This window comes from Mugil cephalus, chromosome 22 (genome assembly GCF_022458985.1).
Source record: "Mugil cephalus isolate CIBA_MC_2020 chromosome 22, CIBA_Mcephalus_1.1, whole genome shotgun sequence".
Classification (NCBI taxonomy): domain Eukaryota; kingdom Metazoa; phylum Chordata; class Actinopteri; order Mugiliformes; family Mugilidae; genus Mugil; species Mugil cephalus.
Window position 1 is genome coordinate 5,322,796 of NC_061791.1, and position 574,455 is coordinate 5,897,250.

Here is a 574,455-nt window from a genome sequence, read left to right on the forward strand (position 1 = left end):
CTAAAACAATCCCTGCTACTTAGGTCTGTGGTCTGAAATTGACTTGAATGCAGTCCAACCTCATGGGAAGCCAATATGACGAAAAGCTGCTGTTACATGTTTCAAATTGTGCCTCATGCTGCTGGCTTTTAATTTAGCCAAAGACTGAGCAAATCACTGCATTAGATTCAGCCAATATGAAGAACACCTGGGGCAAATTAATGTAACATCACCTGAGATATCAAGACTTTTTTTTTTCTTTCAGGTGATTCAAACGTGAAATATTGGCATCTTGAGTTTTGAATAATTTCCCTGCGTAAACGGCAGGACTCCAATCTTGGAATGAACAGATGTGGTACAGTGTGGGGAAAATGTTTTTCTTTCTTGGAAGCCAATTTAGGCGAAACCAAAATTCAAGAAGTGGGATGCAATCTTTTGGAAACAGTCTTGTGGATCCCTGAAGACAGATAAATATGACTCACAGCATTACTCTGTCCGTAATAGAAGATCAGAAGGATGCTAGTAAACACATACTGTAAATTCAAATTGAGTCTGTTAAAACCCCAACTGAAAACCACAACTGCACTAACAGCGGTTACTTAATGTGTAGGTTAATTAGGTTTATTAGGCTAATAAAGCGGCGCCTAATGTTAACTATAAAATCTATTAAGATTTCAAGCTTAAGCTCCATCTACTCTGGAACTCTGGAGTATCATATGCACATGCACGGCAGCTACGAGAAGAAGCGGGGAGAGGGATAAATCACCTCCAGATTCTATTAGTTCCCATGTGGAAGTTAATGCCTCGAGTAGAGAACTTTTAATGTGATTTGTTGCTTCCCCCACCCACCGAGATGGAAGTGTGGAGGACAGGAAATGATGTGCGGAGATGGGAGAGGAGACACACTCGAGAAATTACCAGCATAGTGTGTCAGGTAAAACAAGGACAGATGGGCCCCAGCTATGGAAAATATCACAGATAATTGTTTGTTCTCGTCCGCATGGTTAAAATGTATGTTCACATAAACATGCACCAATGAATATACAATGTTCTGCCATGTGCTAGCAAAGACTGTTTATACGTTCTTATTCTAACAATATGCACGCTGAGCTGTTTACATCCACTAATATTCCAGTTCAAAATGAGCTGGCAGTTGCACTTCTACTCACCCTGGTGTCATCTAATGTGGTTAGCAACGTGAAAATCAATGCTACATCCCGTCACTTTTGTGTTTTTGTTGTGTAATCTCATTGGTGAAGGACACCCCACCCCTGTCCTTGGCCCTAACCCAGAACATCTTGCGTTATTGAACGCTGTAAAATGTGTAAATACGAATAGAAGGAAAGGTAGTAAAGTTTTTAACAAAAACCTAACCTGACAACCTTTTGTCTTAGGGTTCTAGCTTCTGTCAGTGCATCATCAATCAACTGGATTGTTATAGGGAGTCTACACCCTTCAGCCACAACATTACAATGATCGAAAGGTCTAAGCATCTTATGACAATTCACTGCTCTGCTGGGAAATTTATGAACCTGGCATTTGTGTGAATGTTACTTAGACGTGTAGCACCCACCTAGACCAGACCAGGAACCCCCACCCCATAGCAATGACACAAGAAGAACAACTAGACCTAGCTTCCAAATTCACTAGATCCCAAACGGACCAAAAGGCTCCCACTGCACAGCATTTTGTTTCCAGACACCACAGGACACCCTCAGAAGACCCGAGTCCATTCTCTGATGAGTCACAACAATAATAATGTTATGTGTAATAGGTGTAGTAACACTGTGCAGCACTATGATTCATCTTTTCTTCAATTATTACTGTTCCAAAACTGGGGTGACACCGTGTGGATAGATTCCCGATAATTCGGGATGAGTGGATCATCGACTCACTTCAATGACCTCACCAACCGTCTTTAGCCTCTTTAGCTCATCGTCACTTCTTCACCTTTCTTTATCGCCTCTCGCTTCCTCCCCGCGCCGGACCTTCTGTTTCATCTGCAGCGTGAGATCATTCACCGCCGATGTCCTTCCATTATGGAAATTACCCTCTGATGGGGAAAGTCATACTCCAGACTCCCCTTATAGCCTGGAGAAAATAAAATATGGACACCAGCTGACGGCTTGAGAGAGAGAGAGGGGTGCAGCTTTGACACGGAGCGTGACTTTGGCAGAGTTCCTCACTTCTTTTAGCACGGGTGGGTGAAACTTCTTGATTAATCTCTCATAGCGAGCCGCCGAACGCGAAGGCCGCTGCCTAGCGCTGTTTTGCATTTAGCAGATCTGCCCTTTGGTGGCTGGCAGCTAATTAGCGATCCCATTATTCACGTCTCGGCCTTTTGTTTTCGTTTAACTTTCACCGCAGCACAGAAGCGTCGGCCGTGAGCACGCTACGGCTGCACAGATGGACGGAACGTATGTAAACTCAGAGCAGCTGCCCCACTGAGGGAAAATAATCTGGTTTTATAGGCAAAAAAAAAAAAAAGCGTGTGAAGCAAACGCATCAGTAAAAGGCTTAATCAGACATTACAGCTGTTTCTCTTCTTGATATTTGAAGAATCGCTGTCGTTATACAAGTTTAATGAAGGCTTTGTTCACGGATGAGTTTGGAGAATGCTGGAGAGAATGACGGAAAAGACACTGAGATACTGTCAGAGAATGGGCCTTTGTGGAAATACATCCTGTGGCTTGGAGTTGGAAATGGAAAATAGTTGCACAATATCATTTCTGTTTTTTGTTTTTGACAAAAGTGGAGTGGAATTAAATTTGTTTTTGTGGAATTAAAAAGGGGTGAAAAAGTCGATCATCTTAAGGTTTTCAAATGTCTAGAAGGCATCTCATACTTTTAAGTACTATCTATAATATTACATCTTTTCATTTATTCTTCCTACGTATATAATGTATATTATATACGTATCTTCTGTTTCTATTTCTTGTAGGTTTGTACGTATGTATTTTGTTCTGTTTATTTTATTTTGTATATTATTTGTCTTTTTTTGTATCTATCTTACACCTATTTTTCTCTTTACTAGTATTTTTCAATTTTTTATGTGCAACAGTACAGAAGAGGATTAGGGCCACTGCCAAAAAAAACAAAATGTTGTTAGAGCAAATGAATTTTAATATCAGAATTCTGAGGTTAAACAGAAAAAAATAATTAATAATAATTAATTTGTTCTAACTACAATTTTTATTTCAGTTGCCCTAATTCTGTACAACTGAGAATTATATTATTATTGTAAATTACATTTTTAACAAATGCATTTCAGAGAAAATATGTCACATATTGGAAAAAATGTCCCAATTTTGTGCAGAAAAGTTTCTAAGAAAATATATTGGTTCACGAGTGCTTCTTGTGTTAGTACGTAACAGGAAAGAATATTGCAGCAAGTGTGATATTAGTGTGTTAGTGTTTGACTCGACAGGCGCATCAAATGCACACATGTCTGTGCATCATGGGAGGGCCTCCATTGACCAGCGGCGGCGTGACAAATGTGCTACATCTGCAGAGCTGACAAGGGACAGGTTGTTTTTGTGCAGAGGCTCAACACACGCCGCCATCTTTTCCACCTGCAAATTGGATGCTGTTCGAGCACGCAGAGACAAACCTTGTTCTTTTTTATTTAATACACCCAAAATAAACAAAACATTGATCTCTTTTACGATCACTTACCGTAAGACGTCGTCCCCTGCAATCACGCATCACGTCAAACACCTGTGTGGTGTTCCTCGTCCTCTCTTTGGCTCACCACTCTCATTAAGTTAATTTACTGCCGCGGCTCCTGTCGTGGGGGATTGTAAAGGATACGGCTCGTCTCAATTTTGCTCTCACCCATCTCTTTCTATTCTTCTCCACCTATGAGGGCCGCGCGATCGCGTCTTCACGGACCAATGGAAGCCTGCGTCGCTCCGGTGGGCCGTCCTGACACTTTAATTGCACAAGTGTAAATCAAGCTCCATTGTCAAGGAGAGGGCTAATTATTTCCTCCTGTCTGAGCCACCAGAGAGCCCCTCTTTCCTCCCCTTGTTTTACTTCTCACTTTCATTTGAGATCACGCGTTCTCTCTCTTTCCTGTGCTGTGATTTTTTAGCAACAAGCTCGAGATTTTTCAGAAATATAAGAAAAGTGTAAAAATCCTTCGCATCGTGTTTCATACCTGCAAGTATGAGGTGTTATATTTCTCTGGAGTTTAATAAGGAAATGAAATCAGAAGCCTGATGCTAGAGCCACAAAACTACAAAACATTGTATTAGTGTGTTGACGGTCAGTCTGTCAAAAAATGGGATTCGCATATGGTTTGAAACAGAAGACGTTTCACTCTCCAAAAGTATATCCACATGTCTTTTAATGGCTCACTGTGCTGGATGACGAATGTCCCGCATTATTACTTTACTATCTATTCTAATGATGACATTTATCACTTCTGTGGCATGACGCCCCCAAAGCGGGCTACTACTTTATAGCAGAATGTAGTGGTTTAAAGAATGCATCAGCTAAGGGAAAATAAATAACTCGCAGCCAAAGACTGCAGCCTAGCTCAGGGGATGGCTACTTTTGCCTTTGTATCTGCTCGAGGTGGAAATTTTGGGGTATTTCCTAGTTTTTTATCGTGACGCCATAAAGTTCACATCTGTGACTTTAAGTGGAATTTTTTCAACAGCTTCTGAGCTGTAAATTATAAGTTCCTTCGGGGTTACCATTGGTTTTCCCCGTTGTACCATTACCAGATCACATTTAGTTGTACTTTAGTTTAGAACCAAAAAACTTACTAGCATTCCTATCCGTCCCTGCTATACTTTCAGATAGCTAATGCTAGTATGCTAGCACAGCAAACTGTTTCGCCCAAAGGGAGTCTTGAAATTATTTTACTAAATGTGAACATTTTTAGAATTTACTTGTAATTCTTTGCATTTAAACAAAAGGAAGCATTTGGAGTACTGAATTAAAGTGATTAAAATGATGATTTGATCACCCCTGAGCTAAAAAACAGTTTTGGGCCTTCCAGTGTAGCTAGCACATAAACCGGTAACAGATAAGTAGATATCTGCTCCGAGACTTCCCGTTCAGTGTGTCGGTCACTATCTGCTTTCATGCATGTAGCAGACAACAGATAATTGCTAGTGTCAGACTGGTTCTCGCCTGCTGAGTAAATCTGTTCTAGGCTCAGCCGGACATTTGACGGGCTCTGTGCTATGGAGCTAGCTCATCTGGCTAATGTACCAAATGTGTCAGGACCACAGTGCACGTCTGTCTGATAAGTTGGATGGATTTCAGTTCTACGACTGATTTTTAGAATTAAAAAAAATTGAGTTGGGGGTAGCGCTGGGTGGCACAGCGGTGTGGTGGCTAGCACCGATACCTCACAGCAAGATAGTCCAGGTTGGAATCCATCTGGGGGCTTTTTGTGTGGAGTTTGCATGTTCTCCCTGTTACTGCGTGGGTTCTCTCTAGGTCCTCTTTCTTTCTACCCGTCTTTCTACGTTAGCCCTGCGACAGACTGGTGACCGACGACAGCTGACGGCTACTGGTAGCAAGACCCCAAGATCCAAACCTCACTCAAACATGATTGGTCAGAAACAAGAAATCTTTGAAACCTTTTCAAGTGAGATTCTGCAGACATCCGCTTGTCAAGACAATGTTAGCATTAATGTAGCCTTAAGCAGAGTTGCAGCTTTTTCCACAAATAATCAGTAGTACACCCCAAAACCTGCAACAGACATTTATGCATGAATATGAAAAAAATTATGAGCCCTCCTCATATACCTCATTAGCAGTTTTGGTGAGAAACTCAACTGCAAATGTTGTTAGTTGCACTCTGTTAAAATTGTTCCACCAGATCCAAACAAGCCATTTCATTATTGTCAAAATCTTAATGGGCCCATAAAAATAGATCGCAACACGGAAGGCAAATATTTTTAGACCGGCTACCAGATCATGCACAGATTAAATTAGTCATGAATGCGTTTGACCTTTCGGGGCTTCACCCTCTCGCTGTGTGAGGTAAGAGTCGCCCGCCGCTCTGATCTTTGGAGCTGTACATGTTAAAGTGATCTGTTTGCTGTCTAGTTAACAGAGGGAGGGAGGACCATCGGGGAAGGGAGGGGTGAGGAGGAGGAGGAGGAGGAGGAGGAGAAGGAGGAGGGGGGCTTCAGTGGGGAGTGTGTAATAGGACACCAGCTCTGTCTTCTCCTCCTTCTCTCCTCTCCTCTCTCAGTCAAGCCTGATCTGTGAGCACTTAGATGGAATAGCAGCATTTTTTCCCCCCTTTTGGTGTCACGGGAAGAAGACTGGAAACAAGGTGGTTTCCTAAAAGGATAAATAAAACCCAGGTCTGGTTTTGGTACCTGCTTTTTTTTTTCTTTCTTTTTTTTTCTTTCAACTGGGACCTGCACAGGAAGGTGAGTCCTGGAAGAGGGGTCTGTCTGCTATGATCCTGGATCTGAGCGTTTGAGGATTTACCTGCTGCTGCTGCAACTATACAGTACTTTTCCTGTGGTGCGGGAGATCTCTCGGTGGATGCGGAATAAGGGGTTGGTGGGAACAGGCGAACAGGTGCAGAGTCCCGCGAGTGAGAATCGGTTAAACAACAACAAAAAAAAATTAGCTGGAAACTCAGCCTGAGTGTAGTAGAGTCTGCCAAATCAGTTCTTCTAAATCATGTGTGTTATTGCATCAGACTGTGGTGTCACGCTGTATTTCCTCTCGAGCTTTGGGAGATTTACTTTAAATCCAGTAAAAAACATTCTGATGAATCTGATATATGTTGATCTAAAGGGGTTTAAGGCAGCTACATAGTTTGATACTGTAGATACAGCTCTAACTCATAAAATGTTATTTAATCTAATAGGCCGGTGTAAAGTTTTAGTAGCTGAAATACACACTCTGGGCGACGCATGCTTGTCATGTGTTTCAGGCAACGTGTGGTTGTAATAGAGCTGCTGACAACTGAATGACAGGGTGTGGTATGAACACACACCATCCCGCTAGAGCCGGGACACGGGGCAACTTGTTTACTATTGAAATTTTAATTTTCTTTCTCTGCAGCCTGAGAAAAACAAAAAACAAAAAAAGAAACAAGGTAAATAATAGATCCAGAATTCATCCAGTATAGTTAAGTTGTGCCCTGTGTGTGTGTAAAAGATCAGCGTCACCCGGCAGTCCCAGAACCAGTTTGGAAAAAATTTACGATATGCTTGCGCAGCTACGCACTTTTCATCAATATTAGCTTTTGAGCAGCGCCTTTGAATCGGCGAGATGGAAAATTCATTAGGCTGTCCGCCAAGGAATGAGCACAATAAACACAATTATCATTACACCCCAGTGGAAATCCAACTCTCCGCGCACTCCACTCCACTGACCTCCTTTGTGGAGAGAGACATTTAATTGCTGTCGCAGAGATTCCTGGCTGTGGAATTTCTGGGCTGAAGAGCTCAACAAAAAATTAATTGGCGTATTTACTGTTATTTGGTTCATGGCAACAAACTGTGCTTGGAAACCTTTTTTGCAGCATTTAATTGCTCCAGGTGCTCATTTGTGCGTTTAGTGCGGCGGAGCAGAGTGTCCAAGCCCCCAACCTTGTGGGTTGCCACTGAATGCTTGGGAGGCTGACTCCTTTTTGCGATGAGTTTAGCAGCTGTGAGACCAACGTGTCCACGCCACACATCGCCATCTCTCTGAGCAGGCAGGGAGTGGTAGGTGTGGATGTTCAACAGCTCAATGGTCTGGTATCTCAACCCTAATTCCGACTCCCACCACACATCTACACATGTCTCAGGGATGGGCCGTAATGATAAGCAGGCTATAAATATGGGAATATTGGATAAATTTGGGGTCAAAGGATGATAAAGATTGTGGTTAGCAATGTTTTTTTTCCTGTTTTTTCCCATTATTGAGGATAATCCGCAGACCTCAGCGGGTTACAATGGAACTAATTTGTACCAAAGACATTTTTCCCAGAGCGCTGTACTTACAGAAAGGCTTTAACCATAATTAAAGGGCAGCTACACAATTCTGAGACCTGACGTTGACTTGACTGCTGTGTGACTGGAGTTAATTAAGAAAAAAAAAGTCAGATATTTGACCTGGTGAAAATACCAGGAGCAGCAGAGAAGAAAATAAATAAGGTTAGCAGTGGAGTCTTGGTCGGGCTAGGGCTCACTGTGAGTATTTAAAGTAAATCTCTGTATATCTGAGTTTTAAAACCTGCTCTCTGCGTCAACATTCTCACGCTGGTGCACTGGCAGTGATGCATTTTATGTCAGCCAGCATGATTGTTTGCCAGAGTTGAAGAGCAAAAGAGACAGTGGCCAAGAAAGAAGGGTTATGAATGTAACTTGGGTTCTATGAATTTCCAGTCTCGGGCATTATCTATCACTGCTTATCCATTAGAGGGCTGTGTGGGGGCTATCCCAGCTGTCAGGATACACCCTAGACATTCTGAAAGACACATGCAAACTCACATGCACGCCTACATCCAATTTAGAACCATCAAATATATTAAATTTAAGTATTTGGCATGCGGGAAGAAGCCCGGACACTCAGATAAAACTGTTCTGAACCTTTTTGCTGTGAGGCAATGCCGTCCTACCGCCCCGAACCCTGAACATGTCCGTAAAAAGTAGCTCCAGATGACTACATTTTTCCAATATGAAAGATTGTAGCCTAAAAAACAAAGACATCAATCTCAGATTACCATTGATGTGGCACAAGAGAAAGGACTCGTGCATGTGTCAGTGGTGTTTTTCCATAATTACTCTCCATTGGAAGTAGACAAGCTTAAATTTTTGATCTTCTGCCGTTAAAGTGTTGACGTGTGCCATTTCATGGTCAATATTCAGGCACTTGAAAGACTTTGCATGCGACGTTGATTTGCGCGAACAAAGGCTTGACTTTGTTGTCCCCCCCAGAACAGCTGTATTCACTTCCACTGCCCTGGGATGAATATCTGAACAAGTAAACCAAAGCGAAGATCAAAAAGAGCTTTAAGGATGTGGACAGACGTGAGAGCAGGACAATTCGGGACAATTGTAAAGCTGCGGAGGATGCCTGGGCTGAGGGGAGGCTCCGGTGGGAGGGCGTGTGTGTGTGTGCATGTGTGTGTGTGTGTGTGTGTGTGTGTGTGTGTGTGAGGGTGTGGATGGATGATGCAGCAGGAGCAGGGGCTGCAGTACAGCGGCTGGGGCCGCCCGGTTAAGCCCCACGCTGCTTTATTTCTCTCAAGTGCAGCCAAAGAGGTCTCACTCCTGCGCAGTTTACCATATGTTATCCTTAGGCACCTGAACGGTAGAATTCCACTTCGGCCGTATATCCATCGTGGCTTCACTCCACCGCGCGCACACGTATTGGTCTGCACCGGTCCCCAAACTAAAAATTTCATAGCAATCACGCAGCTTTCTTATCCCTGAGCCTTCAATATTTTATTGCACATCTATAAGCCATGAGACAAGAGATCAAGCCTCATGTAAAAACATTATTTCCTTCTTTGCACATGAATGGGTCTTTTTTTTTTTTTTTTAACCAGTGCAATGTGGTTTCCTACAACACGAGAGGTGTAGCAGTGAATTTGAGTGGTCAGGAGGAGTTTTGCATTGCAGGAGCTTGCACCCCACCGGCTGTACAGTACCTGCCTCAATCAATTATTGAGCTGCTCTTGTCCTGTTATAGAAAAGGAACAAGAGGGGGCCGAGGGCGAGTGTGTCTCCGCCAGCTCTTTTGTGCAGATTTAACTCATCCATATTTAAGGGAGGTACATTTGCGAGGATATCGTAAGTGATGGCAAATCTCTGCTTTCGTTCTGTGTAGTTTGTGCAACGCTTTTCCTTTCGACTTGTCAGACGTATGATTTAACTGTGGAGGCAGGCCGTGTGTTGTGTTCTGTGGGCGGTGGTTCTCTTTCCTTGGAAAGTGGAGAAACTCTCCTGAAAGCAACTGATACATTTAATGGATATCAGAAGATTCAAAAACGTTTCATTGGAGGCATATTTTAACCAATCTCTGTCACTTTTTAATGTCAAAGCATGCTGAAGAGTCTACAATCACTGGGTGGCATCAACTGGAAGTTGGTGGAACCTTCCACTAGTGACTTTATCTGGGCTGAATGTCATTGAAAAGTGGGTTTCTAGATGTATAAACGAGACGATTCCTCCAGCTGTAACTGATTAAAACAACACTACTGACTATGGATCAATCTGAAAACTATCATTTGAAATTTAAATGCACCTTTACTCTCTCAAAAGTGCGGTGTTCGGTGAGAAATGCAGCTTTCTCGGTTTTTGAATTGTCGTTTTCGAATTGGCGGTTCTTATAATTGGTTTTACCCAGAGAAAATCAAAAAAGAAAATTACTTTTCCTGCTCGAATATACCATAGATCTGAGGGAAACAAACTAAACAGTACAAACTACCAGACAAATTGGAACTTGAAGGGTTAGCGGCTATCTGGTCGACAAAGTCAGATGTTTAGCTTTAGACTATTGCGCAAATGTTAGTGAACGTTGATGATTAATGTGAATGCTGGTAGTGTAAACGTGCTGATACATTAGTCAGATGAACTCTTGGTATCTTTCCAGTGTGTTCCATTGACCCCAGTAGAGCAAAGCAGTTAATCTGGACAGATATGTGAAATGCTCTTCAAGTTGCAGTGATACTACAGAAGCCCTAAGCGGCCGTGAGTTCATTTCCTCTCTTTTCTGGAGGTCTCTCAGAGAGTTTTGTCATCCTGGCTGATCGATGCCCTTAACACTATAATGTGGTAAAATAATAGCCTAATGTAACAGGTCTGCTGTAAGTTGAGTTGTTTGTTTTGTGCTTTAATGTTTGCTAGGTAACAGTAAAGTTTCTGGAAATCTTGAGAAAACTAAACTTTGTACATCGAAATAACGAGATAAATAGTTCGAGATCTTGAGAAAACAGAGGAAATCAACTCGTTATCATGGGAAAACAGAGGAAATAATATGTGAATGCATGACCGCTTAGGGCTTCCGTATGATACATCAACTAGCTAACATGTATTTGAGATATAAGTCCAGTAACCTCTACATAAGCGGTAGTAGTTTTGGCTTGTTAGCTTTAGCATTGTTTGCTAAGATGGCTAAACAAGACCAAAATACAAATGCTGCATATGCCCGGATTGTTGGGGACTTAGCTTCTGAGTCATATTACAAATTTCCAAGTTATTAACGGAAACATTTACTTCATAATTTTCTCTCCAGGCGACGGTGGACACTGGTCCCGGTTCCTGAGCGCGGAGTGCGGAGATGGGCAGACCGGAGGGGTTGGCCAGGCCACCTCTGGTGTCGGCCATGGCGTTCTCTCTCCTGGCTCTCTCTTTGCTCTGCGTCGGCGTCTCCAGCCTCCCGCAGCCTCTGCCAAGAGTCTTCCTCTCCTTTGAAGGTGAGTAAATCATCAGCCCCATCGAAAGTCCTCATCTAGAGACGCGACGAGGCCGCGCTGATCTCATCCGCGGACTAATGCCAAACAAATGCTAATCAGACCTCGCTCTGGGGCTACGTCATTTACTTTGTGGACGTTCCGCAGCTTTCTTTGTCTGTCGGGTTTGGGGTTTTCATAGGGGTAATCTTTGAGTATGTTTCCGACCACAATCTTGCCCATCCTCCGTCCTGCCGTGTGTCAGGCAAAAGTCAGGCCACTGCAGGAGGTGGCACTGCCTGTCTGAGCTGCCCTGGATCTGTTCCTCGTTAAACTTTAATCACGGCGCTCCGTACCGCGGCCCCGTGGGTATCGTTGCTGCCTCTGGTTTTGATTCTCTTGTTTTATTTATGCTTTGTACACAGATTATTTTAACAATTTTAATTCTCCATTAAAATGAGATTGCTGCGTGGGGTTAAGGCAGGTTTAAGCGTGTGTGTGTGTGTGTGTGTGTGCGTGTGTGCAGAGGCTTGAATGAATCGCTGTGGGCGAGCTGGGCGTCCCCGTTGCCGCTGTGAGTAATAGAGAGACCTTTTCGCAGGGGCTGAAGGAGACGTTTGATCAACTTTCACTACCTCTCACTGTGGTTTAGACGGCGCAGAGCAGCTGAGGCTGTCCGTCAGTCCTCAACACTAGAAGCTGAAGCAAGTTCCTTTTTTTTTTTTTTTTGTTTTGTCTGTGGATTTTCCCGACTTGGCCTCAGTCTTCGCTCATTACTTTCACTCACGCTGTTTCCTTTCCCCCTTCTTATGCGCTTACGGTTCTCTTTCATTCCAGATTTATGAATCAGTCCATGGTCGAGGTCCAGTCCGTCTGGACTCTGTAGCGTGTCTGAGACTAATGACCGAACACAAGGAAAGTCTCACCATCTCTATCTTTGGTTTTGACTATTCCAGTCACATTATTCACTCACTCCTCGCTCCTCTGTGTTTCCAGAACTTAAAATATGAGAGTCCCCAGAGACCTAGAGCTCCCTGATACACTCTCCGAGTGGAGATTACATTTTGTCTTATTCCCTGTAAGTGTGTTTCGCTGCGGGGAGCACCATAAATGGAGAGTTTGTTACCCACAAGCTCTGGGCTTTATTCTTAATGAGTACTGATGAGGTAAACGTGCGTATTTTACTGTTGCTACGTTTACGGGTAAAGAGCAGCTGTGAGTTGCGAGGACGGCGTTTATTTCAGCAGCCAACATCAGGTGTGAATTTACATTCCAGCTTTGATTTAACACACACTTCGGGGATCTGCGAGTGGATGCAACTTTGTTGTTGAGTTGGGAATCAATTTTGAAGCTTCGGTTAGAGGAAAGAGTCTGGCTTGCTTCGAGCACCAGATGTAGGGAGACTCTTAAGGACCAAGGTGGAGGTTCGTTTTCTTACATAAACACTGGAAGCCTTCACCAAGGGAAGAATTCAAGGAGTTTGGGCTCAATCCAAAGCAGCCAAGGAGATGAATGAAGACTCACGAAAGATGACTGAGAGGTTCCCAGAGAGGAAGAAGGTGCAGGTGGTTTGGCACCTGCTGGGTTAGCCCTCAGCTCCGGAATATTTTTGCTCCCAGACGCAAGGAGCTGCTAACTAAAACCGAGAAAATAAACCGTGGACTTCACAGAGCGCACGCAACTCCTCTGCATTTTCCTCTTAGTGTCACTGCTGTAACCCAATCCAGGGGTAAGGCAGGTTAGGCCCACGTCCTGCAGGGAAGTTGCTGTCTCGGACATTCCTTTCTGCCTCGCTCTGCTTACTCCTGTATTCCAGAGTCACTCGCAGCCAGACCGCAATTAAAACTGCATAATAAACAGTGAAAAATGCAGCTAACCCAAATAATAAACTCTCAAGTGGTGCCTTTCTCATCCATGCCTCGGATAATAAACACAGGCCCCCTTTCCTTAGAGCAAAACTATTTAGGGATACCCAGTATGATAAAAGATAATTACTCCCCATCGGTTGCTTTATATATGTCTCGCTCTCTCAACATTTACTTTGGCCTGTTTCGCGGCGTGTTTGATATATTTGCTGTGTCAGAATGAGGCTGAAGTGCTAACAGCATCCAGGGCTCAAAGAGAGACGTTGAAATGCAGCTGTGCAAAGACATCTAATAACTTTCAGATCGATGTCTGGAGCGCTGTTATAAGGAATTTGGCCTCATCACGACAATATTACAAGCGATTCATAAAATTAGATTCAAGCCCAGAGCAGAGGAGCCAGACTTGTTTATTAAACCTTTCAGCCTTGTTATATTCATTTGTGGTGCCACCACTGATTCGCTTCATGTTGGATTACGTTTTAGATTCTACTTCATTGTCATGTCATATGGTGTGGGTAAATACACCCCGACCCTAACGGAATACTGTTTGGCAACTGCAGTGCAGATAAACAGCAGGAGCCTCTGTTACTTGATCAGTTTGGGATCTAGTGAATTTGTTGGCCATGTTTCATGTTTTTTATTACTTTCTTTTTAGTTGTGGTTTTTGAGGTTGAGAGCTGTCTGGTCTAGGTAGGTGGTACATGTCTAAGTAACATGCACCTGAACGCCACGTCCAAAAGTTTCCCAGCAGGCCAGGCCAGGATTTTTTAAAAAGAAAATCTTTTTCTTTGTTCCTAAACTGTCATTGCTTTGTGATGAGGTTGCCTGGTCTAGTCTAGGTGGGTGGTACATGTCGAAGTAACATCTAAACGAATGCCAAGATTAACGCAAAACAAGAAAAAAAACATTCCTTTTCATTTCATCTCAAGAAATAGCGAGTTGAATTTACTCATTATATAAAACAATACAGATTCATATAATTTATTAATTCAACATAAGCTGAGGTCTTGAACTTACAGCATTCGTGGCAGTTTTTGGCTTCCGTAGATTTTCAACTTGAGTGGATATTTTGACAAATAACACTATTTAAAACTTAAAATATTGCACCCTAAAATACATTCTTTATGTTTGTATAAGCAGACCAGATAGATAGATGGAATAAATAAGGTAAAATGAGTAGCAATATGTGAAATACATGTTAAAAATAATATTTAGTAATGCTACAAAACTGTTCCAAGCCTTCCTAAACAGCTTAACACATTTATTTCACGCGCCGTAAACAAGCTCCCGTTCACTGAGAATGGTACATTTAACATGCTGCTCACTGGTTCAGCTACTGTATCAGAGGTTGACCCAACTGTAGCCAAAATGCCACCCTGTAAATGCTGGGATCTTAAAACTCCTGCCTCATGTATCCCCCTGGTAGACAGATGGAGCAGAGGTCTGTGTTTACGATCAGGATCATTTAACCTCATCAACAGTCTAATCCTGTTCTGGCAAAGCTCCACGCTCCAGCCAATATTAACGTAGAATATATATACAGTAGGATAAAAGATGTTTATTTGAAAATGAGCAGGTCTGTGCATGCCTCCATGTGGCTAATGCAGATTTTCTTTGCACATGTTCGAGACCGAGACAAAGGAGAGATTGATTAAGATTCCGCGTGTAAATTAATGAGCGCCTCACCCCTGCACTGATATAAACCACATATCCAGAACCAGGCGCCCCTTCATGACTCATTACTAGCTCCCCTCACCCTCTATTATTCATGCAGGAATGATACTGTTCATGCACTGCATGTGGATGTCTGCCCGTTGAGGATGTTTACTCGGCGAGGGTTCGGAGGAGTGTGTGCATGTCAGTAAATCTGAAAGAAAGAGGGCATGTGTTAGCTCACGATAAGTGCCTGAATGTGAATTCCTCGGACGTGACTGCCTTTCGGTGCCTAACTTTCCGCTGAATCACTGCTAAAACTATGTGGTTTTCCAGCTTTGTAAGATGGATGCAGTTACAAAATGCAATCTACAAGCTCTCGTGCTAAGTGAGGTAGATCAAACACTTGAATCCCGAGACAACCAGAACTATTTTATCCATCTGAAAACTATTGTATTTACTAAATTCCCTCAAGAGGAGATCTACTTATGTCGTCTTTTACTCAAACATTATGAGTGGAAGGGAGAATTATTTTAATCAGAGGGCCTCGTTTAGCTTGAGATTAAACTCCTTATGATGAACGTGACGCTAGACTTGACTGCGAAAAGGCACGTGTAGTCTTTTGGGGTCAGGAAAAGATCAAAAAGAGTAGTCAGAAGGAGACCAAGATCTCTTTCAGGTTAATTACTCTATGCCTTGGTTCCTGACAGCTTCCAGCCTCTGTTTTGCATTAGACCTGTGCATTAGTATCTTCACTTTTTCAGTGGTAAACACAATGAAGCTTGTTAAGTAAAAATCAGGGATGCTCTGTTATTACTGAGAAATTCTTGGCAAGGCTAAGCATAATCCTGTCAAAGCTGTCTGCAAGAAAATACTGAGACGTGCTACGAATAGCTGTAGGATAGCGGTAGCTGCTCGTGTGTGTTCCCCAAGCTTTAACGCTAGCATATACTAGCGCGAAGAGAGCTATTTTCCTAAGTGCGTGGATTCGTTTGTAGCGACACGCGCTCGTGTCCTAGGATGTCTGGGTAATTGCCTGAACTGCAGCACGGACGTTTTTTCTGCGGGAGGCTCGCAGAGTGTGGTGAGCTGACATCCTGTGAGCTGTTTGACAGATCCCCTGTCCTCTGCTCTTTCTGTGTTTAGCCATTCATGTGCCTGACCTTGCCAGTCTCTTTGAATCTTTTCTTATGCGTCCTCCCTAACGTGTTGAAAGGAAATCGATAGCCATCAATACAAACAAAGGCAGTATCTCCTGGAGGATAGCCAAGGTCACTGGGAAATCCTTGAGTCAGAGCTTGGAATCACCACAGGGGAGGGATCTATTGTAATGTACATTTAGTTGCATTATTATCCCTGCTATTTGAGTCCGATAACTAAACCCCATATTTAATTTTTTTCCCATTAGCTCAGCTATACTTAACATTGCATATACATGAGTGGAAATATTTTATGACGTGGATCAGAAGAATGTCTAAAAGGTCTTTTTCTCTGCAGTGCAGATGAATTAAACCAGTGAATTTGTGAATGGTAAACCCTAAACCCTAACCCTAACCCTACCTTCACTCAACACCACAGAGACACCCAAGGACCTGGAGTAGTTTCAATAGTTTGAGATGGAAGAAAAGAAGAGCTGCACCTGGTGGAGCATTTCACTTTTTATTTTGGCTGTCCTCCGTGACTACTAAACTCTGACAGTCCCTGCGACCCATTTGTCCTGCAAGCCTTCCATCGCGAAAAGAACCTCCCTGACAGTAAAATCACACAGATTTACCGTCTCCCGGCGTTGGCAGGTGAGAGGTCACGGGATAAAAGGCACGGAGCCTGACAGTAGAGCCCGGTTGTGTGCGAAGGACCGACCGCTGGTGACATGCGAAGCGGAGGCCAGGTGCTAATTGGGGCGCTGAGAACGCAAACTAGCCGGCTGGCGGTTGCAGCAGGACGGACTGTTTGTCCTCTCATGTTTCGACTCTTACAGGGAATATTAGCACTTTACTAGGTCAGCCATGCAGTGAGACCAGCAGTTGACATTGGTGCGGGATAACATCACTCTACGCAAACACACCCGGATAACCAAGGGAGAAAATACACTCTGGTGTCTCATGTCATTTAGATACGGTGGTGTCGGCTTTGGGAAGTAAACGTAACGGAGATAGCGTACGTAAGAAGTCAGGCGCCCTGTGCAGCCATATGATTCCAATTACCGATGTCTGGATATGGATAATTGATGGCAGGCAACAATCAGACAATTAATGAGACACAGTAGATACAAAGTCTTCTGTGCCTGAGCCAGCAATGGAGTCGGTCCATGACAAGTAGTTGCAGTACAGTACGTTTCTGCATGCTGTTTGCATTTTAAGTGCTGAGTGCAGTCTGCCTGGGAATGTGGAGTATGTCTGTTGGACAGACAATCGGACGACTCTGTCAGCCAGCGTAAGGCTTCCTGGGTGGTCTTCTTACACTAGATTGACACCTTAACTTCCCTTCTGCCATATTTTTATGCTACTAGTCATTACTGGATGCCAGCGGGTTGGGTCTCAAGGAAAATGGATGGCCACATGTTCTGGCAACAGACATTTTTTTTTTATCACTAGAGAGGCTGTTGCCAGGACAAAGTCTCTTACTGGTCCGGTATGTGCGACTGGGTCAAGACTGTGTTAGGTAAGTGCAGCCATCCAGAAGTGAACCCAAGAGCTCTTAACATTGTCTCAGACAAAGAGCAACGGTATTTGGCACCAGGTTTGGAGTCAGGCCTCTGTGATGAAACCTTCTCCTACTTGTGAGGAGAGATGAATGGCAAAGAGGCGGTATAAGCCTCTGCTTCAATATTTATCAAGATGGGTGATTGGGGTCCTCCCACCAGCTGCCCCTGACAACCATAGAAGAGATTCTTCTGAAACTAAATGGAGGCCAAGCCTCATTAGCATGGAGTTAATATATTCATGCTGTCCTTTCAGGTAGAGGGCCAATTGATGAGGGCTGCTTTGCATGGGAGATACCAAGGTTGGTTTGTAACTGGCGCACTGTCCGACGCTGAAGTGTTTTAATTAGGGCGCAGGGATCTTTTGGCTGGTGTTCAGACACTCGTATTAATCAAAAACCAACACTCCAAACACAATCAGTTTGATTAAAGCTGTTCATCCCTGCTGTATAAAGACTAAGCTAATGTTCTGACAAAATAATCCGCTATTGTAGCTACACACTGATTTTATCACCTTTTCACATGAACGTTTGAGAGGATACACTCTTTTTTTTGGCAAATCCTAAGTCCTGCTGCTATATTTTCCTTCAAAATAAACAACACCACACAGTTTCTTTTCGGGTCCTGCCATCTCTTGCTTGTCAAACTATGCGAAGACCCAAAGGCTTAAGTGACACCAGCTCGGGGATTTGGCACCGGTTCCCGAAACCTCAGACCCGCGCGGTCCCAAACTACAGTTGCCTCTGTCATGAAGATGCCACATATTTTCCAGCCACTGTGAATCTCTAATTTTTACGATGCTGCACAACAACAAACCACCCCTTGTGTACGGACATCCCCAGCCAGAACCATGGAGGCGTTGTTTACTGCCAGAGGCATCGCTTCAAAGCTTTGATCACGGCAACGATTTCGAGGGGCCGAGTCTGTCAGAAAGTTTCACGGATTGAAAACCTGAGAGAAGTCTTCTTGCGGCTTTTCCCTATCCTTGACATATAATCAGAAATAAACAGAGAGCACTGCATTCTCCTCGAGGCTTTAATTGCTGCCGCACAATGACAGGTCCCTCCTTCCCGGTTTCCCCACATTTTTCTGTATTTCTACTCGGCTTTTCGCCACAGTCACATAAAGAAGATTTCCTCTTTTTATTCTTTGGCATGTCTAGCTTGTTGCCTCTCAGGGCTACAATCAATTCTCTTACGCTTTACAGAAGGCCAAATTTACCGTCACAACGATCACAGCTTGTAGTCGCTTCAGATATCTTTTTCTGCCAGCCAACAAAAAATACAATCTCCTGTCTCTTTTATCTTTTTTTTTTTTTTTTTTTCACTCTGAAGTGGATATCAGTCAGAGAACCAGCTGAAGTGCCCTACACACATCATAAATGGGCTTTCATCACGCCACCTGTCACAACAGGAGACTTACATCGGGGTCCAATTAGACCCGAGACCTCAATTTCTTTAACTGAATGGCTACATTACACAGGGGGGTTGTGTATTTGCCAGACAGGCAAACACTTTTGCTTTACCTCGAAGGTTTGATAACGATGGAGAGCATTAATTTGGGATTTTTCTGTAAAATTGTCGTTAAAGAACCATTCATGTTGCAAATCAGGTTATTCCGACAAACATTCTCTAACTCCGGTATTATCAGGTCAAGAACTGCAGCACCTGGTCATGATTTGTTGTATCTCTGTTTTGGGAACGTCCTGTTTTATTTGTGTGAGTTACTTAATCTCAGTCATTTCAGATGTCTTCACTTCCCCCATGTGATTGCTGATGTATCTCACCTGTGCCTCATTGTTTCCCTCATATTTAGTCTCAGTGTTTCCTTCCCTTCTCCTTCCCTTGTACTTCATGTCAGAAATGTTCCACTCTCTTCCTTGTGATTTTTTTTTTGTTATTATTACTTGAATTCTTTCTTGGCCGCTCATGCTTTTATGAGTTTTAGACCGGCACCACCCACTCATTAGAACTGACTCTGGTCACTTGGATGAGTGGTGAGGACCCTCAAACAAGTCGTCAAATTTGCTTTGTTGTGGAGGTTCTTTCCACTTACTCTGAGTCGGTAATTTGAAGTTTTTGTGGTATTACTCTTTAAAACTCTGACTTCCCAATGGAAATGGGACGCAACCAAAAGACATTATGGAAATATTTGAGCCATATTGTGTTTGGAGTTAGTTGGGCTTATACTAAGGACCCAAGGTAAGGATGTCTTGGACTCTGCTTTTATGTTTTGTTTTTGTTTGCCATCTTTTTAATGGAATGAGCCCTAATAACTGTAACTCCATCATGTGTCTCCACTCCATGATGGCCTTCAAGCTGGGTCCTAACATCAGGAACTGAAAGAGTAAACAACTCCTGAATCATTTCGGTCTATATTATGTCATTAATTGCTTGATAAATATGTTAAACTTGTAAAACTACTGGCGCCTCTTTGCTAAAACGCCTAACAGACCATCTCCGAACACACAAGGAACATCTTCTGCCAATATAAAGAAGTCTGCAGCAACGAAAGCAATCTGCTGTTTAATATTGAATGATCTCAGTAGTTTCTTGGCCCCAACAAAAGGCTTTTGTGCTGTTTCCGCTTGACCACTTCACACACACACAAAAAAACCCTGTCAATGAATGAAAGTCTCCTCCACCACCACCTTGCCCTTTCCCCTAACTCCACTGACCAGCCCACGGATCAGAAGGGATTGGATAACAATTGGTCTGCCATCCAACCAATGGGGCACTATGGGTCAAAGCTCAAAGTCAAAGGCAAGACACAGGGGACTGCTGTGAAGTCCGCAGGGAAGTGCAAGGTCCACCTGCCCACATTCATAATAGAAAACCCACCAGCTGTCAGTGCTAGAAAATCCTGCTTCCTCTGCCCTTTTTCTTTCTTTCTTTCTTTCTCCACCTTTATGGGTAGCAGTAAGCAATTTCACAATTCACGTTTATTTTGCTTTTACTTTGGTTCACCTTTGTGCCCGTAAATAACTATTCTATCTTCATTCCAGCCTTTCAGCATAAAAAGAAAATTTTAGGTCTTAAAAACACAACGGGATTTTATGATCGTTGCGTTGCTAATGTGTATCCACAGTTTTGATGTTCTTCACTCAAAGGTGTTTGTGTGATCTCAGCAATGAGGAATGCACATAAACCCACAAGTACCTAAAACCATGTGGTCCGTAGGATATCCTCAACACAGAATCAACTTTTGCTTTCTGATTTGATGAAGTGTCACTCCTCAGCGGCTGTGAGATTGTGCTGTGGAATTGCTTTCGGGGAATCAGTTTGGACTCGACCCTTTTCGATCATATGAGGTCAGCACCGACCTCATATGAAGGTTATGACCTGGCGAAAACTCTGTAAACACTTGGTGCGAGTATGTGGTGAAAGCCTCCGTGGCTCAGAGCAACACCCTTGTCCCCGATAGAGCAGGTGCACCATCTGGCAGTGCTGCGGCAGTGCAGGCGTGACTCATATGTTTGTATGTGATTGAAAGCAGAGCGCGGAGCAGATAGCTGATCCGATGGTATGTGGACTTCAGAGGGGTTCAGTTTGTGTCTCTGTGAATAAGCTGGATCCATGTGACACACCCCTGCTGTGTCCCGTCTCAGCACCGGGTTTGACTGGCCTTCCACCCTCACCAGGGAACATGAAAGTCTCCAATTTTCCCCCCACTGAGAAAACAATACAAAGTTGAGCAAAATATTAAGCATTTATTTCATAATCACCACACCCCTCGGAGCCATTTGATCCCCCTTGTGGATTGTCCTGGAGGGATGCTGTCAGAGAGAACTCAGCTTTTGTCTTTCTTGACGCAGAAGTGAATTAATGTTGAAGGAAGTCTGACTTTGCTCTGTACTGTATGAGAAATTTAAAGAGGCCATGTTAAACTGATTTGTAGGTGCATTATTTTGTTTAGGATGTCTGCCTGAATAGGTTTATCTACTTAAATGACCAGAAAACGTCTAACTTTTCCTATAATGTACATAGATACAGATGAATTTTCACGCTCCGTTTTAGCTCCTGTCTCTTTAAGGCCTCAAAAGCTTGGTTGGTTCTTATTGGTCAGCTAGCCTCCTCTGTTTTTGGTCAATTTATTTATTTATTTTATTTCTGTGCCTGTTTTTTGCCAAAATAGCCACCTGATGGGCGTTACGAAATAAAGCTAGGTAAAAGAAGAGGGAAAAAAAGATTGGACAGCTAACAAGGAATTTCAGAAACACCCAAAAAGGATCATGTGACCTCTTTAAAGGAGGATTAATCAATTCATCTGTATATTTGTGGGATATTTATTAACATTTTTCCTCCTTGATGTTTTTTTTCTAAGTAATTCTAATGCATGTGGCACTGATGCGTCACAGCAAGAACGTTCTGGGTTCAAATCCATTGGGCGACTGGGGCCTTCCTGTGTGGAGTTTTCACTTTCTCTCCGGGTACTCCAGCTTCCTCCCACTGTCCAAAGACATGCTTGTTAATTGGTGATTCTAAATTGGCCGTAGGTGTGAATAAAGTTGTCTGTCTGGCGACCTGTCCAGGGTCGACCGATGACATCCGGGATAGGATCTAGCCCTCCACGACCCTCCAGAGAGCCATCATCAGAACTGACTAAAAGATGTCAACATCAGAATCATTGCTCAATCAAAATGTCACTAAAGCTTGCCTTAGGTAACCGTCACTGACAAACCCGGTGTAGCCGTTTTGGCATTTTGTAATTTATAGAAGCCTTTAGCTTTAGCTCCGTCCCATCTCTTCTTCACTGCTTGTCTTTTCCACAGTATTGTCATGCTCTTATAAAACTAAAATAACTGGTTCTCTGGCTTCTATCCACTGAGGGTTTAACTGAACCACTGAGATTATTCTTGCCTGGATGGACAGACTAAAATGTACAACTATAAAACTAAACTAAGACTATTGTAAAAACCAAAAAAAAAAAAAAGCTATGTGTTTCATGAGAGTCGGCTTGAGTACAAAACTGAAAGGGTGCGGTTTTGTGGTGTAAAATGATTTCCTGAATCTTCCCCAAGAATGTATTTTACCAGAAATGTGTTAAATTGGAGTTTGTTCACCCTCTGCGGCTTTCACTCTGGGCATATTTTAGCATTTGGGTAATATCCCGCTGCACATGGCCCGTGGTCGGTGATGCTATCTGCAATGCTATCCTTTACAGCAGCTTTGAAACTTGACGCCGATGCAATCTCCTTCTTGGAGGTTTCTCTTTTATTAAACACAAATCTGCTGGACGGGGCACCTTCACTTTTAATTTAGTTGCTGGCAAGTCGGGTGGAAACAGAAATTGCGTCTGTGCGCATGGTGTTCATTAGCCAGCAGATGATTCAAAGTTAAAAAAAAAAAAAACATTAAAACAAAATACACTGCTCTCACTTTAAGACATTAACCATGTAAGGAAATGTACCTAAACACAGTTGAAGTAGAGAGTGAAGAGTGGTGGGAAACTCGCCTGCGACTGAAGTGGTTAACTCGTCCTTTATTTAAAGTTAAACACTCCAGGCTTTAGGTAGCGAGCGCAGCCTGTGATGAGAGTGAGGGGTGACATAAAAAAAAAAAGCCACTTTCTTTCCAGATGAAAGGCCTCAAACCTCAAAAGCATATGTCACACAATAATGAAAATGTGACTTTAGCCCAAGGCATTGATGCAAAGCACCGGCAACCTGTTTGTTGATTAGAGAGGGGAATGCAAAGAGAGCTCAGAGAGGGTCAATAGAGGGGAGGAAATGGAGGGTGTAGATCTACATTGTATCCCCCTCCCGCCCCTGCTCTCCGTGCAGATTGAAAAAGTGATAAATATGCATGAGTTTGGCTTCGGCAGCGAAGGCCTTTGATGGTATGGTTGAGAATTCTCTATCTCTGGAGAAAACAGGCTGAAAATAACTATCTGAGAATGTTTACTTTGTCTTTGTGTGAACAATGCACACTTTTAATGAGCAGAGAACACTATTTTGTCACCTATACACACGTACTGTATCTCCTCAGATGGACACATGCGCTGAGATCGCGCCCACTCTTCATTCATTTCAATAGATGAAAGTCCTCTAGACCAGGGCGTGCCCTTCCTGATAAGTCACTGCGATGAATTTTAGGAGCCATTACTTTCTCTGGTCATTAAGTCTCGGTCCAAAATACTTCAATAAGACTGCTTTTTATCGCAGCAGAAATAAGATTGATCTTAGCTTTTGCTCAAGGCTGCTTTTGTGTAATGGAAGAGGAATGTGTGCAATCAAATGAGATGGCAGGTCTGGCTCCGAGTAAAACACAAGCTAAATTAAATCAGCGGATATCTCACCAGGTTTCAAACTCGTCTGAAGCTTAAGATCTACACTGAGCGACTGGATTTTTATCATGATTCTCTCTCTGCACCTTTAAAATGAGTGTTTAACATGACCTGTTCTGCCTCCTTTTGCTACTCATTGATCTGGTTGGTGGAAGTTAGGTGGTGATAGGCGTTGAAAGACAGATGGTTCATTCAATCACCTGCCAAGTATTTATTTATTTTTTTTTTCCAAAGGTTTCCAAGGACGACTTCCCAGATGGTTCTTTTTAACAAACCATCTGGCATGTCCGATTAATCAATCTTGACTTAATCTGAAAAACGGCTCGGCCTCTTCCGGGAATCACCTTCACCGGGGCAGTATCTCTCGTCTGTATCAGGAATCGCTCCGTGTTTCTTAAATTTGATTGAAAATTGTTCTAAATATAAAGTGTCTGTGCTTACACTCTGTGTAAATATATATTGGCAGCAGCGGCCCTACCACATGAGAACTGAGCTCCCATTGCAAAAAGTTGCAATGGTTAGATTTCCTTTTTCGGATTTCGCAGACACATGCTTGGACCTGATTTGAAGCCCTCTTGATTCGATCAAAGGGAGATTAATGTAATGACCTGTTTCCCCTGAGTTTAATTTGGTGGAAATAGCAGAAAGCCTCTCTCATCTCATTGTGGGGAAACAAAGCTTATTTCTTTGTGTTTTTCTCTCTGTGTGCCCCCTCAGACCTTCAGGCCTCTCAGTCCTTTGAACACTACAGCATATCAGACAAGGCCATGGACTACAGGATCCTGCAGATGGACGAGGATCAGGACAGGATGTACGTGGGCTGCAAGGACCACGTGCTCTCCATGGACATCAACAACATCACCCAGGGCACGCTTAAGGTCGGCAGATGCTTATTGTTCAAATCTGACAATCTCAACATTTTCCGCCACTATACCAGAACATCTACTTGTGGCATCTCCAGTCAGTTACAATCACAAAGAACAATGAACACGAGGTAAAAGCTGCACGTGAGACACACCGTGAAACCTCTGCTGTGGATATTATTGTAATCGGTAAAATGGCATGCAAATTACCATGCATTAACTGTCATCAGTACAATTTTAGGGTTGTTCAAAAGGGCTGTAAAAATGCCGGAGCTCTCTTTTATCTCATTCCGCATGCAGTGAAGGAATTATCTTCTGCGTAATTGACAGGCATGAAGTGCATAAACAGATGGGGAAAGCATTTAAGGCCCCCTGGGGCATGCTGCACCGCATCCATTTTTTCCCCCAACTAAATTGGTTGATATATTCATTGAGCCTAGACCTTTAAGCACCTCTCCTGGGTTTGAAAACACGCGCACACACACACACACACATACATATTCCACTGATGATAGCGAGCTGTAATCGCTGCTGAAAGCTGAAACTTCGATGGAAACCGAGACGTCCAAAACATTTGATGTGCTCATTTTCCACAAATGTTCTCTGTGATTTCTGTCTGTGTAAACAGGATATGATCATGTTACTCCTGTAAAAAATCTGCTCGCTGATTTTAATGCCATGCTTTGTTTTGGCTGCCAGGTGTTTTGGCCGGCGTCTACAAGCAAAATAGAAGAATGCCAAATGGCAGGCAAGGACCCTACAGTAAGCACAGCAAATTTTTTTTTTTTAAGCCTATGTTAGGACTTTTAAGGTCCTCAAATACCAAATATAGCAATAACCAATGATATAACCCAGGGGTCTTCAACCTTTTTCAGGTCAAGGACCCCTAAACTGATGGAGAGATTATGTAGGGACCCCCTACTTATTATATTTGTTCTCTATTAAACTCGACCTAGTGCTATTTATAAATATACATTATTGTTATCTTTATTATTATTATTGTGCATTCAATTCATACACCTTATATTTATTAAAATATGATGGATTCATGTTAATGTGTACTCAAAGAAACTTAAATTTGGAGGGGGAAATTAAAAAAATATATAAAAAATGTCTAATCAACCAAAGATTTTTCAAATCCCCCTCCCTGCAGTACCTCCACAGACCCCCTAGGTGTCGCCGTCCCCCAGTTCAATACCATTGATATAACCGCTACAGACTGTTAGTACCTTGTTTCCAAAGTAAAAGTAAATATCTAGAAATTTGAACATGCTCAAGGTAAAAGAAGAGTTTGGAAACTCACAATCAAAACAATCAGCCATTTTGTGTCAGGCCACTGGTTTGGTGTGAGCCATTAGCTAACGTTAGCTAATGTAAGCAAACTTTGCGAGGGTGTTACGGCACTTTCTAGATCTTCCTCGCTCGTGCTTCAGTGACATAAAATACAAGCTAATGCTAAACTAGATACTTCTTAGCCATTTGAGAAACTCCTTTTATTTTAGCATTTTGCTAAACCGTAAACTTACCAATTAGCATTATCTCTTAGGCACTAAACAGCTTTGCTACGTTTAATACAATAAAAATGCAAGTGTAAAAGTAGAAAAATGGACCTCACATGGAACGTGTGAGCTTGTGCTTGCGACATGGGAAGCTGCGTTCACAAAATGCTAGTGGTTTCAGAAGTCATGGGAATGCTGCTACTGGGCAACTGTTAGTGCAGAAGGCTAACGGCAACAACATTTTAGCAGGCTAATGACCAGTGAGTCCTCTTTATGACAAATGAAGTCATTCAGCTCCAGCGTTTCTGTTAAACACCCGCAAACGCGTCACAACTTGAACTGAAATTTCTGCCAAAAGAGGTTGATGCTCGTATCTTGTGACCCCATTTAAATGCACCATAAGCCTTGGCAACAGTTAGATTCTAGGACATAAAATTTGTCCAGCAAAGCCTACAGTAAATAATTAAGTTTTATTAGATGCGATGGACAAAATCCAAATCATCATTGACCGTATGCAAAAGGCCACGATGTCGCTAACAGGTTGCTAAACGCAGCCAGACCTCCCGCTTTTCTCTCATGAGAGTCGGGATCGACACCGAAGGTTTTCTCAGCTGTTCTCAGATCCGTTCCTCCTCCCTGAGCGGGTCTGCAGCGGAAGTCGCCCCCCTGGGATTTCCCTCTTGCATCTGCAAGCGTCGAGTCCACTCATAGCTGTGGGCAGGCAGCAGATGTCTACAGGGTCAACGGCTGGCCCGGAGTCCTCCTGGCATCGGCGCAGTCGGTCACTATAGGAGCGAGGCGTGGGAGGAGAAGCGCTGTTTAAAAAAAAAAAAAAAAAAAAAAAAAACTAAAGTCAAAACTTTAAAATGGAGCAGAGCTGAGAGAGGGAGAGATCTCATAAGCCGGCCTGATTCTTAGCGGCACTTGTTAGCAGATTTAATGAAGTCGTACAGCGAGGCTCAGAAGACTGATCCCTGCTCCGCCTCTGTTTTCCTCTAATTGGGTTGTTCTGAAACAAGCACAGATGCCTATAGCTGCTGCAGTGCAGAGGACGGTGTGTGGAGGGGGCGACGGGGGGGGCACAAGGAGAAAACGTGGTTCTACTTTTTAAAGAAGGACGTTTTTACATAAATTGAAGGCCTCGTTTGTGAAGCGAACGGTACAAGCGACCATAAAAAGCACCACTCTGCCACCAGCGCTGCCCATTTGTCCTACATTCCCCACCATGTTTCCATCCTCTTGACAGCAGCTGGGGTAATAGAGCCAGGGTTTTGTACAACATGCTGTTGCAGAAATAGAGAAGAAGCTGTTTCCAGTCACTGAGTGATTTGTGACTCTCTGAGTCATTGCACGCCTGCTGCAGACAGGCTCCCACAAATATTTGGATGAGCCATCTCTGCATGGAGCCACTCAGTGGCCCCTTCTATCCCCTTTACTTATTTGCTGTGCTGCCAGGTTCTCGTTTAAAAATTTCAGTTTCTGTCTTACGGTTTTTCCCAACTTGCCTCCGTCACTTTTTCCAGCCCTCTCGTTTATTTTACCGCGGTATATTTCATTCTTTCTCTCGTCCGCGTTCTCCTTTCCCATGGGCTTCTCCTCATGAATCAGAGCCCCCCAAACGTCTGTTATGGTTACCCTGCCCATCTGTATATGCTTTCTCAGATAGAATCTCCAGGATGCGAACGCACACCGTTCGCACCAGAGGGTGGCATCAGAGGATGAATATAGACGGGCCAGGTTGGTTAATTCTGCTTTGCCGCTGACAGAAAAAGCCTCGGCTCAAAATGTAGCGTGATTACAGGTTGCGCTCGAGACCACGAGGCCGGGTGGCGTTGATCCCGCTCAGTCACGAAGACACGAGAGGGAAAATAAAACGGGAGAGGGACGCATTTATGCGCGCCTCTCTAAGACTGACATCAGATGAGGCTCCGGGAGGGTGTGATAAAGTGGAAGGGTGATGGAGGAGAGACGACAGACAGACATGAAGAAGAGGGAGATGACTAACGGGGATGGGCGTGTGGCAGTAAAAAAGCGAACTCGCTTCTTGTCGATAGCGCTCCCTGGGGGCATGTGCACATGATCGCGAGCTTGCAGCAGCTGCCATTCCTGCAGCCGCGGCCAAGTTCCTGACGGCTCCCTGGACATGCTTTCCCCTGCTTTCCTATTTCTTTCCTCACTCTTTCGTTCTCTGCTCGTGTTCTGCTTACTCTGGCTTAATTAGACCCAAAGTCCAGCTGCCGACGGGTTGTGATGGGCTTTGAAAGCGCACGCAGAGACGGAGCGTGATCAGTGTTTGTCTTTACCTTGATAAATCCCCGCTGACCCTGATTTTCCACTGGCCTTAACACCACGCCATGAGCTCTGGGATCATTTGATTGTGCGGCATGCGATTGCATATCCTTCATAACAAGTGAGATAGGTTTGAATTACTCCCTCATACGGGAAAAGGATACTCCGGGCGGAATGAGCAAGTTCTGGACTTGGTATTCGCCTTGGCTGTGTACCAGGAAACAGACTGCTGGACGACAGGTTGGATATGCAACACCTGGGGAACGGCGGTTCAAGTCAAAATTAGCATTAGCATTTTGAAATGCTAACCGTTGCCATGAAACAAACAGTGAATTATAAAACAGTAGTTTGCTAAAGTGAGGTAATATTAGCTAACATACCATAAGCTTCAATACAGCAAATGCCTTGCACCAGCTAGGCCAAGACAATATTTACAGCTCTGAGCTTGTGGTTACAACATGGGAATTTGTACGAACAAAGATGCTTTGCATTGAAGTGGTAACATCAACCAAGTCATGACAACAATGCTGCATAGCAAATATTGGTGTCTAGAAGCCCGTTTAGCAAGCTAACACGCAGGTAACGCAATGTGGGGAAATAGAAGAGAACAATAACCGTATGAGGCCTTCTTCTAAAATTACAACTAAACTAACCACCTTAAGAACATGTTAAATACGACCTCACATGAAGGCACCATCAAACCAATTAATAGTTAATAGTTAATTAAAACGTCTACCTGACCTACAAATAGAAACCAAATAACTTCAGCAGGTACCATATAAGCGTATCCCTTCCCTAGTTACCACCTATAATTTTAATTTGTAAGAAGAATATTTCATCTCAGCCAAAATTCAAGTCTTAAAAAAAAATACATTGTCTTCCACCTGCTAAGCTTTATTATTGTGCATCTGATTGTGTTCTTTTTTATTTATTTTTATTTTTTTTGCAGCACGGCTGTGGGAACTTCATCCGAGTGGTGCAGCCCTATAACAGAACTCATCTGTTCATGTGCGGCAGCGGAGCGTACAGTCCCGTCTGTGTGTACATCAACAGGGGCCGCAGACCAGAGGTGGGTAAGGGGTGACGGGACTCGCTTCACTGGGGAAACAAACTGGTGAGGGAATAAATAAAAACATTTGTGGAAGCCACAGTAACCGCAGGGATACAAGGATAACAATGTGCTGAGTATCTTATCCATTCTGGTTATCTGTTGACACATCTCTGTGTATTTACAGTGCGAGCATGTAGCGTCATTGATACTTGATTGATACTTTTAGTTGTATTGAGTTAATGAAAGTGGTGTGCTGTTGCTTACTTTGGTAGGTAATTCATAGTGCTCATGTCCTTTCATTCTCCCTCAAACTCAGTACAATGAGAATACTGCCACCCAGAGCAAGTAAACAAAACTAATTTATTCTGTGAGCTCAAAAAAAATGCCTAAGAGTGCTGTGTGCCAGTACTATTTTGTCAAAAATCAGCTTTTATGCAATAATTACTCTCTTCTACAATCACTGGAAATGTATGCAGCACATTAGAAGCAGTGCGGGCTAAATTGCTGTAATCACCCCGTAAAATATGCGCAAAGTTTTCACACCACATGAGAGAGGAGATGCCTGGGATGAGGGGGAGAAAATGGAGTTCTAGTGTCAGCAACAGGGGGAGCGCCGCTTCCCGGGCTCTCATCTCCGGCCACACGGCTCTGGAAGTGCACCCGAGGAAGCCCTCCAGGAGAAAAGTGCTCACCGAGCGAACAGTCGACCGCAGACTGCCGTCTGCTGCCAAGCGCCAACAGGCAGAGCTCGGAGACCAGGCTCCCTCCTCGCTGCGGTGCCTTTTGTCATTTGAGGGGGGGTTTTGTTTGAAAGGCAGACTGCTCTGTTTGCAACTTGGGGGCTCTAACAAGCCGGCGTCTCGAGGACGGCGATCTGTTAAGTGCAACAAGCTGCTGAGCAGAGGAGCAGACGGTGAGCTCTGCGTGTGGACCTTTGCCCCGGGATTGTTATGGCGTGATGAAACCTGATAGAATTGATGCAACTGATTATTCGCGTGCATCAGTGCTCGTCACGTGAATCATACTCTGCAATAAACTCCTATCTTTGCAAGTCAATTAGTCTTTTATTAAGTCTTGAAATCTTTATTGGGTGTCATAACTCAGAAATCCCCACTACGTGTTATGGACAACTTTATGTCTTGAAAGAAAAACAGAACTTTTAAGATCCCCCTCGAAATATCAAAAACAGCAATGCTCTTGTTTAAAGAGCTTTTAGCCAGATGCCCCGTTGGACGTTCAAAAGCTCTGGTGCCCACCCCAAATGTTCCTGAGTGAACTAAGCAGAATATAAAACCACTGCAAGTAAATGGGCTCTGTTTTAAAAGAAAATAGTGACGCTTCTCTGTCCTGGTTCACCTGACGATCCGAGAATGTTATCAGCACGGTGAATTCGGTGGTAGGAACCAAGGTCAGGGACAGGGATGTTTCCTTGCAATAAACATGTGGTGAACTACTATGTTGATAAAAACATAAGATAAGTTAATTCCATCATCTTGTGTGGGTGCATTGCTGCTAGACTTGAGTGTATGAATATGTTTTGCTTTAACAACATGAAGCACTGAGAAGTAAGTTCTAAGCCATGAAAGTGTCACACTGCACAGGACAAACATCCGAGTATGGTAAAACACATTTTGAGGTTAATGACAGAACCTGCCAGATGGAGTCGGTCCACCTCCAGAACCTTTTGGCGAGCAGGCACGTTTTCCTCTCATTCATTTAAGCTGATGTCATCCCCATTCAAGGGAGCTGCACCGTGGGCCAGGTCCAAATAGAATGGGACAGGAAGTGTAATAATTTAACCAGGTTTCCGTGGAAGGTGCCACAAGTTGGAACTTGGCAGCCGTTCCACCTGAGGCGGACAGCTGGCTTCCCGGCACATTAGCAGAGGAATCCTTCCTCTCCTCCCGATATATAAAATGTTCCTTTTACTGTCCCACGTGGGGCAGTTAAGATAGACCCGGAACAGAACTTGCCTCCGTGCTTCCTTAAAACCGGACGTTCGTCTCGCTCATACGTGCAGTTTTATTGTAGTAAGACTAGAACTAGACGGAATAAGGTATCATTTTAAAACTGTCTCCCGGGGGGGTGGCTGACTTCCTCTTTTTCCTCTGTGACAGGAGCAAGTGTTTCACATTGACTCGCGGACTGAATCCGGGAAAGGGAGATGCTCCTTCAACCCTGAAGTGAACACGGTGTCGGTCATGCTCAGTAGGTGCCTCCCATCACTTCCTGTTTTCTTAATGCATCTCCACAACCCTGGAAAAGGTTAACCTGAGAGGTCTTTATTTGTCCTGCAGTGAATATGTGGTTGTCCCTGACAGTACATGGGGAAATCCTTGTTCTTAATTTGACCCATCCAAGGTACCGAAGCTGTGGACATGTGATCCTTTGGTCCCAAGCTACTTCCCTATCTACTACACCACAGCTCCCCCAGATAGTGGTGATATGTTGGTTAGCATTGTTAGGAGTTGTTGGCACTGCATTCAGGTCATGAGTTTTGTGACTTCAAAGCTAGTTACTTAAGGTTGCAGACACTTCAGACTTTTCCATAAGCACAGGTTCAGAATATTTTTGCTAGCAGGCTTGCCTAACTTGGTTCCACTTTGTCGGAGGCAGCTACATATAATGTGGACCAATGTGATGTGGTGGGAAACTAGCCTAACGACACACCAAACACAGATTAATATTTCCATCCAATCCCTCACCACAGTTCCATTTCCTTTGATCCCTGATTGGTCCAGTAGCGTTGGGTTGCTGTTGACACGGCTAAAGGTGACACTGCACCCTCAGCTCTGCTTTCTGACACCTGAGCATAGCCAAGTCAGCAACGGCCTTGCCAGGCAAGCGTGAAGGGAGGTGGTCTGCCAGATCCAGCCGAGGTCAAAGGCGAGTGACGCAGCCTCAGAGGACGACCAGAACCTGCATCTGGGCTCAATAAAATCTGCACTTCATGTCCTGGTCTTCATGTTTTGGACCTTCTGTGACTGTCTGAGTGCTGTCAACACCGATTCCTTAGCAGGCTTGCTTGGATGCGTGCCACACCCTTAATCCTCCCCCCTAACTCGCCCCGCGTCCTCCTCAACACATGGTCTGGAACTGATTGATGATGAAGAGGCTGTAAAGGAATGATAAAAAGCATGAAACGACTTCGGGGACCACTTCTTAGATGCAGGACACACATAGAGTATAAATCGAATCATCTAAACATTTACGTGAACGCTCAAAAAATAATAGTGGATACAATATAATTCTCTGGGGCCATATATAAGCTATTGCATTGTTTTTCTTGACTGATTTATTATTTTTGTAAGCACATGTGGTGTGTTTTGTGTGCATGCTTACAGACCAGGAGCTGTTCTCAGGCATGTACATTGACTTCATGGGGACAGATGCTGCCATCTTCAGGAGCCTGACCAGGAGAAATGCAGTGCGGACGGATCAGCACAACTCAAAGTGGCTCAGTGGTGAGATCCCGACTGTGTCTGCACTGAAAAGTTAACGCAAATTCATTCACATCCATTGAAAGATTTATTCCTCCTCCCCGCTTCGTCCAGAGCCAATTTTCATCGACGCCCACCTGATACCAGACGGAACAGACCCCAATGACGCAAAATTGTACTTTTTCTTCCGGGAGAGGCTGACGGATAACAGTGGGAACACTAAAAATATCCACACCATGGTGGCCAGAGTGTGTCCAGTGAGTATCTCCGTCTGTGCCGAAGCAAATCAATACTGCATGTTCTCTGGTGTCGTGTTGCTATGCTGCAGCTTTTCTCTGCAGAATGACATCGGAGGGCAGCGGAGCCTCGTGAACAAGTGGACCACCTTCCTGAAAGCCCGGATGGTGTGCTCGGTCCTGGAGGAGGACGGCACTGAGACGCACTTTGATGAACTCGGTGAGTGAATCAGGAGTAATGCGCTCCTTGTGTCACTTCCAAGCTCTGTGTTTTCGCGGCCCCGTATTCCATGAAACGAGTTTAAACAAACTCCGTAGCCAAGAACCAAATGCTAATTTTCGAATGCTTCCAAGATTTCCAGTTATTGCTTTCTCCATAAACAATCCAAGGAACTTCCTATGTTTGGTCTGGATTATGACTGTAGACCTTTGCGAAGTTCACAGCAATCCTTCTGTTGCTTTTAGTTGTCTTGTATTCATTTATGAGCATATTTTTCCCGTACTTTCCTAGCCTCAGCCCTAAAAAATACAAACATCAGCACTCAGTATTTTACATCTGCTTCTCTATTCAGGTCATCGGAATCCATCTGTCAGCATGTACATTTATTAATTCATGCATACATCCCTTTTTTTTAGTCCTCTTACCTGCGGGATGACTTGAGTTGGGATTTGGGGAGTTTGTTAAAGGTATTAAAGTGTGTGCGTGTGTTTTCCCCCTTACAGAAAGTGTGTTTTTGCTGGAAACCGATCAGCCCAAGGGCCTGTTGGTGTTTGGGGTCTTCACATCCACAAGGTATGACTGATGTAGTCAGCTGTATCATTCCTGCAAGGCCTCAGCGGTTATGTTAATCACTGACTGGTTATCAGCAGGAGGGGATGTGCTTGTCCAGGGCACTGTTGCATAGAGACATCATGTGTCATGTTGTGGGACGGCGGTTTGCGGAGGATGGACTATCAATTACAACGCTCGGGCGGCTTCGCCATGTGGCCTTTGTTTTGATGCTCTTTCCTTATGATTTCTGACAGTGTTGCACCAGGGGCGCATTTATAGTCGGTACACAATACGAAATCGATTATAGGAAGTCCTCAGTAGTCAGAAATGTTGAACAGTTTAAGTATTTTGAAACCAAACTCTGTTTCTGCCACGAGTTAAACATACACCCACAACAGCCACAACATTCAAACCACTGACAGGAGAAGTGAAAAGCATTGACCGTCTTCTGCAAGGAAGCTTTTGGACGTGCCATTCATGTGGATGTTGCTTAGACTTGTACCACCCACCGAGACCAGACCAGGCACCTCCACGCCATAGCTATGACACTCATTGATGGCGCACACACAAAAACAGTGTAGGAAAAACGGCACAATGTGTTGACCTGGCCTCCAAATTCACTAGATCCCAAACTGTCCATTCTCTGATTAGTCACAACTATTTTGGAGGCACAAGGGAGACCTACACATTACTAATAAGGTGGTCATAATGTTATGTCTGACCGGTGAATAAGGAGGACAAACTAGGGCCAATAGGTTGAAATTGAAAGTCAACCATGTAAATGAAGGTTAAGGAAAGAAAAGTTCACCCGATGTTGTGGTAACCGGATAAAACCACGCTTGTAGAAAGTGCTTACATTTCTCTCTTACATCAGTCACATTCTGAGGTTTAAAGGTGTGGTCACTTGATCCATCTGTTTAATTGAGTTTGTCAGTTTAACCACGGCGACACTGCCAAAGACCCCCGAGTCACTTGTTACCTCAGGGTCATAGATCATTTGCAGTAGTTTATCCTGGCTCAGAGAACACCGGCAAAACCAAACACCGATGTCCTTGAGGTCTCTGAGCTCAGTGTTATTCCTTCTTATTTTCTTCCTCCATCTCCACTTTGCACAATATGCTTCTGTTCCCCCTTTTCAACAAAGCTCCTTTTATGTGTTAAGCAGTGTGGTTTGAAATAACCGAGCCAAACCACATCAGGCCACTGATGAGGAAGGCGAGCTGCCCCCACCGGGGCGTGACCGAGGCCATACCTTATGGCTTCTTCTTAGAAAATGTGATTTCAAGAAACAACTGCAGAATGTTTTTATCTGGGACTGGGCCTCTTGAGTTGCGGAGTTGCTGTTTCCCTGCACTTCCGTCTAATCCGGTTTATGCGTCTTGTTTCCACAGCTCTGTGTTTAAGGGTTCAGCTGTGTGTGTGTACAACATGGCAGACATCCTCACTGTCTTCAACGGGCCCTTTGCTCACAGGGAGGGACCCAACTTTCAGTGGGTGGCCTTTCAGGGCCGCATCCCGTATCCAAGGCCTGGAACTGTAAGTGTATTTTCAGGCCAGATGTTCATTCTTTTGTGTGTTATTTCATTTCGCAGTTTCATTAATTTTAACCTTACCTCCTTGCATAGTTCACACCCAGAAATGTCTTGAGCAATTAGGACTCATTTAGAATTACCTGATTCAACAATAAGTGTGTATAAAGAATAAATGAAAGATGTGAAGTGTTTAAACACTTTGCTTTACTCTGTGCGATTTGATATTTTTAAAATTCCGCAGTTTTTAAATAAGTATATTACAATTTCATATAATCAACATTTACACATTAAAACATCAGTTTTAATCAATTGCTTAACACATAAAACAAATAAAATTTTATCTGGAAATAGAATAAAATGCTTTATAAAACTAAATAAATACAGGCCCTAGAATTCATCCTTGCGGAACTCCGTTTTTAATGTATATGTATTGAAAGTCATGTTTGGTAACTTATTGTTTTGTAGTTTCGAAAGTTGATCTTGTGAAACTAAGGTTAAAAACAAAATGATAAAACCTGTACGAATATGTGAGTTAGACTCTTTTCATGCAATAAATATCCTCCCCGTGTTCCTCCAGTGTCCGGGTGGAGCCTTCACACCTGACATTCAGACAACAAAGCAGTTCCCAGACGACGTGGTAAACTTTGTGCGGAACCATCCGGTCATGTTCAACCCCATCTACCCTCTGGGAAGGCGACCCCTGGTGGTTCGCACCAACGCTGACTATAAATACACATCGGTGGCCGTGGACCAGGTCATGGCTGCAGACGGCAACTACCAAGTGCTGTTCCTGGGCACAGGTAGGAATGTAGAATAGGTCGTACGTATTGTCCAAGAGAACATGCATGAAAAGTTTGGACACACCTTGTCAGCTTTTGACTGGTAGTGTATGCATAGGTTTCTATAAGCCTGGCAGGATGGAGGTTTAATAACCATTTAGCTTTCATTGCTTCGATTGGTTCCTAAATTTCATTTGAATCCAAGAGAAAACAAGTGTTGTCCAAAAATACAAAATAAATGATAGATTACACTGCTGTATTCACTATGAGTACGAGTACAGTACGTGTATACTGTATTATAGTATGCTAACAGTCATGGCCTCTCCACTATCTTCAGATAAGTTATAGTGCAGACAGACTAATTTACAGACTAAGCTATTCACAAGTAAATGATTAGTTCGCGTCTCATTGGTTATCAGATAAACAGATAAGCACACTTTGGGTGTTGCAACTAAATTGACACAGCATGTTCCCCAAAGACAAGAAGAAGGCTTTAGGAGTGGACTTTGTGTTGAATTTTATTAAATGAGGAGAAAGAGAACTTGTCAGATAGCATTATCAATTCCAGGTCGCTTTTTTTGGCCGCTCTAAGCATGTTTTTAATTACGAGATCGTGTCACGTACATATGTCTGTTTCCGGAGTTACAATAGAATAGTCTGTGTCTGTGTGCAGAGTTATATGTGACTTTGTGATTGTGCATGTCCACGTTTGTGTTTAGCAAATGTGCTCTGGGACTCTCACGCAGCTGCTTTGTGTTTATCGAGCGGCCTCCCCTTTCTGTTTTCTCCTGCTGGGATTCTTGAAGAAGAGCCAGCGCTGTCCAACCATATCTGCTCCTTAAATTGTTGCTCATCTCAAGGATGAGGGGGGATGCTCTTATCAGGCATCTCCAGGAGCTCCTGCTCCGAATCCCAGGACCAAACAGACAAATTGATGACAAATCCTGCTGCCGCTGTTTTTTTATGTGCAGGAGTTGTTTTCTAGTTTCACTACCTATCACCTCAACTTCAACATCAACACATCAACTCTGAGCATTCATTGTTGCCTCTGTTTCCATATCTGTGCGCGGTCACAACTCATGACACGTCTACTTTCTGCCCCCCAGACAAAGGTACGATACAGAAGGTGATTGTGCTGCCGAACAATAATTCCCTGCATGAAGATCTGATCCTGGAGGAGCTGGAAGTGTTTAAGGTCAGCTGTCCGTTTTTCTCCCTTCTGTTCTTTTTCCTCTTTCACTTTAATCCCCTTTTCTTTACCAAAATCAAAGGCAGTGAGAAGGAGGAGGAGGAGACGGAGGTGGAGGTGGAGGGCGGGCTTGGCCACGACACAAAGGCCAGGGGCAGACAGACAAAGCCAGGGTGGCATTCAGGAGATGGATGTTCTGCAGTCTAGCGCAGCGTAGAGTGATGGGAAACATGCCGCAGGGCTCTGGGAGTTGCCCCGAGTGAACTTTAACACATGCTGTTTCATCTCGACTCGCATCACCAAAGATGTGATCAACCTGTGATCACATATAAACGCCACGGTTCTTTAGATCTTCAATCTTGCACCTGGACCGCAGCAGTACTTCAGTCGAGTCAGAATTTATTGCATCTGGAAAGTTTAAGACATGTGGCAAGGCCGGTCCTCGTGGATTATTATGTTTTGTGTCACCTCCTATAAAATGTCTGATAATAATAATATATAAAATAATATGTGAGATATTACAGTCTTGCTTGAATTGTGAATATGAAGCTCACCCTAGCCCTAGCTCTAACCCTAGCCCTAGCCCTAGCCCTAGCCCTAGACCTAGCCCTAGCCCTAGCCCTAGCCCTAGCCCTAGCCCTAGCCCTAGCCCTAGCCCTAGCTCTAGCCCTAGCCCTAGCCCTAGCTCTAGCCCTAACCCTAGCTCTAGCCAGCAACCACTTAGTGTAGTTTACACAGTAACCTCTGAAACCACAATGTGAGAACTTCACACTATCAGTTTGTATATAAGAAACAGATGATAAGCTTTAGGAGAGCTGCCAGACTTTGAACTTCTACAGTTTATACCAGTCATTTCCCGTCTTTGTGCTAAAATACCAATAAAATAATCATAAATATTACAGTGGACTAATTTTCCAAGTTATTTTTTCCTAAAGAAAATTCCCCCAAATGTTCCCACATATTTCATTGAAGAGTAAAAATGAAAAACTTGTCTGTGTTTTTTTTTTCCAGAACCAAGCTCCTGTTACAAACTTAAGAATATCCTCCAAAAAAGTAAGTATCCTGTATATAGTCTCCTCACATACTAAGCGTAGTGACTGTATGTTCTTTTAATAGGTAACATTATTCATTGTCTGTAGCCACTCTGTAATGCATGAAACAGAACTCTGCCCATGCTCAATAAGCCTCCCGGAAGGCAGGGAAAATAATAAGCCATAATTGTTTCGGCGCTCTGCCTCATTTTCCTGTCAGCCGGCCACTTATTAAGACAAACAAGGCAGTGTGACATTTGAACTGTTTACTTTGCAGCAACAGCTGTACGTCAGCTCGGAGTTCGGGGTCTCGCAGGTCTCCCTGCACCGCTGTCACGCTTACGGCTCGGCTTGCGCCGACTGCTGCCTCGCCAGGGACCCCTACTGCGCCTGGGACGGGCTCAGCTGCTCCCGCTTCTATCCCACCAGCAAAAGGTGCACAAAGGTTCCCACTTTTAGGGTTCATAACTTCAGTTTTATGCCTGTATTCAGTATCTTTACAGTGAATGCAAAGGAGTGTCTATTGTCCGCCAGGGACTTTTTCTTGGCAGTGAATAATTCTTCCAGCTCTCAAGGTCCAAAACACATTTTGCTGTGTTAATAGGTGTTGGCATGTGTTGATTAGTTAGCTCAGTGTTGAATAAACATTAGCATAGTGCAGATTTTCAACTATTATAAAGCGTTTCTGTTATTTCATTCTTAGTTTGCTATGGGAATATAGTTTAATTTCCAACCAACACATTAGAATTTAGTCAACTGTTGATGTAAAATGTGTTTAGAGGAATAGAAAGTGCTGTCATTTTGTAAAATGTGAAAGATGTTGCTGTTAGCTACAAGCACAACATCATTTTCACCTAACTTTTCTAAGCATTTCCCTCTTTTTAGCCTCTTTATGCTAATTCTTTTTATTTCTTATGAAGCATAAAATTATATTGGAATGAAAAGCCAGGCAGAAAAAATGCTCAAATAAATATAAAAATTTGATAAAATTAGCTAAAAAGAAGCTAGCAGTTTAAGTAGCTAGTAGAGTAAGGAATAAATATATCCTTCAGGGGCTGGTGGAGAACAAAACGGAGCAAAAAGATTTTCTATAATATGTTTTGTGTAAATAAATAACTATTTGCTAACGTATTAGCCCTGACAAATGTATGAGGTGATTAAAATGTTGAGCTAACGCAGCTTATGTAGCTTTTACCTAGCATTATCCATTATACAACTGATTATTCGATACTGCGCCTGGGACAGGCTGAGCTACTCCAGCTTCTATCCCACCAACAAAAGGTGCACAACGGTTCCCACTTTTAGGGTTCAGAACTGCAGTTTTATGCCTGTATTCAGTATCTTTACAATGACTGCAAAGGAGTATCTATTGTCTACCATTGACTTTTTTTCTTGGTAGTGAATAATTCTTCCAGCTCTCAAGGCCCAAAACACATTTTGCTGTGTTAATGGGTGTTGGCATGTATTGATTAGTTAGCCCAGTGTTGAATAAACATTAGCATAGTGCAGATTTTCTGTTATTATAAAGCGTTTCCGTTATTTTTTTCTTATTTTGCTGTGGGAATATAGTTTAATTTCCAACCAACACATTGGAATTTAGTCAACGGTTGATGTTCAATGTGTTTACAAGAACAGAGAGAGCTGTCCACGACTTGTGGGGGTTCAAACAGATCGCATGACTGGAGTCCTTCAGCAAGCACTTCATTGTAAGCCATGTCACGGAATTCAGCTTTTGTTGTTTCCCTCCCTGCGACCAGACAGACATAACACAGACGAGTGGGCGTGAGCGACACCTTGCTCTCTAAACCGATACCTCTCTGGTCTCTTTCAGGACCAGCCGTGAGTCTCTTGACATTTCATTGAGACGCAGGTCAAGTTCAGTTCGGTCTCGGAACAAAAGCCCGGTCGGCCTCTGTTTTTCTGGAAAGAAAGACAAAAAAAAACAAAAAGGCGTCTGAAATGTGTCAGCTGTTTACATGATCTTTTCCTCAAGCTGTTAAATATGACTGTGCTTCACGCTGAGTGGAATAACACGCTCAGATTTTCCTCGTATTGTTCTGGCAGCGACTGCTCCGTCCGCGGTTTCAATGTGACGGGGAGGGAAGTTGTTATGATTATGTATTCTGCTCTTATATTCTGTTTTGTTTTGTTGGTTCTTTCAGGAGAAGCAGGAGGCAGGATATTATGCACGGAAATCCACTCACTCAGTGCAGGGGATTCAATTTAAAAGGTAATTAAAATTAAATTATGGGTCAAATGTGAAAGATGTTGCTGTTAGATTACTAATATAGTAGAAATAAAAATTTCACCTAACTTTTCTAAGTATTTCTGTCTTTTTAACCTCTTTATGAAAATTCTTTTAATTTGTCATCAGGCATATGTCAAGTATATTGACATAAAAAAAAAGAAAAAGTGCTCAAAAAATAATAAGTTAGCTGAAAAAGAAGCTAGCAGTTTAAGTAGCTAGTAGTGTATGGGATAAATATATCCTTCAGGAGCTGGTGGGGAACAAAACGGAGCAAAAAGATTGACTATAACATTTTGTAAAATGTGAAAGATGTTGCTGTTAGCTAAAAGCAAAAATATCATCTTCACCTAACTTTTCTAAGCATTTCCCTCCTTTTAGCCTCTTTATGCTAATTCTTTTTATTTTTTATCAGGCATAAATTATATTGAAATAAAAAGTCAGGCAGAAAAAAAGCTCAAATAAATGCAAAAATACGAGAGAATTAGCTAAAAAGAAGCTATCAGTTTAAGTAGCTAGTAGTGTAAGGAATAAATATATCCTTCAGGAGCTGGTGGAGAACAAAACGGAGCAAAAAGATTTTCTATAATATACCTTTTGTCTAAATAAACAACTATTTGCTAATTTATTAGCCCTAAAAAATTGTTGAGCTAACGAAGCTAATGTAACTTTTACCAAGCATTAACCATTATACAACTGATTATGAGTCAGATATTACAGATGTTTCCTCATGAGTTCCAGGCTCCTGCCTCAAGTTCTTCACAAAAACTATACCCAGTCGACTCATGGTGTGCAGTTTAATGAGAGGAGAGAATTTGCTCCCTTGGGTGCTACATTTCCGTGAGGAGTTTACATCTCTAAATTAGCAGGAGCTTTTTTGGAACCAGCCATATGGCCATTACCACTAATTAGTCACAACCCTGTCACACATCAAGCTGAGTGATGAACCATTTAGATGCAAGGAAGAAAAAATAAAAACGACACGGTAAATGAGGGGAAACGGAGTTGGTCCATTGAAGGCTATTGTTTGTAGAAGCTGAAGTTTTGGGTGGGATTTAGTTTTGGAGCCTGTGCTGGGATAAGCTTTGTGTCAACATTTCGTTGTCGCTTTTGGGACTTGAGGCAGATTTGAGTCCATCTGTGTGCTCTGTGTCTGTCAGCAAGTGACGTCTTTTGTGCCTCTCTTCCACTCTTTGTGTGTGTGTGTGTGTGTGTGTGTCCATTAGCCTACAGGAACGCAGTGGAGATGACACAATATGGCGTGAAAAACAACACCACCTTTCTGGAGTGCCTTCCCAAGTCTCCTCAGGCGTCCGTGCGCTGGCTCATTCAGAGAGACAACGACAGGCGGAAAGAGGTCAGTTTGACATTAAAACAGGTCAAAGGTGAAATGGAGCCAAAATGAAATCAAGCTGATTAAATGTTCTTTTTTTTTTTTTGTTTGGTCGAACATCAAACATTTAACACGTCGTAGCGATCTGGTGAGCTCATACTGCTTGTCTCGCCTTAAGGAATGACAGAGTGAGCGCTTATTGGCAGGGGAGCGTCATAACGAGCGCCGATACAAATCTAACACGATGTGGACCCTGACTTAACGGCTGGATTCTCAGCGGGGGGGGGGGGCGTTCTCCAAATATTTGAAGCCCCTTAAACAGGCGGCGTGGATTAAATGAAAGAGTGCCTGGTTGATAGAGGCACATCTTTTATGGATTTAGCTCTCACCTTCGTGGAGACGGGTCGAGCTAACGGCCGTTTAATAGCCGTTTCCTTGAGGAAATAAAAGCCGGCCTTAAGATGGATCACTTTCGGTTTATGGTGTGTAATCACTGGAGTCGTGCTGGTTTTAAAGTAGTCAGTGGAAAAACATAAACAGCGTTATATAAGCTTCAGTTTAGATTGAAATTAATGATGTGGTTTTCTTATTTGACTTCACACATGCTGCTCGACTCACAAGGCACCGAAACTGATTCTGAATGAGATTGAGATCCATGAAGCTTTTACTTCAAAAAGTTCAGACATAACGTGATTATACGTGGAACTCACTGACGTTGACTTAGCCTTACCCTCAAATTAACACTTCTTTCCATCACTAAATAAGACTTTGCATTATGATCCGATCTGGGCAATCTTTAGACCAATAAACTTTTATGACAATATGTCTGAAAAAACACTTCATGAGAGTGGAAAAGTGTTTTGGAGAGTTTTTTTCAAAATGTAGCTGTTTCCATTACAATATTTACGTTTTATGCATTTCTGGGGGTAACACATGGAAACACAGCAATTGATTGTCATTGTTTAAACCAGTGGTTCACAACCTTTTTGGGGTTCTGGACTCCCAGCATGTTTTTGATTAACGCTGAGGACGCTCCCTATCCTCAGGGTAGATCAAAAATTAGCTTAGCTTAATTTGAAGTGCTAACCTGAACGTGTAAGTTTCCCAAGTTGTCGACATTTTATTTCACAATAAGAGCATTATTAAAATACGAATGGTGCACTGGACCTCATAATTTGAAATGGATGCAGGATCACGTTAAGTTTGTATTAACAGCTTCATGCAGTAAATTTGAACAATGCAACTGGGAGTGACACAAAAATACAGTAACTTAGGGGTCTGTGGATCCCCGCTTGAGAATAGCTTTGATTTATGTCGTCGGCTTGGATTTCTACAGGTAAAGCTGAGTGACCGCGTCCTCTCCACCGAGCACGGCCTCCTCATCCGCTCCGTGCAGCTGTCCGACCAGGGCCTGTACTACTGCCTGGCCACGGAGAACGCCTTCAAACGCACCGTCGCCAAAATCCGCCTGCGCGTGCTGAGCGAGGCCATGGTGACCATGCTGACGGACAAGCAGCAGTCCCCGTGGGCGTGGGCCAGCTCCCTGCACCCTAAGGCCCTGCTCTCGGCCTTCAGTCCTGCAGAGAGCCTGGCCGTGCAGCAGTACTGCAAAGAGAGGAGGGAGGTCCAGAAGCTCCAGCAGAGGCAGCAGCCGCCCCCGCCGCCTGGACCTCTCAGGGGCGACCTGGCCAAACTGAAGCCGCTGCTGGACCGACGGAAGAGCCGCAACCGACGCAATCACCTCCCAGAGGACTGACACAGGCAGGGGGCCGGCCGGCTGAAGAAACTGACGCGCACGCCTTCCTCTAATCCTACGCACTACAGTTAGCAGCAGTTACACATCCTCATCTTCCAACTCTCATCTCATCTGCAGAGCTGCACTGTAGAGTAAAACGAGGAGGTGCGGGGTGCAGGGAGCTGTTAATGGCAATATCTCTTTTTCTTGCATGAGGTACTGTGACCCGACGGCTGTGACGTACACACACTAACACAACCACCAGCCATTTCATTTGCTGTCACGGACGCAAAAATGACTTTTTTTCAACCGCCAACAAGAAACCGCGGCCTCAGCCTATATTGCTCATTAAAATACACTTATCCTACTTTAAATATTGGAAGGGAAAGTGAGCCGGGGGTGAGGGATGTTAGCTCACAATTTGTTCCTTCTTTAAAAAATAAAGGACGGTAATGTGAGATCCAAAAGGGACATAAGGGATAAAAGATGCATGCTTGACAGAGGGTGTCCTGGCTCTTTATGCTAAGTGTTACAATAGTATTTAATTAGACTCTACTCACATTTGAATGTCTTACTTTCTAATTAACCAAATTCTCTTTGTTCTAAAACCGCAGGGCTTCGTGGGTACGTGTAGCAGGGCAAAAAAAGTTCATGAGTGCTGTATTTATTAGTTTAAAGGTCAAAATGTAAGTGCTAAGCGGAAAAGTAGAAATTCCATGTGAGCTGTTGCAAACATTTTACATCATCTCTCCTGTATTTATTCCTCGGATTTACATGTACTGTAAGAGAATGTGCCTCACTGTAATCCAGCTGCATAATCAGTCGTGTCACCCTTCCCTCGTTTCCAGCACATGAGCATGTTTATGGAATCTCATCAGCGACGCAGAGTTTGTCAGAGTCCTTGGATTTTGCAACCGAACTAGCCTTTGAACTAAACTTCCACATTTTCCACAAGCATACTTAAGTAGTAAAAGTCAGTGAGGTAGAGTTATTCGACATATGTGAATAGGCTATATTTTTTTTCTTTTTTTCGTAGATGATGTAGATACAGATTATTTGTTGCTTGTGTACAGTTTTTTTTTTTCACTCTCGTAATTTAATGTTGTGCTGCCAGTTTTGTTTTTTTCATTGTGTTTCCCTTGTGTACATAAGTTTCAACAATTGTCACCCACTAACTATGACTGTATCTGCAATTTGCAGAGATAGACGGTATTATTTTCATTTTTGAGAAAAAACCTTCTAGCGTGTACCTCCCTCTCGTACAGATCCCTGCTCCACGTTTAATAAAACTGTGTGACCGGCATCATGTCAGCTTGTGCTATGGAACATATGTATTTCTATTTATTAATGTTATGATAGCCTGAATAAATCTGTCCAGATGATCTTAGAGTTTGTTGACACAAGTATAATGTTTCAAAATGTGGAATTTTCTCCTTCTTGTACTGGCCTATAAATCATCTATCGGTGCCAAGTTAAGTATAAGAGGCTTATTAAATTTCTTAACATAGTTTGACATTTTAAAGTGTTATAATGAAAGAACATAAAGGGAAAATTAATACCACATTGTGTCCATACAGTGGTAACTGAATGCTTTTCTGGACCTCCCTTCTTCCTGCACATCAACTATTTGTTTATGAATTTCATTGTCTAACATCATTAGACATTTAGCTGTTAGACGCAGAAAAGGCTTCCAAGGTTTTTTTTTTTTTTTTAATGCCTTCATATATCTTGTTATGTTTATGTTCAGTCATGTTGTATTATATTGGCTGATATCGTTGTGTGGTTGTAGAGCGGGGTTTTGTCCTTGATGTCAGTGAAAGCACCATGCTAGAGACAGAAGTGAATGGGAGTAAATGAGAGTTTGCCGAGCTAGAGCTGCGTATTAGAAATGTCCTCACTGTTTAAAAAACATACTCCTAATTCCTAGCTAAGATTTAAGTTGCAGCCACTAAGATGGTTAGCTTAACGAGAAATGACCATGCTTAGTTCTGTCAGATGCCAACAGAAACTGCAAGCCAGGGCGCCAGATTGGGATGTAAGGTCCAAAAAAAGGAAAAACAGGTGCCACCATAGTAAACACAATTAGACCTTTTTGCTCAATATTTACTGAACAGACACAAAGTGTTTCTTAATTTTCTCTTCTAGTTCTTTCAATGTAACGCTTTAAAATGTCAAACTATATAACGTATTTCAATGAGCCTCTTATCAGTGACTTAACAGATACCGCCACTTTCAGGTGCAGCCGCTGAGACGGTTAGTGCTTAGCGCAAGAAATGACAAGCCAAGTTCTGTTGGACGGCAACAGAGATCGGAAGCCAGAAAACCAGATTATGACTTTCCTTAGCTTAGCTCTTTCCATCTTTCGTGTTGCTAAGTTAACCTCGAGAGACCCGAGCTTTTGTTTGCTATGCATTTTTTATTTCTCCAGTGTATTTGGGATCAGTAGGACATAAGAAGTACAAAAACTAAGCATCATCTTCCAACAGGAAGTAGTATGTCCTCATATATGGACACTGGGATTATTTCATTATTTATATTATAATAAATTCCCCCAATGTGCTTGCAATTAGCGAGGTCGTGGCTCATTGTTACTGATAAACTTTGTTATATATGCGGGTCATATCAAACTAGAAACTTTAACAATGTCATCCTCATCCACTTTTGTCCTGTAATCGTCTGTTGAATGAATCTGATGAAACGCCCGCTATCATATTTTTACCAACTGATGTATTGACCCTTTGCTACCATTTGATGGCAGACTAAAGTGTCCACGAATGAGGACAAGGGGTTTAAATGAAGGAGAACAAGCTGCAATAAAACCTAAAACTTAATGTCCCCATATGAGCACGGAGGATCTCAGGAGGTTAAGCTATCAAGCAGGTTGAAACAGCTTTAGCTGCAAGACATGGCAGTGTAGTCATCTAACTCTAGACAAAAGATAAATAAGCACTTTCCACAAAACTGTATTCATAGTGCATGTGGACATTTAGGAACACATAGGGGATTTAAGGCCAATTCCAAGGTTTGTTAAATAAAAACCTTCGCCCCTAAGTTTCAAATATTGCCGCACAGGTACCTGGGATAACCTATGGTTTGCTCTCAATGAAACACTCCATTCTGTGTGTGACGTGTCAGATTCAGGCCAAAGAGTGGAATCAAAGACGCCCCTGGGAGGCTGCCGAGGGTCATTTAAAACCCATAAAACCAAAGAGTGGCATCCCGCTGAGCTGAAAAACTGCTTTCTCACAAAACAAAAACCGGCACCATTCATAACCACAGCAAAATCAAGACCTTGCTCTATTTTATTCCTGTTTCTGATTTATGGGCCACTCAAGGTAAAATGGAAAGTGCGCACAATGTAAAGATTTACTTCAGCATTCAGAGCTGTGTTTTGAGCCGAGGTGGACCAGTTTTAATACCCTGACGCTGTAAGAAAGAACGAATCCAATATAAAGAAGACCAATGAAAGACCAATGAAAAACCCACTTTTTCAGCTTTTATTAATTTCAAACACTCTAGTTCAGCATAGTATATTAACATTTGCGCAATATTAGATTTCTTTCACAGGTTGTCGAACAAACCCATCTCTCTTCTCAGAGATAGTAAGGATTACCTGACTGTAAAAGAGGAGTTTCCGCTTGCTCTTCCTCTAGAAATCCCTGATTCAGTTTATGTTACAGTGTTTGCAATTAAAATAATACTTGGCAAAGGAATTCTGCTTTTCAGCTCTCCAAAATCACAGTTTCCCCCTTGGTATCAAAGGAGGTATGACATTATAAATAACACTGAAATTACATAAAAGTGCAAGTCTATATTCCACAGGTTTGATGTCCCATAGCAGCTCGATCGTGCTATGCTTCCACAGGCAACCGAAAGCACGACTCATTTACGCGAACTTGGTTGGGCTTGTACATCTCACCACGCAGTAGCCGATAAGACACAGGACGAAGATGCCCACGCCTGTGCCCAGCAGCACCTTTTGCACTATGTCCAACATCTCGATACGTGAGATAAGCTCCTTCTTAAACATGTCGGCCGTCTCGTCATCCAACATAGCCGTCTGGTTAAACAGAGGAGACACAGAATAACAGATTTATGCATCTCAAGCTAACGGGAGTGTCATCACTGCAGGGTTTCGTTTTGTTTTGTTATCTTTTTTTAACTCACCTCATTCATCCAAACAACGGGGAATGTGGTGTAATCTTTGACTTTTTTCAGCACCCTGCAGGAGAAGAGTTCTTTAGTTGACATTCAGTGCAGGATTCTGTCTCAAATCTTCGTTCTTTGACTTGATAGAAATATGCTACTTATGCTAACTGTAGTACGTAGCTAAGCAGACCTAATGAGGCCAAAAATAATAGAACCAGAACTTACGTGATGACTTTGGACGGTCCATACCCCATGTTCACTTGAATCCTCTTGGCAAAATTCAGTGTGAACCCAGTGGTCTAATGGGAAAATACAACAAAAATACAGTTATAAGTCTGCCGCTCTGAAAGTTTAAAGTTTAATCACCCATTTGCACGTACAGGTTCCACATCCAGGAAGGTCTTGTGGTTCTCTTCATGGGGGTCAAGGCCCAGCACGTCCTCACGCAGGGATGGACTGCCATGAAGGAAGTGGGGCAAAGAGAGGAAGATAGGTCTTCCTGTTGAGATGGGAATGGCACATTTACAATCAAAAATGCCATGAGAAGAACTGAGAAGAATGATTAGACGCCGGGTCAGTCCATAACTGACCTTCCTGACAAGAGCTGAGGTCCAGCACTCCGGCGATGGTGCAATTCCTCGAGAACAATTCCTCTTTGCAGAAACACTGGTTGTCTGGGTTTACCTTAGGTGCAGCCAGGGTGGATGGCAGGAGGGAGTAGCGGTACACGTCAATCCCTTTCAGATCCACAGTCTTCTCGTAGCTGGCTGACACCGACCTGAAAACCAAACCACAGGGAAGTCAGTCCAAGTGAAATTCACGTGCGTCTAGTCAAGACATTATTGGAAAGCTCTGACCTCTAGTGGTTACTGAGAGCTAACATCTGGGTAGGACGAGAACAGATGGAGAAAAGAAATTAAAGCTTTGTCACCTGCAGATGTCTGGTGAAAAGAAGAAGATTTCTTTACTCTTGTCCAAAAAGGGAGCGAAGGAGGATGCATCTGAGGAGAAAAAAGAAGAGAAGGAATCCGGTGAGGGGCGACTCACAGGTGTCAGGAGCTGTCGGTAAAATACACATCCACGCATTCACTGTACCTGTCCCGTTGATCATGTTACAGTAGGAGTCATTCCAAAAACCTAAGTTCCTGTTGGTGAAAATTGAATTTGTCAGAGGAATTATTTATAATATGATTCCGGGCCATTAAATTCTTCAAAGGGTCTTCAAAAAAACAGGACTGTCAGTATTTGCACAAAGCTGTTTTGATGAAGCCGCCTAAAATATCTCAGTAAAAAAAAAAAAAAAAAAACACAGTCTCATAAACGTGTCCTTTACTAACTGGACTCACCTCTCTCCCCTCCATCTGTCAATTAGTCCCACTTTTGAGATGTCATCCATTCCATTGAAAACGGTGTAGTAGCCATCATAAGTACCATTGTACTAGGGAAAATATATTAATACACTAATTAAATCTTGGCATTTTTTGTTTGTTTGTTAGTTAGTTTGCTTTTAATAAATCTCCACAATCTAGACGGCAGGAAGTTAGCTAGGTCACGCTATAGGTGTTTACTTACAGGTGAAAATAGGCCAATATTTTCTTTCAGCAATGGGTCGTCGTAACCCCACAGTAGTTCCTTGACTGAACGCCATTGGAACAAGGAGGTATTGGATTTCTTTATCATCGACTCCAGAACGAGGTGGAGCTCTTTTGGAATCAATGAATAAGCTCCCTGCAGAAGACAAAAACGTTGTCAATACATGGAACTGTAGCTGTTGCCTCATGAACAAAAGCCAGTAATTATGTAATAACATGTTGCGAGCCTTATCAGAGTTTGAAAAAAAACCAGCCCATAAAGAAAGATTGCTATCTTTAAATAATAACCTCCCAGTTGTTCATATTTTCCAGTCTCCTGTACAGCAGTCCCACCATAAAGATTGATATTTAACCCTAATACACCAAGTAGGCATAACATTATGACCACCTTCCTAATGTACTATAGGTCTTTGTTATGCAACCAAAACAGTTGTGATTCCTCAGAGAATGGACATGAGCCTCCTGAGGGTGTCTGGCAAAAGAATGCTATTACTGGGGGGCCTTTGGGTCCTATAGGTTGAGGGGAGGGGTCTCTGTGGATCGCCCTACAGATACTTAATCAGTTTAGGATCTAGTGAATCTACTGAATCTTGCTGTTCTTCATGTTTTTTTGAGCTGTTCCTGCATCCTGCTGGGGATGGCTGCTGCCGTCAAGGAGTGTCATTGCTATGGGATGGGGGTGACTGGTCTGGTCTAGGTGGGTGTTACATATCTAAATAACATCCACACGAATGAACGCCAGGTCCAAAGGTTTTCCAGCAGAACATTGGACTGTCACAAGATGGTTACTTACTTCTCTTGCCAGTGGTTTTAATGTTGTGGCTTACCAGTGCAAGCATTTCAGGATTTTAGGAATTCTTGCTCAGCTTAATTTTTTCTTACATCATTTTGCTAATATTAGACAGCAAATTAAGTTTACCTCTTCACGGAAAACATGCTTAATTGTTTTCAGAGTCAAATAATGATTAGCTTGCTCCATTAACGTCTCAAAGCTACGTGTTTACAGCCTGCTAACCTGGCTAGCTACGGGGAAAATATATCTAGATATGTCAGACATTGAAGTTAGCCTGCCGCAACAGCAAATAAAGGTTACCTCTTCATGAAAAACACGGTTCATTTTTTTCAGAATCAACATGAAGAGTAGCTAGCTCCTTTAGCATGTCAAAGCTTTAAAAAACTATGCGTTTAAAGCCAGCTAACCATGCTAGCTTTGTGGGAAAATGATATGTCAGAGAATGAAGTTAGCCTGCTGTGTAGCTAATGTAGCAGGCAATTTATTCTCTCTTGTGGTCTTTACAACTTCTTAAGTGGAAATGGTCAAAAAGGTCTGAGTTGTGATGTGTTTGCATACATTTTCAAAATGCTTGTAGTTCATGTTGAGCTAATTTACTGTAAACTGCAGGTCTGTCTTTGTAATTTAATAGTGTATCTGAGAAAAAACTTGAATATTCCCAAATGTCTCATCCTTTTATTCTACTTTATGCGTTTCTTACATCAAATTACTCAGCTGTGAGCTTGCCTATGGTTGTCTGGCAGCGGTGTTCTTTCAACTTAGTCTACAACTTCCATGTCGTAACAACGAGCTCCCAGGCTTCATTTGAAGGCAATATTCCTGCCAAAATGGTCATAAAAGTTTGCAAAGGGTCTAATAGACCAAAGTGAACTCCGACTTGCTTTGATAGATACTGCTTATTCTGGCTTAAGAACTCAGGTACAATAAATGTTAACAGTAGTGCTGAGTCAAGACAGCAATCAGCGCGCATTGGCATGGATACTTACAACCACTGAGAGGTCAAGGGAGGTGATCTTGTCCTCCTCAGGTCCCACTGACATGGACGGCTCAAAGATGGCACCCAAGGGCAGGACGTATGAGACGGTGTTGTTGCTGTTGAGTGTGATGTTCTCTTTGGGAAGGTATCGTGTTCTGCAGGAGGAGAGAGGCTTTCTCATTGCATTCCATATGGCAGAGTTTGAGCACGAGATCAGATGAATACGGCGAATGTTTTAAAGGAGGTAAATAAATCCAACTCACATGTACGTGTAAGGTCCCTTTTCCAGTACCTTTGGCTTTGCGCCCTGCTGAATAACATCCGAGGGGTTCTGCACGTCAAAGAACCAGAACTGCCTGTACACCTTTACCCCTCCAGCCTCAAAGTTGTCAAACGCTGTCGTTCCGGGGTTGAGGACAGCCTCCTAAACCGCGCAGACACACAGACAGTCTATTTTTAACATTCCCTCAAGAATGCCAGCAGGCCAGCAACCCCACTGATACACGGACAGGGTGGATGCGCTGTTATTTTTCTTTTCTTTTTTTTTCTTTTTAAAATTTTTCTTTTTTTTTTTACAATTTTTCTCTTAAAAAGAATCACAGATGCCGGTCGGAGGAAACCGAGGCACTCTTGGCTTTCTGCAAAGCTTCTTGTTTACGGTTTTTTAGCAAGCTTTCCAAGACGGACGCCTCTTCCCTCTCGTTTCTCCCGATTCACCTTGATCTCCCGCATATGCACGCACACATCCAGTCACTCCCCGTCATCCAACCCAGGGTGAAACCGAGCACCATACCTTGTCCACCGTCCCCTTGATGATGATGTCCCCCACTGGAATGAGGACGCCTCCCAGGACGGCTATCACAGCCCCAATCACGGCTCCGGCTATCAGCCCGCACCTTCTGTTACAGCAGCCCATGGTCTGGTGTGCGCTTGCCTCCTTCCAAGCGTACGTCTGTCTGAAAGCCTGCCTGCCTTCCTGCCTGTTCTCCTTCTGTCTCTGTGTTTGTGGTGTGTGCTAGTATGTGCAGCTCGTCTGTGTTTGCAGCAGCAGCACCGGCGCAGGCACACTGTCGGAGCAGCTGAGGCCAGGTAAAGGTACACACACCTCTGTCAGGTGATGGGGCACCTTTTTATAAATTAAGTTACGTAATGAAAAGACAGATTTATGGTGCAGCTTAGAGGTATCAGCGAGTTATCAATAACTGGGCGATAACGGCTAAAGGAGGCTGAGGAGAAAGGTTGAAAGAGGAGGTGACACAAAGACTCGTGATCCAAGAACCAGGCTCTGTCTTTTTTGCTTTTCAAGGATAATTTAATGAAACCAACTGAATCCTGATTAGTGAATGACATCATCCACGCCCTTGAACAACACAAAAGTTTGGGTTAAGTGTATTGTGCAGAGACAGACAACTAAAAAGCCTTATCTGTGTCGTGTCACTATGCATTATAGGTCCCATGGGTGGATATTAAAACAGATTGTTCTTTATCTCTCAAAGATATTTCCACGCGCTTATCACCGTCCTCTTTTGTGATAAACAGCCGGTTATCAACATGTGACCGTGTGCTTTTGGATAGTGTCAGTCGACACAACACAGCTTTTTGCATTTCGTTCCTCGCTGCAAATAAAAATTGCACAGCCTTGTGTGTTATTTAACACAACATAAATTTGGTTCCACTAGAGGTAGATGAGTCATTCTGCCTATGATATGGCTTTTTTTTATATAACTTCTTTTATATTCTCCTATGTGTCATGTGGGTGGACTGTGCCTTTAAATTCCCAATTTCCTGATTCCATACATCGCTGCTTTTCTGCCGGACCCTCTATTTCCAGCTCAGGGACTGAGGAGTTTTATATTATCACCACTGGAGGGCAGCACCGCCATTCCCTCCTCCACACCCGCTGCATGCTCGGGATAGATGCTGTGCTTATTCCCTATAGTTTATCCTGTAATGTGCCTGTGCCAGAAAACACTCTCTGTCTCTTTAAACAAACATTCTTGTCGAGCAGCGTGAGCCTCACTTGACTGACGGTGTTGTTTATCTTGAACACTTCAGGATCTGTGTGGACATGCACTATGTGCATACACTTTCTGTATTTATGTCATCTTCATCGTTCATCTTTGTCACAAAACATAGATGGGCTTCTTTTTTTTATTGTTATTATTTGAGCAATAACAAAATTGTGAGCTAAACCTTTCTGGGTGTTTTGTGAACATGCTGAGTTTTTTGGTATCTGACAATTGGGAATCTTTTTTTTTTTTTTTGAGGAATATGCATGTATTGTGGGAAAAGATGTTAATTTCCAAACGGTGTCATCACATAATTTGTGCAGCACAGCACGCTCCGGCTACATTGTTTTCATTACGCTCAGAGCAGAGTACACATCGCAGCAGAGCAGTTAAACAGTGTCTTCACGCCAAGTTGATCGCTAGTTTCTGAAATACATTGCTGGAAAGTTGAAAACGACAATGAGCTCATCATTTTTACTGTTGAATGTTACTCCAATATAATTGCATTACTCACAAACCATCTTATCACTCGTGTTTATTATATCTGTTGCTGCATTAGCGAGGTAACTAGTCCAGAGTAGTTTGCTATCCTAGCGTTGCATCGTTTGTGGGGGATTCAACAAGACTTTTGAAAAAGGAGCAGTGAGTAGATTCTAAAAGAGTCTTGAACTACATCTCTGCCCCACCTGTATAGCATATCAAGCTCAGCTAGCACCTCACACTTCTTGTATTTAAAGATGAATAAACTCCCGTTTTGAAGCTCAATGCGGTGGTTCGGGCAGTCGCCATCTTGGCGGTGTCTGATTTCTCCCAACTCAAAGCTATTCCCAATAAAAAAAAATAAAAAAAAAAAAGGTGGCACCTGAGTGGAGCTTAGGCCCTCATGGTTGACCACCTATGATGCCACCCTCCATCACTCAGAGTGGCCACACCCTGAATTGTACAAAACTTTAAGCTTTGATACTGTTTAACTCTAAAAGACTCAGTACTGTACAGTTGGCATAGATGAAGAAAACAGGGAGCAAACCCGTTTCTTTTACCAGGTTGTAAATCAGTTTATATCTGCTGTAAAGTTTTAAGAGGTCTATGATAATTTCATTGATTTTGGAGCCCCGTGTGGCGATTGGTGGAACTGCACGTCTTGGTATCACCACAACGTTTTCTCTTTTATCGCCTTCTGCAGTGACATAAAAGGAGACGCCCAGCTTAATTTTAGAAACAATTTATAGTTTATATGGAGTGTTGTATTATATGGAGTTATTTCTTCAAGCTGTATTGTTATTTTTAGTCTAGTTTTAAAGTAAAGTTTTATGTTAAAATGTTTTTTTTTTTTTTTTTTTTTTTTTAGTTGTGGCTTTGTTTGTCATGTTTGATTTCGTAAGTTAAAATTAACTGCACAACAATAGCACATAACCAGAAATACACGCACAGAGTCCTAACCAAGTCTAAAATAGAAACTCATAATGGAAGCAGAACAATACACAAAGATAAATGTTTTATAAGAAGAAATGGTGTCCTATTAAAAATGCACTGTGTAGAGTTACATAACACTTTGACTTTTTTTTTAAGGGATAGGATTCACCATGTGTTTCTTGTTATCTCAAACCTGAAGAGGGGACCCTGCAGCCTGCATCGGATTAGAGCAGAAAGGTCAGCATCCACATATTTACTCACCCCCCAAAAAAACATTTGACATTTAAATTTCCAGTCAGGGAAAGCAATATTTACACTCAAAGGGATCTGAGTGTATAATTTGGAAGCGAACACCACTGACCTGATGCTGCACCGCTGACTCTGAAGACTCAAACTTGACTTAGTCTGATGGGGTGAATTATTTAAGCCACAAACAATGGCTGTGTACAGCTGAATGAGTAGGGATGGTGGTTCCCATGGGAACGATACAGCATGCTAGAAACATGGGCTGCTCAGCAACAATTTAGCCTGAACATTTGTAAGTAATATGAAAACAGAAGTATTTGTGCTATATGTGCATAATATGTTGAATTTATCTTTAATTTTTATTTTTTTTAATTAAAACTGCTATTGATACTCACAAGACAAATAAAAATGCTTATTATGCCTTCAAAATGATGGTCACATTATGTAGTTTAGGGTGAAAATAATGAGCTTTTATTTTTGCAGCAGTGAAGGTATGTGAGTGCATGTTTGAAATGCATTTCGTTTCCGGTTTGGACGTCTTCCTTCAAAATAAAAGTGTGGCAGGTTGTTATGGTTTGAAATCAAATGTGAGAATATGCTGCAAAAAAAAAAAAAAAGGCTCCACCAAAATAAAAGTCACACACTCTGATATTATGTTGGACTGCCTATAGCTGACCCCCACAGGCTTGTACAGTAGACACAAGGCTTGATGGGTTCATCACTTCATTCATAAAATGTAGACATGCGCATTATGATATTCTCACCTTTGATAAGTTGCCAAACATTTTTTTTTAATTATTATTATTATTTCATTTATTATGAAATAGCAGGATGTGCAGGTCCGGGTCCAAGTTCACAGGAGGACCAGAACTGTACACATCACGTTGTTATTCCATGTTGAAATTTGAATAGCACAGGGAACAGTTGACAAAAAAAAAAGAAGTGATGGTGATGGATAATGGCATGCATCAAAGGTTCAAGTGATGGATGTTACAGTCAGAGTGTTTAGTCAGAGACATTTGTCAGGATGCACTATTCTGGGTCATTCTGGCATGAAAAACTGCTGTGATGTTTTTGAAACCATTAACATGTGGTGTTATTATGTCCAAGAGTTGTCAGGTCATGCTTTTCATTCATAAATAATAATAAATAATAATATAATAATAGAGAAGAAGAATAATAAGTAAATATATATATATATATATTTGATTGTCATTTTTCCCATGTAATGTTGATCTATTAGAACTTATTTATTTATTTTGAATTTCAAAGTTTATATATGCTAAAAAAAATAATAATAAAAAAGTGCACTAATAGCCAAAATAACAGCCAGGTCCGTAGAGGGAAAAACTGCCCAAATTGACAAATATGTCCCTAATGATGGATGTTAAAACAAAACAAAAAAGCAAAAACAAACAAACAAACAAAACAACAACAACAACAAACACACACACCGTTTAAAACAATACAATTTAAAGTGCTTCACACAATGAATTCAATTTAATTTGCCTTATGTAGTGTCAACAGCAATACAAAACCCAACTTGAAACCTCCAGAGCAGCCTGAAGGTGGCGGTAGCTGAATTCAGGTGTTGCAATCACTTCCATGGTCACAGGTGTATAAAATCAAGCACTTAGGCGAGCAGACTGCTTCTACAAACAATTGCGAAAGAATGGGAAGAACGCTCTCAGGAGCGCAGTGAATTCCAGCGAAGAGCTGTGATAGGATTTGAAATGAAAGTAAAATTTCCATGCTACTAATCATACCACAATATTCCGCTGTAGGGAATTTTTTTAGTCCGATGAGTCATAAGAAAAAAAAAAGACATAAGAATAAAATAAAATAAGAATAAGGTAGAAGTAACATTTACATAAAATGTACAGTTCAGTTTACAATTTATTTTCTGTGGACCTCCAAACTTCATGTGGCCTTCAGATTAGTGTGTAGAGAACTTCGTGGATCTTACAAATGATCTTCTGGAAGAAATTCGCATAAACACACTCCCCTTAAAAAAAAAAAAAAAAAAAAAAAGCCTTCCCAGAAGAGTTGAAGCTGTTATAGCGCTGACGCCCTTATTGTGAAAAATCGGACCGGAAGTGCGTTTGTTGTTGCCGCTCGCGGAGCACGGCGCAGCTCGAGCTCACGCTCCGCTCGTAGCTTCACATTCAACAGTCGCCGCTGCGACGAATGGAGACACATCACCAAGGACCAGCCTCTCTACCGACATAGCTTCTCCTCGGATGTAACGGGGATTTTAATTTTTGTTTTTTATTTTTTCAACCCGGAGACGTTTTAGCTCCCTTTTTTTTTCTTTTTTTCTTTTCTTTTTTTTTTTTTTTAAAGGAAGAACCGCCGGAGTTATTGTTGTACGGGAACATAATTCGCTTCCCTTTTTTTTTTCGCCCCACGAAAGCGAGCTCGGTTGCCTGTCATTTAAAAAAAAAAAAAAAAAGGGCGTGTGTGCGGTGTGAAAGCGGTTTAAACCAATTGATGTGGGGGCATATATGGTGTTTTAATACATAGATATATTTTAAAACAATCTGGGTGCGAAGGACACAGTTGAAGATGGGATGCACGCTGAGTACCGAGGACAAGGCGGCGGTGGAGCGCAGTAAAATGATCGACAGGAATCTGCGGGACGACGGGGAGAAGGCGGCCCGGGAGGTCAAGCTGCTGCTGCTCGGTAAGGGGAGGGTGGTCGGTGGTCGGTGGTCGGTGGTGGCCGCATGTGTTAGCCCGCAGCCGGGTTAGCCAAGAGAAGGGAACACACCCTGTCGTAAAAAAAAAAAAAAAACACATTAGAGTTCTTTATTATCATTATTTAGTATTTTTTCTTGAGTAAAATGGTGAAATGTTGTTGGAAGTGTTGCCGAGTTTCAATTCCGCACTCTGGTTAGTGAACGCAACATTTTTAAAAAACTACCCTAAAACACCAGCTACTATACGTGTTTAATTTGCCATTTTTAAACCACTACAATTACATGTATAGTTTTTAAACTCCACAAATGTTAACTCGTCTTTCTTTTTTCTATTTTTTTTTTTTATTTTTTATTTATTTTTTCCCCCTGCTGCTGGCGTCACATCCATTCAGCAGTCTCTGCAGACCATTTGTATTGACTAAATCCTTTCAACAATGGCACATTTCCTCTCATCCAGTCCACAACAGTGCAGGGAAAATAGGCGTAGAGCTCTTTAGGGGCCCGGGCCTGACTCAGTCTGAGTGGGGGGAGAGAAAAAAAAAAAAAAGGAAAAACAAAAACCTCATCATTTTAGGGTGCTTTTCAAAGGCTTAATCCAAAGTTGAGCCTGCTTCCTTGAGGATGGGCCCATTAGATCTCAACGCTGCCAAACATCTTGCGCAACAAATGCAGGAAATTACACTAACAAAGTGGCAGGGACGGCGGCCGTTTACGCGCAGAATTGCCATTGATCAACTTAAATAACCGAGCGATTGTGTGAGATTTCACGCCGGTGTCGAGGTAGCTGCCTCACGACCGTTTCCATTTTCCGGTGACCTTCTTGCGCCCGGACACTTTCCCAAACCCTTGTGTGTTCGCCAAGGAAAGAAAACCACCGCTTTGGTGAAGCAAACTTAAATGGCACGCTGCGCCCGCCGAGGCCTTTCCCGTCGTCGTAATTTCTCGCATTAATTACATGCATTTTGTCGTTTCCCAGCTCCGCCCGCGTGCACAATTACGCGATGCGTGCGCTCGTGTGTAAGTGAATGCCGCTGCTCCCAAGTGTGTGTGTGGGGTGGGGTGAGAAACCGCTGTTATCCTTGTAAATACAGAGTGTAGGTGAAAAACTTTTCCATCTGCCCCTCAGGTTGGCCCGGCTTTCGGGTTGAGTGTTGACATGCACACACACGTGGTATGTGGGTTACCAAGACGCACAGTCTGAAGCCAATGCGAAGGGGCAGGCAAACACCACCTGGCAGAGAGAGCGGTCCCCTGGACATGGACGTTTTTTTATTTTGAAGGAGGCCAACCTTTGTGACATCCAGTTGGGTAGCGTTGGGACATGTGCGTATTTTCCCTCATTAAAGGTGAACCGCATTCCTCGGAAGCTTGGAGGCCAGATGGGGCTTGCTGACTGAACGCGAGCAAGTCGGGTCAGGTTCCTGCTACGTTGCTGTAGGGTGGAATATAATAAGTTTGCATTAGGCATCGCGCTTTTGCACGAACCGGCCAGGCAGCTACTTTGTGGCACCCGTTGCGCCACAGTCGCGTGGCGCCGCTTGCGGTCTCTTCTCCCTCCCACCGCTTGTGTTTGGTCAGTCCATTGTGGTAGCCAGGTAACCTGCCCCGGGCCTCTTCGGGTTACCGCCTGAAGTGACACACACGGGCCGGGATGCCAGGAGAAAGGAGGAGAGGAGGAGCAGCAGCTGTAAGATGAGAACACAGCTAATGACTGGAGCATTAAAAATGGAAAAGCTCCGCCGCAGTGAAGCAGGACTTAGGGCCTTGCCTTGAAGACAGACATGGCTGGAAAGATATTTTGCAGCAAATTCTCTAAACACACCTTCTCAACAACAACAACAACAAACAAAAAAAAAAAAGTAGACAAAGCCGGCAAGGACCCGGAGATGTCTTTAAAAGTCTTTTCGCAGCGCTCAGGCTCTGTCCTAAATGCTAATCACAGGCTTATGTGTTCTCCCGGTGACCGGCGTGAAATCATCAGCCCGACGTAAAAAAAAACCCCTAAATTTGCATGAACAAATGATTTTAATCTCCTGGAGGCCGTGTGTGCGTGCCGTCCAAGCAGCTGGCAAGCTCAGGTGTAAGGGAGGGAGGGAGGGTGAGAGAGGAAATGTGGTCTTTTCTGCAACACATTTCTCATTAAGATCCAAGTCTTTATTTGGCTCCCATTTTATTTCCATCATCTCCAGGACCCAATTACGCTGCTATTCATATCTGTACGCTGAAATAGATTACAATCTCCTCAGCCTAATTACTCTCTCTGTCTCTCTAGAACTGTGGGAAGATTTTTTTTTTTTTTTAATAATAATCTCTAGGCTCATTGTTCTCTTTTCAATGTTTTCCACATTTGTGACCAGCGTTGGCGCATGTGGGACTCATTTCGTAGACGTGGGAGCACCTTATTGACGACCAAACTGCTTAAGTTGGGCGCATTCCTTTTAATCGCCGCAACTGTCATTAGACAAACGGCGTGTGGACGGTTCTGCCCGTGCCCGTGTGCGGGGAAGCCATCTTTCAGCTGTCGATTTTGCCGTTGGGCGGATCAATGCCTGTGATTTAGCGTGGTCATTACCCCCGGTGGGTAGCAGCACTCGGAAAAGGCTCCTGGAATCCTTCATAAGTGAGTCATGGTTAAATCCCCCCCCCCCCCAGAGGCAGAGGTGCATTAAAAAAAAAATGAAAAGAAAAGAGGATGTGGATAGTGAGAGAGAGGAACAATAAATAATGAAGGGAAAATGTCTACGGGAGGCTGCGAGAATGTAAAAGAGGAAGAGGGATGTGTAAAGCTGTAAAAGAGAGAGAGAGAACATGCTGCTAATGTGGCATTGCTAATGTGTTTAGCACATTGTGCCAAATTTAACATAAGCCTTCCTTGGGGCCGTGCACTGCATACCTAGAAGTGGTCTTGCTGGGCCAAAAACTGTAATATGGGGTCCCTGCAGAAGAAGAGTGGGTTTGAAGCATTGTAGCTTCCAGCTAGCTCGCAACTTGTGAGCGTACACATGTGTCACTTAAAGCCGCCGCGCCCTTAATTTTGCATACGTCTAAGCGTTAATATAATTTTTACGGTTTAGTTATATAAAAAATCCTCCACTGCAGAGTTAAATTTAGCTCTAGAGACCAAAAACTGCTTTTGTTCCAGGCTGTAAACTCGTTTATGTCGGCTGTAAAATTTGGGGCAAACGTTAAACGTTCGCTTTTGGAGCCCCAAGAGGCCATTTGGGGAAGTGCAGTTTTTATGGCCATAAAGATTTCCGACTCTCAGGAATCTTTATACCGATGAATGCAGGGATTTCTTTGCGATTATTTGTGCAAAGGCAAGTTATCGGAGATATTTATCATATGGCAGGTCTATAAATGGTCATTTTTATTAATCAGATCCATCTCAACGTGCCGCCCTTATGAAACATTCCCCGTCCTCCCTGGGTTCTAGCTCTCAAGATCAACCGAAGGGGAGTTTCCAAGAGGAGAGATGTGTTTGCGGTCGGTTAGATAGAAACGTCTCTGTTCTCCGAGGCTGTGGAAGAAGGAAAGGAGAAAAAAAAAACACATCCCTGCGAGGGTTAGGTTGAATTTTCCAAAAATAGTTTGAACCGCCAGAAACAGAAACCAGCTGCTCCAGTGGTTTTGAGTTGTGTTGCTGTTTTTGGGTGGGTGCATCAAAGCTGTGGGCGTGCAACACGACTCCGCGCGGAGGGCGATAGGTCAGGCCTGTGGTTCTGCGAAACCTTTAAAGGTCTGTGTGTGAGTGTGTGTGAGGCCAGATCCACGCGTTTTGTGCTCGCCAGACCTCGAGGCCATTGGGGGACCACACCCTGAATGATATCACCCATCTTGCAGGGGCCTGAGCCAAGTGGCTTATGTAAACACATGGCTCACTTCTAATTGATTATAATGATGATTTAGACACAAAATTTACGGATTTTTTCAAGTTTTAACCAATGGGTTGCAGGGAGGTTGCTTGCAGTTAAAGTTAATTTCCAGCAATAATTCATCAGACGTCAAATTTGTCCATATTTCTAATATCAGTCCCTGATTGATGTAACCAACCAGTTGCAGTTTTAAACGCGAGGCCTCTTGTTTTTTTCTGCTGAGCCGAACTCTCTGTGAGGAGGCCAGAGCTTTGTTTATGACTCCGCTTTGAAATGTTCCACTTTGCGTCGGTATGCGAGGCGTTTGCGGCTCTGGGGCAGGGCCCACGGAGGTGTGACGGTGCCACAGACGAGTCCCGCAGGGATCCACGGAGCCAAACGTTCGGCCCTCAGAGCGCAGGGGAGCTGCCGCCGCAGCCGACAACCTTCGCTCCCTCCGGGCTGCTCCGGCGCCTGAGTGGTGACACGTAATTAAAATAATGTGTCCTCAGGTGGATATCATCCAATTATGCCGAGAGAGAGAAGCTCCTCTGTCGCCACTGAGGGGAGAGTTTAGAGGAATTCAGCAGTAAGATGCTTCTATTTTTAATGAATCTCTTGTTCAAAGTTTTATTTCAAAGGTTCGACAAGAAAGTAGCACACTTTAAAAACACTTTTTTTTGGTCACCACGAGGAAAGTGGAACTAGATTAAGCGGATGATTTCTTATGCAAGAGCGCACCATCTTGTGTCTGCTGACAATATCACGAGGTAACGGGTAGCGGCAGATTTCGTGAGGTGACTTCCCCTTTTTCTAGAGCTGCTGGGACTCGCACAAGGATTAGGTGCTCTCCAGTGGTTTAAAAAAAAACAAAAAAAACACTGGCAGTGGGTCATTACGTCAGCGAGGACGTTTGCTGCTGTAATACGAGGCCGTGATTGCACATTAGTTGATCTAATGTAGTTTATGGTAATACCCATTAGACACCACAGTTCTGATGAGTGCGGTTTACGAGGATATCGCAGATGGCTTTGATTAGCGGAGGAGAGATTTCAATAAAAGAGCACTTTCCTAGCGATGGAGGCATCGGATACAGTAGAGAGCGAGCGGCGGATGCATAATGCATGATGGGCTCGGTGGAAGCCAACACGTCGCGCTCGCCGACGCACCGAGCCTCCTCAGGTGACGCCGGCCTCGCCGCGGAGATGGATCGTCCCGCGCGCAACGAGGGCAGTTGCCATGACGCTGTGACGTTTTGAGAGATCCGGCAAACAAAAGCCGGACGTCTGGTTCCCTTTACGGTCTCCCAGTCTCTCCCCCTGACCTCCCGTCTTTTAATCACACTCGCGGCGTCTCATCGCTCAGATAAACTGCCGTCAAACCCGATTAGCCGACAGCAGAGAGCGGCCTCGGCTGTGCTGCAGCACGTTTCAGGCAGCAGCGTCAATAATGATCTTAATCACCAATAATCGCCTTTTTTTGGACGTTGAGTAACCGGTTTATTGGACTGGAAACATCCCGAAAGTTAAGACTCCTTTTAACTCAAACCCTTTGAGATCAGCCTCCGCTTAAACACGTGGTTCTCAGTTCTTGTTGGGATGCAGTGGTTTACGCTCAGGTTTCATTTTCATGGTTCCTCAGTCAGGAGTTTAAAATTTCCAGATAAGTTAGACAGCGCTTCATTTGTTGCTTTGAGCCTCATATTGAAGTAGTTACGCTCCCTAATAATAACCTGCCCTTCTTTTTCTTTTTCTTTTTTTTTCCTCAGGTGCTGGTGAATCGGGGAAAAGCACAATCGTCAAGCAGATGAAGTGAGTTCGCCGCATCAAATCATTCCGCGCACGCAGCGCCCAAAACAAACTTCTCCTTCCGATCAGATATGCAGAGTGGCACCGCGTGAGATTACACACCGGAAGAGCGTTCATTTTCCACAACACAAACAGTGTCAAACACCAATCATGCTTTTGTGGCGTCTCTCCGGGTAATGTCACACTCCGAGAGCTGCAGTGCAAACAGGTACCGTGCGTAATGGATCGTGAAGACGCCCCGGCAGGATACATTAATATAGAGTCTGCCTATGCATCATGCACAAACTGCACGTGTGTTATGCGTATAAATGAAACACTGCTCTTGTAGAAATGTTATTTTCCTCTTCAACACAGGGATGAGAAATGGAGCGCAGCACAGGTGGACTGATAGATAACTGGAGTATTTATTTTGCGCTGCATGCTCATCGTAGCATGATGCAGCAGACGGATATACGTGTCGTAACGCTGGAAGAGAAGTCTCATTGTTGACAGGCGCATTAAGAGACCAAGCCCACGGTTATATGAAAAAGCAGAGTGAAAAGAGGAAGGTGCAGTGTAATGACCTTTAAAAAAAAAAAACTCTTGAAGTAGTGTGAAGCGTTGTGGGTGTAAATGCCCGTCCACATGTGAAGCATCCTGCTCGTTGCCCTTTGCTTTGTAGCCATTTATGTTACATTTCGTAATGTGATCTTTTGTAGTTACGCCTTTTGGTTCTGCTGTGAACTGAAACCTCGTTCCTGTAGCGACGGTCGACAAAAGGAAGAAAACGACGGGCGATTTCTTCTTCTTCTTCTTCTTCTTCTGTTGTAGGCGCGGTCGACAGTCGAAGACAAAAAATGTGACTAAACATGTCTGCTGTGTGACAGTACTTTACTGTGGAAATTGTGCAAGTGTGCGATTTTTGCGAGGTGGTAGGAGGAGGTTGTCACTCTGTACCACCACCAAAGAAAAATAAATACGCAGAGTAAACTGTTAAGCAACGGTTTCCCAATATATATTATAGAGAGAGGGTCGTGGAGTTTGTGGCGAGTAGAGAACACGGGTTTTCGAGGAGAGCTACCCTACGCTATTCCTCTGACACGGTGCATACCTGAGCTAGGAGAAAATCCTTCATGAAAACCTAGAGGACGACATTTCCATGAAGTTAAGATCAGATCAGTCGATAATGAATATTAAAAAATCCGTATCTGATCCGCATGCAAAAAAACAAACGTGATCGGGACATTCCTAGTCGCCAGTGGACGATCAAGGCTCTGCCTGCCGAGGGATTCCTCCTTCAGTGAAACAAGCACAACATAAAATAGAGGGTTTTTACGGTTCGTCATCAATCTAGAAGAATCTAGTCGCCATGTTGGAGGCACTCGGCAAGCTACACAAAGCTAACAGACTGGAGTAGATCGTGAAAAATGGTGACTTATTGGCGTGTTTTTGGCTCCGCCTTTTGGAATTTTATAGGCTAAACTAAAGGCTAAACTAAAGGCTAAACTAAAGACTAAACTAAAGACTAAACTAAAGGCTAAACTAAAGGCTAACTAAAGACTAAACTAAAGGCTAAACTAAAGACTAAACTAAAGACTAAACTAAAGACTAAACTAAAGGCTAGCTAAAGGCTAGCTAAAGACTAGCTAAAGACTAAACTAAAGGCTAACTAAAGACTAAACTAAAGGCTAAACTAAAGGCTAAACTAAAGGCTAACTAAAGACTAACTAAAGACTAAACTAAAGGCTAAACTAAAGACTAAACTAAAGACTAAACTAAAGGCTAACTAAAGACTAAACTAAAGACTAGCTAAACCAGAATCTACAGGCAAAAGTCTGGACAACATCGGAGTTTGTTCGCCCTGTTTCTTCGGCCTGAAATGTTGATAGCAGAGGCTCTTGACTAATTTTCTAGTGTGATGATAATAATATTATTCATATCAAGCTACTTTCTAAAGGTGATCTCTGCTGACCTGTCATTCCAACACATGTCACCCAATCGGAATCATCCTTTTGATAAAGCTCAGACTTTTTACCTGGAATACAATGAGAAACACAGCGGATTTTATCTCTACATTTTAAGAACGATGTCGCTACTGTAGCAGGCTATTAAATGTCATCAGAATCAGATATAAGTCAATAATACCACATGATATGAATTATATTATTATCAGTGCTCACTACAAAATTAGTTAAGAATTGTCGATATCAACAAATTGGAGTAAATTCGGATGTTGTCCAGCCTCATATCCTGATTTAGCTTTGCTAACCACAATCACCTCCACTCTGATTTTGGCCTTGTTCTCTCTGATTTGTAACAACTCTTGACAGTCTATAACATTCCAAATGTTTTTCACAGTCTGCCGACAATAATTCACCATTTTCCACCATCTCCTTTGGTCCGTGCACTTTGTTTATCTTGCGATAAGACTCCAACATGGCGACTTCCGGATGGATGACGCGCCATGAAAACCCTCTATTGTAGCTCTTCTCGCGGACGCCGTTCTGTATTTGAAAAGAAGACGGCGTCGACGATGCTCCTTCAAGGTTCATTCAAAGTGTTCATTGAAGGCGACCATCAGCGCGGTGAATTCAGTGGCACGACGTTCCACATTCAAGGAACCCTGTGCTCCCATTGGTTGTTGCCTTAAAGTTGAGAGCAGTTCAGCTCGGTTCCCGCCTACTTTGCGTCATCGCTACACCACAGCATAGTGTCCATAGTTTTGCAGTGAACACAACCACTTACTACAAGTTAAACAATGCATTGCAGCTTCAGTAGGAATAAATACTCTAGGCTTTTTAGTCTCGGCCACCCACACGTTGCTGCTTTGATACTTTTAGCCCGACTTTCTTTGACAAATGCATAGAACAATCAAAATATTTCTGAACTCTGTAATCACGTCTCTGTTCAGGATCGTTATAGTATTATAGTAAATAAACTTCCAGGAGTCGAATATAACAGGCGTTTAGCTTTTAAACAAATTCAACCGAGCGTAGAAAAAGCTCCTTTTTCCCCAGACGGTTCTAATTCCTGCCGGCAGAAATGGAGAGCAGAGAGATCAGGGTCATTGTGGCCACACAGTGAAACATGTCGGCTGGGAGTATTACAAGTGGAGCTGAATGTGAGCTGATGAGAAAATCACTCAATTCTAAGAATGTTAAAAAAAAAAGGAGGACATATCATTCAGCTGGGAGAATATGGCCTGTGTGATGGAACCGGTGGAGGGAAATAGCTCGGCTCCTGACTCATTTTTTCCCTCCGTCTCTCTGCAGGATCATCCACGAGGCCGGCTACTCAGAAGAGGAATGCAAGCAGTACAGGGCTGTGGTCTACAGCAACACCATCCAGTCCATCATCGCCATCATCAGAGCCATGGGACGCCTCAAGATCGACTTCGGCGACGCCGCCAGAGCCGTGAGTGATGGAGGGGGACGGTCAGGTTAGGTTAGGTTAGGTTAGAAACCTGAAGTAAATGTGCAGGTAGTAACTTCACATACTCAGTCAAGGCTTTCATCATGTGTAACTCTTGGTAAAGTATTAATGGACGTTCCACATCGAGTGAAACTAGCGAAACATAAAAATATCGGTAGTGGTTTTTCTTGGCTCTTCTTGCCGTTGCCGCTCGATGTTTGAAAAGAAAATATCCGTCAGCGCTCCAGGCCAACTACCAACATGGTGGATTTGGTGCTAGGAGCCAAAGTCATGGACGGAGTTTTCTTGCATTTGGTGTCGTATCTGCGGCGTGTGACGTTTGACCACGATTTAAAAAGGGAAAATCAACATTTAGAAACAAAAACCTTAGAAACAAAAAAACTCCCTCTGCAAACTAACATAACCAGCCAATCGGAAATAGGGTGGGGTTGAATCTTGCAAGACTTGGTTGAGATCCAGCTGCAGCTGATGCTGCATTCAAGACAATTTGTGAAAAAAATGAGCTTTGAGTTGTCAAACACATATTTTAATGTTCAGCAAACGGTGACAATACACCAAACCATTTTTTTTCTCCTCCTATGATGCTCTTCCAATGCTATGATATTGGAAGTCTGAAATTCCTGAGTTTTATTGAATGCATCATCCAAACCAGGTTTTGTCTTCGAACTCACTGTTGTTGGTAAAATTTATGAAGCCAGGACATTGTGTTCTAACTACAAACAAAGGACTTAAAAATAGTAAATAATAATATTAAATGTTAGGATGTAAATTTAGCAATTTAGAGAATGAGAGAACAGTTTACTCTTTACACTATAGGAGTTTACAAATGTAATATATTGAAACTGAATTAAATGGTTGTTAATTGAGCAATTCCTCAAATTAATGAGCTTGACCCTCCCTCCCTTTCCTTGAAGCTGGTTCAATTTGCCCACTTTAAGTTTTTTCACCTACTATTCTGTATGAATTTATGCCCGTATAGGCTCCACCCACATTAATATTTTCTCGTTTTCTCATAGCTTTTGCTGTGTTGCATGTAAAAGAGAGACTTGGGGAAAGGCCGAGACTAAGAAACGATGACACAAACACTAGTTCCTGAAAAAAAAAAAAAAAAATGTCGTTGCCGACCTTGTTGTCTGCGCTAACAAACAGTGTGAAGCTAAATTCTGCATGTGACTAATGTCTGCACACGGAAAAGGGAAGCCAACAGCACTCCAGTCTGTGATACGAAGAGTCAGATGAGATTAGAAACATGTCCCACATATGTTCACATTTAATTTACAGCCCTTTATTACCCAGTCACTGTCATTTCAGCTTGATAGCAGATTAATGCTAATTACAAAGATGGAGTGATGACTTTGATGGCTGATTTATGATCTCCTCCCGTAGGACGATGCGCGGCAGCTGTTCGTGCTGGCCGGCTCGGCGGAGGAAGGCTTCATGACGGCCGAGCTGGCCGGCGTCATAAAGCGCCTGTGGAAGGACAGCGGCGTGCAGGCCTGCTTCAGCCGCTCCCGCGAATATCAGCTCAACGACTCGGCGGCATAGTGAGTCACGCAAACAAGCACACCAACAACACAGCTAATCGTTCACAGGGTTATTTTTGTGAGTCACAACTTCTGATGACTAAAGTCTTTCACGTCACACGACCGGAGCCAAACTGCTTCCACATCCAGCTGCAGAAAGCCAGAAAGCTACGCCACTGCCACGCATCCGTCTGGACTTTTAGACTGTCAATATTTGCTTTCCTCTGCCAAGTCTGAAAAAGCAGTGGCTGGAAAGAGGATTTAATCTTTGACCTTTCACTTCGGTGCAGGAACATTTGCCACACGCTCTAAAAAAAGAAAAAGAGGAAAAAAGAAAAAAAAAGCGTATAGAAACAAACAGGAACACATGTTGGGACACAAACAAAACGATTTCATCAAAAGGCAACTCCGGGGTTTTTAGGGAGGAGGAGACATTTCGTAGGAAACGCCATTGGTAAACCTTTTTTGTTGTTTGCGTGAGGGGGAGATTACTTGTGTTTGTCTGCTACCAACTAGAGGCCACTAATCTCTTTTTCCCTTGTAATTTATCAGCGGTAACCTTGGAGCGCTAACTTGCGTCATTATACGTCCAGAGAGTGTGCAATATCCTGCATGGGTGTGGAAAGTACACTCGACAAACGCATTATTATAATAATAATAATAATAATAATAACAATTAGAACCAGGCTCAATCAATCAGTCTCATAGATGTTTGAAATGTAGGTCAGAATTTTTGGCGAATAAAAGAAGACGTTTCGCTTCCTGAGTCACAAGAGCTCTCAGGTACTTTATTTGGCAAAGATGTGGGACGGCACCCTTGACAGATGGCGAGTCCATTACAGGCCGAACACACACAGCGAGACGGTCACGCTCACATGTTGGGAGTTTCCGTCGCGGGGCCGCGTTAAATATATTGTCGGGCTGTGGGAGGGAGCGCAGCGCCCGGAGGGACCCCGCCAGCCACAGGGAAAACAATGCTGAAAAGACCGGGGCTTAGATTAAACCCCGGGGCGCTCGAACCGCTAAGCCTCTGCACCATTGTGTCTAAACTTAACCAAAAGATAATTTCATACGCGTCCCCTAAGCTCCTTTTGTGAATTTTGTGTCTTTATGTAATTTGTGGTTCTGTGCGACTGAAAATATACGACTCGCGCTCGGTAATTATCTGGTCTGCGCTCTCAGTCGAGGACACGCACTTGAACTTTGTTCACACTCTTCCTCGCTCCCCTTTCTTCTCTTTCCCTCAGCTACTTGAACGACCTGGACAGGATATCCCTGGGCTCCTACATCCCAACCCAGCAGGACGTCCTGAGGACCCGAGTCAAAACCACAGGCATTGTGGAGACGCACTTCACGTTCAAGAACCTGCACTTCAAGTGAGAATTTCTTTTTCGCTGCAAACAGCTGGCTCGGGCTCCAGAAGGCGCTTCACGCGACGGCTTAATTAGCTTTCCTTCCTGCGGGTTGACTCACTCGCTGTCATAGAAATTCCCTTTTGGTGGCGCGCAGCTGTAAGTTGTGACACCGTTTGTGAAGGTGTTGCGCGCATCAGCGGTGACACATCGGCCTGTTGGCAAACACCGGCAGGAAGTGGGGGCAGGCCGATGATGTCACGGTGTTTGGGAGACGCTTCGTAGCTCGTTTTTAGCTGAGACTGAAATTCTGCGTAGCTACATAAACCCACACAGTTATTAAAGCTAAGGAAGCGTATGGATTCGTGTTTTATGAGGGATAAATGAGGCTTTTGTTAATCCGCCGTTTCTCATTTCTGTAAATTCAGAGTGTCTTCCTGGAGTCTGATATGAATGAATCCATTGTTAGATATTCCCATAAAAATATATGTACAACGTCCTGATTGAGAGACAAGGTTCTTCAGTTCTTGCCCTTTAAACCTTTCAGTTGATTAACCCACATTTCTTGCTGAACAAAACGTAAATCAGCATAAAGCGAACAACATCGTTTTTCTTCTTGTACCATCATATAACATTTCCGCAGAAGTTTCATAACCTTCCAGCGAGAGCAGATAAAGAGTTTCTTTGTTTACTGCCCTCGTTTACTTACAGCTTTAAGTGGGGAAATTACCAGACGGCCTTTAGGCTATAGGTCTTCAACAGGGGGGTCTGAGACCCCTAGGGGGGATGTGGAGGTACTGCAGGGAGGGTCGCAAAATGTTTGGTTGATTAGACATTTTTTATGTAGTTTTTTAATTTTCTCCCACAAATTTAAAGAATTCAATCATACATACGTTGGTGAAATCTCGTGTGTTTTATGTTTGTGGCAGTTGCACGTCCACCCTCATGTCTCCATCAGTTTGCGGGTCCTTGGCATGAAAAACCTCTTTGTTATACATCCATGCATGAACGAACACATTTCCTCCTGTCTCTGCTCTCAGAATGTTTGACGTCGGCGGCCAGCGGTCCGAGAGGAAGAAGTGGATCCACTGCTTCGAGGGCGTGACCGCCATCATCTTCTGCGTGGCCCTGAGCGACTACGACCTGGTGCTGGCTGAGGATGAAGAGATGGTGAGCGAGTGTAAAACGGGAGAATAAAAGACCTTTTACCTGTGATTTAGGGATCACCGAGCAAACGGTCTTTTTTTTTTCCTCCTCAGAACCGAATGCACGAGAGTATGAAGCTGTTCGACAGCATCTGCAACAACAAGTGGTTCACGGACACCTCCATCATCCTCTTCCTCAACAAGAAGGACCTGTTCGAGGAGAAGATCAAGAAAAGCCCTCTGACGATCTGCTACCCTGAATACGCTGGTGAGGATGGGCCCAAAAGTCACCCAGACTAGGGCTGGACGAAACGTGATCTATACGTTATATATCACCGTTTTATTTAGTTGAAACACAGTATACGTTATATATCTCAATATTTTATTTGAAAGACCATATACAGTGTGTGTGTTTACATATATATATATATATGATAATATTTTTTGTTGTGATGCGATATATGTTAAATATCTTGATATTTTTTAGTAGAAAGGCGACATACGATATATATTGCAATATTTTTTCCTGACAAGTCGAGCCATAAATTTAAGAAGACATTTATATGACAAATGGCTATATAAAAAAGGTAGGTGTCGCAATATTTTTTAGTTTAAAGACAATATACAGTGTATATATGATAGTAATTTTTGTTGAAATGCAATGTGAGATATATATCGCAATTTTTTTTTTTGTTGAAAGCTGATATATAATATTTATTGTACTATATTTTTTGGGTTGAAATACAATATATAGTATATATACAGTATATTTTTTTTAATTGAAAGGTGATATCAGAATATCAACCATATATGTTATATATCTCACTATTTTTGTTGTTGTTGAAAGGCGATATACGGTTTATATATCGCATATTTTAATGTTGAAAGACAATATATAGTGCAATATCTTTGAACTGAAATGCAATATACGATTTATATATATAGCCGTTAATTTAAGAAGACACTCTGAATAGACTGCTGTACATTTATATGACAAATGGCTCAATATATATATGGAAAAAATCAAATAATTGTGCAGTGGTGAAAAGAGAGAGTGAGACTTAGGAAAGAGGAAATAGCCAACATGGCGGCTCTTGTTTAGCACAACATGAACTATGTCCCTTATAATATATATATATATATTTACATCCTATTTCTAGTATGAAAACATATGGATATATGTTAAAAACCTCCATGTATCACTATTATTAGCATGATGCTATAGCTAGCAGCCAGTTAGCTTAGCGAGAAGGAAACTTCTAATCTGTAACTGTTGACAAATAGCAGAAGTAGATGATGATGAGTTGTCAGACTGTTCCTTAAAAGACACTTCATCTTTTGTAGTGGTGACTTCCTGGCTACTTCACTTCCTCCTCCTCACCTTCTTCTTCTCCTCCTCCTCCTCCTCTTCCTCCTCCAGGCTCCAACACGTACGAGGAAGCTGCCGCCTACATCCAGTGTCAGTTCGAGGACCTGAACAAGAGGAAGGACACCAAGGAGATTTACACCCACTTCACCTGCGCCACAGACACCAAGAACGTGCAGTTCGTCTTCGACGCCGTCACCGACGTCATCATCAAGAACAACCTGAAAGACTGCGGCCTCTTCTGAGGACAACGGCCACGAAGGACGACGACGACGACCTTTTTTTTCTTGGTGAGGAACCTCCTCAGTTTCACCAGCCCTCCTCTTTGTCCTGGCTCACATGCAGCAGACATGTGTGCATCGTTCGGTCACGGACCGGGTGCACATGTCATAAGGATTATGACTAAATATGTAGCATGTGGACGGAGTGGGAGTTGCAGAGAGGAAATCTGTAGGGGTCTGGTTTAAACGTCTGCCTGCATCGTAGCTTAAGTCTCTCTAAAAAATTTACTTAAAGCTAATTTAAAGTTTAAATTTACCAGGCGTCAAACACAAAGATTCAGCGTAATGCGCTGTAATTTAATCAGTGGATAGCAAAAACAGACAAAAAAAAAATCTTCTATCAAAGAGTTTAATGCATTTTCTGCTCCATTTAGATGTTTGTGCAAGGTCGAGCTCTGTGAAGCCTCTTTAACCGTCCTGTGTTTCTCCTCCTCCTCTGTCTGCAGGCGGTGGAGCCAGGTTATTGTGCATCTTTGGTGGGGAAGATGAGGAGAGGATTAGTCATGGACCAGTGCTGTACTATATGCCACTTTTAACAGCTTTATTTATGTTTTTTTTGTTTTTGTCTTGGAACGTTTTTGAACTAGCATTTGTGTAGGATGTTTGTATCATTGTAAAAGCGTCACTGCGAATTTCCACTCTCTATTTTTTTTTCCTCTTTCTTTTTTTTTTTTTTTTATTATTTTATACTTTTGTTTCGGAGGAGAAGGTTGGAGGAGATCACGTTTTCGCTGTTCTTTCTGCCGCTGTCTCTGGAAAAGGAAACTTTTGCCGTTGGTGGAAATGCTTCTTTTCTTCCTTCCCTAAAACCGAAAAAGAAAAGGGAAGAAAAGGGGTACGACCTTTTTGAGTCCAGTTTGTTGGTACTTGTGCCTTCGCATGCCTTTTACTGCGGTCGTAGTCCCCGATGCTTGTTCTGTTGCCTGCTGAATTGTTCTAAACATAAAGAGGTAAACTGTTTTCATATGTTAGTGTCTCTCTCTGCTATCTTCTGTGTGCACACCACTGAGCTATCAGGAGGAGGAAGATTTCCCTCTGGTCTAATAGGTACATGGGTCTCCATGGTGACCGACATGTAGCCTCCACAGTCCCCCTACCCGCCCACCCCTACCCGCCATGACAATGGAAGGCCTCGATGGCCGATCTCCCAGTACAATACTGAGATGTATATTGTTACATTCGCCCCACAAATCTGGGGTTCTGGTTTTTAAGCAGCTGTACAAAATATCCATTCTTCCCAACCATTCACAAAAAAAATGGTTCGTCGAAGGCGCCGAGCTTATAATACGCTCAAGCGTTTCGAGTGCAAAGACCAGAGTAGGCACATTTTACTGTATATTTTAATGTATTTAGAGGAGAGGGAAAAAAAACAGAAGCACAGAACAGACTGGTGTTAAAGGCGAAGGGTGAGGTCTGAAATGTTTCGAGGTTCAGGCTCGAGAGCGCGGGCAGCGTTCGAGGATCCGAGGAAACCCATCCTTCAGGAAGATGGTCGGGAGGAGGGGGGAGGCTGGTCTGTGATTCTAGATCAGAGCCACTTTGCCAAGAGGAGTGATGATGATGATAAATCTGGTCCCGGATCTGTTCATATTAAAAACTAAAAATTAAAAAAAAAAATTAAAAAAAAAAAACTGCCACAACTGTCAATGTATGTGTATGTTCTCCACGGAAGGAGAATCTTTGTAGACTCATCTCCCTTATTTTGCTAATAAAAACCATTTACAAACCACATGGAGTTTCTGTATCATCATTATCTGCTGTATAATGTGAGTCTTTGACAAATGGGAACAGATATTGGATTGTATCATTGTATATTGAATCTGTTTTGCTGTTGCTTTAATTAGCTGCAGAGGCACGGAGGAGAATAACAACATTCAGTTCTGCTCCCCTTTTTTAATCTCTTAAATCTTTCATTTAGGTCATGCTGGCATCATATGTTCTCCTAAAGGATAAATACCTAAGACTCTCCTTTGGTGTCTGATGACTTGGGAAGTTTTTCGTCTTAAACACACATTTGAGGTGTTTTTGTAACCGTTAAGCCACGCAATTAATGTGTGTGTGATTCTTTTGTATTTGTGAACAGAGGGTTTGCAGCACAGACTGTACGCGGTTATATGCACTGTATTCATTTCTTGTCAGCCCAGGCACCTTGTTATTTCCGAACTGGGAGTCTCGCAGAGGCAATTACAGACAATATTGACAGTTCTACACACAACCTCCATCACATTTGTATTCCGGTCTGGACCTTAAAGGCTGCGTTACTGCAGCAGCCCTCGATGCAAAAGGCTTGTTCGGATGAAAATTAAATTACACGTGGCCTGAGCCGCTCGTGCGAATGAAGAAACCGCCTTGATCTCATTTTCCTATTACATACGTATACGTAGACTATGATGTAAAGCAGTCATAAGGTTGATGTGTGTCTGAGTCGATTTGCATTGTAAATGTGACTCGTGGATGCCTTCGGGGGGTGGCATTCTTAGAAGAGCCTCCCTTTCTAACAATAGCACGGGAGCTTTATATTAAACGTGGTGTATTTATGCATAAACTAGAATATTTGGGAAAAGGCAAAGAAAAAACAAAGCTATGTGCTTGAGTCTGAAGCTAAGGAAGGACAGACATTATAATCAAACACAACATTTCATGGGACACAAAAGTTGCATCTGTTCCCCTCGGGCAGGTGGTCAGTTCTTAGGAAGTCACTGGAAAACACTACCGAGAACACTAACAAAAAGCTATTGTCAGTGGGCCTAGCATGTAACACATTACGTAGCCCATATAAAAACAGTTATTTGTCAAATTTAATTGATATATATGTAAATATATATGGATGCTAGCCATCCAACCTGCGCATCACGATGCTTCTAACTACATGCTAACGTCAGTATGCTAACAGAGACCGCGGTCTTATAAATGCCCACATTTGAATGAATATGAACTTTGAATTTGACTTTCAACATTGTTTAGTGTGTTGACCGTAGTACGTCGTCTTTCAAATAGATACACACTGTTTTGGATCGTTAACACTTGAAATACACAACAGGCCTCTCAAGCTAGCTGCTTGAAGTTAGGGTTAGCATTTTGGCTCAGGTGTTCCTCCTCAGTAATTAAAACGATGATGAGTCTTCTCAGTTACTCACGTTATGGCTGATCTAAAACTTAGCTTTGTTTTAGATATTACTTCTGTTTATGTAAGGTCCTGCTATGTGAATGCTAACTCATGGCTTACAAGGGCACTTGGCGGGTCAATTATTTTTCACCTGTGTTTTTCCTGAAACTCAAAATGTCCTCACGCAGTCCTCTCAGGTAAGCCATGTTTGCTCCTGTCTTTCATAAAGCCGGACACGCATTCTTTAACAGCACTCTTATGATCCTTTAAAGCCACCTTTGTTGTCTCTGCTACGCTGCCGGATTAAATGCCGAACGCGACAGGTGGAGTCACAAACCAAGATAACAGACTCGGCAATATTTACCTAGAGTCTGCTAACATTAGCCACCATATGCTAATGCAATGGCAGTAGCGTGTGTCACTGCTAACGATGCTCACAATTTTCCATTTGCCCTCTTGGAGGTTACACAACCTATCTTTATTCGGGATGGTTCAGCATTGTCGCGCCACAAATACTTTGCATGTGCTTCATTTGCACTCGTATCCACGCTCCTGATTTGCCTGTGCGCCTGCACGGTGGAGTCCCTGAGTTTGAGCTTCAGTTGCAAATTAACACAGAAGTGGAACAATTCTGGGAGCGAGATAAATAAGAGAAAACGGTTTTGGTTGTGTCGGGGTGGCTCCCATGGGTGCAGCCAGTCGGAGGAGGAGGAGGGCGCATATGCTGTATTTATAGCGCCTTGAAAGAAGAAGAAGAAGACGGGGTGAACAAGGGGGCGGTCATGATGTGGCACAGTAGAAGCAACACAGGCGACACTGTTGAGGTTTTTCTCAGCAATAAGCAGAGGGTGGGGAATGTTTGAAGTGTGTGCGCGAGGGGAGAGGACGAGGAGGAGGAGGAGGAGGAGGAGGAGGGTGTAAAGAGATGGAACAATGGAGGCATTATTTCAGCGTTGTTCCATTGCAGTGTTTGCTTTCTGCTCTCCCTCTCAGTCACTTTCTCCGGGGGCAGCAGTTGGATGCAGAGATAAGACAGGCTTATCAGCTCTGCAGCCATGTCGGACAAGGCGCATTGTAACGGCGAACTGGACACACTCTGGATCTGTGCACATTCTTCCACAGTACACCAGACTGTTTTGTGCATTGTGTTTAGATTATTTACGGTCGGCCCGTTTATCACCCAACTCTTCTATCTCGGTGGCGATTTCTATTTTCTGCTGCCTTAGCCAGGCACTCTGGATTGGCCCCCTCAGAGAGGCCACTTGTTTACAGTGGGGCTGTCCGATATGGTTTAAAAACTCTTCCGGCTAAAATTAACACATTTTCCTACACACACACACACAGGCGGATTTATTTTTACGTCAGTCACACATTGTGGCACGTCAAACGCAAAAAAAAATGACACCGACACATCTGCAACACCAAAAACACAAATAATCCTGCCAGCGTGGTTATGACGTTAGCTTGACAAACTCTTGGTCTTGGTGGTTTCCTGACGCCAACAACATGCCTCACTGCGGTGTTTGGCAGATGTTAACGCTTCAATGCCAGGCATTTTGGGTGCACAGCTAGCGCGCTACTTCATTTAGAGGCAGAACAAGACCAGAATAGGAACTAAGTGGCTTTCCTGGGCCCAGGGCCCTGGGCTGTAGTCTTCATATTCCAGGCATCCTAAGGTCGGAGGAGGGAGACGTGCATTAGGTCATTACAGAGGAATGTTTGGGACAGTAAGGTCACTAGTCCATGGCACAACCATTTTTAATTCAGGATGATAAGAAAAAATTAAATACAGATAGCCTGATATTAACTAAGGGAAAGCCTTTGAAGTATGTAGTTGGGGGAACTCTCTAGTGGATACTTATCCTCAAGGAGTCCTTGTTTGGCACTATTTTTTTAGTAAAAGTAGCTCCAGTTAGAACTGTCAAAAGAGACGCCATTTCTTCTTTAATTTACAGTTAAGTTTGTGCTGTTTTTCATTTGTTTTTGTGCCTGTGTCAGGCTGTTGGCATCAAGGAGTGGGTGGTACATGTCTAAGCAGCATCCATAAGAATGCCAGGTCCAAAAGTTTCCCAGTGGTTTTAATGTTGTGTATCATTCTGTATATCTCAAAGGCTCTACATACAGCCAAACCTTTATGCGCAGCGACATGCACTTCTGATGACAAGGAAGTAATACTCAAATGTTGTTTACTTGGTAAACTGGTTCCAGTCTAAAACTAAATTGGTCATGAAACTGAAGATTTATTTTTATGATCCAGATTAGCTGATTGTTTCAGAAGGATTCGAGCGGCTTTTGTGATTTCCTTCTTTGTCTGACAAGTGTTGGACTAAGAGCTAATAAGCTAGGAGACTCTGCATGTACTTATCAATCGGGATCCTCTTATCTTTTGTTCTTTTTTTTTTTTAAATTAAACAAAACAGATTAAGGAAAAGAAAAAAAGATTGTAGCCAGTTGGCTAATTTGCATCCCTTGTCCCATTAGCAGGTAGGTGACATAACACAATCAAAACAAAAACATGATACCAACAGTTCCGCTGACTGGCTAAAATGTTGCTGATGGCCTATGGTGAAATGAAAGAGTCACATTCTATAGAAGATTACACAACAATGGTCACACAACAGATAACAATAATACAATTTTCAGAGAATATTATGTTCACAGATATGGTTTTCCATTAGCCATGCTTTCAGATGTTTCGGAAAATAATAATTTTACGCATTGTGCTTGGTAAATGGTTCCATGTTTGGGATAGCCGCGATAGGGGAAAGTTGCTTGACCAAATTTCCTGAGTTGCAGTCACCCATTGAGCCAGCTTTAGTTGATTTGTTAGAGTTTCTTTGGACAAAATTTAGTAACGGTGGTGGAGCTTGACCATGAAGAATTTTAGAATTATACAATCAGTGTGTTTTACAATGTTTTCCCAGTTTAACTGATTGGATTTATTCAGGATGTCACAGTGATGGTACATCGAGCTTTTCATCAAGTACTTTTAAGGTTGTTTGTAGACTGTTTCAGAGTTGTCTAGAGTTGTTTTACATGATGTTGTCCCGCTTAGCTGTCTCAATGGTTAAGTTATTTCTAATAAATCTAAAATTGGAGAAGTTAAATTTCCTGCTGTTTAAACTGTTGTGTTTTTTCAATTCTTTGACTTTGGACAACAGCATCAGGATTACTTAGATACATAAGTGAGAGCTCTCAAGCCATTTGTACACAGAACTCATAACAGCTGTAAGCTCTTATGCCGCTTGTGTTTTGTCCTTTGCACGTACATACAGAACTGCATCGTCAGCATACATGTGACAGGTTACACCACTGGGGCAGTAGCTTGTCAAGTCATTCATAAAGGGCCCCAGTATTGACCCTTGTGGAACCCCTAGACTGTTGTTAGGGGATGTTGATTTTGTAGCCTGTACCCTGACAAAACAGTATGATTTAAACCAATTCAGTGCAGTCTGTGATAAATTAAAATGGGACAGTTTAGTTAACAGTGTCTGGTGATTAATAGTGCCGAAAGCTTTTCTGAGAACAATAAAAACGGCACCAACAACAACACCTGCATCAAGTTTTGATTATATGTTTTCTAAAAGAAAGCACACAGCTGTCTCCGTGGAGAGGTGTTTTCTAAAGCCGAATTGCGTTCGGTTCACAGGATGTATGGGCTACTATTCAGATGTTCAATGATTTCCTGTTGTAGTATGCTACAAAAAACAAAATCATCACAATTAACCCAATTTTGTTTTTGTTTTTAATGGATTCGTGTGGAACAGAGTACGTGACAGATTGTGTGTGTGTGTGGGCGGGTGGAAGCGGGTGGTGTGTGTGGGTGTGTGCACGGGACTTGTGTGTGTGTGTGTGGTTTTTGCGGCGTTGCAGGAAGCTGTGCGCGTGCTCCAGCTGGACGCCTGCTGTCTGTGCTTCTGCTCGTCACCTGATTTATTTTTTTTTTCTGGCTGTATTCATTCAGGCTGCAGATTCCAGCTTTCATCTCCACACACACACATGCGCGCACACACACACACACACACACACACACTCACTCACTCATACGCAAGCATCCTCCTCCCCGTGATGTCATTGATTCTGAGCTCCATGGCAACAGTGAGAAGGGAGAGAGAAGGAAAATGGAGAGACATCCCCTCATATGAAGGGATGAAGATGTTATAAATAGCTCCTGATGTTTCTAGGTGTCCGACGACGATGGTGGGTGGTTTGGAGACGGAGGTGCAGAGGTGTTTTGACCGGAACATTGTTTCATTGTCAAGTGGCAATTTCAGAACGACGCTCAGAGTGACGCTAGTCGTCGGTGGCGTTTAGGAGAAAGTTTTATATATGTGTATGTTTTTGTGTTGTCAGAAGTAGACATGTTATATCAGGGCTCTGTGAACGTGGTAGTGGGAGAAGAGTGGGCTCAGAGTGGCTCGTTGATGGCATGGATACCCCAACTCACTCCTTTTCGTTTAATAACTTTCTTATTCTCGCCATGTCATCAATCATGGTCTTCTCTGTTTCCACGTGATTAGTTTTAATTCCCTCCAGCGCTCTAATTCGTTCTGCCTCGTCCTTGGTTTCTGTGATCCTGTGCTGAATCCTTACTGAGAATGTATTGTAGTCGCTCAACGTGTGAGTGTGTATCTCATTAACTAAACGAGGACTTCTGTGTTTTTTCTTTGAGTTTTCTAAAAATTGCTGCTCTGTGCAAATTGCAATGACCTGATCTAGACACCCTCCATCGTTGACTTGTTCAGTTGTGGGTTCATGAGCTGAACATCCTTAAACTCGCAAGACAGCTAAAATTTCGCAAGTCCCTGAGATGAATCACTCTTGCCTTGGCTTCGAGTTCTGCGCTTGTGGCCCATCAACAGTGGTTGAAGACTTACCGATGAATCATGTTTGCCTTCCACATACAGATGTTCCTTCCATACAATGAGTACTCTATTATTACGTCATGTTGTTGGTTGATCTCATTGGGAGAATCGGTCCAGCGGTTTCGGTTCGTTAGTTGCCGTAATCGGTTTCCCAAGATATCTTCTCACCACTAAGTTTGTCCCACTCCTGCCACACATTTTTAAACAATGAAAAGAAAAGAAAACACATCAAAGTTGACTAAGAAGGTCTCCCTTGTGCCTCCAAAACAGTTCTGACTCATCAGAGAATGGACATGGACCTTCTGGAAGCCTTTTGGTCCTATGGAGGGGCCTCTTTGGTGGATCATCCCACAGATACTTGATCAGTTTGGGATCTAGTGAATTTGGAGGCCAGGTCAACACCTTGTGTTTTTCCTCATGTTTTTGTGTGTGTGACTGTGGCTGTATCGGCTGCTGCCATCAAGGAGTGCCATTGCTATGGTGTGGGAGGTGCCTGGTCTGGTCTGAGTGGGTGCTATATTCCTGAGTATGCCAGGTCCAAAAGCTTCCCAGCAGAACATTGAATTGTCTTAAGATGGTTATTTACTCCACCTATTAGTGGTCATAATGTTATCAGTGCGCAACCCTAACCTTAACCCTAACTCTAACCCTAACCCTTGGTACCATTTCGGAAACCCTTCAGGTGACTCTGAGAAGAAAAATTAAGACATAGAGGAAAAGTGAGAGGGCTATCGTAAGAGGTTTTAAGAGGTCATAGGTCAATATACGTCTATATTTCTGTGTTTATTCTATAAGTCTTGATTGCGGATACGGTGGCCTGTATCCGCATAATCCCTGATTAATAACAAGCAAAGGGCACGCTGAGTGTCGAGCAGAGCCTCAAAGCGGGCCAGCTCCCGCCCTCTCGCTCCCTTCCTGCAGCCTGAACAATGGTCCAGTGAGAACAGCGCTGCAGGCTTTGATGAGGATGTCTGGGATTAAACGGCGCATTTCCACCCTCTTAACATTCCTGCGTGCCCGCGCGCTGAGGACCTGTGAAGTTCCAGTCACGTCCTCGTTTATTTCACCGAAACTGCTCACGACACCCGGCGGCGGGTTACGAATTCATCAGTGTCACGTTAGCGATCCGAAAATAACCCAACGCCTCTGACGTTGCTCAGAATACACCGGCGCTGCGTCTGGACGATCCGGAGTTATCAGTGGCTCTGGTAGCGAATGATCTCACGGAGGACGGAGGGCGAACACTGGCACACTCATGTGGCCACACTTTGCTTTAATTCATCGCTTATTTTTAAGTAACAGATTGAGGCAAAGATGCGGATTATGAAGAGTCTGATTGGCCCCAGATTTGTGAGAGTAGAGAAAGGATGCCATTATTAAAAGTATTTAAAAAGTCATGTTCTTACGTGGTGCTAACTCAGCCTGTATGTGGGCAGAAGCCTTCTGCAGCTCTCACTGTGAATGAATCACTCCTTATTCATAAGATCGTGGCACACTTTTAATGCTTTGTTTCCTGCAATTCAAACCGACGCCGTTGCATTTGAAGGGGAACCTTCCTTGTCTATCACCTGATGACCTTTTTCGGGGGCTTTTCTTTTTTTTCCAGTGTTTCCACACACAGTCAATATGCTAATGGCCTCGCTTTCAGCTGGATGCATGTTTTCATCCATATTCATCAGCTGGAGCATCAAGAGATATAGTTGTTAATGGACGAGGGAACGCTTGCAGGGTTCAGACCAACACTCATCTATATTTAATCCTGTAAATGGTCATTTAGAGGCACTTCCAGCTGAATACCTAATAACAAAGGGGAAAAACTCTCACAGAGACAAACCGCATGATCAATAGGAGTCGTGGTTATCAGCTGCTTTTTTTGTTTTTTTTTAAATCATTTCAGTTGCCACACGTTTTACTGCCGTAAGACTGGCTTCAATTATTTATCACCACCTCATGGTTGTGTCCGGAAATTGCTGTCAGGGTGGCTGAGCCGGAGCATGTCTGTGATCTAACGGGGAGAAAGGGAGGAGGATTAGGAGCTGAGTGGCAGCAGTGACGAGTGTCCACCAGAGTGGATGCGGCACGCTCGGCGTCCGCTTAATGGCTTCTTGTGGTGTCACCGCACATTAGCGGGCCTCTGCACTCCAGCGTTATCCAATTTATCTATTCAATGAATCATTTAAGTCTGACTTTTCTGGTCTTAAAGTCCATTTAACAAGCGGGAAACGGCCCGTTTACACACATCGCTCCGGCCTAAAAAGCCTCAAATCGCATCGCTCCTGCATGAAAAGTAATCTAATATTTGATGCTGGAGTGGGTCAACATAGTTTCCTCCTCAGCACCAATCCTCCCTGGCTTCTTTTCTCCTAGCTCCCTCTAGAGACGAGTCAGCAGCACTGCACGTGTGTGCAGAGTAATAGCTCACACTGAGGTTCCTAATTAGTGCAAATTTCCTGAGCCGTGATATCATAAAAGCCATATCACAGTCCTATTAGATTAGACCGTTGTCACTTCCTACATTTCCAGCCGCTGGAAGATGCAGATGATCTCCTTAATGTCGACACAGCCCTGACTGATGTTTCCTGAATGAGTCAGCGTCCACCCACAACTCACTGATAATCTCATCTGTGACTAAGCAATGTGTGCGTTGCTACGTCTGTCATATATGCTTGTTATATATGGTGTGTTGGTTCAGGCTCAAAGCACAGCAATAATACCTTAATATATATTGTTTTCAATTATCTAAATAGTGTAAACATATAGCCTATAAATTAAATGTTAAATGTATTTCAAGATGTCTGATATCTTGCAGAAATATAATACAAATAAAACAAATATCCAAATATATTGTTTGTATAATATTATTAATAAGACATTCACTGATGTATTCAGTTATATTTTCGACCGTTTAACTGCCCAGGTTTTGAACTTTGTACAGAACTGAGAATATCTCATCTTTCATACATATTGTAGAGCTAATATTAGCATGCTAACAAGCTAAACAAAAATGGTGGACATGCTGAACATGTACTCTCGTTAATATTTAATGGTGAACATTATTCATGTCGGCATGCACGTTGTAAAAATGCAAGTAATGTCGGGATTGATTTTGTGTGTCTTTTAGCATGGTGCCATTAGCGTTCAGTTCACCCATGCATGCATTAGAGCTGTTAGCGTGGCTGCAAACTCAGCATTATTATTAACCCCCCTGAAATGAAATTTTGGGTTTCATTTTATTCAACTGCCAGAAATTATATATTGATTTAGGTTTGACTGTTTGACCGCAGTTTCAGGCCTATGTTTTTAGAATTCTGTAAGTTGTCCAAAACAATAGTCAAAATAAAAAAAAAAATATCTTAAACTTAACATTTACGTCCACCAGTATTGATTTTTAACTCTTCATATATCGCTATAATTGATTGAAAATATAGCTTTGATTTGTGCAAATGTCTGTAAATCTCCTGTCATCCCTTACTGCACTTTGTGTAATTAGCAAATATTAGCATGCTAACAAGCTGAGCAAAGACGGTGGCCAGGGTAAACATATTCCTGTTCAGTATATAATAATAAATATTATTCATGTCAGTGGTCACATTGTCAAGATGCAGATGAGGCTATAGGTTAGCAATATCTTTTAGCATGCTGCCATTAGCATTTAGCCACTAGCAGGGTTGCAAACCCATAGAATTCCACAAAATCTATTTTATCTAACTGGTACAATTGATCATTGATGCATTTAGTAACAATTAAACTTTCAGGGTTCCTTTATACATTAATGTTTTAAAAAGACATTTTAGGGAAACTTTTAAAAACAAAATGAAATGACATGTTGAGCAGCGATGGCTTCAGGAGATACTTTGTTAACATATGCAGATGGATAAATCGAGTAGTCGCTAATTATTCAGTCACTGGTTGCTAAGCGGGAATAAGCTCATGCTGATTTGCTAAACAGCTTAAGTGCTTTGTCTGAAATGAGGCAACTGGAGTGGATTTTTAATTGTCGTATATTGTTTTAATGAGTTCATGACTGAAAGAATTGTTCTTTATTTCATTACTCAGCCTCGTTTTATTACCCACCCAGGCCTTTCCTCGGTAGATGTGAATTAATGCAGTGTCTGCTTGTGACTCACTTTGACAGATTGCATGTTGCTAACATTTCCTTGTCAGATTGTTTGGCATGAGCAAGACAGGGTACTGAATGTTCTTCAAGAAAAAAATATGAAATTAGAGGAAAGACTCACAGTTCACACTTGGTGAACTTGAAGAAACGGTAAATACACTGAGCTTTGGTCATCTGTACATCTATGCAGCTCATTTGTACATATTCATAAGAGGTAAAATCTGAAAAACAGCATTGTAAAAACTAACCAGTGGAAAGGGAAAATAAATTCAGTGTAAAGGCATTTGCAGAATGTGAAACCGTCTGTATAAATAGCCTCAGTCAATGGTTTGTGCTCTGTTATTTCACCGAAGCAGTAAAAACTCAATAAACTCAGTCGTACTTTCACCTTATCCTGAACAAGAACAACAGTTCTGTTTAGGTGCATTTGAAGAGAAATTAACTTTTTCTTAGAAGTTCTCCGGAATACATTAGCAAAGATCTGCGTGTACCGTAACAAACCAAGAAAAGGAGGAAATGAAAATTACCCAGCTCTCCCCGTGGGCTTGCAAACAATTAACCTGTGGTGTGGCTTTGTCTTGTGTAGGAAGCAGAGAACTATGACTCAGCTAAGCTCTGTTCATAAAATATTAAGAGTAGCGGTAATGGAGAAAAGGCCAGCACTTTATGTTTTTTTACAGTAAATTATACCGACCTTAAAGGGAACAGATCATTGCTACACTTAGCTTTCCCGTTTCCCTTATTGTAACCAATTACAAAAATTACGTCCATGCGCATAAATACATGCGGTTATTGCATGCTTCAGCCACGCTAATGTATGTTAACGTGACATCTACTTTGGTCGAAAGATGGAAAGAAAATACCTTTTGAGCTTGTTTCATATTCTATATAGCTCAGTCAAAATTAAATATGTTTCCAGTTTCCTGCTGTACCTCATGTTTAATGCTAATTAGCTAAGATTAGCTTGCTCTATATCGTAAACTATATGCGAGCATTTGGTGATGTATTGACAAAAAAAAGAGTTCATTACAGTAATCTGTTCTTAAAGGTGCTTCAGAGTTTCTAATTTCCTGGAAAAGGTGATTTTAAAATGTTGATGACTCCTCCTGCACTAGGGGGCGTGTACTAAATTTTCGTGTCCAATGAAATCCTTTCTAAAGTCTCTTCATAGCTCAAACTTAGTCATGGATAACATTTATCCCGACAAAAGGAAGCTGAAAGAAGTTTTTTTTTATTTAATCAGAAACTACTCATTCAGCGCTCACATTCCTTCTCTTCCACCTCCACCTCTCAACACAAAGCCCCTAAATGTCTTCCTCCCGGGGAGCCGTTTCTATAAATAAGTGTTATTATTGCGGGGGTGACAACACAGGAGGCTTCGGAGTTTGTGGAGGTCGGCCTAATCATGTGGCCCGCAGATGGCTATTTAAAGAACTCCTGCACCGGCGTAACCTGGCTCTGCTCTGCCGCGCGGTGACGACAAAGACCCCGTGTTGCTGTGGAAACAGCTCGTCAACCAAGGACACGTGTGGCTGGCATCCATCACACGATGCGTCTCTGGGCACCCGCAACCCCCCCACCCGCTTCACTTCACCCACAGAATCACAGAATGCCCCCCAGTGAGTCTGTGGTGTGGGTAAAGTTTAATGGAGGATTCCCTGCATCTGAAATAAACAGTTTTCCACCCTATGCTATTGAACCTAATCACTAAGTCTTCATTCAGAAATCAATGTCATGTTAGGGTTACGTCTGAGTGTCTCTGGGTGTCCCTGGATGTCTCCCCCTCCTTCGAGAAGGGAAATCTTTTGAGACAGTGAAGCCACTGATTGAATAATTGTAAAAACAGAGTTTGTCCCTGCCCCCTCACCGTCCGTCTCCCTGTCTGAGTGTCACCGCGTGGATGTTTGATAAGCCGCCGCACGAGCCATCGATCTGTGCCGTGGGGTGTGTTTATTTCACTCCACACCCCCCCCCCGCCCCTGCTGTGGCGTGATCATGTCTGAGACAAACACCCCGTCGTTTCGCCACACGGGGGATCGTGTCTGCCTTTGTATAGCTACACAAACTGATCTTAGTCACTCCTCGTCAGGCTGAGAAACTCATTGGGAGTCTCATCACGGGGAGGCCCAGAGGCAGATGCATGGGGGGTGGGGTGGGGGTGGGGGGCCTATACTGTCAGGCTGCAGGACACGTATGTGGGGAATAGGAATTATTCCCTTCCATCCCTTCACACTCAAGTAATTATTAGGAGAGTGTACGTAGATTAAAGGGGAGATGAAACGTACATGTTTTTGGCCTTATGCTATGAACTATATCCGAAATAACACTTAAGTCAAATATTAAATAGCTGCTAAAATCAAAGTGGAGTCGACATCCGACCCTCTGAACACTGTTGGAAACAGAAGCCACTGTTTCAGAGTGCGTACTTTCCCTTCATTACATGCCAGGAGGTGGACGTGTTAGACGTCCTCCACCGATTGACTTAGGTCCCAACCTAATTTTGGCCATTGACTGGATGTGTCCTCCATAAGGCGGATGGGCTTCACCTTGGAGGTGGGGTGAAGATCACGGACATCAGGAGGCAGCTCGAAGTAGGGTCACTGATACTTTTATGATAAAAAGGTGGAGGTGAATCAGAATTCTGGTGAGGATAAGTTTGTGATGGCTGTGGAAGTTTACAAAGGGTTGGCGACTGGGAAGTAGACCCAGAATATGGTCATCTGACCTGGCAACTCTACATTGGATAGGCAGAAAAAAATGTATGTATGGATGTGTATTATTCAGTCTTCCAACAAGTGCTCCATTATCCCTAACAATGAGCAAAACCTAAACATTGCGATAAAAAACTGGCGATGGAAACACCTAGATTTTGAAAAACCTCTCGTGAGGTGGTTTTTCAGACGTGTTGATATTAAAGTTTATCGCACAAGTGCAGTGCACATCACGAGGCGAGACTTTACGAGAGTCACAGCTCAGGATTTATTTTGCGAAACACTGTAATGGAAACGCAACGCCCAGTTTGTAGCATGTAAGCTAAGCTAGCTGGAACCATGCTAGGTGTATCTGACTAAAACGATCTATCTTCCGCTAGCTATGTATTTCACTGTCCAGCACTATGGGAATCACCAACGACGTTACGGGCCACAGTACTGCAAGATGGCGGCACATATTCCAAAAAAAAACATGTAACGGCCGTATTTTCTCCTTATACGTTAACATTTGTCACTATTCTTATATATTGTTGATAACTCCGTCTTACTTGATTGAGTGCTTCGTTTCTCCTTTAAGCAGCAGACAGCCCCCCGGGGTGATATGGCCGTTAAATTTATTGTCAATCAGGTGGCTGATGTTGTCGATGACTGCCACCACTCTGAGAGGACGGATCAATAACACAAACTATGAAACGCTGGCAGAGGTGAGGAGGAGCCTCCCAGTCGATACGACCGTCGGTGTGTGTGTGTCGGTGTGTGTGTTGGTGTGTGCGCTTTGGAAACTTTGTTGATGCAGCAGAACTCATAACAGAATGAGCCTCGAAGGCACCTCAGGGGCGGGTTATTGTGGAGTTGCTCATTCATAAAAGAGTGGATTTACTCCTGCAGCTCGTCTTAACGTCCTTCAGCTCGACTTTGTGTATGTTATATTTTTATCCACAGAACCCTTTCTTATTGCTTTTCTCTAAATGTTCCTCCCTGTGCAATAAAAAAAAGAAAAAGAAAGAAAAGAAAAAAAATGCATGTGGAGTTTCTCTCTGGTCTCTTCCACCACCAGATGGCAGCATGGCCTTTTTCCTGCTGCACAAACAACATTTAAGTGAGTCACCTCAACTCACCTCTCACTGGTCTTTGAATCATCCATCTTGAGTGGCATTTAAATGGTGATGGTCAAACTTCAAACACAAAGGCTGCTATGAAATGAAGATTAGATTAGATTAGTAATTATAATTCTGGTACCTTTTAAAAAAAAAAAAAAATCAACCTATGAAACACGTCATTCATTGACATTCACTGGACTTGCCTAAGAAGTGGTGGTGGTGGTGGTGGTGGTGGGTGGGTGGGGGTGGGGGGGGGGGGGGGGGGGGGTTGGATTGATGAAGATGGAAAGAAGATAAAGAGATAGTCAGATGATGGATAGACGGGCAAATAGATGAGTGGGTGGGTAAATGTATGATAGATGGAAAGATATTGGTCGTCGGCTGGTAGACTGATGGAGGGATGGACTGATAGATTGGTGGGTGGATAGATGGAGGAAAGACAGTGGTCGATGATGGATGGATGGATAGATGGGTAGATGGGTAGATGGATGGGTAATAGGTTGAAAGAAAGACAGGATTACGGATGATAGATATATGATGGATAGATGAGAAATGGATGGATGTTAGATAGATGGGTGGAAGGATAGACGGATGATAAGTGGAAAGACAAAGGATGATGGAGGGATGTAGAATGATGGATGGGTGAATGATAAATAGATATATAATTAAAGATGGATGGATGGATGGATGGATGGAGATGATAGATGATGACTGAATGGATACTGATGGGCAATAGATGGATGGATGGATGGATGGATGGATGGATGGTTGACTGATGGATGGATGGATGGATGGATGGTTGACTGATGGATGGATGGATGGATGGATGGTTGACTGATGGATGGATGGATGAATGATAGACTGATGAACAATGGATGGATGGATTCGTGGATGGATGGGATGGATGAATGAATGATGATAGACTGATGGATGAATGGATGCATGATAGACGAATGGATTGATGGATGGATGCATGGATGGATGGATGGATGGATGATAGACGGATGGATGGATGGATGGATGGATGGATGGATGGATGGATGGATGGATGGTAGACTGATGGATGGATAGATCAATGGATGGATGATAGACTGATGATGGATGGATGGATGGATGGATGGTAGACTGATGGATGAATGGATGGATGGATAGATACAGCATAGAGGTAAATGAAGGAGAGATGAATAGATGATAGACTGATGATGGATGGATGGATGGATGGATGGATGGATGGATGGATGGATGGACTGATGGATGAATGGATGGATGATAGATACAGTACAGAGGTAAATGATGGACAGATGCTGTTTTGTAGATCTGTATTTGTCAATGTATGGGTCCATTGGTCCATGTGTCCATTGGTCCACATTCAGGCCGTGTCTTCATCCTGCTTTATCTTGCCTGGTCATGTGACCAGATCCAGGAAGCTGATGTGTTCATGTTGCTCTGCTTGTACATGGTGTTGTGATAGTGTCAGGTCTGAGAACATTCGAGTCACGACACAAATCTTAAAAGTACAAAGAGGTACATGCGAGGGAAAGAGGAGGTTAAGTCTCCGTCTGACCGCCGCCGCGTGTTGATTCGGCTGCCAGCCGGCTTGTCGACAGCGTTTTTCATGCTTCAGCGGAGCGTGAGAAGAACACGCTTTCTCCTCATCGCGAAGGAGCACACACTCAGCCTCTATCTCCCACACACACACACAACACAAATCATCGCCAAACTCACACCACGTCACGCACAGACCAGTTTGTTGCTCCTTCCACTCCACACGCACACTTTGTTGTTGATTTTATAATCCGCCTAGGGCTGTAATGGCTTTGTGATAAGGAGGAGTAACTTGTGTAAACAATATGGATTGCCCTGTGGCAGCAATTTAGACACCGGAGCTCCTCGATGTCCCATCCATGCCAACTAATGTGTTGCAAAGACTGAGTGGTGATTAGGAGTGAATAATCATCACCTACAGGTTTGTGATTTCTAAAGTGGCCCAATGAAACTGCAGAGAGGAGCTTCTCCCCTGTGAGACCGTGCATCGTGAAGGGTCCCAGAGGAGAGCTGGAGATATGCATGAGGTGAAAAAGAGATCTGAAAGGAGTTCGACATTGGTTAAATTGTGAAGTCGGGCCCATTTCTTTGGACCGCTTGTCACCATGCTAGAAGTTGTGACTGCAGCCGTTGCTCTGAGGTAATTGGAAGTAGTTTCCAATTGCAATGTGGTTATCACTGACATGATAACCACACATTGTTACGTCAGTCATGCTTGGGTCTCCCAGAGGTATCTTCACCGGAGTCAACTGAAAACAAACACAGCTAAATCTGCCAATAATAAAATACAATAAGTTGCTTTAACATTTTCAAGTTTTTTTCATTAAAGGCATTAGTTGTCTACGGACTCCTTCATGGCCTACGTCACTGTGATGTCACGGCGTTAGCTGGAGGCAAAACAGAGGGAAGCTTGTGGTGAACACTGTCACTGTCAATCACGAAAATGTCGTCTTGCTGTATTTTAAAACCGAAAAATCAAAATGCTAACTTGAAGTTTTAACACACACCAGCCACTGACAGCTGTGGACAACTTTGGTTTGACTTTGGTGATTAAAAGAAAGGATTGGAGTGAGACAATCAACAACAACAGGCACACTTTCAGTCTGGATAACGTTATGAGTTACGCTAAATTGTGACTTAAATTACATTAAGTTAATCTTTATTTGGGATATTCTAGTTACAGGTTAATACTAATGCTAACTGCTAACAAATGTAAGGTTAGTTGTATTCTTCAGGGGTGCCCAAGCAGAAGTTGCATTTGCTATGTTATCCACATACTTCTTGTAATATATTTGTTGGAGAGGCTTTACTTGATAGAGACAGACCAGACTTCATCTCCTTTGTGTCCTCCTTTGGTCAAATTGTCCATCCAGTGAGCAGGAGTACAGGGGTCAGTGAATGTAGTCCCATCAGTCAGAGTCAACTTTTTAAAAGACTAACTTCTCAGAGAGTGAGTGTATTAGTATATTCTCTGAAATATGTGTTTTCCTCGTCCATTCTTGTCATAACAGTCCATTGGAATATGCTAAGCAGTGTTAGAGATGTTTTGCCTCCAGCTAAGCCCCGCCCTTCAAAAAAACTGTGAAGGGGTCTATATATGGTTCATTGAAAACATTTAAACTCCACAGCTGAAAAATTGAGCTATCACCAAAAACTGCAGTTCCTCAAATGACCACTTGAGACTAGTTTGAAAAAGTGAGTCATTGTGGATAACTTTACTAGCCTGGTGAATTTTTATATGACTCATCTGTTCGAAGTGCCTCAGCTTCACTCACAATCCACATCGCTGCTCATTTCTGAATTAGGTGTTTGGGGGAGTTGGGCACCTCCAAGATGGCGGTGAACTTCGAAAACTGTTCAGGAAACTTAGGGGCGATGGTGCGAAGGGTTTGCTTATCTTTATGTGGACTCAGTTGTGGAATTGAGCAGATAAAACCATGTTGAATTTGCAGCATTTGTTTGAGTGACTCCCTGCTGACAATAGACTTCCTGTTTACTTTTCCCTCAAAGTCCAAAGTATTGGAAGTGATTTTTCTCAGATTGAAGGAGGCATGCTAGAGGAGGAGTGTTGTCTCAGACTCATACAAACCCTGTATTTCAGTTTGACCCAAATCCCGCCTGCTAATATGGAGCTTATTTCTTACACTGCAGCCAGCCACCAGGGGGAGCTCCACTTGCTTTTGCATCACCTTTTAGGCGCCGTCATGGCAAATATGCTATATACTGCCTTGAAAAAGAGTTAAATATGTGCAAAAAATATCAAAGCTATATTCGTAAATGTTATTCAGGTGAAATCAGACGCCTTTGCCAAACCTGATGCCTCTTCCGCTGCCTCCTACACCCCGATGTGAAAAGACTGGAAGAATGAACTCAGCGTGAACCGCAGTCACCGGCAGCGAGGCTGACAGGAGATCACGATAAAGATCAAGAAATGGGTTTTCGCACCGGGACAAAAGAGTTTTGAAAAGCAGGTGAGCAAGGTGGAAGATATGCTAACTTTCACCTGTCAGAGCGCCCGGCGTGAGGATCATTCGTTCGTCCCTGATGGCCGGGGCTGCTCAGAGAGTCAGACCGGGTCTCTGCTGCTGATTCCTTGTGTGATCTCTGTGGATCATGACTCACTAAAATGAGCTGCTGTCGGCTGCTGCTACAGAGGCTAGAGGCTGTAAATAATGTGTGCGTGTATGCTCACACATATGCTCTTGGGATCTTACGGTTGTCGTGCATTTCTTCTCGTCATATTTTCACCGGCTTCACATCTAATAAACATGCTGGATGCGGAGCTTTATTCCAGTTAACAAGCTGCAAAAAAAATCTATTTTTATGGGATGTTTAAAGCAGGTTAATTGTTATTTTTTTTTTCACTGTAAGGCAAGAGAAGCAGCATTATCTTAAAAGATATATCAGATATGCAACATTATACTTAATTAGTCCTGTCCAACTAGTAAATACAAGCCTTTCCTTTTAGATTTTGTTTTGATCTCCAGCGGCTCATGAGAAGAATACATATGTCTCGAGCTTGATTAATGCAGCGCTGCGTTCTCCTGCTTCTCATTATCTCCGTCTGGGCTCAGCTTGCTGCTAAGCTGGTGATACACTGTGGTTTCTTCACAGTCTTAGGCTTGATGAGTAACGGTTGCTAAAGCTTATGGATGCTACGGCTCACGTTGGAGGAGAAGGCAACTGCAGAAGTGACAGTAACCTTCACCTTTTTTTACTTCACGCACTAATTGAATCTATTGATTATTTATAAATGTCAGAGTAGCTTGAAATCTATCTTGAATTTTAAATTGTGTGGTAGTAAGGATACTGCTGCTACCAGAGCTTATTTATTTATATATTTATTTTCTGGTGTTGACTCAATGAACCCATTTGCAAAGATTGCAAGCAGTAGCACCACAGCTTGAATCTCTTCTATATTTACTGTTGTTCTTATAGTGACATATGGCGTTATTGTAGGGGGTATAGTGTTCAGCATTACCGCCACCTACTGGACTGGAGTGGAGCAGGCTTCTTGTGTATTCACAAATTAAAATGACATCAGTCGGCTGTCTAATTTGTCTAATTTTCACGCGTGTTTAGGCCACTGACTGTAGAAAATATAACTACCAAAAGTTTGATTAATTTCTGACTTTTAAACATTTATATGCCAGAGTTTGTGATGGCACCACAAACTTTCACAAGGGGGCGCTCCACTTGCTCTGGCTTCTCTTTTGAGGAACTGTCATGGCGTGCATGCTATATACAGCCTTAAAATATAAGTTCATGGGGCTGTAAGTCCGAATACTTTGGGTGGAAACAACAGTTTTACACAAACACCAGCATTTTTTTCACTTTTCCAAGAACAAAAGTTGTACCCTTCGTGCAGTTTTTTAAAATCTTCAAATATTCATGTTACCACAAAAAATACCAGAAAACATGGATTTCAAGTATGAATATTTGAAGAAGGGGCACACTATTGCAGTCTACTTGTATATTTATGGAGACACTGTTAGAGAAACAATGACTTGTTGTATGAGTAACACAGACAACTGCTGCTCTGGTATTAGTTATGTCGTAGTAAAGCATGAGCTTTATCAGTCCTTTCTCCAGAATAAGTCGCACTTAACACCCTCTCCGCAGCAAATCACTCTAAAATCAACATACCCAAATCATGATAAGTGCATTTTTATTTAAATTTGGTTCTAATGGTTCTAATTTGTTTCTCCAGGTTAGTGAAAGAAGAAAAATGTGCTGTGGAAGGGTGCAAACACAATCACAACGGAGCAGCAAACAGTGCAAACACAAGACTGGCTCAGAGCAATAATTCTCCCTTCACAGCCATTTACGACAAACTGTATGATGATGAGATGAAAATTAATTTGAGGTGATCTTGGAGGTCTGTCCTTCAACTTAAAGCCGGAAGCCAGAAACTTACAAAGTGACTTTAGACGCCGCTCCAGTTGATTGAGCTGAAAACTTTATATTCCGCAGCTTTAAAGAAGGTCATTTTTATCTCATATCTAAACTGCTGCTCTTACTCTCACAGCTTTCAGAGGTGCACGCATATCTCAGTGCTCATTAACAATTCAGTAGTTTAATGTTTCAGCTGCTTCCATTTATCTAAAGTTTTATCATCTCCCACTGTGCAGACCAGGTGAGGTGATGAGTTTGAAACATACCACAGACACTAAACCTTTTCCAAGATGCTGTGGTGTTGTCGTTTTCAAAATTAAATCCATCCATCCCATTTCCTGAAACATCCCCGGTTCTATGTGCGGAAACGCTGCAAGGTGAAATCGTTGTGTAGTTAAAGATAGATAAAGGCTATCGGCGCACTTCCCCAGACGCTGGTTCGTAAGTTGAAATGTAACGTAGCGGCCCGTAGAGGCTGCCACTCCTCCTGTAATGGTCTGGCTTTGTCACATTAATTATAACGTAGAAGCAGAGGAGCTGCCAAAGATGGAGGCTCACATGGAGAAACCACACGCTACTTTTTCTAACAAAACACTCTCCCTAATACTCTCATCTTTGCCGTTAAGACCATTAGTGTCTCAAGCGTTTTATGTCGTGTTTATTCGTCTTAATTACAGCTTTCCCGGTAGGATTCCTGTTTAGCTTTTATGGTATTTTGTCAGAACATCTTAGATTGTCATGGCACGTAAAGCACGGGTGTTATTAATCAGAATAATGACAGCGCAGTTTCATTATGTGTCCCAGTAGGAGATGCCACTGAGCAAATTAAGCCACGGTTAATGTCATTAAATGCGTTTGTGCTTTTCGAGCTGTGACAAATAATGTTGTATGAATCGGTGCCAACTCGACAGGTAAGATGGGTTCTGAAATAAATAAAAAATAAAAAAAGCATTTTAGGAAAGAAATGTCATATTTGGGGGTTCGGTTAAACAAAACTGAATATATTAGAGTGTTTGTGAAGTAACAGTTGCTTCTGGACGTTATTCAGGTTTCTGGGCACTTGAAAGCCCATGGTCCCCAACTTTGCACATTATTACTCAACTATTGTTCTGAATGGTGACCTGTAGGTTAAATGCAGGTCACCATTTAGACATTTCTAATTAGGCCCTGTGAGATATGTTGGCCAGATTTTTAGGATTTTTTATTTTTTGGATCTTTGTCTCAGTTGAGAATTTACAGCGACCTGTTTGCGACCCATTTATGGAATGAGAAACGAACGGACCTTATTTAACATACTCCCAAAGACTTGGATGTCAACAGGTTTTTAGATATGCATCAGTATTGCAATGTTGACCTTCTCAAGAAGGTGGACGAGAAAATGAAAACATGTTCGTCAGGGGTGGAAATATTGGAATATTAATTGTCATTAGCTATATAAACTGCTTAGTGTGAATACACTCACCAGCCACTTTATTAGGTACACCTTGCTAGTCAAAGGTTGGCTTTGCCTTCGGAACTGCCTTAATTCTTGTTGACGTACTTTCAACAAGGTGTTGGAAACATTCCTCAGAGATGTTGGTCCATATTGACATGATAGCATCACACAGTTGCTGCAGATTTGTTGGCTGCACATCTGTGATGCCTATCTCCTGTTCCACCACATCCCAAAGGTTCCTCTATTAGATTGAGATCTGGGGACTGTTGAGGCCACTGCAGTGAACTCATTGTCATGTTCAAGAAACCATTATTCTGCTGGAAGTAGCAGTCAGAAGATGGTCCACTGTGGTCATAAAGGGATGGACATGCTCAGCAACAATAGTCAGGTAGGCTGTGGCATTTAAACCATGCTCAGTTTGTACTAAGGGGCCCAAAGTGTGCCTCGGAAATATCCCCCAGACCATTACACCACCATCACCAGCCTGAACAGTTGATACAAGGCAAGATTGATCCATGTTTTCATGTTGTTTATGCTAAATTCTGACCCTGCCATCTGACTGTTGCAGCTGAAATCGAGCCTCGTCAGACCAGGCAACGTTTTTTGAATCTGCTATTGTCCAGTTTTGGTGAACTGTAGTCTCAGTTTCCTGTTCTTAGTTGACAGGAGTGGCACCCGGTGTGGTCTTCTGCTGCTGTAGCCCATCTTCTTCAAGGTTCGATGTGTTGTGCGTTCAGAGATGGTATTCCGCATTCCTTGGTTGTAATGAGTGGTTATTTGAGTTACTGTTGCCTTTCTATCATCTTCAACCAGTCTGCCCATTCTCCTCTGATCTCTCACATCAACAAGGCATTTTCATCCACACAACTGCCGCTCACTGGATATTTTCTCTTTTTCGGACCATTCTCTGTAAACTCTAGGGATGGTTGTACATGAAAATCCTAGTAGATCAGCAGTTTCTGAAATACTCAGAGCAGCCAAAGCCATTTAAATCCTCTTTCTTCCCCATTCTGAAGCTCAGTTTGGGACCCAGTGGGGACCTGGTTCTCTCCGGTAGCCAGTTTTTGATCGAAATGCCTGGAACTGTGTTTGCGAACTTTGGCTTCATATTTTTTAGGGCAGAGTGTCTGCAGGGTACCAACGCCCCCAAGTCTTGAAGGCCACGGCCGTTATGAACACCCGCGCTGGACGATAAATGCATCAACAGGTTATTAATTAGCCAGCTACTGTGTTATCAGCCCACACAGAAACCAGCAACACTGACAGTGAAGGGGAGAGGAATCTGTCATCCTCTCCCCTCCCGTGAGGCTTGGAGAGACGCATAATCATCTGCACACACACACACACACACACACACACACATGCACTATCTTTCCGCTGTTCTTTGGAGGTCATCATATCTAATCTCTGCTTCACCTTCTCTGTACTTTCACCTGGAGTTCCCTCTGAAGAACAAACTTCTCCAGAAGACCTGAGCTGAACTTCTGCCCTTTTCTCTCTGGCAGTGTCTGACAAACAAAACCTTGGTCTTTAAACCTGTCCACCTTTTGAAATGCTGCAATATCAAGAAAGGAAGTCACTCGATGTATTACTGCTTCTTTTGTCCCCTCGATATTGAGGGGAAAGGAGAAATGATGACAAAAGCAGCAGAAGAAGAAAGCACTCCAATGCAACATGGACTCGCCGGCATGCACATTTCACATTATTTCATGACTCATCTTTTATGCATGTCCATTTGCCATCCCCACTTCAGGAGAGAGCGCGATGGCACTCAGCAAAGATCGGAAAGATGTTGTTTTGTCATGGTGTTGGCACCCTGAAGAGGACTGAAGTGAAAGCCAGTGGCTCGGGCACACGGTTTGCACCCTGTGAGCGTGGTGTCCCGTGACAGGTCCTCTTACCACCAGCCCTCTGGTTGACCTTTTAGCAGGCTGGTGACAGGGATCCTCATAATTTCAGGCTGCCATGCTTTATTTGTTTCCAGCAGTGGATCAGCTGTAGCTAAATATAGGAGGAGCCATCAGAAATCTAAGCTCGCATGAAAAAAAAGGAAAGAGAACGTTGTTTTTGTCTGTTTTTATGTGGCTATCCATTTGATACTGGTTTAAATTATGACCATTTGAAGCAATGAATTCCTCTGTGTGAGTGACCTTATTTGTCCTGCTCACACAGCCGTTACTGAAGTGCCTACATGTTCCAGAAAGCATTGCACTTGATCACCCAGCCCAGTTCATAGACGTGGCCAAATCAACTCCCCACCAGTCATTAAGAACTGACAAAACCAGCTTTGTTTTTGGGGTATTCCACACTACATTTGTAGTCAGGCCTCAGTGACATTCTTGGACAATGGACAGCTTAACTGGATTATTTATGAATTTTGACATCCATATTTTGCACACCTTGAGATTGGTGATACTCAAGCCGAGTTGTAGTAAAACTGTTTGGAAGAGTCTGCTCTTCCAGATATATTTAGCTAATATGGGAGTTTTCCTTCAACCTGGTGTCAGGGTGTCTATGACCATTGCTTTGGGGTTGTGTTCATTAGCACTGGGAGATTTTCACATGGTTTAGCATGGCGAATCTTAGCTAAACCAACCAGTGCCAAAAAAGAGAAACTATTCCATCTCTGTTTTGAGGGTTGATGTTATTGGTCTCGCTAGCCTCCAAGCTCATAGCAGCTCTTCTTGTTTCCTATTTTGAATGAATACAGACTACTCCCACTTTCTGGTATGAATGATCATTTCCTTTCGTGCATGTGCATGCACATTTGTGCCAGATGACCATTGGCTGTAGTCTTGCGTTAAAGTACATTGGCCTTCGTTTCTGTTTCTAGTTCGTTGATGTGGATCCACACCCCAGAACTTCATCTTTTTCAATGGACATGTTTCAGTGATGTGTTACCATGTGGCTAGTAAACAACCTGCTCAAACTGCCGAGCTGGAATGACCTCAGTTATTGTGGTATTTTAAACAACCCAGAAACACTTGTGCTGTTCAAGCCTTATACTCTGCCGTGCTCATAATAACATAGCCATGTGCAGAATAAAATAAGTATAAGAATGTATGGAGGTGAGAAAAAAAACAAGCACTGCAGGAGGGGGAAGCAGAGAAAGTGCCGGACAGGTCAAGGGAGGCATGAAAGGAAGTGGGAGCAATACAAATTCTGTATGAGACATTGTAGCCCCATTAAAGAGCGAAGCAGGTGAAAGCCCTTCAAGATTCCTTCGGTAATGAATTGATGTTCACATACGCTCTCTCCGCGTTTCTTTCCGCAGCTCTTTGCAGCCTAAGTGACGCCCACTCAAGAAAACGTCTTGTTCCCGCTGCTCAACTAGAGAGCAGCAAAGTGCATTTCGCTGCTTCCAGACCAGACATTAGTGACACTCGAGACAAATAATGTGCGTGACGAGCAGGGAGGAACCAGTTCAGAGCTCAGTGGGGCACGCTTGAACATTACCGGGCGGAAGTCTGCTGATGAGCTTAGTCAACGCCCTGCCTCCATTTTTGATTTCGTTTCCTAAATCTGAGTCCAAATATTTTCTTTTAATAGAAAAAGAATGTATAATAAGTTTGGCAAATGTTGAAACCACTTCGCTGCTATCCCAAAGCTCCACAAGTAAACTCAGCACGGGCTCGAAAAACATAAAGGCATGCAATTAAATATATAAAGAGAGACATAAATGCACTCTGTCTCGAAGGAACTTAATTAAACCCAAAAATAAGCATGCCTCCAGACAAGAAAATTTAATATACAATGGCTAAAACCCTAGGTACAGCTTTTCAAGAAAAATAATATGGTCACATTGGAGGCTACGGAAATGGAAAAGCGTGTTTAAATCAGGTAAAATCTCAGCACAGACGATTCTTGTTAACAGGAACTATTCCTTTTGAGTTTTGGTCTGGGATATGTTGGTTGTTAAAAATTCAAAGCTTACATGAAACGGGACGAGCCTTAAATGGAATCTGTTACGGTGTTACTATAATTTATTAATGCATGTGGTGGAATGTGTATATTAATTCTATTAGAACATGAAGCTTAAAGACTTTCGGACTCGCTGTCAATAAATGTGATTTGAAAAGTCTCGCTAAGACTCTGTGCAGCGTTAAATTCTGTTTACAATAATGATCCATTTCCGGGAAGCATTTCTAGACCAAAATACAACTTCACTGTTTATCATCATCAGCTGTTTGATCTTTGCCTACTGTAATACTGCCCACTTAACCCCCCTGTCTGCAGTGCGAGAAATCCAACACTCAATCTCAGTCCTTAATTTCAGCTTCTTATTTCTGCACTAAGAACAGAGGGTATGGATCTACTTTTGGCTGTCGTCCGAGTTACGAATTTCTCACTGGCATTCCTTCTCTGGCTGAAATAAAAGTAATTTTCTCACAAAAAGAGAAAGACTCGGTCCCCAAACACTGCCAGGGAGCTCACCTCCATTAATTACTGCCCCTTCACTTATTTTTTAGTCCTTTTTTTAATCCTCCACCAGGAGGAGTAAAAAAGGTGTCCCCCAGGGCGCGATTCTGGGACCCCGCGATTTCCTTTCTGTTTCCCCTTTGTTTTCTGCTTTTTTGTCGAGCTTTTTCACATTTTCAATCTGTTTTTAATCACGAGCTGTGTTTGTCCAGACCCAGTTCAATTATTTATCGTGCTTGCTGAACGAGCTGCTTTCCTGCAGCGACGCTGACAATACGAACAAGCGAATGAGAAACAAAAAGGAGTCGCTGTTACGTGTCTTCTGTTGCATGTCACACACTTACGAAAGGATTGAGAGCAATGTTATGATATATAGAGCATGTGAGTCAGTATACTGTATATAGACCCCGAGAAATAAAAGAAGAAAGTCCTCTCATATAATGTCATTCATGCAATTTTCCATCTTCTAGCAGCATTTCACTCAAGTAGGTCACTTCAGAAGTATAAAGTTATAATGAGACTAAGTGCATCTCGTTTCTACACGTCTCTTTAATCGTCGAAATTGCGTCAAAAGTGGAAATAATGTTTGTGTACCTTTGGTTGTTTCCAAGCTAGCAATGCAGCTCCTGCCTCGTCGGATCCAAGTTGTCATAATTCTAGCTGTTTGATTTGATAAAAGGTGCAGCTCTGCACAGCACACAGTCAGACAAAGGCATTTTCATAATGATGTATTCTGCCAACTAATAATAAGGCCCACCAGGGTGATGGTGGTGGGGGGTAGCGGGATGCTAATGTTCATAATCCATTCAAAATCCCTCTCATCTGTTTCCTGCATTGAGTGCCATGGGGAAGGACTTGGCGCTAAATGACTTTTCCGAGTGTCTGTGTTGCTTTATGATTAGTTCCGAGGGCCCCGTTACATAGTTGCAGATATTATGCTTAGTTTTGGAATTTGGGTTGTAAAGACAAACTGTAATTTTGTAATTTCAGACGAGTAGATGGTCAAATATATGTTGTGTCTGTTCAAAAGCTGGAATTAACTAGATGTTGTGTCCAGGGCAAGAAAGGGGCTAAACAGGTAAACAATAAATATATATTTTCATTAGAATAATGATGATTGTACTCAAACTATTTTGGCAATACCCACTTTAATGAGCAACTTTCTACAAAACAAATGCTTGTTGAGCCATCAGAGCATCCTGGTGACATTGTGGTTTAGACAAATAGTGTGTAATTAACTCATTTATATTGCAGCAGGGGATCTTTGTTGCAAATACTTGTCAGTATCTCAGTCTTCTTATTTCATGTCATGTCTTTACCCATTTTCATATCATGAGAAATGCAGAATAAATGAAAACAAATTCAAGAAAAACTTCACAAACCCATCAAACGTAAAATAATTAATTTAGTACATAAAATAAATCTGACAGAGCAATCCATGACAGCTGCTTTATTTTTAAGTGCAACCTATATAAAAGTTTGGATTACATCTTTTCTATTTATTTATGTTTTCTTAATGTAGGTACCGGAGAAGCTTCATGGTGATGCCTTAACTGTAAATAGTCGGTTTTCCACTAAAAATGTTGAGTTTTCCAATTTCTCGTTCGATTTTTTTCAGATTTATCTCCACTTCAGCAGCGCTGACGAACTTTTTCCAATTTTATTTCTATCTCTGTTCTGCAGATTTACACAGACAGGCCTGTTTATATATGATTCATAGCCTGAATTATGCAGTTTATCTCTAAAAATAATACATTTTCTGGCAGTATTTGACTTGACTTTAGCCAGAGTTTTCATATCTGCTCTGGAAATATGTGTAAAAAGGAGCACATATTTGACCAGATGGGGCTTAATTTCCATGTTTAAACTTAACATTTCAGAAAATTGGTAAGTTTTATGGGTTAAGGAATCGTCTTGGTGTCACAGGTTGAATTGAATTAAGCCTCACCAGGTTCGCCTTGGTCCAGCTTCAACGTGGACGTGTAGCATGTGATAGGTGGCTTCAGCATCACCGAACAGACAAAGTGGCGCCTTGCGTGTGATGAGGAGTGTGTTCATTGCATTGGACATGCTGCTGTGGGCGTCACTGGCCTTATGTGTGTGTGTGTGTGTGTGTACGTATGTGTGTGTTTGGCTTTTGCCGCCCATCACGCTGACAGGCATCAGTTTCAGTTCAGCCGTCAGACTCTGAGACTTGTCATGTCTGCTTCGGAGGCAGTTGTGTGTGCGTTTGTGCATGTGTGTGAGTGTGTAATGGGGAGGCTGGGGGTGCAGTCACTATCTCCACAAGTGTGTAATGTCTGATAGAATTAGCAATGGAGCTTTGAGGGGCCATCGCTGCTGGTGCGGAAAGCAATCTGTCAGAGCGGTATTAGGAGGCGATGTTTCCCTCATAACAGAGGCTGCGGCACGATCTGTGTTCTTTTATGGAGACTGACTCATTGCAAATAAGGAGGAGGAGAAAGTGTCACGCGCACAGAGGGAGAAAGAGGGGAAGAAAGTGCTTGTTATATCTCTGAGAACCAGATATAAATATATAAAAGAGAAAGCCCTTTTACATCCCAACACAATTCCTGGATCAATATGAAGAATTTCTACTTGCCTCATCTTAGTTTTTTTAATAGCAGGCAGCCAAAATATCTGTGTTTGTTCCCCTCCCAGTTGTGTTTGAGCGTCAGCTGAGGTAAAAAATAAAAAAACCTCCAGCACCCTGCCTCGCTCCGATAAGAACCGTCGCGGTTCGCTGGACTGCCGCCATTTAGCCCGCGATTCTTCTTTCTTTTATTCCTCAGAACAATTCTGTCCTGTGTCACTAAATGGTTGGACCTCGCTCTGAGATAAGACACAAAGACCCCCCAAGGTGCCATATCGGAGCTCCTGGAATTAGGGGTGGGTGGTTATGAGCTGGATCAGAGCTTAATCAGTGCACCCAGCGGAGCCGGGGATACGAGCCGCTGGCTGTCGGGGGGGCCAGCTCAGGTGAACTGAATACAGAGTGGAATGGGAAACGGTGGTTGTGGCTCCACTGCCTCGAAAACATCAAGACGGATTTACAGCTTCAGAGATGTTTAATTGAGCTTTAGAGCGTATTTCTTGTCTGTAAATAAGTCGCCCAATCTATATTTTCTATGTTAACGCTCAATCACACCACTCTTCGTGTGATGTTAGTAGTTGCAGCCTCTTCTGAGCTTCTGAGTGTTGTCAGTGTTTACTGAGCAGTTGAGCAGCAGGCTGTGGCTGTCAGCACAGAAAAACCCCAGTAATCTTAAGACTGTATTTATTTATCAATAAAACTTGGAGAGCTACCATCTCAATAAATGAATCGCTCAGTAGCTGTCTTTAAATCTGGCGGAGGGGGTTGAGCAGATCGACCAGAGACGCTGTACCAGAGTTCTTCTTTGCCTCGTAATCAGGCGTAACATTATGACCAACTTCCTAATGTTGTGTAGGTCTCCCTTTAGTGGGGGTCTTTGGGTCTTACAGATACTTGATTAGTTTGGCATCTAGTGAATATGGAGGCCACATCAACACCTTTAGCTGTTCTTCATGTTTTTTTTTTTTAGTTGTTCCTTTTGTGTCTGTGTCAGGCTGCATCCCAGTGGGGATGGCTGCTGCCATCAAAGAGTGTCATTGCTATGCGGCGGGGGTGCCCGGTCTGATCGGGGTGGGTGGCTACGTGTCTAAGCAACATCCACGCGGATGCCAGGTCCGAACGTTTCCCAGCAGAACGCGGAATTGTCATGAGATGATCGATGATATTTACTTCTCCTGTCAGTGGTTTTAATGTTGTGGCGGATCGGTGTATTTTCCCATTGTAGGAATGTTGACCTGCTTCAAATCCAGTTGACCAGATCTGGCCAGTTTGCTCTGACTCATGTGGCTGCATGAGGTATTTTAGATCTGTTTATTAGTGCTACAGCTGCCAGTGTTTGACTTTCTTAAACCTGCACACAAGGATTAACTGGCAGCAGGAACAAGCCGCAAACAACACAGAAGGGAGCGTTTCGTTTCTGTCCACCTGATGAATATAAAATCCAATATTCCCTCCTTGTTTGTGTCTGTTTTCCCTCTCTGCTGTCTGAGCACTGCTGCACGTACTTGAACCTGGGGCTGATTGCTTTTCTTCGCAGCATCTTTGCTGACTTTGTCCAAGGAAAACAGCTGCCTGCTGAGGCTGATGGGCGCCGCGAGAGTCAGAAAGGAGAAACAGTAACAGGAGCGGGGCCAGAAATCAAAAAGTTAAAATGTGATGAAATAATAATAATAATAATAATGAAAAAAAAAAAAAAAAGAGCTTCATAGACTGCGGTGATAATTCTCTGTGGCGTCGTCACGGCATGCGGCGCCTTTCTCATAAAAGCTGCTATGTGTTAAAATGGAAATAATAATTATAGCTGACACAAAGGAGTAATAATAGGTTTGTACAAGGAGTCTTCGACGTTTTTCAGGCCAAGGACCCCCAAACTGATGGAGAGATTGAGTAGGGACCCCCTACCTAATATATGTGTTCTATATTAAACTTGGCCTAGTGCTACTTATAAATATACATTATTACTAGAATTTGGCATTCAATATTAAGCTATGCATTATCCCTTTACTGAAATGTGTTGGATTCATGTTAATGTATATTTAAATTAAAAAATGTATAAAAATGTCACAATCAACCAAAGATTTTGCGACCCTCTTGCTGAAGACCTATACTTTAGGAACAACTAAAAAAAACAAAAAAACATGAGGAACAGCACAAGGTGTTGACTGTCCTCAAGACTGATCAAGTATCTGTGGGATGACCCTCCTCTCAACCCATAGGACCCATCCTGTCCACGAGGGAGACCTACACAATATTAGGAAAGTGGTCATAATGTTAATAACATGTGCTACACTAGGGTGGGCGTACAACTGCCGGAAAAACATACCTACATACATGGGATATAGCCTGGGGACTGAATAGGCTTTCTTTAAATTTGTGGGGGAAAATTGAAAATAAATACATAAAAAAAATGTCTCATCAACCAAAAATTTTGCGCTCCCCCTGCAGTACCTCCACAGAACCCCTAGGGGTCACGGACCCCCTGTTGAAGACTTTGGTTTCGCATTTCTGCTCTCTAGCACTGTTCTTGAGATGTAAAAGAAGATGGAAGGTAAACATGCACAGAAGTGAGCATTTTTGAGCATCTCTAGATGCGGGGGCGCCGTCGAGAGTACATAAAAACAACACCACCGCTGCCGAGGCCTCTAACAAGGCAGGTCAGGCACACCAGGACGGGTCACCGGTCATAATCCCGCCCTCTCCCCCTCCTCTCAGTTCACCGGGGTGAAGCCGCAAGACGTGAATTGACAGGCCCGCCGTGTACATCAAACCTCACCTGTCGCCCCGAATGACGCCGGCTCCTCAACGAGCTCATCGGTAAACATAACGAGTGCGGCGGCAGCCAGATGGAGAGCGCAGGAGGCTATCTGCTCGCTCACCTATCAGAGAGGATCCAGACAGGCGGTCACAGGACCACATTTTAGGAGGGCGATGGCGCTGAAGTAATGAGGTGAAGAACGTAGGGTGAAGTAAGGTCACATTATGAAGGCTCCTACAGTCTTCTTCGACCGGCGTATCACCTCCTAAGCTGATCTCCGGCACCATTTCCCGCCCACTGGTGTCACAGAAAAATCATCTAAAACCTCTTCTCTTGTATTATTTTTCTTTATAACAGATTTCCACCCATCCTATCTTGCAGGAAATATTCCTCTGATTACACGTCCCCCGCTCTGAGCTGAATGTTAATTCAGTTAACACTCGAGGCCCAGGCGAGACAAGGCTATAACTCATCCTGTCTGAATGCTGATGGCAGAGTTTAGCCTTGGATGGAAACACCGCGCCGCAGCTCTGGCGAATGTTCACATTATCTTTTGAGCTTTAACAACTTTCCGTCCTGGGTCATATGCAAATTTAATGATACTTTTAATGGACTTTTTAAAAGTCTGACATCTGTCTGACTCCATTTCCTGTCTGCGTCGGTTTCTTCCAGCATACTGTTTCACATGCACATGGTGACGTGGTGCGGTAGTGGTGGCCAAAGTTTAAAAAGTAATCAGTTCAGTAATATCATGAGCAAAAATGTCATGGCAGTGTATGTGTTGATGTGTACGTTCCTGCAGCAGTTGACAAAAATATGATAGATGATACATTCACATTTTTTTTTTTTTTTTATGTTTGGAAAATAAAAGCAACATTTCTGATATTTCGATAAAGTACCTACGCGTGTCCCCAGAAAGGTGCTTTGCGAATGAGCTGTAAGTCTCATCAAGCGACATCCCATAAATCACTTTGAGGATGGGCTTCAGATAAACCGGTCATCTCTGGTGACACTAGAGTGTTTCCATTGCACTTTTGCGATACACTTTTATATTGTTACGTCTGAAAAAAATCCTCATGAGAGCGTAAAACGTTTTAGCTGCAGATATTTGAGAGGTTTTTCGTAATGTGGGCGATTCCATAACCAGTTTCTTATTGCGATATTGTGGTTTGCGCATTTCTAGGGGTGAATGGAGATGCCACAACTGTTGGAAAACTGAAAAATATCCATCCATCTATTTATGTCTGGCTGTCCAATGGACAGATACCAGGCCACATGACCATATTTTGGGTCTACCTGTTAGGTAAACTTCCACAGCCACCACAAACTTATCCTCACCACAATCCTGATCCACCTCAACTGTTCCTTTTTATCATGAAAGTAGCTGCACTCGCGCTGCCTCCTTGATCTTCACCCCATCTCCGAGGTGGAGCCCATCCGCCCCATGGAAGAACCCATCAGTGAAGTTTGGAACCTAGATAGACTCTGTCTATCACAAATGGTAAACTCATTTGCCTGGAGTAGTCCCAGCTAGAGCCCCTAGAGGCCTCGGACTCAAAGTCTTGATGAATCCACCAGGATGGAGTCATCTGCAAAAACAGAAAATCACATCTTTGTCTTTGCAGATGATGTTGCCCTCTATGCAAATAATAAATTTGAGTCCAAAAATCTAATCTAATCTAAAATCTAAGAATTTCCTGGCCTCGGGGTTGTACTTTTATGATGGACCAGGAGGGTTGTCATTCAGAGTGCAGTGTAGTTGACCTGTCGAGCTCGGACCTCATAGAAAAATGTATTTCCACTGTTCATTCACACGGTGAAGACGCGATAGAACAGAACACCAGATCAAGGAGCATCAGCTTGTTGTAGAACTGAACCCCCTCACTAACTGTTTTGTTTTGCTGTAGTTTTACATTTTCAGTTTGACTGAGCATTTCGTTTTTAATTACACATAAAATGGTGTGAAAAGACAGCCCTTTTTCTTGTGATACAAGTTACAAAACAAGCTGCCATCTCAGGTGAGAACAGTGCATTAACAATTCATGAAATGAACGCGATCTCTCTCTCTCTCTCTCTCTCCCTCTCTATATATATATATTTAAAACTGTCATTGCACACTCTTTGAACAAATAAAGAATTTTTAAAGTTCCTTTTGGTTTATTAAAAATCATTTTAATACATGGATTTCCGCCTACTAACCTACATCATTTGCAGTACCGAACGCAGTTTGCTCTGTTTTATCTGCCCAATATAGCCTTGAGAAAATCTTGAGGGCTTTATTCCTAAATATATTGGAGCCTGCAGGAGTTAGTTGTCAAATCTCCCTCGCTCTTCAGCTGTTCCTCCTCCTGCAGTCGTGTCTGCCCGCGAGCCCCCGGTGTCTGTTTAAACCAACATCTATATCATTTAACAAATTCGTCGCTGAGCAGACACCGTGCTTCCGTTTATTTTATTTTTTTTCTGCATTTGCATTTGCACGGCTCTGCTAGAGGTCTGATGTACTTAAATAGTGGAGAGCCCTTTGATCTTGCCATTTCTTGTGATAAATATTCATCAAGATGGTAATCTTGTCAGCTCCTGTGTTTATGGTTGATGGATCTCTTAGTTATTTTAATCGCCTTTCATGAATATTTCTCTTTGACACATTGATTTATACGGTATAGTGGTGGTTAGCAGCAGCAGCAGCAGCAGCAGGAAGAGGAGGAGGAGGATATGATAGGTGGGTGATGTATACTTCCAGTGGCAGCCTCCAGGCAGCTGCTCTATTCTGAGTGACTGACGGTTCAGGCTGAAGGTAAGAGGAATGCTAAATCTTCAGTGCTGCTGCAGAACCAATGATTACTCTTCCCTGCTACTGGGAAACATAAAGCATGCTGCCTACACTGACAAGGCTACGGCTGGTTTTAGACTCCGGACGTTCCGTCCCCGTGGCATGGCATGCATATCCACAGTGACCCCTGGTTCACACACCCACACAGAATAGTCTCCCCGTCTTCGTGTCTCTCGGACAAGAGGTCAAGGTGAGGATTAGGCCAGGATTAGGTGTCTTGGATGAGCGAGTTTTGATGACATTCCTGACATACTCAGAAGATGACCACACTGACGTCCACTGGGAGACAAGGCCACGATACATGGAGGCTGGAACACACCAACCAAATAATTTTATTTTGCTTAATAAGAAATTCACAATTCATCCTAAAAAATAAATAAATATGTATTTTCACTGTTTAGTTAAAGTCGATAAATAAATAAAAATTTGGTGATTTTTGACAGCTATTGAGCAGTTTTTTTTAAATATAATTTTATTATATAAATAATACTTCATATTTTTAAGTTCTAAGAAGCATGCATCATTTGGTACAGACCTTCTTAATATTAATGTTCTACATTTAATTATTTATGTTATTATTATTAATCTTTTATTTTAAAATCAAAGAGTTTATTTTTAAATAGTTTTATGATAATAATTTTATTTCCATCAACTTGTGTGTATATATATATATATATATATATATATATATATATAATATATATGAACAAGTTACTGATACCCTGGCAATACTAAAAAACTATTTAAAATGCTGATTTAACTACTAATCAATTGCTATATTTTACCAGAGGGGAAAAAATGGGAGATGCATTTGAAACAAAGAAAACCTTAATGACTGAATCTCAATTCATGTATTTATTCATGCATGCATGTTTCATCCATTTATAGAAAAGCACAGTGGGAGTAAAGTGTGAATACCATACATGGAAACCGTTTGTACAGTAATTAGTAGAGAACCCAGCAGTAAACACTTCCTGCATTTTCTTTTCTTTTCATGCAGGGTTTAATTAAACACTGAAAGATATTGCTTTCTCTTGGCACATTTGGGACTCCGTACGACACGTGCGAACACTTCCATATGAGCAGTTACGCACAGGAGGAGGTGCCGCTTGCACTTAAAAAATGTCACAGATCATTTGGCAACGGGGAAGCAGCCTCTCCGAGGACAGGCTCGCTGAATCCAAGTGTGTCTGGCCAGAGGGAAGAAAAACCAGTGTGCACCTTACAGCAGGGGTCACTGTTGAACCGAAGCATTAAGTTAGCATCCCTTTCCCACTCCCTCTCCTTTCCTTTCCATGTCAGAGAAAATTTAGCATGACAGAGCTGGAACAATAACTTGATTTAATATCTAGGTCATGCAAAATCTTCTAATCTTAGCAAAGAGAATATTTATTGACTGGGGGTGAGTGACTTGCAGTGTGGGCTGCTGCTAACAGATAGATTGGGGATGAATAATTAAGTTGTGGGCCGCAATCTGCATGACAGAGGACGTGCGTGCAGGGGAGTGCGGTGCCACCTTGTCAGAAAGGCTTGAGGGTAAAACTGGAGAAGAGTGATGAATAAAAATAAGGCATTTGATGAACGTGGCAGGGCTTCAGCGGGGATGTGGTTGGGAGTTTTGTAGGTCGTGCGAAGGCTTTTGTTGATATCAGAGGTGGAAATTTTCCTTTTTACGAAGCGAGCACGACCTTTGGGCGATGTCAGGAAGGGACATATGTTGATGTTGCATGACAGGGCCTCATGCTTTAACGGTTTCGTGACACGGAATTGGAGAGAAATTCACTTTTTGAATGTCATAAAGTAGCTTAATAGTGATCCGATACTGAGTAAAATGCCTGGTATCGGCGATACCAATTCAATACCGATACTTTGTGTAAATACACCTAATGTGCAAAACAAGTTTAGTTACTTTCCACTGTGCTCCTGCATTACCTTGAATGACTGAAGTATTGGAAAGTATCGATATTTTGATTTGAGTATCGATTTTAGAGCATAAAGTCCTGGCATCTGAAGTATCGATATTTCAGTATCGATCCACACATCACTAGTGTTTAATGCTTTATGTGAACAGTTTTAAGCTGGTGACATATTAATTTGAAATGTTCAAACAAAATGTACTTTTCTTGGTTTAATGATTGTTTTACAATGAGGATATCAACCAAAAAAAGCTTTATGCTCATTCAGTTCAGAAATATAGAAGCTGATATGGTTCGTCCTTTAATTTCTAAAACGCAAAATATGTTATGACTGCACATTTCAAAATCAATATATGAAGATATTATTTCATCAGATGGGGAACCTTGATCCGGACACTTCCTCATAAATCAGGTCATCATTTATCCATTTTCTGTGACAGTGATATAACAGCTACTCCCCGCTAAACGGGAAGGAGAGGATCTTAAGGAGCCGCTGATCAATGAGGGTCTTTAGACGGGGCTTTGTGAGCTGAATACCGAAAGGACCTGTGGGAAAAGCTCGCCTGGGGGTCGCCCGACCGTTCAGTAGCAGGATGGGGCTTTAAAGAGGCGATGAAGTCAAACTCCGTCATGCTGAACAAACAGGAGGCCGACGAGGGCCGGAGGGCATTAGATTGATCAGTCGCAAGGTCTGAATATTAATGACAAATCCCAGTGTTTGAAAACGCTGGGATCAACTTTGCTCTTTTAATCCTTACGCCTTCATGAGGAAGCCAGTCTGTGTCGATGCCTCTGGCTGCAGGCGACTTCTCAGCCCACTGCTCGAACTCTGGATGCCCCCTCCGTCTCTGCAGTTGTAAGGATATTTTTAAGTCCTAGACCGTGGTGCTGAATGCCCGATTTATATCTGGGATTATGTAAGGCTGTGATGAACACCCACAGTCAACTCGGTTAAGTACAACCTGTATATAAGTATTTATTGACGTAAAAACAGGTCAAAACTAAGGCCTACCTTAGTTTTGTCTAGAGAACACTGAAATACCCGTTTGCGGATTAATATATCTTCATAGATATTTTTGAATTTTTGAATCATAAAGCTGGAAGTCAGCACCCCTAGCTCTGGCGGACAGTCCTGCCCTGTCCACTAGTCAAACCCTTGTAAACGGCTTTCCAGCTGTTTCGCCGTGTTGAATTGCCAACGGTGGTAATTATTACTTGTAACAGTTTTGTATTCAATAGGAACAGAGATGCTTTGAACGGAAGAATGGTTGGCAGGGCAGGAGGAACATGCTAAGGACATTCTAGTTCTTCAGTTACTTAAAAAGCCTCCTTAGATAAGTAGGTAGGTAGGTAGGTAGGTAGATAGGTAGGTAGATAGATCGATTCACATAGTCCTAGCCTGTGTCCGTTCCAAGGTGACTGAGATAATTACTGGCAGCTTCGTGATAAGTGTGACATATAAATGATTCCTTCAATAACGCCATTTATCAAAGTTCCACTTAAGAATTTTAGATGCCTCCCCAGAGCCGTCAACCAGAATGAAAAGCATTTTATTTTTCATGATAGAGGAGGCACTGTCAACTCTAAATCCAGACAAGAACATGCTGTAACAATGAAAGGTGCTGTCCTTTGTAATTATTTCTAAAGTTGATATGCTTTCGCCATCGCTCAGAGATCAAGCTGTTATATTGCAAGTCACAAGTAAGTCTTGGGTGTTTTCACTCCACGACCGAAGCTCTGGGTTAGGGTTTAAAATGAAACCAAAATGTAAAAAGTGACAAAAATTTCAATTCCACAAATGACCACTGGAGAATGTCTTTACAACACTCCACAGATAATTTCTGCAAGAAAAACAAATGTACAAAAGCAATATTTTCCCCCATTTACTTTCAATGACAGTATACAATATCGTCGGCTATTTTTGGATTAGCCAGAATTTAGGCGGAGTCAGACTCTGCTGGCATCAATATTTAGTAGAGTCGATGATTGTTTTGATTTTTTTCACCAAGTTTCTGACTCGATTCCAAGTCCGTTTTTTAGATACTGGAAATCAGAAGCGCTTTGACACATTTTCACAGCCTCACTTGTTTTTTTTTGGCATCATTTAGCGCCATCTTCCTTCAAGGAGTCCATTTTCATTGAGCTTTACCAGAACATTTGAAGAGTCAGAGAATTAATCAAACTCTGCAAATGTCATCAAAAGAATATTCCTAACGACGTTAATGACCTGCAGTGCTCATATAGCTCTAAGGACTTAATGAAGATTCGAGTAGGAGTGGAAGGATGTTTATTTACTTACTGCACTGTAAGAAGAGTTTTACGTTACTCATGGCATTTGCTGAGAGAGGCTAATGTAAGACACGACCCAAGTGTGGATCATTTTCATAAGCTCAACTTCCACAAATGTCTCGCCACTTATGGCCTCCTTAATGTCCGTTTATCCTGCTCATATGGTGCAGGCAATATATGCCAAGTTTTTATGATGCTAGTCATATGTCTGGCGGTGTTAATATGCAGCGATGAGGAGCCTGATGTATAATGTATGTGCAGACCGGATAAGGTGCTTTGCTGAGTCCAGCCAGAAGCTGCACACGCGGTGATTCAGCTGCAGAAAAAAATTTAGTTTTTTGTTTTCTGTGGCTGATAGAAAGGACTCGGATTCAGAGCGGTGATTGTTTTTAACTGGGTAATTGCCTGCAACAAATTACTTGTTGATTAGCCGAAGTTACATCCAATATAGAGACTTGCTCACAGGAGACTCTACTAATGCGACATCCTCTTTGGAAATATGCAAATGAATGGGGACTCCTTACACACACTTTTGTAGTTAAAAGATCTTTGGTCTCTATCTCGGTGGGCAACTAAATCTCTTCTTATTTAACGAGGTCGCCGATTTTATGAACTTATGAAGGTTCGTTTTATTGCCACAAATACGAAAAGGCTGCTGAGCATCGAGGACCTCATCTCCAACAGGCCGCTGTCTTCAGGTTTTGATGACCTGTCACTGCCGCTCCGTCAGATCTGCTTTGTGATGGGATATCAGAGGAGGCCTGTGGAAGTCTATCAAGCTGTCAGTCTGTTGATTGCGTGGCAATAGTATCAACTCATCCCCTGCCCCACCACTCCCGCTTCCTCGTCCTCTGGCGAGCGATGGACCCCGTGAAGACAGATGACCGACTGCGATAGTGTGAATGTAACTTTCCCCCCCGCGAGAGTGGAAGCGGAGTCGGGTGTTTGCGCAGCCGAGTCTCTGCAGGCTTCCAGGCAGTTAAAAGTCCTCAGCGTGGTAGAACGCACTTATCTGTCTGAGCTTATAGGGTGAGAGGAATGAGGCGAGGAGGGGAGTGGGGGGGGGGGGGGGGGGGGGGGGATGCCGGAGGAGAGACCAGGATTTGTGAAGTGCGCGCTCTCCTGAGGGGCCGACTACACCGGGATCCAACCTAAATCACCCCGAGCGAAAGCCGAGGGAGGACATAAATTCGCAATGAGACAGCAGAGCGGAGACGGAAAAATCATAACACTGGTCACTACTGGATGTAGAACACTGTGGAAATGGTGAGATCCAATCAAACCTAGTGATCACAGGCAGGAAATTCACCCTTTGATTTACTGCCAGTCTTATTAAGTGCACACGGGCTAATTCATCAGCAGCCTGCAAGCAGCGGGGGGGCCCTGCAGAGGAGCCGCACAGGGGGCCATAGCTTTAACATGACAGCTGCGTTGCACAAACTCTTTTGAGGTATAATGCATTACACTATGATCAAATATTTTCAGTTTGAACACAGGAAACGAACGAAACAGTTCATGTAATTGAAAGAATGAAGCTGAAACAACACAGCATTATTAGAGATACTCATCTATTATTTAGCTCGGGGGAAGCTGAAATGTGCTCATTACAGGAGCCTTGATATATATATATATTATTATTATTTTTCACTCTATTATCACCAGTGCCACATTTAATCGGTCAAGCATAACATTATGACCACCTTCCTAATATTGTGTAGGTCTCCCTTGTGCCTCCAAAACAGTTATGATTCATCAGAGAATTGACATGGACCTTATGATGGTGTTCTATGGTATCTGGGAACAGGATGTTGTTAATGGGGGCCTTTGGGTCGTATGGGTTGAGGGGAGGAGCCTCTGTGGATTGTCCCAAAGATACTTAATCAGTTTGGGATCTAGTGAATTTGGAGGCTGGGTCAACACCTTGTGCTCCCAAAGGCGTTTGAAGAAAGGCAACTGGACTTGTAGAAATTTCTTGAAGATGTTTCTCATCCAAGTAGGTTCTTCAGTTCTGAAAGATTGGTGGAAAGTTGAGTTTTAAATAGGAAAACTTATAAACCAGAAACCGGTGCCACTAATTTCTATTAATGGCTGGGTACTTGCCTGTCGTTAAGGGTCGGGGTCTGTGTGCTTAAGCTACTTTCCCTATAAATGGTGCTCTAACGAAGCCATTGTCAGTGGGAGCCTCCAGTCTCAAGGTGTATTTAAACCTCAACTTCCCACCAGCCTTCCAAGATCTGAAGAAGCTACTTGGATGAGTGGTGAAATTTCTACAGGTCCAGTTGCATTTCTTCAAATGCCTTTTGGATTACCATGACCTGGACGAGTTCCTTACATTGTTTGTAGTTGTTCCTAAACGGTTTCTGTGTCAGGCTGCGTCTTGCTGGGGAGTGTCATTGATACGGGTTAGGGTTAGTCATTGAATAGTCACAAGATGGTCAACGTTATTTACTTCTCCTGTCAGTGGTTTTAATGTTGTGGCGGATCGGCGTATATGCATAAAACACGTCCCCAGCTTCCCTCCCTTTCTCTGCCAGTTCCAGCCGTGAAGCCAGACACGATGCTGGCAGCGTACGAGACTGAGCATCTCTTGGCACCTCTTTTATCCGTGGCGTTGGGTCAAGCAATCGTAAAAGGCACGGTGACGGACTCAATCTTTCCCCGGGCTGCAAGGTCGAACAGATTGCGACAAAGTAAACAGATAGATTCAAACAAACTGACCACACCGACGCCCGGGGAGGGGAAGGACCGGCCCTCTTCCTCTACCATTCAACAATGTATCGAGCGTGGCTAAATCTGCTAAAAAAACAAAAAAGCAGTTCTGCCGGAGTTGGAATGGCACAGTTTGCTCAGACAGAGTGGATATTAACTTCCACTTCCACTGCCAGAGGAAGCCATCATCAGGCAGTTTCGCTTTATTCCTGACCAGCTTTAATTATCTTGCAATGAGGCCTGTCATAACCATTACATCATGTAGCCGAGCGGCGGAGCAATCCCAGGGGCAGCGTAGCGGGCCGAGCCAATGGACTCCCATCTGGTGGTGTGGATGTGACTGACGGCTGAACCGAGCGATTTCCCGCTATTTGTTTCTGCAGAAGAAGAATGGGAGCTGCTGTTTTGTGCATCGTGTGCCATGTTTCCAGGAAAAAGGCAGCGCTCTCTAAAACGTATATGTGATGTTTATCGGTGGTGAAACACATTTTTCTCCAGCCCGCACCCCGCATATCGCACACACTTTAATCCCCAGCGCTGTTTTTCCAGTCCTTTCACTCCCTGAGCTGTTGATGTTCTCGCCTCCTCCCCGGCACTTATTCCGCCACGCGCAGAGCATTCCTCTCCTTGTTCAAACACTGCCTCCAGAATTCCTGGCCTTGTTAAAATACTCCCCTCCTCTCTCTGTCTTCGAATCCAGTTGAGGAGAAAATCAGACTGATGCTTCGCTATCATCGTGGCTGAGAAATTGATTGTGAGGAAGTTCGTCTTACAGCTCAAGATATCATCTTCTGTTCGTAAGCAGGATTAAAATTACACATGGTGATTATTCAATAAGCTAATTACAGCAAATTACATCATTTAGACCTGTTGTCCTCATAAGACACTGCGGACATTTTTAAAAGCAAACTTAAGATCTACTTTTTTAGTATTGCTTTCAACCTAAATTTATTTACCCTTTAGTCTGGTTATTCGTTGAATTTGATTTATTTTATCTTTTTATATTCTTTTAGTCTGACTTTTAACTGAATTTTACTTTATTTATTTATTTATTTTTATTTATTATTTTTTTTATTTTATGTATTTATTTACTAATTCATCATTTTAGTCAGATTTTTAACTAGTTTTAACTTATTTTATTATTTTTACTGTTTTAGTCTGGTCATTAATTGATTTTGTGGCTTTTGTGATTGTGTGACTTTTAAGTTAATTTTATTTATTTTTATCCTTTAGATAATTATCTCTTGGGTTTATTGTTTGTGTTTGAGGACTTTGGGATTTCATTGATTCAAATTCTGCTTCTGCATTAAAATGAAGAGTTTTCTATATATTGGTACACGTTTGGGGCCTTTATTGTATTATACAGTAAAATAATAATTTTTCCCCCCAAAAAAACTACTTCCTGTTCAAAGATGATTCTTATTTTTTATACTTCTTAGGTCCTACTAATCCTAAATACCTTGAAGAAATTAAAAATGTGTTTCAAACAAAAGCTCAGGAGGTTAATATTTTGGAAAAATGTGCTTTTTTGCTCTGTTCCCAAAAATATGTAAAGGCAAACATCAGTACCCTCCTCGTGTCTGCAGGATAAACATGAAGCCACAGTCAGCAGAAGGTTTGCTTAAGTCAGCTTAATAAAGGCTAAGAGCTGGAGGGGGTTGGGGGGACATCTGCTCCTGGTCTGACCAAAGGTAAAATAAAAATAGTAATAATTAAAATATCTTATGTTGTTGGCCTAAACGGTATAAAACTTAAAAATGTTTGGGCCTTACAGGGAGTTACGTCTCAGACCATTTCCTGGATATGTGTCTCCAGCTTAATTCATCTTCACATTTAGCTTCCAGAAATAACGGCAGTATCACTCTTCAAACTCTTAATTAGAAATGGATGAGTTCAGTAGCTCAAAGCAGAAGAGTAAAAAAATGCAATTTTACTTCTTTTTCATATGTGGGTTAAGTTCTCCAATTAGATCAAGTTATGACTAACCCTATCCCTGACATTAACCCTAACCTTAACCCTGACCCTGACCCAACCAGAACCAAAGCTATATAATGAAACTTCTTCCTTAGATATATGTTGGTGCCTTCTAATGTGGTCCTCAGCCTCGTGTTGAAAGACTTGTCTCTTGAGGTGTTTGGACCTAACTGTTAGGGGGATCCTCAAGAGCTACATCACCTTTAATGGTTTACTTTCAATTTGGATTTGCAGCGGTAATAGAAACACTGATGAACGACTTAGTACACCAAGGATTTTGTGAACCATATCATAACTACAGGTTCAGGAGTTTCCTATCAACCCTTTAAAGTAAATCTTAAAGTAAATCTATCACCAGCGATTCGTTAAAGCACACGGTATTTGAATTACCGTAACTCACAGTGGTTTGCTCTACTGAGAGAAGTGTGGCTGAACACTAGAAACTTTTGTCTGGAAGATCTTCATGACATCTCAAGGGTGTAGCTAATTTAATTTTTACCAACAATTTCCTCCAAACAACTCTGTCTTCCTGGGGCTCCCCTGTCTTGCGCCGCTCCCCAACCTGCAGCCAACAGCAGCAGTGCGTCATAATTACCGTAATGGCATCTTTTTTTTTCCTCAGAAAGTGCAACTTCCCAGTGTACGGTAATTCAAATACCACAAACACTAGTGTTTCTACTTCCTGCCTCACATTCAACAATGGCGACTGAAACTTCTGGCGAAAATTTGACACTGCAGACGAGTGCTTGTACCTTCAAACCTCCTCAGTTAACCTTTTCGTCCGTGTGTTCCATATTTATGAATCCAAAGCAATCAATTTGAAAATTGCGGCACCGGAGAAGCAGCCAGAAACACTGAAGCGGAAACACGCTACTACCAAGCCGACCAATCACCAATCACTGTTGCGGTCTGCGTTGGTAGTTGGTGTTAGGGTCTGGGCATAAACCACAAAAGCATCTACTCTACCCAAGAACTATGATAGTTCTCAGTTCCTGTGTGAAGACGGAGGAAAATCAAAGGCAGCCTAATGACTCCAGCAACAGTTACAGGAACTATGAAAAGATTCTCGCAGCCCAATGAGCCTGTTGAGGCCTCATTCAATAAAGCGCCCAGTAACACTCCATCAGATCTTTATTTCTGATTACTTGGAGAGGGCTTTAAAATATCATCTACTCTTTTATGAGTAAATAAAATGCTTTGTTTGAGGTAAACGTTGTGAGCAAGATAGAATAAAGAAAAGGTCTTCTTGCTTGCGTCGGAAATAACTGCTTATCTCACCTCATTAGTGGGATATTTTTTTTTTCCCTTTTGTTATGAGCAAAACGCTTAGAAAATGATAACCACGCGTCAGCCGATAGCTCTGCAAGGAAGAAAAGCAATTATCATTGTATATCTATACGGCTGCGACAACAAAGCAGCAAACTATCATTTCTTAAAAAAAAAAAAAAGAGCTAGGAGGCGAGAGATGGAGGAGGCTTTGTCGCAAAGCGGATTGGAAGTTTTAAACGTGAAGGAAAAAAGCCCCACCACACACGCTTGTTGGAAGATGGATTATACTCCGTCAGTTCTCCACTTGCTTTATGTCCCCCTACTTTAAGATAAACACAAGGGGATTTTCCCTTTAGAGCCATTTCTTCTGGCGCACGATAAAGCTATTACAGCCCGGTGTGTCGTAAATGCTGCTAGACACCTCTGAAATCTGAGCATCAGTCAAGAGGAGAAACTTCCGTGCCGGTAAATACATCGCGTGAGACCTCGAGGGTGATTAAAGGAATGAAATCTTGCAGATGGATGTTAGAAATAATAAACTAAAGTATTTGAATGAAGTTGTGAACCCGAGTTAAAGGAATGACACCAATCTGAGCCAGTTCATCTTTCTTCTTCTTTTTCTTTTTTCTTTTTTTTTTAAAGTTCTACTTAATGATGTAAAAGTCTGATACACTCTGACTGAGAGACAGAGCTCACTTCTTTAACCTGTTGAAAACACGTCTGTGGAATGATCTCCCACTTTCTCTTTCCCTTTTCTCTTTTCCATGGAAGATTTGGGAAACCCCTCGTCTCTCTCCTTCCTCCTCCTCCTCATCCTCCTCCTCCTCTTCCAGCCTTCACATCCGGGTCAGTTAGGTTGGTTGGAGCTTGAAGCTGCCTTCATGTACGACTCGTAAACTTGTAAACTTTGGAAGTTTTGGAGTTGTAAACAGGTACGATTGATGCGATTAATCATTTAAAAAATAAAGCAAGTATAGATGACTTTTTTAATTAATTAATTTATTTTGCATTTTATGGATGTGTATCAAAGAAAATGTGCAGCTTTTTTGGTTAGCTGTTAGCTAAAGAGCTCCCTGGGGACCTTGCGTGACTGCCAACTTGCTTTTAATTGAACTCAAGTCAGGGAGAAATTAGAATCGTGTGGACACCTTGAGTATAAATTTCAAATAAGCTGATTGGATTTGATAATAATAAAAAAAGATATTTTCTTAAACTTTTTTAATTTTATTTGACCTATTACACTGTTGTGCTTGTGCATATACATGTAAATACTCTATATATGTTCTATGTGGGGGTTTCTGTCTGTAACCAATCATTTTTTAACGCTTATCATGCAGTTGTTTTACTTTCTCGCGTTTCTGTGCGAGGCACATGCCTGCTCCGATTTTTTCGTGCATCCCGTGAAGGCATCACATCGCTCAGTTATTGAAAAGGCAGACTGATGATCCAGCTGCTGCGTTCGCTGACATGGATACCACTGGCGTTTAGCCCCGAAACCGGACGCACGGCGGTGTTGACGGTGGCACTGGAGGGCACTTCAGAGCGCGATAAAAAACTTCTTCCACACGGCCGCACTCATGTGATATTTCCCCCCCCCCCCCCCATACACACTGTTTGAGCCATGTCCAAGAGCCTGAAGAAGAGGAGGAACCACTGGACTAACAAAGTCCACGAGAGTGTCCTTTGCAGGAATGAGGAGGGGGAGCTGGGGCTGGAGTTGAAGGGCGGCGCGGAGAATGGACAGTTCCCGGTTATCGGGGAGCTTCCCCCGGGGAGAGCGCCGTGCCACAGCGGCAAACTCTTCCAGGATGAACTCCTGCTGGAAGTCAATGACACCCCCGTGGCTGGACTCACCACCAGGGACGTCCACGCCGTGGTCAAACACAGCAAAGACCCCGTCCGGCTCAAGTGCGTCAAACAAGGTGAGATTTATTTCAAAGCAACTTTTTTTTTTCTCGCGTTTCTTTTGTTTTTGCTCTCGGACATTTTTCTCTCCTCCCCTTTCTTTTAGAAAACCGTTAGCTTTTGACAGCGCTGCCATTGTCTCCCCCCCTCCCTCCACTCCAATCCCCCCCCCCCCCCCCCCAAAAAAAAACTGATAGCTGGACTCTCCCCCTACTGTGCTCGAAAAACTGCAACAAAATTAACCAGTTGAAGAGTTTCTTTGCCACAGCAACAAAGAAACCAACACAAATGATGCCATTCTCGCCATTAATATTTGTTTTAAAGAGGCGTTCAAGGCGTGTTTTGGTGGTTGGTGGTGTTGCAGGGCTCCTGCTGCTGTGTTTGGCTTTTTCTTTCTTTTTTTTCTTTCTTTTTTTTTTTTTTTTAAGGGGGTGTGTTACAGTTGTCAGAAAACACACATTCACGCATTAGTCACAAATCAACTATTTGTCATTTGCCGTAGCAGTTTGAACTGCTTTGAACTTTGGAAACGTAGTAAAAAATAATTCTAAATATGCAGCCACCTCGTGGAAAGTCAGTGTCCCTGATGTAATATTATAGGTAAAAACATTCCATTAGAGGAACTATTAGTCTGCATTAGAGGAGATTACCTTAGATTACATTAGATTTGAGCGCATTTTACTTTGAAACTCCATGAAAATACACAGAAAATCAATTAAAGCGCATCTGTTAATGAAATTAACTGTCACTGATGCGTGTTTTTCACTCACAATTAATCATTTTTTCTTTACCTATCGTCACGATAAACAGAATATTTTTCAAATTTTTGCTCAGACCAAAGGAAATGTGCCAATTTCGGTTGAATTTTCATTACTTTCTGAAGTCGAAACCTGTAAAAGGGGAAACCTAATAGTGCTTTTCTCTTGAGGTTCCGGCTTTGGGTTCTGTAAAAGCCTCTTGGGATCGTTAAAACCATTAAAACCACTGACGGGAGAAGTCCATAACGCTAACCGTTGTTGTGACAATTCATTGTTCTGCTGGGAAACTTTTTTGGACCTGGCATTTGTGTGGATGCTGCTTAGACGTCCACCGCCCACCGAGACCACCCCGTACCGGTGACACTCCCCCGGCAGGATGCAGCCTACACAGGAGAGCGGCCAAATTCGCTAAATCCCAACCCATCTGTTTGCCAGACACAACAGGACACCCCTCAGAAGGCTCATGTCCATCCTCTGATGAGTCACAACTGTTCTGGAGGCTGATCGTGTATAAACAGAATTGAACTGGATTGCATTAGTACTTTAATTTTATGTCGTCGTCCGCCCACGTCGATATTTCCTCTGGGGTCCTGGTAGTGCGGAGCGGCACTAACGGATAGCTCTGAAAGTGTGAATTTATTAGTCAATCTACAGAAAATGAACCCGTGAACAATTCGATTGGTTGACTGATTGTTTGTGGCGTTTGTTTTCTGTGGTGATGTGGTGGGTAAAGTTTACTGACGGATAAAAAGAATGTCTGCTACTTGTGTTTGCTGTTGCCGTGCGCCTACGTTGGTATACCATCGACTAATAAGGTCACGGTGTTAGTTGAACCTTAAAGGCCATGTATAATATATTGCATAAGTGTGTACTATGTATTGTTTTGCAAAGCAGCATAATATCACAGTCAAACACATACTTATAAACACTTGGATCTGAAAAAGTTAATCAATCTTTTTTGTCTTCTGTGGAGGACTGTTCAAACTAAAATTTCTCATAATTTATCAACGCAACAAGTAGCAGAGAAAGTAATCAATAAAAACAATATCTCGTGCTTTCATTTTGTGTTGTCGTCTGCCCGAGCTCGTCCAACCTCCAGGCTGCTTGAGAGTTTACATTCTGTCTTGAATAATAGAAAGTTGCACTACATATTAACTTTAACCTTTGGGTCATGTATACGATTTTGGTTTATTTTTGATTAAATTTTTGCGGAGCGGACGTTTAAGTGTGCAATATTTATTATCCAATTTGTGCTCCGCTGAGTGGGCTAAATTGAATTCGGAAAGGATATTGTATGAATATTAGAGCAAATCCCCGAGTCCTTATTTCAACATTACAGCAGTGCCATGGGAAATGAAAAATACCATAAAGCACGAGAAGGTCATTGTTAGCTCAATATTCAATGGGACAGAAATAGCGGGGGGAACATTACGGAGAGCTTTTCGATTGTTGTGGATTGCTTTAAATGAGGTTGCGTGGTCGCGTCGTCTACGGGACAAATAGTTGATGTGGAAATGTCAGACTGTGCGTGATGTCGACTTTCACATTTAAAAGGAGTGCATAAATTTGCTTTCGCTCGCACCAACCCCAGACTCTATCTGATGCTTGTCAGCTCCGTCCTCTGGATGTGAGGCTCGTGTGTCGTGGACCCTCTGGCCGTCTTTGATGCCTGCAGCTAATGACGCTCGGTGTCTTTTTTTTCGAGAGCCGGCACTGGGATCGGTGGGATCTCATTTTGGGGTGAAAAATCTGCAAAACCCTGTAAGAGGCTTTGGATCAAAGTCTTAGCCTGTGTGCTCGCATATGTGTGTGTGTGCGTGTGTGTGTTCGGCGTCACAACGGGGATTTATTCAAAAGGCAGCCAAGCCTATATCAAACTAATGTGTTACTTTTTTTTTTTTTCATGAAATATTTATATCCTCCAGTGATTGCCGAAGTGATTGATATTCTCCCGTGGCTCTGCTCGTGTTTGCTCGATCGGTTGTTTACAGTGCCAAGCTGTTTTTAATATGATTGATATGTGCATTAAGTAAATATTATGGGGGGGGAAACACACTTTCGCACTGCCCTTGCAGCTGTATGTTCAGAAATAGATATTTTTCATTTCCAAGCAGAGGCGCATTAACTCGTGTAATCTGTCTCAATAGATTCCTTATTGAGGAGAGGGAGTCAAGAACGCGGTTAAGTCCACTTGTTCTGATGCTATATGAATAAAAAACCTATCTGTATGGTAAGTAGTTTTGTAAATATTCCTTTCCCTACATGCTCTCCAGCCACAGAATGTTTCCCAGTACTTTGTTTGGAATGACCTGGAAATGTCCACATGACGAGGAAGTGCAGTAGATGTAGCAGGGCACAACACTCTGTATTAGCTGGACGGATGCAGCCGAGCACGGCTCGTCATGTAGAGGGTAGAACTGCTGCCATCTTTGCCCGACTTTAACTCATCTGCATATGAATGAACAGGATCTGTAGTAAAGCGAGTAGATTTTGACAGGAAGTTTTCTGGTTTATGTTTGAAGTGTATTTGCAGTTGTATTGATCTACGATGTTTAAGCTGTCTTTAGGTGCATGCACGTGGAGATCAAAAAAAGCCCTGTCGGCAAGAAATCTAACTAAAACTGCTGAACAAAAACTCTTTGGCAAGTGTAAAGTGGCTACTTGTGAACAAATTCCACACAAATTTCATCTAAACTTGCTAATTGGACTGTAAACAATGGCGGGAACAAGACGTCGTGTTGGCTACACCGGAATCCACAAACTAACGAATGATAACTGATGGGTTCCCAGATTCTATAAACAAACTGGGAACATCTGGACTGAAAGATGAAATCAACCTGGAAGTGCTGTTTCTCAAATGGCCACTTGAGGCTGCACATAAAACACCCAACACCAATATCACAGTGATAGTACGGAGAGATATGACGACGGAAAGGAAAACCAGATATGGCTGTGGGGATGAAGCTCTTGGTGAACCGGGTCTTTTTGCATGTGATTTGTCTGATTGCAAGACAATCATAGTACCATGCAATCATATTCTTGACTCTTACTCAAGACCTCCTGTGATTCTAGTGCATGACATTGGAAAGCTATCACTACCAAAAGCAACGACAGCGGATTATTCTTAGAAAACCTGGAGTGCATTGACAGGAATGAATAGATGCAGTTGCCTCATTCAATAGTTGGTTTATGTGAAAAAAAAAAAAAATGTTGCAATTATAAGCGTGGATCTGATTCAAGGCCGGAGTATTTTTAAGTACTGAGCAGTGTTTGCCTACAGTGTACTAAAGGATGGGTGAAGGCTTGTGTCGCGCTCAGCTGTAAATAAAGCCTTTACTCATAGAGAAAACCTGCGCGGTATTCGAGGTTCTGAATTGATCCAGGGTTACTGGAAGAACAATGTGTTTGCCTGTGCACAGCTTCTTTTAGGAGACGCTTATTGAAAACCCTTTTGGCTTTTTAGCTGTACTCGAGTGTAACTTAGATTTTATCCTTTAAAAGGAGGTGCAACCTCAGGTGGAGAAACTGTCGGCAATTAAACTTTAAACCTTCTCTGATTTCGGTTTACAATGGACCAGCTACATCCCACTGAAACAGTCAGGGCCGGTTTGTTTTGCCTCCTTTGTACTCTCCAGTCAAGGAACAGGGTCAGAGTCCAGAGTATATGCATGGTTGATCTCCAAAGGATGCTCATGGCCTTTCTGAATAATACATCAATTTCCCTTTTGCAGTGGTCCGTTAAAAGAGCTGTCCCTTTCTTTCTCTGAGGATGTCTTGTCTAGACTGCCAACTTACTCAGTAGTCTTCCCTGTAATTAAAAGTCTCGATGACAATTCACCCTTTTTCTTTTATAGCAAGCATGAATCACGTTTTAATTCTCTTCATAATAAAACACGGCTTTATTTTTTTTTTATGTTATATAAAATCCTAGCACAGCGTCACTGTTGCATTCCCACAAATGCACATATACACACATACATGCACACGGTATTAGATATTTTATTAGTCTCTGAGGTGAGGCTTAGATTCATTCGCCATCAGCAATCAGGCCTTCTCTGTAGGACACAATTAGGATCGCCACAAAATGCTAATGTGTATATAAGAGAGCGCAGGGCCAATTACATTCCCAGAGACATGATGAATTCTGCTTGGAGCGAGACATTCTGGGTAATGTAGGGATGGTATTTAGACCGTGTCCTGCGGCCTGTGTTGTGGTCCCCACGGATTTACCAATAAAAGATAATGCCGCACATTTTCAGACTTCACGATAAAGTTTATTGAAACTGTTGTAGAGGTATAAAGAAAAGTCAGTCACTGAAGGAAGTTCATGTAAATGTCGGACATGTCTGCGTCAGAGATCTGAGGTTGAGCCAGTTGAAAATGAATAGCTGCACATCATCTGTATATAAGCTAAATCTGCGGTAGTAGATTGAGTCCGCTCCTCCTGGTAGCCTCATTAGCTTAGCTGAATTACAGAAATGTTTTTTATGCTAAATGGTCAACAACCTTCTATGAGTTCTCACTGAAGTTTACGCCCTTGACTTATTGGCTTTATTAAAACAGATTACTCACTGGTCATCCATATTATTAAAATGAAGGGTTTCTTTTACATGGTTTCACAGATAAAGTTTGGAGCCAACTCCAAATAAAAGTTGAGCAAATCCCAAAAAAAGAAACTGGTATTCACAGGTGGTCGGAAATAATGGACTATCTCAGAGGCCTTTTGAATGCATCCCTCTTCTTATGAACCAACCAATGAAACCAATGCTCACATGAGACCAATTTGACCAATTTGACTGGTAGAGACTTTCCAATCTGATGCTGAAAAGGAGTAAGTAGCAATACTTCCCATCCACTCCCTTACTGGATGTTTGCCAACAAACCTCCTTCATTGTTACCATTATATTGACGCTAAGCAAAATCCATCATCAGTATATCTTCCCTGTTCATTCAGCCTTTATCTTCTGCTAAGTGTTTTTCTTCTTCAAATCCTCCACAAACCAAACAGAATGGTGTGTAAACAACGCAGAAACGCTGAAAAAGCGAGCCTGTCACACGCATTACAAATCCATTCGCCGTTCATTCAGTCTTTCTTTCGGTAATCTGCATGACGAGTGAACTGTCACCTTGTCAGTAAGAAAGCCATTGTGATAAATTAGCTTTACGTCACGCCGAATGATACTTTTCCTCCGTCTCCCCGGCTCACAGACACAAACTCCGGCACCCCATTTTCAGTTTCCTATTTCAGCTCCTGTTAAGGATTAATGCAGCCGGCTATGGAGGCTGTCACTGCATCTTTCACTGCCACTACAGTGAGAAGCTCTCACTGTAGCCGTGCTCCAGTTTGGCCTGGGAACCGCGCGCTGATTGAGCTCGGCTGAGTGGTGTTGGGTGCAGGTAAGAGCGGACGTTTCCAGGTCAGCCGAAGGCAATCAGTGTGCTCGCTGGGTGCCCACTTAGTGTTAGCTGGTGTTGGGGAAAGTCATTACAGCAGCCCGAGCATTGGGGAGCCTTAGCAAGCCAGAGATGGCAGCGAGCATGGCAGCACCTTTTTTAGTTTTAAGAGGTTGTTTCTAGCTAAGTGTGAGACTCCAGGGACAGTGGTGTTGGTCGGACTGTCAGCCCAACACTTCAGTTTTCAGGGAAACATCTCAGCAAGGATGGATTGCCACGAAATTGGAGTGGACGTTAATTGTTCCCAGAGGATGGACCGTAATTGGCTTTGACGATCACCCCTAAATTTCAAAATCAATGACATAAATAAGTTAACTGTTTTCTACTTAGTTGCATAGTAAAAGCAAATGTTAAAAGGAAATTGTACTATATATCTTGTACTCGCCAAACTGACAGTAATTACTTACTTTAGTTTAAAACCAAGACCTGTTTTCAACCTCTATAGGCGGAAGGCTAAACACAGATAGAAATAGGAGCGATGACGTGACATATGTCTTTCAAAGGTACGTCCCTGAACGAGTCACCGGGACACCTGGCCAGCAAAAGTTCTGAGTGCTTTGCTCAAAGATTTTTACAAATGTGGTTCGTCCACAGTGGAATTAGAGCTCACTTAAAAGACTCAAACGGACTTAATTGCTCATTTAAAACCCGACCGTATTTTTCTGAGGATCTCCACAAAGCGTTGGACATAATACAAGCGTCCACACAGGAGGGGGAGCAGTATGCTAGCTGCAGGAGCCGCGCTGCTCCGTCTGTGCCTCTGCAGGGTGCGTTCAGGAACAGGAACGCTCTTTCAGGAAGAGTTTTGGCAGCACTTAGAGCCCGGTACGCAATCACTGTACATGCGAACCAGAGGAAAATACGCTTAAAATAAGACGAACTGTCTGTTCTGTGAGACGCTAGTGAGTCGAAGCACAGTGAAAGATCTTTTATTCCGCACGTTTATCTCATTGCTTTTGCCCAGCACCTTTCTCCCAGATGTATTTGGATAATCACACTACAGCTTTTCTACACCAAAAATTCGATTATGTTAACCCAATGAAACGAGGAAAACGCTACACAGCGCTAGCCTTTGCATTATGCTGCACAGGCTGCGGTTGAGTCATAGTCCTCATAGCTGGATAAAGTTATTTGTGCAGTATGAGCAGGGGTCAGCACCAAACTCTTTAGGGCAACCTACTGTATCATAAGGAAGCCAAAAATCCACGCAAACAACACAACAACAACACAACCCATCCAGATCATCCGAAGTGAAAACTAGCATGCCGTGACACTATCAACTCAGCGATGCGCGCCCAAGTAATGGAGTGATTGATGTGATTCATGATGAGTTCAGGCTGGTCACTGGTCTGTCGGCTGTTTTGAAAGATGGGACGGGGCAATCCCGGAGAAGTTGTGTTGAGTCAGAGATGCGCGCGGTTGTTGGGAGTGTGGTAATGATTCTCAGCGTAGTCAGACTCATCCGTCTTCTTGTCAGGGTCCCGCTGAGAGTGTAAAGTTGCACCGGCAAGTGCAACACAGAAAGTGTAATGCGCATACAGACACATGCAAGCATGAAGAACTGCTATCCTCCGGTGTTTGTGTGTGGTTGTGTGTGTGTGTTTCCCTTGGGCCTGTGCACCACTTACCACATCCTGTCCAATCATGCTTGACAGAGGTTTGGTGGAGGGATCGTGTTGTCGTTGCCTCTGTTACACTGCCTGACTGCCAGGCTCACCTCTGGGGACAGGTAATGATAAGGCACACACACACACACAAACTCACTCACACACATATAACTGTCTTTCCCTCCTTGTCAACAACAACCATCTGCTGTGGCAAGCTGAACTATTCCGAGGACTGAAAAATGGGAAGGCTGTAAACTTTCGTGTGTGCACTGTCGGCTACACGTGTGGTGCCGCTCATTGTTTAAAATGTTGATTTGAACCTACACGAGTGTTTAATTGAGCCTACGTGGGCTGAAATGACTACAAACTGGGTGGGAAAGGAAAGGAAAGTGTGAACCGGGCACAGATGGAAGGAAATTACCGGAGCACTGGCGTTTCAAATCAGGAAAGATGTTTTAGTCGCAGCTGAAATGCCTGGGTTTGTAGAAATGACGGTAGCAGTTATGAAACGTTGAGCGATAAACATTTTGCACCAATTTTACATTATTTTACTCAACAAAAACCGACTTATGGTTCAGCAGAACAGTGCACTGTGAACAAAGTCCAAATTTCATCCTGTCTGTTGTAATATTTTCAACCATCTTGGACCATTAGCGACCAAATCGATGGACCGATGCACTGATTGACCCACCAAACATTACCATGTCTGGAGTCGCTTGCGTGGCTAATCATTTTCGGAGACAAGAAAATCTCACAAGATGAAAAAACATCACCAAAATTTATAGAGCAGACAATACTCCAACAAAAGTGGTCCAGTAAATGTCGTCCACACTCAGCCTGCGTTTGCTGTTCTCCATCGTAACCTAAGTTAGCTTGCCTGTACTAGCTCTGAACTCTGAACTTTTGATTGACACCACTTGACCCAATGGACGACTTTGGCGCAGCCTTGGCACACCCCGAGAAAAACTTTAATCCCATTGTGTTTTCCAGTCTACACCACCAAGCTACAGTCATTTTCAGATATTAGGTAGACAAAGATACTCGGTAGACATATAATACTTTTCCCACTTATAGTCTTAAACTGTCTTAAACTTACTCTAGAGCTTGTATCCTGTTTGCTGATGTTTTTTGCCGGTGACGCATGAGCTGCCAGCGTCAAAGTGTTGGGAGACAGTGAATGATTTATTTGCGTCATTACTGTACATGCAAACAGATTTGCTTTGAGTGACACCAGGAGTGTGCTATTTGTTCTACAGCACACCTTCCCATGATGTCTGTTGTCAAGTCTCAATGACGCCTCTTTTGTCCCAAAGATACAGTGATTCCTCTCATCTTTGCGACAAATCACTGCTGTCATCTTGTTTTTTTTTTTTTTTTTTTTTTTTTTTTATGACACGGAGAGGGCTTATTTTAAGCCTCCTTTGTGTCTCTTCCTTATCAAGAGTGGAGTGGAGCGAACCCAGCAGCCCTGTAGGCAGATGATGAACCAAGAGAGAACATCAGATTTCGCTCGTGGAGCTGTGATGTATTGCCGAGTGCTTATGGATTGCTGTTGTGCAACTTGCAGAATTTTATAGATGGATATTGTTGAGAGGGATACGGAGAGTTTTCATATTTCATGTTGGGAGTAGTTCATATTTCGACACCCTCAAATTGCTAGTGGTATGAATATAAATGAGATATAAATGGGGTGTTTTGGAAGGAAGGCATTGGGGAGGGTGAAATTGGCTGACCTGCTCACACAGAGAAGGGAATATTAAGCAAACTCCTCAGCCCACACAAGTTGTTGCTGATTCACCAAAAAAAGGAGCAATCAATATGGAGCGATTAAAGCCTCTTTGAGAGCCTTGTGGTTAGTGTGGCCTCTCCTGCCCATCTCTTGGCTAAAGATCAAATAGTCTTGTCTTCGTGTTTTACACAAGTGTGTGTTTTTTTTGAGTCAGTGAGTGTTTGCATTTGTGTCCATCTTAGTTTTCCACTTTTCTGTGAGGTTTGGCTTTGGACCATGATGGATTTTTTAACGCAAATCATTTCTTTCAAGGACCTGGTAATGGAAAGTAACAACATTTGACGGAGGAACAAAATGTCAGGTTACCGTGAGGTCAAGTCAAATCCAGTTGATGTGGTTAAGGCTGCCAGTCTCTCTGCGCTGAGGGCTGGTTTCATTCAGTAGCAGATTCGTCACCTTCATGGCGATTTAGAAAGAGAAATTACTACCTTTACATGCCCAGAAGGTTTTGAGTTTTGCATTTATTTTCTCTCAATAAAAGACAATGTTCCTTTTCACAAAGCAATGTTTTACACTTCCCCCATTTTTCCTCTTCAAAGTTGAAGTGTATCCAAAAAGCCTACTGATGTCCGCGTCTCTTACGATGTTTAAAAGTGTTTAAATTTTCTCCTTTCAGCCAGAAAATGTGTGTGCGGCCTTGCAAACTGTTGGCTTGTTGGAGACAACCAGAAGTACAGAAAGATTTTTATTTATTTTTTTTTTGTTGCAGATTACAGTGAAAACCCCAATCCAGATGCTTACCTCCAAAAACATCCTTCGAAAAACTGGACTCACATATTTCTCATGTCATAAACCAAAATTCTACATTTGAGAAAAAGGCCTAATTCACAATATTCAAATGGAATATGCTGTTTGCATAACAGATATTTGAAATCCGTTACATGAATGTCTCAACATTCATGTAGATTCTTTAGATTTCAAGCACAAAAGAGTTTAGGTGTTGGTGGCCATTGATGTAACCCAATGGACCATTGGGAGAATTTACCATAGACATTACACTCTTTAAGTTTGACTGTGGCTCATTTGTAGGAAAATGGTAAATCTCCAAAAAGAAATATACATTTGAAGGCTACTTAAGTATTATACTGATTCATTGCCTTTTAATTAGGTTAAAATACACATCCTCATCTGCACCATTGGTAGATTAGACAGTATTGTAGTACTGAACTGTCGTTCAGATTTGGCCAGAGTTAATACATGTCCTCGCTCATGTACAGGTTTAACCAACTAATTCATGTTGATTATTGAGTTTTAGAGAACCTGATAGTCATGTTTTTAACTTTCCCCCCTTTCCGGTCAAAATGCAAGGTTAAACAAATCACCCTGTGGCATTGTGACGTCGAATCATTCTTCAAACTATCTATTAAAAGAAGACTAAACTGTGTGGTCCTGCAGAGCATTGCCCTTGCATGAGCAGTGCGTGTCTTACATGCAAGAATCCCAATCCAGAACTGACAGGGCAGCAGATCCTGACAAGTCGAAGAGTCTGCAATAAGACCGTAAGCAAGACATTGATTTACCGCCCGGCGGTATAGATTCTACAAGGAACGATGAGACACATTATTAGCATGCGCATTCAATAACTGTCTGTATGTCGTGACCCCCTACGCACTGACAAGTCTATGCGCTGACCACATCTGTCTCTCAGCGAGCATTAATAATCTCAGGACGCCGTTGTTTGGATGTAGTTTTGACTTTCTTCAGGATTCTTGTCAAGTCTCTCCCCGGCGTTTAGCTTCCCATTAGCAGCCTCTCTCCGCCTGTGGGTTTCGCCTGGAGCGAGGTCACCTCCAGCTGCTTTAAGCCAGCTCACATCATCGCTCCTGGGAGGCTTTTTTTTTTTTTTTTTTTTTTACATATGCAACACAGTCTCTCACTCTAGCTCTTTTTCCCCACAATCTCTCTGTCTCCCTCCCTCCCTCCCATTCTCACACTCTCATTTCATCCCATTCCCCGCTGGGAACTGAGGGAGAGGCATGTTTTAAATGGGTTCGGGAGATGAAGAGACTGGCTGTGCAGCTCGGCCCGTCTGCCCTCGTGTGTGTAGACATTATTCATGCCCTCCTGACTGTCAAAAAAAAAAAAGAAAGAGCGTGGGTCCTTCTGAAAGACAGGCTGGCCATGAGAGAGGCACAAACACCTGATGCTCAATAGATGCAGAGGAGAAAATGCAGAAAGGAGAGTTGACGGACAGCGAGAGGAGAAGGGCTGGCACTCGGCTTTTTCACACTATTCTGGCTCAATTCAGCTGACAGCCACTGTGCAGTTTCCTGTGCAGATGAAGGACACATCTTCAGGCATTTGCTTATACTTTTTATTATTTTTTTTTTACACAAGGTCCTTTGACAGCTGCTTCTCCTTTGACATTTATTTTTGCCATTCCCCAGTTTTTATGTTCAATTACAGTTTACTTGATTGCGTTTGTTCCTTTTTTTTAATGTTGAATAGTTCTACGACAAGCTAAAATAATTCCTCTGTTGGATTTTATTTTTTTCTCCATCATAATAGAATTAAAATGAGATTAAGCTGTCTCGTCAGTCTTATTGTTTGTTTGCGAGAGGGGAAGAGTAGACGAAGAAGAGTTATTTTCCTCATTGATTTTGAGGACGTTTACTGTCTTGTTTGTGTCAGTTTTACAGTGAAGGGATTTGGTGTCTCACGACTGTCTGCGACGCGTACATGCATCATTCCCAGATATTGCATATTCAGATGGAGCAGATTGTTTTTGTAGATTCAAGTGGTGAGATGGAGCTTCGTGCTTGACATCAACTTGGAAGAGATCATGCTTTATTTTTTTGAAAAGCTGTCGGACGACTAATCTTTCAGATGAGTCACACAGCAGTCGGACCCATTGTTCTAAATATTAAGCTTCTCACTTTTGGCCTTTTTGTTTCGTCTAAAATGACACATTCACAGCAGCGACATGTGCCACAGGTCGCCATTGCCGACAATGTCAATGATGCACACAGAGATCAACGTTGAATTTTTGCTGCCAATTTTTTTAGCAAAACGAGTAGAAAATGGAGGAAGTGCCGTCGTAACATTAGTTGTCACTGACTCGCCCTCCATAGAATGAAAAAGATAATAGTGTGATCAAATTAGAAGTATGTAAGTTGTACGTTTTAAAAGAAAGGAAAAGAAAGGTTTCTGGAACAAATTCTGGATCTGTCCAAGGTTTGTTTAACTACGCTGAGCCACTGTACATGCAAATATATTTGTCATCGTAGACAATGACTGCTTCTAAAAGTGAAGCCAAAGCAAGTAGAGCTCCCCCTGGTGACTGGCTGCAATATAGGTAATAAGCTCCACCCCCTCCATGTTAGTGTATGGGACGTGGACTGAAGTAAGACACTAAAATATACGGAATTTTATTTTTTTCTGTCATTTTAAGTAGTTTATATAATGTTGACATATTCAAGTGTTGTTTTTTGGATGCTTTGACACTAGGCAACCACCGTTTACTAACCTAACCTAAAATAAATAACTGCAAATGATCCGATCCAACCATTGTTTTAAAAAAAAAATGTCTGGAATGGCCCCTGATACTGATTGGGACATCCTTAGAAATAAACCTGGAAGAGACCAGACTCGTCTTCTTTGGATTGGTTGAAACAGTTCCCTGTAATGCCTGATTCAATGAGCGTAACAATTTTTATCCAATGACAAACACGTGATAAATACAAATTGATGTGCAATGCTTTTTAGTCAAGTAAATCGCAGGTTTATTTAAACCGATATGTCTTACGTCACCTTTATCTCTTCATAAGATCAGGATACTGTGATTGCAATTAATTTTATGGACCTGCTATGGCATAGTCAGTTATAATGTTGGATGCACTTGCTTGTGATGAAATGTAAGAATTGCTCAGATGGTTCAATGGGAGCTTTTGTTTAACTAAAGGCATCAGAATTTCCTGTTTCAATAAAAGAAGCTGTTACTGTGTTTCCAAATTTTAAGCAAAGATAACAGATAATGAATGTTGAATGCTATGAACTCCCCTGTGGACTTTACTTTGTTCTACAGGGTGATTGCTGAAGTTGACAATGGTTTATGTGAAATCTGTTCTGTCTTTTGCCCCGCAGTTGCATTATTCTTCACAGCTGTTCTTAAACTTGGCGCATACTTGGCGGTTAAAATCAATCTTTTATGTTAGATGCCTGTCTCTGATGCCAGGGTGAAATGTAGAAGAATCTTTCGCCCATACAGTACTGTGGCCATGCATTGTTCCTAAAAAGAAAAAACTCTTGGCCCTGGGCTGTTATTTTCTGGAAAAAAAAAAATAGATTTCATCCACGAGGAGCTTCACACACTGGAAATATGTTGTCCAAAATAATCCCTGTTTGCCTTTATCTTCGTAGTGTGGTTGAGTCAGACATTCTGAGTTTGGTGGAAACTTGCATCCAACTCGTTGCTGATTGAAATTAATCCCTCTCGGGCCTGGTGCGAAGTCTGTTTTGTCCAAATTTCTATTGAATTTTCACAACTCGTGTCTTTACATTTTATGCCAGGGAAGAGTGTGTTTCCAGCTAGCGGTGGAGACGGTGGAGAATGTGGAACGGGCAGATGCACACTCACACATGCTTTCCTCACAAGTTCTCGTTGCCTCGGGGTAGCAGAGCCTTGCTGTGCTGCTTTTTGAAGCACAGGGAGGTACGAAGGGGACTAGGCAGCCGTCTGCCATCGCACCGTCCTCATCCTTTCCTCAAGTCTCTGCAGAATTGCTGTTATTCACCACAAGGTATGCAGTAATTAGACCGAGGTCAGGGGAGTGTGTGGCCTTTATACCCTCCTGTTCCATCGCAACACACTTTTAAGAAGTTGGACAGCGAGCGTTCCCTGACTTCCCCCAACAATTAGTGAAAACGCAGCGGTTCTTCACTATTTTCACTCCTCACCCTGCTGTTTGCACTCTTCCTCGATTAATATCCCTTTCTCTAACTCCCTCGTCCTCTTCCCTCATTCAGCTCCTCCTTTTGATTATTTTCTTTGAGTGTAAAGGCAGTGGGGAAAAACGACTTTAATGAGACGAAGAGAATGAATAGAAAATTGAAGGCACAGTCAGCCCCTTTCAGTCAATGCCGTTGAGTTAAAGCTTACTCCTTGGGCGTAAATATGGGATTTGGACCTTTTTGTCTCTTTCCGTTGAGCTCCATTCAAAGGTCACTGTTGACAACTCTCCTGATGCTCGTGTCAAATTAATCCCGTCCAACACACATTCGCACACGTTTGAAAGTGGCTTTGTTCGCTGACCACAGAATTCTGGCTCTGGATGAGAAGCCTTTGTCATTATCTTTTCAGAAAAGATAATTTCATGTACTTTATTTAATGAACCTTTTGTTCTCTTTCAGAGTACGCACAATGTCTTGTAGATTCTGGCATCGCTTGGGGTCAAATAAGGTGTTTATAAAACATTTGATTACACTCCAGGGAGCATGTGTTCCTTTTCTTGGGACGATTTAAGGAGTGTAACCCTTTAAATCCAAAAAGCATGGTAAAGGAAAGTTGAAAAATTGAAATTTTGAATTCTCCTCATGTCATCTCCATCTTCAGAGTTGAAACTTACAGCCTGTATTGAATTTATTTTGTCAGGAACCATTGTAGCCAAAGCAGTCATGAATGGAAAACTTAGTTTGGTACAAATAGTATTAAAATACTTCAAAAGACTTCAGACTGAATGGTAACGATGGTAGCGTGTTGATGTTTCTAGCAGCAACCTACACATGTTCCAAGCAATCACTACAATAGCTTAAATAAGCTTATCAATTTTCTGAAGTGGAGCTTTACTGCAACAGATACCAACCTTTGAAATATGCAAGCAATGAAACATTTCAGTAAAACATTTGGTGCGACAAGTGCGAAATTTATTGAAGTTACTAGATCTTGAGGGTTAATATTTCGTCAGTTTGACAGTTTGATTGGGACTGGGGCGTAGATCTGTATCGGGCTTCCTTTTTCATTTAGCTTGTGGCAAAGCTGCCAAAAACAAAACAGTTTCTTCTGTTTCAGTGGTGGCTGCCCAAATCTGCCAAAAGTCGGAGAAGAAGATGACCCAAAGTCATGTGACTAAATATGTCCGCAGTGTGGATGTTTGTTTAATAATGTTGCCTAGCGACGGTGTCAAGGTGAAAGATGTTCCTGAGAGGATTAGGTAGTTTATGATGTTGGATGCTGGAGACAAAGGGAGCTCAACTTTCTTCTACATTAAGTTTGGCAGCGTTGTTCCAGTCGCACTGTGCATAGGGATCCATGAGAATACAAGTAACTTAGGAAAAGCCTTCATGAATCTGCAGGGGAGGATTTTTTTATTTATTTAATATTGGATCAGGACTTGGATCAGTCGATAGTGAATAATAAAGAGGTGGTATCGGATTGGATGGCAAAAAAACTTTATTGGGCCCCATTAATAGACGGTACCGGTTCCGCCAGGTCTAGATGCTGATGGTGCTTGAGGATATGGGCTAAATTTAGTCTTTAGCCCCCACGAGAACCTGGATGAGGTGGAGATGACGACAGCCGGTCTGGAGGGCAGAGTGACAGAACTGCAATGAATTTAAAGAACGGGGACCTGGGGCTGATTGACTCAGAGAACGCGGCCAAATAGGTCTTTGGACGAGCGCGGTGACATTGAAATTGAGAATGAAGTGATTTTGACGGCGCAGGGAAGTGATGAAGTGAAGGCAGCAGCAGGAGCAGCACAAATAGACTGTTGACAAATGGAGACAAAACATTTGAACACATCTTCATTATTGGGCTTTCACCTAAGCTCCATTTCAGGTTGTTAGGACGCCAGTGAGTTCTGTCTACGGTTCTTTCGTAATACTTTGAGAAGTTTTCACCTTTTGTATGAAATGCTTCGTGCATACTGACCTTTTGTTGTTTACAACTTGTTCCGATCATGTGGATACACAAAATATACCCAGAAACGTCTCTTGATGTTGCATCTTTCTCCCGTGAATCAGAACAAATCTATTTTTATACCTGTTCTCGCCGCTGTTGGGTATCTATGGCGTCTACAGAACGTACAGTAGTACTGAAAAAACAAGTGAGGAGTTTTATTTGATGCAAGGCCATCACTGAGATGTATCAAAGCAATAAAGAAGAGTTGTCCAACTTGTCTAAGCTCACACTGGTCTACACTCTGCTGTGTGTACTCTCTGAAAAAGTCTCACTGCTGTAGTGGAATTTAATGCAGTGCCCTTGTAACACTGGCTTCTCTGAGCTCGTTAAACTGTCCAGTTGCCTCTGGCTTCAGTCCAGTGACTCAGACCAATGCCTCTATTAGCCGCTCCTTCAATCCATAGACTACTATATGAGCCTTCCCCGGTTCTCGCAACAGACTGTATAGATTTAGCCCCGGCCATGTTTCTAGCCATTATGATGAGTGATGAGGGATCTATTATTCTAACATGAAAGCGCCCATTGTTATTCTAATTAGGCGTGGCAAATGAGGACGGGATTGCCGAGCTTCCATTCCATCTCCCCCCTACATTTTTCTACATCTGCGCTCTGTGCTGCTTTCCGTCCCTCCCTTCCACGACTCCCTTCCTGTGCCAGCCTGCATTGTAGGTGTTGCCATCCGGCCGCTGCTGCACCCAGACCCCATGCGGCGAGGAGCTACATGGTGTTTTTTACGCATCTGTGATGGAAAGCTGCACGAAAAAAAAAAAAAAGGCCTCAGAGCTGAATTAGTCCCAAACGGGAGCGCTAAACATCCCTGCTTGTGAAGTTGGATGAGGCGCGTTGTTGTGTTGTCGGCATCTCGATGACTCACAGGTCGCTTGTTGGTTCGCGCGCAGCGAGGCTGCGGCGTTTTAACTCTGTGAAATTGAGCGTTTTTCAAAGCCGCCTAACCCAAAAGAATAATATCAAAGAATCAGAAATGGGTCAGACTTTGAATTGGCTTGGTAGAGTCTCAGTTCTAGGCCTCGTTTAGTTGAATTTTTTAACAATTCTTGTTGAATGCCAGCAACTTAATTGGGTCCCAGGGTTAAATTGGGCTCTTGTTTACTGTGCGGTGGGCCTGATGCTGCAGCTGGGGCCTGGAGAGGAGAATGCAAATGGTAAAGGAGGTGGGAGGACAGTATTGGAGATAACTCCCTGAACAGATCTATTCATTGCCGAGTATTTTGCATGACTGAGCTGACGTACACATACCAGGAGGTCAGTTGATTGCATTGAGAATAATTCTCTGTTGCAATTGCTTTAAACAACTCCCCGTTCCACTCGGGCACAATACTGTAGAGAAGGCCTTTGATGTGGTTCCACGTCCTTTCTAAACTTTAACTTTTGGACCTGGATGAATCGGCCTTATTGATGATTAAGCCACTCTCAGAGACACGCTGTCTGAATTCCTTAACGCCCATAGATATGAAATCATTACACATGAGCCACAGCCATCGATGAAGTACTTCCAGCCTACTGTACCTCCATTTCCACTTCCTCTAAAACGCCAGAACCAATTTGGCCTTCTCCGTTACACCTCCTGGTATCTACCTGACGGCTGCACACGGAATGTGCCCGCCTCGGTTAAGCCGTACACTGAGCCGCCTGTGCAGAAAGGCATTGAGACATTTCTAAATGCTCTGAGTCCCAGTGCTCTCCTCTCTCTCTCTCTCTCCATCCGCCGAGCGCTTTCTTCGAGCGTTGGAGGATGAACACGAGTCCTGGCCGCTTGTCGTGACACATTACGGTCTCGTGTTCATTTTGCATTGTGCACCTTTACAGTTGGTGGCGTGTGTGCAGGTTCGCATGCACAAAAAAAGGACTGCGGTGCCTGGTTGAGACCCTAGAATATTTTTGCACATTTTGTGTCTGAGCAAATGGCACAGTTGCTGTGATTTTTACACTTTTTTACACTAGTATGCCACAGATGTTGTGTGCATTGTGGGTGTATTTGTTGCTATTTACTTTCTTATTCCCGTGCTCTAACATCCAAATCCCCTCATCTTACAACTGTGGTGTCCTTATCAACATGCCAACAGTGTAAGTTAATCCCTGTTCAACTAAACACAAACACTCTTTTTTTCCTCTCTATCCCTCTTTTTGCAGCCTCCCTAATTCATTCCAGCAAACAAGCTTCCTTATAGTGTGCATAAAGTAGTGGGGAGAGTACAGACTTGGCACGTCGACTGTAGCCCTGGCCCGCGGTACTAATGAGGTCAAACAGATATACACAGTTCCCTAAACAACTCGGTCCAAGACATTCCAGCGCAGCCACTGTGCAGCCTGGAGGCATTTCTGCTTGTTGTAGAAAGCCATGTTTACTGCGGTGCAGCAAATTATCCTAGAAGCTTGGCCCAAGGCGTGTTGAGATTTTTTTGCCTTAACGCTGTTAGAAAAGATGAAAATTTAGTGTTGTTTTGTAACTTATCAGTGTAGCTTGCCTCCTCCTGCACTCGCGGGGCTGAGAAATGGCCATTCGTACACATGAAACTCTTCAGTGGAGAACCATACCAAACGGTTTATAGCCAGCGCCGACACTGACCGCCAAGCTGCACGGCTCCCAGACGTTAATGGTAATTGGTATGAGTTTGAAAGTATCTAGACAGGCTTGCTGTTTGTCTATTGCTGATTGCTGCCAGTGCTTCAAGGCTGCCGTGTTTAATAAGCCTTATTTAATGCTTCATTTGTGGAGTTTTTACAAAACTCTGAAAAGGCTGAATACAAGTTTTGGTCTGGACCAGTAAAATACTTATTCAGAGTATGTTCGTTTTTCGGTGATTTTCCTGGTAATTGGGATGTTGGTGGACTTAATTCAAAAGGAATCACTTCTAAATGAGAAAAATAAAGATGATACAAGATCCGATACCTGTGCGTGGTGGTGATGTGTTTGAACCTATAGCACTGGTTGAACTGGCAACAAAACTATAGACAGGTCACAAGCTTATCACAAGGCTGACAAATATGGGCCCAGTCATAGTAATTGTTACATTAAGCGGCTGACGGTTGGAGGTAGTTATATCAAATCAAACTCCAGTTATATTAGAAGAGTAACTTTGTACATTACGGATGGAACTTGGGTTCTATGAAGGCTTCCAGGAGAAATTTGGACTTTTCAGATGAAAAAGAAACTTCTCTGTAGTGCCTGGAGAGAGTTCAATGAAAGGGTTGAGGCACTATAAAATATATGCTTTGTGTATTTACTCTTGCCACCAGAAGGGGGAGACAAAAGCTCCACAGTGTAACTTTAAGTAATAGCGTTTTGATGACCTGTTGAGCTCATTGCTTCAAGTTTCTGAGCTTTTCAATCCGCCTTAGGTGAAGATGTCATCATGAAGACTAACTATGTGTCTTTGATGAGAGAAGTAATCACAAAGAGTGGTTGTTTATGGAGGAGAAATTGCAACCGCTGATTACTTTGATGCCTGTAATTGGATTTGGTTGCTCATGTCTGATGTCATGAAGTCAGCTGTCATTCCCACAAGTTTGTGTCATTGCACAAGAGACGTAGTTGAAGCAAATTGTCATGCTCAACTCACTGCCTGCTAAACTTTTCTGGATGTGATCTGGTGATTTCACACCCAAAGGTCCAGACATGAGGTTCACCCACGTCTTTGTCATTACTTGTCACCACAAACTTTCCGTGTAGCAGAAAGGCTGTGAAGCACCTCTGAGTTTCTGCTAAATCAATGACTTTAGTCACTGTAGGGAAAGTTTCAGAAGTGGCTAAATGACACCTTAGACTGAGCTTTAGAACAAGGTTACAGAATGAGCCAAGAAGAGTGTCTTGTCCCCTCCTCCCTCCTCTCTCGAGTCAACGGGAATCACGGCCACTGGAATGCAAAGAATGCATCTGGAACAAAAACAATGGAAAGTAAGCTCCTATGACAGATGTGCAACCTCATCTAAGCGGTGCAGAAAACCACCTACACTATTATATTGTTTCTCTTCTCTTTCCCAAGTGTCGGAGGATTTATAAGACAGCAGCAGCAACATGGTCACAGCTGCCTGCAGCAAACCTATCTCGAGGTTAAACGTCAGTCGCTCTGTGACATCTTTGAACAGAACTCTGTTCTAAGAAATAAGCAATACTCTTCTTTTCTGCCTCTGAAGTAGTTTTTATATTTTCGTGTCTTTAAAGTCTTCCATGTAATGAATCTCCAAAATCCGGTCAGTCTTTGAGCCAGGAGTTAATGATGAGTCATTTTTTAAACAGACTGTCGAGATTTAATGAGGCTAAACAGATTGCAGGCTGAATGAAAGTTGTGTTGTGTTGTGTACATTTAAACAAGGTTATTCTGAGCTTGTATTGAATGAGTGAGAGGATCTTTTCTAGGTTGCTGCTCTAGTGACATGTTGAATTTATACACCGATCCAGCACAACATTATGCCTACATTCTAATGTTGTGTAGATCTCGTATAGTGTCTTGAAGATGTTCTAAGTAGCTTCTTCTGTTCTAAAGGACTAGTGGGGAGTTGGGATTTAAACAGGAACATCTGTGGGTGTTACCCAGCAGAAATTTGCTGGACTGGTGTCTGTTAACAGCGAGGTACTTACCTGTTTGTCCATGTCCTCTTACTCCATTGAATGCTGCTCTAACATTTCGTTAACAGGCTCTGGTCATAAGATGTGAAGGGGCGTTGAAACCTCTCGGGGACATAAGTTAACGCTACATTTTTAAATTTTGCGAAACGTCTTCAAAAAACTCTACAACTCTAGTCGCGTTTTCTTTGATGTCAACTCATTGTCGATTTAAAGCCTTGTCTTATTAGCGTGGAATAACTACCCAATCACATTGCCAAATATGGCCGCCGAGTGGCAAGTCTTGGTCTATGAGGACCTTGAATGAGTCTTCTCAGTATTTGGTGACACAACAATCTCTGCACATTGCTCAGAAGTAGCTTCCAAAAATATAGACATGCACATTTAGCTCTCGCAGAGACAAAAAATGATTCAGATTCCAGTTTGGATGCTAATGGGTGATCAGGTGACCACATGGGATCAAGCTCGTGGCATGTTTATGACTGATTAGCTCTCTTCTGGCCCAGATGGCCTCACCAGTGCAACACAGTGACGAGAAGCCCTGGGACCAAAGGATGATCCATCCTTTCTCTAGTCGCCCCCCCCACCCAGATGGGCAGATTAATCATCAGTTCGCCAACAGACATGTAGAGGGCGTAAACTCATTAATAAAATGCTGGGAACAATAAAACAGTCGCCGCGTTTGTGTATTTTCTCTTTAGTTCTGGAGCTGTTGACTCCCTCAAAGCCCGGCTGCGTGATTCAGACGTCGCGGGAGCGGCTCTGTCAATGCACAATAAAAAATCTGCTCACTCAACTCATCTCATTTTCCGTGTTGTGACCTCCCTATCTCCTGTTCTCACCCGGGAGAGAGACACAATGAGACGGTCTCTGGGATTTAGCGGGGAGGAAATCTGCGCGAGCAGGAGGTTTGTTTTGCTGCTTCGCCCGGGAAGCAGCGCGTAAGCCATTCATTCCCCGCCGCGCGTTTTCTTATTGGCTTAAAGCAATTAAAATGACTTTGCAGCAGGAACAGCTCTCCACAATTCTAGTCTGAAAGCGTGGAAACAAGAGACTGTGTCTTTGTGCCTGGTAGTAAATACAGAGACTTACCTATGGAGTACAGCAAACAGTTTGAGGGTACTGCAGTTAACGCAGAATGGTTAGCCGCAAGGGAGGGAAAATACTCTTCGTTTCCCTTCAGTGCGGCTTAGTACTCAGCTTCATATGAGTGTGCGGAAGGCTTAAATTCACCTCTACATATCTTCAAACATTTTATGCATGCAGCACATTTCCTCCCCGTAAGTCCGTGTCCCTGGTTGTGGCCCTGTTGACGGTGATTGAACATGCTGTCCCCTTTGAATAAGTTGGCCTTGGCATATGGCTTCCATCAGATTATATCATTATTTTTTGTGCTCATTAAATCACCCAGTGACACAAATATCATGCCCTTTTGAATTGAATAGTTTAATCTTTGAACAGAATGCACTGTTCCTGTCAAAATGAATTCACTTCAGTGCGTGATGAGGGCAGTCTGTCACTTTGTGTTTGAGCCGCTTGGCGTCGACCATTCCTGCGAAGGGGTTGACTGAAAAATGCACCTTATTTTTAAAGCGATAATTATTTCGTTTTTTAGGTATGTCCCTTCAATGCAGTGTCAATAAAACTGAAAGCAGCACTCTCATTCATGCAGGTTTAACCGCTCAGACTTGTGTATATATGTGTATATATATATATATATATATATATTATACCCAAAGATGTCAAAACAATGAGAGAGATAAGAGATTCAATACTGGTGAGTCCAAGTTCCTCTTATTGAAGACTCTGAGATCTTTTCAGTTTCCTGCCAGCGTCCACACCAGTCGACAGAATGTCATTTGGGAAAATATTTACCTGTCTGTACACAGACTCCTAGCTTAGTCTGAATGCAAAAAAAATCCCACAGCTTGTCACAGGATCAAAGAAAATTAAATGTGCGAGCAGTAATCCGAGTTAAGTCATAAAATGTTGACACCTGACAGCTTCATGAGGAGAGGCAATTACCGTACTGCCGGGTGTCGACAGGATCAGCGTTTTGTCTGCTCTGGTTCACATCCAAAGCAATTGTCTCATCACCTTCCTGATGTTGTGTAGGTCTCCCTTAGGGTTAGGGTTAGGGTTAGGGTTATGCCTCCCAAACAGTTGTGATTTATGGGTTACAGAGAATGGACATGGGCCTTCTAGTGGTGTCCTATGGGATCATCCCACAGATACTTGATCAGTTTCTGGTGAATTTAGAGGCCAGGTCAACACCTTGTGTTGTTCTCCATGTTTTTTTTTTTAGTTGTTTCGACTGTGTCAGGCTGCATCCTGCTGGGGATGGCTGCTACCACCAAGGAGAATCATTGCTATGAGGTAGAGGGGCCTGGTCTGGTCTAAGTGGTTGGTACATAACATCCTCACGTATTCTAGGTCCAAAAGCTCAGTGCATGAGACCATTCGCTGTTTATTTTCTTTATGTGGAGGTCGACGAGCATCGTGTTATGCTGATTTCTGCAGATTTTCCCCTAGTAATCACCCTCTACCGTTCCCATTACAGTTAATATGACAGGTTTGCAAATGGAGCACATCTACGGGGTCTCAATTAGGGAGAAGATCTTCTCTCTCGCAGTTACATTTTGCGAGCGAGGCTGATGAGCCAGGCCTTTTACACTGTTGCTGAAAATCCACGAGGATCTTTTTAGCTCCGCTCACAGCAGGGTTCTTTGGATGACGATGCTGGTCGGACAGCCGGTACACCATCCACTTTGGTCCAGACTGAAATATTTCCACATTTGAATTTGTGGTGCTGCAGTTTTATACGGATATTCATAGTTCTATAAATTCTTCTGACTTTGGTGATCCATCAGCCGAAAAATATTTTTCTGTATCATATAAAATGCCTCTACATTTTGACATTTGTTACAGATGTTCATGTTCTCTTGATGTAACAAGCTTAACCTTTTATAGACAGACTTTTATTTTATTTATCTAGATAGCCGCAAAGCTAATAACTTTTATCCTAACGTTTACATGAATAGCTACATTAATTCTGAGATGGTGACCATGGTACGCATTCTACCCACTGCCAGTTAAACAAGTACAAGCACATTCTTAGTTTTGTTTTGACCTCTATTAAATCAAAGAATGTAAAAAGAGCTTGCTCACCCTTTTTCATTAAACACAGTTTCACATTTGCACCTGGGACGCGGCCAGCGAGGCCGTGCACTCAAGCTGCTGGCCTCTTTTCCATCTGTGGCACAGTTGTGTCCTTTGGAAGGAAAATTTGGGTTGGGATTCAATCACGCCGAGGTGCTGTTCTCAGCAGATCTGATTTGGAGAAAGTAGTGCATTCCAAATTTCCTCTGACACACACAGAAAGGCACGCTAGCAGGCCCGGGCTCTGAGGAGAGTTAATATGGAGGTAGACATTTCTCAGGAGCTGGAGGAGTGGGGGGAAAAAAACAAAACAAAAAAAAGTTTTCCGACTAATGTCAAGTAACTGCAGGCAGTTATCTTCCCATGAATACTGTATTTTTGTAACCTTTGCTGCGGCTACTGTTTTGCCGGGTTGAAGGAAGGTCACGCTCCATGTCAAACTCTGCAAAGTGGTCAGCACACACCTGAGGCCAGCCAGATGTCTGTCTCTTTCCTTTGAAAGACGACCGTTCCTCGGCGCTCGCTCCTTCCCCGAGAAATGTCGATAAATAACCGTGAACCCGGGTGAAAATTGGACTCCGCAAAATCCAGCTTGCAAGCTAGTTGCAAGTTGCGTTTTCTTTTATTTCGCGCTCAAGGATTTTTAGTAAGCATCTTGCTGCATTCTTTCAAAAGGTCAGCACAATGTTTCACAAAGCGGAGATCCATTTGTAAGCTTTTCTCATTATTGCTGCCTCGGGTCCGCGTCGTGGCGTGGCAAATTGTTTCACCTCCCTGGCAGACATGCTTTTTTAGTACCGTAGAAACAGATGGACGTTTGACTCATGCACACACTCCGATGTAAGCCATGCAGATTATGCAAGCTCACATTCACCCACTCACGCTCGCTCTGGGTAATCGCAAGGCGGACCCCAGAGTTTCAAACTTGGCTTGACCCACTCCCCCCTTCTCGACTTCACTGGACACCAGCTCGTCTCAACCTCTGCCAGAACTCCTTCCAGTCAAAAGGGCCTCACACAGTAACGCCAGAAGGATTGGGGATCGTGACCCTTTTTGCCTGAAACAAAATATGCGCCGTTCATTCATTTGTGATGTGAATGATCTTCCACAGAAATCTGCAGTGACGGTTTGCTCTCGCACGATTTCCTCCCGCCGTCCGTCACCCTTTTAATGCAAATCGAAATGCATTTTCATCTCTTCATCTCGGATGTGGAATCATCAAACGTACAGAGATGACAAATAATGTATAAAGTCTGCCTTTACAAGCTATTTGTATTCAAATTCGACTCTAAGCTGCTCGGTATTCATGTTACAGTCAGGCGAGCCACAGTGCTGTCATCTCGAGTATTTCCTGCTGTGACACACACTCGCATCCATCACTTCAGAGGGCCGTGCATTGACTTACATCCACTCCCCGGTTTGTTAAACCTAACCCTAATTCATGCCTTCTTTCTAAAACGCGGTGATTTACGTTAAGGGGACTTTCTTTTGTCTCCAAAAACAGAGACGAGCCACTGCAGCGCATCAATAACCCGAGTAAACAGATTCATGTCCCCATAAAATGAGCAACACAAGAACACACACAAATATGTAAATGTTGAATAACTGTGCTTTCAGTGGTTATGTTTTGCTGAGAACCCAACACTTGAGTATTTGCTTTGCAGCCCAACCATAACTGCTCCCTTGAGCCCCCCCCCCCCCCCCCCCCCGAGGCATCTGACTCTGAATGGATAACGTCTTGCTGTCTGCTGCTGTCTCTCGCATGCAGCTCGGTCAGCCATATCCATTTATTTCCATAATCTCCAGGCTTTGTGTGTCAGCATGTTTGTACATATATCACCACATCATCTGTTAAAGCTGTGGGGGTTTGAAGTGATAAGAGGCTTGTGTCGCTCCTTGACTCCGTAAGTAGTTTCCTGCAGAGTTGCGACAGGATGCCACTCAAAAACATCCAACCGTTGCCCAAGTCTGCATGATATGTGTTTATTACAGCGTGCGTTTGCCTCGAATGGAGGCCGACGTGCTCCGGATGTTAGCATTTGCATTGCCGTTAATGGACTGCCGTGACTGGTGTTTGGGGAAAATACAAGAGGCTTTTAGCCTTCGATGGTTTCTGAAGTGACGCAGATATTTTACATTCACTTTTATGTTAAAATGGTCCTCGAATACAGCGAGGGGTTCGCTTTTTGACTGTGAGTTCATTGAGGTTCAGAAATACGCACATTGTCAGTACAGTAAATAAAAGTTCACCAGAGTTTCAGCCGTGGATAATAATTAGTTTTCTATTTAATATATAGAATTGTACAGTGAAAAATGTGATGGTTTCGTATCAAACAAACTTTAATCTGAAAGTCTTAGGGCTGTAGGTCAACCTCACTGATCTTCGTACAAGTGAATGTTGCATACGTTGCAGCTGATGCCGAAAATGAAAAAATTCTTTAAACTGAGATGTATGTGGTGATAGATGACTCAACAGCTCCTGAAAAGGATTATAAGCTCCACCTCAGAAGTTCCATTTTAGTTATTTACTTGATGCTATAGAAACGTGTTAATGACTACCAGTTGCCATGCCAACCACTTGATGAAGCCACTCACAGGACTGTGAGGGTAGGAAAGAAAATAAATAAATAAGTACGGTGTAGTGCAGTGTTAATTGAATGCTAAGACCAGTGAGTGTATTGGGGGAGTTTTGGACTCCGGCTCCAAACTTGCAAGATGGCGTCGGTTTTGAAATATGGAAGGTTGTGGAGATGCGTTGTCCATATTTATGTACAGTCTAAGATCTCAACAGGGAAGATCTGTTGGCCTCAAAACTACAGCAGTGTGAGTAGTTTTGTGTTTCAGACAAGAACTTAATCAAACCAAACGCTAGTATAGCCTCACTGCTCACTCACTAAAAACAACATAGACTTTTGTTAATGTTAATAGTCTAAGCGAGTGTAAGCAATCTTTAACAGATAGATAATTCAGGGGCATTTCCAATTACAATCAGCCATTGGAATCAAAGCATAATGAACATCATCTTTGATCACCAACGTCTTTCCCCGAAGTAGCTCTCACTGCATAAATCTAATGAATAATACCATTTAATAAAAAGTAAAATGGTTTCTTCATCCATAGATTACATGTTAACATGATGGGAAAATGTTTGAATAATGTTTATTATCAAGTGGTCGATTTCCTGAATTATTAATCGACTTCTTGTAAAATAATCAGTACATCGGTTGAATGAATAATTGACTGATTCTGGATCAGATCGTGAATCTAAATGAGCCCTCGGTGCTCGAGGAGAACAGCTCCACACTCCTCCTGGTGTGTGTTTGTTTTCGTGTGTGGTCTTTGTCGGCTCAACGTCTCCTTGAGCCGAGTGCTTGCACCACTTTCATTGCCATGGTTACTACCTGGGAGGGGAGGAAGGAGGGGAGGAAGGGGTCTCATCATCTTTGTTAGTAATTAATCACTCAGTAGGATGAATCCTGGTCATCTAATTACAGACAAATTAGATGGAAGCAATGCCTGAGAGGGATGTGAGGGCTGTGTGACTGGCTAATATGATTTCTTGCGATCTTTCCTGCAATCTGGGCTGCCTGTTTTAATCCGGGGAGTAGGATCCAGCGCGCTGTAGCTGTGCAAGCCTCATCCAAATATTATTTTACAAGTTATAACTTGATTATGGTTACTATCCCTCCCGACAAATGGTTGCATGTCACGTCAGAGAGTTGAGAAGTGGCTTTGGCAGTCGGAAATGTTGTCCGACATGCGCTCCCTCCACAGCGTCCCAGAAAGGCCCCGGTCGCATCCACTCCCATGAGTAATACACCAGTCGGAGCATTAGCCGAGTGCTTTTTGTTGTTTTTTATCTTTGGACATGATGAAATATTGTTAACAGAACTTTGGAATGAAAGAATAATAATATCTTTCCCCACTACTAATAAACTCTTACACAACGTCTTCCTTTTTTACTTATTTTTTCTTGTGTTTCCCACATTTGCCTGTGCAGGAAATGCTTTTAGTCACCGAGCGACAAATGGCAGCAATTCATATTTTACCATTTCTGACATTTCAAAAGTTCCCCCTTATAATGTGCTCGACAGTTAGGTGGAAATATGTGAAACGAGTTAAGCCTCTTCCTCCAGGTGCTTTCCTGCTTTTCTGCCTCACACGCACATAATCGATTCGCTAATGTTTCATTTGTTCCTATAAACTCTCTGCAGTTGCTCTTCCTACGTTTCTGCTCGTCTGGTATCTTGTTTTCTGCTTTCATTTGGTTCACTTTTAAACTTTTTCTCTATTTGTCTGCGTGCATCCTGTTCTCCCATTATGGACGCTTTACAGGCAACACAGAAGGAAGTTTGTCTGTTGTCTGGGAAAAATAAGCAAATGAGGGCACCAAGGAGTCTGTCAAAGACCTTGCATGAAGCTGTGTAGTTAAGGCATATCCAGCGTCTTGACTTCTCCTGCTGGAATGAGAGAGAACGGGTGTTTGCATGTGTGCGTTTGGGATCGGGTGAATAGATGCAATTTGCCGGGTCTTTGTTTGCACATGTGTGTATGTTTTCACCTCAATGTGTGTGTGTGCAGGCATCATGTCAGAAACTTTGTGCTATGCGCATCCCACTATAAAAGCCCTGCAGAAACATGGCAAGACGCCCACTCTCCCACTAAGAATAGTTTGCAGCTTCAGTAACGTGCCGTGCATTCAGTGTTCTCTCGGTCCACAGAGGACATAAAACTTGTTGGTTGATGGTTTTGCGTCTGGTTCCATAATGACTCGCGTCGTCGACTGCATTTAGGTCTGTGGGATGCACAAAATGCCGAGGCTTTCCTCACAAGGAAAACATCTGGTCATTTGTTGACAAGCCGTGTTTAAGTGAGACTGCAGCCGAGTCGCTGCGCTAATGGATGGCTCTACAGATGGATGTGAGGCTTATAGTTGGTCAGTGCAGCAATTGACCTTTTCCAAAAGCTTGGGCCCCCTTAGTAACTGTTGCTAGACCGACAAGCTTCTTAACTCCAACGGAGTCTCAACACAGTGTCTTGGCGACTGACAAGTATACTGGTGCGTGTCGGTGATTCTTTTAGGAGCAATACCTGTACGATATCCTCCAGATCGAGGCAAAGGTTACAGTATGCAGTGGAGGGATGTATTTAAAATGTTAAAATACGGAAGGATGTCAAAATCTGAGAAAACCCATGACTTCTACAGCGAGCAAAGCCTCAAGTGTAGGCTGTCCATTCACAAAATGCTACATGAAAGATGAGACCCAATGCAACAGCTAAAGTTAGCTAGCTAACGTGAACTCGCTAGATAGCTAGCTAACATTAAGTTAACTAACACTGATATTACTAATATTCGGTAATAGTAACCATAACTTTAATAAACAGTTTAATATATATGAGCATCTTGCTCATAAAGTCATGCTAACTCGACGTTAGCTAGCTAGCTATCACCACTATCACTATTTTAGTCTTATCTTGGAACAGACGTATGTATGCTTGTTTGTTTTCTTGAGATTTAGCTGGAGTGGGGCCTTCCACACTGTCTGATCCACTTAAGGCATCGCTCCTGTTGTGTTTTCAGCTTCGGACAGAACATGACTCCCCTAGTCAAACTTTGGGGGTACCTAGTGTCCGACTTATATGTGCCATTTTGGTTGTCAGAGGTAGGCAGCTTAACAGACCTTGTTTACATAGTAATGGTTGCTAGGATGTATGATTGTACAGTGACCATTTGGGGCGGGGTTTTGCGGTTGAGTGCTGTTAAATTGTCATTGAAGCGTTAATTGTTTCCAGATGAAGAACCCAACAACCCTCTGTGACCTCCCAATAATGCCCTACTACAATAAGCAGGGATAAAATATTTATGATCTCTACAATATTCCACCATCCCAACACACATGTGAGTGGGTCTTCGAGATCGCAGTACCATGTGGCTCCACTCTAGACACTAGGGCACAGACTCTGGCTCCAAACTTGCAAGATGCCATGCACATCCCCAGGAAAATTTGTCTGTTTGAAATATGGAACAGTCTAAGATCTCAACAGAGAAGATCTGTTTCAAAACGAGAACGGCAGCGTCATCATTACTGTGTTTCAGACAAGAACACAACCGAGACTCTCTCAACCAGATACCAAATGCTGGCATAGCAACTGTGCTTATAGAATGAATTTTAAAGAAGCATTCATTGTTTCCCGAGGATGAACCCAACAAACTTCTGTGACCTCCTGCCTTTATCGCTTCTACAGTAAGCAGGGCTAAAATATTCACAATCAATGAAATATCCCAGCACCTACACAATGAATTAGCTCCAGTTCTTGCTCAGACATTCACGTCTCTCAGAGGATGTGTACTCCTGACTTTGTGGAACATCGTAAGGTTCACATTTACTGCTTTAAAATTCGAGGCAGACATTCATGTATCCCTCAGGATGAATTTTAATAACACTGGTGATCCCATTGCTGATCCCTCAACTTTTCATCTTGCCCCGTCAAGAGGTAACGGTTTCGGTTTGTGCAACACTTTTATGAGCAACCAAACCTCAGCTGTACCTCGGGTTTAACGCGAATTAGCAAACGTTACCACAAGATGAGGATAAATGAATAAAGATGTTGTCTTGAAGCTAGCCTGCTAGTATTAGCATTCAGTGTGAAGCACTTGTTTTCCCAAGCGTAGCCTCACAGAGCAACTTATATAGTCTCATATATAGTCTTGTCATGTTTAAACACCACACTCCTTTCCTATTCTTAACCAGGAAGTTTAATTCCCTTTATATGAATGTACCTTAACAATAAACTTAGCTAACGCAAAAAAATGGTAGTCTTTCTTTGTTATAGTTCTACCTGTGTGCCCAAAAAACACTGACTCACAGTAATTACTGTCTTTCTGTAACAAGAAATGCTCAGAAAATCTTCCATAAATAGAATTTGAAGTGGAACTAGCTAGCATAGCTGATTGTAAAAATTATATATTAAAGCTGCAGTGTGTAGCATGTGTCTCCCCCTATTGGCAGTAAGAATAATTACATAACACCCTTGTCAAATGTGTAGAACATGGCATGTGCCTGCAGTCGAGGAATTGCAATGCCAGTGTTAATTTTACGATCACTGCCACAGAGAACAAACTGATAAGCTAAGCAGCACTGTGTTAAGCTTGTTTGGAAAGTACTTGAACATTATGGACTTTCATTTATATGTAAAACACCTTTTTCTTTTTCTTGTTTTTGTCAAATTCACACAGATAAAAATATCACCTACACACCCTAATGATGCCAGTTGTCCCAACCCACTTCCCTCCAAACCTAAATGTAATTGGCGCTCGCAGTCATGAATGGTGTGTAATAAATGTAATACTAGAAATGAAAACTCATTAAAAAAAAACCCTCTAATCTGCCCCTAGAATGATGAAGGTAAGAACGATAGACTAGTTTTTGTCTGAATATGTGTGATTAGTAGAAAAATAGCAGACAGTTCAAAAGCTGTGTCAACTTCCGACAGTCATTTCTCTCTATCAAAAACACTTTTCCTACACAAACATGTGTGACTGACGTACAGTGAAGAGACATAATTGAATTCAGTCTTCCTCAGCGCATGTGTGTCACTCCTCTGGCGTTGTATATTGAGCGGGGCGTCCTTTATCCAAATAGATAATTATTCTCGCGCTGTAAAATCTGACTTCTCCGTCCTCAGCAAATCTAAATGAAAAATAGATCTCATTATTCTGCAAATGGAGAAATTGAAAACTGAGAATGAGGGGGAAAATTGCTCTGAAGACCGAAGCTGGCATATCAATGCATCCCAGTAGTCAGGTGAATATATTATTAGGATTTCTTTCTTTTTTTTTTTTATTTAACTTTTTTCAGATCTGAGAACTCTGATCACCTACACTATCCATCTTAATGGAAACGAAGCCGATTTGTTTTCAGGAGGAAAGTGCGTGTGCTCTCTCACTAGTTAAGAAGCTCGCTTTGTGTTTTAACGAGAATATATGAATATGAAGCACTGTCGAGGGGAATGTTGGAAGTCATTTTTTACGTGCGCGCTACCTACCTCAGCAGTGATAAACAACAGAGCTGTAACTCCTCTCAGACGATCGCACAAGTTCCACTCTGATGCTCTTCTCTCAGGTGGAGAATATACGGCCTGTGTGTGAATGAAGCCTTGAGGCGATTCGCTGCTAAAGGTTAGAGCAGCAAAGCCACAGCAGTGTGTGCAGTCTGACACAATAGCCTTGGAATACATTGGAAGATGCTCAATTTTAGTTGCGACGTGCTGATTCTGAAGATGCGTTACCATCATTGGCTTTGAAACTAATCTAAGTAATCAACTGAGGAAAGTTGTATTTGCTTGTAGAGGAAACAATATTTTCTCTTCAGTATAAAGGTACGAACAAACCAAACTGACATTGAAGAACTACCAGCAGTGAAGGCTGGTTGTGACGTTGATGTGCTGAATTGATTCCAATGGTGTGTGGCAGCTTTAATCCTGTCGAAATTCCCGTAATTCCGATAAAGTGGCATGAAGGCAGGTTTGGCCTCTTTTTAAATAATAATAATTTGTCTAAGTGCTACTGGGACTGAGTAACAGGAGTTTGACTCAACTGGAAAAGAAGGATTCTATGTCCGCCTAATTTTCTTCAATAATATTTGCCTTCAAAATGACTGTAGCTTGGTAGTGTGGACGGTAAAACACAACGGGACCACAGCTTGAAGTCTCACCTAGTCCCATTTCAAATATAACTTATAGTAGAGAAAATTTGCATTTTACACCATTTTTTTAAGGTTAGTACAAGGCATGCTAAGACTGTGCCAAAGGCACATAGAAACCAACGTCTTTTGGGTCAGGTTAGAGGTTGGAGCTGTTTCGGTATCGCGGTATGTGGCTTATTCATATGTGGAAAATATGCGCTTCTAATGGAAATTGTGAAGGTTTGCCATTGACGTTGTGCCTTTCTGGACCAAAGTCTTGGTGTGGACAAAATATTTTGTCGGATGACATTTAATCGACCCTTGGCAATGTAACAGGACTGTTTCTATTGGCGTTTCATCTGCTTTTGGAGTACTTCTAGGTCCAATAGGTGAGGCGTAAACATTTTTGTGTGCAGAACTGACATAAGTGTTTACTGCGTTATGATTGTATCCTGAAATGCATCATTCTCGTGATGGGTTAATATATTCTCTTTAGCAATTTCCTCTTTCAGCTTTGCTTTTGTCATTGCAAAAAGCTAGGGCCTGGCACGAGCAAATGGTTGACCAACAGCTTGGTATGTCCTGACCCTTAAAAATAGAGCTACAAATCACCCATAATATCTAGAATCTATGGAATTCTGCATTGCATTTCCTGGTTTGTTTGCAGGTGAGTGCGCCTGCCCTCCGCTTGTATAAAACCTGCCACGACCTTGTGCACGCACATGTTAAATATGCCTTACATCCAGTTCATGACTCCAGGAATCCCTCTGCGTTTGGGGAGTTCAGAGGTTATCTGCCTGACGAGGTGAGTGCAGAGCAAGTGCCTCATGCATTTCTTTTCACGCCGCCACCTCTGGGAGATGAATAATCTCGTCGTTGCGAGGCTGCGAATACGAGCTGCTCATTTGTGAGCTAATTGCACCGTCACTGCTGAAAAAACCGAGCCTGGGAGCGCCCGGACCGTCGAGTGTTTATGAGCAATTAGGACACAGATGTCGCACAAGCGTCGGAAAACACTCGCTTCGCGTAATTGGACCTGACAAGTTTGACACAAAAGGAAATGGAGACTGTGCCTGAGATCAAGGAGTCAGACTGAGGCGCAGCGCTTGCAGTTTACTTACTGTTTTTAATATGGGTCTGTGGAAGGGTTTTAAACTGGACTGACGATGTCTCTGAAGGGAAGACACATTAGAATTGATGCATGGAGTTGTAAGTGTAGGGCACCTTTATTTCCCAAACTTCGTCTTTCTCCTCCACATGTACTGTATACCAGAGCACAACTGGGAGTAACAGTGCTGAGGGCGATAATAAAGCTGGAGTTAAAGTCAGATGGAGACCAGTGAGGAGATGGATCTTATCTTATAATCAGAAGTGAGTATTTCAACTATTTTTTTTTTCTTTAACAGACATCTCTATAAAATAATCTTTTTCGTCCTTTGGATTAGAAAAATACGTCAAAGTCTTTTCAGGGACGGAGAGGAAGAGCTCCACGTTATCACCTATGCAGTGTTGTACTCAATAAAGACCTCCGCTTTCAGAGCTTTTGAATAATTAAGGATATCTAAGAGTAGCTCTCTAATAAAAGGTAGAAGTCTTCTCTTGTGTGAGTGGAAGCTCTCAACTTTCCTTACACTTCTCAACTCCGAGGCTTAGCAGGTCGTGCTCTTTAAAAGTTCAGCTTTTCTCGAGGTTATATAATCTCACCGACGTTGCATCGCAGTCGAATTGTTTGCCAGTGAGAGCTGATAGTTTGAAGGAAAACTGCTGTTTATGAAGTATAAGACACTGCGCCCCTCCCCTCGGCATTTGACAGACTGAGAATGCTGTCTTCAGCTCACGCCTTATTATAAAGGACTCAAGAGGTAATCCGCAAGTAATGAGAAATGGACACAGAGTGGTTAAATAAAATGGCCTTTTCAACAACACACTCGCGCAAATGTACTCATCTAAAATCGAGTCACGGTTACAGGCTCCTTGCTTGTGGATTCAGATACTTTCAGAAAGTTTTTTTTTTTTTTGGGTTTGTTTTCCTCTAAACAGCCTCTTGCCAGAAGACCTGTGACTTTGTGAATTTGGACTTTCATGTTTGCCTTTGAAGAAAGAGCTGTTTACTCCCCGCCTCCGTGAAGCTATCAAATTAAGTCCTAAAAACGGTGTTTCGTATCACGAGGGAGCTAGTGTTGGTGGTCGTGGCGAACGGCCAATCCCTAGCTTGGGATGATTTTGTTTTTACGAGTCAAGGCCTTTCTTTTGGTTTACGGTTTCCAAGGTGTATTTAAATCCGCGAATGCGCTCTCTGTTGAACGTCTCGTGTCTCGCCAATACCTGCTCGTGAATCCTTGGGCTGCACAACCAACGTGCCATATGGGGTATTTTCTGATTTGGATTGTAATTCGCATCATTTTTGGCGTTGATAATTTGTCGGTACAGTCAGTGAATCATCTTGTTGTTGACTTGAAAGAGGCTTGAATCTTCAAAGAAAATTAAACATGAACCTCATTATTTGAGGCAGTCTCGCCGTTGAAACACATTTTTCTGCTTGTTTGATGTACTCTTGTCCTACTTCTGGACTTATTTACCTCTCATTCCTTAGGATGTACAATAAATGTATGAAAAGCTGCTTTATCTCCAAGCTGGATCTCTATCATCTGAGCTTGTCAATCCCCATAGATGGCAGTCTCGAGCTGCAGTCAGATGCATCCCTGTCCCTTCTCCCTGCAACTGAAAGACACAGACATGATGTAGGCTTTGAAGACCTGAAACACACACACACACACACACACATAACCCTTCTCTCATGCTTACACAGCCTTCTTTCACACAAGCACACACCTCAGTGCAAAAATAGCTTTCACCTAAAAACAGAAAGAAATGGGACGAGAGGCATGAGGCAGAAGAAAGGCTTCGCTTCTGCTAAGTCAGTGGCCAGAGTAGAAATCAGAGAGGCAGAGTGGTTCAAGACTAATACAGAGTCTCGGGCTGCAATAAATTTTTAATCTTGTGCGCTAACAGCTTGTATTCAGTTGCCACTTAAAAAAAGGAAATGAAGCCAAAGGGCTTAATCCATCCCCGTGAAAGAAAACGGGTCCGACTGTGAAACACACTTCTCTGTTTTACGACTAATAAATGAGTCCTCTGGCTTCTGCTGTGGATTTTTTACGAGAAGGGGTTATATAAAAAAAAAATGACCGGACAAACATCTGCACCCTGCCGAGCTGTCCTTGGATATGACATTGAAGCTCAAACACGGACTCTGTGGCGCTGTTTTTCTTCTTCTTTTTCGTCTTGAGCTGTGAAGCTAGTCAGGCCAAACAGAAAAGACAAAGCTCCTCTCTAAAGGATCAATAGTGTGTTGAAGAAGAAAATAATTTAATAGTCTTTTAATATTTGAAACAAAGGCTTGGAACTTGGGCTAGGGCGGAAAGGCAGCGTCACATAAAACATGAATGTCCGGTAAAAGAGGGCATTTCCAATGTATATTTACAAAAAGCTTTATTATTATTATATTATGACCTTTTCCCAGTTGAAGAGCAGAGGGATTTTGTTTATTGTGTTTCTTTTCTTACGTCCATAACATGAAGTAAGCTAGCCAGAGACGTTGGTCACCTCTTTGGATCATCCCACAGATGATAGATCAGTTTGGGATCTAGTGAATTTGGAGGGTGGGTCAACACCTTGTGCTGTTCTTCATGTTTTTTGAGTTGAGTGTGTGTCAGGCAGCATCCTGCTGGGGATGACTGCTGCTACAAGGAGTATCATTGCTATGGGGTGGAAGTGCCTGGTCTGGTCTAGATGGATGGTACATGGATCAGTAACAGTCACTTGGATGTAAGTCCAAAAGTTTTCCAACAGAACATTGTACTGTGAAAAGATAGTCAGTGTTATTTACTTCTCCTGTCAGTGGTTTTAATATTGTGGCTGATCGGTGCCGATCTCATCATCATGTACTCACAGAGGCTTGAATGACTGGTGTGAGGAATTATCAAATGATAGCTAACAATAACAATGAGGTTGATCCAAAGCCTTTTTATTCATCTTCTACTGTTTATGAATGTATTCTCTTATATTTTTGACTCCTGCTTTAACCTTTTTTGACCTTTTTTTCCCGTTTCGGGGGGTCCATTAAAGTATATCTTGCCAGTGAAATATTGTTTGCAGCTCTGTAAATGGCAAGCAGTGTTTTCCGTCCTATTTAGTTTCAGTTGTTGACACTGCAGCCACCCGGGGGGCACTTGTATTCCCACTGCTGTGGTTTTGCAAGCATGTGTCAATGGCGCTCACACTAATGTAACGTGATTGGTTTCTTCTAATGAGGTGAAATGGGCTGACATTTCGCTTGACGATCAATCATGAGCCAAATACCCATTTGTAAGGCTGCCTGGGAGCCCATGTGTCGATGTTGAACAACAGACGGATAGTTAATGATGCAGTGGAATGCGCAGTCCGATGATGACACATTGAAAACTATTTTAGAAGACTTAAACCCCACTGCTGTATCATAACCAGATACTTTTTATGTCATGCTTAGTTTGTTTGATTATTTAAGCACTTTAATCTTGTTTTTATGTGATTCGTCCAGGATCTGGACAAATCTGCAAAAATGGCTGACATGGTAGTAGTTTTGGCTTCCTGTCCTCATAATGATTGATACAGATAATCTGTTAAAAAAGACGTGTACACTCCAGAGGAAAAGGAATTTCAGCGTGACTGGGGAGTCAAAGTGGCTGTATAGTGTTCACTGATCAATATTTGACTAATCAACAACCTGATAGAAAAACATGGTAAAGAACCATTCATTTCGTTACTGCTTCCAGACAGAGCGAGGATGTCCTTAAAGAGCAGTGACCTATTGTCTTGTTGCAGAAACAATGATCAGTCACAACATTAAAACCACTGACATGAGCAGTAAATAACATTGTGACTATTCACTGTTCTGCTACGAGACTTTAGGACCATTCCTATTGATGTTACTTACCCACCTTGACAAGATCTTTCTTTTTTTTCCTCCAAATTCTACATTTTCCTGTCTTATAACATGCGTGTGCATGTGGAGTGCTATTAAATGCTGTTATTGTATGCTGTATATAGGCTGAAGATATCTACAGCTCATGTGTTTTTGTTCATTTCTGCTGCATTCCATTAGTTGACATTCTTGCTGTGGTTGTTTTGTCCTTGATGTCAGTTAATGCACCACGCGAGAAACAGAAGTTATGGTAGAGGAGAGAGTTTGCACAGGGAGAGCCGCATATTAGAAGACTGACGGTGTTTATGGTGTTGACGTGGGCTACGGCCGACAGCAGGACTCAACTTTCACCACATAAAAGTCGACTTTAAAAGGATCTCTAGTTGTACAATCCTGATTGTGAACGTCTTTTGAATCGGCTTTTGAATGAACATCATAAACTTGTTTTAGGAAACACTTAATATCTCTTTGTCAGTCATGTCCTCTGCCGTATTATTCATGCCTTGTCACCCCAGTCACCACAATGCGTGTCGGAGCATCGCTGGTTCGAACTGGCCACTTTGCGTGCGTATGTGTGTGTGAAGTGGAGTGTGTAGGGTTAAGCGGAGCTGGGGTTGATCCTGTCTGCCCTGGGTTGGCCTGGCCTCTCTACTCTCCTCTGTCCACTGAAGCTGAAAATAGGACTGGGGCTGCAGGCTCTCTCCCTCTGCACAGCTCAGTGCTGTAGCTCACCACGGGACAACTCCGGATTCTCAACATAACAGCACACTTCTACTGCTGTTGATGCACACCAGCTATCGACACCAGCATTTCAGAGAAGGCTTGAAGCTCTTTATCTGATCACTTGTCATGGCTGCTTTAGTGTCATTTACCTGGTGCTGCTACATTACAGGTAGCTCAGTATTGTGCTGTATATAACAATTTGTACTTATTTAGATTATTTCCAGTAATTTTTCGATCAGTTGACTAATTGTCTCCTACACTGTCACTGACAGAAATGTCTCCTTCAGAATAGATTAATAGATAAATGATAATGTTGTAGGTTTCTGCTCCCAAATGTCTGGCTTATCTCGTTATCCTAGTGGCTTTCACAAATGGCAGCTCTTGAGAAAGCAGCAGAGTGTGTGGCTGTGACGCAACAATATTGTGACAGCTCAGATGACTGATCCCGGTACAACAGAAACTCTCTCCCGCGATTTTCTTCTCCTTTTCCATTTGCCCGTCTCCGTTTGCACTTAAGTGTATGTAAAACTTCTAAATGCAAGTCCAAATGAGAGCGTGTATTTTCCCCCTCTGCTCCCGTTTGTACCTGGAGCTGCAGCCTGTTCGCACTAATTTGTGGATTTTCCTAAATTGTTGTGTGCTTGACAACGTTCCTTCAGGTCTATGAGTTAATGACAGTCACCTGCAGGTTGGTACTGATTTGATCACATGCCTGATGGTAAGCCACATTTAAGCACAGCAGACACAGTGCTCTGGGTAATTAGACAGGGTTATTTAATTTGTAGAAAGTGGTAATCAAAATGATTTTGGAATTAGTACACTCACTGCTTTAGGCATTAGTTTATTGATGGATGTGTTCAGTCACTTCAGCATTTCAGCTGAGTCTGCTGCCACGCTAGCAGCCCTCTGTTGATGTGTTTATATCAATCTGATAAAATGCACACCATGACATTATCAACACGATGTACACCAATCAAGCATAACATTATGACCACTGACAGGAGAAGTAAATGACATTGACCATCTTGTGACAATACAATATTCTTCTGGGAAACGTTTGGGTTTGGCATTCGTGTGGATGCTACTTAGACATGTACCACCCACCTAGACCTGACCAGGCACCCCCACCCCATATCAGTGACACTTTTTGATAGCAGCAGCCATACCCAGCAGAAGGCAGCCTGACACAGGCACAAACACAAAAACAGTTCAGGATCAACTCAAAAAAATTTGAAGAACAGCATAAGGCGTTGACCTGGCCTCCAAATTCCCTGGAGGAGGGATGAGATCTCTTCAACCCATAGCACCCAAAGACCCCCACTAACAATATTCTGCTAGAAACCACAGCTAGGCACCCTCAGAAGAACCATGTCCATTCTCTCATGAGGCACAGCTGTTTTGGAGGCACAAGGGAGACCTACAGAATATGGTCATAATGTACTGACCAGCTGAGAGACCAGCATTGGCATCCATATTGTCAGAACGCTAGCACATCTGTAATGGCCGCCGGGCTTCCTGATTCGTTAGCTCCCAGCTGCAGCAGATTTTTCTACGAGGACTGATTGCCACGAGCCCTGTGATGGATTGGCGACCTGTCCAGGGCGCACCCTGCCTCTCGCCTGATGACAACTGGGTTAGGTTTCAGCAACCCCTCGCGACCCTAGTGAGGATAAGCTGTAGTAGAAGATGAGATGAGACCGACTGCCTGGAAGGACTGATTGGTTGAGGGTTCCTTTTTAAACATTGTACTCCCCTGCAGTTTGCCTGACAACTAAATCTGTGTTGGTTGTTCGAGTTGCACGTTAGAGTGTGTGAAAACTTAGCTATTAAGCACTTGTTTTGTCTGCCTAAGAGCTGGACACTATTTTAGTCACACAGGCTACAAGGATTTCCTTTGTATAGACAGATTTAGGTTTGCTTGTTGTTTATTAGTGTGTTTCGCTTTGGTTAAGGAGAAAGGATTTTCTTTTGAGATCTTATTTTTTAGGTAAGACTTGGTTTACGTGTTTAGTGTTGTTTTATTTTACTAAATTTCTTGATTTGTTAACATATATTAACACCTCTCATCCAGCTTTAGTGCAGTGCTTTCTGTTACCTTTATCATTTCACAATAAATCTTAACTAAAACCTATTTCACCTGGTTTTAATTTTGCTTCCCTCACCCCTACCAGAGCTGGGTCCTAACATTATTATGGGCTCGTCCGGGATCCTCTTGGGTAAGCCTGGGATAATTCCACCCAGGTCCAGGATATTTTACTGGCAAAAATACTGATCTTGTGGCTACTGATCCGCCTGAAGAAACTGATTCTGTAGAATGGTAAGAATGGTAGAATCTAAAGTGGTTTGGTGGTGGCTCTGAGACTCCTGCCACTCTCCCTCATTTAGACACTTTTTCCTCTGATGGTAGTGCTGGTTCGAGTGTTGAGGCCCGACTCATGGTGCGCCTTGCCCGACTGCAGCTAGAGGCTTAGGAGAAAGAGTGGCACAGGCTGTTCCAACTCGAGGTGAGAAAGTTGGAAATCGAAGCTGACAAAGCGGTACAGCTTTACAGTTCAGTCAGAGCTTGGGGCTCAGACTAAAACCCAAGTATCTGTTTCTCAAGCCGAGGCTACAGGTACGTCGCCTTCCTGCACTCTACCTTACGCCTCATTTGATGTGGCTAAATATATTTCATTGGTACCAAATTTTCGTGAGGCTGATTATTTGTGCGTTTGTGTCATCCGAATTTAACGATGGGGCCTTGAGCTGTACAGTCTGTATTCTCCACACCTACCCATCTCGGGGAAGTCTCCCTTTCCTTGTTGGCATGTCACTTCACTTCATTTGTTTGTGCTGTTCGTAGGGACTCTGTAGTGCTGTCTGCTCACTTGAAGGGCTTTCTCCGGCTTTGTTTCGCCTGCGACAAGTCCTATTACTAAGCAAGTCTCTTGCCAGTAGTCATACCTAGCACAAGTGATACAGGAAGGCTGGCATCAATTAGGCAAAACATGACAAGAGCGCGGCAGCACATCAATATTTATTTCATCTGCATAGAAATGAGATTGGGTTTTAGGAAGCCATTTACTGATGAGCTCTCCACCCTTCAAGAGTTCTGTGCTGGCACTACTTTTCTTACGTGAGGTAGGGTTGGGGGCTGAGAAAGAGGGAGAGGAATGGGAACAGGAGAAAACAGCTGGGGTTTAATAAGATTCAGGGCTGAAGGTGTTTGTTCTCAGCGAGTCAACCCACTTGTTATCTGACAGTTTAGGCTTCAATTCATTTGAAACTGACACCCTTGTCTGATCTGTAAACAATTTGAAGGAGATTAATTCAGCGAGGCCAAGGGTCAGTTCTCTAGTCCAGCCGACACTAGAAGTAGTCCCGAGGGTTTGGCACTGACGCTGATGAACTGTGGGGCAAGAAGTCACGTCTGTGGAGAGTTCTGGGCTGCATTTCATGTTGCGTGTTCCCACTTGGCCTGAAGGGGTGACCGGGGCTGCAGCCACAGCCACAGCCTCAGCCTCAGCCGGCATGGGGTGTCTCAAGTAAATTTGTGTCCTGACGGAAACTGAAAGTAGAGGGAATGAAAAGTGCAGAGAGGGATGTCGCTAAACCAGTTGATGGAGGTGTCGCATGAGGTTTGAGTCCTCTGCAGCCTTCAGCTACTTGAACTACGTGAACCAGCATGCAACAGTGATGGGACGTGACAGGTGGAATTTCCCCTAGTGGCGCCTAGGACAAAAAAAAAGACAATTTGTACTACAAAATACAGACAGCTTGTCTTTTTCTTACAATCATTATTTGCTTTGAAGATGTCTGGAAGAAAAAATAAAAAATAAATCCAAAGTGCTTGTTTTGTCTGACCAGCGGCTCAAATCCCAAAGGTAATCAATCTGCAAACTCAAAAGAAGCAACAAGTCCTCAGACATAAAGAAAAATCATTTACAAACATATACAATGAACACGAAATGATTTTACACTCGAGATGTCCTCATCAAATTTCTTTGCCTCCCGATGTCATCTTTTAATGTGTCCAGATGATAGGTGGACCTCAAAAAACCTTTGTTCTCTACTCCAAAAACGTACTGATGGATCAGTTTTAGTACAACATCTCCTAAACATTTACTCACAAGTGCAAAAAAGTTATTGACTTCTTTATGTTCTACTGTAGTACCACTTTTCCTTTCTCTCTTTTTTTCTTTTTAACCTTCACAGTGCTTCCCTTGTTGGCACAGTTTGAAAACTTAAGAAATATTCCTTGCCCACATCCTCCCAGCTTTGAAAGCGGCCCTATAGAGAAGTCCTTTATTTCATGAAAGCCTTGATGTTGAGTGCAAACTGCCCTCTCCCACTTGGACAAAATCAAGCACTTAAGGGAGACAGTAAATGGGCAGTATAGATCAACGGAGGAAAAACACAGTGTTTCACTTTTCGTCGTGCCCGGCCGTAGCCCTTCAAACTGAGGTCAATTTACCAACTGCAAATGGCCTCAAGTTTACGGGATGAAAAACTTCTCAGGCATTTTATTGCTCACACGTTCGGCCTTTTGTCATTTTGTATATTCAGAGAAATGCGAGGCGTTGACGCCGTAATTAACTTGACGCCCTGAAAAATCAATAGGATGCTTTGAGCAGTCGTTATTGTGAAGATAGACTCGGCAACACTGGCCTGTTTAGAACAGACCAGAAACTTCATCAGGATTTATTCATCTCTTGGATTCTTCTTACCTAATTTAGCAAATTTTAATGAACAACAGAAAGTCCATGCATTTGTTGTAGATGCCAGATTTTCCCAGGAATCAATTTGTCTCATGCACGCACACAATCCCAATATGAATCTCCCAAGTCTCAAAACTAAAGGGCGGTTTGCAAAAATACCAAACGGCATTAATAGAATTAAACCAAAATGTCAGGTGGGAGGAAGCAATGAAATGCCACAATTTACAAAGACAGGTGACCGAGCAGCCGCCCGGAAAGTTCAGTCAGAAGACAAATGGGTATGCGATTGTTTGTTGGGGGAAACTTTAAGAAAAACTCGGTGTTTGTGTTGAGATTCGGTGAGTCAGCTGTCCTTGTTGGCTGTGTGCTCAGGCTTTTTCCGCATCCCTTTGTGTGTGCCAGAGCCGGGGCTTTGAATCCAGTGCAGACAGCCACGGGTGGCCTGTTATGGGGATGTTTCCAGGGATTGTGACACGGGAGAATTTGAGATGGCTGACCGGTCGTAGTGTTGTGGCTGAGCTGAGGCTGCTGACCTGAATGAGCCAGTAGTAGCTCTCACAGTGTCGCATACAGACAGAAGCTAATGGTATCCAGAGATAAACGGCCTGGACTGTCTCAAAGGGAGCTGCTAGTCTTGGTCATATGATTTGCATTTTTCAAATGATTGATGATCTGGATTTGCCTACACTTACTTGAATCTCAGGGCTGTTGTTACTGTATAAATGTCAAACTTTCTTACATATTTGTAATTCACAACACAATGAAAACATAATTAAATATTATTTATTGTTTTTTTTTTTTGGGTCTTTCTATGACTACCATACAGATCTTTCCATAGTAAGGATCCAACGTTGTCCAATGGACTCAACGGGCCTTTGCCGCTCTATTCGTAAATCCAGCACACATGGAGCAATGTTTGCATTCATTTCAAGTTAAAGTTCGTCTACCAGCTTCAATTTTCAACATAATTTGGTTTTAAGCGTGTAGCTATTGGTCATTTTACCAGTGTTCGGTCGTGGTTGAAACTGTACTGTCAATTTTTGAGAAAAAAATGTCGCCCGATGCATTAGAAAACGATCTGGATGTGGAGAGCAGTGAAAGTGGAACAAAGTAAGCGTGTTTACCTTTTTTTGAATAAAGATTACAATTGCCTGTGACCTGGACATTAATCTCAGCTTGCTGTCTTAACCACTTGACTTTCACACTAAGAACAATTAATCATGATTAAATATCATGACCTTCAATCTCAATAGACAACCATAGACTGTAAAGACGGACGGTGGCTCTAGAACAGCTACTCGAAAGTGAAGCCAAATCAAGTACAGCTCCCCCTGGTGTTTGGCTGAAGTATAGGTCATAAGCTCCACCTCCTTCAGGGCCAAACTAAAACACTAAAATACACAAGCTAGTCTCACAGACCTGGAAAATAGCGTCAGGCATACGCATCAAAAGGATGTCTTGTTTTATCAATGCATGTTGGCTTGCCTCCTCTCTCCTTGTGACACCTCCTCACCCATTCACATCTTTCACACAGATCAGTTGGGGCTCAGAAGGCCTGAGACACTCAGAAAGGAATCAAGATTATCGAAAGTAAGAAATAAGAATTGGGGAGCGACTCCTTTCATGTCGTCTGTTGTTAATATGAGAAATGTAGTAGTGCAGCTTTAAATTCATACAGCCACTAATGTTACGAAAAGTATGTCCACAACTAATCTCAAGGCACTGAAATTGGGCACGGTGAGACTGCTATGCATATGTAAAGCAGCTGATTTACATGATGCATCTTCAAAGTATGCAGATGACCTTTTACACGGGACCATGTCCCAGATTCTGCGTGTTAATAATCCACTGTAGGCATTCAGGCTTCGGAACGCATTTCCCTCGCAAAACTTCCTCCGCGCAGCAAACTGCCTGCCTGTAGAGCGGCCCCGCGCAACAGCGAAGAGCCGTAGACGGATTCATGTTGATATCATACTGAGATCTGACCTGACAAGGGTCCCTCTTGGATTTTGATTACCTCAGATGATCTACGCTCTCCGCAGCCCCAAGTCTGCGCTGCTCACCGAACGCTCGCATCCAGAGGCTTGTGTCGTGCTGCTTGTGTTTGTTGTTTGCCTGCAAACTCTCTGGAGCATCTCCACTTTCTCGCATTGTATTGGTTTACTCATAAAAAGGCATTCTGCTGGGAGACGTTAACTCGGAAGCGGTTCTCCACTTGGCTCGGCGCACTGCGATCCGGAGTCGCCCTGCCAAATGCAATTGGGTGAAAAGGCCTTTGAAGTGTGCAGCGACTGGCTGCGTGTGGCGGCTATTTTGACAGCGCAGGTTGTGACGAGCAGGCTGCAGTAACTCTGTGGGTCAGACTGGGCAGGCTTTCAATAAACCTCATTTAAATGTATGCAGTGAATCAATTTAAACCTGTGTGCGCATCAGCCCTCCTGCAGTTTCCTCCTCATTTAAATTAGCAAACATTCAAACTACATTTCCCCTCTGACCCCCCTCACGTTGTCACTGTTCATTAAACCATAACTGAACGGAATATGCAACAGCTCACTTTGCTCATATGCCTCTTTCCCTATTACACAGGCTAAAGAAACATTTGCACAGAATATCACCTTGATTCTGTTTGTTCAATGAAAGCTACACGAACCGCACACATGTCTTCCTTGTCGTTTCCCATAATTCACCTCTGCCAGCGGAAATAAACACAGCAAGGAATGTGGGAAACGTAAAGCGTGATTCAGCACCAACATTTTTAATCTTTCTTCCATCAGCTTCTATTACCAGCGCTGCGGAGCTCAGCAGACCACAAAGCCCCTGGGCTCTGATTGGGTTAGTTCAATTATGACCGGCCCCAGCAAGGTGTAATGAGAACTGTGTGAGTCAGTGACAATGCGTCGGCGGCGTAAACCCGATGGCGGCCATTATGGCTCGGCTATTAGCTTTAATATCAATAAACTACATTTTCCTAGCGCCGTGCTGGAGTTCGACTCACCCTTCACTCAGACACCATTGATCAGCTCTCACTTAGACGGTAATAATGTAGCACGCTGCAAACTCGGGCCAGTTTTTGTGTGCGACGGCAAATTAAAAGGCGCGCACTGCTTTGTGGGGACATTGTGGTTGGTGTTTCATTCTCCAGTTTATCACAGCTTATCTCAAAGAAAGGAACGAGCAGAATATCAGACAGATTACAAACTAACATAACCTGATTAGATCATTTCATTTGGTGGTAAAGGTTGTGTCAAAGTACACAATTTAACTCGTATCTTTGGAATAACTCACAGTTTATGTCCTGCTGTAGCTATTACTTAGGCAGACACAGTCTGGCAAGAACCAAAACTTATTCCATACGATTACAGACCAACAATTGCCCATGTGATACCACTCAACCAATCAAATCTGTGCATTCCAGGAGGCAAACATTGCATCTCTGTTAGTAACTGTTAGTGTGTGTGAAACAGAAAAGGGGATATTCAAGCTTTATTTGAGCATTCACAGTTTTCCCATTTTATTTAGTTTCTCTTATTTTGAAATGCAGCTCCCCGTTATTCTTCAGTTAATGAGAGAACACCTCAATCTCACAAAGGTTTTGAATTGGACTGAAATCACTTCATTAAATAATTAAGATAAGATAATACTTTATTGATCTTATCGTGGAAATTCAAAAAGCATTTGGTGCATTTCCTGGAAAGGGCAACATGACTCTGGTGGGACTCGAACCCACAACCTTTGAATCACTTCTCTTCTGTGCTTAACTAGAAGTCCAATGCGCTGTCCATTGCGCCACAGAGCCATTCGATATGTGATAAAACAGCCCTTGGCATAATGTTTACCACCACTTTTAGCCAACACATATATCAAAGTTACAAGCCAGTACTTTAACTTGAGTAAAATCTCCATGAAGTATGGTCCAAACCCTCCTCCTCACTCCTTCACGGAGCTCTACATAATGGAGTTGACCTGAACGGGTCTATTGTGGGATATCACTGATTACTAGATGTGGATCTTTCCTTTTAAATGAAAGTCCAAATATTGATCCCTCTTGGTCCCTTTGACTTCTAAGGATTAGCATCTTTCACAGAAGTGTGAAACCTTAAGCTGAGTTAGAAAATTTTTTAGTTAAGTTGAACGTCTCTTTTTCCACCATTTTATTCTCTTGTCTTCTCACAACTATTTATTACCTATCGCGGCTGAAGAGTTTGTTCAGGGTGTTACTTTGTGAGTCTTAAAATCTTTATTCAAATAAAGATCTGAGGTGAAATAAATGATAACATCCTGAGGTATGTGGATCTCTTCGGCCTGGCTTTATTGTGATCGGAGTAACACTGTTGTCAAGGCAACCAAGTTGCGGAGCACTGTCCGCTTGGCCCTTTTTACCACTTTGTCCACTGCACATGCCTGAAAGCCTCGGTCTCCTCCTGAGCACGGAGACACCTTTGTGTCTCAAACTGCGAAATTGCTACAGCGTCGAGGGTAAATGGCATGTTTTCAAGGCGGCGGTTTGACAGGAGATAGCAGGAGATGGAGCCTTGACATATTAAGCCACGGGAGTTTTTCTCTTGAGTGAGCCGCAGTGACATTAGCATGTTCAGCCTGGATTCCACCTGGCAGCCGGGGTGAGGTTATTTCACACTCTTCTGGACTCGTTTAGGAGCAGCTTCAATGTTCTCACTCTGGTTGCACCGTTGTTGAGTCCTCGCTGAAAGGGGGCTGGTGTCTCCATTTGAAATCATTTAAGTTTTACAGATTTATACTTTTTTATTCCTCTTAAGGCGCTTAATGCCCTCTTATGGGGCTTCATGCTTTCTGCTCTGATGAGTCTGCTCTTGGAGTCATAACTATTGATTGTACACCAGTCAGGCATACCATTATGACCACCTTATTAATATTGTATAGGTCTCCCTTGCTACTACAAAACAGTTGTGACTCATAAGAGAATGGACGTGGGTCTTCTCAGGGTGTCCTGTGGTGTCTGGTTTGAAGAAAGGGGGCCGTGTGGATCAGGCTTGTTCTACTGCATCCCACTTGATCAGTTCGGGATCTAGAATTTGAAGGCTAAGTCAACACCTTTTACTGTTCTTCATTTATTTATTTATTTATTTTTTTAGTTGTTCCTAAACCGTTTTTCTGTGTTTGTCTCAAGGAGTCTCATTGCTGTAGGGTGGGGGTGCCAGGTCTGGTCTAGGTGGGTGGTACATGTCTAAGAGACGTCCACAAAAACATTCAGGTCCAAAAGTTTCCCAGCAGAGCATGGAATTATCACAACATGGTTAATGTTCTTATCTTCGCCTGTAAATGGGTTTAATGTTGTGGCTGATCCTGTGTGACTTCACCCATTGGACTCCTGAAGGGTTGTTTTGAAGCTCATTGTAGTAGCTCAAGCCGTCACCAACTTTTCAGAACCTGACTTTGCCCAACTACCAGTTACTGTTTTGGGGTATTTCAAAATGGTGCGTCTATGGGGGTGGACTTCTTGAGGCTGCCCCTTGGTCACCACCCAGTAAGCGAATTACTGGAGCTGGCAAAACATTAACATGCTAGGTGAACATGCAAATGTTAGCTAGCTAAGTTATAGATCGTAGTTGGTTCCTAACCCCGTGTAGCTAGCTAACGATGTTTCCGCTCCTTAAAGCTTTTGCCTCTCCCTTGGTTTTCTTAATTAGAGAAGATTATTATTTATTAACATCCCACAAATTGATAATGTTGATTTTCCTGGACAGTTTAGAAGAAACTAAATGGGAAAAGGGACTTAAAAATTCAGGCATTTTATTGGATGCAAATGTAGTATACGCCCACTAGTGCAGGATGAGTCATCAGCACTTCTTTCATGTTTTTACTGGACATGATAAACTTTAAAATACCATTAAGTATGCCTCAAATGTTGGTATCTGTAATTCACTAAACTAATTACCAAGAATCTAAACTAATTAACACTATTTTTTAAAATCCTTTTAATGCCACAATTTCAAAGTCGCTGTGACAGGATTTTATTTCTTCTTATTTCCAGCTACTGTGCCATGTGCTCAATTGTGCAGCTTTTTAGGCATGTGACAGCGGCACTTTGACATACCTCTCTGTGTTAACAGTTTTTAAGAAAACACATTTTCTTAAACGTAATCAGGCAAAGAAATACACCCAATTGGAAAATTTGACAGTGTGCACGACTAAATGAGTTACACCATTTAAGGATTATTATGTTTCTTCAACAAATACAGCAGCCGGGTGAAAAGGGGAAGGTGGGAAGAGAAATTGGCTGGAAGAGGAGGAGGTGAATAGGGCAGGAGAAATGAAGACAACGATGGAGAGGGCTAGCGGCAAAGAGAGAAAGAGGGGAGAGACAAGTGAAAGTCATTACACAGCCGCGTTCGAACAGTGACTGGTTTTGAAGTTGAATTCTCTGTAATGCTTCTCTGGCCTGCCACTCGGCAGTAATTCCCAGGCTGCTGCTAAAGTTAAGGCAGTAAGGAGCTTGGGCGAGTGGCCTGATGCATTTCTAAGTGATAAGGACCAGTTATAGGAACTAAACAACAGCAGCAGAGAGAGTTCAGTCTTACTTGGCCGACTTAAAGGAACTCGACATAATGGAGTTGCAACTAAATCGAGGTTAGTGGCTTCTTGTTGTTTTTTTTCCATCGACACCATTTCATCGTCTTCATTTCCAGAGGCAGTTATTGGTGCAATAGAGGTGATGGTGGAGCCTCAAGTAGTTTCAGGGCGGCTTTCAATAGACAGCAGTGTGAAAGGGAAAAAAAATGGATAAATTAAAACTCAGCTGGTGAAGTGTGGGGTCAGACAGGATTTAGGCAAACTTTGATTGGCGTCCATATTCCGAAAAAAACGAGTAGTTGTCTTAAGGCATAGCTGCTGTTTAAAGGTGATATACTTGGAGGCAAAACAACGGGCTTGAGTGCTTTTTGGTACCCATTGGCTTTTTTGGTAAACCTAGCTGCACAATTTAACACTGAGTAGTAAAGGCAATATTGAAATGTGCAAATATTTAGTGTCTGTTTGTGAGCGGATGGGATTCAGAGGTTTAAAGGCTCAAACTGAGTTTAATGCTGGACATGAGCAGCAGTGTTCAGCTGAAGTGCTAACACCACGGTCCAACAATATGTGTGGAATCTCCTACTGTATTTTGCATAGTGTTTGTTTTTGAAGGTTTAAAGCTTTACCTGGAGTTTTGCAACTTTTTAGAAGAAATACGTTCTGGATCTAAATCGATCTAAAGTTGAAGAGTTGGATTTGAAAGTGTGACTAATGATTGCAGCTGATTTGACCAGTTTGCTCCAGGATTTTGGACACGTTGACTGGATGTAAAGATGGACAAAGCCTTCCTGACATCTATTGAAATCCAGATTCATTAAAAAATCTGTAGTGTACAAGTCTAATGTGAGTGGAGGGCCAAGGTAGATGGCTACCAAGGAAAATGTGGAAAGTACTGTAGCTATAGAGACCAAAAGTGTTTTCGGAGTCAGCCTCGAAGGGGCCATTTGAAAAACGTATCCTTTTCCACATTAGCTTAATTTATCAGAGGTTGCAGCCTGGTCAAGATGCTAATTAAGATTACCATATGCCTTCAGTAGGAATCCTCAGCCCGGCTGCTACTGAGGTAATAAATAGCTCTGACACTCTGGTTATTTATTTATTCACACTAAAAAGGAGTGCAGATGCCACATTCACCCATTATTTGAAGGATTTCAAGAATAGAATCTGCAATAAGCATAATCAAACATGGTCTTTCCGGCTACGTTAGAGTTACAGCTGTGGCTTCGTTTGTTAATGCTACAGCAGGTTGATCCTGAGTCTTTGCTGGTTTCTGTACTTGCATACAAATCCCAGCTGTTCTTACCCAATATCGCTCATGCATGCAGACACTATGCTCCGTGGGGTAGGTCGCACACTTTGACACAAAATCAGGTTCAGATGAAGTTCAGCCAACTTTTTAGTGTAATGTCAAACAAACAAGATTACGTTTTGATAGGTATAGAGAGAGCCATATGTTTGAATGGGAGGCTTTGGATACCAGTGAGATACCAGTCTGCTCTATCGCGCTGTTCCTCATCAGTCCGCTGCTAGACGGCACGTGAAGGACGTATTCCATTTCCTGCTCCAGCTGCACTATCAGCGTCCCATTCCCGGGCTCTAATAGACCGGGCCGTCAACGCCAAGAGACAGATGCTGCACATCACGAACGCACACATGCTCGCACACGAGGAGGCAGCTGGTGGGCGCAGCGAATTACCATGGCGATGGGTGAGCTGGGGCTGGTCAGCGTAAAGCGTCGGAAAACGATGGCGCGCCACGTAATCGCCTGTGGGACTTGGACGCGGCGTGTGGGGGCGGATCTCAGGCTGGCGTCCTGTAATTTCAGGAAACGAGAACAATGTACACGTTTCTCTGCGGTGATTCCGCGGGGGAGGCGCGATTAAAGCCGGCTAGTGCGGCGCATGCAGATCTTTGCTTCCATCTTCTGTCGACTGAAGTCACACAAGAAAAACAGCCAAACGACACGACAAAATATATACTCTGTAGAGCATGTGGTTCCTGTTTGATGCTGGTGTCTGTGCAAAAATGCTGTTGGTGTGGGACGAATAAATCTAGTATGTGGCGGTGCTGTGGTAAAAGTTTTGATAGGATCTATCCATCTACCTCGTTGCCTCTCTTTATGTGATATTTGTGGCTCTGTAATGTCACAATACATCCGCTTTTGCTTCCCTCATGGCTCCTCTAACACCGCCGGAAGGACTTTTTTTTTTGTTTTGTTTTTTATGTGCGCATAAACATGTTTATGACTGAGTTTTGTATTCTTTCCCCCGCCTTAAGGACCTCGAGATTTCCCATGTCGCAGCCCGTTTACTACAAATCATCATTTCTCAAACCCTGCGGCTGTGTTTCGCAACGCGCGCCCGTTTACTTCCATTAATTTGTGCGTTATTTAAATAATTCTTCTTGAATTGCGCCGTCTTCCGTAGTAACTAGTATCTCTGCGCTGCTGTTAATGGCTGACGGCCAAAATTTGAAGGCGTGAATTAATTTGAAAGACTGATTGGTTGTTGTTTTTTTTTTGTCTTATTCAGTTTTTATTAAACATCAACACAAAAAATGGCCAATTGCAATTTTAAATGAATCCCCATCCCCCATCCCAACCTATCCCATCCCCCTCCACCTTTCAACCAACCAAGTCACATTCCATATTCTCAAAGGATGAACTCAATCAGACATCAGATTCTTCCATATTAGGATTGTTTTTGACTTTGCCTGGTTTACTCTTGCTGGAAACGGTTCCAATTACAAAACATTCAGAAAGCCCCTGGACCCCTGTCAGCATTGATATGGTTTCAATCATTAGTTCCATGAGGGCAGAACGAACAACAACAACGTTTTTAACATATAAAATCTAAACCTTTTCCTTTGATGAAAAGCAAAAGAAGGTCAGTTCATGTGATTTCCGTCTGTGTGTGCATGTACCTCCATCTGAAAGCCACACAGCCTTTTCAAATTCCAGCACTTCCACCACAGAGCTGGCATTATACGCGTTCATTAAAGACTAATCAACGGAGCGCAGCGTGTGTTTGCTGAAACTGGCAAGGTTTTAAGCTCATCCTGATCATTTAATTGGTCTGATTATCCAAACAGCTGTCTGCTAGCGCTCTCTCCGACTTTAACGCGCACACACACACTCGTGCGGGCGAGCAGTGTGAAAGTGTTGCGTACACTGTTGTTGACGGATGCCCTCGGAGCGCTTGTGATAAATATCCTCCGCGAGGCTCTGATGGCGCCGCTCCAAGCTGACTGACTGACTGATTTGGCTTGATGGAGTCGGAAGGGTTTTTAGCTTCTGCGGTTTGACGACTTCACTCTCTCGGTGTTGCTGAAGTCTTTGTGCGGCAGTTTTGTGCATTTAGCTCCCATCACGATGACTTAGTGGGGGTCGTTTTAATCGCATATTTATCCGAAAAGTCTTTGCTTCATGAGCTGTTCGCACAATCGAGTCTAAATTTTGGTTTGCATTCTTTCCTTTTCCGTTCAAGGTCTAATTACTCGCTAGTTTTGAGCCAGAGATTAATTACAGGTGATGGCGTCATTCCATCCTCTACCACTGTTATGCAAATACCATGAACTGGTAGGGTTGGAGGTAAACAGCTGGTGGCGCTAATTCTCCAGCTGGGCGCCATTGAACTAATGCGGAAGAACGTGCCAAAAAACATTAAACGAGGTCTTTATTATCACACAGACCTCATTGTCCGCTGATATCTTTGTTCTCCCGAGTGGAAATGGAGCCTTTGGCGGGATTAAAGGCATAATTTGTCATTTCTGCCACTAGGGGGCTCTAAATCCAAATGTGACAAAAGGCCCAGGTTGGTGACATTGTGAAGCCGTGTGTGACTGTGGGAGCTGTTGTGAATTGAAAATATATGACATAATTTGAAAAGGAGTGAACAATACAAACAATAGAATAGAGGGAAGCTCGATGTGAACACTTTAGACCATGAACATGTTTTCTTGCCGTATTTTTTGGGGGCTAAAAACCGACAAAATCAAAAACACTAGAAGTTTTATCACATACCAGCCACTGTCAGTCGTACACAACAAGGCTTTGGCGATTAAAACAAAGGATTGGAGTGAGACAATCAACAATGCGCACACTTCACATCAGGTCAGACTAATATGTAATGCATCATCAGTTTCAGCCTGGGTAACGCTATGGGTTCGACTAAATCGTGACTGAAATTACCTTAAGTTAATCATTATTTGGAGGATTCTTATCACACATTCATGTTGATGCTAACCACGAGCTAACGCAACGTTAGCTGTATATTTCAGTGGCGTTGAAGCAGAAGTTGCATTTGCTATATCACCCTCCACAGTGGTTCCACTTACTTCTTGTAATATCTTTGTAGGAGCTTCACTTGATGAAGACAGACCAGACTTCACAACATATTTGGTTGATCAGACAATTTTTATACTTTTTTTTTTTTAATTTTACCCCACAATTTTCTGGCATGGCCCTACACCCTACTGTTGCACAGGTTTGAAATAAAAAATGAATATTTGAACCTGTGTATGAAAATAATGTGTATTTACAAATGGCGCTGGGCTGAGTTTAATATAGAGGAACATATAGCAGGCAGAGGGTCCTTACTTAATGTCTCTAATCAGTTTGGGGGTCCTCGGCCTGAAAAAAAAGACCCTTGACTTAAACAGTCAAAAGCAAATGAACTGGAAGCGATTACACCCTGTGTGCGGAACCGCCAATTATTTAGAGGAAGAGTAAGAGTGTCGCTTCTCAGAACGTCACCTTTGTATCTTGCGGTAGTCGTCAGAATTCCTCCGTGTGCTCGGCTGGTTTGTGGCTGTTAGCTGTTGTAGCACCTTTATCCCTCAGAGAAACCAGCTGCTCTCCTCTTTTTTTTTTTTGTTTTTGTGTTTTTTTTTCTTACTCTCCACAGGCTGTTCTTTCTCTCCCAGCCTCCCGAGGGATTTACATGACACCTGCTGAGCTCAAATAGGGGACTCTCTCTTCTTCTTCTTCTTCTTCTTCTGCAGAATAACAACAGTTTTTATTCAGCCATCTGTTAAGGAAGCGGTTGTGATACCTGCTCGCGGCTTTAAAAATGCCCGGGTCGGCCTCCTGAGCGGCGGTGACGACTCTGCTTTTCATCTGGCGTCATGCTACGGTGCTTTTTAACGCGTGCGTCCCCTTTTCTCCCCGTTAAAGTGGATGCAGTAGCTGGATGTGGGGAGGGCGCGTACCTTCAGCTAATTGGCTGGCATCACATCTGTTTAAATGACCTCCTTCAGCCTCACATACATCACTGACTACACACCAGTGGAGCCGTTGCTAGAATTGGACCCTCGTGCGTTGCTGCGTCTGCACACACACACACACACACACACACACAGTCTATTTTTGGATATGCGGCCAAATATTGGGACATATTGAGGTGAGGTGCAGCCACCAGTGTTTGTTCTAACGCCGCTGCTTCTTGCTTAATCCGAGCCGATGCACGTGGCCAGGAGGACGATCGTTCGGCCGAATGAAAACTTAAATGAATCGGATCCTTCGGGTGCTGTAAAACAAGCCGTAAAGATTCAGGCTCAGATTTAAGGGAAAGCGAGGTGTGAAATTGGCCTTTTTTTTTGGTGATGCACGTCAGTCAAACACGTTGACTGAACATGCAGCGCTGTTGTCGGGTAAAAAAAAAGAGAAAAGTCTCATTAGAATTTCCTTATTTCCAGAACAGACCTTGAAACATGCGAGGGAGCAGGTCTGCCTCTTAATTCTTCTTCAAATAAACAAACTGCTTTTTTTTTTTTTTTTTTACATTTTTGTGACATTTTAAATTGGGATTCTTCTGGTAAACCAAAACAAATCAAAATAAAATAAAATGTCTGCTCTGTCTTTCTTATTTTCCACATTTTTTTTTTTTTTTTTATTATTGTTCCCGAGGCAAAATCGGTTTAATTGAGCGTCAGCTGCTGTTAAAGTCTGTTGGTAAATGTTTATTCAGACATGTGAACATGGGAGAGCAAATGTCAAGGGAAGAGAAGGCAGGAAAAGATAAATGGAAAAAAACGAAAACTGAACGTTGTAATAACAGTAAAGCGAACAATGGCTCAGCACACAGCTACAAACTCAGGAACATGGAGGCGGGATATTCACAACATCCATGTTGGCGGTAATGTGGGACTACAAACATGTTTTTTCACAGGAACGCCACACTACAAGAACTTCATGTACATGCTACAGCTTAGGGATATTATAGGCTAGACAATACCTAAAGCAGTGGTTCCCAAGCTGGGGTCCGCGGTCCACCAAGGAGGACGCCAGAGATCACAGAGGATGCACCAAAACTTCCCACAAATCAGTCTTCACCTGTTTCACCAGTCACTAGCTTTTAACCAGTATTGCGCGTGTCTCCCTACATGTACAATATTAAGGGCTTAGTGTTCCGATGCCTCGCTAGATCCCCGTGTGTGGCGTTTGATCGCGATTAATGGGGTTATGTCAGGTCAATTGAGTTCACCTACCAATGGATTGAGAGTAACACATCTTTCCCTCTCCAAACTAACATCACCAGCCAATCAGAAGTCAGCTTGGTTGAGATCCAGCTGCAGCTGATGCTGCATTCAAGACCACTTGGGGAAAATTGAGCTCTGAGTTGTGAAACTTGGAAATCACTGCTGCACATGTTAAATTACTGCTTCCAAAACAATAAAGCTAATACAGGTGCAGCGCATATTTTAATGTTCAGCAAACGGCGACAGTACACCAGGCTTATTTGTTCTCCTCCGAGTTAACCTGTAATGTCAACGCTATGATATCTGGAGTCTGAAATTTCGAATTTTCATGAAGGCTTCATCCAAGGAAAAAAGGTTGACCTAAGGAATGCAAGGTTCTATATCTAGAATATATAAATGATCATTTTATTATTGATTGTGAGAAGGAAAATGGCACGAGAAGGAACCGGTACTTTAGAGCAGTGGCTAGAAATCATATATTTAACTTATTTGACACACAGATTTTCAAAGTAATGAGTAATAAGTTCATGTGTGAGGCTGAAGGGTTTATTTTCACCACCTGGCTGAGGGTGGAAGAAGGTCAGGGCCAGGCCACGTGGACGCAACAAATTGGATGAGAGGGTTTTTTTCATCTGAGAGGAGCAAATGAAACACGCGCAGTGCCCCGTGCTGCACATAGGGGGCGCAGCAGGACCTGAATATCTGGAGGGATCCGAGAGAAAGAGGGATCTCGGTGTGATAGGTCCCCACAGTCGGAGCTTCAGCGGTCGCTCTCCTTCGCTCACACACGCGCACACACACACACACACACACACACACACGAACACACACTTCTCCCCTTCCCGTCCTCTTTTCCGCTCTCACTCTCTCTTGTGCCGCTCATTGTGCCGCGCTCTCCGGTTTCATCTCTCCTCCGTGGAGTGCAGAGAGAGGTGATTCGGCTTCCCGGCTGCCTGCCCGCCTGCCCGCCTGCCTGCCTGGTCTAGATTTGGTCCAAACAGAGACAGAGTTGGGGACCTGAGGGACAGGACGCTACAGAGGAGAAGATTCCAGCGGGAAAGATCCGGCGAAAGATTTCCTTCCAGCGGAGATTATTTGCATCACAAAACAACAACAACAAAAAAAAAAACCTGTGGAAAGAGGACTGTGACACTCTGTCACCGGCTGCACAACCGCTGCCCGCGCAAGAGAGGTGCCGTTCAGTGTGTTAATTCGTGCGTGTGTTTTTTTTTTTTTTTTGGAGTGTGTTCACCTTTTCAGTATGCACGTTCACCGGCTCCGCTTCTTTTCTCATGCAAATGGAAAATTTGGCTGGTTGTGCCGCTCCAGATCTTTGACAGAGACACAGATGCGGCCGGTCTCTGTTATTCAGGTTTGCATGATGATTATGATGCAGCGCTTTGTGAATTAGTTCAGGATTAATGTGTGTGTGTGCGTGTGCGCGTTTGGAGAACGGCGAATAATTGCTGGTGAATAATTGATCTCTGTGGTTTGACAGAAAACTTCCTAACTGGGTTATTCCCGAACGCGCCGCTCATTATAACCCCCAGGATTGATTGCATGTTTGCTATCTGCCGTGCGTGCACCCCCGACCCGTCGTGCTTCGGATGTCACTGCCTCAGGATCACACGAGGAGGAGGTGGTGGAGGTGGGCTAAATGCTGTGTGGCGCGGTGCCAAGTTGCCGCTTTAAACGGGATGCTGAAGGTTAGACGAACGTCTCCTCAGCCTTTCGCACCCCGCGCCGTCTGGCTCGCCCGCTCCTCCACTTCTACGCAGAGGAGTAACAAGAATGACAAGTGTGTTGGTTAAAGCGGCACCGTGAGAAATCCCTTAAGTCACATCATGCGAGCGGAGGAGCGGAGCCCCCCCCCTCGCCTCCTCTCCGCCGTCCCGTTCTGCCTCCATTTCAAACGTGATTATAGGAGTGGATGGATGGAGCGTGCGTTTGGGGAGAGGGCGCGGAGTTGATGCTTGTTTTAGCTGCTCCCTCGTGGGATTCGCCTCCCACCTCTCGCATCCTTTGCCTCCATTTCTCTGTTGTTCATCAAACCCCCCCTCTCCCCCTCCTCCTCCATCATCTTCTGTCCTGCTGAGCCAGCGAGATTGACTGGTTTCAAGTCCATTCACAGAACTGGGGTCGCTGGAAATGGAGGGAGGAGAACAGGAGAGGGTGAAAGTAGCTGGGGAGGGAGAGGAAGTGAAAACAGCCCTCAGGGGAGTCGGTGGAGGATTTATGCGTAGACATTTCTCCACACGTGTTCGGCCACCGCTCCAATTAACACCTCCACCAATCTGTGGCCACGCTTGACGGATAGTGGATCTGAGAGAGAAAGCAAAGCCTATTCATTAGTGGTGGATGTTGCTCTGAAGGCAAATTTTTTTTTAGAGATTCTGGGTCATTTGTTGCTGCAGTGTTTGGATCTTCCACTGCTTGGTTTTTGAAATTTAAAAAGAGAAAAACCAAAAAAATGTCCCAGTTTGTGGTTGTTTCTTTCTGCACTGGAACGACCGGATGGTCTGATTCTAATTACTGACCTTTGTGTACCTCCAGGGGGCGTGATAGACAAGGACCTGCGCCACTACCTCAACCTGCGCTTCCAGAAAGGCTCGGTGGACCACGAGCTGCAGCAGATCATCCGGGACAACCTCTACCTCCGCACCGTCCCCTGTGAGTTACCCCCCGTCCTCCCTCGGCCCGACCCCCGTTCCCTCCACTCACGTAGTTAAAGAGCAGCTACTGATTAGTGCGCAATTATAGACTCCAGACTCCACTTTGTTTGTGGTCATTTGATTAGCTGCCGCAATGGATCCTACATTTCCCATGATTCAATTAAAAAAAAAAAAAGCAGTTTCATTAGAACCTCTTAAGACCCCAAAATGGTCGTCATAGCTATGTGTTCCAAAGTTTCCTCTGGAGCAGTGGAAGAAAGGATAGTTCTCTTCATGATAAGTAAATATGATTGTCTTTTTTTTAAATCTGTGCCCCTTTAAGTAACTGCAAACAAAGCACATTAGCACATAATTAGCCTCCACTCATTAGGCATTTGTGCTTAAGAAAATGTTTAAATATCCACTGTAGCTTTGCAAATAGCTTGTGAACACACCTTGGTATGGTGGAGGAGGGTTGAGGGTTTTCAGATGCTGCTTTGCTGGTGCTTTTGCTTTGGAAAATAGTCACAAGTCTGTGTCTGCGCTAGGAAATTCTGTCGTCTCAATTGCATTGACGTTTGTACTCAATGTGAATGTACAGGTCAAAAGAAGTAATTAGGAAAATTCTTGAGTTTATTTATCGCTTTTGCAAGTGACTGGCTAATTGGCCACACTAGATTACAGCACCTATGCTAAGCTACAGCTAGCATAGCCGTCATTGCTATGCTAAGCTAAAGCTAGCATAGCAATGCCTGGACTGATTTAAAAACGCTTTTTCTCACTTACCCAACTCTGGGGAATACAGTCAGTCAACGAAAGAAGCAAGTCTAGAAACATCCTAGAGTGTGAGGCTAACGTTAGCTAGCATAATGCTGTTGGCTGCTATTAAAACAGTTACAATCAGCTACAATCTCAGCTCTAGTTTTTGTTAAATTTAGTTTGTGTCATCCTTGTTTCGCTCTTTTTCTCGCTGCAAAGATTGGTTTGGTTTGATCGGCAGTCTGCAAACCAGCTTGCAGATGCGGTGCTGCCACCTGCTGGACTGGAGTGCGGATCAGCAGGTTTACGGCGGCATTCCTGTGCACCCTGTTCTGGCACAATAATCCCAATCTGCTATTATTTTCATATTTGCCTTTGTTTGAGATTAGAGAGAAGAATATTTGTGGAGTTTATTCTTAAATGTGTGATGCAACTTAATTTCAAAATCATGTCGGATTATAAAGCTCCTGTAATCCTGCGATAAGGATAAGTCGATTTCAGGTTGCTGGGTCAGGTTTAACACATTTTTTTACCCAATTCTCTGTCAATTCTCTGCAAAGTTAAGGACATAAAGCAAACCAGAGACCTGGCAGTATTCATGCTGTGGACTGTTGAGTTTTTGTGTATAATCTACTGTGTGCATTGATTAGTACTTGACAGCAGCACATGAGGGCTTCCTGAATGGATCCAGCCATGCACTCTGCTCCTCATGAACTATTCCAGCGTGCATTGAATAGCATGGAGTTTTCCATCTGATTAGAGTGTGTAATGTCATATTTTCTTACCCTGCTCGCCTTGTCTGGTTGCCTTCAGACCCAGATCTCTCAAATATCAGTGTGTGGGGTAATCGATTAGCTGGTGGAGTGTTAGCTTAGCCGGAATCCGTCTTGTCTGAGAGTTCGACTCTTGTCGACTGTTGACTGCTGCTCTCCATCTCTAATTAGCCGCATTAGCTGCCTCACAAGAGCACACAGTCGTGACGACAATCAAAGATAAGATTTGGAGGGCTTTAAGCTATTGATGCTTGGTGTTTTTAGTTCGGGATTTCAAACTGAACACTTATCTGGGTCTCGTGTGCTGTGTGTGTGTGTGTGTGTGTGGCCTTTATCGGGTTTATTAATCCTCCAGTGCTTATTCAGGCTTAGACACTGATGTTTAATCCATATTCTTGTGATTCCTTTTTGCCATTTGTTTGCTGAATGTGTACTCATTGCCACCATTGCTGGTTAAATTGGGATATTTAAAGGTGTGTGTTAAAGCGTGTGCGTACTAGCATTTATTTGTGTGTAGTGTGTGTTAGCCTAGCCGTGCCATTAGACCCAGCTGTGTGATGGCTGACTCTCCCCTGAATCCCTAATGGAGGCGCATTCTTCAAGGCCAGGAGCAGGCGGATTTCGCTGGAACCACTTTTCCCTCCGCTCCTACGAACAAAATAAAGCAGTGGAAACAAAAAAAGAAGAAGAAAAAAAAAACAAAAGAGCTACAAGCGTAATTTTCTCTGATAACCACTCACAGGGCGGCTGTCGGTGAGGCGGTGAAGATAGAGGGAAGAGGTGAACGGTAAAGTGTGAGAACAGATGGAAGAACAAACAGAGGGAGAGTAACGCAGAAGGGAAATGTGGGGAAAAGGCGAGGAGGCGTAATGATAGGGACACAAGCTACGATAACTATGGAGGAACAGAGACTACAGATAAAGACAGAGAGGTAAGGAGAGGTTAGCCGGTGGATTAATGAAGCCTCAACAATGGAGTTCAGTGCTGCTGAGAGGAAGCTTGGTAAAGACTGAGCTGGGCTTTTTTAAAATCTAGATAGATGGAGGGATATCTTGTGTGGTGAAACAACTTCAGACCTTACTTAAACTTCCTGGCATTAGTGAACAAACTGACAGTATTTACCCGGGCCACCATCTTGCAAAGAAATTCACATGGAAATGCTGGATTACATACTGTACGTACTTTTTTTTTCATGTCATGATTCCACGGTTGGCGTGGCAACTGGTGGTCGCCATTATTTCACATCCTGTTTCTATAGTGTTTCCATTCTTGAAAAAAATAATCTTTGACGTGTATTTTAGTGCGTAGGTCTTCAACAGGGGGTCAGTGACCCCTAGGTGGTCCGTGGTGGTACTGCAGGGGGGTCACAAAATCTTTGGTTGATTAGACATTTTATATATATATATATATTTATTAATTTCCCCCCACACAAATTTAAATGACTTTAAATATACATTATCATGAATCCAACATATATTAGTAAAGGGATAAATGGAGGCAGAAGACTTTATTTTTTATAGAAATAAAATAAAGTGAATATTTAAACCTGTGTATTATTTGAACAGTTTAATACTGAATGCAAAATGATAATAACAATAGCACTAGGCTGAGTTAAATTAGAACACATATAGTAGGTAGGGGGTCCCTACCTAATCTCTCATCAGTTTTGGGGTCCTTGGCCTGGAAAACGTTGAAGACCCCTGTTTTAGTGTTTTTGACCATCCACGACATGGAGAAGGTGGAGCTTATGACCTATATTGCAGCCAGCCACCAGGGGGAGCTCTACTTGCTTTGGCTTCATTTCTGGGGAGCAGTTTAGCCGTCCATCTTCATACCGTCTATGGTACGAAAGTTATCCAGCTTCTTACCTGATCAGCTAATGAGAGGCTGACATATGATTGCATTAAGTTGATATTTTAGTAAATGAGCACATTTCCTGATATGATATTCCCCATTCTGAAAGAGTCTCATGAGCACAGGTGACGTGGAGACCTGGTCAGTTCAACCTCTTAAATTCATCAAGAAAAAGCTCCATTGGAGCCTGCTGAGATGTACGATACGTGATAAATCTAGAGGAGACCGAGAGGATGGGGAGAAAGGAGAATTGATAGATGTGAAGTTGTTCATCACAGCGATTTAAGCACAACCTTTGAGGGGTAAAGAAAAGACATTTTTCGCGGCGGGGGATGGAGGCTGGCAGACAGACAGCATGAGAGTTACTGCCACTCATACCAATCGCGAAGCTCGGACGGAGTCGGCGAGGGCAGCTAAGGCTGTGCCAGCTCTTAGACAAATTGCCTAGTTGAAATCCAAGGTCAGAGCGTTAATAGCCTGAGCCCATGTGAAATCAGGCCTATCGTCTGGTAATCCACATAGATTAGATGTTGGAGATGGAGAGGCGCGCAAAGTAAGTGTGCGCAGACTAGTCGTGACTGGAAGTGTGGCTACAATCGACAAACGGATGAATAACACTCGGGTGAAAATAGAAGTGAAAAAACGTGACAATTTAATGAATATATTTTTAGTTTTCAAGTGTTTACATATTAAAAAGTAAATAACCCGAGGGTCACGGGAAAGATTAAAAAGTACATCTCATGTTCTGCTCTTGACTGCATAATCGAATATGTGCCTCTGATGCATATAAATAAATATATACTAAGAATATGAAGGTCATGAGGATGATATGACTCATTTCAGGAAGGCCTTTCATATTCTCATTATGTTCATGCCTATCTTCTCGTCCCTTCTTTGGCTTCATTTCAGTCACCAGCATAAACACGTGTCATTCTCCATCTTGCCTTTTAGCTCAGTGGATGCAGGGAAGCACTTAGAAATGAGCACACACGGTGGCTCAGAATAATAGAGCTGATCATCTGGTCAGCTGCAGGTAAGAAAAGATGAAAACATGCTAAACGTCTCCACTTGGACGGATTGTGAAAAGTTTGAGTCACGGTGCAGCGGCGATGTGTTTATTCTGCTTCCCAGCCAAATCAAAGCCACAAGCAATCAAATGTGAGTAACCGCTGTTCCAGACTATCGAGTATCCATTACATAGGAGAAGCGGTTTTTGTAGGGAGCTGAATGACTTAATGAGGGAGCGAATCTGGACACGGTCAGCATCGCATTGTCAGTTTTCTGAAATCTTATTGAGAAAACTGTTCAGTTCAAGGATTTGCGGGCATGGAAATGACATCAGTTGGCAGAACAGAAGCACTTGGTCACGCTGATGCGAAAACCGTCTCTCAAAGATGTTTCACCACTGAACCAAGGGGCTTCTAGTTTTAAGTTTCCGATGGGAACCAACCCCAAGTGGTCTGAAATTAAAAAAAATAACCTCGAGTTGGTTGTTTAACTTCCTGAGACCCTGCGTCCTCATATGAGGACATTGGGATTTCATTGTTTCAGTTTTATTGGTACTCATGGTGACTTAAATTACAATACACACTGTCCACATCATTTCTTCCAAAAACTACTTCCAGTTCAAAGATGACGCTTATTTTTTTTATACTTTTTTTTATACTAATCCCAAATACCTAAAGATCTTAATCTTATTTTAAAGACATTAAGATGAGGTCCCAACAAATGCTTTGGTCTAAGGAGGTTAAGTGTTTTAGATTTTGGATGTAATTTGATACGCCTGATGATCAGCCACAACATTATGACCACTGACAGGAGAAGGGAATAACATTGACTGTCTTGTGAGAGTTTAATGTCCCGTTGGGAAACGTTTTGACCTGGCACTCATGTGGATGTTACTTACATGTGTACCTACCCACCCCATAGAAATAGCACTCCTTGACGCATGAAGAACAGCACAAGGAGACCCCAAACTGATCAAGTATCTGTGGGATGATCCACAGAGTCCCCTCCCGTTGACGTTATGTTGCCAGACACCACAGGACAAACTCAGAAGACAAACGTCCATTCTCTAGTATGTCCCTGTAGTAAACGTGTTGTGAACTCTGAGATGGTCCATCTGTGGTCAGCTTCCATAGCTGCTCGTCTCTTCCCTTTTGCACCAGGTATCCTCCAACCATTAAGCCTGCACCGTTATGCTCTGGTAAATGGTGCAGCTCGGTTACCATGTAAAGAATACAGGAAACATTTTGGTAGCACAAGTGCCCCACCCCGAGCAGAACATCCCAATGAACATCGCTTAATGGAGACATAAAGTTTATGACACGTGTGATTGGCTGTTCCCACGTCTGTCTTCACGCCCGCTTTCATTGTTTTTGTTGCGCCGCGGTTTAATTCCTTTACATTTACATGTGTGCTCGACGTGCGCCTGTGTGAATTGGCCCTCGACACGCATGGGCAAACAACATATGCTTAAATGGCAGGACGTGGCGGCTGAGACTGTGAGTTAATGGGGAGTTTGACGCCCACAGGGACATTGAGTTGCGTTAATGGCTGGGGCGCCCGTGCGCGGTGCTGATGGTGTTTACTAATGAGAGAGCGAGGATCCAAAGTCCATCTGTCTATCTGCAGTTGTTGGTTTGATCATCATGAAGTCTTGCAGCATAGCAGGAAGTACGAATCTCTGAAAAGACGGTTTTTCCATTTGTATCCCGCTGCTCTGCTGCACTGTCCTCATAATTACTTCCTCTCGTTATCAGTTTTCCTGCCTTCCCCCCATTTTTTTTTTTTTTTTTTTTTTTTTTCATTTCTGGGCATCAAAATCACACCTAAAACTTCTCAGGCAGGTGTCTGTGATGTACCCGCCTCTTTTTTTCCCTTACTTTGTCACGTTTAATAGCCTGATGTCTGATGGATGACGGCAATAATCAGGCTAATAAAAAAGACTAACAGCTCCTCAGTGCCCCATCATTCATTATTTAGCGTCTCTGAGAAACCCGGTAAACGGTACGACACCGAGCCCCGCCGAGGAAGGGAGCCACAGGGGAGGGCCTCACGGCGGAGCTCTGAGCTGAGGCCCACTGTGGAGATGAATGAGTCGCGGGGTCGAGGCTTTTCAGATACACGTTGCGAGCCGCTTTCCGTCTTTGCTCACCAGGAAAAAAGGGAAAAAAAAAGAAAAGAAAAGCAGCTATTGGTCGGCTTGTTCGTCTCAGTCTCTTTTCCTCAAAGGTTAATCAGAGCAGACAAATACCTTCAGTGGAAAACGCTCGCTTCCTCCGGTGCCTCCATTTACTCCGCTCTCCGTTTCCTCTCTCCTCATTGACTCACTGGAAAGCAGGGCGGGGTTTCCATGGCAACCGTCTCCACTCCCAGCCTGCGTCAAAGGCTCGACTCCTCTTAAAATCTCAACCCTCTTTCTTTTATTTTTTTATTTTTTTCCTCTCGTGCCCCCCCTCTCTCCCCTCTGATTCCACTCTGTCGACTTGTTCTTCTTCTACTCTGGAGAAGTCTGGCATCACCAGGGTCAACAACCAAGAGCACACCGGCTGCAAATGACCAAGTAGAAGCGACGGCTGCGTGACTGACAAGGCGGGACGCAGATGTGGATGCGGCTCAACGCTTTGGTTTTTCGCCCGCGGACGTGAAGTTGAGGGGGCGAGGTGTGAAATTTGATCCCTAATTGGCCTTCATCGCGCAAACTGCTCTGCCCCCAAACCGCCGCTGTCCTCCACTCTTGGCGGTGCAATAATAGTGTCAGCTAGACGAACCCCGTCAGGTGTCCCGCCTGCGGTCGCCTCCCCATGACACTGCGTAATGATCTGATGTCTGCGCGATAGAGGGGGAAATGTGACATCCCGATTCGTCTCACCTTTGAATCTCTTCTAATGAAACGTTTAATTCCAAAAAACCTGTTTTATTTAAAAGCGAGCGCGTCAGCTTTCGTGCCTTCGTCACCCTGAATCATTAATTTCGTGACTTATTTATCATCTTGAACGAGAGCCTCGGCGCTGACGCCTCGGATCTTAATGGAGCTCGGGTTCCCGCCGCAACTCATCGCTCCCGTGACATGTGACAGGCGGCTGGATGGTCCTGGAATATATCTGTGAAGGCCCCGTGATTGAAAATGACAGCATCTTTGGGTGGAAAACCCGGAGATAATCCAAAGTGGTGGCTAACAGGATAAAAATGGACCTCGGCTCACTTAATTGTGTCCACGAGGAGTCGTCTAAGTATGTCTTATTCACGCGATGCTGTCACCGCTGAGCCCTCGGCGCAAACAAGGCAAAATTTAGCTCGGTCAATCAGAGGCGGGACGTTTATTTGGAACGTGTGCAGCTCATTCTTCAAGTCACATACTTGCCACAATGGATTTGATTACAAAAAAACATTATTTAGGAGTTTTACTGTGAAAATTCAAGCATATTTTCCGTCTATAATCTCCTATTTAAAAATGGTAATACAGGAAGTTTCTATAGCAGTTTCTTTGTAAGGGTTTGGTAGCTATTTTGGTAGGATGGGATAGAGAGAAGCACACTATTGAGCTGAGAGTACCCTGATCTAATCTGTAGGAAACTAAATGGAGCTGTGGACCTGGCGCTATCATTTTCAAACCCTACCTTAACTCGACAAAGAGAGTTTTCTCCGACGAAATGAGAATCTACGGTGTTAATCAGGAGATGTGCTCACAGTGTGCGGTAGTGAGGAAAACATGAAATATATGAAAAGCAGAGACTTTTACTGCCCTAAGGCGAAGGTGAGATAAGATTCTTGCGCACGTGTAACACACATCAGGGTTGCAATTTACTTAAATGTATTCAGGATCTTGGAAATGGTTATTTCCAATGGACACACAATCAGAACCATGTTTTACTGGCCAAAAATAAAAAAAAATTAAAAAGAAATGACACTACCCAGATTCTATGAGTTGTTATTGAGATAACGGAGCTAATTAAGTTAGCTCCATAAGTTAAAAAAGTCCGAATGGCTTTTTAATGTTTCCAGTTGATGAGTTTTAAACGAGAGGAAGGGAATGGGAAGCTGACGACTTCTTACATTTTACAGTGCATGCCAAAAGAGGCAAAAGGCAAATAGCCTTTTATTTTATTTTATTTAACCTTTAATAACATTATTAACATCATGTTATGTAGTTTTTAATACATATTTTTCTCAATTTCTTGTACATTTGTAAATAATCAAATTTGTTTGCTTATGCTATGTTATTTTAATTACTAGCTTCCTACTTATATTTTATTCAGTATCTTTTTTTTTGCATACTTTCTTCACGTATTTTTTCTTTTTACTTGTGGTTCTCAAGAGTATTTTTCATGGGCAACTGAGCTACTGTCACCAAGCAGTTTCCCTTGTGGATGAATAAAGTGTGTAGTATAATGAAATAAATAAGACCAAGTCTAAATCTCTTTTGCAGTGGTGGCCTGTCGAGATCAAGAATAATTAATGCTGCCTTGATAAGGACTTAAGTTGTGTTCAGAAACGGTTGCGGATGTAAATGAATATACTGTAATTCCCAGCTGACCCATCCTTTCATTGTAGCATCACTGCGTTTCTTACAGAACATTTTCCACTCGTTAGTTTGCTCAACTCTTCTCCACAGTTGCTTCGAGACACCCTAGAGTTGCGTAGCAGCGGAAACCGACTGATGTGCACGATAACGCTATGTCCAGTGGACCAACGTTGGCTGCAGTTGTCAGGGTTTAAACTTCATACGATACGCGAGCTAATATTAGCCTGCTGATAGGAGCCAGGACTTGGCACTGCTCGGCACGCTGAAGGCTTCTGCTTAAGTTTAATCCTTTCCTTATTATTTCCTTTTGGTCTGTCTTCTAGAAAGCGCTAGCATTGGCGTATGGAGAAATAAAGTTAAGCTTAAATACTAAATCTTAGAAGCTCATACAAGGAGTGTGTCGTTTGAGATGTCAGCCTTCTCCCGCCTCGCTACGACCGGTGGTTCAGGTCGCTGTCTGCAGCGCGAGGACTGAAGGGTGCGTTCGATTTGGTCCACAAGGGGCCCATCTTTGGCCAACCGTGGACCAAATCCCAACCCTTCTGAGAGCAGGTGTCCACTCCAGACAAACAGCCATGAAGACGGCCGCTCCATATTTACATCCACTGGAGTAATTGTGTTACAGAGAGGAAGGGAGTACTCAGATTACAGCCACTGTCATATAAACATCTTAATCGGGTTATCTCACTCGTATCGAGGTCATAATCAGAGGGAGCGTAACTCGATTACCAGGTCGCAGATACTCATCAATATCTAGAATTGTTTGTGTCAGCTCAGTCTCTGTTTTGTCTTTTGGCGCTTTGGAACCACAAAGGTCACTGAACGCGAGGCCGAGCGACCGAGCTTCCAAATCAGGGTGCAAAAAATACACTCCGACAAACTCAATAACGCTTCAAGAATTTTATTTTCAACAGTAGTTCTTCCTTCATCATATATATTGTTGTGCTACCATGAGTCGCAGTCTTTATAGCATGAAGTGACATAATGGTGACCACAAGTTGCCGCGCCATCCACTCCGTAAAGTGGTCCCTTGGAACCATGAGAGTTGTGAAATAGAAATTACAAATCAAAGCACAGTGCGTAACACAACATTTCCTTTTAACTGGTGGAGGTAGATCAAAGCGCAGGAATAATTAAATGGAAATGCGAGTGAGTCTGGTGGAAGTTTGGTTTAAACTCCCACTTCCATGGAAATTCCCGTCATAGAAATGCATGCTGGTGTCACGGCCACCCATTTACCAGTTCTTTTTAAACCCCGCTGTTGTACAGTAGGTTTCAAAATGATGCTACTTCAGTTGTAGCGATTAGCACCATCCATCCATCCATCCATCCATCCATCCATCCATCCATCCATCCATTGCCGAGACCGGAACAGTCGGCGAGGCTAAGGACAAGAGAGGGAGGGAGAATCCCAAGGGTCCGTCTCATTAGAGACCGTTTCCCTGTCACAATTCTCCAGTCGAGGCATCATTACGCCTCACCATCCCTCATGTTAATTACTGGGGTTCTATGAGTAATTGGCTCCACTTGGACGTTACAGCTAAGGCGGAGGATGTGTTTGAGACGGAGAGGAAGAGAATCCAAGGTAAAAGAGATCATAGCTTTGTTCAGAAGTCATTCAGTTCCTATTGTTGTGTTTAAGGCAAAGATTAGGGATCATTGTCTTTCATGTCTGAGTACATCCTCTGTCCACCAGCCATTTCTGCTCCTTTTTGAAGATTCTTTGTATGCCTTCCCTTGTGTTTTTCCACCGAGTCTGCTCAAATGAGCCGGGGCGCTGCAGCCGACAGTGAGGTGTGTTGTAACACAGCCTGGCCTCGAATGACGTCCAGAGGGTTTTTGAGACCACGCAGCTTGGCCTGATTTTGACCATCATGTCTCCGTAATATTCAAACAATAATTCAGTCTGGGAGGCCTGCGCAATCAGAGACCCAATCTGTGTCACCGCCGCTCTCTGTGGTTTTAGGTAATAGCGAGAAGACTGCTTAGTCTGCTTAGCCGGCATGCTCGCACAGACATATCAGAGCCCTGATTCTGTTTATCCAAGCCTCTAATGAAATATTCCATCTTTGCCACATCAGTGGGGAATTGAATGTGCGGAGAGAGTGCCGTCTCAAACTGTGACCCGCCGAATGAGGGAAAGCTATCAGAATGTCAGACCGTCTGCATCACTGTTTGCAGCAATCAGCGCATATAAGCTTGACACTACGTGTAAGTATTCAATTTGGGAGGTAATGATATCACGGCAAAAAGCGTACGCGCTCGAATCATCTCAAACGCCACGCAGTGAATTGGACACGATTGAAACACGACGCGACGTATTTGACGCCCGAAGCTCGGGGTCGACGAGGTTGCGGTTTTCATGGCGTTTTATAGGAAACTCGCCGGAGTCTTTAGCAGGTTTCAAATGTCAGGTGCAGGTTTGTTTTATCCTCAAGCGCATGGTGCAATGCAGCAAATGCCTCTAAGTGTGTACATCCTAACAAAAGAACCTGCTCCTTGGTCACTCATTTGGGTCAACGCCACACAGATAACAAAGCACTCCCAGTGTCTGAGATCACTGTTTGTTTTATGATTTAGTGCATCCTATTTGTTTTGCTGCTGCAATGGCGCAGTTCATTTGGAGGCCTGATTAAATTTTATGTCCAAACACGATTAAGGTGTTAACTCGGAAACAGCAGGTTGACCAACCGCAAAGTTAGCCGTGGATGGGAATCCCTTCCTGCTAACTTTCATCAGTGCATATTCTCAAAGGACACGATTTGGCCCTTTCTACTGAGCCTTTTGCTTGTTTTTATTTATCCATCACGGTGACACATAGCGAGAGGGATTTTGTAGATGTCTTTATTTGTAGGTGGCGAACAGATGGGCTTAATATTATCACTTCTGATCCATTTCACAGGGAAACGGTCTTGAAACGAGGCAGGATGTTGCTTCAGATGCTGGAGACGGAAAACAAATAAGTCGGAACAAATGGTTCTAGTGGGAGTTCCACTCTCAGTTTTTCAAACTTTTTAAAGTTGCCGCGCTCGCTCTCATGTCCCAGCGTTCGTATTTGTCTAATATCACAAACTCCTGCAGATGAATGGGAACGGAAATCAATCAGGGCTCAGATTTTTCCATCTTTAGGTTAAACTTGGCATCCGGTTGGGGAAATGAAGCCAAGTAGAAGTGGCAGTTCCTCAGATGGTCACGGGAGGCTGCCTCTTAAAGCAAGTCAATCCCCATAGTTGACTTTACACCAGCAATAAACATGTTTACAGACTTACATCACATCAGTCAGTCAAAGCTCTGCATAATTAAGGATGCAGCTGTTTTGAATGAGAGGTGGTTATTAGGAGGTCAGGGGTTATTTGGAGTCTGACACTGACAAGACAGTGAAACTGCTTCAGGAAACGTATGGGTCAATCTTCACTTAGAGTCGATGGGTTAAAGGGGCCGGTTGAGTCAAGTCAGGATCAATATACTTGTCACAGTGAGTACCACTCAACTTCTGTACACAGTGTTTTTCTTTGGTCCTTGGCTTCTGGGACATGTAGCATCCAAGGAATATGGGGCTTGGTCCAAACAACTCTCATTTCAAGAGCTTCTGACTTTCTATAATCTCCTTAAGTCATTAAGTTCCTCACCTTTTTTTTAAGTGGCATCCCAGTTTAGCGTCATTTGGCGACACCTGTGACAATAAGTGGTAACTGCAGGTGTGCTCTTGAACTTCACACATCCAAACTGTGTCACCTGTGTGACATTGTCAGTCATTGTTAGCATATATTAGCATGTTTGAGATTGTGACATCAAAATGAACTCCTGCTTTAAATTGCTGAAACGCCGAGCTAACTTTGAGCTTCCAGGATTAGCGGTCTGTTCCAGAGCGCTGTCAGGACTCTGTACCTTCACCGCAGGAGACTTTGTTCTGTCAGACTCTCAGATAATCTACTAACCCGGCTGTCCCAGGTGTACTAACAAATCCAAATGCTCTGAGTCATGGTGCGCATTCACTAACGCGACGTTCAAAACCTGAAATACCTCATTGGTGCTTCATAGTGTGCAATGCGCCAAGCCGATGGTGAATAGAACGGCGAACACAAAAACGAACATCCAAAGCTGAAGGATCAATTTTTCTCACCGTGTACGGCAAATTATCTCTCAGTAGCGCTTTTGTTTATCTCGTTTCTCTCCGCTTCACACTGCTTCACCAATCCCGCCATGCCCCAGAATCCCTCAACAATATTAAACGGCAGAGACAGGCGGTTGTTGAATTTTCATGTTATCACCCAATTCCACGAAATGCAAGCCAGCACTTATTTGATTCCTACGCACACAAGAGAAGTTCTGCACTGTCATTTTTTCCTTCTTTTTTTTTTTTTTTTTTGGTCCTGGTTGTTTTGATTAACTGCACATTCTCCATCCTCAGAAGACTGTCTTCTTATTTACCGAACCGTACGCCCAAGAATGAAATAAAAGACATGCACAACCTTTTGCTTAGCTCGGTTTTCCTCCTCTTCCTTCCTCTTTCTCCCTCCTCGGCTGCTGTTTGCTTTGTTTTTGCAGCGCGCCTCGGTGCGCAGGAAGATGCTTTGGTTGTTCAAGGTTAGATTGTTATACAGAACAACAAAGAGCAAGTATGTGTTTCCCTTTGTTTGACATGAGCAGCGCACCTCCCCAGACAAACATGCAACACTTAGTCACAGACATACAAACTGAGTGGTGCATCAAACGCACTCGGCTAGAAAGCCAGAAGGTTCTCCAGGTCAAGTGTTTGAAGGCCAAAACAAATTGGAATGAACTGCATCATACATATTTATCTAACTGTCCATATCTTAAGCTGTTTATTTTTTATTATGCATATATTCGTGGTTGTATCTGCAGCTTGTTGTTCTGCCTTTTAGAGCCAAAGGAAACTCCAATTGTGAAAGTTCTAGATCTTCTGAAGGCTCTAGATCTAGTTGCAGATTTGGATTGTCCTGAGTGATCCGATCACAATTGGCCAGTTTAGAGTAAAACTTTGGACACACCAAGATGCATTGAGGACGCATTTTAGATCCAATGGATTCCAGTCACAGCCTGAGTACTGGTCTCCTGCTAATATCAGGGTGGAGTTAAATACACCAATCAGGTATAACATTCTGACCACATTCCTAATATTTTGTAGATCTCATTTGTGCCTCCGAAATGTTTGTGACTTATCAGAGAATGGACCTTCTGAGGGTCTGGAAACAGGACGTTGGTAGTGGGGATCTTTGGGGATCTAGTGGATTTGGAGGCCAGGTTCTTTGTGTTTTTTTGAGTTGTTTCGAGAGTGTTTTTGATGGCTGCATCCTGCTGCCATCAAGGAGTGTCATTGCTATGGGGTGAGGGTACCTGGTCTGGTTTAGGTGGATGGTACATATCTAAGTAACATCCACACGAATGAATGCTAGGTCCGAAAGTTTCCCAGTAAAACACTGAATTATCCTAATGCATTATCCCAATATGCATCATGTCCCCATGTCAGGACACACACACAATCAGTAATCAATGAAAAGCCATTGTTTTGAGGCGGCAGCTGATGATGTTCGACACATCTTAATGCCGCGTGTGAAGACACTCTCTCAGGGTGCCCGTTGATACCAGGGCCTTGGGTGTGGATTATTTCGCGATGGAGCTCTCGTGCTAAGTGGCCAACGTTTCTGCTTCAGCGGCCATGTTAGCGCTCGGGAACAGAAAGCCCGGTTCCCCGAGGCAACAGGCATCTGTCACAGGAGTGAGGCGTACATGTCTGGTTTCATTAGTCTTTTTGTCACACGCCCACCTGCTCGCACATACCTGAACACGCAGGTGCACTTTCATACTCGCGCATGCTGGAGCAAAAGGGATTGAATTCTGTCACCGCTGCCGTTCCAAATCTTATTTTGGGATACGTGGGCAGATGTCTTGTTTTCTTGCAGCGAGCGTCCGTCCCCATTTGCTCGTAATAGCTTCGACTCTTGGCGAGATTATAATTTGTTGCACATCGCGAGTGCCGCTCTACGTGCGACAGACTGTTTCTCCACTGTAACAGCGGAGATTAAAGTCTCCTCTGTGGGGAGAGGGAGCTGGTGTTTGAGACGTCTGGCAGTAACGTTGAAACTTGACTGATGGCATCTGTAGGGACGTGATGAGAGCCAATTATGAGCCAATTATGCTGATTAATGGGATTATAGCTAGTACCTCTCCTGATGGATACTCACACATGCAAATAGATCCCTTCCACCTCAAACTGGAGCAGATAAATGCAATTTCTTCTCCTCAACACTACGGGCTAATTGATAATTGATGTGTTGTAAGTGATTGTTCTTTTTTTTTTTTAATGGTGTTAGGAAGGCAAGGGATGAAGGCTTTATAATAAGAACCTTATGGCTGGTCTTGTTCCAGTCCACATGTTATCATTTCCTTGCATTGACCTCATGTTTTCCTCAAATTAATACTATACTCTGCTCTACCTCCACCAGTTACCAGTTTTAAACTATCATGGTCCCACAGGACAGCTGGCAGTCACCATTATGTCCTGTTTCTATAGACTCAAATAACTAACTAAAACTAAACTTATTAAAAAAATTGACACTTGAACACCAATAATTAGTTTGTGCCACGTCCCATCCACTAACATGGAGGGGGTGGAGCTTATGACCTGTACTACAGCCAGACACCAGGGGGAGCTCTACTTGCTTTGGTTCGTTTCTGCTCCTGTTCATAGTGCAATAAGCTAGCTAGCTACAGGCTAGATTTAGGGTCCGTGTACCATTTATTCATTTAAATTTCTATTCAGACCGGAAAATCAATAAAATGGACAAACAGTTATTTCATTATTAGTTTTGAAATGTCAAACTTCGATCTCTATACTCTAAATCCCCTACACTTAATGAGAAGCGTTAGATACCATATATAGACCATTTAAATTTAAATTTTTTAATTTTACCCCGAACTCAACAGTAAAAAAAGTCTTGATTTTTCCGGTCTGAATTGAAATTCAAATGAATGAATGATGAACGAATGGTACTCGGACCAAACCCTAATATGAATTTTGTTTCATGGGCCCCAAAATTGCAAATACCACTATAAAACAACAGACACTGATACAAAACAAAATATATAATGAGGAGTGGTTCCACCGTCCTTCTTCAAACTTCCTCGTCTTACCTGTGTGTGTGACTAAATGCCTTCTGGAGTTTGAGGTCTGTATTCTGTTTCTAAGCTGCCGACTGTTGTGAGAGCAGACCATTAATATGTGGCCCTGCACTCAAGCCAAGCCTCAGCATCTCTGCCAACATCAACCAAACATCCCAAAGCTCTTCTGCGTGCTCGGCCCACTACAATATTTATGAGCCAAAAAAAAAAAAAAGGCACCCAAAAAAACGAACATACATAAAATGAATAAATTCAATTGTAGCGATAATGTGTGTGCGTACTTTAGTGTGTGCAGTGTGTGTGTGCAGTGTGCTTATCCCCTTTTAGATGGAAAACTTGCAGCAAGCCTGCGGCACTTTCATTTTGAAAAATTTGGCATTGGAACTTGGGTGCGCATCGATTCTGCTTTTCCTCCCTCAAATATTAAACCTAAACTCTCGGTATCGATTGATGCAGAGGACTGATTCAGCACTGCTATTTTTTAATTTATTTTTATTTTTTTTCCAACATTAGTTTCTGGTATATTTTGCTGTGTTGAGCTGATTTGGATCATTTGTCAGGAGCCTACACTTACACATTATTATTGAAGGCACTTTTACACAAATAAGCCCTGATCAAAGGATTTGTTCTTTACATTTATCTCTTTAACTCCTCTTTATCTTACAGTTGCTGGACACTTGCATTGTAGTACGAAATAAAGCGTTTATTATTGCTTGTTAATGCTCTATTGGGGTGATTTTGAACACATCGGTCTTGGCTGATTTGGTAACAACAACAACAAATGCAGTTTAATACTAAACTGAAAGAAATCTGACGGCAGCTAAACAGGCTCATGTTGTTTTAATGAAGAAGTCATGGAATGACAGGCCCCCTTTGAGTAGATATGTTTTACAGTGAGACGAGGTGGTTACCTAGCCGGGAAGTTGGAGGTGTACAAACTGTCGCCTCAACTCTTCATCTCACGCGTCGCTGGCAAGGAAAGAAAGATAGAAAGAAAGAAAGGACAGGCCTCAAGTCGTTTTAGATGGAAGTCGGCGTCAGTGTTTTTGCTCACTCCGAAGACGCAGTGATGTGTCAGCCAATCATATGCGTTAGTTTCACCATGTGATTTTTAATTATTTAATGGAATAATGTGGCATGCTGGTCACACTTCGCTGCTCTTCGTAGCTCGTACTGTGAACTTGTGGTTACTGCTTCTTGTTCCATTTCTCTCTGCGAGATTTCAAATTGATTTACTGTCAAAAAAAGAAGAAGAAGATAGTGAGTGGTAAGTGCTAAGCTTTTACCAAGTCAGCTTGTGTTCTGGTAGATACAGCGATCAACCTCAACAGTAAAGGCAGCTTGTGACAATTCAATGTTCTGCTGGGAAACTTTTGGACCTGGCATTTGGAATGACACTCCTTGATGGTAGCAGTCACCCATAGAAGAAAAAAACACACACAAAAAAAATGGTTTAGGAACAAATTCACTGATCAAGTATCTGTGGGATGCACTGGAACAAGCCTGGTCCATCAATTGGCCTTATTACTGCTATTTAACCGACATTTATTTAACTAAACACCTTCATCAATGATCTGCCTCTTTGTTTTGTCAGATAACTGTGACAAATATTTGCCTCATTCTCCATTTGGTCCTTGCTGACTTCATCAGATTGCTTGTTTTGATCTGAGTAATTGTCCAAAGCCCAAATATAATCAGTTCACGGTGGCATAGAACAGAGGCAATCAGCAAATATTTGTCACTTTTATTCGATGAATGACTTGAATAATGTGAGCTGATTATCAAAATAGTTGCGGATTCTTGACTTCATTGATTAATTAGCTACTGTCACTGCCTCAGCCCTCACACAGTCTCATACACAAGCATTAGATGCTAGTTTAAACTTTATAACCGTGCTGATACGGAGACACGGCGCTTCGTGCGGATCAGAGACATCTGGCCAATCCCCAATTTGTTGAACAAGGTTGGTATCAGCTCTGGTGCATCACATCTGTGCATTACTAATTGCAACGTGCAAACACCAGTACATCTTTTTATACTCCTAATTACGGAGCTGGAGCAGGAGTGCGTTAGTTGATATGGATCTTTAATATTGTATCTGGAGCAAACACCAGAACAGCGTAGCAGCAGCAGCAGCAGCAGCAGCAGCAGCAGTAGTAGCAGCAGTAGTAGTAGTAGTAGTGTGTGTCTGGTAGTGTCGGTGTGCACTGTGAACAACACGACTGGGTGTTTAGCTCCAGGCTACATTCATTATTGATGCTTACATGAGGTAAGGACAGGTAGATCAGGTGAGAGAACCAGACACACAGACTGATGGGAGTTTCAGTGCGTGACATCAGACATATTAGATGGCGTGCACGTAGCAAGAGACCAGAGACCGGCGAGTGGAAACTGGAATATTAATGAAATTCAGAGAGTTGTATCGATGATAGATAAAAACTGACGTGAAGTGGGCAGGAACAGAGTTGACTGTTACCTCAACTTTGATGAGATTGAGTGGATGATCAATGAATAGATCAACCTGATGGCAAGAAGAACAAGCTCCATCCACACAATGGAAATATCTGTTCTTGTTTCATTTTTGGAGTGGAAGGTGGACGGATACGAGGTGGCTAGGGATCTCCTGATCACACTTTTTTGTCCCCCGATCTGATACTCATCTTTTAATAATTAGAAATGTCCAATCCTTCTGCAATCTTAAATGAACATAATATCCTCCCTGCAGATTAATAAAGGCTTTTCTTATGATATTCTATTCTCCTAGATCATTGACAGAGATGACCTGGTCATCCAACGCCATAAACTCCCGAACACTCTCTGCATTATTTTTCGCCTTGATGCTGTCTCTAGAAAACTTTTTTAAGCATAGCGTTTTCTTTTTGGCAGCTTTGTTGCTAGCTACCTGCTGTTAACACAGAAGACGCTACAGGCATGGTGTTTACGATTATAGCAGACCTACAATAAATAACTACAAAAGATCTTGATATTGAAGCCTGACACCAGTACTGATGCAATGCTGATCATTAAAAAAAATGCCTGGATTGGCCCTGATTCTGATCTTCTGACGTCCACGGCAGGTACCGAGTTGAACTGAGCTTGGCTTTGAAGGGACAACCAATGATCAGCTGATGATAGGTTTACTGGAAAGAAACCTCATCCATGACTATTCCTGCCACCAAATTCATCGTTTAAAGATTGATTGGTTGGTAGAACCAAGATGGAGCATTGGCGTCATTGACGGTATTTTCTTTTTCTTTTAAGAAAAAGAAATGGGGGCATTAATATGATATTTTTCAAACTTTTTAAACCATGGAAAACGTGGTTGTTTTTCTTTGGTGGTGGTGGTAGTGGTCTTGAGTGATGATCTCTGTACTGCAGCAAAGTCATCTTCTTCTTCGTTTTCTTTTTGGCAGCTTTGACCCCAGTTAACTGCCATTAATACAGAAGAGGACGAAGACATTTTGACGCCACAGGAATGGTGTTTTCGATTATAGCAGACCTACAATAAATAACTAACAAAGATCTTGACTGAAGCCTGACACCAGTACTGACCCTGGCGGGTACCAAGTTGAGCCAATCTCAGCTTTGAAGGGACAACCAATGGTCAACTGATATGGTTGATTAATATGTAATGCATGAGATCCCTAAAGGTTTACCAGAAGGAAATATCGTCCTTGACTTTACCTGCCACTAAATTCATCATTCATAGCTTGAGTGGTCGGTTGGACCTAGGTGGAGCGTTGGCGTCATTGACGGTAGTTTCTTGTTTTTTTAAGAAAGGGGGCAATAATGTGTATAAGAGCTAGCTTTATCTACACATTAGCAATATTTGCATGTTCTGCTTGTTGTTTAACATTTAAGGTGTAAAACATACAAAAGTAGACAACCTGAGTCTGTAATGTCCATTTCCAACCAGCTTCAAAGCAATGGACGACAAACTAACTCTGTCATTTTATGACTAGTCACACTTACTTTTAATGTTTTGTCGTGCTCCATCTTTTCGTCTGAGAGACGTTGTACCCGCAGCGTGACTCATTTAGGCGCCGGGCAGCTCGAAGCACACACTCCCCCTAATCTCCACGATCCCCGGAGCAGAGAAGATGGCTGCAGTTAGCCAATTAGAGCACTGGGACTGGATTAGGTGGACAAGCATCGCGCCCGGGAAGAAACAACACTGATAGAAGATGCACACATACAAGGAGTCTTTCAGCAAACACGCGCAGAGGCTTACAAGCATATAGACACGGCGTATATGTTTTATAAACCCACACGATGGAAAAACAATGCACCAAGCTGCCTGAAGTGCAGCAACTCTTATGTAAAGGAGGTGTTGTTTAAAAAAAAGTTGACAAAGCAGCAGAGTAAATACCGCTATTCTTCTAGAAGTGAACAAGAACAAGAAGAAGAGACACCACTGAGTGGTAAACAGGTACAATACAGCCTCCGTCTGCTGAATTCAGCATCCCAGATCACCCAGATACGGAGACGTAATGCTTCAGAAACTGTTTGCAGTCCGCCGATATTTGGAGCAAATACGATGAGAGTGCAGGTTTAAAAAAGAAAAAAATAGAAAAACAAAAGCAGCACAGAAGGCAGAGAGAATGTGCTGCAGTTTAATAGTATGTGACATCAAGCAGGCCATCGCTTTCTGTTTACTGTGCTTCCTCAGCTTGATCTGCGTCTCAGCTAATTAAACCGTTCTCCTTTATTCCTTTGTCTTGCCTTCTCCTTGTCTCCGTCTTCTCCACCTCTCTGTTTTTCTCGTGTAAAAAAAAAAGTGGATTTAATTCACACTGAGCTCCACCAGAGAGTGCTTTGATAATGCTGCCTCCTCTCTCCTCCCTGCCTCTCTCTATCTCCCCTCAGTGCCTATATTTAGATGGGTGACTTTACAAAGCAAATAGGTCAAAGCTGTTGAGAAATACACGAGAAGATCACATTTGTAAGGGATTCCTCATGACTCTTCCGAGAGGCTTAAAGCCAAGCCCGAACGGTTGGCCTCGATTTTTTTTTTCCTGCCCCCTCCGCGCTGCATGTATCGCTCCTCTTGTGCGAATACGTTCAGGTTGAATCAAGGGTCGAAAAAACATAAATCTTACTGTATCACTCGCTCAATCTCTGCCGTTAAATCCTCTTTTAACAGCAGCTGCCAAGATGCACTCTCAAACCCAGCCAGAAATGACTGACAAAAGGAGCATCAGTACGGTGTGATTAAAGCCCAGACCCAAATCCTGCAGAAAAATCTATGCATCGCTGCGTTTCTCTCACGTGTTTGCAATTTTGAGAAATACTTACGTGTCCATGCCGAATGTCGCTGTTGTTGATCCGCTCCGTGGCCGTCCACATACGAGCACTTGGATTAGCAAATTAGTGCTGCATAGAGGGGGTGCGTTGACGTCAGCGGCAAAACCCCCTCATCACCACGAAACCGACCTGCTGTAGCTGCGAATGAGGGAGTTAAGACACGAGGAAGAAAACACAAGGCTTGGGAAAGTGAGAAGAAGTATCGCCAGCTCCTTCAGACGGCGGAACATGACAACGATGTGAAATATGCCGGAGCCGCGACCCTTCGGTTTCTTTTCCTACGCCTCAAACTTTCAGGATCTGGTTTCATTCTGATACAACCCCGTTTGGATGCTGTACTAGGCCAAGCTTGACAGAGGCTAGATTTATATTTTATTGTTTCAAACTGTGTCTTTCGCTTTGAACTTGGCTTGAGGAAGAAAAGAAAAAGGGGGGTTTTTGGAGCTTGGAGCTCTAAATGATGGCTTTGTTAAAGATAACCGTGGCTGTGTTACACATAAAACAAAACCATAAACACAGCCTAGTGCTCATCCCATCCTAAGTATGTCTGTCAAGCTTCTCAGGCATCTATTATTACATAACCCTGATGGCTGAGAATTTCCATTTGTTTTGCCCAGTTCAACAAAACTTCCTCAATTGCATAACAAAGTTGAAGTGGTGGATTGTTTTTTTACATTTTTTGGGGCAAAGTTAATGCTTTTAATGACGGATAACGACATTTACTACATAAATACTGATGTACTGAACATTTAACTCACATGACATGACTGTTGTGCACTGTTGCTCAAATGCACACTGGACATTTTCTTTCTTAATTTTTGGAAACTAGGGATTGGATTGGTGGCTGGCTCACGCGAAGGAGGCGTCGAAGCAGCAACAAACACCAAACTCCACGTTAAGAGACACTCGGTGCGTTTACATGCACGTGAAAAAAAACAAATTATTGCCTTAATCGGACTATAGCAGGAGAACTTAAGTGCATGTAAACACGTTACTCCGATTAAAGTCGGAGTTCTCATTATCCGATTGAGGCACCCAGATAATGCGATTGAATCAGAGTTTTCAATCGGATAATGCGTGTGCGCATGCTCCACCACCACTGCGCTGGCTTGTGAACCCAGAACAAAAAATGTCCAAGAAAGCCTGTCGCAGAAGAAGAAGAAGAGAAACGGGGTCGTCTGAGGGATAGCGCGGATCTTACCTGCACCAGATGTAGAGCAAACATTACGCACAAGATTAAAAATGTACTGTTATCCGTCTGGTTGTTGATTGAAAGCCAGTCTGCCGCATGAAAGACTCTAGTTTATTATATTGCGTAATAGGTCAACCCCGGAAATCGGGCTGTATTAACGTGGTATTAACCCGCTGAAAAGACACGTATCGCCACCTAGTGTGGACAAGGACTGTAGTGAGAAAGTTGAATTTTGAGCATAGCTCTGCATGTAAATGCACTGAATGTCAAGGTGAAAAATGGCGTTAAAATAAATGGACCCTCGCTACGTTAGTTTTGACAGCGTTATTGCAGTCGCACGTTATGTGTGATCTAGGAGAATAGAAGTAAGATAAGAGAAGCCTTTATGAATCTGCAGGGGAGGATATTTTTATTCATTTCAGATCAGATCAGGACTTGGATTGGCCACTACTGAATATTAAAATATTCGTATGTCATCATGGGGCAAAAAAAAAAAAAAGAAAAAACTCGATCTGGACATACGTAGTGGATATCTGATATCTGAATGGACTTCCTAAAGCGTGAACATCCCAATGGACCGTAGCAGAGAGCTGCTAACGTTAGCCTAAACTCAGCATCCATATTTGTGCTGTGGTTATCATAACCTGTATCCTCTCGGAGGCTTTGGAAGCAACCCTAGCTTTCTGTAGAAAAGTTTAAAAATGGGGTAGGAGTTTTGCAAATGGTCTCATTTTTTATGCATTAGATTTAGTCGACCTCATCTACAGTCAAGTTGACATCCTGCGGTAAAATAAGTACAACGCAACACTAACTAACACCTCGGTACACTCAGTAGAGACTTACAAGTTCATGTAGGGACAGCGGTATAATTCTTTTACCTCATGGGCGTCCTTTAAAATAAAGAAGAGGATGGATGCCCGTCCATCTGAGCTGATCTGAGAGTCAACATTTCAGGCAATATTAAATTCATGGATATTATTTCATAGGTATTGTTGACATTCATAATTGAAAGAAAGAAAACGATACGAGTAAGTTTATCCCTGCGGATGTTGACATTTACAGCGTATGCAGAGGCCGCGCTGAGCCAATAATACTGTGCGCTTGCTCTCGGGGGATATTGTCAATTACCGAACATCAGAATCAGATTACCTGTTTTCGCTTTTGTTTTGTTTTTTTTCAGACGTGAAAAAGAAAACAATGATGAGAGCAGCTGCCGTTTTCCAACGTGACGACACTTTCCTTGAGTCAGACCCAGCCGCAGTGTTTCCTCCTGTCGTTTGTGCATTCAGCTCCGACCCACGCACAGCACAAAAAGCGTGAATCACGGGGGGGCATGAGTGATGGGCGAGGGTCGCAATTTCCCCAAAATACAAATGATTAGGTTGGACTTAAAAGAAGGGCTTTTACAACTAAATGAGCTTGAACTTTTCTGCAAAAGGTGGACAGACAGACATCGTTACACAGGCGGAGGCAGGTAACAATTTTCAGCCCTGAGGTTGGTGAAATTTCGAGTATTTTTTTATTTATTTATTTTTTACTTCTAAGGTGTGAATCTGACACAAAGCGGTTCATTTTCCAGACCTGAGAAGAGGGTATCACTCTCATCTGTTTGCCTCCCTCCGGTGGCTGTGGGCCCAGAGCGGAGGGACCAGTCAGAAGCTTTAGTCCAATAGGCTTTAATGTCACCGTTGGCTCCGGTGACATTTGTGCTCAAAGGCTATTTTTCACTTGATAACGCCTGACTGTTGACAAAACTGAGAGAGACACAGTGGCAGCGTGTCGCTGACTGTCGCGTGTGTTTGTGTGTGTGTGCGCGTGCACGTGCACGTTCCCCTCCGTCCATCTATAGCCCCAGATATTAGTATTCAGAGCCGGTAGCTTCCTGACACTATGTTCCTTCACGCCTCTCCTAGAGGATTTCCGACACTCTTTTTCTCTGTCTGTCTCCCTCTATCTCTTCCTCTCCTCACACCGTTTGCTTCCAGATACCAGCAGCCTACGTTTCTTCCACATCGCCATGGAGACAGACGTGATGTCAGCGCAGGTCTGAGGCGGCTTGTCAGACTACAAACTCATTCCCCCTCCGTAGTCGGCATCACCCTAAAGATTGTTAAAGCGCTCACCTACTCGGACCACCTGGCCCCCCGAAAAATAAAATGTTTTCTCAAGGACGATCGATAAACTCCCAGATGGAGCAGAGCGTCTTATTTTGGCTACCTTCACTAACAACGAGAGAAAGGCACGGGCCACTTGTTCAAACGAAAGAGATGATTTTTACTTTTTTCATTTATTGATTGCTGTGAACACAACTTAGAAAAGTTGGATTTGCGGATTAAACACTTGATAATTAGTCTGACTTGAGATATCAATAAGCAATTATTGCAAAAGCCTGGGTTTCGGTGGCATGTGGCGGCTGAATCTTTCCGTTTCTCCTTCATGCGTCTCCAGTAAATGTTGCGTAATGGATAGTTTGACAAGCTTAAATGGTAATATTATTTTTGTTAAAGTTGACATCCTTTTCAAGCAGCGTTGATTTTACCCAGAAAGTTCTTGGAGTTCAACTGCAATTAAACCTGTCATTCTGCAACATTTTTGCTGAAGTTCATGAAATCATGACCATTCTTGCTCTGTGGCACTGGTAGCTATGTGTTTTACATCAACTAGCAATGATTCTTTATCAGGATGAAAGAAGGGACTGTTGTGACTGAGGTGAAGAAGCGTGCACTGATTAGGAGTCTGTGGCATAGCACATAATGGAAAACTTAGTTGCTAATGTAATCCAAGGTTCTATGAAATTCCTCCTAATGGCCATTGATGGTATTTCACATAAACACAGTTACCGTTGGTGTGTTTTTTATTTGTAGAAGAGTGATGAAAGAAGATAGAAATGTGGCGGACCATAGTGAAGTTCAATACCACCAACTTTCTTTCCGATCTGATACTAAAATGCAGGCTGGTATCGGCAATACCGATACTTAATGCAAATAAACCTTATGTATCCTAAAAAAAAAGAAGTGTATTTAAAATCATAACCTTGTAAAGAATACAAGATATCAGAGTCGCTTCTTTATTTATTCTCAGAAGTATATTGAGGTGGTGGCCTCACTTACTATATAGCCGAGCTAATACAACAACAGAAATCGAGGACACAATCATAAAAAAAAAAAGAATAAGTAAAACAATAAGACTAAAACAAATTATTGTGTAATTATTAAGAACTACTATAAAAATGAAAACTGCATCTTAATTCTGACCCTGTGCTTTCCTCTTCTGTCCTCCTCATCATAAATGCCTCATATTCTGTGTTGTGGTTTAACCTGAGGTGTTTCACAAGGTTTGTTGTGTTGCCACAAGTCAATAGTTTAGTTACTTGTGTACCTTAGTTACTTGAATGACCAAAGTATCAAAAGTATCGATATTTTGATTTGAGAATTGATTTTAGAGCATAACGATCTGGTATCAGAAGTATCGATATTGCGGTATCGATCAGTACATCACTGGTGGACCAGTGGTCTCCAAACTGGATATACAGAATATCTGCACATTAAAAAAAAATGACAATGACAATAGGTATACAGAGGTATACGTACCTGGATCTGAAATTAAACAACATTTTAATTTGGAGTATTATTTATTTATTGTGTGAATGAAATGGAACAAGCTACATTTATTTCCTGTTTCCTCTGCTGTAAATCCAAGAAGCTACTCCTACTCCTACTTAGCTATTCATACTCCCTATTCATTAGATAATTTAGTATTTTTATTTATGCAGACAGATTATTATATTCATATTAAAAAGCGTAAAATAAAATAAAATTAGGTGGCACTGATGCAATGGGCCTAATGTTGAGACGGATAATACCTGTGGAATAATGTGTATATTGGGGAGAAATAAGTTACTCTTATTCTAACAACAAACTTTTTTCGACTTCCCATTTCTTACAACTAATTTAATCATTGGTCTTCTTATCATGTGCACATCTTGTCCACAGAAAAATAAATCATGTGTCAGGTTATCGTCGTGGTCAGGGCTGGCTTGGAAAGTAAGCTTTTAAAATATACACATGCCGTCACATCCATCTGTATGTCAGCCCCCGAACCGCCTCCTCTCCCGGCCAATCTTTAAAATTAGTCATGATGGCCAAATACTGAATATAATCAGCCTAAATGTCATGTAATGTCTCCCCAGCCTCAGAAGAGTTAATTGCACTCTCCGCCGTCGGTTCTCAGCTGTCGAGGTAAGGATGATATCTCAATCAAAAAGCAGACGCTCTGCACTCAAAACCAAATTAGGAGACTGCTGCCACATGTAGGAGAAATCTCTTCAAAGAAAGAACAGAGCTCCTCATGCTGTAGAAACTCCTTCTTGTTTTATCCCTAATTGCTCAGCAACATAGAGTTTTTTGTCAAATTTTTCATCTATTCTTTTTTTGCGTGCTTAGACAAAAATTGGAAGTAATTTAATTTGAATATTACACCAAGTTCTTTTTACCTTTCTGACAATCTTAAAGATCCCTGTTAGGTTTTCTTTGGCGACACCTATGGCAATAAGTGGTAACTGCAGGTGTATTTTCAAAAGATACTATAAAAAGATCACATGTGTGGTGTTGTGCAAGAAAACAAAAACTTCCATTCAAATTCGTATCGATCTAGGTTCAGTGACCACTTTTATGTCTTGATTTAGTGAGACCGCTGTAGTTTTGTGATAGCTATTGGTTGGTTTCAATTCATACCAGAAAAATCAAGACTTTTTCAAAAATTTTCATGTAGAAAATCAAGATCAACAAAGGAACCATATATGGTATCTGTCACTACATGAAGTATTCAGGGCCAGAGTACCTAGTGAAGTACAGTAAAGTTTTCGCCAGTTCAGTGATCAACCAAATGTCATAGCAATTTGTCTTGTGCTATGAAGTAGAGATGAAAACCCCGGCCGAGTTGTGAAAAAACTTTCTCCGACAATTAGATGAACCACAAAAACCTATGCCTATGATTAGAAAGTGCCTGGATTCTTTATTAGACACATCAGTCAGAATTTCATACTGTTTCTTCGGTTGAATCAACCAATTGTCCATAACTTTGTTCTGACCTCTAACACAATGTTTATCCTGTACACGCCTGTCTGTACTCTTTCTTGATAAAAGCCCATTGAGCCTAGTGTGAAATCGTTCTCAGCCTGCTTTGTGTCAGAGGCATTTTAGATCAAGCCCCCACGCAACCTTTCAGAGCACTTTGTAAATGTTTCAGAGGTAAATTAATTAGACAACAAGTGGCATTTTCACTGCTGAGGAATGCGTGATTGAATTGTAAAAATCCCTCCAAGATGCATTCAGAATGAGCCCAATATCTACCAGCACTGCCGCCGCAATCAGTATTAATTGCATGTGCACATAACCTAGCCGTGAAGTGTCAGAGACGCTTTGGTTTGTTTAATGGGATCACAGGTTCAAAGCAGCGGCAGCAGCGTTGTTATCCATACAAAGTAGTCAATACATGCAGAGTATGAACTTGCACCACACACAGTAATGGTCGTTCTTTCCGCATTAGTTGCTGTTGGAAATGCTTGCAGTGACTTGTGTTTCCATTCAGGAGTAAAGTGGAACAGTCCTGGTTTGTGCCACTCATCTGTTACTATTACGTTCAGAGCTCAGCGTCTTATTTTTCCTGAGCCTAGAAGGTCACTGTTAGCTCGGACAGAGGGTATTTTTACCTTTCTAAAAGTCTTTTTGTCCTCTTCTGGAAGGAAAAGGTGCTCAGTGTCCTGCACGATAAAAAGCTTTTTAACAGAAAGCCACAAATCCAATCCTAATACCGAGCTGCAATGGTATCCTATTTGCTGTATTGTATTTTTATCCGTTGTGCACCGATCAGGCGTAACATTATGATCACCTCTCCCCGGTGCCTCCAAAGCAGTTGTGACTCATCAGATAACGAACATGGACCTTCTGAGGGTGTCCTGTGGTGTCTGGGTACAGGTTGTTAGTTAGTGCGGGGGTCCTATGGGTTTAGGGGAGTGGCCTCTGTGGATCATAACACAGATACTTGATCAGTTTGAGATCTGGTGAATTCGGAGGCCAGGTGAACACCTTGTGCTATTCTATATGTATTTTAGTTGTTCCTTAAGCATTTTTTGTGTGGGTGCCTCAAGGAGTGTCATTAATATGGGGTGGGGGTATCTGGTCTGGTATACGTTGGTGCTACATGTCTAAGTAACATCCATACGAATGGCAGTTTCCATTTACATGCTAGAGTGTTAGAGATGTTTTGCCTCCAGCTAAGCCCCGCCCCTCAAAAAAACATCACACTGTTTACAAACTGTGAAGGAGTCTATAGTCACCAGATGGTTAATGTTATTTACTTCTCCTGTCTCCTGGTTTTAATGTTTTGGCTGATCCGTGTATTTGTTGCTTTCTAGCTTAGTGCCGTATTAAATATAATTCATACAGTTAATTGTTAGTTATTTTACAGTCATATAACGTAAAATGTCTCTCAGTAACTCCCTCTGTTGTGTTACAGTCGTCAGTATGTTTTACACTACTATACTAGGATATGTGTGTGTGTGTGGGCTCATCAAAGACCGGCAGCAGCTTGAATCCGCTCACGGGAGTCGTGAAGAGCGGCATATATTCTTCATTAGTCTCCTAGTCTGGAACGCCCCCAGACACACACATGCACATACACACAGACACACATAAGCAAATATACACAATGCATGCATGCTCCCCCCTCCCCCTCCCCCTCCTGTCACCAACGAGACCTTCTCTGAAAAGTAATCCTCACGGACCCTTTAGACTCTCATCACTCACCCAGGCATCTACATCGCTATGGCGATGGCCTAAATTCCTCCACAGCGCGGATAAATGCATTGTCTTGATGTACGACGACAATGAAAGTGTCTACCGTGTCAGTATCGTGCTGGATGCTGGTACTCCACGAGTAATCAGAATAATAGCCCCCCATCAGAGAAAAGATGCTTCATGTAAACACCTCAATCAGAACGGACTGACCTAATCAGAAGCAGCGTTCAATCAGGCCGAGAGGACTGTGTTTGATGGGAAGATATGAGCACATAACGATGGTGTAAACATTTTATCCAGTCTGAATGAATACATTTCTGTGCACGGTTCCATCATGTGGGTAAACCTTACATAGTGTGAAGAATTTACACCGATCAGCCAGAACATTACGACCACCGACAGGACACATAAATACCATCTTGTGACAGTTTAGTGTCCTGCTGGGCAACTTGCGGACCTGGCATTCATTCATGTGGATGTTACTTTGACTTTTAGCACCCACCTAGACCAGACCACACACCTCCACCCCATAGCATGATGCAAATCCATTGGAGGATGCACCCTGACACACACAAAAACGGTTTAGGAACAAGACCCATGCCCGTTCGCTGATGAGTGTTACGGAGGCCCAAGGGAGACCTGCAGAATATCAGGAAGGTGGTCATAATGTTATGCCTGATCGTTGTACACTGATGCAGCTCTCCAGTCGAGCCGCATTTCTAAGTGACGTGTGAATATAGTGTTCGAGATGATTGATCGCATCTGCTTCAGACAGGTAGCCAGTGCGTAACTCGTCAGTTTTCGAGTGTAAATAAGAGACATCTGGTGAGTTTGAAGTGTCTCCTAATCAGCCTGGTAAACAAAGTTTTGATGACAATTGTTTCTGTTCTAAAACTGCAGGAATAACACGAGTCACACACACATACACACACCTGCAGATTAACTTATTTTCTTAACTTAAATCAAGTTTGAGGACGGTTTCCTTAAAATATGCTAGAAAAGTTGAAGGGATAGTTATAAAATGAATTTTGTAACTTGTCATGGGAACAAATTAGAGATTCTGTTGCAGAGATTCCTTGGAACAAAACACCTGATGTCCACTTGTTAGAGTGGAAGTAGAAGAAAGCGACATCTGCTTTGAGAACAACAAGCTTTTACACCAACTTATTGTGCGCTTGGTGGAAAAAAAGCTTAGAAAGACAGCAAACAAACACAGTTTGTTAAGGGAGGTCAGAACATCTGGGCAATTACGCTCCAGCTCCAAAGTAATTTGTCACAACGTGTACCTGGCTGCCTTCGGGACTTAATGAAACCAGACCTGAACTCCTGCACCGACACCGTCGTGCAAATTCACCGTAATTCATTCATTTCATTAGACATAATACTCAGACCTGCTCCACTTTCCAGCGCGTTTCGGGTCGGGATGATCCCTGATTCAGTCTCCCAATTAAAAACCAGGGCTAGCGTCACAGTAGCACAGATTGCGTAACTGCCTGGCTCTGTCATTATGTAATACAATGCGGATGAAACGGGGGGAGCTACGGTGTTTGACATGATTACTGGCACAGATGTCTCGCTGCATCGTGCACGGTCATGGGTCCACAACAGCTTGTCATTTTTATACCACCGAATGCAATTCATGTTTTTATTTCACAGCTTGTGTTAACTCTGATGTGGAACAGCGACTCTCTCAAGACCTCTTTGGGATGTAGTCATTCAAACGCTTACATAAATATGTCTTCCCTTCTCATTTTTGTCTATATTACTTTCATTCATGGATTATTTTTATAGGTTACGTCAGTATTGTATCAGGAGTCTTGTATATGATAAAAAAAAAAAGAAAAAAGGATTGCACAGTTTTATTATTTTGCATTCAGGTGGCATTGTTCTGAGAAGGTTTTTTTTTTTTTTTTGTGTTGGTAATGTCTGCTTTGAACAGGAGACCGGGGTGAAATAATCACTAAATCCCCTCCAGCTGCTCTTCACAGAGCCGTTTGACTTTCAGAAACCTTAAAGGAAGCCTTGGTCTGGCTGGCATTAGAGGCTCAGCTCACGTTTTTTTAGACGCTCTCTGACAGTGAAACAAGGACAGCAGAGAGTGGCCCTGTCCTCACATCTCCTCAATCCACTCCCTCTCCCCGGGGTCCGCTTGAGAGAAACGAGCTCTCCGCAGCGAGAGACCCCTAGTGGCGTCCCACCTGTCTGTTCCGTGTCTGCCCGAGTTTATGCAGGTTGTGCAGACACGATGGTTCGACCTGTCCTGCATTTCTAAAATGTATCTGTGCCTGCGAGAGCGTCATACGCTGACATAGATCCTGCGGTGATATGTGGCCTGTTCTCCTGCCAAACCACAGCAGCTCTGCCAACGGTCATGTGTCTGTCAACCGACGTTCAAATATCTGCTGCATTCACCGCCTACTCCAGTATTTATAGGGCGAAGGAAGCCTCTATAAGCTATTTAAAGGGATACGCCACCCCTACGTGGAATTCAGTCAAAGCAAAGCAACAGCAAAGCACTGCTGGCAGGCTCAAAGACAACACGCAGCACCTGAAAACCAGCCACGCACGGTGTGTTGACGGTGCTTTCCTGGAATATAGTCTCAAGTCTATATCTGCCTCAGGGAATCCCTTCGTGTTAATTGGCATTTGTGCTAGATGTGAATGTACAGGTCACGAGAAGTAAAAGAAAATTCTTGAGTTTATTTATCACTTTTGCAAACGACTGGCTAATTGGCCACTACTTGCTGCGCCTATGCTAAGCTAACAGCTGCACTGCCGGATTAGGACAACTCCTGGACCGATTTAAAAACACCCTTATTCACCTCTGGCTAATACAGTGAGTGACTAAATTTCACATAGAGGTGGCGTATTGCTTTAAAACAGCCTTAGCATGTGTGAGCTACAACACAAACCATCAGATTGGAAATATCATTGTATTGTATTTGTTTGCTCTCCTGGAACCAATTGTGAGTTTAGATAAGCCTAGCTAGGTATTTCCTCATTTGAAATTGAGTCGCACAGTACAGTCTAGTTCTGCTGTAGATTGGCCTTTCCAGAAAACTTTAACCCTCCTGTTATCTTGGGGGTCAATTCGACCCCATTCAACGTTTAATGTCTCTAAATATATGTTGTTTTTTGTTTTTTTGCTTCATCTTAATATATGTCATAATTCGAATAGTTGTGCTAATAGTTTTTCATACCTAATGTTATATAACCACTTAAGCATATCTCTTTCCAATTTAAAGTCTGCATATCATGTAACAGGTATTCTGGATGGATTATTCTAAAACGTGTTATAATAGGAATAGGAGTGTTAACATATCTATCTGACAAACATCAGCTGTTGCTGCTAGTTTACTGTTTGTGTTAGCTTGCTGGCTGTTTAGCTGATGGAAAATAAATCCACTTCATTAATAACTAATAATTGATAAATCTGATAATCCAATTAAAATTCATCATCACTGATGTAAAATCTGAGTATTTAAAATAACATTTCACAAAACCAACACAGTGCAGTGAAAAGTACAATAATTGGCTAGCTTGGATTGGCTATTTCCCGCTCATTTTTGGCTACTTGAATACTGCTAATTCTGAATTTTTTTTTTCTTTCAGATGCAATAAATGAAACAAAGTAAGGGTGATAAAACATTTAATATACTATTTTAGTACAAAAACAAGTTATGTTCCTGATGCTGCAGTAAATCTCGAGTTTGAAACTAGCTAGCTGTTGCTAACTGCTCTTGAAGGAATTTTACTCGCAGACTTGCTAATTGAGCTGTGGACAAGATTCAAACTACAAGACAAAAAAAATAAATGACAGAAAAAGAGCACCTAAAGCACAGCAACTACAGTCATTCATTCTGATGTTCTGCAGTCGTAGCCTAAAGGCATGGCAGGAATCTAAGAGCAGAAAAATGACTCCATTAGTGTGGCCCCGGTTGAGTGGATGATATCAGCGGTGTTTGCAGGAATACTGAGTAGTGGTCATCTTCACCTGCCAGAAAACTCAAACATCCATTAGTCACAGCCTTGACAAGGGATTGAAATGACTGTCGTACCAAAATGAAACATGGAAGCACCGAAATGGAAATGTAACATCACATCTTACAAATTTCTCAAAAAAATTCAAAGTAAATTCAGTGTAAATAAAACTACAATAATTCAAATTTACTGTAGTATTTTCCAATACTTCTTAAAAAGGCATCTAAAAAGAATGTCAGCTTCACAAGCCAGTAGAGCCTTAAGTAATGATTGCCTTTCTTAATCAATAACGTCTCTGTTGTTGTTGTTGTTGTTTTTATCCTGACATTTCTTTAAAATGTCAGAGAATAATGAAAACATCCCATGACTCCAGAGCCTAAAGTTTCAACTAGTCCGTGTGATTAACTGACTAATCTTTTAAGCCTTGCCTCGAAGCCGCGTTAAAGGTGCCATTAATGGTTGCAGGGCTTACGCCTTTCCTCACGTGCTACCGGTTGAGCCAAGACAAAAGTAAATTTACTTTACGTACGCGTAAAACAACAACGTGGCATTAATGCTACGCTCGTCAACATTTTTACACAAGCTAGTTGTCAAATCAGATTGATGGAGACGAGCGTCGTCTTGCTTTTACGCATGCATCTGCTTCATATTTTGGGGGGGGGTTTGTGTACTGCACTCTAGCTAAAAGGCTTTTTGAGCTCAGTTCAGTTTACGTCTGTCTGAGAGTCACTTGAGGAAAGGGAAAAGCAGCAGCGGTGGGCTGGTGGAGCAGGTAATAATGGTGATGGCAGATTGAGCAGCGCTGTTGTTTCTCTTCCCCTAATCATTAAATATTCTGCTCAGAGGCATCCAGACTTTGCTCAATAACTCTCAAGGTTGGAGCGGGAATGTAAAGGGACACCGTTGGAGACGACTATAAATACCCCGATGCCACCCTGATAACTGTTGTAGGAGTTCTGTGAAATACTCCTTCATCCTCTTCATCTGCTTTTTGTGCAGCTTTCGCCTACTCTTCTCTCCCTGTCGGATTCAAATGAAAAGAACATCAGCCTTCAGGGACTACGCGAAAACGCAGCGCAAGGTGAACATGTGTTCATGTTCCGCAGTGATAGACACACGCATGCAGCCTCTGACCCCCGGCACCTGGTAAACACATCTATTTAATAGCAGTTAGAAACTGAAACTCAGGCATTTGTCCGAGGCCCACGTTGGTTCGCACAAGGTCAGCCTGAAAACCGATACGCTCCGAGTTAAGGGACGGAGAGCCGAGCGGAGACACGGATGCGTCTCGATTCCCCGCCGAGGCTCTGAAACAACAATAAGCCGCTGCTCAAGATGTATGGGAGCATTACAGCCGCACTCAAGACAAAACAAATGACTCGACTCGTTTCTTTATCGGCGTGCTTTTGTATCTCTTTTCGCGCATTAGTGTCTCTTTCTTGTGCGTGTTGGTTACACTCCTTGATTAATCCCTTTATTTTGGCAAGATTTCAACGCAGAACAATACTTTTATTCATGCGAAACCACCGGCGGATAATGACGCGCAATGCAAAGTAGCTGTCAGTGGGGAAAATAAAAAAGAAGAGGAACGCAAGCACAGAACTGAGCAGTCATATCAATCTAAAGCAATCAAGAAGGGAGGCAACATATTTACCATAAACAGACTGTGAACATTCGTCTCCCGTGGCAGCTGTGAAAATTAAACGGGCGCGTTTTATTTTTTGACAGTTTATTGTTCAGCATGCTCGCCGAATAAATGTGGAATTAAATTTACGCTTTGCTCTGCTGCTGACAGAATGTCATTATTTAGCAGGACAGCAGTATGGTCATTTTTCCGGTAGAAATGTGGCCAAAACATTTAAAGCAAGATTATGACGTTTTTGTTGGGCAGTCGCAATAGCGGCCTCTGTGGCCACAAGTGGAAATTGCAGCTCAATTAAATACAGCAGTTAAATACCACAGTCTACTCAGCAATAGGTTTGCTTCAGCCAAGCATAACTCGTTATTTAACTTCAGCTATTTCCCCTTATGAATTCACAATGTTGTCATTTTAGTAAAATCGTAGAAGTATTATGTTGTAGTATTATGTCAAAAACCTAAACAAAACTCACCTATAGAACTACAGGTTTACTTTGCCCAACATGTATATTTTACAAACGTCTTAGGGAAGATAAGGTCGAGCGTACAAGGAATACTTTGGAATACGAGTTATTAAAGATGTGCTAATTAGTGCGTTGCCTGAAGGGATAAACCCAGAGAAGGAGACCAGCGCCCATGTGGCAGCAAGGGACCTAAAATTCAGCAAGTTATAGCATTAAACTAATGGGAAACAGCTGATCCCGAAACATTTACCGAAAAGCATACGCCGACGACAGCTTTGTCTCCTACCACCAAAAGATGCTGCTCATAGCGGCAGGTCAGTGATTGATGGTATATTTAATTTCAAGTAGTTTCAAGTAGCATCCTTTTGAAGCGCTATCTTCAAAAGGAAAAGCTTGCTCCTGCAACCGCCTTTAGAAAGCCATCGGCAACAAAGAAATCACTGTATAGAGGATATGCACGTGACATCACATGCAAGCAAAGTCTCCATGGTTACGGCCACTGAGTGGCAAAAAGTGACAGTTGCACATGGAGATTAGCAGCATTAGTTTGAATCATAGGCTTTAATAGCGTCTATATTGTAAAATGAATTTTAAAAAAAGTGGCCCTGGAAGGCAGTGACGTCACTAAAGTCATACACTCTATATGTTGACCCTGCAGACATTTATCAACCATCTGTTTATCACTCTGGTTTCATGGCCCCTGACTCTCCTGCTTTGGTTAAGTTTCACTGATGCCATTGGAAATCAAGGCATCTGATTTCAAGTAAAAAATCTTGTACATTGTTCTAAAGAGACTCCTTCTCTCAGGAGTAGATGAAAACAAACACACCTGGAAGGAGACTCGCTACTGGACACTGGACTTGGCCTGGTGGTGAGGATCATGATTCCAGGTACATATGTTGCTCCATGACCTCCAAATCCAGGACCGCTTTTCTAATTTGCGATAATAACTTAAAAACGTGATAACACGTTAGTTTGATTAGTGTTTGCTGCCGACAGATGGCCATTCAACGCACGCTCCTTCAAGGTCAGACGGGGTTTTGGTTAAACATTGAAAAAGTATTTTAAAAACCCACGATATTGTGTGCTTTCTTGGTTAAATATAGCTTTTCCTGATAGCGTTTCCCAAAGACAAATACCACGAACAAAGCAGCTTTGTTTTTAATTTTCTCTTTAATGTGTGTTTATCACAAAAAAATGTGATAAGCACTGATTTAAAAAAAAAAAGAAAAAAAAGAAGCTTAAATTATGTGTTTGCAGTCGTCCTTTGTGTTTGCTCGTGATAATTTGATTAATTGCAGCCTAGTTGTTGTGTATTCGGTGCACTCTTGTTTTCTCTGAACCGACTAAGAAGCCGATCAGATATCAATCTGCTCGCCACCGCTGAATAACTGTGCTACAGAAAGAGGGAGAGGGAGAGCACTTGTGTCCAGATTTGTGTGTTGATTCTGAACGTTTTTGAAGAGCGGGGCTGAAGGAAGCTGGAAGAGCAACAAGGGAGAAACTGGATGGCAAATGAAGTAAGCGAGGAAAGTAATTCCGTTGGCGGATTTCCATCCGAAAAGGAGGACGAAGGGAAATGCTTTTAGAGAGAAAGGAGAGGTTTTTAGTGTTGGTTGCAGGGGACCCACAGTTAAAGACTATTCCTTGAACATTCACAGCCTCTAAGGCTCTTTCACCTGTGACCCGCAGAGACCCCAAATTTCCTGCACCACTTACAGAGCAAATTCAAATACAGCCATTTGAGATGTACTTGACTAAGCCAGTACTGTGGGAGAATGTGCTGTATGACAGGCCTAAAACAGAGCGGCGGGGAAGAGGTCCTTGCATTATTTATTGCGAGAGCCCGGGGATCTAGGGAGCAGCGTGTGAAACGGAGTCTAGACGCTCCATACTATAAACTAGCTCGACTCGCTGATTGGCCTAGATAAAGGTGGCAGATTAACACCAGCAGACAGCCCCGGATCAACCGACTGTGGAGGAGACAAAGCCGGGCGCAGATTTCTCTCTTGGGCGTTAGATGAAGACATTTTTCTGAAAGAAGAAATTAGAAGAGTCTCTGGCAGGAGACGAGGAGAGGGATGGGAATGGCATTAGGGGAGGTTATATTAGGACGAGAGTTTGGCTACACTCAAACTTAAAGAGATTTGGCTGATTCGAGACTCGAGACAAGGCTGTATATCATATCAGCATTTGTCATGGAAATACCCAAGGACAGGCCATTTTATCCCATCATATGCTGCATCCTACTTAAAGAATCACTGCAGGGATCACCAATAAATTAAAGTCAGATTTCATTTTCTATAGTTTCACTGCCAGAAACGGACTAAATGATGAATCGGGGGGTCGAGAAAGACAAAAACATGCACGGAAAACACACACGCGTCAGAGATTTATGCTCAGATTCAATACAAGCATTTAATGTTTCAGAAAGAAAATGCTTCAGGGATGAGAATACTCAGCATTTTCTGAATCATTATTGAGCAAACTGAACTCATCTGTATGCACTTTTCTGAAGAAAGCTGTTGGTCATGTTATAATTACACCTGTCTTACATTTAATCCCTATTGGTAATATTAATTTAAAGGACCTGAACGCACCATTACCACAGCTTTGAACGTGTCAGTTTTAAAGGTCGGCCCTTCAGACCTGTGATTTGTATCTTCAGTTCCTCCCGGAGGTTCCCTTCAACATTTTACGAGTCGCGTTACATTCGCCGAGTCCGTGTTTTCTCGGCCGTCGCGCCCTTCTCCTCTTTGTACCTAATTATCCCTGCCAGTTTAATGACTACTGTGCTGTTTACCCGCTGGTTTTGTCACATTTGATGCGGTGCAGCCGGGCCTTCGGCGAGCAAATCTGTCGCGATGAAAGGGGATTGTGAAGTTCTTCCCGAGCGCCGCATGACCCAGTATCTGAATATTTCCATCAGCGGGGAGAGAGTCTGGATGCAGGAGTGAGAATTGGAGAATGGGAACCGACAGAAAATAGGGGAAAAAAAAAAAAAAAGGAGATGGTGGAAGTGAGTGAGCGAGATAAGGGGAGCAGAATGGGCCTAAAAAAATAAATAAATAAAGGAGGCGGAAGGGTTATTAGACCTGGCTTCACGCCCCATCTGAATCCATTTAAAGCTGGCCCGTCCGTCAGATATCTGATGGATGATGGAGGGGGATGAGAGGAAAAGAGCAGCTGGAAGATGAACTCTCGCATCAAAAGATCCAAACAACATGTCCCGGCTCTGCTTTAATACCTGTTGACGCGGACGTCTGAGGTGAAATTAGTCCTTTTAGAAGCGTGATGAGAAGAAACCTGAGCCTCCGCCTCCTGTGCCACGCTCTGATTACACCCATCATTTAGGCTGAGCTACATGCGTCCCTGCCCCCTGATCTCACGCAACCGGCCTCCATTCCTCCCCTATGCTGCTGCAAAAAAAGTGCTGCTCTTTCCTTTTCTGCCCCCACATCAGAGGAGGAGGAAAAAAAAAAAACAGCCAGCAGGAAAGGTCCGATCAAAATGTCAAGTAGTTTGTGCTTCTGTGGGAAACGCGCGGCCGCCCTCGTCCAGCGTTGGTCTCGGTTATGACTCTTGACAACTGAGCCGGCGACTCCCTAACTGCGTCTGACTCACTCTCTTTCGACGCTTTCGCCTGCGACGGCGGCGGCTCGGGTCTAGTAAACTTTCCGTGTGAAGTGATTGTTCACATGCAGGTGGAGCGGCTCACGCCATCAGAGGAAGATGAAAGAAGTGATTCATGTAAAGGTAGAGAGGTAGGAGGAGGAGGAGGAGGAGGAGCGCTTTGAAAACTAATGGGCTGCCTTATTTTTAAGCAGATTGAGATATTATAGTTGGAGAAAAGTGTGAAGCACGTAATCACATTTCACTTTACAAGAAGAACAATTAAATGATCCTTTCGGAGGGACATGAAGATTCAACGGAGTGTTTTATTGGATGCAAATTTAGGACACGCCCCCTAGTGCAAGATGAGTCATCAGCAAAATCACTTACATCACTTACATTGAGAACACTTTCAAAATGACAAGTTTGAGCAGTTTTAGGCCCGATTCTAGCACATATAACAATCAGCCACAACATTAAAACCACTGACAGGAGAGTTAAATAACATCTTGTGACAATTAAATGTTCTGCAAAAACGGTTTAGGAACAATTAAAAAGATGATAAACCAAACCAAAATATGAAGAACAGCCTCCAATTCAAGTATCTGTGGGCTGATCCACAGAGGCCTGCACAATATTAGGAAGGTGGTCATAATGTTGTGCCTGATCGGTGTATAGTGCCCGACTTTACAGACACATACACAACCATTGAGTTTGATTTCATAAGGACCTTAAATATAACAAGTTAGTTTAAGATATTTGATGTGGATGATGCATGCTTTCGTTTTTTTTTTTTTTTTTTTTTTCCTGAGTGACTTCCTGCCTTCCATTATTTCATTACAGGCGGCTTTTGGAGAGATTTACGTTTGAATTGGTACCAAATGAAAAAAGTGCCATCACGCCCTCGATGTAATTTCAGTAATGAAACTGAATTTGTTCAAATAATAAAAGTTGGACGGACTAAAATGGTAATATTTAAATAGATTTGGCTACCTACGCAGTCCAAGCTGCAAAATTCCTAATTAGAGAGGGCGGCCAGCAGATGCAGCCGCTGCTTTCCTCCGAAACAACGGTCTACCACATGCTGACAATACGCCAATAATGCACTCAGCTGTTTCTGAGTTCTTATTTAGTGTTCACCTTCTGTGGTGCATTGTTTTACTGCACGCCTTTGTGTTCCTTCCCAGTCTAACGTCGAGTCGTTTTAGTTTCACCTCCTGTACACTGTAATTTGCTGCCAGATTTTATTCTTTATCCTCGAGAGCAGGGACCTCATTTTTTTTTTTTTTTTGGCTTCTAAATAACATGTCAGCTTGAACAGCCTGAAAGGAGTTTACGTTTGCACCAACGCCTCAAAGAAGGGCTCCTTTTATTTGCCTCTTTGACACAATTTTGTTGGTGTTTTCTTTTGAGTTTGTCGAGACTATTAATTACAATATTTACTTATTAACATTCATGAATTCATGAATTCATTCACCAACGTCAGGTCTCTTTTCGGATTTTGCTTTCTGATAAAAGTGGGTACCTCCACGCCTTTTTGTGTGAACTTTAATCCTTTAATCAAACGCATTTTGGCCTTGTTTGTCACTCTGTCCCGTCTCTGTGAAGATACTCCCAATCTCTTTAATATAGAGCTTTGATAATTTACGCTATACGGCGGCGCGTTCAGTAGACCGTGACAAAACAGCTATGTTTGATCAAGGGTTTTGCTTTTAACGTCTTGTCGTGTGGAAAGAAACTGTCCACACAAGAGTAATTGTGGTATTAGTTTAACAACCACTTTTGGCTTTTCTTGCGTTGTAACTTCGCACTGTGAAGGATAGGGAAAGTCTAATGGAGAGGGAAACTGTTTACAGAGACTTCATCCAAAGAAGTTTGTTTGTTCAGGCGTGTCTTATCAACTATGACTGATTGGTTCTTTCCTTGTCTTTTCTCAGAATAGTGTATCCTTATGCACTATTTTTTATTTATTTATTTTTTCTCCAGCTAACACAATAGGCTCTTCAGAATAAATGGGGTTCTCACTGTGTGAAATTCAGGTGTGTCATCAGCTGCTTTTGAGGCTGGAGGTGGAGGTAGTGCTATGCAGCATTATACCGTTTCTGAAACTCTGTCCTCCTCATGAATATAAATAGGGGCACAAAGGGATTTAGCATTCTGTCCTGTATGTGTCAGTGCTGAGTAAACAATGTTAGTCCACTTACATTTTCTTGCCTGTCATGGCTCTTTCCAAAACGAAAAACAAAAAAACAAAACACTTGACTGGAGGGCTTGTGACTGGAATTGATATGAATGCTTTTCTATACTATGCTATCTTATAAATGGGAAACTACTGACGTACTTGAATTTATCTCTAGCAAAAGTAGCAAGTTCATATTTTTGGTTAGGAGCAGTTCAGTCACCGTTGGTAATCTCTTGCATTTCCATCTATTCATATCAAGATTTAAATAGTTTGACTGTTGTCCTGCAATATTGACAGTCCTTTACTATCTTAGAAGGCTGTCTCAACTGTCTGAACCTCCTGAGACCCTGCGTCCTCATATGGGGACATTAAGTTTTATGTTTGTTGTAGCTTATTCCACTTCATTTAGACCTGTTGTCTTCATAACTGGACACCTTTATCTGCCATTTAGTCGCAGCAAAGGGTCAATACACTAGTCGGTGTAAAAAATGATAGCACATTTCAGAGAAATCTTTATTTTTATTTTTATGGTTGAAACTTGTCTATTTAGATGCAAATATAACAAATTCAATCAGTAGTAACAAACTACAGCATCGCTTTTAGCAAGTGCCTGTTTGAGGAAATTGGGATTAAATGTCCTGCTCAGAGATGATGCCTAGTTTTTATCATTAAAAACACATAACAAATAAAAGATTGGGTCTCAGGAGGTTAAACTAAGATGGCATGTGGTAAATCATCATATTTTCCTGCAAACAGGTTAGTAAAGTCATTGTTAGGATGTTAGCAATTAGCTCACAGCACCAATTTATGGCATGAACAGAGAATTACCTATAGTGTGTGTGTTTATCCATGGAACAGGGATTGTGGACGTTTAATCCTTAAAGGTCCTGTGTGTTGGATTGAGTGGCATCTAGTGGTGGGAATGTAGAATGCAATTCACCCTAGTTACGAAGACGTCCTCTCTTGAGGCCGTGCTTGGTTTTGAGGCAACATGGTGATTTTTAATCATATTTGGACATAAAAGGACTCAGTCTAAGATACAGTTGTTATTTTTAGGCTAATATTATTCACTGGTAAAAACGTAATTACCATTTGATCCCCTTAAATCCTAAGTACTGGCCATGGGACTGCATTAGGAAGGTCGGTAGTACATTGAGTATAGACAGGGGACAGGTCTTTAGTTGTCCACCACAAATTGGCATTTAAAAGTAAACACATGACAAATTAAAGCTACTGTCCATGTTCCAATATCATAAAAAAGTCCCTCTTGAATCTGCTCTGATTTAGAGCTAGCCATACATGTGAATAAAATGCAGGGTAAGCCTCTCAAACTTTAACATAAATTCAGTTTTTGGAAATGGTTCACAGTTATTTGTTGTTCTTCCAGCTTTGACCAAGCTCGGCAACAAGATTTACTTTCTTTGGATGAAACACTGGATATATCGTTTGTGTCTGGGCTTTGTAATGGAAAAGTCATATTTCTTCTCTCCGGGGGCCTTTTGCTTTTCTGGCCAACACCTCCAATCCCGGCGATGATGAGACTGTTGCAGTGTGGTGGCGGCGTCGGAGTCAGATTATAGCACGCTAGGGTTGGGGAGGGGTGGGGGGGCTGAATCAGTAGCCTGGCAGGTGAATTATTCAGGTGATGAGATGTAGACCTTCAGCTCTGAGACCTGGCCAAGGCTAACATTCATTTAGACCTGTCAGGCTCTATTCAGCTGTGCAGCGCTCTCGCAAACTGCTCCCTGCCTCCTTTTTTCTGTCTTCTTTTTTTCCTGGGGTAGGAGCTTATTAAATTGTTATTTTTCTCTTTCTTACCCTCTGATCCTCCACCTTACCGCCTGCGCTCTCCTCAAGAGCTGCATTGTAGAAAGTGCCAACCTCTCCCTTGAGTTTTTAACTGTGAATTTGGCTTGGACTGCAAGGTAATGTATAATCAGCATTCAGGAGGAAATGTGAGCCTCCTACAAAGCCTATGCTTTTATTTACCCTTAGGTTATATCAGATTGCTTTAAATAAACAACCATACCAGTAAGGTTGTCTAACACATCACAGAATCCTTTCACCTTGCCAATGGGATTTTGACACACAATTTGCACAATGTACCCGTTAATTTCCAGGTATTTTTCATAGCATATGAGTCTGAATGTAATTCTCTCTGGAAATTGAGCGAATACTGAACAGCATGAAAAGCAACATAGTCACAGAACAAAGGAACGTTTGTCGCTTTTTTTAGTTGAAAGCCGGACGCAAGCAGGTGCACAGAAATGTTTGGCTTGATATTTGCAACCATCTGGTTCTCCACAGCAGAAGGTCAGAAGTTTCGGGAAAAACCCAATAATCATTACCAAGTTCAGTCTGCAGGTGTGGGAGGCTGCCAGATTTGGCTAATGAAATCAATGATCATTAAACTTGCAACCCGCAAAGAGCAAACCTTTAGACCAAACAGGAGAGTGACAGTGTTTGAAGCAATGCACTGACATTGCAGATATGGCGATTGCATATTGCATAACAACTCCAGACTTTTTTAATCTCTAAAGAGCTGACGGGTATTCAATTTATTTTGCTGACAGGCCTACGTGTCCGTCTCTGTCAGATGTCAGGAACCACAGCAGCTTCACGCTGTGTTACCAGTTTACAAACCTGAAAGTGAGACAGAATGGATCAATAACTGACCTATACTGAGATAGTGGCCTGATCACTCACCATCTGAACAACAGACTCCTCGTTTTGAGTCATGTCCTGGTTGCGATGTTTTTATACGATGCTGCCAGAACGGAAGACGAGATACTTGATTTAGTTGTGTTTCGGGACTAATTGCCAAACGGGCATACAGATGACACAAATAAAACTAACACTAATTTGCAGTAATCAAACCCAACCCATGCTTATTTTGCTGTGCTGAGGGGTTCTAGGACTTCTAGGACACCACATAAGTGATTCATTAACCCGGCCCTGACTCATTCATGCTGCACACCAGGGGGACGAGCTGCAGCTGTAGCAGTGAAAATTAGTTTTATCTGACTTTATTATAACTGGGGATGTTAGTTAAAAATGGTTTCCACGCAGCAAGTCAGATAATCTGGCGGTGCAGAGAAAATTGTGCAACATCGTTATCAACGGTTTCACATATGGATTTAGCCGTCTCCGTGTCACTTTGTCGTAAATGTTGGGTTTTTATGGTAGGTTCATTGATTGTGGAGCATTAAAGCCTGTCCGCCCCTGTTTGTCAACAGCATTGCTGCTAAATCATGTTTGTTAAGGGATGGCTGCAGATCTATTTTAACATCTTGGATTCAGATGCAATATGCTGGTTCCTCAGGATAAAAAGGTACATTCGACTGACTGTACCCTTTTATTTTGTTGCTGTTTTGAAACAGAATTTTATTTTAATCCTCAAAGTTTTGCAGAAGCTAAAGATGCTCATATTCTTATACCTGCAACTTGAAACCATCCAAAGATTGAAGATCTCTTCAGTGCATTGCAAAAAAATAAACTTTAAAGCTACTCCTTCATAAAGATTTTAACAAAATAATTCCTAGCTAGTAAACTTTTGCTGAGACCAGTATTATAGATCTCTTCTCAGTTCTATAAGTTCTTCCTTCACACGTTCTTAACGGTTTGGTTTATGGCACAAATAAAACAAATGCCAAGCACTTGGCTTCGTGCTCAGTTTGATCTGATCAATTTAAAAGTTCCCCGGCTGGCCGATACTGATACAGACATCCCGACCAGAACCGTGTAAAGAAGGAATTCTCTTGTTATACACTGAGTTTGCTGCTGTGATAGGTGGTTTAGGCTTCAGTTTTTTGTGCGTCCGGTGGAGATGGGTTTGTCATGGATTTGTGGCAGAATCCACCACTGCTCTCCTGTGCAAGCTGGGCCTTCGCGGGAGAGAACAGAGGGTTGCAGTAAACAACATGTCCCTGGCAGCAGAGTGAGCAAGTTAGTGGCTGTGGCTGAGGAGGAAACACGCCAGCTGGGGACCATGCTAAAGGTAAGGCCAGCTGTGTGGTTTAAGTAGTTAGTAGTAAGGCTAAGCCAATCTCTTGGTTGAAAGTCATTGTGGTGGCAGCATGGAGGGGGGTGACACCAGGAATCTGGATCTCACTGTTAAGCCTTCTTGAACTTAACGAAACATTGGTGAAGGGAAGTGGCCAGTGATGATGTGCTGCATACTGCCTACTGCTGTTGGCTAGGCTAGTTAGCTGGTGCCTTCTTGTTGGTTGTTGTTGGTAGCTGACTGCTATCCTGCTGGTCAGTTTTTCAGTTGGATTGGGCTTCTAAATGTGTTTTGCCTGGGATCTTGGCACATCTTACCCTGCGTAATAATGAATGACAGAAAAGTAACAATGTGCAGTGTCAAGACGGATCGCAAGAGCTGTGATTGATCGGCTTGGTAGTGGCATGGTTCCTCTTTAGTGTTTCCGGCTGCTTCTCCATCTCCACACTTTTCAAATTGATTGTTTTGGATCAATAAAGATGGACCACATTGAGGAAAGGTTAACTGAGGAGGTTCAAAGGTTACTCATCTTCAGTGAAATTTCGGTGAAAGTTTCTGTTGTCTTTGTTGCAAGTAAAGCAGGAAGCAGAAACATAAATTAACCCAAGTGGCAAAAAAGACTAGTGTTTGGGTGACATTTGTACAGAGTGAGCCAGACTGACAAGTGCACAAGCATAAATGGCTTGCACCGGCGTACTCAAAATGAGCCTTAAGTGTCAAAAGTTTGCTGTTCTTCAAAACTTTATACTGTTCAAAAAAGCTATTTGAATCTGTCAGTGAATCTTAAGTTTCCAGGCTTTATTTCTGCGTGTTTTCCATCCTCTCTATCTCCTTCTTCTGTCTTTCTCGCTGACAAATTTCCTGCAGGGATTGCGAGAAGCTCAGATTGATCTACAGCTCTCGCCGTGCGGTCAGCCCCATAGGAAATGTTTGTGTAATGGTTTCTATATGAGCGCTGTCAAAGTAGATGAGGATCCAGGGCTCTGGGCGGCCGGCGTGAACACTTGTGTCGACAAACCCCAGCAGGAAGCGCTAAGCCCCGTTTTAACCCCTACCGCTTTGTCACTTCCACTGGATCTTCTCATTAATTCAACATAACTGTGTTTTTTTTTTTTTTTCCCCGATGGTGAATCATGGTTTTTAAATGATGTAGTTCTTGATTTAAGCATGGATGTAACCCATGAAATATGCACATGAGTGTATTTAAGCCATGGCTTATGTATGAGTGCTATGTTTGTAACAGCTGCTATGAATGATTTAAATGTAAAGCTAATAGTTTCTCAAGAGCTGTCCTCCCTTCTCTTTCTATATATATATATATATATATATTCCCCCTGAAGGCTAGTGGCGCCTATTTTCTCCAACACATTTTTTTTTTATCCCTTTTCTCCGCTCTCACATCCCATGTTTGAATTCAGACATCTTGAACGCTGCTCGCTTGCCATGCTGAATCATTTTCTGCTGTGAAACGGGTAAATAAATAAATAAATAAATAAATACTTACAGAAAGCAAAGTTCTCCCCCCTGTCATCCTCTCATCTCTGGTGTTTCTCATCTGCCATGCATCTATTGCCGAAACTTCCTCTCCTCTCCTCTCCTCTCCTCTCCTCTCCTCTCCTCTCCTCTCCTCTCCTCTCCTCTCCTCTCCTCTCTTTATTTTATTTTGTGATTCCCCCGTTGATATTTATTTTCTTCATCTTGGTTTTCTTTCCTCTTCCTGTCTGCTCCATGGTAATATTCCAGTGTAGTCCTGGCCTGGCCCTGTCCATCACCGCACATCAAAGCCTCACTTGTTCTCCAGCTCTCTCTTCTTCACGGTCTATTACGCTACCCTTGCTTGTTGACAGAGAGATGCTGTTTCTTGTGTGTTATGTGTGCATGCATGCATACGTAAAGAGACTTCTCCCGTCTCCATTTGCATCCCCCAGAAGGACGACTCCCCAGACTCTTGAGATGTTTTGCTTCCACAGCTGACTCATAGAATGGAGGCAAAATGGCATCGTTCAACATCGCTTTTTTTTTTTTTTTGCTTTTTTTTCAGGCATTCATTACCTTTCCCTGAGCTCATTCCCACCCCGAACGAAAAATGAAAGGACATAAAGCAGAGGCAACCTGAGTTAAAGCGGGCTGGCGCTTTGTTGATGTCGTACTTCCAGCGTAATTCATTCTTGGCAAAATCTAGGACATAATCTTCTGCTCTTTTCAGTCTCAGCAGTCCAGATAGCGGCGTATTTACAGCGTTACAAAGCGGGAGTTACAGCCGCGCTCTCGTCTCTCTGTCTCTGTCCAAGCAAGGAGAGAACACCGCCTCGGTGGTCTGGTTCCGGCGGAAATAAATCCTCAATTTTTTTCTCTCCTTGTCAGAAACTGAGCAGTGTGTCACAAAGGGACCCGGATAAACTAATCTCACATTTTTCTCAGCTTTCTATACAGCTTTGCAGCGGGCTGGTTAATATCCCGACATTGACAGTTAAATTTAATTCTCACCGCGTGTGACGCAAGGCCCGGGACGGGAGGCGCTATGATTTACCCGCGCAGTATTTCAATATCTCTAGAAATTGTGCATTCAACTAAATGCACCGCGCCAGTTGTCTACGGTAATATATTTTTCGGCTGTGTTTTCGCATATTTACACACATAACCCATCTGCATTTTCCCACAAGGAGACACCAGCCCGGACCCTTATCTTTATTTGGTGAGGCGTTTTAATCATGCGCTGTCACGAGAGGCAATGCTCCATAAAAACGATGACACGTGAGTCTGAAATAAAGAGGATTAATCACCACACCCCACCGTTCTGTTTCCCTGCTTATCAGAACGAAAACGGAGTCGGTTCATTTGGATGTGCGCTGCTCTGGGAACCTTGATTCTTTTTTTTCTTTTTTTTCTACCATTTTCAAGGGTAGCCTCTCAAAAGCCTCTTCATCCCCTCAGAAACTGTAGTTATTCCTTCACCTGTCTTCATTCCACTCAAGTGTTTCAGCCCCGACGCGCTAAACCGACATCAAAGAACATATAGCAACAAAGGCTGACTGTGATATTGCCCCACCACAAAGGCCTACAACCAACAACCAAGTATGTTTTACTCCGGTATGAGAGGAAGTCTCTCTGTACCCACAGTTAGCAGTAGTCTGTGGTTGCTGGTCGAACAGGGGAACTAGAAGGAGAAGTTTTTTTGAGACAAAACTAGAAGACATCTGCCATTGTCACTCCTGTCTCTCTGCTCTTACACTGGTTGACCTGAGTGGAAGGGATGTTAGCAGTTTTAGCTATTAGCGGTTGTTATTGAAGCAGAGCAATTTGCGATTTTGTTAAAAGATGTATTTTAATTTAGTCTTTTTCAGGATAAAACTAATTAAATCTTTTCATGTCTACCATACAAATGAATAGATTGAACTTCTCATTTTATTACTTTATTTTTTATGAATAATGTGCTCTCATCGTATTTTTTTATCAAGCTATGTCTTCCAAACACACTGTGAAAAATAAATTAAATTCGTGTTGCCTAACCATGACCCGATCTCGCGGTCCGAGCCGAACATAGTCAAACATATAGGTGACGTCATCTGGAAGCGCCAGATACTCAGCCGAGCAGATCTGGTCCTTACAGCGGAACTGCTCCTCAAAAGTGAAGCCAAAGCAAGTAGAGCTCCCCCTGGTGTTTGGCTGCAGTATAGGCCATAAGCTCCACCCCCTCCATATTAAGTGATTGGGACATGGGCCAAACTAAAACATTAAAATACACCTCAAATCATTTATTTCAAGGATGGTTTCTGACATCTTAAGTACTTAATATAATGTTTTTTTGGATAACTTTTTTATAAGTAATTTGATGTTATAGAAACTTCGCAAGTCGCAAGATGGCGCTGCCTGTATCCCCCAGACAATAGCGTCAATTTGGCCAATGCAAGAAAGTGGGGACACGCATTCATACCAGCAGTAGTTTTGGGTTTATGCTACATCTCTAACTTTGTTAAAATGCCCCTCAGTGACAGAGGGAGCCAAATAGCCAATAATGACGATCCATCTGTCAGACCTCGGATTTTAGGGCCCGCTGAGGTAATGGCCGCACTGTATTACGACCTAGAGGGCTATAATAAGGTTAAACACCACACCTTGGAAAATAACCTCACATGTCATTGTCCCCTGTAGTTCATCGATGGAAGCTAATTGGCTAATATGGGGCCCATTTGCCTCCAGGGCGTATTTTTGCCACAGACCTCTCTTTGTCCCACCTCTGTCTGGATAGTTTGACCCACGATGGCTGAAGGAGCGCCGGGCTCCGTAATCGCTACCCAGCAGAGCATCAAAAATGGCCCATCAAGACATTTAACGTCATTTGTGACTGATCACAAAGAGCCTCACCCGTCTGCCTCCTCGGCTAATGCTACATCAGTCGTCCAGATGTTGTGCCCAGAGGTCATCTTGCTTGGCCACTAAAAAAAAAAAAAGAAAAAAAAAACTCTCTCCCTGCTCTTGATGCCGACTCCACCTGCGTTCTTATACTCAGGCACTCTGCAAAATGGCACGCAGGCTCCTTGGCTCCTGGAGTGCTTTTGCATAATTTGCTCTCTTCTTTGAAAGCAGATGCTCATCAAAGAGGAGCAGATAATGAACAATGGCCTTCTCAGCTGCTGCAGCTCAAGCCTCTCCTTCTCTTTGATTCGTATTCCTTGGTTAGTGTAGCACATCAGGTCCGTCAGCCGCAAGGAAACTTCCCATTTTTTTTTTTCTTCCCACATGTCCGGCTTCAATACATGTGGTGCTGGATTCATACATTCCCTTGCAAGCCATTGTGTCGGCTCATAGTATAGTCCAGGCAGCACTTCTAGTTTGTAGTTGTAGTAAGCCAATACTTGCATTGAGTTTCGAAAGAAAATATTGAAAATATGCAGTTGCAATCTTATATTTGAAGTTTTTCACTATTTTCTCCCAATTTATTTATTAATTTCTTTTAATAAAATAAGATATAAGCCCAGGGCCTAGTAATGTCCTATGTTGAACACAAATGTGAAGCGCAATAACCACTGTCATTCATTTTCCAAAATGAATTTGTGATTATATTGCACATGCTGTATATACTCTCCCCTCCCTCATTTAAACCAACATTCTTACAATGCTTCTAAAATCCTCCACCACGATCCTGAGCTCATGCACGTTCACCTTAGAGGTAGCTGACCAACCCGCCGTGACAAACTAAGGACTCGGTGGCACGATGGCTTTAAAAGAGACAAATTAGAAATACACGATGCAGACGACACTTTAGTGTCAGAGCTCACGCTTTGGCTGCAGCTGAACATTATTTCGGTAAATTAGTGGTGTTTAGCAGCCACTTTGGTCCTGACTGAAGTATTTGAGCAAATATCACATGTATGGACTCAGATTTTAGGGCCCGCTGAGATAATGGCTGCACTTTATTACGACCAAAGACCACATCTTTGGAAAAAATAAAGCTCACATGTAATCGTCCCCTGTGGTTCACTGATGGAAGCTAATTGGCTAAGCTAAGCTAATTTGCCTCCAAGTTGTATTTTGGCTAACACTGTCTTGCAACCTGAATGGGTTACTGTGTTTGTAGTTGGACTTATACACACAAAGGCTACATTTTTAAAATTTTAGTTTGCTAAATGTTAATCTATTATTCACTCTATGACACGCAATTCGTGTGCAAGTTCAGCAACTTAGTTCAGTACTTAGATGAGACTCATTTAACTTTAAAGTTAGATTACTTACAGGAATAGAGGCTGCATAAATACCAGAGTGATGCTCCTTAAATACCGTATTCTTTCCACCTAATCTTTGTACAGTCTAAGGCGGCCACGGGCTTTGTGATAGCTAGTTTTATAGACTGTATCGTCCCCTCGTTAACTGAAAAACAGCAAAATTCTTCATAGTTTTAATCATCAGATGCCAATTTAGTTAACGTCACAGAAAAAAAAGGTTTTCTGTGACTAAAAATACTGACATTCAAATAGAAAAATCCTATTTTGATTCATAAATTACTTAATATTAAGCCTGCGTTCTGTCACTTTATTAAATAAAGATATTAAACATGCACAGGATGTGCCTCTGTCTAAGCCAGAGTTTCATGTTTAAGTATCAGCTGTTGTTCACTGGCCTGGTGTCCGTGACGACCGCCAACACTTTCCCAAATCTGTGCTCTGCACGACAATGTTGTTGTGTTTCTCTCTCACAACACTCACATAAAAGTACACTTAACTTTCACACACACACACACACACATCGGAGCGTATTCTTCCAAAGCTGGAGACGTCCACGCTCAGTTGCAGACTTCTACTGCCGCTTGTATCAAGCTTAAACCCACACACACCCACATTAAATCATCGTGTTAGGAATAGACCCACGCTGACATGTTAAAACAGCAGCGACAGACGTCGTCCCAGGAGCGGACATCGTGCTCGAGTACAAATGAACACCTGCCCGGCGTAAAAGCACCGTTTCACGGGAGGCTGGAGTAGGAAGAGCATCTATCTCTGTATTAAACTGTAATTAGACGGTTTGGAACAGCTCTGTCTCTGTCTGTCTTCCTAGCTCCCCTTCTCCTCGCTCACATTCACACTCAATAAGAGATCAAAAGGAGGGGAAGTGATGATAAACCAGTTCTCCTCCTCTTGTTGTCTCCCCCCCCCTCTCTCCCCTCGCCATCTCTCCAAGGTTGTTTGTGCATCTCTCCTTGGCAGCGTTTGTGAGTAGCCTCTCCCATGACACAGAGCGTCTCTTCCAAAGCCTTTAGCCTGAAGTGCATTAATGGAAAATAATGAGAAGAGGAGGGGGGCATGAATATGCATTACCAGCCAGCTGAGGAAGGCTTAATAGTTTCCCACTTTATTTAGACACGGAACGAAATAATAACGTGCGTGTTCAGCGCTAACTCTACAACAGCTACTGTAGATCTTTGAATAATTAGAGTCGGTTAATTGAATTATTTATCACAAACCAAGGGCTGATCATTTGGAGACTGCAGCCGGTCAAAGGTGAGGCATCCTGTTGGAGTTTTTGGATCTTACGTGGGATTTTTCTTTCGCAACGAAAGAGAGGAACCGTGGATTTGCAGCAAGAAAAATATTTCAAATACAAGACGTTTGAAAATTGCTGCTATTGTATATTTTGTGCTAGAATGGAAAGAACACCTGGTGAACTGTGGGTATGTAGAGTCCCTCTGTTGTTGGTTCACACTTTTAATCTGAGGACACGGGGCTGATTTAACCCTCTGGAGTCCAGAGTGTGATTGGCCGTTTTTGACTTTTCAGCACAACCTCACATGTGACATTTTACAATTATTTTGGCTAGCGGCTAGTGATCTCTGCTTTGCTTTACACCGTTTCTCCAACGGCGTAAATTAATAATAAGTCTAGTCTTACATGGCCTATCAATGCAATTTAAAAACTGGTATCTAGGCTGACGTTAGCACTTTCTACAAACGTTGAAAAGGAGATTCAGTGACGCTGCGTCTTGTTTCTACGTCGTCTTAAATTGTTGTGAAAATGCCAATAAGTCTTTTAACTCTTAGTCTGTAGTATTATTGTTATAGTCTATTTATTCAGTTCAGGCACAATCCATTAGGTCTCAACATGTTTTACAGCCTTAAGTGTTTCACCGAGTCTTTAAATCTATTTCCTATAAACTGAACTGAAATAAACCAGGGCTCCACGTGTGGTTAAGTTTGGCTGTGAAAACATTTCTGTCAAAGTCAAGGAAAAGTAATATTTTCTGCAGCGACTGCACAGTAGCTGTTCCTACTTTTCAAGTAATTGCTTGGTCATCTGCAGGTTACCTCCAGATTACAGAGCTCTGCGTTGTTTCCTAGAGCTCCCTACACAAGAATTAAGCCTGTTTCAGCTTTAAAAGAAACTCAACGTGAACCTACGCCACTTATCTGTTTGCACATGTTTTGAAGCTGGTGTCGACTCTAATTTAAGAGCAGACAGAAGTAAACACGGCAGCTTCTGATGCCTCAGTCTGACCCTCCGATGGAAGCACAGAAATCCATTGTATTTATAAATTCTCTCTGATCCACCGAGAGCACCGAGGTTGTTCATTTTGGTTTGGCAGCGCTGCAGCTGTTACTGTTTTCCAGGTTAGATTTAAGAAAAAATAAATATATATATATATATATATAGCCAAGCACCAAAGGGGATAAATGAATTAAAAATAAACATTAAAAACGCGTATTTACAGCTCAAGGAATCGCTTTAACCAAAGACTGAAGCACTCAACACTTTAATTACCCACTGAGTTAACATTCAGCACGTTCAATAAATACGTGAGAGTTTGATCAGACAAGAGAATGATCACATGATAACTAGTTTATTTAACATTTTATAGACCAAATGATTATTACTATTACCCTGTGATTCATTCTAATATAGATGGACACAGTCTGCTAAACTTACTTGGTATCAGCTCAACTGAGATGCTGCTAACACACACTCTGCAGTTGTTCTTTTCTGTTTTAACTTAAAGGGATACGTCCAGATTCACTGTGCACCACGACTGTATGAAGTACAGTGACAATTCATCTGGATTGAATGGGATCAAATTAAATGCCCACTTGAGCCGTTCTCCAGCTCCCGCTTGTTTCCTCTCCCCTTTCATCTCCCTGTCCACATCCCAGAATTTGTCCTAATTAGTCTCCACTGTTATTCTGGCCCTTTGTCTGACTTTTGTGTTGGAAGAAGATCAGTGAAGCACAGAGTCTAGGAGGGGGAAAAACAAAAAACAAAAAAAAAAAAACATCAAGGCCCAGATTTAGAACATCAAGGGCAAGGGATACTAACGGGGTGAGCGTGGAATACACCTCGTGCACATGTGTAATCCTTCCACTTCATCCATTTCCTCATTTAATTTTTTGATTTTCTTTCATTTTTTTTAATTCGTGGTTGCAAACAGCCACGCAGTCACTTTAAAAACACGAAAAAGTCACGTATTTAAGTTTTCTTAGAAATTAACCTGATATGTTTTTGGATAAATATAAAGAAATTATGACATATTTCTGGTGAAATGTGAGGAAACACATGACAGTTAACGCTTAGTAATGGAACTTTACAGTTAGTTTGCCGTGACATTTTTTTCTCCAGTAGCCAGTTAATATATTTACATAAGAGGCGAAACCAACTATTCGCTGTTAAGTTTCATTCTCTTCCAAGTGTAAATCATGCACATCTTACAGTTTTTTTTTTTTATTTATTTATTCATATTATAGTTGAAAGTTTGAAAAAAATAGCCTTAATTGCACCAAAAAGTTTTTACGCTTAGTCGCGACGATGCCTTCTTTTGAACATAGAAACACCAATAAATTCTGATGAAGTGGACTTCACGTGAATGAAGCAGCTGCTGTTTCCTCCACTTGATCGGCGCCTGATGTTTTTCCTTTGTCCGTGTGCGTTATAATCATTGCGTTTGTCTCCGGGCGCCATTAAAACACAGCAAACACGGTCGGACACAAAAGAATTACAGTTCTCATCTTTCCGTTACTACGGCTGAGACCGATGGTTTTTAGTTTCAGTCGGTTTCGAAACATTTCTCCACCTCTCAGAGGAAGGCTGACGCATGCACTCCAGTTGCTTGTGTAATAAACTGTATCTTATATTCAAGCTGAATCTCCGAGGTCTCTGTTTAACTAGTTTCCCTGAGCCTGCCAGCCTGCGTGATCTCCGGGGACGACTGTTCAGCTCTTTCTCCAACCTATCCCTCAGTTATTTATTTTTTTTTTTCAAGGCCATTCCCACCTGTCACTCAAACAGACAACCACCCATCAGGAGGCGCTGTCAGACTCCTGCGACCCGGTTTATATTCTCTGGATAATCAGACCAGGTGTGCGTGCTGCTGTATTTTCACGCCCGGCCTGAACCACCTCCATCACTTTCCTGCATCCATCACTAAAGATTTGTTTGGTAGGAAGAGGCATCTGCAAGAGTGATGCAGTTTATTTATTTAGTTATTTTTTTTCATGCGACAACGTTGTTTTATAGACGCCGACTGTTGATGGATGAGCTTCGGCAGTTAATCTGTCTTTTTTTTTATTTACCTTTTAGTCAATAACATCAGAATAAAACATTGTTTCTTTGCATCCTGGTCTCCAGGTTCCTCTTTTTTCCCCCATCAATAATAAATAAATGAAAAACCCAGAGACACTATTAAATATATATTAAAAAAAAAGCTGCAAAACTTTACTTTTATGAGCTGGAACCATTCAGCGTTTTCTGAAAATACACATTCATGCGAAGACCAACACCATTGTCATGTCTGTGAGCTAAATATGAAACTATATACTTGGAAAAAAAAGGTCACGGTTAGTTCGGTTCTGTCTGAAAGTCACCCTACCAGCACCTTCTTCCCCATTTAAATTAATGCATTATGTCAAATTAGCTTAATGCCAAAGATCAGGCATCTTAAATATGAAGTTACAGCTGGGAGCAAGTTAGTGGAGCTTAGCATCAGGACCGGAAACAGCCACCCAGGCTCTGTCTAAAGCACCATCCACATGTAAAACAATTCACTCTTCGCTCATGGGTTCGTAGCTAACGGTTCGTCGCTAACGGTTCGCCGCTAATGGACGTTTCTTGCTAGCAGTGTTTCTCAAAAAAGTTTCATGAGACCTATTATGATGCTATTCCAGCTGTTATTTTTATACAGTAGATGGCTCCTTGAATAAGGTCGTGCGTTTTGGTTTTGGATGTCTTTTAATTACCGTAATAATGCGGATATTGGATTTAGCGATAAATAGCACTAGCCTGTGCAGTTCCTTTACAGTAATAGCTGCTAACCTGTTGAGACCTGGCGCTCTATGGACAAATATATGTAAGAAGCATCAGCAAATAAGTGTAATTTATAGTAAACTGTTGACTTTGAATCCGGCAAGCTAGCACTTTAGCGAGTCACCTGTTGACTTGTAAATCTCCATGGTCTCAATAATCAGTTGTTTTTTTGTTTTTTTTTAAGTGGTGGTAATGTAAATTTTTAGTAGTGAACAACACAATTAGCTTCTCATGCTACGGCTGTTGTCCGTGCTGTTTTCTGTGTGTGGAGATAACAGAGAACCCCTATACTTTTTGGATCGTGCAAAAATATTTCCGATTTGTTTAATTTAGACCCTTGCAGGCTCCCATAGTGTTAACATTTTATGGGAAACCCTGGCTAATGTCAGGAGGGAGTCGCCTCAAAGTTCAGATAAGTTCAACTAGGAAACCGCCCACTTCATGTCACCAAAGGTTTTTCGTTTACTGAATTCCAAGGTCTCTTGTCGACATATTGCTGCACATCTCTTGTATAAAGGCAACAAAATCCACTCACCATCACCTTTCAATAATAACATATCTTATCCTTTTAATTTGTACAAAGAGGGTAAAGAGATAACAAGTCGCTTCTAATTGACTACAATATTCCAGCTGGTCACTACTTCCTGCTGATAAAATGTCTGACCCGTTGCCCACTAGCAGCCACACTTATTATATTTACATTTAAGTTTGTCTGTTCATTAAACCTACAAGATGTAACACCCTCATTTGTGAGGTTCAGAGTTACAAGTTCATTATCACTAGACACTTTTTTTTTTTTATGCTAACAAGCTGTAGCTGCAACATGCAGCCCTCATTAGCATACTCTCTGCAAAAACCTCCTTTATAACTGACTTAAATAATTTGATTACTCGGATAAATTGTAGCATCCTGTTCACTGCTGAATGTGGTTCTACGTGCCTCCCTTTTCCCTCCACACACAACCCCCCCGTGATTTTAATAAAAGCCTGGAATTAGCATCCTGGTCTCTGAGCTCATTCCCCATGACTCTCGGCTCGATACCACCTCACCCTCAGGATTATGGACAATGAAGGAAATGCCTGGCTGACCCTGCTTTATTTCTAATTCTCACACATGAGCACTCTGCAGCTTCGTCCCTGCTTTCTATTTTTACATTTGGACCTGGTCGTGTTCGTTTCGTTTGTGTGGCCTTTCCATTCTGCGCCTGTTTACGTTCCCCCTCAAGTACCTTTCATTGCCAGCTGTAATATAATAACTGTTCTTTATCAAAAATCAAGAGTGATTACTTCATTCCCCTGGCCTCCCTCTCCATGACCCTCGACTATTGAACCGCATCATGGAAAGATTTCAGTTTCAGGGAAGGTTTTCTCTTCCTCTCCTGCATATTTTATTTATTTTTGCCTCACTTTTCTGCAGGCGGTTTGAGTCGGTGGTGGTGGTGAGGGGCGGGGGGGTCTCTGAGGGTTGGTGATAAAGGCTTCTGTCGGCCTCCACGCAGGGACGGGCTAGATAGGTAAACGCTAAGCCGCACGCTGCTGGTTATCTGGCAGCACACACAAACACACATAGGAGATTTTCATACACACATTCATGCACAGGTATGTGCCCACAAGACCTGCAGTTTAATACATGCAGCAAGGACTCATTATTACTGGTTTAATTAATTCATTAATTTTTTTCCACCCTTGTGCCCTGTTTGTTTAGTTTTTATAACAGAGCTGCACCTTTGCCAAAGTTTTTTTTTTTTTTAGCAGACTTTGATATTTTAAACTCAAATCCCAAATAGATTATTGAAAATATTCAATTTTTTCTTATATAAAGGTTTAAAAAATTTTTTTAAAAAAATAATCAAACATTTGGTATTGATGATTAGGACCAAAGTTGATTAAAAGATTTATGGAAAAAAAAAATGTTTAAATTAATGGTGGAATAGCGATAATAAAATGTAGAGACAATTTCTCACGTTGACAACACAACTGTGTGCTCTTTATTTTCTCAGTTTTGACAACAAACTCAAACTTCTTTATTTCCACATTCCCAGCCTACTTATAATACCTGGAAGGGATGCCAAACCCCCTTAATGTGACATTGCTAAATCACACACAAACATTGTTATAAGGTGAATTATGTCCATAAAGTCCACTACAATATGTTATTTTTATGGTGTTTTTGAAGAGGACAATTTTGTCCCTTAATGGTAATGACTTAAGTTTTTCTTAAAACAGGGCACGAGCATTAACCTTTAAATAACAAACGCTAAAGATTTATTATTAATATATCACTTTCTAAGGTCGCCGTCTTCCTTTATACCCTTTAATAACACGTACTTTGTGTCTTTATTTATCCATTATTAAAAAACACAACACAAGAACAGGTAGGTTTTCAAACACTCGAGTGGGCGTGAAGGTGTTTCCCTAAAGTTGGCAGAGCATGGCCGCGTTACCGCCTTTACTTCAGCAGAATGTGGCCTGGTTGAAATCCACTCTCCAACCTTGGTGCACTGGAAGGTTTGTGAAGTAGCGAACAAGGTGAAACAAATGTATTTGTGCCCTTGTCTTACTTCTGACTTGAAACCACGCGGCGCTCTCTTTGACGGAGCGCTTTATACCCCAGCGCAGCAAGGTTGTGTAAAATGGATGGTGGGACTTGGCTAATGTGATTGCTTCTTAGATCTTTTTTTTTTTTTTTTTTGCTTTAAAGGAGCAATTTGTTAAATGGTTTGTAAGAAGAGAAAAAAAAGGCGTAGCACTTTTCTCCTCTGTTGTCTCTGTTAAATAGGTATTAATTACTAAAACCACTTTCTTGAAGTACTGTGCTAATGCTACAAAGACCAGTGTAGAAGCAGAGTGAGAAGCAATTATTTATAAAGCGTGCAGCTACCTTCAGCAGCACTCTGTAAAACTGGTGTGGCTCTAGTACTAGATGCTCGTATGTTTCAGGTCCCAATCAAGTGTTTTTCACCAGATACCGATATATTGAATAATGGTTGGTCCTGATTCAGCCTTAAACAGAGTGTTCCCTGGAGATTCATGAATTTCTTGTCTTCACTGCATTCTCCATGAACATGTGTGCAAAGTCCATTGGGCTGTCAGAGTTAACGTAGAGTCGCACCTTGGCTCAAGAAGCTCCGACAGAGGGTGGAAGAAGAGAGGAAGAAATTAGTTTAATGCTACAGGAACGGAATTCAAGCGTCTTGGGATCTTGTTCACGATAGAGGGTAGGATGGAGATCGACAGATGGATCGGAGCAGCGTCTGCAGGCCCTATGCGGGCCCTTAACCCGCCTGTCGTGTTGAAGAGAGAGCTAAGCCGAAAGGCGAAACCCTCAATTTACTGGTCGATCTACGTTCCAAGCCTCACCTATGGTCGTGAACTTTGGTAATGACCAAAAGAACAAGACCGGGGATACAAGCGGCCGAAATGAGTTTCCTTCGCAGGGTGGCCGAGCTCAGCCTTAGTGGTAGGGTTAGGAGCTCGGACACATGGGACGAGCTCAGAGTAGAACCGCTGCTCCTCCACGTCGGGAGGTTGAGTTGGTTCGGGCATCTAATAAGGATGCCTCCCGTTAGAGGTGTCTTGGACATGTCCCACCTGAAGGAGGCCTCGGGGTGGTTCCTCTGGAGGAGCTAGTGGATGAGGCCTCCCTGCTGAAGCTGCACATGCGACCCGACCCAACGACAAGGAAGTTTTTGTTCATGCCGGACCTAAAATGAAACGACTACAGAAGATTGGGCTCAGTTGAATTCCGATACCCCGATAAATACCTGGATCGACTTCTATGGCATAGAAATCCTCCACCAGAAACCTAAGAGATGATCTGCCGGATAAACCACACGACTTAAGGCACCTTAAATGTTGTATGTTTAAGTGAAAGTGCGGCAGACTCTCCCGCCTGTCCTTATTTTTAAAGGTTGCTTAGCAATAACTTCATCTTTGTGTTCATGGTTTTATTCACTAACTACCTGCCATTCAGCAAGATTGACAAGAGGTTCTATTCATAGACTGTTTCAAAGAAAAATACGCCCACTGGCCAGAGGCACTCCTTCTTCTTCTTCTTCCTTTCAAGTTGGACTGAAGGCAGACTATAGACTCTACATCCCTCCAGGTGGTTAGCATCTTAAAGTGAAATATATTCGTCGGTGTTGGACTTTACTTCATAGCCTGAACCGCCGCCCGTGCATTTCCTCGTCTCAGTGGCCAGAGAAGTGCCTTCTCCGCTCTCCTTTTCTTAGTTTCAGTGATTTAGGTAAAAGTATATAGCCATCCTCTTTGCATGTTCTTTATATTCTCACAAACATCACCCTTTAAAGGTCAGTACAGTTTGCAGCGCGCTCGTAGCCCATAGTGTGGACTCTATTTACACCAGTCCATTCTCTTAAAGAATGCGCGACACTGCTTCGTATATCACTGAACTCATTTCGCATGCAGATCAGATCCATCTTGTAACCTCCTCTCCTCGGGCACGTTTATGAACCATACATTCATTCTACTCATCTACCATTCACGAGTGTGTCCCCCAGCCTCTACATGCGCGCAGCCAGCGCTCTCCATTCAGCCGTCATTAGCTCCGACACGAGGAGGCAGATTAATTCGCGAGGTTTCCAGCAGGTGGGCGAGGGAGAAAGGTTAACATAACAGGAGTGATGAATGAATCACTTAGCGCGCCATTGTTTCGTCACACTCCACTATTGTGGCCGTAATGATTTTCTTGTGCCACTCAGAAATTGTCCTTTAGTCTTAATCAGATTGGATTTTTATTTTTGTCTCGCCCTCCGCCGCTAAGCTGCTGCGGCATGCGAATGCGTTGCATATGTTGGAATGTGATTAAGTGTATTTAATTGAGCCAGCCAGATGGTAATGCTGGCGATTTTTTTTATGCCGCTGCATGTTTTAAGGTGTACATCATAACCCTATGATGCATTTGTGTGGAGGATGTTGATACTTTGTGTCATTGGAGGTAGAGTGACACGTTTAAGCTCTTTTACTGCGTTCTTCTTTTCTTATTATAAATGCATGTGACTGAAGGAGTGTCTTAGTCTAATTCCCAGTATGTTCAGAGTGGTTCCACAGACTTCACATCCTCCAGTTTACCCATAGGAGAACTTGAGAGCAGTTTTGAAGCTCAGATTGGTCGTTAGTGGTCGTCGCCATTTTGGCTCAACGCGACTCCACTGAACTACCAGTTAATTTCAAAATGGGCGACTGACCTGTTAACATGAGGCCATGTTACCCTCATATTTATGCACAATTAATATCATTTAAACAGGTGAGCTATACTGATCAGCCACAACATAATGACCAGGAGAATTGACCATCTTGTGACAATTCATCCATTCATGTGGATGTACCACCCTCCTAGACTAGACCAGACAACCCGACGCACGATTTGAGGTATATGAGGACCTGTGGTTTTGCCAGTTTTTCTCCAGATTTTGCAGCTGTAGCTTATCTGGTTGCTTTTATTCAATCGTCTTCAATAACAGTTGAAGGAAATCTCAGATTCTGTCCAATTACCAGTTAAAAATCAGAGTTTGCTTCCATTCCACACCTTGAAAAGTAGCAGCACATTATTAAAAGTCAGAAGCAGGAACAAGCTCTCATCGGAGTAATAAACGTTTTGAAATGCTTAATCAATGGTTACAACCTGAAAATGTTCGAGTCATCCCGCAGTTTCAAAGGATCGTATAATAGCAGACAATTGGGAATCTGGAAGTTCAGAAACACCCAGCTCGATGAATGAGGAACCCAATTTAAAAGACTTCATTTAGCTGAAAACTGCTGAAGAGCACACGTTTTTCTTTTACCAGAGGAATCAGTTGGTGGGAGCGGCAGTGGGGCCGATGAGCCCAGATTAGCATGTAGCCCGCGGGACGCAATCAGATTTGTGATCTTACAACGAAGATGGAAGTACGTGTTGATTAGAATGCTAATGTTGCCTTTGTTTTGGATTATTAACACGTCGGCGGCGTCAGAAAGACTTTAAGGATGTGTCGTGTTTTGGGTGGCTATGTGGCGCGCGGCTATTGTTTTTTTGTTGTTGTTGTTTTTTTTTCGCACGGCGCTGAGATCAGTCTTCATGATGGAAACTGTTTGGAATCGACTTTTGGCTGTAAACAAAAACACTTTTTTGCCTCTGAGATATGAACTGTCAGAACAGTCAGCTAGAATTACTGAAAGTCCTTTCTCCCCACGACGGGTGAGTGACCCATCCATCTACTGTATGCCCGTGGAGTCATTGCACATACTCTCTTTTTTTTTTTTTGTTCTCGTCGCTCTGTCTTCTCCTCTGTCAGTCATCCTTCTTTCACCCCGGGGCGGTGTTTGTACGTATTGATATTAAGCTGCTTACTGTTTCTCCCATTGTCTATTCATTCCTCATCCATCTGTCCCTCTGACTCCACCACTGCCTTTTGATAGAGCGCTCACACATATATTATTCATTTGATTGACTCGCAGTAATCGCCTCGCGAGTGGAAGAAATTAATCATTCCAGAAATCCTGGCATTTGCATTCTGTTCGGGGAGTTTCAACCTTTTTTTTTTTTTTAAATTTGGATCGTTGCATTAGCCAAGGGATCCGGTTGGAAAGGTGCTGGCCAAAAAAGAGAAACACTGAGAGCAGGAGAAGGCCACTTTGCTCACGGTCGCCAAGAAATCAATGAGGCTGGATATTCAACACAAGTGTATGGTTTTTATGGTGGCCCATAAAAACCCCATTGAAAAAGTATATATGGCATGAGATGATTTCTCTGTGGGTGAAATTGGATTAAGCCTGGTGTAAAACGGAGAGTCTGGCCCTTTCTTTTCCCCCCTCCCGCTCTCTCGTTGCTTGACTCACCCACCCCGCAACCATTAAACTCTATAGGAAGAGAAACCTAATTACATGGCTGAAAGTGGCCATAGTGAGCACTATTAAAAGGATCCAATTAAAGTTTGTGCGGCGCTGGCAGCGGCGTTCTGGTGAGGGATTATTTGTGGAGGTGGAATTTGATCTGTCGCGCGGAGAGGGCGCCGCAGATTGGCCGAGACGTCGCAGATGGATGGCGGGTGGGAGGGACTTCAGAGGAGCCGGAGTAATTGGATCCTGAATTAATGGACACTCGTATCAAAGAGGGAATGAAATAAGGTGACAGTGTAAGAGGGAGGGTGGAAAAGATGGGAAGGAGGACAGGGAATTCAATGAGGAGGAACTAAAAATACATGCCCTGTTGTCTCAGACCTTAGTCAGAGATTATTTAGGAGTTTTGTACTGTTGCAGCATATTGTGGTTGTGTTTGACGTATGTTCGCTTGTTTTATTACTGTGTGGGTTCTATTTGCATGAATTATACGGCATTATATTTGGCGAAGTGAACTCTGGGAAGAGAGTTTTAAAATTGGAGAGATTGTAAACAAGCCAGATGTTTGTTCTGCTCTTGCACAACAAGTTAAGGCCACATTTACATGAATACAATTTTTGGGTGAAATCCGGATTTTTTTTTCTTCCTTTTTTTTTTTTCGAACATCTGAATGCCTGGATTGATGGACTACAGGCTTGTGATATTGACCCTTGTTGGGTGGCTAAAATGCTAACAATGAGCTAAAATGGATTACGGGCTGTAATCCGGACTGTATGTTTATATACGGCGTGCAAGGCTCTAATTCTTCTCTACTTCTTCTTTTTTGGCTGAGTTCTGAAGCACAAACAGTGCCACATACAGGCCTGGGATATGAACTACAGCCTTTCTACAACTCAATGGATTGATCTTTATGGAGAAATTCTCAACACAACGCCAATAAAAACCGGAGAGAACGTGTGAACGTGGCCTAAAAGTCCCTCATGAAATCAAATTTTTCCTGTATGTGGCCCAGTAATGATGAAAAAATAGTTTTATAGGTTATAGTCCTAATGGTATTTTGAATTATTTGTTTCTTGGACTTTAAACATGTTGGTAACTCATCCTGCACTTGGGGGCGTGTACTACATTTATGCCCCTCCCTTGTTTTGTGTCCCTGTGGGCGGTGCTAGCTCAGTCCACTGGAGCTAGACAATAAGAACAGGGTAGGTAGTCGTTGTCATGGTGATTTTTAGGCTGAACTTAAAACTGTGAAAAATCTTTAAAGCAAAGTTTATTCATTTTTATTTACTCTTTTTTTGCTCGCATGTGGATAAGATAACCTGCCCAGGACATGTTATTTGCATAGATTGTGTAGATTGATGTGATCTAAGCTAAGCTAAGTGGCTAAACTAAGCTGCATGATGTAGTTTCACGTGTTAACAGAAATGAGTGTTAACAGTTCCTTTAAATCCAACAGTGGATGTAATCGTTTAGTTTTGGTGGAGTTAATTGAAACATTTCTTATCCACTCAGGCTTCTTATCCCATTTTACAGATCTCAGCATGCCCCAGCTCCACCTGTTCACTCCTGACATGAAGGCATGCCAGTTAAACGGTTCGGAAGAGCCGTTCAAATCCATCACTGATAACAGCTTTTAAAGTTTACATTCAAAGAAGACCTTGAGTGTTTGATATTGAAGAGTTTGTCTCCGTCCTGACAAACCTTCCTCCGTGTTTGCTGAACCTGGCAGCCTCTCTTTATCCTTCAGCTCACCTTCAGAGGAGCGAGATTATCTAAACGCGGCTTCATTATTATTTATGGAAACATTTTCGGTAAACCATTATTTACTCTGAGCGTAGCGCGTTACTATCAAAGCTTCTGGGAACACTTTTCTATTTTTTTGCCTTGAGCAAGCAACAGGAAGGAAGATAGAATTCATGAATAATTTGGAGTCGTTTTTTTTTTTTTTTTTTTTTGGAAATTACTATTCATTATTCATTTAACAATCCTCTGGACAACATTGGTGTGAATATTTGGCTGAGGCGTGGGAAACTGGAGCCTTGAATGCACCAACCACACCGACAACAAAAAGCAGCGCTTGCTCATTTTAAGAGTCGACTGTGTTCGTTATTCTTCATTTATCACAAGCACCATCGTTAAAGCTTTTCAAGCCGCAGTGTGTCAACGCAGTTATCGCTAACATCCCGCTAAGAAGGAAGGTTAGATTAATTATAATGTAGTGGGAGCTTCTTATGACAGACTTTCTGTTCTTTTTTTTCCTTTCTCGCTGCTATAAGTGAGGTTTACATCGATCAGCCACAACTTTAAAACCACTGATAGGAGAAGCAAATAAAATTGACCATTTTGGGACAATTCAATGTTCTGCTGGGAAACTTTTGGGTGGGAAACCACCCACTTAGACGAGACCAGACTCCCCCACTCTATAGAAACGAGCAGGAGCCATTGTTGTTTTGGAACAACTCAAAAAAACTCCCAAAAAACACGAAGAACACCAGAAGATGTCTCCAGATTCACTAGATCCCAAACCTTAACCCACCAATGAGAAGGTCCGTGTCCATTCTCTGATGACAATGGAGACCTACACAATATTAGGATCATAATCTTATGGATGATCGGTATGTGTGTCCATGTTTGGAGTCTCTTTTAAATCAGTCAACACACAGACATTATTCAAATCATACTAAAGTATAAGAAAACCCAGACAAGCCATCAAAATTCTAGTTCTTCATGAGTGCGGCCACCAGTTCTTCTTTGTAAATCCATGAGGTCTGTCCTGAAAATTCAAGGCGACACACAATGACAGTTGACAACTGACTAATAAGTAGTACAAGCGGCATATGAAAACTGCTGAAAATGAGACATTTCTAGCTGAGACATGTATTGACTGTGGCATAAGTCGGAGTAACAGTCGGTTACAGAAATTGGAGATTCCTGCAAATGTGTACTGTAAAATGTAAGGCTTCGCTCGGTTGCTGAGCCTCTGTAGGTCCAGTGGCAGAAACCGGGTGCAGAGGTGATGACAGCAAGAGAAAGCTCAGCCTCTGGTATTAAAAGGCCAAGGGGTCGCAGTATGAGATGATTACCACCAACGCAGAGTGTGATGATTATTCCGTCCTCTGTGACCCACCAGGGCTGTCGGTTCAAATCCTCCGCCTGATCTGAAGAGGTTGCTGAAAACCCTCAATTTCCCCTCTCCTGACGTTGCAGCTTATGACACCGGAGCGTTGACGGCGAGGAGATGCCGACGGGGGTTGATGGGACACATGTCGGGGTTGTTGTTTTTTGCGTAGCGGGCAGTCTGAGCCTTCGGGCTGAGCGCTCGCGACGGGGCGTCATAAATGAATAAAAGCGGAGCGGGCCGTCCTGACAAACAGATTGTGTCACTGGGCCGTAATGTGCTGGAGCTGGCGTGGCCCTGGTTGGGGGGATTAGGCTGACACAGCAACAGCAGCAGCAGCAACAGCAGCAGCAGGTTCACATCTCTGATCAGTGTGCACCATGAAAACCACCCAGCCCCCCCGGGCCACATATCCAAACAGATGACATCAGCTTTCCCTTAATCTCTCCACACGTCTGCCCCCTCAGTTCTTCCCTCTTCTCTTTTCCCCCTCTCTTTACACCTGCTCATTGTCAGCTCCGTGTGAGAATCCGTGCTATGAGGTGCTAGTCCTCCCCGGATTCACAGAAACGTCGGAGTAGCTGTAAAGAAACCGAAATACTTGGCGCAGATTGAAGTCGGTCGGCGAGAACGCTCGCTCGTCACCCGTCTGTCAGGGGTCTCCTCCGCGACTCTGAATTATTATTAGGGTCTTCATCATTCCGACGCCCTCCCCTCGCCCGCGAACGCGATTCCGCTTTGATCCCCGTGGAAGTTGAGATGTGCAGCGAGACCAAAGGAGATCTGTTTTAGTGGCTGGAGGAGCAAGAAGAGATAGTGAGAGCTTGACATGCAATGAAAGGATACATCGTCCCACGAGAGAGAGGCAGAAACGAGGATAGAGGAGCTCGCTCTGATTCAATTCTCAATGATAGCAGCCTTCATGATGACATCCCTGTGTAGGGGTAGGTTGTTTTTACACTTTGTATATTTGTCTCCTCCGCAAACTGTATGACATATGTGGAACAGTGTTCATTTGAGTTACGCCCTGAATGTCAGGCTCACTTGTTGCTGCCGCCGACTTCAGGGATTCATTGCCATCCGTTTCCTGTCCCAAATGGGTTTGATACAGCGCTTAATCAATACCAAAAGCTTTTCCCAATGACAAGACGATCTGTCACTGTCATAGACACAGTATATCAGTTTATCACTTTTGTTAGTGTTGGACTGGTGTGTATGAGATGTTTGCATTAAGCTGGGAATTTTTGGTTTTCACACAGTATCAGGAGAACAGAACAAAGGTGTCACTTCTGACCATGCACAAGGATATGTAGGGCGTCTTCCTGCTTCATCATCTATATGTGTTGGTGTAATTAATTTCATTATCCACTAATGGGACAAACTTAACTTCAAGGATGTGGAGTTTGCTGTCAAAGAAACACCAATAATCGAAGTAGTTCCTGGTGCATTTCTGGTTTATTGAACCTCTTAAATGTAAAACTTTTGTCTAGTTACACAAACAAGCTACAAGTGTTCTTTTATAGACTGTAAACCTTCCTGTGAACGCAGTTTTCTTTTGTTCTTGTTCTTGTTGAAACTTTTCAGGCAACCTACCACTTTCAGACGAAGTGGATTCATAGAACTGAGGTTACATTTGTAACTTCTTTTTCGTTAATTCTCCTACTACTCTGTTAAGATCGTTACATGCTCCACGAGAAGCGAGAAATTTGTTCTCCTTCTCGAGCTGGGCAAGAACAACAAAGTTAATTTTGGGCAGGTAACTGCTCATTGGATCCTCCCTCTGGAGCCTGAATCACACTGTTTTGACGAATTTTAACATCTGGGAGCTCAGAGTGGCTGCTAGCCCACTTCCAGTTTCTGACAAGTCACAAAATAGTTGTTGGACAAAAAGAAAAGAAAGAAGAGTACAATGTTCTGCCCGGTTGATGAAGCTGAAGAGAGGCACACAAGCTGCGAGAAGTCCTTCACACCCACAACAATGGCTGTCCTCTTCAGATCTGGCAAACCATTATGGATGGATCCTCGGTGTTATTTTCAGAGACAGCAGATTTAAAACTCCAGTTAAACTACAAAACACAGAGAGACTTACTGTGCATTTATATGTCTATAAAAGTCACGCACTATAGCTTGAATTCTAAATAAATTAGTTTTAACCACGGCCACAAAAGAAGGTTTTAAGCTAGTAAACATCCAAGCTTTAAAGTGCATTAAATGAATGGAAAGATATGCATTCAGCATCTTTGAATGTAAATTCAGCACAGAACACCTTGAATATATATCTTCAGATCTAATTTCTGACTATATATAATACGTGACTGACACTGACTCATAATTAGGAGTGCAAATGTTTACTTTCCTCCTTCATAAAAGTTATTGAACTCTATTAAACAAATGTCAGATCTGCTGAACACATCTCGTGTTACTCAATGGGAAAATGTTGTGTAATAAAGTCTATTAATACACTTTTTTTATTAAACTATTTTATTTTTTATTTTTTTTTGCTTAAAATAGGATTCTAGAATGACGTTTAGACACGTGAGCACTATTAATTAAGTTCGCAGAGACGTCCACTGAGAACAGAGACGATTCTCGCCGCATTCATCGAGCAGCGAGCCTCGACGAGCAGCGAGGAACAGTTGCAGAGGGAGTATCATGCAAAATGTTTTGCGGGGAACAAAGCCCTTGTGGCTGCATACGCAGAGGAAACATGAATGAGAATTATATGTTAAATCTTCCGTTACAGTTTCTCCCTTTCCCCTCGGTTTGTCTCTTTAAAGTCCCTCAGAATAAATTATTGAAAGGACGCTGTGGTTAAAATTGCTGATTTAAAATGGCGATAAGTTTTCAGCGGTGGCACAGCTGTGTTGTATAAATATCTTTTAACTTATAACGTCCTGGCCTGTGTAATTACTCTCCCTACGTAGTCCTGCTTTTACCACCTCTTTATCTCTTTATCAGCCCTCTCCACTCGTGCTCCCCTCTTCTCTCCTCTCCTTGGGGGAGGATGCAGTCATCAATATCTCTGGCTGCGTTACAGGCGGTCCACCTAGCACCTCCTGGAGGGCACAGCTATTAATGGAATTCAGGGGAGGGCGGCGGAGGGCCATCAGGCAGGGGAGTGCGGTTCAGTGCCTGCCTTTCTCCAATCTATCCTGCATTACTGGCTGTCAATAAGCAGGGCAGCAACACGCACTCGCCATCTCGCTGAACTTGAATGAACCTGAAATCTCATTAAGCGGTCTATAGGACGAAAAATTACAGAATTAAGAGGGTGGCTTTGTATCTGCAAGCGAACCAAAACATTCGATGTGATTAGAGCGCGAAGCAGCGATATTAACTTTCATCCCCGGCTCGGTGGAAACAGCAGCTCCCCGCTCAGTGGGCTTTATTACTGCTTAAATGATATGTAATCGCAGTTTATTAAGACCCTGTTTTATACCATCAGTGAAAACAGTGAATAAGCACATTGCTGCGTTTGCCGTGTGCGAAGGTAAAGTGCAGCGAAAGCAGCTTTCGCTGGTCCATTCCGTAGTCCATTTGCCCAGAGGCGGCGTGCCGGAGCTCAATGGGAAACTAATCCGTCCCTCTAATGCGGGGGCATTACAGCTGCCCGTCACTTCCTAATTGGCTAATGGCTAGATTAGGATGGTAACAATAGGGCGTGCTGACAGTGCCTCGGTCAGTTGTAACAGAGGGGTTTTGGGGCGTGAAAGGTCAGGACCTGCCCTTTGTACGTGACTAGAAGTCACATTATCCACAACACTTCCCTGTTATAACAAAACAAAAAAGCTTGGAGACTATAATCTATCTTCATCTGTCTTCAACCCCGACTACCGTATTTCTTCTAATAGAGGCCGGTATTCAAGTAATAGCCAGGTCTCTTATAATGGCCGGCAGGCGTGGTCTACAAGAACAACTAAAGGTCAGCCGATAGATTGATATAGACGTAGTAACACACAGGTGCCACATATGTCAGAAGCTACATTTGAAGTGACACATGAATGCAGATTTTCAACGAATCGGTCAGTACGTTTACATGCACGTGAAAAAAATTAATTATTGCCTTAATCCAGCTTCAACTGGACAACTTAAGTGCATGTAAACACTGACTAAAATCGTAGTTCTCCTTGACCGATTAAGACACTGAGATAATGCGATTGTAAATCGTTTTTCTCCGCGATGTATATGCCTTAATCAGACTTTTGAAATAGACAACACCCGTGCGCATGCGCCACGACCGCCCCAGAACGATTACATCCAAGAAAGCCAGGCCGGTAGAAGAACCACCTGATGGATAGCGCCATCTTATCTACACCACAAGTAGTAAAAAAGCTGAACTATTATCCAGATATCGCCACCTAGTGTGAAGGAGGAGGACATCAGTTTGGGACAATTCAATTAGGACATCACTTAACCCGTCAGTTATTTGATTTTTCTGGGACAAGAACCACATTCAGAAAGTAAAATTCAAAGTCAGTTTGCCTAATAAATGGACCCTGTTTATTTCAAACTGATACAATGATGTAATTCATTTGTGTGTCTGTTCTGACCACCCGTTTTTAAGCGTTTATTAATCGTTGCACATATGGTGTACCTGCTAAAGTGGAAAAAAAAAATATACCGGTACCGTTACATACCTTTATGAAATTAGAATTAAAGGCCTCCCTCTAATAAAAGCCTGCCTCCAGTAATGGCTGGGTGTTCTGGGCAGCTGAGTAAATAAAAACCCCGGCCACTATTAGAGGAAATATGTCACTTTCACTGCACTAACAGCAGAATAAAGGTCGTATCTCAGCTGCTGTTGCAATGTCACCTGCACCCGCAAATTGTAAGGACTTCTTCTCTTTCTTTTAAAAGTTAAAAATAAATCCCAATGAATACGAATAATTACGTGGCTTTGACACGGGGAGACTCTGCAGACTGCCACTGGGTGAAATTGCTATTACTTTATGCATTTGATATTTGTGTGAATGGACAGCGAAACAAATAAAAGGGAAAATTGGATGAATGCTGTTTTTCGCTCTCCTGCAGTCTCCTCTCCGCGGCAGCTACACAGACTATATATCCTTTTCAGACACCACGTGGAACCCGATTTGACGTTCATAAATACCGCATCAATACGATGGGGGCTCGGTGAACGGCTAACGAGGCCTGTGTTCTACTGTGTGTTTGTGCATTTAAACCAGGGGGAAGGACACGGAGGCATTACGTTAACAAGGCCAACAAGCTGCTCAACATTAATGTCCACCCAAAGCAACTGCAGTAACATTGAAATACGTGTGGTGCTGTAGTTGTTTAAATTAATTTAACTGTACTACCGCCACCAATTAAGGACAACAAAGGACAGTCACACAACATAAAAACACCAACATTTCTTGCTTAAATGTGTTTTTTAATGACTGTTGTGTTCTATTCATAGCTAGACGCTGCAAAGAGGCCAGCACTGTCTTACTTTGCTAATTAAATACAGAGTAAATGAGAAACGTTGAGAAACAAGACAAGTGCACAGCATGCTAGCAATGCTACACCATTACATGAACATGTTCATGTCAGTAAGGGGGTGTTTAGCTAGTGTAGCATTTCCCATGTTCGTGTTGGTTTGTCACATTAGCAGCAGCACGGTAGCAGCATTCGCTAATTAGCACCAAGCACACACTATAGCTAAGACTGGTAGAAATACCTTTGATTTGAAGGTCACACTTGATGAAAAGCACAGTTCATCTTGAATATCACGAGATATTTAGATAAAAAAGCAGAAATGCAAAAATGATGGTGTCTTTGGAGGAGAAATTCAACTCAAAGTGGTTTCAAATATGACATTAAAATCAAAACACAGTCATTATTTCAGCCGCCATCATCCAGTCTAGTTGCAGTTTACTGCATGCATGCAGACTCAGACGGCTTGGAGACAATCCAGACATTGTTTTTTTGGGATATTGCATTCTCTAGAGCTTTATTATTCCTATTATTACTGTTACTATTGATGCTTTGTGTGTGCCACGCATGCTTGGTCTTTAAACTATGGTGCTTAGTTTTTATATGACCGTAGAATTAACATGGTTGCATACTGTCGTTAACCAGCACCTCTTTGCAAATAACAGTACATTTACATGCATGTGAAAAAAAACACGAATTATTGCCTCAATCCGACTTTAACCGGACAACTTATGTGACTAAGACAGATAATGCGAAAAAAAGTGTATTTCACTGGCAGAGCTTAACTGGACAATTCTGCATGCTTCACAAGCATGATCCTGTAACAAAAACATCCCAGAAAACCAGTCGCAGAAGAAGAAGAAGTAGGTAAACAGAGCTGGTAGTCGTTGTCGGGACCAATACATGAAAATCCAGACTTTAAATAATCAGGGTCAAACTTCCTCAGTTTTCTGTTCGCCTCCAACTTCACATGGACTGTCGTTAGCTAACCAGACACTTTCTCACGCTGCGCCTCCCATGAAATCCTCTGGCGCCCCCCAGGGGAGGCACAACTTTGAAAACCGCTGTACTAGAGGTAACCATGACCTTTTTTTAACCACCAAACCCTATTCAGTTTGTATTTGTGTGGACGTTTGTGCTAAATTTAAAAGTATTCCATTGAGAAGATTTTGCATCAACAATAATGGGACCAATTTCCTACCCAACAACATAATATCTCCAGCTCTAATAAACTAATAAAACCAGTAATAACACTTACAGGTGATAAAAAACATCCCATTAGCTGATAATGACTGTTCAGGCAAAAGGCTACCTAGGTGAAAACAGGGTTTGTAGGAACTAATGGCCGGCAAGGCAACAATTCAATTAACACCTATTTGGTTCAATCAGGACTGTGTTGTCCAGATTCTTAAAAAGAGACAGTGTCAAGTTTTACTAAACCTCAGACCAGAACGACCTGAAACCTGAAAGAGACGAGGCACATTCTGTCTCATGTCTTCATTAGTCTCTCTCTCTGTTTCTTAATTCTCTCCATAAAATGCCAAACACTCACCTTTGAGCCCAGGAGGGGGACTAATAACATGCTTATCCTTTTTAAAAAAATAAATAAAAAGAAAATACAGTAAAGGCAAACTTTGCCACTTTTCATATTTTCTTTTTATCTCTTTTACCCCGATATGTAACTGTATGGAAATGATTTGTTTGCGCGGTATAATCTCTTCCTCGAGGTCCGTACGCGTGCTTTGACTCTCCTATCATAAACACACAGGACAATCTCTGTCTTCTGATGCTCGGGGATACTCTCTAGATTTAAATTCTTTGTCTCAAATAGAGGCTCCTGTTTTTTGTGCTTCCGACAGATTGTCGAGGCCCCCGTTGAGCGTTTTTTTTTTTTTTTTTTTCCTGTTGCCTGCAGTTAATTTCAAATTGTGCTCAGGTTTTACGTCTCAATGTGCGACTTTAAAGCAGAAAACAGTGGTCGTGCGTCGTAACCTGGTGTTTTATTAACGTACAGATAGCTTAGAGGTGTTAGCGCATTCTATTTGGGTCACTACAGACGTTAGCTTTGACGGGGCGGCGTCCGGTAAAGGTGCTCAGCGTCACAAATGAGATCATGGTGGTGAATCCATTCATCTTTCCACACACACTCTTCGTTTTCTGTCTACAGACTGTGAATATTTTCTCCACCCTTCCAGTGACATAATCTGCTTGTTTTACTTGGTGGTCTGTTGAAGGCTCCGGTGAGCTGCCCCTAAAGTGCAAAGGTGGATTCATGCTTCTGTTTAATATTTCACAGCAGTTCTGCTGGAGACGCCTCTAGTGTAAGAATTAATTATAGCTTGGTGTCGTATTTTATCTGTCTGCGGCGCCACTGAACTGTGTCATGCATTGTCAGGTCATATCATGGCTTTAATTATACAGTAAACTCACAAAAGTTCAAGTTGTGTTCACAGCCCTTTATTCACTCGGTGAAATGGAATGATTGGGAGGTTTTGTACTGTCTGTGTAACGCAATTAAATCAACCTTGGATTACAGTGATTTGTGTCTTTGGGTGATGTTTTTGTGACTTCAGTTGCAAGTAAAGGGTGCATTTTAACCCAAACCATGAAGCTAGTTGTCAAACCAACCGAGTGTTTATGTTGTCTTGATCGTAGGTCTTCAACAGGGGGTCCACACCCCCTAAGGGTCCGCGGAGGTACTGCAGAGGGGTCGCAAAATCTTTGGTTGATTAGACATTTTTTATATATTTTTTTTTCATTTTCCCCACAAATTTCTTTAAATACACATTAACATGAATCCACTATATAAATTGAATGCAAAATGATAATAATAATGTATATTTATGAATAGCACTAGGCCGAGTTTAATATAGAACATATACTTAACGTCCCTACTTAACGTTGGAGACGTCTGGTCTAGGTCTAACTAAGCTTTGAACGTCGGTGGGTGATACCAGTGTGTATCTAACCCCCTGTCTCCTCTTTATCATCCATTCAGCTTCCTAAGAAACACATTTGTCAGTTGCTCAAGTTTCAGGATTATTCTTCCAAACTGCCATGACCTTGTGTTCGAGGTGTAGTTATTACAAAATTCAGTCACTTTAGAGCTTTTCGTAAAGAAAGGAGAAGTGCGTCGCAAGGACTTGGTAAACTCATTGTTTGGTGGCAGCTCTGGTTTGGTGACGCATTACCACGTTACTTTCCTTTGCATGAATTGTCTGGCCGTGACAAATCACCGTAAGTGGGCTTTTATCGTCGTCAGTATGTCTCCCCTTCAAAATATCAGAGACATGACATGTTGTAAATAGAACTGAATCCAGTGTGAGAACACAATGCAGACTACATCTGCTCTCACTGTGTATTTAAGAGCAAGTAACTCTGTGGATCATCTCAAAGATACGTGATCGGTTTGGGGTCTAGTGAATTTGGAGGCCCGGTCAACACCTAGTGCTGTTCTTCCTGTAGAACCACGAAAACCACCTGGATTGGTGCAGAAACACCTTCAAGAAAACTCAAGTTTTAGCTTTTAGATGCAATGACACGGGTGAATGAGCATCTTCACAAACATGCAGATAGAAGGGGCTCTACACTTCCACCTCGTGAAATAAAGCGACTCTGTTTGTTGCCGCATGGGTCGTATGCGCTCGTTGTGTTTGTGCCAGAACCTTGCTTACCTATTTTTAGTGAGAGCTTCCTGCTCTCCTGGATTGGCCCAGAAACTCACCCGAGGGGATTTGAGAACCCAGTTTCGCATCAAACCAGCAAAACTGACGGACACGGTATTTAACCCAAATGCGTTTGTGTAATCAAGGCGTCATAAATAATGATTATGCACTTCACTAGAAATACGATTCAGTTCTTCAGAGAGGTTGCTCTATTTTTGTGCGTCTGCACTACTAGGATCATGACCCACATACAAAGGACTGGAAATGGAGAGGCATTGTGCGCGCCTTCTTATAGAAACTGGAGAAGTCCCCACCAGAAGATGCTGCTAAATATAGCTCTGCAACATCAAAGGTCCTCTTTGAAACGCGTGTTGTTGGCTGTTCAGTCAGTGGCTCTGCCTGCGAGGAAGGGGGAGGCTAATATGATGGTTACACCCCTCCCTCTACCCCCCCACCATGCAGACAGACACAATCAAGAAGCTCTCCTCTGGAGGTGCTACACAAACACAAATATGTTTTACACGAGCTTGTTTTCTTCTGTCAGCCGCCGCCGCTCCCTGCTGCTCATTTACTCTTACAAGCCTTTTTTACACATCGCCCCGTCAGCGCGTTCTGGTTTGACGTTTTAGCTTCGAAGGACGCCCGCGGCAAATTTCCACTCATGGTTCTGGAAACGTAACACGCCTCTTCCATCCGATAGTCTTGTCGGGATCGTGTCCTTAAGGAATCAAATGACTGGATCTCATGTAAACGTGAGCCAGAGTTCAGTCGCCGCGGGCGTCGTCGAGCAACATGATTGTTAAGTCTTTTCTGGGACAAGAAACAATTAAGAGAGGAAAGAAAAGATGCAGCTCAACTTAAACTCAAGGTTAATGATGGATGTAGCTCATGGATGCTGATTTATTCATCTCGCCTTCTCGCTTTTGCATGTTCGCTTGGTAAAGTAGGTAAAGATTGTGTAAAAAAACATCCATAATTGAAAGGGTTTTCGTTGTGGTTGTGCTTCTGTGAAGTCGTTTTTTGTAAAGTGTGTAGAATAACCTCCATGCGAACGTCTCTAACCAGTCCAACGGTTGATGTTTGTCGACTTGCAGCCTGGAGAGTCTATGGATTAGTTTAGCCTTTCGTGTGAAGTGTACTTTCTTCTTCTTTTTGAAGTGAACCAAGAAAAACCGAGCAATTTCACCCCATTTTTTCCCCACTTGCCAGTTTTTAAACCGCCTCCCGTCGTCGACGTCGGTCAAAGTGTGATAATCAGTGGAAAAACTTTTACGGCCGTCGCTCCAGACGTGTTTGTGTAGCGATGCCTCGGCGGTGTCAGCTGGCCTCGTGTGTAAAGTGAAATCACCCCGCGCTGCCTAACGGGGCTGATCACTTGTTAACTTTAAAACACACAGATGGATACTTTATGTGGCACAGCGAGGGTCTAACAAGGGTGTTTTACGGGCTCTGCTTCTTCTTTTTTTTTTTTTTTTTTTTTGGTAGTGTTAGCGTGAACAACGTTCTCTCAGATGTGAAACCCCATTCAGCACCTCGGGGGCAGAGTGCTGCGTGTTATCACAGCTGGGATCGGTTTTAACAAGTCTAATTAGCGCACGGCTACGAGGAAGCGTTTAGGAGGTCGTTTGTACCTCGGTTTAACGCCGTAAACACTTTGACACGCTTTTGTTTCTGGAGAAAGAAAAAAAAAAAAAAAGACCATCGTGGGTGTGAACTCGCTTCAGAACGCCGCCTTTCTGCAGGATGTTTTCATTGCTCTAGTGTTGCATTCAGCGGACGGGGGCTGCAGCTCCTGTCCTTGACATCCTGTCAGCCCCATGCAAATTGACTTGATTTCTCCTCTCGGCGTCCAAATTGCATCACTTAGCTGCCGAAATGGTACCTTGCCACTCCTCCCCTCTGTGTGAAAGCTCGAATACACAAGTCTCAGCTGTGGAATGAGGACAAGTGGGAATAAAGGGGGCACTTAATGAATAGAGCTGAGTCAGGGTCGATTACTTGGAGCTCTGATGTGTTTGAATCTTTTCAGAAAGTTCACATCTTTTTCGCTGTTTTCCTTTTCATCTCCTGCAGGCACGACGAGGCAACCCAAGGAAGGAGAGGTCCCGGGGGTGGATTATAATTTCGTGACCGTTGACCGGTTTATGGAACTGGAGAAAAGTGGATCCTTGCTAGAGAGCGGAACATATGAAGGTGAGGATTTAGTTCTTTGTATTATTTCTCATATTTTAAGGTTTTTAATGTGGCAGAGTAGGCGTTTCTCTCTGAGCGAGCGACCTCTGGGACGTGGCTCGCTGTTCCGCCTCGCGAGTACGCTTCCATCCATCCATCCATCCATCCATCCATCCATCCATCCATCCATCCATCCATCCATCCATCCATCCATCCATCCATCCATCTTCTGCCCCTGCGGAGACGACAGTATCGTCTGTATATTCTGAAACCGCCGGCGCGTTCCCTTAGTGAACGCACATGCGGTACCTTCACGCTGACTTTCTCTTGGCTCAGTCCTTGAGCAGGAGCTGCAGTGGCTCTTCACTCGGCTAATCGAAACAAACAGACGCTCTCTATCCCCCCCCTCCTGTGGTCAGACAGGCCCGGGGCTTGGATTTTAAAGTGCTCACAAAACGCTTTCCCCTGGTCCACCCCGGCCACCTCCGTCTCTCAGGAGACCTCTGCCATTATATAGATAACACGTAACTTTCTTCTCTCCCACCTGATTCCTGTCTCCGTGGGCCCCGTCGCCACTGCAGGAAGGAGAAAAATATTGAAATTACAGATGGACAATTTAATGGTCGGCTTGCCAGAAGCGATGTTAGAACTTTTAGGTGATGGGTGCTGCCTTCAGCGGCAGGGAGGGAGACACGGTTTCTTCCGCGTGGTCACTCGGCCATCACTCAACGTTTTCTACATTTTTAGTCATTTAATGGCCAATTAGCTGCGGAAGAAAGTGAGAATGAGTGGTTTTTAAAGAGGAGACGGCAGCTGTTCACTTCAGGTTCTTGTAAAGAACTAGAAACTCTCAGGTTGAGTTTTTTTCTCCAGGAAACACAATGAAGTCCTGACATCTCCTGTGTGTTTTCAGTCATTTTTCACAGTTTCTGTTGTAGAGTTTTTTCTCTTGAAGGCGACATAAACTTTTTAACCCTCTGGAGTCCAGAGCATAATTGGCTGTTTTTGACTACTTTTGGTTTTACTTTTATATTTCATCTTAAAAATATTTCACATTGCCTTGTTTGGTATCATTCTTTTCATCACAACCTCACTTGTGTCATTTTACAATTGTTTTGTTCATTTTGACAAACTGTATTTGACAAACTGTAACACTTTGGACCTAAAGCCATAAAATCCAAGAAGGAAAAAGTTAGATTTTTCACTCTGAAAACCACAAACATGTTTAATGAACCATTTTAATAACTTGCAGTGCAAATCTAAAGTGTAAATTTCCAAAGCGTATGTACAAATTCAGCAAACAACAGAGCCATTTTTAACTATTTCCATTAAAATGCAGGAAATGCATCAGGCATTTTTGTACAGTTATTTACAACAATTTACAAAATTATCAGGTGTAACAATCAGTAATAATGTCTAAAAGTCCCAAATCTCTGACTTCTGTCTCTTTGACTGCAGTCACTCCATAGACTGAATAGAGCGTCACTCCCACAACTTTAACCTCTTTCTCAACAACCATTGATACATCATTTCCTGATTGATTGACGTCTTCCAAGAATTTAAAGCTGGCTAGCGATCTCTGCTTGCTAATGCTTTGCTTTTCACCATTTCTTCCCTGCACCAGACGTGCACCATCATGACAGCAGTGTTGAGAAAAGTAAATTATTTGGATACTTTAGATTGGCCTATCAACAAAATTTAAAAACTGGTATATAGTTTGAAGTTAGCACTTTCTGCTAAAGTTGAAACGGAGATTCAGTGATCCTGCGTCTTGCTGCTACATCATCTTAAATTGGTCGTGTGTGGATAAGCCCTACCCCCAGCTATCTCCAACATAATACAGTTTACCTTTTTTTTTGTTTTTGTTACTGGCCAAAGTATCTATGGCACTGGAGCCTTGTGTGAGCATTCTTTCAGAAAGGGGCGTGGGTTATATTTAAAGGTAGAGACACTGAAACAGCCTGTTTGGAAGAAGGCAACAATCAGGCGTATACAGACATGGGTAGAATGAACAATCTGAGCTGTATTTTGAGTTGAAACTTAGAAGATATGTTCTGTGGGATGTGAGACTTGCATTAACTTGTTAAAATAGGTATCATGTGGGCCCTTTAATCAAATACTTAGGGTCCTTTAATGCTAGTTTCTAGTTCATAAAACATTTGATTGTAGCTCTAAACACTATAATAATGGGTTTTGTCACACCTTGTATAAAAAACCATAAATTAACCATAACGATGATGTTTCGAGTTTAAAATGTGAGAGAAGGCTACTAACAAATATCAACAGAAAGTCAGATTAGCTGGGGTAGATGTTATTAACTCTATCACGCTTGAACCAGCTCACATTGTCAAAACATGTTAGTTTGTCTATATCAGCTCATTATATTGTTCAACAAAGAAAACTTTTATAATTTTTCATGCAGAAGATTAGTTTAAATTGCAGCCAAGAGCCACAATACTTTCATTTCTCTACCTTAACTCCTGGCCCCTCCCTCCTTGTTTCCGCATTTCATTTAAAGCTTTTCAGAATTACTACATTAATTAATTAATACACTATTCCCTTTCTTCAGACACTTTTGTCAGCATGTAGGTGAGAGTCTAGATCTTCACAGCTGTCAGATGTGGCAGTTTTCCCTATTAAGCCTAACTTCAAAGTGCAGGTTTCTGTAGCGCTGCATGTTATTTAAGTTCATGTGTGGAGCGTAATTTCTTCTCAGAGGTAAATCTTCAGCTCATTAAAGCTCCTGGATTTGTGTCTTCAGGCACTCTAATCCCGACAGTGCCCGTAATCTTTTTACCGCTTCTCTTCTCCATTTTTCACTGCTGCCTTCATGTTTCCTGCGATGTGAATATGATGTTTCAATAGGTCTTTTCAACGCAGATGGAGACACTGATGTTTTTTGTTGTTTTTTTTTCTAAATCCCTCTGGGTATTCTTTATGTGCCCTTTCAGTCCATGTTGGAGTTTGTGTCTAAGCACTGAAATTCTCTTTTCATTCATGATCTTTCTACCAGGGACACTCGAGCGGAGCCAAGGACGTATGCTGTAAATTAATCTAATTGTTAACCTTCCAGGATTTGTCTGTTGCTGCAGTCATTCTCCTAAAAAAAAAAAAATAATAATAATAATTACAAATGCCTCCGAAGCAAGTAGTGTCTGAACCTTTATAAGAAATAGGAGTCTCAAAGAGTGTTTAAATATGAAGAACGTGTCTCCACTTCTTTGCATTGGCCGAATTGACGCTATTTTCCGGGCTGACATGAAAAGTTCATCTTGGACTTTTCATGTAATGAATCCTACGCTCTGCACCAGTTACAAGGAAAATGTTGGATTAAACAATGTACTTGTTCTTCAATTTTCTTTTACAACTCCCATGATCCCACGGGACCACTTTACAGAGCGGTTGGCATGGCAACTGGTGGTCACCATTACTGTATGTCAGATCCTGGTTCTATAGTGTTGAATAACTAACTACAACTAAGCTTGGACATGAATCAATATATTATATTAACCTTGGAACACTAACGTTATAAATAGTAACTCCATCAATAACGCGTCACTAACGTGTGTATTGAAGGACAATGACACTTGATACATTTTATTTTCAACTATGAAATGTCTCAAAAACAAACAATTAAAGGTACCTCAGAGAAGCCCATATAAAATTGATATGAATTTGTGAAAAATTAGGGAATGTTTAACGAATGGCTTCTTTAAAAAAAGAGAGAGAAAAAAAGAAAATGATGGAGCTAGGAACTTGAAATTCAGTCCACTCCTTCCTGGGACATGTGAGACTTGTCTAGCGAAGGCACAGTTTCCTTGCATCACTGCTTGAAGAGATCAGTGGATAAAAACTGTGATCTAACTATAAAAATGTTTTTCATTAAAAAAATAAGTCATTGGAAATTACCACTAAATGATATTTATTCATAAGCATTACACTAAATAAGAATTACATGCAAATTCCGGGACCACTTAGCTAGCTCTAGTATCAAAGAATACATTTGTGTATCTAGCAAAACTACCTTTACGTGTGCTTTATTCACTATATATATATATATATATATATATACACACACACACATAATGTGTACTTCAGTGTTTTAGTTTCGCCCAAGTCCCATCCATTAACATGGAGGAGGTGGCACTTATGACATATACTGCAGCCAGCCACCAGGGGGAGCTGTACTTGCTTTGGCTTCGCTTTAGAGGAGCTGTTCCTCCATTCATCTTTACACAAACCTGCTCCTACGTCTCACTCCTACTTTGTCTGCTGTGCTTAAATCTCTAAAATAAAAGGTGTTGTTTGGTTGGAAGTGTTTTACAGGCTTGAGAATCAGAGCTCTTTGATTCAAACAAAACAAAATAGAGATGGTGGTGAGTACCCACTTCACTGGCAGCCGTTTACAGAAGAAGATAGTTAAAAAAAAAAAGGGGAATCGTTACTGTTAAAAAATGAAAAAAATAAAAAATAAACATGAAGTTTAGACAGTTTCACTATGACTGATGGAGGCTGTCAGAAGCACAGGACTGCTGCCAGAATTCAGATAGAATGATAGTAAAATGTAAAACTCAGGAAGAGGATGTTGAGTCAGAAGCAAGTTTAAAAAAAAAAAAAAACTGCAGTTCCCAGAGGTAAGTAGTTGGCTCTGACCTGACCAGAGTCTGAATGTGGGAGAGATGGTAATTATTCAGTCCAAGCCACGCAGGAACTCACGCCAAAGGAAATGTGAGCGCGGCCCAGCGAAATGATTATTGCAAAGAAGAAAAACACGATCAGAAATGGTTCAAATTAGATCTCGATTAGAAAAATCTGTCTGCAAATGTGCTTTGTGCAGATCCTAGTTAAGTGTTATGTGTGAGACATGATGTGATCTCGAGCTCCTTGCTTCTCTGTTCATTAGCTTTGACATGGAACAGGATGTCATGTGAATAAAAAATAAATAAATAAACACCTCATCCAGCCTGTGGATGTTACATCGCTGTCAGAAACATCCCTCAAGCCACCAGCCCTGCTTTCTTTACTCTGTGTATATTTTTCATTTACTCTTTCTTGGTCTGTTTACATTTGCATTGAGAGGAAGCTGTTTTTATTTACTTTTATTTATTAAAACTTCTTTATGAAAATGCAGATTTTATTAAAAAAAATCTTTCCTTTTGAGATGGCCATGAGCTGAAATACATTTTACACAAAGAAGAAATAAGACTGTGAGTAGACAGCCGCATGAGTCCGTCTGTGAGGCTGTACTCTGGATTTTAAATGTTCATTTTTGCGTTTAAAAGGCTGTGAAACGCCGAGCTGACAGCCGGCCGTTTGCCGGTCTCGGTCCATCGCTGAGCATCTGGAACCCCGGTTTTAGCTGCGCGTCCCGCACTGTTTCCTCTGATCAAACACCTCGGTCGGTAGATTTTTCAGACGATTTAGCGCGTTTGGCTGAAGGAGGCGGTCGTGGACATGAATGGGGGGTGAAACTGTGAGTGTCCAGTAGCTTCAACACAAAAATACACAGACATGGACATAACATAACAGCAAAGTCAGCATGTGTAATAGCAGCAATAAGAGCAGCGCAAATGGAAGACTGGTAATATATTTAACCCTCTGAGACCCAGCGTCCTCATATGGGGACATTGTGTTTTAGGTTTGTGGCAGTTTATTCTGTTTCTTTAGACCAGATTAATTATATTTGTTCTATATTAAACTCAGCCTAGTGCTATTTATAAATATACATTATTATTATCATTTTGCATTTAATATTAAGCTACTAAAATATGTTGGATTCACGTTAATGTGTATTGAAAGAAATTTAAATTTGTGGGGGAAAAATTAAATTTTATAAAAAACTTCTCCCCTGTTGAAAACCTATGATTTACACAGGTTGTCTTCATAAGGAGACACTTTTGTTTTGGTAGCGAAGGCTCAGTGCACTTGTTTATCTATGCTTATTCACTTTTCTAGTTTGATATGACACCCAAAATTTAACAAATTCAGACGTCCTCGTTTGAGGACGTTGGGATTTCATCGTTTCCAGTTTTCTATTTTTGTACACATTATTGACTTGTATTGTAATATACACTGAAATAATCCCTGTGTCTTTCAAGAACTACTTCCAGGTCAAAGATGATGCTTATTTTTTATACTTCTTAGGTCCTACTAATGCCAAATACCCAAAGATCTTAATCTTATTTTAAAGAAATTAAGACACATTCCTAAACAAATGCTTGGGTCACAGTAGGATAAGACTGTATTAACATGCATGTCTGTGCAACAAGTGCACAAGAAATAGTGGTGGTTCCAAGCTATGTGGTATAACTGCACTAAACTGGTATCAGCATAGCCGCCCCTACAGCTATGCTAACAATATACATAATGCAAAAACGTGCCACATATTAATACACAGCTCTCGCCTACATCTCTTCCGTCTCTGTGTCGCAGATAACTTTTACGGCACCCCGAAGCCCCCGGCCGAGCCCAGCGCTCTGCTGCTAAATGTAACGGACCAGCTGCTGCCGGGCGCCAGACCCAGCTCCGAGGGCAAGAGGAAGCGCAACAAGTCAGTCAGCAACATGGAAAAAGCCAGCATCGAGCCCCCCGAGGAGGAGGAGGAGGAGAGGCCCATCGTCAACGGCAACGGCGTCGCTGTCACCCCAGGTCAGCCCCGACAACAACCGCCACAGACACGGGAGGTGGGGGGGGAGAGAAAGGTCGCTGGAGTGGGGGGCGTTGCGGTGACAGCGAGGTTCGAGGTCACGCTCGGGCTCAGGCTGATCTGCGGCAGGTGACGGTTTTGTTTCAGTTACAGCACCGGGCTCTTCGAGGGCGGTCGCCTAGCAACGGAGGCAGTAACAGATTGCCTTCACGCGGGCTCCTCAGAAAATAATTTTATGGCAGATTATCAGTTTTAATTGGTTACACAAATATCTTTATATGCAGTTTAATGACAGGATGTATGAACTGTAAATTAGAATTCACCCTCGCGCGAGAGGTTACCTCCGCGGTTCAAACCGTTTCACGACTGAAGCGTCACTCTCTGGGATCTGATATCACTCATTAGGTGTTATTCAACACCGTCGCAGAAGGGATAGCCAGGGAGAACAGACGTGTAATTCTCTCCGATTCAACAGCAGCCCACAGGCGGCTTTAAAATCAACAAAGAGATTTTTATGAAGTGGTTTTTCTGTGAATCAGCTCTGAACAAACCATCACTATCCTCTCTGCCAGAGGAGAGCATGTGCAACAAGGCTAAACTTCTCCAGGTTTTTCTCATTCACAAAAGACGAGTGTGTTTTCTTCGTCCAGATGTTGACCTTCAACGGCGACATTTAAGAATAAGGTATCCGGACGTACCTTGTACGCGCTGGGCGAGATAAACACGCGCAACTTGAAGCCTTTGGAACGCGTCTCATGATCACATGAATAGACGATCATAAAAGAGGCTTTATGAGTTAGATTTTTTTTGCGATTCCAAATCCAAAACCACACTGTGGTCCTGTGACTTTCTAAGCTGGCGTTATGGCCACAGGAAAAGTCTCTCTCGCGGCAGGGCGTCAGTCAGAACGGCACGGCGTTGACGCCTTCAGTTTAATGTCTCGGAGTCTCGGAGGAAGAGTTTTGGAGAGAGGGCACTTGGGGAGAGGATGAGATTTTGGTTTTCGTACCGGAGGGAGCTCAAACAAGGTAGGATTCTTAGTTTTAGAAAGAAATACAAACATCTAGATGATTTAAAATGACACATTTCTTGATGTTTGGGAAGAGACTCAGAAAATTTGACTTCTATTATCTTTTTTTTTTCTTTCGGTCCCATAAAATGAGGAAAGTTCATGAGGAACAAGGCTGGAAAAACAGACTTATGAGTTGTTAGATGATGGTGATACTTTCCTCCTCTGGTAGCTCTTTCCAACTCTGTATATGATCCAAATGCACAGTCGCTTTCCCTCTTTAAACTCCAACTTGAAGAGCTTTTATGACGGTTTTTAAATAGCGATTCGTCTCATAAAAGCCTCGGTCCGATGAGAGCATTAGTCTAGACGAGGTTCTTGTGAGCGGAGACAAAACGCGGGGACATGAATTATTTTTATCTGCTTCCTATCCGTGACGCCCTGTGACTCCGGACTGCACAGCGAGCCGCGCTGGATGCTGCTGCCTCGAGCTCGGGAGGAGTTTTTTTTTTTTTTTTTGCGTGTGTGGATGGACAGAGTGTGGGCTGACCAGGGGAGCTGCAGGCGAATCAATAAAGCTCAGCAGGCTCTGTGATCTGAGCAGATCACTACCTCGCGCTCTCCCTCCCATAGATTATCTCTCAATCCCCTTGCTTTCATTCGTCCCCTCTCCAGCTCTTCGCTTCTCTTTCCTCCTCTTCCCTAACACTTTTCACACTCTCGCCACAACTCAAAGTAGGGCATCACCGCCTGCCTCCCCTTCAATCTCTATTGTCTCCTCTGCTTTATTCCTCTTTCTGTCTTGTTAACCTCAATCACTCCCGCTCCTCCCTTCAACTCGCCTCTCTGCTTCCCCTGAGTCACCGCTTCCTCTCAACTTTCTCTTATCACTCCTACTTTTTTCCCCCCGCCTCCGTCCTCACCCCGGACTCTCAATCAGCCTCCTTCTCCTCGCTTCACCTCCCCTGCCTCTCCTCACCCCCCCTTCCCTCTCGCCCGCCGATGATAATGTCACGCCTGACTCAACCTGCCCTGTCGCCACCTCAGAGTCGAGCGAACATGAGGACAAGAGCACCGACGCATCGGGGGACATCGCGCCGCAGAGCAACCCGGCCGAGGCCCCGGCCGAGGGACCCAAAGACGACGGACAGTCCCCGAAGATGGCGATGCCCAAACCGGACGAGAACGACGAGCTTGGGCCGCTGCCAGACAACTGGGAGATGGCGTACACCGAGAAGGGGGAAGTCTACTTCATAGAGTAAGTGTCGCCACTGCAACCCCGTCTTGTCTGTCACGGTTGAGTTAGGAGCAGAACGTGGAATATCATTTTTTGGGTTTTAAGGTGGGAAAAAATGACTTCAGTGGGGTGTAAAGTTACAAAAAAGTCTGCCTTTAATCACAATAATAAATACGGAAAACGAGCGAAACTGATTCCTGTGATTTAACCATGCTTTCAGTACCCCCAAAAAATGAGAAGAAAACTAAATAAAAGTGTGGAGTATGCCAAAATAAACCAATCCCGTGAATATAAATGATGCAAATAGAGAAACAGAAGTAAAAAGGCAAAAAAAAAAGTCATTTTCCAACCCCATAAGGACATTAAACCATGCATAAAACAGCATAGTCTGTGTGATCTGTGAGGTAACATGGCAATAATAATAGCTCACAGCTTGCAATGTTTCATTTTCTTATTGATTTTAAATTAGTCTAACATTAGTTTTTTGGTTGCTAAGAAGATTGCTAATCATGTGTATTTTCAGCACAGAAACACACACACACACACACACTATGATTAATGCATGGGGGTTTAATGAGATTTAAAGGCCTTCAGGAATACCTTGTTACACAGAACTCTGTTGTAAAAGCTCTAAAGTTTAATTTATTGGAGTTGTTAGATGTTTTACAGCTGCAGTAAAACCGCAGAAGTGAGTCGTGGTTACTTGTATAACAGAGTTGCTGTGTGTTTTGGAGGGAGTTGCACGTGGTGGTGGGTTCCTGCTCAGCGTCAAGAACTTTTTTTAATTTTTTTTTATTTTACTGCATTATTTCAGTCTTTAAGTTAAACCTGCACAGCTTTAAATGAATCCCAGCTTTCTGAAACCGCACAGCAGCACCGTTGGCTTGGGGTGGTTATTGGCAACAACTTCACGATACGATACGTATCACGATACTTGAGCCACGATACGATACATAATTGCGATATTATGATGTTGGGATATAATGCAATATTCTACACAGTCCACTGAGAAATTTTAAATGCACCTTAAAATCGACGTTTATGATTGGCCCAAAATGTGACTTTTTCATTTTTTTTTAAAAACCGATATTGTATTGGGAGAAAAAGTATCGCGATTTATTGCTATATCGATATTTTTCACACCCCTGCTGTTGACAGTGTCTTGTTTGTTGGCTACAAACTTTAAATTCCCTCCACTTCCCAACAAAAAGGGAGTCTTCATGCTCCCACCACTTACTAAATTTGAAACTTCAAGGTATTTTTTTTCTTTTGGGTATAAGTGTTACCAAGAGGTTGCCTCCGTACAAGATCAATTTGTTTACCTGCAGTCCTTGGAGTGAGTCAGATGAGGAGAGGAGAGACAAAGGAAGAAGGGGGTGGAAGGAAAACAATAAAAATAGACAGAGGTTTTTTTTTAGTTTAGTTTAGGCAATAGGAGAAAATGACACAATAATAAGAGTTGACAGAATCAAAGGGAAATCAGGGGAGACGTCGCCTTACCTTGTAGTGCTCTTCATCTGGCTCTGTGTTTGGTTTCAGGCTTCATCTCCCACTTTAATCTCCCTTTATGTTTCTCCATCTTTAGCTCAGTCTTCTGTTTTGAGCTCTTGAGGAAATTTCAATTTTGCAACGTGAAAGACATGAATATCTCAATAACCTTTGAAAGAACTGCGGTTAAACGTTTGTGATATGTGGCGATGATCCCTGGACTTCCATTTAAAATTACTCTTTTTTTTTTTACATCATACATTATTTAAATTGTTCTCTGCAGTGCGTTTCATGATGACCCTGATTAAGGCCACGAGCCAAAGTGCGCCCGTCTAATTAAAGTTGTTCCACAAGACTCCAGCTTTTAGTTCTCCGTGCACCTTTGGATGTCAGTAATACAATTATTTTTACAGATCCCTGTATTGAAACCAACACCATAACCCCACCATGAGGTTAACATATTTCATATTGACTCTCTTAATTAATCAATTAGTAGTGAGAAAGATTTAGATAATCAGTGTCCTGTAGTTTTTAAGCAATTTAAGAATATTTTCAGCTCTTTTTTACCCATTAAATTTGATAGACCCTTGACTAATCAAGAAAATAGCTGGATGATTAATTAACTTTATTTACAGCCTCATTCTGCACCATTAAATCAGGTACAGACATGTATGTTGCCCTGAGGATGAATTGAAATGACTCAAATGCTCCTTTACCAGATCCAAATGTCCGTCAGTACAGTCGTGTCTTTTAGATTTTATGTCAAAATCCCTTTATTACTCCCCCCACTGACCTTCTTTAGCTGCTAGTAACATTAGCATTTTAGCGTTTACGTCCCACAAACAATACTCCACTACATCTAATATATAGCATTAGTGAACATCAAAGGGTTCTGACAAGCTAACAAGTTAGCAGACCCGAAAACGGAGCTAAAAGAGCAATACGTGTTAGACTCAAGTTAATCAGAAACACAAGATTATAGTTGCCAGTTAGCATACTAACATTAGCATAACGTTTAAATATATGTGATGTTTCTTTTTGCTTCTTTTAGCTCATGTTTTTGTTTTCACGTCCGACAAATAATACTCCTGTGCATCTAATACACAGCCTTACCGAATAGCAAAGGTCTCTAAAAAGCTAACAAGACCAAAACGGAGCTAAAAGGGCAATAAATGTTACACTCAAGTTAATCAGAAACACTAGTTTAGTGTTTGCTACGATGTTTGCCAACTTTATAAGGAGCTAAAGTGCTAATGCTGCCTTTGAAGGTTTGTTCTTTTTCTCCCAAGAGGCTAAAAAAAAGAAATCAGTTAAAGCAACACGTACATTTTTATATTCACTACAGGTTTTATGTTTTTATTTAAGATTCTTTTTGTTTCGGCTTCTTACCCAGATGTGTCTGATGCCTTGTTGCAAACAACATGTCCTTAGGGAAAACCAAAAAAAAAAAAAAGTCTTAAAAAGAATAACAAAAAAGAAACGTTATAAGAAGGTCTTCCTGTTGCATCCTCTTCCCGTATCGTTTCACCTCGTTGGGTTTTTTCGTTTTTCACTTTTGTACGGCTCTGGTTTCCTCCTCTCTCATCATGAAGGGAGACCACTGTAGCTCCACAGCTTCTGACAACTTGTACAGATGTATTGACTTTCTCTGGCGCAGCATCACATCTGATCCAATTCTGTCTGCCTCAAGCTCTGGAAGAATCTTCCGAACCTACAACTGTTCCTCTATCGTTTCCTGCCCTCTACACCCCTCCTATCCGCTAATGAGACACAGTCGGCAAATTAAAAGTATTGATTGGCCGTTTTGTAAACCTACAGCGTTTTGAGGAGGGGGGGGGGTTGTTTTCTTCTCCCTTTTTTTAGAAGGCGGACACACGAGGGAGTCTCATCTCTCCGCTGTGAAATGATTTTCTGGCTGAATTAAGAATCCACCAACCTCCTACTCTCTTTTGTGCCAAGTCTCCTCTCTCTCCCTCTCCTTGCCTCTCGCCATCTATCACACTCCCCTCTCACACTCTCTCCGTCTTTGCTTCACAGCCACAACACTAAGACAACATCGTGGCTGGACCCGAGGCTAGCCAAGAAGGCAAAACCGCCGGAGGAATGCAAAGAGGATGGTGAGTACCGTCTTCTTCCGTCTCTTTTTCCGCCTCTTCCCACATCCACTAACGTCGAAGTTGCTCGCAGCTATAATTCTGCACTATCTAAACCTCGCCTGTTGATCTGCTGATCTCCGTAGTGAAAGGATTTTGTCAGATTCTTTGGAGGAACACTTGCTGAATTGTGCGCTTTAGGATTGTCGTACTGTGAGTGTGTGTGTGTGTGTGTGTGTGAGAGCCTTGTTCGCCGTGAATAAGAAGCCTCCTGATGTGTGTGTGTTTGAAGCTCAGGTCCAAAGAGAACGAAGGTTAACAGAGACTTCTTTATTCTCTGCTGAGAGAGATCTAAAGTGTCCTCTAGCCTCCCACACAGCGACAAAAAAGAAAGGCAGCGAGTGTATACGATACAGTGTAAATACACGTGTGTCATCCCTCTCCTTCGCCCTCCTCCAAGCATATTTTCATCTTTATGTCTTTAAGAGGAGCTTCGTCGTCTGAGTTGTGGGTAGAATTTGGAGATGGACGGCAGATGAGCGTGTGCATGTTCCTGGAAACTCTATAAAAATACATTTAGTTCAAGGCACATTTGAAACGTTTGCTCCTGATCAGCATCTTAGGGAGGGACATAGTTTAGTAGAGTCCATCTTTAATTGAGACTTTCGTAGGGACGACAAACTCTTGATCAAGTCAGCTCAAGAGTTTAACAATGGAGGAAAGTTGTGGAGTTGATGTGTGAACGTGGAACACACATGCAACAGTTTAATGTGCAAACATCACAGCTTCTAGCGATCAGTTAGATCTTTGGTCCAAGCTGCTTCTTTCGTCCAATCAGAAGCCACGGTTGATCCACCCCTCCGGACCGAAACGTCTCATAATTTTAGGCAATTAAAAACGACTTTTATCGTGTTACCATCAGAATAAAGCCAGGACTTGAGCGCAGCGTCTTGGGAACGATCGTGGATTTGTACTTTTGTTTTCTTGTGAAATCCTGCAGGATTCCGACAAGATCAGAAGTTCAGAAACTGATCGGGTCTAGAAGCGTTGCAGGTGTGATCGCGGTCTTCTGCGCTCTCCTGTTATGTAGTTTTTATTAAAGTTTCGGCGGCTCAAGGACGACTCTTAAACTTGAACAACTTGCAAAACCGACAGCGCTCTCATCAGCCTCGACCTTACTTGTCCGTACTTAGCATGCTAACAAGCCAAACAAGCTAACAAGCCAAATTCATTCAGCCTCTTACTGTTTGATTTTTTTTTTGTGAATTAATTACGTATTGATTATTCCTAATTAGAAAGTCAAAGTCAAAATAAATGAGCAAGCAGTACGCCAAAGTCAAATAACAGTATTTAAAAAAAAGTTCTAAATGTACCAGTCAGCTACATCAGCTGTGCATGTTTGACACTGTGAGCACAATAAAACAAATATTACAAGATATTTACAGATCCTGCCTGACTCCAGCAGGAGTGAAACAGAAATAGTACCTACTCCCAGAATATTTGCACTGTGTGCGGTGGCATTAAACACGAGCACTGCTTCCTATTGACACGTTCCTCGTTTAAGCCTTCCACACGGAATAAAAATCTCCATCCTGATTGGGCATTAAAATCAAAAGGACAGAAACCTGCCTTTTACTCTTCATCTTTAGACATTAAAGGGAAGAAGACGCCCGACATGATGAAATGACACGGAAACAAAGACACGGGCTCTTGTGAGGAATTAGTCAAAATGGGATTGCTCTTTTATCTCCTGCACTTCCAATCTGATTTATCCACAAAGGACGCTGAACCGGGGGGAGAGGTGCCGATACTTTTGAGGATTGCTATTGATCTTGATGGTCCCGGCCTTATGAATCAAAGTGAGTCCAACAAGGCGGCTGCAGGTCTGAGAAGAGGTGACCACATGTCACTCAGCACCAATAAATAAAACTAGGTCATTGTGCAATGTTGGCGACTCTCCGGTATTCACTGTTTTTATTCATTTATTTTTAGTAAAGTTGGTGCAAAACTAAAGCCTGAATGTTTGTTGCCATATTTGCATCGATCGCATGGTCTAAGATTGACATGAGGCCATGAAACTTGCACAGTCTGGACTTTGTGCGGTCCTCAGAGGATGAATCTGCCTGGTAATAAACTAAAAATAACACGTCAGCAACTCTGAGATGGAAATTTGGTGCATTTGTATTCCCGTCAGGATGAGTTTAATAGCTTGTGTGATCCCTTGTGTCACCTCACACAACTGTTGGATAAAATTTAGCCTTCACACTTTATTTAAACGTATTGGTTTATGGCTAAATGCTCCCAAAACTGATATTAAATTAGCACTTCGTTTTTTAATTCTCATGCAGTTATTATTAAAAAGTTATTAGTGATAAACATTAATTCAGTTCAATTTCCTTTATGTTTTTATTTATATAGCATCAGTAACACAAATTGTCTCAAGACGCTTTACAAAAAACGTCCATTAGCATGTTAGCTACCTCGAAGAGCTGTAGCTGTACTAAAAGATGTCAGGGGAATAGTAAACGCAAGTTTAGTCTTTGTCGCCGCCATCCTGAAGGCTCTGTGTAAGCAGTCGTATGAGAGGTGTGTTGTTCAGTCCAAACCTTCACAACCTGGTGACACCAACCTCCCCCAATCACCCCACCCAACCCCACCCCAGCCCTCCCCTCCCCTCCCCTCCCCTCCGAGAGCTGAGCTCAGTTAGGGAGAGAAAAGCTGCCTCTGTAAATTCGGTATTGATCGGTGGAAAGATGTGTGTTTGTGAGTGTGCGCGTGTCCATATTTGAACCTGAGCCATGCTCTGATAAGCACTAACAGGATCTCAGGGTGGAGTCTGTGAGGTGTGACGAGACAACAAGCCAGCAGGAGGAAGAGGAAGAGGAAGAGGAAGAGGAAGAGGAGGACGGTATTAGGCGAGTGTGCAGAGGCAACCACATTAAGACGAAGCAGCTTTGATGTTAGTGAAACTGGCAAAACTCCTGTTAATAAATCTACTTAACTAGGATCGTTCTGTGTTATTCCAAGTTATTTTCAAAGCTACTTGAATCATTTTTGAGAAATTTACCGCTGTGGGTCCACTGACAATCAACAAAGTCGCAGCAAGGGAGGTCAGAAAATTAGAGAGATTGTGAACAAGTCTACACTTTATTCCTAATGACGTGTGTGGATCATATACTGCCAGTGCCACTTCCTGCATTGGCCAAACTGACGCTAGTTTCCCTGGGATACGCGCAGCGCCACCTTGTGACTTTGGAGTCAGTGGCTTCACTTTTGAAGAGCAGTTCCACCGTGCATCTGGACCAGGAACCTGCAGTCAAACACGCCACCACTCGATCATAACAGTGGGCGGCAGTAGCCTCGGTTCATCCTTCAATAGGCAAAATCAGAAGAGCCACTATTAGCTGGGAGGCTATCTATAAACACCAAAAGAAAATGCAAAAAAAAGGGAGAGAATTTTGATTGAGATTGAATCACACAAATTTTCTCTAAGCGTGCAGGTAAAATAATAATACCTGTATGTCTGGCATTCAGTCCCAAAGATCAAAACCATAGATTGCTGCGACTCAAACCATAAAGTCATTTCTCTCTGGCAATCATAGAAAAATTCTTCTTCCTTCTGCCTCCTACAAACCATCTACTCAGACGTCTTCTCTCTTTCCTGTGAAACAATAACTGCTGTTCAACATTTATTAGTCATTCAGCTCTCGCCGCCGTTGTTTGAAGAGTTACACAGAGAAACTTGAAACAGCTGATTCATCCACCGACTAGCGTGTTAGCGTTGTAGTACAGAACGATGCCAATGAGTTGCTGGAGGCTCAAGGCTCATTTAGGGGACTGCAGCACAGAGACGCCGCGACCTACGTACATGAGCAGCCATATATGCATGTGCACTCGTCATCCTGTAAAAATGTGACCTGCACGACAGTCGACGCTGTGGCTCTTTTGCCAGTTTGGCAATTTTCGTTTTGACTTCTTGCTTCACTTTCAACAATGAAACTTTAAGATGAATCAAACAAATCCTCAGTTAACCTTGCATCCAAAACAAAACAACAAAAACTGCAGAGATGGAGAAGCAGCCGCAAAAAGCAGAAACCGCCTGTATGAAGAAGTAATAAATCCCCGTTTCATGGTGTAAACACACTGCTGTGGAATTAATGTCCAGGTCGAGCAAATTTTTAATGCTTAAACATAAAATATTTGAGAAGTAAAAAGTACAATTGAGTGGATGTAGAGAGGAGTGTAAACTGCCAATCCATAATAAAAGAGCCTCATCTGTACCTACCAGCCTCGCTTGAGTAAAAGTCTTCACTTCAAACTCTTCCCTCTTATGTTTTAACCCTCTGAAGATGTGGAAGTTGTTCCTGATCGGCCCAAAACATGACTTTTTCTTTTTCTTTTAAAATTAATATGAGGACATCGAAAATCGATATTGTATCGTAAGAAAAGTATCGCGATATATTGCCATATCGATATTATTTCCCACCCTTGGTTCCAAATTCTGCAATGTACACATACAAAAGTTAAATCAACAGCAATCAGCCGGTGTGATCGCGGGCTTCAGAGGGTTAAAGTCGGTCGTAACACCCAGATCTTGTCAAAATATGCCGAGGAACGTGTTTTTTGGTTTAGCTGCGCGTTCAAAAGAAGGCTCCCGTGAAGACTTGACATCACAGACACCTTGTAGTTACATAAGCCGCTATATATTTCTCTCTGCGGTTTCTCACCTCCCCGTCCTCCTTTGCCCCCCCCCCCACCATCCCTCCCTCCTGTCCTCCTGTCTCCTCTTTTGCCACATGAAAAGGAGCTACGACGGGGCCTCGCTGTTTGCTTTTAAATCCCCGCCCTTAATTTCTTACCTGCCAAATTTTTTGTTGCCGTGGAAAGGGAAAAAAGAGCAGCGTCTGCGTCGTCTCACACATGTTTTCTTGACTTGTTCAGTCTGTTTTTCACCTCGCATATGCCAACGCAGGTAGCGAGAGAATCCCCCTGACGTGTGAATTAAAAGCAAGACAAAACTGTGTGATGCTGCTCGTCACTGTTTCAGCGCGTTTCATCAGACGCCGGCGTGTCACGTCTGGAGAGGCGCGTGCACCGGTACAGTATAAACGAACGCGGGCACGAACAGGGACGGATTAGAGCTCAGGTGATGCACAGGTTTGAGGGATTTTAAATGGACGTATAGACTGCACTCATCTGCATATATAGAATCCTGAATCCAGACATGTAACTACAGTCTGGTCATGTGAGGAGCTTTAAATCCGTCTTTCCTCGGCCGTCTTCGGACACACGCTCCTTGTCGTGTCTCGAGGGAAAATTGTTTTATCAGCCGCCCCCTGCGCTCATGCCCTTCCAATACTTCATCTTTTGTGTCCAGCCAGGCAAGTCTCGGAAATGTCATCTCTTCTGGTCACTCCAGAAAGTTTTTTAGGGGACACTGGATGCACACTCACCATGCTGCGGCGTATGTGTGTGTGCGTGTATGTGTGCGTGTATGTGTGTGTGTGTGTGCGCAAAGTCCTACAGGTGAGTTATTATAGATGGAGAGACGCAGCGCCCTCCGTCACCTTGAGCCTCCTGCAGCAGCCGAGAGCGGAGTAGCAGGGAGGGGCAGGTGTAGCTGTCTGCCTCGTGATTGATGGGTGTATTTTGAGAACATCCCCAGCAGAGCACGCCTGAGGCCTGCAGATTGGAAGGAGGCTTCATAAGACTGAGTGTGGCAGGTGTGTGTGTGTTTGTGTGTAAGAGACATGTGGCTGTTGAATTAACCGTCGGTGTGTGTGTGTGGATACAAGGCAGTCACTGTATTTTTTTTAACTGCGCTCAAGTTGATGTCGTAACCAGGGTTGGGCAATAAATCAATGTGTTGTTGATATTGTGTTTGTTTTTTCCAGGTTTATTACAGGTACTGGAAATCTTTGGTGGGATTTCTTCTGTCAACAAACCCTAGAAAAGGAGATTTTATTTTATTTTTTTAATATTCACTACAGCCGTAGTCCAAGCCCCGAGGTTGGGGAAGATCACAGAGGGAGCATGAGGTGTACTCTGCTTTGAGGTTGTCAGAATTAGATATGCACATGTTAAGGTGCGGATACATCAAACTAATATCAAAGAACTTCTTGCAACGGAAGCAGACTGTGGCAGCTATCACGTGTGTTATTTGCTAACAAGTAAGGAAATAAACTCCTCCCACCAGCAGGTGGCAGTAGTCTGTATTAGTTATTCAAAGGAGGAACCAGGAAAGGCTGATGTTCGATACCACCGATTTTCTTTCCGATCCGATACTGAGTGAAATCCAGGCTGGCATCGGCGATTCCGATCCGATACCGATACTGTGTGTAAATACACTTTGTAAACCCAAAAAAAGTAGTGTATTTAAAATCGCAATTTCATAAAGAATATATATCAGAGTAATGTATTTATTTATGGCCTCATTTGCTATAGAGCCAAACTAATACAACAGAAAAAACAAACAGTTTTACAAAATATGTGAAAACCCAGTTTCAAACACTCGAGTATTTTTTGTTGTGGTTTAACTTGAGGTGTTTCACAAGGTTTTTTGTGTTGCCACAACTCAATAGTTCAGTTACTTTCCACTGTGGTCCTACATTACCTTCAATGACTGAAGTATCGAAAGTATCTATATTTGGATTTGAGAATTGATTTTACGGCATAAAGACCTGGTATCAGAAATATCAATCCGCACATCGTTAACAATTAGCTGGGAGGCTAAGAAGCTAGGAAGAGCTACCAACCATGAATCATTCTGATAAATTGTTCTACACTTTATTGGTGTTGCTGTGAAAATATTTGTGTGTTGGAATATGCAGAAGAGATGAGGATGCAGAAGCTACAAATTTGTTGGTGAATGTAATTTACTTTTAGCTATGGTACTCAGAGAAATACCGCTTATTTTTTTTTAATCCAGCTACACTTTTCTATCTTCCAACATGCTGTGGAGTACTATTAAATGCTACTGACGGTGCTGAGTTGCCGCCTGTTTTTATACAGGCTGTACATATCTGCAGCTCACAGCATGTAGCACAGGAGCTGTCTATTCACAGCCTTTTCTATTCAGGTCAAGAATATAGATTTCATTGTTATGAAGCATTACTTTCAACTGCGTTTTTATTAGAGACGTCCTCAGAGACTAATCAGACTTTTATCACATAATAGTTTGAAGTCATGCAGACCTGAGTGAGAACAATGTGAGACACACTGGAAAAACCAAGGGCCACAGATCAACTGCTCGGCACCAGCAAACAGACTTGGTGATTCATGACCCTTAAATGAAATAATAATGACTGATTCACCAGATAATCAGAAGAGTCCTTACTGAAAGCTAGTAGGCTGTTCAACAAGAACAAGATCTCTAAAGACACAGTTGTTTTAGGTTTATTTATTAATGAAAACGCACACAGCCTCACCAGTTCAGTATTTTAAAGGCTTACTCCTCTTACATAAGTACCAGTAAAGTTTTTTGTTTGGGCCCCATTTTCATTATAAATATTATTAATCATTCATCCCAGTCTTTATTTAAAGGCTCCACCAGTAGTGATGCCTCGATTGCATATTAAAATATTAATATTTACATATTGTTTAATCTGCCTTCTCCCTTGAATCTGCATAAAAAGTTGCACTCTTACATAAATAATATACTCTACATTCACATTTATTGCTGTTATTATTTATAATGGTTATAATAACAGCTATTATTATGTAAATTAATATGAACATACCATTTTAATAAAAAATAGTGTGTCAAGCTGAATGTTGACGCTGGTTCAATATTTGACTAATAAGCCGGATGTTTTTACATTTTCATTTGTCTATATGGACTCTTAATTACGTTAGCGGAATGCAGTTAACCCTAATACATAATTTTATCTAATCAACAGTATCCAGTAGGCTATTATGAAACATAATTATCCTATTTAATATCTAACAAAAGCACCTTGACAAATAGCGCTTCCTGTGTCTTCTGAGTGATGAGGATAGAGTTTAAGTGGGAGGAGCGTGTGTGTGTTTCAGTGTGTGTGTTTTTTCGGTGTGCAGTCGCAAGAGCTTGCCAAATAAACCAGAGCCAGGTCACAGTTCACTACGTCTCTTCCTGTCCCTGGAAAGTCATGATAAGCTGCAAGCTTGTGAATTCACTTCTTTTATTCTGCCGTTTGTCTGCTCGCTCTAAGACTCTGCAGCAGAGGCTACGTGAGGACGCTGATTTCACAGGTGCATTTAACAAGAAGAAAAAAAAAAACATGCTGTGGAAAAAATCGTTGCTCGCTGAAATGGAGAATAATAAACCGGAGCAGAACGCTGTTTCCAGCAAGTGACACAATTCACTGATGTGTTGTGAAAGCCGCGGCTGCAGCTTTGACTTTCCTTGTCACGGCGAAGATGTATTAGTTTATTAATCATCCTCTAAAAGACTAAATCAAGAATCTTTGCCCTGTGGGGGGAAAAAAACCTGGTTTATAGCCTGTCTGTTGGTCTGAAATCTGACAGCAAAGCTGAGTGCATCAATCTTTGTCAAACCCCGTCCCAGCCTGCGCGGCGTTTGATTAACTGACGGCTTTTAGTATGACGGAGCTCGTGCACTTGTCCTCGGGGAGCCGTGGCATGTTGATTATGTAGTCACAGTTAACGTAAGAACATGTCGAGCATATGTAGCTCCTGTCAAATCAAAACCCAGAGCCGCTTCGAGCCGACGCTTGACTTAATCTCGCCGCGAAATCTTTTCTAAGCTGTGTTAAAAAAGTAAAGGGCGCTGCAACTCGGCGTTAAATATTTAAGGTGTGTATCTACGAGATGTCTGCTCGCTGCCGTGAATTTAGTTTTTATTTCGCCAGTATTTCACAAGAAATTCAATTCAGAATTGGATGCTTTTGCTTTCAAGTCTCAAGAGAAGTATCTGGGGAGGCAGGTCTTAATGTGTGTCATTACTTTTAGGACTTTGGCCGCCCCAAAATGACAGTGAAATTTGTGATCCGAATACGGTGAAACATTTAACAGTCTTGTCAATAATTTAGCAGCATTATAAACGTCCACATGCATACACAGCGCTGGACATAGATGCAGCTTCAGGCTAAATGTGTGTTTTAAAACATGGGGACCGAGAGTGCAGATCGAGGTTTTTAAGGAACATTTTAATGGTATGATTGAATTAACTGCGCAAGGACAAAAAATGTCAACCTATTTCAAACTTCAATTTTTGTTTTATTGGTCTGTCGTGTTGCCATGCTAGCATTAGCATATGCTTCATAGAGTCTTTGTTGAGACCAGGTCCAGACCAAAATGGTTGTGCTGCTCTGCTGGTCTTCTTCAGAGTTTTCTTCAGTTTAATCGAAATCTCATGGAATTCTCACACACTTTTTGAAAGTAACCATTGCATCATTTCTGAACAAATCACATAATAATCACCATCATTATCAGTTGAGCCACAATGCGTCGTCGTTCCTGTAAATCCTGGCACTTTGCATCCAGGTAAAGGACAAAACTCTTCCACACAGATAGACGTTCTCTGTCGAGTCATAACTTCCAAACCTGGCAAAGCTCAGAACACAGGCAGAGGGCATCCCTCCCTTTCCACGGCGTTGATTGTGCTTTTGATTGCGGCGGACAGAATAGTGATTATCATTACGAGAACTGTGGAAACTATTCCGTGTTGATTGGAGAGGCAGTCGAGTTTATGGATTATAAGTTGAGGAAATAACTGATGCAGAGTTCATAAACACTTTGAGCTCTTTTAAACACATTACGCCTGTGTCACAATCAGTGTTTTTATCTCTGTATATGTTACATGCGGTCACAGAATGCATCATAAAGAACTTTGTTACATTTGCTTCTTGGAGGAATGAAAGTGGGGTAGTTTGGATTCAGTTTCTGCTGATTTTCACAGTGGACCTGAAACGCTGTAAAGTCCTATAATAAATGGCTTTATTTTTCCACAAACGGCGCTATTTTTCATGCGGAACATGGAGGGAGTTGAATTCACAGGTGGTCTGGGTGTATTTATGTTTACTTCAGTCTGTCCCTGCTACAGAAACACATAACTTTTTATAACTAATACCTTACTTCACTCAGTGAGATTTGCTGCCTTTGCTTGATGGCTTATTTACTACACAGTTATTCGGATACAGTTTTCCAAGTTCTCCGAAATAAATATATTAAGTGTTTACTTTTTTAAAGACACCTTTCTTTGCCCGAGTGTATTATCGCCGGAACTGAAATGATGCTGCAGTTAATCCAGCGAACTGCAGCACCAGTTCCTCAAACTGTTGTGTTTTTGTAACGTGGCAGCGAAAAGACAGTGCTCTCGTCCAGGAATACTTTTGGCCTTTTTCTTACTTGCCGTCCACTTGATGTCGAAGTAAACATGATGAGGCGAGTCCACCTTCTTCCGGTGCTTCATGATCCCAATGGTTCCAAAACTCTTATTCCTATTGAAGGCACTGTCGGTGGTGGAGAAGACGGGTCTTGTGCTATTTATTGTTATGATATTGACAAGGCAAGAAAAAGGACCAAGGCACAGGACTCAAGTGTTCCAGTACAAGTACTTTATTAAGTTCGACAAAAGCTGGAGCAGGAGTTCCAAAAAGAAACTAAAGGAGCTGGAGTGTAGGGTGCACCTGTAGCGAACACAGAAAGCAGGTTTATTAGATTGAGCTCTTTCGAAATAGACTGAACGTCGATTGCTGGTTCCTGATGTTACGACTAGGGATGGGTATCATTAAAGGGGACGTGAAACAAATGGAACATACACCAACATAGTAAAAGTGTACATATTGTAAACATAATAGTGAAAAAAAAATTGTAAAAAATCAGACATTTTAAAGAAAATCGACTTTTAATACATTTCTGAACCGTTTTGCATCGCACTCTCCGGCGTCTTTATTTTAGAGACCCATTTTTGCAGTGGATAAAGGAGATTCAGCAGCTCCAGATGTCATTTTGTGACGTGCAAGTTGAACCGGCGCTTACCTCCCTTGCACAATATCGTCTTTGAGTACTTGTTGCAGGTTGCCCAGTCTGCATCTTTTGACGTGAAGTACTGCCAAACTTTTAACCGTTGAAGGTTCACTTCCATCCATGTAGGTGAAATCTGACGTGACCTAGGAAGAGGACACCAGTGGAGCCCATCACCATCCTGGCCTGGAGGTTTCAGGTAGTGGACGGCTACAAGTACCTGGGAGTACAAGAAGGTCCTGAGTAGACTGTACTTTCTCAGGAAGCTGAGGTCTTTCAATGTCTTCAGCGAGTTACTAGAGTCTTTCTACCAGTCTGTTGTAGCGAGTGTAGTTTGTTGGGGGGAGAAGTACCAGCAAAAAGGACATCAGTAGGATCAACAAATGTGATTGGTAGGGAGTTGGAGACATTAGTCTCTGTGAGGGACAGGAGGATAAACTGCTCTCCATCATGGACAATCCATCCATCCACCAAACCTTAGAGGGACAGAGTAGCTCATTCTCCAGGAGACTGATTCAGCTCCTCTCCCATAGTGAACGTTACGGAACTTCTTTTATACCAAACTCTATCCGGATGTATGAGAGCTCATCTTTTTGCAGCTGTGACCAATTAATTTCCCTTATGGATCATTAAAGTCTAAGTCTAATGACTGCGTCAACCTTTTACCCGCCGTTGTCCTTCCCTGGACTACTATTCCTAGGTACTAACTTTTGCAATCAAGGAACTCCCAACAAGACGTCCCGTTTTGTCTGACCCAGTCCATCCATCACAGCCGGGCTCAACTCAAAGATCACTCAGATCTTTGAACTTGCCCAGTTTTCCTGCTTCCAACACAGCAACTTCAAGAAAGAACCGCTCGCACGCTGCCAAACAAAGCCCACTCCTTGACAAGTGCCATTGTAGCTAGAGAATAAATGATATTCCCTCCGGCTCTCAGTGGTTTAAATCTTGTGGCTGATCGGGGTGTCCGTGAATGCAATGACATTTCAGAATGGAAACTGAAGAACTGCAATTAAGGGCAGTATTGTAACTTGGTGACAGCTTCTTTGTCCGCGGTGACATTTCACTGACCTTCTAGTTCAACTTTTGGTTTTAGATAATTGAGGTTGAATTGTACTTGCAAAGAATGAAATGGGCAGCAGATGCGTGACAACAACAGCAAAGGAAACGGAAAATGGTATTTTTTTTCTTCTTCTTCTTGTCGGATTGTGCAGGCAATTGTGTGTCATCAAAGCTGTGTTTTCCTGAAAGGCATACCTGAAGATAATCAGTGGATTTTGTGCCTGCGCGAACCAGAAGAAGCTTTCATTAATCAGCGGAGGCTTTCTCAGTAGCCTCAGTGCTCAAATGTAGGCCGCATTCAAAGGTGACATGATAAATGTAGCTTCGCGCACTTCACTATCCAGTCGGAAAGGGCTTTAATTCTTGGGGACTATAAAAGCCTCGAGGCACTGGAAGTGATTCAGTTCAGCCTGTTTGCTTTTCAAAAGGTGGTAGAAATGAAAGAGTAAAGGGGAAGGAGGAAAAAAAAAAAAAACAGGGCATGGGTAAATCTCTGCGGCGTCTCAGGGCTGTGTGGTTTGCCACCAGTTCAGAAGAAGCAGAATAAAAAATGCGCAAGATTGTGAACATGAACCTTGACTTCAAACAAAAAAAAAAGAAGAAGAAGGAGTCCTTCTCTGAGAGACTTCATGTGAGAATATGAGATGAGAGGATACTTCAGGAAGGAAGAAGAAGAAGAAATGAGAGCAAAATTATTGAGTGGTTCTGGGGGAAGATGCCAGGATGCCTCCTGCTGGTAGTCAGAGGCCCTCCACCTGAGACTGCGGGATTACAGCTAGAAGTCATAAACATTTTTTTTTTTTCCAGTTTGCTTCAGGGCTCCATCGTGAGACCTGCTACCTGAAAAATCCCACGCCAGCTTGACATTTCCTTGGCGGACGCGTGCAGCATGGCAGCAATAAGCGGCGGCGGCGGCGGCTTTGTATGGCGTACACACACACACACTTTCTCTTTCTGCTGTCATCCCCGGGAGTTAGTGCTCCGTCGCAGGCTGCTGACGGAGAGAGGTTATAGACGGCGCCCGGTGGAGCCAGACAATGGAGAGCGAGCGGAGAGACAATCCTCCTAAATTCAGCATTTATCTACACAGTGCCCAGAGAAGGAAGCAGCATTTCAGCGAGTATGTGCAACTCGAACGCCTTCAACGAAGACTGAAGAACAACTACCAGCAATTAAAGAGTAATAGTGTGTTTAACAGAAGAGTAGAGGTTCAACTCTTTATGTTAAAGTGTAGAAGTGTTAAGACACAACCCCATAGTTTATGATATAGTTTTTAATAATAACATTGTATTGGCTGAGGCAAATGAATGCTTGGTCCTAGTGGGAAATATGCACAAGATCAATAACAATATTGTTGTGTTAAAGCAAGCAGCCCTCTTTAAGGTGAGACTTTGTAATTATCCTCTCAGAAACAAAAGCTCAAAGCTGAATTCATAACCAATGAAACAAAACAAATACACGCTCTCAGGCTTAGAAAGGCTTACGTCGATCGAATGCTGCCAAAGTCTGTGTGTTGTAGCGCCACGATTCTTTCCGTCTTTTGCTACTTTTACGCTACTTTCACTACGGCTGCGTGATATTTGGAATTAAGTTGATTGATTTGAGTTTTTCCCTCTGTTAGGTACAGACATTTCCTTTGAGCCACCGGAGCCAAGTTAGTGTATGAAGTCTAAAAACAGTCTATTAAAACTAAACGTAGCAGCATCACATGACCCCGTACATACTATATTAAACCCAGCCTATAGTGCTATTTAGAAATATACATTATTATTATCATTCTGCTTTCAGTATTGAGCTATTCAAATAACACACAGGTTCAAATATTCATGTTTTTATTTCTATTTTTCAGCCTCGGGATCGGCTCAGCCGTCCTACTGTGTACAGGAGGCTTAGATCTGCCTCGATTTATCATTTTACTAAAATATGTTGGGTTCATGTGAATGTGTATTTAAGGAAATTTAACTTTGTGGGGGAGAATTATAAAAAAATATATATATAAAAATATATAATCAACCAAAGATTGTGCAACTCCCCTTGACAACCTCTGCATTAGAGTGTCTTCTTCCTATGTTATTTTTGTGCTCAGCAGCTGTTTAGTCTTGATTCCCGCTGCACTTGTGGACGGTGTATCTGGGCACCTGTGGCTCAGGCTGCAGAGAGCGGTCGTCCACTAATTACAGGGTTGACGGCTCGGTCCCCTCCCCTCCCCTCTCCTCCAGTGGCAGGCAAATTCCTTCAGGGCCTGTGAATGTTTGAGTACCACTAAGGTACTATTTATTGTCTTGCTTTAAGCAGGGGTAATTAGCTTAGCTTAGCATAAATATTGAATTTAGAGAGGCTCGTTTTTCTAACTTTGGAACGGGGGGAGGCTAGCAGCTTCCACAGCCGTAGTCTTATTTCTAAGCTAAGCTAATCAATTGGCTAAAGATAAATACACACAGGCATTAGAGGTATTGATCTTCCCGTGAAACTCAAACTGCATTTCACCCATATTTTCCTTTAATTGCTAAGATCTGGGAGCTTAAAAAACAAAAAATGTTGCTAAACAGGGGATCAGGGAGACGGCAAACACAAGCAATCATAGCGATTTAAACTAAGTTTATTATCAATATGTGTTTACTTTACTTTCAGGAAAGCGCTTCAGTTAATCTCTTATTTTCAGTCTGTCTGATCATTGGATTTGTTTCCCCTCCGTCAGACCTCGCTGCAGTGTTGTTTGTTGTAGCCGAGAGAAATGACAGCAAAAGGACCGGAAATAAGGCTAACTAACTGGAATTACACGGATTGAGTTCATCTGCCTTCGCCTCGTTACGGGAGACGTTCCTGTCTTCCTGCAGCTCTTTCTGTGGACACTTTAATGGAAAAGCCTTTCATTAGAAGGCTGCTGAGATACATGACAGCCCCCTTGATCTCCTGCAGTTGCGTTAAAAAAAAAAAAGTAAAGAAAATGATAAAGAGCATGTAAAAGTAAGTCAAATAATTCAAATGTATGTGAAAGGTGAGAACATGAAACGCTGTCTTCCATATTTAATGAGTGGAGAGGTATTCCCGTGGGCTGTCAACCTGCTCGCGGCACTCATGACTGGTGTGTGTTTGCATTTTGTGTGCAGGCTAAAAAAAAAAAAAAAAAAAAATCAGCGCATCCTGCTGAAACTTTAATCATTTGTTTCGAGGGGATGGGGGCAGGGGTTCGGAGGAGCATATGGCACGTGCACCGGCGCTGTTGCAATATTCCTCAGCTGCATGTGAGGGCCGGGAGGGACGGAAAACGATGCTCTGTTGAGACTTTAAACTAGGTCAAGGAGTAATATTAAATACATGCAGTGACCACACAGTGTATTACATCTGTGGTGTGCGTCTGTCAGGTCCTCGAAAACTGCTTTAGTGTTCCCTCTGGTTGCCTCCTTTTATGATTGGGAAGCTTTTTCACTGCCGTTATCTCCGCTTTCATCCTGATTAACTTCATATTGTGGCTAATCAAAGCTAGTCTGATTGTAGGCTGCACTGCTCTGGAACACACTGTCCCCGAGCTCCACGCTAGCTTCAGCTCGAATGCTATTTCACAGTATATAATTAGTTATGAATGCTTACGCTGTTACGATAAAACACTGCATTCCACGTGTGGGAATAGGCTTTAAATGCTAATAGTTCATATCCCTAAGAGGCAAACGGGGAACTCCTTCTAGATGTGTTTTTAAAAAAAAAAAACGTTGCATTCTGACAGTGAGCGCCGTGCAGTGCAGGCACGCTTTGAAAATCCTGTCCAGCATGACTGATGGCTGTCAAGGTCTGCAGGAAGTTCAGCTTTGATCACCGGGAGCAAAAGCGGCATGTTCTGTTGCATCATCCTCACACAGAGTATTAAAAAAAAAAAAAAAAAAAAGACTGACTTAGCAGAAATATCTATAACTTTCCGACCAAAACTTACAGGCCCGCTTTGTGCGGCAGGTCTAAGCTTTTTTACAATACGTGAGCAGGTAGTTTTGAGCTACGTTGGGATGTGGGTAGTCGTGTTCGGATTAATTTTGAAGTATTGCACTAGAAAAGATTGATGGAGACGGCAAAATTCAATAAAACTTCCTGAATGGTACGCTCTCTTAAGAAAAGGAAGAGACTGGAACTGAAGAGAGTGTGTAATGCTACTTGCAGAAATGATGAAAATGATGAAACAACCTTCGGCAACATGAAATGGACAGACAGGTAATGATAGAGGAGGAACTAAGCTCAGCGTGATTGAGGCAAGGAACAATGAAGGTCCTCAAATTTTTACTGCATAGACTGTATATAAATATGGACACTTTCTTGCATTGGACAAACTGATACCATTTTCCTGAGGATATAGGCAAAGCCATCTTGCGTGTTTGGAGCCAGAGCCTAGAGCCATTGATCCGTGTTTTTGTTTAATTAATACGAAACTCTGCTCTACCTCCACCACTAACAAGGAAATGTTGGATTATACACTGTGCTTATTTATTTTTATTTATTTTGCAACTCTCCCAGGCCAACAGGACCGCTTCGCTTTACCAGTTTTGCCAGCTTTACTAGTTTGACCCAAGTCCTATCCACTGACATGGAAGAGGTGGAGCTTATGACCTATACTGCAGCCAGCCACCAGGGGGAGCTCTACTTGCTTTGGCTTCGCTTTAGAGGAGCAGTTCCACTGTCCATCTTTCAACTGTCTATGTTTTACTACAGTGAAACACTTTTCAGGCTTAGCGGGGGCCCTCTAATGCCAGATTCCGTTGAAAATGACTTGTAGCTAGTTGGAAACATCTTATGTTTCCAGTCCAACGTGGCCAATACCCATTGACCTATTATGAAACAAATATTATTATTATTACTTGTCCAATTGTTAAAACTTCCTCGCTGTCTTTTTTTCCGTTTTGCAACATCTACTTGTTCTGCGTTATTGCATCGATGCAAAACATAACCTGTTGAGCTGAGTTTCAGCGTTTCAGAGTTTCAGTGGAAACGCCTTTAATTTACATTTCTTCTAATTTGTTCTTGTTCTTTTCGCCCCACAAGCTTCAAATTTGCTTTATAATTTACAAAGAAACACAGCTAATACCCAGTTAGCGCAACATTATGTCAAAGTCAACTTTATTGTCAATTCTGACATGTGCAACACGTATACAGGACTGAATTACATTCCTCAAAGGAGAAGGAGGAGGAGCCAAACCAGGAAATAAATATCTACATCTTTTTAATGGGGTGCCAAAGAGATTTTTCTTATTGAACTTAGTGATGGTGATTTCCCAACTGTAAAACAATATTCCTCAATAACTGTTGAAAGGATTCACACCAACTGTGGTTGCCCCAACATTTCACTTTGAAATCTGGTCATGAACCTGCAAAACTGACTTTGTAATGGATAATTAGCATGCTAACAAGCTAGCATAGCGTACTATTCCCAAACGTCTTCGTTTGTGAATCGTCGTTGTGAGCTCGTTGGAATAGAGTTTGTAGCATTTGAAGTTGTTTCCCTTGGTTATCATCTTATTTTGTGAAGTTCTCTTAAAGTGGTAAATACTTCCTTGTGTGGAGGTGTGAGGACACGTGACATGTGAGGAGTAAAATGGTCCATTTGGACGATTTATTCCAGCTCTTCTTTAGACTCGTTTGACAGATTGAGTCATGAGGTTTTTGTATTGGCTTGAAAGAAGAGGTATTAATTGATTTCTTGACATTAGTGGTTCTTTTTTCAAGGGTGTCGGAAAGTGCTTTTTATACAAACACTCTTTATATTTCTTGTCATTTCTGAACGCTTGACAAATTTGTCTTTCAGTTCGAGCGCCGACGCCAACACTTTGATATGTCATGCAGATTCTTATCACAAGTGCTGTGTGGTTTGATCTGTCCGTCATCCCTCAGTAACTGTCTGTCATGTCCTCTTTGTTGTTGGTTACTTCAATCTTGCCCTTTAGTGTGTAACTAACTGTAAAGCGCCAGTAGAAATGTGTACCAGCGGCGGTGGACGTTCCACACCCTCCGTCTTTGTGCTTGTTCCAGTTAAGGCTGGTAATCTATTCAGTGTTCCCTCATCAAAACACAATATTTACAGCTCGGAGAAGATGCGGGTCATGAATATTTTACTGATTTAAACTCGGCTACAGCTGCATCTTTCAATATTTGGTGTTATTTTGCAACTTTTTCTCATGCATTTGATGCGCAGCTTTAAAGAGCCTGTAGCTTCTACAAGTCAATCACTGTGACAAGTTGCTGAAAAAAATGAAAAAAAAAAAACGCTGTTGTGTTTTTATCGTGTTGCCGTGAATTTCAAAACATTTACAAGCCTGAACATTCTGCTGAGGAGAAGCGTCAACCCTTCCAGTTAGCGTGCTTTAATTCCTGGTAATTGCTGACAGTGAAATGAAGTTGCAAACACACAAAGATGTTTTTTTTGTTTTTGTTTTTGTTTTTTATGAAAGATCAATCCGCTGCATCGAATAACTACTTATTATTTTTGTTTCTTCTTTCAACAGAGCTTCCGTACGGCTGGGAGAAAATCGATGACCCCATTTACGGCAGCTACTATGTCGAGTAAGTTCGCCCTGACATCTTTAATATGCAACGCCTTTGATTTCCCCGTGTAGCCCCCTGGTGCCGTATTAATCACACCTATCAGGAGCAGACTGGAGATGTAGCCGGGAAGGAGTTAACTCCTCGCGGATCGTCGTTCGTCTGCGGGGTCGAAGTTCATACGACACCTCCTGCGCGTGTATATGTAGATCACCTCGAGCGGTCTGCGCGCGTCCGTGCAGAACTGCTGCAGTGGCCGGTCCCCCTCCCCGTCCGGAGGTGTCGTTTCTTTTGGCTGGTTGCTCTGGGGCGTGGGGACGGAGCTCTATTTTTAGACCCGGCTCGACTTTGCTTAAGAAAAACCTGCAGAGTGACACTTGACTGCGCGGCGGCAAGATGCGCACGCTGCATACGACTACAGCCTGGCGAGATGACTCGGTGTAAATATCGTGAAAGACGTTGCCAGGCCTTGAAGTTATGCAACGACGCAAAAAATGCAGCCGGGCTGTTTTGTAATTAGGACTGTCATACTGGGGCGTTCATTAAAAGATAAGAAGAAGAAGAGATCTTGTGTGTGTGTGTGTGTTGGTGCACAATGCAGTCTCAAACTGTAGGGAAGTATCTAATGATGACTAATTATTCCACTCTGGCAAATTACAGTACTTGTAGTCATTGACTAGCCACACACACACCTTAAAAGCTAAATTAAGAACAACGTGGGACGTTAAAGGAAGTCACTGCTCCGTGTTCAAAAAAAAAAAAAAAAAAAGCCCCAGAATCAATGTCTTTTCTCCATTTATTTATTTATTTTTTTGCCGTTCTGCGGCTGTTACATAATCTAGGGACCGGCCATTTAATTAATCATCATAGCAATATCTGCTGCAGTGCCAAGTTTATTAGATGTGATCTGTGCCAAGAGGAGGAGGGGGGAGGCTGTGTTAAGTTTAGCAGGGTAGAGTGAAATCTGAAATCTCTCCTCTCTTTTTTTTTTTTTTTTTTTTTCCCCCCTCTTCAAAATGCTATCATCACAGCCATATAAACAGGAGGACCCAGTTTGAGAACCCAGTCCTGGAGGCTAAGAGGAGACTCCAGCAGCAGCAGCAGATGCAAAGCCAGGGTCTGTCCTCACTGCCCCTCCCCGCCATCTACAGAGGTAAGACCACCACACTGGATCACGAAGTCGCGCTTACTAAGTGCCTGCATGTCATTGTTGCACTGTAGTTAAGAAATCTTTGTGTAAATAATAATAATGTTGTCAAACGGCACGGTTCCCTTTCGAATTTTTAAATGAACGTGCATTGAAAAGTCCCATAATTCAAAGTCAAATTTAAATCCGAAAACACAACAATGCAGTCAAATGAGTGTCTGCCTTTAAGACGTCACTCCTGATTATTCTGAGCTCCTTTGAGAACACCGTTCCTCAGATTTGTGCTGCCTCGGCGTCTTCTCGTCTCTTACTCAACCGCGACGTTGAGATCAGGTCTCAGCGGGAGGGAGGGGGTCTTACCATCTGTTGCAGGACTCCTTGTTCTTCTGTGCCGCTGAAGATACTTCTTTAATGCTCTATTTTTGGCCGCCTGTCGCGCTGCAGAATGAATTTGGAGCAGGTCAGACGTTTACGGGGCTTCTGAGGAAAACGGGACTTTTATCTACTTGGTAAAATTCTGGTTGGTTAAGTTAAACATTTGGGAGCAAAGTCGGACTCACGACATTAATCAGTAATATAAGTACAACCTTTTTATTTACTAATGGTGATGGATAAATTTCCAGCGGTGCTTTAACCTGAAACTAACTTTAATATCACCAGTGAATTATTTAATGAAGAAACCTGTTTGAAGATGTAAAGATGTTCTCGAGGTATTGAAACTCAAACAAAATGTACAAAATCACCTTAATATACACAATATGAAAGAATACTAGACTCGCTGGACAAAGCATATTTGGTTGCACGTTGCTTGATTACCATGGCAACGTCTAAAGAAGCACAATATGTCCCATTGATTGACAGTAAAAAACAAAACAAAAAAAACACACATCATTCAGCTCGTACGTCAGCTTCATTATTGGTGGGCGGGAAGCTGTCTCAAAATACTTCGCTGGTCGTAGATCTCTTCAAAATGTGATTCACTGTTTTTGTTTTGTGCTGCCTGATTCCTCTCGCTCTCCACCAGTGGGATGTGCTGCTAACCCAAAAAAAAAGAGAAAAAAAAAAGAAAAAACAGAAAAGAAAAACACTGTCTGGACCGGCGGAGTGGAGGTTTGTTTCCGTAGTAACGTAGTAGTCGGCCGCTCTGAGTCGAGAGCCTGTCTCCGTGGTTACGCTGTGTGTACGTTCCAGTGAGGCTCTGTCTCTCCTCTTCATCTCTCCTCCTCCTCCTCCTCCTCCTTTTCCCCTCCGAACTCTTGATGCCAGTGGAGGATGCCAGCCGCTGTGCCACCCTCCCCAGGCCCCCCCTCGCCCAGGTCGGCTCGGCGCCCGGACGCTGCCACAGCCTCGGCGACCTCTCCCGATCGCCGACCACGGGTCGCAGGGCCTACGCCTACGCCTCCTCCTCCTCCGCCGACGTCTCCCCTCTGCGGCGCGTTCTGACGCGGCGGATGAACACGTGCCCCCATCACCAGCAGCTGCCGCCGCCGCCGCTTCACGCCTCTGCCTGTACCGTGGTGCTAGAGCACCCTCTCTGTAGCCCCTACTCCCTGTGGCATTTCGTCAGTAAGTAGGCCAGGAGAGGAGCGAAAGGAGGCTGACTGTTGTTCTCGTGGCTGCCTGCGCTCGTACGCATGCTATCTCGCAAGCAAGCTTTCCCCTTGGGGCTGTCTTAAGGATTTGCGCGGCGGCCGTGCACCGTGACTCGTATTGTCACCTAGCGTAAGCAGGCAGAGAGCGCACTCACTCAGTCTGGACCAGTGGCGGCCAACAAAGGACGCGAACTAAGCGCGCTAGCCATATCTCCTCGGCGAGGTGAAAAGATGGGAGACTTGGTTAAGTGTGACTAAGCTTGTTGGCTGAGAACCTCTCCTCCCCACTCAAGGCGCTCCTCCTCCAGAAATTCCTCCCCCCCTCCTCCTCTCCCTCCTTCAGAAATCCCCCAGTTCTTCCCTAACCACCCCCCGAGCATCTTCTCTTGGAACTGATCCCTGATTGACAGCATGTCATCTGCTGAATTTCGCTGCTCCCTTGATAGTCTCGGACTGGAGAACTGCACCACTGACGCTCTGTGCGCCCCCTCCACCACCATATCCCAGCATGGGAGACGAGGAACGGAAGATAGCTTTGCGTGTTTGGTTTGTTGTGCGCGGAGGGACTTGCACGGGAGCCAAAACTATTAAACCACACCTGCATCTTTTAGCACCACAGCCCCACCTTTTTATCCAACTGTGCTATTTTGCTCTTGAGACCGTGCCCTGCCAGTTTTCCTGTGGCTACACCCATATCTTAATCGATAAGCTTTACCCGTGCCCCCCGCCCCCTCCCCACCCCGTTGAGCACTGCCCCCGCACCAGCTTTAATGACTTCTGTAAAAACCCCTGCGTGTTGTATTTGGTTAATTTGTTCGCAATCTTTTGTAGAAAAGCCGCTGTTCACACGGGACCCCACTCAGCTGAAAGGCAGCTTCCTGTCCACGTCCCTCCAAAAGAGCAACATGGGCTTCGGCTTCACCATCATCGGCGGCGACGAGCCCGATGAGTTCCTCCAGGTCAAGAGTGTTATCCCCGACGGGCCTGCGGCAGCCGATGGGAAGATGGCCACAGGTAAGCCTCGGGCCAGGCTCAACAAACTGAGTCACAAACACTCCTTACCTTCATCTAACCAGGCTACCTCTTGGGACACGCATCAAATGCGAAGGGCACGAAGAAGAAGCATTTGTATATTTATAGATAATTGCAGAGATCCCTGCAAATGTCCGCAGAGCAATTTATGTGTTCCCGCCGTATCGGTTTATCATATTAATAATAGTTTTCGAGCACCATTGTCAGATTGTCCAAAGATGAAATAGCGTGTGCATACAGTATGCATTTGCAGGTGCGCTCTTTACATTGTGTAATCTCTCTACATGTACATGCCTGCGCAGCAGCTGCAGAGTTTTTCTGCTTCCATTAATCATGAAAGGGAATTTATGGGCCCCCGTAACACGCCCGGCCACATGGGGTCTGGACTGCAGCACGCGTCCACGGATACACATGGACACTGAGACAAACCATCTGTATTAAAGGTCAAGGGAATAGAAGCACACTACGCCTGTCGTGCTCTGATGCAATGATGTGTCTATCTGGATACGCTGGAGCAATGCAGAGCTTATAGTGGTCATTTATCACACGCAGAGTAAGCCGGACCTCTCTAATAACGCTGGAATTGTTCCTTAACATACTAGTGCTTTAAAAGATTTCTTGCAGGTTGTATATGTCCTGTTTTTTATTGGAAATGCGTGGGCGCAGCAGCTTAAAATAGTCCCTTAGTGACTAATAAAGCTTGTCGTGATAATTATGCATATAAAGCATTTTGGGTTTTTTTTGTCTACTCATCCAGTCCTCCCACGTAGAATCCCCCTCTCTTTTTTTAGCATTATCTTTCCCCCGGAAATATCTAAGAAATCCCACCACTTCCTCCCTTCAGCTCATCTCTATCTCACCGTGCACGCTCTGTCCTCCCCCCAACACACACACACACACACTTTAACGTCCTCCCCATACTCTGTGTCCTACTTCTGAAGTAGCAGAGCCACCTCGATTGCATCAAATTCGAGCTCGCACGTAGGAGACCCAGGCCTGCAGAGGTGTGAAATTCCCAATTTCAGATAGATGATTTTTGCTGCTTTCTCCCCATGACCTCTTCTGGCTATCTCTACTCCGTGATTACACAACCAGGGGGAAACATGTCCAGGATAAAAGTTTCCTTATTAATTTTTTTTTTTTGTGCAGAGAATCTAGCCATGATGTTTTATGTTTTAGCAGAATACGGAGCAAAACGTTGCATTCGCTTAAAGTTAAAAGGTTCGGTTTAAACGCCAGAGGCAGTGTTTAATGTAAAATTAAGTGGATTTGTTGGTACACTCCACTGACTTAAACTGCAGCATTCAGCACCTCTGCTCATAAACCACAGCGTGTGTTCTCTTTGGATAACACCGGCCTGAAACAGCTGTCTCTTGGAGTCTGCTAGCTAGCTAACATGAGTACCGTTAGTTCCTTTATTGCAATCACAAAATATAATTAGTATACTTCCATGAAGTACACCACGTACTCACTTTCCTAGTGGGTGAAAGTCACCCGGGGAGTTTCGGTTTCAAAACAAATTTCAATCAAATCAGATTGTTTCTAGTTGACTGGCTGTTAGCGGTCGGAGCTAATCCTAGGCTCTACGTTTAAATAATTTCAGCACTTTATTGGCTAAATTTAGCCGATAAACAAACAGATAACTTCAAACTGATTGCAGTGGAGCTTAGTCATAAATAAACACTTTGTGTAGATGTGTTTAACTTGGTGCAGCGCTCAGACTTTAACAGCTGCAGCCTCTTCGCTAGGACTTCAGTACGTCCTACACAGCCAAGATGGCGACCGCTCACGGTGAGAGTTGGTCGGTGTTTCACACTTGTGGTTGTAATAAATACACACCATGCATGTTCATTAATTTCCTTTAACCGCTTGTCCTCTGGAGCCCATCCCAGCTGTCACTGGTTGAGAGCCAGGGTACACACTGGACAGGTCGCCAGTCTAACGCAGGGCCAACACAAAGACAAACAACCATTCACTCTCTCACCTACGGCCAATTTAGAATCACCAGTGAATCTAACGAGCATATCTTTACCCTTAGAGAACCAAATTGCAGACACAGGGAGAACATGTAAACTCCTGCATGTTGCCATACTTTAGTATGTATACACCCATTCACAGTTTGGCATTTGTGGCATTTTTTGAGGGGCGGGGCTTAGCTGGAGGCAAAACCTCTCAAACAGTATAGCCTGTAAACGCCGGTTGGTGACTGTTTTGGCAATGATGGATGAGGAAAACACATATTTTAGGGAATATACTAATACACCCGCTCTCAGAGACCGTGAATGTTATTTTAAAATGTTGACTCTGACTGATGGGACTGCATTCACTGTCCCCTACACTCTCACTCAATGGATGGGCGATTTGATCAAAGGAGGACACATAGGGGACAAAGTCTGGTCTGTCTTTATCTTTGTCTTGATAAAAAGAAGTCTCTATAGCAAATACATTACAAGAAGTAAGTGGAGCCACTGTGGAGAGTAACGTAGTAAATGCAACTTCTCCTTGGACAACCCTGAAACGCACAGCTAACGTTGTGTTAGCGAGCAGTTAGAATTAGCAGGTATAGTACATAACTTGAGACATGACTCTACATATAATTGAAAATATTGCCTCGGCCTGACTTCTGTCTGTTAAAGCTAGCTGTTTTAGTTGGCATTTTTACTTATTCACATCTCATTTTTCAAAATATCTAATTTTCCGAGTTCATTTGCAATGAAAGAAACAGAATGGACGCTACAAATTAGATGTCTTGTGTTTATTTCTTTTTTTGCTTTTTGCTCTAACAAAAAAGATCAAAATGATCAGCCATGACATATCATTACTTCCAAATGTTGCACGTTAAGCATAAAAAAAAAAAAAAAACATCTAAATTTGCTCATAATTATGGTCTGTTTGCCAATTTTGGGTTAGGGTTACTTACGCCTACCACATTTTCTGGCTTTGTGAGTTCTAGTTCAGACTTTGGGGAGTGCTCATGTGAATTTTTTCCCAGACGTAGACTAATTTTTCTGATTATTTCAACATCGCATAAAGGCACAATAAAAGATAAAAGAAGAAGAAGAGATGTGCTCGATACACTCAGATATGTTGGCGTTGGCGTTGGCGTTGGCTGTCGCAGAAAGCAGGACAGGTCTGATGACGTTAGCCTTTAATCCCACTCACTTCAGAAATATTATTTGGTCCTATGTAAAACCCTAACCTCTTCACCACAAAGAAGTATAGTTATCTAATTAAAATATACAGTCAGCACATGTCGCTCGCTAACGCACGATATCCTGCACCCTGCTGAGAGTCTAAACTGGCGCGTTATCGCGGCCTTGTCTTCTCAGCGGGGCCACAGAGACCTCCCATTAAGTTGACAGACTCTTGAACACACCATTAGACCGAGATGAATATGTCATGAGGATATACAAGGATGGGAGGATGAAAGATGACGCAGCTGGAAGCTTGGTCCTTGGTCCCAGTGAGTGTGGTGTTAAGGTCAGGGTGATTAGAATTTACAAGGGACCTGCAGAAGGCTTAATAACGTCTGGAGAGAAAGTTTTGTCTCATCTTTTCTCTGTTGAGAAGTCAGGTTTTGTTCATTTTCATCCACCGGCCGTGTCGGTGACCAAATTACAACCCTTTATATTTTAAATTTTGTAACTTTGTTTTAGATTGAATTCAGTTTGTCATCAAGAAAATGTATTCGTCATGCATCAGTACAACGATTTATTTCCTGATTTTTGAGAAATTTCCATTTGGACTTAATTTGATGCTCTCTCTGATACGGAAAACTGAACTTATAACAAAAAAATGTCAGTTCTTGAGATGTTTATTCAGAAAGCAGTCCTATTGCTTTCTTTTAGACTCTAAACATTAAGGTAGAACTCACATAAGTTACGTCTTCTTACCCTCCTAAAAATGATTTTATAAGATAAAATATCTCTAATTACTACTGTAGCTTATTATTCTTGGCTTTTCTTTCTTATGAAATACCAAATTGTTCATTATCAGACTTCAAACATTGATTAAAATGGAACAAAATGATAATAAAAACCCACTGGGGAACACTGATCCTGCGTCAAACAGAAAAGAGAGCAACTGTTAAAGTTTTAGAAACAGATATCACGAAGCTCTGGCATATAAAACGCAACCTGTGACCCAAACCCTTTAACCGCGATTGGTGTAATATATATCTATATGCCATCTCTCAGTCTGCGTGTCCTCTCTGCTATTAAAGAATGAGACACATGGGCACGGTGAGGGTGCTATGAGGTCACGGCACCATCATTTGTTTTCTGCCAGTGCGCTCGGCTATCGATTCTGACAATGGTGCTCAAGGCAAATGTCGGGCGCGTTTACCCGGATTAATTAAAAAGTCCCTCACGTCACGTCGCCTTGAGATGGCCAGCTCGTCCTGTCAGTGCCGACAGATTGCTAAAACCTGGGACAGTGTTTATGCTTTAGCTCCCATTTACCTTGGGCGCTGTCAGTCGCAGGGGTCAAAAGAAGAAGCTCGGCCCCACTTCACTGCTAACTCTGGGAAATCAATACGAATTGCCTTGTTGTTCTAGAAAAAGTGTCATTGACCCAGCCATTAGTGCCATTATTATCTTCTGCTCACGTTTTAAGGGAATTGCATAGGATGGAGCCCGTGGTTAGTAAGGTGGGAGCCAATCACTACCAGTGTGTGCTTTGCTTAGTAATCACAAAGCCCCTCCAAAGACCGTGACGGTTCTGTCTGCAATTAGAAAATAATTGTTTTCATTATCAACCCAGGTAATGCTGTTTGTCAGACACTTTGCACAGAGTTTTAAAAACCTGCACGGTGCCAGTGCAACGCAGCGCAGCGCAACACACTATATTTAGTAATCTGGTTGAGACGAAGATAAGCCTGGATGTGGAGTGTTTTCTTGTGAGAACATTTAATTGTCAACGAGGTTTTATCTACGATGCTGTGTACCGCCGCGGCCCGTAAAAGGCAAACATTTTAGCCACTTGAAAGGCAAATAAGACCTTATCTGTAGGGATTGTTTACAGCTGTGGATGTAGCTGATTGAGTAGTAGAACAGTTATAGAGAGTTAAACTCTTGATATGCAATTAATCTGTGTTTATTTAGTATAATCAGTGGCCATTTTAATTGTGTGAAACAGAGCAAGCACTAATCAGCGTCAAGGTAAAACATTATGACCACCCTTCTAATATGGTGTAGGTCTCCCTTGTGCCTCAAAAACAGTTGTGACTAATCAGGGAATGGACATGGACCTTCTGAGGGCGTCCTGTGGTGTCTGGCAACATTGTGCTGTTAATTGGGAGGCCTTAGGGTTAGGGTTAGGGTTAGGGTTAGTCACTGAATAGTCACAAGACGGTCAATGTCATTTACTTCTCCTCTCAGTGGTTTTAATGTTTTGGCTGGTCTGTGTATTCTTAATAGAATACACTTCAGTCTAAACGTGGGCTTTGGATATTACCCTCTCTAGAAGTTAATCGTCTTTAGCCGCCCTTGTCTCCATCCATCATTCCTAATGTCGCAGCCATTACACCTGACTATTATGTGTCTGCCGTCCTTTTCGCCTGCAGGCGATGTCATCGTCTACATCAACGACGTGTGCGTCCTGGGCACCACCCACGCCGATGTGGTCAAGCTCTTCCAGTCGGTCCCCATCGGCCAAAGCGTGACGCTGGTGCTGTGCCGCGGTTATCCGCTGCCCTACGACCCGGAGGAGGTCGCCAACGCCAACAACAACACCGCCACCACCACCATCATCTCCCCTCTGGGCATCATGGAGCAGCGGCCCATCATGGTGAACGGCCGGACGGGCTACGACAACTACCTGGACTATCTCACCCGCACGGCGCGCTTCGTGGCCGACCCCAGCCAGGACCCGGCCCAGCAGCAGCTTCTCACGGCTCACCCGGGCGACACCCACTTGGACGGCTCGCTTCCCCCCACCACCGGCACTACGCCCCCCGACAGCGTCTCCATGGCGTCGTCGGGGGCGACCCAAGGGGAGCTGCTCACCCTGACCATGGTGAAAGGCGTGGACGGTTTTGGCTTCACGATTGCGGACAGCGCCACGGGTCAGCGCGTCAAGCAGGTCCTGGAGCCTCAGGGCTGCCCGGGCCTGTGCGAGGGCGACCTCATCGTGGAGATTAACAAGCAGCCGGTGCAGGGATTCCCGCACACGCAGGTGGTGGAGCTGCTCAAGGAGTGCGCCGTGGGAGCTGAGACCAGCCTGGTGGTTCAGAGAGGTGGAACAGGTAAGACCGTCCCCCCTTCGCAGTTAGGGACTGCGTCGAAGATCGTTCGCCTGGCAGGAGCATTCAATCTCTCCGCTATATTTGTCTTTCTCGATGTATATCTGTCTGCAATTCATCTCTGTCGTGTTCTAGTGCAGCCGAATGTGTCTGTGTGTGTGGTCCAGTCCACTGCAGAAACCTATTATACAGTCCTGCAGTGCACAACAATGGCTGAGTGATGTACAGCTCCTCGCGAGTGTCCTTGCTAACTTTATGGCTCTGTGCTCGCCGAGCCATACCTTCAACAATGCAGTGTGATTGAAACTTGTGCTCTTTGCAGCTATTTTCTAAGTTCTAAGTTTCATACGTGTGGCAACTTCTGTCTTCTTTTGTAAGGCTAAAATAAAAGCCCCAACATCAAAAAAAAAAAAAAAAAAGGTGTTGTAAAAGTCGTAAATGACTCTGGAGGGCTTTCAACCCTGTGTTTCCCAGAATGTGTGGCCCTCTGACAATCATAATTATGCACTGCACTCTGTCGAGAGTCACACAGGGCTATTATTTGCAAAATCAACAGGTAGTTGCTCGACTGTTTCCTGCTCTTTGTGCACGTGTGCATTATGTCGAGTGCGTGCAAAACGTCTGATTTTCAAAGCCAGACACCTTCAGACAGCTTCCCTCTAATGGCGCGGAGAGAAAAGAGGAAAGAGTTGCAGCCTTAATGCACAGCGTGTGTGTGTGTGTATGACTCAAATGACAGAACATACGTTGTGCGTACGCCTGCTGTGATCTGCCTGCAAAATGAAATTACCTTCTTACTGAATGGTGGAGGTAGTGCATCTGTCAACGATGACTCAGGCGCTGAAGATTGGAGATTTTAATTAGAATCTAGAAGCAGCAACCTTGGCTCTTCACCAACCGAACAGATAGGATCCGTCTCTGGTAACTTGTTGGTAAATGTTGTTAAAATGACTCATCTGTTTGTGTTTACCCGTCCTTGATTTCTCCCGTCATCCGCTTAAGTGACGACGCGTGAACTTCATCTTTTGCTTCTGTTTACGCATGCAAGCATTGACTCTGTCAAGATGGGCGAAGCCGAAAGATGACGTTACCCGTAGGGTTGACAAAGAGCCATCTTTGCAATTCCTGTGTCCTCGTAACTCATGGCTGATTTAAAAACAAGGCCAAAGAGGTGAAATGTGATGGCGCGTTCCATTCACCTTCGGAGGGTGGAACTCGGCTCTGGGAATGACGTCACACTGGAGTTATCGGCGTTCCAGTTACAGAAGTCGGAAAATTAGCCGTGACCATGAATATAACTTTTTTTTTTGAAAATTTAAGAACAAATCTTGATATTATTGCTATAATGTTAAACTAAATTTAGACTAAGCTGCACAAATTGTAAATTAAACAGATAACTTCAACTAACTCATGAGTTTTTTTTTACTAGAATTATTTCCAGTGATGAAATTTACAAGATCATGAGGTAGAAATTTATTAAAATATTCAAAAGTTTTAATTGTTTAATTATGAATTAATTAATCACAGTTTGCCATGATGGTGTTTGGCACCGTTTTAGTTTTACCAGGCAGGTTGTTTTTAGCTGTTGTTAGCACGACATGGGCTTGTAGTTCCCATATAACATATGAAAAGCTTAAATTACACTATAACAGGATTTCAGCGTATGTTTTTGGAAAAATACTGTCTGTCTGTACAACTGATTTAATGCATCAGAAACTAATCAGAAGTGCTAATAATTACTGGTTACACATGGGCGGCCATCTTGCTAACTAAACTCGGGGGGTATGTAGGATTCTACGACTTTCTGAGTAGAAAATCCGACTTCGGGGAACGTTCCAACTTGGAACTCAAAAATTCTGACTTCTGAGTGCAAATGGAAGGCACCATGACCAGAGGTCCTGGAGAGACGTCTGACAGCCTGTCAATCAAAGCAGCTACGCATCTTTTCACTTTTCGTCTCAGCCTCTAGTGGCCGCTTGAGGAACTACACCCCCCGTTTGAGCCTTGGATGTTTCCACTCGCGAGCAAACCAATTTCCAGCTCCATATCTTGGCTCTTTGTGCTGTATAATGTCACATACCAATCATAATGCCAACGGCTGGGTGCCACAGACACCACTGAGACTCGTCCACAAAGGTCAGCAGCGTCCTCTGAATAGATTAATCGCCATTTATAACTTTATGAGGTGGCCCATGTCTCTGTCAGTGAGCAGGGAGCCAATAAGCAGACAAAAGAGAAAGGAGTGGAGATGAAGAGGGTTTTTATTTTTTCTTTCTTATCCAGTAAAGCTGCTATAAAAATAAAAGAAAAAGGGCACCATCCCAAAAATCTCCAATCTGTTGACGCGCACAAACATAAACACACACCGTCTACTATCTAACGGTGAAGTGCTCCTGCCATCTGTCTGGGTTCTTCACTCGCAGCAAAGCTTTAGCAAAGTGGAAACAAATGCTCCAGCTTATAAAGCAACCTGTTGAGGCAATTGCGAACCTTATGTACGCGCTTTATTTTGTTTCATTGTTCCACTACAGTTAAATACGCCGAGGCAAGGTGTCACATCTGTCTGCGGTGATTTCCTGTGACTTGACAAGCTGTGCGATAGATACACAGACAGTACAGTCATTGTCACCCTGCCGGCTCCCACAGTATCGTGACTGCATTTCGCACATGTATATTTGAAGTCAGGAAGAGGCGACACATTAATTAGTGGATGGCGTGGAAGTATTGCGGGGGGATTTTACCTTTTTATTTTTGATCTGGTGGAAAGTTTTAATTTGATATGAATCCTCAAATTTAGGCTTTTGTTATGTTGGTTTTTAGCATAGACTGTATAAAGAAGAATGGCGGAGCTGCTATTCGAAAGTGAAGCTAAAGCAAGTAGAGCTCCCCCTGGTGTCTGGATGCAGTATAGGTCATAAGCTCCGCCTCCTCCATGTTAGTGGATGGGACTTGGACCAAACTGAAACACTAAATGCTAACGCATCAAATATGTTTTTTTTTCAGTGACGGTTTTTCTCATTTCAGCTAGTTAACATAATGTTCAAATGTCATTTTTTTTGGTTAAGTTTAATTTTAGTTATTTATTTGACACTATAGAAACAGGATGTGACATATGGCGACACCAGCTGCCATGCCAACTGCTCTGTAAAGCTTTCCTGTAGGTCCATGATAGTTGTAAAAATAAATAAATGAATACATAAATAAGTACAGTACAGTACATAATGACAAAAGTGTAGTATTAATTAAACGTAGCAGTCGGGTCATCAATATCGCAGCTCCACGTGACTCCACTCTCAGACTCTGGCCAAGTTTCCTTTACCGGGCCTTAAACACGGTTGTTATCTAACCAACATGTCACTCACACACGCACACATGCATCGTCCTCTTGAGTTGACTTAAATAACTTATTTACTTATTGTTACTAAATACTCAAAATCCCCCATCACTGATAACGAAATGTCCACACAAACTTGACAATCTCGCATCATTTCATTCAATGCCTCAATGATGGCCAAGGGAAGCCAAAGGGTGGATGGTTTCCCTTGACACAGTCCTGGTCAATCACAGGTGAACAGTGTCATGACAGCAGCCTCACCTGATTGGTTAATCATTCATATTTTTTTTTTGCCTGGCTTCTCTTCAGACAACAGTGCAATACCACATTTGACTACATGGCATTTAGAGGGGTGCTGTTTTACACATTGTAAAATCCTCAATAATTACTGAAGAGAAATGAGGAAGAGACGAAGTGACACAACACAACAGACCATTGCTGAAACTGTCAAGGGTTTTATTATTTAATGTCAGCTACAGTGTTTAAAAAGAGACGAAGCATGGCTTCCCTCGGCTGGTGTGATACAAAAATTTATTTCCTGTCAAGAGTTAGTTTCTTAAAATTAATTTGAAGTGATTCCGCAGTAAATACTTGTGTCTCTCAACATCATTTTCACCAACAGAGATATTACTGATACACTGAGAGATTTGAGAGAGTGCAATCACTCTCTTTTTCCGCTAACATTTAGCCAAGCCATTATCCATCCCAATAAAGCTGTCACCTTGCTGCAGGAGTGATGTCCTCGCTCTTAACACACCACAATTTGGCCCCGCTCCTCCGGACTCTTGTCGCCACGGCGTCTAATTGAACCAGCCTCTCCTTCCTTCCTTCCTTCCTTCCTTCCTTCCTTCTTTCTTCTGAGGCCTCATACCGCGAGGCAGCGTAACGTAGAGAGAGACCGATATCTGTCAACAAACAACTGTCACACTTCACTCTCTGTCACAGTTTCCAAATATTTGCCAGTTCAGGCGCACAGCTCATCACTTTCACTGAACACAATCTGACGCGGGGGATTGAATGAGCACCACGGAGCTGACTGAGTTCAAAAAGGCTGCGAGTGCGCGCGTTTCTACACGGATGGATTTTTTATTTATTTATTTATTTGTCTTATTCGCTGGCCGCCCTTTGACACTGCAGCCAGCCAGAGCTTCTGCCTCTTCTGCATCCAGTCTCAGCACAGTCACGTAAAGGTAAAGGCACTGACATCTTTTATGCTTTCTTAACTCCCACATGTTCCACAAACTCCCACAATCCTGTAATGCCTTTTTATTTATTTATTTATTTATTTTAAATGGTGCCGTTACTATGACAACTCACTCGCTAATGTCCAGAATCATGGCATCGCAAATGTCTGGCGAGGAGGCGAGGAAAGTTCACAGACCGAGCTTCATCAATAATTACACACATCCTGTTTGTGCCTCTTCACACCTACGAGGAAACTGAGCGGAGGGAGGCGGAGGTATGCGAGGACTCTGGCGCAGAAAACAACTAGAGAAACGGAGAAAAAATGTCTGAGTGTGCAGAGAGAGAATTAAAGAAAAACAAAAAGAACAAAGAGGGTCGGCGCGCTGCGGTCTCCGCTCACAAAGCCCTCGCCTGTGCTCGGCTTGGTGTTGTCATGGCCACGGTGGAGAGAGCCCGCAGCGGCTTAGCGTCAATACCGAGAGCACACGCGGCTCTTTAGCGTCGATAAATCTGATCGTTTGGAGACGTCGTTAACAAAAGAGACGGAACTGGAGAAGAGCGGCACCTTTGGTTGTCCTTGACTTTTTTTTACAAACAACAGCTTCGGAGACAATCTGTGAAAACGGAGTTAGACATATTTTCCTCTCTTCAGTAAAAGAAGCGTTTAACATGTCGTGACGTTAGTCACTGTTTCTCATTCACAAATGTTGTGTAGGTTTCAGCCACAGCTAGCTCGATCGCTAACTATGAAGATGGCGCCTCTTGAGGAAGGCAGAAATGAGGAAGTGCAATGGTCGACTTAAGCTCCTGAGACCCCGCGTCCTCATATGGGGACATTAAGTTTTAGGTTTGTGGCAGCTGTATCCTCTAAACTAGATACTAGTAGGTGTAAAAACATGATAGCGGGCATTTCATTCTACGGTCAATCACGTAGCAAAAGCGGACAAGGTTCAAAACCTCATCAAATTTTACAGTTGAAACTTCTTTATTGATGCTTATTAGCTTTTCTAGTTTAATATAACAGCAGTAATAGTAGCGAGCTATAGCTTTGCTAATTACCAAGTACTCAATTGAGGACACCGGGGCTTCGTTATTTGCAATTCTGCTTTTGCACAGTCATTTCAGACATGAAAATTAAGTTTTGGTAGCTTATTATAATATTGAGGCAAATAATCCCTGTGTCCACACATGAGGACATTTTTTTTATTTTTTATTTTTTTACAAAAAATACTTCCTGTTCAAAGACGCTGCTTAGTTTTTATAGTTCTTAAGTCCTACTAATCCCAAATAAAGAGAAATGGGGGAATTCACACCAAACTAAAGCTCAGGTCTCGGGAGGTTATGTTGAATTCTGATTTCAGTTTCTGTACTTGAGTAATTTAGTCCTTTGCTACACTAATAATCTAATAATCAGAATGAAAAGGATCTCGTTTAACCACCTCAGTCAGAGCAGACTGAGCTGATCAGAAGGAATTTTGAGAATCTGTTCAATAGAGAAATATTAGCTCCTAACAATGATTCTCTCTCCAGTCTTTCTGTGCGTGTTTTCTGTGTGTTTTTTTTTAATCACATCAATTTGTTTGGCCTCCACGTAAACGGTTAAAGTTGGAAGCTCTTATCAGAATGATTTCACTTGCGTTAAAGAAACATTTTCCATGTAAATGCAGCCTCTTGTGGCCGCGGCGCGTTAATGAAGCGATCCATCATAATAAGACCCGGTACGTGGTTCGTGTAAAGACGGAGTCGAAGCCGCTCGTTTCCCGGCTTTAAGCGGATCAGCCGCTGACGGCGGCGTCGTATCGGCACTGAAGCACATGCTTCACCGTTCCTCTAACGGCATCATTTTATGGTCATTTCAATCTATAAATGTGCTTCTAAACATGGTGGAGGTTTTGAATTTGTAACGGCGTGCATCTTTTTTTCACAAATGAGACTGTTTGATCCTTGCAAACAATAATCACCTCGAAAATGTTTCTGATATTTAGCCATCCCTTAACTTCCTTTTTTGTACCTTTGTCTCTGTTCACCTGTAATCACCGTTCATTGTGTGTGTGCGTGGCAGATAGCCTCATTAGTGGCCACCTCGACCATTAGCGGCCCGTGTCCCCTCCACGGCACCGGGCCTGTAATTAGCCGCCGAGCCTTTTTTCCGCGCGTATTCTCGTGTTGCCCCTAACGCGCTGCGTTCTTTTTCGTCGCCGCCGCCCTCCTATGCACCCACTCACACCGAGCCGCGGGCTTTGATTCGCACGGGTTGCAAACAAGTTCTGCCGTCGAGGCCAGCCCTCTGTACGTGAACTCTCGTTTCTACCCCCCATCGCGGTTAAATTACACTTTATGAATCGGCCGCCTGCTCCGACCTTTCCCCTGATACGACCAGAGGCTGCTTTGGCCTTAGAGACCACGTTCAGGTCCGCTTACAAGAGGAAGAAAAGAAGGAGGGTTTGATTCACTGAGCCTCCTCCGGCCTCCCGGGGAATCGGTGTGTAACTAGACAGTGATTCATTGGCGGTGTGTGTGTGTGTGTGTACAAGAAGGAATAGAAACAAAAGAAGAAGAAGAAGAAGAAGGGGAGGAGAGAGCAAAAGAGTGATGAGCTCGGCTTTCTGCCAGTACGTCAGAGACTGTCAGCCGTGTTCACACTTGCAGCTATGTCCCAACAAACACCGAGGAGGCGCCCGCCAGCGATCGATATCCGGCTCCTTCGGCCCCGGGGAACACAGCCGGCGGTTTGGCTTGTGGCTGCGATCAGGACGTGGAGAGGGTTAAAGAGAGCTAATGGTGTTTAGTCTTATTGCCATCCAAATTAGATCCGAGTAAAAGTGTGCGTGGGAGGAGTAGATTTACTAACCTTGGTTGCCTCTTAAACAAACCGAGCGCTCCTATTTGTGTCTTAATGGAACGCCGCGATTAGCCGGTGATTGCGTGAGCGTGCCTGAATACACTGTGAGCTTTGATATCATGCATATTCCGCTGCGCTGCTTGCAAGTCATTTGTTTTCCACACAACTGCACTGAGACGGATTTTTTCCCTTAGAACATCTGGCGGACGAGCGATGGAAGAGATGGAATAGATGGAATAGAAGCGCTGTTTTTTTGCCGCGGTTGTTTTGTGGAGATGCATGGATTTACATCGTGTAGTTTTGAATAACTGAGGGGGCAATGTTAGCATCTCAAGACCAGAGGTCTTCAACGGTTTTCAGGCCCAAACTGATGGAGAGATTAAGTAGGGACCCCCTACCTACTATATGTGTTCTATATTAGACTTGGCCTAGTGAAAATTATACATTATTATTATAATTTTGCATTCAATATTACAAAATAAATGATACACAAGTTCAAATTATTAATCCTAATGAATGCACAAAGACTGAAACCACATCCATGTTTAAAGCAATTTGCACATAGTCCATCACTTTCTACAGGACACCTACACAAGTATGGAAAAGTATGTAATTTTATTTAATAAATTTCCAGGATCTGTAAGAGTATGGTAAATGAAAACTAGTGTATGTTTTTCCAAAACCTTTGGATGAATATGTAGACAAATAAATGGATCAATCTCTTTTTTTAAGGCGCTTGGCAGCACAGCTAAAATGTTACACACACACATTAGACTACACGGATTATCATCTACAGTAAAACAAAACAAACAATCTAAAAAAAATGCATTGAAATTATCTGGGTTTGATCTTTTTGTATGAGCTACATTACCTGACTTAAATCCTCTTCTTCAAATGCCATGATTTTTGTTTATTTATTTATTTATTTATTTATTTATACAGAGAAGTCTGGAAATAAGCATCTGGAAAAAGTATGGAATTTTGAAATTTCTAAATGTGTATGAGCCCTGTGGTGGCTGCCGCTAATCGCCCCGTGTGTTGTTTACTCCCCACTGAGTGAAGGAAGCAAAGCAGAACAATGTTGCTAGAATACGGATGCCGCTAGCTCTTCTTGTGGGTTCACCCGTTGCTCCAGGCTCAAGTCATGTTCTGAAAATGCACTCGCGTAATGTGTCGACTCAGAGTTGAAACGAGTCGAACTTGGTACCAAAGTCTTCGCATCATCTTTCATCGTTAAACATTGACTGTCTCTTGTTGCTACGTAGCTGTTCAAACTGCCCTTTTAGTCTTTTTGTTTCAGGGGAAAATGAGGTAAATGCCTCTTTATACATTTGTGTTTGCACACACATTATACATTTCTTTTCATTTAGACAAACTATTTCTCGTAAAAACTCCTTCCTGACACAACGTTCCCGTTTCAGTCTGAGTCAGCACGCCGGATGTTATTTAGTAGGAGCGTTCTGAGGTTTCTTTCATCCAGAAATCACCTGCATCTCTGGACACATTTCCACTTCCAAACCCTTTAATTGGCTTCTGGTTTCGACCCGCAACCAGACGCTGAAACACAGCTTGAGTCAGTGCCGAGGTGTAGCACGCGTGCACGTGCACACAATCACACACACCGTTGCTTTTTTATTATTTTTTTTTCCTTGTCCCGTGTTAAATGAGCTATTCCTCATTACTGGTGTTACAGTGGCGGCTGCCGTGCATCAGGAGAGGGTGACACTAACAAGACACTGGTTAGCTCAGGACTTAAGTGCGAGTTGGACTCTGCAGGGCTCGTGTAGCTCCCTGCAGCCCAGCTGACAACTCTGATTAGCATTCGGCGCGAGAGCTTTCAGCACCATGGAAAGCTCCTCTCGCCGCCTCTCACTCTGACACCCACGTCCGGCTAAATGTCTGGTGCACCCGAGTTAACTTTACCCTGTGGATCCCCTCGGTCAGCGATGCCTGCCAGCGTCCCTCCCCGCTGTCCGTCCGCCTCAACTCACAACCCGGAGCTGTGTGTCGCTCACACCTGCTCACACCCCGGTCCGTCTTCAACCGGGTTAATAATGCATGCGTTTAAAGCATCTGCAAATCTTTTTCTGGCTTATTTGAAACCGACAGGGGCTGAAGTTTGCGCGCTTTTTTTTTTCTTTCCGTAGCTTTTTGTCGATTTCCATGTTGTCGCCGTTCCACTCGCGGCTCCGCGTGCGATTGGAGTCTCGCCAAAGCCGAGGCTGGGAAGGCTGGGAAGGCTGGCGCGTAATTCGAGCAGTCACCCCATAATTTGATCCCTCCGTTTGCATATGCTTGTAGCATCCCAGAGGAGAGACCATGGCAGCACTTGAAAGACAAGGAGGAGAGAAATTGAATCAAGAAGATGGAGCATGCACTTTTTTTTTTTCTTTTTTCTTTTTTTTTTACAAGCTCCTGTGAAGCCGACTGAAAGAAATGGAGCATGTGTGAATACAAATATGTAACTGTCTGATGTCGGCAGCTGCCTCTGCTGTGCTGTTTACTGATTGTTTTCCTCCAACAACCAGTTGTGTTGCGCTCGTAACCCGCAGAAATGTGTGGATTACAGTTTTAAAGGTCAGAGCGAGATGAATGGGAAAGTCAAAGGAGACGCCGTGCCCTTTACCTCGCCGCACTGTATTACAAACTGAAAGCACTTTATTGTGAACTGCAATCATCCCGAACCCACTTAAGGGGAAGTCGAAGCGTTTCCGAATCACGCTGCCTTTTTCATTTCGGGATCCTGATGGATCAATGAAAGAGTTACAGATGTAATTTTTGGTAACATGAGGCCTTTGTTTTCGGCTCTGTGTGTTTTCCCACAGCAGGGTGGGGCTCAGCATTGATTGGTTGAACTTCAACTTTGCTGTTGTGTTGTCACTCTGCAACATAATTAAAGCTGGCACAAAATTATTATGTCCCTTCGTAATGTTGATGGAGCGCAGCCGAGTCAAAAAAAAGGCCACTTTAAGTTTCTATATCTAGCATTTTAGCATCTTTAAGCTCGTTGTTTTGGTTTCTTTCCTAACCATCTGCTCACACTTAAGCATGTAAAGCAGCTAGAGAGACGGGTGTTTCATTATTTTTCATTTTCACTTTGCACTGTGGGACGTTTAATTCGGTGTCTTCATGCAAACCTGTTATAAGCTGGCTTATTGCCACGAATAAGACACTCTTTAAAATTAAACCAAAGTTAATGTAACGCTTGAGGCTTTTTTTCCCTCATCATCCATGATCTTTGGCGCCCCCTTCAGGATGCTATTGGTATTACGGTCAGTGGAATTAGCTATCACTATTTTTTTTTATTTTCCACCCACTGCTTTGTGTTTTTATCCTGCTTTGTTTGTTTTCAGGTGTCATTTTCTTTCTCCTGTGTGTCATTCACCAACACTGTCACCGTGTTCTTATATGTAATTCAGACATGTTCTTCATTTTGTTTTGTTCAAGATTCCCCATGTGGCTTCCATGCCTAAAGCTAGATCTCACCTCTCATGATTTGTTTATCCCATCTTTTTCAGTCTAAATCATTTTTTTGTTTTGTTTTTTTTTTTGTTTTTTTGTTTGCTCTCTCAACATTACAGGTCACTGTTCACCCTGGAAGACCCCTAAGCAGGTAACACGCATCAGCCTTCAGACGATAGGAACTAGCCCCATCTCTGCTTTTTAATCATTAATACGCCGTAGATTTTTATCTCCGGTAGCTGTGGCTGCGGTGTGCGTACTGTGTGTGCTAATTGGACTCTGCTCTACTCATTTGTAAGATTTAGATTTCTGCTCCTTCTGTGTCGCACTAACTCCACTGATCACTGTTTGTCTGTGGCCTCCACTACAGCTAGCCTTTGATATTCAGCTTTGTTGTTATAAGACGGCAGAGAGTCCGAGCGGACCGCTTGTTACAGCTCAGGCTTGATTCATAGTCTGACTCGGTGCCATCAGAGTAATATATACACTGGGGGAAATTTGCATTATGCTATTATTGCTGCGGTGCTGCTATCCATCTGTGATCAGACTGCTTCGGCATGGCCCAGATACATTTCATTCCTCGTTTATCTTCATTTTCTAGCATTTTATTTTTATTTATTTATTTATTTATTTAGTTTGCTTTTTTAAAAGCTTCTCTGCACTTTACTTTCGCTCCATGGTTATTATCTTCCATTTCATCTGTGTACCTCACAGATCAGACTTTCTATGTTTCTGCCCATCGTCCCTTCATTGTAGCGATGTTCGGCGATACCGGTCCGGTACCGATACTTTCCGATACCGATACTGTGTAAATACACCCTAATGTCTCTGGTTAAACCTAGCGTATTTCAAATCATAGCTTCTTAAAGATACAAGACTAATTTAGTCTAATTTATTTATCTGAAAGTCTGTTGAGGTAGTAGCTATATAGCTTGTAGCTTGTATAGCTATATATAGCTATACTAGCTAATACAACAACAGAAAAACCAAAAACAGTCGTACAAAATATGTGAAAATGGTGTCTCAATCTCTACACTGAAGTATGGAAAATGTCAGTATTTTGGTCTGAGAATCGATTTAAGAGCATGAACACCTGGTATCGGTATCCGCACATCACATCACCAGTTCATCGTTCATCAGTCTCTCCTCTGAATCCCTTCCATCTCTGTCAGAATAATTCTTCCAAACTCATGAAGCAAGTGGCTCAGTTTGATTGGAAATCGTTTGCCTCAGCTCAGAGATTAAAATGTGTAGGATTTCTTACTAATAAGACCAGAACAGGCAACGGCCTAATTGTTGCATCGACCTGCAGCCCGGCGGAGGCTCGGCCCTCAGCTCCGGAGAGCTTCGTTTGCAAACGAGCTTATTGAGATTTGTCTGTCAGATACGGCCGATACTGCAGGTAACAGCTAGTTAACGTCGCAGCGCTCGCAGGTGTTTTTTTTACTCAATAATGCTGTTTTATAAAAGCGCTCCGGCCTGAAGTGATTTCATTCACGTGACCGAGCAGATTATTGGCAGAGTGAGCTCGCTTCAACGCTCTTAATTGCAGACACAAAAAAAAAAAAAAACACAGAGAGTGAAGGAGAGATGCAGTAGGTTACTCCTTAACAAGGTCCCCAGCCTCGACAGACAGCTCGCCCCAGTGCTGCAGACACACAAAGAGAGGAAGCACTTCTCAAGCCTGCCCACAGCTTTTTATGAAGCCGATATTTATTCATGGTACATCTTGAACCAGACGCCCTGCATCTTCTCCGCATTAAACATATGGAGGCGTATGGAGCCGGTCCCGGGTTCACAAAGCTTGTTCTTCCCCTCCCGATCCGTCTCGCGCACTTTCTGACGCGTCAGAGCGTCGTCTCGGGTATCGGCTCCGCGTTGCTCTGTGACTCGAGCGGCCCGAGATATCTGACACATCAAGGCTGACGAAGCCGACTGAGGGGTGTTGTCAAAACTGACGGTGTCGCCTCAAACACTTGGCAGCTCATTTCTCACGCTGTTTTTTTGGGGGGGATGCAAATTAAACCAATCTCATATAGATTAGCCTAAACTCTGGTCAACACCTTCACCTTTAAACCCTCCCCTTCACTTCTCTGAATCTGTGTTTCCTCCCTCCTTTTAGAAACGCTATCTAAGGCTCAGCTAGAAGTGTTTCAGCTACTAACCTCACTAACTGTTGCTTAACCTGACGGTTCGCTAAACACCACCCCCACCCACATTTTCCAATCATGGTTTTGCACCAGGCGCATGCAGACCTGTCAAGCTTTGGGTTTCTCCACACGTTGATCACCCGAAACCAAAACGCAACATCATAATTTATCTACATTAGAATCTTTATACTCAGCTATAAGATATTTTTTACGAGCAGAGTCGGCCCAAGCTTCAATGGGGCCCTAAGCAAAGTTTATTTTTGGGGGCCTCTATTTCTGCCAGTAATATTGATTGTTGATTGTGCACAACACCTACTACAAACTGATTGCAGCATTACATGCTGAAATGATGCTGTAATGAAGTTTATTGTTGTTGCAGCTGGACAGAAAGCACAGTCAGAACTACTAATTTTAATCAGTTAAAAATATAAAAACGTAATTTTTAGTTTCAAATAACTGCAACAGCAATGTGCAAAACTAAGTCATAGTGCCAGAACAACAATAAAGTGCAGCAACAAATGAAAACAATAACTAATTCAACTGTACAAAACAGACAGAATTAAATAAAACAACACAATATGAAGAAAATACGTGAATAATGACATAAATGAACAGTTACTTGAAACTAAAATGGTTTAAAAAAAATAAATATAAATGAGTAAAGGGCTATAAATATAAATACTAGAATTTTAGCGTTTTTATATAATCTTATCGATTTACCTTTAATTTTTTAATGTTACTCTGTTCTACCTAAAATTCTTTAATTGCTCTTGGGGGCCCCCTAGTGGCTGACGCTTAGTTCGCTTACGCTTTGGGCCGGCTCTGGTTACGAGGTTAGTTGTGTGGAGTTAATGTTGCATTAGTTTTTATAAAGTATTAAAAAATGCATAAATTAAGAAAAAAAGTCTACCAGGAGCTGCCTTAATTCTGATACTGACGAGTTTTTATAAAATAAGTCAACTTTCAGACCAACTTTAATTTAAATCATGCATTTTTGCAAACGCTAAAGACCAATTTCTGCCATTTGCATATTTGATTCCCTTTTATAAGTTTTTATGTTGTAAACAATCATTTAAAATTGAGATTACGTTTGAATTAGAGCTACTGACAGGAGCCTTTTACTCTGACTGAAGTCTTATTTTTGGCGATAAATTAGTTTCACCGTACATTAAAGCTGCAGATTTATTTATTTAGTTATTTTTTTGCAAAGCTTGACAGGTGTAGCAACCATAACTAAGGGCGGTGGGGATTAGCGAACGGTCAAAATCCATTAAAGCTAACTGTTTTTAATGTTGTTACCGTGGCTACCGAGTTTTAAAAAAAAAAAATCAATCATCGGTAAAAGAGAGAGCAGGAAGCGGAGTACTGATCCCTGGTGCCGCTGTGCTTTGCAGGTTCTGGAGCAGTGGGAGTCCCAGCAGGGCCAGAGCAGCCCCGCTCAGACCAGCCTGTCAGCCCCCGTTATCCCCCACAGCGCCCCCTTCCCATCACACCATCTTCACAGGGCCTCGTTCCCAGACTCAGCCTCCGAGGCCTTGGCCCTGGCTAAACCAGACCCCTTTGACCTTTATGAGAAGTCCAGGGCTATCTATGAGAGTAGGCGTAAGTACCAGAGCTGACGCTGCGGGTGTAGCGCCGTAAAACCACACTCCTCTCCAGGTCTCCAGGTACGACGCAGCCGGGACCGAAGGGCGACGGAGGAGTGAAGCTTCATTTTACTCGGCGTCCTAAGAAAACCTGTTGCTGAATCTTCACCACAAACGCCTCAGCTGTAAACGGTCATCACACGTGTTAGCGTTTCGCTATTAGCCCTCTGCAGCTGCTATCTCCTCACATCATCTCATCTGATCCTGCCTCCCTTACAGTAAAAAGGAAGCCAGTGACGCGCTTCTTTTCTCGGGTCTCTACATCCAGACGTTAACATTTTGCCAGTTCACATCATAAAGTGAGATGTGTCCTTGAATAAACACTCCACTCCTCACAGCAGCTCATCGTTTTATTACTGGAGTATAATGCTTCAGTGCTGCAGCGTTTCTGCTCTCTGGCTTATAAAATAATAATAAAAAAAAAAAGCCTAAAAATTCAATTTATTTTTTCCCGTTATGATATCATCACGACGCATCATCACACTTTCCCCTTGTGGGGAATTTTATGCAGTAGAAACCATGTATATGCTATTTTATATGTGTTCTGCAGAAACTTATTTCCTCTAAGTGATCCCCCGTTTTATCTAAGCTAGAAATGTAACTACACAACCTGATGAGCAACAGCTGCTGTTAATAAGAACGACAGTCTTCTTGTTTAACGTGCATGAAGTGGGAGTGGCATCTCTACCTCATCTCTCCTCAGGTGCTGCTGTTCCTATCTCCCAGTAAAGGTCACGTTTGGTGAAGCTATGCAGAGAAAAGAAATGGTGTTGGCTTTCACTACCAACGCCGCTGTAATGTAGTTTCCTCTGACCCGTAATTGATTAATGTCAGCCATTATGTTAACAGATTGAGTTAAAGGGTCGGGTCACCCAAACTCCGGAGCAGATTTTCTCACTTAGCCACGATTAAAGTGTCTATTAACACGTTCCCATTGGGTTATGTGGATCCTGCTGAGTTTCTGGGTCCGGTTTTGAGATGGAAGAACTGAAATCTTGAAATAAGTGACAAAGCACAGCATCTACATGTCTTGGTTTGTGTAGAGAAGCCACTAGGAGGAGCTACGTGTTGTTCCTGTTAATAGCTGTGTCACTCTCCGTATCTGTAGTCATGATTTTCTTTTGTTTTCCTGATGAGTCCCATCAGAGCGTTCCCTCTGATTAAAACCGTTACAGTTGGAAATTATCTATCACTCGCCACCCGCGGGTTTATTCCTTTGCAGATCGCGGAGCCGTGCGATCAGCGGCTTGGCGTCCCAACCTCGCACTGTAAATAAGGGACCCTGTAAGCACTTCCTGACTTTTATGGATGGTGCTGAAGTTCTGCGGTGACATTAACGCTGAGGCCTCCCTGCCTCGTTGTAGCCTTCATGGGAGCGTCTGTGTTGTGGGTGTATATATAATATTTGTTCGTGTTGCGTTGTTTATGGGGTCGTTTTGTCTTTTTCTGTCTAGAACCCAGCCAGCCGAGGACCGTTTTTCCTGTGGACTCTTCAGGTAAATACAGAATTTCTATTATTAAGAACCAAATGTTGTAGGACAAGATTAATTAATTAATTTTTCTTCCTCTGTTGTGTTTTAGGAGCTGAGTACCAGGACATCGAGGTCCACCTGCGCAGACAGAAGTCTGGGTTTGGTTTCCGGGTGCTGGGCGGTGATGAGGCGGGGCAGCCTGTGAGTCCGGAGACGCGTGAGAAGGCTCGTATGGCGATGGGCGTGGAACCCTGTCATTTTCTCCTCTCTAATCCACTACACACACACTGTGTACACCTAACCCTTGACCTCTGACCCCTGAGAGAGTGATGGCTCTGGCTGCGTTTTTGTTGTTTAGTTATTAATATAGCCCTATAACAATCATTTTAACACCCACTGCATGTCACACTCACAGACTTCAGTCCAGCGTCTAAACCCTCTGGACTTCTTTCTCTGACGGTGCGTGTTTTAAAAACAGATCCTCATCGGCGCCATCATCGAGAAGAGTCCGGCCGACCTGGACGGGCGGTTGCGGCCCGGGGATGAGCTGCTCTTCGTGGACGGGATCCCGGTGGTGGGGAAGCCGCACAGATACGTGATTGACTTGATGCACGGGGCGGCGCGCAACGGCCAGGTCAATCTGGTCATCAGGAGGAGGGTTCAGGCAGCAGGTGAGCATATCGTTATGACCACCTTATTTGTGTTGTGGAGGTTGAGGAAGATACACAGACACTTGATCAGTTTGGGATCTAGTGATGGCTGCTGCCATCAACAAGTGTCATTGCTAAGATGATCAATTTACTTCTCCTGTCAGTGGTCATAATGTAGTGGCTGATCCAGGTATCCTCCTTAGTTTGCTATGCATTTTTAATTTTTAGTATTTGGCATCAGTAGGACCTAAAAAGTATAAAAACTAAGCATCATCTTTCAACAGGAAGTAGTAGTTTAAAACAAACAAAGCAGTGCTCACGCTTCGCCATCAGTCGCCCTCTGCTTTTGCATAACAACTGGACAATGGAATTATTTCATTATTTACAATATAATAAAGTCAGCAGTATGTGACAAAACTTATTTATTTGTTATTTATTTAAAACTATTTGTTTTAATACCTGCACATGGTTGAGCAAAACCAGAATTGCACACAATGAAGTCCCAACGTCCTCAAACGAGTACTTGCCAATTAGCGAGGTCATAGCTCATTGCTATTGATAAAATTTGCGAGCCATATCAAATTACAGACGTTAATAAGCATAACGTTTTGCTGTATAGACTTTTTGCTACCACTAGATGACAGACTAAAGTGTCCACTAACGTGGACGATGGGTTTAAATGAAGCAGAATAAGCTGCAGTAAAACCTAGAACTTCATGTCCCCATATGAGGACGCAGGGTCTCAGGAGGTTAAGCTGATGCTGCTGGCATATTATTACATATATTAAAGCTTGGTGAAACTTAAAAGGCAACACAAACATAACGTTAAAATAAAATCCAGAGCTCACAGTCTACCCTCTCTCCTCCGTTCCTCTTATTTCTCACTTACCTCTTTCCTCTCCTCTGTTCACCACATCCATTCTTGTCCCGTAATGATCCAGGAATCGAGTTTAATCAGTGAGAAAACTGAAGCGCTAATCTCTGAGTAATTACACCGAAGCCTCCCAGTAAGACACATTAGCTACCTCCTCGTGCTCCCTGCTCCTTCCCCATTCAAGCTTCTTTACCCCTCGTTGCTTCGAGTCTCGGACTCCTCTCCTCTCGTTATTTCTGCCTCCGCGCAGCCATGCCGTCTTCTCACCAATCCAATTCTTCCCACTCCATCCCGCCCTCTCTTGTCAATTTCTTCTCACCAAAGGCTACAGTCTGACTCATGCCCGGCCTCTTCTGCGGCCCCTACTTCCGTCCTAATTGTCTGACTCCCACTGGCTCTTTGCAGAGTGTCAGACTCCGCTCTGAGCTCGTACTCCCGCCTGCACCCAGTGCCCCACATTTTATACCAACCAAAAGTTGCAGTTTAAATTCTTCTGTTAAACTACAGAAATTTGCCAGTGAGCATCAAAACAGCTCCGGGTTTGATCGCTCAGTGTGTCACGGCGCACACACTCTCAGAAAAGTGCTAGAGGTGCACGAAGCTTCCTTCGCTGTGGTTGGATTGACATGGCGCTGCGTTTTAATGATGTGTTTCTTTTCTCTTTTGCGCGACTATGTTGTACGTCTTTATTCTTCACGGGGAGGAAGTCCCGTACTGAAAGTGTTTTAAAAAGTATTTTCGCTTGTAAAAGTTTTTTTTTTCTTTTTTGGCACCTGCAGAATAATATTTGTACTCTACGAGAGATTTATATCACAGAGGGTGTCGGGTGTCGATGTACAGTGATAATCAGAATAAAAATGTCTCAAGTAGAAAAGACGGGAGGGAATTTCCCAATGAGGGTGATGCTGTAAACCTTTGGTAATCCAGTCAGTAGGAAAATAGTCGCTCCTAATAAATAAATCCATCCTTTCTGAGCATGTTTGCCACAATTTAAGAAACAGTGACTTTGAATCTAAGTCCTTGGCTTGTGCCCATTAAGGTGTAAGAAAACAGTTTGCATTTGTTTCTGGACTCTGAGTTGTTGCTGCAGAATTTCTCACGTAGTTTGATTTAAATTATTTTTGAAGCCCAAAGGGACGATATTCCACAAAAAGGCCAAATTTTACCTTGTGTTAAAAAATGCATTTGAATGGGCATTAAAATTGCATCTAACTGAGGCAAGGCCAGGAACAGTTGCCATCATCATATTGATTCAAAATCGTTGCGACTGTGGATAAAATTAGATTGCGTCGTTTACTTTTGAACAGTTCTGTCTCGGTTAATTTTTAATGATGGTGCACCATTTTCCCTCGGCCTCCAAAATTCCCAGATTTGAACTTTCTGGACTTGTATTTTTTAACGTCGACTAGCTCCATTTTACTCAGTCAGTAATGCTACATTTTTAATTATCCAAATCGTGAATAATAAACCCGTTACAGCGGCCACTTTTCTGCCCTAAGTGGTACTTCAGGTGGTGCTTTAGGTCAGGGGTCTTCAATGGTTTTCAGGCCAAGGACTGATAGAGAGATTAAGTAGGGACCACCTACCTAATATATGTGCTCTATTTTAAACTTGGTGTAATATTTTGCATTCGATATTAAGCTAAGAAAATAATGCACAAGTTCAAATATTAATTTTTTTGATTTCAAACATGTGCAACAGTAGAGGGGCTGTGCAACTGCCTAAACATACCTACATATATGGGATTTCACCTGGGGGCTCAATAGGCTTTCTTTAAATTTGTGGGGGAAAATTAAAAAATATATATATATACATATATATAAAAAAATGTCTAATCAACCAAAAATTTTGCGACCCCCCTGCAGCACCTCTGTGTACCCCCGAGGGGTCAGAAACCCCCTTTTGAAAACCTATGCTTTAGGTTCTTTCTCTTTGAACACATCATTCATTAATTCATTCATTCATTTTCTGTAACCACCTGTCCTCTGGAGGGCGCTATAGCCTATCCCAGGTGTGGTACGTGGTCAATTAAGAATCACCAATTAACCCAACGAGCACGTCTTTGCACGGTGGGAGGAAAACATCAATGGATTTATTTTTTGAGCTCAACTTCCTACCTCCCGTCCTCCTGCAGGTGATCCTTGCCCGGAGAACGGCCGCAGCCCGGGCTCCGTGTCCACGCAGCACAGCTCCCCGCGCAGCGACTTCACGTATGGCAACAGCACCAGCACAGCCCAGGTTCCCGGCGGCGTCGCGGGCAACGCCAGCGCCGCCTCAGACGGGAACTCGCAGCCGAGCGACGTCGTGATCAACAGGAAGGAGAGCGAAGGCTTCGGCTTCGTCATCATCAGCTCGCTCAGTCGACCCGAGGCCACCGCCACCAACAGTGAGTGGAGTGATGTTTTAGCAGTGCTCACGCTTCGCCATCAGTCGCCCTCTGCTTTTGCATAACAACTGTTTAAAGCGCAGCGCCTCCTGGATGCGTTTAGACCGCCTGGCAGATCCATATACGGTCAAGATAAGAGCTAAGCCTAAGTTATTAGGGTTAACAAAAAGTGAAGCACCTCTCATTCTGGCTGCTCAATTATACATGCCCTCCTACAATATGTCAGTCACACACGTCTCTGGTTTGCTGCTGTGAGCATCAGTGCATCGCCCACTCACATGGAGAGGGAGGAAAAAAAAAAAAAACCTGGATGCCTTACGTAAGGCTGGGGTGGATGGCAAAATGAGAGAGACAGAGACACATTCAGTCAGTCGGTGGTGTGTGAGCATCTGCTGCTGAGCGCATCTTCACCTGCAGCGTCTGAATCCCTCCCAACAGCTGTGCCCCATAAAATCGGCCGCATAATCGAGGGCAGCCCGGCCGACCGCTGCGGGAAGCTGAAGGTGGGCGACCGGATACTGGCGGTGAACAGCCAGTCCATTGTCAACATGCCGCACGCCGACATCGTTAAGCTGATCAAAGACGCGGGCCTCAGCGTCACCCTGAGGATCATACCGCAGGAAGGTGAGGAAGCACGTGGACACACACACACAGTGTTAACAGAGTTTGTCATGTGATCTCTCTTTGTTTTCTTGTGCGTGACGCACCGGCAGAACTTCTCATCTTTTGTTTTAGTGATAATACTGCAGAATACAAAATGACTGTGTTGCCAAACATTGCAGTGCTCCTAGTTGGCTTGCTTGTGCCACAGCTAGAAAAACAGGCGCCATTCCTAATAACAGGATCTGCGTTGGACTTGGTGCCTTTGCATCTCATGTGCTTTTCCATTGGGCCATTTATAATCCCATTATTTGAGGGGATACATCAAACGATACCTTGTGGAGTTCTCGACCATTAGTCGCGCTGTGGAGCGATTCTTTTAAAGTCGACATCAAAAGGACAACCGGTCCGACTTTTGATTTCTGCTCACGTCCTCTGTGTCTGGACCGAAAAGTTGCACTTGAACGCACCGCAATAGCAATGGTCAAAAAAAAAAAAAAAAGAAGAAGAAGAAGACAGAAATCTATAAAAGCTGAAAAGCCACGATCAAAAGGTTTGACAAGAATAGTCAAGAAAAAAAAACTCTCCATGAAGTCACCTGTAGGATATTTGAAGCCCGGCGTCATTTGGTGGCGAATGACTCCACCTGCCTCCTGGCTTTTTTAAAAAGAGGTGAAGAAGATCTGAAGCATTGAGAGACAGCTAGCACCTGAGGTGTTGCACAAGGTTTGTTGTGTTGCCACAACGCAAAAGTTTAGTGACTTTCCACCTTGTCCCTACATCACCTTGAATGACTGAAGTATGGAAAGTATCGATATTTTGACTTAAGAATTGATTTTAGAGCGTAAACACCTGGTATCAGAAGTATCGATATTTCAATATCGATCTGCACTTCATGGTGGAACCCATGTGTCACTCAAAGTAAGCAGGCACTTATATCATTTTCAGCCTTGAAAAACATCACAAAAGCTCGACTTATGGAGATAGCCTCAAGTGGCCATTTGAGGAACTGCACTCTGTGTTGGTTTCTTCTTTTTGTTTTTTTTTTTGCTTGGAAAAACTTAACTCAAGGCTAAAAGTACGTGCAATGGTTTCATTTTTATTTGTTCTTTGCGTGTCCCAGAGATCAGCAACCCTCCATCCGCCCCCAGCTCAGAGAAGCAGAGCCCCATGGCTCAGCAGCACAGTCCCAAGGTCCAGCCCAACGCCGCCCCCTCCCAGTGCAACCAAGCGGCGACGGAACCGAACCCCTCCGCTGTCCAGCCCAACCCGGCGCCCCACCAGAGCCCCGTGACCCAGCTCCCCGTCCCTCCGCCTCAGACCTACGCCCACGAGAGCAGGTAAGGACCGAGGTTCTCCGAGCGCCGGCGGTAAGAAATGAAACCGGCTTCTGATTTGATGTACTGAGGCAGCGAAGCGTTTTATAGAATAGCCCTGTGTCTATCTCTGGGGCAAAGCACTGTTCTCCTGGGAATACAGGTATGAGTCAGTCAAATGCTTCCACCCATGTTCTTCATCTCTTGATATATCTGATTCCACTTTTTCTAACATTGTCTTTTTCCGTCCCCTCTCCTCCCTGTTCTTCTCTCGCCCTCCCTCTCTCCGGTTTGTTGTATAACATCACTTAACTCTTATGGACTGCTAAATTATTTACATAAATTGCTGCTTTATAGAGATCTGTTGAATATTTTATTAAGAACTACAGGGGTCCAAAATCCACAGTGTTACCGCCGCTGCCTCTGATTTACGCAGCATCCACATCTCTTTGTACTCGGCCTCAGAGAGAACTTGTTTTCATTATAAACATTTTATGTGAAGTGCGAGGGGAGGGGGGGTCGGGGTTAGCTTAATTTCGTCACTTTAAGCCGTGTTTAATGGTTGTCAGTGCAAACTAAAACAAGCCATTTCTGTCAGCGCCGGGCAACCCAGCGGTTTGTCAGAAAGCGTTTTGTTTTCACAGCCCAATGGAAAACCAATGTTCCATGTCTAAATGGAGTGATGGCTGTAGTTAAAAAAAAAAAAAAAAAAAACAGTCAGTCCTTCATCCTGATTGGTCTGTTAGTTACAGGTCCGAGGTGAAGGCGAGGCAGGACGTTAAACCGGACATCCGACAGCCGCCGTTCACCGACTACCGGCAGCCACCGGTGGACTACCGGCACCCTCCTGTGGCCGATTACCGGCAGCCGCCCACGCTGGAGTACAGACACCCGCCGCTGCTCGACTACAGACAGTTAACTACTGACGCCAGGCAGTTCGCCATGCCCGACTACCGAATGCCACCGGTTCAAGTAAGGATGCTTTTTTTTATTTATTTTTTTTTTTTATTCCTGCAGCAGACAGTTACTGCATCCTTGATATTTGATGTCAGTATCAACACTGACATTTAAGAAGAGGGATCCTTTAAAGCTGGAGCCGCCGATATTTTTGTGTGAAAGGTCAAAGCGTTGCAAAGCGTGAAGGAGGTCGCACAAAGTCTCTGCAAAGTGTTTTTGTTTTTTAGAAAACTTTTAGCGCATTTGTTTTGATTTTTCAGTCTTCAGTTCTTGTCTTGTTTCCACCAATGACAGGCAGCTGTGTGTATAAAAGAGCGATTAGCGCTAGGGCGAAAATGCATATCATGATATTTTTAAAAATTCTCACGGTATCACGGTGTATTACGGTATTATTTTTTTTTTTATTATTTTTTCGTGCATAATCACAACATTTTCTACTGGTTGAGAGAGGAATTAATGCAGTTGATTGAGTAATTATGGACTGTAATGATGAGTAAATATTGTAGAATAATCCCACACTAGTAGTAAATAGGTAAATTGGTGGAAATCTGGGGACATTTACAGCTCAGATAAAAAAAAAAAAAATAAAAATAAAAAGATTTTCATGTTATCAAGATGAAATGAAGAAACTGGGACAATTAATTTATTTTCCCATATTTATTCTTATTTATTCATATTTAAACTTCTATGTCTGTTATGGTAGTAGCAGCGCGACCGGCTACCGTAATAACTGTAGTCTGTGCGCAACATTATTTTTCTTATTCATAAAAAGCTTAATTTCGGGGACAGCTATAGCTGGGGTTGAGGTCATCCAAAACAGACACTGTGAGTTAAAAAATTCATATCATAATGAAAAAATAAATAAATACCGGTATTCAGTATGAAGCAGTACACCGCTCAGCCCTTTTAGGAACTTATTAGCAGCTTTTAAGAGCTGCGCATTTCCTTCAGTAGCAAAAAACGAGGATGGCCACATGCCTGACTTCAAATCGCTGCTGATATTTCTCTATCCAAGCAGCTTCACCATGATTTCATGTGTTAATGTGTTTCAGCTTGTTCCGTAGCCTAAAATAGCAAAAAAAAAAAAAAAATGTTTAGATACAGCTTTAATTTTTGGCAGTCAAGAGCTGTGACTGTGATCCTGACTGACATTTTAAGGTTAAAAATAAACGTGTCGGTGCTCTCTGCTGGAAAAACGCCGTGATGGTGATGTTATTATTGAACCACCCTAAATATATCTTAGGCATGTTTACACTCCCACACCGATTCAAATAAAAGATGTGTGTAGTAAGCTAGTATTATAATATTAATCACATCTAATAAGCTTGATTTATTTTATTTGTTTTTTTAGCTGATGCTGAGATTTAATTTAACACATATATATTTACACATTAAATCCGCTCCATGATCAGACTGAATCTGCTTTAAAATGATGTTGAATGTGACCTCTGCTCGCCTCAGCTGTCGCAGGACTTTGACTTCTTCACGGTGGAGCTGGAGAAGAGCGTGAAAGGCTTCGGCTTCAGCATCCGCGGCGGGCGGGAGTATAAAATGGACCTGTTCGTCCTGCGGCTGGCGGAGGACGGCCCGGCCATCCGCAACGGGAGGATGAGGGTGCGTTTGATGATGTCATTTCCTTTAAGCGAGGTTAAGCCGCTGTTCTATCTTGGCGGATTACGTGGCGGACAGATGCTGTAATTGTGTGATGTTATCAAAGCTGCAGCGTCGACGTTTCTGGGGCCGAAAGGATCTGTGTGGAAACAAGTTTGGAGGTTTATTTGTCCTTTTATCATTGGCAGTTTTTAGAAGTTTGTCCCCTCTCTGTTGTATTTACAAAATATTCAGAAGGATAAAATTAAAGGGACAAATTGAATTGTTCTTTTCAAAGTATAATAAAAAGATACTTTAGAGATGGAAAAACTTCACAAAGCTGGAAAACTTGCTGTGATTTTCCCTCCCCAGCATCCGTGACTGAACGTGCCGGTCGCCTCCACCCTCCACTTCCTTTTCCTTGCATGTTCTCCGATCTTTACGTCTGGGGCTGATGGCCTCGGCGTGCTCCACATTGCTTATCTCTAATGAACCTGTCAAAGATAATGTGCGCTAAACACCCCTGGGGGAGGTATTACTTCCTCCCCTCCTCGCCGGTGTAGTCGATAGAGTCCGGTGGGCCCAGACACAGGTGGAGGAGGAGGAGGAGGAGGAGGAGGGAGGAGACTCTCCCGGGACCTATTTAAAGTCAGCATGCAGGCTGCTGTGAAGTATAAAGACGTATGTGGCATAAAAAGAAGAAAGTACGCGAACGTATAAATATTTAGCTTGAAGCGTCTGCACTCAGAGTTTTACTTTAAGAGCTTCTGTGAAGATGCAGCACACCAGCGTGTTGTTGTGTTTTATTATCTGAGACACTGCTAGTTTTAGCTATGTATATAAATGTATATATATATATATATATATAAATATAGGGATCAGGCATAACATTATGACTACCTTCCTAATAATGTTGAATGAATTTAGGGGCCAGGTCAACGCCTTGTGCTCGTGTTTTTCTTTTTAAGTTGTTCCTAAATAATTTTTGTGTGTGTGTGTCAGGCTGCATCCTGCTGGAGATGTCTGCTACCATCAAAGATAGATAAATAGATAGTCTGGTCTAGGTGGGTACGTGTCTAGATGACGAAATGTTTCCCAGGAGAACGTTGAATTGTCACAAGACGATCATTGTCGGTGGTTTTAATGTTGTGGCTGATTGGGGCACAAGTCTGATCTTCTTAGCCTCCCAGCAAACAGAATGACAGACACAGACTAGTATGAAGTTATTTCCTCTCATGTTTCTGCTGATGATTGTCTGTGGTGTGTTCAAGTTCAGCTTTTTGGTCCAAGAGACACAAGAGATCTCTGACGTCACTGTGTCGTGACCGAGCCTTAATGTTTCAGATCAGTAGCGTGGAGGGAAAAAAAAGGGGGGATAGGGGGGTAACAACATTTCCCTCTTTGTGGATTCCAAGTATAAGATTATTGTGACTCAGGCCGCACCGAACCACCGCTGGCAGGATATTGAAATCACCTCGTGTTCTTGAATAGATTTCAGAGCAGAAGGCAGAGAGAGAACACTCTGATGGCTCCTTCAGCGACGCCGGATCCATACACCAATCAATCTGCGTTTAACTTAAGTAAATGTGAGACGCCGGTGGAAAAGCGTTTGTGGCACGGCTGTCACTTTGAGTTTGAGTGGGACTTTAGCACAAGTAGACACCCAAAAATAAAAAAAATAAAACCTGCAGTCACTGTGACATTTCCAGTCTCTTCTACTCTACGAATCTTTGTAACATCTGTGTAAAGGAAGGAAAACGAGTTTTGTCTATAGTAGCAAACTCAAACTAATCACCACCGAGGATTAAATGTATCTAAAGTTATTACATTTAATTGCGTCGGGCTCAGTGATAACTCATCTACGTCCACCTTCACGTGCCGTCCGTTCAACTTTAGTTCTCTCTTTGCTGTAGATGAGAATAGGGAGCGCTCCCCTCTGCCGTTGGGCGCTGAGGATTAATGAGCGAACCGTCCCTGCCTTCCACCTCTCTTCACGCGGCTGTAACGACGCCTAATGACTCCCCCTCTCCCGACTCGAGTCCGCCCCCGACTTCTGAAGTTACCCCGACCATTACTGGAGGACTGTTTCATTTGTTAGCGTAATTGGCCGTCACGTTCCGTTCCTGTTCCCCTGCGAATCCCGGGGCATTAGTCGACCTCGGGAGTCGTCTCTTCTCACGTTTGGCTGGTGCTCACGTGCATTAGGGACCAGATAGTATTTACAGCGGCTGTAAACCTGAGCCGCCGCTGGTTGTTTAATGTTGTATTCACCGGGGTGTAATAATGTGATGCTCTGCAGGCTCTACACAAAAGGTTGTTTGTGATTTCATCCAAATTATTCTAGTTCATCGCTTATAGATCCACGCTAATCATTATAAATCTAAGTAAAAAAAAAAGCTTCTTGCATCTAATGCCTCTAATGAATTTATCTGCTTGTTCTTTTCGTAGCTATTCTCCAAGCGTGTGTTGCGTCGACATTACCAGTCAAAAAGCTGCATTCATACTCTAAAAATCTATAAACACGGCTTCAGTCTTGACTCAGCTGCTCCAAACTCTCACAGTATTTTATTTTTTTAGTTTATGAACTAGAGATGTAACGAAATGAAAATTTCATACCTCGATTACTGTAAATGTGCTCAAAATGTTCAAAAAGTACTATACCCACACTGAGCATGTAGTAGCTATACCATCACTGGGTTTAGCTGCTGTACGCTCACTCTATAAAGAGCAAATGTGTCATTATTATTATTATTATTATCATCATATGACTTGGACACACACATTAACGTTTCTCCTGTAAAAAAAAAACATGTTTCAGTGTTTCCTTTAGGATTTCTTTTTTTAACACGGAACATTTTCTTCTCAAAATTTACCGGATCTGTGTCGGACTTCCGAATAATATGTGTTTTTACAGGAGTAACGTTCAGGTAAAACTTCAGTTTCCTTGATTTGACGAACTATAGGAAACAGACAAACAAGTGCCCAGACCATGTATTCAGCTACAAGTTAACTTACCTTGCACTCGCTGTATGTAGGTTGTGTTCATGGAGATGGAGATGATGATAATGTTTATTTTACTTTTCCGCATTCAATAGTTTCCTTTCCTTATTTATGGTTATTACTAGAGATTAGCAAAGACACACGTGTGTTTAAGCCTTTCTCGTTTAGCTTTCATCTGTCTTTCCTGTTTAACTTTGAGGTGATAATGAATATATATTTATGCATCCAGTTAGGTTTATGAGCCAGATTATTCTTACAAATTATGTTAATTAAATAGAATAAATACATTTTATTCAGTCTTGCATGGAAACTAGAATATTGGACTCATTTGCCTTTAACTCTACAATCTTTATATATATATATATATATATATATATATATATATATATATATATATTCAGCTTATACCTCACCTTTTTTTCTTCTCCTGTTGTCTGCTGTGACAACTTCTTTGTCCTCTGATCTCCTTGAATCTGATCATGTCTGATCTCTGCTTGCCTCATCTCCTTCTTATAAGTGGTTGATGCTTCTCGTACATACCTGATTTGACATTACTCAGGACCACCTGCTACAGTAAAACATTACCACAGACCGTCTAGTGTAGCTTATGATGCAGTTTTACCTTTAAATAAACTAACAGCACTGTTTGTGTTTGCTAATTGCCATCAATTGAAGGGGTCAAATTATCGTACATTATGGGATATTTGGAATAAATGATCGTACAGAGGATGATATTGTCGTACAAATACATTAATTATCGTAAATCTGTTAATGTTGCCGAAGGTATGGTGATGGCCCAGACCTGATGTAGACTAGACTGTAGGCTGGAGCTGACATTCACCTCCCCAGAAATTAAACTACACGTCAGTAGGTCCGCTTGGTAGTAGCGTGTTTCTGGTTTAGTATTTCCAACTGCCTCTCCATTTCTTGTTTTGGATCAATAAAGATGGAACACATGGTGGAAAGGTTAACTGAGGAGGAAGTTTGGAGATACAAACAAACACAACAACAATTAATAAATAAATTAGACTCACAAAGCACCTTTTTGAGAGCTCCTGGTTAACCAAGTTTTCTGTTTAAACCACTCCTGGTTGAATGTCCTAATTTTGTCTTTTCCCTCTTTAAAAATTATTAAATCCACTGGTCGATGTGGTCCCAAACCTTTTATCTTCAACTTCTGCTCAGGTGGTCAAGTCCTAAATTGCCCTGTAGCCAGGTAGTCAACTCAAATAATCATGCAATTAATTCATGAATGAAACGAGAATTAGCCCCTGTTAGCCGCTAGTATATACAGTCAGTGACATTGGCCGAGTTAGCGAGGCCTGTGCAGTCCCTGCCACTTTCTTCAAATCAGCCAATGAAAAGTGCCCTAGGGCCCTGAACTTAAGACCCCACTACCCAAACTGAAGTGTGTGCTGTACACACATATTCAGCTGTGCCCCACTGAGGGGAAACAAAGACGCAGCATTAGGCACAACAAACTATGCGAAAAGTGTCTACAGAGGGAATTACATTCATCAAATGAACAGATAATTATTGCAGATAATTAATTCGCGGCAAAATTGAATTTATTATCAACTTACACCCAAAACTTATGAGCGCATAATCCTCCCCTGTACAGCAGCGCCATCTGGTGGGGCTGTGTCCCACCGGCTCCCAGTGCAAGGACGCCACTGGCTATATTATAGGATGAGTATAAACCGAGGGAAGGAGTTTAGAAAAGTCTTTCATGAGGTTCCTGTTTCCTGCAGGACGAGCATGTCTCCAACCTGTCGCCACAAATTTTTATTTTCTCTCTGATCAATGTCTTGTTTTGTCACTCTTCTTGGCATCCAGGTCGGGGACCAGATCATTGAGATCAATGGAGAGAGCACCCGGGACATGACCCACGCCAGAGCCATCGAGTTAATCAAGTCTGGGGGGAGGCGTGTCCGTCTCCTCCTGAAGCGGGGGACGGGGCAGGTCCCTGAGTACGGTAAGTATCCACCCTTTACCTCCACGACCATTCCTCACTTAACTCTTAGACTCAACTTCACTGTTGCCTTAGTGTAACTCTTGATAACATTAATCTGGCATGCATTTATATTCATGTTATATCTTGACACTCTTCATATTCTTTATTCTGTATTTTCTGCTGTAAACTAAATGTTTGTCTCTTCTATCTTGACTAACACTCGTTTATCTTCTGTCCATTTCAGTGATCTATCACTAATTGATTGGTCTAGGTTGTTACTTCCCCTTCTATAGGAATGGTATCTTCCAGTCTCTCCATGTGCATGAAAAGTGACAAGCATGGCTCCCCCTATTTCTTCCTAATGGGCCACTCTAAAGACACGGTTTGTGACCATACGAATGCTTTTTCTCTTCACTTTAACCCGTTTGCGTTTTTTGTGCAGTGGTTTTGTGTGTTGTTTTAATCAATGCATTGCGAAGGTTTAGCCGGCGGGTTAATCAACAACAACAAAAAGAAACCGTCTGAACCGCAGGAGGTTGCGAAATTAGTGGCTCTCCTCCTGACTGAAAGATAAATCAACCACCAACAGCTACCTACAGGCCTCAAAGCTATATGAAGGCTCACCCTGAGTCAGCCGCTGGAGATGAAATATTGCAGCACGTTATTTACCCAGTAAAATCTCGGCGCAGCGCGCGTCGAGCCTGGAGGGGGACGTTTATTTGTGTGTGACACCGCGGGTAATAAAACTCTGATGCGTCACTCACTCCTCTGCATCAGCGTGACGTCTGCTTTTCCACATCCTCCTACTTTTGTCCGCTAAAGCCTCCGATGGCACGTATTCATCATCATTCGGCCTCTCTGGTCACCCAGCAGCCCCCGAGGCGCGGGAAGTAGAGGCTAATGTTGTTTCCCTGTGTCCTCAGCCTCCTTCCAGGCAGGGATTTAATGTCTCTTTGTGGAGAGCTTTTGTCCCACGTGCCTAGAGGTGGTTGAAATATGCACACAAGGCGTCTCCGTGCGGTCGGACAGACATGAGAGAGGAGCAGCGTCTGTGTGGGTTTCATCACCCGTAGTTTGCAGGCTCCTTATTTGCATATTGTAACGTAAATCCTGCAGGGTGATTAATTGAGCTCTTTAAAATATTAGCATACTAATGCGAGGATTTTAGTTTCACAGGAAAAAACAGAATATAAACAGTATAGAGTTGTGCATGTGTGCATGGATATTATTTTGCTGTGTTGTTGTTATTGAATGCTTCTGTTTAACATGAGGGCTTCACCTCCTGGGTGTACGTTTATCAAGGTCCTCAGAGCTGCGCTGAAGAACGCGCTAAAAGCCTAATTAGCTGCAGAGCGCCTTCGCCGCTCATGTTAAAGTGACAGCAACCTACGCAAATAGTTATCACAGCGCAGTTGTTTAAAGTTGGTGGACTTGTCAGAGGCAGATGAACTTAAGTTTGGTCCTAAGTGATGCAGTCGACTCCAAAATCACCAGCTTTAAGGCCCTTTTGTACTTTTGGGTTAAAACGCGGATACAAAAAAAAAAAAAATTGCAATTTCCATAATGCAACTTTCAGTTTTGACCACTTGTCTGATTCTCTTGGCCTCTAGCTCACGTTTGTAACATAAGAAATCTGACTTTCCGTTAAGAAATCCTGACATTTCTTTAAATAATATAAGAGTGACATCATCTTCACAGATACTGTTTTATGCAGAATAATCCTAATATCATAAAATAAGAGGCATTGAACTTTAACTTCTGTAGAGCTACTACTTAAATGCTATAATCGTATTCTGTGACAGACATTGACTCGTAGTTAGTAGCTGCTCCTCGAAGACATTTTGGACATTACAGACAAAGTCCCTCTGCTAAATTCACAGTTAAACCACCTTTTTAAATAGCAATAATCTGTATTTTATAAAAGCTAGAGATCACATGGCTATTATGTCACATTATGTCACATTTTCACACTTAGTTAGCAGCTAGCTTTGGGATGGTAGCGTCCATTTAGCAGCTAAAGAGCAGATATCCCCCTCGGGAGTCGCAGCTCAGCAGTAAAGCGTTACTAAAGCGTGATGGAGTGTAATTTGGCAGCTGTGTGCTAAGAAGTTAGCCTTCGCAACCTCAGAAATGCTAATGTACGCTGTATATGTGCATGCGTGTGAGTTTGTGCCGTGTTTAGAGCTTGTTTCTGCTGATGGCGACAGGGCTTGTGTGCTTATGTTGTAGTTTTTAACGCGTGGGGTTGACTCAGCAGAAGAAAAAAAAAAAAGAAGACAGCGTGTAATTATAATGGTTTTCTTAATGCCACACTGACACACACATGTAGCCATTTTATGTGTCTCATCTCAAACCTTTCTATCGCGCATACTGTAGGTAAAACAATTCCTCTTAGTGCTGCATCTAATATGCTGCACCGCTGCATGAGAGTCCTCTTATAATTGGGCCTCATGGCGCTACTGCAGCTAGCCTAGCCCCCCCCCCCCCCCCCCCAACCGCTACCGCTACCCCAACCCGCCTGGACAACTGAAAATGACTGATGGCAGAGGGACCGAGGTTCGCCGGTGCAGAAACAGAAGCTAACAGTCCGTGAGAGTGGTGGAGTTGTGGAGGAATGCACTGTAGATTCACTGCGGCCCCTGAACTGGAGGATACAGGCTTCTTCAGGCTTAAGAGCAAGAAAGAGAAAAAGAAAGAGAGAGAGAGAGAGAGGGAGAACTCTGCCCCCGAGGTTTTCATTCCTGCTAAAGCACCACCCTATTGGGCACATCATCCATTTCATTAAACCTGTTTTCGATTTTCCGCCAAGGCTTTAGATTGGCCGTGGCTTTAAAGAGTTCTATGGGAGGCAGATTGATGTTGTCTAGAAGCGGAGTTGCCCCGTGACACGTGTGGAAGTAGGTCGTAGCGCCGCTCTGATGTTTGCTTTACCGCTTCTAGATTGCAGAGTGAAAGTGGCTGCGGTGATGATTTTTTTCTTGACGTGGTGTTTGCTGTGCGAGCTTCTGAGCCGACCGCCGTGTTTTCCACGTTTGCTGACTGTGTGTATGTATGTGCCGCAGACAATGCCGCCCCATGGGATGCTCGCCCTTCAGCCTCCCCAAGCCTGTCGGAAGTAGCCCCTCCCATCGACAGCCTTCCCATGCCATCGCCTTCATCTCATCTGGCCCCGGCCCTCGACACTCCTCACCTGCCGCCTCAGGACGTCCCTCGAGACCCGGCGGCACGGGACGGCAGGACGGAGCGTCCGAAGAGCCCCCAGAAGGCCGAGCCGCCGAACGCAGACCCCATCAGCCACCAGGGGAGGAGGGTGGCTTCGGCCGGCGGGAGCGGCAGAGCCAAGAAAGAGGGTGGCAGGTCCACCCACAAGGGGCACAGGATGCAGCCCGCGACTGATGGGGAAGGGGGCAAGGAGGGGCAGAGCGGAGAGCCCAAACCCATGAGGGGATCCAGAGGAAGGTCCAAGGAGAGAAACGCGGGGGGAAGTAGAGAATCAACTCACTCTCCCAGCAGCTCGAAGCTCCCGCCGCACACCAACGGGAACAGTCGGGAGGACGCGGAGCGCTGGAGCGGCGGGAAGCAGGTGGAGCCGGAGCAGGGTAAACCAAGGTCCCGGGAACTGGGCCTCGGAGAGAGCCGGGCCAGCCTGCCCATCAAGAGCACCACCACCAGCACCACCAGCAGCGGCGGCGGCGGCATCGCAGCGGGGAGGAAGGCCACCGTCTCTCCCGGGCCCTGGAAGATCCCCGGGTCGGACAAGCTGCCCAGCACGCTGCGCACAGGCACGTCCACGCTCAGCAGATAACACCACGGCTCCAGCGGGAAACAGTGGCCACACTCATCTGAACTGAAGCACCCCCATCCGGATGAAACCACCATCCTCACCCCTTCCCCCCTTTTCCCCGGTAAATCTTAAAACCCCTTTCTCCCCATTGAGTCAAAACCCGAGGCGGGGCAGGGTGATCCGGACCACGTGTTTTTAAAGTTTTATTTATATAATACTGTGTTTTAAATTATTTTGAGAAATATTTTACACCCAACACCTTAAAAACTGGAAAAGAAAAATATCCACCTTAAAAAAAAAAAAAAAAAAGTAAAAGAGAAAGTAGAATCTTTGTGTAGCGCGGTGGAAGACCTCTACTTTGAGTTCTCCCCGAGAGAGGAGAGACAAACATGCAAATACAGACAACGTGACAGGAAGCGACTGTCACATGACGTTTGGAGTTGTTTTTTTATACATCATACACAGTGGAGTCTATTTTATGTAACGGAATGTCGAGAAGACGGTTTGCCTGTTTTTGTGATGAGCGTGAATGGATCAGAGAGCGACAGCGGAGACGAAAACCTACTCATCTGCAGAACTTTGCCTTAACGGAGACTGTGTGGGCCTGAATCTGTCTTGAATAATCTATCAGATGATCATAGACATGAGATATATTATAATGAATATGAATATGTGGGAACACTTTGTAAATAAGATCCTCTTTAAGTGGAACAGAACCTTATAGTTAGCCAATGGAAATTTCTAGTCCGCAAAAATAAAAAAAAGAGCGAAGCCGGAGAGAGCGACATGGACCAGAACTTTCAGCACATCACCCCCCGCACCCTCAACCCGATCCGCCGACCCCTCACCCCCCCCCCACGTCCGTTCAGCCCCGTGGTTGCAGTTTGAGGCCTGCTGCGATCGACTGCACTGTTTTTTGGTTTTTTTTGCTCTTCAGTCATCATCCGTGTTTCGTTTTTTGTGCTTGACGGACAAAAAAAGCAATCTGTGACGACGACGGCGGCGGCGGCGACGATGGCGGCGGTAGATGGGAGGAGCTCACATGGTACTGAACGAGGGGCAGAGTGCCTTAGACTGACAGAGAGGTTCAACTCCAAAATGCTTCAGAGGGTTCAAAACTGGCTGCTATACAACACCACCTTTACAGATATAAATAAGAAACTGTATTTTTCCAGTGTGATATAGTGAAATTTATCATTTATTTCACAGGCTTATGTATGAGTCCATTAACGGAGGCGTCAGCGGCCGTTACTCCTGCAACTGGGTCATGATACTTCTCTTCATTGATTTCTTAATTAGGTCTGACACTCCACTGAGAACGGCTCGTACGAGATGGTATAATCAAATGTCAGGACACGGCAGAGCTTTGCGCCCGAGCCAAACCAAATTAGTGAAGCCGTCAGAGAATCGATCTCGCTTGTCAGAAAAGCTCGCTCGTATATTTCTTTAATTTTCAGAGGCCGAGACGGAGAGTTTAATTTGTTCTCGGCATAGTCTGTAAATAATAAAAGAAAGAAATTGGTCTGAAGGCTTGGATTTCGGCATTTCCTGGTCGCCATATTGGCTCTTCAGTGGCCGTATTTGTATTAAAGAGAGGAGCTGGGGCGGAGCGATGGGTTAGGACTGACATGTCAATCAAGCTAGAGGCCTACTAAATATCTACTTTTCTAAAGCACCACCTGCACACTGACCAGAGTATGGAATGAGTTTTGGGTAAAGAAATTGTATTTTACCAGATGACATGTTGAAGCTAGCACTTAGCAGCCATGTGTGGTGTTGCACTTTAAAGCCACTTTTCACAACCAATATTCCTCCATCTCTTACGTACACTCTATGGTTTTAGTTAATTCTGTCTACACTGTGTGCTATTAAGACATTCATATACGTGCCAAAGCTCAATATAGGTTTTTTTCTTTCTGCCGTGGACGGTTATGTTCCACTGTTACACAATAACCTAACAACAACTGACCGTTCACTAAGCTCTGCCACGCTCGGTTATTACTGCTGGTCCTGTCAAGCTTTTTACTCTTGCAGTTCACACAGATGAGTGCTTGCTTTCCTACAGATGTTTTCTCATTTTATGTTCACATGTTGCATGACACATGGTTTTGGGGATGAGGAGGTGAATTCAACCAGTGTGTCCTGGGTAAAGTTAGAGTTTAAACGTCCAATAAAATATTTGTTTTGACACTAGGTTAAGGTAAAGACACATTAAATGCCTGTCTGTACCATAAAGGCCACAGCTAATTGCCAGCTAGTCACAACTGAAAAAAGAAAATAGTCTACACCAGCAGTAGTCTGTATTCGTCAACCAAAAAGGGGAGGAGCTAAACCCTACATCATGGAAAAGGACAAGTTGCTGCGTTGTGTATCGTTCTTCAAATAATTTGAAAGATAAAACTCTGAGATTGTCTCTGCTTCTCTCAAGATAGAGGCAGAGAAACCAGAGAAATGTACGACTTCAGGCCATAAAATGAGTGGACAAAGATGGAAAGTGCCAACCCCGATAGTCGATATGTGAATCACTTTAAATGCTGAACTGAAATGACAGTAGCTATATAACGCACAGAGCTACGTTACTGTAAAGCATTTTGTTTAACTAAAGGGTTAACATTGGCTAAGATTCATGCCGTATTTATGTCATGAGTTATTAATTTAAATACTGAAATTTACATTCTGTTGTTATGGCTCTGCTACTTTCCATCTAACTCCACTGTGTCAGAGACAGTTTTAATTACTTTGCATATTATAATGTGTGATAAAAAATATATTTTTGATACTATTTACCCTGGGGGAAAAAAATTACTACCGACCTTGTGGTATTTTAATCAGTTGTCCAAACTTTGAATTAAAGCACATCCTTCATAATTCTTCAGCGAAGAAAAGAGGCAGAAAAAAAAGCCGCAAATCAAACAAAAGTTGTAAAAGTAAAAACTCACAGAGATGTCGATTTAGACTGGATTAGTATCACCGGAGGACCTCTGCGTTACGAGGTAGGTAATATACGGTGTAGTTTTTACTTAACAAAACACAGACATGGACGATTTATACAGGATTAAGATCACAAACGACCTCCGTGATTATTAGAAATGACCGGAGGTCACCAGGTAAAACTAATCCTGTGTGAATAGGGCTTAATATTAGCCATTTTGACCGTTTTCAGGCTGACAAATGCTAGCAACGCAAAATAACCCCTGACTGGTATTTATTTACCGCCAGTGGTTTATTTATCACCCAAATGGGGGCGTGGCCTAATTTGCTACTCTCATCTGTCTGGAAGGCTAAGAAGCCTTTATTTGTTTGGGTTGTCGTGGAAATATGTGAATGCCCAGGTTAGATAAAGGTGTAATGCAGTCTGTTTTTGTTTCCTTTCTCGTGCACTGGTTCACTAAGATGATCAGCCAATCAGAGAGAGAGCTCTCCATCACCAGAGGTCCACTGTCATCATTAAATATGTCACTTTGCCCTCAAACAGCTTGACAGGCTAGCAGCGCAGTTGACAGAATGTGATTGAACAGTCAGTTTTTAGGTCTAAAGACATTTTTACACATCTGCACCTTGTGGACAAACATTCTAATTTTAGTTTCCTTCCTCTGCTGAGAGAACAGCGTTTAAAGGAGCAGAAGGAGTCGTTGTGTTTGCCACTGAAATCCATAATCACACAGGGACTAAGTAAACTTACTGTAAATCCAACACGCAGGGTTTCGGGAGATGAATGATTGTGTCAAACAAAGGCCGCAAACTTCAGTTACATTCTGAATCATCATGACCCATTTAGTTGGACTGCTCCTGTATTGTGAGACTTTTTGTTGAGGCAGAAACAACAACAAAACAAAAAACAAAACATGTACGTATTTTTCCTCAGCCTTTGCACAACTCACTGCTTTCTGTGCTGCCTCCATTGAGCCAAATTGTAAGTAGTTTTTCTAAGGAAATCCAAAACTACAACAGAGACATGCAGACACCTCGGTATCACTGTGTAGTGTTATAGCAGTGTGTAGACCCTGAACAAATATCTATAAATATGACTCGGTGTACTATTGATGGTCACAAAGACTGTAAGTGGAGCAACTATTTTTATGAAATGCAACATTACGGATATATTAACTTTTGCAGAAATCTTGTTTACCTGTATGATATTCTGAAACGCTGTCAAAATAAAAGAAAAATCTTGACACGACATGAAAGATTCATTTAGGACGCGCTGCTGTGTGATTTATTACCGGTGTTTGGTTTTTCCCGCGTAGTGAAAATACACAATTCGCACTTTCATGTAGCATTCATAAACATATAGCATACATACACATACATTATAGAACTGATTCTCTTCTACTCAAGGTTGATTTAATAAATTATATAGTTATTATCAAACTCAAGGTTGCATCATTTATTTTTTGCTACCGATTAGTCTGACAATTATTTTCACATGTAACTGATTTATTAACTAGTGAATTTAAAGTTTGAGGATATTTCTTGAATGAATCAATATTTGCTTCATAAATGAATGGGATAAATAAAAAATATTATTATTTTTGTTATTATTATTATAGGAGACCTATTAATATTCACTGTGTTGAAGATGCAGCCTGTGCATATTAAGATGTCTTGCATTATCTCAAAAAAACTCCAGATTCTTCGTAAGTGAAGCAAGATCCTTGCAAAAAAAAAACCTTATGTGCAATTATATATAAATTAGAATCATACAGTTAGACAAGTTGTGTATGTATTGATTGTTTCTGTGCTGCTCATAACTGATTTTAACAGGAGTTGTAAGCAAAACTGACTTGAAACATCTTCCTCCTGAAAATGTTGCTGCAGTGACTCTTGTTGGCCACATAGAGGCGAACTATTCAGAGCCGTATATTAGAATATAATATACAGCTAGTATACGGCCCTGGAGGTATCTACGACGGTACTGGCGTTGGGGTGCTGATGATTTAATTATCTTGAATATATTATCATCAAATTCAGAAGCTCTTTTTCTAATTTAATCAGCCTGAAAAAAAATATAATGTGCACATTTTCTATTTTGCCACTAGATGTCAGTGTAGACCTGATATTCATTTCTATGCTGCTTGGTTTCATAATTGTTGGACTTATATAAAGTTATTAGTCAGACATGTCCTCTTAATAAATATTTTTGGTGGTTTTATCATGTAGTGTCACTCAATAGAAACATCACATTATGCACCGCTGTGTGTTTCTCGTGAGCATTTATCTCTTAAAAAGCGCTTCAGTTCCTCCAGTACATGTTGAGCTTTACATGCATACATGCAACGTGTGGCTTTTATTAGATCTGTGCATCGTGCACACAGGAAAAAGACACACAAATACAAGTAGAGGTGATGCACTGCTGGAGCAGGACTACAAGCTCTCCTGCAGACGCAGCGCCGGTCGGGGCTGCCTGCTGCCGGCTGGAAGCTGCCGGCTGGTGTCTGTGTTCTCCACAGGAGCAAATCAATCCAGAGCTGTACTCCATGTCTCCACGGGGACAACAGCAAGATTAGGACAGGCCTTAAAAGCCCGGCCTGGTCCATCTGAACATTAAACCTGAAGGTCAGCCTTTAAAATATCAAGAAGCTTTTATTATGGGCTGTTGGCCATAAATTATTAGTCCTTTTTATGAGGTGAAACTGCTGTTCATTTAAGCTGCACAGATTTGGATCTCCACACATTGTATATCCAACACACACCCTAATATGGAGTGTTGTTTTGGTTATTTTTTCCACCTCAGTGAATTGCTTCCTCCTGTAGCCTGTCATCAACAGTAACAAACACATTGCCAGTAAAATGTCTGCAGTGCAGAGATAACACAAAGTATAACAAGTTCATCCATCAAGAGGGAGGCTATAAGGTTTGCATCATGTGCATCCTGAGACTGATTAAAATGATGATTTCGTGTAAGGGGGGGGATTGTTTTGCTACATGAAAGCAGAATGCTCCGCACCTCCGTGTCACATTATTTGCAGGTATTCATGTGGGAGGCCAGAGAGGCTGTTACAAAACAGGAAAGGTCTGTTCCCTCCTCATTAGTTGGCCAGATTTTTTCCAAGAGCTGCAGGAAAAATAATCAACTCATTTGGGGGAAAACGGCAGCTCTGGAAAGTCCTGAGCATGCACAGCACCATCTGTGTTTAAAAGCACGTTTTTTTTTATGTTAAACAAAATGGAAAGATCATACGGCCTTTCAGGGAAAAAAAAAAGGTTGAAACTGAAGAGTTCTCGTACACCTTTTATGTCCTGACATAACGTCTGAGCATCAGCATTGTGTCAGCGTGAGAGGCCGCTTTGAGGATTGTGGGTCAAAGCCCAGTTTACAGTCTGCTCTGTCCTGACAGTGATTTCAACTCGGTTTGCCTCCACATACTTTGGTATAGAGGGAAACGTCCATTCACAAGTATGCACATGCATGCAGGGACATACCACGCATTCCCCAGCTCTTTGGTAAATGGGTTCTACCATGCGCACAGCTGCTTCCACCTCTGGATAGGGATCTATTTTCCAGATTATGTTACAGTTGCTGCACCAAAAAGCAAACTGTGTGCCTTTAAGCTAAGTGCTGTGAAACAGTTATAGTCATGATCACAGTTGTAAGATGAATAAGGCACCAGCTGGAGCTTTTTTAAATGTTCCCGAGGCAACAGGCTGATATGCAGGGAAGCAAATTGGCTTTGCTTGTTTTTATGTGGATATCAATAGTAAAGGCCTGCCCTGGCATAATAGAGAGTTTGATTTAAGAGAGATCAATGGATAATTCTATGTTAGGGATTTACAGGCGCACCCTTTACTCGACATAAATGCTGGATAGAAATAGATTTCTTCCTTTTAATACAGAAATAATCAGCTTTTCATAGATATCATGTGGGCACTATATTTCCTTGTGTATCTGATTAGATATATACCACATCCCTCTTTGCTGTAAATTAAATCACAATGTAGTTTGCCTACAAATAGTCATGGGAGTGCACAATTCTTCATAAATGTTGGCTAAAAATGGATAAACTTATTTATTTTTGTGTCATTAATATGCCGAATTTAATAGGTTTTAATCCTTTTGAATAATTCTCCCTTTCACTGTTCAGTGACAAACGATGCAACACATATGGAGCGAGTTGCTTTCACTTCACAGATTTTTGAATGGAATTTGGCGTGGCGCTCGGGCACCACACGCCAGGACGGCGTGTACCGGCGGGGGTAACATAGGGGAGGGTCCACGGGCGGGGTTACGCGCCCTGCCTGCCTATTTAGAATCTCATATTTGAGGCAGCAGTCTGTCTAGCTGCTGTAGTCTGCAAACAGACAGGCAGTCGGCGGCTCCGTACCGGGCGTTTTTCACGGTGGAAGTATCCAGCAGCTCGAGCCCAGGGGCGGCCGGTGGGAGGAGGCAGAGAGACCGCAGCTGCTGCACCGCACAGCCTCTTTGACAGCCGCAAGAGGAGGAATCAACCAGCACCAATTGATGCCTACGGTAGGACGCAGCTTTTTCGAAACCTTTTTTTTTTAATGAAAAATTGTTTTTTTGTTTATCGGCTTCTGGATATGGATTTGGGGAAGCAACGGTCCGTATGCCGGAGCATCTTTCATTGGTTTTGGTGTGGTGGTGGTGGTGGTGGTGGTGGGAGCCGCGGACCTAAGCATCAACACGCCGGGGCTAAAAACGTTCAAATGGTCTCCACGCACACTCAACTGGTAAAATAAAAAAGAAAACTCGTTAGGTTTAGCCTTTTTATAGTTGGTTTGCTTTTAGTGTCAACGTGGGTGTAGTGAGATAGAGAGGGAGAGAGGGTTCAGTTAGCACGGAGCTGTAGCCGCCTCCTACACGCAGGGCTGCGGGCAAGCGGGTCCGTTTAGAGCCGCAGTCAGCGCCGCGGAGCATCGCTGCGAAGTTAGCAGCCGTTAGCGCTAACCAGACCGGAAGTAAGAGCAGTTGTTTTCAAAAGAATATAATTTTAAATATTGCATATAAAACAAAAAAAAAAAAAAAATGATACAATTATAATGTAACTACGCGTTATATAAGCCGCCATTATATTTGTTTAATCGTATTTCTTTATGCTGTTTAAAACTTGAGAAATTCCAACATGGCGGCCATTTCTATTAAAGATTAACTGTAATCGCACGTGAGCCTTTAAATTTAGCCTAGCTAATGAAGCTAATGAAGCTAACCATAGCTAACATACCACACCTGATCCATTTAGACTAACATTTTGGTCTCCATTGCTTTTAATTTACTATCTAATAATTCGATATCATCTAATTACTATATGGCAGATTAAACGCAATGGAGACCAAAATGTTACGTTAATTTATTTTTCCTTTCAGGATCATCTGCTCAAAACTTTGTGGCAGGCCGTGTAACTGTAGACCAGAGTGACTTTGCTCTCAGTTGTTGTGTCTGATTGGAAGAAAACTCATGCTATTTGTGTTTGTTTAACGTCATTAGTTCCGCATTAATTCATATTTTCTGCTAGGTCTGACACTGTCATCGTGAACTCGTTGTTGTTCGCTGTCATTTACCTAAAGTTAAACTCATCTTTCAAGCAAATTATCCAAAAGTTCAGCTTCTCTTTTTTTTTCTACGTTATGTGTGTTTGTAGTAAATGTGAGGCGTGCATTGAAAGTTTTCAGAGGATCGCTTCGCAAAGAAAACAGTTTTTTATTTTGAAAGTATTCCCCGGATATAGTGCATTCACAACAGCTGGTATTGATTCCGATGAAAGAAAAACGTTTGCGCGGATTTGTTTGGATCTTAATTTCGTCCAGTTGCATTGATCATTGATACACAACGGTATCTGTTTAGAAACTATGAGCGATTGAGCGATGAATTAGAATCCCAGTCTCTTTTTTTTTCTTTTCTTCTTCCAATGGTTTTGATATGTATCTGTGCGGTTTCCCATGTGGAGTCGAGCCCTTTGAATCACCTCCTGCCTTCCTGTGATCTCACTCAGGCTTATGACTGGAACCCAGATGACACTTTAGCTCATGAGTGTGCAAGTGAGCAACATCTTGTGTGCTTTACATCCAGCGAGGGACCCACATAGATGCATGTTACTTTATTTTATTGAACTTTTTCTTGCAGAACAACCATCTTAAAAGATTTGTGGTGATTGCTTTTGCTGTACAAATTCAGTAGCAATCAATCATGCATCTAGTTGTGTAGGAGTCTGAGGCGCCATAAACATAGGTTTTATGACAGTACTCGCATTATTCTCCTGTTAAAACGTTACCTCATATATGGAAACAGATTCTTTGCATTTGGTTATGTAAGTGACAGGATGATAAATGTCTTGCATTGCTTCCTAAATGGGGACCATAAAGACTTCTAATTATCGCCAAGGGACTGTGTGACCTGTATGGGACCTTTATATTGCTCTGTGTTAAGTGTTTGCTAAGTGCGCACACATGTTCTCGGCTGCACAAGATGACGTGTTTGGTATCCTGCTGAAATCACGCATGGCTGCTTTTGTTTTGGTTGCATTCATCTAAAAAAAAAAAATAAATAAATAAATAAATAAAAATGCAGGGCCAATTTTAGAAAGCCCCTCCCTTTGACTTTGAGTTTGTTAACCTGTTCTGCATCTCGCAATAAAAACACAACCGTTCCTATAAGCCCATCCTTTCTTCTACAGCCCTTCCGCGTGTGCGTTCGTTTCCTTCCTGCTCTCTCCTGTTGCAGGCTCCTATAAATCTTTAATTGCTGAAGAGATGCGCTCTTTCCAGTCCTCTCGCTCCTCCGCGCTCGTCCGCGCCACAGAGTAGCACTACAGTACAGTAAGTGCAGAGGCAGCGTGGGAGATGTTTCTTCTTCCTTCCCTCCTTCTCTGCAGTTTCGGGCACTTTGAGGAGGCTGTGGCAAAAAAATAAATAAAAAAATAAAAAGATGTAGTCTGGTGAGAGGGGATTGCAGTGCGCTTCCTCCTCAGTGGATAAACAGCCCCTGCAAGGATAAATCTCTTTAATATCGTGGAGGAGGAGAGGGGGCGAGCCGTTTAAAAACCTCTGCTTTTGGCTGTATTTCTCACCAACGTTAACCTTTATCATTTGATCCTGTTTTGCTGATCTGATAGGTCATGCGTTCATCCGAGTTTGGCCATGTTGACAACTAGTGCATAAAGTCCGGGGATTGATTTGCCGCCTCCGTCTGTATTCTTTAAATACCAGTATTGCTTCCGCATGAATCGGTCGGCTGATCATCATCTAAGCCGTTTTCTCCTGGAAGCCATGAATGTATGGACAAAATCTAAATTATAGAACCCTTTCATAGTTTCTGCAACTTGAATTTTAGTTTGTCTGCATTGTGGGGAAACCCCAAACTGGAATAAAACATGAGTAAATAGACTGTCAGATTGTATGTCAGTTCCTATCGGTGCTGCAAATGCCAACAGAAACTTAGTGGGCAGTTGCCCTCCGAGAGTACGACGGCAATCCATCTATTAGATTTTGAGTTTTCCCAGGATAAATGGAAAATGGTGCGTTGGCCAGTGGCCCTGAAATAGGAAGTAATCTGATTTTCCTTTGAGGATCATTAATATCTGCTCAAAACTTTGTGGCAGGCCATTTAATTCTAAGCCAAAGTGACATTGCTTTCTGTGTTGTGTCTAATTGGGAGAAAACGAAAGCTATTGGCGTATGTTTAACGTCATTATATCCCCATCATTTCATATTTTCTGCTCGATCTGACGTTGTCATCACGGACTCGTCGTTGGCTCGCGAACGCACATTAGAGGCGTCATCTTCGCTATCACTTAAACGTGTCTTTTCATTGATTGCTCGTGCTGCCTCTTCTGTCTTGTAGTCAAAGTAGTCGGTGAAATAGGTAAATGGTTGTTCAGTGTGAAAATGAATGCGGCAGGAGGAACAAATGTGCAGGTGTTTGATAAATAACGTAAAAAAAAAAAAGCACACATGAAAAATAAATTGCCTAAAAGTAGCACACGGTGCAGCGTTTGGTTGGGCTGTGCCGTTTCTGTGCAGCCAGGACAGGCTTAATGAAGTGGCCCCTGCACCTGTGGTTGGCTGTTTCTCCTGGGAGGCCCCACATAGGTGTGGATCAGTATTTGGTGCAAAAGCCATGGATAAATGAGCAGAAAAGAGGTCAGAGCCGTGAAAGATGAGAAGGGAGGAGGAAGATCCCACTTTCACCCGTGAATACAGACCTTTAAGGAGGCTGCAATGAGCTTTTCAATACCTTTTGTATGTAGTAAAAATGCACAGTTTGAAACTAATCGAAGGAGGAAATTCAAAACCATGCGTAACTTTTCTATGAGCATGAGTCACCTTCCTGCTCCCCCTCCATCTGTGGTTTCTGCGGGCTGTTAATAATCACAGGAGGGATGTTGCGGTGAGTTTGACATTGAACCCCACATGGACATGGGTGCTCTGCATGTCAGCGGAGGGTGACGTAGGGGATTTAGAGGCTTTCTCCGTCCGCGAATCCACCAACGTTGATTGATGGTGCCAATGACCAGCACGTAGGAGGAGCCGTAAAAACCTCTGAAGATGTCTCCATATGTAAACCAGGTATTCAAAGACATCTGGAGGGTAACGGGCAAGAAGAGACGCAAGATTTGCATCAACGTTTGTTGTCCTTTTGAATCCAGTACCCATCATTTGTAGCATTAGTGCAGCTTGTGATTGTCCATTACGGAGAAACTGGAGCTGTTCTCTAAGGAAAATGGTCCTAATGAATGTGATGTTTCTCACGTTTCTTCATTATAAATGTCCATCTGCGCGTCCACGGCTACAGGAAACGCTAGAAGCTTTTTGGACTTGATCTGAGGAAGTTTTACATTCAAACACATTGTTGAAATATATATTTTTTTTTTCTATACTATGGTGTGGCTAAAATAAATGCCACACTTCAGTCCTCAACCTGTGTTTGCACTAGAAGTGAATTGTGAACACTTCGTATGAACAGTAACTGCTGAACCGCAGAAGGATTAGACTTCACTACTGGATATACCAGAACTCTGCGGCAGTTTCAAACTGTAACGTTTCACTGGCTCTGAACCGGAGTTTCCAATAAGCGTTGAGGAACCGAGGTTTCCAATAAGCGTTGAGGAACTGGGTTTTCAGGTGTTGCTTTGTTACTTTCTCAGTAAATGAATCCATTAGTTGGGTGTGGTGGCTTCTCCGGGCAACATAAGCTCCGCTTCTACAATTACACATTTCCAAGAATGAATGCGACTGAAAACTTGGATGGATCCACGCTGTGGCCCGAGGGCTGTAATTTGTGTTTGTGCACGTCCAATAAAACTTTGTGTGGGCGCTGACTGGGATGTCGGCGATCCGGCAGTTGAGTAACTGGAAAAGTGATGAGAAGCAAAGGCGTTGCGGACTACAGGGAAAAGTTTTGATATCAAAGTCTTTCCCCGATTTTCCTTTGAGACCGGATAATAGTTCGAGGTATAAACACAATTTTCTCTTATCTAAACCAGCAGGGTGCTGATTTAAGAGAGATTCTTCTGAGCTTTTTTTGTATGTTTGCCTACTTGTACAGCTTTAACCTAGGACAGGACACGTGCTGATAGACAGTTGTACCCTGAAGCTATTTCTTTTTTCTTTTCTTTTTTTTTGATCTGCTAACAGGAATTCCTCTCAGGATCTGTAGTCGCTCAGATGACGCTGAGAGCATTGTTAAAATGTATTGATGTTGTCTCCTATGACGCACGAGTTGAAATCAGTTGATCAAGAGAAAATTGACTCACGTGATTTTTTTTTTTCATGTTTGTGTTCCAAGTTTTCTTTTTTTTTTTTTAAATGGTGAATCAGCCAAAACAAGAAGTTGTCAGAGTTTTTGTGAAAGTCCCCTGTTGTACTTTTGTTTTTTAAATGAACTTTCACTTCTGCGATACCTTGACGTCGTGTAAATCGAACCCTGTGGTTTACTGTCGCAGATGCTCCGTGAATGATGCGATCGTGTTAAGCTCAGCCAATCCCCACCCCTGTCTGCATGAGCAGCCTGTGAAACCAGCGCGTTCGCATTCACCTCAGAAGAAGAACGAGATTTTCCACCATATGACGCTGCCTTTGGCCGATCGACCGGACTGACGGGCCTCTCGTGACTGAGCCCGTCATGTGCTTTAGTTGTTTTAACAGTTACTCAAGCTCTTCACATATTGTGTTTTTTTTTTTTTTTTTTTTTTTTTTTATATGGAGGGAATAACCCTCTGGGGATAATTTGGCCTCGTGTTCATGGGACTATCTCTGCCCCTGTGGTCCAACCTCAACGTATGTGTTTTTGGATGAGCGCCCAGCCTCCTATATGCGAGGACAGCGTGGTGGGCGCCAAAGCGATGCCTTCTTCTTCTTCTTCTTCTTCTTCTTCAATCTTTTCTTTCTCTGACATTTGAGCATAAATACAACTATTTTTACTCCCACTTGTGCAGCGCGGAGTTGAACCGAAAGCAAGCGAACAGGAGGTTACTGTGAGTGCAGCCTCCACCCAGACAACACAATGCCTCGGAGGAGTATAGATAAAAGCTGCCACTCCCTGTGCTACTTTGGACTGAGCCGTGAAGCGGTTTGTCACAGTAAACGCGCAGACAGATCAAAGATAGCAAATAGTCCTGTTCGTTTGATCTTTAATACAACCCGTTAATAAGTTATTGATCAGGTGATATTTTATGATCCGGCGAATTTACTGCGGACACGAGGTTGTACTTTCAGTTTGATGTATTGAAACCACTGAGTCGCCGGCTACGCTGACAGATCTCAAATCATCAGTTTTATGCTCAGCTTCATCCAGGAACGACTTATTTCGCTTTTCTAACATCCAGCTTTGCTTGGTGCAGATGAACTCGCCCTTTAATGTATTAGTTACACTTTCACCTCTTTATTTGTTTTGGAAAGATGCTGCTCTCCAAATTCTCTAAATGCCAACGGTCTTTGCTCTGCAGCGGCGTGCGCGCAGCTTCAAGACGTGGAAAACAGCCAGCGCTTAACACGACTTTGATGTTTAGAGTTTGTCATTTGTAGTTTGGACTGTTGGCTTCGCAAACAATTTCCAGCACGTATGATACACTGTGTTCAAACTGAACAAACGAATTCTTACTTGTCGTTTGCGATAGTGGATCATGTAAATATGAAACTTCTCCCGTTTTATCAGAAAAGGGCAGCTCGTTTAATCACCAAATTAAAATCTGAACTGAACCGCAACTTCCCTCGGTTTTTGCCCAACAACGGCACAACATTACGTCGCTAGGCGTGGCCCTGAATGTGCCCTCCTAGACCACATCCTCACTCTAGTTCCCGGGACCAGAGCTGCCTTTCTTTTCATCTCTACACCTATCCTTTAACCCAGCGCACAGCCAGAGCCGACTGCATCCTGTGTTAACCCAAAAAAAAAAAAAACAAACCCGAGCAGCAGCCACCACAACCCCAACATTACTCATCATCAGCGAACGTTGTCTTAGATGCTATCTCAGGTTCGTTGGTATAAACGGTGCGAGCGATTTCATGCAGATGTTCCCTCGTGTTACATCCACCAAAGATGAAAAAAAAAAATATATATTGTGGTGTTGAAACCGTGTTGCGTTACTCTGAACTAATCTGTCCACAAATCGGGGAAAATAATCTGCGGCTGCTCATGCTGCTCCTGTTTAAAACCACCCGTGCGTTTTTTAACCTCGGCTCTAATCTGCATACGGGATGAGATGCTCCAACATGTAGAGCTCCTCTGACATTAATTAGAAACCCGGCTGCGTAAAGCACTCATTACTCTTAGTGTCGTGTGTCCATTGTAATCAGCCTTTGCACCGGACACCTGATTAAATCCGTTGGTCACAGATATTGGTTTCCATGTAAGTGAGCTGTATGTTGCTCAAATGAGTAAGTCATTCTATTGAGGCTTAAACACATTAAAAACCAAACCGAGTCTTGTCGGTTTGGACGTGGCCGTGGCTTTTTGCGAGCAACAGATGTGGGAGCGCAGGCGGCTCCGGTGAATAGTTTCAGCGATATCCTCACATGCCTCTTTCCACATTAGGAAAATGAGCCTGCGGGATAAGTGAGAGGGCAGCTGTGACCTCTGCACCGGTCAGTTTCTGCGATAAGGTTGTTGAAACTGCCTCGCCAATTAAGGCCCTTTCCCGCTCTTCACCGCAACCCTCTGCATATGTGAGCCTGGACCTGGCCGCTGAAAGCTTGGGCCTTTTTGTCAGCCGCTGAGTTAATGACTGCCTCAAATGGATCATAAAGCCTCGCCGGGCTCTCTGCGGCCGGGGGCGCATGTGCGTATTTCATGTCAGATGAAATAATTGGACACTTCCAAGCACGCCGTGCAGGAAATCCGACCGTTTCAAGGCCTCCGCTTCTCCTTGCACAAACACTCTGCGTTGAGAAATAAATTGACCTTTTAGAGGGTGATTCATCTTTTTTGCACAACCACCAACAGGCGTGGTGCTACACTGAGTGAAATTTACACTTGGTGTGTAGGCAAAGTGTTGTTTTGGTTTGAAGGATTGCAGGTTCATTCGCGGTGTTTTATTCTCCTGTTTGCTTTTAGTTATGAATCCGCTCAATAAATCCAACCGTGTTTCCTGTAAATTAACCAGCAGTTAAAGCCGTGTTTCTGTGGGTTTAGCTGGCATGTCGTTTTGTAATTTCATGTTTATTTCTAGACTCTGGAGCCTTGTTTTTTTAGGATTTTACCTCAGATCTTAGTACTTTTTAAAGAACAGTACTTGTGTAAATTTAAACTCGTAAATATAATGTTGGTGCTGATGGGAAGTTACTGCTGGAGTCAGGCTTCACTTCATCATGAACACATGGTCAGTTTTACATATCGTATCGCACGGCAGAACAGAACGGGCTTCACAATCAGATCTTTATGCACAATTTATGACTGTGACCCAGTGAGGATATTCCACTATTAACCAGCGTTCGCTCGGCGGCGTCCAGTTATCCCTCCAGCCTGGTGATGGGGATGTTTCCCCTGCTTGCGTCCCGATTGATTTTTCATTCTATGGGGTTGCTATTGATTTGTTTCCTGTAAATACATTGATACAGAGCTACTAGGAATCACGATTGTGTAGCACTCTATTGGTTTTTTTTCACGTGTGCCTTTACATGTCGGCATTCAGCGACGGATGCAGTTTCTCTGGTAACGAGACAAATATTATTCAAAAATCCCGCCATCCTAGACTCGTTTGTATCCCTCTAACAATAAACAGTATTCAGAAATATGTGGGTAATCTAAAAACCTGCTAAAAGGAATAATCAGTTACTCAAATATTTGACATTCTTCTCTTGAGTCACTAAGTGATTCAGCTCTAGCTGACTCTGATTGTCGCTGGGAAATGGCTTCACTTTAGTATTACTTTATGTTGCCATGTTTTAGTTCACTTACATTTGATTGAGTACACAGTTCGATAGAAATTTAGTTTCTAAATGGAAAAGTTCAAACGGAGAATGCTACAAGTTGCTACTCGATCTGCGTTTCCTGTCTGTAAGGGGAGAGAGTCTACTTTGTTATTTGAAAGTGGTGTGTGGGATTAATGCCACGGCGATCACACGCCGCAGGTCCGTGACCTCTTGGCTCGACTGCAGCACTCGGGAGTGCGAATGCCCAGTCTGGGTCTGAGCCAGACGTAAGCGGACACCGCAGATCCGTCACCGGGCCGCGGCTGGTGTAATTACAGAACCCCTCTGTCATCAGACACAATGTGGACGATGTGCTGATGTACGTGAACGCCAAAAAAAAAAAAAGGAGGCTGCTTAAATCCTTGTAGCCCACAGCTAATATAATTAATTCTAATTAGATTAGCATTTAATTACCTTAGGGGGGAAAGAAGTAGGAGAGGGGACCTGTGGTTTGTTGTTATTTTTTTTTTAATTTTTTTTGGCAGGTAATGGCGTCTTGGATGACATACTGTGACTTTATACACCTGAGCTTTTGGATGCACATTCACCATGTAGCTGTTCCCACTGTGTGGAAGCTAATGGATGTTAATGGACTCATGTTACACTTGTTGCCAGCAAAACATAAAAAATAAAAAAATAAAAAAAACACTAAGATATGTCTAATATGTTTATGTATCACAAAAAACAACCCTGACTTTCCATCCTTTTCTTCAGCCTCGCTCATAATTTCTGCAATTCGAATACGTTTTGTGCTAAAACACAGCTTGGCAGGCGTGACAACAGTAAATAACGTATGCAAAGCTTGCCAAAAGCTCCGTTTGATTTGTGATTTGTTTCCATACTCAAGTGCTCCTTCTTGCCCTGGGAGCTAATGGATTTTTATTAATCTAATCTTCTGATCAGGTCATTGTCCCACCCTCGTGCACTCTCTCTCTCTCCGGGTAAACAAAAGAGACTCGCTCATTTCCTGTCCGATTGTCGAGACAAGAACCAGAAATTGCCCGAAAGAGCCGTGATGAGACGTACGGTGCCAAAATTAGCAACGTGACTGCCAGCCTCTGGATTGAGACGTTGTTGGTAACGTGTCCGCTCGCGGATGCGGGACATGTTTACTTGTGAGTGTGGGACGGAGAATGAGAGGAGACTTGTCTCCTGGCTCGAGTTTACCCGTCTTTTGAGCGGTTTCCATGTCGGCACAGCGACGTGAAAGCGACAGCCTGCGGTGGTTGTATACTTAACTGAGCTTTTCAGGATTTTTTTATTTTTTTTCTCCTTTCACTGTTGGCACTGTTATTCAGTGAAAGGGCCTGACTCTTCCTTAGTTGGCATTGCCATTCCACTTGACTAATGCTGCCTTAATTATTGGCTGCGTTTTGCAGCATTTTGCTCTTTCTATTTTTCCCACACTCCCCTCCTCCCTCCACCAGCTTTTGTCCATTTATAATGGCTTCAGCCAGCGTGCAGCTGTAGATCTCGATTTTTTTTTTTTGCCCGTCTCCAGCAGCATTCAGCTGACCCACTAATGGAGGGGTTGTGTGAGGAAAGGCCGGAGGCAGAAGGACTGCAGTGCTGTGGCTTAAAACAACCCGCCTCCGACAAACAGCGTGGACCTCCTGGGGAGAGGAGCTTTGAGGAAAAGCTGAAAAACCTTCACTCGGAAGGAAAGGAAACGTGAAAAAAAAGGCCAGAGTGCAGCGGCATTAACCGTATACAACAGCAAACCTCCGTGGCTGCGTCCTCCCGCCTCCAGCGTCTCCTCGCTTTATTTTTTTTGAAAGGACCCTCACTGACCTTGGACGTGACGTTCTACTTTGTCAAGATGGCATCATAACCTGTGAAGCTGGTCCCTTAAGCTTTTAGCAGCTTGTCCTTTCTGCTCACTACTGTGACAAATATCTTCCAAGTCATAGTGCGGACTCCTTACTCATTAGTGACAAGGTTAATGCTGACGGACGTCTAATGAGCCGCGTTCTGCTTGTCCTTCAGAATCGGTGTGGTTGGTAAGGTCAGGTGGTTGGATATAAAAGAAGTGAAGCTTGTTTCTTTAGTGTGAGGGGGAAAAATGAGTAAATAAAAGCAACTGCCTGTCCCAGTAACCAGAATGTAATTTCCTCTAAGTCCATCTGCCTCTTCCTGATGCCCCAAACAGTATTTAGATTTCCTTCAGGTATTCCCAGTAGCATTGGACACGTCCAGGAACATAAATTCTTAGTAATTACTTTAGGTTGTCAGGAAGGACAAGTTGTTGACTTGTAGCTGACGGAGGCTGGACGCCATCAGCCGGACTGACGGACATCGAGGGAGGCAGGGGGTGGGGTGGCTTAACCTTAGAAGAATGCGTTAGCGTGCATGTGCTCAGTGTCCACTTTCCAACACTTTTCCAGCTGCAGGAACACGTCCATTGTCGGGCGTTAATCCGTAGTGACTTTCAGCCCCTATACCCTTGTCCTTGTGTCCACAGGGAATCTGCGTGAAGCACAAAGCAGGAATGTCAAGGGCCTCAGCAGAGGACGACCGTGACCTTTTTCGCCTCGCTGTCCGTACACACGGAGCGGTAAATCTGTAGATATTACTCTTCTGTAAATTATAGATCAAACAAAAACCTGATTAAAAGAATCGGATGAAATGGATGTAAATGTTAAGCTCCTCTGGATTTGCTTTCTGCCAGAAATCTATGCTTTAGCTCGCGTGTAGCTCCAGACCGATGAAAGCATAAAAACCCGAACGCATACACATCCCTGTATTTCTGTGCTCGTGTGTGTGAGCGGAGTGTAATTCAATATCGCATGCACAGACGGCAGAATGGAAGGAAAACGAGTAAATACAAGATTGTTTTGTTATCTGGGCCACGTTTGGCTCAGGAGGATTTGGTTTCTGTCTTTGGGCAGACATGCTGGGAATCTGCAGCCCAGGGGAGAGGATGAAAGAAGCAGAGGGAGCGTACAAATCGCAGCGTTACTGAATCACTGGGAGTGCTGATCAGGCAAAAGTCTCGGTTTAATGTTGCGCTGAGGAAAATTTTGACGAGTAGGCGCCCCGTCGGGTCTGAATTTTCCAGGTTTCTTGGCGAATGTTGGAAAGGACTGATTGGCTCGTTAAAGAGGACGACGCCAACCAGAGACGGGAAGCTGTCACCTAATCGTAGGAATGCACATGCAGGAATAACAACCTTAAGCCCACACATTAACACGATGGTTTGATCATAAACGCATACGTGAAGGCTGAGTCAACGAGTCACAGACAAAACACGAGTTAAGCGCACGGTAGCGATAAAATAAAACTTAAACTGCAATAAAACCTTGAGTACTATCATTTTCTTGCACGTAAATTAAAGTACAGCTTCTAAAGCACACTCTGTCATTGCCCCAAACTAGTAAATGTTTGAATTGTACATTAAGCGTTATACTGACAAATTCAATTAAATGTCATGTGTTTGCTGCATGTTAATCTTTACCCTCAATAAGATCCGTCAGCACACCTAAGGAATTCCAGACCCAATAAATTTCCTCGCGTCCTTTTAAATGCCTGCTGTAGTACTGCTGTGTGTGTGTCTGTGTGTGTGTGTGTGTGTGTGTGTGTTACTTGACAACCCTGTCATGCACATGAAAAGGCTGTTGTAGTCGTAGTACTAGTAGTTCACAGTGTTAAGATTAAAGCATATGGCGCAGTCTGTTGTTCCGTCTAAAGCTGAGGATGCACAAGATTTTTATTTTATTTTATGTATTTATTTTTGCCAGATTTTACCCACAATTCCCAGCTGGGCAAAAAGTCTGCACTAGCAGGGGGACAGTCTGCGTTGGTAGCTGGCACAAAAATCTGTTAAGAGCGTAAGGGGGTGAACACGCAAATCTGCAAGCGTACGAGCAGAAAAGACTTTTATTTTTTTCGTTTTATTTATTTATTTCGTCAATTCTCGATGAAATGAACTGATTATACCGCAACTGATTAACTGCAAACTCCCATTGGGGGGGAAAAAGAGGATGAGACACAGGAAATGACACCAGAACACAATGGGAAAATCAAAACAACGACGGCGAACAGTGAGAGCAGGAGAGTTGGTTGCAGTGCGTAAACAACTGTCACCCTCGAGTTTGATGCAGTTGGCCTTAGTTGGTTTGACAAATCATGTAGTCTGGGATCTGTCATGATGCTCAGTGTGTGCGATCACCGGCCGTCATACAAAAACCTACTGACGCCAGTCTCTTAGCGTGTGCTCCTCGTCTTTTCAAAATCTGCAAAGACTTGAACAGGATCTCACAGGACCCGACCTTAGACTGCAAAAGCAGCTGACACAGATCCTGATTTATTGTACTGCCTTGGCCCAAAAAAGCTAATGCAATCCATTACACCACCACCATTAAAGCAATTGATCCAATTAAGTTGCCATACAACAACATTGGGGGGGGGGCTGGACACTCAGGAACGCACCAAAAATCAATGAGAAAAATGACGCTAAGGGCAAGTGCAGGTCACTTTATCGTGGTTTTGAGTTTCCCAGTGGCTGAAGTAGGTGTGTGAGCCGTCCTTTATTCCTCTTAAATGTTATGACTAAACTGGGGCTTCCGTCTAATAGATCTGTTGCCATGTAAATCTCACGATGCAAGGATAAACACGCATCAACACCAGCAGGCCACTTCTGAGAAACTCCTCTCCTCCCACGCAATTTTAGACCTCGCAGGACAAACAAAACCTACGCACAATGTAGACGGGTGAGGTCATGCGTCCAGGCCTCCGCTTATATTGTTGTAAATGTAGTAATTCTGGTTTCTACAATAACAAATTCTGTCCACCTTGCCTCATTTTGTCATGCGGCTCTTCATCATCGGCGCTGTGTGTTGACAGTCATTTGAAAAGGAATGAGCGTAATCGGTCCTTGCTGTCCTGGTTATAATGTCCTCTGAAGCCGAGCATTTGCTTGTAGACACGACACGCACACCAGGCGATGTCAGACTCCCCCTAACCCCTGAACATCACCCCCTCTCTTATCTCACGCTATGAATATTCATACCATTTGCACACTAGCTGCATGAGTCTTCTGGCACTTTCAAGGTCAGAACAGAGAGAAAATGTTAACCAAAAAATAAATAAAAAAAGGAACCAATTAGAGGCCGAACATCCATGCATAACTTTGCTCTTCTTGATTAGCGTGATTCACAGTTCAGTTTTACCTCCTCTCGCTCGCTCTTCATTACTTCAGCTCGCGCGGTACGGTGTTTCAGCTGCCTCTCCTCGCGCTCATGTCTTCGTACCCTCTCGCTCCGCAGGAACCGTCTGAAGGCCGGGACCTCGACGGGTTGAGAGAGCAGCCGACCGACGGACAGACCAGAGCGAAGGACACCTGCGGCGGCACAGCGGGCAGCAGCATGGCGTCCGTGGCGGAGTACTACGCCGGCAAGAACGTGCTGATCACGGGAGCCACGGGCTTCATGGGAAAAGTGCTGGTGGAGAAGCTGCTGAGGTCCTGCCCTGAGGTCAAAGCTCTCTACATCCTGGTCAGACCCAAAGCCGGCCAGTCCATGCGGCAGAGGGTCAGCGACATGATGAAATGCAAGGTAAGAGAAAGGATAGTTGTAGGTATATGTATACGTTCATTAGACCCTTTTTTTTTGCTAATACTTCTGAGAAGCCAAATCCATCATTTTTAAATTTTCTGTGCAAAGGTTCATTCCTTAAAAGTACACTCACTTTATCAAGATACTTGGCAGGTAGGTGGTTCAGAGGTGTCTTGGGGAACTTTCTCCAGTTGTTGTGTTGACGTAGGCTGTCTCTGTGTCTTCTCTGCTGATCATGGCTCTGTGGGAACAAAACCATGTGCTGTAGGACTCTTCTTTTTTTCCTGTGTCTAGCTTTAGTTTGGGACCAGTCAGATGTCGTCTTGATTAGATGTTTGTGTGTGACATGAAAATATCTTGAACAGCGATACAAGCGTTAGACAAAACCTTTATCTCTTCTATCTAGAAGCGTGTTTAGTCCATAACTGCAACCACACAACATTGATTTTCCCTTCTGATTGGTGTCTTCTCCATAGCAACCACTGCAAGTGCGTATGGATATTATATTTAGAAACATCCATAAGGTCAAAAGTGTCACAAAAACAATAATGAAAGCACATGTCTGTGTAGTCTTTTTGCGATATTAAGCAGCAAATAGGAATTATTAAACCACATGTTTACTGTAGTTTGACGACGTGCAAGGTTACAGTTGATACTCGATGAAATATGAAAGCATGATGAAAATCGCATTCTAATGAGGGGGACCGCGCTCTGAGGTCACCAAACCAGGTGGCGCTCGGTGCATTTATTCAAATCACCATTCAAAACCACGCTGGCTGCTGGAAGGGAATGCAGCTGGAGGTATGTTTGCAGAGCGATAGATATTTGACTGCAGATGATGGCAGCGGCGGCGCCAGCAGCTTCCGTTGCCATGGCGAAATGGGCCTAATGACCCCAAAAGAGTCCAATGGTTCATCTTTGAGCTGCAGCAGAGATGCAAAGAGTCAGGGTAGGGGGGCAAAACAAGGATCACGCATACTAAAAAAAAAAAAAAAAAAGGAACTCGATATTTTCTCAATCTGAGGTTTTATTGAGGAGGAGGATGGATATAGAAGATACAGGGACACAGAAGGTGAGGTAGCGGTACAGGGCCCGGGAGAACAGAGGAGAGGGGGGTAAATAAGTGGACAGGGATGAGCTCCAAATATGTGGCGTCAGCTGCGGCGGTCTGGCCAGCAAAGCATGACTCAACAAAAACCTCCCAACTATGCTGGACCTAATGAGGACCAAAGGATTGACATCAGCTGCGAGTTGATGTGCTCACAAACAGCTGCTTGTGCTCGTGCTCCGTGTGTGGCTGCTGATGGCCTCAAACTGTCAGCGTGCACCCAAGAAAATCACACTTTCTCCTTTTCATTCTTTTCTCTTTCTGTCTCCCTCTAATAGCATCTATTTTTAATGCTCTCGTTGAACCTCGCGGCTGCGTTCATTATTCCGCTCACTGTGGAGAAGCGTTTGCACCTTAATTTAACCTAGCTCTTGGTTTTCTTTTATTGCCACCCCTCTTTTTTTTTGTCAAGGTGAGCATGATGCTGTGATTCACAGAATACCCCTCACCATGTTATTATTTTACTCTGACTCATCCGTGCTATAATAGTTCCGGTTAACAACACCCTGTAATTTATGCTCAGTAGAAATTGTCTTTTCTTTTTTTATGAGAATATTTTGAAATTCATGTTCCTCCTGTACTTTGGCTTCGAGTGAAGAAAATAATCTGTGACGACTAGTTTAACCCGTGTCCGTATTTACTAACATGTCAGCAACAGGTTAACCCAATTTAAATACCAGTAGAATAAATACCGGAGCTGCAAAAATAGCTGGAGGTGGTGGCAGCAGATTAACGTCTAACGGAGACCTCGGCACAGACCTCTGATGACCAGGGTGAGGAGGAGACGGGGAGGATTTAATAAAAGGGCAGAGACAAAAGTCAGACGATGCTTTAAAATGGATTATTGGATTAAAGTGGTGATGCTGAGAATTGATTTTTGGGACAGTCCCACTGTTAATGTAGAGAAAAGAAACTTTTTCACCATTTACTTTTTACGTTTGGTGGAGATGGAGATGTGGAAGACGAATGTGTAACAAACTATCGTAGCAACGCTGAAACAATGACCACAGTCGAAGAATGAGGTTTATGATTACGAGATTGTTGCACACTCACAATACACTCAACCTCTTAGGTGTAATCGGTAGATGTTGAAGTACTGATCATAGTTTGATTGTCCACTCTTTTTAAGATAAGAGTGCATCTTGAATTAACAAATCATTCCTCTACCTGTGGTCATGGGAATAAACAAGGTAAGCGTTCTAATGAAATGTTCAACTGGGTAATTTAGAGAACAGCTCTCACACTGAGAAGCTACAGAATAATGGTTTAACATCTCAGCAGCTTCTTGCTGGACAACGACTCATGAATGAAATGAGGAGAAACCAATCAACCCAACGTGAATCAGTTTTGCCAGTTGTTAAAAGTTTAAATTTTTGAATTGTGCCATCGATGTAGTATTTGTTTTGTACTGCCGTTTGCTCCATTTCTCCTTCAACCATTTTCCATTGGATTTGGGATCGCTCTAATAGCGTCCGCTGTCAGGTCACCGTTTGACACTGCGCCGAGCTCGGGCTCGCTCGCTCTCGGCGCGCATTCACAAGTGATGTCATTAAATTTCCATGGTCGAGCCTCGAGTGCTAATTAGTATTCATGCGGGTCCTTGGGTCGGCATTGTTCTGCTCAGAATCGGGATAATTCATGAAGGAGAAGTGTGGTTTTGTCTCTCAAGTAGCCTCTTCTCTCCTCTTATCCCTCAAGTCCAACCAGTGTCTTTCTTACCTTACCACCTGTTGCTAGGTAACAATCAAGACATCTGTCCCATGGTGCTTTTTTCTTCTTCTTTTTTTTTTCTTCTTATCCAAAGAATGCAATCAGGGGAGCTGCCCCGAGCAGGAAAAGGACAAACCGATAGGAATCTCATTGTCTCCGTGCATCTCCGCTGCTCTGACTTTGACATTTATGCGCCGTAGCGGAGGCTACTTTGATGCGGTGGAAATGTTTTGATGGTTGGTGTCTCTGCCACGGAGCCAGGCACTGAAAGGCATGTCAGGCACTTGATAAGTAGGCCTCTGGGTACACAAGGCCTTTCTGCCGCTCTGCAGCATGCTTTTCCTGCCTCGGAGAGAACTGTAGGGGATGTGCTGGGATGCCGGCCGGAGAGGAGAGGTGGGAGGTGGAATGCTTTGAGTTGGACTCGGGCGTCTCGTGGAATTTGGTCTCGACGTCCGGTTTTTGACTTTGTGTTAGGACTTCATGATGTTGTTCAATGATCGGTGTGACAGCTGGAACACAGATGGCTCAAAGTGACTTTTGTGGTTAATGTCTAATTAGGATTTTCCAGGGGGAAGAGTTGTTTAGAGCTGAAACCATAAGTTGACTTTCCTATAATCAGGAAATAATCAATTTGACTGAACTTTTTCTTTTATAATAAATTGAGTCAAAAAAAATGCCAGACATCTGTTGGTTCCAGCTTTTCTATTATTATTATTATTTTGAACATTTCAAAAGCTCAAACTAAAGTAGTCCTGATTTCACTTTTGATTATAAGGTCCGAAAATTGGATGTTGCTTCTCTGCTACTTGTTGGATGAATTTCAGCTTTAGACGAGAAGAGGCAAGAAGTCACCTTGGCGTCAATGACGATGATGAATGGTGGTGATGAAAATAAGTACCGTTGAGAGTCTGATTTCTCTGTCCCAGCAGATGCTTTCTACAGTACGCTGGCTCCTCACACGACAATATCAGGTTTAAACAAATCCTCTCTCAATTTGCATTACTAACCTACTGCCACACCTTGCCAGCTGGTCGGTTTGACCAAGTGTCCTCGCACCGTATTTGTTCAGATATGTTGTTTTAATTGGGGAGCAGAGCCGGGCAAAGTTGTTTATTGAAGATGTTGTGTTAGTTGCCTGTTAGTCGCTTAGTTCCCCGTTGGTCGATTCTAATTTTGTCCTTTTTCCTCCTTGGATCTCTTGATTGACGTCATGGTGTCAACTCGCCTTAGCAAGTTCATCATCTGCCCCGAAAACAAAGAAAGGTGGTAATTATCGTGTTTAACCTTAGTCTGAATCTAAAGAAATGAGGTAATATATCACATTTATAAAGAGTAGAAAGCTTAGTGTCTAGACAGAAATACCTGAAATACCAGCGCTGGATTCTATCTACGTCATCGACTGAAAGGAATAGAAGTCACACCTGTGTCTACAGAGACTTGAAATTTTAAGATTTGCTTGTGAATGGGGCTTGTTGAAATTGCCAATGCCATATAGATAACATCACAAAGATAACACCATGATGCCAACCACTCGCCACACTGCCAAAAGGACACCATCTACTGTACATCTCCACAAAGTGCAGATATTTATCATTTAGTCAGTACAAGGCTTCCAAAGACGTGTACAATCATGCTGAAAGAAAGTTATTGATGCAAATGTTGGTAATGAATAGATCAGCAATTTAAACATGCACGAACACTAAAGGCGTGTTCCACCAGGAAGAGCTTTACAGCAAGAAAGTACTGTCCACAACTTAGGTTTCCAACAAAACCCAGATTGAGCAGCTGCATCTTTTCATTAGAAATCTTGCTAATTGAAATATGTCCACATGTGAGGAAGATCCAAAACATGACATAAGCTCCGGCCTGAAAGCTGATTGGATTTAAAAAGTACGACGACAGAAGAACTGCGCCAAACCAAAACCATATGCAAGATATGAATCTGGAAAAATAAAAATGGAACCAATGGCAACATTGGTTTTAGTTTGAAATAAAATCGTTTTACAACTGAAATATCTCTAAATTAATTGATACTGAACCAAATCAGGGAATAACCTGTGAATAAGAACTGAAGTGATCCAGGAAATTGGTAGCGATACCCTGTTGTTGACTGCATTTGAAATGGAAAGTGTTGAATGCACTAAGCATGGTGATCAACTTTCTGGCAATGGGCAATGAATCGTATGTACGAGCACGGTTGCGATTACTGTAAAACCCAAAAGACCCCCTTGTCACTATACTCACAGAGGATGTTTTCATACCAACACACACACTCCGTATTGAGGTTTTCGTCTCTTTGCCCGTTATCCCACTCCGATCTAATATGACTACTTTGTCGTATTGATTTCCTCTTGTTTTGCGTCCACAGCCAGGTGATCTCTCAAGCTGTAAATATTCAGGATTTATTGATTCCCGCCCGGCGCTGACAGGCGGCTCTGTTTCCACTTGCGGCGCTTGTGAAATTCTAGCCTGAATTGTTTGCTCTTGCTCTTTCCTAACAGTTTCCCAGTATTTGTTCCGAACATAAGCTAAATCCTACAGTTTGTGTGTGTGTGCTTGTGCAGGGAAGTGTGTCTAAGGCGTGTCGAGCCCTGTTAAAACAGAAACGCGGGGATGAGCGTGAGCAGGGCGACTCGGGGCATTTGCCGAGTTGAGTCCTGCTCAGACATCGGTAGGGGGAGGTTGTAGCTGCGGGTCCGGTTCATTGCAGGGCTTTTTGCTCATCCGTGGTTCTTTGGCATGCGATGCAGCGAGCTGCGACGACCAATAATCTTACAACTCCTCCCCAGAGATGGGGGGCAAATGGGAGCCGATGATTTTTGCATATAATTAGGCCACAAATTAACTTCTGTTTATGAAACAAATTAGCCCATTAAATCTTTCCGGTGCAGTCGTCAGAGCTGTGCAGATGGAGTGAAGTCTCTGCGCTCAGTCGGGTTCCCTGTCTCCACGTGCATATGGTTTGACAGATATGTGTGGATGGAGGCCGTGTGTGATGTGATGTAATGGTTTTTATCGAGTTAAAGTGCCCAGTGTCATCGCACATCAGAGTTAAAAGACTCGGAGACATCAGAGGCGTCTTTACGGCATCAAAGCAGGGTTTTGGTGCCTTTCTATCCACCAATTATCCCTTTGTAGAAAGAAGTTGGTTATTCTGGGTGTTAAATTATACAGAATCTGTGCTACACCTATATGAAAGATGTTTGATTTGTAGTATTAACTCTATGGCAGTCCTAAGAAGGAAACTGTTGGGTCTAACAGACCTTTTCGAGCTTGTTTTTGCCTTTTGATACCAAGGTTGTTAAATCAAACTCACAACGACAAACTGCGCTTTCAGCTTTGGTTTCCTCAAGATGAATGAAACCCTCTTTATTGTGTAGAAGAAACTGGTCTCGGAGAGGGTCGGTCTCGTCAAGATTACCACTTGAAGCAGCTCATCTTCGAAAAAATGGATGGAAATGGTTTTATTGGTGACTACCTGACTAGGTAGTGTGTTGCTTTGTGGTTGCTGGGGAATAAGATCACATTTCAATGCAATTCATGTATAGTTTCAGGTTTCATATCCAGATGGTTTGGTTTTAGCGTTTTCTCACCCACTATACAGTAGGGGTCGGATAAAATTTGGACTTCCTCCACCACCACTTTTATTATTTTTGACTCAGTTTGTCCAGTGAGTTATCACTGTGGACTTGGGAAGCTGGTGTTAAAATGATGGGTGTGTAGCCAGTACAAGTACAAAGACCTTTGCTATTACTTGTAGTGTAAAATAACAACACTGATGTTGCAGATTCAGTGTCATGTCACTCTCACCACTTGACGTGCCACTTTCTGTTGGTTTTCACATTAAAGGTAAACAGGAAGGCAGAGGTTTGAAGCCTTTTATCATAAAACCCACTGAAAGGATGCCTCTGCATTCCCATGGCGTCTACTGAGAGAAAAAAGGGCCTGCAGCTCACATTATAGTTGGCCTTCTTTCTGCCGTTCGTTTGCTCTTGAAGAGCAATAAAATTCTCCTTGGCTCAGCATGAGGTCATTGTCCCGAAAGACTGGAATGCAGAATACCCAGAAACTCATCTGCCGTCACTGTAAACTTAATTATTTTGCTCGTATTGATCTTTCCAATTGAGTTGTGTACAGTGAGAGCTGAGAGCCAGACATGAGAAAACCCTCCGTTTCCATTACTTTGCTTTAATGAGCCGTTCCCTGCGATCCGTGATCAGTCCTCCAAGGTCTTTAAGAAGCTGCGGGTTTCAGAGTTGTTGGACCTGAATAAAGAGAGCAGTTGCCGTTTCTTTTAAGTGGGCCGGTCGTGAAATATAACCCCAGTTTAAGGTGGTATTTACTGTAAGATAAACCACAACCCTTTTCCTCCTACATCTATCAAGCTTTCTGTCCGAGGAAACCTGTGCGCATAAGAAAGACTCGTCCTTTTAAAAGACAATTAGCATCAAACTGATGTTTCTGAAACGATGGCTCTGACTCTGGCTGTCAGGGGTTTGAAATGTGTAGCAATAGAGGACAGTTGAATGTGTTTTTATGCCACTGGGAGGCAGGGACGGGGATTGATTGAAGACAGAGTGAAGAAGACTGGAGCTTTTCCTCCTTAATACGCTGACAGCCCAGAGGGTAAGTCATGTCTGTCCTTCTTCACAGCCTCCCAGGAGAGTCCTGGGCTTAGCATTTCATCCTTGGTGTGCCGTCTTGTCAGCTCAGCAGACAGAAGAGCCGACCTCACCAGCGTGTGAGAAATAATGACGCTTGGCTGCAGCCGCCGCCTCATTGAGAAACTTTTGTGCTAATGCTGACGGTTGATTGTGCTGCAGGAGTTTTGGTTATTGTGATATTTTTTCAGGAAAACACCCTCTATTGTCAGTAATTCCTTCTCACATTCTGTTATTTCGCAAAATTAGACGCTGCATGCAAGGAAACCTGCGAGGAAAGGAGGTCAGCGCTGAGGGTGTCGTCGTTAATTGCTTCTCTCTGACACACTTTGGCAAACCTTCCCGTGCTATTGTAAATTTTCCGGCCTGTTCATCTCTAATTGGTGCCACTCGGTAAAGAAATGTGCAGACGGGCGCTGCACGTCAGGACAGATAGTAGTGAGGGAAGAGTTGCTGTAATGGAGGGAGTGGTGCCCATTTCTGCACCGTTAACTCTTGGAGATGTTAAACCTGTTGAAAGTGAGAAAAGTTCAGATGCAGGGAGTTTTCTGAGCCTCGTGAGCGTCCGGCACCGGCCTGTCAAAGAGGCTGCACCTCAAGTATGAAGAGCGTGGCCGTCATTAGCTCTGCTTCACACTCTATTGTCACCGTAAAATCCTCCGACAATGCCGAAACACTTTCCTCACAGGTTTCTCACGGCTTCTTTTTTTATTTATTTATTTATATTTTATCGCTCTTCCCCTTTCCCAGTTTTCCCCTCTCCTCAAAGTTTGAGATCTATGCAAAAAGGGGCCCGTGAAAAGAGTGGAGCCCCGGCTGAAGGGCAGTTAGCGAGGAGCGAGGCGGCTTAAATGGCATCTCGGGTTGCCGGGGCTGAAAGGAAAGTGCCATTAGTGTTGGGTTTCTGTGAAAGCCCACAGAGCGGCGGCTTCGAGTGCTGCTGATGCAAGATTTACCGCCTTCAAGGTCTTTAAAAATGACCGAGGAAGGACAAACGGCGACAGCTCGCACCTCTACGGGTTAAACTCAAGGAAAGTCACTTTTTAGTTGACCTCCGTCGCTCTTGGTTTGAAACATCTGGTTCATATAATCCTTAGATATTGACCTTTTCCTACAAATCTTGCTGCAGTTTTGGTCTTCAAATCTAAATTATTGTGGATATACGACAAACCTGAATTGCTATTCATGCAGACTCTGTACCCATCTCTCTGCTTTGGTCCAGGAAAGGCTGTGGTTGTTGTGGCGGTTTTGTGCCCCTCTCAGTGTGTCGCAAACTGGCTGACTATTGTCTTCCTGTACAAGGCAGTTTGCTCACTGATGCCTGTGGGCCGGAGAAAGCTGCAGTGGGTAAATGCGAGCGGTGGAAGGCTGGCACAAGACCGCCTGTCATCCAAAGAGCCATTTACGAACCAACGCCTCGGTCCCACAATGCCGCGTCTCTGCCCGCGCCCGTAACAAAGAGCCCTCTGAAGCCCACGTAGGGCGGACTCGTTCACCCTTTTGACCCCGGTGCACTCCGTTTTTTTTTTTTTTCTGTCTTTTTCGCTGCGTCCTGACAGATGGTGCCACAGTTTTGGTGTGAGCCACTGTATCTTTGTGGATGGTGTAGTAGTAAATGAGGATTGGGTTTCAGTGCGTTACAGCAGATTTGCACACCTCACCGATGAGTGAAGTGAGCAGCTGGGAGAAAAATGAGAAGCCTCTGGCTCCGGGGCTGCACGTGTATTAGTGTAACTTTCACTTTTGCAAGGCAAACTTTACAAGTTTAGTTTGGAACAATGATGTTTGACTGTATGTGAGTGTATATGACAAAACAGGGTTAAAATTACATATTTAAGCTACTCATTTCACAGTGAAGTATGTCAGACACAGTAAATAAAAGATGTACCTCATATTCTCTCCTTAATACAGAGCACTTGAGTTGTTTGACATAAAAATGAATTGTATTTTGTGGGACTGCCAGATTCTCCTGATACTGGAGTGTATGAAGTCATCACGTCACCGTGAGAAGTTCCTCAGGAGATTTTAAAAGCATGCGGTGTGTCGTGGCTCAGATTTCCTGTGAAATATCTTTTCTCATTGACGAGGCTCCTCAAGTCTATTCCTGGTGTTCGACTCCGGCCTCGGACCTCGTGGACGTCTACAAAGCGATGTGTCTACTCCGCGTGCGCGCCGTCCTTCCCGTCCCAGGCCGCGCTCTTATCGGAAACCTGAAAGTCATCTTGATAAGTCGCCACATAACTTTTGTTTACAATTGTTTTGAGGTCTCTTCACACTTAGCTCGCAGATAAAGTGGCGGTACCTCTTGCCAAAATCTGGGTTGGTTTGTTTTGGTTGCTAGGCTACACACCTCGGAGAGGAAGTTGAACCGAGGTCGGCGCATGACATCAGCGGCTCCGTGAGTCACACAGTCGAGAGTTTGTGCAGAATCTGAGAGGGAAATTTTTGGTGAGAAAGCTGCACACTGAGCTCTCTTCTCCGTCCCCTGTTACTGCCAGCTGTTGGTGCAGAGCAGAGGGAGGAAAAATAATTTTTGTATTACATAATAATAACAGTGCCTCACTGTAACAGCCCCCCCCTCCTCCCCCAGTTAGAAATGACTCTGGGTTATGACACTACAATACTGTACATGAAGACTTGTGCCTAATATGGGCAGCGTGGTGTGCAGCGTTTGGAGAGGAGCAGAGTGGCATTAGGAAGCGGAGAATTGATGAGGACGCAGACCGTGAATATAAACAGCTGTTTGAAGCTCTTTAATTCAACATCTGTCCTCTTCAGTGAAACAGCTCCGCTTAGTAGGACGCTCACAGCGGCAATTTCATAACTCATTTCGATGCCAATCCTTTCTCTCCTCCGTTCTCCTCCTCGTGTCATCCCGTTTCACTATCAATCCGTAAAATATCTTTCATGCCGCTCCTCGCGACTCCTGGAAGGATCTGAAGAATCTTTGTGGCGTAGCCCGGTTCTGCGGCTTCGGAATAGCATCTCCTGACGCGACAGAGGCTTCGGGACACAGTTCTGCAGGGATCTCGGGCGCAGGGCTCGTCTCTCTGCAGCCTGGCAGGCAGCGAAAAGCTGTTTGAGACGCGAGCTGGTAAATCTAGACCAGAGTTCACATAATCCCCCTCCATGTTGGAATGTCGTCCCTCCGTTAGCAAACAGCCGTGTAAACAGGTGGAGTCGAACCGGCCAGGCTTTGTGTCGGGTCACACGTGTTTTTTGTCACTAGAGGGACAAATGCTGAGTCTCGTACTGTTACACAGAGGTCAGAGGGTTTGCATGTGGAGCAAGTGTTATGTATACAGCAGGAAATGCGTTTCTTTTCTTCGATAAAGCGATTACTTTTCCGGCCTGACTCACTGACCTGTTTACATTGACGCATTTATCAGGAAACACTCCTCATTCTGACACATTGCACAGAAAAAATAAAACCACACTTCTTTTCAGCCACATGTCAAAGTTCCTCAACAGGGCGGGATGTGACCGTGATATGAGATTCACACGGTTTCATAAAGCAGCTACTGGATCATGATCTTCGTGACCTCATTAGGGACGTTGTGGCAACCGTCACACAGTTTGAGCTAATGCAAAAATGATTGATTAATTAATTAATGATCCTGAAAATCTGCTTTTATTTAGATCCATTTCAACTCTATAAAGCAATGTTTTCCAGACTAAGGATCCCAAACTGATGGAGAGATTAAGTAGGGACCTACCTACTGTATGTGTCCAGCATTAAACTCGACCTAATCTTATAAATATACATTATTATTATTATTATTATTATTATTATCGACTTTTGCGTTCGATATTAAGTGATTCAAATAATACACAGGTTCAAATATTATTTTTTTATTATTATTATTATTATTCAGTAGTTGACTGATGGGAGCTAGCAGGACTGTTAGCTTCTCTTCTGCTAATATTGCAGCGTGTGTTTGGGATTTCACCTGGGGAAAATTGCGGGGGAACCTGTCAGAGTCAGTGTTGGATATGTGGCCTCTGGATTGGCTCAGCAGCATTAGGGGCGGGGCCTATTGTGTAGGGGAGGCTTAGATTGATGGGTCTAGCATGGCGCTCTGTTAATGTGTATTGAAAGAAATTTCAAAATATATATATGTATATAAAATGTTTAATCAACCAAAGATTTTGCGGCCTCCCTGCAGTACCTCTGCGGACCCACTAGGGAACACGAACCCCCTGTTGATGACCTATTAATAAAGTATTGTGTGTGAAGGGGCTGCACCTAATTCTGTAATCTAACCATATATATCAATTGTGTTTGTCCAGATAATAATTTACCTTAATCTATTACACTGAGAATTGTTATAAATGCATGTGACCACATCATAAAGGCAGCATCTGCCTTTATGAATTTTTAATTATAAATTTCCTCCATATTTAACTCGCTGCCAGTGTGGGTGTCCGTCCGTCTCTTACTCTTGTCTGACCTGTCCTGTGTTATCTATGTTTACTGTTCGTGTTCTCGTGTAATCAAAACATGAATTATTCCGATAAGAAAAGAAAATCTGCATAATCTCTTCAGGCATGTGTCTCCGTTCATTATCAGCAAAGTGACACATTTGTTTTTTGCTTACATCAGATCTGAATTCCTTGCCACGCTTTCTTAGAATCAGCTGTCAAGTCGGTTTTAAGAGTTGCACCCTCCAGCTCTGGCTCGGTTTAACGCTCCTGTTTGATATATTAAATGTTAACTGATGAACTGGCTTAATTTAAACCTCTTTCTCTGTGCGTTTCGCTTTCTGGCAGCTTTTCGACCGAGTGAGGGAGGACAACCCCGACTTCCACCAGAAGATCATCGGCATCAGCAGCGAGCTGACGCAGCCCGGCCTCGCCATCAGCCCCGAGGACGTGGAGAAGCTCGCCGCCTGCATCAACATCGTCTTCCACTGCGCCGCCACCATCCGCTTCGACGAGCCGCTCAAGTGAGGATTTCACGCATGAACACGAACACACTTTGTAGGCACGATCTCCTCTCTGTGACGCTGCTGCTGCTGCTGCTGCTTTAATGCCATTCATTACAGTTCACAATGAATTCTGTGGAGCTTTTAGCATTCAGCTCAACCACATACTTCACCACAGGCGTACCCAAGCTGTCTTAATTTTGCGTAAGGTAAACTTGTAGCCGGAACTTTTTATTGTGAAAGCAGGAGACGATGAGGATGTGAAGAAATGAACCGTTAAGGTCATCTCCAGTGCAGTGTCAGACTCTCTTTGTTCAGGTAGACACCGTTAACGCAAATATTAAATCGGGACACGCTGAATTTGATGCAATGATGAGTCATGCAGAGGTTTAAACGTCTCCGTCGAACCAGTTCTATTATCCTAATGAATTTGTCATAATTGTTTTAAGCGACATTAGATAATGTTGGCCAGACAGTTTGTGGAAAATAGTCATATGGTTCCTAGATCTAGATTTATATATATACGGTGTAAAAAATATCCACCACATAAAATAAGCCTTTTAAAAGTAGCTCTGAAACTATGAGTTTGTAATAAACATCTGAAGGTGGAAAATATGTTCATCAGGAAATAGTATATGAAAGAATTCTACCCCACCCTGCTGGTTGCACAACCTGTTTCTTTCTTTTTTTTTTTTATGTAAGTCTGTGAGTACACCTTTAGGAATGCAACAACAGACAAAAGAATCAAGTTGTTTTCATCTTTTGAGTCTGATTAAACAAAATAGAGTCAAAAGAATAGGAACTATAATCTGAACCCTGTTAACACCAGATCACGTCGCCTAGTAAGTCGCTGATTGAGGAGTCATCCTGCACGAGGGGGCGTGTACTTATAATTTATCCAATAGGGATTGATACTGAAGGTCATAGCCAAGCCCAGTCTTTTGTAGTTATTCTCTTAGGTCTTCCATAAACCAAAACATCGTGTTCCTCTTGCGTCAACGATGCCAAAAAAAACAAACGAAAAAAAAACAAGACAGTTCTACCCTCTTACTTAGCTTTGACAGTCACAATTCGCACATGTGATCTAGAAAAATACAAGGAAGATAAGAAAACTCCCAAGGAATCCCCAGGGGAGGAAATTTCCTTTATTTATCCAGATCAGTCGATACTGAAAATGCAAAAATCCAGCACCAGACATCCCCAACTTCAGGGGACAGGTCATCCAAAAGGGGGACCTGTCCCCTGGATAAAGCTGTCCCCAATTTTAGCTTTTTATGAATGAGAAAAAAAAATCTTGCACGCAGACTACAGTTATTACGGTAGCCGGCCGCACTGCTATTGACATTACAGACATAGCAGTTTATTTTTTTTTCTCCCCCCTAGAATAAGATTGTTAACCGGCTTTCCAAATATGTGGCGTTACTATAGATCGCTCGTGTCCCGCTGTGGTGCCGGATGACATTTAAAGCTCTCTGAAAGTGGGTGTTTACGGAGTCTGGTTAGTTTGAGTGACGGCGCAGTTAGGACGAAGCTGCAGCGCCGCTCTCCAAACAGATTTATATTGATCTGTTGCTGCTTTCACGGCTCTCTCCGTCCTGCTGCGGCTTTCCTGTCTCGGCCTGTGTTTACCTTCCAGCCTCTTTTCCTTTTCCAGCCCTCTTCGGCTGGCTCTTCTGCGTTCCTCTCTCATCCCGGAGTCGTTTCTGTCTGGCGCTGGCTGCCTTATAAGCAGCGCCGAGGCATAAATCAGCGCTGAATGTTTTGAGACCTGGTCCAGAGCTTTTCGTGGGGCTGACGTCTCGGCTGGTGTTTATCCCCCGACAAGTCTTTATCCACACTTAAAGGATCACTACTGTTTATTCAAGCTCGGGTAATATTTTCGGTGGTTTTTGGCGCCCGCTGTTATCAGTAGTAACAACACTGCACTTGCTAAAATAAGCACTGAGATTTGTGGCTGAAGGAACGAGTGGAGCGGGAAACATGAGCAGATAGAAACTTCATGCATTTATAATTTGCCTGTTTGATAGTGACGATTCCAGTAATTGTTATATTGCTGAAACGTTCTGGGAAAAAATAGTAATAATAGTTTATAATAGATAGATGAATAAATCTAGGCCAGAGATTGTTATTGTTACTTCTTCTTAAATTCAGTCTAATCATTAAATGGATATTAACTTTGATTATTACTGAGAAGTATTCAGTTGATTCGGGTAATTAATTTTAATCTCAGATAGTTTGAAGAATAATCAAAAGAACAACAAGTCGTATCAACTTTATAATCAGTCTGAAGTTTTGTGACTTTAAGACTTTGTTGTATTGTTCCCAGATCTGCATAATCGCCCTAGAATATAGCAACAAAGACGGCCTTAACTACAAAGTCTTAATTAATAATAATAATCTTGTCCTTTTAGTCTCTTTGATTAGCTGTTACTTTGTGTTTTCGGATCAGAGCTACACTAGCCGCTAGTTGTTTCATCTGACCCATCGCAGCAGAGACAGATGGGTAGTGAGTCAGCTGCAGGAAGGAGCCCAGTGGTGCGTCCATCTTTTCCTGACTGTCCTGCTGGCGTGACGCCCTGCATATGGTTCCAGAGGGTGGCAGCGAGAAGAGGACACTCCCACGCACACATAGCTTTTTATTTTTTTATTTTTTTCTGTCACAAATTCACCTAATGAGCACCGCCCGCTCTTATCTGGAGATTCCATCTATCTTTGAAGAATCTGGTTAAACAGACCGTCTGTGTTTTGTCTTGTCGCCTCTGGCAAAACTGACTCTGTACGGAGTCTTGGCAGGTTTACCCAGAGGGAACTACGGGCACTGGCCTCAGAAAGTGGAGGTGTAACGTTCCTGTCTTTTTTATTTAATAGTAGGACTTTGTTCTTCAATCATTATACAATATTTATCACCTTAGTGACTAATATTTCTGTCCAAATAAGGGGAAAAATGATGTGCTTCTCTCTTGCTGCTTCTTTTTGTGTTTGTTTTGTTTTTTTGTTGTTGTATAAATATTCATCAATTAATTATTTAGGCATTGCATTAGTTTTTTTTTTCAATTTCTAGTGATTATTAGTTGATTATATCATTGGGATTTGTACTGAAAACATTTGTTTAATTATTGGATCCATTATTTTTTCTTTCCATTAGTTCAAAAACAAGATTTTTCTGTTTTTGGAGGACTAAATTGTATTTGTATCCCTTGGCAAATACTAACACAATTAATTATTTCATAAATTAATCCAAAAAAATACAGTTCCTCAAACGGCCACTAGAAGTCGGCTCCAAAGGTTCGGGGGAGCCGGACTGCCCTGCCCTGCTTGGGGCACGATCAAGGTTGTCTCTGGACTGAGTTTGATTGCTAATTTTGCTGGTACTTGTACTAGTGACAATAAAAGGATCATATATCATATCATATCATATCAAATGTGAGTTAGTCCCCATAGATCTCCATGTAAATCTTTAAGTAAACATGTTAACAGCCTGATACAAAAAATTTTTATGTTATCTAACTCACTTTAAACTGTTTAAATTATATTTAAAAAAAAGAGAAACTACCAGGAGTTACCACGCTGAGCTTTAAAGTCTCTCATCAGGGATCCTATGGGTGACGTAACAGAGGGATCATCCATCTTTATCCACGCTCTGTGGGTTGGATGCACCGATACCTGCTCATGTATATCTGGCAGAGTGGTCCTATGAGTCATTTTTATAGATGAAAATCACACGCTTGCGTCAGACGTTTGATGAATGAACCGCGCGCTACGCTGAGGGCTAAAGCTGACGAAGACTAACGCTCACCTCTTCGAGAACAGACGTGTAAAAATGAACTCGTACACTGGAGTGATTCACCGTGCAGCTCTATTCTCTGTATCCCGCCGGAGCCAGAATAGACGCTGTTCATGGCTGGAAGAGTGGAAGTGTAAGCCGACAACGGTGTTCAGTGAAAACGATGAAATGAACACAATGGGGACACAATGTTTTTTTTTTTTTTTTTTTTTTGCCTTCTTATTCATTCCTGTCTCCTCTCCCTCCTCTCGCTGTGTGATTTCATGTCTCACCAAACTGTCGTTTCTGCAAATTCTCATCCGAACGAAAGAGTCGGTAGTCAGCAAACAGAGACATTAGCGCTGTAGCAAAATACCCGTCGCTGCCTTTTCCTTCACGCGCTTAATCTTTAGTGCACACACTCGAACTTTTGCCTCCCACACGCTGACTCGTTTGCACAACCTTTCCTCCCACTCGCGCGCCCAGAAGACACACACGGTATCATCTCCCTCTTCTCTCCCGCAGGCACGCCCTGCAGCTGAACGTGATCGCCACGCAGCAGCTCCTCAGCCTGGCCCAGCAGATGCACCACCTCGAGGCCTTCATTCACATCTCCACCGCCTATGCAAACTGCAACCGCAAGTACATCGACGAGGTCATCTACCCGCCGCCCGTCGAGCCCAAGAAGCTCATCGAGTCCCTCGAGTGAGTGGATAAAAGGCTGAATGGGGGAGAATAAAATTTGGTCTCAGCTATAAAAAATATGTTCGTACGAGATTTATAAATAGCTTGTGAATGATATATTTTACATAGCTGTCTGTTCTAAACCGTGTGTGCTTATTTATTGAGTAAAATTATTAAAGAACATGACGCCATAGGACGTCAACCTCAACGTGCAGTTCCTCAAACGGCCACTTGAGGCTGACTCCAAAAGTGAGTCAGTTCCCCCATTGACCTCCATGTTAAAATGTGCAAATTTACAGAAAATAAAGACATTTTACAACCTGGTAAAGATAGAGTTTGACCTTTGTAGCTGACTTCCTCTTCCTGGCAACATGTATTGGTGTCCCCTGTTATATCAAGGTCTATAGTTAAAATTACGGGTGTGGCTGCTTTGCGTAAAAGATGGATGTTTGCTCAGGTCGCGCGCGCTGTTTGCCTCTGCGTTAGTCGGCTCCACCTCGCAACGACCGGAACCACCAAAATAAACTACATAACCTCTTTGCCTATTTTTGAATTGGAGTCAGGTGGAGTGAGGCACTGGCATGATCTCGACAAAAACCAAAATAAATTCAGTATTCACACTCACACTGTCCAGTTCATCTGAGAAAAGTTCAAACGATCACGATAAGCTGAACGCTCCGTGTGTGTTTTGGTCATTTGGATTTTCCGTTCAGAAAACGATAAAAAAAAAAAGTGATTTGATTTTCATTTTAAAATTCGGAAATTTAAGATATTTGTTTTCATCAGAAATGTCATGTTCTGCTTCTAAAGGTAAAATCGTTACAAGACAGAAACAAAAAAACACTTTGTTTTTTTACATATGGTGCCACCGGAAGTTGTCGTTTTCAAAGTAAGAGCACGCATGAGGACGGCGCTATGTAACAGAACTTGATGGACACGGATCAGCACGTTGTTTTTCGAAACAATAAAATAGTGTCTCGGGGAAGACGACGTGACTTCAGGAAACACTATTTCAGCTAAAAACTTTTTTTTTTTTTTTTTTAAAAAAAGACTATAATCAAGGCTACTAGCTACTAGCTAACATTACGTCCTCATACGTGCCGGTTGCAAAATATGAAAAAACCGGCGCTTTTTGTCTTTGTCTTGTGACGATTTTATTTTTATTAACAGAAAATGAAAAGTTTTTAAAGTTTTGTACATCCATTCTCTACCCCGAAGAAGAGCGTTGAATTTTAATTTTTGAATTTCAAAAAGAAAATCAAATTATCAAATCGGCCATTTTTCTGTTGTTGTTTTTTTTTATGTCTGAACGAAAATCCAGTGACCAAAACATACACAGAGCCTGAACTTCAGTCACCAGGTTACATTTCATTCAGCCGAACCCACATCCAGCTGAACTTGGCAAATAGTCACATCCATCTACTTGGGTTGAGCAATTGACAGGATGAAAGAAGGAATGTGGAGTGAAAAGACTTTTCCAGTGCTTCATCTATATTCGCACCTGTGCACACAACTGGACACAGAAAATAGACGTCATTGTTCAACTTTGCCTTTGATAAGACTGAAAAAGTTGGGCAACACAGGAACACCTGTCCATCTGAAAGGAGGTCGGCTGATCAGCAACAGCATTTTAGATAACATTTAATTTTATAGTTGTATTTAGAAGTTTCTGCTGAACACGCAGCCTCTTTTTTATAGGCCGAAACACGAGTGTTGACATTGTAAGACTTTGAATTAAATCAGGTTGCGTAATCGCCTGCTTCTTTGTGGGTTAAAAGCGCATTTTTCATTCCTCTGACTCAGCTCTTGCTTCCTACCTGCAGGTGGATGGATGACGGCATCGTGCGGGACATCACGCCGCGGCTCATCAACGACAGGCCCAACACGTACACCTACACCAAAGCCCTGGCCGAGTACGTGGTGCAGCAGGAGCAAGACAAGCTCAACATTGGCATCATCAGACCCTCCATAGTTGGAGCCAGCTGGCAGGAGCCTTTCCCCGTAAGTCCGCTCTGTAAACATTCCTCTGAATGCATCTCCATGTACATACCTGAGTGTATGTTGCTCGTTTTAAATGTTAATCAATGCGTTTGACATTCATGAAGAACGACCCAGTCGTGACTTCTAGGTGATAACATGTCCTCCTGTGACACTAAAACAAATGGAAATAGGATATTGATTGATGTAATCCTGCACTGGTCAGTAATACCCCCCACAGAGGCTTTTAATTTAAGTGGCCCGGGATTAAAGCAAATTGGTTAATATCTGAGGTGAAGACCTGCGTTTTCTTAAATCAACATTCTGGGATCAGAGAGGGTGAAGACGCGGTGAACTTAAGTCACATATCGCAGCTTCTAAATGTTGCTGCTTTATAATTAATGTAAAACCAGGTGTTTTCAGAAAGAGGAAATGCAGAAAAATCAACCCATGTCGTGGTCTCGCTCAGCCTAGCTTAGCCTAGCCTAGCCTAGCCTAGCCTAGCGCATCATGTCTCATTGTTCTGCTGACTTGACACATAAATGAAACCATCGATAACATTAATTTGGTTATGCATTTCTTTGTATTAGAAGATCTATCAATCAGTTTGAGAGTGATGTCAGGTTTCAGTTCTCTTCATCCAGCTTCCTAAATGTAAGGATTTGTTCATTTTCTCCATTTTATTTGATACCAATGTGTATTGCTGCGACAGAATATTTTCATCATTCATTCAATGCTTGTTATATTTGGTCTATGAAATGCTTGGTCTGACGTTTCCGACAACAGGTCGTGAACCCGCTTTGGAAAATAGTCATTTTTCACTGCAAATCCAAACTGTGCATCTTGATCAATGTCCTCCAACGGCCGAGTTGGCAGAGCAAAGGACTGTAGAGGGGGAAAAACCAAAAGCATAAAACCAGTTCGAGACATTTACAGCTATTTTTGGAATCTTGGCTTTTATTTTGAGCTTTGTCACTGAGATGTAGAGTTTAAAAGCTTAAACTGTAAATTCCAGGTAACCAAAAAAGGCCCCGACGATGCTCCACGAAATTGAAATGGCAACACAGGAAAGTCCTTGTTTATGCGCGTTCAGGAAATGTAGCCTAGTGTTTTGCGCGCTGGGAATGTGACGGCAGTTCCTGGCTCCGCGCTCGGGCTGCACTTGTAAGCTCGGCCTGGCAGCGACTCTTCAAAAGGCCTCGCTCACACTTGGCCATGCAATCGCCTTGGCAGCCCGTGCCAGTAGGCGCTGTGAGGCGAGGGGCGGGGGGGTGAGGGATGGGAGTGAGGGATGAGGAGGGGGGGGGGTTATTTGTGTTTGCGTGGTGTGTTTACAACCGCAATATGCATCGACGATTTGTGACTCTGTGTCTTTAGAAATCATCCGATTAACCAATGCAGGAAAAACAAAGGCGCTTCTTTGTCTTTAATCTGGCTCCAAGCCGTTGACAGCCGTTCTAAAAAAAAAAATAAAAAAACACCTCTGGCTCCAGTGCTTTGCTGCTGCCGCTGCTGCTCCTTCTTCTTCTCTGCACCTTATCTGCGCCGTATTATTAGACCGGGGATCAGCCTCGGCCTTGACCGCATAATGAGCCTGTAGTCCAGCACATTAGGAGCTGCAGCAGTCTATTACCAGTGGTTTCATCCATTTTTAATGACGCCTAATTGAAGTCGACAATTTTCCCCCTAGTCCCCGTCGCCACCACCACCTCCTCTTCAGGAAGTGACCTGAACAGCTGATTCAGCTTCACGCCACCACATGTGTGTTACTGTGTGATCTACGAGTTGACGCCAGCAGCTTTCTGTGTTCTCTCTCTCCGCAGGGTTGGATCGATAACTTCAACGGGCCGAGCGGCGTCTTTATAGCTGTAAGTTTAATAAAAAAATGGATAAATGTGAAATGACCCTTGAATATTAAAGCTCTTGAACGCAAAGGCACGCTTTTGGAATTCACGTTGTCTCGTAATCAGGCCGGAAAGGGCATCCTGCGCACCATGAGAGCCAACAACGATGCAGTGGCTGATCTGATCCCTGTGGACGTGGTCATCAACCTGACCCTGACCGCGGGCTGGTACACTGCAGTGCACAAGTGAGTGAACAGACCCGGAGCTCTGCTGGTTCTCACATGTTTCTTTATTACAGAGTAAATGAGCTGATTGTAGACGAACTGATGTCATCCTTCATTTCTTTTAGCTTTATTTTCCTGTCTTTATTTACATATTTACTTCCTGTGTGATCACTAATGTTTTACATGTTTATAAAAGTATTATTCCTTCATCACTCTGAACACACTGAAAAGAAGATGATGTATATGCCGCGACACCTTCCTAAATTTAGACGTGTGAATAAACTTCTTCCTTTCTTACTTCCCTTTACTCTTAAAATAAAAGTATTTATTCTTTGCAGGATTGTGCATACTTCCTGATATTCTCAGCCCTTATTAGACAAATTGGAGCCCGACTGAAACCGTCTCCTAACATGAGTGCCGTCGGAAAGTATTTATAATCTTCGCGGCTAAATATAGAGTATTATTCACACGTTCTTGTTGTTTATTCTATCTTTAGTTTGCAGCGAATTTAAATAAAGTATCTGGAGGGAGACTAAACTGATTTTATTACAGCACAGAAAAACAACAGGAAGAGTATGAAATACATGTGTAGTTCAACTATTTTTTGCATCAGGGCAAAGCTTTTTCTTTTTTTTTTTTTTTTTTCTTCAAATAGTCTTTACTCACTGCTTCTCTCAAGTCTTACTGGGTCAGATTTTCCGAACTGGAAACAATGCGGGGGAAGATTTTGAGGAAGCCACTCCCTTTAAAATAAAACAGGCTGCCAAGAAATCCCCTAAAAAGACATTTACCCTCTTTCTAAGTATAAAAGTAATCCAAATACACTCACAGGTTTAAATTTCACATCGGTGTCATTGTCTAGATAATTAAGACGTGTCCATATTTTCATCATGACCTTCATGTCTCCCACCTCGCAGACCTAAAACAGCCATGGTCTACAACTGCACAACCGGCGGCATCAACCCGTTCCACTGGGGAGAGATCGGTAGGTAAACGCCACGTGTGGCCTTATGTATCTGCCGGATACTTGCAGTGTCTGCATGCGCTGGCATCCCGCACCACTGTCGCCTCTGTTTGCTTTCATCATCATAAATTAATACTCCAGCGTTGTGACATAATGTCTGCGACGTGGATGTCGGTGGAGAGACTCTGCCACCTGCTGGACAGAAGTAGGAGATGGAATTAGTGGAGACTGTATGACTTGCTTTAATGTACTGTTCACGTGTTATGTCTGAACAAATGTGCTACTTTCTTAAAACATCAACCATGTTTGCCGTTTCCTATGACACAGGTTTGTGAGGTGACCTGTTCGTATCGGCTCTTTGTCATTTTATTGCAGCGTTCAGTGTTTTCAATTTAATTCAACTGATTCAACAGACCATTTCATATGGTTTTAGTGTGATAAGATCATAATAACGACAAATAAGCTTTTACGTAAAAAAAAAAACGATCGATGCATTAATCTTTTGATTAATTAATCTTAATTTTAATCTTTTGATTAATGCATTATTGATTTGTCTGTAAATTGTTTGAAAATAATGAAAATGTCCCGACAAGAGACGAAAACCTAAAGAAAATCAATGCAGCTTGATACACGAGTAATAAATTTACTTTTATTTTCTTGACTGATTGATTCGTGTGTAAGAAATGGAGGAAAAATGCAAAATTTTACTTATTAAACGTGATTAAATTGATTCATAAATCCCCAACATACAAGATTAATGCATCTCTGCTTAAAGCCCAAATCCATCACGCCTCTCCTCTTATATGATGCGTCTGACTGGAGATGATATGAGTGTATGAGCTGTAGAGCTTAGGGTCGTCCTGATTTGAGGTCATGACAGAAGCGGTGGGATTGCGTGTGAAGAGTTTAACAAAAATAAAAAATAAAAAAACTCATTGTTTCCCTCCCGGTGGTTACGGATGTCCGGCTGGCAGAAAGTCAAAGGAGCCACAGATTAGCAAAGCATGCTCCCTTCACCAGGGAAATTGCTACCAGATGGCTCGTGGCAGGATTAAGCCTCGTCGCTGCGACTCGCCGCTATGACGGACACAACTAGTCTCACGTTAGAGGACGAGGGATGGAAAGGAAGCTAATTTAAACATCTTCCTGAATTGTGGGTAGTGTTACAGTCCCAGACCTCGTAGCGAGCCAGAGGAGAGTGTTCACAGACAGAAGGACTGAACAGAAGCAGCCAAACCACAGCTGGCTGTCAGCTCAGATCTGGTCATCTCGGCCCCTGCAACAACCACACATCTGTTGCCATGGAAACAACCCCTGAAAGGCACTAGTTTGTGGTGCTGTGTGTGTGTGTGTGTGTGATGTCATAGTAGTCACATGGCCACTGCTGGATTCTAGGAGGAGGAGAAGAAGTGAGGGATGGTTGACTGTGCTGCCCAGTGGGAGAAGCCATCGAGTGGCTGATATTAGCTTGTGTGTGTTGTGTGGTGTGTAAATTTATTTTACTTTGATGTTATTATTATAGAAGTTATATTACATAGTATATCAAAATTTAAAGTATATTATATATATATGTATATATATATATAAAAACCACAATCTTTGTGCGTCTACCCCGTTTGACTGTTTCATGTTTAGTGAGAAGCCTGGTTCATGTACATGAGGTTTCAAAGGATTTGCAGCGGCGGCAGTCCCACTTTTTAGTCCCACCATCACGGAGCTTAGCATAGGATTATCTGAGAAATAAATACCTCAAATCATGTTGATTCTACACAACTTTTTTTTTTTTTTTTTCCAATTGTCTGCATATGAAATTAAACCTTAGTGCTGCGTGATTTATCCAAAGATCGTAGCTAATAAAAAAAGTGTTTTCTTTGTGTTTAAATTGAGATATCATACCAAATATGTAGTATATTTTTATTAAAATGGTAAAAAAAAAGAGTCTTCTACAAACCTGAAACGCCTTAAATTTAGTTAAATATCTTTGTCTAATTAAACCATGTGAATTCGCAGAGCATCATGTGATGTCGTCCTTCAAGAGGAACCCGTTGGAGCAGGCTTTCCGCCGGCCCAACGCCAACATCACCTCCAACTACCTGATCAACCAGTACTGGATCCTGGTCAGCCACAAGTTCCCTGCCCTCCTCTACGACTTCTTCCTGCGTCTCTCTGGACAGAAGCCCCAGTAAGACCTGCACATATCTGTCTTAACATAAAAAATAAAAAAGAGACGTAAGAAAAGCGCCTTAAATCTGCGCCTCTCTGTCGATTGTAGGATGATGCGCATCTTCAATCGTCTGCACAAGGCCATCAGCCTGCTGGAGTATTTCAGTAGCCAGGACTGGGAGTGGAACTCCGAGAACCAAAGTATGCTGATGAGCCAGCTCACACCGGAGGACAGGAAGGTGAGAAGTAAAACCGAGTATTAGTTTCTAAGAGAGCGAAAAAACACCTGATATAAAAAAGGAGCCTCTAGTGAGATTTCCCCAAGTCTCTTTTACTCTCAACATCCTCCAACGTCTCTTGCAGACATTTAACTTTGACGTCCGCCAGCTGAACTGGCCCGAGTACATCGAGAATTACTGCATTGGCACCAAGAAGTACGTCCTGAACGAGGACATGTCCGACATTCCTGCTGCCAGGCAGCACCTGAGGAAGTAAGTCCACCAGCAGATTATCATTTATACCGGCAAAATCATTTTTATGGAACAGCTTCTGAGTTGTAATGTTTTGGGTTTAGCACTTAACTTCTAAGACTTAACCCTTTAAGACCTGAACATCCACCTTCCCGTTGCGGTATTTGCATTACCGTAACTCAACGATGGACAAAATTCAAAGTGTGACTGGACACTGGGAAGTTCCTCTTTCTGGGGGAAAAAAAAAAGGTGCCATTACGGTAATTACGACGCACCGCTGCTGTTGGCTGCAGGTTGGGGAGCCCCAGGAAGAGAGAGTTGTTTGGAGGAATTTGTTGGTGCAGTTAGTTATACTCTTGTGATGTCACGTGATCTTCCAGACAAAAGCACAACTTCCCAGTGTTCAGCCACACTTTGAATTTTGTCAATAGGTCAAACCACTGTGAGTTACGGTAATTTAAAAAACGAGAGGTTTAAATCCTGAACGTATCGCTGGTGATCAGTTAAAGGGTTAAAATTCACATTATTATTGTATTTAATGTAACTTTGAATGGATTTTTGTAAATATTCTAAAGTTCTTATTCTCATAGGAGCCATAAAATGAATACAGGTTTGCATAAATATCAATATTTAGTTATTTTAACAGGAGAAAAACAATAGATTTTGACTTTTCCTGAATTTACTTGACGTTACCTCTAAGTTTCCATCTGTCTAACTGGACACAGATGGCGGCAGATTTGACTGTAAGAACTACTACTAAAATAACCCAAAGCATCTAAAGCAGGGGTGTCAAACATAAGGCCCGGGGGCCAAAACAGGCCCGCCAGAGGGTCCAATCTGGCCCGTGGGATGAATTTGCAAAAATTACACTGAAGAAATTAGCTGAAAATTTTTGACAAAATAAGAAATTTCACAGTTGTTCATTACATGTAGCTGCACTTTTTTGCACTAAAGCAAAGGGAAACATTTGGAGTTGTCGTTATTTACCAGGTAATAAGCTATTGGGTAACAGGCCCGGCCCCCTTGGGGTCAAATCGGGCTGTATGTGGCCCCTGAACTAAAATGAGTTTGACGGCCCTGATCTAAAGGATTAACCAGATCGTATTAATTAGCCACCTTGTGTTGTGTCGCTGTACGTGTTTAAACTCGGCGCCTCTTCCTTCGTTCTCATCCACCTTTTTCCAGACTGAGGAACATCCGCTACACCTTCAACACGCTGCTGGTCGTCTTCATCTGGAGGGTGTTCATCGCCCGCTCCCAGATGGCCAGAAACATCTGGTACTTTGTGGTCAGCCTCTGTTTCAAGTTCCTCTCCTACTTCCGCGCGTCCAGCACCTTAACCAACTGAGTCTTCCTCACCGCCTCAAGCAGGAGACGGCAGCCCTCTCCTTTAGCCGTCAGCAGGAAAGAAAGAAGAAAAAATAATAATAATAATAATCATCTGAGACTCTTGACGTCCACTCTTTCTTCACGTGGACCAGCGGGGCTGTCGACAGGTGGGGGCTGCAGTTGGGAGAAGCACTCAAAAGGGAAAATAAGAGGTCTACTAGCCATGAATTATTTGTTTAGTTTGGAAAATCCATCACGAGTACCAACACTGTTCAGTCACCAAACCACGTCCGGAGAAAAAAAAAAAAAAAAAAAACGTGTTGTCATTCATTTTGTACCTACTGTTTTCCTCTCTCAAAGTGGCCAATTATATATGCAACAATAAGCCTTTCGTGTGACTTCCATCTTTTCTTTTCCGCCCTCTCGAATCATTGCCTTGCCTTGTGATTAATTTTTTTCATACTTGAAATACGGCAGTGCGTCAGTGGAGGACAATTTCTACAGGATTATTTTTTGTTTTGTACTGTGGGGTGGGCTGCGCGGTGGTGGAGCTCCAGATCCTCCTCTTTAATACGCAGGTGATTTGGATATCTGTGTGTCTTGCATTGCGTGTTAATCTACTGCCTTTTTAAGATCACACTGAAAAGAAAAGAGAAACTCTCGCCACCGATTACCGAGGCTAAAATCTGACTTTACAAGACGGCCGTACGACTACTTACAGATCTGCCATCTTTTCCTGCTGTTGTCACTTATCTACGTCGGTGTGTCTTTGAACCTCTTTGTTTTTGAATGCTCATCCACTTTTCTGCCTGTTTGTACAGCAGTTTGTACTGAAACTAAGTTTACTACTTTTACATCTTTATACTTGCGTCAAAGGCTAATCCAGTTCTATGTGGTAGACCTTGGCAGAGTAGTATATACATTATATATGTATAGATATATAAATATAAATAAGAGTACATCGGAGTGAAGTTTATTTGTAAAGCCCAGTCCGTCTTGTACAATGTTCCCCAACTGTTCTTAACCAAGCTTTCTAAGAGGAACTACGGCGCGTTGAAGGAAAGTTACCTCCAGCAGCTGGGAAAAAACACATGGATATTGTAATAGAAATGCAAAATGAAGGATTAATACATCTTATACTTATGGAGAAAATTTAAAAGTAGACTATTGGTTATGAGATAACTTTTTAATACATCAGACAGATTTTTTTTATTTTTAATTTTTTTTTCATCTGGGATCTTAGATAAACTGGTGGTTAAATCAGTTCATCTAACCACCCAGATGAGGAAAAAATAAAATATTTGTCCGATACATTAAAAAAAATTAAATCCAGATGGTCTTCCTCCAGCCACCTTCATCGAAAACAAAACTGAAGAAATGGGTTTATTTTTATAATCATGTTTAAGAGTTTTTCTAACAAGGTCCAGCAGCAATTAATCAAACGCCACTGAGGAAATTAATGGAGAAACTGATGGTTAACATTGTGGATTTATTAATACATGAGAGGGAAAAAACAAATGGGGTTTGTGTAGAAGTGTATAGAAGAAGTTAATGGGTACAACGGGTGGATTATGAGAAAGACGCATATATGTGAAAGTGAAGGCTCTACTGTATGAGGAGTTCTTGAGGCCGGCCTTAAGATAATAAATGGTTTGTTGCAGCTAGCAAGAATTCAAAGCTACTACAGAGAAGCTGGATTCATGTTTTATTTACAAGTAAATCGACTGTTTGAATTGCCCAGCCTTTGACTGCCAGTAAAACCGTAGATTGCAATATACATATATATATATATATAGAGAGAGAGAGAGTTGAGTCTCATCTGCATATGAGCGTTTGTTCACCGCCTTTGCTGCAAACAATCCTATGCAGAAGGAAAAATAGTGGACCAAGGACAGAGCCATGAGGAACTCCGCACCTCGCAAACTGTAGAAATCAGTGAATTGGTTTAAAAAGTCCAAACCTCAAACGCAGTTCTACTTTAGGGACTTGGTTAAGATCCTGACATTACATCCCTGATAACCCTGGTTTTGGAAGACGTGTAAATAGAAGAACTTACACAATATTCTTATAGACTACCAAAAAAAACAAAAAAACAACAACAACCACTTGTATTTGACTGTTGATTTTGTTTGCTTGAGTGTCTTTACAGGACAACAGAGCTTCCCACAGAGTTTACCAAAAGTATTAAGTGTGACAGGTGAGTCTGGTTTGTAACTAAACAAATGAGGAAAAACTGTGTACAGTGTTTGTATATGTTGCGAGGCTTTGACTCTTGGCAGAAAAATGCATAACAGCGACGAGCCTGCGTGGAGGGGAGGACACAAAAAGGGATAAAACTAAATAAATGTTTATGCAAAGTCCCATGTCTGGTGTAACCATGGAAACGCGTTGCGTACAAATGGCGGGTAATAATGAACCAAACAAGGCCTGCATGAAAGAGCTACAGGGCTACTTTTAATGGTGTCGTCCATGTGTCCGTTTGACATCGAATCGCCGTCTTTTTGGGTGTTTGCCGACCAAATGCAAAAGCGCTGCTGGTTTCTGGAGCAGCTGCTACTGTATCGTCACAAAAGACGGCGTAGCGCATAACCAATGACTACATCTTAATTCTTCTGTGGGTGTCCTTTTGCGAAATTGTTCACTGCTCTGACCACACTTAAACGTCTGCTTGGCAAAACTGAAATAAACCAGAGGAGAAAAAGTGCAATTGTGCTTAACTTTCCTTCTACCTTTTAATGTTTTCGAGTTTGTGGAGAAGACAACAATGAGGCCACCTCACTCGATAAAAATGTTTCTTCTTTTAATCCAAGAGATCTAATACACAAATTTATAATAAAAAAAAACTGTATCACAACCACTTTTTTCATATTTTAATCAGTTTTGCAAAGCTCCTGTAACTATGATGACACTAAAACAAAGGTGTACACCTTTTTTATTTTTTTCTCTTGTGAAGTAATTTTAAAGAACTATAGTATTCAAACTGGTTGTTTTCCAAACTTTAACGCTCATAAGATTTATGGGTGTTTAACTGTGATTTATGAGCTCCAAAATCTTCCTGAACAGCATTCAATTTACTTTTGGGTATGTCCTAAATAGGGATTTTGCTTTTTTTTTTTTTTTTTTGTTTGTTTTTTTGCAACAAAAAGTTGAAATATTAAGGGGTTAAACTTTAATATAATGGGATTAACCACAAACCGACTGCTTGTCCAGTAAATGGAGCTGGACTCATGAATAACTGCAGCAATGAGCCACACATTGATGACTATTTAATTGAACAGCACAGTGTATAACAGACAGCTTTCAGTAGGAAAAAAAACAAACATTTTAAGACAATAATAAAAAAAAAAAAGCATATTACATAAATAAACATTAAGTTTTCTGTCGTTGCTTCCTCGTCGTGGTGTGAAATGGTTCGATGGCGCTGCAGCTGAAACGCATTCGTCTACTCCTGGGGAGCATTGTCAGCCAGCAGAGGAGTCTGGTGGTGGTTCAGGTTGTTCATCTGGTCGTGTAGCTGCACGTCCTGGGACGGATGTAATAAGAGGGGTAAGTCTGGTTAATTTGCAAAAAAAAAAAAAGGATTTAATGGAGAAGGATGAATGTGGCTTAGACTCACCTCTCTGGGTCTGTAGACTCCGAGTTTAAAGCGACAGCAGATGATGTCGAAACAGAAGCCCACGAAGCTGTGAAGCATGCCTTTAAATGCAGAGAGCAAGATTAGATGAGTTATTATACACTGTTCAGGCATAACATTATGACCACCTTCCTAATACTGTGTAGGTGCCTCCAAAACAGATGTTGTTCCTAAAGCATTTTTGTGTGTCTGGGGATGAGTTTCAGCACTGCCACTGTTCCATAAATGAGAAAAGAGGTGAACGCAGACTTGCCCGTCGTGGCGAAAATGCCCCCGACGATGCCACACAGTCGCACCAGGAACTTCCACAGAGGCATGTGCTGCTCGCTGACCGTCACCATCAGAGAGCTGGTGTCGTACTTGACGAAGATGCCTGAAACGCCGTGGCTGCCCGCTGCGTGGTTTATCACCCGCTCCTTCAAAGCAGAAAGCGCAGCGTTTAGCACAGCTTCTACGAAAACCCCCTTAATCCCTGCTTTTCGTTACGTTAGGTTTTCACGTCATTTCCATCGACCACTCACTCTCTCGGTCACAGAGTACTGGTGCGTGTCCGCAGTTATCTTGTACGTGTTCAGTTTGGTGGGCACCACTGTAATGAAGTACTGGAACATCTGGTTATCTGTGACGGAGATAAAAAAATAAGCAGGAGACGTCATTTTATTCCATTAGCTTCAACGTCAATTACGGTAAAAGACACTCCTTTCCTGTCAGATGTATTTAATTACACGAGGTGAGTTGAGGACAGTTGAGAACCAGTTTTTCTTTCTCCTCTGAACCGCGGTAACTTACTGTTAAAGGTGATTTTCTCTGTGCCGTCCAGGGGATTGATGATGCCTGGTATCTCCTCCCCAAAAGACAAATGGTCTATTCGATGGGAGAAGTTGTAGGCTGTAAATCAAGCAAGAGAAGGTTCGTTCAGGTTCAGCCGAGGCCGCGGAGAACGGCTTCAAGTCCTCTCGCGCACATGTACGCCGGTGTCGTTTAAGGTTAATCTTCTATCAAACTTTTTAAGAAGAGGGAAAACGATTTTTTTAAGTATTCTCAGTAGTATTTTAGAGTTGTTCATTCTCTGGAAAAGGCTTAAAAAAATCTTGATGACCCATCCTGCACTCATGGGCGTGTACTAACTCTATAATCCAATTAACCTCTTTCTTGAATTATTAGGCCCCTCCCTCCTCACTGATAACTTTAACAAGGGGTGGGCGGAGCCTGATTAGACCGTTATCACAGTATGTAAATATACTAAAAACGAATGGATTTAAATGGTTTAGTCACTTGTGAATCTGTCTCACATTTAGTACATTTGATATTTTGCACATTAACCCTTTAAGACCTAAACAAATATTACCGTAATTCACCGACCGGCGATCCGTTCGGTTTTTAAACGGTTAAATCGCTGCGATAACAAGTTAGGACAAGTTTGAGCGCCGCATTCCTCCAGGTTATCAATCCCTTTCACTTTGTCTTCCTCCATGCACAGGTTGTACAAAGACCTCGTAGGCATTACTGGACAAACAACTCCACACTTACTGTCATGACTCACAAAAGCCGCGATGTGCGCATGGCCCTGGGGGTGGTGAATGGGCCTGGAAAAGAATCAAGTGGTGAGGCCAGTGCATCTACAGCTGCAAGGCTTTGCATGACGATCCTTAAGATGTGAAATATTCTCACTTTCCCACGGTGATGTGAAAGTTTCCCGCCACCTTGTTGACGTAGACGTGTCCGTGTATCCTGCAGGCGGCGAGCGGCTCCGTGGGCGCATCCTCCCTGCACACACCACGGTTTATTCAGCAGAGTCACATCCACCGAGCGCATGAAAGCTTAGTTTAACGTGAAACAGACCGTGGCGGCAGAGCAGTGGGAGCTCCCTTCAGCAAACTTTTGTAGAGGACTTCCTGCAGAGCGTGTTCCTCTCTCAGCCGGTTCTGTATGAGGAGCAACGTCCTGGAGGACAAATCACAGGTTGAAAAAAATGATCGCGTGGAATGTAGCCGTGCCGGATTTCTCGCCACCAACTCCTGAGTGCACGAGAAACGACTGCAAAAGCTGTCTTTGAAAGAGCAGTAGTAGGTTTTAACTTTATATGAGCAGATTTTGCTTTGCAGAGCCAATTCAAATAGAAATTGCAACCAGGTTTGAGCTGGAAATAGTGCACAAATACTTAAAAACTTTTCTTTCTTTCTTTAATAACTTCAACGACATCATTTAAAGTTTTTGCTGCATGAACACACTGTTGTTCTCTTACCTTTGCCACAGTCGCTGTTGAGGGGTCAGTTCAAAAATGACCTGAGCAAAAAAAAAACGAGATGCTTTCAAAAATAAACATCACCTCTATCTGCGTCTGTGTCCTAACAGACTTTGGGGCCACGCTTCACTCACAGGCTCGTACTGCAGACCGTTGGATGTGATCATCGTCTCGGCCAGGTCCAGGATATCGGCTCCGACGTCTGTGATCACACATGGATTTTTACATATTTACATCTGTAACACCTGGAAGTCATGTACAAAGACGAAGAAGGTCGAGACACTCACGCTGGCATTTCATGGCGACTGTGATGTCGATGTTGATTTTCAGCTTACTGAAATCCAAGAGAAGGCGAGAATTAATAAGACGCTTATTTAGCATTAACCGACTAACTGAGCGATAATAACTTACCTCGAAAAATCCTTGTCAACCGCGTATTCGTACTTCATCCAAGTATCTTGATAAACAAAGAACTCTAAGATAGCCAGAAGTGCCATGGCAGTAAAGGCTATAAGAGACACTGTGAAGGAGACACATTAGCAGGACATGGTTAATTTTCCCATCAAAATTATCCTTGTTGTCTATTTTATTGGGTTTTTACCTGTTCCACCGGACGCTGTCGTCTCCACGTAGCTCTCCGACACTTTGGGGAAGGCGTCCAGCTCCCTCACCAGGCTCAGGGCTTTCTTTCTGGACAAGCGCCTCATCCTGAGGTCCTGGGACGTTCTCTGACTCCTTTGTTTGCAAAGAAAACACAGTTCATCAGTGGTGCATTCAGATTTCTGATCTGGTTTTAGAGTGGCTTTAAAAAATAATGCAAATATTACCAGAATAACAAGCCCACCATCAACTCTAATTAATTAATTACTAGTGGGTGTCATCTCAAATGATAAATTACTTCTCACATAATGTTAAGACTAAAACATTAAAACATTACTTATTTTTAATCCTAACATATTTAAAAACACTTAATTATGATGGAGGACCATAAATCACAATAAATAAACACAAAATCAAAAATAATTATACATTCAAAGCGTAATTATTTATTCTTTAATATACATTAATTTCGTGCCGTTTAAAAATAACGCTATTATTATTATTATTATTATTATTAATAATAAATGTATTAAATTGAGCCGTCCCCACGCTGTGTATTATATGAAGTATTTAAATATTAATCCTTATACAAGGATATTGTGCCGCTATACAGCACATTTAATGAGTATCTTATATGTATGTAAATAAACTGTCACACGCGACCAGTCTCGTACATACCACAAATATATACGGTCCTAATACCACAGAGAACCGACATAAAATTAAAAATTAAACCGCTCATTGTTTATCTTACCGCTTTAATTACGTATTTAGACGCTAAATCGCGCAGCGGCGTCTCACGAAGCCGTAATCATCCAGATTCGTGCGCATCGAAACATCTGATTTTGATAAACCATCACCCATGATGCTAACGCAGACACAGACAGGTGGGCGGGGCCGGGGCGAGCCTCGCTTCTTCTTCTTCTTCCGCGTTTGGGGGACGTCCTGACGTTGACTCGTTACGTCATGCACACATACGTGCAAACTGCACGTGCGGACGTGCAAGCTGCAATTGGGCTTCTCGGTCAGGAGGTGGCGTCAAAACACCAAACGGGGACTAGATTAGAAGAATAATGTGAATTAAAAAGGCATAAATATTTGTTTTTATAGATTTAGATGTAACAAATATATAATTCAATTTAAATAAATAAATTTAAATAAATGCATATGATCTAAAGCAGTTCTTTATATCAATAATACAATTTTGAGATAATATATACAAATAATATTCACTTGTCATTTTATATAGATTCGTATAATTAAATATTAAGTCAACATAAAAAAATGTAAAGCTTTATTAAATTTATTGTGCACCTATTTTTTAAACACTTAATTTGTCCTAATTTTCCTTTATGTTGTTGAAATTATTATTATGAATGAAGGCAGTAATAAAATACAGTTTTAGTGTTTTTGGTGAATTATAAAGTTAGTTTTGTTCATATGATTTACAGCAAACTTTCACTTTCCATATGTCTTTGCAGTGCTTCTCATGGCAAGTTAGAGGTCTAAGCTATTACAACTTGTTCTTTCCAGTTGCCCATAACCATTCGTCAGCATCTTGGATGGCACTCGCAGGTGATAATTAACTTCCAGGAGGTGTGATACATGCACTCCGTGGATCCGCAAACTAGACGTGAGGCTGCACGGATCACACTGAGCTGACGAGGCCCTAATGTGAAGACGTGATAATGATGCGCTTCAATAAAGCGGTGCAGGATTATCATCTTCAGGACAAAGGGGATGTTTACGGCGAGCTGCAGGCTAAAAGACTGCACCAGAGGAAAACAAAAACAAAAAACCCAGGCTGCTGATAAACCTATGGCGAATCACATGTGTCTCTTCTGCATGCACCAGGGCTGCTTGCCTATGCAGAGTAGCACAGATGGGCGTGTGGGGGGATGGGTGCTGTCAGCTCACAGATCAAGCTGTGGGTCGGTGGTCCCATTGCTATTCACCACACAAGCACGTAGGGCATGTCAGACACGCTCCATGGAGACATACCAGGGGTGGATATTGTGTTTTGTGCCTCTGAAGTGGCTGTCTTAGGTGTTTACTGCTGAGCAAGCTCTTTGCCGTGAGGAGGCGTGAGAACACGGGGGAGATAAACAAATATTTAGCGTTCTCATTGGATTATGTCAGCTTTCTTTATAGATCGCTGATACGTCAGTGATGCAGGTTGCTGTCAGCTATACTTTTTTCTATGTTTTAGGTCATTTTGGTTGATGTATTTGAGGTAACAGTCAATTGTATGACTTTACTCTTAACTCAAATATACTTTTAAATGCCTGTGCACAATTTACATGCATATACGTTCATGTGTTTTTCACTTTTTTTTATGTGAGGACTAATTTTAGATTGTTGTGAGTTTGTATTTATATATTAAGTTAAATTAATTACTCATCATCAGTTGAAATGTATAAAAAAAGTCATTTTTATTCCAAATATGGATGCAGGTATTTAATACAAGTTACATCTCAGCACTTTTTATGAATTATTTTGCTTTTTTAAAATGTTTTGAGGTGTTTTAGTTGCTTCATTTAAGAGAACACAGTCTGCTTATATGCATATTGTTACATCAAATCCATATTTTTAAAAGCCTGTGTATTGATTCGTATATATTGATTAATACTTTTAGTTCCTGAGGTCTACACTATTTTCTATTTTATTTTATTTTATCTTTCAACTAAGCTAGATCGACAGACAGACTACGTTTATCTAAAAAATAATTATATAAAAAAATATTGCCAAGTATACACCCGAAATTATAACAATGACAAAATAACCTAAATAAAATACCATTATGTCATTCCTTTGTTGGAAAAAGTTTGTGTCTATTGTTGTTGTGCCTACACAACCAGATGGAAATGAACAATTTGGAAACTGACGTCAGAAGTGGGATTGCCTAGAAATGGCGGACTTCGTGTCGCCTCGGCTCCCCCCCCTTTCTGCTCTTCGGGTGTTTCCGGACGCTGGGTTAAATCCCCGCCCGCTTCATTCCTGCGTTGTTTGGGGACAGAAGGAAGATGGCGGCGGCCCCGCTGTACTGTGTCTGCCGGCAGCCCTACGATGTGAGCCGGTTTATGATCGAGTGCGACATCTGTAAGGACTGGTTTCACGGCAGGTACGTGGGCTACACACTCCTTAACGGACGCGTCTAAACGGAGACGACAAACACGGAATGTTTGTTCGGGAAAGGCGACGATTGTGCTAGCGGTGCCGATCGGTAGCTAAGTTAGCATGCTAACGGTAGCGGTGGGCGACGGGGGCTTTAAACCGTCTATTGACACGACTTTACGGGCGTTAAAAACCTCTTAAATCTACTTAATAATTCCGCGAAATTACTTCAAAACACACCACATGTACTTGCTTTTTATATATATGTTGATTCATTTTAACAAAATCCACAACAAATATAACCTAATAGCAAATAGTTGTTTTTTTTGTGTGTTTTTTTTTTTTTCTTTTAATCCGGCTACTACTACTACTAACGGCAGAGTCACGATGACACACACAAGCCTTCGTGTTTACTCTTTCTCGTGGGCGTTTCTTGTTTAAATACACAAGTTTAATCCCGGTTTCACTGTGATTTAAATGGACTGGGAGTCCGATGAAGGAGTCGGTGCGTTGAGTCCAGGCTCGGGAGTGTGGCTCAGGTTATTCAAGGTAACAGCACACAATATTTGAGTTGCACTTTAAACCTAATTCCCACAAAACTGCGCATCACAAACAACTAAAAACTCACAATTTATAGGTCATTTTAAATAGTTTTAAGTTTATATTTATTTGTAAGTCGTGACATTTAAAGCTTATTGTAATTATATTTATTTTTTGAGCGTGCTGTTGTTTGTTGTTGTTTATTTTTTAACAGCTTATTTATTGGTATTATTAACTGGAAAGCTGAAGGAGGCTGTTATGGCTCTTGATTGACAGCTTGAGAGATTTAAATCCCCCTTTTTTTGAGCAGAGGAGGCACATGGCATGGGACTCCTAGCGGTGGACGTGGGGATTATTTAAAGGTACCGGGCAGGAGGGTGCACGTCTGCTTATTTGTTTTCTCTAATTTCCTGTCTCAAGAAACTGATAATCACAAGTGAGCCATTGTTCTTGCAGATGACTTTCGTGATTCATTGCTGCGCGTGGGAGCCGGTTGTCAAACTCCCAACAGGAATTTTTGTATTGTTGTGCAACGCAACCCCTGTGGCCCTGTGTCTGTGCCTAAAAGTTCCTGCATTCGGTCGTAGTTAACTTCTGTTTTATTGTGGAAATCACGGCACAGTTTGAGGGGTCAGGATCAGTCTGCGCGGATTAACTGCAACGAGGCGGTTTAGTTAATTGATCTTGGTGATTTGAGCCACTGTGAAGTGGGTTGTAGTCCTATTCTAGAGATTTCAACATTGGGTACTGAAGGCAACCCACGACCAATATCTCTGCTTTTTAAATTTGTATCCACAGACTGACCTGAACAAATATAACAGATTTCCCTGTTTTCCGACCTCCTGAATCAGCTTGTGTGCTTGTGTGGGCGCCATCTCCACGGCAACTGTTTATGAACACAATAATCTAATCGTTTTTTTTTTTTTTTTTTGTTTTGCTCGTGTTGAAATGACGGAAGCCATTGCGTAACCGCATCGAGCGTGCTGCCAAAAAAGTTGGCAGCCAGAATTTGTGGCGCGTCAGAGCCAAAAAAAAAAAAAAAAAAAGGCTAGCTGTGTGTCATGTGCCAGCAAGAAAAAGGAACAAACGCTGGAGCTTCCCTCGATTGATGACTAATACACACGACGGAGCTCCAGAATCGGCCACATTTCCAGCCTCTTTCCCACGAGGCGGGCCAGAAGGAAAGGGATATTCTCTGGCTGTGGGTGATGGCACGCCGGTGGAGTGGAAAGGACAGGGGCTCAGGCTCCTGTTGTGTTGTGTTGTTAGTCAGTCGGTGTGGTAGTCGTCGTGTTTGTGCCCTCTCGCCGCCTCCGTTTCTGGAGAGCGTCCTGTTTTCCGTCACCTGTATCTCCCACGATATCAGTACACGCCGTTCTGTCCGTAACAGTGTGAGGAGCCTGTGCCGTTTATCAGTGTCAGACGGGTGAACAGTGACGTAGCTGTTCAGCAGAAATGTGTATTAGCCCTGACAATCTCATGTAGACTTTAATCTCATTTTACGCTATCCGCTTTATATATAGAGCAATACATCCATCAGCCACAACATTATGACCACTCACGGGAGAAGTAAACATCCCGACCGTCTTGTGACAGTTCAGTGTTTTACTGGGAAACTTTTGGACCTGGCATTCGTGTGGATGTTACTTAGACATGTAGCAAACATCTAGACCAGACCAGATACCCCAACCCCATAGAAATGACACTCCCAAAAGGCCCCCCCCAGTAACGGCATCCTGTTGCCAGACATCCCAGGACACCCTCACCCTGATGGAGGTCCGGGTTCTCACATTAGATACCTTCGCCCAAAGCATAAGGCTGTAAAGATAGATGGATAGTTGTTTCCAATGTTTCCTCGATGCCGAGGAGTTACATCCTCACCGTGGGACGTCCCAGTGTTTGAAATCCTCGGTGGGTCAGGTCAGATCACAGCGTAGGTGTCAGGTCCATCCGGTCGGCCCATTGTCTTGGTTTAAGGTATAGACAGTGGTGGTGGTGGTGGGGGGGGGGTTGATGATAGACCATGAGGGCTACGGGGACAGAGGGGATGATTGATGGGAGCTCCACCGAGCCAAGTTCAACGCGCCATCAGTCAATGTCGCGTAGAGTGCGAGCACGGCAAAGAGAGATGGATAGATCCTGCAGAGTGCCTTACGCGATGTGGATGGATGGACGACGGGAAGGAGACGTCTTTTTGTGTGTTGTTTTTTTTCACCGCCGCTCTCCATCACTGAGACTTCAGGTCGTCTGTTGGGACGTCTGATGCATCGATCTGTAAACCCTCGTAGCTCTTGTTAAAAGCCGTGTTTACATTCATCAGCGGCGCCGTCTCTTGGGGGGGGGGGGGCAGGGAAACTACATCAGTTTTTAGCTTAATCAATGTTGACCAAGCAGACCCTCGGGTATTGATCACCAGTCAGTTTGAATCATGACGTCAAAGACATGGTTCTGCCGTGCAGTTTGAAAGTTTAGAAATATAACTTCGTAAGGGGATTTCTCAACGGCTCAGATTTGCTGCCAGCAACACGCGTAGAAAGTTTTTTTTTTGGTCAAGTCGTGCGCAGAAAAATCTGCTCTTTTGCAATTTTGTGATGCGAGTTGCTTAAGAACGGGGCGTAGAGGGAGGACTGTGTGCACAAGCCGCTCGGTCTTTAGGTGAGTTCAGGCTGAGTTTACTTTGTCGGCTGATGTATTTCATCAGCAGACAGTCACAGGACTTTGTAGATTTTTTTTTTTTTTTTACTGGGGCTCTGGGGGGACGACCATGTTGAAGACATGTGTGAAAACAGAGCCCCGGCGCTGGGAGCCTGGAGGCAGCTCAACCTGCACCGAAAACAATTAAGTTGTTAAAACTCCCCTGACGCCCCATAAACAACAAAGTGATCCTCTTTTGTTGTCTGCAGAGAGGGCCTCGCCGTCTCCTTCGGGCTGCGACCACTGCGAGGATGTTGTGTTGTTTTTTTTTTTATGGCTAGTGAGGCCAAAATGACAGATCCCCATCCATCTGTCAGGCCTCAGCGGCTCTCGCTGCCGTCCAAGTCCGGCGCTGTTTATGTAATTGTGGCCGAGTGCGTTAGGAAAAGGGTCGGAGGAGTCAGGTGCTCCTCGGGGGTTAAATAAAGACGGCCAGGTGTGTTTAACCGCCCTCATCTCCTCCCTATCTCGGCCCCCTCTACCACCCATCCATTACGGATCTGCCAGCTCCCTAATGTAGGCGTGTCGCCCGCCCCATGCGGAGCGGTTATTTGGAGCTTAAAATAATGGCGATGCCCGCCTCCAGCCTTTGTGTTTCTGCGCTGATCACCGAGGACAATGAACCCCTCACAGTGCGCAGACTAATGAATAAGCCCTCTCAGTCACACAGGAAGGAGGCCCTCGATGAGAGGAAGCGGAGGGAGAGGGGCCGTCGATGGCGAGGGCTTCAGCCACACATCTCCTCTCATTCAGGATGTTTAGCTCAGTAATCTCCCGCGGTGCTGTCAGGGAGTTTGTTTTAGGACATGTTGGCTGTACTCTTTGTGACCTTACCTCATGTGATAACACTATCTCCTTACGGGTTAAGATGACGTAGGTTTTCCAAGCCACAAACCGTATGCACACTCGCCAGTTTTACGGTGATGCAACACATCGCCGGCCTCGAAACGAGGCAGGAAACGCTTCTCTCTCTCTCTCTCTCTCTCTCTCTCTCTCTCGGTCCACGCACCTTTTTCCTGCGCGCCTCGTCGGGTAGCAATCACCACAGGTGACATGTGCTGAGTCAGGGCTGGCCGAACGAGGCACAGTGCCCTCGTTTCCCCAACCGCGGCGACGTTACATAAAGCCGAGATGAGACGAGACGAGACGAGGACACCGGGGTCACCTCGGCTCAGCGCGCGCTCAGCGCGCGCTCCGCTCCGCTCTCGCGCGTCTCGGTGAACTTTTCGGGACGGCGGAGAGCTCCGTGACTCATGCTTTCCCCCCGGCGAACAGCCACATGTTTGAACAAAGATTCCTGATACGTGAGCTAGGGCCTCGGGGCACGGCCAAGCATCCAGCGCAGAGCGCTCATTGTTGATCATCCGCTCGCTCACGTGTAGGAGCACGGACGGCTTCTCTAGACACATTTGTTATTTTTTTAAAGGGGACGGCGTGGGCACAGACCCGCCGTGTCAAATCTTGTCGGCTTACTTTTCATAAAGAAGAAGAAGAAGCGTCTGCTGCACGAGTGACATATTTAGTCGTGCAGCTGCGGCAGATTAAATTGTGTGTGTGGTTGAACTAGTGAGAGAGGGAGCTACTGATTATATCCTGTTAGTGCACCAGGGCGACTGAGGCCAGCATTCACACCAGCTCACCACTTCCTGATGAGTTAATGGCCCTCGCTTTTATTTCCTTTACAGTTTCCTGCAATTCCTTGTACATCAAAGCTGATAGCACGCCCAGCAGCCCCGCCGCTCGGCCCCGTTTACGCTCCTTTACACCATGCGAACGCTAGTTCCTAACTTGGTGATGGTTAAATTGCATTAAATCTTTTTTTTTTTATATATATTTGTCTCCTCAGCCCTTTGCATGTTTTCTAAGTTGTCCACAGTCCAAGCTCTGTTGCTCGTCAGCCCGTGCTGCTCAGGAATGGAGCTCTGGTATGCGAGTGGAGGAATGCGAGTGCGCTGGTGCCTGTGGTTTGGCTGTTGCATGACAGTCAGGGGGTAGTTGCAGAGTCATCGGCTGCATTAGGTGGCGAATTCTGCGTGTTTTGCCCTGACGCGACCGCCCTGCGACGGTGCCAGATTCCCTCTGGTTTTCTAGGGATAGTTGCGGTCAATCAGGCCGTGTCAGGGTTTAGTGATGACGGCGCAACATTATCCAAACTGTCAGGGCCATGCTGCTGCTGGTGCTGGTGCTGTTGTTGTTGTTGTTGTTATTGCTCCCAGTGTTTAATGTGTTTTGATTTCCTGCATCTGTATTAAAAACGATTGCAGCCCCTGTTGTGCAATTGCAAAACAGTTTTACAGACCCAACGCGGACAAGGCTTTCTTCCAAACTTGTGCTGGATGTAATCCTACCTTTTTCTTTTTTTTAACCAACTTCATAAGCTTATAACTGTGTGTCTTTTGTCTCCTCGTAGCTGTGTACAGGTAGAAGAGCATCATGCTGTGGATATCGATGTTTACCACTGTCCCAACTGTGATGTCGTACACGGACCCTCCCTGAGTGAGTAATGCTCCCTCGTTAACGCTTCCTTCCCCTTCCGCCTCCGCCTGCCCTCAGTCGTGGCATGTACCTCATTTATCAGACGCCGTCCTCCGATGCTCCGTCTCCGCGTGTTGAACTGGTCCCAGGGGGGAAAAAGGGCCGGTCTCTGTAGTGTTAGTCCAGTCTGATTTCTTCTTTTTTTAAAGGGGAGTGGGGGGGGCTACCCTCCACGCGCCCCGAGGGCACACATTAACAGGATAATTGAATGGTGTTGTAAAACCCTCCACTTTGATTGGACAAGCCCCTCCATCTCCACCTCTTAGCGCGAGGAGTGAATTATTGTCCTTGTGACAAGTGATTGCAGTCTGCATAATTTGCCACGTTGTCGGGAAGGTCGGCCTCCGAGAGGGCGAAATAAGAACGAATCAAAACCCGCCGAACTCAAATGCGTTCGTTAATTCATTTCATTTACTTATTTTTCTGCAGTGAAAAAGCGCAACAACTGGCACAGACACGACTACACGGAGCCGGACGATGGGCTGAAGCCGGTGCAGGCGGGTACCTCAGTGTTTGTCAAGGAGCTCCAGAACAAGTCCTTCCCCAGGTGCGTATGAACACACAAGTCTAACCAGCTCGCCCGGTGACATGTTTTCCAGATAAACCGAAGAGAGTGTTTACTTTAGTTAGGGTTCGAGAAAACTCTTACTTTGTTTTCGCCAGAAAGGCTGTTGGATCCGTTTGGATTTTGAACTAATTGCCAAATTGCACGTTCCCTAATAAATAAAATAAATAAAGAATCTTAATGACTGCACCTTTGGGTGGTTTAAATAACTGAGGGCGTGTGGCTGAATGCCTGGAAAACACAGTCTTCTTCCACCTACTCCCACATCTAGAGACTTCTGCTGGAAAAAAAACTTTTTTATCCCTTTTCGAAATAAAAAATCCAAACAAACGTGGAGAAATTATGAAGCTTTTCCTGGTCCAGTCCTTTTTTAAGGGGTACGTGCATAAAAGCAGCAATAGATCAGTTCTTGAGCTTTGTTCTAATTTGATTTTCAGCGGCGAGGACATTCTCATACGGATGAAGGGCGAGCACGTGACGACCAGGTTCCTGGAGAGACACGGCTTCAACTACCCCATCGCGGTCACCGAGATGGAGGGCCTCGGCCTGAAGCTGCCTCCCCCCACGTTCTCCGTCAAAGACGTGGAGCGGTATGTGGGTAAGGACGCTTCATGATAAACAGCGGTGTTAAACAGTTGCCGTCGGGCTGGATCGAATTCACGCCGGCGCATTAGCGTCCGTCCCTCTGGGAAGGGAGCGGGCAGTCTGCTTTAAAAAGCTAATGAAACAACCCAACACCGGCCCCGGCTGAGTGGCTATTTCTGAGCAGGCGCCATCTGTGTGTCAATATGAGCGGGTTTCCAGGTTCATGGGGTTTTAACCCACTTATCGGGCATCAGGCGGAGGCTGAATGACTTCTAAATGAGTGACGGCTAAGCTTTCAGTGCCCTCTCCATGACCACTACTCTTCCTTACCGAAACAGCCTGCCACTTCCCGGCTCCGGTTACAAGCCCATTACCAAGCCCACCGGTGTTTTTTATCATTAAGTTCAGATTACAGACTCCCCCTCGCACTTTATCTCCCTCTCCCATGCCCTATTGAGCATTAAGCCACGGCACAGGTGTTGCGACCGGGGACCGGGTGTCGGGTTTCGTTTTTTCTTACGGTTGGAAGACAATGGGACGACTGGAGTGGGCGCTGGTGTCTTCTGTTGCTCGCTGGGAGCTCTCAGCAGTCGTGCAGCAAACTTGGTGTGTGGTCAAAGCTCGGTTGTCTGTGTTGTGGTTGTTGTGAGCGCGTCTTGTGCTTTGCATTTAGTTGCGCTGATGCTGAGAGGAGACCACACTGAGGTTCAGCCTCTGTAGTTTGTGCAAACCTTGCAGGAGAAGTTACAGAAGTTGCATTAGAATAAATAAACTCGAGCTCTGTGCAGCTTCCTACCTACTCGCCATTGGTTGTAGTCTTGGTGTCCAAGTGCAGTTTTCATCCCAAGGACCAGACAACATCTTTTGTTTCCCAGCACTTCTTTGATGCCCGTTCGGTCCTTGGAAGTTATTCCATCCCTCCCCCAGATGTCTGCTTTCTGCTCAGGATAATAAAACAATCGTACATTGTGAAACCCGGGTTTTAAAATCCAGCATCCCCACGGTTTTTAGCTGCCTCTACGGCAGATGTAACACATGCTGAATAAATGCTTTTGTCTGTGGAAATGTTGCATTTAAAGGTTGGTTTTGGCTCTGGGCAAATAGGAGACATCTGTGTGGACTGCGTGAAAACACATTTAAGGCTGCAATTTAGGGAACAAACGCTTTTTTTTTTTTTTTTGTTCCACCCCTCATGTGTGGAAAGGCTTTCTCCTTTGTCCTAAAAATGTTTAACATTTAAATACGAACGCCTTTTCATATTTAGGGTTGAATTTTACATCCTCTCGCTCCATTAATGGATAATTTATGATTAAATCGCTCTCTGAACTGATTGAAATGAAACGTTTCTGTTTTCAAGTGTTGACAGAGACGCATTTCCAGACGTTACCTTAATTAATGAGCTCTTTAGCGTCACTCTGTGCTGTAATGCATCACCGTGGGAGTGGGTGAACACCGAGTGGGGCTGCTTGAGCTGTTAGATCGTGGGCATTTTATTTAGAAAAGGAAAAAAAAAAAAACTGTGGTTTCAGTGGAGCTGGTGTTTGAGCTTCAGAGCAGCTTTTGTCTCCGGCTGTGTGACCGACTGCCTTTACTCCAGCTGTTCTCTGTCATCAGACGCTGGCCAGCTGGGCCTTCAGAGGTGGCTGCGAGTGCAAGTGTATGTTTGTGTGGGTGGGAGGGCTGAGGGGAGAACATGCAAGGGAGGCAATAAAAAAAAAAAAAAGGTGTTTGTGTCGGGGGGGGATACAACAACCAGCTGTCTCGCTTGGTGCACACACTGCACCCCGACTCGACTTCCGGCGTGTCGCTCGGGTGTGATTTGTAGTGTCCCAACTGTCAGCTGTTTGCTACGAGTTTCTGTTTTCACTTCTTCTTTTTTTTTTTTTTTTTACTGTCTTCGGCATCTGCTTTCTGTCTCACACGCGCACGTAATATTAGGTACACGAGTGAAAACAACTTATTCCTTATAAATATAAGTTTCGCTTAAGATATCTTTAGTGCGGGGCTGTGTACCTGATGAACTGGCGAGCGAGTGCAAACACAAATGCGGCTTTAGCCTCTGTTTCTCTATATGTTCGAGGCCTCCCACGCACGCATCAGCATTAAACTGCAGCCCTCCGCCCACTCCTCCGCGTCCTCTGGGACTGGTGGTCTGGTGGACAGACTGACAGATTGTCTCGCTCGAGTCCTCTAACCACCCCCTCCCCACGCTGCCATTTTTATCGATGCCAGTTTCTCTTCAGTGCTCGTTCTCTTCACACGCCCCCCCGTAAACCCCCCTTCGCCCACTCAAAGGCCAATTTTAAAAAAATAAATAAATAATAATAATTTGACGATGCACAAACTAAACCTTCTGCTTCCGTCCAGGCGGCGACAAAATCATCGACGTGATAGACGTGGCGCGGCAGGCGGACAGCAAGATGAAGCTCACCGACTTCATCAAGTATTTCACCAAACCCCATCGACCCAAAGTCCTCAACCTCATCAGCCTGGAGTTCTCTGACACCAAGTAAGATATGCTGCCGTATTATTCACTCTAATGGCTAAAGGAAGTGTAGAAAACACGTCTTTAATCTTTTTTTCTCGGTCATACAAGTTCACTTTATTCCTTTATAATCTGAAAGAATGTGATTAACAATAACTTTTTAATCAAAACGTTCATTTCTGACCAATTCCAGTCAATAAAAGTTTGTTAAATAAGCTAATTTTTCTTAGTTTGACCTGTTTTTAGCTTGGCATGTTTGATGACTTATTTACTTCAATGACCTGCAGGATGTCAGAGTTGGTGGAGGTCCCTGACGTGGCTAAGAAGATGTCCTGGGTGGAGAACTACTGGCCGGACGACTCTTTCTTCCCCAAGCCCTTCGTCCAGAAGTACTGCCTTATGGGAGTCAAGGAGAGCTACACAGATTTCCACATAGACTTCGGAGGCACCTCCGTCTGGTATCACGTTCTCTGGGTAAGAGTGCGCATTAAATAAAACTACTTACGTGTTGTTTTATCCAGCCCGTGATTACATTAACTGCATCACCTCGGCTGCCAGGTCTGAAAGTTTACCAGGGGGTTTAAGGCTGCACCTTTTTGCTTCTGCTTCGCAGGGTGAGAAGGTCTTCTACTTGATCAAGCCCACTCCTGTCAACCTTGCACTATATGAGGCATGGAGCTCCTCGCCCAATCAGAGTGAAGTGTTCTTCGGGGACAAAGTGGATAAGTGCTACAAGTGCATCGTACCCCAGGGAACCACCCTGCTCATCCCCACAGGTCTGAAACGTCTCTGAGTGTATTTATAATGGGTTACAGAAGGAATCCTTCAGCGCCGTTAAATAAGAAAAGTATTAGCCCTTAACGATAACCATGCACGCGACTGATCTGGTCGGTTGGAATAAATGCGTTCTCTCATGTTTGCACCACACAGATGTTTTAATCATCTTCTTCTACTGAATGGATTCAGTGTTGACAGTAATGTCGGGGAACGACTTCTTCTCCCGCCGTAAATCTGTCAGATTTGACACCGAGCAGAACCGCTGTCAGGAAAAAGCTCAATCCTGATTAATGTTCATGGGCACGTGGATGTAAATTATAGGATTATTTTATTTAGAATGGTTGAGTTTGAATGATTCAGTCGTGTTATAGCAACGTGTTTCATGTTAACGTAGCCACTGCGACACGTCTTTATAACTTTATAGTTTTTATCAGTGATCTCTAAAAACGTCGTAAAGGCTGGTGGGTAGATCTGCTTAGTTAAACTCTCCTTACTGCTTCTAATGTGTGTTTTTAAGTTCTCTAGTCCACTAAAAAACAAAATTATTAGACTGCATATGTCCCACAGTGTCTCACTAGTCCGTGACGGTTGAATTGAGTACAATGAGCGAGACTCAGATCTCTAGGATTGGCTGATTAGCTGAACAAGATAAGATAAAGTGATGAAAGTATATTAGGTTAATATGTCACACAGAACGCTCTTCTAATCTGAACATTAAAATCCATCATTCAGTTTGTTTACATGCACGTGGGGGGAAAAAAAAATAAATATTGCCTTAATCCGACTTTAACTGGACAATTTAAGTCTATGTAAACACGTTACTCAAGTTCTCCTCATCCGATTAAGACGCCCAGATAATGCAACTGGAAATCGATTTTCCTCGGCATGTATACACCGTAATTGGACTTTAACTAGACAACGCGTGTGCGCACACATTCAAACCTGGTCTCAGAAGAAGAAGGTAAACGGAGCCGGTAGAAGAACCACCTGATCTTTGTTGCAATTGTTGTTTGAAAGCTGGTCTCCTGCATGAACGACAGTCGTTTATTATATGACGTAATAGGTCAGCTGGAAATCGGGCCATATTAACCCACTGACTAGACGCATATCGCCACCTAGTGTGGACGAGGAGGACGACATGTTCCTGTCAGTTATTCGATTTTCTCCGTTGCGTATAAACTGGGACGAGAGCTGCATTCAGAAATGCTGTTTCTCAACAACGACATCTGGAAATGATAAACTGATCAGTGTGATTCAGGAGACAGCGCTATGGTTTGAAGCTCTTCCTACTCTCCGAGCCTCACAGGCAGCAGCAGCAGCAGCAGCTCTTCCAGACTTATTTCCTGTACCTTATATGCCAGCTGGCTTTTTGGTCCAGACGCAGGCGTCACGAGGTGACGTCAGAGTCGGCCTTTGCCGCTGGTGCTTCTTAGAATTTCTCTCGGTGCGCCCGTTACCTTAACTTTAATTCATACTAAACTCCTCTATCCCGAGATGAACCTCCGTCTGGTTCTTAGGTCTGAGTTGGAGTGACAGCTTTAACAGCGTCCCAAAAAAAACAAGCTAACCGGCATTAACGCAGCCTGTGCGGACGACGGTCGATGTTTTCCAAGCACAACAACCCGCAGACACGCCGCCATTTGTGTCACTAATGCTTCGTGCCACCTTTGCTGACCTGTTTGTTTTTTTTTTTTTTTCACATGCACTCAGATGTTAAAATAATCATGCTTCTCATGGCGGCTGCCAGGAAAATACAGGCCTGCTGAAGGTCCTCTGTTATTGCCAGGGAAAATAACAGAGAGGGAATTTCTTCCTGAGCAACAACCCAAACAGTCCTTAATGATCATAATCACAAAGGGAAAAATGAGGAGTGTCAGAGTCTTAAAGAGTAAATACGTTAATAAGAAGTTAGAAATATGTTTTAACGTGATGTGCCGTCTTCCACCGAAGCGAAGTGATTGTCTCCAGTCGTGCAATTGTCCATCCATCAGTCTCTCAATGGACTTTTTAAGCTGATAGAGTCCCTTTGCCTCATTCAGACGGACAAAGCTCAGTTCAGCCCGTCAACCGCTGGACGTCTTCAGTCTTGCAGCGTTGTGAAAGGGAGCTTTTTGGCAGAAAAGGGTGCGAAGAGGTGGGGAATTAAGTGGGGGTCAGAGAGCACAGTAGGTCAGTCAAGCAGAGCATTATCAGGCCTGTCTATCAGCGTTACGACAAACCCCCTCCAGGCTCTGCTCCCCCCCTCCGCTTTGTGCTGCGTTTATCTGAGGTGGAAGCCTTTATTTTAACAGACAACCTTATCTCCCGCTGCGTGGGACGAGGAGAAGTTCGTTGCGGGAGAGAAAAACTTAAAAACTGACTCGTGCAAACCTTCACTAACTCACAAGACTCACTTGGCTTTTCCTGCTTCAAAGGGGTTTTAATAAACTGTGCTCTGCTGCCCCCTGCAGGCTGGATCCACGGCGTTCTCACCTCTCAGGATTGCATGGCTTTTGGAGGGAACTTCCTTCACAACCTCAATATTGGCATGCAGCTCAGGTAAACTGCTCGGATGATGTCTTAATTATGTGTTTTTAAACTTCTGGAAACTTAATTTTATCTTTCTGTCTTTCGCGCTGCAGGTGTTATGAAATGGAGCGCCGCCTGAAAACCCCAGACCTCTTCAAGTTTCCTTACTTCGAGGCCATCTGTTGGTACGTGGCCAAGAACCTCCTGGAAACGCTAAAAGGTGAGAAAGATTCGAAGCCAAAGCTGTTTTGTTTTTAGTCGCTTTTCTGTTGTTTTTTTGGTGACACTTCTTTTGATCTATGCAGAGCTACGTGAGGACAACTGTCCCCCGCCGACCTACCTAGTGGACGGAGTCAAGGCTTTAATTAGTGCACTGAGGACTTGGTTGAAAAGAGAGGTGAGCGTTGTTGGCTGAGGTCTGAGATGTCTGGAGCGGACGTGGCTGGTTTGGTTCTCATCTCGTGCCGCACAACGGAGCGTCTGTTCACTACTTCTCTCCTGTTTGAATGTGGCGTTGCAGGTGACTGAGCCCACCAGTGAGGTACCGGACCATATCAGGCCTAACCATCTCATTAAAGAGCTGACCAAGGAAATCCGCTACCTGGAGGTAAGAGAGGAGGAGGAGGAGGAGGCAGTCAGACCTTTTAAACACTGAAAGAGAAGCTGAGTCCCTGCCCTGGTGCTGGTTATAGATGTCATCTGCAGCTTGTCTTTTAAGCTTGGAACATCTGAATATTCTTTTACTTTATTTATCACAACTCTTGGCTCATATTCAACAAGAAATATTACATTATTTTCAGTAAACGTGCACCTTTTTGTGCATTTGCTAGTGTTTTGTAATATCTAAGATTCCATGACCCCTCCTGCAGTACCTCTGCAGGACCACCGAGGGGCCGCGGACCCCTTGTTAAAGACCTAGACGTTTTATTCTCACCTTCTTGGTTAATTACTGGCCTCGGTCAACGCTTGACCTCGTGCTGTGTTTGCAGGAGGAGCCAGTGGGTGGTAGCAAGCCAGTGAAACCTCAGGGATGCGTCGCGCCGTCCGGGTCGAACGGCTGCCCGGCCACTCGCTCCACGCTGGAGAGGCTGTGCCAGGCGCGGCGGGCGCGGAGGGCGGCCAGGCGGCTGAGGGAGCAGCAGCGGCACGCCCCCAAGTTACCCTCCAACCTGGACATCTTAGAGCAGCACACCAGGGAGGTGCTGAAGAGGCTGGAGGTGGGCCCGCTGGATGAGGTGAGCATCAAGGACCAAAAAAAATAGATAAAAAAGGTGGAAACCGGTTTACTGACCCTGATCTCATTCCACCAGGATCCGGCGTTTTGTGCCAAGGTTCATGGGAAGCTCAACAAAGTGTCAACGGCGTCGGCGGCAGCGGCTGCGGAGTCTTTAGAGGACAACCACCTACGGCTAATGCTGGTCAACGGCAGGATCATCAGGTGAGACGAGAGTCAAATCAAACTTTATTTATACAAAATGCACAGCAAAGTGCGTCACCAGTTAAAGTAATAAACGTTTTCTGTGTTTGTGCGAGCAGAGATTTGAGGCGGCCGGGGAGCAGCCCGGTAAAAACGGAGGGCGAACAGTCGTCTGTCGGCAAAGGCCCACCAAAGAGCTGTGTGGACGTGAAGGCGGAGAGGACGCACGAGAGTCGAGAGCAGCACAGCACGGACGAGAAGGCCGCACTCCTCAGTGAGTGTCCTCCACCTCTTGGGAGACTGAACGCGTGGATTCGTTGCCTTTTAGCTGACGATCATGTGCCACTTTGTGTGTCGCCAGGGGGTCTGGAGAGGGTGACGACCGAACTCAGGGAAGAAGTCTCAGGACACTCGAGTGTGTCGGACGTGGAGTCGGACAGCGACTCTCCCACAGAGGTAAACGATGAGCATGAAGCTTCTCCTTAGCCGCTACTTGAGTCTGTTTTAGTATAAAGTGCATCATCTCTAATAAAATTATAAATACATCTACATTAACACATTCCTTTAAAAATTGTAGCGCAAAGCGTCCTCGTCGTCATCCTCTTCTTCTGACGAGGATTCAGAGAGCTCCCAGGATGATGATGACGACGACGACGATGATGACGAGGAGGAGCAGGAAGAGGAGGAGAGGGGCTCGTCTCAGCAGACAAGCTCAGGGCACACCATAGATCTGGACCAGTCCGGCCAGAAACTCAGGCACAAACACAAACCACTCAAACGGTGAGAAGAGCGCAAAGAGATTTAATCTTTGACGTAGGTCGGACGTCGAGTTAACGTCCTTTTTTTTTCTGCCTCCTCCTTCCAGAGAACGTCCTACCTCACCCAGCACAGAAGAGGCCATTCAGGGGATGCTGTCCATGGCTGGTCTGCTGTGCTCCTCCAAACCAGAGAAGGAGGCCTCCTCCCAGGAGCCCTGGTGGTCCAGCCACAGCCAGTGCTCGCCGCGGCGGCTGCAGGGGGACAAGAGCCCGATGGACAGCCAGGGCAACAGCAGCAGCGAGGCCTGGGACAATCAGGAGACGGACTACCAGTACTGTGACCCCTCGATGTCTCCGCCGCTGCACCCGTCCAAGAGGCACGCCCCCAACCCCCCGCCCATCAGCAATCAGGCCACGAAAGGTCCGCGCTCTTACTTCGCTTGTCATCCGACTAAATTCACCGTTCAGAAGTTTTGTTCCCGATTTATAAAACTTTTCTTTTTTTTATTTCTCAGGTAAACGGCCCAAAAAAGGAATGGCTACAGCCAAGCAAAGACTGGGTAAGATCCTGAAACTCAACAGACACAGTCGCGTCTTTGTGTAACACTCCCCGACGGCAAAAAAAAAAAAAAAAGGGTTTATTCCCTGATTCCTGAACAGAGGAACGAGAAAAAAACAAAACAAAAAACAATTTGTGCATTTGTTACCAGACACTTTGAAGAAACTGGGGGCCGAGGAAATAAAATGAAAAAGAAAAGAAGACGACACTGCCCGGAGACGACGGCGGTGGCGGCGGCTCGCGTTAAAGCTCACTGTGCATGCTTAGGAGACAGGGTATCGGCTTAGACATGAGCGAGTGCACGACTTCACTACAAGCACACTAAGAACAACAAAAACAAAAACAGAGAGAGGGGGAGCGGCAGGAAGTGGAGAGGACGACGCGGTTCGAGTTTGGAGGTCGACCAGATTTTTTTTTTTTTTTACTTCCTCCGGTGCCCGGTGACGTCTGCATCCCATTTTATTTCCTCTCCGCCGAAACGCACTCCAGCCTCCGACCTTCACTCGCTCCATGGACGAACCGATGGAGGAGCTGTCGTCTCCTCCTGTGCCCCCACCCCATCCCCCACAGAGAAAGATAGAAAGGAGGGAGGAAATGCGGTGCTAAAACAAGAAGAAGAAGAAGAGGAGGAGGAGGATGTGGTGGAACTGAAATTTCAAAATGGTGCTTATTGTTTGTACTTTTCTCCACTCATGCTTCTCACACCCCCCCAAGTTTCCCTTTTTATCTCAATCACACCAGCAATAATGACTTTGAGGAGAGGAGAGGTGAGAGGAGAGAGGGGGGGCGGCGCTATTTCTTCTTCTTTTTCTGCCGTCTCGTTTCTCTGAGCGGCGACGGCGAAACAGGAAGTAGTAGCTCGGGGCGCCGCCTCCCCCGTGAATCTCGATAGGAATTTTTACGAGTCGACTCGAAGCGGCTCGCTTAATTTATTTGTGATGTTTTCATTTTTATTATTTTTATTTTTTTTCGTTTTGTTTTGTATGTGTTATTTTTATGGATTCTGAATGATGTATTTATTAATTGAAAGAGGTAATGATTTTATTATATTTTGACCCTGAAGCCTCAGCTATTCTGAGCGTTTCCTGTTTATAGGTGGGGTTTGTATCTTTAACACATACTTTCCTTTTTTTCGTTCGTTTGTTTTTTGTAAATGTGGATGTTCTAGAGTTCATGTGATTCATCTGTTGAGTAGCAGTTTACCTACAAATCTTTCTTCTGTCCTCACAAGTCTTTTTTTCCCCTCCCTCTTTCTTTCCCCTCCCCGGTTGAATAGAGTGTTTATTCTCCTTTCTCCCTGTAGCCAGACGTTGGGCTACGTGCGAATAGAGACTAGGTTAGGGTTAAGAAACTTTCCACACCAGAGCGTTCTCAACTAGTGCCACTTACCATTTAGCAAAAAAAAAAAAAAAAAAAACAAGTATTCTGAGCCACTGTGGTCCATCCAAAGTATTCAGAGGTCAACGATTTGGTAAATGGGATGAGTGACGTTTACTTTCTTATATTTTTAAAAAAAAAAGAAAAAAAAGACCAGTGCTGATGTGAGATGTGTGTTTTTGTTTTGCTTCGGGGTGCGCAGTTCTTCACTCTCAGGGAATGATGCCATGGACATAACCTTCGATCAACCACCAGCCACATCATGGATGCAGAAAGGATGTGCTCTCAAGACTTTCAGAATCGCCTCACGCTTCAGAGACGCCGAGGGAATCGTTCGTTCCTCTCACTTCTCCGCGGTCGTTAAAGGAGTCGCCCGCGCTTCGGCGTTTCGCCGTCGGTCGTCGTATCTCTTCCTGCTGTAAGATTCGGTGTTGTCCCCGCTGCCTCCCGACGCGCGTTCGGCTCAGTGTTAACGCAGAAGACGCCCCTCAAACACTTCGCTCGCGTAGACGACGCCCAAGTAGCTTTAAGAACCGCGCTTTGGAAGCTTTGCTCAGGTTGTGACCTGCGAGGTGTTAAAAACAAATATTCCTAACTCAAAGAACCGATTTCCCTTCTTTTTTCCTCTTACACTACACTTTAAACTCTTTGCATGTCATTTAAAAACACAAAGTGGCCCGCAGGCAGGGTTTGTGCTGTAGTATTCACCGTGCAGGATCTGTCCCTCGTTTTCCTTCTTTTTTTTTTCTCCTCTTTGCATTTGTGTTGTGATGTTTTTTTTTTCCTTCTTCTCTCCCCCTGATTTAAATGGCTTATAATTTTAAATATACAAACACTGGCTAACTGTGACACTGTTAATGCGTTGCATTTTGTTTCTGCATTTCAAAAATTGCGTGTAAATAAAACTAATGAAATAATATATTGGTATTTTGTCAAATTCAGTCGGAATTAACAGTTAAATTGGCCAGAACCCGAAATGTATTTAAAAATGAAAAAGAGAGATTTTAACTTAAAGTAATTTTATTAGTTTATGTACAACAACGACTTTGAGAATATCCAGATTTCTGCAAAGATGATCCGAGCAGCTTGAATCCGTCGCAATCTGCAAAATAAAACAGTCACGTTTATAACAGTCGGGGAAAAACCCGCAGTAAATAGTTCGTTGTCAGTTTATTAGGGCCCTAACTACACTGATCAGCCACAACATTAAAACCTCTGACTGGTGAAGTCAAACAACACTGAGCATCTTGTCAAATCCAATTTTCTGCTGTAGAACCTCTGACCCTGACATTCAAGTGGATGTTGCTCCCCACCCCTTAACAGCGCCACCTAGTGGCAGCAGCCGTCCCCAACACAACAATACAGCCTCAAAACCTACTCGGGAACATCTCAGAAACCACGACAATTGAACAAAAGTGTTGACTCGTCCTCTAAACTCCTCCAACCAAAACTAGTAGAGAATGTACAGGAGGCACCTGATCCACAGATCAGATCCCGTTAACCCAGAGGACAAACGTCTCTCGATACCACCGACCTGGAGCCAGACACCGATAATATTAGGCAGCTGATTTTATATCGCTAATGACGTCTAAACAGTTTTGATACAAATCCTTGTTTATGACGGTTCAAAGTTAATTGTTTGTCGAATGAGCTGTAGACACATGCGTTGTACTGACGTCTTTCTGTTTGTCTACGTCATTTATATGAAAGAAAACATTCCCCACCACAATCTACATCCTCTGAGATGATCATCCAGTCCAATCAGTGACAGGACAGCTGTACACACAAACCTAGTAACTGACTATATCTGGTCTGCAGTGATTAGACTCCATACAAGCAATCGTACACACAATGTTTCTAACCACGTTTAGAGACAAATGCGTTTCTGGCCAAAATGACATTTATAAAACGCTTTTTCTTATACTGGCACTTATGAAGTCACACCTCAGCTTAACCAGGTTTGCATCAGATGGTGTCGACAAGGCACCACAACAGGATTCACATAAAACCACATATGCAGTTTAATCTGCAGCTTCAGAGCAGCGCACACACACACACACACACACCAATGACGCTCAAGTAAAATACGTGACTAAACACAGGTTTAGACATTAACCTGCAGCTCAGATAGCACTATAACATTCCTGCATTAAATCTCCCTTCATGGCTTCAGTTTATGTTGAAACGCTGTCAGAAAGGTGGCGATTCAACTGCACCATCATTTTGCAGAATGAAGTCTGATGACTTTAAACTAGATTAAACACTACGGTGTTTCTTCATTTAAACTAGCACATGGACTAAAACAGAAAAATGGCAACACAGCAAAATTTAATAGTACGAAAAAACCACGGTCTCAAAAGAATAACACAAACATATATATGTATATATATATATACACACACCTTATTCTACATCATCTGGGGGGATACCCAGCTCCTCGTCTGTCCACTGAGAGGCATCTGGCCAGGGGAAGTGACCCTAGAGTGGAAAAGTTAAGTCAATATCTACACAGTTTAACTTTATAAATCCTACTACTGGCAAGGACGTGAATTTCACTCAGCAATTTTGTTTACATATCTGCACATTAGTCAGCTTCAGTGTAACACTGCATCCAAAGGGTCTTTCTTACTGGACTCTGCTCTAGTGATTTCAGTTGCCACAGACTTTGATTTGCGATACGGTGCATCGCTCTGCTGGATGTGTACATTACATGATGACGGAAACTGTGGCCATAAATTGATGCAAATGGTCAGCAGCAATATTCAGGGTGTGGCACTCAAAGTAACTGACTGGTATTAACATATCTACTGGCCAAGACAGTTAATCACTGAGATCACAATTAACCCCAAATTGGGGTTTAATCTTAACTTTCTGGTATAAACAAAGCTGCCACATGATTAGCTGATTCGATAACTGAACGAATAAGCAAGAATGGTACAGGTGTTCCTAGTAAAGTGTTGTATGATTACATATAAAGAGATCAAATCTAACTTTGTATGGATGGTGTTTGTTTACAGTCTGATTAAACCCAAATTAGAAGATCCCCCCCTTTCATTGAATTTTCCTTTAATTTCCTCATGCGAACAGACGGCTTGGGTGTTGTATACCTACCAGAACTGCATCTGGAGTGTGCCAGAAGTTCCAAAGGATCCAAAACCACATGGCACCGCTGAGGATCTCAGAATGAATTTGCTGTTTCTGGGTTAGTTGTGGATATTGCCTGTATTGAGGCTCGATGTGAGGTCCGCCGCTGGCCCTAAAACATTTGAAACATTTAAAATAAATAAATAAAGTCAAACTAAATAATACGCCGTGCAAAGCAACACTAAAGCCTTTGTATTAGGTTGTATAGTCTTAATGTTTATTTTGAGTGACGTCTTGGGAGAGTGGCTGCTGCAGCTAATATAGTAGCTATGATGCTAACGGACTTACTTTCTGCTCGTTATCCTTCCTGGACCGCGTCTAAGAAGCTGAGACCCGGCCCGAAGGACGCCTAACGCCCTTCCAAAAGAAGACATGGTGACTTGATTAACAAAACCCCACTCGTAAGGGAGTTATGAGTGAAGATTTGTACGAGAGTCTCCTTCGGTAGCCGAGAAGTCACCTTCTCCCCTTGTCAATAAACGACTCTCCAACAAGGTCAGCTGTGATTGGACAGAGCGCGCTCACGTGGTTTGTTCCGCTCTTCTTATTGGCTGAATGAAAATTACATGAATTAACCAGAGCGCCCTCTTCTGTCATGTTGGGGACATGACTTCCCCCGTTAGTAATAAATACGCTGTTGAAATTTCCGATTAGTTTTTTTGCTTTTAATAAAAGCAAAACACATATTATGGGTAAGATATAACTAAACGGATGAAATGAATGTAACTAATTTTATTATTTTCAATGTCACAAATAAATAAGCTAAAGGGATGAGGTATAGAAAACATAGGGACGTGACTTGCTTAGTCCACTAGATGGAGTGAGAAGCTAAACAGAGAATTAAACTAGTCAGGGTAATGTGCTGCTTTTGAGTTGTACATTGATTTCGTGAGAGAATATGTTTTGGTGGTGTGGAACTGGTAACGGGGGAACTGAGTGCTTATGTAACCGGGATCACCAATTTTGAAAGGATTATGGGTTTTTCTTCAGTCCGTGGGTTTGCTTCGTGGCACACCTCACGCTGCCCACAAACAAAATGCACAAAACCATAGGCACAGGTCAACCTCTAAAAAAGCTTTGCTGCTGCGGCTGCGAATTAAACCAGAACGTTCCAGGATATGAAAACAGGAAATAACACGGTGACGGGAACGCGCACGGCGCCGCCGCCCATGAACTGAGCGCAGGACAGGAAAAAAAAAAAAAAAAAAACGGATGAAGCGACGCCATCTTGTTTCTTGTTTCCAGTCTTCAACGGCAGCTTTTATGGACGGGAAGCTGCTGTTTAAAAACTCAACGCAGATAGTCCGCTTTCCCCTTCGACTACGGAGCACATATTCACGCGTTAAACTACTTCGCCTTTATGTGTTCGTTTATTTATTAAATCGATACGCACGCTAATTTTACATTGTTACCTAATGGCGCCTGGTCGTAGCTGCTCTCCGGTTGCGCCCCTCTCCCCTCGCAGCTCAGAGCCCGCCCACAAATACTAACTGCATGATGTCATCACAAACTAGCCATTTCTCAAAAAAAAAAAAAAAAAATCACCATTTTCATCAGTAGTTGTTGTTGTTTTTTGACAACTACTAATCCCCCACCAGAACTGTGGCGTTACAGTCTTTTAACACAAGATCGTCTTCACACCGAAAACACGATGGACACACAATGGGATAAATGATGTTATCCTCCGTGGAAAGTCGACCTGCGTCCTCCACAGCCAAGACGTGTCCGTTTAGACGAGGGTGAAGATAGCTCGATCGGCCAATCTGATTTAATTAATTATTATTATTTAGAAAAAGGAAAAAAAAAAAAAAAAAAACACCGTCTTCTCCTCAGTTTATTTCAAACAAACCTGGCTGCCCGCACACCAGCAGTTGCAGCGCTCCCGTAGGACTGCGCATGCGCGAGAGGATGCGGTTCAGGGTGGGGGAGGGTCAACAAAATGGAAACGATGAGAGCAGCCGCTCTCAACATATGATGTCAAAGGGATTTCTGTGCAGACACGTTTCTGCAGAGGTGACACTAACAGATTCACCACAACAGTCAATCTGACGAGAAAAAAATGTAAGATTTATTTTGAGAAATGTCTCAGCCTCGGTCCAGTGATACAATAAATCAAAGGGAGTTTGTAAACTGCGACCATCATCAGATGATGATTTGATTGACAGTCGAGACGGAATAAAATATAATTTCTACTAATTTTGTTTTGTTTTTTTTTGACTGGGAGAAGCGTTAGGAGAACTTTTTTTTAGTATGAGTTTATTTCTTCTTTTAGGCTTTTAATTTGGATGCATTGTTTAATTACTTAAATTTTATTTTGTGGTCCTCAAAATGTTTTCCTGGCCTGTGTTCTTTGTCCATGTTTTAATCTTATTGGTGAGGCCATTCCTTCCCAATATCAATTCAATATACAAAACTGCTCTTGTGTAAGGGGTTGCATAACAGCTTAGGTGCCTCCTACTGTGTTTGGTAGAGCATTTGGGTGCTGCTTTACAACCATGCTCATGCTAAAATAAAAAGAATTTAGATCAATTTATAGGTGCGTGTCACAAGCATTCCTGGCAGAGCTAATACAAATGTGGACTGGCCTATTTGGTCAGGCTTTTGGGAGAGAGCTTAATTGTTGCTGTGTATTTTTGCATCTAGCAAATGCAAATCAAACACAGGCATTTAGAAACTCAAAGTATTGTAGAGATTCTATTTAATATAAACTTGCACAATCTCGTGGATCAGATTGTACTCTGCTCCTTTTCACCCTGAGAGGAAGCAGAGGAAACAGCAATTAGTTTAAACAAAACCTCCTGATAAAAACATTCCCACAGCTGACTTCACTTTCAAAACATGATCCTGCAGATAGCACTGACCAGCACAAAAACACGGTGCAGGCTTTGGATTGCACAATGTGCTGCATTGTTTGACGGGCTACTTTAAACATAAGGAAAAAAATAATCTTTTCACCAGCCGTCCAGTTTGATAAGCATTTTCCCCCTCTACTAACTGTTCATTTGACGAGCCCTGTCTAAATAGCGCAGCACAAGATAAATCCACAGCGTCGCCGACATAAATAGCAGACTAGTTGAGGAGTCACAGTCGTGGACGCGCATGTAGCACGGTCACAGAGCCCCTGTGAAGCCGGGGGTGTAACCCCGTAGTATGTGGAGGCGGAGCCTGGGTTTAGCGATGGCGAGGGAGGGGGGAGGGGGCGGAGTCTCGGCAGTCCTGGCAGGGCCGCCATTTTTGCAAAGGGAAAAGAGACTCTGGTTTTGAGGGGATCTAATTTCTAAAAGTCGCTGTTGAGTAGGGCACAGTTTTAACGGTTTCGAATTGATTTATGGACACATTTGGGTCCCTGAGCAAAACAAGAGGCACGGGTTTTTTTCCACAGGAAAGGACTCTCTAGGGGACACGTTTGAATACAAATATTTTAAACCTTGGCTAGGGATCCGCAGTGTGTGGACAGAAGTATTGTTTTGGTTGTGGAAGCTGTGTGGAAAGCGACGGGGGTCTTACCCAGGTCCCCTTATTCGCTATTCAGATCCTCCAGAGTGGACATAAAACGGTAAGTAAACTGCTTTAAGTGTTAGATATAAGGTGAGCACAAATCCGACCTGGAAGGGTATTGTTGGCTTTAGTTAGCTGGCTAGGTACATCATGGGTTTAGCATGTTAGCTTGTTGAAGAACACCGTTAGACCGCGATATGTAGATGCTAACTCCCATTCCTTGATGGTAACGGTGTTTAAAACCACAAAACAGCTAATTGTGTGACGTAAGTTTCCAATATAAGTGTCAAGTTGGCAAGCGAAACGCCAACAGACCACTTGCTAGCTAGCGCATGCTACTAGCTCGCATTAGCTTGTGTGTGTCAAGACTTGTCGTCGATAGTGTGGCAAAAGACGGGACGCCGCACCGAGTTAATAATATTTACAGGCAATAAGGGTCATTACACATGTTTGCCACTTTGTTAAACCAGCATTAGCTGCAGTTACACGCCGACGTTGTGGGGACGTAAGACAAAAACGCTGCAGTTACACGAATCCGTCCCACAGCATAACGCGTCTAATACAACAACATTAGTGGTGAACTTCTTAGTAATAAGACATGTTTATCTTTTTTTTTTTCTTTTACACGTTGACTTAATATAAGTAGAGCTAGAGGGGGGAGTTACTTGATGTTTAGTTTGACACGGTGACACTGCGGGCCATATTGCGCACAGTTTCTTCGGTTATTGTGTAAATAATGTGACCTCCTAATACAACGCTACCCGCTTTATTTCTAACAGATTACTGTAAAGTCCTCCCAACAATAGTATAGTAGCCATGGCGCGTGTTTTCCTGTTTTTTTTTTTTTTTTTTTTTTGGGGGTACTGTTTGAATACGACGTTTGCAACACGGTCACTCTGGGTAATAATTGTATATTTAAAGCATTAGTAACAAAACTTGAACATATCGTGGTGGCTCTCATCCCTCTCATCCAGACCACGGGACATTATTTCCGTTCAGATAAATTTCTTACAATGTCACTCGTGAAACGCAAATAGACGACACTCTCCTACATGCATGTAAACAGATACAAGTGGATGGGGTTTAGTCTATTAGCTGTAAATTGAAATTGGTATGTATTACGCAGTAATCTCATAGGCTCCAGGGCTTTTTTCTTTTTTTAAATACAATCGCAGTAATGAGTAGATTTGTGTGTGTATGGCCAATGTCAAACGAGAAATTACCCGGCTGCTCTTTTTTTGTGACAATCTGACATAGAAGTACATTTCGCGATCACTTAATTTAGATTCAGGGTGTATTGGGTTCAAATGCTGCAAGCGTGGGGGAGGGGATGTTCCATTTGGGCATCTCGCCCCACTCATACAATTTGTAACTCCATTCTCCATTGACAATCCTTAGCCACACTGTCGCATTTGCTTGTAACCCGGCCTCTACACAAATTACCGTATATGAATGTGCGTGCAATCGGCTTTGCTTTGCTTTTGCCCCCCGACCAGTTATCTCTCAACGCCGCTGTGGTGTTGTTGTGTTGTTCGGGTCTTTCGCATTAATCCACTTCTTTCGTGTCGCCGCTTGCTTCCTTTCGCTAACTCTGCGCATTATGCCTTTAGCCTCCGTTAGCTCGGTTGTCACATTCCGTGGTTATTTTTGGCCTTAAACCAGGAAATCCTCGGTATCACCGCGTCAGACGGACGCTGCTTGCCTTTATGCCCATCGGAACTAAAACAAAAGTTAAAAAAAAAGGCCAATTTACACATAATTGGTGCTTAGATTGTATAATTTCTCGTGTAGCCCGCTAACATTACATGTCGAGATTAGCTCCCTGGCCTTGCTTGCTTTCGACGAATTCAGCCCCCCGAAAAAAACCCCCCCTCAATGGTATAACAACACAGAAACTGTACCGACAGAGTGATACTTAGGGTAGAGTGTATGAAAGAGGAGATTGAATTGCATTCTTGGGGATTTTCTTCTCATGGCGAGGCTCTCCCGGCCAGACGATTGTCTCGCCGTCCTGAGAAAAGCGCTATGAAAATGGCGACAAGCACCAGGGTGTTTTGGTAACATAATAGCAACGTTGTAGCCTCCACACCCCTATCGGCAGGACTGACTGCAGCGCCGACACACTCACCGAGAGGCAACTACACAACACACATGATTATTTTTGATTATTATTTATAATTATTTTTTTTTAGTTCGGTTTATAATAACGTCAAATAATCTTGGGTCATACCTCGGTAACAACACATTTTGCCTCGTTATAGTAAGAAGCAGTGATGCTGTTGTGTGTGTGTATATATATGTGTGTGTGTGTGCGCGTGTATTCCCAAAACGAATTACATAGTCCCGCTGTAACATGCGTCACTGCTTAGACTATTGCTTGTGTTTTAATGTTGGGGCACGACTTGTGCTACAGGAAAATTAGATACAGCAAGAGGATGTTGCTGTGTTTGTTTTTTTTTTATGAAGTAAATTTCCTCAAGACGCACGAACGTGGCTTTTCCTCTTAAATGCTTTTTGGCTGAATGTCACCTGTCACTAATCTTTACAATTTTAACATAAACGGTATCAAGCTCTCATCTGTCTTTCATTTCCCCTTTAACTGTTTTATGTTTATCCTCCTCTGTTGTGACAGAACCGCAGCCACTGATTTATTTAAATATCGGTCCATGTGAGGATGCTAACTATAATAGACAAATTATTATTATATTTAAACTCCCAAATACTAAATATTACCTTTCTTGCAGTCAGTATTTGAATACTAAACCATTTCTTGATTTAGTTGAAAGCCTGAGACCAGCTTCTGCACTAGACACTACAAAAAATATATGTACTTATCTGTCGGGTGTTTTGATCTGATATTTTATGATTTCCAAGATAGCACATTGGCCTACAACTAAGAAAATAAAAACAAACATCAATCAGTCTTCCTTCCAGCCTCGGTGCAGTGATGCAGACCATACTTACTGTTCATACCTGATTTTACCAAACATGGCAAGGTCATTGGCGATCCCCCCCACCCACATGATATTTATGAAGCCTTAAACCTTGTATTAATTGAATAATAACTTTTTTTTTTTTTAATTAAAATGTGGCAGAAAGAATATTAAAGGTAGCTTCTAGTTTTAAGGCCGTGGCACAGCTGTCCCTTCTTCTACTTCACCCTGTGGGGAAAACTTTGGCACTCAGTTCAGGTCGAATGCTTGTTCATGACTCTTGCCAAGAAGTGTTTTTTTTTTTTTTTTTTCTCCTCCTCTTTTACCCTTGGTAATTTTGCTGTCAGTTGCGTGAAAAGTACAACATTTTTCCAAATTGCCGTTGCACGTTGAGGCATTAGGTGCATAAATGGAGATTTTTTTTGAGTGAACTTGCGCCTGGTTTCCAGACTATAAACAAGGTAAATGTGACAATGTTGTATCACTTTCAGCCTCAGGGCGGACTCGGGACTTGTTAGACTATGAAATGTGCCATCGAAATATGTTTGAGTAAGGCAGAAGCATGAATAATGCTCTAAAACTCCTGGAACAATACGGTGTGAAATAGGCATACGATATAAGGTCAGCCTTAAGACACTATATCAGTATTCATATAATGATGAAAGGACTTGAGTTGCCTAATAAAAATAATAGTAAGCGGTAAAGGGTCTTCTCTGTGGAAGGTTTAATACTACTACAAAAAGTACGCACACATGCTGCTTAATTAGCCTCTGCTACATAATAGACAGAGTCCCAAGTCATCTTGTTCATCCTCGTTAAGGAGCACGGACCTTTCTGTTCAAACACTCTTCTCCTTTTTTTTTTTTTTTTGCTGTCTGCATGATAACTGTGTTGGCAGTGTTAAATAACCTCTCGTGTGTGTGTGTGTGTGTGTGTGCCCGGTGGCCTTGTGTGTGTTTGTTTGCCATGTTAACAGAGATGGTGAGGTGCCACTCCCCCCTCTGCCATAGGGACAGAGCAGCAGGGAGACATGGCGGTCTCGGATGACACACCTTTCCTCTCACCCTAACCCCCAAGACAGACCTCCAGGCGCACGTTTACATGTGTGATCAAAAAGCCGTACGCTGAGCTCTGTTTTAAATTAAAGCAATAGAGGCAGAGAGATGATAAATAAGTCAGATAGGACGCCTATTGTCGTATTGATATATCGAGAGGACAGATGAAGGCCACAGACTCATCAGCTTTCTCTTTTGACGCTCTTCCTGTACATGAAAAAGCTCTTCTTGTATCTGTGCCCATCCTCGCCTCCACACAATGAACTCTCTTCCACGAAACAGTAGCACCTCTGTGTAGGTGAAGTGTTCATCTGTGCAGATACTCACTTCGCCACGTAGCTGTTGCCGGGCCTTTCTGTGATCTCACATGTGTGGCGCCCAGACCCTGAGAGACCCGGAGACAAAGCTGCCTGGCTCAGGAGCCCCGGTGCAGTCACATGGGATCCCAGCTGGGATGAGAAGCCAGGGCTCAGGTGACCTGTTTTTTTTTGTGCTGCTAGCTGGGCCGTAACAGATCCCTCTTTAAACTAGCGAGCTGCCTCCCCCCCGACAGGTGGCTCTAGGACCGAGGCTGCTGAGGCTGCAGCCCTGCTGCACCCCGTCACCTTCCTGGTGCTTTTCCTGTGTTACAATAGCATTCGTGGTCGGTAGCATGAGGCAGGATGAACGCTGAATAAAGAGGGGATGTGGCATCGATGTTGGTGATGTAACGACACTGCGGCCCGGGCGTGAAATTGATCATCAAACATTGTTGTAATGGGACCTGAGTGGCTCTCACAGGTCTTTTTTGCTCTTTAGACGCTGAGTAGCCCCTCCCAATTTTCTCCGCACACACACATGGACACATAGCTCACATTTTAGGGCTGTAGCTGTGTAGTGCATTCTCCAAATGCTGTAATTAGGCACCAGCTGCACATGCGCCTGCTTGTCAGTCTCTTAATGACAATAGCTCACATCCTGCACATTGTACCTCGTAAGTCGCAACAATAAAAGATGCAGTAAGGAAGTTGTTTTGGAGGTTAACGTACGCCAGGCTAATATTCAAGCTTTTAAAGTGGCTCACTCTTGACCATATATAGCCAGGGTTGTGATTCTGTAAGCATAAGCGAGAGGGAGATGGAGAGATTGGGCTCCGGGGGTTCTCCTGAGCAGGCATTACTCAGACTACAGGAGGGCTGCCCCAGCTTAGCTGCCAGACCCTGTTCCTACTGACTTTAACACACTCGCTTCGTCTGTGTGTATGAACTGAGCACACTGTTATGATTTTGACACTGGAATTTTTTTTTGTGCCTTGCATTTACACAACAACAACACGTAAAAAAAAAAAGCCTTAAAGCAGGAAAACATGACACAATAGTTCCATCCGTGCTTTGAATTGAGTGACATTTGCCTTTTCCATCAACGTGCGCTGCAGCCGCCGCCTGTTAGCCTGCATGATTTACTGCTGGCTAGTTATGCTACACGGCAGCGGGTCTTTACAGCATGATGTGGCATTGATCTCGCAAACAACAGTTATCCTATAGTGGCCACAAAAAATTTGCTTGTGCGGACGCTCCACATCCATATCCCCCCCCCCGCTGTATTGATGTATGACTTCACCTCCAGCGCTCGAGTGCGGAGGGAGCGCTGGCAGCCGTGGGCACATGATTTATGAAGGACGAGGCGGATGCAATGTGTCCCACGGTGGGCACTGTGAATAAGAGGGGCCAGGCCCGCATTCCATCTGGGTCATGCTTCCTGTACATGCGACTGTATTTTGTTTTTAATCCGAGCTGAGTCACTGCGGCCAGGCTATGAGGACGGCGTGAAGTCGCATCAAGTGTGGGGAGGAGGAGGAGGAGGAGGGGGGATCTTCAGCCGGGATCCCTTATTTTTTTTCTCCTCGCTCCTCCCACTTATCGAAAAACATAATCTGTGCCGAGACTCGGCTGCGCGAAAAAAAAACAAGAATGAAAAACGCTGTTACGCGCAGAGCGGGAGCAATAAACTAACGAGAGAGAGAGAGAGAGAGAGAGAGGAAAGCTGTTGTCTGTGGCGGCGTAATTTGAATGTGATGGTATGGGTTTTCCCTCGCCGACTTCAGTGCGGCGCTGTCTTAAAAAGGATAGCTATTCCCCACACACAATGACGTGACTGTGTCCCCTCGCTGAGAGAGAGAGAGAGGGTGGGTGGGAGGGTGGGAGGGAGGGAGGGAGGGAGGGAGGAGAAAGGAGAGACTGGGTTACGCTATGTGCTCCACTCCGCCACCCAGAGTCCACCCAGGTCTAGGCTGTGTAGCATCACTGTCAGACGGTTCCCCGTGTACACCTCCCCCACCCCGCTGCCCTCTCAAACCGAGGGGCTGCTGCTGCCGCTGTGGTGGTGATTCCTGAAGCCGAAGCCTATAGCGCATGGAAATCTACTCAGTGAGCAAATGAAAGGTGAAGTGAGACGCCCAGAAAACCACTTCCATCTTGTGGTTTTTTTTTTTTTTTACTATCATTCGCCTTTTTGGATTATTTCTTTACACGTCTCGCCTCTACCCACCCCCTCCACCCCTCGCTCCTCTCATGTGTTTCCATAACAGCGGAGGATTTAGCCAAAGGTGGCTTTAAATGGTCTCTCCTGGCCCTTCTTGTAATTAGGAACCGTGCCTACGACGCTCCCCCTTCCCCTCGGCTCTCTGCGTTACTGTCTCAGGTTTATTTAGGAAGTGCACAGAGGAGGGAGAGAAATCCGCCTGGGTGGGGTGACTGGGCGCAGGAAGGAGGAGGTGGAGGAGGAGGGGGGGGGGGGGGGGTGTTTTTTTTTCCTCTTTCTTTGGCTGCGTTTCTCCAGGGTGATGGACGGCTCTCCTAGAGGAAGTAGGAGGAGCAGAGGCAGTCACAGCGAAGCTCAGATTTAGTCAGGAATGCTGCTGTACTGTACTTGTTTTTCTTTTATTCCACCCGACTTTTTTGTCAAGTCTTGACTCCGTCTGGCGGCGGCGGCGCTCGTATGCCCCTTGCGCACTGATCCAAGAACCTCCTTATAGAGGAATGTTTGAACGGACGGGGCAAGGGGTTATCTGCGTGTTTGTCCGAGCGGAGGGGGGGGTGTAATATGTGTGCATTCCTTAGTAGTGACAGCAGGATTCACTGGACGGAGTTGAGACAAACATGGCGGACAAGGGTACAAACAGGCTGCTTCGGGGGGGGGGGCTATTTTACCAGTGCTGAAACATACCGGGCCTCTCGGATAATACAAAGGAGGAGGGGGGGGGGGTTCTGTCATTTCAATGTTGTTGGCAAACTGCCCTATCCTTGTTGAAAGAGAGTTCTGGTTACATCAGCTTCCATCGTGAAATGGCTCTGGCCTGTGATAAAGCCACAATGTTTAACCCAGCCTCTCGGCACAGAATCACAAGAGAATCTGAAAGGTGATCCCACCAGTAGCCTTGGCTGACACACACACACACACACACACACACTCACTCACACTCACACACTCACAGGGGTCTTCTTCCTCCTATTAATTAGGCCTGGAGCTGACAGCTGTCACGTCTGTGAGGCTCTCACCAGTCATCCTGGCTCGAGGAAAACATTTTGGGCAAATTAGTACCTGAAATTACTCTCACGGCCGTCGAGCCCCCCCCCAGCCCCCGCCAGTGTGCGCGTTCCTCACCGAGGGCTATGAGGTTCCTTGACGGGAGACGTCAGAGTCGACAGCTAACCTGGTCGTGAAATATAGCTTTCCTGGAGAGAGAGAGAGAGAAGGAGGTTACATGTGTGCAGACACGAAGGCATGCACAGACACATTCCCACAGAACCCAAAACACATGCAGGGGCAAGTTTAATTGTCAGAGTGTGTCGATGCTGCCAAGTGTGTGCAGTGTGCCCGCACTCAAAACATTGGCATTTGTAACCCCTTCTCAGATCTACGCCCCGGACCCACGGATCTGAGCCTTTGTTTGGCCCCGGTGTGCCATGAACAGGCGGAGGTGTGACCTCCAGCCTATTTTGTCTCAGCATCTGTCCCTCCCACTAATCCCGCTTATCAACAGAGCTCTGTGTATCAGGGGCAGCCACACTGACACACATGCAGCCGCCTGGATACACATCACATACATACCTTAGTATTCCCATCCATGATATTTCCAGTGTATAATTTATTTTTCTATAACAAACCTCCCACTTAGGGGACCAAAGGGACACCGTACACACCACCTGACACCTAAAGTGGTCAATTATTGATGACTTCATCTTTACAGCGGCTCTTTGCATGTGCAAAGATGCAATAATAACAACTTCCGCTTTTCCAAATCAGCAAAAATGTGCGTATGTGCACATGCGGTGCGGTCGTTAGATTTCGTGCTCCTTTTTATTGTGTGTGCGAGCGCTGAGAATAGAGCAGTCCTCTCTGGTCGAAGGGGGGAAAAAATGGCCTCTGTGTTGCATTTTCCTCCCTCCTTTCATGGCGGCTGGCTTCTGTGTGTTCTCTTGCTCCCCTTTGTGGGAGTTTTCTTACAGTGCAGCCTTGTGCGTTCCTCACACACTGTGTGTAGAGGTCGCTTTAGCGCAGTTCACAGCAGCAGCAGCAGCAGCTCAGGCTTCACCTTACAACACTGTATCCTCTCGCTTTTCATCAGTCAATAACCTCAGCTCACTAGCTTTTGTTGAGAGGGGGGGAATTCCTGCCAAACACTTCCCTGACAAAGACTACTCTTGATCTGAAAGTATGAATCATGCGTTTTTTTTTACATGTGCTGGAAATACCCTGTTTTCACTATGATTTGTAATTTTGGGTTTTCGTGCTTATCTGTGTTTCCTGCATGATGCTAACGTTTTCTTTTGTCTGTCTCTCTCTTATTCTTTCTTATTTCAGGCCTTGTGGATGCACTTAGATGTCTGCAATGACTGCTGTGGCTGGCATGCCTCAGTGTTTTGGACTCCCTTTCTCTGGACTCAGTAGGACAAGAACTGATCAGCAGAGAACGTCATGAGCATAGTCATCCCAGTAGGGGTGGACACAGCAGACACCTCATACCTGGACATGGCTGCGGGCTCAGAGTGAGTAACACCAGCCCCTTCGCTGTTCGCACCCGTTTGTGCCCCCACACTACGACGTTTCCTCCAACGCACATTTTTTGACACTACCTTTTGGTCTTTTCTCCCTCTTTCCTCACTGCCTCTGTTCTCACTGCTCTTTGGTGTCGTCCACACACACACTCTTATTAGATACAGTGTGATGTTCCCCTGTCCCTCTCCTCTTAATGTGCCTCAACATGCCGCCTATAATGACTGAAGCAGCGCTGTTATTTTCTTCTTCAGCGAGTTCTGTCTTTCCAGACGGATCTCCTCGGCTATGTTTACAAAGTTACCGTTAATGGGAAAGGAATTTGCAGGAAGCAGAGCCCCTCTCGTGTCTGCTCTAATGGACTTGCACTCAACTATTGCCCACGACGTATCCATTTCCACAGGACTATTAACTACATCTGCCCATGAGAACCTGGCTGTAATCCCGGAGTATAGATTGACGTGTGCCGCCTGTGTTTATAAAACTGGCCGTGTGAAGTATACAGAAGCACCAAACACGATTTTTCCATGGGCCCTTGTCTAATGTTGTAGCTTGATGTTTGCACATGTGTGCGCCGCATTCACTCGGTGAAGCAGAAATGGTGCATGTAGCCATGGCAACAAGCCTCCTCATCGCCCCTCCTCTCTGTTTCCCATAGTCTTGTCAAGGACATTGCCGTGGCTTTTTTTCTGGTCAAATAAATGAAGCAAGAGGTTCGCGTATGACTAAAGAATAACACACGTCATCCGCTCGCGGAGGGGCTCCTGTCTCTTTAAACGGAGGGAGAGCCCTCCTCTTTGCCTCCATCAGAGCTGTTGCCGTGACAGCTTGTGTTGCCATGGTATCTGCCCCTCGCTCCCCTCCTTTCCACTCTGCACTGCGCAGGGCTTGTTGCCATGGTCACTGGCCCTGAGTGACAGGTGGTCTTCACACAGATATGGCGTCTTAAACGGTCCCACTGCGTCCCCCTGCCTCCCCCTGCCTCCCCCCCACCCCCACCCCCTCCTCTCCTCCACAGAGCTCTGCTGCCACTGGGGGCAGGAGTAAGCCCCTCGCCTTGACTCTCACACTTGTTCTTTGTCCGTCTGCGCCCTGTGTCCGAGTGCCTTCTGCAGATTTTTTATTCAAAAGCTGATAGCAAGCTTGAAAGGAGGCTTCCACCTGCTGCTGGGCAGACCCCCCACCCCCCAGCCCCCCTACCCCCCTCCCCAAGACCAGAGGGACGGTAGCTGGACTCGTCCATACATTCACGGTTCTGTGGAGAATTGTGACTGTGCCAGCTGAGTTCGGGAGCAGCGGGGCTGGATACTCACCAGAAAAACCAGCGTCACGTCCTTTTCCACGTTTCCCCCCCTGAAGTCTGCAGCAGCGTGACCAGCTGTTGGCTAATGCAGTGTGTGTATGTCCACGGCGACACACTCGGGAGCGGAGCGTGCGCGCACACGCTAGCGAAAATACGTAGCGTTGCCATGGCAGCGAGTGGGAGCTCTTTAGGGGCGAAGGCGTTGCCTCTGGCTGCTCATGGCTGCTCTTTTTCCTCCTGCCGTTGATCTCCCCCTTTTCTCCATGTCCACTCTTCATCCTCTTTTTTTTTTTTTTTTGTTTTCTAAACGATGTCTGGCCTTGTACTCGCACCATCTGCGAGCTGTAAATCATAGAACGCGTTTGCTACCGCATTAAGTTAAACATCTCACTGATTATCTTCTTTTACGATCGCGATGCAGGCGATAGCTGTTTGTGTTGGAGCACGGTCATGACGGAGCGAATGTCAGAAACATTCCCGCTTGTGTGTGTGCACACCAACTCTCTAGTCCCCTCCCTTCCACCTCACGGGAGTGGAGATGTGAATGATACAAATCCTTCAGCTATGCACACATGTATTCAAACACACTTCCTTCCTTCCCACTGAACAGACTGGCTCACTTGTTTGCCCTGCGTCTGCCTCGGACTGTTGGGTGTCTGTGTGTAGTGTGTCCTTTTGGTCTCTCTCTCCACGATTTGTCAAACTGAAACGCATTTTTGAATCGCTCGTGTGCGTGGGGGAGGAAGAAAAAAAGAAAAAGTCCCCTTCATTAGTCACTGAATGATACACACCGTGACCAGATGTGAAATCCTTATAGTACAGTAAAGTGTAGACTTTGATCTAGTTAATCATTAAACATTACTGCGCCTGCTGCACACTAAGACTCCTAACTCTTTCTGCACAGCTTAACATTTAGACAAATTGATCTGTGTGGCAGTTAACGCGCACACACACACACACACACACACCCCTTGCCCTGGATCCGCCCCCAAACCTCATGCATGCACTTACGTTTTCACTTTGACAGAGAATAGTTGAGCGGCAATACACACAGGAAGTGTTGCACAGTGCTCTTTCGGCATGCAAGAAGAGCAATAGGGCTGAGAACGGCTCGCGCAGGTACTGTATCGCCAACTTACTTCGGGACCTCAATTGAAAGGGGACCGGTTTTTTTTAAGAAGCGGAAGGAATGAATGAGAAGGCAGGACGCGTGGTGAAATGTGTTTTTTATCTAGACTATCACTTGTGCTTTATAATTCATTTTCTTTATCTCTTATCGGGGCACTGGTTGTTTTTTTTTCGGTGAACTTCTGTCCTGAATGAGACCTGCTGAATATGTCCGGGATCGAGTCACGGTCTCACCGAGGCGTGCGTGGCCTGATCCGAGCACTGAATTGCCTTTTGTGCTAATCCGTGTACGCAAGAGGTAGTTTGCTGAGAGAACTTTTATTTCCCTGTATTTCATATTTCACTGAGGGAGCCTGCTGATTGTTTTTTTTTTTTTGTTGGTGTAAGAAACATGCTCATTAATATCACAATACCCCCTGACCTTGGAGCTGTTTTGTAGTGAAAACGGTCTCACCGGCACACGAGTGGCTACCACAACCGTACCTCAGACACTAAATCTGAAATGCTTCTCGTTTGTCTTGATGTCACTCCTCATATTTCCCTCTCTTCCACTTTCTTCCTCCTTCACACCGGACCCTCTTTTCTCGTGTCATCTTTTTTTTTTTTTTTTTTTTTTGCCAAGTTCCACTTCCTTCTATCTCTAGATCCACCCCCCTAGTAGCAACTGAAGAATAGATAAATCATGTCATAATAAGGGTGGGTTGGTCTCAAACGGCCAAACAGGCTCACTCCTCAACTGCACTGGGGAAAGTGGATCTACTGGTTTGGCATGAATGAGTTTTAAAAAGGAGGCAGCAAGTGTGTGTGTGTGTGTGTGTGTGTGTGCTGCTCGTAGAGTACTTTCAGAGATAAACAGTGAGGATTTGTTGTATTTATTTCTGTTATTTGCCACCTGCCACTATATTGCCGGAATTGCAGCAGCCATCTTCTCCCCCAAGCAGCACACTGTATCTCTATGTCACCTTACTTCCTCGCTAATCACACTCAAACATCCTCGGGCCTGTTGTAGAGGAACAATGCCCGAGTTCCTATGTGTAACCTTGTTATCGGTGTTTTTCAGCGTACACTAACAATTTTTTTTGTTTGTTTGTGTCGCTGCCCCACAGACCAGAATCGGTGGAGGCCAGCCCTGTGGTGGTGGAAAAGTCCAGCTACCCGCACCAGATTTACAGCAGCAGTTCTCACCATTCCCACAGTTACATTGGCCTGCCTTACGCGGTGAGTACGCGCACTCAACGTACAAATAATCTGCATACTTCAAGATAGGGCTGGGTGTCGAATTGAACGCAAGCCAGAACTTAAATTCAGCGACTAAAAAAAAAAAAAAAAAGCCAGAATATCTTCAGTTATTGCAATAGCAGCTCGCAATAGCCAATCACACTGAAGAAAACTATTGGATTTTACTTCAGTGATGAGAAAACGTTGAAAAGTTTGCAAAAAAAAACCTGTTTGCATAAAAGTAGTAGCACCGCAAAATGTGCCCCGGCGACAATGCATGCACCGGATTCCAGTGCCAGTTCTCATGCATTCACAAAGCCGCAGCTAAAACAGCAGCTAACTTTACCTTAGCACAAGCCTGTATCACCTGTATGACAAGGTAATGGACCCGTGGAAAGATCCCGGGGGATGGTGCTGGTGTTTTCTATCAAGGAACCCTCCCCGTCTTTTTATGCATTGAGACCTGTTCCCATTTAGGCTTAAATGGAGAATTCTGTGGAGGTGCTGAGCTAACTTTGTCCGTATTTTTATGAAAATCAGAAACTTGTGGGGGATAAAAACAGCCAGTTTGATGCCTGTGAAAGATTTGGTCCAAAACTTTTATTCGAGAAGCTGTAACCAAGACATTTTGGCGTTTTAACGTAAAAAATGAAAGGTTAATCATATGCAACTAATAATTACAGCGCAGCCTGCAAAGTGTTTTTGGCACAATTGTTTCAGAAACTGACTTGTATATATCTTCCACCCGTTCCATCAGGACCATAACTATGGGGCGCGGCCCCCACCTACGCCGCCGGCCTCCCCTCCACCCTCCATGTTGATCCGACAAGGAGAGGGGGGGCTGTTTGTTCCAGGGGGCCAGGACGAGGCATCCAGGGGCACCACACTCAGCACCTCGGAGGACGGCAGCTACGGGGCCGACATCACCCGCTGCATCTGCGGCTTCACCCACGACGATGGCTACATGATCTGTTGTGACAAATGCAGGTAAGATCCTGTCGGCGCGTGTCGTCACAAGCCTCGGATAGTGTTGACTCTAGCCTCCATCATCAAGCTGTCATTGCTTGTTCTGTTATTTGACTTGGCGGTTGTCCTAATCCACCATTAACAACTTTAAATAGTGACTTAAGTGTGTATCAACTACGTGTCTCGTTGGGTTTTCACAGTGCCTGGCAGCATATAGACTGCATGGGCATCGACAGGCAGAACATTCCTGAGACTTACCTGTGCGAACGCTGCCAGCCACGTCACCTGGATAGAGAGAGGGCCATCCTGCTGCAGACCAAGAAAAGAGAGTGTTTATCTGGTAAGTACCCGACGCGTCTACAGGCCCCTAGCTTCAGCTTTAAAAGTTGCAGTGTCGTCGATGCAAAGTTACAGAGAATACAGAGGGCAGGTTTTTTTATTGCGAGAGTTACGTTACAAGTGTGAGTTCAGAGGCACCGAGGCAGTATTGAGAGCGCACAGATAGACGTTTCAGTTCTGCTTTTACTGGTTCCTCGCTGCAGTAAATGGCCAGCTTATCAGTGAACAGAGCACAGGTTGTAAGCTGTGTCACGGGCCTCCCCCTACAGGCCAGCCACGTTGTGTTCAGCCTGCGTCTGGGACACACTGACACCTGCTGGACAAGAAGCACATATTATTTATTTTTCATATTGTGCTATAAGATGCCTTATCCTCCATTGTTTGTAATCTGGCTTATTATATAGGTTTGGTGGTTTGCTTCTAATAATAATAAAAGTGTTTTATTCAGATGGGGACACCAGTGCGACGGAGAGTGGAGATGAGGTTCCCTTAGAGCTCTACTCCACCTTCCAACACACGCCCACCACCATCACCCTGACGACCGGACGCCTCGGTAACAAGCAGGCCGATAAAAAGCGTAAAAAGAGCGGCGACAAGGAGCCTCCAGCATCTTCTGCCCGAGCTAAGAAGGTAAATTGTAACTCGTTTGTTTATCAGAAAACTAGCGATGTTCGATACCACCGAGTAAAAATCCAATACTGATACTTTGTTAAAATACAGCTACTGTGTCTGGTAAATAAAAAAAAAAAACATAGTGTATTTCAAGTCAAAGCTGCATAAAGAATACAAGACATCAGATAAATTTATTTATTTATTTTAAATCCGGAAGTATATTGAGGTCCAGTATGTGAAAATGGTGTTTTAAACACTAAAAAAGTAATAATAATAAGCAGTAAAATAATAACACCATTAAAATAAATAGTTTGCACAATAGTAACTTGCATCTTAATACTGTGCTCTCCTCTTCTGTCTTCCTCATCATAAATGACTTGTGTTCTGTCTTGTGGTTTCACATGAGTTTGTGTCTCACATGGTTTATTGTGTAGCCAGAACTAAATAGTTTAGTTACTTTCCACTGTGTTCCTGTTAATGATACATGTGACTGATTTGAGAATCAATTTTAGAGCGTAAACATCTGGTATCGGAGGTATCGATATTTCAGTATCGATCTGCACATCACTGGAGAAAATGTCATCATATGTTTGAATCTCATTAACATTCATACATTTCTATTTATTTTCTCTCAGGCCTTCAGAGAGGGATCCAGAAAGTCCTCTAGAGTAAAGGTAAACCCAATGAAGCAACGTGTGAACACTCTCCATAGTCAGTTATGTCTAAGCCACATGTAACAAACTGCTGTGTTTTGTTTTGTTTTGTTTTTTCCCTCAGGGTGCAGCTCCGGAGCAGGAGCCAGCGGAGCACCCATCTCTGTGGGAGAATAAGATCAAGACGTGGATGGAGCGTTACGAGGAGGCCAACAGCAATCAGTACAGCGAGGACGTCCAGGTCTTGTTACGCGTGAAAGAGCAAGGCGACGGCAAGAGCCTGGCTTACAACACGCACCCAGCCTCTTTTAAACCTCCTGTGGAGGTATAAACCCAAACACAAACACACATCTCTTTTAAGTCTGTCTCCAAAGGATGCTGCCAGTCTACAAAACTGGCTTTCCTTTTTTTTTGTCTGTTTTTTGTTGTTATTTAATCAGTGCCTGTCGATGTTTGCTTACGTCAGGCTTTCTCTGACTTCCAGAGTCAAGTTCAGAAAAACAAGAAGATCCTCAAAGCGGTGCGAGACTTGGCCCCAGACTCCCTCATCATTGAGTACAGGGGAAAGTTCATGCTTCGACAGCAGTTTGAGGCCAACGGATACTTCTTCAAGAGGTCGGGATTTCTTCTTGGATTTGCTTCTTCAATACTATTGCTTTTTTTTTTTTAAAATACATTTCAAATAAATGAAGTCTTATGATGGCAAGTTGAATAGGCTTTTAAATCCTGGTTGTTTTCCTCCGTGTATTGACCTTGTTGCCTTCTCTTTCAGGCCATACCCTTTTGTGTTATTTTATTCTAAATTTGACGGACTGGAGATGTGTGTCGATGCTCGCAGCTTTGGTAACGAGGCGCGCTTCATCCGTCGTTCCTGCACCCCCAACTCTGAAGTATGCAACATATTGAGAACCATTTTCAGCTGAACACATCTCCTTATGTTATAAACCATGACTAATACTTGGTTAAACTTTTCTCAGGTGCGGCATGTCATTGAAGACGGCATGTTGCATTTATACATCTACTCGTTGAGGCCTATCTCTAAGGGCACAGAGATCACGATTGGTTTTGATTTTGACTATGGCAGCTGGTGAGTTTTAAGGAGTAAACTTTGCAAGCTGAATGCTGAATCATAGTAGAAAGGGAAGATCAATTCACTTCTTGTTTTGTTCTTTTCCCCCCCCTTCCGTCTTCTTTCGGTATTTGTAGTAAATACAAAGTGGACTGTGCCTGTGTGAAGGGGAACCAGGAGTGCCCGGTGCTCAAGCACAACCTGGAGCCCACGGAGAACCTGGCTTCTGGAGGCCGGCGCAGGGGAAGCCGCAAGGACAAGGAGTTGGCTCGGGAGGACCAGGGCCAGAACCAGAACATGGGTTTGGACGGCGAGGGGAGGGGCAAGAGCATAGGCGACGGGAAGCAGAGAAAACTCTCTCCTCTGCGCCTCTCCATCTCAAATAACCAGGTAAGATTAGACCTTTATGAACACAAAACAATCTTACATCTTATACATCGCGTGGTTAGACTTTCTGTTAAGATTCACCCTCCATGCATGTCATTTTATTTGATCTTTGTGAACTGGTCTGTGCATGTGTTCTCCATTGTTAGACGCTCTTTTGTTACTTTACATCCTGTGTAGTTCCCTCTTTTTTCCCCATCATCCCTTTATACATTCACGTTTGTCCCTCCTAACTAATCATTTTGGCGACATAGTTTAGATTTTCACTGCACAAGACATTTTTTTGTCACTTGTCTGGCGGAGAGCACTAACGGCAACGGCCAAATCATCAAGGATAGGCTTCATTTGGCAGGTTGAATTCTGAGAAATTTTGCCTTGACTATTTGGAAATTGCCACACAACCTCGGTTGTATTTGTGAAGACTGGTTTTGACGTACCGAAATTAAAAAGTGGTTTGCAGAGTTGTCACAACTGTTAGCGAGAAAGGTGAGACGAAGGCGAGGAGCTTAAATACACGAAGGACGTGATTATTGGAACCCTGTGATCACAACAACAATACGTGAGCTGCTACGACATTCATTCTGTAAGAGGGCGATATTTGAAACCACACACAAGTTCTGAGCAGGTGTGTTTTGTGCACAGACCGACCACGAAAGATCGCGTTACTCCCCCCCCGCCCCCGTGTCTTCGAAGAACTGTCCCCCCCTTTTTTTCCTCAACTCCCCTGTCCTCCACTCTTACCTGTCTCCCTCTAGTCTGTAGCCAGACTGAATGATGAGCCAATGATAAAGCGGCGTACCCCGCTCTCCCCTCCTCTTACAGGACCCTGAGTTATTTGAGGATCTAGAAGACAAATCCTCCGTTAGCAATGAAGTAGAGATGGAGTCAGAGGAGCAGATTGCAGAGAGGAGGAGGAAGATGGTAAGTGTGCCAAGCTAGGGGCTACAGCTTTTTTCTTTTTTTTTTTGCCATGCACAAAGAGCAAAAATAAAACTGTCCCCTGTTGCTCTGGGTGTGGACTTAACCATTTGTCTGCTAAAGGCTTGGGTAGGCGCAGCTGTCCTCTAACTTCCTTCCACCAAACTAGCCTCCTCTTCATCATTCATCTCCTGCTAGTGCTCCCACCACTGTCCATGTCCCTGATTCTTATCATTTGATTTTTTTTCCTCCTTCAGCTTTGACCTCCCTCTCCTCTCTGATAAAAGCTTTGTGCTTGTCTGTCATTACATTCATTTTCCCTCATTTGTTGCCTTTTGTCTCCACAATATGATGATAAGCCTCACAGTGCCACATGCTGGCTTACGTCAGCACCTACTCTCAGTGGGAGCAAAACCAGTATATTGCCTCTGTACGTGATCTGAAACTATTCCCCCAGTGTCCATTATGGTTTGCGTAGCGATCTCCTCTCGCCTTCATCGCAGCCGCGAGTTTGAAATGGCCCATTATGGACTCCGCTCCACCCTCTGCCAAATGTCCCTGAGAGGTGGGGTGAAATGCACATACCACATGCACTCTCTGGAAATTACCCCGCAGTCAGCTTCATTTCACACGGCGGACCCGGGGTGTAAAGTGCTGACTCGTCTTTGGCCAACGTGCAGCTCTTTTAATCGGCCGGAGAGCGAGAGAGAGATGGAGTGGGAGGCAGAGAGGAGGGGCTGCAGAGGGTAGAGCCTTGTTGCCAGGGCCTTATTGAGTTTGGGAGATCCAATAGGCTGCCTTGTATGGGGAAAAATGGATCCGGAGAGAGGGCTCTGATGCCGGAGCGTTCACACACTGACAATCATGCAGCGTAGTACGTTGGGATGTTGTAAATCCATGTCTGCAACGAGGAGCAGTGGAGATAACATTGACGTGATTGCCTTAGCGCTTAGCAAAGCTCCTGTTGGTTGATAAGGAATCCCGACTGTTTGGAGTTCAATCTTCCTTCTGAATGTTTGGTCATTTAGGCTAGATTTTGGTTTAGTCTGTGCCTTAAGACGAACCCTCTCTTTGAGACAATGAAGTTGAAGTTGGGTAGGTGACCAGTCGAGAAAGATGTAAGCTAGTCGATGGTGACATCTAAAAAGTGCTTTGGCAGGAGTGGAAAAAGCCCAAAGAAGATCAGCCTCTTCAGAATACATCCTAACTGTTCTAACCAAACACTCCTGTAGACGGAGCAATAACAACTTTGTCGCATGCCAAATTGTGCTAAAAAAATGTTTGTCTCAATCTCTGTCAGAATAAGGTACGTTAAAAACCGAGGCCTCAGCTCATGTCATCCATCTGTGCAGCTCTTTTTAGTTTTGAAAAACTCACCAGAGGAAGCGCCACAAACGTCATTTCCTTTTGTTTTAGTTTGTGTGTGCATGCATGTACTTTATTTTATCAAAATGTTTTTCCCATGAATGCTTCTCAGGAAATGGTGTCATCTCATGTTAATCACGACAGGTTGTTTTGTAGCAGCACATACATGTTGAGAATTTATTCTTAGATTTTTTGGATGCTCTCATGTGGCCAAAGTTGCCCCCACTGTGATTTAGGACCGTCATTTTGGATTAACGAATGAGCCTTTTAGATGTTCCAGAAATCAGTAGGATTTGGCAGTTTTGTTGTATCACATTTAGGTGTCATGACGTATTCGTGAAGATGCCGCGTAGCCTGTGTCGGCCCAGTAGCTACAGCGCCTGACATTAAACAATTTAACCAGCGTGAGGTTAGATAGTCCTTAGCTCAGACATGTCCAGTGTTTTGTAAAGCCTTGTTTAGGGGGGACATGTCTCTTCTAAACTGGGCTGTGTTTTTATTGAACATTCAGGCCAACCCAGCGGAGCAGTCCCATCTCCCTGTCGGGGCGGCTTCAGGCTGGAGGGGACTGAAACTCAAGGAGGTAAACGTGACCCATACATAGCCAACCCCACCCATCTACCAGCCTACCCGCCACCAAAACCTCCTAGTGGTGACTGAGCGTACTAACCGTCCTGTCTTAACAGACACCAATCTTCAGCCTGACCTGTACAGAAATACATGTTGTTGTCTCAGTATGTTTTTGTGGTATGAATCTGTTTTCAGTGGGGTGAAATGACTAATGTCGGTGGCCTTTGTTTTTGGTGGAGGTAGTCATGGCGTGGGGATATTTATGGCACAGATAAGCATACAGGAACACATTAGGCCAAACTGGTGTTTTAGGCACTTGACACAATCTCTCCTGTCGCCCCTGTCTCTCCTTTATGTTGCTTTTATTGTGAAAGCAAGGAGATCATTCTCTCCACTTGTGTCTGCATTCGCCACTCTGCACCCAGTTAGAAAGGCTTTCGCTGTGTAGCACACATTAACCTGTTGCACTGCAACCTCTGTGGATTTTGTGGTGGAGTTATTACTCCATGGACTAAGGCTTGTGCCCTCTCTTTTCTCCCAATCCCCACATGTGACTCTCTACAGACGAGAGAGGAGAGGAAGATGGAGGCCATCCTGCAAGCATTTGCCCGAATGGAGAAGAGAGAGAAACGGAGGGAGCAGGCGCTGGAGAGGATAGGTAGCGTAAAGTCGGAGGTTGGAGGCCGCAGTGACATTAAGGAGGAACCTCCAGCCACGCCGGAGATGGCAGATTCTCCAGCCGTCATGCAGGTGAGGTCAATTATCTCTGTTGATATTAATACATTCGTTACCAATCATCAGTCATATGAGAAATAACTGAAGGAGTGTTGCCATGTGTCTCTTTCTGTAGCCGCTTCTGGAGCCAAAGGAGGAGCCAGGACTGAAGCCAGCAAAGGTCAAAAGCTCGAGGAACAGGAAAAGCTTTTCAAGGAACCGCACTCACATTGGCCAGCAGCGCCGACGGGCTCGCACCATCAGCACCTGTTCGGACTTGCCCCCGTCCTCTCCGGCCGAGTCCTTGGAGCCTCTTACCAACGAAGCCCCCGAAGGAGAGACGCCCACCGCGCCAGAGCCGGAGGCCGTCCCTTCGCAAGCGCCGGACGACAGCCCCCCACACAGCAGCTCTCCTGCTCCCGATAGGACCCGCACAGGGAGCAAGAACTTCAAAACTAAAAAGGTCGGGTCACATTTTTAATGCTGGTATATGTAACGTGATTGTATGTCTTTTAACACTTAACTGGAAAAATGTTCAAAACATAAGTCAAATAATTAACCACTTGTTCTTTTTTTCAACAGCACTTTGTGAGCGAGTGGGTTGGTGAGAAACAGCAGGACCGCGGTGGAGTACGAACACCAGAACCAGCCCCGGAGCGGCCACTGAGAATAAGCAGTGACCCTGAAGTACTTGCCACGCAGCTAAATGCCCTACCGGGCATGGCCTGCTCTCCACAGGTCTACAGCACGCCCAAACACTATGTCCGATTCTCGTCCCCATTCCTGGCAAACCGCAGCCCCACCACGCCCGGAGTCCCCACAGGGAGGCGGCGTTCCCGAGAACTGCCAGAAACGCCGCCAACCACTGGCTCCTGCAAGAAGGTACAGTTTACGCCACCCTGGAATTTATTTTAACCATTATGTGAAGGAAATTATGCATCAATCGGGGAGTTTCTAAATTCTAATATTTTCTTTTCCAGCGATGGTTGAAGCAGGCTCTAGAGGAGGAGGGCTCCACCAGCCCGGCCAGACGACCGAGCCTTCTCATGCCCGGTGAGGGTCCTCTCAGCCCCTCAATTAATGGTGACTCTGACAGCCCTCTACCCTATAATGGCATGTGTTCGCTACCAGGTAGGTCTTTATTTGAACTGCCCTACGGTAAACTATCCAGACACATTTGAAACAATATATAAGACTTGGATACCTTCCCTTACAAAGCATGCACTGTTGGTGTCTTTTCAGAATTGCCCACTCCTTTGAAAAAGCGCCGTTTGAGTCCATTAGATGCTTGTATGTCAGAGAGCTCTACGCCCTACGGTTCGCCGTGTGCCACGCCCACCAGGGCCGACCAATCGGAAGCGCCTGCTACACCCGTCTTACTGGCTACCCCACCTCGCCCCCGAACGGAGGAGCCCAGTACAGATCCCACACCCAGTACCCCAACGCAGACACTTATTGCTCCTCAGGAGGTAAGATTCTCTCACTGGAAAACCCCATGAAACTTGCATGTTTGTGTTGATGAGAAAAAGAACTGAAGATGTTTTTGGTCACACAGAGTGAATCTTCAATGGAGAGCTCACCGGAGATCAGCCGGAAACCTTGTGTGCAAGAGGTGAGAGAATGGCTGTATATTTGAATTTATTTGGTCTATAAAAGGTTCTGATAGGGAAGAGTTTCAACATCTAACATTTATCGCTTCTCTCATTTCCAGGCCGATCGTCCTCCGTCGTTGGTCTCCTCTCCCTGTATCAGGGCTTCAAGTTCAGACGGACCCCCGACAGAAGTCAAGGTGTCCGTTCCAGAGAGTCCACAGCCTCAAGCTGTCGACTCGGCGGACTGCGGGGAGGACAGAACTGATGGGGGGGTCGTAGAAGGAACTAATGAGGCCTCCTCATCCGCGGACACGTGTGCTTCCTCTTATCCTGGCTGGATAAAAAGCCCAGAAAGAGGCCCGACTGGACCAGCTGGCCTGAACTTTTCTCCAGTCAACTCAAACTTAAGGGACCTCACCCCCTCTCATACTCTGGAGCCACTGGTTGCTCCCTTCAGGCCCGAGGCTGCAGCTGGTGCTGCAGCGGGGCCGGCGGCGGTGACGGCGGGGTCTTTGGTCGTCTCTCAACCCCCACCGTTCAGCGAAGGCCAGGGGCAGCTCTTTTACCCCTGCACCGACGAGGGAAATTCACTTGGCTTCTCGCGCTCATTGAATGGGGACATCGCTGGCGAGGGAGGAGGGTCAGCACAGAACCCCCCACAGAAGAAAAAGGTGAGGTTACAGAAAGGCAAGATGTGGTTGTGCTTTAGATAATCTTCAGAGAGGTGGCAAGTCGTGCTGGTTTTTGTTTTAACCGTGTGACTGCTGCCCTCTACTGGTTTCAAATAAGACTTGCTTTCTCTTCATAGCTAAATTACTGTGGGTTTGCATCCTCCAGGTTTCCCTGCTAGAATATCGTAAGCGTCAGCGGGAAGCTCGTCGCAGCGGCTCCAAGACCGAGTGCAGCTCTCCGGTTTCCACCGTGCCCCCTCTGACAGTGGACGCCTTCCCCACCGCTATTGAGACCACCAGCGAGCCTCCTCTACCTCCTGCTCCCACACCTGTTTGCAACGCCACCACCACCGCCCCCGCCCCCACCGCCACGACAAACGTCGCTGTAAAAGAGCCCCAGACAAGCGAGGAGGCTGACACTGCGGGAGAGAAGGAAGGAGGAGAGGGACAGTGGTATGTGCCTTCAAGGTTGTTCATTTATAGCTTGTGGCTATGTAGTGGTGAGTAGTATATCCAGGTTACAGGTTTCCTAATGTCTTTCTACTGATGGTTTTTCTTTAGGACATCGTCGACATCCGTAGAGCAGGCCCGAGAACGCAGCTATCACAGAGCTCTGCTGCTCAGCAAAGATAAAGACACAGGTGACGATGATGACTCTCAATCATCATAAAGGAGCACGTTCACATATTTTTTTACTTTACGTGTCTAATATTATTATTTTGTTTTAGATGGTGAGACGGAAGGTGGAGATACGCCTGCCCTGAGAGAGTGTGCATCTCCAAGTCTTCAAAAGACCCCAACCCACACAGTAAGTACCGTTAGTACAAGATGTAAAATTTTCAAGTTAGACTTAGAACTTCTTAATTTTCTCTACAAATAAAGTTTGACACAATAGACGTGACTCATCTCTTTGTCTTCTGCACAGCCCTGCTCTCCTGGACCACTTGCCCAGCCATCCAGTCGGACTGCGAAGGATGAAGACAACGATGGCCAGCCTCGGACACCAAATCCTACGAGTCAGCCACCGAGCAAGCCGACAGGACCTAAACCGGCCCCGCTGACCCCAACAAAGCTGCACCCTTCTCCGCTACCCTCCTCTCCCGTCCACTACCCTGGATCCTCCCTCCTCCATTCGCCCAAGCCGCAGCCTCAGGGCTCGCCCTACCGCAGCCAGAGAGCGCTCTTCTCTGCCCAGCCTCAAAACCAACCGCAGTCCCAGGCGCAGACCGGCCCTGCTCCTTTCTCCCAGTATAACGCACAGAGCGCTCCGCCGCCGCCTCCCCCTCCTCCACCAGCACCGCCGGCCTCCACGAGCTACTTTCCCAGCCAGAGCCCTTCGCCCGCCGGACCTTTCTCTGGGTTTAAACCTGCCGTTACGCCGCCCTATCCTCCAGGTTCGCAGCCCTTGATGCAGACTCTTCCCCACAGTGTGCACTATCAGACTTCAGCTGCACCGCCGCCTCCCCCTCCTCCGCCTCCACACCCAATACCTGGTCCCACCCTGCTGCATGTCAACCTGCAGCCTCCCATCCAGCAGCATCAGCTCATGCTGACCACTGCCCCTCCTCCTCCTCCTCCCCCACAGGGCCAGACCTCCCAACAGCAGCAGCAGCAGCAGCCGCCTCCCTCCGGAGGCCCCCTACTATCCCTAACCCCTCCACCACCTCCTCCTCCACCTCCCCCTGCCCCTTCTACCAACCCACAAATGCAGCCCCACCACTTTCAGAACTTAGGGGGGTTTCAGCCAACGTTGATGCACCCGGGTGCTGCTCCAAACCCTTCAGTGCCCCCATCCACATACCCCCCACCCATTCAGCAGACTGGACTGCCTCCACCTCCCCCTCCTCCTCCACAACAGACTCAACAAGGCCAGGCACAGGCCACTGCCTCCCAGATGCCTTCTGGGACTCGTGGAGCTCCTGCGTCCTCGACCCCTTTCCACAGCTCGGGGTACCTGAGCACAGGGTGGCACTGACTGCCCTTTCCCTGCCGTTGGCACCCGGCGGCCCCTGAGAACTCAGCCTGAGAGGGGCTTGTATCATAAGCTGTAGATATGTTTTTCTATGTACCTGAACACATGGCCAGTGGAAAAACAGCTGATTGTGGGATGAAAGGGTACTTTTTAAAAAAACAAGGACAGAAAATTTTAGAAAAAAGGACATTAAAATAATCTTCAAGACAAACTGTATTAAAATGAAGATGGACGATCCCCCGGTGCTCATAGCCCTCTCTCTCTGGCCTCCATTTGTTTTTATATTATCCTTCCTGTTACGGAGAGGAAAGCTCTGTTCTGTGTCTTGTTTGGACTCCCGTTGTAAGGCCCCGCACTTTGTTTATCAATGGACATTCCAGCCTATAACCCCCTTCCTCTTCCTCCTCTTCCTCCTCTGTCAGTTATTCCTTTTTACTTCCCCTTCTCTCTCGTCTGTCGTTCGGCTCTTTACACCATTTATTTGTTTTACTCTAGTGGCTCATTATAGCAAAGAGAAAAGCTTTTTGTATAGAGAAAAAAACACACTTATTTTTTTTATTCCTCTGTCTAACAACAAATATCTGTTCACCGCTGCAGATTCAGAAAAAGACCCATTTCTGGGATCCTGCCTCACTGCCGCAGCAGGCTGCACTCGTTTGTGTGTTTGTGTGCGTACGCGTGTGTGCGTGTGTGTGTTAAAATGGCTGCTTAGAGAAGCCAAGTGTGAGTGAGGTTACGAGTGTTTGTAGCCTTCTGAGGTAGGCAGAGGGGTCTCGCCCACAGGTAGGACGTTTAGCGGTTTATTTTTGAATATCAACGGTTATTTGTAGAAAGTGTAATTTAATGTATAGGTGGTTACTCCAGCTTTCACCAGGAACAGGTTGTAAATATTCGCTTCTTTTCTTTTTCTATGCTTGTACAATTCGCTCCCATCCCATTTTGAAATATGGTTGTAAATATGAACGCTCTTCTTGGCAAAGCTGAATGTTTCTGTGACTGTAGCATTATTTTTATTTTATTTTTTTTTTTCTTCCCCTATCTCGACTCTTCAACTTTGTCTTTTTTTATTATTTGTGTGTGTGAGTGTATGTTTGTGTGGAGGGGAGAGACTCACAGACACTGCACTGGTTGGCTATTTTCATGGTTCATTATAATAAATCACTGTAATGACAGTTTTATACCACTTGTCGTGACATTTGTCTCTGGGAACATTTGTGCTGACGTCTCAGCTGCCAGCTCCTTTGACAAATATCTGCTCGGCTTTCTGCCCCCAGGAGAGAAGACGGAAAACGAACGAGGTGTTTAAGCCCTCTGTACATTTGTAGTTCATTTCCAAGCTACCCTTTTTTTTTTAAATTCTTTGCCTTGTAAGTCATGATGCATAACATCAGGAAACATACACTTTCATAACAAATCAGAGTCAACTATTTAAAATGCTAGTACGCTGCCAATTCTTGTGACAACAAGAGGAAATTAGATTTGCTTGATGGTTGATTTAATGATTATTCATCATTCTTTAAATTAGTATTAGCATCGCAGCCATCATATCTTAAAAAAAATCGTTGTGCTGTACCTTCAGATATTTATCTCAACGTAAAGCTTATAGTTAACAATAATTTTCAGCAGGAATGCACATTCCAAAGGAGTCTGCCATTTTTATTGGCCTTTTGTGTGAAATTTACACATTTTTGTGGTTCCTAATTTATAATGACTCACCTGGACATGCTCGAACAGAGCATGTTGAAAATTGTTGGTGGTCATGGACACTTGCTTAGTCCGTATAAGTATAAATTAGCTTTATGACAGAAAATTATTCTGCTATTCGTCTGTGATTGGGACACAATAAATTGCAGGGATTAGGCTTAAATACTGAAATGTAGGTAGCATGGGGGGAAAAGGGCACGTCTTCTTTACCTGGTGCGCCAGGTGAGTAATTTCTTATGATCTGAAATAAAGGCAAACTATGAAATCTCAGTTTGAGGTGGGCGGCAGTAGGGAAAACTACGAAGTCATGTAAAAGTGAAAAGTAAAGCACACATTTAGGTAAACACAGCTAATGTTTAATGAAGAAACGCATAGTTTTTTGTCTTGGTTACACAGTAATAAAAAGTTATGCGAGTTTGAACATGATGTGTGGCACTCTTAACCAATATAGGTGATAACAAATTATATTGGCATCCATTGAAAGACCAATCATTACACCCTTGTCCTTTCGTTTTCTGTGACCAACTGCAAGACTATGGCCATAAACATATTAGTAATTTTTTGGTTAACAGCTATTAAAATTACCGAGTAAATGGACACAGAAATGTGTGTAACATCTGTTAGTTTAGGTTGGCATAAAGTCTGAAAATGCCCAACCTGGTTAGTCGTCGTTTTTAGGTTTTTACTTTTTTATTGTTTGTTGGTGAAAACAAACAAAACACTGCATATTAAGCTTTTTAAATCTCTGGTAGGCTAAAATCTTTATGTTAGGTCACAGAACAGCACAAAACACAAAACTGCAAGTAAAATAAAATAAAATTTACCCCATGAATAGAATATATCTCATTTGTTTAATCTAAAACAGTTTTTTACGGTTGGTAACACTTTTTTTCGGAGCCTGGTTGCTAGGTAACTGCCAAGAACTAGCCAAATGCTAAGTTGCTAAATATAGCTTTTACGCTTATATTACGAATTGTTGTTTGTATTCCTCGGTTGTAGAGTACACTTTAAGCAAGCCAAATGTGTTGAGGTCCTTTACTTACAGAGTTGAGGCTGGTTTTCCTCATCCATTTCCGATCTTAGTGCCGGGTCACACAATCTGTGGAGTCACCGAAACGTGTGTCGCACCTGATGTCTTTGATTAGCGTAACGTCTGGAAACCAGCGACTCTGGCTCTCAGTAAGAAGGTAACACAACTCACTCACAAGTTTCATTAAATGACTCGCGTTGACACCGCATATCTATTTTTTGTTTTTTTAAAAAAAGTTGAAAAACTAATGTCTCGAGACGATTATTTACGGTTGATGAGGGTCAGCGGGGTAATCTGGTTGCCTGGCAACTGCTAAGAACTAGCCCGATGCTAAACGGTTAAATGTAGTTTTTTTTTATACTCTTTTATGTCTAATTGGCGATTTTTTTTCCCCATGGCGGTTGAATAAACTAAACAAGAAAGACATTGTTAAATCCCCGGTAGGTGGATTTATCGTTTCCTCTCAGAGCTAGGCTAACTTTTTTCCTTTTTTCAATCATCCATCCTTTCGTCTAACTAGCTTAGCCGAGCTAACGCTCCAACTCTTTCATTTTATCTTTTTTTCTGGCTAACGTCAACACTTTTAATGTATGACAAACTTTTTTTTTTTTTTTTAGCTGTGAGACAGTGAAGAATACCAGGAAACAAAAATATACAACAATATTATTAACAGCTCAAGTCCAGTACAGCTTTTCTTATGCCCTTTTCCACAATTCAGATCACAAGATAATCTATGGCACATACTAATAATGGATCAATAGCTTGACACGTCAAAGTGTACATTTCAAAGTCAAGACAAAAGTACAGGGACATAATCAACATATAGCTATACACAGATTATAGACTTTGACACCACATATGTTTTCTTCTGTTTAGTGCACTTGTCCTTTCAGTTTTTGCACAGTCCTCACCAGCAAAACCAATATTGACTACCATTTGATTCTATCACATCAAACATTTAATTATACCAAAGCAGTCTCTCTGTTCGGTTATCCGGCCTATAATTTTCTTCGGTCCTCATGTCTCGGCTGACATTGCTCTCCTTTAAATCAAAAGTGCCAGAGCCAAAGAGTTAGTTGTCTTGATGAGAAAGAAGATCTGACAGATTTGACCTCAAGTCTGTTAAGTCCTTATTTGTGTCGGTCAAAGTATGGTTAATTTGTTTTGACTTAATTCGATCTGAACGGCCGCCACTCTGTGGTGTTTGTCCGATTTGAGTCCTGGAGCGTATTTTCCACGAGTGTTTCTCTCTTTTTTTTTTCCTGTTTTCAGTTCAACCTTTGCACTGGCGGACTTCTTCATGTCCACACGAAGGAGATTTCAGGGTAAGATGATGCAGCGACGTACCAAAACACAGTGAAAAAGTCTTTAAGGAAACGCCACGCTGCAAAAATAGGCAGTTTGAGATGAATATGAAGACTATTTTACAGAGGGAGTTCAGAGAGGATAAGATGCATCCTTGTTTCCAACACAATACTGTGTGGACTCTTGCAGACCTCCTCCTCCTCCTCTTCTTCTTCTTCCTTTTATTTGATCTGTTGGTTCCCCTCACATCCGCTGTGCATCCCAGGCACAGGGTGGACCAGGAGAAGGAGGCTGGATCCTGAAGTATGTCTAGACAGTAAGACCTGCAGGCGTTAAGAGAAATAATCCAGAAATCAAAGCAGTTCACAATAGCAGTTTCAATATAGATCCGTTATTTCCTGTAACCTGCTTGTAACTGATTAAGCATATTCAGTAGCCCTTCAATGCTTCCCTTGCTCTGCATTTAATTTAAAAATCCATCATTAAATATAAGGGTAGGTGTGGGCTGCATGGAGTACTATGCTTCTCCCACATCATTAATCTATTTATTATACAAAACAACTTGAACTTTTAAAAATAAACGCGCCCTTTGGCTTCAAACAGAATAAACAAGATATGATTATTGAAAAGATGCAGAAAATACGGACTCTACTGAAGACGTTCTTAGGAAGATTTCCTCTCCTGATCAGTAACATCAGTTGAACTCATTACTACTTCACTTCATTAACAGATATAGGTTTAGAGAAGAATCTGAGGAGTTTACATCCCACACTTAGATGCCAAGCACTCATGATGGATTTTTAATGACAGATTCTGACCTTTTTTTCTAATTTCAGCTAAGATTACAGGTCAAAAGTAATGGTCAAACAAGACTGAGGCACCAAAACCATAGTGTATAGTGTAATATGCAGGAATTTCCATGCATTTTATTGTTTATGTCTGCAAACATTCATTCATTCAGTTGAAAGATTACTTACTGTGCGTGTGTGTGGCCGCTTTACGGTTACCAGAAGTTATATAGCGTTACTTCCACTCTCTGTGGGGACAAAAAGACAGAAACCAGTTCAGAAAAGAGAGAATTAAATGAGTCTCATCACCAGCAGGTGGCAGTGTTACACCAACCTTCAGTCCAACAGCTGTAATTTAACCCTCCCTCTGATGTTTAAGGTTTTCTAATTTGAACAGGTGTCACTATTCATCCTCCTGAATGACAAGATAAGTCAAACAACCCATTTAAACTTCATCGGCTGTTTGACGAATCCTCCATTTTCACTTTCGCTCTCACGCCTCGTGTACATCTGCCGCCGCTCCTCTCTCAGGCTCCTGCTCGGCTCATTATCCCTCCGCCTTGTCCTCCCGCGCCGGTCTCTCGCTTGATAATGGCTCCTTCCTTTCAGTCACTCTGCTTATACGAGCTAACAGGCAACTGTGTCCCGGCTGATAGGGCGGCTGTGATTCATTTAGACAGGCTGGCAGCAAGCTGTGTAAACAGCCATTAGTAATTCATGACTCTGTCCAGCATCCCCGGGCTTCAATTAACCCTTGCTATTGGTGCATTCTTCCTCTCAGTCACCCATCCTTCTCTCTGTGTGTCTCTCTCTCTTCTCCAGTTGCTTTTCATCTCTGTCCTCCTTCATCTGCATTCTCCTCCTCCTCCTCCTCCTCCTCCTGCCTCCTCCTCGCTGTTTTAAATCATTCTCTTTGGGTCTCACTTGTCATCTTGCCCAGTCCAAAAAGGGAAAAGGTCTCATTGGTAGCAGAGGCAAACAAAAGCTGCTGAGCAGTTGGTGTACAACATCCATCTAATGTATGCAAATGAGGAACTCGTGCGTGTGAAAGTATGGAAGGGAATGAGAGACGTTTTTAATTTGAAGCTGCGGGCGGGATGCGTGGTAGCGGGAATCAGATGATGCCTTTTATGCGCGTCGTCTCGTCGCCGTGTGGAGCTTTATTACAACGAGCTAGTTAAGCAGAGGTGTGGACTCAAGTCACAAATGTGATGCCCACAGTCTCGGGCGATATAAAAAGAAAAGACTTGGATCTGAGCCTTGTGACTTTGTGTAAAACGTTCATCGAGCCAAAAAGTGGAATAAAAGCCTGACTGGACCGGCTTTATATCCAAAGTGCAGACACTTAGCCCAAATGGATTCCCCTTTTTGTAAGTTCAGTGGCATTTCTTTTGTTTTGCTTTGGAAAATAGCCCTGGATCTCATTTCAGGTGTAATTGTACAACCCGCTTTTATTTCTTTGCTGTGCACCAAACTGTCTCCATTACTATAAAATGGGTTTGGAAAAGCGCACCAGTTTAGTAACTATCGCTCTGTGGGGGATAAAACCACAATAAATGACTTGTCCTGGACCTAAACTGGGGCTGGAGTGTGCACCAAAACCACAACTGACATAATTAGCCTCATAGATTAATTAGGTTCAGTCTTTCTTAACTATTTCTTCTCGTGTTGCACATATGTCTGAGTTACAAGCAGCGTAACAGTGGCTTTTTAGATAAACGAAGAGGTAAGGATCTGGAATATTTTACAATAATTAGAGAAATGTCAGAGAAAATAACCACAGTTTACACAGCAGTTAAACGTTTCTTGTTTAGCCTTTTCCTCTCATTTACTGCAAACTCTCAGATTGGTCTGTCTGCCCGTAATTTATCAGTAATTTGGTTCCATGGAGACCACTGAATCTGTTTGGGGTTTTTAAACAACTGCTCAGACAAAAATAATGCATTTGGAAGACAGCTCTGGTTGGTCGCGATGCAAATTCCTTCGTGGTTTTTTTTTTTTTCTGGCATGTTATTGTCCGAACAATTAAGCCGTCAATCAGAGCAGTAGTTGAAAGATTGATAGTGAAATAACAGGAAAATAGCCTGTCACTTTGGTCCAGGTTGAAGACATGTAATTTGAAATGTCTTCTCGCTACATAGACAAAAGTATGTGGATATTTAAACGTTACACCCATATGTGACTGCCACATCTCTTACACCAGGGTTACGTCCTTCTTCTTTCAAACCAAACTAGGAAAACTTTATTTATTTGTGCCCCCAGACTGAAAATACGTGGACAGGCGCGTCTCCTTACTGTCTCCCAGCAGCTCCTCAGACATCAGGCCGTCCTGGCGGTTGCCCAGGACGAAGGCCAGGGAGGAGAGGATGAGGGCGTCCATGATGCCCATGATGGCCAAGCTGTAGGCCCAGCGCACCGAGCAGGCGCCCAGCGTGTACTTGTCCGTCTTTTCGCCGCACATCCGCTTCACCTCGTCGCTGTCCCAGCCGTCCGGGTAGATCATGCAGCCCAGAATCAGACACGTGCCTGGAGGAAGATGAGGAGAGGGAGATGGGTGAGTGGTTGACAAACTGTTGCCTTTTTACGTAAAACTAACATATTAGATATAGATAATAAATAGATGGTTGTATTGTTATTAGATGTAAAAGAAGATTTAAAAGAATGATTCAGGCACATATACTCTTATTATTTCCAACCACTTATGCTTGTGTAGCGTACGTGGAACCTATGAAAAGTTATGAAATATAAACAGCTGATTATTAAATGGAGCGATGTGGAACACTTTAATGCCCATTAACTATTAAAACCAGCTAAGTTAATTATATGTGGGCAACTTGAACAGAGCTACTGAAATATGAACAACGTCCACTGTTTAACAACGTCAGGTAGATAAGAAAATCACAAGAAATCACAGAGAAAATGAAAGAAAATGAAAGAAAAAGCGGGAGGTGGAGGTGTGGAAGGCACAGGGATGTGGACCACATGTCCCGGCGCCACGAGACGAGCCGGCCCTGCCGTCGTCAGCCGTCTGCTGCGCGGCTGACAATGACGGACCGAGCTGTTAGAGAGCACAGTCATCTCTGCAACACTTCTGCTGCCAGCACGGAGCCGCGTTCACAATCACTCACGTTCACAGTCAGCCGAGGCCAATCAAGTCATCTGCGAGGTCCGTGTTTGTTTGTGCCGACGCTGCCAAACGCCGAGACGGATTCATCGGAGTTTTAGATAACTGATAGAAAAAGGATGCGCGAGGTGTCAAAGATTTCAGGCTCAGGCTTTTGGGTTGATAACGATGATTAAGTGGCTTTAGGCGGCGGAGGCATGTGTGGCTTAAAATAAACCTGATTATTATTAAAAATTTCAACAGACAAAAGCACAGCAAGAGGATTAACGGAAAACCTCTGATCCTTGATTTCTGAGGAATTGAAGGACGACAAAAAGTCTGAATATTTTGACATTTGCTGCAACGGTTTTGTTTTTTCTTTAATGTCTCACTTTTGTCGCGCTACTTAATGTATAAACGCTGGCAATCCATTTAACTGGCACATTAGTTTATCTAATATTTAAGTGGCAACACAAAGTCTCGTATAAATATTTTAACAATTTAAAGCTTCAGTGAAGAACTGGGACAAGTCGAGACAGAAGATACACAGTGCTGTTAAGACAGTGTGTGGAAAGATAAAATAAAAAGAGCGGAGGCTGTTTGTTAAAGGCTTTTTATACAACGATGCATTTACAGATTTTTGTTGACTGGGCTGATTGGAAAAGGTGTTTGTTTAAGTAAACATACAGTTGAGGCTTCAGGCTCATGTGACGACGGAATAATCAGATAAATTGTTCTCATCTGAGATGGACATAGAACATAGAGTTGGAACAGCGATTTAGAAAGTCTGCAGACGTTTTAGTGGACAACTTGACAGGTTTGCTGACGTCCATCGCACTTTTGGGCAAATACAGATGTTTTCTGGGATAAAACATGGAAAACTGGACTGTTTGAAGTTTGCACGTTCTCCTTTGAGTTTGCATGGGTTTTTCTCCAGAGGGAGAACATGCAAACTCCAGACATGGTATGCATGTGTGTGTGTGTGTTTGTGTGTGTTGTCTAGTGCCAGCTGGGACTGACTCCACTAACAGATGAATGTTTAAAAGTAACATATGTCACGACCCCCCCTCCCTGTTTTCTCTGTGCTTTGTTGTCACAGAAGTAATGGAAACGACAACAATGCTAAGGTCACTGGAGACACGCAGTCTATCGTAGCATCACAGAGGCCACTAAGTTATCATGTCACTCAGGACAAACCAGCACAAGTGTAGATATTAATTCAGGACATTAATGTGAGCTGCCAGTGGATTAAACTGACGGATCATCTCCGGATATGTCAGAGACTCAAGGCCTTCCCATCTCTTTTACATTCCCATTTGTCATCTCACCCCCCCTCTCTCTTTCTTTATGCAGCCGTCATGGTGAGAAAGGGTGAGTGTACAAGAGGTGAGCCAGAAACCCTTAACATGCATCCGGGTGAGTCAGGTCTCTGCCGTGCGCTTCCCTCCTTTACCAGCTCTGTTTCCCTGTTAGTCATGAGTTAAACTACAACCAGCTATTTCTCTCACAGCTGAACCAATAAGAGGAGCAACAAGCTACTGTAATAATAACCACTATTGATGTCAGAGCACTTTAAATCCATATCCTGAGCCTACATTTCCCAGTAGGCAGCGAGGTTATTGACTTTCCTGCGGCCTTCCTGATTTGGAAGATCGATTTTCTCATAGGGAATAGGATGTTTAAACGACAGCGTATTATTATTATAACTAATCACAATAAGTATCCTCCTGACATGTGTATTTTATATGAAAATATTGCAATTTGAACTTTAGGAAATGATTATTGATCTTCACAAAACGCTATTTTCTTTTACCGCGTCTGCCTCAGCATATTACTCCCTTTTATTCACATTAGAGCATTTGATACGGAGCGCACACTTCCCCTCCTGTGTAAACAATCTTCTCCGCTGTATTATTAATAGAACGTGGCGAAGTGCGCGTCGTCTCTACGGCAAATCTTAAATCTCCTGCAGAGTCTCGAGTCGAAGGGAAATACGGGAGATCAAAGAGGCTGCGTGTTTGCCGCTCCGACTCTCATCCGAACGCCACGAGACGTGTTTTCGGCTTCCAGTCGCTGCAGGTTTGGGGCCAAAAAAGTTTGCCCAACTAAAGCCAAACACGGTCCACTCTTTGCACACAAGTACAAAACTTTACAGGACTTTACTCTGTGACTGTGCTCATCATTATCAGGTTGGTTTTCCATCTTTAATATTAAACGATTCCTGCAAATACATCTTCCAAAAATGTACTCAGTATAATATTTCAGCTTCAGTAGACAAGTGATTTATTCTTTCCTGCTTTTATCTGCTCGAAAAAGCTCAAAACAAAATGTCTATCCCAAGACGGTCTCTAAAGTGGGCTGAAGGCAATCTTTTATCTTCAGCGAAATAGTTTTGTTTTCATTCCCGCACAGAAATGTTGTGTAGCCACCACGCAATCTCGCAAATGGCACGCGGCTGAAGTACAACACGCAAAAATGACGGGGTTAACCAGTTCATCTCCCGCTTTATAAAAACTCAGCGCACCAGCCGCCGCCTGCGCTCGGTCTCTGCCGTAAACGTCGAACGATATCAAACGTGTTCGGAGTTTTTCAGACGAGCAGCGTTTTCCAGCGTCACAGTCTGAACTCAGAAGGTGGAATCTGTGTCGGCAGAAAACGCTCGCGGCGCTTCAGACGATTAACTGACAAAAAAAAAACAAAAAACGGAGGCTCTTCAGAAACATTCAAAGCGGGCCTCTAAACCGGAGGATTCGTCCAGTGTGGTAAAGCTCTGACACTGCAGGAGATGAGTCGTAATGAGCTACAATCCGCCACAGAGGGAAGAGGAGGTCAATTACCGAGGAGCACTACATCTCATTCTCTCATGTCTCCGTGTAGCATTTCTTTCCCTGAGTGTGGTCAAGTCAGAATTGCTGTTTCATTCATTAAATTGTGTATTTATCTCATTTTACATGGTTTTCTCTGAAGATGTAATTTCATTTCAGGAGCAAAGCCACGCCTCATCCCGTTTCTTGCTCCTAGCTATAAAGGTGTGTCTCTTACAACCCGCACCCCACCTGTCCCCTCTGTTTTCTTTGCTTCTGCCTCCCTCTTTCATCGCAGGAAACTCTGGGACGAGCATCTGAAGACGTGCCCCCACCCTGAAACTCACTCCCCGGGTTCCTCCACATCAGAAGGACACCTTCCTTTGACCGCTCTCATCCTTTCATCCGTTTCCCTCGGGATCCGTGAACCAATAAAGTCCTTGCATCAAATTAAGGTGTGATCTTTGTTAGGTAAATTAAAAAAAACAAAAGGTCACTGGAATTGGAATAGTGAGTGGATTAGTTAATTGATTGATTGATGGTGGATTAAATGTGTCTTTTATTACTGCACAAGTTTACTCCGTCTGCCTTTTGTGTCTCTGTTGGGTGGTTGTTCATTAGAGAAAGACGCAACGACGTGCAGCAAAGGCTGGAATCGAAGCGAATGATGTGCACATGTGCGACCGAGCAGCATCAACTAATGCAATATTTGAAAATAGGAAAGGAGCTTTTATCATTTAGTAATTATTTTCTGCTTCTGTACAAGCAAACGTGCCTTTCCTGACTTCAGACGTTACGTTAGGACATCCATGCGCCCGCCCTTCTGTTTACGTTCTCGTGTGTGTGCTGCTGCCGTCAGGTTTGTCGGAGGCCTGGGATCTGCGAGCCGCGGGGACAAAAGACCACAGATTCCTCGTCTCCCACGGGTGTTCGCTCGCCGCGCTGCTCCGCGTGCGCTTACACATCCCCGGCTGCGCTGAGGGAGCTGATTATAACACAGGATGGTATGTAGTTCAACTCACCATATGTTGTGCTTCGTTGTTAGATAATCAGATTTTACCTTGATGCTAAATGGGAAATCTTATCTCTTCTCGCGGAGGTTGGAGCTGGAAAGTTTCTCAAATGTCCCCCTAAGGATCACCCTTGAATCCTCACACACCACTCTCCTTGAAGTTTTCCCAGCTGACAGCTGTTGGCAGCCACGCCGGGACAATCAGAGGAGGAGGTGTCACAATCTGAACCTCTCTGTCCCGTCGTCGCATGCTATTACACGCACACAGGCGTCGGGCCGCTCATTACGGTTCATTTCGCTGGCCCAGCTGTAGCTGTCGGACTCTGTGCCATTCATGCTCCTTCAGACATCACGATTATTGAGCGCGAGTGCGTGTGCAGGTGTTTTGTCGCGGCGCTCATAGCGTATGCGCCCTGCGTCGGCTTCAAGGTGGAGCAAGGTAAATGATATTAATGGGAGTTAATTGGGGCAGAAACTGGCAGATGCAAGAAGGTATGAGGACAAAACACACCCTCCTCCTCCTCCCCCCTCCTGCCCAGATCCCTTCTGCTCTATAGAGGAGTCAGCAAGTGTTTGTGTGTGAGAGAGCTGAGAGATAAGGCAGAGGAAAGGGAGCATGCTTTCCAACATGAATCCTCCTGCGTATCCCCGTCCTCATTAACACCTCTTGTATGAGGTTCACTGATTCACACGGTTCACATGGTTTTCCTGCGCTATCGACCACTGGTCGGCAGCTGATTAATTGGCCGCTCTGGCGTCCTCACATTTCTACGCTTTATGTCTCACAGCGTCACATGCTACGTGATACGATAGACAACATGAAAATAACAACATTTAGATGGCAGTTGCTCCTGAAAAAACAACACTCTGTGACTCAGTGAGAGCAATACATTGACCATAACATTATGACCACCTGCCATTGGACCATGGACTCCACTAGATGTGCTGTGCTGTGATATCTGGAACCACGACATTTGCAGATCCTTTAAGTCCTGCAAGTTTCCATAGTTCAGACTCATTCATCCAGCACATATTGCAGATGAGGATTTGAAGTCAACATCTACTATTCCTGAACCACTTTTGCTTTGTGACAGGGCGCATTGTCCTTGCTATGAAAGGATGTACATGGTTTGCAAAAAATCCTGGGGCACCACAGGCACTCAGCCATCCACTTGATATAAAAGAAAAACATAATTCATCAGGCAAAAAAAGGCAACCATCTCCCATTGTCCGCGGTCCACAGCAGGAGGTTTTTAAGCAGTTTGGGCTACAGCTGCGTTGTAACGTTATGGCCGATCGATCCGCACCAAACACTCATTAAAAATGGTTAACTTGACATTATCTAAGCTCTCTGGAAGAAATCACACCAGCAACAAATGTTAGAGAATCAAATTAAAAAAAGTAAAACAATGATTAATTAATGTTTTGCTTTTTGGGGAACAACACTCTAAGGACAAAGAGACAAGTAAAAGAGAGTTAGTAATTTAAGAGAATAACAACTAATTCTCTTAGTTTCCTTTATGAGTAATAGATGGTTTAGGTTAATGCAAAAATGTCAAGTTAACGCAGAAGCTACAGCAACAGCGCAGGCTCTAACGCTGTGACATTCCCCAGAAATGTAACTACGTGACGCAGAGCGCAACAGCTCCAAATCGATTGTTTTTGGATGAATAAAGACGGAAGACATTGAGAAAAGGTTAACTGTGGAGGTTCGGAGATACGAACGTTTATGCGACTTGTCTTCGGCGTAATTTCAGCAGATTGTTGGAAGTGAATGTTGTACAAAGACTGGCGAAATAAAAGACAGCGCCGACTAGTGTTCGGGTGGTGTTGTTACAGAGCGAGACAGACGGACGTGCCCTGAAGTAATCACAACTCCCTGAAAAGTTACAGCTACCAATGTCGTCAATAATCCTCAATTAAATTGAAATTTCCTGTACTTTTTATTGTTGCAGTGAGAGCTAACAAAGACAGCACGGGTACAACAGCATAACAGCTGCAGACGTAACTAAACTTAAACTTAGCTGCTCCTCCTTACAGGGAGCTGTCCACTCACCGTGGTGCTGAAATCTGGACCTAGGGAGGCGTTCACATCTCTTTTCAGCTTCTCTGTTCTGCGCTACACAGTCTCAATAATTCTCTGTGATTTAGACCCCGACTGAGGTCACTGTGAGCGGCTATGCATGCGCGCAAGCACACACATTTACATACCCTCGTTTTCTCCTTCCCCACCTACTTCATCACCCAGCGCCAACGTCGCCGTTGTCACTGTCAGATGATAAGGAGGGAGGAGGGGACGAAGAGGTGAGGAAGAAAAAAGGTGAAAACGGAGGAGAAGAAGGTGTGAAGGCATCAAGATGAGAAATGATGGGAAAAAAAAATAAAGGAGAGAAGGGGTTGATGCGTGCAGCTAAGGTTTAAGTGGCTGCGCGGTGTTTGCAGAAGAGACAGAAAGGTTAAGACGGATCAGGGCGACAGGAGGGAGGATGAGACTGTTAGAACCATTAGGTATCAGGACAAAATCTGAAAACGAGATATTAATACTAGATGTCATTTTTCAGGTGTGGATTGACACAACAAGGAGGAGCGAGTGAAGACTGAATGGATACGGCACGGACAAGGGTTACAAGATTGGAATCCCAATGCACCTCATTTGAGACATGAAGGGAATGAAAGTAGCTGTTTAAAAATGCAGCAGCAGACAGGCAGCGCTCTTCTGTCAGAGGAAGAATGGCACAGAAACAGAGAAACCTCACTTCAAAAGACCGACTTCAGTTAAAAAAAAAAAAGGGGGGATAGTCAACTCTTTACTTCACCTACTACGGGATTGACCTCGACCATTACGCTCATGTCCAATGTTCAATTTATCGAATAACGCGGAGCAAAATTTTATTCCGTGACGACGAGAAGCCGCTTTGAGAACGGTCCCTCGAGACGAGCGTGCCATAAAATTGATTGAGGATCAAATTTACAATCTAATCATCTCGGAGCAGAGAGAGAGAGAGAGAGAGAGAGAGAGAGAGGCACAAGAAGCTCAAGTCTGCATTGAGCGCAGGCCAAACAGAAGCTATTATTTATCGCCTGTCAAACGGCAAACAGCTGACGACGGTTCAAGGTTAGAGAGATCTTTATTTAAACTTCACAGAGTCTAATTGAGCCTTTGGCAAGTTGGCGTGGTCGCACCTGTCAAGCTTTGAAGAAGCCAGAGAGAGATACATGATTCTTTGTTAGTTGAAATTCCTAACTTGGATTTTATTTTTAATTAAGTTAAATGTTAAGTTAAACCTTCAACCCAACAAAGTCAGGCTTAAGTTTTAGCATTAGGTGGTTAGCTAGTTAAATGTACATCTTAGCTTTTGCAGCTTATTTTAAGGACAAGCTCATAGTTTAATCCATTCCTTACGTTTTCTAAAACTTACCCTACCTTTCTCCAAACTCTTTAACTCTCTTTCCCTTACTGCAGAATCAACATACTGCTTTCTGATAGCGGCTTAAGTACGACTGGGTTAGTTTAGCAGTCGTCGACCTCCTGTGAAGGCAGCTGTAAATGTCATATAAATGTCTCGAAACTTCTAAAAGCAAAGGTTTGGCGAAACAAAGTATGATTTTCTTGAGTGAATAAGTAAATTAGGATTATTTAAAGATGCCTCCCGTGGCCGTTTCCCCCGGCAAGATGGCACTGCAGAAACTTCTTCTTTCAGAGATAATCTGCATAAAAGCTATTATGATAATCCTCTGGAGTGGAGATATTGTTTTCCTCCTTCAGATCCTTGCTCAAACGCACCAGGCCCCCCTGCTGCCTCGCCGCACACGGGAGACAATTTCAGAAGCTGCATCCAAACACTGACGCTGCCTCAGATTTCGTTGCCCGTCGCGTTTGAAGTCGGCCCTAGTTGGAACAGTGCTCTTCCGAGTTTTCAAACGAGCTGTAATCAAAGCCTCCTCTGATTCCTCCCGAGCGCGGAACGTGTTGGCGAGCGAGAGGTCGCTCCCCGCGCCGAGGATCCAGTCGGCGCTCGGGATGAGGGAGATGCTGCATCGCCATGGAGACGGGCCGCATGCTGTCGCTGCTCCCGCTGATATGTGTATTTGTATGGATGAGTACGAGTGTCGGGGCTGCATCAGCACCTCGGTGCTGTGGTGTGAATGTGACAAAAAGAAAAAAAAAAAAAATTGAATTTATTTTCCCATGTACCACTTGGTCTTTCATCCTTTCAGATGACTAAAGCTCTGCCATATGTCCCAACCCTCCGGAACAGTTATGAGCGACATATCCTCACGCATGGCCATAATCTGAAGCAGCTTTTGTTCCCCGCGAGCACAGCAGGACGGTGTCTTCCTAATCGGGAGAGGGGATGATTTAGAACAGGTGTTCCTACTAATTAACAGCTCCCACTGCTGAGCATGAGGTGTAAATCTGCAGAACAGGATCCAAAACATGCTTTAAGCCTTGTATGTCAGCGTAGTTAGTTCGAAGCTGAATGTTGTCACGTGCTGAGCAGCCTGTGAAATGAGTCGATTTTTATTTTCTCAGTTCGAGGGCAAGGTAGAACCGAGGTGGTCAGTTTTTTTTATGTACAATCCTTCCTAAAGAGCAGAGGTTCTGCTACATGTTTGATCAGCGACTGCGTCGTCTCTCTTGTCTTCGCGTCCTCAGATGTGGCGACAGCGTTTATCGAGGCGGCAGACAACATTGGCAGTTCTTCTGAATCTTTAACGGTTGTCCTTATTTTCTCTCCAAAAAAAACCGTCTGCCTTTGAAGTCGGACCGAGGGGATTGCTCCACTCCATTTCAGTAACTTCTAATGTGTCTCTGATCTGTGCTGATGGCACAGAGTTCTCCTCCTTTTTCTTTCTTTCATTTGAGCCTCCCCCCCACCCCTCCTTCCTCTCCCCTCTCTATCGTTCTCTCCCCCTCTCTGCAGCACTGAGCACTAATGACTGATGATGGGAAGGGAGGAAATAAAATCCAGGAAACTGTCTCCTTCAGGAAAATCCTTGCAGGGACCGAGAAACCCAACATGGTAAGAACAGAGATAATGAAGGCCTTGAACACCAGTGCAGCGTGTTAGTCAGTGCAGACTCATGAATTTCACCACGAGGTCTGTTAATTTGGGTAGCGGCTCTGGAGCTTTTAAACTCATTACTCAATCTTCTTGGGATGGTACAATTACTGAGAGTTTTTTTTTTCTGAGAGCTGTCCTCCATGTTGGCTTAAAAAACATAGGACTAAAGGGTCTCGCTTATATTTGGAAACTCCATCTGGCAAACCTCACACAGCTGTTGATGTATTTTTTTTTTTTTTTTTAAGCCTAGGATGGAATGAGGATTTGCATAAAGTTATGCACAAATCATTCAGAATATTTTCATTTGCATGGAGAAGTCATCAAAAACAATTCACTTTGTGATGCGTTGTTTACGCCGTAGTGCACCACGATTACCTCATGCCTTGGACCGGTTGACAAAGTGTAATAATATAGTTTTACATAGCTTCTTAAACCTGCATTAACTAATATTATTTACACATCTGTTAGAAGTCTTTGGAGGCTTTTCTGGCCATATGGTGAATGGGCTGCAAGTCCAATATTTACTCTGGCTCGTGCTCTGTGATAAGAGGTGTGTCATTTTCGCATACATGCAGACATTCGATTTTGTTTACAGCAAACACTGTATTTTAGCCGTTTTAACTGGAGGAAACTTAAGAAGCTGTGTGAAATCTTGTTGTTCTTGTATTTGGTGCACTCTCTTTCCTCTCCAGCCACTCATCATGCAGCTGTGATGCTTCACTTCGCTGTGGGGATGGTCTCCTGACCTGCCGGATGTGTCCCGAGGCAAGTGATTGGCTTTAGGGATCAACCGAATCTACAAACGTTGCCATGGAGACGCTTTGAACCCAACCGGGGTTGCATCGACTCCGAGGGCGCGTCCGCCCCCCCTGGTCTGCAGCCCCTGCAGGACCCCGCCGATCCTGAGCAGCTTGTCTCGGTGATCTCTCCGAGAGGACGGCGAGAGTGATCGGATGCTGCCGGAGGCGGCGGCGGCGGCGGCTGTGACAGCACCGGAGAGTCGTCTCCATGGCAACCGGCAAGCTCGCATAGAGGAAGAAGCATTAACGGGTGGCTGAGGTGACTGCGAGCATCATCACTCTACCTCCTCTTCCTCTCTCTCCGTCGGTCCCTCCGCACGCAAACGCAGAGCTTCTGCTCTCTGGTCCATGACCTTCAGAAAATGGTGGCCGTAAAAAAAAAAAAAAAAAAAAAAGAGAGTAGAAGCAACACGCACACACGTTCACAATAAAACACTTGACTCAGACTCAAAGAGCCTCTTCTTCTAAGCACGAGCACGGATACTGTTTCTCTGCGGTTTCCCCCCGTGTATTCCTAAGTAGGTCCACTGGGACGCAAACACTCCCACAGCTCACGCTTCCCAACTCCCCCTGCTAAGTTTATCAAATAACAACCCTCGCTCTGCGCTGCTACACCAGCTCTGGAGCCTTTTGATGTCCTCTCAATCTCAAACCTCATTTGTATTCTACTTAAGCCCACAGTTTTCTCTAAGCTTTCTTTGATTCGGTCCCCCCACCAACATGTTTGCCAGTGCTAACATTGTTAGTCGTGTTTTCCACGCAGCGTGGCGCACCTCCTCATTTGCAGCTCAATATGACTGTTATAATTGTCGATGGATGATCAGTGTAATTAGGCGTCTACCTTGGAGGGAAACCAGCGGGAGTTACATGCCCTGCGACTTTGCAAACTGACTCTTGAAAGGGTTCGGGGTTCGGCTCTGCCCTTTTTCAACGGAAGGGGCAATTTCAGCAGGTAAACGTCAAGAGAAACATCAGGGAGACGTTTATTACTCAGTAAAAGCTGTCATGTTTGCAGAATTTAGGTCTCCCACAGGGGCCGCGGAGAGAAATACATTCTGGGCGCCATGTGCCTGCGTGATGGCTAAAAGGCTGCGGCCATCAAACATTTTCTTTATTCCGTTCAAAGTTATTGATTGATAAGTGGATGGGGGTTGTGGAAACGAAAATATCCTGCAGAGAAACCTGTTCTCAGATCTAATGGATGCTGCACTTAGGACTATGCAGACGACTAGAACGAGAGACCTCTCAGGCAAAAAAAATGGAAATCAAAAAGACAGAGAGAGCAGAGATAGAATGTAGTAAACAGAGACAGAATATGGGCCGAATGATCGGCTGGGGGAGGTAGACTAAAGCAATATGAAGTGCAGAGCTTCATCCATCAGCTGAAATGAAAATCTGAAGTGTCTGCGAGAAAGGCAGAGGAGTTGTAGTCGCGTAATATCCTGCAGATCAGAAAGTGGCACTCCTGTTATTGTGTGTTGGATTTTGGTATATCATTAGTGTTTCACCGTGATGTACCATTTTTCCATTAGCATATATTGAGCTTCAACCAAGCCTGTTTCACTAACAAATGACCACCTTCCACTGACGTACTCGTGTGCTGCTCTCATTTTAGTGTCTCACGTGTCGCTTTAAAGAGGAAGATGAATCAGAAGAGGAGAATTAGAGTGTGTCAGGTAATTTAGCTGCAGTTTAATTGACATTTGCCTCCACTGAATGTTTGTTTATTGCATTTTTTTTTGTTGTTGTTTAGCTTATCACAATGGGACAAGTGCATTAAACCTAAGGTCATGTGCAATTCCCTAAATGAGCCTTTAAATTACATAAACCACAACTAATTCTTGCTTTAGCTTTGCATTAAAGTTACAAGTGAAGCTTAAAGGTTCCAAAAAGGCAGAAAGGTGGGACTGGTCATAGTAACAGGAGCATGCATGCTGTCATACCATGATTTAAACCTTCACATGGCGACACAATAACAACAAAAGATAAGATGTGCTGGCACATAATGTTTCCTGCATGCATAATATGAACAAGAAGAATCAGCATGTGTCAGTGAGAAGCTGTTTAAGAAAGCGGAAGAGACACACAAGTGCATCAGCGCCATAAACAAATGAAAAGGCACCGCCATGCATCAAGGAGATCTTAAACACTGTGCTAAAACAGGGATGTCATTTTTATTTTATTTATCTTTCTTTTACTTCAACTTTCCCTCAAACTGTCATCTGTGCGGTGCAGCCTTCACCGGAGCGTCTTCACTATCAGTCACGGGGCGTCCGAGCATCACTCAGCCGCAAACAATGACAGCCAGGTGTCAAAACAGACCCCTCGCAGTCTGACGCATGAGAAAGACCCGGGCCCGCGCATCCGTCACCTCGACACCAGCACGACACCGGCATCGCTCATTCAGCTCAAACGCCGGCGCGCTGAAACGAGCATCAGTCAAACGCGCACGTGTGGACCTATCCGAGTTTCGGATGGGTCACCGTGTCCTTGTCCTGCCGCCTCGCACGGGAGAGGGAGGGAGGGCGGAGAATAAATCAGCCCGGCTGTCTTCTCCACCCCAGCCCAGTGATCAAGAAGATAAACCCCCGATGGGAAATCTATAAAGCATGCCCCTGTTTTGGGCTCGCAGACGTGTGAAAGGAAGGAGGCGCAATACAGTTGGAAGCGTACCACGGAGGGCACAACAGCTGCTGTAAGGTGTAATGGATGAAACAGTAAAAAAAAGACACAGGTTGACCATTTTTTAAATGTAGTGACCAGCAGCTTGTCGTTGACATTTTCCCACAGTCGGCTTTTTCGACATCACCGTCCACATTTGAGTGAGAGTTTATGTTTTCAGATCGTGACAGACTAAGAGCTTCCTTCTTGGGGGGAAATATTGTCCGTGTCAGCTTTCAAACTTTGAAACTTGCAAACATTTCTTCCTGCCAAACGTGGAAATAGCTGAGAAACAGCCCACAGACATGCTGCTCGATTCAAATATGCAGTCAAAAAAAAGAAAGAAGAAGAAACGAATAATCTGGAATCTGGTTGCGTAATTATGGAGTGTACTCGTGCATATCCGTCTCGTTCTATGGATTAACTGGATTACCTGATGAGTCGCTATGTAAACAAATCAACTGTTCGGCATCTTGGCACAAATGTGAAAAACATCTTTTCTTCTCCTCGTTTAAAAAAATAAAAAATAAATCAGCTTTTAAACTGAGAACATTTGCAATTGAGTTGATCGTGATATTTAACATATATAGAGTAAGAGTGGGAGTAGCTGCAGAGTCAGGGTGTTGGGAAACGACTGGAACAGCTGGTAAATTCAAGGGGAGGCAAGCTGAGAAGGTAAATTCAGCCCGTTTCACCCGACGCAGACTGTCTTCGTTTTGGCTCTTAAGGTGTAAATGTATATTTATATTGATCCTTCTCTTTGTCGAAATGAACTGCGAGAAGTAACTTTTCTCTCCTTTTGCCCTCAGGTCCTAATTAAGTGGAATTCAACTTACTTCATGTGGTAATTATGAAGCCAGGGACGAGAGGAGCTCGGTCTTGACCGACTGTGTAAATACAAACAGGAAAAAAAAAAAGAGGATGAGGATGAGGAGGGGGATGCTACTGAGGACCGTGCAGGACCAGGAGCTGGATGTTTCCTCCTGCAGGTCTGTGTTCATTTTGCAACTGTATGCGATTCCAGAAAAGCCACAGATTCCTCTGAGAATTATCAGTTAATTGTGCCATCTGCAGATTAAATGAGGATGTTTACTCAGCGAGACTGATACGTGACCAAATGTCTAAAATAACCGCACGAGAGAGAGCGACTTGACGCACTCCGAGGCCCTCATTCACGTCGAAGGCTGTAACGGTTTATTCACAAACAAGTGGTTGCGTTGTCATACATAATTCATGTTGGACTCACTCGAGCGGCTACCGCAGAGAGACAGCGGCAGCGACGGCGGCGGCAGCGTTTAATCTGCAAGGTCGTCCGAATTGGCTGCGATGTCCAAACATCTCGGCTGTGAACTGCGAGCTCGGATCGAGGGGCCCGAGGGATCAAGAAGCAAGAGAGTCATTCGACAGCTGATTTAGCATACTGTTGGTTCGGGGGGGGTCTCGTTCCATCGCGTTCACCCTGTCACATCCCATCACGCCAAGGCGAGCCTCAGAGCTCCGTCTCGTTGTTTTTTTTTTTTTTAACACTGACAGGAAACTTTTACACAAGTTTCTGGGCCACATGAGGTCATGAGTCATTAGGTGGCGGCCGACTGAGGATTAAGTTGGCAACCAGGTATGTAGGTCTCTAAGCTTGTTTAAGACGAGCGGTACGGGTCAGGGCAAAATCCTGGTTACACTAATTACATTACTGAGACTAGATAAACAAATCTTACTCAGTGCGTTTACATGCACGAGAAAAAAAAAACGAATTATTGCCTTAATCAGACTATAACAGGAGAACTTAAGTTCTACTCCGGTTAAAATCGGAGTTCTCATTATCCGGTTGAGGCACCCGGATAATGCGATTGAATCTGAGTTTTCAATCGGATAATGCGTGCGCGCATGCTCCACGACCACCACGTGTGAACCTGGAACATAAAAGTCCAAGAAAGCCGATTGTAGAAGAAGAAGAAGAGAAACGGAGGCGTCTGAGTGATAGCGCAGATCTTACCTGCACCAGAAGTAGCGCAAACATTACGTACATGATTAAAAAATGTACTATTATCCGTCTGGTCGTTGTTTGAAATGCCGGTCCGCTGCATGAACGACTCTAGTTTATTATATCACGTAATAGGTCAACCCGGAAATCGGGCCGTATTAACGTGGTATTAACCCGCTGAATAGACATGTATCGCCACCTAGTGTGGAGGAGGAGAACAGTTATTCGATTTTCTTGCGCTGCATGTAAACTGGGACAAGGACTAGCTCGATTAAGCTCTGCATGTAAACGCACTGACTGAGATGCTTGACATGACAGTTTCTACCAGTAACTAATTCTGAGTTTACACCAGATCTGTTAACCAGGACTGATATGGTCATAGGTCACGTGATTCAAGAGCTAAACACATGCAGGAAGTTTCTGAGATTTACTGGAATAAGACAGACAGAGCTGCATTAATTCACCGCCATATATTCGATGCCATTTCAATTTCAGTGCGATACTTTGGCAGCTCGCGCTGGGGAGGCTTTCCCGCTTCAAATTTTGCAATCTGGTCTGACTGGAAAGGACTTTTCAATTACTTAATAAGAGGAATCAATCAAAACCAAAGTCTAGCTGTGACTGACTGTCAGTCCAAAGCTGCTGGGAAGGTGGGATGGATGGATTTCCAAAAGCACATATTTGATTTTATTCACTCTGCTGCGATGTTTGCAGGTTGATTTATGTGATCTTTTTTTTTTTCTTTTTTCTTTATGAATACGAAACCCAGAAAGTTAGACGGTTAAATTATCACGACAGCCTTTGAAATGCAGAACAGACACATGCACACACTGAAAAAGTTACTTCCCGCAAGAATTAAAAGGCAGCAGGCAAAACAGAGGGGCAGGGTATTTTCTCCTCCTCTGGGACGAGATTTAAGCTCCTCGAGATTATCACTTTCCCTTCGAGGAGGAGGGGGGGGATTTGTCACTGATCACTCGTGCAGTGGGCAGCAGGCAAGCTATTTAGCGACGCTCCTTCAGGGATGTATAATACAAGGGAATAATACAGCAGCAGATTGGGAATATTTTCTTTAGCGGAAAGGACAATAACACAACACTGACACTCCCACACAGCTGGTCAGAAACTCCACGCTGCCAATCACTCCTCTCCTTGTGCCGTTCTGCGCTCTCATTTCCTTCCAAGTCTCCCGCTGGTGGCTCTCCCGCTGCTCCATAACCAGCACCTGATTAGGAGTGTTATTAAGCCCCATCTCTTCCAACGCATCCACATCCCTGCTGCAGAGAGTCCTGGAAAGACCTTATTATCTCCCCATCACCTCTGCCTGCAGGCTCCCTCTGTCTGGCTGCTGGACGGACACTGTCCCGTCCACATGGCACCAAATTAAAGGACAGTGCAGCTCTGCCAAAGTGCCAGTGGACTTCCAGAGCTTCAATAGCTTCTTTCTCCAGCCTCAGCAGAACGCAAGAGAACCGGGGAAAGCTCATGAAACATGTATAAAGTCTACTTCAGGCAAACACGGGCAGGAATCGAGGCTGCAGAGAGGCTCTTTGAGAATTGTGTTGCTTCGCGCAAACACGTCGCCGCCGTAATTAGAAGTCTGACAACAGTTTAGAACGGCAGCAGCATTGAAGAAGAAGCGCCAGCAGCAATCGTGTGCAACACGAATGTAAATCGGCTCCTATAAGTTCAGTTTATTGATGAGATAATGGGGCCTGCGAGGACTGAGATAAAACTTTAAGGTGTCAGAAGAAGCGCTGCCTCCGCAGCCTGGATCAGAATCTAAATATTTAACTTGGAATATTAAAGCCCACGAACTCCAGCGAATTATAACAATATATATTTAACGTTGAGCAGGAGAGGAGAGCATTCCTACACAGTCTTTTCAATTTGTGGGACAGTTAGGGCAGTTTATGTCAAACATGCCACAGAAAGATGGCAGCCAATTATTGGGGGTAAAAAAAAAAAAAAATGGCGTGTCATGTCAGAAGAAGTAAGGGTTCGTCCAAATATTTAACCTGCAAACCTTGGAGAAAATTTAATGAAATGTGTAGGAGGAGTGAGACAATCAGCGAGTCAAAACTCTTCAAACTTTGTTCGCAATAATTATCCGCTTTTTGTAATTATATATATATATATATATAAACAAGTATCAGGAAATTGTAATTATAAGAAAAACAGGACTTCTCCCTAACCCTAACATTATCCTCCATTTAGACTGAATTATTTTCTCCACTGGAGACAAATTCAACACTTTTTGCAGCTGACCTGCTGTCACCCTCCTTAAAAACCAACCACTTTCCCAGTAATTAAAGTTATTTCTGGAACGTGTTGGTTTGTGACCATTCAAATCTGCAAAACTATCTTTGAGATACACAAACATGTATCTGAACCAGTCAAAGTTATTATAGAAGCTATTACATTGTGTTTATTCGGTGTATTTTTTATTTTAAGTTAATAAACACCCCTATTCATTTATTTTGCTAGTTAACCTGAACAAAGGGGCGATTCATTTATCGGAGCAATAATTAGGGTCCCAGTCCCAGAGCCTTTTGAAGAACGAGGACTTTGGATGTCATTTTCGTCTGGTCGTCAGCCCCGACAGCCTCTCCTGCTTCTCCCCCGTCTCGCATAATCTCCATCTCTCCGCTCATTCCACGTCCTAACTACTCCGCAATCAAAACTGTCAGTCACACTTAAGGCTCTAAACACCTCACCGTTCCCCAATCAGACACACCGCTCCGGCTCTACCTCGAAAAACGGGCCTCCTCACCGCAGCCCGCAGTCCCAGCTGTCCATCACGCTTCGGCTAATTTGTTTAAACTCATCATCACCTCGGGGTGACAAGTCACTCATCAACAAGCCGCGGTAAGTGGCTTGAGATAATGTGACCTTCACCGTGTCCGTGCTATGTTTTTTTTTTCTGTGTATTTGTTTATTTGTTTATGGTGCAAACACACCAAACAAAGGCAGGCTGTGAGGTATATGAGGCTATAAGGACGATCTATGAACCTCTCCTCAAACTTCTCGTGCACTAGTTTATCAGCCGCTGGCAAACAACTTGGTGTCAGCTTTAGAGTTTCTATTGTTGGTTTGCTTGTGGGTGACTTGGTGTAAAATATCACAGCAACTAGTTAAGGCCCAAAAAAAACAGCTAAAACAAGAGTAAGTGGAATTCTTGGCGCGCATCCAAGTAGCCTCTTCAGTTCTTAGAGACTGGTGGAGAGTAGCGGCTTAAACATCAGAAACCCGTATGACAAGTGCCTGTTAACACTCAGATACTTTCCTTCAGTTCGAGGAGACTGTTTGATCCTGTCCTCTTCCCAGTTTCCCTGGTTTCATTTCTTTTTTTCTTTTTTTTTGGATATAATGACCCGTAACATTTTTCACAAAAATTCATGATCCACAGGGGTTAAATCCACCAGCAAATCACCTTTACTGTGAAATATCTGACGATGAATCCTTACGGCTTGGATTTCAGGGACAGAATCTGTCTTCAGTTCTTTGGTTCATGCACTCCCATCAGCCTCAGCTGCACTTTGCGTTTAGCACTGATCGGTGAATGCTAGCATGCTAGCACGTGTGCACGTGTTGCACGGAAAACTGAACTCCGCTTGAACCTCTTGTGTAATGAGAAGCAACAAATTGGCTCCAGCTACTTGGTAGCATCGTTAGCTTTGTAGCTAACGCTGATGTCAGTAAAATTCTCAGCTGCAATCCCACCACATCACATATGATGCAACAAGAATGTAGCACAGCAGTAGTCAGAGTTTCAACACTCGTTTATTATTATGGAATTTAGATGTATCTGAAAAAAAAAAAAAAACGACGACTCACTTGTTTCAAACTATCAGAGACCTCATAGTCCGTGCTACAGTGGGTACTCCACTGCACTACCTTGTACCACTTACCACACTGTCACCTATGATATCGTTAGTGCACATTAACGTCACTTTCCGCCGCTGGCTGCGGCAGGTTTGTGAGCAGCTGACAGGCAGATATGATGTCCTCCAGTCGCGGCTGTGATTGCAGCATCTTGGACACAATTTTCAATCTCGCCAATCCTCCGGACCCGACGACCCATAAAAACACGGCTCGCCCTCCCGTGTGACACCTTTACACGGCCTCGTCCTCCGTGTTTGGATTTATTCACTGCTGACGGCTCTGTTAGGTGGTTCACTGATGGACTGTGTGGCCAAGGATGCGTTTCATGCTATTTTGGTTTTGTGGCTTTCAGGGAGCGTTGTATTTTTTTTATGTAAGAGTTTATAGGGACAAGTTCTTTTTTCTTTTTTTTTCATCTGCAACAAGGAATTTAACTTGTTCCCAAAAGCTGATTGTATAGCTTCTACTTCCAAAGACAATTTTATCCAAGTTATTTATTTCTTTAAAGGCAGTGATACATCATCAGACTAATGATCAGCCTTTCAGTGTTGTGGGGAGTTCTTTGATTTTGTTTTTGGTGTAATTCTTGATCTGAGAGTAGTAGTTGACAGTCTCTATTTTTCTTCTCTTTTGCAGCTTTTAATCTCCGCTCTACCTCCACCAGTTACAATGAAGTGTTGGATTATACACTGTATTACTTGTTTTTATTTATTTGCTTTTTTACAACTCTCTCAGCCCCACAGGACCGATTTATGGAGCAGTCGGCATGGCAACTGGTAGTTGCCGTTATTTCACATCCTGTTTCTATAGCGTCGAATAACTACACTAAAACTAAATTAAAAACAAAAAAACTAAAACAAAATTTACACGTAAACATGCACCAGGGCTATATTAACTACCTAAAAGGGCAGGGACTATTTTTGGAAGTGTTTTAAGTGTTTTAATTCGACCTAAGTCTCATCCACTAACATGGAGGGGGTGGAGCTTATGACCTATACTGCAGCCAGACACCAGGGGGAGCTCTACTCACTTTAGTTTCAGTTTAGAGGAGCAGCTCTGCCTCCAAATCTTTACAGTAGAAATATTTTAACGCCTACACTTCCTTTACAACTGGGCAATGTCCATCTTTTGAGAAAGATTGTGAAATCAATGAAAAACAACCCAAAAAAAAAAAGGCCAATACATGTTTGTTTATTCGTTTTTTTCATGTAAACCAAAACTCAACGCTGCTTGACAAGCCGGCATCTGGCGCAACACTGTTGAGTTTGTCAAACGTATTGATTAGAACCAGGGACCCGCAGAAAAACATTTGCCAGCCTCTGAAAATATCGACTGTGTTCGTGACAAATCGCGGTCTATAAAAAGCTGTGAACCACGAAGAAGTAGCGTCTTAAAAAAAAGAAAATATATATATCCGGCAAACAAAAATCCAAAGTTTCCGTGTCCCATCACAAACTCAGGCTGTTACACTGAAGGATTATTGAGGTCCTCAGAGCCCATTATAAAGGAGGCCTCACAACCTCAGTTTAATATTTAATACTCTTTAAAGCATTGTTTTAAATGGCCGTATATTTTGTTATTGCTTACAGTGTTGACCTTGGCTTGTTTCCACGTACGTTAATATTTCTTTAAGCTATTACTTTGCTGTTTACGGACCGGTTATGGTCCCTTTAAAAACCTCATCAGCCAAAGAAGAAGGAGGTGATCCACTTTCTTAATCCACAGGCTCAGATTGTAGTTGGGATCCTGTGTCTCTGTGGTTTCCAGCTGACTTGACTTTACTTTTAATTTGGCTGATTCACACTGCAGCACTCTTTCTCTTTCAGTCTGTGCTTCTGTGGCGATTTTTTTTGACTCGGCGTAAAAAGCACCGTTCGGCCTCCGTGACCCTCTCCGAGCTTAAACGGAGAAACGTCTTCCTTTTCCAGGCCCGGGGTCGTCTGGGCCACTTTACTGAACGGAGCGAGGGGCTAAAGGAGCGGAAGGTTTCATCTAAACACCTTCAGGTGAACACGTCACTCCCCGACTCTTTTCTGCTAATGGCTTCTCCCCCTCACGTCTTAGTCCAGTATGTGGTCAAGTTACATCACCTCAAAGCCTCTCAGACTCTTCCACTAATTCATTATATGTGTGAGAGGATAAAGACGGGGCTGATGTCATTAGCGCCCGGCTTAAATTCTGCGTCTCAGCTGCGCACCAAACGCACAGAGCTCACATTAGTTTTTGTTTTTATTTTTTAAATTACAGCAGCCAATTATTGCCAGCAGATAATCACTTTATTTATTCATTTAATCTTTACTTTTATGTGGAAAAGAGCACTAACAAAGAGCATTAGCAGACTTAATAGCGTTTATATTTAGGAGTCAGATTTGTACGGCCCCTCGTGACTTTCCCGAAAACATAGACAAATTAAGAAAACAAATTCAATTAATTATTAATGCTGAACTCACCATAAAGTGCCTTAAGCATCTGTTTTGACAATTTAACACGATGTTCATGAGCCGGTGGAGTTTGTCTTGTTTTAATTTCCATTTTTCTCAACACTTTGATGACTTTTCTTCTTTATATTGAGATTGTTTCACCGTCAAAATCCAAACTAGGTGATGAACATTAGCTGTTTAAATCAAAATATTACAAAATATCACTAATGTAAAAAGGCTAGTGTGCAATAAGTATGTATCGCCTTGTGTTCTTGGTGAACTGTGCAAATTTTCCATGATATAGTTGTGTGAAATGCTCCTTTGTCTGCGTTATAAACTTTCTTTACACTTGACTCCGTAGTTGCTGATGTGCAGCAGCCAGATGAGAGGAAAAAATGGAGATTTGAATATCTGCAAGAACTGAACCAAAACCCCCAAAACAAAAAGGTGTAATAGTGAATAATTATCATTTAACTACTTTGAAATCCAGTGTGTGATATGTAGTTTATGGGCACCTTCTGACAAGGAGTCTTATCTTTTAATCTCTTAAAGATTAACGTCAAGAATGAGTTTTGATATGTGTCACTTAGTTATTTCAATGCTAATATTTTCACCACGACACTAAAGTTACGTGAAGTTTTATATGTAATGAGTTCACAGTCAGGTAGTACGGAAGAGTATTAGCGCCACCAATGAGAAAAAAAAATTAGAGGAGGTAAAAAAAAAATTAAAAAATCATCATGCAAAAGTAAAAATTTCGAGAAAAAAAGTCGAAATATAATTTTGAGAACAAAGTAACTGCCGGTTTAAAGGTCCACTTTTTACTTTCAACCTTTTTACTCGAAATTCCAACTTTATTCTCGAAAGTTTTACTTTTTTTTCCTCATTTTTTATCACTTTATTGTGATATAAATTTGAGTGATTTTGTAGCAAATTCTCTGAATAGACACTTAAAAATTTAATTCTTTGCTTTTCCTTTGTTTGATGTCCTATTTTGAATTGTTTCCACTTTTATAGTTTACATAAAACAGTAATAAAAGTCTGAATACACAAAAGAAATAAGGAAATAAATCCTAAAGAAAACATTAAATTGAAGGTTTCACTCTTCAGATGAAATGTGGAGATTGGAAAAGAAATGACGACTAATCGGACTCACTCCAGTCTGTCAAAAGTAAGATTTCACGGATTTGTTTTCATTATCTATCTTCCTCCTCTGCAGACGCGATAGCGTCTTCTCGTTTCTTTCCCTCTCCTTTCTAAAACACAATGTGACGCTGATAAGCGGCTCCACTTGACATCTCTCTGAAAAGGTGTAAATCTGAATAGCGCACAACACACTGAGCCCTGATATAATGATATCAGTCAGCCGGTCGCTCTATCAGACGGTGTCATCATGCATCAAACACGAGAGCTTCCTGTCACTCACGGCTTAACGCTAACCTACAACCGAACAGCTCGTGCCGTCAACAAAAAAAAACATAAAAAACAAAAAAAAAAAAAGCCTGAGTGGCAGCTGTCCCCTGTTACAGCGCCGCTTCCTGTTATTCTGGAAAGCAGCATTTCGGATCAATAAACCTCCAGCTACCAAATGGACCTTTTATTGGGGGCTCTGAATGCCAGCTTCCCTCTCTGGAGGACCACTTAGTGGGCACCGTGAGGAGAGCCACTCACAACTCGAGGAGCTGCTCGTCAGACGACCAGGAAATGGACGTTGTGCTGGAAACGCCTTAGCAACACTCTGGGCATCTTTTCATGCCAAGGCGGCGTTCACGTGGGGGCCCGTCGCATCCAGATGGCCGTCAGAGCCCTGGAGGCCTTCCAGGTTATCGAGCACCGATGCACAGCCTCTCGCGTCGGAGTCCGCTCCGCGACAAGCACCTCATCCTGTTTTCATTATCGGTGCCACTTTCCAATTAGACGCGCTTTTAAACGGGTTTATATGTTGTGACTAATGGATTTATTAATGCCAAGTAAATAACCTTCTCACATTAATAATCTCATAAGCCATTAAGTTGTGGGAAAAAAAAATCTCTTAATCTAAATCGCTCTTTAATTATCCTGAAAAAAGAAATGAAAAACTTAGAGACGGGTGACAAATTAATGGTGAAAAACAATATACAGCCCACAAAAAAACTTCTATACACTGTGGCACTCGTTTCACAAGTCACAGGAGGGAAGGAAAACTTCCTCTGTAAAAATATTCCCTGTTTTTTTTTTTTTTTTTAATGACATTAGAAGAAAGAAATCTATCATGAGATTCGCATTGTTTCCGTGCTCTGTTAAGTTCGCTGGTGATTAGATCCCAAACAATAATGAGGCAGCTTATAAAAACGAAGTTTCATCCCTCGCGGACGGACGCTCCACAAACATCCAGTTTACAAAGTAGCGGCGCATTTTAATAAGTTTATTTTGGGCTTTTCACGACAAAAGAAATTCAGCCGGTCGGCTTCATTTCGCCCTCTCGCTTTTAATTTCTTCATTTGTGAGTTGCTAGTTTTCTCTAAGTCCACCTCTTTGTGATCTACATGAGCTCCCAACAGTTAGTTCTGCACTTTGATCCAGTTTGAGTAATATCTTAAAAGGATTTCCAGATTGCGTTATAACCTATTGAATTTTTTAACTCTTCAGGTCATAAACCAGTGAACTAATATTTGAACCATTGACTGTACATAAAGATGAACGACCATAGGGATTCATGTAAAGCGGTTTTGAAGCTCAATTCAGTTGCTCCGAAAGCCAAACTTGTCTTTTCCCAACTTAACTCCTGACTACTTCAAAACTGGCTAAAGATGTGGAGCGTGAGGGGGGTTTAATTAAGTTTTACAAAGATTCATCCCCGCACAGTTGTCATGAATGGAGAAATTAGCTACCAAATTAGAGACCAAAAACGCATTTTGTTTTGCTGCTGTAACATGGAGGTCTATGTTGACGAGTGACGTGCAGCTCGATACTGAAATATCGATACTTCCGATACCACGTCTTTATGCTCTAAAATCAATTCTCAAGTCAAAATATCGATACTTTCAATACACGATGGAAAGTTTTTCAATTGTTGTATAAAAGTTTAAAATAAATATTGTGTTCTTTATGAAGCTATGATTTGAAATACACTACTATTTTTTTTAGGTTTTTTGTGTATTTACACAAAGTATCGGATCGTAAAGAACAAAGTTTTGACGCTTATTGTTGGTTTATTTTCTTTATCTCCAAACTTTGACACTCTTACTCCTGCCAAATACTGTGCAAATTATTACCATCAAATCAGGCTGGAGTGGCATGTATCATTACTGAGATCGCCATTATTCTTGATTATTTTTTCCTCTAAAAATCTAACGTGCGCCAGAAGCCAAAGCTCATCAAACATTCAGGACGTCCCCTCTTTGGAGAGAAGCCTCTGAGCGGCAATGCTCCGACTTTAATAGCTCACATGGCTGCGGCCCCGCACCGCCTGAAATATGACATCTGACAGGGAGGATATTTTTACCATCACAACGGGATTTCACTTCCATGTCGTCTGTTTAAGTCGCCCCGGAGATCTTTCAGCGGCCGATCTCACATCTGGCCTCGAGGAAAGCACGTGACGTGAGCGATGGAGACGGCTGAAGGAAAAAAAAAAAATCGCGCTGCGATGATCAATAGAGGAGGACGTACTACACTGCTGTTACCACCGTCATCGTCATCAGTGCTGATTCATTCCATTCAGAAGCCTGCGAGCTACGAGTGCTACAAGTGCTACAAGTAGCGTTCACAGTGAAATGGTTGAACTATGAATAAACTGAGCACGACGTCGACTTGTGCTGTTGGAACCTTTTAAAGGCCACGTGGTTGTGCCTTGTTAGTTGGAGGCCTCTGCATGTTTCTTGAAATAAAAGTATAATCGTGAAGAATCTCGCATCTGCTCCACGGACTTGGAGGGAAAACCGAGGAACATGTGACTCAGAGGAATGAGAAGCCGCTTTGATCCGCGACTAACATGCTGCAAAGATACAACTATCTGCTCATTAGGGCCCACTGGTGATCGAGCTCATCACTGTGCCTTTTCTCCACAATGCTCCAACTCACAGCTGCTTGGGCTTCACTCACCTCATGCACAGAATGAGCCAGGAGCTAGTTCAGTGCTGCTGCTAACCTGTATCTGTTAGTTATTTATCGTCCAGCCTGGTGGTCAGCGGACATTTGGGGCACACATCCTCGCCCTCCACGCTGCTTTACCCAAGAGCACAAGCATGCCCTGTCTGCTAATGTGACCGTTATTTGTTATGACATTTAATTCCCATTTGTGTTTCGCCGGAGGCATCTGTGAAGGTGCACGGTGGGACGACGCTGGGAAGTTATTTATACATGCAAGTTATTCTGAGCCTGAGATTGTGTTTGGGACTGGGGTGTAAATTGGTGTGAAGCAGCTCTTTTTTTTCACAAGAAACTAAATAAAACCCGAAGCTTGTTAATTTTAATGGTTGTTGGGTTTGATCTATTAATAATACTTTTTTTTTTTTTTTGTTCTTCGTCCACACTTCTCGGACCAGTGATCTTCCCTGACCTTTGGCTGATCAGATCTGTGTTTGTATTCGTTGCAGATCCACAAGTTCGGCTGCGCAGATATCAAAAGAGCTTTATGGATTACACACATCAAAGTCTGTTTACAGGTCTGCTTCATGTGCGGGGGGAAAAGTTGAATCAAGTTGTGTTTTTTTTTTTGGCTCCGTGGGGAGGTGCATTAATTAAAGTCCGATTTGAAAACGGCCAGCGGGGGATGATGATGATGATGATGATGAAAAACTGGAGGTGTGGAGCTGCAGCTCGAGGGTGCGCTAGCTGCTAATAGCGTAATCTGACCAAACTGTCTGAGGTCAGTTTAAAAACTGATAGCAGTGCGAGATCAGGCATAACATTATGACCACCTTCCTGTCCTGTGGTGTCTGGTAACAGGATGTTGGGAGGGGATGGTCCTCTGTGGATCATCCTATAGATACTTGATCAATTTGGAGGTCAGGTCAACATCTTGTGCTGTTTTTCATGTTTTCTGAGTTGTTCCTAAACCATTTTTGTGTGCGTGCATCCTCCTGGGGATGGCTGCTGCCCTTAAGGAGTGTCATTGCTATGGTATGTCTGGTCTGGTCTAGGTGGGCACTACACGTCTAAGTAACACTAGAACATTGAATTGTCGCAACATGGTCCTGTCTGTGGTCATAATGTTATGGCTAATCGGTGTAGTAGGCATCACACTCAGACCCTTGCCTGCCCACAAACGACACAGAAGGGATCTGAACCAGTCCACACTGCAAATAACAAGTGCACAAATGCAAGTCATCTAGCCTGGGAAGTTTTCCAAACTTTTTTTTTTTAACCAAGACCAGCAAAGGTTTGGATATAAATATGGCAGTGGTGGGATTTGAACCCACGCCTCCACAGAGACTGGAGCCTAAATCCAGCGCCTTAGACCACTCGGCCACACTACCGTGTCTCATTGTGATTAGTAAGTGTGAAAAAACTGTGCGATCTGCATAGATGTGATTTTAGCGTGGACTCTCCGAGACATTTATCTAAACAAATTCACACATACTGAACTGTTGAAATGTGAGAAGAAGGAGAAAAAAAAGAGAAATCTTTCATCACACGGGGGAGGATTCATCTCTAAAATCCCGCCTGTGGCCGTGCTTTGTTGCTCTCCGCTGTGTTTTCCGCCCGTAAACTGATATAGTTGGTTGTGATATGAAGCTGAGCCGCCACAAACATATCGTTTTGCATGCAAATCAAGATGTGTGCAGAATCTTTGTCTCATTCTTTAGGTGAACTAAGGTAGCGGGTTCAGTCAGGGATGCTAGTCCTTTCATTTCTTGTTTCTCGTCTCTTTTTTTCTCCCCCTCCTTCTTTAAGGTGCAGACTAGGTTTACGGATGCTTTGATATAGCATCAAATGAGAAAAATGAATTTGCATATTTCCAGTTTAAGCTATGCACAATATAAACCACAGGAAGCACTGAAGACTAGAGTTCATGGAGTATGTTGTTTCCAAGTGAAGATAAGAGTTTTATAATTGATTTAGTGTTGGATTGCATTGAGCCACGTCCTACAATATGTATTTCATGTTTTTTTTTTTTTAAAATGAGTGTCTGCTTCTCTGGAGGTCTCCTGGTTCAGGGTTTGTGTGCTCTCAGTGTGTGTGGTGTCCGCGAGCAAAGTGAAAGTATGCCAGGATTTTATATTCACAGTCTGGATCTGAGGATTCGCTCTCCTCAAGGCGGTTGCCACTCCACCCACACTAAAGATAATAATACAATGTGCTGTTTAATAAGACTAAAGTTCACAAGGAAGGCGGTAACGATCACAAACATGAGGAACATCTGGATTTTTGGTGCACAGTTTTTAGTTTTTATATGACAAACTCGATAACAGGCAGATTTGGGGCAATTTAAAGCTTATTATATGAAGTAAATATAACAAGAAAACAGCTGGATTTGCATTTTTCATCATAAATGCGTCTGGAGACAGGTGTGATTTTGGTCAAGCTCCTCTAAATCCTATCTCTCATTTCATATTTAAGAAACCAGACCATAAAACCACCGCCTGAATCTCCCACCTGTAGTCAAGGGAGCAGAGCCTCCTACCTGCAGCCAGCTGCATCCAGCCGCAGATCTTGTACACGGTCCCGGTGCTGCAGAAGAAGAAGAGGGCGAAGCAGCCGATGCAGGTGAGGACCAGCACCATGGACATGCCGATGAAGACGGCGGCAGCCTTGAACGCGCCGGAGGGGATGGTGCTGAACTCGGTGAAGCTGCCCTGGCAGGTCAAGTCCCTGGTGAGCCCGTTCCCTATGCAGTAGTGGAACAGACCGAAGTATCCCGCCTGCGGGGTGTCCACGCCGTCCCCGATCCAGTACGGCTGGATGAAGCACACCACGTTGACGATGGCGAAGAGCATGGTGAAGATGGCCCACAGGACGCCGATGGCGCGGGAGTTGCGCACGTAGTTGGTCTGGTAGATTTTGGCAGCCTCGGAGGCGGGGAGCATGGTGGTGGTCGTGCTGGGGGCCCCGGGGACCATCCTCCGGTCTTGTGTGGAGGGGGGGGGGTGGGGGGTGGGGGGTCTCAACACTCGGTCCTCGGGATCTGTTAATCTGCCCTCAACAAACTAACATCTCCCTCATCTGGTCGCAATATACCGCGCAACTTCTCCCTCTCGCTGCTTCGGGCTTTTTCCTTTATGCTCTCCGTCTATTCAGTCACAGCTGGACCCACAGCATCCCTCCACGCTCACCCGTGGCAAGGTCGGTTTTTTGATTTCTTCTCGTGTCCGCCTGGTTTTCATTCATCAGTCTGCAGGAACGAAACGAGCGCTCCGGGGAGAAAAAAAGAAAAGAAAAAAAAAAACACACGCTCCCTCATTCACAAGATTTCTAAGCCTATCCTAGTATTTATTTATTAAAACACGCCTCTCTACCTCTGTCCAGATGTTACGGCGAACCGCTCCAGCTGTGGGTAAGTGTGTGTGGGTTTTTGCCCGAAATGGCCAGTCTCCCTCTCGACGGCAACACACCAAACAGCCGCAGCTGAGCTCCGACTGAATTAGAGTTGGAGGATATAGGCTTGGATATTACAGGGACAACCCACATCCCCTAATCCCAGTCTGACGTATTATTCCAGCAAGCCGCGAAATCTCGAACAGGCACATTGGTGTAAAATGAAAAATAAATAAATGAAAAAAAAAGCTGAACAGTTTAATGGTGATATATTTCTCTCTGCTTCACCAAACACTGTAATGGGTGTGGATAAATTCCCACGAGTTGTTCTATAAAATATAATAATAACTCGAAATATTTAGTCTGTTATATTTCAAACAGTTTTCTATGCATAAAGGCACTTAATCATAGTTAAATGTGGGTTTTTCAACATTATTTTAAAAGAAAATATTACGTTGTGATTGCACAGCTGATATGTGTGATACCTCTGCACCGGCTTGTGTAGCCCAGTTAATTAAAGTCAGGACGTTGAGACAATTTGTATGCTGCTTTTATGTCCAAATCTCCGCTTTTGTCACCCATCAGCAAAAATGGGCAATGTTCAGAAGACAAAAACATATAAAATAAATTTAAAATAAAAAATTTAATTCCGCTCTACCCAATAAACCAACAAATTCCTTTATTTCCACGGGTTTGCTTGCTTCGTATGTAAAACTACATTACCCAGAATTCTGTACTCTCTAGTGATTCGTTGGTACGTCATGACGGCGAGGGACGTAAACTGAAGGCGCGCGCGAAACTCCAGTTGCTCCTCTCTCTTGGATGTATGTATGCGTTTTCAACTGTAAACCGTTTTAAGTTCGTTAAAGGTTTAATTTCCAGACGCGAATATCTCTAAAGCACATTGCGGAGTTACTGTGCAGTGTTAAGGGTAAATGTTTTATCTCGTTTGACTTAATTTGTGGTTAAATACAGAAGTTCGTCGCCTCCAGCCTGGCTGAGCTTTAACTAAAAGCTAAAAAACTAGCGTTGCTTTTGTTTTTTTTTTAGCCGCCGTGTTTTGATTCTGACCTGTGGACAACTTAAAATAAACACGGTGCTGGGGTTGGAGCTGAGAGGAGGAGGAGAAGGAGGAGGAGGATGACAACGCTGTTACAGCAGCAAGGATACGAGGAGGAGAGGCTGCGGAGGGTCGCGGAGCAGCTGCCATGCAGGGAGGTCCAGGCCGGGATGCTGCTGTCTCTCATGGGACAGGTATGAAGCAGAGGACCGGGGGGTTAGCTCCAGAGAACTGGGTGGTTGGACTTATAAAGTTTATAAAGTTTTTCTGAATTAACTTATACTTAAACATACACATAACACATACACACACAAATATGCAGAAACATATTCAGTATATTGGTGACTTATCAGTTTTGAAATCACTAATCTATAAATATTGCATGGTTCTTGTTGACAAACACATCTTAGTGTTTGTGCTAAGATGGATTGCAGGATTGAGTCACATCTTCACATATTTGCACTATTAACACAAACATATTTTGAACTTTTCTTACAGATATAAGTTTAGGTTTAGACATGCAAATCCAGGATTATGCCTAGAATAATGTAATTCTCTCTATTCCTGCCTTTGTTAAGGAGCTGTCGTTCAGTTTACGTTGGTTAGTAACTCTGCAGCATCACATCTAACAAAGAAAAACACGGACAGCACATTCCTCTAACACTGACCTCACCGACCTCCATTATCAGTCAAGAGAGTTTAAAGTAAAAAAATATATGGCAAAACTGCTAATTACACAACAGTTCCGAGTTGCTGCTGAGCGCAGAAATACAGACTGAACATAACACTGAAGTTTAAACATTCATATAAATAACAGGAGCAATATATACTAATGCTGTATTAGTTCTAGTGTTATTCATACATATGGTGCAGCTGAAAATGCTTTTCACAAAACTAAATAAAAACATTTAGACAAATGCACACAATAAAAGAGGGTACAGTATTAAAACAGTAAGCAAAAACAAATAACAAATGTTCGCTAACAGTAACAGCAAGACTTTATATGATGTTTATAAAGTGTGAAATATTTTTTAACGACACTAAATGATTCATACAAATGATGGATAAAAAAAAAAACAATTGAACAAGTGTCTACGGTTTAATTTCCCACACTAATCTGTCTTTGTGTTCATATTTATTTCTGATGTTGTTGAATAATGAGAGAGATCATGTCGCATTAATCTCAAGAGAAGCACTTACAACCTAATGGAAAAAATGTTTAAATAATGAAACCGATTACCGACAATTATGCAGGATTTAACTTTATTATTTGAAGAGGTGACAAATGCGAGTTTTTGCAGTGTCTGTCAAACTAATTGATCGTTATTGATTATCTTTGCTCCTCCAGCCACAGCACTACAGCTACCCCTCAATCTTCATCTACGGCCATCGGGCCTCGGGGAAGAGTCATGTGATGAATGTTTTGCTGAAGGAACTGGAGGTGAGTCCATGGAGGGAGTAGTTCACTTGAGTCCACTACTTAGTTTCCAAAGTTTTTTGAATTCTCACAGTACGATTTACTGGAGGGAGACGATAGACATGTAAGGATTTACCATGAACACTTTTAATGAATAACATTTCAATAGCAAGGGTATTCAGATTTTTCAAGCCTCAACAAGACGCTGTAGATCAGCACGTCTTTCCCTCCAAATCCAATGAATTTATTTCCCTCTCCGGGTTTTAAATTGCCTGTCTCCTTTTTCGTTTCTGCTCAATTGTTGTTTCTTGATACTGTGCTCCTGCTGTTTGTCTTCATCAATTCTCTTGTGGCAGGAGACAGTTTCTCATAATGTGGGCAGTAAAAATGACTTAGTGTGGCTGCAACTAACTAATGACTAATTAATCTGCTGATTAATGACGAAAATAACGTATCAACGAGGCTTTAAATGTCAAAGAGTGGTGAAGACGTTTCCTCCGAAATCATGTCAGGATATTCACTTTATTATCATTAAAGAAATAATTTAAGGAACTGGAACCAACAACTGTTTTGTTCAATTAATTTGTTCCTTTTTCCAAATAAGTTTGCAGCATCTGTGACTCTTTTCGTTTCATTTAGTGGAGATTGTGTTCATTTTGCAACGAAGGCCAAAGATTGAGTCAACGCAACGTGACCGTGTGTGTGTATCTTTCTGATCGTCTTTCATCATTCCCTCCTCCTCCTCCTCCTCCTCCTCCTCCTCTCCTCCGCAGCTGCCTCACGCCACAGTCAGCTGTGTCGAATGCGTTTCTGTCGCGTTGCTGTTCGAACAAGTGCTGCTGTCCTTGTTTGGCTGCGGCGCCGCCTCGCTGCTCCCCCGCAGTCCCTCCCTGTCTGACTTCGTTCGCGTCTACAGACAGCAGAGCTCCCAGGATCCTGCCAAACAGACGCGATACATCGTGAGTGCCGTGCACTTTACGCTCAGCCAAGAAAATCACCCCTCGCCAAATTATCCTGATCCACGACAAGTCAAATTATCTACTCTTCCCCGTGTGTCACCTAAATGTTTGTGTGATAATGTGATTAGTTGTGATAACGTATGCAAGTAGATGCACATGCATTAGCCTGGAGGAAATAAGTGTGATTTTTTTTGTTGTTGTTGATTAATAGAAAGTGAGCTTGCTGCATAAAAACACACATTCACAGCCTCTACTTTACTCAGTATGGATGTTCTAAATGTACACATATATATATTTATTTTATTTTTTTTCTTCAGGTAATGGAAAAAGCAGAGCTTCTGAGGGACACCGATGCCAATCTCCTCCCCGCTCTCCTGCGTCTCCAAGAATTGGTGAGAAAGCGCAGGGTGTTTTTTTTTTTTTTTTGTGTGTGTGTTATCTATCAAGTGAGCCACTTTATTGTTGTTGTTGCGCCGCGCAGATGATGAAGGGGGGAAGTGGAAGAGCCTCATTTGTCAAGAGTAACCTTGAGCTGAGCACCCGGAGCTCTTTCATAATGCTGTTAGAGACGAGAGGAAGGCATCCACTCACAGCATCTAAATTAAAGGCATTAAGAGTGAAAGAGACCTTATTTGTGTGTTTTTTTTTTTTTTTTTTTTTTATTCTAGTGAAAGCTAATGGCTCCGTGGTGGAGTCTTTTTTTGTTTAACGTCACGTTGCTTCTTTGAAGTGATAATTAGGATCCAGATTTACATGTATGCAAAGAATGAGTGGATGATGAACGGGGTGTTGTGTCTCCAGCGAGAATTAGTAGATTAGATTCAGCTTTATTGTCATTACACATGTACAGGTGCAGAGCTACGAGATGCAGTTGAGCATCTAACCAGAAGTGAAATAAGCAGGAAGTGCATGTAGCATAAATAGTGTGATATGTAAGCGGTTAGTTTTATAGCAAATGGACAATATTTACAGATGAAAAACAAGTGATTATTAACGTTTTACACACAGTATTATTAAAGTTTATCGACAGAATATGAAGGTGTGTTACTAATATACGTAGATAATAATGATTTATGATCGTACACACATATAGCACAAGCATTTTCCTGAAAGCCTTCGTCTCCTCGCTGTGTCCTGCACCGCTGGCACCAGTCAGACCCCTTCGCGTGTTGAATAGGTGACAGAACAAGAGCTCTGTGATTGGCCGATCAGCTCAGAGGAGAGTAAACAAAGCGGCAAAGGTCACACAGTGCACACGGAAGGCTTCTCTCGTTCGACATTAATTCTTTTAATATGAGAAATGCTGCGTAGAAGAAGTGCACTCGTCCAACTCCTCTGATACTAGCGTCATTCTTAGGATGAAGTTATTGAAGTTATTGGAGTTTTTCTGCAGAAAATTATGTTGTTGTTCCAGTAATTTCTGAGAATTGGCTGCTATTCTGTTTTTATATCCTTGCAAGTGGGACATATTTGGACTTTTTAAATGTATTCTTTTTAATGTGAGACAATTTCAGACGTCGATAAGTGACTTGAAGTTTTAGTATTTTTTCTAACATTTATACTCAAAACAAATCCTTGTTGCTTATTATTGTAGCATCTTCTGTGTCATTCTTCCACCCAAAAATATAAAAAAGATATTAGTTTATTATTATGTTGTCAGTTGTCGACTTTAACCATCAGTCCAGAAGACGCTCAATTTAAAGTGATATATATATAAGGAGAAAACTGAAATCTGCTCTCATTTTCTGTCAAATTATCCATTCAGAAATAAATAAATAAGAAAATATAAAACCTAATTTCAAAGGTGGAAAGATGGCCGTATCCATGGAGACTCCCTCTTATTATTTGTGTGTTATTCAGGTTGAGGACAACGTCACCGTCATCCTGCTCAGCGAGATCGTCTGGGACAAGTTCAGACCGAACACTGGCTGTTTCGAGCCGCTCCTGCTCCATTTCCCCGACTACAGTAAAGGTATTATCGTCCTCGCACATGCTAGCGTCGCGAAATAGCTGGCTCCGCGCTGCATAGCGATGACGCACGCCTGCCGTATGCGGTGTGAGATGTGAGATTTGTACCTGCGATTTTGTTCTAACACTTAGACTGTGGAGAAATGTTTAAAGAACCACTGTATAAATTCAGCTCTCAGTGGGAGTGAATCATTGTGTGCGAGAATCTCTGGTTGCGATTGCATTTTCTAATATCTCTGCATCTTCAGTAAAGTGACCGTCCATCCATGTGTTTCGTAGGTGACCTGCAGGAGATCTTATCCCAGGACACACATCCGTCATATTCAGCTGAGTTTTACTCCTCCTACATCAACATCCTGCTGGGAGTCTTTTATTCAGTCTGTCGAGACCTCAGAGAGCTTCGCCACCTGGTCAGAAACACATATATCATAAGACTTTGAAGATCTTTTTTTATTTATTTTTTTTATCATTGCTCTGATTTCCTTTCATCATCGATTTCTTTTTTCTTTTCTTCTTTCTTTCTTTTCAACTAGGCTGCCCTCAACTTTTCAAAGTTCTGCGAGCCTTTGGCAGAAGCGAAAGGTAGAGTGTGATCTGTGTTTTAAACACTTTTTAACTTTTAACTTCACCTTTTTCTTTATTTGAAGTTGAGCTGCACCTCCAACTAGTCGAACTTGCAGTGACGGTTTGCAGATATTGGTCCGCGCTCAAGTTAACGCAGCCAAAGCACCAGACGGATGCATGGATGCAAACGTGCTGCCACGAGGGCGAGGCTGAATTTATTAAACTCTCTGTTTACCTCAAGGCTTGGTTAGCTTAACCGCTTTAGCCACCTCGCAGGGAAAAGTGCCAGGCAGTAGATGTGGTAATAGAGGAAACATATCATGGTTAAAGAAATATTAAAAAAAGTTTTTTGAAGTAAGTGCATTCACACGAACATTTAAATGCAAAAGTTAGACTGAAATGCTCCACAAGAATAAACAACTTGGATAACAAGACTGTAAATAACGAGATGAAATACACAAAATAGTAGATGAAGAGAAAAGGTTTAAACTGTGTGACTATGAATGTGGAGAAGTGGAGCTTTTACCACAAAGGCTCTAAACTGCTGAACAAACAAGCATCAGAAATGTTTCAAAGTGGAGCTGCCGACCCATTTAGTGTCTTAAAAACTGACCAACCTAAAAATAGACCTTAATTATATTATACACGTGTACAAAAATAAAGTGACCATTAAGTGGCTCTGCAAAGCCATAGCTGCCGTTCACCCAATGTGTAGTTGACGTAAGATCTAGCGAACAGCTGGTGATTTGACATTTTATACCTAAAATATGAATGGATTTCACCTCTTTTGGTGTGAAAGTCTCTCAACCTTTGGCCTCCTGTTGAAACCATCTGAAAGAAACTGTGCATTCTGTGTATTTATTTGTTTAATTTTCACAGTTTTTCTTCATTAATAATGTAAACAAACTGTTTTACGTTTAGTGAAAGAGACCGACACACACAAGCTGTGGAGAAACATCGAGCCTCATTTGAAGAAGGCCATGCAGACAGTTTACCTCCGAGAAGTGTCCAGGTATGAACCATTTTCACATTAATTTACTCAATAAAAAGGAAGAAGAAAAAAGAAAAGTGAGCATCAGCTGATTCCTGTGTGTCTCCAGTCTTCAGTGGGAGCAGATGCAGCAGATGGAGGAGAAGGAGACCGGAGCAGTGAGAGGTAGCGACACACTCTGAGCTCTGTTGCACTTGATAACGATTTGCGGAGCAGATGTTGAGCTGAGACCATTGATTCGACGGCAGCGCCGCCGTGCATTCACGCGGAGACTGAGACATTTATTCCTGTGCACTAAGCAGAATATTATTATTTTATTATATTTCCCCTTTAAAGGTTTATCAGCTCACACTCATGTCGAACTGCCGTATTACTCCAAGTTCCTGTTGATCGCTGCCTACCTGGCGTCCTACAACCCCGCCCGCACGGATAAACGCTTCTTTCTGAAGGTAGGGAATCTCCTGCTCATGTGTGGGGAAGTTTTCTTTGAAAGAATCAATCTGATCTCCTGTTTCATCCCAACAGCACCACGGTAAAATAAAGAAAACGAACTTCTTGAAGAAAAACGAAAAGGTGATCATCCACAGCACATTTTAAATTAAAATATTTGGATTTAACTTGATGTTAAACAGTGTTTATATAATCTGTATCTTATAATCTAGACAAGTAACCACCTTCTGGGGCCGAAGCCTTTCCCTCTGGACCGCCTGCTCGCCATTTTCTACAGCGTGGTGGACAGCAGAGTCGTCCCCACCGCCAGCATCTTCTCTCAGGTCAGAGTTCGACCGGCTGCTACAGTCCACAGACATTTGACCGTTATTTGTATCAAACATTTAGAAAAGATCTATTCTCCTTGGAATGATAAACATTTGTGTTTCTTGTTTGGTTTTTACACAAAATAGCTGAATTATTTGATTAAATTCTATTAAAATGTAGATGCTTTTTACTTCGAATTTTAAACGATATGCATGTGAAGATGTACCATTTCCATATTAGTCTTGAACAAGTTGGAGATTTATATTTAGATATGTTAAACAGATTTAAAGCAAGCAAAGAAAGTGACCTTTTTATAATGTGTAAACAGCAGCTGACAAATTAAGCCAGTGTGGACGTGCTGTGAACTCTTGGTCCACGACCCCTAGAGGATCCACGGAGGTACTGCGGGGGGGCGCAAAATCTTTATTTATTTTTTTAATTTCCCCAGAAAAGCTTCTTTAGAATACACATTAACATTAATCTAACACGTTTTAGTAAAGGGTGTAAAGGTAAAGGGAAGTAATAGCTTAATATTGAATGCAAAATCATGATAATAATGTATATTTTTAAATAGCACCAGGCTGAGTTTAATATAGAACAATTTATACCCCACTCTCACTCTTCTCCAGCTCCAGACTAAAAAAAATAAAAAGAAGATGCATGTAAATAGTCCACAAAACTATGGGTGACGTCTTGTATCCATACAAATATACAGTAGGAGGTTCTGTAGATGGAGTGGAGGTTTATGTGAACTGAACTTTCGCGTCTTGTCTCATTTTGTACAAAGATTTATTCCTTTGGGCATCAGTTAAGCTTCTTAATCTTACTTGATCGTGGACATAAACGTCAACTTGTTTCATAAAACGTCAGCTTGATGAAGTGTACGGCCTAATTCCTTTTTTTTTTATTTCTGTTTAGAAGCACTCATTTGATACTTAAAACTACTTATGTGGAAGTCATTTATCTGTTGCTGCTGCAGGCGGAAAGAGTGGACGGGTGGACGAGGGGTGGGGGGGACTGTTTGACGTCCTTGGCTAGTATAAAATTTAGGACGAGTGAAGTTGTACACGTGCCATAACGATCCGTCCAATACAATTAGCGGTTTAATTCATTTTCTGAACAATGCCTCTGATTGCCTTTTTGCTGAGCAGCACTCTTCTCTCGTCCTCCGTTAAACTGCAGAGCTGCTCTACAGCCGCCTCTCATCTAGTCCTGCAGCCTAATCTTCCTCCACGAGTCCCACATTTCTTATTTTACCTGTTTTTGCAGATAAGCAAATGAAAAAAAAAAGATGAGCCCTATAATAATCAGAGGTGTAAATGTCATATCTTTTCAAGTTAAATCGAGCCTGTTGAGAGTTTTTCAACCCATGTGGTCGTGAGTTTGGGCATCTGAGGCCAAACACTGATCTATTTATGGCCCCGAGCGTGAAGTGGTTTTAGGAAATTCGACTCGACCCATATCTGTGCAACTGGCTTTCATCATTTAGTGCCTCTGCATCAAAGTTAAAAAAAAAAGCTGCGTTTAAAGAAGTGGATCAAAAAGTCACGTTTTTTCATTTTCTTTGCCTTGGTTCAGATCTCCTCCCTGGTGACCTTACAGCTGTTGTCTCAGGTCAGTCACGACGACCAGCTCGATGCCCCGAAGTACAAGTGCGCCGTTTCTCTGGATTTCATCAGCGCCATATCCAGGTACGTGCAGCCCACGTGACTGAGGCTGACTGAATTATTCAAAGGGAAGCTGACCTTTTACAGTATTTTCTGAGAACGCGCGTTGGTGTTGTTTATCTTGCAGGACGGTGAACTTTGAAATTGTCAAGTATCTGTACGACTTCCTGTGAGCCTGCAGAGCGTGACGGAGAGATAACACACACAGAGACAATGAGACAAAAGGGAGATTCCCCTCCACGAGAAAACACACTTAAGGACGAACATTTTTGCAGGATGAGGAGCTTCAACTTCTATGTGGAGGAGATTTAATCCAATTATGTCGCTGCCCCCTTGTGGTTGATAAATGTTTTCTGTTAAATATTTGTACAAAATAAATGTTGGTAACTGGAATTTATCTTGTTTAAATTGTTTCCTTGTTTTTTTTAAGATATCTTTTTTCTTCTTCTTCTGATTATTATAATCCAAATGTAGATTTAAACTCTAAAGACTGAGGGCTGCATGCAAAAACTCACCGTTTATGTTTCAAATGAAGCAGGTGCTGCAGCTTCTCAGATCCAGGCAACATGCAGGTGAATCATCGTCCTCTCTCAAAGGTAGAATTTAATTTCTGTCTTTCTTTTATGCTTTTGAGTGAGCGCAGTGAAATTTTAAAGGACACTGTTACTGCCAGGGGGCACACTTTATGAACAGATATCGTATTCTCTTAATTGAACTTGATTTCATCCATTAAATTTCTCCCGTAGGACCTCGAAATGATCACAATTTAAATTGAAAAAGAGAAGAAATATTAACAAAATAAACAGATTGTGTGTTGCAGAGACGGATTTCACTTCTCTACTCAGTCCTGTGACTTTTCATTTTGGGAACCTTTGATCTAAAACGATGTTTGCTCTCGTCTCAGCCTAATTTTTCCCGTGTTCAGCAGCTGATGAAACTCACCCCCAAACCCAGTATGATGTGAGACTGTGATAACAAAGTGTGGCCTTGGGGTGATTTCAGTATTTGTAGTAGACTAGTTTGTTACATTTATCTATTAACCGGATGGATTTCCTCTTCGGGCGCAGCTGAGAAGGTAAATAGCACTTTGCTCTTTGAAATATTTAACTTGACTAAAGGCCTTGACTTTATTTCAGTCAATGCGACGTTCAGTAGTTTGTATAAAAGAAAGATGTGGGGTTTTTTTTACCCTTTATTTTTAGTGAAAAGCTGAAAACAATTCCCGTCTCCTTCTCACAGAAGGCACCAGATGAGCGCGGCCAAGCCGACGCAACAAAGGTAACATAAATCTGTGTTTGTGCCGAATAGGAAGCGAATCACACGCGCGCCCACGCAACAAAAACACAAGCTGGTGCATCGCTTTGTTTTTAAAATTTATTTCAAAAGACACATACACAAAAAAAAGGAGCTGAAAACATATAAAAGGTAAACATTTGAGAATTGCATGTGCCCATTAAATCTCTCTTTCTTTCACCTGCTCCTGCTTCACAGCCACTGGCTTAATCAAATCAGCATGGATGTTAAGCACGCTGCACAGTCATGGCTGCAGACCGCCGCAGGCCGGAGCGGGTAAATGCAGATTTGATGCAGAGAGACTGAACCCGGACAATAAAAAAAAAAAGATTTGGAGAGCGTTGTTGAGTGTGTGTGTAATAGCCACACTCTGCGTCTCCCCCTCCTCCTTTTATGCCTCGGGGTATCTGAGGGTAAGTGGACCGTCTGAGAGATCATCCCTCACGCCAAGGTGGCCTTGGGAGAGAGCTCGCCGTCGTTAAACGAGGACAATGACCAGCCCGCGAAAAAGGTCGACTGAGTCATCCCGTTTAAGGTGCATACGTGTCACTCTTTTAGAGATTAAACATAAGATATGTCGGCGTTCGGCGCCGTGTTAAACTGCATTCAATCTCAATAAAAAAAGAAGAAGAAGAAAAAAAAAAAAGGAAAAAATCTCGTTCTGCGAATGACCTTTTGTTTTTTTTCAACAGGGGAGAAAACTCGTGAGGGAGTACGAGAGCCGCCGGCCGCCGGCCTAAACGCTGTGCCGCCTGTTGTGGATCATGGCCACGATGTGGGTGAGGTCCAGGCTTTTCATCATCACCTCCATGAAGTCTTCGTCGCTGCGAGCGCCGGCCACGAACTCATCCAGGGAGAGCTCACCTGTAGGGAGGAGACGTGAGGTCAGAGTTCTTTCACACTAAATATCAGCAGTTAAACAAGATTGCAACTTTATTGAAACACCCTTCTGCACTCAATCAGGGAGGCCTTTTATCCTGAAGTTCCTCTTTCTTGTATGGTGCAAAAGTTGGATCTTTTTGTTGTGTGTAGCAGCTACAATCTTCTTTCTATTCTTCAGTTTTTTTTTGTTTTTTTGTTTGTTTTTTCAGACTAGAGATAAAAGTCTAAACGCCGTCCGCCCACGGTCGATCCCAGCCTAAAAAAACCTCTCGTCTCCACACAGTGCCAGCATTGCTCACCATCTCCATTTATATCAATCCTGTCGAACACGCTGTTGGTGAAATCCTCCGCGCTCGTTTCCTGGTTTTCACTCCCATTGATGGCTCGGATGGCCTGCAGCGGGAGAGGAGTCGAGTCAGTGCATGCGAAGCGGACTTGCATCTGCATCTGCATCTGCATCTGCATCGAGCGCGGCGCATTGAGGGACTCTCACCTTAATGATGTTGAGGAGCTCGTGGCGGTCGATGCAGCCGTTTCCGTCCACGTCGTAAAGCTTGAAGTACCAGCGCAGCTTGTGCTCCATCTTTCCCCGCATCACCAGGCTCAGAGCGGCCACGTACTCCATGAAGTCTATGTAGCCGTCCTGCAGAAACGAGGAAGTCAAAACATCGTTCGAATAACCGCGTGTCATGACCGCCTGCTGTTTGCATCCGTTTAAAAACTGTGAGTCAACCAGTGTTTCATCTCACAGCTGAAATACATCCAGTCGGAGGAGGGGGAATGAGGCAGGAGGAGGATTATCTCCAGAGACTGTCTCAACTATCTCAGCATCAAAGCATTGTCTGGAAGCTAATCTCACAGTTTAAATCAAGCGTGGAGATTACTGAGGCCTTTGGGGAGCTTGAGGGGAGGGTGACTAAAGATAGCAGCGGACATCCTGCCCCGACCCCGACGCTCGCACCGAGATTAGGTCGATTAAGATGCGATGCGAGGGTCAAAATGGGACGCTGCTGCTGGGAGTGTCGCGACGTTTTAGGCAACACTTGAGTTATACAGATGTCTTTGAATTTCTGCATCATGCATTTAGACGTCAGCACCTCAAAGTCCTGCAGTAGACCATCTTAATTTGATATTTATTAGCCTCTTAGGTAATTGATAAGTTAATTAAGAGAAGATACGTTTACAAAATGTGAAAAGATACCTGAAATGGGATTAACTCTGCAACCCATCAAATATGGAACTTATTGACACCTTGGACTTAGTTTGGTAAAATAAATGAGTTATTAGTTTGCTTCTTATAGTTTTCAGTGAAATATATAAATGGCGTCTTATTCATAGCTTCATTAAGAAGATGAATTAACTTTGCAAATACAGCAATTCGTTAATTCGTTCTTTTGTTGCAGCTTTTCAGGTGTGACAATTTGACGCATTTATATTATTTTCGTGCATTTATAAATTAAATATATATGCAATAAAGATCCTAAAACGTGCATTTTACAGATGTCTTAATTAAAATAATCGATAATTAATTCAAAGAATAGCTGATTAATTAAAACCTTAATTATGAAAAAAAATGCTACGATTCTCTTCGTAAACTTTGGCTTTTTTATTCCAGTTTCTTGATGAATTTCTTGAAAAATATATATTATATATTATATATATATATATTAGAAACAATCTGAAGATGAAAGTGTGAGATCCTCAGTAGAAAATATCCATGTAATAGAATACACATTATTCTTCTCTAAACAGAACTAAACATTTATTATTTATGTTTCATTGTTCAGACCAGACTTAGCCTTTCATGCAGAAGGTTTGATGTTTTATTTTAAAAAAAAAAAAAAAAAAAGAATCTTTATTAAGCTGAGTGGTCTCCTCACCTTGTTCATGTCAAACGTGCGGAACATCTGCTCGATGTAAGCGTTGGCTTCCGGGTCCAAACCCCTCAAGCCGAAGAACTGCTTGAACTCGTGCAGGGTGAGCTGACCGGACGGGCACTCGGTCATGAACTTCTTGTACCAGAGGTGCATCTCCACCGCCTGCAGGTCGTCCACGGTGCATCCCGTTGAGTTGCCCATTTCTTTTGACGCTTTGACTGAACGGACGAGGTAGACGGAAAAAAAAAAAAAAACTGGCGCGCAAAAAAAACCTCACAGCCCAATCGGTCTACTGCGAAGCGGAGGTCGGTCGCCCCTCTTCACAGTCACACAACACTGGGACTCTTAGGGTGAGGACGGCTGCTGGCGGGGGCCTTATGTATGTAGCTCGCCGCGCCCAGGTGTCCTCTTAGGGTGTAATCGCCGCCTGTAATCCAGGCAAACCCACGGGTGATCATCTTAATCGCCCTGCTAAAAGGGCAGCATAGCTGTTCTGCGTTTACCCTGAGATGTGCTGACAAACAATAATGCAGCTTCATCCGTCACATGGGAGACACAGGACACCCGGCACAGTCATGCATCTTAGCTGAGGGGACACATCCTCTAAAGCACGTGGACTCTGGTATGACTGGTGCAGATTCGATGCTTTAATGTGACTCCCAATACACCGATCAGCCACAACGTTAAAACCACCAATCGGTAAAGAACTCATTACGATGTTATGCTCTTCTGGCATTTACTGTACGTGGATCATACTCTGATATGCACCAAGCGCAGTCCTATGGCAACCGCAGGAGGGTGTTCGTTGCATCCTGGTGTCGCCCAGTGACGCGACGCGACGCAGACACTCAATCAAAAAGCAAATGCGGCTCATCAGACCAGGTCGCCGCCTTCCGTCTTCCTTTTTTCCTGCGGTCCAATTCTGACGCTCCACGTGCCCATTGTAGGTGCTTTCGATAGGTGTCAGCATTTCACCCTGAGACGTCGTCACTCACACGGCCACATTCACATCACAGTCTGTGATGTACTGAATTTAGCTCGCACGGACGAGCCTTTACATCCATCGATGAGTCTCCATGACTCACCACTTCGCTTTTCTTTTGTTGGACCACTTTTAATAGCTGCTGACCGCTGCGTACCAGCAACATCCTGACAAAAATTGCCCCTTGTTGCTCAAATCATTCTAGTTATGCAGTAGACTGGGACTATCTGGCCCAAACTATCATTGTAAACCTCGGTTAGCTTGTCTATGTATCTATTTTATTTTGTCTATTATTGTTTTAAATGGACATAGTTCAGATCAAATCAAATCTGATGATGGTTTGAGGTTTCTCTCAGTTGCTTTTAATTCCAGATTGATAAAAGCACAGTCCCAGTGAAGCTGCTGAGCTGAAGTTCTTAGATTTACAATAAAAAAAAAAAAAAATCAATACGAGCTTCTCAAACATGAGTGTTAGTGTTGCTCCTGCAATACTTACGAGTTTATTTCTAAAAAATAACTCACCTTCAACTTAAAGAAAGTTATAGATTTCAGTAGTTTTGGCATTTTACAAACCAAAGATTTAAGATGAGACATGAGACGGAACAAATCCATAACCGCAATCAAAGATTAATCCGATTATTGGATCACTGGCTACAGCACTGCTTGTGTTTAATTCTGCCAAGAAACAGGTTTACTGCCTGGCCAAAAAAAAAAAGAAACTGTTTCTTAAACAGCCATGTTGAAAGACACATCCCGTGGTCGTGGAAAAGATGTTTGGGAAGAGTCAAATCACTGGCATCAAGCAGAGGAAACGTCTGAGGAAATTGAAGCAGCAACTACTAGAACTGGGCGTTATTAAAAACTGGAAGGATATTGGGGCCGTGCTACGATCTGGACTCGCTGCAGTCGCTCAGGTCCAGGTTCATTCATTCTTCCCAAAGGATGAGGTCAGCTGACTACCTGAATATACTGAACGACCACGTTATTATTCCTTCAATGGAGTTTTTTTTTCTTCTCTGATGGATCAGACACATACCAAGATGACAGCGTCAGGATTCATGGGGCTCGAATTGTGAAAGAGTGGCTCACGGATTAGTGGGTGGATTGGCCACCGCAGAATCTTTGGGATGTGCTGGAGACGGGTTCGATCTTGTTTGATTGCTGTAATCAAAGCTAAAGACGACGTTTCTTTTTCTTTTCTTTTCTTTTTTTGACCAGGTAGTGTACATCGCATACATGTCAGTACTTCAGCTATATTCTAAATATGTTAATGATTAAAAATATACATATTCATACAAAAGTAAATACAAAATACTAAGTACGGATATTAGTAGCGTCTGGAATACATTCAGCTAGCTTGTTTCTGATCATAAAAATGGAAATATTTGGCAAAACACAGGAACACCACAAGGAGCAGCATCTTCACGGGAAAAAAAGGGGAACAACAAAAAAAAAACAAAAACAAACAAAACATTTAGCTTTTCGTGTCAGGTTGAAGTCTTTGAATAATAACGTCGTAGTGCAATAATGTTACACAGAGAAGGCAACGATATGTTAGTGTAGTTTGCATTACCCTGTGGCACACAGTCCCTTAACAGTCATATCAGCAGGTGTGATGGATGACCGGCAGCAACGTGTTTTTGTTTTTTTTGTTTTCCTTTAGCCTGATGTACAGTTTCCAACATTGTTCTACATATAATGCAACCACTCATACAAATATAATACCAACAGAACTACAAATATCTACCTTATAAGAGGTTAAAAAGGTAAAAATCTATTCATTAAGGCCTCATTTTTCCTTTTCTTTTCTTGTTGCACTTCGGCTCCTTGCCAAAAATGTTTTATACGCAAGTCATTATGACACAGTTGCAGTTATTGTGACTTGGTGTCAGAGCTCAGGGAGACGTCCCGACTCCCTCCCGCCGCTCTCCTTTTCCTCTTCCCCCAGTGCAGATGTCTGTAGATGGAGTCGAACACTGACACCGTGTAGCGCGCGAACAGGCTGGTCCACTTCACTGCGTCCACCATCCACTGCACGTAGCGTCCCACGAAGGCCACGAACACCGTGGCGTAGTGAGCCAGCAGCAGCAGACTCCTCCCCAGCTGCCTGCCGTGGTTGACGATCAGCTTCACTCTTTGATCATGCCCTGCCATCATTAAACTCTTTTTTTTTTTTTTTTTTATGGTCCAGGGTGCAGAGGGCTCAAATTCAGTGTGTCTCTTGGCTCAATTTGGCACTTTCTTCGTTTTTTAAGATGTGTGTATTTACGCAGACGCTCCCTGGGAGAGGCGTAAACTTGCAGGCGGTCCCTTACGCACGCCCCGCTCCGTCCAATCACAGCGCAGGAAGCTTCGTTTCCGGGAATGTTTGGTGATGTGGCTATGCTCTAAAACCCATCCGAGGAAATATATCAAATAAAAAAGCAGACACAATTACCTGAGACACACGCGCACAGGTGAGTCCTTTCTTTTTAAAAACACAGAAATTACCGGGTGACATAGCAGAGCTGGCATGCACGGAGAAGAAGGGGGAGGGAGGGGGGTAAAAAACTCAGCGAAGCAGGGTTTTTTTAAAGACGCTGTGCTTATTTACCTGCTAGCAGCGTTAGCCTGCTACGTAGCTAAAGCTAACTTACTGAATCCTGGTGACGAGAGTCACGTTAAACAGTGGGTATTTTCACGGAGCATCCTCTTCTCCAGGCCGTGTCTTCATCTTAAGATGCGGCTGCTGCTGCTCTTTGCGGCTCAGCAGCTCCGGGGAAGTTTGCAGTCCATTTTCTGCGTTAGCTAGCTTTTTAATCTTTGCTGTTCACGAGAAAAAAAAAAGTGGCACAGCCGCAGTGGAGTGTCCAGTTGGTTCGGAAAGACCCGCCTCTGTTCGGTCCCACTCGGGAAACTTTCGTCTCCTTCTTCCTCTGGGATTTTTTTTTTTTTGGGCAGTTTTCGGGAGCGTCGTTTGGGAGGTCTTGCCAGTGCGTTTATTTATAAATAAAACTCTTATATCTTTAGTCTAACTTAACAATTAATCTGTCGAGTTCGGAGAAGACACGTCTTAAATGGCTTCTCAGGGACGAGTGGGATGGGTTGAGGTTTAAAAACGAAACTCTGTGGAAAAACAAAAAAAAAAAAAAAAAAAAAAACAGATGAAACCTGTTTGACTTGTTTCTGTAAACGCTTACCTGCTAAGGGGTACACCAGCTACCAGTGTTACTGATTGTGTAATTAGCAATTCAATTTCAATTGTATTTATTTTAGAGAAAGCCTGAGACAAAATAACATAAATCTCACTAAAGCAAACATGTACAATTTAAAGATGATGCAGATACAAGAAATATCTAAAAGGCAATTAACTAAAAATACAGTAAATAACCTTGAGCTGCACTGATTTGTCAAATAACTGATAAGTCAGTGACTGACGGGATCTACAAACCAGGAAAGACAGTTTTACATTTGTAAATAAATCCCCTTAAAAAGAAAAATGCATCAGCAATAAGTCACAACCTTCCTTGAAGGCTTTTTATTTATCCTATGACAGATAGTCTAGTTTTAAATAACAATAAAGCTAATAATTTGGGGTTTTGGACTATTCGTTGGACAAAACCAATACATTAATTGGACATTCAAATAAGACTAATCTTTCACGAGGGCAGGCCAAACGTTATCTGTTTCTAGTAGGATTGTTTCGCAAGTTTCTTCGTTTTGAAAGCCAGTTGTGAACTCCTTTTTTTTTCCACCGCATGTGGACACAAAGTAAAATAAATATGCTTTAGACTTCGCATACATTCACACCTTCACCTTAGTCAGCATCCGGGTGTGCACATCCTACCTGCTCACAGTTCTTTTCATATCTATACCCACATTTATACTGATGTTGCGCAATAACTCATGTTCACCTTCTTTCCATATATTTGTACATATTTCCTGGTTTATTTATTGAACTCTGGACTCACCATGTGCAATAATTTCTACGCTGTGCAACACCTCATATTCATTGTTATTACACAGCAACAACTCGTAACACAGGTTCACTTAGACTTGTACGTATTGTTATATATATATTTCTTATACTTTTTACATTGATGCATGTATTCTTACTATAATTGCCTACTTATTCTTACTTATTCTTACTGCCTACATTACTCTTTGTTCTGAACACTGGTACGCTTTGAGTAGGAGCTATTTCCCCTTGAATTCAGATTTTCCTTTAACCATAACAACATTTATGCTTCTGTTAAGAGAATTACCAAAAAAAAAAAAGGTTGCAGCTGGAATTTCAGAAAAGTTTTGAAATACATATGCTTGATTCAGCTTTTGTATCGATTGCAAACAGAAAAAGGTTTGCACAAGAGGAGCAAATGTAGGATTTATGTGCACGACATTGTTTTATGTCTACACTGAAGCCTCAAACGAATGGTATTTTAATTTTTTTTTTATTTCATCTCACAGTGCCATCCCTATGTTGAGCCGTCTGGCCAACGTCCTCCAGGAGCTCTCTGGAGAGGAGGGCCCAGATGGAGACCAACAGGTGAGAATATTTTAATTTCAAATGTGTAGATTGTATCTTGAGGGAATGACGATGAAAGAAAATGTCTGCTATAAGATCAGTTAGTATGGATATCTGCATGTAAGATCATCAAATATTTAACATATTTCATACTGTGACGACGCCTCATGCTTTTGACTTCCATATTTAGCTTTCTTCCCTCCTTTACTTAAGGGCTTGATATAAAACTATGCAATAAAAACAGATAGAAGCTTTAAAAGAAGAAGCATCTTGACCTTTACTTGGTTTTTATGGGTCTTTTATGGCTCTTGCAGGAATCTTACGAGCTGTGCAGGAGCAACCACGACTTATAAACTGACCTGTGTTTGTTTCCTTTTCGCAGGGCATGCTCGTGCCTCAGCTTCCGCCCGGCGAAGGCCAAGCTCTGGGTGAGTCTGAGGCACCTGAGGAGGCCATGGAGAGGCTGGCCCACCTGGAGCAGCTGGTGGTGCAGCTGAAGGAGCTCATCCGAGACAAAGACACGCAGCTGATCCAAAAGGACGCCGAGCTGACCAACAAAGATGCGCAGCTCAAGGTGCGCAACCCTGTGTGCAAGTCTGTTTGTTTTAAAGGGCTGAGTGCGTATTTTGTGACTTTATTTTGCTGCGTGTCGACAGAATGAGAAAGACGAAGCAGAGGCCCGCTTCACCAAACTCAAACTACAGGCCAAAGCCAAGATGGCTTCCCTCACCAAACAGATCAGTGAACTGAAAGGACAAGGAGGCGGTGCAACAGTGAGTATGCGAGGTTTATTGTATTATTTACAAGGGATGGGTATCGTTAAAGTTTAATCTCGCACCGGTGCCAAACTGGTACTTCTGTGCCAGCGCTTGGAAGAATGGAAAGCAAACAAACTTTGTCCCAAATGGTGCCTTTTTATTTTTTTAAAGCATTTTGTGATGTGCAAGTTGAACAGATTCTTAATTTAAGTAATACAAATACAACAAAGACTAAGAAATACAATAACAGTATAAAATAAAATTCACAACAAACTGTCATAATTATCATAATAAAAACACAAATTTCTCGGCTTTTGAAGGAAAAAAAAACTTACCTCCCTTGCATAATATCGCCTTCAAGCACTTGTTGCAGGTTTCCCAGTCTGCATCTTTTGAGGTGAAGTACAACCAAACATTGGACTTTTTTGCCTTAGGCAATTGAAATGTTCACATCCATCTATGCAGGTGAAAAACTGACATGATGTTATGTTTAGCGTCGGCACAGCAATAGAACTAAGAGGATGCTAATTAAAAATTATGGTATTGAGTATTGTATCTCTATTATTGACAGGTTTGTAGTGTTTACCTCAAATTATTTTGCAGACTAAGCTAATCTCACTTGAACATCTTCTTTGTCCGCAGCAGAGTCCAGACAGCTCTTTTACCGGAGCTGGTGCTGCAGTCGAGGAGGAGCTCCAAGAGCTGAAGAAGAAGCTGAGTGAGGAGGAAGTCTGCAGCAAGGACCTGAAAGAGCGTCTCCATGCCACCGAGCAGCTCCTCCAGGAGAAGGAATCCACCCATGCCGAACAGGTGACATTTCTGTGCCTTTAATTATACAAAGTCCTCCTCTGTTGAAGGCTAGGACCTTTAAATTCCTAGGAGACTCTTTTTTTTTTTTTTCTGAGCGATTTGTTTTTGTTTCAGCTGCGGATGCTGCAGGCCGTCGTCTCTGAGAAGGACGTGCGTTTCCAGGAGCAGATTCAGAAGCACGAGGAGGAGCTGCTGAAGGTCACAGCCCAGTCTCAGAACGATGCCGAGCTTCAGCAGGTAAAAGAGGTAAAAAGATCAAGAACCGGGGTCTGAATTCCGTTCAGGGTGACGTGCTGCTTTTCTAAAGTCCAGACGCTTTGGTATTTGGTACCTGCAAAACTGTCATTTTTTTAATTGGTTGAGTCTTTGCAGTGTTTGCACTCACAGTCAGTCCCTGAATCCCATGTAATGCCTTTACTTTGAGTCTAGCATTTAAACTCTGCTACTACTCGTCGTCTCTTTTTCAGGACTGACTCAATGACTCTATTTGCAAACCACTCAAGTATGAGCAGCAGCAGCAGCTTGAATTTCTTCCATACTTGCTGTTGTTGCAGATCAGACATAGTTGTTGTACAAACGTTCCCATTACAGCCGTCTACAAGAAGGGAGTGAAGAAGGATGCTGTGTAGGATGCTTGTAGTTTAAAAACAGCTGTCGCTTTTTGTCAGAGGACTTATTATCACAGCTCTTTAGACGGCAGTGGAAACTCAGACAACAGCTATTACCATGTTAGGATGTGATTTCATTATTATTTACTTGACCAATTCTGACCCTGGTTTGTGTACTTTTGTTATCATTATCGTTAAATCTGAGTTCAAGATGACATATTGTCATGACTTTATTTATTTAACCAAATGCTTGGTTTAAAAGCTCATGTTTGAAATGGACTTTTGCTTCCTTCGACACAGTTGCTCGTTTTACTTTTAAATCTCTATATAATTACAAATACGCCCTATTAGACCTTCATTTATGCAAAATAATTAACATTTACCTGGAAAAAATATGAGAACCAATGCTCCAACACAAGTCTATAAACTAAACTAAACACTTTAAAATGAAAGAGTAATAAGAGGAAACGTTTGGATTAGAGTTGAAGATATACACTCAGGCTTTCCTTACTCGTTCTGTCTTTTCCAGGCCCTGCGAGCAGCTCAGCAGCGATGTGAAGAGCTTGAAGAGGCCGTGAACTCTCGCTCCCAGGTCCTGGAAATGCTGCAGCAGGAAGTGAGCAGCGCCGATCAGCAGAAACAGGTACAGATCCTGTTGGACTAGATGTCACTTACATGTTTATTGTTTCTTATCTTCAAATATTTACAGATCAATCTCAATGAAAAGAAAACTGTTAAAACAAGCCACGCCCTCCTTTTAAATGGCCCGTCATTACTTTGCATAGTTTGGCACCCACACGTATTATGTTTGTCTCTCTGCTCAGATCTTGACGGCTCAGTTCAGGCAGATGGAGCAGGAGCTGGCTGAAGCCGTCAAGCTGAGGGAGGAGGACCGGCGGCTTTGGGCCGAACAGACCGGCAGGGCCGATGCAGAGCTCGCCGCCCTCCGAGCCAGCCTGGAGGCCCTGGAAAAAGAGAGAACGGAAAGCCAGGAGAGCGAGCTATCTTCTCTGAGAGAGGCGGAGCATGTTGTCCAGGAGGCTCTGGAGAAGGAGAAGATGGAAGTTGCCAGATTGGAGAAAGAGCTGGCTTTGTTGAAAGAGGCCGAGCGAGCAAGCAGCGAGGCTTCGGAGAGAGACAGGGCGGAAATAGCTCGACTCGAGGGTGAACTCGCGGCGGAGTCTGCGGCCGTCCAGGCCGGGCAGGACGCCTTGGAGAGAGAGAGGTCAGAGGTCGATAAAGTGGAGAAAGAGCTGGCTGCCCTCAGGGAGGAGCATGAAGAAATGAAGAAGAAAGGAGAAGTCTTGTCTCAGATTTGGGGACACCTTCGTTCTGTGGCTGTAGAAGATGCGCCAGAGGAAATTCCCGCTGACCCGTCTCTGCTCCTGGACGCTGTGCGGTCCGTCGAGACGCAACTAACGAGGCTGAAAGACCAGTGCAGGGAAAGTGAGGAGCGCTGTGCCCAGCTCACCCACGCCACGGAGACCCTTCAGGGTATGAGCTCTTAGCTGTGATTCAGAGCGTTAACGTCAAACCTTAATATTTGGATGGAGGTTTTAATGTTGTGATCTGATTTTCAGAACAACTGGACAAAAAAACTACAGAGGAGGAGGAGGCTGCTGCCAGGATACAGCAGCTAGAGGAGCAAATGGTAACGGTCAGTATCAGGGCGCCAGTTAATAATCTGTAATGTGTTTGTGTTTGATTGTCTTCACAGTTCGGGAACCGATTCAAATCTGACTCAGAGCTGCTCGTGTTTTTTTTTCCCAGCTAAAAATAAAAACGGAATGAAATGTCATCCTAACCACAGGCCTTTGCATTTCATCTCCTCTCTACATGCACTCTGATCAGATCGCAGTAAGCAAATTATGTAAGCCAAATGGCCCTGGCAAAATACACAAGGTCGGGAGTCTTTCGCTTTTACACGGGAAGGAAGACTTGGCTGCAGCCGTGAATATTTCTACAAAATTGAGTTGTAATATTGAAGTTTTAGAAATCATAACCTGCTTAACATCAGCATGTAAGCAGCTTGTTTCACTGGCGATATAAACTTCAAAACACAGTCCTGAATAAGCAGGATTGAGAAGTTTAAGCTTCTTTCTATTTTTTGTTGTTTTACAAAGTTTCAGTTACACCAAGGTGTTTAAGGAAGCTCAGTATATGAAGATAAAGTACTTCTTAGTTATCTACAAGTTCATTTAAACTTCCTCTTATCGGTTAAAACAAATGACAAAGTCATTTTTTTTTTTTGTCAGAGCAGTCAGACCAGTTTTATCCTCTGTACCCGGTCTAGGGTCACAGCCTCAGTCTGGACAGGTGATCATCTCCATCTGTGTCAGACGGGTCAGGGTAGACCAGACAGACAATGCTGCAACTGAGTTATGAAGAAGTAGGACTAATCCCTTCTGCACTGATCCACTGTTATGACCGACTGAGCTGACCTTCACCTCCCTCTACAACCTTATACAGCTGATAGAGATAGAAAATTGGACAAGCACACATGACTTTTTATTGCAATTCTTCTAATTTCATCTTCCTAAAATTGCCCCCTGGGAAGAAATAAAGTTTTCCGAATCTCTTATTGTTGGATGTTTTGTTTTATTTAATGCCTGTATTAAACCCTGAATGGTTTTATCTTGACTTGTCTTTTGAAATGTTTTGTATAAATAAAGTTTAATATTATTTTCAGTCCTACACAAGAACATTTCTGTATTAAATATTGTTTTTTTTTTTTTTATTCCTTTCAGTTGTCCGACAGAAACAATGTGACTGAACCGTCAGAGGATTCAGCTGAAACTGAAAAAGGTACAAGATGCTGTTTTAAATTATTACAAACAATAAAAATAAAAGATAAAATAAAGTAAAATTAGCATCAATTGTTAACTTAATTGTGATTTTACACTGATTTTCTGTGAAGTTGACTCTAAATCAAAGCTATGCTTGCTCTTGTTGGCTTCCTGTATGTGCAGCTTCTAAAAATAGGCACAACTTTTACAACTGAAATGTTTGATTGATTGATTTTTCCAAGTTAGCTATTAATTTTCTGAATGACGAGCCATGACCTTTGAGCGTTGAGTTGTAGTAGCGGCACACGCCCTCCACTGATGTGTTATTTCTTAGATTGACATAGATGTGCAGGTGTTACTGCATGTGTAAAATAACATATTTGTCCTACTGTGGCTTTTGCAGCACACATTCTGTCTCTGGAGCAGCAGCTTTTAGAAAAAGACAACGAGCTGGCTGCCTTGCGAGAATCCCTCATCGCAGCTAAGAAGCACATCTCCAGTGAGGTTACATCAGACGATCAGACTCAGAATCAGGATACCATTACAGCTCCTCTTGATAGTTCTGCAGTCATTCCCGACTTTATGGATGATACACAGGAAGAGGAGACCACCCTGGTTGCTGAGGACACCTCTGTCTTGTCCATCTCTGCTGGTAACGAGAGCAGCCCCGAGCTAATTGGACACCAGTCTGAGTCCCCGGAGGAATCCAAAGGGACCTCCTCAGATGAGATGGTTGCCAGCAGTGACTCGGAGGTGGCTCACAGCAGCTGGACCCTCCTGGAAGCTGTGAATCAAGATGGAGGTCAGGAGTGGCCCTCCGTCCTGCAGGACTTTAACCAGTCGTGGGTGGCTACGAGCATGGAGCAGGAAACCTCCACAGTCCAAGTCGAATCCTCCTCCGTCACCATCAGAGAGACGGTTCAAGTTCACGTGACTCAGCAGGGTTCCTCGTCCATGGATGTTAACGTCTCCTCCAGCCAGGTCTTCGCTCAGGCTTTAGCCGAGGAGCTCCAGAAGAGGTATAGTGAACTTTTGGCTGAGCTGCAGAGGCTCAAAGAGGCAGCAGCAGAGTCACAGGAGAGAATTCAGACTCTGGAACAGGAGACCCAGTCCCTCAGTGCTGCTAAAGAAGAGGCCGAGGCCCAAGCCAGTAATTTTGCAGAGGACCTTCGGTCAGCCAGAGAGGAGATGGACAACCGCTCCCAGCAAAACAGCTCTGTGGTGGAGAAGCATAGTATGGAAATGCAGCTTCTAGAGGAACAAATAGACATCTTAACCTCTGGAAATAAAGCCAAAGAACAGAAGCTTCATGCTTTGCAGACAGATCTGGAAATGGCCCAAAAAGCTCTCTCTGAGCAGGAGGGTCAGGCAAGGATGCTGAGTGCTCAGCTGGAGGAGAGAGAGCTCCTCTCCTCTGAGCTGGAACGGAGGCTTCAAGACATGGAAAACAGCGTGCTTCAATACTCCCAGACATCAGATCTCAATAGCGAGTCTCTGTCAATAAAGGACTCGGAGATCAGTGAGTTACAGCTTTGTCTCAGCGAGAAAGAGCAGGAGATGATGGAGCTTAATAACAGTATGTCTGCCAGACTCCTTCAATCAGAAGAAGAGAAGTTCAGGATAGACAGTGAAGCGAGTAAACTAAAGGAGCAGATAGCAGAACTTGAGAAAGTCCGAGACGAGAAATCGACTTTTGAAGATTCAGCCGCTCATGCGGATGATGAATTGGCCACTTTACGAACGGAGAAAGAACAACTTGAAAAACAGCTTACAAACACAAAAAAGAAGCTGCAGGCAGCACTTGTGCAGCGCAAAGAGCTCATGAAGAAGGTTAGCGAGTTTGAAGTAGAAGCAAAGAAATGGAAAGAGAAAGATGAAGAAGCAGTTGGAGGTTCTGAAAGTACCCTGCAGGTAGAAAAAGGACATGAGCTACAAGAAATGGAGACTAAACTCATGGAGCTTGAGGAAGCATTACGATCCAAAGAAGAGATAGTAGAAACTCTGGAGCAGAAAATTAGCCAACAGGATCAAGTTCTCGCTGAGACAGTGGCTCTGAATATGAAGCTGAGTAAAGAAGCTGAAAACACAGATGTCTCTGCTGAAACAACTGCGTTACAATCTCAAGTGTCCTCCCTTGAAGCGGAGTGTGAGACGCTTCAAAAGAAGGTTCACGAGGCTCAAGAGTCTCGCAAAGAAACTATCCGCAAGGCGAAGGAAAAAGATCGACACCACCGTGAGCAGCTGAAGCAGCAGAAGGAAGAATACAACGAGCTGATGGAGCGCTTTGAGGTGCAGACTGGGGAACATGGAGTCCTTCTTACTAAACTAAGAGAAATAGAAGAAAACATGAGCGCTGGACGAGAAGATCATCAAGAGGCCAAGAACATGGGTGAAAAGTTGGAGAAGCCTGCAGCAAATGATTGGGCCCAGGAGGACTGGGTGGACTTTGCCGCATCTGAGACGGATTCATCACAACCACAATCCAGTGATCCAAGTCAGCGTCCTGGAGAGCCGACTAAAGTCGACTCTGAACAAGTGGAGGAATCTCTGAAAGCTCTCAGAGACGAGATCCAGGCTGTGAAGACGGCAAACTCAGAGCTAGAGACGAAGCTGCAGGAAACCCAGACCAGTCTGTCCCTGAAAGAGACTGAAGTACTGGACTTGGGCAAAGAGCTGCAAGCACTGAGAGAAAAGGATTGCCAGATTGATTCACTCTCAGAGGAAATTAATGATCTGAGGGAAAAATATCTCCAAGCTCAGTCTTATGCCGAATCTCTAAAAACAGAGATGGAGGCTGGAGCCAAGACAGCAGCTGCAGATTCATCCATTGTGACTCTTCAAGCTGAAGTGGAAGACTTCAAGCAGTTTCTCGACAACAAGAACCACGAGATAATGGAGCTCAGTCAGCAGCTTAGCGAACAGAACTTGCTCATACACTCGATGCAGGACACTGTGTCCCAAAAGGATCAGCTGATAACTTCTTTGCAGGAGGAACTGAAAGCTGAGAAAGAAAAATCAGAGAGGTTTGAAGCCGAGGCTCCACAGAAACAGGAGGAAGACAGTGAAGCAAAGATACAGCAGCTTCAGCGAAAACTTCAAGCTGCTCTGATCTCTCGCAAAGACGCCCTGAAAGAAAACAAAAGCCAGAAGGAGCAGCTAGCTTCAACTGAGAAGGTCATAGCGGAGCTGCAGCAGAAAATCGACTCGGCAGAAGATGAGCTGGAGAAGCTAAGAGCTGAAAGAGTTAGACTGATTGACGAGGTGGATCGGACGTTGCTGGAGAACCAAAGTTTGGGATCTTCGTGCGAGAGCCTCAAGCTGGCGATGGAGGGAATAATCAGCGAGAAAGATGCCTACAAAAAAGAGGTGGAGTTGGCAAAAGAAGAGGCTGCCAGGACGTGCAGAGAGTGGGAGGAAAAGGTTCAGGGCATGAAGGAAGAGTACGAGACTCTGCTCAAGTCTTATGAAAATGTGAGCGATGAGGCCGAGAGGGTGAGACGCGTCCTGGAAGCCGCCAGGCAGGAGAGACAGGATATGGCGTCCAAGGTGAGGGCTACCGAAGCTGCGAGGCAGGAAGCTGAACGACAGGCAGCGGACGCGCAGAAAGAGGTGGATTCGGTGAAAGACAAAATGAGAAAGTTTGCCAAAACAAAGCAGCAAAAAATATTAGAGCTAGAAGAAGAGAATGAAAGACTCAGGGAGATGCAGGACAAGCCTGTAAGTAAGCGAGAGGACAAAGCTCTCAACGCTAAAGTTGAACAGCTTCAAGAGGAGCTGGGCGCTTTGAAAGCCGAGCTCGATGCTTCAGTGGCAGAAAGAGACACTTTAGGTCAACAGGTGGAAGAGCTGAAAGAACAACTTGCACAAATGAAAGAAAAAGGCAGTGAAAGCGGTGAAGCTGTTGTAGAAGAGGTTGTCAGTGCACAGCAATCAGACACAATCATGACAACAGCAGAACCTGTTGAGAATAAGTGCGAAGACAAAGACAAGCCCTTAACCTCTGAAGAGACTCAAGATCGTCCAATAGTTGCAGTGTCTGCTTCAGAAACGCATGTGGAGCCGACCGAAGATAAAGAAACGAGCGACGGTGCTCAAACGCTACTAGAAAATAAAATGAGGGAGATTGAAGCAGCTCTTAACGCAGAGAGGGAACTGTGGCAGGAACGAGAAGCTGAACTCAAAGCCGAAATAGCCTCTCTTGAACGTGATCTTCAGGAGAACAAAGAGAAGGAGACCCTCTCGGTCTCTTTAGAGAAGTGCCTTCAAGAGAGCAATGAAAGAGAGCGGAGCCTAATTGAAGAGGCTTCAAACAGAGAGACACAGTTTAAAGAACTCCTCAGAAGCCTTGAAACTGAAAAGGATAACCTGGAGGAACGTCTGATGAACCAGTTGGCTCAGCTCAACGGGAGCATCGCTGGCTACCAGCAGGAGGCGGCAGACAACCGGGAGCACCTCAACGAGCTGCAGCGGGACGTGGAGAGGCTGGAGAGGGAGAGAGCGGAGCTGGAAGCCGAGGCTCAGAGTGAGAGGGACCGAGCCGCCAGGCTCGAAGAGGACATGAGACAAGCTCAGCGAGAAAGGGCCGAAGCCGAGGCCGAGTCTGGTAAACAGAGGGAGCTGGAGCAGCAGCTGAGGTCCGCCCAGAGGGTGAAAGAAGGAAGCCAGAGCAGAGCGCGTCAGCTGGAAGAACTGCTGAGGGAGAAGCAGCTGGAAGTCCGTCAGCTGCAGAAGGACTCCATCCAGTACCAGGAGAGGATCAGTGAACTGGGTAGAGAGGCTAAGGCGCTGCAGCTAAGCAATGATGAGCTTCTCAAGAAACTACAGCAATCCCAGCTGGATGCTTCTAAAACTTTAGAGGACCTGAAAAGGACTGAAGCAGAGCTGGTCACTTGTAAATCACAGCTAGATGAAGCCCAGCAACGAGCAAGCGAAGCCCTAGCTGCAAAAACTGCAATTGAACAGAGCGTACAGCAGAGAGAGGCCACGTTGAAGGCGGAGGCAGAGCAAACTCTGGACTCTGTGAGGTTCAGGCTGGGAGCTGAGCTGAAGGAGATTGAACTGAGGCTGGAGGACGCATACAAAGAAAGAGACAACCAAGAGGAGGCTACTCTGGAGGCCAGAGAGGTGGCAGAAGAAGCTGAGAGACGGGCTCAGGAGATGCAAGCACGTCTGGATGAGTCTCTGGCCAGGTTAGCCGCCTTCTCGCGCTGCATGTCCTCCCTGCAAGACGACCGCGACAGAGTGTTGGACGAGGCCCGGCAGTGGGAGACTCGCTTTAACGGCGCTCTGCAGGGTAAGGAGGCTGAAGTCCGAGAGGCCGAAACACGAGCCAAGGAGCTTGCAGAGCAGCTTCAGAAAGAAACCGCACTAAAAGAGGAACTTGCGCTTTCAGTTGACAGGTAAAACTCTTCCCTTTGAATTAGTTTGTTCTGTTTCATTGACTTGATGATGCTCAAAACTAAACATCTCCTTTCAGGTTAGAGAAAGCTGACAAAGATTGGAAGCTGAGGTTGGAAGAAGAAGAAAAGAAAGCCACAGAGAGTCAAGCTGCCCTAGAGGAGGAGAAGGTGAAGCTTCAGCAAACCACGACTGAGTTGCAGTCTGCTCAAAATGAAGTCCAAGCTCTGCAAAACGAGGTGGAGAGTCTCTCTCAGAGAACTCGTGCACTGGAGGAGGCTGTGGGTCGCCTGCAGGGTGAAGTGGACCAGGCCAGGACTGAGCTGAGGGAGAGGGAAGCAGAGGAGAGACGGTTGTGTCTGAATCTGGAGCAACTGGAGACGGACCTGCGATCCTCCAAGGCCTTGACAGAAAGCTTGCAGTCGGAGTTGAATGAGAAGGAAAAGAGGGAAGTGGAAATGCTTGGGGAGAAGGAGCAAGCTGTCGCTCAGGTATAAAAGGTTTCATTCACTGAGAAATCACGTGGCACATCTTAGAGACTAAGTTCTCAACACCCACGTGTCATTTGTTTTGCAGGCTGCTGAGGAAGCCAGAAAGGAGGCCGACAGCAGAGCACAAGACGCTGAGAAGGAGCTGGAGCAGAGAAGAAGTGAAGTGCGGGATCTGGAAGAAAAAATGCGAAAGGCAGAGGAAGAGAGCAACAACAGAAAAGCCAGGCTGGATTCGTTCATGAAGGCCATGGGATCCCTGCAGGATGACAGAGACAGAGTCCTAAACATGTACAAGCAGCTGGAGGAAAAACACCTGCAGGTAATCCATAAAACAATCGTTTTGCATGTGTAAAGCTTGGTTTAGCATCCGTTAAACTATCTATGCTGTGTTCCAGGTAATGATGGAGAAGGATGGTTTGATACAGGAGGCAGCGGGGGAAAATAACAGCCTGAAGGAAGAGCTGCGCTCTCTGCTGGTCCAGAGAGACGACCTGTATGCTGAAAAGGCCAAGCTGTCGGCTCAGCTTCACGGCTATCGTGACGAACTTAACCAAGTCCTGAGCATGAAGGACTCTCAGCACAAACAGCTCCTGGCAGCCCAGAGAGAGCGCATCGCGTCTTTAGAAAACAAGTGCGGGGAGTTGGAAAATGAGTTAAAGAGCCTCAACAGGGCCAGCGAGGCAGACGTCAAAGCTGTGGTGCAGAGAGTTGAGAGTGAGACTCTCGTTCAGGCTGCTGAGAGTAAGCCAACATCGCAGGTTAGGGACGCTCCTGGTGCGGAGGTCGAAAAGCTGCGGGAACAGCTGCAGGCAGCGAGAGAGCAAGTGGAGGCTCTGGAGGAGACTCTGTCGAGGGAGCGGCGAGAGCAAGAGCGCAGGAGCAAGGAGCTAGCAGAGCTACAGTGGGAAGGAGGCGTGATGCGGACGGAGTCGGAGAGCGCTCAGGAGAGGGTGGCGGAGCTCGCTCGAGACCTGCTGGCCGTTGAGCAGAAGCTGCTGGAGGAGAAAGAGGCGACAAAGCAGCTGAGAGCGGAGAACCAGTCGTTTGCTAAAGCCATGGCCTCCCTCCAGGAGAGCAGGGACGAGGCAGTAAACAAGGTCCAGGAACTGAGCCTGAAACTGGAAGAGGTGAGCAAAGCAGCGGGCCACACAGCACAAAGCAGCCCTGCAGGCTCCAGCGGAGAAGTGTGGGGGCTAAAGAATGCACTGCAAGCCCTGCAGAACGACAGGGAAAGACTGGTGAGTGACCCGTCAAACAACCCGTCTTAAGTGACGATACGTTACAGTATTTCAACACATTTGTCTATTTGCATGCAGCTGGAACAACTTAAAGCGCAGACATCTGAGCTGAAGAAGCAGAAGTCAGAGCTGGCTCGTCTCGGAGCGGGAGAGCTGATTAAAGTCAGCCAGGAGCTGCTGGAGGAGAAGAACAACAACAAAGAGATGCTGGCCGTCATAACGCAGCTCGAGAACGTGGTGGAAATGGGCAAGCAGGAAGTAGAGACGCTCAGGTGACACCACGCAGTACAACCAACGTGCATTCATTCCAGCTGTTTGTTTTTTTTAAAGAAAAGTCGCCATTTTCATCTGTTGCATGTGACTTTGTGTCTCTTTAGGCTGGAGCGTATGGACTGGATGGCTCAGGCGGAGCAGCTGAAGCAGCAGACTCTCACCACGCTCTCGGAGAGGGACCAGCAAATGCGGCAGCTCAGCGCCATGCTGGAAGAAGCACGCGCTCATAAGCCCAAACTCCAGCAGGAACGCTACCAGAGACAGGTCGGTGACGAAACATGGACTTGGAAGATAAAGCTAAATTTATGGTTGTATTGTTGGGAATATGAACATTTCCCCAAGACATGTTATAAAACTACAGAGAATACCAGTTGATTATTAACCTACTGTAAACCTTTAGATCTTTGTCGGAGCCTCCTCAGAACTAAACATGGTAAACGTAAACCTCATTATCTCCCCACAGGGCACAGAGGAAGTGGATAGTGCTCCGGGGGCCCCACAGGAGCGAAACAGCCTGGTAGACAGTCATGCCTACATAGCTGAGGTCAAAGAGCTTCAGCGGAGGTATTGAATGGATCCAACTTTACCGTAGATGTGAAAGTGTAATAAGACACGCTAACCGCGTTTCTTTGCAACTTCTTTACAACAGACTAGATGATGAGACGCAGCAGAGGATGGTGGCTGAGGAGCAGCTGATGGCAACACAGGATCGACTCAAACGGTATGAACAGTGTTCAATGTTTGTTGCTCTACTATGTTTTTATGTTAGAAAATTGTGAATAACACATTAGATTGGCCTTGAGTACATGACAACAAACAGGAGATTTAATATGCAAGCTTTTCTGCATTTGAATAATTTATCCTTTTTTTTTTTACTTTAGCTGTGATAAATTTGTTCCATCAGCCACATATGACAGCTGACATCTGTTTTTATTATTAGTCAAAGCCAGGCTAAATGGCACTCTGCAGAAGAAGGGGATCAGTCAGAGACTGCTGTTTTTATCGAGCCGCCGGAAGGAGCTGTCACTCGAGTAAGGCTCCGCTAATGTTCTGTAAAAAACCTCATCTGTCATCATAATAGCTATAATAATAAAGACTTATGAGCTGAATGCTTCCCATGACCTGGTGTTTCTGCTCTGACAGACTCGGAGAGGTGGTCCGGGTTTGATGCGGATGCTCCGAGTGGCCTTCTGCTCCCGCCAGCGAACCCCACTGTTGTTCAGCCTCTATCTGCTCACCGTACACGTCCTGCTGCTGCTGTGCCTGGGTGGATACCTCTGAAAACCAGCTCCCTTTAACAAACTTGACAGATGAGACGGATGACACTGACCTAACCCGAGCCATCGATATCATTTATATTGTTACATGTTATAAATTAAAGAAGGGTACAAGGGATGTTCTACATGCAAACATTGCACTTTACGGGACTTAATCTTTTAGCCAAAGTCTATAGATTTATAATAGCGGGGCTGTTGTCTTTAATTTTATCCATTTGGTCTCGGGATGGCTTTTGAGTGTGTATGATATTCTTTAAAAACCAGAGCAGAGAGGGACACAAAGGGACGAAGTTTTACTTTTTCCTTCTTAAAATGAAGATTCCTAATCAGGTGTTTTTGGCAGATGGTGTTCATGTGCCTTTAGATTTGGATATGAAAGCATCACTTTATGTTAAAAAAAAAAAAACATTTTCTGCAGTTTGGGAAGTATGATTATCAGTTTTCTGGCACAGGCTATACTTTTATCAAGAGTTTACTTTAAATATATATATATATAATTTTATGGAAACCAGAAAAGCTTTAGGAGAGTTTGTTGAAGCAAATAACGCGAGATTTGATGAATTCCGCTCGGGTCTATCTTAAATTAGCTTAGCCTAGCCTAAATTACGGAAAGTACCCTCATGGTAGAAATGTATCTATCAAGTGATTAAAATACAAACGTGGATACCCCACACCACCTCTAAATTTTAACAATTAACACACCAAATCCGATAAATTCAAAACGCGAAGATTTAAACCCTTAATTTTCCGTTTTGCTGTTGCCAGGTAACCAGCGGCGACTCCGGGAAGTTAACGGTTGCGGCTAAGCCTCAAAATAACCCGGAAAACCGCGAAACTTAATTTAAACTTAAATTCTCCGGTTTTCTTTTCTTTGTATAGTTAGTATGATGTGCCAATTAGTAATTTGGCAGTTCCTGTGTTTACGTAATTCTCTTCAGCCAGAGCTGTACTCGCTGTTTACTGCCTTTTGTGCTAAGCTAACCGGCTAAGCGGGTAAGCATGTTTCCTAAATTGTTGAACTTTTGGTTTTTGTTTTTAAGATGGCTTGAGGTTCAGGCCGTGCTGTTGTAGTCCAGTCTCTTCCTCACCTGCTTATCTCATGCACAAAAAAATGGAGCACAGTGCAATGTCTGTTCTTACACATTCCAATATTCTTTTTACTTTACTTTCCTCTTGTATATCAATCACATTCTTTCAAATAGGGAACATCTAATATTGATATTTGTACATATGTACATGTATTACATATGTCAGCTGGATGTGGGTTTACCTGTTACATATCCAATAAGGATCCCTGTCCATGCTTCTGCAGCACATATTTGCATTTTAATGGCAGATGAAGCTGCCTGCAAATTTACCACAGATAGGAATCATTCCAGAGGAGGAGGACTGCTGTTTTCTAATGATATCCATCCCATTTGAGAATACTCTAATGTAGCATAATTTATTGTCCATGAGAAACAGTTAAATTGTCCACCACCACCTGTATTGTGTGTGTGTGTGTGTGTGTTGCCATTATCCTCTGTTTAGTCACTGTGTTTGGAGTCATCCTCTCTTTAAATTCCTCACATCTTAACCTAATTAACATTGTAAATAACTGTTTAAAGGGCTGTATAGAGTAATAAAATTAAAGTGGCGGTGGTTTAGATCAGGGACAAGTTTTGTCAAATGTGATCTTTCTTAAAGCAGTGAGGGGGGTGTGACCAACAGATCTGGGATGTTTTAGTTTCATTTTAAATCAGAAGGTAAAAAAAACACTATCCTTTGTATTTGAGAAATAATTCAGAATAATAATGGCTGTGATGTTGAGAGCTCCTTTTGAAGAAACTCAAAAATACAGATATACTGTAATAATTTGAAATGCACACACATTTTTTGGGCGGAAGGATTATAAACACACTGCTGTTACTGACACAAATATCAACTTACTGAAAGCTTTTAATAAACGGTGTTTTAAACATTACGTGAAAGCAGCTTTTTCAAGGTCTTTTTTTTTCAATTAGCAAATTGCTTTAATTAATTGCTCTTATACTCTAGTCATCAACTTAGGACACAAGACATGATAAGATAAAATAGTAGTGGCAGCATAAATATATTAATATACGTTCTTGACAACCTTTAAACCTGAACATATGCATGTAAATCAGATTTAAAATTGGAGAACAACTGAAAACAAAGTGATTTTGTCGTTCTAACACTGATGCTTGGTTTGAGAGCTCCCACTTCTGTGAGTTGTGTGAGTCTGCCCTCGTGTGTTGTTTCTCCAATACAGCTCCCTAAATCACAACCTCTGCGTTTTATTGATGAACATAAACATTGAACATTTGAATTTCCGAGGGAACGTGAATGCAGCATTTTATTTTTATTTTTATTTTATTTCATTTATTAAACGCCTTTCTTCTAATTATTTTTTTTTAGCTACCCCATAAATAGAAACGACGCCATCACTAATAAATTGTCAAAATAAATGTGAACGACGTTTGCGCTATTTACACCAACGCGCGTTCACGTGTGTCGGATCCGCGTTCACTCGTCGCCCGTCACTCTGCCACAACTTGAGTGAAGACCCTCAAGATAAATTTGTTGTCGTAATATCCATCTGCATACGGAAATACTGCACAACAACTGAAAGGTAATGTTATATATATATTTTTTCCTTCAAAACTAATGAACACGCCTGTATGTTCGGTGTTTTTTTTCTCTTTATTCATTTTTTCCGCCTAATTAAGGAAGTAGATTTAGGCAGACGTAGTTAAAAGTTTGGAGCAGCAAATCCGTTTCTGCAAGTTCTGTAATAATTTTACATTTTGAGACGTGAAATATGAGCATTATGTGCAAAAAAGTATTCATATAGTGGAGTTAAATGTGAAAGCTTAACGTTAAATAGCTTTGTAGAACATTAATTACAATATAATGTCCAGGATTACTGCTATTGTACTTACTAGACTATTATTACCATATATAATAATGAAAATGTGACCGGAATAGGAGAGTAAATACAAAATTTAGATAATTAATAGCATTAACGAACATTCATTTTGAAAAATATTCTCTATTCCTCTTAAGAGACAAACACCCTTATTTTCAGTTTCCTATCTGAGAATGAGTCACTACGTTGCTTAATTCCCTTAAATATTACAGTAGTTAATTCTGTATTATAGTTGTAAGTTGAGGTGTTAAAGTGTGTTTCGTTATGGAGAAGCTTCATGTTGAAAATAACTTCCCTTTTGAGACTTCAGCAAACGGTGGTCAGAGCCTGTGGTTGTATTTCAGCCTTCAAATAAACTCTGAACAATGGTTTTCAATATGTCCTCTCATGAAGCCATGAGGATGTCATTAATCAACGTGTTGATATGTAACTGAGTTTTATTTCCCCAGATGTGGAAGTCAGTCGTGGGCCACAATGTGAACATGAAGGTGGCTTCAGAGGGCGACGACTGGGAGACGGACCCTGACTTTGAGGTGCTGCGTACTTCCTGGAGGGTGCATCCCTGCAAGGTGTTTCTATGTCGGGTTGACACTCTCGCACACTCGCTCAACACATTATGATTGTTTGTCACTGCAGAATGACGTGTCGGAGCAGGAGCAGAGGTGGGGAGCCAAGACCATCGAGGGCTCGGGACGCAAAGAACACATCAGGTAATAAGAAATGATGAGTGCTGAGACGATGCAGAGAAATGCAGATCAGAGTGACTGGTGTGCAGAAACAGGAAGAGGAAGTGAGAGCTAAGAACGGGCAGCAAGTCTTTCCTAATATGGATGATATATGATGGTGACGCTTTGACTGTGAGATTTAAACCTCTGGTCACAGTTTGAGAAAATAAACTTAGACAGTAAGAATAAGTCTAGAAGCCGGTGGTGTTAGGACGTGTTTAATAATGAATGTTTTGTGACTTTCCAGTTTTCTCTAGAAGGATATTTATTTCATCTTTTTGATCTGGAAAAACTTGCAGTGCATTTGCACCCTAACACATTTATTAAGCGCTTACTAACGTTGGAATTCGATGATTTATTAGAAAGTGTGTGATCATTTTTGTACTATTTATGTCCTGTGTGGAGCACCTTAGATGTTACCGATGAATGTCCCATGTTGGTAAAATATTACTGATTATTACTGATAACATCGGTGTGTATGATTCCTTCAGTGTAGCAGAGCTCAGAAACAAAGTGGCTGTGGAGCATGAGCAGGTGAAGCAGAAGGAGACAACTCCCAAAGCGTCCTATGGATATGGAGGGAAGTTTGGAGTGGAGAAGGACCGAATGGACAAGGTCAACAAAAACTTAATTTTATTAGTTGAAATATATTCATGTGCTCCTCTTGTCTTGTTTACTGCCAGTTTGTCCTTGACTCTGCACTGATTCGATTGGATCTTTGCTCCGTGTAGGTGGCTGTGGGTCACGACTATGTGGCCAAGGTCGACCAACACTCCTCCCAGAAAGATGCGGCACAAGGGTTCGGTGGGAAATTCGGTGTTCAGAAAGACCGCGTTGATAAGGTGAGAAGACACGTGGACTCTTTTGCAGCTTCAGAAACACTGAGAATTGACAGGGAAAACTACAAGAAGAAATATAACACCAATTCAGCACTTCAATATCATGCAGACGATGTCTTCCTCTATGTTCTTTCTGTATCTATCATCACATCACGTTCATAGATATTTTTACAGTTTCTATCAATGTCTCTGTTGTGTATCTGCAGTCTGCCATGGGCTTCGAATACAAAGGGGAAGTACAGCAACATGCATCTCAAAAAGGTAGCTGCACCGCCCACCCTCTCATTTACAGTTCAATGACAAGCTTTCACAAGTTTCTACCAAGCATTCAAGGTTTTCTTTATTTCAGATTACTCCAAGGGATTTGGAGGGAAGTATGGTGTTGAGAAGGAGAAAGTGGACAAAGCAGCGTTGGGCTACGACTATAAAGGCCAGACAGAGAAGCACCAGTCACAAAAAGGTCAGTTCAGCTTGTAGCAACTTGTGTCAGTCGACTAGTTTTTACTTTTTTGCTTGATGTTCGCTTTATTTTATGTCTTGTCTTTTTATCAGACTACTCTAAAGGATTCGGAGGGAAGTACGGGGTGGAGAAGGAGAAGGTGGACAAAGCTGCTCTGGGTTACGACTACAAGGGAGAAACGGAGAAGCACCAGTCACAGAAAGGTGAGTTAATGCTGGAGGTCAGTCGTTAGCTCTGACACATTTTGGCCTTGCTTTATTCTGGATTCTTTTCAGATTACTCCAAGGGGTTTGGAGGGAAGTACGGGGTTGAGAAGGAGAAGGTGGACAAAGCTGCGTTGGGGTACGACTATAAAAGCGAGACGGAGAAGCACCAGTCACAGAAAGGTGAGTTAATAGTGGAGGTCAGGCGTTAGCTCTGAAACATTTTTGGCCTTGCTTTATTCTGGATTCTTCTCAGATTACTCCAAGGGGTTTGGAGGGAAGTACGGGGTTGAGAAGGAGAAAGTGGACAAAGCTGCACTGGGGTACGACTATAAAAGCGAGACAGAGAAACATCAGTCACAAAAAGGTGAGAAAAAAAAAAACCTCAGATCTGTCATTTGAAAACGTCAGAGGAGTTCATCAGTCTGATCAAACCTTTTTGTGTTTAGATTACTCAGCTGGTTTCGGTGGTCGTTACGGAGTACAGGCAGACCGCATGGATAAGGTCAGTGTGAACGAGGAAACTATTCATGATCTTAAATAAATTCTTTGTTTAATCTGCAATGAAAAAGTAGGTTTCCCAGAAAGGGATTACAAGTAGAAACAACAACCACAAACATGAGTGTGTCACATTACTGACATTGTTTCAACCTGTTCTTTGCACAGAGTTTAATTTGTCTTTGGTCAGATCTAAATCTGGCGGCAGTGACACATCAGGCCGGATGTGTTGTCTCAAACCGTTTAAAAATGCCTCTAGCAACCAGAGACAGGAAGCACATTCAAAATTCAGATTTTCTACTACTAATCCACTAAATGAGTATTTTTTTCAGCCATTATTGAAGAATTTCATCTGTCCTGAAGGACTGTAAATAAATCTTTCCCTCTATTATTAACCTCTAGAGTGCTGCTGGCTTCTCAGACATGGACAGACCAGCATCTTCTTATGAAAAGACGCAGCCAATAGAGGCTTGTAAGTGTTTTTGTTCAACATAATTAACTGCGCCTTCTGTCGGCTGAGCAATTAAATCCACAGCTTTTGCACCGTTTCCGTGTTTGAGCAGTTAGAAACGCTGACTGTAGCTAATGCACCTTTTCATTTCCATCTTCATTATGCAGCGAGTGCAGGTGCAGGGAAGCTGAAGGCACGCTTCGAGAACATGGCCAAAGCTTCTGATGAAGAGAACAGGAAGAAAGCCGAAGAGGAGAGAGCGAGGCGACAAGCCAGAGAGAGCAGGGAGAGAGAGGAGGCCAAGCGCAGGCAGCAGGTAACTACGCAGCAGTGTGAACGTGAGCTATGATGAGCTGTTTCCACTGCACGTATGATGATGTTGTTTTCTTCAGGAGGAGGACTCAAGAGAGGAGGAGTTTGCTCCACCACTACCCGTTCGAAATGTGGAGCCAGAGCCAGAGCCAGAGCCAGAGCCAGAACCAGAACCAGAACAGGAGCCAGAACATGAACCAGAAGACCACTATGACATGCCAGAGGGTGAAGAAATACGTAGGCCACTGCCAGTGCCAGAGCCAGAGGTGAGATCCACACATCAATCCTCCCTTCACATGTTAAAATCCTAGGGTGGACACCAGTCTCTCAGCGCTTAAGCGCCGTTCACGTTGACTTCCAGGTTTTGAATTTGGTGTCTCTGTCTCAGTGATAATGCAGTCGAGACAAAGTCGTCCAGGAGTGGTTACTAATATAACAGAGGTTCTATGAATTAGGCACAACACTGTCAGGAAGAATGAAATAGACGCTCAGCGTTGATGCAAGGTTTCTATACAGTCTTATGTTGATGTCTGGTTCATGTATGTTCTTCGTTATCTTGGGACGCTTGGACAAAACAATTTTCCTTCAATAAAGTGATCTTGAATCTAAAGATTCAGATTTAAAAAACTTGGCGTTAAGAGGACGGATTAGTCTTAGAAAGTAAAGATAGACAACGATGGAGAGATTTGCATTTGGAGATCACTTTTGTGACTAGAAAGGTAAATCCTCTGCACTGTTGTGTTAGTGTCCACTACTTAATTAGCCCATCTTCCCATCCGTGTGTTTAGTTTTCACTTCAATACATAAGAGGCACAAGCTGCACTGGGATTGTGTTAGCTCGTTTCCAGGATTTAAGGTGATAAAGTGATTTTCTTTTTTCCAGGACGAACCAGAGTATGATGAGCCCCCGGCCTTGCCTCCACGCACAGAAGATTTCCTCGACATGGAAGCCCCCCCTCCTCTGCCTGCAAGGCTGGAAGACGAGTCTAATGAAGGAGAATATGAGGAACTCGCTGATACTGCTCCTCCCGCGATGACAGGTCTGTCTCTGGGTAAAGTATCAATAAAACTGGAAGACTTTCACATTTAAAATGCATTAATATCAGTGTTTATTTACAGCTGTGGATAACGACTACGAAGATCTGTCATGTGGCCAGAAGGCAAGAGCAATTTATGACTACCAGGGAGGTAAGAATCTTCAGCCAAAGGACACAGTTCTCTTAACATACTTGCTGACACACTTTTAGTACCACAAGCAGATGTGTGGGTTACGATAATCATCTTTCTGCACATACTCGGTCTCTTTTTCTCACAGTGGAAGATGACGAGCTCTCCTTCAACCCGGATGACATCATCACCAACATAGAGATGATTGACGAGGGCTGGTGGAAGGGACAGTGTAACGGACGCACCGGCCTGTTCCCGGTCGCTTACGTTGAGCTGATATAGGCAACGATGTGATCCAGTATAATTTGCACATGCTTCACCTTAACAAGGTCACGTTTATTTGGGCTGAATTAAGCATTGTATACATGGCAAAGTTCAGCTCATTTCCCTTTTCTTTACTTCTCTGTGCTGTGTAATATCTCAGGTAGGATCAGGTGATGTAGGTAGGTATGACCAACATAAACGGTGACAATTAAAACCTTTTAACTGCAGTGTTCTGACGTTATGAGAGATAATAAAATATTTTAAAAGACTGCGTTGGTTACATCACCTGCTTTTGTCCACAGGGCAAGCGGTTACAGTAAATGAATGAATGTTGTATCCTCAGGCATAACATTTATTAACGCATCATATTCAGTTGCCTATTAGTATTTACTGAAAAAATAATAATAATAAATGACTGTGAAGTCACCCAAAGTGCCGGCTGGGATGATTGTTGCTCGCAAGGAGCGTGTCAAGTTGGTCCTGAATGTTTTGAAGTCAAACAGTGAATGAAACAAGCCATAGGAATAGAAATCATATTTTTATCTGAGTACAGAAAGATATAACTTGAGAGTAGAGGACACATGTGTTGAGCCACTGTGAACCCTTAAACAAGTTGTACATTCTTCAGGCTCGTTCTAAAAATCAAAAGCTGCTCTTCAGCGATTGTGAACAATTTCCTGCAGTGAACCTTTGCAAACCTTTATGCTCACTGGTGCAATTGTTTGTCTTACAATCCACTGAAGAGAGAAGGAGATTCACACTCATCATGTATAAAATGAAACATGATTCTGTGTTTCCGTGTCCAAAGTCTGTGAGATTAGCAAAGATGCTCAGGTTTCCCGTGTGTTACCAGGCAATTCCCTTCTTCTTCTTGCCCTGGCCACTTTTCTTTCCCATACGCTTGCCTTTCATTTTCTTGGCCTGCCGCTGGCCCATCCATGCAGGATACTGTCCATGTTCATCCAAAAGAGTTTTCTTGTTGCGCTTCTTGTCCATGTCCATCCTGTCATCTGAAAAGCAGACAAAGACAAAAGTGACAAACTCATAAATCAAACACTAATGTAAATATTTTGAACTTCTAACTCTTTAAACCTACAGACCAACATCATACACATCGTCTCACTCACCGTCACACTCGTCTTCAGCCATCTCAACATCCACCTTCTTCTTTATCTTCTCCGCCGGCACCACGGTGGCGATCTCCTGCACCTCGGCCATGGCATCATCTCCTTTCTTATCCAGACTCAGAGCTTGTTTCAGCCGGGCCAGCTCCTTGGGAGCGTTTTTCTTTCTCTTCTCTGCCCGCATCTTTCGCTTCCATTTACTCCGGAGGCTTTTTGCCATTTTAAGGATGTGCTGAAAGGACGATTGAATAATATTACACATTTTAAGAGAACGTGTAAATAAAAACATGCAAGTTCCTGTGAGACTAATTAGATATAAAGATCACAAGAATCCATCCTCTAACATCCATTATAAAACTACAGTAGCAAATGGACAGAAGAAAAAAAAATAAAGGGAGAATACTTTGACACATCTGTAAAACTTGAAACCTGATGTTTCAGTGTCAGGTTTAGTTTTGGATAATCATATCAACATCAACCAGTTGTGTTACATGGTGCTAAACGCCACACTCACGAGCTGGACACACAAAACACAGCACATGCCTGCAAGAAATCTGTCTATGGCTTTTAATAAACACAAAATATTACCACAATGAAACACGTTTATTGATTTATTTTGTCACAATTTAGGTTCCAATTTAGTTCTGTAGGTTATTTCAGTATGCTTGGTGAGAGTGTAGCAAGCTAACGGCTAATTAAACAGGCTGCTACCTCGTTAGCCTTCAATTTTTTAGCTTCTTTAAATAAAATAAAGCTATGTAAATGTAATAAAGTAAAGGTAATAAAGTCGACATTCCGCAACATAAAAGTCAAGCTTAACTTACATGAGTAGTTTATGACGGAGCTGTTGAAACGGCCTGGTTAACACAGACAGGAACACTACGGACACGTGTTTACAAGTTGAAGGGAAAAAAAATTATGACGCGTTTTGGAAGTAGCTGCAACGTGATTGGCTGCCGTTCACAGCGTGAAGAACGTCGCGTCTGATTGGCCAGCGTTCCAAACCCGGAAATACTAAGGATCATTAATGGTAAACAAAGTGTCGTGGCGAGAATAACGTGGAAAATAGCTATTATCACGGGTTTATTTAGCGCATAACTGTGTGGTAGCTTTGTTAACAGTTTAAGAATTTTATTTATTTTGTCTCGGAGTCATGAGCAGCTGCTCAGCCACTCAGGCTCCTGCTCGCAGCTTCGCCTCGGCCTGCAGCCCTCCACTCTCCTCCACTTCGATGCTCAACATGTTGGACACTGCTGCAGAGCAAATGATGGTCCACAGAGATTTCCAGGCGGCTTTTGACACATGCGAAAAAGGTCTGGTGGGCATAGCCAGCGTGGAGCAAGAGGACAACAGGTAACTGGTTTGAACTTCACCTTGAATCACTTCATCCTGGATGTAAATAACTTTTATGACTCTTTGTGTTTTATTCTCTGTAGATGGGGAGAGTTTAAGGCTAGTTTCTGCATCTTAGGGATCCAGGCTCTGGCTGAGATGAATCAGTGGCGCGGCGTTTTATCCTGGGTCCTTCAGCAGTATGAGCACCACGAGAAAATCCCAGCTAAAATAATGCAGATGTGGTGAGGAGAAACTCGTCTTTTGACATCTCAAGCCAAAAATTATAACTCACTCGGAGTAATTAAAATGTGGTTTCACACTTTTTATGTTAGTCCGGTACGATAAAGAATTTGAAAATGTCCCCTTAAGTTCTGGGAAAATTTAAACTGACTTAACCATTACCTTAACAATTAATCAAAATAATAATAATAATCATTGAAATCAGACTAGATTTCGGAAGTAGCCATTAGTTGCGGGTTTATTGTTGAGTAATCTGAGCAAAATGCACATCTTTTAAAAAGACAAGCACACTATAAGCACATTTTTGGATTATTTACATTTAATCTCCCTGTTTAAATCATTACGTGAGTATAAGGCTGTTTTTTGTTTGTACCTATTCAGGGAGTTTATCTGTCACTCTAATTAAGAAATGCTGCAAACTTTCATATATGTGTAAAAAATAACATAATGTACCAATTAAATCGAGGTTCTCTCCTCTTTTGGCAGCATACTTCTTTACTCCAAAGTGTGCGAGCCTGCTGTGATGCAGGAGGCCGCCAGAGTTTGGCTACACTGGCCGTCAAACAGCGGAGCGGCCGGGTTCAGGACAGTCGCAGAGCTCTATTTGTTGCACGTCCTCGTGCCTCTTGGAAACACGGAAGAGGCTCGGGAGCTGATTGTAGGCGAGATTGGTAGCGGTGCGTTCACAGAAGACCAGAGACGGATAGCGCTGGATTTTATAGAAGAAAAAGAACAACAGAGTCATGAACCGCCCCTAAATCCTGGGATTGATCCAAGCTCTGATATCGCTGCACATACAGCATCACATCAAGGTCTTATATTTCCGTCTCATTAAAAGCATTATTCTAAATAATGCATGCAGATGGCTATACTGATTCTGGTTTTCTCCTGCAGGTACAATAATCCATAAGCTTCAAGTCATGCTCAAGTTTTTATACAGAAAATTCCTGATGACTGGCTCTGGCTCGTTCCCTCTCCGGAGACTGTTTCTGGCTGCTGTCCTCCTCTACATGCTCATTGTCCGAATGGATCCAGGTTGGATGAAATGTTCATATTCATTCTGGCATCAAGCTTTTAGGAGTGATTATAAACAAACTGGTTCATTTCTTCCTGTCATATTTTTTTTGTTTGCCCACAGCTCTCCCTTCTTCGTTCATGTGGATTTCCAAACTTCTTCAGCTGCTCAAACAAGCGTGGAGTTCCGTGTTTGCGCCATATTATCAGACACAGAGCAAAGGACTGTAAAATATGACATTTAAGGTTCAACTTGAAAGAAAACTCAACGATTATATCTTTATTAAACCACGAAAGAGAGTGTTAATTTTTTTTTGTCAATGTGCAGTGTAAAAAAACGTGACAAGAATTTACAGTAAATATGTAAATATATGTTTTATGGAGTAGAATTAAAAGAAAGAGAGATGGATACTGTTGTGTTTTCACCACATTATTGACTTATTCTGACCTTCTCATCTTTTATCTATCACACAAATTCATTACAGTTCAGTACAATTTACTTGAATTTAAATTATGTTTTTATTTAACAAGTGTGAGATTAATTTTAACAACCTCAGACCGTATATGAAGTGTATGTATAAGCAGCCTGTGGAGCAGAGGATGCCTCTGAGGTCTTTGTCGCCCCCTTGAGGGAGACTCGGACCTGCGCACACGTTCAGGTGAGTTTAGTGTTTCATGAAACTGATGAATATGAAAAATACCACATAAAAGTTACACTCGACTGAAGCAGCTGTTAAAATATTCCACCTACAAAAAGGTTATTTTTCCACTTTTGAAAAGACATAACACAGTTACAACAATAAAATAAATAATATGTTAAGGACAAATAAAAGTAAAGGAGTAAAATGTCCATTGTTACTTACAGTAGCTAATTTATATTACATGTTAGTCGGTTGCCTGGTTTCAGTTACTTTTATCACCTATTTTACATTAATTTGTTGTAATTTTACGTATTCATCATGTCAGTTTGAACAATATTGGTGTTTATCCAGTGTAATCCTCCCATCTTCTACACACTGTGTTCCTCTCAGGCTTTCACAACTGTAAGTATTTCATGTTCCTTTACTTTATTCCCAATTATATAGTGTTATACACTGTTTATTTAACTTATTCATACATATATTTATTTCAGTTTAGAGACGAAGTGTGTATAAAACTGGAAATAACGTGGAAGTTTGTTTGTTTTTCATTTCAAAACTCAATTTTAACATTCTATTCATGTGTAGGCGGTAAATGTGATAAAATGTTAAGTTTTGTCTTCGTGTTATTGGCCGACTCTGCGCATGCCAGAATGTTAGGTTTCGATTTCAGCAAAGGGAACGGAAACCTATAAAACGAAAGTGAGCCCCGGTGAGGATGTTTACCGTGAAGTGACAGCTGTGTTTTAAGGTCCACTGTGTCCATTAAACCGATCCGTGAAGCTGAGCAGGTCGAGTCTCAGAACACGGACCAACTCCGCGTCGTTTACTGAAGAAGAGGAAATGAGTTCTTTTAGACGGTTACTGTTGGTATTTTCCTCTAAGTGTGGTGACCACAGCCATGTCGGTAAGTAAACAATTTACAATCTCATAATTTTAATAGAAAAGAAGGCACGAAAAAACTGTGTAATGTAGTACAATAGCCCCCCAGTGGTGGAACAAACATTAATTAATTAATTAATTAATTAACGAAATAAAAATACTTTGTCGTCAATTAAATGAGTAGTCGTTAAAGTAATTTTTATTTATTTTTTTTTATAGTCGCCATATTCTGCATTAAGTATGTTTACTTTAAATACCTGAAGTACACTTCCTTCCCTGTTCATATTTATTGACTTTATATATATAGTGTCTACTTAGCATGGACACTTTTAGTTACCTGAAACCTAACTTTCCAGTTTGTGCCCTATAATGTAGTACAGTTTACCACCTGCACACAATTAAAATACCTAGCTGGGTGAAAGAATACACACCGCTTTTCTTTTTTAACTATAGGTGTACTTCTGTCATTTTTTACAGCCTAAAATTGTGTGGTAATCCTCAACAACCCCTTAATTGACAATTTGTCATCTTTGGCAACGATACAATTAATCTCCTTGGGCCCCAGTCGCCACCTGTAAAAAAAAAAATAAATCAATCTGCTATGTGTTTTTGGTCCCTGTTACGGCAAAAATAAGGTGAAGAGTGAAACAAGGTGACTGTTGACAGGTGAAGAACAGCCCTCCCAGTCTACTTCTAAAGCCCTGACTTTATCCCCACCTCCTGAGGTGTGGCTGATTAAACCACTGCACGGCCGACAGGGGGAACTGACTCATTCATAACCAAGATTTCTGTTGTCATTTCTTTTTCTCTTCCCAGCCATTAAATCCCTCAGGTGTGTTCCAGTGACAAAGAAATCAAAATACTGCCGTTGGATCCGTGTGTGAAATAAAAACCCAAACGTGTCTCATGCTCTGTCGCCTGCAAAATGATTGATGTATTGTTTTAACCATACGTGATGTGGGTGTTCTGCAACTGATATTTTGAGCCCACGCTAATTCTGCTGTTATATTTTTTATTTAATTTACACAAATGCAAACAGCCACTAAGCCCGTGGCCCGGGCATGGATTTAAGCTGTCTCAAACTTTGTTATTTAACCTTTTTGATGTCTCAGGAATGAGAGGCCTACCCAATGAGCATCTGTCCTGCTGTGCCAACACGTTGCTGCAGACCCTTTCCGCTACCTGGGAATTAGCAGACCTGCTGGAAAAGTAAGATCACAAAGTTTAAGTTTTATTAGCGTGGCAGAAAACAAACATTGAAGGTAACTGGTGTCTACCTGGGCACAAATGCGGATTTTCTCTAAAAAGTTGAGATTAATAACAATATATGTGTTTCATAAGGTGGGAACCGGCCGGTGTGCAATCAGAGGGTGGTAATGTCCCCCTCCAGCTGAAGCGACTCCTTGCGTCCATGCGGAGCGACGACCCTCAGCCCGCCTCTAATCGTGACTTCCTCCGATGTCTGCACAGAAACCGCATTCAGCGTACGAGCCACAAACTAACACAGCGAATATCTCACATTGCTGTGGTTAATTTCACAACCTGAAACAATGACAATGTCACTTTGCAGTCAGCGTGCAGCATGACGCTGATGAGGTGTTCCTCTCCATTCTGAACTTCATGCAACAGCAGATGGACAACAAAGCTCTGGTTAGTCTTCAGTCACAATTGCTTTTCTCTTCTTCTTCTTCTTCTTCTTCTTCTGAATGTATTGTTGTGAAATATTTGCTTGTATTTCTCTGCCAGGCTGATGAAATCCAGAATCTGTACAGGATTTCAGTGGAGACCCAGCTGCAGTGTTTATACTGCACCTCCATCCAGACTCATGGGAGCTTCTTGCTCAGCCTGCCTCTGCATATAAAGGAGGATCACAACTCTCTGGTGCCATTTCTCTCTTTTTTGTGTGTGTGTGCAAATGTAGATTTTATTTTAGAGGATTTTTTGTCACTATGTATATGAAAATATAAGACAATTCCAATATGCTAAATTTAGCATCACTTAGCCTCTGATAATCTGATAATCTGAGCAGCCAGTTTCTTGCTATGGAGCTAACAAACTCCTCCTGTAACCGCCTCTAGATCTGACTAATTAAAACCTTATATAATGTTTGTTGAATACATACAAAAACTAAAGTGTAATGTGTAGCGTTTTGTGGTTCTGTGAGTACAACAATACTCTTTAAAGTCTCTCTTCCAGGTCAAGAAACACTCTGGCAAACATCCTCTATAAGAACACAATTTATTGATGATGCACTTGTGTTTTTGAGAGATTGAACTCATTTAATTAGACATGCTGGTGTGGGATTTTATTCAATTAAGAACCAGTGATTCCAATATGCTAAGCTAAGCTAGCTGGCTGCTGCTGTATGTAACATTCAGACTTGAGAGTGGCTTTAACTCTTGTCAAAAAAGAAAAGAGCATATATATGAAAACGTCAATCCACTACTTCAAACTGTGAACTCTTTCAGGAAGGCTGCATGAAGTCCTTCTTTGAGCAACAGGAGCTAAAGGACATGAACAGCTGCTACTGTACAAAGTGTGAATGCAAGACTCCATCCAAACAGGTGAGGCTTTGTTTAAAATACAACCCAAATACATTTGCCGACGTAGTCTTCAGCTCAGACATTTCATTTGTCTTTCAGGGTGTCAAACTCCTCTCCTTGCCTCCTATCTTGTCCATTCAACTCAAGCGATATCGGAACATGCGTGGTTCCACCAGGAAGCTTGACTGCAAAGTCACTTTTCCCGAAAGCTTTAACTTCTCTGAGATGGTTCCAGAAGCATTTTCCGCAGGGTTTGCTCAGGTACTTTCTTTTTCTTTTGTGCAATCTGGATATTAGATCTCTTGTTAACTAAGCCTTTGTGTGTTCTGACAGGATGACTGCAGGTACACTTTGTATGCAGTTGTGGTGCACGCTGGATATGCAGCGTTTGGGCACTATACAGCCTACGTTCACAACGCGGTGAAGAACTGCTGGTACTACGCTGATGACTGCAGTGTGCAGCCGGTATGTCCAGTATGAAATCTCTGTCGTACACCTCATAGCCTTCTTTTCACTAGTAGCCCAACACAAAGTTTCACTCGCAACTTGTTCAAGAAGGATTTTTGTTTTGTTGCAAATTTGTGTTTAATTTAATATCTGATTTTGACTGAAACTCCTGACTCCAGACCTCTTGGGAAAAAGTGCGGAAAACATACGGAGGACGTGACGGGTAAATTGCTCATCTGTTTTTATCTCTTCTGTCGTGTGTCTGTAAGAGAACGTGTTAGGAAATGCAGTTGCTTTCTTGATGAGAAGTAAGAAAGGTAGATTAGCATCTTTACGCACGAGTTGGCTTAGCTTAGCATAAAGGCTGTGAAATGAAGCAAACAACTAGCCTGGTTCTGTCCAGATGCAGTCAACTCTGCATACTGACTCACTCAGACGGATAATGTTGGATAATCTTCACTGGGTTAACTCGACTGTGGTGTGCCTCAGGGCTCTTTTCTGGTTCACCTGTTATTTCATGATTACTCTTATTATGTCATACTCTTCATAGATGTAACATTATTTTAAGGATACTTTAAATCTTTATTTATCTTTCCTCACAAATTCTCCTTTAATGATGAATAGATTCGAAGTTTGAATACATTTTAAGATTTTTCTTATTTTTGGGCATGGACTTCACCCATTAACTCCAGCTTTTATGCTAAGCTAAGCTAACTGTCTTTAGCTTCAATCACTATACAGACGATGTTCTAATGTCTGTTTACAAGACAGCAATTAACTGTGTTTCTAAATATGACAAATTGTTCCTTCAATTGCCCAAAAGAGACGAGGCAGAGGGGAAGACGTTTTAAAATTAAAGTTAAATAAAAGTTAGAATTATTTTAACACAGAGCGTTGTTCAGATTTTTATTTCTTCTCACGCCATCGCCTTTAAATTGGGGTTTCAACCTCCCATGCCTCCAGCAAGAAGCGACAAAGAACATTTGACATCCATTTTAACTTGCTAAAACTGGCTTCCAGTGGTTTTGGGGTTAAATTTGAGATTTTATTAATAACATTTAAAGACCTAAACGCTTGACCCCTGCTGGCATCACGGAGCTTTTATCTTCCTACTCGCAGCAACAGCTTTAGATCTTTAGACAAAGCCTTATTGTCTCCTCTCCTTGGTCAAGATTAAACACTAGAAGGTGACCGCGTCTTTGCCACGAGGGCTCTCAAACTTTTGAACTCATAAACGGAGGAAATCCGTCTTGTCTGCCGTGTTGTCTTGTCTTTGAACAACAAACTGCTTCTTGACTAACACCTGGTATTTCTGTTCCTGTTTATCGTATTGAAAAAACTCCCTTTACTCCTTCTTCTCAAACTGTGATTTGAGCTTTGAACCTCGGAAATTGTTTTTTTAAAATAATTTTTAAAATCTAAATGTATTTTTTTTTATCCCAGGGGCACAGCCTACATGTTGATGTACAGAAGAGGTTCAAGAGAGGACAGACAACAACCTGATTTCTCTGGCTGAGATGATGGATCCAAATGAATCAGCAGTCATATAGGAACATGGGAGCTTTTGTTTTCTTGCACTAATTCATTGTAATTGTTGATTTTATTGTACATGGTGAAAATCTTATTTATTATATGCCTTATGTATATCATTATTATTATTATTGAGCACTTTGAGAATGTGACCCGACACAGTAATTTGTGCCAAGGACCAGTAGGTGGCGTTCAAGACTCAAAGCATGGAGTGTTTTCCACTCTGGGACCACACACACTGTCAGTGAGACTGGGGGGTGGGTTTGAAGAGAAGGCTTTGCTTAGATATTTACTGTTTTGGGGGAATACCTGCAATAGGAATCAATGTTCAGTTTACTTGACAGTCTAGGGCCAAATCATGAAATAACTAGTTTCAAATAACAAAAGCAATAACAAATCTGATTTAATGTGTTGTATTTTCCTGCTACCTGCTTTAATGCTATTTTTAAAAACATATTCGAAATGACATGCAATACTTTTTTTCATGCATTTGCTGATGCACAAACCACATCCATGTCACACGTTGGTGTCGTACACACATGCAGAAAACAATGAGGGGGACCATCTCACAATAAAACCTACGCCAGAACGTTGCAGTTGCAGTCACGACGCGTAAATGTTCGCCTCTAAAGCCTCTAACTGGGGCCTCTAAAGTTCCCACTCGTGTGGCCAAGAGTTGGGGGACCGTGTGAAATGGTGCCTATGTGCTGCAGAGCTGACAGAATGGAACATGTCTGCACAGTGCCAGAGGCAGCGGGCCTCATGCTTAGTCATCTCGATGCCGTATAGCACGGTACGCAGCTTTCTGTATGGGGGTATCTCCTTCCCACATTCAGAGCACAGACCAGGGATAGACGTCTGTGTCGTCTTGATCTGAGTCAGCCATTTTGCATTGTGTTCATGACGGGTGATCATAAGTCTTCTTCTGACTGGTGCAAAAGCTGACATTGGATATAGTCCCAGAAGAGTATTGTCCTACAAGTACCATCATGCACTGTTTTGGTCTGTAATGTAACACTCAGATAATTGGTTTCAAGCTGCTATAATCATTATTATTTTACATATATTGACAATATAGGAAATAAAGTGAGAAATACTAATGCACTGTTGCCCCTGAAATTAGCAAATAACCTCATTAGCTGTGAATCAAAGTAGAGAAATGCTGTGATGCTGGGGAGTTTTGTATTACGTAAACACTACTGGCTTACAGTGGTGCAAAGTTAAATGCTTTATTACGACACTTAATTAAAACACAGAGGTATTTGAACTTTACATCATTGCGTCATTTATACAAATTCATTTTACTGCATGTTCCTGGCAGCTGTTGTTAGTCCTGGCTTTTGGATTACAACAATAAAACCAAATTTCAACCTTCCATAAAATGTGAGCGATTAGTATTTACCAACAGTTTATAGTTCACATTCAGTCCACAACATTAACACCACTGATGTGCGCCACTTGCACTCGTGTAACACATGCAACAGTTTTAAGGTGAATTTCAACTAACCACTAATTTTAAGTCGTCAGTGAGTTGTAGAGAAGCGAAAGCACAGTATTTGTCCATGAATTTCTCAAATAAAGCATAGAAAATGGAAAATAATTCTGCTTATATAAAAGTCACATTAGGTGCATGCGTCCCCATTAGTCCCTGTTATTATAAGAAACATTACACTCTTATTTATTTCCAGAGAAATGACTCTCCCCTTTGTGAGGTTTTAATTAATTATACATGCTGCGGGACCATGTGCGAAGTAGAGGTTAGGTGAGCACCTGTTCGACGTCACCCTGACACTGACCACATCACAGATGCTAACAGTGCATCATGCCCCCAGGCCACGCGACCGTGCGTCACGAGCGCGTGAGGTTTTTGTCTCCATTGTGCGCTCGAGCCCCTGGTTGTGGTCACCGGCGACGCTTTATGGCACATCATAATCTCTGCAATTAAGGTTCAGCTCTTTGTCTTGATCAGGTGCTAGTCAGGCACCTAAGGACACTTTGTGTTGCGCTGTTTTGTCGTATCGTTCCGCTGGCAGCGGTGGTGATTGGCACAATAAATGTGTAAAACCACATTGTAAGCCCATATATGTTGTTAACACAGCCTCGGCAGGCACGTAGGCACGGTATTCCTCTGGGTTTGCAGTGCTGAGAGAATATAAGAAAGTTCATTAATGCTTTTAAGCCATTGTTGATGTGTGTTTACCAGTTACTAGGTGAGCACACCACTGTGATGCGAGGAATTTGAGAACCACTCTAAAATGTTCCCTTTTTTGTGTGTGTGCGGAGGATTTCACGGGCTTAGATAAACGCCTGTGTCTCACTTGATTGTTTCTGCAACGGGGCCAGCTAACGAATATTCCAGCCCTGTCGGTGTTTGATGATGATTTGCTCTTTGTCGTCACTTGTCGAAGGAAGCAGCCCTCATCTTCCATGGAAAGAAAGAGACAGAGAGAGCAGCAGCAGCAGCAGCAGCAGCAGCAAGGAAGCAGTAAAGCTGAACTGTGAACTGGCAGGCAAACTCTAACAGTCACAACGTTTGCCTTTTTAGACACATTACACAGCTCTGTGGCTCGAAAGACTTGTCCACCATTTTGGCCCAGAGTTAAACATCTCAACAATTTTCCATAACATTTCGTAAACCGACCTCTATCCTTTTCATAACAGACTGCAATAGGTCCAATCTCGTTTTTTTTTTGTTCTGTTTTTTGTTTTGTTTTTTAAATTTAGCATCATCATCCAGCCAAACTTCGTCTGATCCTTTGGCTAAAAAAATTTTTTAAAAAAATGTGTTGCCAGTTGTCCAGTTGTTATTATTCTGGTGTGACAGAAGCCCAACCCATTGAGGGACCAGACACTTTTATTTCATGCTGATTCTTGTTTTGATCTGTCTGTAACTGTTACATAACTGCGTATTCTTTTGTTGTACCTTTGCCTATTTCTCGTAATTAGCGCCGACACCTCGTGGCAACGAGGTTCTGGGCTCACACGTGTCAGTCGGCCGGGGCCTTCTTGCGCGGTGCGAGGTTTGCACGTCCTCGCTGTCCATGCATGGGTTTTCTACGGCTTCCTCGGTCCGGAGACAAGCTGGCTAGGTTCGCTGGTGATTCATCATTGGTCGGAAGTGTGTGTGTGTGAGTATTGTTTGTCTTTCTTTGTTAATCCTGCGATAGATTTGTGTACATAAACTAGATATTGTGCAAAAAAAATTGTCCCTTTGTTTGATATACGATCTTTAATTCTAAAAATCGTTCCAGTTTCGATGTGTTTCTACGTCTGTAGAATATTCCAGAAAACTGACCGGATGTGCCTTAAGTGATGAAATTAAACATATTTCTGAGACTGTCACTGTCGCATTTCCTCTTTAACTGTAGCCTAAGGCCTCTGTAGTCTCCTTGTTTGCTTGTGACCCACATATGCTGCAAAAAGTTTAGCCGGCTTCAACAAACAGAGGTGTTACTAGCCAACAATGTCAACAAGCACTTGGTTGCAATGTTGGCAACACATTGGTAACTCAGCTCTACAGACTTTGAAAAGGTTCCCTTAATTAATACATTAATTATTATGTTTTAGTTTAACTATTTTCTTTGCGTGTTTGTGTTACCTGGCAAATGTTGGAGCTAGTAACCAAACAATGAACCCTCTTAACATTAGCATGCTAGCTCTGCCATTATGACAAGTTAGCATGCTAGCAAACAGGTTAACTTTCCTCTCTCTTTCCTGTTAATATATAGATGTATATAGATGCATGTATCCCATGGGAGGAAACAGCAGACGACAGTTGCTACTTTGCTAGCCTAGTGGTGGTTAGCAAGCTTCAGCTTCCACTGTTTCTCCATTGAAAGATTCCGCTACAGGCTGTTTTAGTTTGTGGAACAATAGCCAAGACGTCACTAGGTTCAGTTAGGTTAAAGATAGAAGCTTGGAGGAAATCACTTGTCCTTTTATTTATTTTATTAAGCTTTTATCTAACCAGGTTCGTTCCACTGAGATCAGGGATCTCTTTGACAAGGGAGTCCTGGCCAAGATAGCAGTAACACAGTTACAGAATAAAACAATAATTAATCAATTATTTGCATGCACTTCGTTAAAACACTTGCGTGCAGAAAGCCTGGACTCCACTGGGTTTTAAATTCAGTCACAGGTGTGAGGTTTCGTAGATGCATTTCAAATTACAGCTTATTCCAAGGATCTGGTGCGATGCAGTTGTTTTAAAATTATAAAGCGGACACTGGAAAGATCTTTAGTTACTGTGATTTGGTTTTGCAGCAGCATTGCCTCTTTCATTCACAATTCACATGTTGTCGTCTGGTTATATTTTTAATGCCTTAAACGGGAACTATTTTGTGCCCTGTCTATTCGCACTTCCCTTTTTTTTTGCCCACAACAGATGATCAATGGACGTGTCTGTTAAACTTGCAGGAATAATATAAATGTGTTAGGGGAGAAGTTCGCTGCTTATTTTTAAAAATCCCAGACCCTTCAACAAGCCCCATCCTGACTCTTCCAATCCCGTATGACTGCAAATCTCTGGATCTTCAGGAGCGGCGAGCCAGCTTGCACAGCTATTCTTCGGTTACATAATCGGGCTTCAAATAGGAAATGATTCTGTTTTTTTGCTTTCTCTATGTTGAACATGCAGGCCTGGTGACCATGGTGAAGTCTGCTTTTGTAAATAGAAAACAAGAAGGCAAAATGTCTGCTGCATGACTTAGATTTTTCCTCTCATATAAAAAAAAAGAATAAAAAAAAAATTGGTAAATCAGATAAAGCAGATAGGGGACGAAAGTGGAAACGTGTTCTTCACACATACACCGGTCTGCGAATATACTGCAGCATGAACAGTCACGTCAAGAAAGAAGTCTTATCTTCCCCCCAAGTTCATAAAATTTTCTCTCAGGAGGGAGCAGGGGAGTCTGGTCAACACAACGCTTTCCTTCGCTTCCCGTGTTTAGTTGTCCTCCCCGAGATTCTTGGCAATCTGAGCGTAATAAATAGAACATCTGTTGAGTTTTCTAGGAAAAGGGTTGTCGAGGAGTCAAAGTGCTATAAGCGAACAGTAAAGCAAAAATGTGGTTCAAATTTGGCTTGGAGCAGAACAGTGGTTGGGGCTGATTCGCTTTCATTTGACTTAAAATGGCAAGTGACACTGCTCTTTAGTGGCTAATGATACATATTCAGTCTCAGTTACTTCTCAGGTTATTTATATTGCGAAGTGGACTCGCAGCCGAGATGCGGCAGGTTTGCAGATGTTGGGTTCTCACAGGGGGCGGCGGGAGGCCCCCTTGGTAATTGTGGTCATGACATGTATGGATATATGACCTGATGCCCCACCCTTGTCTTCATAAGTCTGTCGTTACCCTTCAGCTAGCGCCTTATCTCGTCTCCTTATCGTCAGACTCGGGATTCGGGGAACATCAGCCGTCGTCTCAGAAGCCGGGCTGCTCAGGTTACGCTTGAAATGGCTTCATGACGGGCCCAGCTAACTGTCTGTCTGTCAGTCTGTGAGCATACCTCCTCAAACCCCAGCTCCTGCAAGTATTTATTTTCAGATATGTTTTCATTTTGCGCTGATTTGTAGCAGAATGTCACTCGCAAGCCAAAAAGTAGAAGGCACTCTTGCTGCAACTCGCTAAAGTAAAACCAAAACAAAAAAAACATTTAATCGTAGCTCAATAAATCCTCATGTTCAGATGTCATCCCTCAAATTAAAATCCTCCTCCACCTGCCTCTGAGTATACAAGAATGAATGGAATTGCACCTTGAGGCTAACCGCTGCCTCACCATTCCAGCTCTCAGTTAGTGATAAGCGCACAACAACCTGTTAACTGCGGCACATTTCAGCCTGTGCACGCATGCCAATCAGTTGCTACATCAGCGCTCCAGTTAATAATTTGTACAGTAGGTGAAAACGCTTGCGTTTGGAGACAAGTAATAGCGAAACTGGCCTAGATGCAAACAATGTGACATTTTCACTTCTCGGTTGCGCCGTGCCACGTCAAAGAGACTTGACCCGGGTCGTGCCGTTCACTCGCTCTGTTATATGGACTGGGCACCTTGAGAAGTGAGCGATCCATTGTCAAACCTCTTTGACCTGCTCTCTCCTTCAGCCTCTCCTATTTCCGCACAAAGACTCTCTAATGCCAGGTAGCTGGCGCTGGCATTCCTGTTGCATTCCACTATGGGGAAGTTGCTGGGATCAGGATGAAAAATGCCTGAAACAAAGGCCTACTCTCATTCACAGGGTTTAAGGTTCTGTGGGAAAGTCCAGGCTGGACAGAGGTTGGATGGCAGAGGAATGCAAAGAGGGGCATAGCTCACACAGTCTCTATGACACGGACCCAAAGACACATTGACAAGGTAGAGGTCTCCTTACACGGAGTCATGAAAGAGGATGATAAGACTCGGGATAGCTGCAGCGAATCCTCGGGTTATCATGTTTACATACGGCAGTTGAGTCATTCACAGGGCATGCATGATGAGCGGACCTCAAACTGAATGTGTGGGCGGAAACCTGAGAGGTTGCGCCCATTGCGACTCCTCCGAGGTATTATTTGTCTTCACTTAATAGCAACTGTAACTATCTCCTTGTCACGGCTGCTTCGTTTTAATGGCAACGGCGACGGGAGGCGGAGCCGCGCAATAAAGTCTCAACCTTTACGAGCTGTGGACCTTTAAAGAGAAAGATAGAAAATACATTTAGTCGCATGGGGCTTAACGACACGCTGGCTGTGGTTACACCAATCAGCCACAACATTATGACCACTAACGAACACTAACTATATTCTGTTGCTAGACACCACATGACACCCACAGAAGGCCCGTGTCCGTTCTCTGATGAGGCACAAGGGAGACCTGCACAATATTAGGTGATAATGTTATGTCTGATTTATGTATCTAAAACTTAAGCTGACTAATTAATACTTTAACTAAATGAACTTTACATTTCTCGACCCTCTATTGGTTTCCGGGCAGGAAATTGTTCAGCACGTAACCCAGTGTAAATCCTTTTCTATGTATCATTAACATTTTACAAGCAATAAGAATGAAACATTGTTTCTGTGCAAGGTTACTTTTACTTTCTGTTGTCCGTAATCATAAAAGATCACTGCAACGGTGTTTTCATTCACCAAGGTATGAAGTCCACTCCCGTTACCGCCACATGTAGGTTAAGTGCCTGCTTCACCCACCCCTCCCCTGAGCCGCATCTGAACCGACCGGGGCTTGTGAAGATTTAGAGAGGAATTTACTGTCAAAGCTTTTTCACTCTCCCACAACAAATAGCAACAGATACTCTTGATAATGCACCTTCAGCTTGTGGGTGCACTGAAACGACGGTTGAAGCTGTCACAGGTCGCGTCTCCCATGTTTTTGCTGTAGAGAGATTTGGCAACTTTGATTAACCGTTACGGGTTAAGGTTCTCTCGTTTTTATTGTGTTGAGTTTAGACGCTAGCTGGGAGCAGCATGCTAACAGCCTCGCAGAGCTTATCTTAAACCGGAAGACTTCCGAGTTATTGTTAGCATGACTAGCATCGATGAATAATCCCGCAGCTTCCACATTTTACACATAACTTGCTTTACCCGTACGCATGCCCATCTCTAACGGATGCTGACAGGTCTTGATAAACCCTTTTTCCTCTTAGGTTTTGTTTAACATTATTCTTTTTTTTTTTTTTTTCTCACACAGAGATTGAAATCAGGACCCGAGCACACCTACACAATCAAAGCGGCCATTTGTTTACGCTCAGAGCTGCGGCCTCCTGCTACCAACTCGGGGCCATTTATCATCCCCGGAGTCTATATGCAGTGTGCGGTTGTGGGGCGTTGGAGATGGCGTATGTGGGGAAATGAGAGGAGATCTGTTGCAGCCCACAGGCCCCCTTCACAATCTCTGATGTGGCTTTAAGACTTCCGAGGAAATGCAAGGCCTTCTGGGATAGCACTTAAGCAGTCTCCAGTGTTTTTTCGCGAGCGTGTGTTGGGAGCGTGAATGAGTGCATGTGCGCGTATCGCCGTGTATGCCTGTGTTTGTTCTGCCGCTCTCGGCGCTGCCGCTGAGCCCGCTCTCCTTTGATGTGTGACGGCGCAGTTGGCTGATTGCGGCTTTCTAAGGAATGAGGGAGGGCCGTGGCAAAACGAATCGCACAGGTGACTTTCCTTTTTGGGTGGGGCCTGCTGATATGAAACGTCCTCTTGAAAAACTTCCGCTTCACATCTGCGAAGCGCGTTTGCCTTTTAAAAAGAGGACGGCGTTCCCACCGGTTCCTCGTGGGCCGTTATCGGCCTTATTCAAACAAGGCGCTGGGCTGCGAGATAAATAGTTAACTATTATCTCCAGCCATCTCCAGTCAGGTGTGCTCCTCACATGCAGTGATGCATTAGGAGCCACTTTAGAAGGATAGTATGTGAGCTTAGATGAAGAAAAATGTTAATGTTCTTGGATATCCAATACCATTTTGATTTTTGTTTAATGCTTCCCTGCTTTTTGTTAAGTGAATAAGGCTGCTGAGAGGCCCAGCCCCTCTCATCTGCAGCCTGTTATGGCGGAGCCGGGGGATGACATCATTTTGGTCTCGGAGCGGCGGCTGGTAATTGGCTCGCTCTCCTTCTCCTGCGGCACGGGCCAAACAGAACACACAAGTGGAGCCAGGCAATGCAAGTCAGATGCACTGGGTTTTTCCAGAGTGGCTGGTGGGGCCTCAGTGCAGACTGAGAGCCAAGAGGCCTCGAAAAAGGGGTGTACCGATCCAACTGTAAATGTCAGAAATGAATGAAGGGCCTCAACTCAAAATGAAATCTGATATAACGCCGCCGCGGGCCAGCCCGTTTGATCTGTCCTACTATTCACTGCTCAAGTCGTCTGGATAACTGAGCCCATTCTCCGTGATATGACATTGCAAAAGCATTTTCATGTGGAAGTTCTGTGAGAGCCAACTTCAATGAGCTCTCGGCCCACACAATGTTCCATTACAGTGGAACTGAACGACTACACCTCTGGGCTGCAGAGGAGCCACAGCCAGCGACTGTTTGTAATATTACAATCAGTGCAGTGCACAAATTCTCATCTCTGTGAAAAAAAAATCAAAAAAATGCATCTCAATGCAGATGCATCGCTGATGATAGATGATGTAAAGCTCCATAAGGCATTATTCTGAAATTCCAAGCACATGTGAAAAAAAAAAAAAAAAAAAATGGCCAGAGGATGAAACATCTGGAAACGGGATTAAACGTCTGCAGGTTCAGATGTGCGTCCCGTGAATGAACATCCCACCAGCGGGACAACAATGCGCAAGAAAACAACCGGTCCCGTCGGTTCGTCGAGCCGCCATTTGATGGGGCAACACGGCGTAAAGTGTAATTGGTTGCAGTGGATGTGAGAATGAAACCTGCTTCTGCCCCGTGGCCAGTTTCGAGGATAGTTGCCGAATAGCTGCGTTCCAATAAAGCAGAGTTGTTATCTTTTATGGACGCTTCTCTGTCATGCCACCATGTGCACTGCTATGTGGTTGTGCAAAAAAAAACAGAGACATGCTGATCTTCCGATTACAGAGATTACATAAATCTCCCTGTTATCATTGAAAAGAAAAGTTGTGAGAACATGTTTGGTGTCTAAAGCCTGTGTGGGAAAAGATGCATTCTTGCTGTGTCAAAAGAGGGTGCAGTGCTCAGCGTGTTGGCACGCGCCCGTCGGCCCGTCTTTTGCCCATTGTTATTTCCCTACACCAGTGACATATAAATGGGTGTCAGTTGTGAAAGGAAGGTCACATCGGGCTCGTAGGTGGTGAGAACATCAGAGTTCCTGTCAGGGCCAAGATGCAACTCAGCGTCTGTGGGCTAAAACAACTGACTGAGCGAAAAAAAGAAAAAAAGAAAAAGGAGAAGAAAACTCTCAGACGAGCTGCACTGCTTTTTGAAGGAGTCTTCGAATGCTTTCGCTCTCAGAGCTCTGCCAGGTCCTACACTGAGCTGTGAAGTCGTGCGCTGCAGTAATTCAGCGTAGGTGTTGTCACCATGATGAAACCAAATGTAACATTCGTTGCATGCTTATTGAGTTTCCATACAACATCATCTTGTGGCCTTAAAGATAAGCTACAGATCGCTAATGCAAGCCGCAGAAGTCATGAGTCATTCCTTTATACCGAGGCTCTTTAAATAATATTAACTCAAACAGAGAAAAGTAAGTCGGGTTTAAAGTCCCAGTGAGGAATTAGAGAATCTAATGCAACCGCATTCAGCATGCATGAAGCATTGTAATTGCTCTTTATTCATGTTTACTGTTCAATCTAAGTTTGATATGCACTCCCCTTTTCCACTCTGCTTTGGTCTCCACCGGGTCCTGAGGGAAAAATAGTGGCTGGATGCTAATTTGCAGACCATAAAGGCAAAACAATGCACTGAAAGTTTTTTTTAAAGCTCCACAGTGCTTTGGGGAACTGCAGCATTGTGTGATAAGTCTTTGTGCGAAACCTCTTTCCCGTCATTTCCATTGTTCATGTAAACGTGAGCTGCCGCGGCTTTCGTGTGACACATTTCGAGAAGGAATATGGCAAATAAAACTGGTTCTGTTTGATTGGATTGCTCAAAAGCGAGGGCACGATGAATGGCTGTCGAGGTTTATTAGTCTCCGCCCACAACCACGTCACCTGCATTGTTGTTAGGCTGAGCCAAATAGGATGCAAGTAGACAAGTTTAGCTTCTGTCACCGCCAAGCTATGACAAACATTCAATAAAGAGTGTGTTTTGCACAAATTCTGCAGGAATACGAGGTCTTTGGGTTTCGCTATGATGTTGATCAGTCTTTCAGCTGCGTCTGAGGCAGCATTAATACTGTTGGTTTTAGTTTTCTGAAACCGTTGACTATGATAACAATGATTTGACTTGTTTCGCTTCCCATCATAAGCCATCTGAGGACAGAAAGCTAATTTTTAATAGGCAGGTGCCTGTGGAAACTCTACTCAAAGTTGAAAATTAAGAGGAAAGGAATCCCCCTCGTAGCCCATTTTTGCCGCCACCGATGCACATTTCAGTACATCCTCTCTGCCTCTCAGCTGGTGAGCTAGCTGTCGAGACAGAAACTGCGCCTGAGGGAGGAAATGATTATAGCATAAGGGAATGTGTTATCATTTTCTCCTTCTTGTGCATGCTCCCTCAAACCAGCTGAATGTCATATAGTCGGGCTCCTTATCTGTAAGAGGAGAAAGAAGCACATTTTGCGAATTGGGCGCGAACGGCTCGTGTCTTCTGTATGTTTTAGATTTCGGACACTTCCGTGTGTCACGTCAAAAGACGATTGGTTCGGATTGGACATGTGTGCACTGAAATATCAAATGTCATGTAGATTGTTGTGTGGCCGTACAGTGGAAAAGTCTATATCGTATTCCCCATCCATCAAACGCTGCTCTCTGGAGGAAACAGACCCAGCTGTTGTTGGCCATTGATACCTTTGTGTTGAACCGCAATAGTCTACAGTCGCGTCCCTCAGCTGCTTCACCAGCCTGTTAGTGCACTTTGTCTTGAATGCTTACTTGGATACATATTTCATTCTTTCTCTCACAACGGGTGACAACTACCTAACTTCCGATTATCGACCTAAGAGTTCACGTCAGAAATGTTAATTAACTTGTACTGTGTACACTCCAACACACTGCTATGAATCATAGACCTCTTTAGGAGGTTGACATCTGGATTTGTCACAGTGCAAGACGTGTTAATTCCACTTAGCATTGGCCTTCTTGCATTCTGGTTTAATTGGTGCTTTCAAACGGAACATGTGAGCTTGTGGTTACGGCATGGAAAGTTGTGTACGTGTTAGGTGTCCATGCGGTAACATTCGTCACATACTGAGAAATCACAGTAAGTTACAGTAAGCTAATGTAACAGCTACCCGCGCTACTTTTGAACTTTCAAACTTTCTGGTCGTGAAAAATACAGGAAGATATTAAATACAACCTCGTGTACAACATGCAAAGTCATGTAAGCAATAAGCTTAGTGTTCAAGTGGCACCTTCGGCCATAACGTGTGAGGACACCTCTGTTGGGCAACTTCATGTCTAGAAGACAGAGAGGCTAACATTTTTGCAAACTAACTAGCGGGCTATGTAATGTAGAACATGAAAAGGCCCTTCTAAAAATGTCAGCAAACATGCCACAACTCGCAAACACGGCGCTCTGTGAAGTTTTTGGACTTTCAGGGTCATTCATGTGGAATCTGCTTGTGAATATAGCAAACACAACCCACGCCTGGAAGGAGGCTGCAGATGCTAATGTTAGCTAGACTAGCTAGCTTTTAGCAGGACTCTGTGGTGTTCCTTTTCTATATGTGTTATGACTACATTTACCAACTTCCTTATTTGCAGTATAGGGATGAGCAACTTTGAAGATGTTGGCTCTTCAAATAACAAAGTGGTCAAGCTATCCTTAGCTAAAGCTAGCACATCAGCTAGCATTGAATGGAGTGCAGCCACTGCTTCTGAAGCAGACATGATCGTTAAGATGTGCAAAAGTATTTTCAATTCTTCTACACTCAGTTTTGAGCTGACGTGCACCACGTTTGGCTTTATGATAGATGGCATGTTCTTTGACGTACGTTGTGATGCCCCCCAGTCACTGTATTTGTATTAGCAACGGACTGAGCTCAGGAAACCCTACACAATGCAAACATATACACTTCCCTTCACATCTGAGAGCACATATCAGTTTGACAGCCGTGACTGCAAAGGGTGGAGAGAGGAGCCGCACCTTGAAAGCTCTGGCAACTTTTCATGTCTAGCAAACAGCCGCATGTGTCAAACTTATCCTCCCACGCTGCACATTTCACACATTCCACAAGAATGTTTGCTTTTTTACCAGGTCACAAGAACTGATCCAACACTGCATTATATGTCTCACTGACTTTATGCAGCTTTTGAAGATCAATTCTATAATGCTGCTTCATCTTGTGCAATTTTGTCTTTGCCCAGTCATCAGTTTTCATGCAGTCCGACTGAAAGTCTTGCTTCTCCCAGCGAGTATTTATGTCCTCATGGGCTAACCATAAAGATAGCCTCCCTGTGCTTTCGTTTCCTCAGTGACAGTGGGAATCCTGACCAAGGGCTTGAGCTCCAACCATAACATATGCCTCACTACTTCCTGTTATCAATGATTACATAAGGTTTCGGAAACAAAGACATCCTAGGTTGTCAGGGAAGCAGCCAGCCTTCCGTCGATTTCCATGAGAATGGAATAATAAAAGTTTTATGTTGACATTGATACTGTGGTGGGATACTGAAACGAGACAGTCTGCAGCCATGCTAGCTGCTCTGTGAGGTTCTGTTTTGCCCAGCAGTGCTTCGAGCTAAATGCTAACATGCTATTTTACAGATGCAATGTTCACTATGCACCTTGAACTTGCAAAAACAAAGTACAACCGAAGCTAATGGCCATAACCCATGTACAACTTTGCAGGCAAGCAATAGTTGAGACATCTCAAGAGCAGATATCTTGGCTAAATGTGATGTTCCAGCTCCGTGGTAGCGCCATGACAGTGGGCCAGCATGCACATTATTATGACTCCAGAAATAGTATTTTAATGGTATGACTTACACCTGCTAATGCATTCCAATATGTCTGCTGTGCATCGTCGAACATGTTAATGTCAGTGGGGTACTAGAACAAATGTCAAGCATCGAGGGTCATGTGTGTTTATAACGTGATGTCTTGCGTGCATATTTTTGTGTGAACCGAGGATGTCGATCAATAAAGTTGGATTATGGACAGTGGTGAGGATGCAAAGTGATAGAGCCAGAACTTGAGCAGCACTCCCCAGGGACAAGGCCTCGGCCCTGGGAAGCAGTGGCCCAAGATCAAGAAGACCATCGCAGCTTCAGGCCGCAACAGTACTGGGAAACTCCTGCTTTCCCAGCGTGGGCTGTCGGCTGACATATGAACAACTACTAGGATTAGCTCTGTTTCTCCCAGACTTTCGGTGGGAAGAACTGATGAGTTTCTTTTCATTGACTGTAGGCAAAGAGGAAAAAGGGTTTCTCCTGGGCGGAAGCTATTATTAACTAGCCCGATAGAGTACTAAATAAAGGCAGTCCTTGTGGGAATGTTTAGTTGGATCGAATGCCCCATTTCTAGGAGTGTGAAATGATTTTGTGCATGTAGCATGTTGTATCATGATCAGTGTGATCCACCTCTTTTAGCTTGGGGGGCTCTGAGCTTGGTAACAAAGCCCTGGTATCTTGTTCTGTAAGCTTGTTATTTGATTAAGACTAATCTCCGGGTTTTGATTTCAACTGGTTTTGTCTGGGGTGGAAGTACTTTTTGCTCTCTTTCTGTGTCTAAATTAATGCTCAGCCTGTTCAACTGGATTTTAAGCTCTCTGACCTAAAAAGGGCTGCACCCAAAGTAATGTGTGAAGGGGTAAAAGACATGAGAAAACACAGAGCAGACGATGACAAATAAGAAAACAGAAAAGGCTCCTTGAGAAATCCTTGACATTTGGGATAAAGCACTTACCTTTGTTTCTGGGAGCTTGATGAAAAGATTGGCACCGCTCGCACGTCTGATTGCTAAATATGTAGCTGAGCTTGGCATGAAGGCTGGAAACAAGTCAACGGTGTGTGCATGCTAGCAACTTTAAAGCTCAATAAAAGTTGTTCTTTCATAGGTATTTTGTAGGAGAGCTTGTTCTGTGCTCACTCTATCTTTAAGCAAGCTAGCTGTTGCTATTTTATGCTAAGATAAGCCAACCAGGTGCCATACTTCATGGGTATACGTTTTAGGAGGAGGCTTGAGATGACTGCTGATTGCTGTGTTGTTTCTCATATTGCTACACTTGAGTTAGAGATGAGATGATTTCAGTAATGCTGCTCAGTATGTGAAATCGCTGGGCATGATCAGAGACAGGAACGCCCTGGTGGACGTGGACCCAAGTTAATGGTCTGGGTGCCATCAGGCAGGTTGGCTCCTCTGCTCCACTGGACCTCTGCTGGACCCCCCACCCACTGCAGGATCAAAGCTATGCTGGATGTCAGGGGACCGGAGGAGAATGATGTTGTCACCCACCCCTGACCACACCATCACCATGCTAACTCATATCATGGAATTTCCTGCAGATAGGCCTGGTATGCCCCTGTTTGTCTTGTTTCTTTTATTCTTGGGCTGTCTGGAATGCCAAATTACACAATATGCGAGGAGGAAATGTTGGATTTCGCCATCACTCAAAGTGTTTATTTGTTGTGTTTGCATTGCTGACTGCGGTGGGAAGCTCAATGCAGGCCGAGATGGACCAAACAACTGCTTTGTGGTTGAAGTGAAGTGGTCTTTTCGAAAACCGCATTACGCTGTATATGCTTTGCTTCCTGCTTTTCACACACTCTCCCTTTGTCTTCTGTGAATATTGGATAAATGCAGTCGGATCTGCGAGGCCGTAGCGAGCCAAAGCTACCAGAATGGTTTCAATTTTCAGACAAAGTCATTACAAGTGGAGTTACCTCACAGAAACAGTATTTTCCACCCCCACTTAGATCTAATAAACTGACAATACTTATCAGTATGCGTCGATGGGTTTGGCTGCAGTTCATGGCCTGTTTATCTGCAGGACCATTGTTGTGGCAAGCTTTAACTCCATAATGGTAACAGGTTGATTTCCATCCTTCTGTTCGAATGCAAGAGACGCTTCAGGGGAAATACAGGCCTTCTAAATCGCCCTGCTGAATTTAATCAAGCAATGAGACCAGTGAGGTGAATTAAGACTGGAGCTGAGTCAGCCTTACAGAGGCCTCTTTATGCCACTGCAGAAATCGAGGAGGCCCAGGGTTAGCATGCATCACACACAGGAAAACACCAGGCAGCTCCCAGACAGTCCCGGCCACAGCAGTCCGCCCCTGAACCCCCCCTCCACCCCCCCACCCCCACCCCGTGCTCGGCATTTATAAGGAGCATATCGGCTTGCTCGGGCCGCTTTCAAAGAGCTTTCGTTCACATTGCGAGGCCCCCCATTTCCTCCTCATTCTCAGGAGGGAAATGTAAGTGTGCAGAAGTGGAAATGTTGCAGAGTCGAAGGGAAGTGAATGGACGAAGAAAGCAATGTTATTTGTGGAACTATGAGGCCCATAGGCTTAAAATAAACATACACAAAATGACTTACTGGAAACTGCTCAGTCCTCTGCTGCTGATTAACGCCTCATTTTTTTTTTTTTGTGGGCACTGTTTGAGAGAAGGACAGAGGGAGGAAAACTAACTTTTGTTTGATCCAAGGTCATTGAGTGGCCAGCTGCAAGTCCCTCTATCTACCCCTGGGATCTGTCTTCCTATTGGACATCCTGTCTCTGATGAATTGTCACTCTTCTCATTTAAGATGACACAGAGGAAGCCGGCGGCTGCCAGGACACACCCACCGGTGCTCGCCGACCAATGGAATCCGTCCAGTTGTCGAGCATCCTTCGCATTCAGAAAGCCACAGCTGCCACAGGAGCTCTTCTGCAGGAATTTTTGTTTGTGTCCTTCCTTCCCTAATCTCTGACCACACACACTTGTTCACTTGTGACAGGCAGCCGCTGCCTCTTGGCCCCGGCCCAGTCCACCCCCCCCCCTCGAGTCTTCTGCACCGCCCTGAGACATCTGTGTGTTGTGAAGCAAATGAGCAGGAAAGCTGGGGGAACTTCAGAGTCGACTGCTGGAACAGAACAAGGGGGCCCCCACAGCAGAGTTATATAACAGAAATCTAGCTGTCTGCTCACATGAGGAACATCACTCTCTCTTGTGCAGACGCATGCCGCGCTCTCATGCCGTGAACATGGGCAATATTTTACATGCGTGCTCTGCTTTTTCAGTCTGGCCTGCCGGGGGACCGGACAGATACAAATGTCCTCCATCTCCAGATATTTAACTGATTCCTTCAAGGCTTGTTCACTGTTAACCGGAGAGGATGTGACCTCACCCACTTAAAATCCAACCTATGTCGCTTGCTGCTTATAACTTAATCCAGGCTTCCCGTTCGTGCTAAGTGTCCCTCTCCGCCCATGTGTGCTCTTCAAGGACTTTGGGTGGGAAGTTGGATTGTTCAGTGCTGACAATTCTCCTAATTTTGCAAATTTGGCACACGTCATGAAGCAGAACTTTGATATTTGGGGAAACTTGTTTGCCGTCTTGTGCAGAGTTAAATGACCTTTAATACCACTGTCATATTTGTCCGTTAAAGCTGGGAAAATAACGTGGAAGGAGCTGGATGTAGGGGTGAACCGGCAGAGAATTATGACTTCTTGACTTTTAAGATAATTCATTTAACACTTAGCTTAAAGGTCGTGGTTCACTCTTGCCACTATCAGGCAAATGTGAGGCAGCTCCGACTATAAGATAAGATAAGATAATCCTTTGTTATTCGTCCCGCAGCACCAAATAGAAAACTAATATGTTTAGCAAGTAGCAAATGGAGATAGGGGAGCATTTAGCACCTAAAGAGAGCAGATGGTGGAGAAAATAGAGCTGAAGGAGACTGAAAATACAAACATCTAGGAATTGTGAGGTCGCTCCACGTGCGTGAACAGCTGCTGCTAGCAAGCCCGCCGCATCAATTCATCAATTCATGATAGGTCGGTGTTGTTTCTGCGCGTTAGCCGTTAGCTTAGTCCGGCAAGAGCAACAAGCGGATCGAGTCAGCCCACCTCCGAGGCTTCTTGATTGAGATGTTTTATCTCCCTTTGCAAAAACAAGGATCTATTTATCAGTTTACGAGGTCATGTGGAAGACTCTTTCCTGACTCTGAGTAGTAACTTCCTGGAGCTTTTGCTCCAGCAACAACTCGCAGTCACAACACAGACCCACAAAAATCCCCCCTAATACTGTGATTAGTTCGTTTTTTCTTTTATTTTTTTAGATTTTGTACAGATAAAACAAACACGACGCAAACGGGTAGGTGGATTTTGTTTCTTCTGACAAGGCCGAGCTGGTTGTTTCTTCCTGTTTTCAGTCCTTTTTCAAAGCCGAGCTAATCTAACCAACAAATGGAGTGAGATATTGTAATTAGGGTGATATTCAACTTATCATTAAATCAGGAGTCTTTCTTTGTGTTGATGCTTTACAGGATTAGCGTAAATCTCCTGTCGGGGCACCTTATAGAACCTCTTTTGTTTAAAGTGTACCCTCTTCCTCTCCCCTCCTCTGTCTGCTATTACTCCTGAGTTCATGTTGGAGAATAGGGCAATGTTCTCAGAGGCTCTGGTAGGAGTGAGGGATGCAAGCTGCCGGACGTCAGACTTGTATACAGACATAATGGAGGAGAGAGAGAGGAGGGGGGGTCAGCAGTGACCGAGGCCCAAACTGCAGAAAAGAAACCCCCTTGTGTTCACGACCCAGACCAGGCCCGGATGTTGCTATCTGTCCCGTCATTGTCTTCTCAAATGTTGGCATTTGAGTTTGAATGATGGCTTTCAGTTTAGCCAAAACATTCCTAAGACGCAGAAAAGGGGAAACACCCTCTTTTTCCTGCGCTGATTTGACGGCGTTCCGTTTTGTTTTCTAATCTTGCTGCGTAGTTGAGTGCAAATTAGCTGGTTGCACCACGCGGTTTTCCAATCGCATCTGAAGGATTGATGGTGGGAGTTGCTGAGGCATTAAGGAAGTGGGATTTACACTTGCAAAAAAAAATAAATAAATAAATTTAATTACGAGATGCTGGGTAGAGAAAACCACAGCGACTGTTGGGAGCAGCTCCAAGCGGCCGTTCCTCCTGCATGGTTTGCTGGAGTTCTCCTGGAAAGCACCACTTTTCTCCCGGGCCACTCTGCAGTGAGTGGCAGCGACAGGGGACGCCTTTGATGATGTGACACACGCGATAGACTCTTGCTCCGCGCTGCCGATAGCATGACCAGAATAGCAACGCGAAAGAGCGAGCACGCGCAACGTTCGCCCCAGCTTTTCATGTTCGGGAGCGGGGTTCTTTTAGCCCCGCTGCCAGTGAGGTGTAATCAGTTGATGCGAAAGCGTATAGTGTGAAGGAGCCATGTGACAGACGCGACCGCTTTATCTCCTCCGCCGGCCCGAGCTACGCCAGCTATCAGTCAGCGCTGGGAGGAGTGTTCACCGCCGTTCACACCGCAGCATTCCAGCCATAGCATCCTCTTCTCTGCTGTCAGTAAACTCAAACAGCCGGCTTGACTCGGAGCACATGGGCAACCTGTAATCAAGCTCGGCCCCGAAAACTGGCACGTAAAAGTAAATCCTGTGTTTATATCTGAGCGAGGCCTCCCTCGTGGAGCGCCTTGCTTGATCTTGCACAGGAAACACATAAGATGATGTTAAGCTTCAAACCAAGCTGCGGGATTAAATATCTCGACTATCACCCTCCACCTCTCCTCTCTTTCTTTGTCTCTTTCTCTTGATCTGTGGCAGTCTGCCCATCTCCGGGCCCCTGTGCTCTGGTGGGTTCAGTGGACTGGTATGCGGCAGGAATCTTTGGATCAAGGTGATTTCACGCTCCTCCACGTTTTCCCAGGGCTTCGGCCGCTCTCTGTTACCTCTGTGCAGCCCACAGCGTGTGATAGCGGCTGACATGTGTTATCATAGGACACATGCACAAACAGCAGCTACGGGGTAAGGCTGCTTTATCTGTCTGACACCTCTGTTTCCCTCAAGTGTCAGTGCTTTGACTGTCTGGTATGGGAGGTTTCTTTGGTCTCTTGGGGAGAGACCCCCTTTAGACAATTGCATTGACCCCGCGGATTTGCCAGCCCCTCCGTGCACAGGCGAGGGGATAACCCCCTGACTTGACATCTCAATTCTAAGATGAATCCCCTCAAACATACACCCCCTTCCTTTGTAGCAGAACTAATCTTGCTAACCTTGACATTCCCTCAGAGACAGTTCCCACTCTCAGTTCACAGTCTGTTCTCATAATAGCTCCACAGTGCTCTGTGTTTTTTTTTTGTTTTTTTTTTTCTCAATGAAACTCCATATCTCATTCAGCTCTTTGGTGGCGGCTGTAAAAGGGGGAAGTTTGTAAAGTCATTCCAGTGAGAAGCACTCTGGTTCAGCTACCGTCACGAAAAATGAGCCATAACTGCGAGCGCACTGACACATGATCGGAAGCAGCGAACTTGTAAGTGTGAAAAGACGTTTTGCTCTGATGTCTTTGATAACGTTGGCAGCCGCTAAAGTTGCGCGGAGAAAAACACGCTGACCTGAAATGGCCTTCACATATCAAAAGTGATAGGAAGTTGACAAACCCGTGACTTCCTCTTCTATTATAATCGCGTCGTTTGACAGACGAGGTCCTGTCTTAGAAGGACAAAATAACAAACACTTTTATGCATCCTGGAGACACTGAAAGCACTCTCTGCAGATTTGCATGTCCATCCTCATATTTTCATCCTTCGGCGTGCCACCATTCCAAAGGACTTCCTTTACGGAAAGCTTTTGCTCTGGAATGAGATCAACTTGCCGTCCACACCCTTTGCCATGAGGATGTCAGCAACATCGCACTGCGCCCCGCAGGCTGCAGCTCACGTGTACGAAATGTTACCACCGGTTTCTAAGAAGCCGAATACTGACTTAAAGCAAGGACTATCGTATATTTTTAGACTCTAAACTTGTGGTCACTCTTGCAAACTCTGTTGCTACAAACAGACATCTTAGTAAGACTGAAACTCCATAGTTATGGTAAGAGAGCAGTGAGGTGATTAATGTAAATGCTGGCATGCAAACCATGCTTTTGTGCCGATCTTTAGCAGATATAGGGCTTATGTTAATCGTCTCATTTAAATGTGCTCAGATGCTAATTGCTACCAAACACGAAATGAGGCTCAAAGCTCATTGGAATGCGACTACCCGAAAAGCGTCGGACAAATTGAATTTATGACCCGATTATCAAGTCTAGCAGAGCACAATGTAAAGTTTGTACCGTGTTTCATTACAAACCTTCAACTACCTGTTGAGACGTTTCCCTCAAACTGCATGGTTGCACTGGAAGTCAGAGTGAATTTAGTTTATCCATCCAGTAATCATCGAAATATTTCAGCCTAAAGTTATGAACATTACTTAGGAATAAGTAGGAGTTGAGACTTCCTCAAAAATACCAATGCCTTCGCTTTGCAGTTTATATTTGGACGCTACAGCTATGAGCAGTAGGTGACTGGCTAACAGCCACCTACTTATCCAGCTAACATCCCTGCTTAAGTCAAAAATTATCGCCATTCTCCTTGTCTTATTAATGGCTGTTTCGTGGTTTGTCTGACATCTGCACTTACTTTATTTACTGTTGTCTGTCTCGCGAGTTAATCACCATTCTTCAAATGTTAGCAGTCATCTTGGAAAACATATTTAATGTGGAACTGACCTCATGCACTTTTACATCTGTGAGAAATTCAGCGACACGCTTATTGCTTTCATCAGACACGTGCTAATTTGACAGCAGAGGACTTAACAACCGCTCCGTTCACTTTGCTAATAGCTGCAGCTTGTTAACCTTTTCAAGGATTTTTTCCTGTCAGTCCCCTTATTTATTGCGAGGTCCTCAAATATGTTGGGCCAGCTGGGTTGGAGATCTGCAGGCGTAATAGCAGACAGCGCAAAGTGCTGATTTATACCATAAACTGCATATAATAATGTAAACGGTCTGTGATTTGTACCCTGGAGATGTGGCATTCTTCCATTTTTCTATACAACAGCAATCTTGTTGATGTTCACTCTAATGGTGCCGCCGACCAAGTTAATATTGATGTTTCTCCTGTCACAGATGTGTTTAGTGATTTAACTCCATGAAAGTCTTTGCTGTTGTAGGTGAGTTATTCTGAATGCATGGCACTCGAAAAAGGGCCGTATTTTATTTGCAGCTGTTTAAAGTCCCCATATACAATAAGTTCTGTTTACAAAACTACAAACACTGAATGCATACAGTTCGTCACCTGCAGTTTGTTGATATTTTGTTGATTATCATTATAACTTGCAGCATTTCTTTCAGCAGCCATTAGTAAACTCCACTTATTTCTTATTTTATTAACTGTAAAGCTATGCAATTGTTTACTTTTAAACAAGTATACATTTTCTCCCATGCTCTAGCGTAAACTATTTATTTTTAAATGATTTATCTATCGTACTTAATTTGAGATTATTGTATTCTAAGTCTAATCTGGGGCCTTTCTGTGCGGGGTTTGCATGTTCTCCCTGTGTCTGAGTGAGTTCTCTCCGCCGCAATCCAAAGACATGACGCTTGTTAGTTTCATTAGTAATTATAGGTGAGTGTGAATGGTTGTCTGTCTGTTTGTGTTAGTTGATCTGAGATAGACAGGAGACCAGTGACAATAAAAAATATTTTGTTTATTTCCACAGAGAGGACAAGCGTTGAGCTGAAAATCAATCAATCAATCAATCAATCAATCAATCAATCAATCAATCAATCAATCAATCAATCAATCAATCAGATTAAGTGCACCATACACTACCTCCTCCAAAAATTGATCAGCCAGTTGAACTGTCACCATTCTGTCACCATGCTGATTATATCACTTACGAATCGGGGGGTTTTAGTGCTGTTTTGTTTTCACTAGTGCACCTAATGTTTTGGCAAGGTTGAATTGTACTGTAAGAGAAGGGAAATAGACGAATAAGGAAACACGCCGGGCTTTTATTTTTGTAGGTGGGACCGGATGTTGTTCATCGGCTGCGGACACTTTACGGCACCACAGAAGAAGAAGCGAGCAGCGGAGAGGCAGCAGGACTGGAGCAGCCCAGCAGTCTCAACCTCATGCTTCGTCCCGGCCGCTTCTCCTCCTCCTCCTCCTCCTTCTCCTTCTCCTCCAGCCCGCAGTCGAAAACATTGTGACAATATTTATTCATTTTATTTTTCTATTATTTAGTAACAAAAACAACAACAAAAAAGAGGCAGGGGGAAGCCGGGGCCCGAGTCATGGATCTTTATTGCCTGGAGTCGGACATAGCCGTGAAAGCCCAGCCTGACCCAAACATCCTCTATGATGACAGAGTGTTGCAAAGATTATTAACAATTGAGGAGAGATTTTTACCTCAATGTTCATATTTCCAGCGGGTCCAGATGGATATTCTGCCTTATATGAGACGAATGGTTGCAGGCTGGATGCACGAGGTTTGTGGGCATTTTGTGCACTGTTGAGCTAACATGACCGCTGTAGCTAATGCGAGTTTTTTTTTTCTCCTCTTGCATGTTTACAAACATGTTAAAGCTGCTTTTTTTGCGCCTATGTTGAGCTTTTTAGGTCACTGAGAGTGTCGTGGATGTTAACCTGTTTAACAATTGAATGAGAATGACTCACCAAAGGCGTGGGAGAGTCGGAAATTCCACCACGAAGAAAATTGAGCTTCAAAGAAATAGCCTAGCTAGATATTTACATCGGTTAACTGCGGCAATCTTTGTCCTTTTTGCCAATTAGCCAACTCAGGCGATAGCCGGGACCCTGTTCTTAATTTACATGATCGAAATGTCGATATATTCCATTCAAAATAATTATTATTAATTTTTGAAAAGTGTGCTCAGGCTCAGGGCAAGGCAGGCAGCGTGTATGCAAAAGCCACTTTCATTTTTGAAGACAAAAACCAACCGATGTCGGCAAACTTTTTTTTCCCACAACTGTCGGAAAGTGTTTTAACAAAACATGTGCACATTTTGCACTCTTTGTGGAGCAGCTTAATCATTTATTTTTATTTATTTTTTAAATATTTGCTTTAAAAAAAACAAAAAAAAAATGAGGCGAGCCCCAACAAGGAAGAGGAGTTGAATGGCGAGGGGGGTTTTGCTGAACGACTTCCTATTGAACTAATTTGTTTCTGCCTTGCCCTGACTTTGGAGCCTTTCACTGAGAGAAGGGAGATGGAAATTAAAGACTTAACCTTTTAACCTGAAGACCACAGTGAAAAATAACAACCCCGTCTCCCAGATCACTCTCATCTTGACTCAGCTTTACTTAGACTGAACCTCTTTTATAAATGTGATTTTGCATAATAACTAATTGGTGTCTTTTCTTGTTACATTTCTGTCTTTTTCCAGGTGTGTGAATCGGAGAAGAGTAACGAAGAAGTCTTCCCATTAGCTATTAATTATTTGGACAGATTTTTAGCCGTTATGCCCACGAGAAAAAGTTTTTTGCAGCTCCTGGGAGCCGTGTGCATGTTCCTGGCCTCTAAGTTAAAGGACTGCAGGCCGCTATCTGCAGAGAAACTTTGCATGTACACAGATAACTCCATCACGCCACGAGAACTGCTGGTAAGAACCGGAATTTGAAAAGTCCCATTCATTCATGGGAGCATAAAAGTGTCACATTTTTCGGATGATTTTATAATGTTAATAGATGAATTGGTTTCACAGGAAGTATCCCATTTTCTTTGTAAGTGGAGCTGTGCTCAGCACAGCCACATCCTTTCTTTGGATCCATGTGGACTTAGGAGGCGTGTGATGCCATCTAGTGCCAGTTATGCAGCATAGGATGTGGATGTCATCAAGTCGGCTTTATATCAGTTACATATGGAAGATTTTAAACTATAAAAGGCTCAAAAGGCGCGGTGGGCTTATCTCCTTTACCTCCTGCGAGTCTCAAACAGGAGGCGTATCTGCCTTAATGACTTTCTTACCGAGACGCAGCTTATCAGATCCACTTTAAGACTAGAAAATGCTTTGTGAGCGGCGTAGCTGCCATATTAGGGCTTTAATGAGTGGAGTAGTTTTGCCACATTACTTAGTTTTCTCAATTTATCAAAAACATTCAAATAGAAATGTTAGAATTTCCAGAGATAATAAGTCGACCCAGGACAATTTTCACAATATCGCATCAGAATAAAACACTCAGCTGTAGTTGACCTGTAGAGGTTTTTGATTCTGGTAGTTTTCCAGTAAAATCCCAAAACACATTATGTTTTCAGGCTCTATTTTGTCTTCAATTTTGTCGAGTGTTAAAATATTCACTGATTAATTGTGGTTGAATTACTGTACGTTACGGTTAAAACGGCCTGCCCTTTGGACCAAAATGTCCCACGTGCTATCTTTACCTCCTCCCACATTCGCCTGCAGCTGTTGAGGGAAATGACACACGTTTAGATGGTCCACATTGTCGTAAGAGATTCGTGGATGTTCTCACAGGATGCACAGAGGAGGCAGAAAGAGCCAGTGAAAGCTGTTTCTCGCAGTGAACGCTCTGCTGCCGCTGCTGCTGCTGCTGCTGCCGGCTCATCAGCTGGAATAGAGAAGTTTAAAGGGAGGGGTGGGGGGTTGTCGCAGGGCAGCTGTCCGGAAGTTAGTGCATCGACAGCAAACCTCCACCCCTGCTCCTCTCACACTCACTGATCTCTAGGGCTAAAATAGGTTGAATGCACATGAATATGTGGAGCAGGTTATGTACAGGAAACCCACGCAAAAGGTGGATGATGGCTGACGTTTCAGGTGACAGATGAGCCTCTGAAGGAAGGGGGGTGGTGGGTGTGGTGGGGGGGGGGGGGGGGGGGGGGGGGGGGGACTGTCCCTCCTGATGATACGGGGTTTTGGTTTTACTATAGTTTTGCTTTTTTTTGGGTGGCACTGCTCCACAGAGGAAGTGAGACGTTGAATTCATCTGTGTCTATCCGAGTGTGAAAATGATGGTTAAAATTAGTTTCATCAATTATTAGTTGGTTACGGTTCAAGTTCAACCTGCTTCATGCACTTCAGTCAGTCTTATCGTTCCGCCTATATATAGCCATAGTGTATATATAGACAAAAGATGGCAGTCCTCTTATAAAGAGTTCACCAGGTTCAAACTGTGAATTCGGCCTCATGTTCAAATTGCGAACATGCACAAGCCTTTAGTGTGAAACATTACACAGTAATAAAGGGTTCGTTTATTCAATTTCCGAACATGTAATACTCTAGATTTGGTGACACCAACGTGAACACATAGATGTATATTAGAAATGTCTTAGATCCCTTTACCTTCATCATATGTGACCACGTAATGAAATTAAGAGACGCGCTCAACTGTAACACTGTTAATGACCAGAGACGTGAAGAACACGCGGTGAGCCGGGGAATGTTTTTTATTGGTTGTTTTCTTCTGGGGAAGACTTTATGTTTAAATTTAGTAAAGAGGCATCTCCCTTTGGCATATTGAGTTTGCCACACAGCTGTGTTTTCTCCATCGTCAGGCCGGCGCTCTCCGAGCGGTCAAAGCTTCTCAGGAGCCGAACAGTTCCAACCAACGCTTTGCACTTTTTTTTTATGATTGAGAAACGTCTTACCTGCCTTATCTGCATTGGTTTGTTGCTTATTACCTATATGCAGAGCACTTTTGAAGATTATGACTCAAATTTGTTGGGAAACGTCACGAAGGCATGAAAGAACCAGCTTCTAGCGTTCACGTTATCATTCAGACGTTGCAGAGATAGTTCGCCCGGGCTCGTCCCTTGGCTCTATCTCCGACTGCCGTTTCCTTAATAATGACATCCATGAACTTTGGAATGAATCATTCGCAGCTCATTTGCATGATTTGATTTTCATAATCTTTGCATGATCTTTGCATACCCTGCAGGGTTTTGGGGTTACAAACAGTTTAGAAGCCCTGCAGCAAATATTTGAGGAAAAAAAAACCCAGCTGTTTGTGTTTCTACATGCGTTTTCTTTCACATCTACACAGACTATTAACCAAAAATATGGAAATCCAAATCGGAGAGCGTTAAACTTTAAGAGATTGTTTGGTTCCGAAGACGAGCGTTCACAGGAAATTATGTGATGTACGCTTCTTGTGCACCAGCTCACTGTATGAAGAGTCACCTCTGTGCTGCTGCTGCTGCTGCTGCCTGTGCAGTGCAAACTCATTGTAGCTGTTTGAGGCTTGTGACAGGAAGGAAGGGGCTAGCTGTCTCATTGGCAGGGCCTCTAAGCAGGGCAAAGCTTGTCACATGCCGGCGATATGAACACAAAGGATGCGAGGAATGAGAAAGGCACGCAGATAATAAGATACAGCGAGGAGAGATAAAGTGAAGAAATGTTGCTCTTCTTACCGAGCTATTTCCTCTGGGAATAGGGACGCGCTGTGATCTTTTTCACGGTCAATGGAGGCATGGCAACGCGCCATTTAACCCCCTGACTGGCCGAGTTTACCAAGAAGCAAGCGTTTTGAACTTTTCTTGTGTCGCCTCCTGTGTGTGTGTGTGTTTCAGGACTGGGAACTGGTCGTGCTGGGGAAGTTGAAGTGGAACATGGCCTCGGTCATTCCCAATGATTTTATAGAGCACATCGTACGCAGGCTGCCCATACCCAAAGACAAGCTGGCGATGGTCCGGAAACACACGCAGACGTTCATCGCCCTCTGTGCCACAGGTAACACAGCTGCACGTCGTCACATCGTGTGCCTTTTTTTTTTATTCCTCGTTCGCTCGCTCGCACGCTCAGTCCGCTTCCTTGTTATTTCTGCTTCCAACAGAATATTCCCACACACACAAACATTCTCCCATCGTGAGTCATCTGTGACCTCTTTCGTCTCTACTGGCTGCCTTATCCACTTTCTAGTTGCTGCGCAGCCCGTAGTGGGGTTTTTTCCCTTCACAGCTGCTCAAAGCTGCTTAAAGTGGTCGTGCACGTTTCTCTCCTAAGTGCCTGGGAAAACTCCTATCAGCGCTTTGTTTAGATTAGCCGCGCACACTGGCAATGATAACGACGGTATCGCACACCAGGATACACACACACTCAGGTGCGGCCGAACTCCTCCGCCGCTCTCCCCCGTATTGTTTGTTGACTGGGAAGCTTCCAGGTTTTGAAAAGTCAGTGGCAGTGATCTTCCTTCCTTCTTCCAGCCCGGCCTCGCGTCCAAAATAAACTGCAAAAGCACAAACTCAGATGTCCCCTCTGGCCTGTCCTTAAGTGAATCTTTATGGCGTTCTCTAGCCCGTACTAGGAATCCCTCTAATATTTTCATATCCTGGACAGAGATACTACTGCGGAGTCACCTAATACACATGATATACATGACTCCGCCGTCACAAGGGCCGTGTTTTCATCTGCTACCTCCTTTTAGCTTTAACTCAATGATGGAAATAATACAAAGGAGGTCATTTTTGTGAAATTGCTCCCAGACCTCAGTGTGGTCAATCTGGTCAATAAGCACTTATTTACTAGAGTTTAGTTATTGGAACCGTATATGCCCTGTTTAGCACAGTTTTTAGTGTCACACTTTCTTTTTCTTTTTTTTTTTTTGTATTGGGTGTGTTTCAGTGGTCGCCTCTGCTATTCATAAGCAGCTGCCTATATCCAAGCACAAAGCAGCCGCAGTGGGAAAAAAAGCAGGAGGCCTGCTGTGGTCATGCAGTAATGTAAATGTTTGGAGTTTTATATGGAGTTGAGATGTTATTCTTATATTGGAGGAGCTCCTCCTATGGACAGCTGGTCCCTGGAGGAGAAGATGGGCGTAGTGAGGCAGGCTGCTCTCCAGGGGTTGATCAAAGCTATCAGGCCACTGTTGGGGGAAAATACACTGGGTTGGACCTGGGCTGGTTTGTACGATGCATTTTCCATCGCAAAGATCGTAGAGGAGGAGTTTCCTCAACTTTTACACCATCTGAGAAGCCGCTGGGAAGAAGCATCCTGGCAGTTTTAACACCACTGATAAGAACAACTAGTTATTAAGATTTTCATTTATTTTTATTTTTAATTTTGAGAACAGCTCCAGCCCAATACTTGTGCTGGTTTTCCTCTCCACGGCTGCCTCCTCTTCCGCCTCCTCCTTCGTCCAGGCCTGTTGTCGCTTAACTCTTTTAGACTTGGATATGGACCGAAGGGAGTCAGGCCTGGAACTCATTGCTCAGCGAGTAGGAGGATTCCTACTCTGCTTTTCTAATCAGAGCTGAAGTTTCTGCGAAGGAAACCACACAGGTTCCTCTGTGCAGCTACGTCTGCTGAAATCCAGACTGTGGGAAAATCAGGGTTCTGCTGTAGAGCGTTCGCACTCGACATGATTCAGACATTTTACCTCTCCGTGCATCCGTCATGCTTCCTCTGAGCTGATTTAAGCGTCGCCGCTGCTTGCGTCACAGTTAAAGATGTGATTCCTTTGTGCCTGACTAATTGCGCATTAACTCTCTTTTCCTCACCAGATGACAGCCTTGCCATGAATCCTCCTTCCATGATTGCCACCGGCAGCATGGGAGCTGCCGTCTGTGGCCTGCAGCTGGACCACAACGACCAGAGGCTGAGTCGAGACAACCTGACAGACCTGCTGGCCAAGATCACCAACACAGAGGTGGTGAGTATCACAGCGGAGGCAATTTATAGTTTTAGTGCTACAAAACAATGCACTGTTAATAGCAATCGTTGCAGCATCTCACGGCAGCAGCATAAAAGGCTCTTCAGTAAACAACAGCGATGACTTCAGTAGTGGCAGACTGAAGCTATTTACTTTTCATGGAGAGAGGGAGAGCGAGCTTTTGGCCGGGGAGCCAGACTGCAGCTATAAAGAGCAGCGGCAGAGGGAATGTCTTCTTAAAACTCAGAGCCCACATTCTTGTGGTAGGACACATGCAATTTCTTTGCGTGGCTTCCACTTTAGCTGTGTGCCCCTCCTGGTGGAGGTTTGTAATGAAGGCAAGAAGAAAAAGGCCAGCGAGGAAACAGAAACTTATCCAAGTTTTCGTCATACCTGCAGGAAAAAAAAAAAAAATACCGCCCCGAGACACGGGGGCGTGAAACTCTCGACATTTCTCCAATATTTTTCAGTGTCTTGTGATACAAAGGAACAGTCCGGCGTGTCAATCCAGGGAAAGGCTCCAGAAACAGCCTCTTGGCTTGTGGTTACGTTGCCGTGGCGACGCGGGCCCCGCGACCCCGCCGTCACAACAGGCGCTCCGTCTGCAGCCCATCGGGTTCCAATTATTCGTACATTTTAAAGGAATGTTGGCCTCTTTGCGAGCTTCGGCTCATTCTTTAAGATTCCTGCAGCCGGGCTCAGGGAGGCAGACCTCCCACATCTTCTTCACAGACCTGCGGGAGGCGGGGACGATGGGGGGGGGGGGGGGGGGGGAATGGAGACTGGGAGAAGATCCCATTTCATAAGAGAAGTTGTCCAAAAACATCCGGTCCCACTGTACTATATTCTGCTTTACACCCAAACCCGGGGTCAGGGTGCAGTAGGTCAAAGCCATTTCCTCCAGACCTCCACGTGGGATTGACCGAGCAGTAAACCCTAAAAGGGGGGGGGGGCGTGGAGGAAGGAAGTCCAAAGATTCAGTTCAGCTTATCTCTTATCTGCCACACCTCGGATCTGTTTTATGACCCCCAATTCCCTCTATTGACCCTTCACTTTCACCACAGGCGTCCTCGTGTCTTGTGTCAGAGTGGATTCCGGTGCCCGCCGACTAGTTCTCTGCTTTGCGTTTTTGTTTTTTTTTTTTTTTGGTATTGGAGTGTGCTGGTACCCATTGTTTTGGTCATGATGCAGACGGGACCACCTACCTCAAGACACATAATTCCCTGCTGGTATGCCATGCATGTGACCGAAGCCGTTAAACAAGTTGCATGTCAAATATGCCAGAAACGCCGGCATTTTGCACGCTAGTTCGTCCATTGTCGGTGACTGAGCAGACGAAGGCATAAAAAGCTATTTGAAAGTACTGGTGTGAGGCGTTCATACAGTATTTAATGTATATCAACAGATGATTTTGGTTTTATGAAAGGATGCTTTTAAAGTTAGTGATTTACTGTAAATTGTATTGAAAAAGTTTGAATAAATTTACTTTACTTTAACCTCCTGAGACCCTGTTTCCTCATATGGGGACATTAGGTTTTAGGTTTTAATGCATCTTATTCGGCTTCATTTAAACCCGTTGTCCTCATTAGTGGACACTTCAGTCTGCCACCTAGCTCTAGCAAAAGGTCAATACACTAGTCGGTAAAAACAAGATAGCGGGTGGATTCATTTTACAGACGATGACAGGACAAAAGTGGATGAGGAACAAAACCCCATCGTATTCTACAGTTAAAACTTATTTATTTATAGTAATTAACGTTTCTAGTTTGATGTGACCTGCAAATTTAACAAATTATATCAATAGCAACGAGCTCCGACCTCACTAATTAGCAAGTACTCGTTTGGGATGTTGGGACTTTATTGTTCGCAATTCTGGTTTTCCTCAGCCTTGTACAGGTGTTAAAATAAACAGTTTTATATTTTGTTACACATTAATGACTTCATTATAATATAAATAATGAAATAATCCCAATGTCCACATATGAGGACGTTGCTTTTTTTTTTCAAAAACTACTACTTGTTGATGATGCTGAGTTTTTAATACATCTTATGTCTTATTGACCCAAATACCTTAGAGAAATTAAAAATGCATAACCAACAAAAGGTCGTGTCTCGAGGTTAATTTTGAATAAATGACTTTATTATATAATGGTAAAACATTTGTAAAACAGTTTTTCTTTTTTTCCCTTTATTTTTACTTTGAATGACAAAAAAAGTCTGAGATGAGGACATGAGTAAGGGCTCTTTAAATGGTGGTTTAAAAAAAAAAAAAAAAAGGGTAAAACTGAATCTGGGCTCAAGAAGATTAAAAGCTAGCTGAAGTTTGATGAAAGTGCGCATGTTTAACCATGTTTGACCTCCTTTTGTTCCAGGATTGTTTGAGGGCTTGCCAGGAGCAAATAGAGCGCGTGTTGGCCACCAGCCTGCAGCAGGGCCAGCAGTACCGGCAGGAGACCGGCGTCAGAGCCGGCAACAAGGCCAGGGAGCAGCAAGACCAGTCCAGCACCCCCACAGATGTGCGTGATGTCAACTTATGAACTCCCCTCGCCACGTGACTCACACAACACTCGTGCCTGCCTACAAATGAACTGACTGGGAGTGAGCGGACATGAGCTGCCAGTATCAAGTCGCCCCTTTGAGTTGATGGTGTGACAATCTATGAACTTTAGAAATTAAGACATCTCTTAATTTCTTAATTTTTCTTTTATTATTTTTTTTTTTTTTTTTGGTTTCTGTTTGCCCCGTTCACATCTGGCCAGGTGTACTTCCACCTTTTTGTATGGGCCACATGTACCCAAACAAGCTATTTAAAAACCAATAGTAAATTCTTTAAAACTTGATAGTGCCTTAGGTTCCTAGAGCGGAAACCTGAATATATTTTCATACTTGAAAAAAAAAAATAAAATAAATTAGCATAATTATATGAAATATACATATTTTTTGATACAACCTAGCAAAACAGATATGATTTTAAAAATGTATATTTAGCTAGCATTTAATTATGTTAATCATATTTAGTGAGCAGTTATCAATTTATAAATTCAATGGGGTTTTTCTCGTTTGAAAATCCATATAGTAGAGATTGAAATGCTGATAATACAGTACATGGCATTTAGCTGATATACAGCCAGAGGAGTGCTACTGTAGCTAGCAGCTCTATATCATACTGTGCACCTGTAGCACTGCTTACTATTTATGCAGGAAAGTGCTGGCCAGGAGTGGGCTGGGCCTGCTCACAAGAGGAAAGACATGAAGATGGTGTGGAGCAGTGGCCACTGTCTGAAAACGTCTCGATTCCACTGCTAACGCCACAGACCGGGCTGTATGTACACGAATTTGTTGTGCTGTTTTATTATTTTTTTTGTTTTCCGGTGTTGCCCACACATGTTAGATCAGTTAGGAGTGTTTTATTAGTTAGTTTTGGAGTGGGGCCGTTGCCTCAGCCAGGCGGTTCCGATGTCATGTTACTAGAGGCAAAGGGAGATTTGGCAAGTTTTTTTTGTACCAAGTTTTTTGAGAGGAAACGGAAGCGGGTCGAAAAAAGGGGCTTCGCGAGTTTTTGGAGATCGAAAGCATGTTGAAAGTTGTCGAAAAGTCTGGGATGATGAACAGTGGCGAAACAGTGAGGAAGTTAAGCTTTATGATGTTTTCTGCAGTCGCGCGATACTTGAGCGACACACAAGAAGAATAAAAAAGAAGAAGAGGAGGAGGAGGAGGAGGAGGTATAATCTCTTGATGTCCGGGGCGATCGTTTTGGGCGTGCTGCAGTTTCTCTTGTTATCAGTTCTACCATTTTGTAGAGAGGGCGTCTTGGAACAATATCGATGCACTTTTTAAACACACTCCTTAAGATTGGTAAGGGGATAGTGGTTGAGGAGAGTTCAGTTAGTTTTTTTTTTTTTTTTGGGAGGGGGGGTATTTTTTTTTTCCTTTTTGGTTTAAGTTATTTGAGTTTTTTTTTTTTTTTTTTTTTTTTTTTTTTTCTGGGCTGGATTCCCATGGGGTAACACCTGTCTTGAAAGCTACGCCCCAGCTACATAGGATAATCGGTGTAGTAAGCAAACTAAGGAAAGACGAGTCACGTGTAGACTCGAGTCTTTTATTTAACACGGAACTTGAATTTTATTTTTATTTTTTTCCATATCCACCCTTCCAATAGGTTTGTTCATTGACTTATATCCTGTGTCCTAAATATTCTTGTTCGTGTTTTGTTCTTTTAATGTACGCCTTCTCTCTGAACTGAAGTTTAAAACAAAAAAAAACAAAAAACAACTGCCATTTGTGTTTTACACTTATGTAAATAACAGATTTCTCGACGAGCAGAAATTCTTGAAATCCTCATTACACTTTAGAACAGAAAAAGGTAGTTTGTATTCGTGCATGTTTGTGGAAAAAAAATTAAAATGTTGTGTTTTTCTGAAAAAAAAAGTGCTTTAAACAACAAAAAAAAAGCTTTTAAAAGTTTTTATAATTTGAAAGCAATGATTCCAAAGTAAGAAAAATAGATTGTATATGTCATTCTCTTGCTGCTACGAAGCTTTTCTTTTCTAGTCTTACACAAAGATGCCTTATTGTCATTCACTTGTGTGCTGCTATATAATGAAATTTTGTATTTGCTTATCTGTTGTATATGTACTGGAGGGAACGTAACACAGTTTGGTGCGGGACTGGAAGTACTTGTGTTTGATTTCCTTGATTAGCATGTTTTATTCTTTTATTTGTATCTTTATACTCTTATCATATTCTTGCTGCTTCTTTTGTTATGTTTGTGTACCTCAGGTTAATTTGGACGGATAGAGCCCATCTCATCATTACCTCAACACACCTCACATCACACATACACATCGCCTTCACTCTTAATTTGTTGAACGGGTTTCTCTTGTTTTTCTTTGTCGGATGAGAGCAAGTTTGGCGATTCTTCTACACGTCGGAATAAGAAAATGTCAGCCGCCAGATCTCACTGAGTAGTCATGATTGCCTAGTTTTTAAATAGGTTATTTCTCATATCTGGTGCTACAAAAACAGCCTATACCGTTTGTTGTATGTATTGGAAAGTCAAAAAAAAAAAAAGTACATTTTTCCTCCTCAGTTACGTTTTGATGAATTCATTGGAAGAAAGTGGGATATGTTTATTTTTGAGGTACCCTTTATTTTTCGGACTTTAAACCATGAGAATGTTTTTATTGTTGTTCAGTGTGGTTGATGCTCAGACTCCTCTTCCACCATCCCCATGTGCAACCTCACAGTGTACCTCAACAATTTGTCCTCAATAAATTGGCTAAAATCAAGTGACTGGTGGGTTTTCTTTCGTGCACACTTAAGAGATCTTACCCCTCTACTGCCACCAGGGGACGACTAAATCACTGGAAAATTGGACAGCAGTAAAATGGTCACGATTATTCATACATGTGGTTAAAATAATGATAAATAAAATAAAATATTCTTTTGTTTGACTTTAACTCCAGGTTTAGTGATGTTTAAGTAATAAAAACAGCATTATTATTAACATTAAGAATGTTGCAGGCTTATTTTTTAAATATGATAAAGGTAATACTAATATGTAAAAGTGTGTTTGTTTCTTTAAGGAGGCACCGCAATGCGTCATGACGTAGGAGGCTACGTCAGATTGCAGATGAACCAACCCGGAAGTACAACGAGAGCAGCTCCTGAAAATGTTTACGTTCAGTTTAACGTTAATACGACAGTAAGTGACCGTTTCAAGCCTTTGTTTTCATTGTTATCATCTCGTATGAGTGGAAGACGAATAATGTGAATGTGTTGTGCTGTCTTGTAGAGAATGTCGGGTCATTTTGTTGTGAAGCATGGCGGCTCAATGTCCCTCTGTACCGCCGGTAACTTAAGAGTTAACAGATGTAAGACTTAGCCGAAGTCATTTAACAGTGTTTCAATGGTTTCTTAACAGAGCAATTAATACATTGTTGTCAGTGATGAAATAAGTTTAAATGTTAATCAAATGACATTGCTATGTTTCCCTTTCACACAGTGGAGAGACACAGTACAACAGGGACAAGCTGCTGCAGGGTAAACTTCAATATTAATATGGACTTTATGCATAAAACACTCAGAAACAAACGGATAATTTGTTCACACAAAGAAAAATAATAGTGGCTGACAATAAAGCAGTGGAATCAGTACTATATGATTAGGATAATGCATATAAAATCTAAAAGTTCTCCTGTTTCTTGTTAGTCTTGACTGAACTTCCTGCTCAGATTGAAATCTCTGTACTTTGTATTTGCAGGTCAAGGTGTGGACACTCCTCTGTCGGAGACGGGTTTGCTGCAGGGTGAAGCAGTAGGACAGTACCTCAAGGACATCACATTCAGCAATGTGTTTGTCAGTAATCTGCAACGGGCTGTTCAGGTAAGAAACACTCAGAAGTTCGGCTGCTGACGTCTGGGCAAAAGCAAGCACCACCTCACATACACATCATATGAAAATATAACCTCTCCTGTCCCCTGTGTGGCTGATATAATACTTATATAGTGAAAAGACCAACAATGGGTTGATCCTTTTTTTTCTTTGAGTTTCTTCTTTGTAGTCACGTCCAGAGACAACACATGGAATATATTAGAAGCTCTTTGTTGAGACTGTTAGTTCAAATATGTTCAATATAGACCCTGTTTTTCTTTCTTTTTTCAGTCACTCGAACTGTGTATTAATCCTCTGCTGAAAATAGTAACCCTGAAATACACTCTTTACTCCTTTTGGGTGGAAGTTTGCTCGGCATTCCCTTGCTCAGATGTCTTTAATTCATAATCAAAGCCTCTTGTAAAAGGATCTGCAAGCTACAAAGATAAATGTTAAAAGTATATTGTTTCTTCAACGTGTATCTATAAACACGTGCACATGGAAAATAAGTCGAGCCGTGATTAACCAGGTCATTTCCCATCAGGAAGAAATGTTTCACCAGTGAAATGTTACCTGCATTTTGCTGAATGGAAGGGAAAACAGGATGTATTAAGAATGACTTACAGTTTGGAATAGTTAAGTGAATATTCATGTCTCTGCGGTCTTTGACTCAGCGGCATTTGAATGTCAGTTTACCCATGACGGATTCTTACTCGTTTCTATTATTGTGCCAATTTCCTTCATCAGACGGCGGAAATGATACTGAGGAACAATACTCACTGCTCTGGTATGGGGATGGTTCTGGAGCCGTTGCTCCGAGAAAGAGTAAGATCTGCTTGCTTCATAGTGCTTCCATAAATTTACAGCTTTACATGTTCAGTAGTTTGAACTCTGAGATCTAAATTGACGTTGTTGATGCAGGGTTTTGGTGTCGCTGAAGGGCGTCACAAAGAGCATCTGAAGAACATGGCCAACGCTGCTGGACAGTCGTGCCGGGACTACACGCCACCGGGAGGGGAAACTTTGGACCAGGTGAGTCAGATGAGAGTCAGAATGACATTTTTTGGGGAAATTACAGTCAGGAAAGAGAGTGTCATGGAGAGAAACTTTAGAGTATTGCTTGTGCAACACAGGCATCTAGTGGCCATCAGCGGGTATTGCAACGTAAAACTTTTCACAAAACTTGATGAGCTGACTCACTGTCACTGCGCCATTGTGGGACACTTACATTTAAAAGCGGCACCAATAATTATTTTAGCAATATTTGTGCTTTTCTTGCGAGTTAATGGAGCTGGGAAATTTATAATGATGGTATTTAGCAGCTCCTCTTAAATCCTTTGATTGTGTTTCCACATCTGTCTCATCCTTATTCTGTTAATTCCTTTAAAATATCCTTGTGTTTTTCATATTTTCATATTCAAATATATATATTCATTTATGAGTAAATGGTAATTTAGTAAGATAAACACTGACTTTAAGCCTTCGGCTGACTCTGAACTCATATTGCTGAAAAGCTGCGGCTCATAATTTGTGATTTATTGATAATATACTTCCTGATAATGACAAGGAATAGAGTTTCTCTTTGTCACTGGAATCCGTTTTGACCGTTTCATTTTGTATTTCACTGAATTTCCTTCATAAAATATCTTTGTTACCTTGTACCTGCGGAGTTTTTTAGTTAGGATTCATAGTGAATCAGTCCTGCTGTACAAGTCAAGGATTTACAGATAAATTAGACGTCCTACTTACTAAAAATTGTGTGATAAGCCAAAAAAGCAACTGGAACAAGGACATTTAAAAACAAAAATCTCAAATTCCTAAGAGAGACTCTGAAAGTCGTCTCGGCCTCTCGAACCTGCTTGAACCCAGGAATCATTTTGCTCTCGTCACCTTGTTTTTAGGTGAAGCTGCGATTTAAAAAGTTCCTCAAAGTCCTTTTCAAGCAAATGCTGGATGAGCACAGCTTGTGCGCTGGGGTGTCAGCAGACAAAGGTGCTGCCGGCGCCGGCGCCGGTGCCGCCTCGGACGTCCCCCCCGGCGGCTCGGCTCACGACGGCCTCCAAGGAGCGTCGGCCCACGTTCTGGTCGTGAGCCATGGCGCTTACATCCGTGTGGCCATCAGGCACCTCGTGGAGGACTTGAAGTGCGCCCTGCCCGCAGGGGTGAAGGTGTCGCAGTTGTTTTCGCCTTGCGCTAACACGGGCATCAGTCGTTTCGTTCTCACGCTGAGCCGGTCCGAGTCCGGGCCGGAGCTCTCCGCCGCTCGCTGCGTCTTCACCAACAGGACGGAGCACCTGAAACACCTCACGGAGGCCGAATAGGCTGAACGTGGACGATCACGAACACTAAAGGGACGGATTTCAGAGTTACACAAGGTAACTGTGTGAAACAATGCACAAGGTAAATCATAGTACTGTGTTTTAACGTGGATCAGTATTCAGCATTGTGTACTACTGTTGTGGCCGTGTGCCAGAAAGGACTCATGTGTCATACGTCGTCTTCGCATCTGGTAATTTAATCTCGTTTTTAATCTCGCGTTAAACCAAAGTCTGAATTATTTATCGTGTTGCAGACCACTGTCGATTTTTGTGGCATTTTCAACCTGACGTGTGTGTGTGTGTGTGTCCCGTGTTTCAGTTGTGGTGCTGCTCGTTTCACTTGTGCAATATAACTCGACAACGAGCGAGTCGCTGTTGACTGACATTAAAATAAAGGAAATAAAGCATTTGTCACAGGATGCTGTGAAACGTGTACATGTTCTGGATGTATTTGTTCATTGCAGGCTTGGTAATAAGATGTAAAAATACTATAACAAAAAATATATATATATAGTGTTTCATGGTGGTGAATGTTTTTTCATCAGTTATGATTGGAAAGATTTAGTGCATATTGTTATTTCGTGCTTGAACTCTACGTTTCTGAGGGAGATCGTACTTTCACGCCACCAAGTTTTTTGCAGCCAAAGTAAATTTTGCACAAAGAAAGAAAAAAACACCTTGGATCTGGAGTTTTTGGCCACTGATGGGTCGTTGGAGAAACCACTCGTTATGAGACAAAAACAACTCCCCACCAGTGATTTAGAACTGAAAAAGCCACTTGAATGAAACGTCTTCTAACAAGTCCAGTTCACTGTTTTCGGACTTTTTAAACTAGTGCCAATAACCAGGTACAGTAAAAGCCCCAAATATCTGGATGTCCTTAACGCCTGATAATAACGTGGCTTCACGAATGAAATTAGTGGTGAAACGTCCTCAACAAAACTAAAAGAAGTGGCCACGAGATCATCTCCCCCTTAATTTAGTCAGACCCAGTAAAATAGATTCTGATTTGTACACCTCTGCTGCAAACTTAGAAATGTTTTCTTCGTTTTTTACCCAACAATGATGCAAACAAGTTAAAGTTAGTGAGAGTTAAAGAGGTCAGGGCACATGTTAATACCATTTTTGAACACGGCCTCTACACTTTAGACCTTTAACAACTGCCTCCTGTCTTCAGAGTTCAATTTTAAGTTATAATTAAACCATTTTTAGAGCAAACATACAAATCTTTAGAGTCTTTGGCAAATCTGATTTTTTTTTTTTTTTGCTTTCTTGAAGACACGATTTGGGCTTTTATTTAGCACATTTAGCACATCTACAGATGATATACTGTAGGTGTTTAATCCGTAAGGACGTCGCTTCATGTTGTGCTCTCTTCTCCGGCTGGACTGCCCCGTGGCAGGGATCCACGAAGTCCAGGAAGACGTCTCCGGTTGCCTGGCGACTGCAGAAGGGACAGAGTGAACTTCCCTTGCACTGCTGCGTCACGGGGTCAAAAGTTAATGGGCGGCTTTAACCACTTTAAAGTCTGCAAAATAGAATTAGCCCTGCTGTGTATTTATGGAGCGGCGTGACTCGGCTCCAGTTCGTGTAGCTGTTTGCTAATTAGGCGGAAGAGGTCGGAAAAGGGGCCGATTGGGTCGGCGTTTAAACCTGCTTACACATTCACAACTTCCTCTCTCACAGTACACGCTGTCTCATTTACCCAGTGACACATATTGGACCTGGATTTGCATAAAACGACACTCGAACACTGAACATATTTCCTTTATTTGTTTATTTTGCTCAACCCACATCTCCAGCTCATACATTCAAAGACAAATTGTTTTATTCATTTATGTACATTTTAACCGTGAAGCATCCTTATAAATACCATAAATAACAATAAAGGAATGGATTTAAATAAATAAATACCCTTGGGGACGGTTTTCTATGTGTATTTGTGTGTTTTGCTGGTGGTGTCCAGCACCTGTAAGAGTCCAGATCCAATGCCAGGAGTTCTGCTCTGTTCAGATTTACCCTGCGATTAAATTCCTTCAAGTCATGATTGATTACTGGTGGAAAACATACACAAATAAGAGTTTTATTATATTACATCAACACAAAACTGCAGTGAAATGTTTATGGAGTCACTATCTAAACTTTTTATAACTGACAATAACACACTTCAAACAAAATACAAGCTAAAAATTAACTTTAAATGCAACGTTGGCTATATTCCTGTACATATTTTTCCGTTTTATTTTGAAGTCGCACCTCCCTGGTTTCTCATCAGTGGACAGTCCTCCAGAGGTATGTCTCAAGATAACATCAGCATCACTTTAACTTGCGGGTTCTCAGACCAGCTGTAAAACCCGCAAAACTTTTGGTCCCGGCAAAAATTTTAATTATTTTTATGTCTCACTTTAAGGAAACCATTTCTCATCTGTTTTCTCGTCTCTAACTCTGTGTGAACTATGGATAGGGGAAAAGATCTGAATAATTTATCATCTTAAAGAGGTTTCTTTTCAATTAAACGAATCTTCAAAAGTCTCAGAAGCAAATTGACAGCAGGAGGAAAGCTGGGGTTGAGCTTTAAGGCGATAGAAATTGTGCAAAAGGGGTTGCAAGTCAAGTCTAATATTTTGTACATTCAGTGTTTAAACACACTGCTTTTTTGAATGTTTGACGACGGTAAATATATTACTATTTTTAAGTCAGTGTGGCTGTTAAGGCTTAAATTGCACTCACGCAGAGTAAGTGAAGGGTAAAGTGGTCTCTCAGATCGTAAATCAGCCCATAGTCCCGGTGCTCCGGGGACTGGCCGCGTAGGACGAGTGAACGCCCCAGGGGTCGTGGTTAGACGGAGCCAGCGGCGTCTCCCGGGACACGTTGCGCCCTTCGTCCCCGGCCTCCACCTCCACTTCCACCTCCACGTCCAAGTCTGCGTCGTCCTCCTGCACGGCCCGGGAGTCCGATCCCTCCTCGGTCTGCCCCTGGTAGACGCTGTGCGGGTCTGAGGGGTCCACCACCTGGTTCCTCTTCTCCCTGTGCAGCAGGAGGCGTTCCAGCGGCACCGTGTTCTTCTTGGGCAGGAAGAGGGAGGTCTGGGGCAGGTTCTGACCCACGGAGAACACCTGTCGGGATCCCTCCAGGTTGAACAGGATGCCGGTCCGGCTAGAATAGTACACGTCCCGGTTGTTTTCCAGAAGCTTGTGGTTGAACAGACAGTCGTCCCTCAGGCAGGTGGGCTGAGAAGGAGAGAGGCAGAAAATGAAACATCTGTAATAAAAATAATCTTGTTTTTTCCAAAAATATATATATTTTTTTCAACTTCAACACAATCTTATTAACTAGTAAAAAAAAGTAAATAACTTGTTATGAAAAAAAAAACGCCGTAATATTCAGAGTATTATAGAAGAATATTTCATATAAATGTAGTAAAAATAGTCAAGGATGATAATTTCCGAACTTTTCTCGTGGAAATCAGTATTCAGTTTCTAGATATAGTAATTCCCCTTATTCTTTCGCAAGTCTCTTACTGTGATTAACAAGAAATCGACATCAGTTTTAAGAAAAACACGCCAATATTTCTGAAAAAGGCGGTAAATTCTATGCGTAAAACTTCTAAATTCTGCTATAAAGGAACATAAACAAGTTTGTGGAATGAAATAAGTGAACGTGAAAACGAGTCGAGCTTAGTGATTAAAAAAATACCAAAATAAATCGATTTGTAGACATCTGACACTGTTGTATATTCGTGCGTAAAAGCGTGAAAGAATGCGTAAAAAAACTTCAGTTTTAACCAAACGGGGTAACTCACAACTAAGAAATTCGACAGTGGAGAGATTTAGACAGAAGCGACATATCAAGTGGATTTAAAGTGATTAGTTACTTACAGAGCTGAACGGGTTTCCCTCCAGGTCCATACACAGATAACGGCTGCTTTTGACGCCAAAAATTGCGATGCGCTCTCTGGTTTCAGCTTTTAGTAGAATCACACCTGCGGGGGAGAAAAAACCGTGAGCATTACGTTGTTAAAGACATTTATTCATACTCACATATTCCAAAATTGATTGTGACATATTTGGAAAAACTAAACAGTGTCTTACTGTATGAACTCCTGGCCGTAGTTTTACGCACGGTGCCATCCAATCTGATCTCCAAGTAGAAGTTGTTGAGGTCTGTGGACGTCTGCAGGTGAACGTATCTCCTCGGGTTCCCCCAGTTGGACCCTACCAGAGGTGACGGGTTCGGGGCCGTTTCCCCCAGAGGAAATCCCTGCAAGACAGTGAGCAAGAGCGCCAGCACCGTGTCCCTCATCCCAAGTCTTCTGTTGACGTCCATCCTGGATCAAAACGGCGGCTTCCACTGCGAGCTGCTGGAAGGTTTCAGATGCTCTGTTGTCCCAAAGTTTGGAGACGGTTCCTATTTAAAGCCCACCGAGTGCCACTCCTGCTCACATCCTTTGCGTAAAAAAAAAAGCAACTCGCCCCCAAAGCAGATGTGCGGGTTTGCTGCAGCGGAAGGGCCACTTCCACCTCTGTGTGTTTATCCCTGTACTGTTGGTCAGACAACAGGACTCTTATTTTTGGTTACATGTCTTGACTCATCCCACCTTAAACTAAAACTGTTTCGTAATCACCCACCGGTTCAGGTTTTAGTTTGGAGTGAAACTGTGTATTTTTCATTATTAAAGAAGAGAGCAGCAGTCATATGTAAAATATATTATAAGAGTCATATAATACAACCATTGTAATTTGAGTAGACTTGAGTTTCTGATGCAATAATTTAATTAAAACAGCCTGTTGGTTTACTCATAAATTAGTTAAGTTTGCTGCCTTTACGCACCTGCACAAGTCAACATTTCCACTATTTCACCAGCAGAGGGAGACACTCTCTTGTTTAGTGTTACTGGGAGTCAAATCTCTTTCTTACTACTGGAGGACACATTAAATCATAGCGCCACAGAGAAGAAATACTATCTTGTTGTGGAAACACTTCAACAGCTTCCCCCCGAAAATAAAATCTAATTCTTCTCCACGGATCTGAGCTCACGTCCAATTTCAGGAAAAAGTTAAATCCCTTGAATTTGCAAAATTAAACTGTAAAGAAAATTTACGAGGAGCTTTATTATTTATACTTCTCAAATGACTTGTTATGCAACATTTTACATTAATAGACATACGCTAATCTTAGTGTAGAATTAGGGTTGTACCGTCCGGACAGGGAAACCAGGCGACTGTTTGGGACGCCGTGAAAAAAAAAAAAAAAAAAAGAATGGGGACCCCCGTTATTTTTGCAGTGACATCCATAAACCCACTTAAACCTATGAAGGCTCAACAGTTCATCAATACTCCATAACCCCCCTGTATGTGCCCCTTTCTATCTATGTTGTGACGGATTTTGTTGGTTTGGACTGGGGTGGGTGTGTGGGGGGCCTTAAGGCCTCCCAAAACCTAGGATCGCCACTACGTATAAAGCATAGTTGAAGGAGAAATAAGTATTTCCCACGACTTTAACTGTGTTGTAACTTAGTTTTGCTCTTCTTTCATTCATCTCACAACCCCACAGATTCATCTGGTGATCTGTAGAAGAGGCCCGACCCCTATATTTGGAACCACGACTCAAATGCAAGTCTAAATATAGAATAATTAAAGCAGCTTTACCTCGAGCAGAGTTAATTTTACGGATTATCCTTCCGTGCATGTTTCAAAGAACATCTTCTACTTTATTTTTGGCTTAATTAACTGGTCGTTTTCATTTAAATAAATGTACTTCTTCAACCACACACACTAGGACCACCGAAAGAGAAGGACACTTAACCAGCAGCCAGTTAAAAAAAAAACAAAACAAACTTTTATTGGTATCTCAGGAATACAGTAGACTGCTGTGCACAGCACATACGTACAAAAATAAAAGGAAGAAACTTTTAATATCCTTACTTAGCATTGTCTGTTTTCAGAAACAAATAAATGAAGTTTGTTTCTTTTTTAATTTACAGTCTTCAGCAAACCAAAAACTAAGGCAGAAGGTGAGGTATATGAGAACAGAGGAGAGGAATAGAGTGGAGGCTCACGCCCGTTAGAGCAGGAGTTCAAACTAAAAACAAAAACAAACAAACAAACAAAAAAAAAAGAAGCACACACACCTAACCAAGCCCAGGGCCCAGGCATGCTAATAGTACATTAAACAGGGTAAAAAAAAAAAAAAAGATATTCCTCACCTTTACTTAATTATATTTGACCTAAAATAAGCCGTGGAAAGAAAAAAAAAGAGACAATCTGAACAATTTTTTGGTCAAAGCTGAAAGGTGAGCATTTAGTTTCTCTTTTTTAGACATCCAGCTCGTACTTAATGACAGAAAAATGTGGGAAAACAAACCTCTCTACCATAAATAATCTGTTATAAGGTGCTGCTATAAACGTCAGACATCTTCAGTGAGAGGCGTGTAAGAGAAAGCTCGCTGAAAGCTCATTGCCTGCGCACGCGACGTTCACTTCCACACCTTCCTCAGCTTTTATTCGCCCTTTCAGCCAAAAATGAGAAACGCCCGACACACGCTGCCTCGTCCACGGCGATTTTCTGAGGAGAATACTGTCATGAACCGAGTACGCGGGGTCGCAGACGGTTCGGGGCAGCAGGTGACGCTTTGTCAGCGTGAGGGATCGGGGTCCGGGGTCAGGCCAGAGTCTGGCAGCAGCAGCGGCAGCAGCAGCAGCAGCAGAGGTCACGTCCTGCAGGACGACTGGAGGGGCCGTCCTGCAGGACCGGAGTGCAGCAGGGGAGGTGAGGCTCTGCGTGACTCTGCTCCTCACACACACACACACACACACACTGCATTAACTCTGCAGATGTCTCCTCCCCAGAAATATCCCAACACGAGTACTTGGAAAGGGGACAGCGTGTAGTGGAGCCGTGTCTTAAAGAGATGGGGCTCTGAATTCATAGAAGGAAGGGAGGATGTTTAAAAACGACTTCAAACTCGTGAGGAACTATAAGTGCTTTGGTTTTGTTTCTGGTCAGCAACTGCGGAGCTGGTTCAGACGATTATTTAGTAATATTTCCTGTGTCAGAAAGATGCTTTAAATTCCTATTTCATGGAAACAGCCTGGACCATATATCAAACCGCCCCGGCCACTGGGGTAGGGGCCAAGGCTGGTCTGCGACTCTGACCTTGAACTAAAAAAGGCTGAAAGGAGAGGAGGAAGCTCCTGGGTTACAGCTGGAATCCCAAGGTCCCTGCCTACTGCGGGTGAGTTGTGGGGTGAGGGGTGGGGAGGGGGGGGGGCGTAAGGGACAGGCAGAGGTGGGCAGCGAGGGGAAGGGGGGGGAGTGACACAGCTCAGGTATGTGGGAAGCTGCCTGTCATCCTGGCAGATCCACATTCCTGCAGGGGGTTCGACGAACAACAAAGACAGCGGGGCCAGCTCCGCCGCTATACGTCTTTCCTGGATTTAAATAGTCCTGCTTCCTCTCACACGAGAACGGATGGAGGGCCGATGGCGAAGTGGGCTGCAGGTTTTTTTTTTTTTTTTTTGAGTGGACAGCTGCAGAAGCTACACGGGTTGATGCACTCTATAAGACTCTCAGGAATCCTCCGAATGAGGCAAGAAAAACATCTTTGGAATATGTAACAAGATATTTGTGCATACTCTCGGCGAGTCCGCGAAGCACGGCGCATCCCGCTTCTGCCACTGTGCATACTTGTGATTTGTCAACTCCCTGACCTCCAGATGTATAAAATGAAGCTTAAAATCGACGCAAATGTAGACACTGAGCTTAGGAATCTTACAGCGTGCATCCAGACTATCTGCTCCGTCCTTTAGTCCTTTGAGGCACGTGATCGACTCATCCGTAATTGCATTTAAAACCTTTTGTTCCAAACTCCTCGCCGGCACTGCAGTGCTGCTGCAGAACATACAGGGCAAGTGGAGGGGGGACGGCGGCCCATGGCACGCCACGTCCTCCACCAGACGAACCGAGACGCAGACAAAGTGAAGGGACGAAGATACAGGGGACGGCTCTTACACACAAAAAAAACAAAAAAACAAACACCTAAGCACCATCGTTGATGGCTCACCGTGCAGCCTGAACTCTTTTCACTCAGCGCCCAAAAAGATCCCGAATTCCTCTTTTACATTTGCAACTATTTACATCGTTTACCCAGTGGACGTTCGTTTTCAACAGCCAACGAAGCTTTTTGCGATTCTACGACGGCGACCCGCTTTTCTCTGCGGGAGCTCTGCCCAAGACAAGTGCGCGGGAACGTTTCTACTGCGCGCTACATCTGCTCAGTCGCTTCTTGTGCAAGCCAGGTCCGAACTAAAAGGTTTTCTCCATGCTGCGATAGATATGTTTTCCACCCTGTTTATTTGCTGGCGACGCCACACGGTCAGACTTGCGTCCCCGCGCCAGCATCCATGGCCGACCGCTCTCCGGTCTCAACCACAGATTGTTTATTACTTAATCGATCTAATTACAGAAAAGAAAATAAACCAGAGATAGTCAACCTCCACCCCCCCCCCCCCCTCTTCTGAGGCCCTCTCCGGAGTGTCAGCCCTATTTCTGACTCCAGCGGGTGTCTCTTACATGCATGTTTAAGGGGGCCGCGAGTGGGAACACCAAGGCACCTTTAAATCGTGCAGCAAAGGTAGTGCATTTAAGTTTTCCCCTACTGCCGGACATCGATAATCAAGCAGCGAGCCGCGAAGCGCTCGGAGGTTCAAAAGAAACGGTAACCGTAAGCAGATATTTCAGCAGAAGTCCATGCATCCCTTCATCTAGTAAAGTGGTTCTTTGAGGTAATAAAAAGTATTCATTTCACTCTTTAAAAGCACAGAATATAGCTCATCCTCCATCTCGAAAAAGGAAGTGACACATAGTTCAGTTACAGCAAGCACCAAGGTAAAGTGAGACAGGCGAAGGCTCTCCCCGTCCATAAAAACAATAAGCAGCACAGTATGGCATACATATACAAAGATAGCTATCCAAATATACATATATATATAACAGAATAAATATTTGTTTTGACCTTCGCAGTCCATGGGTGTGTATATCATGACTATGCATTTTCTATATTACCTGGAAGAACATCCACATGTGCAAATTAGTGAGTTATTGCCAGTTTTTTTTTTTTTCTCATAGCCGCGGGAGGAAATGTGTGACGGTCATGGCGGTGGTGGCCTTGTTGCCTCTCTTTACGCGGCCATGCTTGCTGAGGGCGATGTAGAAGCCCTTGTAAACAAAAGACTCATAGGCGTTGTAGTTGTTGGGCAGCAACATCTCGTTGAACTTGCACTCGTCCCTGAAGACTCTCTGGAAAATCGAGAGGACGAGAAAGAGAGAGACAGAGACAGAGAGAGAGACAGACAGACGGAGGTGTGAGCATCACGACGTACGCGTGGTCTCGCACGTGGCCTCTGATCTGGAAAGACAAGCCGCTTAGACGGCGTGCTTTGAGGGAAACTGGAGGAAGCGGCATGTTCTTGCAAAAGAAATGCCCTTTTCAAATGCAAGAGCTTCAGCTTTTACAGCTGACCTCATAAAAGACAGACTAGACTACTGATCAAATGAGTTATGGTCAGTGCTGTATAACACACACAGAGGAGCATGCTACCGTAGTTTCACCTATTACAGTCTCAATAGTTATGTTTAATACTTAGTCCTGCATTCAACAATTAAACAATTCACTTACAGAACTATTGGCACCAACTTAACACAAATAAAAGTTCTCTTTTTTGCAGATTTCCCCATTTCTGATTCACTAAACTGGATAACATTGATGTATTAGCCTAGTAGCATAATTGTTTAAGTCATATTTTAACGTTTTTACGTTATATTATTTATTGATACTGTTACAGTAAGTCAAAACATGACTTAAGCCATTGTGCTATTATGCTAATATGTGAGCATTAAGTCGCACTGCAACAATACATGCAAATATATGATGTATGAGTTACATAATATTTAAGGATTAGCTCGTTGTAACTTGTAGCTATAGCTCTCAGATAGTGCAGCGGTGTAGAAAGAAGAATATTTGGCAACAAATTGTAGTGAAAGAAGAAATGTTTGATTTTTTGCATAAAATAATGCCTAAACTAGACAGACGTAGGAGAACTACATTCTACAAACAGGTGAAAATGATGATGAATCAGCGAAGAGTTTGACACTGACGCTCAACACAAAGCTGCTGGATCTTTATTGTACATTTCTAAGCTTTAGAAGTAGACCTTTAGCTGTTTTTTTTCTATTTGCATTTTGGTCTCGTTTTAATCCCAGTTAAATAAAATCCAGGTAAACACCGAGCTGATGAGTACTAATAAGTTGATTTAATGAATAATCTCAACACATTTTCTTAATGTGGACATTGAACATTCCCTGGTTCATGTTTTGCACAAACTTTGTGGAAAAACAAGCATTTTTTTACAGTCTTATTGTATATGAACTCCTACTTTACTAGTCTTTAATCTGGTACACTCCTTGCCAAAACATTAAGAACACTAGTGAAGGGAAATATTAGTATTCTAAGATATATGACAGTCCTGTACTAGATACTTGATGACTGTGTATGATTCTTTACTTGTTTTTACTCATTCATTCATTCATTTTCTATGACCACTTGTCCTCTTGAGGGTGACTCGCTTTTACTAATCATTCCTTATCATTTATCTGTATATTACTCATTTTTTTATGCACATATGTGTTACTGTTCTTCCGTCTTATCTTTTGCACCAAACATGATAATGATAAGTGACGTACCTTTTAAAACTGATCTTAAAGGTAACTAAAAATACGCGGATTGCACACAGGCACTTGCCTTTTCATTAGACATTAAAGAGCCTGTCACGTAACTGACCTACTTTTCCAGTCTCCGTTGGTTTTAATTGTTTGATGTGCAGCGTCATGAGGCCTAAAATAAGAACATTTTACTCAGGTACTTTTTCTTTTTTTCTTTTTTTTGCAGATTAGGATTTGACCAACATGCACGTTAAGATAATGCACTAACTGGGCCATTCTACTGCAAAACGACTGCCTTGCCTTGCACGCTGCAGCACTTTAACTTGAGAACAACTGAGTGCGGCGGTTGTTCACGTGTAATCGAGCACTTTTACATTGCAGCATTTCTTCTTTCACTCGGGTAAAAGGATCTGAATACTGACAAGTTCTGGCACGGCAGCACATTTGAGCATTGGAGCTTCCTCCTGCGAAGCCCCCCTCCTATCATCATGGCATATTAATAACACAACAGCGCTCATAAACTCGTGGATGCAGCAGCGGCCACACGAACTCGTCTTACACCGAGCGGGACGTGTGACACACTGGAGTTGCGCACGAACGTACCGTTCCGTATAACCTTCCTCTGCTGTTCATTGCGACAAACAGCTCGCTCCTGACTCCGAACAGGCTGATCACCCCTCGGTCCACGGCGGAGATCTCTATCAGACCTGGACGAGACACAGTGTTAGGCAGGCAGGCAAAGACAAGTGGCAACGCTGCGACTGGGAACAAAGTGCCTCTGCAGCAGTGATGGGTGTAACCTTGCAGGTGCACTGCGACTGGATGATGCTCTCTCTCTCTCTCTCTCCCTCTCTCTCTGCTCAATTAGCCCCATTTGCATGTTAGACGTTATGAGTGTAGTTTACAGCGTGCTGATATGAGTGTGTCCTGCCGCAGAGGACGCAGGGTAAAAATAAGTTAGCGTCTAAACTGGCTCGAGCATTCATGTCATGTTTTTGGCTTGGAGGGATATTTCGCACTGCACGGATGCAAGGCTCAGCAACACAGTTTTTTTGCTTCGGGAAACTTTCAACCATGCCGACACGTCTTATTAAATATCATGCAAGACAACTGCACAGGCCGCCTCTAACTTTTACACGGCCTGCGCATAGGGTTACACTCTTTTTCTGGGTCCGCCGCTTTGCCGGATGCAAACTCACTGTATTGGTTCTCGTTGTGTGCGCCGCTTATCCTGCCGTCCGGGAGCACCTGCAGGTGAAACCCAATGCCCACGTTGCAGTACAGCCGCCGCACTCTTTTGATGCCCTGCAAATAGTCACTCTCCCAGTTCAGCTCCGATTTCCCCCCAGCTATACCCAGATAGGAGCGGGAGAAGAGGGTCTCCCACTTCTTTTCCATTAAAGTCGCATTAGTCCTGCTTGGAATCGGATAAGATGAAGCGATTCCCCAGAGCGAAGTCCACAGTACAAGAACTGCTGGCAACGTCCAGTGCGTCCTGGCCCAGCTGGACATACTGTAGTGGCACCTTTGCGCAATGGCCATCCAGTTTACCCTTTGGGCACGTGGTTAAAGTTACCTGCCCTAAAAACGCAGTTCTTCTTATTTTCTGTCCTTTGGCATGGTGGTGGTGGTGGTGATGGCGAAGGCTTATTTTGGGATCAAGGCAGATCAAGGCCCCATAGCCCGAGATCTGAGCAGGAGGAGAAGGACAGAGCGCGTCGGAGCTTGAATTGGTGCCGGCGGCGATGATCATCTTTCGCCGCTCCGCGCCTCTGTGAAGGCAACGCTGGCCGTGGAGGGGACACCACTCACCGCAAAACCAGCTCACCTTGCCCCCGCGATTCTCACATCCTAAAATGACATCACCGTGACTTCACCGCTGCACTCCCCCCCATCAAAAGTGGGAGATGGGAGGAGGAGAGAGTTACAGGACCCCGGCGGCAGCAGTTCTGATAGGAGTGATGGGGGCTGCTGCACCTTCACACCAGCTCCGGATAAACGGGGCAGAATGAGGAGGAGCGTTTCCTGCCGCACACTTCGAAATAAAACAAGGCGTGAGTGCGTTGCAGCAGCTCAACAGAGTCACCTCCAAACCTGAATAATCCATAACTTTAAGGAAAAGCTGGAAAGTATCTAAACTTTTGGGTTAATAAACTGTGTATTTGAACAAGACAGTACACAAATAAAAAAAAAAATATATTATTTTAATTATGTAAAAATATACTGTGAGAAAAAATAGAAATATGAGTTCACGGATATGAAATCAAAGTGGATGTAGTATACGGACAACTTAATATTTTATATTATGTATTATTATATATTATATTTTATATATATTGAGTTAAATGAGTACTTATTCTATACAACATAAGGAAATAGTGGGAAAAAATGACATCACAATCTCCCAGAGTCCCAGGTGTCATGATAAAAAAATATGTAAATATGCTAAAACCTTTGTAAACTGACAGATTTTATCATTACGCGTCGTTAATAACTCTATCCTCAGGGTTCAGTTTCATGCCCAAGGACACTGTGGCATGTGATCCGTGCACCGCCAACCCTCTGCTTCCCACAGCAGTTGCTACAACAGTCACAAAATATATGCAAAGGGCAGAGTATCATCTATGACTTAACAATATTTAGAGATTTTATTTTGAAGGCAAGCTAACCTACATTGTTAGTCTTCCTCTGAATAACTGGCCTGACTTTACCAGAGCTCTCCCTCACATGGGGGACCTGTGGGAGGGTACGTGTGTCTCTCTCTCTCCCCGTGTGTGTGTTTGACTTTCATTGGCGTTGAGCAATCATGGGATGGATGGATGGATACTGTGTCCAGAGCCCAAATCGGGACGGCGGTCATATGTCCTGGCAGCCTGCGGCCTTATTTAGAAGGAAGGTGTAAAAACAGTCACAGCCAGTCACAGGAGAGCAAATGGCAATCCTGTCTGACACTTCCTTAGCTGTTTGTGTCCAGGAAGTTTACACAACCAAATATTCTGCCTGGTCAGATTGCGCGTTATTATTGTAAGTAACACACACTGCAGCTAACATAAAAATACAACCTGCGTGAATCAAATGCATGGCATTGTTTTGTGTAACCTGCTAAGTTCAAGTCCAGAAATAAATTTGTAAAGGGAATGCGGATGGAGACCTGTGCTCCTGATGATCACAATTGGTGAGAAATTAGCATTTTATGTAAAAAAATTTTTTTTTTAAAAATTGACTAAATATTATTTTTTGTATCCTTAAAATACTCACTTTCAACATATTAATATGACTTATTCTATGATATTTATATACTTCCTTTTGCTGTTGTAGCTTTATTTACCTTTTATAACAAAAAATATAGTGCACATATTTAATAAATGTTGTTGTAGTATGGTACAAAAGTTGTATTAATGTAAAATATGTTTTAATTACTGAAGATTTATGCAAAAAAATAAACATTTAAAGCAAGTGCAAGCTAAAAATTTAGAAAATACAGAAAAAAATAAAAATAAATCTAAACTGGGTGCACAGGGTTCAACCCCACCACCAC

General features: G+C 43.2%; 21 protein-coding genes, 1 long non-coding RNA gene and 2 other non-coding genes across 47 annotated transcripts; 14 read left to right on the forward strand and 10 right to left on the reverse strand.

Moving 5' to 3' along the window:
* The first annotated feature begins 6,168 nt into the window (after window positions 1-6,168).
* Window positions 6,169-45,234, forward strand: sema3c (sema domain, immunoglobulin domain (Ig), short basic domain, secreted, (semaphorin) 3C). Of its 3 annotated transcripts, XM_047575288.1 has the most exons (18): window positions 6,172-6,380; window positions 11,191-11,371; window positions 24,569-24,729; window positions 25,414-25,476; window positions 29,452-29,571; window positions 31,671-31,761; window positions 32,898-33,017; window positions 33,108-33,250; window positions 33,335-33,449; window positions 33,953-34,022; window positions 35,393-35,537; window positions 36,111-36,333; window positions 37,419-37,507; window positions 38,513-38,554; window positions 38,810-38,967; window positions 40,695-40,762; window positions 42,004-42,134; window positions 43,447-45,234. In XM_047575288.1, exons 2-18 carry the CDS (start codon window positions 11,236-11,238, stop codon window positions 43,864-43,866), a joined length of 2,295 nt encoding a protein of 764 aa, XP_047431244.1. In that variant the 5' UTR covers window positions 6,172-6,380; window positions 11,191-11,235; the 3' UTR covers window positions 43,867-45,234. The 3 variants fall into 3 exon arrangements, with proteins under 3 accessions (XP_047431243.1, XP_047431244.1, XP_047431245.1); XM_047575287.1 differs by having other exon boundaries at window positions 6,169-6,380; window positions 33,108-33,449; XM_047575289.1 differs by lacking the exons at window positions 6,172-6,380; window positions 11,191-11,371 and adding an exon at window positions 19,451-19,767 and having other exon boundaries at window positions 33,108-33,449.
* Window positions 45,235-47,319: 2,085 nt separating this feature from the next.
* On the reverse strand, window positions 47,320-52,469 carry cd36 (CD36 molecule (thrombospondin receptor)). The gene is made up of 12 exons (XM_047575290.1): window positions 52,149-52,469; window positions 51,619-51,779; window positions 51,366-51,510; window positions 49,567-49,722; window positions 49,341-49,432; window positions 49,090-49,139; window positions 48,926-48,995; window positions 48,585-48,772; window positions 48,375-48,493; window positions 48,220-48,293; window positions 48,013-48,067; window positions 47,320-47,905 (listed from the first exon to the last, which is right to left on the reverse strand). The coding sequence occupies exons 1-12, from the start codon at window positions 52,269-52,271 to the stop codon at window positions 47,732-47,734; spliced, it is 1,407 nt and encodes a 468-aa protein (XP_047431246.1). The 5' UTR covers window positions 52,272-52,469; the 3' UTR covers window positions 47,320-47,731.
* Window positions 52,470-57,171: 4,702 nt separating this feature from the next.
* Window positions 57,172-74,090, forward strand: gnai1 (guanine nucleotide binding protein (G protein), alpha inhibiting activity polypeptide 1). The gene is made up of 9 exons (XM_047575152.1): window positions 57,172-57,706; window positions 63,342-63,384; window positions 66,633-66,774; window positions 68,179-68,336; window positions 69,563-69,691; window positions 70,708-70,837; window positions 70,927-71,080; window positions 72,233-72,468; window positions 72,906-74,090. The coding sequence occupies exons 1-8, from the start codon at window positions 57,589-57,591 to the stop codon at window positions 72,421-72,423; spliced, it is 1,065 nt and encodes a 354-aa protein (XP_047431108.1). The 5' UTR covers window positions 57,172-57,588; the 3' UTR covers window positions 72,424-72,468; window positions 72,906-74,090.
* A 45,837-nt stretch (window positions 74,091-119,927) lies between these two features.
* Window positions 119,928-335,050, forward strand: magi2a (membrane associated guanylate kinase, WW and PDZ domain containing 2a). Of its 13 annotated transcripts, none has more exons than XM_047575046.1 (24): window positions 119,928-120,409; window positions 179,289-179,405; window positions 256,522-256,641; window positions 263,053-263,268; window positions 265,323-265,533; window positions 269,038-269,117; window positions 287,603-287,660; window positions 288,671-288,792; window positions 290,053-290,352; window positions 291,210-291,392; window positions 296,974-297,654; window positions 308,594-308,625; window positions 312,019-312,226; window positions 313,725-313,766; window positions 313,852-313,967; window positions 314,221-314,413; window positions 317,401-317,652; window positions 318,091-318,276; window positions 319,376-319,592; window positions 320,315-320,540; window positions 321,987-322,139; window positions 326,952-327,090; window positions 327,363-327,451; window positions 330,132-330,333. In XM_047575046.1, exons 1-24 carry the CDS (start codon window positions 120,109-120,111, stop codon window positions 330,186-330,188), a joined length of 4,299 nt encoding a protein of 1,432 aa, XP_047431002.1. In that variant the 5' UTR covers window positions 119,928-120,108; the 3' UTR covers window positions 330,189-330,333. The 13 variants fall into 13 exon arrangements, with proteins under 13 accessions (XP_047431002.1, XP_047431004.1, XP_047431003.1 ...); XM_047575047.1 differs by having other exon boundaries at window positions 119,929-120,409; window positions 327,341-327,451; window positions 330,132-330,266; XM_047575048.1 differs by lacking the exon at window positions 330,132-330,333 and having other exon boundaries at window positions 327,314-327,451.
* Window positions 167,412-167,505, reverse strand: trnar-ucu. The gene is made up of 2 exons: window positions 167,469-167,505; window positions 167,412-167,447 (listed from the first exon to the last, which is right to left on the reverse strand). It is a non-coding gene; the product is annotated as a tRNA-Arg (tRNA).
* A 3,055-nt stretch (window positions 335,051-338,105) lies between the features above and the next one.
* On the forward strand, window positions 338,106-381,299 carry si:dkey-97m3.1 (fatty acyl-CoA reductase 1). The gene is made up of 12 exons (XM_047574955.1): window positions 338,106-338,321; window positions 352,480-352,767; window positions 365,020-365,195; window positions 369,463-369,642; window positions 371,445-371,622; window positions 373,422-373,466; window positions 373,569-373,687; window positions 374,584-374,651; window positions 376,641-376,812; window positions 376,903-377,032; window positions 377,157-377,284; window positions 378,449-381,299. The coding sequence occupies exons 1-12, from the start codon at window positions 338,313-338,315 to the stop codon at window positions 378,609-378,611; spliced, it is 1,656 nt and encodes a 551-aa protein (XP_047430911.1). The 5' UTR covers window positions 338,106-338,312; the 3' UTR covers window positions 378,612-381,299.
* A 546-nt stretch (window positions 381,300-381,845) lies between these two features.
* Window positions 381,846-386,044, reverse strand: LOC124999833 (endoplasmic reticulum-Golgi intermediate compartment protein 2-like). The gene is made up of 14 exons (XM_047574956.1): window positions 385,826-386,044; window positions 385,073-385,206; window positions 384,883-384,991; window positions 384,759-384,805; window positions 384,606-384,673; window positions 384,472-384,512; window positions 384,069-384,170; window positions 383,898-383,993; window positions 383,757-383,812; window positions 383,016-383,114; window positions 382,748-382,845; window positions 382,480-382,642; window positions 382,209-382,288; window positions 381,846-382,115 (listed from the first exon to the last, which is right to left on the reverse strand). Exons 2-14 carry the CDS (start codon window positions 385,176-385,178, stop codon window positions 382,035-382,037), a joined length of 1,146 nt encoding a protein of 381 aa, XP_047430912.1. The 5' UTR covers window positions 385,179-385,206; window positions 385,826-386,044; the 3' UTR covers window positions 381,846-382,034.
* A 1,993-nt stretch (window positions 386,045-388,037) lies between these two features.
* Window positions 388,038-405,904, forward strand: kdm7aa (lysine (K)-specific demethylase 7Aa). Of its 3 annotated transcripts, XM_047575388.1 has the most exons (19): window positions 388,038-388,192; window positions 393,830-393,915; window positions 394,384-394,501; window positions 394,957-395,117; window positions 397,472-397,613; window positions 397,877-398,063; window positions 398,203-398,365; window positions 400,817-400,904; window positions 400,988-401,094; window positions 401,180-401,271; window positions 401,395-401,481; window positions 401,864-402,109; window positions 402,185-402,312; window positions 402,411-402,565; window positions 402,653-402,747; window positions 402,869-403,071; window positions 403,157-403,470; window positions 403,565-403,609; window positions 403,760-405,904. In XM_047575388.1, exons 1-19 carry the CDS (start codon window positions 388,095-388,097, stop codon window positions 403,795-403,797), a joined length of 2,553 nt encoding a protein of 850 aa, XP_047431344.1. In that variant the 5' UTR covers window positions 388,038-388,094; the 3' UTR covers window positions 403,798-405,904. The 3 variants fall into 3 exon arrangements, with proteins under 3 accessions (XP_047431344.1, XP_047431343.1, XP_047431345.1); XM_047575387.1 differs by having other exon boundaries at window positions 403,565-405,904; XM_047575389.1 differs by lacking the exons at window positions 388,038-388,192; window positions 393,830-393,915; window positions 394,384-394,501 and having other exon boundaries at window positions 394,973-395,109; window positions 403,565-405,904.
* An 83-nt stretch (window positions 405,905-405,987) lies between these two features.
* On the reverse strand, window positions 405,988-408,622 carry ndufb2 (NADH:ubiquinone oxidoreductase subunit B2). Its single transcript, XM_047575390.1, has 4 exons — window positions 408,418-408,622; window positions 408,097-408,241; window positions 407,388-407,463; window positions 405,988-406,087 (listed from the first exon to the last, which is right to left on the reverse strand). Exons 1-3 carry the CDS (start codon window positions 408,501-408,503, stop codon window positions 407,389-407,391), a joined length of 306 nt encoding a protein of 101 aa, XP_047431346.1. The 5' UTR covers window positions 408,504-408,622; the 3' UTR covers window positions 405,988-406,087; window position 407,388.
* A 140-nt stretch (window positions 408,623-408,762) lies between these two features.
* Window positions 408,763-437,301, forward strand: kmt2e (lysine (K)-specific methyltransferase 2E). Its single transcript, XM_047575386.1, is given in 27 exon segments — window positions 408,763-411,685; window positions 420,458-420,642; window positions 424,187-424,298; window positions 425,056-425,285; window positions 425,465-425,604; window positions 426,052-426,233; window positions 426,851-426,889; window positions 426,993-427,193; window positions 427,353-427,483; window positions 427,641-427,758; window positions 427,846-427,955; window positions 428,075-428,327; window positions 429,144-429,242; window positions 431,116-431,187; window positions 431,739-431,924; window positions 432,025-432,351; window positions 432,471-432,770; window positions 432,869-433,019; window positions 433,131-433,357; window positions 433,444-433,500; window positions 433,600-434,151; window positions 434,318-434,604; window positions 434,713-434,792; window positions 434,880-434,959; window positions 435,077-435,848; window positions 435,851-436,137; window positions 436,140-437,301. Coding segments are annotated over 26 exon segments (5,127 nt in total). The 5' UTR covers window positions 408,763-411,685; window positions 420,458-420,571; the 3' UTR covers window positions 436,203-437,301.
* Window positions 437,302-439,088: 1,787 nt separating this feature from the next.
* On the reverse strand, window positions 439,089-472,761 carry lhfpl3 (LHFPL tetraspan subfamily member 3). Its single transcript, XM_047575678.1, has 4 exons — window positions 471,290-472,761; window positions 443,246-443,476; window positions 441,140-441,198; window positions 439,089-440,485 (listed from the first exon to the last, which is right to left on the reverse strand). Exons 1-3 carry the CDS (start codon window positions 471,723-471,725, stop codon window positions 441,176-441,178), a joined length of 690 nt encoding a protein of 229 aa, XP_047431634.1. The 5' UTR covers window positions 471,726-472,761; the 3' UTR covers window positions 439,089-440,485; window positions 441,140-441,175.
* LOC125000261 lies at window positions 452,724-454,157 on the forward strand. Its single transcript, XR_007111309.1, has 2 exons — window positions 452,724-452,893; window positions 453,628-454,157. It is a non-coding gene; the product is annotated as an uncharacterized LOC125000261 (long non-coding RNA).
* Window positions 470,060-470,141, reverse strand: trnal-uag. Its single transcript has one exon. It is a non-coding gene; the product is annotated as a tRNA-Leu (tRNA).
* A 142-nt stretch (window positions 472,762-472,903) lies between the features above and the next one.
* Window positions 472,904-481,919, forward strand: orc5 (origin recognition complex, subunit 5). 2 transcript variants are annotated; one of them, XM_047575676.1, is made up of 15 exons: window positions 472,904-473,071; window positions 473,191-473,394; window positions 474,549-474,641; window positions 475,391-475,576; window positions 475,894-475,968; window positions 477,437-477,548; window positions 477,824-477,954; window positions 478,078-478,126; window positions 479,030-479,120; window positions 479,209-479,264; window positions 479,436-479,548; window positions 479,625-479,672; window positions 479,762-479,872; window positions 481,434-481,546; window positions 481,650-481,919. In XM_047575676.1, exons 2-15 carry the CDS (start codon window positions 473,281-473,283, stop codon window positions 481,693-481,695), a joined length of 1,338 nt encoding a protein of 445 aa, XP_047431632.1. In that variant the 5' UTR covers window positions 472,904-473,071; window positions 473,191-473,280; the 3' UTR covers window positions 481,696-481,919. The 2 variants fall into 2 exon arrangements, with proteins under 2 accessions (XP_047431632.1, XP_047431633.1); XM_047575677.1 differs by having other exon boundaries at window positions 472,911-473,394.
* Window positions 481,920-482,857: 938 nt separating this feature from the next.
* On the reverse strand, window positions 482,858-486,579 carry guca1a (guanylate cyclase activator 1A). Its single transcript, XM_047575713.1, has 4 exons — window positions 485,578-486,579; window positions 484,191-484,340; window positions 483,997-484,090; window positions 482,858-483,679 (listed from the first exon to the last, which is right to left on the reverse strand). Exons 1-4 carry the CDS (start codon window positions 485,773-485,775, stop codon window positions 483,552-483,554), a joined length of 570 nt encoding a protein of 189 aa, XP_047431669.1. The 5' UTR covers window positions 485,776-486,579; the 3' UTR covers window positions 482,858-483,551.
* A 456-nt stretch (window positions 486,580-487,035) lies between these two features.
* golgb1 (golgin B1) lies at window positions 487,036-506,661 on the forward strand. Of its 4 annotated transcripts, none has more exons than XM_047575704.1 (20): window positions 487,036-489,012; window positions 491,003-491,081; window positions 491,443-491,634; window positions 491,717-491,833; window positions 492,461-492,628; window positions 492,743-492,874; window positions 493,766-493,879; window positions 494,061-494,730; window positions 494,817-494,893; window positions 495,984-496,041; window positions 496,426-501,421; window positions 501,499-501,910; window positions 501,996-502,229; window positions 502,306-503,148; window positions 503,227-503,420; window positions 503,526-503,685; window positions 503,885-503,985; window positions 504,071-504,142; window positions 504,362-504,452; window positions 504,565-506,661. In XM_047575704.1, the coding sequence occupies exons 2-20, from the start codon at window positions 491,013-491,015 to the stop codon at window positions 504,700-504,702; spliced, it is 8,838 nt and encodes a 2,945-aa protein (XP_047431660.1). In that variant the 5' UTR covers window positions 487,036-489,012; window positions 491,003-491,012; the 3' UTR covers window positions 504,703-506,661. The 4 variants fall into 4 exon arrangements, with proteins under 4 accessions (XP_047431660.1, XP_047431662.1, XP_047431661.1 ...); XM_047575706.1 differs by having other exon boundaries at window positions 492,743-492,865; XM_047575705.1 differs by having other exon boundaries at window positions 492,464-492,628.
* Window positions 506,662-507,198: 537 nt separating this feature from the next.
* On the forward strand, window positions 507,199-512,815 carry hcls1 (hematopoietic cell-specific Lyn substrate 1). 3 transcript variants are annotated; one of them, XM_047575709.1, is made up of 17 exons: window positions 507,199-507,330; window positions 508,077-508,160; window positions 508,264-508,337; window positions 508,844-508,967; window positions 509,084-509,194; window positions 509,398-509,452; window positions 509,541-509,651; window positions 509,744-509,854; window positions 509,927-510,037; window positions 510,111-510,221; window positions 510,304-510,359; window positions 510,755-510,824; window positions 510,971-511,119; window positions 511,196-511,381; window positions 511,999-512,155; window positions 512,235-512,303; window positions 512,431-512,815. In XM_047575709.1, exons 2-17 carry the CDS (start codon window positions 508,077-508,079, stop codon window positions 512,562-512,564), a joined length of 1,713 nt encoding a protein of 570 aa, XP_047431665.1. In that variant the 5' UTR covers window positions 507,199-507,330; the 3' UTR covers window positions 512,565-512,815. The 3 variants fall into 3 exon arrangements, with proteins under 3 accessions (XP_047431665.1, XP_047431666.1, XP_047431667.1); XM_047575710.1 differs by lacking the exon at window positions 509,927-510,037; XM_047575711.1 differs by lacking the exons at window positions 509,744-509,854; window positions 509,927-510,037; window positions 510,111-510,221.
* Window positions 512,816-513,065: 250 nt separating this feature from the next.
* llph (LLP homolog, long-term synaptic facilitation factor) lies at window positions 513,066-514,597 on the reverse strand. The gene is made up of 3 exons (XM_047575714.1): window positions 514,495-514,597; window positions 513,674-513,902; window positions 513,066-513,556 (listed from the first exon to the last, which is right to left on the reverse strand). The coding sequence occupies exons 2-3, from the start codon at window positions 513,888-513,890 to the stop codon at window positions 513,393-513,395; spliced, it is 381 nt and encodes a 126-aa protein (XP_047431670.1). The 5' UTR covers window positions 513,891-513,902; window positions 514,495-514,597; the 3' UTR covers window positions 513,066-513,392.
* Window positions 514,598-514,666: 69 nt separating this feature from the next.
* On the forward strand, window positions 514,667-516,668 carry pex26 (peroxisomal biogenesis factor 26). Its single transcript, XM_047575712.1, has 5 exons — window positions 514,667-515,023; window positions 515,107-515,247; window positions 515,732-516,057; window positions 516,140-516,280; window positions 516,384-516,668. The coding sequence occupies exons 1-5, from the start codon at window positions 514,824-514,826 to the stop codon at window positions 516,488-516,490; spliced, it is 915 nt and encodes a 304-aa protein (XP_047431668.1). The 5' UTR covers window positions 514,667-514,823; the 3' UTR covers window positions 516,491-516,668.
* A 913-nt stretch (window positions 516,669-517,581) lies between these two features.
* On the forward strand, window positions 517,582-523,399 carry usp18 (ubiquitin specific peptidase 18). The gene is made up of 10 exons (XM_047576000.1): window positions 517,582-517,804; window positions 518,892-518,988; window positions 519,121-519,263; window positions 519,350-519,429; window positions 519,526-519,660; window positions 520,248-520,343; window positions 520,422-520,583; window positions 520,656-520,787; window positions 520,949-520,992; window positions 522,213-523,399. Exons 1-10 carry the CDS (start codon window positions 517,741-517,743, stop codon window positions 522,283-522,285), a joined length of 1,026 nt encoding a protein of 341 aa, XP_047431956.1. The 5' UTR covers window positions 517,582-517,740; the 3' UTR covers window positions 522,286-523,399.
* A 21,525-nt stretch (window positions 523,400-544,924) lies between these two features.
* LOC125000184 (G1/S-specific cyclin-D2-like) lies at window positions 544,925-556,796 on the forward strand. Its single transcript, XM_047575580.1, has 5 exons — window positions 544,925-545,375; window positions 546,294-546,509; window positions 549,431-549,590; window positions 551,360-551,508; window positions 553,881-556,796. The coding sequence occupies exons 1-5, from the start codon at window positions 545,181-545,183 to the stop codon at window positions 554,043-554,045; spliced, it is 885 nt and encodes a 294-aa protein (XP_047431536.1). The 5' UTR covers window positions 544,925-545,180; the 3' UTR covers window positions 554,046-556,796.
* A 305-nt stretch (window positions 556,797-557,101) lies between these two features.
* On the forward strand, window positions 557,102-560,633 carry tigarb (TP53 induced glycolysis regulatory phosphatase b). The gene is made up of 6 exons (XM_047574688.1): window positions 557,102-557,212; window positions 557,513-557,550; window positions 557,771-557,892; window positions 558,628-558,705; window positions 558,802-558,912; window positions 559,782-560,633. The coding sequence occupies exons 1-6, from the start codon at window positions 557,181-557,183 to the stop codon at window positions 560,199-560,201; spliced, it is 801 nt and encodes a 266-aa protein (XP_047430644.1). The 5' UTR covers window positions 557,102-557,180; the 3' UTR covers window positions 560,202-560,633.
* A 95-nt stretch (window positions 560,634-560,728) lies between these two features.
* fgf23 (fibroblast growth factor 23) lies at window positions 560,729-564,650 on the reverse strand. Of its 2 annotated transcripts, XM_047574690.1 has the most exons (4): window positions 564,290-564,650; window positions 564,077-564,180; window positions 562,929-563,428; window positions 560,729-561,642 (listed from the first exon to the last, which is right to left on the reverse strand). In XM_047574690.1, exons 1-3 carry the CDS (start codon window positions 564,522-564,524, stop codon window positions 562,970-562,972), a joined length of 798 nt encoding a protein of 265 aa, XP_047430646.1. In that variant the 5' UTR covers window positions 564,525-564,650; the 3' UTR covers window positions 560,729-561,642; window positions 562,929-562,969. The 2 variants fall into 2 exon arrangements, with proteins under 2 accessions (XP_047430646.1, XP_047430645.1); XM_047574689.1 differs by lacking the exon at window positions 560,729-561,642 and having other exon boundaries at window positions 561,950-563,428.
* Window positions 564,651-566,013: 1,363 nt separating this feature from the next.
* LOC124999656 (fibroblast growth factor 6-like) lies at window positions 566,014-572,919 on the reverse strand. The gene is made up of 3 exons (XM_047574597.1): window positions 572,117-572,919; window positions 571,521-571,624; window positions 566,014-569,495 (listed from the first exon to the last, which is right to left on the reverse strand). Exons 1-3 carry the CDS (start codon window positions 572,457-572,459, stop codon window positions 569,319-569,321), a joined length of 624 nt encoding a protein of 207 aa, XP_047430553.1. The 5' UTR covers window positions 572,460-572,919; the 3' UTR covers window positions 566,014-569,318.
* Between the last annotated feature and the right edge of the window lie 1,536 nt (window positions 572,920-574,455).

Coding starts and splice junctions, on each gene's coding strand:
- kdm7aa (XM_047575387.1), top strand. CDS start 388,095: ATGGCGGCGGCCCCGCTGTACTGTGTCTGCCGGCAGCCCTACGATGTG. Junction 397,614..397,876: donor CTGGAGTTCTCTGACACCAA/GTAAGATATGCT, acceptor AATGACCTGCAG/GATGTCAGAGTTGGTGGAGG. Junction 402,566..402,652: donor CGAGAAGGCCGCACTCCTCA/GTGAGTGTCCTC, acceptor GTGTGTCGCCAG/GGGGTCTGGAGAGGGTGACG.
- gnai1 (XM_047575152.1), top strand. CDS start 57,589: ATGGGATGCACGCTGAGTACCGAGGACAAGGCGGCGGTGGAGCGCAGT. Junction 66,775..68,178: donor TCGGCGACGCCGCCAGAGCC/GTGAGTGATGGA, acceptor CTCCTCCCGTAG/GACGATGCGCGGCAGCTGTT. Junction 69,692..70,707: donor TTCAAGAACCTGCACTTCAA/GTGAGAATTTCT, acceptor CTCTGCTCTCAG/AATGTTTGACGTCGGCGGCC.
- tigarb (XM_047574688.1), top strand. CDS start 557,181: ATGTTTACGTTCAGTTTAACGTTAATACGACA. Junction 557,213..557,512: donor AGTTTAACGTTAATACGACA/GTAAGTGACCGT, acceptor CCTTTCACACAG/TGGAGAGACACAGTACAACA. Junction 558,706..558,801: donor AGCCGTTGCTCCGAGAAAGA/GTAAGATCTGCT, acceptor TTGTTGATGCAG/GGTTTTGGTGTCGCTGAAGG.
- fgf23 (XM_047574690.1), bottom strand. CDS start 564,524: ATGGACGTCAACAGAAGACTTGGGATGAGGGACACGGTGCTGGCGCTC. Junction 564,181..564,289: donor TACGGCCAGGAGTTCATACA/GTAAGACACTGT, acceptor TCTCCCCCGCAG/GTGTGATTCTACTAAAAGCT. Junction 563,429..564,076: donor AGGGAAACCCGTTCAGCTCT/GTAAGTAACTAA, acceptor TCTCCTTCTCAG/CCCACCTGCCTGAGGGACGA.
- LOC125000184 (XM_047575580.1), top strand. CDS start 545,181: ATGGATCTTTATTGCCTGGAGTCGGACATAGCCGTGAAAGCCCAGCCT. Junction 549,591..551,359: donor CATCGCCCTCTGTGCCACAG/GTAACACAGCTG, acceptor TTTCCTCACCAG/ATGACAGCCTTGCCATGAAT. Junction 551,509..553,880: donor AGATCACCAACACAGAGGTG/GTGAGTATCACA, acceptor CTTTTGTTCCAG/GATTGTTTGAGGGCTTGCCA.
- usp18 (XM_047576000.1), top strand. CDS start 517,741: ATGAGTTCTTTTAGACGGTTACTGTTGGTATTTTCCTCTAAGTGTGGT. Junction 519,430..519,525: donor AGATGGACAACAAAGCTCTG/GTTAGTCTTCAG, acceptor TTTCTCTGCCAG/GCTGATGAAATCCAGAATCT. Junction 520,344..520,421: donor GCAAGACTCCATCCAAACAG/GTGAGGCTTTGT, acceptor TTTGTCTTTCAG/GGTGTCAAACTCCTCTCCTT.
- pex26 (XM_047575712.1), top strand. CDS start 514,824: ATGAGCAGCTGCTCAGCCACTCAGGCTCCTGCTCGCAGCTTCGCCTCG. Junction 516,058..516,139: donor ACATACAGCATCACATCAAG/GTCTTATATTTC, acceptor TTTCTCCTGCAG/GTACAATAATCCATAAGCTT. Junction 516,281..516,383: donor CATTGTCCGAATGGATCCAG/GTTGGATGAAAT, acceptor GTTTGCCCACAG/CTCTCCCTTCTTCGTTCATG.
- LOC124999656 (XM_047574597.1), bottom strand. CDS start 572,459: ATGGCCATTGCGCAAAGGTGCCACTACAGTATGTCCAGCTGGGCCAGG. Junction 571,625..572,116: donor ACACAACGAGAACCAATACA/GTGAGTTTGCAT, acceptor TGTCTCGTCCAG/GTCTGATAGAGATCTCCGCC. Junction 569,496..571,520: donor GAGGAAGGTTATACGGAACG/GTACGTTCGTGC, acceptor TCGATTTTCCAG/AGAGTCTTCAGGGACGAGTG.
- hcls1 (XM_047575709.1), top strand. CDS start 508,077: ATGTGGAAGTCAGTCGTGGGCCACAATGTGAACATGAAGGTGGCTTCA. Junction 510,222..510,303: donor GAAACATCAGTCACAAAAAG/GTGAGAAAAAAA, acceptor TTTTGTGTTTAG/ATTACTCAGCTGGTTTCGGT. Junction 511,120..511,195: donor AGGCCAAGCGCAGGCAGCAG/GTAACTACGCAG, acceptor TGTTTTCTTCAG/GAGGAGGACTCAAGAGAGGA.
- golgb1 (XM_047575704.1), top strand. CDS start 491,013: ATGTTGAGCCGTCTGGCCAACGTCCTCCAGGAGCTCTCTGGAGAGGAG. Junction 491,834..492,460: donor GACAAGGAGGCGGTGCAACA/GTGAGTATGCGA, acceptor CTTTGTCCGCAG/CAGAGTCCAGACAGCTCTTT. Junction 503,421..503,525: donor CAGGAAGTAGAGACGCTCAG/GTGACACCACGC, acceptor GTGTCTCTTTAG/GCTGGAGCGTATGGACTGGA.
- orc5 (XM_047575676.1), top strand. CDS start 473,281: ATGACAACGCTGTTACAGCAGCAAGGATACGAGGAGGAGAGGCTGCGG. Junction 477,549..477,823: donor TTTCCCCGACTACAGTAAAG/GTATTATCGTCC, acceptor TGTGTTTCGTAG/GTGACCTGCAGGAGATCTTA. Junction 478,127..479,029: donor GCCTTTGGCAGAAGCGAAAG/GTAGAGTGTGAT, acceptor TTTTACGTTTAG/TGAAAGAGACCGACACACAC.
- cd36 (XM_047575290.1), bottom strand. CDS start 52,271: ATGGGCTGCTGTAACAGAAGGTGCGGGCTGATAGCCGGAGCCGTGATT. Junction 51,511..51,618: donor AAGGGACCTTACACGTACAT/GTGAGTTGGATT, acceptor CTCCTCCTGCAG/AACACGATACCTTCCCAAAG. Junction 48,773..48,925: donor TTTTCACCAGACATCTGCAG/GTGACAAAGCTT, acceptor TTTGGTTTTCAG/GTCGGTGTCAGCCAGCTACG.
- si:dkey-97m3.1 (XM_047574955.1), top strand. Junction 352,768..365,019: donor GCGACATGATGAAATGCAAG/GTAAGAGAAAGG, acceptor GCTTTCTGGCAG/CTTTTCGACCGAGTGAGGGA. Junction 373,688..374,583: donor TGGTACACTGCAGTGCACAA/GTGAGTGAACAG, acceptor CCCACCTCGCAG/ACCTAAAACAGCCATGGTCT.
- lhfpl3 (XM_047575678.1), bottom strand. CDS start 471,725: ATGGTCCCCGGGGCCCCCAGCACGACCACCACCATGCTCCCCGCCTCC. Junction 443,477..471,289: donor CTGGATGCAGCTGGCTGCAG/GTAGGAGGCTCT, acceptor ATCTTCCTCCAG/GCACGTGTCTGATTCTGGGC. Junction 441,199..443,245: donor TGAGGAGCTGCTGGGAGACA/GTAAGGAGACGC, acceptor TTGTCCCCACAG/AGAGTGGAAGTAACGCTATA.
- llph (XM_047575714.1), bottom strand. CDS start 513,890: ATGGCAAAAAGCCTCCGGAGTAAATGGAAGCGAAAGATGCGGGCAGAG. Junction 513,557..513,673: donor GGCTGAAGACGAGTGTGACG/GTGAGTGAGACG, acceptor TCTGCTTTTCAG/ATGACAGGATGGACATGGAC.
- magi2a (XM_047575037.1), top strand. CDS start 120,109: ATGTCCAAGAGCCTGAAGAAGAGGAGGAACCACTGGACTAACAAAGTC. Junction 269,118..287,602: donor GGAGGAATGCAAAGAGGATG/GTGAGTACCGTC, acceptor TTCTTTCAACAG/AGCTTCCGTACGGCTGGGAG. Junction 317,653..318,090: donor CGAGGCCACCGCCACCAACA/GTGAGTGGAGTG, acceptor CCCTCCCAACAG/CTGTGCCCCATAAAATCGGC.
- ndufb2 (XM_047575390.1), bottom strand. CDS start 408,503: ATGTCTTCTTTTGGAAGGGCGTTAGGCGTCCTTCGGGCCGGGTCTCAG. Junction 408,242..408,417: donor GGAAGGATAACGAGCAGAAA/GTAAGTCCGTTA, acceptor CAAATGTTTTAG/GGCCAGCGGCGGACCTCACA. Junction 407,464..408,096: donor ACACTCCAGATGCAGTTCTG/GTAGGTATACAA, acceptor TTTCCACTCTAG/GGTCACTTCCCCTGGCCAGA.
- sema3c (XM_047575287.1), top strand. CDS start 11,236: ATGGGCAGACCGGAGGGGTTGGCCAGGCCACCTCTGGTGTCGGCCATG. Junction 24,730..25,413: donor TCACCCAGGGCACGCTTAAG/GTCGGCAGATGC, acceptor TTTGGCTGCCAG/GTGTTTTGGCCGGCGTCTAC. Junction 33,018..33,107: donor CAACTCAAAGTGGCTCAGTG/GTGAGATCCCGA, acceptor CGCTTCGTCCAG/AGCCAATTTTCATCGACGCC.
- guca1a (XM_047575713.1), bottom strand. CDS start 485,775: ATGGGCAACTCAACGGGATGCACCGTGGACGACCTGCAGGCGGTGGAG. Junction 484,091..484,190: donor AGCTCCTCAACATCATTAAG/GTGAGAGTCCCT, acceptor CTCCCGCTGCAG/GCCATCCGAGCCATCAATGG. Junction 483,680..483,996: donor GATTGATATAAATGGAGATG/GTGAGCAATGCT, acceptor TCCTCCCTACAG/GTGAGCTCTCCCTGGATGAG.
- LOC124999833 (XM_047574956.1), bottom strand. CDS start 385,178: ATGAGGCGCTTGTCCAGAAAGAAAGCCCTGAGCCTGGTGAGGGAGCTG. Junction 384,992..385,072: donor GACAGCGTCCGGTGGAACAG/GTAAAAACCCAA, acceptor TCTCCTTCACAG/TGTCTCTTATAGCCTTTACT. Junction 383,994..384,068: donor CCCACTGCTCTGCCGCCACG/GTCTGTTTCACG, acceptor TGGTGTGTGCAG/GGAGGATGCGCCCACGGAGC.